Source organism: Panthera tigris, chromosome B1 (genome assembly GCF_018350195.1).
Source record: "Panthera tigris isolate Pti1 chromosome B1, P.tigris_Pti1_mat1.1, whole genome shotgun sequence".
NCBI classification, from domain to species: Eukaryota; Metazoa; Chordata; class Mammalia; order Carnivora; family Felidae; genus Panthera; species Panthera tigris.
In genome coordinates, this window is record NC_056663.1 from 198,271,269 (window position 1) to 198,728,031 (window position 456,763).

A 456,763-nucleotide genomic window follows, 5' to 3' on the forward strand; every position below is an offset into this window, starting at 1 on the left:
GGGCTCCCCTGGTTCCCCGAGGCCTGGAAGACCTTCTGAGGTCTCCGGCCACCTCTCCAGTCTCTTCCTGGTGGCGATGATGATAACTAACTCTGGAAGTGCTGCCTTGCTCTGAGGCCAGGGCAAAAGTCAGTGCATGTATTTTACCGTCGTCACTTGAGGGCACCGAGGCCCAGAGAAGCCGAGTGACTTACTCCAAACCACACAGCATTAGTAGTCACAAGGGTCTGTAGTCACCATACCCAAGTGGCCTTATCTTTCAAATATGCTGTTCCTTCTTCTTGGAACACCGTTCCCTCACCTAGTGTCCGGTTTGCTACTTCTCACCCTTCCGTTCACAGCTGAAATGCCGCTTTCTCCAGGAAGCCTGCCTTGACCCACAGAGGCTGGACTGGGTCCCCTCTGCCCGACCATCTCCCACAGACCCATCACCCTCCCCTGCTCTGCCACGGCATTGTCCACTCTGGCTGCTGTCTGTCTGCTTACCCATCCCCCGTGGGCAGAGCAAGTGTCCACTGTGCTTTATGTCCACAGCGTGGGGCCTGGGGCCAACACGGAGCACGTGTTCGGTAAGCATCTTCCTCCAGGTGGAGACGACCACCCCTTTATTCACCCTGGTGTGTGTCACTGGGTTTCATACCATCTGGGACGCAGACTGGAGCAGCCCTTCTTGAGAAGTTTGATCAAAATGAGGCTGTCACCTCCTTATTTTGGGTCCCTCTTGGGTCAGTTAGGACTGTAGGTGGCACGTTACAGAAGACACAGCTTGAGAAGCCAAAGGCTAAATTTCTGGAAAGTGTACCTGGAAAGTGCGATGGTAGCATGGAGCTCAGGAATGGTTTGATCTAGGGACTCAATGACATCATTAAGAAATCATCTTTTCCTGCCTCCCTATTCCACACTATGATGGCCTTCTGATGGGTCAGCTTCTTGAGGCTACTGTTCCCGGTTATTCAGTCAAACACAAAACCAGGTGTCTCCATGAAGATATATGTGGATGTGATTAAAGTCCATAATCAGTCGGCTTTAAGGAAGGGACATTGTCCGAGATATTCTGGGTGGCCCTGATTCAATCAGTTGAATGACATCAAGAGTAGAATGGAAAATGAAGAAGAACTTTCCTGAAGAAGAACAATTTCTGCCTGTGGAGCAGCCTCAGCCCATCCCGTGAGTTCCTCTTTGCCTTTCCTGATGGCCTGCCCTACTCCTTTCGGACTTTCTTGTCTGGCCTCCACAAGTGTGTCAGCCAATTCTTTATAGTGAGTCCCTTACTATGTCTTTCTTCTGCCTCTTTGGTGAAACCTTTTCTGACACGCATATCGTCTGCTCCATCCTGAAGCCAGGCCCCCGCGTGGTCACAAAGTGGCTGCCGATAGAGTGCAGGACACATGGTACGTCATCCCTGTCCAGGGATGTAACGTCTGCCCCTGACTACTAAAGAAAGGCTGGAGCTGGTAGCCGACCCTGCCCTCGCTTGTCTTGTGACCTAGCACCTTGATAGCCTGGGGCCCCTTTTTTAGCACTTCTAGATAAAAAGGATGTAACCTTTTCCTTCTCGCTGTTCAGACTGGCAGATTCCGATAAGTGACGCAGGTAATAACCAGGAGAATGCTCTTTGTTCCTGGCCCCAGGGCTTATGGGAGATTCCTGAGCCAACTCGCTGTTTTCCTGCCCCCTTGTTACTTGGCTCTGATGCAGAATCACGCCTTTCCCGAATGTTCCCTATGTTCCTGTCCTGTGTCTGCGACGGCAGCCGAGGTTGAAATGGCCGTGGCCGTTCTCAAATCCCCGTTGCCTCGCGTCCAAAAGGAAGTGCCCAGGGACAGCTTCTTCAGAAAACAGAGTCTGAGATGCTAACTTCAGAGGCTAGCGTTGGAGGCCACTTCTCTGGCAAAGGGGCCACCTCTGGGTCTCCGCGCTGCCTGCCTGCGTTCTGAGGTCAGAAGCCAGGATCCGGGGACGCCCGTGCTGCCCTGACCCGGCAGTGGCAGCCAGGAGGTATTTGAGGTGGGGGTAGGTTGAACGACTAGCCAGAACGTTACCCCCAGCGTTCTTGTTGATGTCAGTTTTCCTTTGATTAAAAGCAACGCTTGTCCCCCTGTTTAGGTGATGTGTTTTTGAGCGTGTTACTGGTGATCTTGGCAAACCCGAGAGGAAAGTTGGCCCACATGGTCCCGAGTGAAGGAATGAAGACAAACACTAAGGCAGGGCTTGGCTTTTGGGCAGTGAGTATAAAAAGAATCCCATGTTTTAGACAACAGGCCCCTCTATAAGCCTCCAAGACACGGAATCAAATTTTAATGGGATCCAGTGTACCGGACGAGTTCTCCCAGATGTTTTCCCCGGGCCTGTTTATGCAGAAGGGACTCAGAAGGAGTCTTTTAAGGAGAGTCCCGGTTGGCTCAGCGGAAAGAGCAGAGGCTTTGGAGTAATACAGACTTTCAGTCTCACTTCTGCAATGATGTGAACAAATGGCATTATGTGTGCAAATCTTGTCATCCCTCGTCTGCCTCTGACGCGTGGGATTTATAACATTTACTGCCGAGTTTCCGTGAAGATTAAACATGAAGCAGCTGGGGTGGCTGTGGGGGCCGGGCTGTTCTTTTTCTTTATCTTTCCTTTCTTTTCTGCTTAGATAGGCCTTGCTCTTCCTCTCCGTCTTGGGCCAGCTCCTACCTCGCCGCCGTGGCGCTGGTGATGGGCACGGGTGATGGGCACGGGACCCACGTGCTTCCCTGGGATCGATGGGCGGGGACAGGGAGAGAGCCTCTCTCTCATCCCACCGAAGTTTCCACTGTGGCCGCGGCAGCTGTGTCTCCCGCCCCGGGGCCGGGGTCTCCGCCGGAGGGGCAGGTGTGGCTAGAATGTGCATGAGCAGAGCGGCCGGTGGACGGAGGAAAAGTCTGGACGGAGCTACATCCCTGATCCGGGTCCAGAGGCAGAGTCCTGCAATTCCTGGGTGGACTCTGTGAGCTGCCTGGGCTCATTTCCGGCTACGGACCAAGTATCGGGTTTTGCTAGCGCTGGCTTCAGTGAGGCTTCCTCTCTGTCTCGCAGAGGGAAGCATTCTGGCTAACACAGTCCCGACCCGAGTGCCCAGCACGGCGCCGATGCTCACGACCATTGCTCTCTCTCCATGACTCACTACTTACGGCTGTCATGGGTGCTGGGCGCCAAATTCGTCCAGGCTCCTCTCTCCCAGACCCACGCTGGGACTGAGCGTCCTGCCCCCTTCAAGTTGCGCGTGGCCATGTGAGTTATTGCGTGCGTTGGCACAGAAGAGGACGTGATGGGCTTTACTTCTGGGCAGAAGCTTCAGGAGCCGGTCCATGCTGGGTGACACTCTTCCTCTCTGCTGTGGGACCGCCCGAGTCATAGATGGACGGTGGCTGTTCTCTCAGGCTCACCCCGAGGTGGAGAGGACCCAGGGCGGCAGCCCAGCCCACCGTGGTGTGGACTCATGCTTGCTTGTTACCACACAAGACCTGGCCCAGCCCGACAGCGGTGGGTGGGCAGAATCCTACGATGAAACCCGGCGACACCTAGGGGCCCCCTCCCTTGGAGCCCGGGCAGAGCCTGGGCATAGGACCAGGCGTCACTCCCGTGGCTAGGTGAGTTACAGGGCCAAACAGGTCTTGTCGGTGTCCTGGAGGGGACTAACCAGTAGACTCTGAGCTCATCAAAAGGAAGATTACCCAGGCGGGACCGATCCAATCACATGAACCCGCTGAAAGCAGGGAGTGTCCTCTGGTTGGTGGCCGAAGGGGAGGTCAGAGAGGTTCTAAGCGTGGGAAGGACTGGATCTGGCATTGCTGGTTTGAAGGCAGAGAAGGAACGTGGTGGCCGTTAGGAGCAGATGGCCACCGTGGGTGATGGACAACAGACAAACAGGAAGCTCAGACCTACAGCCACAGGGACTTGGGTTCTGGCAATAACCCGAATGAGCCTGGGGACAGCTTCTTCCTCAGAGGCCCCAGATGTGAGTCCCTGTCTGCGAGACCCAGTGAAGAGATCCCAGCAGATTCCACCCAGACGTCTCTGTCCTCCTGAGCTGGGAGCTAATAAATACGGGTGTTGTTTTAAACCTTCGACTTTGTGGGAATTTATTGCCCAGCAACGGGAAGCAAAGACACTGAGCAGAACACTATTGTTGAAGGCAATTCGTAGGGCGTTATAATTTTTCACTTAGTAACACACGTGTAATATTCCCCCCTGCTGCCTTACGATGCTTTTTCTGTCAACGTCTTTGCCAGACGCGGGCTTCCTGGTGGTCCGAGCGGAGCTGGTTCTGTCTGTATTCCCCGGGCGGAGCGCAGGCCCGGACGGGAGGCTTGGAGATGTGAGGGTGACCCTCGGCAAAACCGCAAAGCTGATGCAACTCTTCCGTCGCCTCCCACGTCCCATGGTGCCTGCGGTGGGGACCCGGGAGCGACCAACAGCAGACAGCTACAGAGCTTGCTGAACGCCCGGTGCCCGTGTTAGGGCATCGTGACACCATGGCGATCCTCGTAAGAATCCTGCGAGGCCAGTTCTGGAATCCTCACATCCCCATGTTACGGATGAGACACTGGCAGGCGAGAGGTTAAGCAACTTGCTCAAGGTCACATAATGAATGAATCGTGTGGTCCGCGGGCCGGTTCAAATCCTACACACCTCCCTACGCCACCGCCCGAGAGAAGGGCCTTGGTAAATATTTGTTGAGGGGCAGAGAAAAGGCAAGAAGGAAGAAGATTGTTTACTGAGATACCAACGAGCTGTGTGACATGGGGCAGCCCCCCACCCTATCTTGGAACCTCAATTTCCTCAAGAAATGACGGGTGACTTCATTTAAGGTGACGTTTGGGATTTTTCTCCATTCCAAATGAGGTGATTCACTGCTTACCAGGGGCCTCTCTGCCCCGGGCCGTAAGTCTCCTGTCCCCCGCCTTGCAAGGTGATTGACCCCCTGGCTGTCAGTGTCCTCAGCCCCCACACAGAGGCGGACGTGAGGATTCAGGCACAATGGGGGACACTCCCTCAAGAGTCCTCTCCCTCCCCAGATGCTGTCTCTAGAGCACTTGGAAAATTCCCTGCTGCTAGAGGACAGCACATTGTATGAGAGCACGTTGTGTTACCTTCAGAGGCCCGGATTTTCCCCCGTGGTTTTGTTGGTAGGACCCTGAATGCTTCACTTAACACATTCCCCACCCCCCCCCCAACACATGAACAGAACTGACTCAGCTAGACAGGGAACTGTTTATATCGAGGGCTCCCGGTCTACAGAAAATCTATACCTCAGTTTCCATCGCTAATGATTCCTTTTATAATGAAGGAGGACCCATTGCCTGTGCAATGCGGCGAACATTTCTAGAGCTACGCTAGATTCCCCTGTACCTGTGAAAAAAAAAAACTTTTTCTATTGTGGTAAAATCTACCTCAGGTAACTTTTTTACCCTTTTAACCATTTCGAAGCAAGCGGGTCAGTGGTATTAGGCAGTTTGTCACCGTGGTGCGGCCGTCCACCTCCAGAACTTACTTTCCCAGCTGCCCAGACTCAAGCTCCGAGCCCCCAGGGGACCCTCCCCCCCCCAGCTCCTGGTACCCACCACTCAGCGTTTCTCTGAGAGGCCCCGCTTGATTTGGAGGTTTGAACGCAAACCGGAGGGACCGACTCCGGGCTCACACGCTAGAACTGGGGGGCCCGGCGCGCTTCTGGCTCGCAGAGGGGGCTCCGTGCCCCGCGTGGCTTTTACTCTCCAGCTACCTGACTCGACCTCTCTGTTTCCTTGCCTGAGGACAACGCTGGTGGCCTCCAGGGCTAAGAGAGGATTAAATGGTCAACTATGCCAAGCCCTTAGCCCGCCGTAGAGTAAGCAGTGTGGGTTGGCCACGGTTATAATTTATGGAACTTTCAGCTCCGGAAACACCGTGTGCATGCAATACACGCGTACAGCTGGGACCCCTCTCCACCCCAGGAAGCGGCCAAGGACGTGGGCCTAGTGGAGGACCGAGAATACGGGGGCGCTGAAGGAATACACGATGCCCTTTATTGCGCACACACTCCCCGCCCCTGCCCCGGCGTGGCAGGCCACTTGGAGTCCCGCGTCCCCATCGCCAGCAGGAGCCTGCATCACCAGCCGGGCCTGGGCCCCCACACCCCCTCTGCCGTCCAGTGTTCCCGGGGCCTCCAGCTTCTGTGAAGTCAGGCTTCCTCCCTCGGGAAGCTCTCTGAGTGCTTTGGCCTGTCTCCCTTCAGGAAGCCTCGCAGCCAACACGGCCCAGGCAGGAAGCGGGTGAGCGTAACTCAGCTCTGGGGCGGAAAGCGTTCCAGCCCCTTCGAAACCATTTCAGAAACTGGCTGAGCCTCCTGGCTGCTGGCACGGCGAGCCCACCGGTGAGCCGTGTCAAGGATGCCCGCCTCCTTTTCCTCTTTTGAATAGTTCCCTTTTTCCTCCACGACGAGGCCCTCGTCTCCGCGAGCGGGGCTTGCTCAGGGCACAGCGCGAGGAAAGGAAGAGGGCAGACGCCGTGTGTGAGGCTTTTGGATGCTTCTCCGGGGCTTTCTCCCTCCACAGCCTGCCTGAGAGCTGAGCACCCGATCCCCGTCGACACTCGGAGCTCTGAGGCTCAAAGTCGCGCTGGTGGCGACCCGTAAGCTGCTGACAAAACCCGGGCCTTCCGAATCCCAGAGCTGATGCTCTTTATGGGTGGTCTATGCACTGTCTTCATTTGCACGCGGTGTCTACGCATCACTGGCGTCTAAAAGGCACGGGGTGTTTTGTGAATTGAGAAAAAGTCACTGTGGCCCAGGAGAGGCAGGGCCCTAAGCACGCTATAAAATTGTACCGCCGAGACGTTTCGGAACGAAGACGGGAAAAGGCAAAAAAGGCAGATTGAGGAGTATGTTTCCAGACCGGTCACGGAGATCTCACACTGTTTACGTTGCTTTTCCGAAATGCATTTCATCTTGCTGGGACGTCAGACTCTTGTTTGGTTGCTAATTCATTCGTTCAGTAGGTAATTGTTCCATAGCAACCATGCCTCTTACAACTACAGAGTTGGTCTTTTTTTTTTTTTTTTTTTTTTTTTTTTTACATTTATTTATGAGAGAAAGAGAGGGAGAGAGCGAGGGAGGGGCAGAGGGAGAGGGAGAGAGAGAATCCCAAGCAGGCTCCGTGCTGACAGCGCAGAGCCCGATGCGGGGCTCGAACCCACACACCGCAAGATCATGACCTGAGCCAAAATCAACAGTCGGACCCTTAACGGACTGAGCCACTTAGGTGCCCCCGGAATTGGTGTTTTGAGAGAGGAGCCAGAAAATGTATGGAAATTATTAGTCTTATGGAGGGCACTATAATAATATCCTCTTATTTAAAAAAGATTTTTTAATGTTTATTTATTTTTTTGAGAGAGAGAGAGAGAGACAAAGTGTGAGCGAGGGAGGGGCAGAGAGAGAGGGAGACACAGAATCCGAAGCGGGCTCCGGGCTCTGAGCTGTCAGCGCAGAGCCCCATGTGGGGCTTGAACCCACGAACCGTGAGATCATGACCTGAGCAAAAGTCGAATGGTCAACCGACCGAGCCACTCAGGTGCCCCATTATACTATACTCTTATACATGGGTATCAAAAGTGTATAAAACACACCTCTCAAAGGTCCCATTTTCCCTCTGACACCTGGGCTTCTGACATGCTGTTCCTGTGCCTGGAAAGCCGTTCCCGGCAACCAGACTCAGACTCCTGGGCATCTGCATCCTCCTTTTCCTGACAAGGCATTTTCTGACTTTAAATAGGACGAGCCACCTGCTGTGTTCTCCCCTAGATTCGGGCACTTCCCTGTCCTAGTGTGAGTCACGGACCTTTTCTTGTTTACAACTCTGTCCCAGCACACCTACGCTGCTCCCAGCTGGGTTCTGAGCACCCAACACAGGGATTCACCCCAGGAATGGTCCAGGTGCTCCCTCCCTGCCGAAGAAGAATGAGTAACAGAACAGGCTTTACCGACAGCCTTCGGAAGCACCACGCCCCTACGGGGCTTCCCCACACAGCTTTCTCGTTTTCGCTACCCACGTCGCCCTGGTTTCCCCTGACGCTTGCTAAAACTTGATCCTCACCCCGAAAAACAACTTGGTGTCGTGTCAGGTGTTCTCCCGGGGGATCTTCACATTTTCCTGCTCGAACCATCCTTCAAACACACGCAAAGCTGTCCTCCTAGGCGCATACTGCTTCAGCCGGTTCTTGAGTTGGCCGCTGCCCTTGACTTGACGCCAGAGGGGACTCCTGGGTTCTCCTCCCAGGCCCCATCCTCCGACTCTGGTTCTAGCTCGGAAGCATGGGATGTAGTGAACTTTTTTGTCTGCTGGAGTCAGCTTTCTTCCCACTGGCCAGCAGTGGCCCCCTTCCACTGACGCTAAACGCACACCTTTGTGGTTAGACATGAATTCGGTTATAGAGTCCCAGGAGCACCTCCACAGACCTCTCAAAACTTCTGCTTCCCTTTACAGATGCCCCCGGGGAGAGACCTGAGCGCACGGCTGAGCACGGGGTGGGGGGTCGGGACCCCGACAGCCTCGTCTCTATCACTCGCCAGCTCGGGGATTTCAGAGCAAAGCTCCTCATGTCACAAGCAGATTGCGAGCCCCACACGCCTTTCCCTCTTGATCTGATTTACAGGAGCCGGCAGGGGCCGCTTCACGGTGGGTCACCATCCTTGTTCACCGGAGAAGTGGCGGGTGAGCCGGTTCCTGAGTCGCACTATTCACACCTTAAAGGTGGGAAAGCAGTCTTTTTACAGGACGGTTACAATAATCACGTGAATGTTCTTAACGAGCTTCTTATGATGCTCAGCATGTGACGCTTGCTCAATGAATGGGAAAATGGTGGCTAATGTTCTCAGTTCCTTGTAGGGACCAGAGCAGTGAGAGCATGCCAGGCAGACAGGAAGGAGAGGGGACAAGGCTCCCTGTGTGCATTGGGCTTGACTGTGGGGTGTCCCCATGGCTGCAGGCAGGTAGAGGAGGAAGTCTGCACGTTGTCAGGGTAGGGGAGTAGAATGGGGGCATTTCCAGATGGCTGAGCTGGGCCTTGGGGGGTGGGTAGGGGTCCCTGGTGGCTTGCAACCCTCTTGGGAATTTCCCGCGTGTGATGTGAAACATGGAGGGAGGGGACAGATGGAAGAAAGAGGCGGGCCACTCCAGGTTTTGTTTTAGGTGGCAGGATTCTGTTTTTTAATGTTTATTTATTTACTTGGAGAGAGAGAGAGAGGGAGAACATGAGCAGGGGAGGGGCAGAGAGAGAGAGAGAGAGAGAGAATCCCAAGCAGGTTCTGTGCTGTCAACCTAGAGCCTGACACAGGGCTCGAACCCACGAACCATGAGATCATGACCTGAGCCAAAATCAAGAGTCAGACACTTAAGTGACTGAGCCACCCAGGTGCCCCGGTAGGCGGCCGTTTTAATAAGCCGGGGAACTTCCATACGATGCTTGTCTTGGGCAGCAGCAAGACGAATGGACCCCTGCACCCACCCTTCAAATCTTAAGTTTATTGAACTAGGTTCAGTCACATATACCGTGCAGGTATTCTCAACACAGCATCACTATGTCAAAGCTTTATCCTTGGAGTAGCCTCTGGGAACACAGCAGGGAAAGCAAGAGGAACCCACATTTCAAGGACAGGGGAGGGGGTGACAAGCCTCTGAGTGTCCTGGGCCAGTTCATGGGCCAACAGTGATCATTCTTCTCAGCAACCTTCCCTACGGCCGCCCCAGTCAGGGCAGAGGGGCTGGCCATTCCCAGCAGATACTTGGACTCATATTCACTGAGCTGAGCATCTTTGAAAATATTTGTATTCAAAGTATACAAAATTACCATGTAGTTGCGTGAGAAACACAAATTCATGTCATTGTAATTTTTTATATTTCTTTCTTTTATTTTTTTAACATTTATTTATTTTTGAGAGACAGAACAAGACAGAGCACAAGTGGGGGAGTGGAAGGGGGGGAGACACAGAATCTGAAGTGGCCTCAAGGCTCTGAGCTGTCAGCACAGAGCCCGAGGCGGGGCTTGAGCCCACGAACCGCGAGATCATGACCTGAGCCGAAGTCAGATGCTTAACCGACTGAGCCACCCGGGTGCCCCTGTGAAATTTTTAAAAAATTACTCTCCATGAATGTTTTCAAAGTTTTACTTTTCTCCTATAATTCTCAAAATTGTCTATTAAAACTAAAAGGCAGAAAGTCCATTAAATGAAAGAATAAAATTTTTATTTTATTTTTTTAAATTATTTTTTAAATGTTTATTTAAGAGAGAGAGAGAGAGCACATGAGCAGGGGAGGGGCAGACGGAGGGGAAGAGACAGAATCCCAAGCAGGCTCCGCACCATTAACACAGAGCTCGACTCGGGACTCGAGCTCATGAACCGTGAAATCATGACCTGAACTGAATCAAGAGTTGGACGCTTAACCGACGGAGCCACCCAGGAGCCCCAAGAATAAAAATTTTAAGTAAAAATTTTGTCAATCAAAATTGATTCATTACTTTGAAAATGTAACGAAATCTCACTGAATACATTTATAAAACGAAACTTTTCGGTAGGTAGCGACTCAAGCGTTCAATGCCCATCTAGTTGCCAATATAAAGAATCCGGATCACCCTTCAAACAAATTATACCTACACTTACACATACCCGGATATAAGCGTAAGATGAATTTTAATAATGCAAAATGTTCCTGAACCATCCGGCCAGTTGTGGCTCGGTCCTGGCCGATGCATGAGTGCTTCTGGGTCTGCTTCTTGGAACCAAAAGGAAGCAAGGAAAAGTTACCCCGCGCTGAAGGAAAACACTGCTTTGTTGCACAGGAACCTTGCATTCGTGCCCTCCAGAGCAGAGAGTCCGCACGTTAACTAATTTATCTTTTCTTGAGACAAAATCCTTAGGCTGCTCCAATCCTCCTTACACTTCAAAGCGGTCTCTGCCTCTTACAAATCTTGGAAGCATTTGGGTGCAGCCACACTTTGTGTTTAGGAGACGACGCTGGAGATGCCCAGAAGCGTTTCCAGGTTCATGCTGCGGCATGCTGTGCCAGATCCTGAGTGACCGAGGCCCCCGCAACTTCTTTAACAGGCTGAGAGTGTGTCTGTGATTTGCAGGCCCTCTGAAGAGGGGGGGGGCAGTGCAGGAACCCCTCTTGTCTTGGCCGAAGGGGATACCTTCTTTTTTACTAGATTCTGATTGAGGGTAGTTACTGTATCCCTAGATCAGTCTATTTCAGCTTAACTGGGTGATAAGCGTGATTTGTTTTTCAAAAACAAACAAACAAAACAGACTGCTTTATTTTCTACCCTCGCCTTTAGAGTGTAAACTCTAAGAAGGAAGATTTTGTTTTGCTTTCTTCCCCCCCTTGAACAGCCTGTAGTAAGACCTTGAAGAATATACAGTGGATGACTGCACAAATACACAAAGTATCTCGATGGCCCACCATGTGCCAAGGTGTGACGGCTGCTTAGGACCCCACGCAGAGCCTGGCATAGCCCAGAACGTGAGAAAGGGTCAAATACATTATCCCCACCGTGGAGGAGTTGCCATTTTGCTTGTCTTGCACACAAAAGAGCCATGGAGGTCAGGGTCCTTCCGTTGGAGGGGAGACGCGGTCCAGCTGCCCAGTAGAGGACCCTGGCTCAGCACACCTCTCTGAGGATGTCACCTCTCCGGGCTGACCTTGGCTTTGTAAGTTTCACTTTCTCCAGTAAGGTCTGTTCCTTCACCCACGCCATGTAGCTTTGTGGAACTTGTCCAAACCTGGGTACACAACCTTTAGGATCTACCTGGTATAACGGTCTGTCCATCATCAACCCCCCCCCCCCATCTTATCTACCGTCTCAAGAATTGAAGAAGCAAATGCTCTTCAAGAACTTAGGCTAGTGGTGCAGGGGGCAAGTGTGTAAGGCTGCACATTCTAGACAGCATGATAAATTCTGTAATATGGAGGTGAGCACGGTCTGGGGGGAAGCCATGAATTGGAGATAAGGACTTACTCTGTCCAGGTCAATCTGAGAGGGCCTCACCAAGGGGGTGATATCTGAGTGTTCGCACCTGGACACCTTCTTTTCCTTGGTTCACTCCCTTATTCCTCTGTGAGGGTTTTCTGGGGTCACCTCCCCAATAAAACACTACATTCACGTCTTCTTTTCAAGATTGTTTCCTGGGGAACTGGCCTAAGACTTACTGTTTCTTAAACACCAAATTGATGTCATGGCCAACAGAGTGCCATCATTGAGAGCTGTGCTGCAGAAATCCAGTTTGGAGAACACCTCTAAAGACCTTCCTGCCTGTAACACTTCTTACTGTGCAAGGCAGGGGACCAGGCCATGCTAAGGGGCTGGGATTAAGTTCAGACTCCGTATCCGACCAGCTGCGTGAACTTGAGCGATGTATTTGTCTCCAGTGGCTGCCATAAAAGTACCCCAACCTGGTATAAAAACTTATTTTCCTGCAGTTCTGGATGATGTGAGTCCAAAATTAAAATGTCAGTAGAGTTGGCTCCTTTCGGAGGTTTCTGAGGGCGAATCTCTTGCGTGCTTCTCCCCCAGCTTCTGGTGGCCGTTGGCAATCTTTGATATTTGTTGGCTTGTAGATACATCACTCCAGTCTCTGCCTCTGTCTTCACACGGACTTCTCCCTGTGTGTCTCTGTCTCTTAATTTCCCTCTTACAAGAATGGTCATTGGATCAGACCTCAATCCAGTACAACCTTAACTTGACTTAATTACAACTGCCAAGACCCTATTCCCAAACAAGGTTACATTTATGGTTCCAGGTCCTAGGACTCGACCATATCTTTTAGAGGGCATGATTCAACCTTTAACAGGCAAATTGCCTAACCTCTCTGGATTCACTTTCCTGTTTGGTAAAACAGGGATGAAAATAGGCTGTTAAGAGGATTGAATGCTAAAATATGTGTCAAATGCTTAGCTCAGATCCTGGCACACATTAAGCACTCGGTCAGTGGCGGTTGGGATCACTGGTGAGCGAAGGTGTCAGCCAGAATGTCCAGAGCCCTGGTTCTGCCAGATGGTCCCAGATCTTTCTAAGGCTTTGCAATAAATGAGCTGTCACACAGACATGTAGCTCGTATAGGTCAGCACTGTCACTAATGATGATGGAAAAGTTCAGGGGTTCCCTTCTTTGAGTTGGGAAACGGGGTTCAGAAAGGAAGAGCTGGAGTTCGTTCCCAAATAGTCTTGGAGGCTTAGCCGAGGTCCTCATGGAGAGAAAAAAGGCATAGAACTGAGATCACAGTGGTCAGGGTTTGAACTCTGTGCAGCCATTTACTGGGTTTGTGCACTTGGGCTAAAAGCACCCCCGGGCCCTGGTTCCTTCCCCTCCCACACCTGTGATACATCATCCATTTCATTATTCTCAGGCGGCCATCAGCCTATACATTGTTCTAATTACTTCTTTCAACAAACAGTGCCTTTTCAGATCAATGAAGAATAAGGAAAATAAAAGATTTTGTGGGTTTTTTTTTTTATCATTCGTTCCTTCTTCAATCTTCTTCATTTCTTTCTTTTTAAAAAAAATTTTTATGTTTATTCACTTTTGAGAGACAGAGGGAGACAGAGCACAAGCAGCGGTGGGGCAGAGAGAGAGAGAGAGAGAGAGGGAGGCACAGAATCGGAAGCAGGCTCCAGGCTCTGAGCTGTCAGCACAGAGCCCAACCCGGGGCTTGAACTCATGAACCGCGAGATCATGACCTGAGCTGAAGCCGGTCGCTCAACTGACTGAGCCACCCAGGCGCCCTTTCTTCATTTCTTTATGTAGAACTGGGTTTCTGACCTATAACATTTTCCTTCTCCGTGAAGATCTTCTTTTAACATATTTTGTAGGGCAGGTCTGCTGGTGACGAATTCCCTCAGTTTTTGTTCGTCGGAGAAAGTCTACTTCCTTCGCTTTTGAGGGGTAATTTTGCTAGCTATGGAATTCTTGGTCGGTGTGGGTGGGAAATGCAGAAAAGCATGAACAAATTGGAGGCCATTGCCGCAACCATCTACCTACTTAACCCCTAATGGCCCGTGCCTTGATCATCACAGGATTTGGGGCTCTGCGTTGTGGATGTGCCCTGCAACTCGACCTATGTCATAGTGGTAGCTGCCCAGGACCTTTTGAATGGGGGCAGGAAACTTCCCCTTTATGAATCCTGCTTACGTCTCCAGCAGAGAATCAGAACTCCATTTCCCAGCTCCCCTTGCAGCTAGGATGGAGGCATGTGACCAGATCCCACCAATCAGGACCAAGCAAAGGAGAGTTGGCTTCAGGAGAAAGAAAATGGCGGCAGTAGTTGTACCTTCTGCTCAGCGTCTCCAATGCTAGAGCCTGGACGCAATGGGCTCGTGTTTGTAGCCTGTTCAATGGCGTGTGACAATCATGGCTCCTGGCTGCTTGGTGCCCTGTTCAATTCTCTCGGCATCCCGGCCGTTACGTAAGCTAATGACTATCCCTCAATACTTTCCTTTTATGCTTATGGGACCTTGGGTTCGCTCTGTTCTTTGTGACAAAGAATCCTGATAGTGTGCTTGTCTGCAAGTGTAACTTTGTCACCTGTGACAAATTCCCTCCCTGCCTATCTCAAAGGTTTGTGTAATTACAATAACACATGCTAAAGCCACATGGAAGCAGCTAGGTGCTTCCTAGCCAAGGGACCTTGTGTGTTTTATTCCTCACCGAATGCCCAGCACTTAGCATAGCGCTTGGAAGGTGTAGGTGCCCCATGAATACTGGCTGAAAAAGAAATGCCATAACCCCCACAACTCACGCTGGTAATAATCATCCTGAACACCCTGCTTCTTGTCCACACAGCAGGCCCCTTACGGCTCTGATTATGTGAATCGGGTCCAGGTGTCTCTGAAGTCAGAAAATAAACTCCCCAGGTGTGGGCCAGACTAGAAGATGGCGATGCGTCTTGATGAGCAATCAGGTGGACCTTGAACGAGGAGGATCAGGTTCTGCCAGCACCAATTCATTCGAGGACAGAAGGAACTGAAGTTTGCGGCTGGCATTTTGAGGAGAAAGCTTCTAAAATTCCCGTTGACGGTCACGGAAATACTGGTTTATGGTTATACATTCAATACCACGGCAAGGGTGGCATTTTAAATTGCGCACTACAGATCCCCAGCAGGAATGTGAATGTATCGTGTTGAAATTGGTGTTGAGATGGACATAGCAGAGTCACCCAGTGATGGGGGCTGTCCTGTGCTTGTAGGGTGTTGCCCAACGTCGCCGGTCCCTCTCCACTAGAAGTCAGTAGCACTGCATCCCCCCACTCAGGACAATAAAAAATGTCTCCAGATGGAGACAAATGTCCCCTGGTGGGAGATCACCTCTGTTGAGAACTGCCGGACTAGAGTAATATTTTTTTTTTTATTTCAGACAAATGTGTTTTATAATTAAAAGGGAGGGCTGTTCCCAAAGGTGTAAAAAGTGGCAAGCCATTTTGTTTCCATGTGTAATGTTCTTAGACGAGACATGCCATTTGCTCAAGTATGCATATTTAGATCTGACGGATTGCGCTCATATATTTGTATCACCCTCTTATCTCACACATAATAGCCATGGCTACTTGCTTTTTACATGTTCTATCAGAGTATTTGCATGTTTTTTTAGAATCATGGGGTAACCGAAAGCGTTTGAGTGAACTTCCAGATTATCTTCCAAGTGTTATCAAAATACTTTCACTAATATATCGATCAGTATTTCAGCCTGTTCCATTTTCCTGACAAGCCCATCAAAATGTCATCAAAACTTGAAATCTAAACCTCCTTTGTTTTGAATCCATTTCTCATTGCTTATTCATAAATAGTCGTATCAAGAACAGCTGACCTCTTTTACTCATCTTGGATATACTCTTTTTTTTTTTTAAAACCAAATCAGGAGCATGTGTATGTCTTGAGCCTTGGGAGGTAGCAGGACTCTCCTGGGTGTTTTGGTTTGAAGTTCACAATGATGTTATAAGATAGGAAAAGTTATCCCCACTTGGCAAACAAGCTGAAAGGAAATGACTTGCTCAGGCTGAATGATGGAACCATGAATGAGCGACCCAGCAGCTAGAGGTGGGTCTTAATCCAGCCTGGAACCCTGACCCTGCCAGAACCCCAGGCTCGCCGCTAACAAGTGAGCAGTGCAGAGAGAAGGAGCAGAGCCAGACCCGGACACTTTGAGGATTCTGAGAATGAGGTGAACTTCCCTAAAGCGGACCAGGAACTTCTGGGCACGGTTCTTTTCTAGAGACCAGCTCTGGGGAGGCTCTGAAAACTCAGAGCTGAAAAACGTCTCCACGTTTCAGCCTGTTTCAGCTTCTACTCAGTCATCGTAACACTGCTTTTCTTTCGTGAGGGTTGGTATGGGGACTTGCCCCTTTCGGTACCTGCCGGTGCCTGACAGGTGTTTGTCGAGTGAAGGAATGAATAACTGAAAAGGCGCAGGACAGATAGTGAGGGAGAAGAGCGTAGGTGCCGTCTCTTTGGTCTCTCTCAGAACCTCCCCTCCCTATCCTTCATCTGAGACGATGCCAGTCGCTGCTGTGTTCCCGAGTGATCCTCAGTTCTGAGAAACAACATAATAGAATTCTAGCATTGGAAGACTACTTAGACATGACCTCATCCACGTTCTATCCGGTTCGTGAATCATCCTGTAGCGTTTCTGACATGCCCGTTAAACCCATTCCCCGGTTCATTTGCTCATTGAATCTTTCTGTTTGTGGGATGCCTGTTATGTGACTAGCTTGTTCTGGATGTGAGGATGATGATAATGACAACGATGACCTTGGCATTCATCGCGTCTATATTGGTTAAGTAATGAGCTGAACCAAAAGAAACCCTTCAATTAATTTAACTATGATAGCGGACTGTCCAGAAGTAGGCAGGCCATCCAAGTACAGCAGGGCATTTGGACCACATGAGGTTACCAGAAACCCAGGCTTCTCCCGTTTGCTCTCTTACTTCCTAGGGCGTGGTCCTCTCCTGAAGCCGAAGTTGGCTCAGGCTACCATGTCTCCATCACAGCCTACAAGAGGGCAAGGGGTGGGGGGGTGCAGCGGTTATGCACATCACTTCTCACATCCTATTGGCTGGACCCTAGTCACATGGCCATTCCTACCTGCAAGGGAAGCTGGGAAATGTAGTCTCTTGCCTGGTAGCCACGTGCTTAGCTAACACTGGCTATGTGTGTCCTAGTTTTAAGAAGAAGGGACAGATGGATGCCAAAGATCAAGTCATAGTCTTGGCCATACAGCCCGACTCCTTCATTCTTTCCGTTTACCCATAAGGAAACTGAGGCCCCGGGAGGGGAAGTAGCTTATCTGAGGTCCCTCAGTAAGGTAGTGGCCTGTTCCCTGCCTTGAATGCCACACACTTTGGCATTCTTTGGTCGGAAGTGGTGGATTCGTGGAGGCTTTGGAGTAACTACGGAAGATTTTAACTGTCTCCCCATAAAAATACTCAAACGTGTGCCCGCACACACATAGGTTCAACGTCAGCTTCAGAGCGTTCGTGTTGACTCCCCTGAGCCTCTACGAATCCCTATAAACCCACGTGGGAACACAAAGAAACGCACTCCACGGATGCTGCATCTGGCAGCCACGGGGCTTCCTGATTCGGCCTGGCTCACATTACAGCTAGAACTCTCTGCAAATGCATAATTCGAGGTCACCATGGAGCTACTATGCAAATTGTTTTAACGCGAGGAGGAGGAGCTCGGGCTTGCTGGTCTACCACGTTCCAAAGTATGAAAATGCCTGCAGGGAAGTTTTGCAATGCCAAGAACTGCAGACGTAACCACATTAGTAGCAATTTACGGACCCTTATTTTGTGTAAGCGCACACAGACACACACCGAGACTCTTAACGATAAAAAGGTTACTCTGGAAATTACTATTTTTTTTTTTTTTTAATCATTAGGGATAATTTGCTCTCTGAGTGAGATGGTTCCCAACAACGGAACGGGGTGTGCAAACCATCCCTTATCTTGGTGTGCCACAAAACAGCCTTTATCATTCTTTTTTCCTTTATAATTTACAATGCTGCCAAGCAGAACATATTGAAACAGAGAGCAAGCAGACGGTATTTACTCTAAGTGAACCAGAATCAAGTTTTAAATAAAATAGGCTTAACAGAAATGATAACAAAATCTGATCTAGCAGACTCTAAAAAAAAATGGCTTGGCGCAAAAAACACATTGCCCCGGGGAATCACATTAGCCTCTCTAGCACGATCGTGTTACATAAAATTAAAGGTTACAGCCGCTGGATCCAACTATGAATGCTTAATCATGTTCTCAATGAGACGAATAGCAGCCTCAGGAATCTACTCATGAAAATTTAAGGCAGAAAACGAATCCCAGTTCTTATTTCTGTGCTTATATTCGGGATTCGAGAAGTAACATAGACTCGTGTGCTCAGCCCCTTGTCAGGTTCACGGGAGCATCCCGAGGACCGTAACCGTCATGATCTTTTCGCAGCTGACCTTCTGGGAGAGCCAGATAGGCTTGGCACAGAGAAGCAGATGGCTTTTATTTCATTTATTTATTTTTGCACGGAGTCAGAAGACCATATGAAGCCTTATCAGTCTGTGAGCCAGGCCAGAGGCAATACCCAGAGCTGGCTTCCTCTGGAACACAGCCGAAACCGAGTTCAGCCATCCTCTCTTGAGGGGACTGGACGGCACTCGACATTGTACGGGAGGGGGACGAGAAAAGTGCTCGCCCCAGAGTAATTCAGCCAGACCGTGTCGGTCGTACGTGACCCGTTCCTTCGGCGATGGAAGAGTCCCGACTAGGGTTTCTGGAATCTTCCACCCTCAACTGTCTGTGGGGAACTGCGGGCCCAAGGCCAAGAATGCCTGCGGCCGCCAGAGGCTCAAAGCCCCCCTCGAAGCCTCCAGAGGGATCCCATCCTGCTGACAACTTCATTTTGGATTTCTGGCCTCCAGAACGGTGAGAGAACGTATTTCTGCCGACTGAAGCCAGCGAGATTGTGGTAACGTGCCCCGGCAGCCGTGGGGGGTGAATGCAATAGCTGGGGCATTGTGGACAAGCCATCTGATCCTCCCAGCTCCCCCTTTTTTGGTCTCTCTGTAAAGCGGGATGACAGTAGTGCCTCCTGACGTTACACACTAAGTGCCGAGATCGGCTCTGAAACACGTCTTGCAAAGTCAGGCGCGAGTTAGCGTTTGCAAGACTGTTTTTGAAATGAAAATAGTGTTTTTGTTTTGTTTTTTTTTTTACTGCTTATTAAAACAGTGTGATTATAGAATACTTCTTCATAATAGCAATTATACAGTAATACAAAAGCCCTTAAAAGAGAAAATAAAGGGGCGCCTGGGTAGCTCAGTCGGTTAAGCATCCGAATCCTGATCTTGGCTCAGGTCATGATCTCGCAGTTCGTAGGTTCGAGCCCTGCGTTGCACTCTGCGCTGACAGCGTGGAGCCTGCTTGGGCTTCTCTCTCTCCCTCTCTCTCGGCCCCACCCCCCTCTCTAAATAAAGTTAAAAAAAAAATAATCTGCTACGACTCCAGAAATAACCACTGTTCCATAGGTCCTTTCTCTTGGTTTTGATGTGACGTCTAACTTATAGATTTAAACCTTGGGGGCACCTCTTTGCGACCGGTGGGCCTTGGCATAGCTTCTCTGTCCTTCAGTTACAGGGATGACAGTAACGTCCACCTGCCAGGTTTGTGGCGAGGACTGAAAGGGGGCAATCCACAGAAGAACTTGACGTAACAGGGCCTGGCACCTTCCCCGCCAGTGGGGAGAGGAACCGGGAAGGGCTGGCCTGGAGGGCCGAGGCTCCTTAAAGTCGAGGCTCAGAGCACGGCAAGCCGAGAGCGCTCGATACAACACGCGCAGTTGTTGTGATCCTGGCCATTCTGCATACTGAGGCCGTGTTCCAGCGACGTGCTCGCAATTTCTGCAGGATGCCCTTCTCTCTCGGCCGCGGGGACTCTGCAGACACCGCCTCTCTTCTTCCCCTGTGGACTTCCGGACTCAGCTCGTGCACCATGTCTTCTGGGATGCCCTCTTTGACCTGGAGTATGCTTCAGCTGCCTCCCTCGTGGCCTCACAGCCTATGGTTCTATAGCCTCTGCACTGCCCCCCATCAAAGCGTGACCCACTCTGCCCTTGTCCTTGCCCCACACTAGACTTCTAAACTTCAGCTCCAGGAAAGCAGATCCTGTCTGACTCATATCCCAGGGCCCGGCCCATAAGAGGTGCTCAGAAAGTGCCCACTCGACAGAGGTGGAAAGGGGAAAGAATGATGTCCTGACTCCTCTCTGGGAGACCTTCTGCCTTCCCTGGTTCTCAGGGCTGGAACCAGTGCCTGCTGTGTTCCCACAGCCTCCTGGGCTTCCTTCCACCACAACACAAACCCCAGTTGCAGCCTTTGCGTGTGGGACCATTTGTATATGTATTAATCAGCTCTCTCTGTGATAATGCTGTGGCACAAACATCCCTCACACCCAAATCTCAGTGGCTCACAGAAGCATATATTTTTCTTACGAGCCTTGCGCTCTGCTTTGGGGATACGTGTGGGGTTCAGGCCTATTCCTTGGGTCTCTCATGCTGGGAACAGAGGATCCCAGGACCAGCTCTTCTCATGATGGATAGCAGCAGCACGAGAGAGCTGAAACATGGGCCATCTCTTAAGGCCTTCACTCTCTCAGAACTGGCACACTGACACTTCCTCCCATATACCATTGGCCAAAGCAAGTCCTATGGCAAACCCCACATGAGTAGTGTGGGAGAAGTAGGAAACACCTTATCCCAGTGAGCCACGGAAAGGACAGGAAGAGCAGGAAGAATTGTGAGTAGTCAGTATTTACACAATAGCTCATTATTGGAGATAGTAAACACCTCTTGTGCTTATTATGTTTCAGGCACCAACATCAATTCATTTATTCCCCATAATAACCCTAGAAGGGGGAGGTAATATTGTCAGTACCCATTTTACAGATGAACAAACCGAAGCCAGAGGAGGCTAAATAATTTACCCAAGTTAACTCCCCAGAGAGTAGCAGAGTGGGATAAACCCTGAGCAGAACAGGGCCCGGAAGCCAGGCCTGTGAACATTTCCTCCGCTAGCCTGTTGACCTAGATAGAGGCTGTATCGCTTTACGCTGCATTCAGTCTGGTGCCTGGTTTAGACGGGCCAATCCGTGCTTGTTGGCAGAATCAAAGGCAAGAAATGTTTACTGGTCATTTATTACATGCCAGGTACCATTACCTGCTTTTATAAATAGTTTCTGACATAATCCTCGCAGCAATCCTGGGGAGTTAATATCAGTCTCCCCAATTCACAGATAAGGACTCCAAGACGAAAATGAGGCTTGTCTGACCCCAAGGCCTGGCAGTTTGGGCCAATCTTAAATCTAGCCGGGTCGTGCTGGATGGGGCGGGCTCCATTTTTTCAGCTTTTGGCTCTTGTCTCTGGGGAGTTTTTCGCTGTATTAGAAGGGAGACAGCCCCTGGCCCCCAGAACGCCTGCCAGAGAGAGAGACAGAGCGCGAAAGATGGGGGTGGTCGGGGGAGAGAAGATTAGGGAGGGGGGGGGGAGTCTCAAAAAGAACCCATTCTTTCTACCAAGGCCCAGACAGTGACTCAAGGCGGCCAGCAGATGGCAGGATGTGGCCAAAGATCCCCCGAAGCCAGGCGTGCTGGGCGGGCTGCGCGGGCTGGCTTGCAACGCGCGGGTACCCAGCTCACCCCTCAGGGAGGCTCCCCGGGGGTCTGCGCTCTCCCTACGAGCCTCGGGGTGCACTCAGAGCACCCAGCACTTAGCACCCTGGTCCCAGGCTCGTCTCCTTCCCCGATCTGGGCTCCCCAGCTCCCGCCGCCAGGGACCCACGCACCCCGATGCGTGGCCGCCCTTTCATCAGACTCTGAGGCCGCGCAGTCCTGGGGAATCCCGAGGTGCAAGCCCGGGCACGCGTAGGCAGAATGGTTTGGGGCAAACCACGCCCCTGTGGGGGCCTCAGTTTCCCCATGTAGAACGAAAGGGGCCCTAACGGGTCTAGGCTTTACTTCCGTTCATTAAATATTCAGAAACACATGAAGAGGAAAGGCGTCTGTTGGGAGAGCCGGCAGACACCCCCACTGCCCGTGTGCCAGCTCGAACGGCAAAATAAAGCCCAACGGGGCGTCCCGGGGGCTCCCTTCGCGGCCAGGACGGACCGAGAGCTCCTCTCCCTCCAGACCTCAGTCCACCTGACTCCACAACTGGCGGCAACGATTTTTCTAACCGTTGGGGTGTTGAGAGGTGACGTGGAGCGGTGTTTACGAGGCGCACGGGCTGGGCTCGGCACACAGTAGGCGCTCACAAACCACTCAACGGCGCGTCGGGAGCGCCCCTCCCCCGGGATCGCGATTATTTCCCCCGCCGGACCCACCCCGCACTCCGCTCCGCGTCCCCCGCCCCCCGGCTGCGCACCTCCGCCCGGCCGGCCGCGCCCCTTCCTCTGGGCGCCCCCCGCCCCTCCAGGGGGCTGCGCTCGCCCCCCGCCCGCCCCGCCCCCTCCGCCCGCCGCACCGCCTCCCGTTGCCCCCGCCCGCCGCAGCCGGCGAGGGGCGCGGCTGGGCGGCGGGGCGGCCGCGGGGAGCTCCGGGTTTCCGGGCGGGGGCGGAGGGGGCGCCCGCAGGGGAGGGGGCGCGGCGGGCGCGGTCCCGCCCCTGCGCGGCGCTCGGCGCCCCCCCCCCCCCCCCCGACCCCTCCCTCCGGCTGGCGCGCGCGGCTGCAGCCTGGGCTGGGCGCTCGCAGCGCGTCCCGCGGCCGGTTCCGCGCTCCCCGCTCCGCGCTCCCCGCTCGGCGCCCCGCGCTCCCCGCCGCCCGCTCCCCGCGGCCGGGCATGTAGCAGCGGCCGGCGCCGCGGCGGAATATGGGCGGGAACCACTCCCACAAGCCCCCCGTGTTCGACGAGAATGAGGAAGGTAAGAGGCGAGGGGCGCATCCCTCGGTGCCCCTTCGCGGCGCGGGGTTTTGGGGGGGGGTGTGTGCTCGTCCCGGGGGCCGCTGCCTCCCCCTCCTCCCCTCCCCCCTCCCCCGGGGCCCGCGCGGACGGGGTGTGCAGCCGGGCTTGGGGAGCCGAAGAAGCTGGACGCGGGTCCCGGGGGTGCTCGGCTCCAGCTTCCCAAGCCCAGGTCTCCATCAGAGCCTGAGGCAGAAGGAGGCGGCCTGGGTGTGTGTGTGTGTGTCCACGACGCGTTTGGTCCCTGCGCGGGCAGGTTCCACGCTGCTTCCCTCCCTCGCCCAGGACAGCCTAGGGAAACTTTTCTTGCTTAAACTCCGTGGTTCCAAAGAAGGCGTCTCGCTCGCGGCAGCCTCCCTGGCGGGGTTGTGTGTGGGGGGGGGGGGGCGCTGGTAGAGGTTGTCTAGTCTCATCTCCACTCCAGGGCTGGGCTTCCTTATGGCGCGGGGCCGGAGGGCTCCGGATGGGAGCCGGCAGAACGCCTGTTTCCAGTGCTGTGTGGCCGTGGGCAAGTTGCTTAACCTCTCTGAAACCTTTGTTTCCTCGCCTGTGATGTGAGAGTGATGTTACCACCTCCCACCGTAGGATGGAGGATCGTTTGAAGCTCAGCCAGTGGTCATCCGTGTGCAAAGTGCCTTAGGAATATAATCAGCACAGTAGGGTTGGTGAGCTGTTAACTCTGCCTTTAAAACCCTGTGATGGTTTTCTCCAGGCTTGTCCGTGCCCCAGAAAAGAGCTAGGATGTACAGAGCACATACTATGTGCCAGGCACTGCCCTAGGCTTTTCTGTGGGTTCTCACAGTTTTCACAGCAACCGTATGAGGTAGGTACTTTTGTTGTTCCATTTTGCTCTTGTAGAAAGGGATGTGGTCTGGTTCCTAAGGAGCGGAGCTGGCTTGGGGGGTGGATAGTCTGCCCTGGAGACAAGTGGATCTCATCGACACCCAGGCATAGGCTTGTGTGCACAGATCGTGGTTTCTAGAATGGCCAAGGCTATGTGGGTGGTAGTCACATGCTGGTCCAGATAGCCCCTCTCAAAAGGATACGTGAAGACAGTTAACATGAGTTAAGGGGGTCAGGCCTATTTGGTCCTTTTCTGAAGGAATTCCTCGTCTAGTGGCACTGAATGATCCATGACCATCCGTGGTGATAAGGGCAGGGAGTGGGGCTGGTGTAGGCACTTGGGCACCCAAGGACACCTGAGGCCTTCCCGGTTCTGTAGTCTGGGGCACAGGCAGGCCAGGCACGGACAGAGGAGAGGTAGGCAGGGAGGTGGCGGAGGCCCTTGGGTGTCCCGGGAAGAGTCTGGACACCATGCAGCTGAACCCACGCCCCAGCCAAGTTCACACTGACCCTGAACTTCTCCATGGAAGTCAAAGCATTCTTGACACTGAAAGTGATTTTGACACTGTAGGAGTACTGTGCTGTGGGGCAGCCTGCTTGGGGTGGCTGTGGGACAGGCCTGTCCCCTTTTTGGAGCACTTTTGTCCTTCGAGATTATATTCGGGGCTGCTTGCATCTGGGAAGATATATACTCATTGACAGGTGGAGAGCATGACTGGCGTCAGAAACCTTCTATTTGCAACAAGTCAAAGCTCTCCCATCTGTTTTGGTGAAGGGATCTATATTCGTCTGCCCAGGCTGCCATCACAAAATACCACCGATGCTTAAACAACAGAATTTGTTGGTGCTGGTGGCTTCAGTAACAGAAATTTGTTTTCTCGCTGTCCTAGAGGCCGAAAGTCCAAGATCAAGGTGCTGTCAGGGTTGGTATCTGGTGAGAGCTCTCCCTGGCTTGCAGATAGATGGCTACCTTCTCCCCGTGGCCTCGCATGGCCTTTCCTCCGTGTGCTTGAGGAGCTAGAGAGAGATCTCTGGTGTCTCCTTCTCTTCTTTTAAGAATGGCAGTCCTATCAGATCAGGGCTCCGCCTTTATGACCTCACTTAACCTCAGTTATCTCCTTAAAGGTCCTGTTTCCAAAGGTAGTCACACTTGGAGGTTAGAACTTGAACATGAAGTTTGGAAAGGACAACAAATGAGCCCGTACCAGGAGCCTTTCACGAAAGCCATGAACTTCCTACATAGAAGAAAGCGCAAACTTAACACATCAGCTCCAATTATAGGGGTTCGTGGTTCTGGCCTGGATCAAAGCTTGTACTTTAAGTAAGGCTGTACTTTAGGGTTCTTAGCATGTTTCTGTCTTTTTTTTTGTTGACGTCTGTGTCTGTCCTTTATCCCAGAAAATGTGCTGTATACTATTGATTGGCAAAATAGTTCTATCTGGTGTAACCAACCTTTTGATTTTCCTGCTGTTGTCATTCCTCGTTCCGAAAGCAGATTGGGCCCAAGGTCGACTGCCTGTTTCAGGGCTTGTTGAAATACAAGGTTAGGACTCTCCTCGTTTTGCCAGCTTCCAGCCCAGTGAAACATTAACTTGTTTGATTTTGCCAATGTATGCCTCAATTATTTTCCTGTGCAAATAAAGCACTGTATTTGCCACCGTTTGAGTCAATTATCCTGGAGGCATTTACTGACCATCTTTTCTGCACCCACCCCTATGATGGGCACCAGGAATATGAAGAAAATGAAGGCAAAATCCTAACCCTCTGGGAGCTTCTAGGGCAAATAAATGGCCGGGACGATGCAGGGAGCTCAGAGAGCTATGGTATCTTAGAAGAGAGTCTTTAATCCTGGGGCAAAGGGGAGAGGCAAAGAAGACTTTCTTCTGTTGAGTCTTGTGAAAATGGTAGGTGTTACCAGTAAGGGTGGGTTGGTGGAGCAGGGAAGGGTATGTTAGAAGGCTGGAACAGGATGTGCTAAGGCAGAAGGTGAAGAGTAAGCATGGCTCAATGGGGAGGTTGTGGGGCGTGGCTAGTACTCCTGCGGTGTGGCCTGGGAGGCTGGGAGGCACAGGAGATACGAACCCCGAGTGCTGGACCAGCTTTAAAGGGCCAAGTGGCCATCGGCTCGGGCTTGATCATTTAGGCATCTGGAGTCACTGAAGAATTTTAAGCAGGGAGCGACATGGTTCAGTGAATGAGCACGCTGTCCCAAACCAGAGCTGGTGGGTGGTTGACGACAGTAACACCTACCCAGGCGAAGCAAGTCCGGTTTGTAAGTAATTTAATGCTACCCCCTGGCTGAAGCTTTGCCATTGCATAATTGTCCCACGGCTCGCTACATTCTGATGGCAAAAGTTTAACTCGAGTCTAGGTGATATTAACGACTGTGACTTACTAATGCCTTGCACGGACTACTTTTCGTACCGAATTGAGAATCCTCACCAACTCGGCCCGGGAGGTCTCAGAATCTGCATTTTACTAGAGAGGTAAGTGAGGACCTCAGGAAAATCCCCTGGCCTGTGTGTGTGGGGGGGAGCTGGGACTCACACCCAGGTCTATTTACTTCTAGAGTCTGGCACCCGACCGCGTTCCCTGTGCCGCCTGGAGGCCCAGGGGAAACTTCGCTCTCCCAGATACATACGGCCACGCGGAATGAGTCCAGCACTCACATCAGGCTTTGCGACGGGGCTCTTTGTACAGACGTTGGTAGGAAGATAGTAGCAGTGTATTCTGACGGTACTTGCTTGTTTACAGTAATCATCTCACGTATCGTCTTTGCAAAAAGCATTTGTTGGGCAGTTACGTCACAATACAAATTCTGGGAATGGAAACAAAATCCTCCCCCGTTCCAAATTCATATAAAAATTGCATTGAAGTTGTTTTTCCCCCCTCGCTATCCTTATCCACATCTAGACGTTTTTGTATAGGAGTGTATCTGCCGCAGAGACCAGGATTTCTGCTTTTTCTCCTAGCCTTGTGTTTAAAGAAGCTTAAATCGCAACAGTGTCTTCAAATCGATATTTTAATGGGCTGTGATATCCCACCAAATGGAACTATTATAATTTACTTAAGTATTTTCTTTTTGTTAGACACTGAGGCTACTTTCATTTTTCCATCTTTATAACCTAGTTCTTGAACATTTTGCACATTTTTTCCTTCTTTTAAATGAATTTCTTAAAATAAAGCATAAGGGGAGAGATTATGGGATCAAAGGGACTGAATACTTTTTGGAACTCCAGAAACGTCAATTATGTTTCCGAAGGGTTTTTATCAACGTGCTATAAATTTATGGCCAGCATTCACATTTGCGGGGTATCGATTTAGCAACCTCATAGCCAGCTCTGGACATTCTCATTTTAGAATGTCATAAATTAGAAGGTCATTTAAGAATAAGCGTTACTTCGGGGCACCTGGGTGGCCCAGTCGGTTAAATGTCCGACTTCAGCTCAGGTCATGATCTCGCGGTCCGTGGGTTCAAGCCCCGCGTCGGACTCTGTGCTGACGGCTCAGAGCCTGGACCCTGCTTCGGATTCTGTGTCTCCCTCTGTCTCTGCCCCTCCCCCACTCACACTCTCTCAAAAATGAATCAGTGTAAAAAAAACAATTAGAAATAATAAGCGTTATTTCTATATTATAGGGTCAGGTAATTTCACATGCAGCTTGGAACGTGAACACATCTTGGTCTAACTAAATACACAGCAAAAGTTGCTGTTTCTTCTGGAAATATTCAGACACCTAAGGCAATTAAATAATCACCCCCTAGAGTTACAGTCATTTAGCTGGAGACACTCTTTTGAACCTGGGGTGTCTCAGTCATGTGTGATTCATCAAGTATCTGGTGTCTGTGCTGCGGGGTTCACTCGTGAATTTGCCTCAACTTTCTTAGTACTTTAGGCCAACTCCTTCATGTTACAGCTTGGTTTCCATACTTGGAACAGCGGTGGCTTGGGTATGAGGTGGAAACCAAAAAGATTCCGAGAAAGTTCAGCATTGCATGCAATGAACTTTGCTCTTCTAATTAGTCTCTATAGAGGTGGAGGCTAGACAGATGCCATGTGAGGGATGTGGGTTTAGGGGCTCCGTGTTCATACCTGTAGCCGGCAGGTGCATATTTAATGCAGGAGTCTAGGATGTAAACCTTAGACTTGAAGGTTTTTAAGATCTGGACCTCACTTGAAAATGTGTTTTGATTTGTCTTCTACATGGGGGATTAAGAAAATAGCCATGAACCCGTATGAGGTGGTTTAGTAGAAATGAACATAGAAACTCATAGAGACAGCTCCAGAGAACCTGGAGCCTGCTTAACACAACACTCAGAAAATAGGTATGAATTTGGGGCGCCTGGGTGGCGCAGTCGGTTAAGCGTCCGACTTCAGCCAGGTCACGATCTCGCGGTCTGTGAGTTCGAGCCCCGCGTCGGGCTCTGGGCTGATGGCTCGGAGCCTGGAGCCTGTTTCCGATTCTGTGTCTCCCTCCCTCTCTCTGCCCCTCCCCCGTTCATGCTCTGTCTCTCTCTGTCCCAAAAATAAATAAAAAACGTTGAAAAAAAAAATTAAAAAAAAAAAAAGAAAATAGGTATGAATTTTATAAGCTTAAAACAGGTGTCAATCATCTCGATAAAGTCAGACGTATGTATGCCAACTATCATATTTCATTGCTTCTAAGGCATTCGTTTTTCCACGTTTTCAGTCTCTGAAATTGGGGGTGCAGTTTGGCTAACGTGGTATTTGTGATGGAGCGCCTGCATTTTTTTTTTTTTTAACTTTTATTTATTTTTGAGAGAGAAAAACAGAGTGCGAGTGGGGGAAGGGCAGAGAGAGGGAGACACAGAATCCGAAGCAGGCTCCAGGTTCTCTGGAGCTGTCAGCCCAGAGCCCAGTGCGGGGCTTGAACCTATGAACTGTGGGATCATGACCTGAGCCAAAGCTGGACGCTTAACCGACTGAGCCAGCCAGGTGCCCCTGTGATGTGGCTTTCTTATGTGCATGGGGTCATAGCTGTTCACACTAGTGTGGTACATAATAGGGCTAACCGAGCTTTTTCAAGTGACTAGAAAGATTCACATCGTAGATGAATTGGCCGCATTTCCTTCTTGGTGGCACATAAAACCATGTGTACGTTGAACGTGGATGGCACCTGAGATCGGGTGGAATGTGGCACGGTAGACGAGCCTCCTTCCGTAGTAAATGACAGAAAACCAACACGAGGTCCTTTGAAGGGAATGGATCGGCTCTGGTCACTTGTCACCACCTCCATCACTATCATCTGGTCCAAGCCTTGGGCTGGGCCATTACAAGAGCCTCCCTCACTGGTCTCCTTGCTTTCGCTCCTGCCCCCCTGAACATCACCTCAGTGCGGCACCAGAGTGATCCCGTAAAAGTGGGCGTGGGGCACGTCGGACCCTGCTCAGCCCCCTCTCCTTCTGCCGCAGCAGCAAGTAGACGCAGAAGGTCTTACAGGTGCCCATCAGGCCCGGCCTCTCTGACCCCATCTCCCTCCTTTCTCCAGCCCACTTGCCTCCCTGCCGCCCCTCGGACGCACGGGCGCCCTCCTGTCTCTATTCTGTCTTCACACAAATGTCAGCTCCCAGTAAGGCTGTCACTGACCACCCTGCTTACGATGGCACTCCCAACCCACCCTCCTGGCCTTGCCTTGCTTCACGGCAATTTGTCATCATCTGCCGTACGGTTTATTTTACTTCCTTCCTTAGGTATAGTCTGTCTTCCTCCGCGCGGTCACAAGCCCCGTGAAGGTAGGGACGTGATGGGATTTATTCACTGCTGTGTGCCCAAGACCTAAAAGAGCATCTGATACACAGCAGGTGCTCAATACATTCTCGAAGGGCGGATGAATGAAGGTGTGCATCTCATGGTGGAACCAGGTTCTCAGCTGATGTCATCAGGGCTCTGGCTCCTTGGATTCTCTGCTCTCTTCTGCATGGCTTTGGGCCGGCTCTCTCGTCACGGGGGCCCTACCACCTCTGGGCTCGGAGCCTCACGGAAGAGGGAGCATCTCTTTTCATAGCTGTTGCAGAACAAAATCCCAGGGTTCGTGGTTAAGTCCTGAGCATTCTGGAACGAATCACTGTGACCGGGGAGAATAAGGCTCCATGTGGCCAGACTGGGTTCCTTGTCCGACCTCAGGGCGGGCGTTGGTAGCACTTGGGGCATCTGGGTTACGAAAGTACGTGAAGGATTTTCCCAAGCATTGCCGGCTGTCAGCAGCAGCAGAAGGGCAGCTGGACGAGGGGCAGGCAGGTGAAATGGCCAGAAGCACCTGTTATTAGCGTGGTCTTTGAAACAGGTGTGGGACCCTCTGGCTCATCTCATTTAGTCGTCTGTCTGATCCCATGAGACCTTCCGACGAGCAGCAAGCACTTCTTTTTCCCCTTTGTGCCTGCAAGGCTGAGGACAGGGCCAGTGAAGGCGCATAACAGCTATTTGTTGAGTGAAAGGTGGAAGGTAGAGGGAGGGGAGATGGCTTTCCCACAACGTGCGCTAGAGTGAAGAGGGTGTTAAGACAGAGACAGGGTTTCTGGCGAGTCTTGAGGGAAGGGTTTAAATGCCTTGAGAGAAAAAGGATCTGTATTTTAGGAGGATCAAACAGCATAAGCTAGCACTGAGCTTAGGCATTTTCCTGAGAGAATTGGGAGGAACAAAATATTCTTAGCAGTGCTCAGTTGTCTAAAATCTGGGCTCGGAACAATTGCAGATGGAAATGGAGAAAATGTTCTAGAAGGAGCAGCGAGGCTAGAGGATCGCGACACCCTGGAGGAGTATTCTCGTACAGAAAGCAACGGGGCTTCCTCTCCCTTGCGGCATATCTGGGAGTTCCTCGGGACCCAGCCCTTGGACCTCTTCCTTAGCCCCTTGTCCTGTCTCCCTGCTGATCTTGTCATCGCCTGCATGCCTGTATCAGTCACCCCGTATCATTCCAGGTACAGTCAGGAGACCGAAGCCACACGGGTTTTCAGAAGGGAAAAATGTACTACAAAGGATGGACATCTATGAAAAGGCTAACTACGAGAAGCAGTCAGAGAGGACTCTGGGAGTCCAGAAGTAGCAAGTTCAGCAGGACGGCTGCTCCCTGCAGGGCTGAGGGTGAGGGAACAGGGAAGGGACTGGAATCCCAGAAGCCTTGTCTGGACAGGCTGTGTTTCCATCTTTGGAGAGGGCCCGGGGGCCAGAGGAACGGGCAGCCTACTGGGGGGCAGAGGACCTTTGCGGAGGGTGCAGCTCATCCTTGAGGGCCACCGAGGGGAGGGCCGCCAGGCCCCCTGCACGCTGGCCTGCCAGTTGCCAGGTGTGGACAGTGGCTGCAACAAGGAAGCAAGCCCCTCCCCCTGTTCCGGTCTGGCAGTGCCTCTCGTGCGCCCTCTGTTGGCGGTTCCGGGCGCGAAGCACCGCCCCCGCGTCACAAAGCAGTGGATTTGGAGCCGAGAGACAGTACATTAATAACTGGTATGCATTTCTTTTTTTTAACGGTAACTCAGTAACTTATTTCCTTCATTCATATTTCTCCTCTGGGCTCCAAGTCTGTGTTTCTATGTAATCCCACTTGGATGTCTCGAAAGAATTAATGCCTTAGATTCAAAATAGCCTCAGTCGAACTCACGTGCTTCCGGAGTTTCCCGGTTTACCGTGTAGCGTTGTTATCTAGCCGGTTGCAGAGGCCAGAATATCTTGGCTTGTCCTTGACTCTTCCACCCGCCTTATCCTCCCCCCCCGCACGTCCAGTTAGGCACCTGGCCGTGTCGATTTTACCTTCAGAATGTCTCCCAAAGCTGCCCCCGTCTTTCCAGCTGCACCCCTGCCACCTCCCGCTCAGACATCGCCCCTCATCGGGCCCCCATGCCGCCTCCTAATCTACCTCTTGCCTTTCAGCACATCTTCTACCAGCTTCCATGACCTAGAGCTGAGACTTCAGGTCCCAGCTATGATGGTCAGCCCTCTTCAGTGGCTTCCACTGCTCTCACGGTCGAGACTCAGACTGTAATGTGGTCTCCGAGGCCCTGTGGGGGCCCGAATCTGTGTCCCTCTCCCATCGAGTCGTGCGCGTGCGTTCTCCCTCGCTGCAGGAGTTAAATCGCTCCGCACCCTTAAAGGTCTCAGCCCCAAACCTGGCACGTGGTTACTTTGTTTTTTTTAATTTTTATTTCTTATGTGAAACTCATCGTCAGATTGGTTTCCGTACAACACCCCGTGCTTATCCCAACAGGTGCCCTCCTCAACGCCCATCACCCACTTTGCCCTCTCCTCCACCTCCCATCAGCCCTCAGTTTGTTCTCAGTATTTAAGAGTCTCTTATGGTTTGCCTGCTTCCCTCTCTGCAAGGTTTTTTTTTTTCCCCCTTTTCCCCTCCCCCCTGGTCTTCTGTTAAGTTTCTCAGGACCATGCAGATTGCTACTTTTCTTCTGCTTGTAGTCCGTGCTGTTGTTTACACTCCTGGGCCATAGGGCATCCTTTCAGTCTCTGATAAGTTTCACTGCCACTCCTGCCCCAGGGCCTTACCACGTGCTGTTCTCGCTGCCTGAAATGCTCCCCCAGCCCACCCCCCCTTGGCTTGGTTATCTTCCACTCAGTCCTTCTTCAAGTTTCCTTATCTGATTTCCCACACAAGGGGGAGTCACAACCCCCCCTCAAATTACCGCATGCTCCTTTGTGGCATTTGCCACAGTTGTAATTCTACCTTCAGTGTCTGGTCCAGGTCCCACCGCTTTATGAAAGGTCTGTCCTCAGAGCTGCTTGTCCTTAGAAAACACAAAGAGAAATCATTGTTGTAACTTAGGAAAGGCAACAGGTTCCCTCCTGGCATGTGAAGAACAACACTGTAAGAGAGGGATGGTTGGCTCCGTTTCATCCCTGGGGATGTTGTGGTTTGGAGAGGTTAACTCCGTGCCTTATGTGGTAACATAAGGGCTTGGTCTCACTTCTTTCTGTGTCACTGGAAAGCTGTTTCCCTCATACCAGGCTTTCCCCAACTCGATCATTTGCATCCCACTTGTGGAATTACTTAATTTTTTTAATGTTGATTTATTTTTGAGAGCGAGAGAGAGACAGAGTGCACTCGAGTGGGGGTGGGCAGAGAGAGAGACGCACAGAATCCAGAACAGGCTCCAGGCCCCAAGCTGCTGGCACTGAGCTATCAGCACAGGTGGAGACTTGGGGCTCCAACCCACGGACTGTGAGATCGTGACTGGAGCCGAAGTCAGACGCTTAACCGACTGAGCCACCCGGGCGCCCCAACTGGGGAATTATTTTTTACCACGGCCGTATCGAGCTGTACTGTCAGTGTGGAGGCCGACGCTGTGGGGGCTCGAACCCACGAACCGTGAGATCATGACCCGAGCTGAAAACCCAGAGTCGGATGCCTAACGGCTGAGCCACCGAGGCGCCCCATACTATCTTCTATCTTGACTGGTTTTACTTTAACAGAACCTTTTGCGCAGGAACTTTATATTTCTAGTTTACGTTGCAAACGGATTAAGACTTCTATAAATAGGAAGCAAGATAGAGTAGTGGATAGAAAACAGTGATGCTCAGAGTAGCAAGACACGCGTACCTTTTGTAGATCCTTAGCTTTTGACTTGCTCGCTGGAATTTGAAAATTTGTTTTTAAATTCTTATTTATTTTTGAAGGGGAGAGAGAGAGAGAGAGAGAGAGAGAGTGAGTGTGAGAGCGGGGGAGGGGGCAGAGAGAGAGAGAAGGAGACACAGAATCTGAAGCAGGCTCCATCCAGGCCCCGAGCTGTCAGCATGGAGCCCGACGCGGGGCTCGAACTCATGGACCGAGAGATCCTGCCCTGAGCTGAAGTTGGAATCTTAACCCACTGAGCCACCCAGGCGCCCCTCTGTGGATTTTTCTAATGGATTTATAGTGGATGGATTTTCAGCGGTGCCGGACAGCGGCTCTGTGGATGCAGGGCCTGCCCGGCTCAGGTGCTGGCAGGTTCGTGGGAAGGTTACGTCAGGCCCCCGAGGACAGATGAGCACCAGAGTCTGGCCGTCAGGCTGAAGCTCCAGTCTGATGCTCTCTCTCTCCGTCAGTTCTCCTCCCCTCTGGAGTCATGCCCCAGCTTCCAGCCCAGCGCAGAGATGGGGCGTGGGCCTCTGGGCTTGTGTGTGTGTTTCTGGGACACCAGGCCCCCTGCGCGGCTGCATCGTGGAGTCTTCCAGCAGGGACGCCCCTGGCCTAGCATGGTGGTGAAGAGCGCAGACCCAGGGTCAGCCTCCTTGGAGCCCTGAGCGGCTCTGCTACCTACGGGCTGAGTGACCTTGGGTAAGTTTCTTTTCCTCCCGGTCGGTTTCCTCGTCCATCAGATGGGGATTAAATGAGCCTTGCTCCATAAATTGTTTTGAAGGATAAATGAGTTACTCCGTGTGAAATGCATACGACGTCGTCTGGCAGATAATAAGTGCCGTGTAAAGTTTACTAAAGAAGGTTACACTCCGCGACCGAGGAAGGTCACTACCCAGAGGTTAAAAAGCAGGGATCGGGTGGGTACACGGGTTGAAACCCCGAGTTTCCTGGGCATGGTCTGTGTGACTGCGGGCCGGGGACTTCACCTCTCTAAGCCTCAGTTTCCTCCTCTTGAGAATGGGACTGCAGTGTGGGGTTGCCATGGGAATGGCGTGAGGTGATGTCAGCACCGGGCAGTGTAAGATAGGACGAGTCTGCGGAGGGAAGTCAGGTGAGAGCTGCTGCTTCCTGAGCCCGAAGGAGGCGGTGACTTCATCCCTGCTGGCTGTCCGTGCCGCTGTCAGGACCCTCCTTCTCATTTCCATTCTCCTAGGAAACAGCCCATTCCGACAGCCTCTGCCCTCAAAGCTCCCTTGCCCGAGTCCTTATTACATCTGTCAGGAAGGGCCAGGCCTGTTTTCAGAAGCCTGGCTCTGGCAAGTCGTGTGGAACAGCGACCGCGGACCAGGCCCCTCTTGCTGGCGGTCAGGGCCACTGACGTGGGTCAAGCCGCCTTTCAAGTCTTCTGTTGGTTAAATCCCTACAGAGGGCTTGGAGGCTGGAGTGGGTTTTAGGGAGATTAGATCTTGGGCCCCTGCCTGGTAGAAAACATCCATCCTCTTAGGCATTTGAGGGGAAAGAAGAAAAGATTTCCGGAGGCCTTAGTGGTGTGGATTGAATGGAGTCTTGCAAAATGAGTAAACTGAAGCCCCCACTACCTCAGAACGTGACCTTATTTGGACGCGGAGATGCGATTAAGTTAAGACGAGGCCTTTAGGGGCGCCTGGGTGGCTCCGTCGGTTGAGCGTCCGACTCTTGGTTTCGGCTCAGGTTATGATCTCATGGTTTGTGAGTTCGAGCCCCGTGTCGGGCTCTGCGCTGAGAGTGTGGAGCCTGCTTGGGATTCTCTCTCTTTCCCTCTCTGTCTGCCCCTCTCGCACGCTCTCTTTCTCTCTCAAAATAAATAAACTTTAAAAAAAAAAAAGAGAGAGATGAGGCCATTAGTGTGGCCCCTAATACAGCAGCATTGGTGTTCTTATAAAAAGGGGATATTGGGACACACAGGCAGACACGCACACAAGGTTAGAAAGCCATGTGAACTGAAGGCAGAAGTTGGGATGTTGGCTAATGTACGTACCAGCCAAGGGGCACGGAAAATTGCAGGCCGTCTCCCGGAAACTAGGAGAGAGGCAGGGATGCGATGTTCCCTCACAGCCCCAGAAGACATGGCACCTCGATTGTGATCTTGCAGCCTCCGGAACTGGGAGGGAATACACTTCTGTTGTTTCGAGCCCCCTCAGTCTGGGGTGTTTTGTTATGGGGGCCCTGGGAAACAAATACACCTAGTTTTACCATTAGGTAGTAACTTCAATGTGTCATTTCAGATAAGGCCCCCAAACCACGTCTGGGAAGTGTTTCCAGAAAAGCCAATTCTGAGACCAGTCCTGAGGGAGGGACAGGTAACTATGGGAAGGAAGGAAACCACCGGGACCACTGTGCTGGGAGAGGCCCTTCCAAGGCAGACAGGCAGCAAGTGCAGAGGCAAAGTGGGCAGAGAGAACTGGGTGTTCGGTACCCCAGAGTTCATGGGGAGCAGTGTGAGGGGGTAGGGGGACGTGGCCTTAGAGATGGAGCTGGAGACTACGGCCAGCGCCAGGCGTTTAAGAGCCTACAATGTGTCTTAGCTCCAGCTGCAACAACAAATACCCCACACTTGAGACATTTGTTTCTTACAGCTCTGGAAGCAGGGAGTCCCAAGATCAAGGTGTTGATGAGAGTTCTCTTCTGGGTTGCAGACAGCTGTCTTCCCCGTGTGTCTTCACTTGGTGGAGAGGGAGGGAGGGCCTGTCTCTTCCTTTTCTAAGGACCCTGATCCCATCCTTGGGGCCCCATGTTCATGACCTCATCTAATCCTGATTATCTCCCAAAAGCCCCACCTGCAAATACCGCCCCATTGAGGGTCAGGATTCCCATATATGAATTTTGGGGGACACAATACGCACAGATCCATAACACTGAGGAATCTGACTTCTATTCTTAGTTGGGAGGGCTGACTACCTAATTTGTGGGACTCAGTGTGGAAGAAAAGGGTGGGGTCCCTTGTACAAGAACCACAACATCGCCATTAAAGGTACAAAAATCTGAAGCTTTTTCCTTTCTGTCATGGCCTCTCTTTCTCTCAGTTTGTTGTGATATGTTAAAAAAGATTTTTTTTAATGTTTATTTTTGAGAGAGAGAGAGAGAGAGAGAGAGCGAGCGCATGCGAGTCGGGGAGGAGCAGAGAGAGAGGGAGTCAGAGAATCCAAAGCAGGCTCCAGGCTCTGAGCTGTCAGCACAGAGCCCCACTCGGGGCTCCAACTTGTGAACCACCAGATCATGACCTGAGCCAAAGCTGGACGCTTAACCGACTGAGCCACCCAGGCGCCCCTGTGGTGGTGTTTTTAATCTGCTATTTAATAACTTTCTAGGCAAACAGTATTTACAATTTTAAATTGTCACGGAAAGAATATTGTGTAAGGCCGGTTTTAAATGCAAATACGCACTTTGCCCATGGGTGGAACTGTGAAAATTGCACAGTTCACGTTTCAAAGCACGTGCGTGCATCTGTGTTTCGTTCTTAGAACAGTGGAAACACTATGCAACATAAGCTCAACAGTTTCCATCTCACTCCTGGCTGTGTGCCCGCGTGCTGGCCCTGTCCGCCTTCAGCCTACCAGCGCGGAAGGAGAGAGAGAAGGAACCTTGGCTGTCCCCTCTTTTCCTTTCCTTTCGGGTCTTCATCTCAGTGTCCGTGGTTGGCTCACGCGTGGACGTAATGCGGGGAAGAGGGTATGATGGCGTTCCTTAGTGGCTCATGCTCCTCAGAACTGCTTCCTTTCTGCCTCTGAAGCAAGGTAGTTCTGGTGGGGACAGAATGCGTGGTCTCAGGGCCGTGAGTGCCCCTCACTACTCAGGGGTAGACCACACACATCTACCTGGGTCCTGCTGAACCCGCACACATTGTGGTTCCATCCACGGAATTCTGTGCCCGTGTGGCATTACAGGTGCTTGGTGTGTGTGGGAGTGGGGGCGGAGTGGGGGGGTGGGTCCACATTGGGTGCATAACCTCTGCTCACGCGCATGAGCGTGAGGGTCATAAATGCCTGCGTGAGTGTCGATGGTGAACTTGAGTCACTGCGTATTGATGTACATGTTAACAAAAGTACAGCTAAAGATGCTTTACAGATCTTCTAGCCCCGTCGCCCCGTGGAAAGTGCCAGTGAGTTCCTGCTTCCAGGTGATGTAGCTGATCAAAGTTAACAAAATCGTGGCACAGCTGAATTTCCTGCAGTTCACTTAAGTGGTCTGAGATATTGATGAATTCCATTTAAAATGTAATTATTTTTAAGCACACTTTTTAAACAAAATCGAAAAGTCGCTGCATGCCATGTTTAATAAGTTCCAACACAGTTTCTTAACCCTCCTCTCTAGAGTATAATTACTCCATCAATCTTCCCGGAGAATCAAAGGGAGCTTAAGGGAACACACCTCTCATGCGTTAAACCAGAATTGTGCTTGCTTTGGATTTGCATTTGAAAGTGATTTGCATTGGCATTTATTTCTTCCCGAAAATAACAAATGTTTCTGTTCTTCCCTAGGTATCATGGTCTTAAACTGAGATCATAAATCTTTCAGAGCTGCTATTTGTCAATCCGTTTAATTTCTGTGGGGTGGTGGGTGGGGAAGGAAGAAAACTATGATTTAGGATTATTTTTCTTTCTGAGCCAGCAAATAAGATATAAGATTACAACCCCCTCATCCTTCCCCCCCCCCCAAGGCTCAGGCTATGTCTTGTAGACTTACATTTTCAATTGCCAACCCAACCCAAGGGTTTTACGGGGTTGTCTAGGAGGACCCCTACCCTGAGTGCTTCTCAGTTGAGCTCTTGCTTCCTTGCCTGATCCCCAAATCCTCCTCTTCCCGACTTCTCTACTTGAGCAAATGGCACTTCCATTCTTCCAGTTGTTCAGGCCAAACCTTTGGAGTCGTCCTTGACTTACACCTGCTCATCCTTGACTTTTCTCTTGTTGGCACATTACACCTGCCCGCTGACCTCTAGTCCTGTTCTGTGCCCACCGTTTCAACACCAAGCCACTGAGAAATCTAGAGCAGGAACCCACCAAGACTCAGGTCTCTCATTTGTCTGAGGCTCCCACTCCCAGTTCTGTTTTTCTCAGTCTTTTGGAATTTATTGAGACGTACTTTGGTGAACTTGCCATGTGTTCTTGAATACATGTCCTGAAGTGCTTGCTGCCGTGCTCTGGAAGTGTCACTTAGGGACGTTCACATCTCTTGTATCTTTAATGAGTTGTTGCTTTATAATAAAAAAAAAAAATGATTGCTGAGAGAGGAGTGTCAACATCTCTAGATATGATGGTGAATTTTTCTATTCTCCATAGTTTTGCCAGTACATATGACTTCTGAAGTATGTTAATGGTTAGATGCACATTGAGGGTTATTTTGGTTTGATGAACGGATGCATTCTGTCTTAAAGTACTGCTTGCTTTGACTTCTATGTGGTTGCGATTAATATAATCAGACCAACTTTCTAGGCTCAGTGTGTGTGTCATAAATCTTTTTCCATCCTTTCATTTTTAATTTTCTGTATCTTTGAATGTAAGCATCAATTTAAACAGTTTCTAGTTGAATCTTCCTTTTGTTTTGTCTGAAAAACTATGCCTTTTACTTGGGGTATTTAGCTTGCTTACATTTAATACAATTTTTGGTGAGGTTGGGTATAATTTTGTCACCTTGTTATTTATTTGTTCCCCCTGTTTTTTGCTCTTTTTTCCCCTTTTATATTGTTCATCTAGTATTTTAATATTGTACTCTATTTTGACTCTTGGTTTTTTAGCTAACCCTTTTTATATTGTTTTAAGTAGTTGCTGTAAGGACTACACTATGTATTCTTAACTTATCACGGCCTAATTTGAATTAACATTATATAACTTCATATATAACGTTAGAATCTTAAAACAGTTTGATTCCATCTTCCGATTTTTGTCCTGTTTTTGTCATATGTTTTTATTTCTGCATATAATATAAAAACCATGGTACCTGGTTATTATTTCTGTTTATGTATCAGTTGTCTTTAAGAAAAGAAAAAATGTTTTGTGTTTGCCTACATGTGTACTGTTTCCAGTGTTCATGGTTAGAACCAATCATGTAGATTCAGAGTTTTACCTTATGTCGTTTCCTTTCTGCTTGAAAAATTACATTTACCCCTCTGGTAATTCAGGTCTGCTAATAACAAATCATTTTCACTTTTATTTAACTAAAATACCTCTATTTCACCTTCATTTTTGAAAGGTATTTTCATTAGACACGTAATTCTAATTTGATATTTTTGTAGCACTTTAAGGTATCATTCTATTATTTTCTTGATTCTTGTTTCTGATGAAGAGTCCGACATCATTCAAATCCCCATTATTCTGTATGTGATTTGTCTTTTTATCTCTGGTTGCTTTGAGTATTTTTCTTTATTTTTGATTTTATAGTTTGCCAGTGATGTGCCAAGATATACTTTTCCTTGTATTGATTCTGCTTAGGGTTCACAGAGCCTCTTGCATTGTGGATTGATGTTTCAAATCAAATTTGGAAAACCTTTGCCCAATATTTTTTCTGTTTTTCTCTTTCTGTTTTCTAGCACTCATATAACATGCATATCATGCCACTTGATAGCATTCCACAGATTGTTCGGGAAACTGTTCATTTTTTTCCTGTGTGTGTATTAAATATGTTTTCTCACTTTGTTTTGCTTTGGGTAGTTTTTTATTGGTCTGTCTTCAAGTTCACAGACTCTTCCTTCTGCATTATCCAGTCTACTCTTTCAGTTAAATGAATTTTGAAAATTAAGATACTGTATTTTTCAGTTCTAGGATCTTCATTTGCTTTCCCAGATTTCCCATCTCTCTCCTGAAATTCCTCATGTGTGTGTTCACCATATTCATTTTCTTTTCCTTATAAATTCTTTAACAGTTCTGCCAATTTCAACATTTTATTTGTGTGTGTCCACGTCTATGGGCATTGTTGTTTAGACCATGGGATACATTCTCTTGTTTCTTTATGTACCTAGTAATTTTCTTTATGTGCTAGGCATTGTAGATGGTACATTGTAGAAGATGACACATGTAAGACACTAAACTTATCTCAGGCACAGTAAATAGGAGCTAGCATAATTATTTTAAAATGTTTTGTGAATACTACTCCACTTTATTCAATGAACTTTTTATTTCAGATGCTGTGTTTTTCATTTCTAGAATCTTCAGTGGGTTACTTTCTTCCCGTGAAGAATATGAGTTTTGTTACATCGGTACAATAAATTGCTGACTGTTCATTTTGATCTTTAGAGTTTTGATTTCAGGCTGTGTTAGGATGGGTGTCTTTTGGTTTCATTTTTCATTCTGGAGTATAGCCTTTGCTTCTGGGACTCGGTGCTTACCCTTCCTGGGCCTCTCTGGAACTCCAGAATTTGTGTCCTCACCTCTGGGAAGCTTCTGGAATTTTTTATTCCACTCTTTCAGTTTTCCACCTGTTGTTTCACTGGGCTCCTTGGAGTCTCACTCCTGCCCATGTTGAGAGTCATCCAAGGACTCCAGGCAAGATGTGTAGGTACATTGTGGGGCATTGCAATTAATTGTGTTGTCTTATTTCTTGAATATAAATTCCCGGTGTGATGATTGAAATAAAGAGCTTGAATGTCTTTGGAACTTTATAACTCGTAAGATGTTGGCATTCCAGAGCATTTGCCCTAAGTTTTGTTGCTGGGAGCACAGCACAAGCATAGCAGTTCCACCAGAATTTCTCTCCAAAAAGTGTCAGCATTGTTAAATTTGTTTTCTCAATTTAGTAGATTTGATACGGGACTTGAGAGTTTCGTGAAAAAGTCCATGGTATTGATGCCTGAGAAGAATGAACCCCTTTTTCATGTCTTTATTTACTATTTATAAATTCTCTGTGAAAATTGCCTTTTTATATGTTTGTCCATTTTTTTCCTGTGGTATTTTTGAGTGAAAAATATATCCAAATAGGCTCTTAATTCACGTAAGTTACTATTTTTTGTCCAATTTTATTTTCTCCTCCTTTTAGGATTAGATTGTCATGGGATACATTGAAAGCTAACCCAATTCTGTTCTGGTGCATTATTTTAATTCTTTTTACAGTTAATACATGCTCATCATAGAAACATTAAAAACTTTAGAAAACTTGAAGAAATGGTCAGCAATCTTTATTTCGATGGATTTCCTGGTGTTTTCTTTCTGAGCACAGGGTCCCCTGTCCTCCACCCTCAGACTGAAATAGCCATTTTTCTTCCACTTTTCACTTAACAATGTCTCATGAACATTTTTCTCATCTTTTGACAAATATTTACTACTGCATCGCTCCCTGGCGTGGTGCAAGATTCCATGCAGCTACAAGTTTGCTTAATGTTATCAGTTTTTATGGTGCAACATGCCAACCCATCATTCAAATGCATACAGCAATAAGCGTTCGGAATTCTCGCCCGTATTTCTGAAGCCAAGGCTGGAGATGCAGGAGCAATACGGGCCAAGCCCTCATGGCAATGGCACAAGGGTAAGAGGTCAAGCTCAACGGTACAAGTGCTTCATGCTTCTGCTTGTTTAGGACACCTGTTACTATCTGCTAGCTGAAGCAAGTCACATGACCAAGCGAACCCAAAGTCAAGGGGTGAGGGTACACTCTGCTAACCATGAAACCAACGCATCGCATCCACGCGTGTCTAATGCGACTGTGGGGGAGTGAGAAATTGGGACAAATAATCCAACTTACAACAGTAAGAGATAAATGTTATATTTCAACCAGTGTATATCATCCTGGTTATACACTATATCATGTGTATACAGTATATCATGTGGATATACTGTGATTTTCTTACGTTGTCTCTTATTTTTGGGTCTTTAGGGTTTTTTTTGGGACTGGGTTTTTTTTTTTTCCTTATTGACTAGTAAATGAAATTTACTTGCATATTCACGAGGCTGATCCGTACTGACATAACCTGCATTCGGCATCTACCCCTAATGCTGTGGTCCAATGTGCTAGAAAAATGTTGAATTTTAAGCCGGTGAACTGTGTACACAGTCATTGCAGGTTGCAAGATGGTAATGATGCCCGCCTCTGCGTGTGTAAACCTTTGCCATGGTTACAGTGGCCACAGCCAGGGGAGGAGATATTGATATCATGGGCTTCGTGGAACTTTTTGATAATTAAGTCTGGGTCCGAAGGGAAATCTTTGTTTTTTCATCATTCACACTTCTCCTGGGCAGTCATTTTTCTTTCTCGGAATCGTTACGGGAGGGCGAGGTCCCTGGGGGAAGCAGGTCAAGGGGAAGAGAGAAAGGGGGGCTTACTTGCTCAGACCTCACCGTCACCACCGTCTGATGCTGGAGGGCGCTCATATTTCTGGGCTGCGGGTCTGGACTCTCACTCCACCTCCATAAAATTGGCAACTAGAAAATTGTGTAGTACTCTACATAGTAGTCCCCATATAATATTCATTGAAAGGATCAGTGAGCCTCCTTGTGTTTGTTACATACACATTTTTATTTTTTTTAGAGAGAGCACGAGCACGAGCGGGGGGAGAGGGCCAGAAGGGGAGAGAGAATCTTAAGGGAATCTTACGCAGGCTCTGCTCAGCACAGAGCACAACACAGGGCTTGATCCCGTGCTCCCCGGGATCATGGCCTGAGCTGAAATCCAGAGTCGGACGCCTAACCCACCGAGCCACCCCGGCACCCCTAGTATTTGCTATATTTAGTGTGGTCCCCCCCATGTCAGTTTACCGATGGCATGAGAACGTCACAGCTGTGAGACAGGACACCGAGTGTAGGCAGAATCCCAGCGGAAAGTAAGAGAATGTGTCACTGCCCTGTCTGTTTTCCTGTCCTCTTGTTAGTCCTGCCTTACTTCCCAATCTCACCCCAGCCACCAAGAGTCCTTGTGTGCCAGCTTCCCCAGCCGGCTGTGAGGGCAGACACCCCTAATTAATTATGGCACCGCTCTCACCAAACCCACATCAGCTGCAGAATCTTCCCCAAGACATCTCCAGGGAGCTTCTCTCCAGGGACCAGAGAAGGCACTCCCTGGTCGCGAACCTCTCCCTGGTTGATCCATTGTTCAGCCTGCACTGTGGGTGCACCTCTCAAGCTGTCCTCAAAAGATCTCCTCTCCTCTCCCTTCTGCCCATGGTTAAATGTTCAAAATTCCTCTTCCCGACCTATTTCTTCGCCTAAGACATTGAGAAGCTTTGTACAATAACCAAAGTTTCGTGCAGGGCTTAGCAGGGAGGCTGCTTAGAAAACAGGAAATGGGGTTCTTTTCTAACATCAGGGTGTCTTACGGCCCTGGAGGACCCACACCCTTGTAATAGTTTCAAGCCTACTTAAAAAAAGTTTTTTCGTGTGTATTTACTTTTGAGAGAGAGGAGGAGAGTGAGAAGGAGAGAGAGGCGTGAGCAGGGGAGGGGCGGAGAGAGGGGGAGACAGAATCGGAAGCAGGCTCCAGGCTCCGAAGTGTCAGCACAGAGCCCAACGCGGGGCTCGAACCCACCAACCGCGAGCTGAAGTCGGACGCTTCACCGACTGAGCCACCTAGGGGCCCCTCAAGCCTACTTGAGAGCAGACTCTGTCGGGAGCTCCTTTTACTAAAGAAACCAAAAATATTCAAAGATGCTTGTTAAATACAGAGAGGAAGACCTTATTCCAGGGGAGCACTGTGAGACGTGGAGGTACCATTGCAGTGGGGTCTTGCAGAGGGAGAAAGATTGGACTCAACTCTGAATGTATCGCGGGCAAGCGGGAAGTGACAGCCAAGGAGCAGGGTGGGGGTCAGGGGACAGAAAATTACTGAGCGGAACCGTGCAGGCTGAGCGGGGGGGAGTCTCACTAAACCAAGCTAACAGGACTCTTGCTGAAGGCAGGCCAAGGGGGTCAGATGTGCCCTGGAGGATGCTGGCAAGTGAGGAACCCCGTCAGGTACTGAGGGTGATCAGACGTGTGGAGGGTGGGGGATTCTAGCTAAAATTGGACGCTGCAGACGTGAACGTCTCAGCTCAAAAGTCAAGCGTCGGTGAAAAGTTCAGAGGCGCCTGGGAGTTTGGCGAAGGAGAGAACCTTTGTCCAGTAGGATGCTTGTTAAGTAAGGAGAACTCAACAAATGTTAACTAGAACTGTAAATACATCTCTCGTGTTATTTAAGGGGAAGTCCAGAAGGATGTGGCCCACGATACAGTGACGTCATTGAGATCCCGGCTCCTTCCGTCCTGCCCCCCCCCCCCCCCCCCCCCCCCCCCCGCACTCCCAGCTCTTGGCTCCTTTTCACAGTCTCGTCTCTCAAGGTCTCAGGACAGTGGCTGAAGTGTATCCCCACATGACCTATCCCCGAATGGCAGTGTCTAAAGCAGAAGAGAGTGAAGGAGGAAAGGGGGCTTTTTCTCCTCTGGCCTCTTATTAGGGAGGACAACCCATCCCAGAAGCTACCCGCACATTTCCCTTTGTAGCTCACTGGTCATAAGTAGGCCACATGTCCATACTCTGGACCAGTCACTGGCCCAAATGCCATATTGGTCCTGGATTAACAAGGATTCACTCCCCAGGGCTGGCTCACGAAACTGGAACTTTCTTCCAGGAGGGAGATTGAATGGCCTTAGAAAAGGCAAATTATTATGTCTGGCACAGTCTAAAAAAATATACTGTACCTGCCATGATGTGAAAAGTGGAGGCTAACAATTTAACTGAGTCAAACGTAAGGCCACATTACTGTGAAGTTTTCCATTAGCTATGTAGTGGGAAGCTCTGGGGGTCCAAATTCTGGGGTGGGGGATCCCCTCGGTCTGTGTCTTTCCAAGCTCCAGATTCCGTTTGCACCCCCCCCCCCCCCCCCGGTGGCTTTTGTTTCCTCCGGATGAAATATCAGCCGGGACACTTCCTGCTGTCAGAGTGAGGGCCAACACTGGGGGTGTCGGGAGGCACTTTCCACCTCCCAGTCCCAAGTCAGGGACACCAGCATTCCCTGCCTGGCCTCAGTCTCCCCTCCAGGTCCCCCTGCCACCCAGTTCTCCCAGGAGGTCAGGCCCTCTCTGCCTTTGAGATGAGGGCCAGCATAAGGAAGGAAGCTGTAGTGGAGACGGGATGACCATAGTTCAGTGTGCTTTGTTTTATTTCACAGCAACTTCTGAGATTAGAATAGCTCTCTCTGGGGGGGCTCCATTGGTGAAGCATCCGACTCTTGATTTCAGCTCAGGTCATAATCTCGCGGTTTGTGAGATTGAGCCCCTTGTCTGGCTCTGCTCTGAAAGCACAGAACCTGCTTGGGATTGTCTCTCCCTCTCTCTCTGCCCCTTGCCTGCTTGCACGCTCTCTCTCTCTCTCCCTCTCTCTCCGAATAAATAAGCTTAAAATGAAAAACTATCTCTGTTAACGGTGAAATGTTTTTCCTTCGTGAAGTTAAAATAATGAAGAGACTGCAGTTAGAAGGAAAAAACATTCTCATCACCCAGAGACAACTGCTATGCCTTAGTAATTTTTTGCCAAACTTCTTTTTTAACTGGCTTTTTAAATAATGTTTTTTACACTGTGGCCGTACTGTATTACTTTTTATGCTGCCATTTTCTTTCAAGACTATGCTTTAAGCTCTTTATACAAGCTTTTAATGGCTTCACAATATTTTATCGTGTGGCTGGGCACAAAAATGTGTTTCACCACATCTCTATTGTTGGACATTGGGCTCTTTCCACTTTTTTATTTTTAGAAATAATAATCTATACACTGGGTACCTAAATCTTTGCATTTTTTTTTTTTACAGTTTTCTTAGAATAGATAACTTACAGGAAAATTAGCAAGGTGAAATTCATGAACATTGCTAAGAGTCTTAATTTTTATTCCCAAACTATTTTTCAGAAAATTTAAGCCGGTGGTTTGTTTATCCCATCTTAGCCAGCAAAGAAAATTATAGTATTTTACATCTTTGCTGATTAAAAGGGCAAAAATTCAATCTCCGTGTTTTAAATGGAATTCTCTTGCTCAGTGAACTAGAATATTTTTACACACGGTTGTTGGCTGTGCATCTAAAAATTGGAATTTTGATCTTCACCCCTAAACAGCCCCTGTCTGCGGTTCAGGGCTACCCCCACTCTTCTAGATGCTTCGGCCAAAATGTTGCTGTGATCCTTGGCATTTCCGTTTTCTGTCCCAGACCTGAGCCTTCAACCAGTCTGCAGCAAATCCTGCTGTCCCATCCCCTCCGCTGCCACCTGGCCCAGGCGGCCCACCTCTTCTCTCAATCGCTACAGCTCCTGATTGTTTGCCTGCGGTCAGGCCTCAGCACGGCAGCCACAGTCATCCCGTTAAACTGCAACTCCAGCACACAGAGCCCTCTGTGGCTCCCCATTGCAGTCAGTGACAAAGTCAGAGGTTCAAATCCTGCAAGACCCTTCATGAATCAGACGACCTGCCACCCCTCAGACATCATTGTCTGCTACTCTCCCATCATTGTCTTTTTGGCCCTTGAGTATACCAAGGCCATGCCTACCTCAGGGTCTTTGCTTTTACTGTCTCCTTCTGCAACATTCGCTTTCTTGTGTTTAAACAATCCAGCACAGCCTCAGGACCTTTGTACCTGCTGCTCTGTCTGCCTAACATGCTTTTTCCCCAGATACCTGCATGAGTTGGTTCCCTTGCTTCCTTTAGGCCTTTTCTGAAATGTCATTTTCTCAGTGAGACTTTCCTGGCCTTCTTTTTTAAACTTCCCATTCCTCCTGACACTGGCCTTACCCTTATCACTAACTGGTGTATGATTTACTTATTTATGTTAATTGTTGTTGGCATTCCCACCAAAACTAATTTACAGTAAGGCAGGGATGTTTTACTTTCCGATACGCCCCTGGATCCCAAGGATCTAGTGGCTGGGAATTTACTAGCAGCGCTAAGTATTTGAGTGAATGCATGTGAATTTCCTCTCCAGTGCATTGTCTACTCAGATCTTTTGCATTTGTTTGTTTGGGGTCCCCGTTAAAATTTTTTTCTATCATAAAATTAATACATGTTCATGATAAAAAAAAAATTGGGAATAGTCCAAAATTCACAGGGGAAAAAAATTACTGCTGTGATCCTAACTTTGAGAGAAAACCATTGTTAATTTTTTTTTGCTATTTTTATTGAATTTATTTTTTCAACTTACATCCCAGTTAGTTAGCATATAGTGCGATTTTTACTTTATTTCCTGGGAAGATTTTTTTTTCTCTGCATAACTGTTTACAATTTTTTAATGTTTATTTATTTTTGAGAGAGAGAGAGAGAGAGAGAGAGAGAGAGAGAGAGAAATAGAGCATGAGCAAGGGAGGGGTAGAGAGGGAGGGAGACACAGAATCCGAAGCAGGCTCCAGGCTCCGAGCTGTCAGCCCAGAGTCAGACGTGGGGCTCGAACTCACAAACCATGAGACCATGACCTGACTTGAAGTTGGACGCCCGACCGAACTGAGCCACCCAGGTGCCCCTCATTTTGTCACTTTGAAGGCATCCCTTGGGGAGTTCAGGAGACGACTAAAATTCAGCTTCAAGTAATAGTTCTCTTTCAAAACATATTTAGAAATCTGTATTCTGGGGCACCTGGGTGGCTCAGTCGGTTAAGCATCTGACTCTTGATTTCCTCTCAGGCCATGATCTCATGGTTTATGAGATCGAGCCCTGCGTGGGGCTCTGCAGGGACAGTGTGGAGCCTGCGTGGGATCCTCTCTCTCTGCTCCTCCCCTGCTCGCTCGTGCCTTCTCTCTCAAAACCAAACTTTAAAAGTTCTGTATTCTGTTTGCTTCAAGTGCTTTTTTGAAAAAAAAAAAAAAATGTTTATTTTTAGAGAGGGTGCGAGCTGGGGGAGGGACAGAGAGAGAGGAGAGAGAGAGAATCCCAAGCAGACTCCATGCTGTCAGTGTGGAGCCAGACGTGGGGCTCAGTCCCACAGACCGTGAGATGATAACACGACTGAGCCCAAATCCAGAGCCGGACGCTTAACTGACCGAGCCACCCAGGCGCCTCTTGTGCTTTTCGAGATGTTTTCATTTCTCTTTGTGGAGTTTGTCAAAGAGAGGCCACTTGGTGTTGTGGGAAGTAACAGGCTCTGGACCGAGATGTGTTTTCGGCGTGGACTTTGTCACTTGTCACCGAGAGACCTCGGGCCCGTCCCTCAACTTCTGCATCTCATCTTGTGCCTTAGTCACTTGTGCGTTAATTCTGTCCGCTTTGTGGTAAGAGTGAGATGAGATGACCAATGAGTGACCGAGAAGGACAGACGGCACATTCTCGACAAGTAGACACGAGCCTCTCCACTTCAGTTTAGACAGGTAAGGACGAGACTTAGCCCACGTCCGGAAATGATAATTGGAACAGTGTTTATTCAGCGTGTATTTAAATAGCGAGAGGAGGGGCTGGCGTCCCTTTTGCTTCCGTGGATGTTGAGACCTTCCGTTCTCTTACCTGGTTTGTTGAAGTTTTGTGTGTCCATTTCTCCAAAAGACTATACTTTCAGGTAATAGACGCCCCCCTCCAACCTCTGCTCTTAAATCCTTGTGGTTTTGTGGGGTGTGTCATATATCAGTGGATTCTTTAAATATTTTCATAAATCTCTCACTGGGCTGCATTTGTCCTTTCTTCCTTTCACTGTGGCTGAAGATGTGGCCGCCACCTGTCACTTAGCTGGCATTATTGCGTGTGCTTTACGTTGTACCCGCTGCCTGGACCAACCCTTTGTGTCATTCTTAGATGCTTGTCACAGCATTATTTAAAGCAGTGAAAGATGGGTAACACCCTAAAAGAGTCAACATTCGTGCAAGGATTCTGTAAATTAAGATACTTGCCGGTAATAGAATATTTAGAAGGCATGCAAAAAAGATATTTATGAAGACTTTTAATGGTATGGAAAATAACTATAATAATGACAATTATATTCATGGCAAGATTCCCAAGATGAAATGAAAATAAGACACTCAAAATGCTAGGGAAACCTATGCTGACAAAAATTGCACCTGAGTAGACGGAATTAAGATTTTTATTTTCTATTCCTTTACCTATTTTTATTTTCTTTTTAAATTTCCCTGTGTTAACAAATTATTTTCTTGGAAAAAATAACGTGCAAAAAATTGAAGAAAGCCCGTCTTTTTAAGATGGACTCAGTTCACTTAGTTCTTCTCCAATTTCATCAATTAAAATTATGTTCTTAAACCCTGCCTCAGGGTAGAATCCTCTGGTTTTGTTTTTGCTTTGCTTTCGGTGAAGGTCGACTTTAATGCCTACCCTGGAGGACACAGTAAAATTCAGAAGCTCCTATGTATTGATAACCTGTAGTGTGATAGCAAGGGTCTGGTGGCATGATTTATGACAACAGAAGCGTCGGGAAAAGCACAGACTGAGTCCCCGTTTATTAAGTGTGCTTTAGCTCAGCATTTTCCAGAATGTGTTGTGAGCCACACTAGTTCTTCAAGATTCGCCGTTTCTCTGGTCCAGTTAGAGGAATCCTTCGGTATGGTTTACTCACTTAGGGCACATGCGGGAAAGTGCTTGGATTAAGTGCCCAACTCTGGCAATTACTAGTTGGAATAGTTTGCTTAAACGTCCTAGGTCTTAGTTTTCCATGTCTATAAAATGGGAATAATACATGTGATGGTGGGACTCAAGCGAGATGATAAATAGAACTGCCTAGCACTTTTCTTGGTTTACACGTTACCTGCCGTTATCATTTTTTTAATATCCTCCAATCTCCTATATGTGCAGCGTCTTGAGGAGAGTGTGTTACAGAATCTGAGGAATCCTGAGGTCAGGAGCCTATTTAAGCAGCCTGTCCGCAGAATGTAACACCGGCTGCCCTCCCGTGGAGCTGGTGTTCTGGGGAACATATATTGGAGACATAGCTCAGGATAATTCTGTGGGAACAAACTGTAAAAGCCCAAGGCCACCTTAGCCACGTTCAGAACAAGCGCCAGCGTGTCATGAGTGAAAGTGGCAGAGTCAGTTGGTGGGAACGGACACTGGTGCAGCCGCTCTGGAAAACAGTCTGGAGGTTCCTCGAAAAATGAAAAAGGGAACTAGTCTATGGCCCAGCAGTTGCACGACTAGGTATTTCTCCAAAGGATGCAGTAATGCTGATTTCAAGGGGCACCTGCACTCCAATGTTCATAGCACCACTGTCAACTACAGCAAATTATGGAAAGAGCCCAAATGTCCATCGATGGATGAATGGGTAAAGGAGATGTGGGATATATACACAATGGAATACTACTCGGCAACCAAAAAGAATGAAATCTTGCCATTTGCAACAACGTGGATGGAGCTGGAGTGTATGATGCTAAGCGAAATAAGCCAGTCCGAGAAAGACAAATATATGACTTCACTCATATGTGGAATTGAAGAAACAAAACAGGTGAACATAGGGGGAGGAAAGGAAAAATAAGATAAAAACAGAGAGGGAGGCAAACCATCCGAGACTCTTAATGATGGAGCACAGTGGGGGGTTGCTGGAAGGGAGGTGGGTGGGGGGATGGGCCGGATGGGTGACGGGCACGGAGGAGGGCACTCGTCGGGATGAGCCCTGGGTGTCCTAAGGAAGTGATGAATCCCTGGGTTCGACTCCTGAGACTCGTACTACCCCGTATGTTAACTAATTTGAATTTGAATTTTAAAAAGTGGCCGAGTAAGGAACTCTGAAATTCTGAAAAAAAAAAAAAAAAAAAAAAACTGGTCAAAAGCGTCCAACTTTTTGGAAGTCTGGAAGTTAAGCAGAAATCTGTAGAACCCATGGGGGCATTTATTCAAGCAAAAGAGTTGAATCTCAGTAAGAACAGCAAGCTCTGTCGTGTTTTAACTACCATAGCCCCATTTCCCGCTTCCCATCTCAGCGCTAGCCTGGAAAATATCAGCCCGTGTTCCTATTGCTGGAGGGAGCAGTCCAGACCTCATTTACAAAGAATCGTTATTTAAATCTGCTTTCTCCCCGGAAGAAGACTGGCTGGGATGCCTTATCTTTATTTTACTTGACTTGGAACTTTCCCATTGCTACCTGGGGTGTGATCAAAATCATTTATAGGCAGATGTTGTAGTCGTGGCTGCATGAGGCAATGGAAAATGGAGTGAATAATAAAGATTAACCCAGAGTCTTGGGTGGAAGTGCTGGACAGTGAAATGCTTTGGGAATGAGGGCTTTGGAAAGCTCCTACATGTTCCTGGGACTCTGGAAGGCCACACGCGCTTCCAGAGCTGTGCACATGCTCGAGGAGGACACGAGAAGGTCCTAAAACTCTTAGGACCTTCAGAGTCTGCACCAGCAGGAAGTGAAGGCTCAGGGAGCATCGTCAACTGCATGGCTGGGTGTTGGAGCTGTGCTTCAACACACACACGGGGGCCAGTCTGCAGAGACGGAGAGTTTTTTTCAGTCCAAGAGTGTAAGGAAATATTTTCCAGTCGTTAGCTGACCACTAAACTAATGGGACAGAGATTTCATGCCCACACATGACGAACGATAGACTTTACAGAATTCGTTCAGAGGAGTTGTGAAACAGACAACTAAAACAGTAACAAAAACAAACCTTAAGATGGTGAAAAGGCTCTGATTTCCAGTGTTGTCACAACATAATCTTTAGTGTCCTGTTTTCCACAAAAATTAGCAAGGATCGTGAGGAAATAAGAACGTAGAGCCCCTACACAGGAAAATAAACAACGTAATCAATAAGAACTGTTCCAAGGAAGCCAACAGATTGGGATTTCTAGGTAAAGGCTTGATTTAAATCCAGCCTTTAAAATATGTTCAGAGAGCTAAAGAAAACCACACCTAAAGAACTGCAAGGAAGTATGAATATCATCACCAAACAGAAGTATGTTTCACCAAAGAGCATATCAATAAAGAGAAATTATAACAATGAACCAAGTAAAATTATGGAGTTGTGTATTAAATATAAAAATTCACTAAAGGGGTTCAACATTGAATTTGAGTAAGTAGAAAAAAGAAACCATGAATTTGAACATAGGTCAGTTAAGATTATCTGGTCTGAGGAATAGGAAGAGAAAAAAATGAAGAAAAATGAACAGAGCCTCCGAGACCTGTAGGGTGCCATCAGGTGTATCAACATACTCATATAATGAGAGCCCCAGAAGGAGACAAGGGAGAGAAAATGGCAGAAAGAATATTTGAAGATCTGGGGCGCCTGGGTGACTCAGTCAGTTGTGTCCGACTTTGGCTCAGGTCATGAATTTGTGGTGCATGAGTTCGAGCCCCGTGTCGGGCTCAGTGCTGACAGCTCAGCGCCTGGAGCCTGTTTCAGATCTGTGTTTCCCTCTCTTTCTGCCCCTCCCCTGCTCGCTCTCTGTCTCTCAAAAATAAGTAAACATTAAAAAAATTTTAAAAAAAGAATATTTGAAGGTCTGATTGTCAACAGTCTTCCAAATTTGATGAAAATTTTTTTTTCAAATTTTTATTTAAATTCTAGTTAGTTAATGTATAGTGTAATATTGGTTTCAGCAGTAGAATTTAAATGGTTCATTACTTACATGGAACGTCCACTACTCATCCCAACAAGTGCCCTCCTTAATGCCTATCACTCATTTAGGCCATCCTCCACCCACCTCCCTCTATCAACTCTGTTCTCTGTCATTAAGAGTCTCTTACGGTTTGCTTCCCAATCTCTCTTTTTTTCCCTTACCCTGTATTCACCTGTTTTGTTTCTTAAATTCCACGAGTGAAATCATATGGGATGTCTTTCTCTGCTTGATTTATTTTGCTTACCGTAGTACACTCTAGCTCCATCCACATCATTGCAAATTGCAAGGTTTCATTTCTTTTGATGGCTGAGAAATATTCCATTATATATATACGTATGTGTGTGTGTGTGTGTGTGTGTGTGTATATATGTATATACCAATGTATTCCACAGTTTCCATGCAACTTGATGAAACTGTTAATCTACACATATAAGAAGCTCAAGAACTCTAAATAAGATAAATTCAAAGAGATACATCTTAGGTTAATCAGACTGTCAAAGGTTTAAGATGAAGAGGGTCTTGAAAAGGGAAAAGTGACTCATCGTAGGCAAGGAGTCCTCAATATTAACAGACAGTTTGATCACAAACCATGGAGGCTTAAAGGCAGTGAGATGAAATATTCAAAGTGCTGAAAAAACATGCTGTCAACCAAGCATTCTATATCCAGCAAAACTATCCTTAAAAAATGAAGGAGAAATCAAGATAGTCCCAGATAAACAAAAATTGAGTTTGTTCCCAGCAGAACTACCCTTCAGGAAACACTAAAGGGAGTCATTCAGAGTGAAATGAAAAGGGACGGCTGGGTGGCTCAGTCGGTTAAGCGTCCAACTCCTGGTTTCAGCTGAGGTCATGATCTCATAGTTTGTGAGTTTGAGCCCCCCCATTGGGCTCTGCATTGATGGTGCAGAGCCTGCTTGGGATTCTCTCTCTCTCCCTCTCTCTCTGATCCTCCCTGGCTTGTGTGCGCTCTCTCTCTCTCTCTCTCAAAATAAAACAAAACAAACAAGAACAAAACAAAACAAAGTGCAATGAAAAGATGCTAGACAATAACTCCAGTCTACGTGAAGAAATAAAGAACACCAGCAAAGGTAACTATATAATGGAATACAAAGTGTAGTGTAAATATATTTTGTTTGTGTCTTTTTATTCCATCCATACTAAAATACAACTACACAAACCCATTATTATAAATCTTTGTTGGTAGACACACAGTGTTTAAAGAAATAATTTGTGGTAATAACAACGTGAAAGCATGAAGGGGCAAGTGTATGAGCAAAGGTTTTATATATTTAAAATTAAATTGGTATTAATCTAAGCTAGACTGTTGTAAATTAAGATTTTAATGATAATACCTAGGGAAACCACTAAGAAGTTGCTTAAAAATATATAGGAAGCAATGTTATCTTGATGATAGTCAGACCTCCAGGATCCTGTAAGTCTTCTTTAACATATGAAAATTCCTTTAGAGACTTTCTTTATCTCTATCTTCCTAACTTAAAAGTATATAATCACTCACTCCTCACAATTGCAGTGCAACTCTTTCCTCCCATGGGTCCTGTCCCCATGCTTTACTCAAAACACCTTTTTGCACCAAAAAAAAAAAAGTATATATATGAAAAGAAATGATAAAAAAAGTAATTATAGTACACTAGGAAAATCTCTTTAACAAAACGAACGCAGTAATGGAGGAATTGAAGAACAAAAAAAGATATAAGAGATATGGAAAACAAATATTAAAATGGCAGAAGTAAGTCATATCTTGTCATAGTTATATTAAATAGAAATGGATTAAACTCTGCAGTTAAAAGGAAAATATTGGCAGAATGCCTAAAAGATATGATCCTCCTATCTTCTGCCTCCTGCTTTCTGTTCAAAGACATAAATAGATTGAAAGTGAAAGGGTCAGTCCAGCAAGAAGATTTAACACTTGTAAACATTTATTCATCTAATAATAGAGACTCTAGATACATGAAACAAAAGAGGGCATAACTGAAGGGACAAAGAGGCAATTGAACAATAATAGTGGAGACTTCAGTACTCTCTTTCAATAATGGGTAGAACAACTAGACAGAATTAGAAAGTGAACTGAAGACTTGAACAACACCATAAAACAACCACACCTTTGAGGCATATATAGAACACTCCACCCAACAATAGCAGAATACGTATTTTTCTCATTGTCTATGGAACATTTTCTGAGATACACCACATATTGGACACAAAACAAATTTCAATAAGTTTAAATGTATTTAAATCATACAAGTATGTTCTGGGACCACAACAGAATAAAATTAAAAATCAATAAAGGAGGAAATTTGGAGAATTCACAAATGCAGAAAAATAAAAAAAATATACTCCTAAATAACGAACATTGGAAAATAGTTTGATATGAATGAAAATGAAAGCCCAACATACTAAAACTTATAAGATGCAGTGAAGACAGTGCTCAGATGGAATTTTAGAACTGTAATACCTATATTTAAAAAAAGAAGAGGGGCGCCTGGGTGGCTCAGTCGGTTGAGCCTCCGACTTTGGCTCAGGTCATGATCTCATGGTTTGTGAGTTCGAGCCCCGCGTCGGGCTCTGTGCTTACAGCTCAGAGCCTGGAACCTGCTTCGGATTCTGCGTCTCCTTCTCTCTCTGACCTTGCCCCACTTGAGCTCTGTCTCTCTCTGTCTCTCAAAGATAAATAAATGTAAAAACAATTTTTTTTAATAAAATAAAAAAAGAAGAAAGATCTCAAGTCAGTAGCGTAAATTTCCTATCTAAGAAAATAGACAAAGAGGAGCCAACTGAACACAAAGCAAACAGAATGGAAATAAGTGAAATAGAGGATAGAAAAATAATAGAGAAAATCAACAAAAAATTTGTTCTTTGAAATGATCGATAGAGTTGTAAAGACTTTAGTTACAATGACCAAGAGAAAAAGAGGGAAGACTCAAATTTCTAAAACTGGGAATGAAAGTGGTGACATTACTGTTGACCTTATAGAAAGAAAAAGGATTATGGGGCAGTACTATGAACAATTGTATGCCATCAAATTAGAAAATCTTGGTGAAATGGATAAATTCCTGGGAACACGCAAACTATAAAACTAACTTAAGAACAAATAGAAAATCCAGCTAGCCTTATAACAAGCAGACAGCATTTGGTAGTAATCAAAAATCAGAACCTTTGAATAAAGAAAAATTAAGGATCAGATAGCTTCACTGATGAATTCTACCAAACCTTTAAAGGAGAACTTATACAGTCCTCTCAAACTCTTTGAAAAATGTAAGAGGAGGAAATACTTCCCAACTCATTCTTTGGGATCAGTATATCCTAATATGAAAGCTAGACAAAAACATCACCAGAAAAGCAAAATACAGACTAATAACTCTTGATGAATATAGATGCAGAAATCCTCAAGAAAATACTAAAACCTGAATCCGTATAAAAAGAATCATGTACGACAACCAAGTGAAATTTGCCAAAAGACTACAAGTTTGGTTCAACATAAGAAAACCAATTAATGTAATATGCCATATTAATAGAATAAAGAAAAAATGTCACACAGTCATGTCAGTAGATGCGGAAACATCATTTGCCAAAACCCATACTTGCTCATTATAAAAACATTCAGCTTACTAAAAGCACAAAAGAACTTCCTCAACCTGGTAAGAGGCATCTATAAAAAACCAAAGCTAACATGGTACTTAATGGTGAAAGATCACACGTTTTCCTCCTAAAATTAGGAACAGAAAAGGATATCTGCTCTTATCACTTTCTTATTAAGATTTTAGGGGCGCCTGGGTGGCGCAGTCGGTTAAGCGTCCGACTTCAGCCAGGTCACGATCTCGCGGTCCGTGAGTTCGAGCCCCGCGTCAGGCTCTGGGCTGATGGCTCGGAGCCTGGAGCCTGTTTCTGATTCCGTGTCTCCCTCTCTCTCTGCCCCTCCCCCGTTCATGCTCTGTCTCTCTCTGTCCCAAAAATAAATAAAAAACGTTGAAAAAAAAATTTTTAAAGATTTTATTTTTAAGTAATCTCTACGCCCGGTGTGGGGCTGAAACTCACAACCCCATGATCAAGAGTCACAATATCTACCCGCTGAGCTCTTACCGCTTCTGTTGAGCATTTTCTGGAGATTCTGGCCAGGGCATTTGGGAAAGCGAAAACAAACAAACAAACAAATAAATAAATATTAAAGAAGTAAGCAAGTAAATAAATGGCATCCAGATTGGAAAGGAAGATGTAAACTTATCTCTGTTTGTGGATGACATGATCTTTAGAGAAACCTCCACAGAATCTACAGAAAAAGCTCTTAGCATAGTTGTATAGTACAAGTTGTATGGTACCATACGATGCATATTAAAACGTCCTTTGTGCTTTTGTACACTAGCAATGAACATTCCGAAAATGCATTTTAAAAAACAATTCCATTTAGGGGCGCCTGGGTGGCTGAGTCGGTTGAGCGTCCGACTTCGGCTCAGGTCATGATCTCACGGTTTGTGAGTTGAGCCCCATGTTGGGCTCTGTGCTGACAGCTCAGAGCGTGGATGGAGCCTGCTTCAGATTCTGCGTCTCCCTCCCTCTCTGCCCCTCCCCAGGTCACACGCCGTCTCTCTCTCAAAAATAAATAAACATGAGGAAGTATAAGATTGCATACTGCACACTACAAAACGTTGAAAAAATTAAAGTATACCTAAGTAAATAGAAAGGCGTTCTATGTTCACGGATTGGTATACAATATTGTTAAGATGGTAATAGTTACCAAATCGATCTACAGGTTAAAGGCATCCCGTATACAAAAATCCAGTTGCCTCTTTGGCAGAAATGGAGAAACTGATCTTAAAACATATGTGTCGAAAAGTGAAAATTTGACTTATTTGCCAGTTTCACTTTACATGGAAAACCCAAAAGGCTGCACCAAAAAACTGCTAGAAGTGATACATGAATTCGGCAAAGTTGCAGGATATAAAATCAATGTACAGAACTCGATTGCATTTCTATACATCAATAGTGAAGAAACAGAAAGAGAAATCAAGAAATGGATCCTGTTTATAATTGCACCAAGAAGCATAAAATACCTAGGAATAAGCCTAACCAAAGATGTAAACGATCTGTATGTGTAAAACTATAGAAAAAGTTATGAAAGAAATTGAAGAAGACGCAAAGAAATGGAAAAGCATTCCATGCTCATGAATTAGAAGAACAAATATTGTTAAAATATCAATACTACCCAAAGAAATCTACACATTCAATGCAATTCCAATCAAAATTGCACTGGCATTCTTCTCAGAGGTAAAATAAACGACCCTAAAATTTGTATGGAACCACAAAAGACCCCAGATAGCCAAAGTAATGTTGAAAAGAAAACCAAAGTGGGAGGCATCACAGTCCTGGATTTAGCCTGTACTACAAAACTGTATCATCAAGACAGTATGGTATTGACACAAAAATAGATACATAGACCAAGGGAATAGAATTGAGGACCCAGAACTGGACCCACAAATGTATGGCCAACTCATCCTTGACAAACGGTGCTGGGGTAACTGGACAGCAACATGCAGAAGAATGAAACTGGACCACTTTCTTATACCATACACAAAAATAAATTCAAAATGGATGAAAGACCTAAATCTGAGACAGGATACCATCAAAACCTTAAGAGGAGAAAGCAGGCAACAACCTCTTTGACCTCAGCTGCAGCAACTTCTTACTCGACATGTCTCTGAAGGTAAGGGGGAAAAAGAAAGAACTATTGGGACCTCATCAAGATAACAAGCTTCTGCACAGCAAAGGGAACAGTCAACAAAACTGAAAGGCAACAATGGAATGGGAGAAGATATTTGCAAATGACATATCAGATAAAGCGTTAGTATCCAAATTCTATAAAGAGCTTATCAAATGCAACACCCAAGAAACAAATAATCCAGTGAAGAAATGGTCAAAATACATGAATAGACACTTTTCCAAAGAAGACATCCAGATGACCAACGGGCACATGAAAAGATGTTCAACATCACTCATCATCAGGGAAATACAATCAAAACTACAATGAGATACCACCTCACAACTGTCAGAATGGCTAAAATTAACAACTCTGGAAACAGCAGATGTTGGCAAAGACGCGGAGAAAGGGGAACCTTTTCGCACTGTTGGTGGCAATGCAAATCAGTGCAGCCACTATGGAAAACAGTATGGAGGTATCTCAAAAAACTAAAAATAGAATTACTCTACAACCCAGCAATTGCACTACTAGGTGTTTATCCAAAGGATACAAAAATGCTGATTCAGAGGGGTACATGCACCCCAATGTTTATAGCAGCACTATCAACAATAGCCAAAGTATGGAAAGAGCCCAAATGTCCATCAACTGACGAATGGATAAAGCCAATGTAGTTTATATATACAATGGAGTATTACTCAGCAATCCAGAAGAACGAAACCTTGCCATTTGTGACGACGTGGATGGAACTAGAGTGTATTATGCTAAGCAAAATAAGTCAGTCGGAGAAAGACAGGTATCATATGATTTCACTCGTATATGGAGTTTAAGAAACAAAAGAGACGGCAATATGGGAAGGGAGGGAAAAATAAGATAAAAACGGAGGCAAACCGTAAGAGACTCTTAAATACAGAGAACAAACTGAGGATTGCTGGAGGGGAGGTGGGTGGGGGAATAGTCTAGATGGGGGATGGGCATTAAGGAGGGCACTTGTTGGGATGAGCACTGGATGTCGTAAGGAAGTGATGAATCACTGGGTTCTACTCCTGAAACCAACACTACCCTGTATGTCAATGAACTTGAATTTAATTAAATAAATTTGAAAAAACAAAAACAATCAGCTATTTATTTATTATTCCTTTTTAAGAATTTGAGAGTGGTTGACACATAATGTTACATATTAGTTTACTGGTGTGCGGCACAGTGATTTGACAGATTTATACCATATGCTGTACTCACCTCAAGTGTAGGGGCTCCCGTCATCTTACGATGCTGTTTCAATATCGTTGACTATATTCCTTGCGCTGTGCCTTTTATTCTCGTGACTTACTCATTCCATAACTGGAAGCCTGTGTCTCCCCCTCTCCCTTTCACCCATTTTGCTACCCCCTACATTAAATATTTTTAATAGAAAATAAAAAGTGTCAGTAAAGTGTGGAGAATTGGAGCCCTCGTAAATTGTTGGCGCGATGTAAAATCGTGCAGGGGCTATCCAAAACAGTTTGACCGTTCCTCAAAACCTTAAACTTACAGTATGACTCAACGATTCTACTCCTAGGTATATACCAAAGAGAACTGAAAACACATGTTCACAGAAAAATGTGTACACGGGTGTTCATAATAGCATTATTCTTAATAGGCAAAAAGTGGAAACATCCAGATGCTTATCGGCTGCTGAATGGATAGACAAAATGTGGGCTATGCATATGAAGAAATACTATTCCAGCCTTGATGAGAACAAAGCACTGACCCACACCATGGGCAAACTTTGAAAACATTGGGCTAAGTGAAACAGATTGGTCACAAGAAACCACATCTGGTATGATTCCATTTATTTAAGTAATCCAGAATTAGCAAATCCATAGAGACAGAAAGTACTGAGTGTTTGCCTAGGGATTGGGGAAAGGGTTGTGCAGGGGGAGGGGAGGTCAGGAGTGACTGCTGACAGGTACGGGGTTTCTTTTTGGGGTCTTGAGATTCTCTGGATGTAGAGGTGTGGTTGTACAACGTTGTGAGGGTACTCCAGTCCATGAACTCTATACCTTAAGATGGTGAGTTTATGTTGTGTGAACTATATCTCAATAAAAGTATTGTAAAAAATAATCAGACGAGCATGACAGTTAATTTTATGTGTCAACTTGACTGGTCATGGGGTGCCTGGGTGTCTGGTTAAACATTTAAACATTTACTTCTGCGTGTGTGTTGGTGAGGGTGTTTCCAGAAGAGGTTAACAGCAGTGGAGTGAGTAACGTGCATTGCCCTGCCCTACGTAGTTTGGGCAACATCCAATCCAAGGAGGACGTGAATAGAACAGGAGGATGAAGGTAGGATTTGTCCTCTCTGCTTGACTGCTAGAGTGGACATCAACCTTCTGGCCTCAGGGTTGCAGGTGCTCAGGCCTTCAGACACAGACTGGAACCTATGCCATCAACTCTGCGGGGCTCAAGCCCTCCCACTATATTGCCAGCCTTCCCGGGTCTCTAGGTTACAGAGAGCAGATTGTAAGACGTCTTAAACTCCATAATTGTGTGAGCTAAGGCCTTATAATAACATTTTGTATAGATACGAATATTGACCTCATAGATTCTCTTTTTCTGGAGACCCTGATGAATGCGGCCAGAACAAAGAAAAGAAATCAGCAGCGGCCATATAGTATTTATTTTCTGCTCCCAATTATTTCTGAATCAATAGTGCAATCTTAGGGCAAGCCTTGCAATTAATTCCTTCATCCGGCCTGCATTTACTGCACTCACACTAGCTTCTAGTGCCTCTAGTGTAGACAGAAATGAGGCTTGGGCTCCCCCTGGAGGGGCTCACTGCTTGGCAGGTGAGACAGACATAAGTTGGGTCTCCCGGCCTCCAGGGCGGTGCTCTTGTTGACAGAGACCGGCTTTGCTTGGGTGGGGAGGGCTTTGGGAATGAGGAGTAGGGGCATTTTCACCAGGAGTGGGCAGTCTGAAGGCATGTGAGTGGTGTGGTTGGGGTCCACGCAGCCGTGGCTGAGGGCCCACTGGGAAAACATCATCCTGACCTCAGATGCCAGGCTGGGGTTTGAGCTATAACTTAATGCTAAGTTGAAGGTTATATGGCTTTAAGAACATTAACAGATACGGCGTTCTGAAAACATAATGGGGTTTGTTTATTAAGATAGTATGTATTATTCTAGGCCTCCGTACTTGGTTTGGGTAAACATTGGTGAGTAAAAGAGGCATCATCCTTTTTGGTGGCAGCATGATGTATGATGGGGAACATGAATAATATGTTTCAGTAACCCATTCTTTTTTATTTTTTTAATTTTTTAACGTTTATTTATTTTTGAGGCCGAGAGAGACAGAGCATGAACGGGGGAGGGTCAGAGAGAGGGAGACACAGAATCCGAAGCAGGCTCCAGGCTCCAAGCTGTCAGCACAGAGTCCGACGCGGGGCTCGAACTCACGGACCGCGAGATCATGACCTGAGCTGAAGTCGGACGCTTAACCGACTGAGCCCCCTAGGCGCCCCTCAGTAACCCATTCTTATTAGAATGGTTAAGTAGCTAGGGGACGTACTGTGATGAAATGCTATTAATCACTCAAAGCCATGTTTGTTGGTAGTTTTTTTTTAACTTTTTACGTTTATTTACTTTTGAGAGAGAGAGAGAGAGAGAGAGAGAGAGAGAGAGAGAGAGAGAGAGAGTGAGAGCGCGGAGGAGGGGCAGAGAGAGAGGGAGACACAGAATCCAAAGAAGGCTCCAGGCTCTGGGCTGTCAGCACAGAGCCCGACGTGGGGCTTGAACTCACGAAGCATGAGATCATGACCTGAGCCAAAGTCAGACGCTCAACCAACTGAGCCACCTGGGCGCCCCTTTGTTTGTTGGTAATTTTGACGGGAGATGTTTAAGATATAAGTGGCAGAGCAGGTTACTGAGAAGCACTGATAAAAAGAAATGACTGCCGAGAATTATATCACTTGTTTCCTTTTGGTGGAAACGTAAATCATGTTCATCATCTTTTCTATACTTTTCTGTAATTTTTTAAGTAGGAAACTAGTTTCTATAACACGTGCAGTCACATAGTTAAAAAAAAATCCGTTAACTCACTGAGAATACTCCTAAAAAAGCTAGATCTTTGGATCTATACTACAACACTCTTCAAGAATTTTCACATGGCTGGTTTGAAGGATGGAGAGTACTGTCTTTGCACTTTTGAATTTTTGTACTTTCCTGTAAAAATAAGAATAAGGTCTCCTCTCCTCTCTCAGCATGGTTAGCTGTTTGTGATGCTGGAGGAACCAGCAGGTGATCCGCATTTCTGCACACCCACCGTTGAGAGTGACCACGTTATCCAAGAAAATTGATCTGCGGGTTTCCCTCACTCCAGATGGCATTTTGACAATAAAGATAAAACATCCACACCGTCACGGCACACATCCTGCTCAATTAGACTCCCCCATCTCACCCCGGATCAGTTGAAGGGGCTGCTTTATTTTTAGATTTTTCACTTTGAATTTGAGGAGTGCCTTATTTTTTTTTTTTTTTAAATCAAGCTATAGGCCTGAGTGGTGTTTTATTGTGTCGTAGCTTTTGGAAACTTGGCATCTTTGGCACCTGCAGAAGCCAGTTGGGAGCCCCCTGTGGTTTATCTGACACTGTGGGAAGAGGGAGGGTAGAGTACATGTGTCAACCCATGGTCAAGACTCTGACCCCTTTGGAGATGGCCGCTTCTGGGCCACTGTGTAAAAAGCCTGGGTGACTGCCGATGGGCAGGAAAATAGCAAATATGAACACTCGTGGCACCTAAAATTACTTCCACAATGCTAGTGATTTGTGAAGGGGGAAGGACTAACATTTATTGAGCTCCTGCTAAGCGCCAGGCACATTGCATGTGGACGCTCATTTAACCATCACGGTGGCCCTGCAAGGTGTTTTTATTCCCACTCTATAGAAGGTGAAGTTGAAGCTGAGAAAATAAGGAATTTACCCACCTCGTAAGTGGCAGAGCTGAGATTTGAACCTCCATTGTTTCAATTCTAAAACCCTGTGTTTTCTTCTTATCCAGACTGTGCTTTATGTATATGAAATCTTAGTTAATCCAACTGGCTTCCTTACCCAATGGTACTTTTATTGTGGGATGGAAAAGGGAACATGAAAACCATTGTGTCGCTAACTGGGGAAGGCTGCCTGGTTTCTGCCTTAAGTGGATGTGGTCACACTCCATCAATGTTTGTTGAATGAATGAATGATATACTTCAAAGCATAACCCATAAAAATGGTACAAATGTTGCTTCTTGTTATACTCATATATGTACGTATGTATGTATGCATGCATACGTGTATTTAATTTTGTTGTTGTGATAACACTTCACATGAGAGCTAAATTTTAAACAAATTTTTAAGTGTATAATATACTACTGGTGACTCTAGGTTCAATGTTGCATAAAGAACCCCAGAGTTTATTCTTCTGCCATAAATAAATTTTATGCCCCTCGCTTATAACTCCCCGTTTCTCTCCTTTCCCAGCCCCTGGCAACCACCATTCATTCTACTCTTTGAGTCTGTGGATTTGACAATTTTAGATACCTTCTAAGTCAAATCAGTCACTATCTATCTTTTTATGACTGGCGTGATTCACTTAGCATACTGTCCTCAAGGTTTATCCAGACTGTCACATATTACAGAATTTCCTTTTTTTTTTTTTTAAAGGTTAGTATCCAAAATACATAAAGAACACATACCACTCAACACTGCCAAAACAAATAATCCAGTTAAAAAATGGACAGAAGACATGAATAGACGTTTTTCTGGAGAAGACGTACAGGTGGCCAACAGGCACCTGAAAAGATGCTCAGTATCACTCATCATCAGGGAAATTCACATCAAAACCACAATGAGATACCACCTCATACCGCTCAGAATGGCTGAAATCAACAACACAGGAAACAACGTTGACAAGGACGTGGAGAAAGGGGAACTCATACAGTGTAACTGTTGGTGGGAATGCAAACTGGTGCAGCCCCTCTGGAAAACAGAATGGAGGTTCCTCAAAAAGTTAAAAATAGAACTACCCTGTGATCCAGCAATTGCACTACTAGGTATTTACCCAAAGAATCCAAAAATACCGATTCGAAGGGATGTATGCACCCCGATGTTTATGGAAGCATTATCCACAATAGCCAAATTATGGAAAGACCCCAAGCGTCCATTGACTAATGAATGGACAAGGTCGATGTGGTATATGATATATATACATACACACACATATAATGGAATATTGGAATATTACACATAAAAGAATGACGTCTTGCCATTTGCAGTGATGTGGATGGAGCTAGACAGTATGATGCTAGGTGAAATAAGTCAGAGAAAGACAAATACCTTATGATCTCACTCGTGTGTGGAATTTAAGAAAAAACAAATGAACACAGAGGGGTGAAAAAAAAAGAGAGGCAAACCAAGAAACAGACTCTTAACTATAGAGAACAAACTGATGTCGCCAGAAGGGAGGTGGGTGAGGGGGGTGGGTGAATTAGGTGATGGGGACCAAGGAGTGTACTTGTGATCAGCCCCGGCTGTTGTATGGAAGTGATGAATCACTGTATTGTCCACCTGAAACTAATATTATAATACATGTTCACCAACTGGAATTTAAATAAGAATTTGCAGGAAAAAAGTCTGAATAGTATTCCATTGTACTTATATACTACATTTTAGTTTCTCATTCATCACTTGATAGACATTTATGTTGTTACTGCCTCTTGGCTACTGTGAATAGTGTTGCAGTGAACATGAGAGTGTTAGCATCTCTTTGCGATTCTGCTTTCAATTCTTTTGGATCAGTGCCCAACGGTGGGATTGCTGGGTCATATGGTAATTCTGGTTTCAACTTTTTGAGGAACCTCCATACTGTTTTCCATAGCAGCTATGCTGTTCTGCGTTCCTACCAGCAGTGGCCAGAGGTTGAAATTTCTCCGAATCATCACCAGTCTTGTTTTTTGCTTTAGTGTAACGGCCATAGTGACAGTTGTGAAATGGTATCCAATTGTAGTTTTGGTTTGCATTTACCTCATGTTTAGTGATGTTGAATATTTTTTCATATATCCTGTGGACATTTGTATGCCTTCTATGGAGAAATGTCTACTCAAGTCCTTTGCCCATTTGATAATAGGGTTATTAGGGGGGCGCCTAGGTGGCTCAGTTGGTTAAGTGTCTGACTTTGGCTCAGGTCATGATCTCACGGCTCGTGAGTTTGAGCCCCGTGTCGGACTCTGTGCTGACAGCTCAGAGCCTGGAGCCTGTTTCAGATTCTGTCTCCCTTTCTCTCTGCCCCTCCTTTGCTCACACTCTGTCTGTCTGTCTGTCTCTCTCTTTCTCTCTGTCTCTCAAAAATAAACAGTAAAAAACTTTAAAAAAGAAATAAAATTGGGTTATTAGAGTTTTTTTTTAAACGATTGAGTTGTAGAAACTCCTTATATATTTTGGAGACGAGCCCCTTATCAAAAATATATAGTTTGTGATATTTTCTCCCATTCTGTGGGTTCTCCCTTTTCACTTTGTTGATTATTTGATGTGCAGAAGCTTTTTATTTTTAATGTACTCCCAATTGTTTATTCTTATTTTTGTTGCCTGTGCTTTTGGTGCCATATCCAACATATCATCTTAAAGATTGCTGTTAAGAAGTTTTCCCCTATGTTTTCTTCTACAATCTATGAGTTTTATGTTTATGTCTACAATCCCTTTTGAGTTGATTTTTGTGTATGGTGTAAGATAAAGGTCTAATTCCATTCTTTTCCATATAAATATTCAGTTTTCCTAACATCATTTTTTTTTTAAATTTTTTTAACGTTTTTATTTATTTTTGAGACAGAGAGAGACAGAGCATGAATGGGGGAGGGGCAGAGAGAGAGGGAGACACAGAATCAGAAGCAGGCTCCAGGCTCTGAGCCATCAGCCCAGAGCCCGACGCGGGGCTCGAACTCACAGACTGTGAGATCGTGACCTGAGCCGAAGTCAGACGCTTAACTGACTGAGCCACCCAGGCGCCCCCTAACATCATTTTTTTTAAGAGACTATCCTTTTCCAATCTCCATCTATTGAGATATCATAGATGTGTACTCTTGTCCTTGTCAAAGATCAGTGGATCATATGTATGGAATTACTTCTGGGTTCTCTATTCTGTTCTGTCGTCTTTATGTCTGTCTTTATGCTAGTAAATTCTAGCTTTGTTCTTATTTCTCGAGATTGATTTGGCTGTTTGTGGTTTCATATGAATATTAAAATTGTTTTTTCTAAAATTATTTCATATGAATATTAAAATTGTAAAAACTGCCAGTGGGATTTTCCTAGGAATTTTATGGAATCTGTAGATTGCTTTAGATAGTAAGGACATTTTGATAATAATGTCTACCAATCCATGAAACAGATCCTTTTCCATTTGTATCATGTTTTCTTTCTTTCATTCCGTGTTTTATAGTTTTCAGGATACAAGTCTTCCACCTTCTTAGTTAATTTTATCCTAAGTATTTTATTCGTTTTGGTACTGTTGTAAATGGGATTATTTCTCAAATTTCCTTTTCAGATAGTTCATTATTAGTGCATAGAATCACAACCAATTCTTGTATATTGATTTTGTATTCTTTAACTGTACTGGATTTATTAGTTCTAAAGGTTATTTTTACTATATAACCATAAAACTGTAGTTTACAAAACTTAAAATCTGTAAAACTTCGTTTTTTTTAAAAATATATTTAAGAACATGTCATCTGCAAACAGGGACAGTTTTCTTTTTTTTCAGTTTTGATGCTTTTTATTTCTTTTTCTTGCCTAATTGCTTTGTCTAGAATCACCACTACTCTGTTGAATATAAGTGGTGATGGGGGGTATCTTTGCCTTGCTCTTGAAATTGATCTTAGAGAAAAAGCTTTCAGTTCCCCCCACCCCCCGCTTTATGTATGTATGTATCTTTTATTGAAGTATAGTTGTCACACAATGTTTCATGTGTACAACATAGTAATTCAACTTTATGTATTCTGCTACGTTTACAGGTATAGCTACTATCTGTCATCATACAATGCTATTATAATACCATCGACTATATTCTCTATGCTGTATCTTTCATCCTCATGAGTTATTTATTCCATAACTGGAAACCTATGCTTCTCACTCTCCTTCGCTCCTTTTTGCCTATCACCTACCTGTGGCAACCATGAGTTTGTTCTCTGTATTTATTGGTCTGTTTCTGCTTTTGTTTGTTTTGTTTTGTTTTTTAGATTCCACATATAAGTGAAATCATACGATACTTGTCTTTCTCTGTCTGACTTATTTCACTTAGCATAATACCTACTGAATATTATGAGGATGATGATAGCTGTAGGCTTGTCATGTATGACTTTTATTACATTGAGGTAGTTTACTTCTGTTCCTAGTTTGTTTATCAGAGCGTTTATTATGAAAGAGTGTTGAATATTGTCAGATGCTTTTTCTCCATCTATTGAGATATCATGTGATTTTTATCTCTCATTCTGTTAATCTGAAGTATCACAGTAGTTGATTTGTTTATGTTAATCCATTCTTATGTCTCAGAAATAAAACCACTTGGTCATGGTGTATGATCCCTTTATTGTGCTGTTGTATTTACTGTGCTATAGTGTTTTGTTGAGGATTTTTTCATCCATATTCGTCAGGGATATTGGCCTGGAGTTTTCTTGTGGTGTCTTTGTCTGGCTATGGTATCAGGGTAATGCATGACTCATAAAATGAATTTGGAAGTGTTTCTTCCATTTCAGCTTTTTTGAAGATTTTGAGAAGGATTGGTGTTAATTGTTCTTTAAATGCTTGGTAGAATTGACCATTGAGGGGCATGGCTCAGTAGGTTAAGGGTCCAACTTAGCTCAAGTCATGATCTCACGGCTCATGGGTTCGAGCCCCACATTAGGCTCTGTCTCAACAGCTCAGAGCCTGGAGCCTGCTTCAAATTCTGTGTCTCCCTCTCTCTTTGGCTCACAGCACTTGTGCTGTCTCTCTCTCTCTCTCTCAAAAATAAAAAAAAAATTCAAAAAATAAAAAAAAAAGGAATTGACCATTGAAATCATCTGGTCCTGGGCTTTTCTTTGTTTGGAGGTTTTGATTATTGATTCAGTCTCCATATTAGTTATAGATTCTGTCGATTTTCTATTTTTTCATGACTTATTCTTGGTAGGTTGTATGTTCCCAGAAATTTATCCCTGTCTTCTAAGTTTATCCAGTTTGTTGATGTATGATTGTTCCTGCTGGTCTCTTATGATCTTTTTATTTCTGTGGCATAAGGTGTTATGTCTCTTCTTTCATTTGTGGTTTGTTTTGTTTTTTTAATTTTTTTTAATGTTTTTTTTTTTAATTTTTGAGACAGGGAGAGACAGAGCAAGAACAGGGGAGGATCAGAGAGAGGGAGACACAGAATCGGAAGCAGGCTCCAGGCTCTGAGCTGTCAGCACAGAGCCCGACGCGGGGCTCGAACTCACGGACCACGAGATCGTGACCTGAGCCAAAGTCGGACGCTTAACCGACTGAGCCACCCAGGCGCCCCTCATTTGTGGGTTTTTAATCTGACACTTCTCTCATTTTTCATACTTAGTGTAGCTAAAGGTTTGCCAATTTTGTTTATGTTTTCAAAAAACCAATTTTAGTTTCATTGTTTTTTTTCCTGTTTTGATCTATGCTTAATTTCATTTATTTCTGCTGTAATATTTGTTGTTTCCTTCCTTCTCTTAAATTTGGGCTTCATTTATTCTTCTTTGTCTTGCAACTTGAGATGTAAAATTAGGTTTTTACTTCAGAGCTTTCTTCCTTTTTAATGTAGGTGCTTATTACTATGAACCTCAGTCTTAGTACTACTTTTGCTGCCTCCCATAAGTTTTGATATATTTTCATATTTGTCTCGAGGTATTTTCTAATTTCCTTTTTGATTTCTTCTTTAACCCAGTGATTGCTCACAAATATATTGTTTAATACCCACATACTGGTGAATTTTCCAGCTTTCCTTCTGCTATTAATTTCTAGTTTTCCATTTTTGTCAGAAAAAATACTTAATATGCTTTCAGTCTTCTTAAATTCGTTAGGACTTGTTTTATGACTTAACATGGGATCTATCCTGGAGAAAGTTCTCTGTGTGCTTGGAAAGAATCTGTATTCTGCTGCCGCTGGGTAGAACATTCAGTTTATGTCTGGTAGGTCCATTTGTCTACAGTGTTACTTGAGTCTTCTATTTCCTTAATGCTCTTTGGTCTCAATTTTCTGTCCATAATTGAAAGTGGAGTGTTGGAGTCTCCTACAATTATTAGACGACTGCCTATTTCTTTCTTCACTTCTGCCAATGTTTGCTTTCCGTGTTTAGGTGCTCTGATGTTGGGTGTGTATATATTTATAATTGTATTTTCCTTGTGGATGGACTGTTTTATCATTGTATAGTGTTTAATCTTTATCTTTTGTGACAGTCTTTGACTTAAAGTTCATTTTGTCTAAGCACAGCCACTCCTGATTTCTTCTGGTTATCTTTTATATGGAATATATTTACCCATTTCTTCACTTTTAGCCTAAATGTGTCCTTAAGTGTAAAGTGAGTTTCCTATAGGCAGCATATAATTGTGTTTTTTTAAATTATTCTAACTGAAATAGGTCAGAGAAAGACAAATACCATATGATTTCACTCATACGTGGAATTTAAGAACAAAACAGATGAACATAGGGGAAGGGGGGTAATGAGGAGAGGGAAACAAACCACAAGAGACTCTTAACAAGAGAGAACAAACTGAGGGTTGATGGAGGGAGATGGGTGGGGGATGGGCTAGATGGGTGGGGGGCATTAAGGAGGACACTTGTGATGAGCAGTGAGTGGGTGTTGTATGTAAGTGACGAATCACTGAATTCTACTCCTGAAACCAATACTCTACTGTAGGGTAACTAAAATTTCAACTAAAAAATTTAAAAAATCATTCAGCTCCTGTGTATCTTTTGATTGGTGAGTTTAATCTATTTACACTTAAAATACCTATTGATAGGAAAGTATTTATTATTGAAAGTTTGTTGGTTTTCTGTCAGTCTGGCAATTCATTTACCTGTCTTCCTCTCTTGCTGTCTTCCTTTGTGTTGTGTTGATTTTTTTTGCATTGATCTGCTTTGATTCTCCTTATCTGTTGTGTAACTTCTGTAGGTATTTGTGTGTGATGTAGTTACCCTGGGGACCAGACAAACTATTTCACAATTACAACAGCGTTTTAAGCAAACGACTTAAGCTCAAGTGCACATCAAAAATGCTATACTTTAATTTATCCCTCTCCATGCTTTATGTTATTGTGGTCACAGTCTGTATCTCTTCATACTGTTTACCTTTTAAGATGTTTTTTCATTATAGTTGTCTTTAATACTTTTGTCTTTTAACTATTGTACTGGAATGAGAAGTGATTTACTCACCGCTGTGTCGTAGTGCACTCATCTGTATATGTCTATGTATATGTCTATGTATTTACCTCTACTGACAAGGTTCATATTTTCTCATGCCATGGTGCACTCTTAAGTGTCCTTTTGTTTTATCTTGAAGGACAAAAGACATTAGTATTTTCTGTAAGGTAGTTCCACTGGTGATGAACCTCCTTAGCTTCTGTTTTTTTGGGGGAAAGTATTTATCTTTCCTTAATTTTTGAAGGACAATTTATAGTACTTTTGGTTGGAATGGTTTCTTTCCTTTGGACACTTTGAATATACCCTGCCACTCCCTTCTGACCTGCAACGTTTTTGCCAAAAAGTCTGCTGACTGTTTTATGGGAATCCCCTTGTACATGACGAGTCACGTTTCTCTTGCTTCTTTCAACATGGTCTCTTTATCGTTGACTTTTGACAATTGGATTATAATGTGTCTCAGTGTAGATTTCTTTGGGTTCCTCTTATGTGTTATCTTTTGGGCTTCTTAGATCTGGATGTTCATTTCTTTCCCCCAGAGAGAAATCTTAGCGAGTTTTCAGCCATTGTTTCCTTAAATAATCTTTCCGGCCCTTTCTTTCTTCCTTCTGGGATTCCTGTAATGCATACATTACTTTGGGGTTATCTTATGAGTCTGTAAAGCTTGGGGAGCCTGGGTGGCTCCTGGGTGGCTCAGTTGGTTAAGCATCTAACTTCAGCTCACGTCATGATCTTGTGGTTTGTGAGTTCGAGCCCTGCATCAGGTTCTGTGCTGTCAGCATGTAGCCCGCTTCAGACCCTCTGTCCGCTTCTCTTCCTGTCCCTCCCCCACCTTGTGCATACATGCTCTCTCTCTCAAATAAAAAAAGTTATAAAAAAAAGAACAAAAAATGACAAGAATAAATCCCTAAGGCTTTATTAATACATACTCCTTTTCTTTTTTGCTTCTCTGATTGAATTATTTCCAATGACCTGTCTTTGAATTCACTGATCCTTTCTTCGGCTTTATCTAATTAAAGCTGTACCCCTCGGGTGAATTTTCAGGTAAGTTACTGTGTCCTTCAGCTCCGTGATTTCTGTTTGGTATTTAAAAAAAAATATTTTCTGTCTCTTTGTTAAAATTCTCACATTGTGCATATGCTATTATCTTGACCTTGGTGAATATATTTATGACAATTAGTCTGACTTCTCTGTCAGATAAATCATCTAACTCTGCCTCATTATGGTCAGATTCTGGAGGTTTATCTTGCTACTTTATGTGGAACATCTTTGCCTGATTCTTTATTTTCCTTGACTCTCTGTTGGTGTCTGTGCATTACACAAAGCAGGCAACTCTCCCAGTATTTACCGACTGGCCTCATACGGGTAGGAGACTTCACCAATCAGCCTAGCCAGATAATCTGGGGGTTTCTACCCATTCTTTCCCTGGACAGGGAGAAGCTTGCAGCTGTGGCTTTTGTCCAGTTGGTCTTGTTGAGCCGGGAGATGTTTACCAGTCCAAACCACCGACTCTGTTCCTAGGTAACTACACTATACCAGACCTGTCAGGGCTTCAAGACTGGAAGGTCAGATGCCTGTTCTTTGGGGACCCCTGGAGAAGTTGGTGCATTTAATGCACACATCAATTGTTTCTCTCCCCAGGAGGAAGCAGAGAGATGGGATGCTCTGTTTTCACACTCTGTGCTGAGCAGAGGAGTGGGTCTCTGGTATCTACCAGCCCAAACCATTACCTTTATTTTCCCTCAGGTGGCTAGACTTGCCAGAGTGGTATTCAAGACTGGAAAGACAAAAGCCAGTTCTCCAGGGACCCCCTCCCACCCCCACCTTGAGAAAGTTGGGGCGCTGGATATGTGAGTCAACCCTCCCATGGAAGAAACTGGGAGCTAGGTGGTCTCCCTGATCCTGTGGCGCCGTGGGGGAGGGGGAGGCATTCTGGGAAGAGGATGTCTCAGATCTCCCTGCCTGTTTCAGTGATTGTGGTGTCGCTTCTTCCCGGGGTACAGTAGCCTTTCGGTTAGTTTTTGGATTTATCAGAAAGGCAGTTTGCCATGAATTATTGATGAGTCAGCTTGTCTGTGGGCAGAAAGATCCAGGGAAGGTTGCAGGACTTGCTATTCTGACTTGATGACATCACTTGCCGCGTTTGTAGAATTTAAATGGTACCGTCCGACTCCTCCCTTGCTCAAGAAGACACATTAGCTCCACCTAGAAGGGGGCCGTTTCGGTGGGAATTCGTCATATCCACAAAGGAAGAATCTCTGACTGCCCCCAGTGGACTGTTAGGGTCTTCCCAGGCACCCCCTGTTCCTGCCAAACCTGTTTTTGTCACCGATGCTCCAGACTCCAGGCACTAAAGTACAGGTAGAAGGGGAATCTGGGAGCTGGGCCTATTTTCATGAAGCGATACGTGAATTTTCGTCTCTAACGTGGTTGATTCTGATCAGATTCTTTTCAGAGGAGTAGTTTTTATAGCTTTTAAAGGCTTTAAAGGTTCGTATGCCAGTGGCACCCAGTCACTCAGTCATTAGTCATCTGGATATGCGATTTAGATGCTTCTCTAGTCACTAATGAGTAAGAAAGCAATGTGTATCAGTTAGCTATTGCTGCATAACAAACCTCCCCGAAACTCAGGGGCTTTTCACAATAAACTTTTATCATTGCGTAAGAATCTGCAAGTTGGCTGGTCATTCTTGCTGATTTGGACTAGGCTCAGCTCATTTTGTGTGGGTTCACGCAGGTGTCTGCATTCAGCTGGAGGCTCAGCTAGACAGTGGCTGGTCTGGGATGGCCTTGGCTGGGGTGAATAATCTATTTTACACGGTCTCTCATCTGTCAACTGGCTAGCCTGTGTTTGTTCATAGATCATGCAAGGTCCCAGGAGAAGGGGCTTTGTTATATAAGGCCTCTTGGCCCAGCCTGGTGAGGGGCACACTATGATTATCACCACATTTCATTGGCTAAATCAAATCTTCAGGCCCTCTCAGATGCAAGGAGGGGGCAGATGGGTTCCATCCCTTCATGGGAGGAGCCAAAAAGTTGCAGTGCAAAAGGTGTGCATGGCGATGGGTACAATGGGTGTTCAGGTCAGTGACTTAGAGCAGAGAGTTGTTTTCGTCACAGTAGTGTAGGACAAGAGTCAGGGCGTTAAGATCTCCAGGTATTACTCATGTAACAGAAGGACCCATGGAATAAGTACAGCCCCAGGGCTAATCCACCACTCGAGCACGTCTTGGTTGAGAGGCAGAAATATTGCCCTGGTTACAGAACCCACTGTCAGCAGCAGAGAGTGGGTTGAAACGCTATCCTAGGAGTTTACAATGAGTATGTGGTGTGTATGTGGACGTGTGTGTGAAGCATTTGAAATAGATTTCATGCGTGTGCCAGCTACGTATCACAGTAATTCTCTAGGGAGTGCTGCTGGCCCCCTTTTACAGGCGAGGAGACTGAGACTTACCAGGGAAGAAACTCAACCTGAGGTTACCATAGGTATGACATGATGGGCCAAGGTTCTAGCCTCCATCTTCTGAAGCCACATTGCACACACTCCTCCTGTTTTCCGGCTGCTCCCTCTGTTCCGAGTAGGTTTCTCATTAGTTCACTTGTGTGCCCTGGTGAGTCAACAGTGTGGGGTGAGGGCCAAAGCATCCTTGTCTTTGTGGGATTCTGGGACCCAGGGGAAGAAGATGCTGTCAGATTCAGCATCTGTAGGCGTATATTGAGCACCTACCGTGTGTGGAAAGTGGGTGTATCAGGTTCCTATTGCTGCCCTAACAAATTACCATCACCACTGACTTAAAGCAACACGAATTAATTTTCCAGTAGTTCTGGTCATCAGGCGTCTGGAACGCGTCTCGCTGGGCTGGTATTAAAGCGTCAGCAAGGCTGCTGCCTTCCGGAGGCTCCAGGGGAGGATCTTGTTTCTTGCCTTTTGCAGCTTCTGTGAGTTGCCTGCATTCCTGGGCTTGTGGCTTCGTTCTCTTTTCAAAGCCAGCAGTGGCCGGTTGAGACCTCTCATGGTACATCACTCTGACTTCCCTGCTTCCCTCTGTACATTTTAGGATCCTCGTGATTACCTCGGGCCCGCCCGGATAATCCAGAAAAAATATCCCTAACCAGATGTCAGCCGATTACCAACCACAATTCTACCTGCTACATTAATTACTCTTTGCCTCGTAAGGCGACATTCATAGATTCCAGCAGGTAGGATGTGGGCATCTTTGGGGAGCCATTATTCTGCCCACCATTGACAGATTGTGCTACATTGGGGAACACAAATGAATTAGAGCCTGTACTGTCCAGAAGCCTGTAGTCTGGTGTGTGTGTGTGTGTGTGTGTGTGTGTGTGTGTGTGTGTGTGTTCGTTCACGGTTAGGTGGGAGGTGAAAAGGGGCATAGCAGTGTTGAGTCTAGGAGTTAGAGGCAGTGAAAAGAGGGAGACTGCCTTGGATCTGGGGGTTACAGGGATAGAGGAAGGCAGCGTGGAGGAGGCGGTCCATGAACATGGTCTTGAAGGATGGCTATGCTTTCAAAGAGTAAAGTTAGTTGGGAGAACATCCCAGACAAAGGGATTGGTCCAGACACCCAGCTACTACCAACAGGATGAGGGTCGAGTGTATGTCACAGTCCCCAGCTCAGCTGCCCTTGGGACGGCACTCACAGGAATGAGGGGAGCCTCCTTCTGGTGGTTGGTGCCTTTGTTTTCTGGAGGCATCTGTCCCAGCCGGGGCGGGCGGCCACCACCCAGCTCCAGCACATTGTCGCCCCTGGAGGAAACTGTCAAGGGTGGCCAGATCGTTGCTCTTCTGAAGAAGCCAGGAATCTGGGTTTTTATGTGAAGTGTTTGGATCTTACAATTGAATGTCTAATTCAGTTTTTTAAAAATGAAAACACCGAGGGGCGCCTGGGCGGCTCAGTCGGTTGAGCGTCCGACTTCGGCTCAGGTCACGATCTCGCGGTCTGTGAGATCTGCTCGTGCTCTGTCTCTCTCTGTCTCAAAAATAAATAAAAACATTTTAAAAAATTAAAAAAAAAATAAAACCACTGAATAGTCCAAAGAGAAGTCAGAGGGTTTCCATGTGTGTCCTCTGAGGTGAGGCACAGAGAGGTTGAGTTATTTGCACAAGGCCACACAGTTGTGAAGTGACAAGGCCGGTACAGCCAGTGGTCCCTGGGTTCTTGCTACCGAGGTCCAAATTACACGAGCGGAGCTAAGCATCCTCTGGAGAGCTGGAAGGACAGCTGGCATGGGCCACAGGAAGTGTCCAACCCAGAATGGCCACTGATCAGAGAGGCGGCATTGCAGGAACACGGGTGCAAGAGGATGAGATTCCTCTCAATCCCGAGATGCTGTCATGCCAGGAAGATTCGGGGCATGCCCCGTGGCTTCCCAGGAGGGTCTGCACCTTTCCGCAGCAGGGGATCCGGTGCACGGATTCCGGACTTTATGTATTCATGTTGTTTCTCTGAAAGGTGGGGGGCGGGGAGGGAGGAAAGAAGGAAGAGAATGAAGAAAGAAAGAAACTAAAATTCCCTCTTTTGTGTATGCCGAAAGAAAAGGCATTTGGCTCACAAAAAGGGAATGAATAATTAAGACCATTATTGATATGAACGTTCATTGGAAACTCCGTTATTGTTTTCAAGAATGGAGCGATAGAAATGACTCCTTTATCATCATCTCTGATAGAATACAAATTTTATCCCATCTTGTACCCCAATTACAGATCATAATGACTTAGCCTTCTCAGAGAGGTTTTTTTAAAAATTTTTTTTCTTTAATTTACATTTCCACCCTCTTGAGCTGAATAACTGTCTGTGCAGTGGTAGAATTGCAACAGAAATTCCTGTCTGATGGGAACTGCTGTAGAAAAGCCAGGAGCAGGCTTTTCTAGCAAAAGCCCCATGTGTTTGCAAATCCATCTTGCTAAGTGCTATGTGGTGATTAAGCTCTATACCCTCAAGTAGGACAGGTCCGAGTTCATTTCATTTGACAGATACTTGTTGATAAAGTAACCTTACTTTACTTAGTCCCAGTGTGCCCAGAGCTGCACTGTTTTTCCAGTGTCCCCTCAATGCAGTGTCCCTTTTTATTATCGTGAGTGTTCTGCTTCTAACACTAAAAAGCACATGGCCAAAAAAAAAAAAAAATTAAAAACAAAAAAAAAAAGAGAAAGATCAGTCGGGCAAGCATCCGACTTCGGCTCAGGTCATGATCTCACGGTTCATGGGTTCGAGCCCCACATCCGGCTCTGTGCTGACAGCTCAGAACCTGGATGGAGCCTGCTTCGGATTCTGTGTCTCCCTCTCTTTCTGCTCCTCCCCTGCTCCCGGTGTCTCTCTCTGTCTCTCAAAATTAAATAAATGCAAAAAAAGATTAAAAAAAAAATAAAAAGCACATTGGCCGTGTTAATGCTGGAGTTCCTGCTGTGCCGCAGACAGCATCTAAGCCCAGAGGGAAGGGGTAGACAGGGCAGACGCATCCCTGCCCTTTGCCAGTATAGTCGCCCCACCGCTTTGCACGACTCTGGGCAAGTTACTGAAAGTCACCGTGACTCAGTTTTCTCACCTGTAGAACACAGCTGGTTGTATTTAACTTGCGAGGTTGTCATGAGAATTAGATGATCCATTCCTTGCAAAACTCGTAGCAGAGTCCCTGGCACAGAGAAAGCGAGCTGGAAACATGTTAGTTGTTGTTGTCATTCAGTACCTGTCTTGGATGGAGGGGACTGTGCCTGATCCAATGTGTGGAGGAGAGGAGGGAACACAAAGACGTTCTGTCAGCCAGTGAAGGAGAAAGGAATATGCACCAAAAATGACAGAATCCAAAGGCATTAAGACCTTTTTTTAATGTTTATTTATTTTTTGAGAGAGAGAGAGAGAGAGAGACAGAATCCAAAGCAGGCTCCAGGCACCGAGCTGTCAGCACAGAGCCTGACGCGGGGCTTGAACCCACAAACTGGGAGATCATGACCTGAGCCGAAGTCGGACGCTCAACCGACTGAGCCACCCAGGCGCCCCTCCAAAGGCATTAGAAAAAATGTACTCATTTGTTTAGCAAACAATTTACATGGTTTCTACCAAATCCAGGCTTTGAACTGGGTTCTGGGGACTCGTGAACAAGAAGCAGTCCCTCGTTAACATGGCCTGACCGTGCTATGATGTAACTGAGGCCCCCATGCAGTCTCTGCTTTAGTGAGACAAGTTAGGGGATGTGTTGAATCGTATCCTCTCGAAATCTAAGTGCTGAAGTCCTCACCTCCAAGGCCGAAGACTGTGACCTTGTTTGGAGATAGGGTCTTTACAGAACAGGGTTAAAGCGGGATCGGCAGGGTGAGCCCTAATCTGATACGTCTGTGCCCTCACGAACAAGGGAAGTTTGGGCACAGACACGTACACAAGGGGAACCCCATGCGGAGATGAAGGCAGGGATTGGGGGGATGCTTCTACAATCCCCCAAAACACCAAAGATCACCAGCCACCTGCAGAAGTTGGGAGAGAAATTTGGGACAGATTCCCCACCCCCACCCCCAGCCCCAGCCCACACAGCCTTAGAAGGAGTGCATTCTGGGGCGCCTGGGTGGCTCAGTCGGTTGAGTGTCCGACTCTTGGTTTTCGGCTCAGGACATGATCTCATGGTTCATGGGTTCGAGCCCTGCACTGGGTTCTGCTCTGATGGTGTGGACCCTGCTTGAGATTCTCTCTCTCCCTGTCTCCCTGCCCCTCCCACGTCTCTCTCTGTCTCTGTCTCTCTCTCTCTCTTTCTCTCTCAAATAAATTAAAAAAAAAAAAGAGAAGGAGCTCATTCTGCAACACATTGATCTCTGATTTGAGAGAGTAAAGTTCTGTTGTCTGAGCCCCCCAGTCTGCGGTACTTTGCTGCCCCAGGGCACTGACACACCCTCCCAGCGGACCCAGTGTCCAGGCAGGTGTTGCCAGAGGAGCCAGGAGCGTCTTCGGTGACGGGACCTACGACCTGCCACTTGGCTAGCATTCCTGTGGAGCTAGTCCGCTCTCAGAGCTGGAGTCCGGCCCGGTCCCTTGACTCGACTCCAGATCAGTGTTCCAGCGTGACGAACGCAGAAATCAGGCTCCAGACGTGTGTTCTGAAGGAAGAAGATGTAAATGGCTTTCCACAGGCAAGTGATACCACGGGAACAGCTGCGGGAGGAAGCAAAATTGGCTTCAAGCGAACCGCAGAGTTGGAGTTCTCGGAAATACACCTGCTCTGTCCTAATAAGCCTTCGCCATTTTGGGCTTCTGTTCCCTGTCCTTTACCCTTTCCGGCATCATCTGGGGTTGGCTGTGGTTCCACCGACTGGCTGACTGCTGTGACCAACTCGCAGAAGGGGAGATGCTCAAGGGTGTACCACTCTCTCTCTAGACCTGTGTGAAAACTGTGACGCCTAAGAGATGACCAGATACAGCCGAGCCCGGACATTCCCAAGGGGTCTGTCTAGGGTCCTTCATGAACTTGAGGGCTCAGGAACAAGGTCGCTCTTTTGCTATTGATTTTTTTTTTTTTTTTTTGGTGAAATGTGTCAAACACAGGTATGGAAATAGTATAATGCACACCAGTGTCTCCTTCCCCAGTGTAACAAGCGAAACATGGTAGGCACGTTTGAAGCCCCTTGCCTGTCACACTGGACAGCTCCTCACCTGCCCCAGAGATGACCGCACACATTTCCATGGGGGTTTGTATAATTCGCCTAAGGTTATGTAACCCAAAGCAATGTATCCTATTTTTAAACTCCACCCAAATCAAGTCAGATCCCTCTGCATCTTGCTTTTCTTACTTCCCATTATGCTTTATGTTTATTCATATGATGCAGTTCACTTATTTTAACTGCTTTACAAGAGTGTTCCCTGCGATTATGCTACAATTTATTGACTCATCCCCTTATTGATGGGAGATGCGAGCATTCTTCCTTGGGTTTCCTTGTGCGCACCCGTGGGAGTTTCTGAAAGACACATTCCACAGGATACGCACTGAAGAATTCTAGGATTGCTGGGTCGTAGGGTTTGCCATCTTGGAATTTTTAAGGTATTAACAGATCATTCCCCTGAAGGGTCATGGGCACTCCCACCCACAAGTCTTGAGAGTCGCCTACACCTGTCAGCACTTGGTATTATCAAACCCTAAATTTTTGCCGGTATTGTGAATTTTTTTAAATGGCATGTTCTGACGCTAGTGAGGTTGAATCTGTTTTGAGATATTTACTGTTTCTTCAGATACCCAAAATGAGTAAGTACATTGTCTATTCATACGCTTTGCCCGTTTTTCCCCCAATAGGTTGAATTGTTGCATTGCATCGGTAATAGAGGGCATTCTTTAAATTTTTTTTTTTAACGTTTTATTTATTTTTGAGACAGAGAGAGACAGAGCATGAACGGGGGAGGGGCAGAGAGAGAGGGAGACACAGAACTGGAAGCAGGCTCCAGGCTCTGAGCCGTCAGCCCAGAGCCCGACGCGGGGCTCGAACTCACGGACCATGAGATCGTGACCTGAGCTGAAGTCGGCGCCCAACCGACTGAGCCACCCAGGCGCCCCGAGGGCATTCTTGTCTAATTCCTGACTTCAGTGGAAGTGCTTCTAAAGATTTCACAGTAAGAATGATGTGTATTGTAGACGTTTGATCTTAAGTATGGCTGGGTTAAAGAAGTTCACTATATTCTGAGTTTGCTAGGACTTCCATAAAGCTCTATGAATGGGTGCTAATTTTAACTTTTTAAGATACGTTGGGGCACCCAGGTAGCTCAGTCGGTTGAGCATCTGACTTTGGCTCAGGTCATGATCTCACAGTTTGTGAGTTCGAGCCTTGCATCGAGCTCTGTGCGGACAGCTCAGAGCCTGGAGCCCACTTCTGATTCTGTGTCTCCCTCGCTCTCTGCCCCTCCCCCGCTCTCTCACTCACTCTCACTCTCTCTCTCTCTCTCTCTCTCTCTCAAAAATAAACAAACATTAAAAAATTAAAAACAAAGAAAATTTGTTTACTTATAGTAATTGCTACACCCAATGTGGGGCTACAACTCATGACCCTGAGATTGAGAGTTACATGCTCTTCTGACTGAGCCAGAAAGTGCCCCTAAGGTTCACTTTTTAATTGGAATGTGAGACCTGCAAAAGTGCACAAGGCCTAAGTGGAATGCTTGATACGTCTTCAGAAAGTGAACACACCCATGTGATCAACAGCCCATTAAGAGTAGAATATCAACAGTAGCCCTTAGGACCCCTTCATGCCTCTACCATGGGTCTGCCCCTTGAAGAGAATCCTTATTATGAATTATAAAGCTACAGCTTAGTTTCTCCTGTTTCCGAACCTTATGTGCATAGACTCAAGAAAGAAGTTATTTTGTGTCTGACGTCATTTCCTCAACATTGTTGGTAATTTTCATTCGTTGGGCTTCATGTAGCTGTAGTTTATTTTCATTGTTGCCATGTTCCATTGTGTGGCTGTTCTACTTTATATCTTTCTATTCTGACTTGATGCACATATGATAATAAGATAATACACATAAGATAATGACAGCGGTCATTGCCTGTCAGTTTTGATTTGGGCTGTTCTGGTACGTGTTCAATGACATTTCATTGCAGATTGAATTTACATCTTCTGTCATTCGCGATACGATTTTCTCATCTTTTTTATGAGTATTTTTTTCTAGAGAGCTTCTTTTGCAAAATACCTATTCAAGTCTCTTTGCCAATTTTTTTTTGATTGAATTTGTCTCTTGCTGACCAATAGGTCATATACTCTGTATACTCTGGATATAAGGCTCTACCACGGAGGTTTTAGCTCTCTTACAGAAATAACTTCCCCATTCTATATTGTGTATTTTACCTCTTAATGGCATCTTTTGATGAATGGACACTCTTGAATTTAATCTAATTTATTAGTCTTTTTTTATGGCTAGTGCATAAGAAATCTTTGCTTACTGTAAGGTCATGAAGATATTTCAGATGGCAAAGGCTATTGACCATTGATATCCTTTGTCCTTTTTTTCTAGTAGATTGAATTATTACATCAGGGATAGAGGACATTTTTGTTTTGTTCCAGACCTCAGTGGAAATACTTCTTAAGTTTTAATATTACAATTTATGTTGTTTAAAGTTTTTAAGTTTATTTTTGAGTGAGAGAGAGAGGATGGGGGGGTAGGGAGAGGGACAAAGTTTTTAAAAGTTTATTTTTGAGACAGAGAGAGAGAGAGAGAGGATGAGGGGGGAGTAGAGAGAGGGACAAAGTTTTAAAATTTTTTTTTTCAATGTTTTTTATTTATTTTTGGGACAGAGAGAGACAGAGCATGAACGGGGGAGGGGCAGAGAGAGAGAGGGAGACACAGAATCTGAAACAGGCTCCAGGCTCTGAGCCATCAGCCCAGAGCCCGACGCGGGGCTCGAACTCACAGACCGCGAGATCGTGACCTGGCTGAAGTCGGACGCTTAACCGACTGCGCCACCCAGGCGCCCTGAGGGACAAAGTTTTTAAAAGTTTATTTATTTTTGAGACAGAGAGAGAAAGAGAGAGGATGGGGGGGGGGGGGGTAGAGAGAGGGAGAGAGAGATAGAATCCCTAGCAGACTCTGTGTGTCAGCTGTCAGTGCAGAGCCTGACATGGGGCTCAAACCCACCAACTGTGAGATCATGACCTGCGTCAAAATCAAGAGTTGGACGCTTAATCTGCTGAGCTGCTCAGCCCCCCTAAAGTGTTTTATTGTTAACCTGTGATCACATTAAGGAAATTTAGTATAGTCCCAGTTTTCCTCTAGAAAATGTATGGTCTTACCATTTATGCTCAGATCTACAAGCTACTTGGAACGAATTTTTGCATAAAGTGGAAGATAGAGATCTTTACCACACTTAATAAAATTAACAGTCAGTACTTAATATCATTCAGTCCATACTCAGATTTCCTCCATTGCCTAAAAATATGGCTTTTGTAGATTGTTTGTTGAAATCAGGATCCAAACAAAGCTCCTCTTAAAAAATTACTTTTTCATGCTATTTACTCTTTGAAGGCGGTGAGTTGTCCTGAAAAATGTTTCTGTATCAGGTTTTATTATTGCTTCATTGTGGTGTCATCTAATTTGTCATTTAATTCGTTCCCCCTAATAGGTCCCAAGTTAGATAGGAAGGGTGGATTAGGTATAACTCTCATAATTTCTGGCATGGATTTTTCACCGGTGGTGCTATGCCCCGTATCCAGTTTAGAGTTATGTCGTGTTTAGTGATGCTGAGCTTCGTAGGTGGGTTGGGTAGTGACAGTCTTATCCCTTCCTTGTGAAAGTCCTTATTAACTGTCTGCCTGGTAATTTTATCACCTGTCCATGACCATTGCCGGAGTCAACTATTGACTGACGAATTGCGAAATTGTCAATTTTAGGGGCGCCTGGGTGGCTCAGTCGGTTGAGCATCCGACTTCGGCTCAGGTCATGATCTCACAGCTCATGGGTTCAAGCCCTGTGTCGGGCTCTGTGCTGAGAGCTGGGAGCCTGGAGCCTGCTTCGGATTCTGTGTCTCCCTCTCTCTCTGCCCCTCCCCTGCTCATGCTCCCTCCCTCCCTCTCTCTTTCTCTCTCTCAAAAATAAATAAACGTTAAAAAAAATGTAAATTTTAATTTGACCACTCCTTCTGTATTTAGTAAGTGAAAGAACTTTCCTTCATTCTCTTTGATACTTGGTTACTCTGAAGTAACATTCATATTAGATGGCAGACGAAATGTGTAACTCCTTCCCTCTAGCAAATCTCAGAAGAGTTGGTGTCTTTGCAAGTTTCAGTGTTGTCCTTCCTGTGAGTTTTTTTTCTCTCTCTCCATTTTTATTGAGGCTCATTATGAACTCACTGCTTTTCATATATGCATGGACAAAATGCATGGGCCTTTTGTTCATCGCAGTCTTATTTTTTATGGCTGTTTTTATCGAAGCATAATCTACACCTGGGTGGTTGCGTGAACCATTCATGTACAGCTCAAGGTGTCTTCACAAGGTCAACATACCTGTATGACACTGTTCATGTCCAGAAATACAAAATGGGAAGGCATCCTGTGTTCATGGGTTAGCAGGCTTAATGGTACTGAAATGTCCGTACTGTCCAAAGCAACCTACAGATTCGTTGTTATCCCTGTCAAGATCCCAAAGACATTTTGTACAGAAATAGAAAAACAATTCCAAAATTCATGTGGAACCACAGAAAGCCACAGATAGCCAAATCAGTCTTCTCAAGAACAAAGCTGGAGACATACTTTTTTTTTTAATTAAAAAAATTTTTAATGTAATTTATTGTCAAATTGGTTTCCATACAACACCCAGTGCTCATCCCCCCAAGTGCCCTCCTCAATGCCCATCAGCCATTTAGCCCCTCCCCTCCCCAGCTCCCCTCCAATAACCCTCAGTTCTCTATATTTAAGAGTTTCTTATGGTTTGCCTCTCTCTCTGTATTTATCTTATTTTTCCTTTCCTTCCCCTGTGTTCATCTATTGTGTTTCTTAAATTCCACATATGGGTGAAATCATACGATATTTGTCCTTCTCTGACTTATTTCACTTAGCATAATACCTTCCGGTTCCATCCACGTTGTTGCAAGTGGCAAGATTGTATTCTTTTTGATTGCTGAGTAGTAATCCATCGCACACAAACACACACACACACACACACACACACACACACACACACACACCCACCCACATCTTCTTCACTCATTCGTTCGTCGATGGACGTTTGGGCTCCTTCCATAATTTGCTCTGGTCGATAGTGTTGTTTTAAACACTTTGAATTTTTTTATCCTTTGGATAAATACCTAGTCATGCAATTGCTGGGCAGTAGAGTAGTTCTATTTTAAAATTTTTGGTTTCAAAATGTTATAAAGCGACAGATCCAAATAGGATGGTGATTTTCAGAGTTCTGGTCTTTCACCTCTTCGGTTAGGTTTATTTCTAGATATCTTACTGTTTTTCGTGCTGTTTTACGTAGGATTGATTGCTTAATTTCCCTTTCTGCTGCTTCTTTATTGGTGTATGGAAATGCAACAGATTTCTGTACGTTGACTTTGTATCCTGCAACTTCACAGAACTCGTTTATCCATTCTAGCAGTTTTTTTTTCCTTTGGTGGAATCTTTCGGGTCTTCTATGTATAGTATCGTGTCATGTGCAAATAGTGAAAGTTTTACTCCTTCCTTGCCGACTGGAAATGTCTTTATTTCTTTTTTGTTGTCTGATTGCTTTCAGTACTGTGTTAAATAACAGTGGTGAGGGAGGCATCACTGTCTTGTTGCTGGTCGTAGAGGAAGAGCTGTCAGTGTTCCCCCATTTAGGATGATATTAACTGTGGTTTTCTCATATATGGCTTCCATTATGTTGAGGTGTGTTCCCTCTAAACCTCCTTCGTTAAGGGTTTTCATCGTGAATGTAGGTTGTACTTCATCAAATGCTTTTTCTGCGTCTATTAAAAGGATCATAGGGTTCTTACCTTCTCTTTTATTAATGTAGTGTATCACATTGGTTGATTTGCAATTATTGAACCACCCATGAAACCCAGGAGTAAATCCCACTCGGTTGTGGTGAAAGATTTTTTTCATGTGTTGTTAGCTTCGTTTTGCTCGTATTTTACTGAGAATTTTTGTGTCTGTATTCCTCAAGGATATTGGCCTGTAGTTCTCTCTTTTTTTAGTGGTGTCTTTACCTGGTTTTGGTGTTAGGGTAATGCTGGCCTCATAGAATGAATTGGGAAGCTTTTCTTCCTTTTCTATTTTTTTGGAACAGTTTGGGAAGAATAGGTACTAACTCTTCTTTATAAATGTTTGGTAAAATTCACCTGTGAAGCCATCTGGTCCTGGACTTCTGTTTGCGTGGAGTGTTTTGATTACTGATCCAACTTCTTTCTGAAAACTATAAAACACTGATGAAAGAAATTGACGACACAGAGACATGGAAAGATACTCGATGCTCGTGGATTAGAAGGACAAATATTGTTAAAATGCCCATATTACCCAAAGCAATTTACACATTTAATGCAGTCCGTATCAGAATACCAACATTTTTCACGGAACTAGAACAAACAATCTTAAAATTTGTATGGAACCACAAAAGACTCCAAATAGCCAAAACAATTTTAAAAAAGCAAAGCAAAGCTGGGGGCATCACAGTTCCGGACTTCAAGCTGTGTTACAAAGCGGTAGTGATTCAGACAGTGTGGCACTGGTACAAAAACAGACACATACACCAAGGAACAGAATAGAGAACCCAGAACTGGACCCACACGTACATGGTCAACTAATCGTCAAAGCAGGAAAGAATCTCCACTGGGAAAAAGACGGTCTCTTCAACAAACGGTTCTTGGAAAAGTGGACAGCATCATGCAGAAGAATGAAACAGGGCCACTTTCTTACACCATACACAAAAATAAACTCAAAATATATTAAAGACCTAAGTGTGAGACCTGAAACCATAAAAATTCTAGAAGAGAACAGAGTAACTTCCTTGACATTGGCTGTAGCCAATCTTCTTACTAGACATGTTGCTAACGGCCAAGGAAACGAAGTCAAAATGAACTATTGGGACCTCATCAAGATGAAAATCTTCTGCAGAGCAAAGGAAACAATCAGCAAAACTAAAAGGCAACCTCTGGAATGTGAGAAGATATTTGCAAATGACCAATCGGATAAAAGTCCAGTCTCCAAAATCTGTAACCAACTTGTAAGACTCAACAACCCAAAGCCAAATAATCCAGTTAAAAAATGGGCAGGAGACACGAATAGGCATTTTTCCAAAGAAGACATCCAGATGGCCAACAGACACGTGAAAAGATGCTCAACATCGCTCATCATCAGGGAAAGGCATGTCAAAACTACAATGAGGTATCACCTCATACCTGTCGGAATGGCTAAAATCAACACCACAGGAAACAGCAAGTGTTGACGAGGATGTGGGGAAAGGGGAGCCCTCTTGCGCTGCTGGTGGGAATGCAGGCTGGTGCAGCCACTCTGGAAAACAGTATGGAGGTTCTTCAAAAAGTTACAAATAGAACTACCCGATGATCTAGCATTTGCACTACTAGTATTTATCCAAAGAATACAAAAATACGGATTCGAAGGGGCACACCCCCCCCCCGATGTTTATAGAAGCATTATTTACACCAGCAAAATTACAGAAACAGCCCAAGTGTCCACCAACTGATGAGTGGATAAAGAAGATGGGGCACATATATATATATATACTAGAATGTTACTCAGGGGTCATTTGTAACAACATGGATGGATCTAGAGAGTACTATGCTAAGCAGAATATGTCAGAGAAAGATAAATACTGTATATTTTCACTCACATGTGGAATTTAAGGAACAATGAGCAATGGGAAAAAAATAGAGGAAAACCAAGACATAGACTCTTAACTATAGAGAATGCACTGATGGTTATGAGAGGTGAGGGGAGGGGGGGATGGTGAAATAGGTGATGGGGATTAAGGATTATACTGGTCATGATGAGCAGCGGGTGATGTATGGAAGTGTTGAATCAGTACATTGTCCACCTGAAACTAATATTATACTGTATGTTAATTAACTGAATTTAAATAAAAACTTAGAAAAGAGTAAGTGGTTATTAGGGATTGTCAACAGATGAATAGATACAAAAATGTTGTGGGGGCGCCTGGGTGACTCAGTCAGTTAAGTGTCCGACTTTGGCTCAGGTCATGATCTCATGGTTTGTGAGTTCGAGCCCCACATTGAGCTCTACGCTGGCAGTGCAGAGCCTGCTTGGGATTCTCTCTCTCCTTCTCTCTCTCTGCCCCTCCCACACACTCTCTCTTTCTGTCTCTCTCTCAAAAGAAATAAACTTTCAAAAAAGTTAAAATGATCTGTATACATACATTTGAATTCTATCAGCCTTAGAAAAGAAGGAAATTCTGTAATATGTAACAGCATGAATATACCTTGAGGACATTATGCTAAGTGAAATAAATCAGTCACAGAAAGACAAATTTTGCCCGATTCCCTTTATGAGTTATCTAACATAGTCAAATTCATAGAATCAAAGAGTGGAGTGGTAGTTGCCAGAAGGTGGGAGGAGGGGGGATTTGGGCGTTACTAATCAATGGGCGTAAAGTTTGACTTTTGCAAGATGAGTGAGTTCTAGAGGTCTGCTACAACGTTGTGTTTGTAGTCAACAACAATATATTGTACATTTAAAAATTTGTTAAGAGAGTAGATCTCAGGTGAAGTGTTCTTACCACAAAAAATAAAAACAAACAGAAGGAAAATAAGTTGAGTCTCTGGCACACCAAAAAATAATAGCATGAATATAACGTTACTGGCCCCAAGAACCCCCCCTTCTGCTCTCCTCCACTCACCTGCTCCAAAAGGTGACCATTGCTCTGACCTCATCACTTTCATTTGGACCTTTCCAGGTTCGGAACTTTGTGTGAAAGCACACCTGTCCACTGTCTTCTTTTGTATGTGACTTTTTATTCACCATTATGTTTCTGGGGATCACTGTTACTGTTTCACCTAGTGGTAGATTGTTTATTCTTGTTGGTGGGTAGTATTTCAGTGTTTGAGTATGTTACAATCTGTTCTATTGAAGGGTTTTGGGTTGTTTCCAGTTTGGGGCTGGAACAAGCCTTGTATATGTCATGCGCCTGTGTTTTGATGTTTCTGCAACTTCTTGGATATTTACTTTGGAATGGAATTGGTAGGTCACATGCAAACGCTCAGCTCTGATTTTCCTGAGTGTTTTACCAATTTCCACTCCCAGTAGCAACATGTGAGAATTCTAGTTTTTCCGCATCTTTGCCAACATTGAGTGCGGCCATTCTTTCTAATTTTAGACATCCTTAGGAGTATGTCGTAACAGTCCACAGTGATTTCCATTCATAGCTCCCTGATGCCTAATGAGCTTGAGCACATTTTTATATGTATATCGACCATCTTTTTAAAAGAATTTTTTAACGTTTATTTATTCTTGAGGGGGGTGGAGAGACAGAGAGAGAGGGAGACACAGAATCCGAAGCAGGCTCCAGGCTCCGAGCTGTCAGCACAGAGCCCGATGCGGGGCTTGAACTCGCGGAGTGTGAGATCATGGCCTGAGCCGAAGTCGGACGCTTCACCTACTGAGCCACCCAGACGCCCCCGGACTCTACTCTTCTTTATTCTGTGTGTCAGTCCCTCTGCCAATAATATAAAGCCTCAGTTCCCCTAAATTTCAAAGTTTAGATGTGTCATTTTAACTTCTCTCAGTTACTCTTCAAGATCGCAGTGGCTCCCCTTGGCCCTTTACATTTCCACATAACTAGAAGAGCAGGTTGTCCATTTTTCTTTCAGAAATGGCTAGGGTTTTGTTAACGGGGTGGAAAAGTTCGGCAGTCGGTTGACATGTTTAAAATACTGAGTTTTCCAGTCTGTGAACATGGCATGTCGGTTTTGAAGTCTTACGGTATTTTTCCCCACGAGGCTTGTAGAGAGATCTTGCCCATCTTTTCAAAGATGTTGAATTAGTTAATGCTCCCTGAATGTGATTTTAAAGAGATACATAGGAATATAATTGCTTTTTTGCCTATTGATCTATTCTCTGTCCTTTCTAAGTTTGCTCACTAAGTGTATTAGTCTGTAGATTATTTTGGGGTTGCTACATATTATGACTTATGTGAGTGAGAATGTTTGATATTTTCTTTTCCAAACCTGTACCTTTAAAAATGTCGTTTAATGTTTTTTTTTTTTATTTTTGAGACAGAGAGACAGAGTGTTAGTGAGGAAGGGGGCAGAGAGAGAAGGGAGACACAGAATCTGAAGCAGCTCCAGGCTCTGAGCTGTCAGCACAGAGCCCGACGCAGGGCTCAAACTCACAAACCATCAGATCATGACCTGAGCCAAAGTCGGACGCTTAACCAACTGAGCCACCCAGGTGCCCCCAAACCCGTACCTTTTATTTGTGTGTGTGTGTGTTTGTGTGTGTGTGTGTGTGTGTGTGTGTGTCTGAGAAATTGTCTAGGGCCTCTAGTAAAATATTGAATAGAAATGGTGGTGATAAACTTTTTTCTCTTTTCTAGCGTCTTTAAATGCATAACCATTAAGCATAATGTTTGCTGTAGGTGTGTTATAGATACTCTTTATCAGATTCAAAGGCAACTCTTAGATTTACTGTGTTTTACCATGAATGGGTATTGGCCATTAGCAAACATTTTTTATTCGTCAAAAAAAAATTCGTTCAAATGCCTTTTCCCCCTTCAGTCTGTGAGTGCTATCTCTTTCATTTCTGGGATAAACCGAATCTGGTCATGATGTAATAATTCTTTTACATGTTGCTGGATTCAATCTGCTAATATTTTGCTTAGAATTTTTGCATGTATATTCATGAGCCAGATTGACCTGTAATTTTCTCCTTGTAATGTTCATCTCATGTTTTTGCATCAAGATTATGCTGATGTCATAAAACACATTGGGAAATGTTCCCCCTTTTTCTGTTCTCTGGAAGAATTTACATAATTTTGGTGTTCTTTTATACTTCCATGGAATAATTCACCATTGAGGCCATCTGGACCTGAAGTTTTATTTGTGGCAATATAGTTAATTGTAGATTCAGCTGCTTGATAGATACAGGACTATTCAGATTTTCTATTTATTCTTTTGTCTGTCAACCAGTCAAGTGACTTGCAGAAGGTGTGATTCAAGTTCATGTTCAAATTCAAGTTCATGTGACATTACGCTTCTTTACATGCCAAGGCTTCAGGATCACCTGCAAACCTGAAATCTGCCGATGCTGAGGGTGGTTGACTCCCAGGAAGCACGGTCATCTTTCTACCTCCTTGAATCACAAGTAGAAATCATGAGGAAAAAACAGGAGAGCGACCAAAACAGTAATTAGTAGAGAATAGTTACGTTTAAGTCTGAAACACTCATTAGTCTTGAAGAATGGAAACCTTAAAAGGCAATTTATATGCAAACACTCCCAGTGTTCCTGCTCCACACGCCTGCACTCCATCATTAGCCACCAAAGACCACCTCGAAGGAGGGTTTTTTTCCCCCTCTTTTTTCCCCTCCTGATTGCCATCCCTCCCCCCACCCCCAGCTTTCTTGGTCAAATTAATGCAGACGAAGCCACGTTCTTACCCAGAGTCTTGTCCGGCAACAACACCACGTGCTTTCTTGTCTCGCCAGCCCCTGACATCTCAGAGTCTCAGGATGCGAAAGCCAGAGCCAACTTCCAGATGCCGCGTGTGACTGTCTCATTGTCCTAATGAGGGAGCCGAGGTCTGGGAAGAAGGCACACGTTCAGGCTTGATCCTTCCTTCGTTCACTTACTCGACAGATATTTATCAATGTGTATTGAACAACTAATTCACCTCGGGCATGAGAGAAACAAAAATAGGCAATGCCCTTGTTGGGACAGTGAGCTGAGAAATACTTAAAAATGAAAGAATATGATACATGTTAGGGAGGAGATACACAGGGCGCTGTGATAGAAAATGGTGTGTATAGACCTTCTTGATGGGGTGTGGTTTAGTTTGGGTTTCTCTAGAAATTAACCCTGAAAGGAGGAGCCTTGTGCAGGCGGTTCGTGTAGGAGATGATCTCAGGAAACCTGGGAGGAAGGGAAGTGAGGCGTTTTATTGAGCAAGTTAGCTACCACCGTGGGCACCTGCAGGCGTTGGGGAGCAGCATAGCCCATGCCTCAGAGTCGTCCAACCCTGTGTTGAAGGGACGCGGGATAGTGATCCGCCCGTGCCCACCAGTTGTCGGTTGAGGGCTGCTCAGTTCTGGGCACTCCCCACCCGCTGTGCAGGGCAGGACAGAGTCTCCTCGCCCGAGAAAGCCCTCCAGCCAGATGATGCGGCTGTTTGCAGTGTGTACGTTGTGATGGTAAGGACTGAAGGGGAATGGGTGGGGCACCAACAGGGTCTGCTACAAGGTTGTATAATTCGGGCAACACAGAGCCACAGAACCAATAGGATGGATGGATAGATAGACAGACAGACAGATAGATACAGGTTGGTAGATACATAGAGAGACTTATAAGGAATTGGCTCATGCAGTTATGGAGACGGAGACGTCCCAAGACTGCTGTTGGAAAGCTGGAGAGCCGGTGATGTAGTTCCAGTCTGAGTCAGAAGGCCCGAGAAACCAGGAGAGCCGATGGTTTAAGTTCCAGTCTGAAAGCCGGAGGGCTTGAGACCCAAGATCTGATGTATCAGTTTGAGTCTGAATGGAGGAAGGACTGATTTCCCAGTTCAACACTGTCATCAGAAGGAGTTCTCTCTTAGTTAGGTGAAGGTTGGCTTTTTGTTCTAAACAGACCTTCACCTGATTGGATGAGGCCCACCCACATTAGGAAGGATGGGCTGCTTTACTCAGTCTGCTGATTTAGTTGCTAATTTCATTCAAAACCACCCTCACAGACACACCCAGAGTGATATTTGACCAAATCTCGAGGCACCTCATATCCCAGTCAGTTTAACACATAAAGCTGACCATCACAAATGTGGTCCAAGAAGGTTTTTCTGTGGACGAGAGATCTAAGATGAGACTGGAAAAATGAACCATAGGTGGAGTTCTCAGAGAGCTGGAGAAGAGGAATCTGGGAGCAGGAAGGGAGGAGCTTGGCTGGTTCTAGGGGCCAACTAATGACTGTGACCCACCAAAGTGAACAGGATTAATTTATTTCACAGATACAGTAGAATGCCTACTGTGTGCCAGCCACTGGGAAGAAGGGAATGAAGGAAACATGCAAATATGCTAGTTTTTAAGGACAGACGCAGACAATAGTGAAAGGGGTAGGAATAGAGTAGGTCAGACGCAGCTTCTGTCAGCCTAGGTCCCTGAATGAGTGCAGGAAACAGAGCCACTGGCTGATCTGTGTGGACACATATAAGTGAAAAAAAAACCCCAACCCATTCATTGTTATAAGACATCAAGATTTGGGGTTTGCTTGTTACGCAGCAAAACCTAGCCCATGCTGGTGCGTGAGCCGTCTTGCTAAATGACCGTTACTTCACTCCATCCCTTGAACACACACGCATGCGCGCACACGCACACACACACACACACACACACACACACACACACACACACACACAGCCCCCTCTGTCACTTAAAACCCTTAGGGTTTCCCATCACCCTCCGGATGAGGAACAGCATCTTTGTCCAAGCCTTGAAGATCCGACATGTCGGTCCCTGCCTCTTCTCCACGGCCGTCTCTTGCCACTCCCCCCATCTCACTGTCTTTTGAACCCCCTGTTCCTTCTGCTTCCAGGAATCCCCTACTCTCCCCAGTCCCACCCCTCCTGCCTGACTTTCACCACTGCCCAGCTCCATGTATCCATCCAGTCTCGGTTTTAAATTCACTTCCTCGTAAGAGCCTTCCCTGCCCCTGTGTATATTCCTTCCCACAACATGTCTTACACCACTCGGCACTTCTCCGAACTACAGGTGAAATCCCTATGCAACGTCAGGACTCCTGTTGGATTTTAGGCTCCTGGAAGATGGGGATGATGTTTGTCTTATTTCTTCTGGCGTCTCAGCACAGAGCACAGAGCCCTGACAATGTCGAATAATTAGCGCCCAGTAAACACGTATCGAGTGAATAAATAAAACATCTTCCTGACCTTTCCCCCCAGAAAGCTTTTATTAAACGCCAGATTTTCTTCCAAAAGGAGGCTCGAGCAGAGACATCGGACTCCCTCTTGTTCTGTTCACATCTTTTCAAAGAATTCCCTTCTGGCTTCCCATAAAAAGACTTTAGTGTCTAAGAAGCACATCCTCAGAACATGCTGTCCCTCTTGCAGTGGCCGGTGGGCGCTCTAATTGGGAGCAGCGCAGGCTCGTTGTTTCGTGGGCTGGTGGCATGCTGCGTGTCACAGGTCGGAGCTTGTCATTTGTCTGGGAATACTTGGCATCCCCAGCTCTTCCCACAGCCCCGATGCCGTATTAATGAGCCACATCAGGGAGAGACCCAACCCTTCAAGCAACTTGGTGAGGCCACAGTCTGCCAGAAACATACTCTGCAAGTAAGAGAGTAGCTGGGGATCTTCCCTGAGCCGCTGTCACATGTTTTCAGGGATCATTATGCTTTAATTTGGTTGGGAGCGCAGGGATCTGGGGAGTTCTCAAGGCCACCTCTCTGTGAGTGTCTCATTACAAGCCGTCCTGTGTGGCTGGTTTGCTTTGTCATGTTGCTTTGCTGTCCGAATGGGCTCTCCTTGTGCCCCCCCCCGCCCCCCCCCCCGGCCTAGTTGAGCCAAATCCAGTTTCAATCCCTGGACCACCAGATCTCCCAGACGGCCCCCTGCCCCGGGAGGAAACCGTGTGTAAGTCTGAAAGTTGTGTTCCTGGCTGATTCTAGAAAAGATTTAAGTTGGCTCAGCCGGCACCTGAAGTACAAGGGGATGGCAGCAGTGAAAACATGAGTGAAGACCAAGAAGAGAAACGAGGACGGGGCAGAAATGGCACCAGGGGCCAAGCTTGAAACGTGTACCTTCAAGGCCCCCATGCAGATTTCAGCTCCCTCACGGCCAGTGGGAAGGGTGCAACCAGGACTGGTACCCATTTCACAGATCTGTATGGGGAAACCAGACGTGGTGCTGAGGAGAAGCACAGGGGCTCCTGGCCGGGGGCGGATGGCCGCCGGGCTCTCACTGTGGTGCTGTGGCTTTGCTGGTCATGGGAGCCTGGCCAGGTTGCCTGATTCCCCGTAAATCAAGGACAAGCATCTCTGCTCTGTGCCCCTCCCAGGGCTGCCATGAAGGTCAGACGAGGGCGAAGACACTTTCTGAAGCAGAAACAACCATACGTGCGTGCGACATCATCGTCTATGAGAAATTGATGGTATTGATTCGCCTCTTCAGTTATCCTCATGTAAAATCAGTCACCATAATAATAACGTCAGTGGGTTTTTTGAAGGATGTAAATGGTCTGATTCATGGCCTGACTTCACTCATCTTAATTCTGTCCCTCCCCAGCTTTCTCTCATGAAGCAGGAGGGTCAGCCCCTCAGATTGAAGAGGCGAATGCATCCACAGTATAAGGACACGGTTTCTACATCAAACGTTGATTGATTCCATCACTTCTCCTGTATCCACGGTGGCTGGTGTGGCCTGCGTGGACCTGCCTTCCCGCCTGTTGGATCTCGCCTCTTGCCTGCCCTTCCCACCACTCTGCTCCAGACACACACGCCTTTTGTCAGGTCCTCGGGAACACCAAGCTTGTTCCTGCTCTGGGCCTTTGCACATGCTGATCCTCGAGCGGGGCATGAATGTGCTTCCTTGTTTCTGGATGCCTGAGGCTTCTTTCCCTCTGGGTCCAGCGTCAGAGGCCACCTGCTCAAAGTTGGCCGCCCTAGCCACCTGGAGAATCACTTCCTCCGTGACTGGCTAACTGCGCCCTTGCTCTGTTTTCTTTATGCAGCTTTTTGCCACTGGCAATACTCCTAGTTATTTGCTCGCTTCCTCTCAGTCTTCCTGCTTGGAAGGTCAATCCCACAGGGGTGGGGGCCCGGTCTGTCCTGGCCACTGTTCTTTCCCCCGCACCCGGACTGTCTGCCTGTCTAAGGACTTGTGCCCAAAGAGCTAGCGTGACTTACGGATGCCTGGCCAGATGGCACATAGCTTCCCCTCCCCCCCCACCCCCCCCGGACCATCTGGTCTCCAGAGGCCTGTGCGTCTCTACCTCTCCTTCACTCTCACTTCCTCACCCCTGCCTTTTGGACATTTCAGAGGCTTTTGGCACGTTTGCTTCCTGAATCCCCTCTCCTACTCTCAACGTCTCATGGAATGTTGGTACCACACATGTACCGCAAACCTGCCTATGTGCTGTGTACCGGCCGTGCTTTGCACGTGCAAGAGTAGGACTCTTTGGCCCCCAGAACCAACTTCACCTTGTGGGGATTGCATGCGGTAGGCCTTCCTGGGGGCGGAGCGCTTCTGCGCCTTCGGCGGGCTCCATGCTTCCGTAAGCTTTTTTTGTGTCCTGTATAGGACGTCCTGTTGGCATTAGGAATGAGAAGTCTCATGCCCTGTTATCTGGGAGAGCTCATGGAAGGAACAGGAGCACCTCTAACCACTGGGGCGTTAGGGAGATTTTATGCCAGGTGGGAACGGTTTCCATTTCCATGTGGCCAGAAAAGGAAATAGTTGGGTCTTTTTCTTAGCAGCTTTCTAAAAAGAAGGGCTTTGGAGCTCTGCTCGACAGTGGGAAACATGAGAAGTCCAGAGAGCTTTCCGTTTTTTTTTTTCTCTCAAATATTGTCCTGGTTTTTTTTTTTTTTTTTCCTTCCTGACTTCTGTTCTCAAGGTTTTATCTCCTTCCAAGAATCTGACACAACCCAGGCGTAAGCTCAGCAGTTTGCGTTATGGCTGTGCGATTCTGTTACAAAATGTTCCATTTTTAAAATAAATTAGGTAAGGACACTTTCAGTTCTGAAGGAATGCACTCAGCTTATCGCTGGGAGGCAAGAACATCGTACATGAGGCGACCACGTCCCGAGTAATGTTTTTATATGCTGGAAATAACGTGGTGACTTGAGCACAGAAGTTGCTTTTTTTTTTTTGCACAGACTCCATAATTTCCTTGAAGTTTTAATGATGCCTGCATCCATGTGCCTGTGTTGCAACATGCAGTCGTTTGAGAATCCCCACACGTCGAAATGCGGGACTCACATATGCGTAGATGCTCGTTGACTGGATGCGTGTAATGTCTAGGGATAATGTGTGAAATCAGGAGAAATTCTGAGATTGCCTGTCTGTTGGTGACAGAACAACTAAACGGCTAGGGACAGTGATTGGGAACCCGCCGAGTGCTATGCTTGGCTCTGAGTGGCCTATAGATAGTAAATAATTTGATCTTACGACAAACTATTGTATACCTGATGCTCTCATTCCCCTTTTATAGAGGAGGCAGCAGGCCCCAGAACTAGGAAGGGAAGCGCTGGCTTCACATTCTGTGTGTGTTGTCACATCGTTAGAATAATGAGTATCAAGGGGGCGCCTGGATGGCTTAGTCGGTTGAGCACCGACCCTTGATTTCGGCTCCGCTCGTGATCCCAGGGTGGTGGGATCGAGCCCTGAGTTGGGCTCTGCACTGAGTATGGAGCCTGCTTAGGCTTCTGTCCCTCTCTCTCCCACCCCTACTTGAGCTCTTCGCCGCCCCCCTTCCCTAGTAATGATGCCAAGAACAAAGGACAACATAGAACAGGTCCCATCAGTCAGGCAGGATGCTGGATGTCAGCTTCCTAATTTTCACCGTGAGTTTGAAGGTAAATGATCTTATTTTGCAAACATAGAAACAAAGCCCGCAAAGGTTAAGGGAGCCCCAGGCCAAGCCGTGTTGATGGAGGGGCTGGGTCTAGGGGTTGTGCCTGCCTGCACCTGAGTCTGTGCTGGGTCGCCTTGTGAGAGCTGAGGAGGCTGAGCACCGCCCCCCACCCCCCGCCCCGCCACCGACCACAGGCAGGAGACCTCCATCCGCTCAGGAAACATGTCCTACACACCACGTTGTGGCCAGCCACATCAAGGGGCCAGGGCAGCTGAGAAGGACATGCCCAGGCCTGTCCATGCAGATCTCCTGGGCCAGTGGAAAGGCCAGCAGGAGAAGAGAGAAGCATCCACAGAAATGTGGCAAAGTGGCTGTGTGTTCCCTGTGGCTATTCATTCATTCATTCATTCATTTGTCGGTCCATTTACCATCATTTGACCAGGGATGCTGACCAGCTCATGCCTTTGGCATTTGGCTTGATGGACCCTTCTGTGGACCCTCCTCCCCTGGGGTCTTTCATGGACTGAATCGTGTACCCCCACCCTGACCCCCAATTCATATGTTGAAGCCCTAACCCCTAATGTGATTTGGAGGTGGGGTATGGGGAGGTGATTAGGTGGAGATCAAGTCTGGAGGGTGGGGTTCCATGGTGGGATTAGTGCCCTGGTAAGCGGAGGGAGAGAGGAGAGCTCTCTGTCTCCACCGTGAGGCCATATGTGAGGCCGCGGTGAGGAGAGAGCTTTCCCTGAGCCAGGGAGAGAGGTCTCACCAGGAATTGAACCTGCTGTCCTCCTGATCTTGGACTTCCCGGCCTCCAGACCACGATTAGTAGATGTCTCCTATTTGTGCCCCCGAGGCTGTGGGGTTGCTTATAGCTGCCCAAGCTGACTACGACAGGTCCCATGACACTCTCCCGATTCTCTCCCACCCCTCTGGGCTCTGTTTCTCCTGGGGGTTCCTGCTCTCCATGCCTTCAGCTGTCAGCATCCTCCAGGTTCTGTCCCCAACCCCTGCTCTCGACTCAGCGTGCCCCACCGGGGACCAGCTCATTCCTTCCAACGGTGCTCCGGCTCCCTTCCAGGTGTGTCCTCCTACCGTTCTTTATTCCCACAGGGATCCCCAGGTCAGCGTCCCCCAAACCAAGCTCGCTTCTTTCCCCTCACGTGGTCCTCTTTTCTCCCCCGGTCTCTGCCTCCTCTGGAGCCTTCGCTGTCTGCACCTATCAGTGCTGTGGAGCCAGAAATCATCATGGATCCCTCACCTGCTTCCCCTCTGGCCACATCCAGGGTTCTCATGATGTGGGTCCTGTGTCTTTCTCAGCTCTCCTTTTCTCTCCCCCTGTCCTGCTCCCGTCAGGCATGCTACTCCACTCCCTTGCCTGGGTGCTGCATGACTCCCTGCGCTCCTGGCTCTCTTCCTTGGACCCACTGTGGTGGGCATAGAGGATTACGGAATGCAGTTTCCCTTCCGTAAGCCAGAGTCCCTCAGGACGCCTCGCCCCGCGTCTTGCCAGCAGCAGCATCCACGTCACCATCGCTGTCGTACTAGCCTGCTGGGACCACTGTCACAAAGCACCACCGACTGAGCGCTGAAGCAATAAAAGTCTATTCTCCCCCGGTCTCAGAGGCTGGGGAGCCCTGGCCCAAAATGTGGGCACGTTGCTTCCTTCTGAGGCCTCCCTTCTCGGTGTGTAGATGACCATCGTCACTCTGTATCCTCACGTGGTCATCCCTCTGTGCCTGTCTGTGTCCTGATCGCCTCTTCTTACAAGGACACCAGGCCTGTAGGATCAGAGCTCACCCCAGCGACCTCGTTTTATCACCCTGTCTCCAAACGTGGTCACATGTGCGGTGCTGGGGGTCAGGCTTCAACCCCTGGATTTTCGGGGGGCGTGGTTCAGCCCGTAACCATCACCATCGTCACGATCATGCCACCTTTGTCACCATCCCCTTGCCTCCCCCACGACCATTGATGGGTCGTGTAGTACGAGCTGGGCCTAAAGCTTTTTATGCACGATCTCATTGGATTTTCACGGCACACCCATGACCTACGTGCATTTTTCAGGGATGGAGAAGAGAAGTGAGACCAGTCCCCCATGTTGCCTACTCAAGAAGGTAGCTGTCTCGTGCCCCAGCTCTGTCAAAATGTCATTATCTCCTCAGTCTGTAGGCCAGGGGAGCCGCCATGCAGCCCATCCAGCTTGGAAACCAGGCTCATTTTTCCGACTTAATGTAATTTGGCTCTGTCAGAGGGAAACAGTCCTGAACTTTTGACTACGTTCACGAGATGTCTGAGCGAGCAAAACGTTCCCCTGTGCTTTCAAGAGATGCACAATCTCTATTCCGCTCCTTTAAAATTTTTTAAAATGTTTTCATTTATTTTTGAGACAGAGAGAGACAGAGCATGAGCAGGGGAGGGGCAGAGAGAGAGGGAGGGAGACACAGAATCTGAAACAGGCTCCAGGCTCCGAGCTGTCAGCACAGAGCCCGACGCGGGGCTCGAACCCAGGAACCGTGAGATCGTGACCTGAGCTGAAGTCGGACGCTTAACTGACTGAGCCACCCAGGCGCCCCTCTTTTCTTCTCCTTTAAACCAATCAGCACTTTCTTGGCCCCTCCCTGCCCCCACCCCAGAGCCTCCCAAGTTCCCCCTCCACCCCATTCTGGCACTTAGAGGGTGCTTGCTCACTCTCTTGGTAGGGAGGGCATGGTGACTAGCATCAAGTTTGTTTGTTTCTGGTCCAGGGCCTGGAATAGAACCAGACTTCCAAGAAGACCCAGAAGGAAATAACAAAATAAACAGAAGATCTTGTAAACCCAGAGGCCATGGGTTTACACCCAAGAGTGTCAAGGAGGCTTCTTATCTCATTATTCTGGTTTGTGTTAGGCTAATAAGGAAGCAAGACTGTGCACGTGTGTGTTTGAGGGGACATCACTACTCTTTAGCTGTTCATGATGGCGAAGTCATCATTTATTTGGCCCTGTAGGAGGCAGAATTTTACGATGGCCCCATGACCTTCTTACCCCTCCTCACTTCCATGATTATGTTACATTATATCGTAAAAAAAGGATCGTTTAGATGGATCTAACCTAATCCCACGAGCCCTCTAAAAGCAGAGAGTTCTCTCCTGACCGGTTGCTGAAAGGAAAGTAAGAGAGATTTGGTGCATGCGAAGGATTTAGTCTACTATTAGAAACCTCTGGATGCGGGGCGCCTGGGTGGCTCAGTCAGTTAAGCATCCGACTTCGGCTCAGGTCGTGATCTCACAATTCGTGAGTTCGAGCCCCACGTCGGGCTCTGTGCTGACAGCTCGGAGCCTGAAGCCTGCTTCGGATTCTGTGTCTCCCTCTCTCTCTGCCCCTCCCCAGCTCGCACACTGTCTGTCTCCCTCTCTTTCTCAAAAATAAATAAACATTGAAAAAAATCTTGAAAGAGCAAGGAAAGAAAGAAGAACCTCCGTCCTACAACCACAAGGAACTGAGTTCTGCAAGTCTGCCTCCAGGCCACCCTTGCCCTTCCTCACACCTCCCTGCAGGGCCTGCCTCTTGTTCCTGTGCAGGCAAACCGCTCAGTGATCTGACCACAGCCCTTTGCCAAAAGGCTCTTGCCTTGCCTCAGACGGAGGGCCAGGTTTTGGCCTGTGGCCATCCAGTTGGAGCTGTTTTCCTCCAGTGAGTTGCTTTTGCACGTTTGTCAAAAATCAGTTGGGCATATTATGTGGATCAACTTCCGGGGTCCCTGTTCTGTCCCTCTTTCACTACCACCTGGTCTTGACTTCTGTAGCTTGATTTTGTAGTAGGTCTTAACATGGGATAGACCGAGTCTTCCCACGTTCTTGCTCTTTATGAAGATTGTTTTCGCTGTTCTATGGCCAACACTCCTCACTCCTCTTAGGATAGTCCTTGGTCCTGTATCTCTCTCCCTCCCTTCTTGCCTTTTTTCTTTCCTGCCCGCCTCCCTCCCTCCTTCTGTCCCTCTTGGTTTCCTTGTCAGTAATGCCATAGAGCCAACTGCCCCCAAACCGGTGGCTTCCACCAGCAAGCCTTGAACGTCCTCGCTACCCTGCAGGTTGAGTCCATTCATCTCAGCTGGTCCCTCTCGCTCGTCTGGGGATTGGCTGGGTGTCACTCTGGGATGGCTTCACCTGGGTCCTGGGCTACTGGCATCGCCAGGGTGTCATTGTTCGGAAGGTAGGCCCGCGTGTTCCTCTGGTGGGGGTAGATGAGTAAGGGGGAGGCAGATATGCACAAGCACTTTCTCGAGCCTCAGCTTGAATCAAGCCTGCTAACGCCCCGTTGGCCGAATCAATCCACGTGCTGTGGCTGAATGGAGAATGAGCGGGTGGAGAAGGACACTTTACCTCGTGAGCCAGAAGGTCACCTTGCAGAGGACATGGGTACAGGGAGGGGTCAAAAATTGGGTCAGTCAATGTCACTCTTCTGGAGCCCTCAGCTCCTCCCTGTGCTTCTGCCTTCTGAGAGCTATCCTGCACCTGCCCACCAGACCCTCCCAGCCCAGCCAACTTCACCATTAAAAATCGGGCCCCAGGAGTTGGAAATTTAGAGTCTTGCCGTGGCGAATACCCAACAGAGGCACTGAGGACATTTAAAATTTCCAGGACCTCAAAGATATGCCCATGGAGAATGTTTGCTTACGTTTAATGAGAAGATAAATCAGAACATAATCAGCTGAGTACAAATATTGGCTTGTTTATTCCTCCTGTCTGGGGAAGTTCCTTTCAGTGTTCATGATGAACAAAGCAGTTAGGCAGAAGCAGTGTCCAGGGCGCCTTTCTCTCAGCATTGAGCATTAGATGAGTAATACTATCTTCTGTGCGAAAAGGAGAGGCAGCAGACATTTTCTTGATTATTGGCTATCACCCCCTCCCCATTCTGCTGGTCAGTAGGTAAGTAGAAAAGTATCAGTGGACTCTAAACCACAAGTTAGGCTTGTAGTCCTGCACTGTTCTTTCCCTAAAAAGATCAGGAAACTGGTAACTCTGTTTGCAGGAGAAATGGTCGTGCTTTAAGTACTTGGAAAGCGCCCTCTGTGGAGCATTGCCCCGAGAGCCGGCATGGACCTAACAGATGATCTGGTTGTGTCACATCTTCCCAGGGGATTTGTTCTAAGGTTGCACAGCTGGAAGTTACTTTGAGAAGTGACTGAAGCCTGGTTAGCTTTGATTCTGCCCTACCAGACTGAAGAGCCAGATGACACAGTGTGCCCAAAATATATTTTTGTTTCTACAACTCAGACAGATACAAGTGTGTAGGTACAGGTACACATGAATGTGGGCTCATTTGTGTGGTCATTCATTCTTTCATCCATCCATTCATCCATCCATCCTTCTTCCACCCTTCCTTCCATCCATCCATCCATCATCCATCCATCTCCCTTCCTTCCATCCTTCCTTCCTTCCATCCTTCCATCCATCCTTCTATCCTTCCATCCTTCTTTCCATCCGTCCTTCCTTCCATCCATCCTTCCATCCATCCATCCATCCATCCTTCCTTCTATCCTTCCTTCCATCCATCCATCCATCCATCCATCCATCCTTCTGTCCTTCCTTCCATCCATCCATCCATCCATCCATCCATCATCCATCCATCCATCCATCATCCATCCATCTTCCTTCCTTCCTTCCTCCCTTCCTTCCTCCCTTCCTTCCTTCCTTCCTTCCTTCCTTCCATCTCTCCATCCATCCATCTATCCTTCCTTCTTTCCTTCCTTCCTTCCTTCCATCCATCCATCTGTCTGTCCGTCCATCCATCCATCCATGCATTCATCATCCATCCATCTATTCAGCCATCATTTATTTATCCTCTTCTCTGGGCCAGGTGCTGTTCTGGGTGCTCTGGGTTGAATATCATCCCTCCAAAATTCATGTCTACCCAGAGCCTCAGAATGTGACAGTCTTTGCAAGTAGGGTCTTTGCAGATGTAATTAGTTAAGATGAGGTCATATTGGACTAGGGCCCTAATTCAATGACCAGGGTCCTTGTAAGAAGAGAAGAAAGATGGAGACAGAGCAGCAGGAAGGCCATATGACAATGGAGTCCAAGCCCAGGCACGAGAAGGTTGCCCGAGCCTCCAGGAAGCTATAGGAGGCAAGGAAGGATTCTTCCCTAGAGCATTTGGAGGGAGCACAGTCCTGTCAACACCTTGATCTCAGACTTCCAGTGTCCAGAACTGTGAGAGAGTAAATCTTTGTTGTTTTAAACGCCTCGTTTGTGGCTCTTTGTTATGGTGGCCACAGGAAACTGACACTGGGTGCAGAGGAAGCAGATTGTCTGAGACAGTACTGCTTTCGAGGAATTATTAAGCTGACTCTCTTAGTCTCCTCTCTCAAACGCGTGTTTGACGCTTCCCTTATCACAGATTCCACATTTCCACCAGCATCCAAGTGAGCTTCTGTCCTGAGATTATTGCCATATAATATTTTCCTGTATGAATTAGGGATGTGATTTCCTAAATGTTTTTCGATACAGTGTTTTTGCTGATAACAGTGCAGAGTGAGGGGAAAAAAAAGGCCTTTGGGCTTTCTGAAACACATTTATCAACTAGAAAACAAAACAGTTTTTAATGAGGCTAAAAGCAGTGACTGCAGCTCAGTTTAGCAGATGCCATCATCACCTCTGTGCTGGGGACACAAGCAAGAGTGTGTGAGAAATCTGTAGGAACAGCAGAATGTCCAGAGCGGTTACTGGCCAGGACCTGGGTCTGTGTCTTAAGCTGACTATGAGTCCTCTGCATAACCATGGCTGAGACCTGCACCTTAGGGACGAGGAACCAGGGTGGCTGTGTACCAAGATGGTCCCACCCAGGCCCTGAGTGTTGGGACACACCCACGAATGGGATGCCATGAGAGTTCTCAGGAGCAACCAGTCGTCTTGGGTGTTTAGAGTGAATTATGTACACATGGTTCCTCAGTATACTCTTTCTGGGGAGGGGGCTGTCTGTCCCAGCCCTGGTGCAGCCTGTGAGCCTGTGGCCTTTGAATAACTAGCTTACCTGCTGGCGGAGGAGGTCACGCACCAGGGTGGTCGCCTCCTTGAGTTATGGGGAAGAGGGGAGCCTGGTATATCCACCAAATGTTTCCTTTTCAGGCACTGAGCTTTATCGTTTGGGATATTGTTACATTGAACTCTGATTTGCTCAGAATATTATTTGGGGATCTAGTGAACAGAGAGAGGTACTCATTTGATTTTTAAAAATTAGAAAAAAAATGTTTTTTAATGTTTATTTATTTTTGAGACACAGAGAGAGAGCCAGAGCATGAGCAGGGGAGGGACAGAGAGAGAGGGAGACACAGAATCAGAAGCAGGCTCCAGGCTCCGAGCTGTCAGCACAGAGCCCGACGTAGGGCTTGAACCCACAAACTGTGAGATCATGACCTGAGCTGAAGTCAGATGCTTAACCAACTGAGCCACCCAGGTGCCCCTAAAAAATTATTTTTTAACGTTTATTTATTTCTGAGAGACAGAGTGCGGGTGGGGGAGGAGCAGAGAGAGAGGGAGACACGGAATGCGAAGCAGGCTCCAGGCTCTGAGCCATCAGCACAGAGCCCGATGCAGGGTCTGAACTCACTGACCGTGAAATAATGACCTGAGCCAAAGTCAGATGCCCAACCGACTGAGCCACCCAGGAGCCCCAATTTTGTTTTTGTCCAGTAAGTAACCAATCCCTCCAGTACTGCTAACAGAATAGCTGTTCTTGTCTCTACTGGAGGCCAGCCAGTGTGTGTTAACCTGCAAGGCTGTGTCCCTCCCTCCAACCCATCCTGAATTCCTTGCGGATATTCTTGTGACTCAGTTTCTAGTAGATTGCACATCACTAGGGATTATGTCTTTGCTCGCTGTGGGCATCTTGTCATGAGCAGCATCTATTTGTGGGAGGAGTGAATACACGGTGTATTGTTATATCAGCCAGGAGAAGGCTTTGTTTCTTCAGAACTTATCTCATGGGACCTTGTACCCTATTCTCACCTATTTATTCTCCTAAGAATGACTCTGTCAATTTTGGGGAACAACCTCAATTATGATGATGTTACGTGTGAACGTGAATTTGAGAAGGGTGTCCTGCTACCTTTACTGTATTACTGTCCCATTAACAACTCTACAAGGCAGGTAGCATTGTGCCCATTTCGCAGATGACCGTGGGAGATGCTGAGAAGTGAAGGGCTGCCTCTTCCTGGAAGCTGTGCCTACTCCCCTGTCATTGTTCATGTACTCCCATGGACTTGTCCCTTTCAAGACTCATCTGTTCATGGTCAGTAGCTATTTACTGAGCACTTACTATATGCCAGGCACCATGCTAGGCTCCAGAGATACTGTAGCGAGTGAAACAGGCAAACGCCCCAGCCCTTGGGGAGTTGACCTTCCAAAATGGGGGTATGGGCAACGAACAGGTGACACAAGAACAGATATTTCAGTTCTTGGGAATTACTAGGGAGGAGGTGACCATGTGATGAGGTAGGGACACCCGGGGGGGAGGTCACCCAGGTGGAGTGTCAGGGAAGATCTTTTACTTCTCCAAGGGGGAGACACCTGAGGAGGGGAGAGAGCTGGTGTTGGGATGAACCAGGACCAAGCATTGCAGCAGGAGGAACAGCAGGACAGTGCCTGGGTGGGTGGGAGGCTGACGTGCTTCTAGGGAAGGGAGAGCGCACAGGGGAGGCCGGGAGACAGGTGAGGCCCAGGGTGAGGGGTGGGGATGTGTTACCTCTGGGATGCCAGTGAGCAGCCTAAACAGGACTTGGGGTGGGAGTGCTCGGGATGGCGGGCAAAGGAGAGAAGAAAGCACTTCTTTGGCTCTCGGGCCTGCGAACCATCTCAGACCCCGGAGCCGACAGGTGAGCTCGCAGTAAGGCTCTCTCTTTCCGAGGGCTGCGGTGATCTCACGTCCTGTCTAAAATACCCCTACTGGGGTGCCTGCGTGGCTCAGTTAAGTGTCTGGCTCTTGATTTCTGCTCAGGTCACCGTCTCGCGGTTCGTGGGTTCGAGCCCTGTGTCGGGCTCTGCACTGACAGCGTGGAGGCTGCTCTCTGTCTCTCTCTGCCCCTCCCGCACTCCCTGTCTCTCACACACCAAATAAATAAACATACTTTAAAACACCCCCCACTGGGGCACCTGGGTGGCTCAGTCTGTTGACGGTCTGACTCTTGATTTCGGCTCAGGTCATGATCCCGGGGTCGTGGGATCCAGCCTCGCATTGAGCTCCATGCTGAGTGTGGAGCCTGCTAGAGAGCTCTCTCTCCCTCTGCCCTCGCGCCCCGCTCTCTCTTTCTCTCTAAAATAACATAAAATAAAATACGATAAAATAACATAAAATAACGTATCATAAAACAACTCCTACTGAACGCCCTGTGAGCCCGAATCGGCCCCTGGGAACCCCTGGTAAACAAGGAGATATGGGCCCGTTGGAGTAATGGTTTTGCAACCTCTGCTCAGGCCTGGTGCATCCTCGTCCTGAAGAAATGTCCAGTGAGCCAGTGCGTTAACCACCCTCCTCGTTCGTCTCCACTCACACCCTGGTCCTGCTGTTCTGGGGCCTCGTCCTGCTGGTTCATGCCACTGGGTTCTTGCTTTTCTGGGAGCTTTTCCTGGGATCTTTCCTTCTCCTTACCCCCTGCAGAACGCTTGTAATCCCTCAGACCCACACTCGGGGTCTTGTGCTTTTGAAAACTTGCACAGACCGTCCCTGCAGCCCAGAGCACGTCCCTCCCTAGGGCCTGGTCCTCACCCTGCTACTGCCCCGGCGCCTCCGTCAGTGTCGTCGGGACCTGGCCGTGTCCCCTGCTGGGCTGCGAGCTCCTCGTGAGCCGAGAGTGTCCCCCCCGAAGTCTCTGCTCCCACCAGGGCCAGCGCACCATAGACACAGAGGTGGACCTAGTAGTGGACGCACAGTGGGCCAGAGTCTCGTGACGGGAATGCCCCTGTCCCTGGTTCCCACGCGTGGACAGGCTGCTTGCTTGCTTCTCCCTTTCCTGGGCTGCTGGCTGACCACCCGCTCCATCTGGTTTTTTGTTTCGTTTCAATAGACCTTTTAAAGAAGCAGGATGGAGGTGCCTCAAAAAATTAAAAATAGAGCCACCTTGTGACCCGTCACTTGCACTACTAGGAAGTTATCCAAAGGATATAAACATGCTGATTCGAAGGGGCACCTGCACCCCGATGTTCATAGCAGCACTCTCAACAATAGCCAAATTATGGGAAGAGCCCAAATGCCCACCGACTGACGAATGGATAAAGATGTGGTTTATATATATATATAATGGAATACTACTCGGCGATCAACAAGAATGAGATCTTGCCATTTACAACAATGTGGATGGAACTGGAGGGTGTTATGCTAAGCGAAATTAGAGAAAGATAAAAATGGTACGGCTTCACTCATACGAGGAATTTGAGAGACGAAACAGATGAACAGAGGGGAAGGGACGGAAGGATAAGATAAAAACAGAAGGAGACACACCACAAGAGACTCTTAGATACAGAGAACAAACTGAGGGTTGCTGGAGCGGAAATGGGTGGGGGAATAGTCTGGATGGGTGGTGGGCACTAAGGAGGGCACTTGTCGGGATGAGCCCTGGGTGTCGTATGTAAGAGATGAATCCCTGGGTTCTGCTCCTGAAGCCAAGACTATGCTGTATGTTAACTAACTTGAATTTAAATTAAAAAAAACACAACAGTTCAGGTTCACAGCAAAATTGAAGGGAAGGTGCAGAGGCTTCTCACATGCCCCCTGCCCCCACACATGCGGAGCGGCCCCATCATCAGCATCCCCACCAGGGTGGCACCTTTGTTGCGGTTGATGAGCCTGTATGACACATCGTCACTCCGAGTCTGTAGGTTATGTGAGGTTTCCCTCTTGCTGTCGGGCATCCAGTGGGTGTGGACAAATGTGTGACGGGTGTCTACCCTCATGGCATCCTGCGGGGAATCTTTGCTTCCCTGGAAATCCTCTGTGCCCACTGCATCTGCCGGCGAAGCTCGCTTTAATTTAGCAGGGCTGTGACAGCTGCCGGGACCCCATGACCTGGATTACCATCATGTGGCAGGTTGGTCTCTCTGGGTTCACAACCAAATTGGGATCTTTCCCAAAGCCCTTACCGCAGCCCCGGGTGACCGGCTCCCCCACTCCCTCTTCTCCCCAGGCTGCGCTCCGCCCAGCCTTGCCTGCTTGCTGTGCCCGGGGACCGTCACGCACATTTCCCCCCAGGGCCTTTGCACTTGCCTTTCCCTCCACCGGCGGTAACCGTCCCCTGGGTATCCTCGGGGCCAAAACTCCAATGCTTACAGGGTCAGGCAGGAGGTAGAGATGTGTGAATGGAGCTGGCTCGGACAGTGGTGAATCAGAGAGGAGGCTGTTGTTCTCTTGCCAAAGGGCATCACAGGGCCGTTTTTAGTAGATCTTCAGATATTTGAAACGATGTTGGAAATCAGCATTTCTGGGTGAAGGCATACGGCCACCTGTTTAGCTTTTCAGGGAGGCAGGAAAGGGGACGGTTTCTTGCTGTCCCTGCCTGATGCGTGTGATACCGAAATGCATATATTTTTATGGGATGGTGATTGGGGGTTACCTGCCATTAGAGATCGTTTGAAAGAGTAATTAGCCATCTTGAAAATTCACATTTGCCTCTGAATAAACTGCCTCGTGAACATAGCGTGTTGAAAGAAAAACGTGACATTCCTTAGAAATAATCGGTTTGATGGGAATGAGAAAAGAGCCCACTGGCTTGAAAGGTAGATCAACCAGGTTTACCCGGGGTGCTAGTCACGGTCGGTAACTAATGGGCGCTAATACAGCTCTGGCTTCATCACCCCTGTGATGTTTGGTCATGATTTAATGAGAGTCGTGTCTCATAAAAGCGAAAAATGGGGAAAAACCTCGCATGCAGAATTCTAACGGCGAGAATACCTACTGTTGGTTGCCTTTACTTCAGGGCCAGCACTATTCTAAATATTTTACCTGTATGGATTCGTTGTATTTTAGTATATCCATTTTATAAGTTAAGAGACTGAGGCACAGAGAGGTTAAGTGACTTCCCCAAGGTCACCCAGCTTGTGAGGGGTGGAGTCAGAGTTCATATCCAGGCAGCCTGGTCCTTATGTTTATACCACAAACAACTTTCTTCTTCTGTCTTTTAGTAAGATTACAATGAGGCTGGAAATCCAACAATAAAATAGTTGGCATATACCAAACCCCTGTGTGGCTGACTTTGTGTATCAGAAAAGAATGCTTCTGGCTTCCATTAGTAGCAAACTTGACTCACAGGCACTTGAACAAATAACAATGTATTTTTTTTTTTTTAACATAGTAAGTTGAGAGGTAGGCGGTTGCTGGTATGGCCTCAGGGACTTTACAACAGGGAATGGCTTCTCTGCACCTTTGGCCTTTTGCTTGTGTTCGTTGTCTCATAACCACAAGGTGGCTGCTGCAGCTCCAGACCTCACATCCATATTCATGGCAGGAAGAGGCAGGAGGGCTGAAGGGCCACTCCACTGGTAACGGTCCCTTTTCATCAGGAAAAAATGCTTTCCCAGAAATACAGCGGAGGATTCTCTGCTGAGATTTTGTTCACCAGGCCTGTGTCACAAGGTCATTGCCAGTTGCGCGAATATCTGGGAAAGTGGGGTGCACCGTTGTCCAGATAAATGTGGTGGCCCCTGGACCATCCGTATCACCTGGGAACTTGTTAGAAATTCAGATGCTCTGGCCTCTCCCCAGAAGCTCAGGAGTGGGGGCATGATCTTTCTTGAGAAGCCTCCCCGTGATTCTGATGAACACCACTGGACTAGGCCAGTTGTGACTCATTGCCTGGGGCTGTCCACACTGATCCCTTAACAGACCTGAGGTTTCCTTATGAAGGAAGAAGAGAGAGTTGAGCTGAGCCGGGCAAACAACCAGTTCTCTCTCTCTTTTTTTTTAATGTTTATTTATTTATTTTTGAGAGAGAAACAGAGCACAAGTGGGGAAAGGGGAGAGAGAGAGGGAGACACAGAATCCGAAGCAGGCTCCAGGCTTCCAGCTGTCAGCACAGAGCCCGACGCGGGGCTCGAACCCACGGACGGCGAGATCATGACCTGAGCCGAACTCGGATGCTCAACCGACTGAGCCACCGAGGCGCCCCAACCAGCTATTTCATGGCCCGTGTGCCATTTCATTGTCCATGTGACGTCTTCCAGGCAAATGCCACTGTTCTCTTGTTTGGCTGAGGTCGCGTGCACACCTTGTCTTTGCCTTTGCCCAGCACTGTGCCCCTTGTTTCTGCCTTAACCCCACACGTGTCACAGTGTCACCCTGGGCCACTCTGTGTCTTGTGGTCTGAACAGACACTCCTTTGTTAAGAGCGTACCTTACCGTCTCCGAGCTGGCTCTAGCAATGCTGTGACTTCTTCGCGGGGGGTGCAGTTTAATGATCTAGAAGCCTGACAGGTGACCCAGCTATGCTGGTTTTCCTAGGGATGTGGGACTTTCAGTGCTGAAACCAGGGGGGTCCCAGGCAAACCAGGACAAGATCTGAACTTGCTCGTCAACCCCTCCCATCTCCCGGCCAAGTTCTCCTGCCCTGGGCCAACAACCCTACGTGACAATGCAATTTCTAGGCCCGTCTTTGGCTTGACACGGTCCCTGCAGCCATTTCAGACTGCTCACCAGCCACTGCAAAGCCCTCCCTTCTTCAGAGTGTGTTCACGTAGGCACTATTTATGTAAGCACCAGTTACCAGGCCTCAGGGAGACGCCAGATAAATGGAGAACACAGGCCATATGCTCAAAGCCATTTAAATCCAATCTAGTCCAATAAGCAAATAAACATTAAACGAGTACCTGTTTGGCTCATGTTATTATGTTGGAAGCCCCCACAGAGCACCTGTTTTTGCAGGGGATCCGGATGAGTGAGGTTATTTACAGCACGATTAACACTGATTATTAAAATAATAACGGGTTTTGGCATTTGCCAGTTGGCTCAGTAGTGAACACCCCTCTCCAGTTAGGAGACGCGACAGAAGGAGAGGCCGGCGGAGAATCAAGTCTTACCTGGGGTTGAGGATTGGGGCCCAGGAGGGCAGCCGCGAGGGCTCCCTGATGCCAAAGCCCAGAGTTAGCCAGACTCCCCCCCGCCTCACCCTTGAGGGGCAGTTCTGGACGCTGTGGGCCCCTGCACATGGGGGCTGGCCCTAAGAAGCTTCGGGCAAGGAGGAGCAGAGGAAAAGCTTGCTCCCTGAAGACAGTTTCCAAAGAGAGAGCAGGATAAGCAGAAATACACAGGGGCTGCTCCTTGTCTAGCACAGCACTGGGCTCACACCACCTTTGATGGGCTAGGAGGAGGGGGGTGTGCAGGGAACGGCCTTCTTAGGAGGGCTTGGCTCTTTGGTCTTGTCCCCTAACCGGAGCGGGGTGTTCATTACTGAGCCAACCGGCAAATGCCTAAACTTATTATTATTTTTATAATTGGGGTTATCGCGCTGTAAATAATCTCACGCATCCGTACCCCCTACAAAAAAATGCGTGTTCCGTGGGGGTGTCCAACAGAAGACATGAGACACATCGGTACTTCTTTGCTTATTGGACTAGGCTGGATGGGAGGGAGGACCGCCCTTTGTCCCCCAGCACAAACAGCGAGGGCTTCTTGAGACGTTGCACTGTGCTGGGCACGATTCTCTGCTTTTGTGGGAGGTGGGCACTGTCGCACCCACTTAACAGTTGGGGTAAGTGAGGCACACGGAGGCCATGTGACTCACCGAGCGCTGTGGCAGAGCCAGGTTCTGGACCTAAGCAGTGTGACTCGGGCTGGGTTCTCCTGATCCCTGGACAGACCGGTCTGCGGGAGGTCCAGAGAGAAAGGGCTGCATTGGAAGAGGGAGAGGCTTCCTGAGAGAGCAGGTGAGCCACATGCAGGCAGGAGTTACCCCCCAAATGAGGGGTGTTGTCCTGACGTCTCAGGGAGCGCTCGGGGAAGCAGGGACGCTTCCTGCCAAGTGGGGGGCGGCTGGCGAACCCTGGCAGCGATGCCTGCCCCGTGGGGCCTCGGGGCTCACGAGAGGATGCGCCCATCTCCCAGCTCGCTGCTGGGCGCCTGGCAAATACAGTCCAGGCACCTTGTTTTCTCTTCTTCGACTTTTGGTGAGGGGGCAGGAGGTCAAAGCGTAGGCTTTCCTTTCCTGACAAGCTATACGCGAAGGAAGCCAATCCAGGTCCAAGAAGCAAGGTTTTGCCAAGTTGACCATTGACTCCGCCTCTCTATTCCAAGCATGCTGGGCACCGGAGGGCACGCTGGATTCTGACTGGGGCTCTGTAGGGACACAGTTCAACCTAATTGTCCTCCTTGGCGTCCTTTTCATACACAGGGAACCGTGTTCATTCGCTTCCCCGCATCCTCGCCCCCGCAGCGGAGTGAACGAAATCAATTCACTTCATCTTTTGTAAATGACGCGTCTTTCCGACTTACTGGAAACTGGCTGTAATTCAGCCTCATTAAAAACTGTTTCCCGAACACTCCTGATGCACGAGCAGTCGTGGCTGGTGTGCAAGTGGACATCTGCTTTCAGTCAGCCCTTGAGTTGACGAGTATTTGTCGGACACTGACTGTGTGCTCGCACCGTGCTAGGTGCCAGGGACGCGGTGGGAGACGCAAACACGGCTTTTGACCTCAGGGGGCTTAGCGTCTAGTGGGGAAGAAGTGATCTTAATCAAATCCATGTGAAGTAATACAGAACCAGGTGTTTTGGAGGAAGGCCCCGCTGGGAGAGTGGGCCAGGGGAGCCGAAAATCTGGCGGGTGAGCCCAGTTGGCTCTGGACGCAGAAGGGTGAAGAGAGGGCAGAGTTAAGAAGCGTGCAGTCAGGAGAAGAGCGTTAAAAGCCCAGGGGATGACTGTCGTAGGCACAGAAAAGAAGCTTGTGTTTCTGGAGCTTGGAGGGTGTGGGGAATGCGGGCGGTGAAACAGAAGAGGCAAGTGTCTGGATGGTGTAGGAATTTGCTCTTTTGCTGGAAAGCAGCGATGGGGCACATTGGAGGGGAGTAGAGGATGGGCGAGACCCCCTCCCTGCAGCAAAAACGTATCCCGGGACGGGAGGGTCAAGAGTGGAGGAGGACTGGACCACGGGTGGACAGATGGGAGAGAGAGCCAGGAGGTACAGCGGACCTAACCCGATGAAGGACTAATGGGGGGTTGAGAGAGAGGGGCAGGGGGTGTAGGATGAGTTCCAGGCTTTGCGCGCGTGAGGTCGGGTGCACGTTGAAGCCCTCCTCCCATGCTCTATTTAGGGCCTGTTGGGTTCAAAGTGGCTTTGAAGCTTCAAGGCTTGCTGTGGGGTAGGTATCCATCAGTACGTAGAGCCTGGAGGCCAGAGAAAAGGTTCCTTGGAGAGTCCCTGGCAATTAGGTGGTGACTGAAGCCTTTGGAACCGGCGAGAAGAGGAAAGTGGTAGATGGAGGCTTGACAGACTTTCGTATTTCGTGGCTGGGACGGTGAAGCGGAGCGCGCGTGAAGCGTGAGCTGAAGCATGAACTGGGAAACCGAGAGGGTGCATTTCTGTAGGAGCCGAGCAGGTGCTTTGAGAAGGACAGCGTGGCCAAATAAAGGAGGACAGAAAGGTGTCCGTGGCCATGTGTTGTTGGCCTGCTGTGCTGTAGGGATAGGGTGGAAACCAGACCAGAGTAAGGCAGTAGGGGTAGCAAGAATGGGGAGACCCCCCGAAAACTAAGGCAGGGTGCTGCCGTGGCAAATATAAGGCAGATGAAACCAGAAGCCGTTCGGGATAAATGGGTGGGAATGTAGGGCAGACTTTCGAGAACCAGTGGCAAGGTGTGGCAAACCTGATCTGTTTCTTTCTTTCCCTTATTTTCTTTTGCAGTCAACTTTGACCATTTTCAGATCCTGCGGGCCATCGGTAAAGGGAGTTTTGGAAAGGTAAGAATGATGGATTTTTAAAAACTTCATTAACAAAATGTAAAAGTCCCGACCACTAGGCGCGTGCGCACGCGCGGGCCCGTGTGTCTGTTTCTGTGTTGGTTGCTGGGCCCTGGGAATTTCCTGCTTGACGGAAAGACGCGGGCTTGCCAAGTTTGAAATGTGAAAGGAAGTCTGAAGAGTTTCCTTTGGATCGGCTGTAATTGCATTTTGAAAATTAAATTACCCCGGCAGTCCCGGTTTAGGTGGATTACAATGGTAATTATTTCAAGATTGCTAATGCTGTTTCTTCCTTGAGGACCCAAATAAGGAAAGCGGAAAAACAAAAGCCACGAATTTAGGAGATGGCCAACATCAATGCTTTCCTGCAACGTAGGCATTCTGTAAGGAAATTTTCTTGTGGAAGGAATACTGGACATATACTACTGGCTACTTGGCTCTTGTGACCCATGCTGCAGTGAACACGGGAGTGCAGGTATCTCTTTGAGATCCTGATTTCAACTACCGTGGATAAGTGTCTAGAAGTGAGATTGCGCAATCATATGGAAGTTCTAGTTTTCGTTTTTTGAGGAACCTCCGTGCTGTTTTCCACTGTAGCTATGACATTGCCACCATCAGTGTGCAAGGGCTCTGATCTCATCACATCCTTGCCAATATATTTTTTTTTTTTTTTGCTAGTGGCCTTCCTGATCACTTGTAGTTTTGATTTGCATTTCCCTGATGATTAGTCCTATTCAGCCACCTATTAACCTACCTATTAGCCACTTGTACATCTTCTTTGGAGAAATGTCTATTCAAGTCTTAAAGTCAGGTTCCTAGTTGTGGGTTTTTTTAAACTATTGAATTATAGGAGCTCCTTACATATTTTGGAGTTGAGCCCCTTATCAGATATATGGTCTCCTAATATTTTCCCCCATTCTGTAGGTTGTCTTTGCACTCTTGACTACTTCCTTTGCTGTGCAGAAGCTTTTTAGTTTGATATACTTGTTTATTTTTGTTACCTGTGCTTTTGATGTCATATCCATGAAATCATTGCTAAGACAGTATCACGAGGCTTTTTTTTTTTTCAATGTTTTCTTCTGGGAGGTTTATAGTTTCAAGTCTTAACATTTCAATCTATAGCCAACTTTTACTTGATTTTTGTATATGGTGTGAGGTAAAGCTCAATTTCGTTCATCTTTGTGTCAATATCCAGTTTTCCAGCACCATTTGTTGAAGAGACTACCTTGCCCCATTGTGTATTCTTGGTACCCTTGTCAAAGATCAGTTGACCACATATGCATGACTTTATTTTTGGGCTCTTTATTCTGTTCCATTGGTCTCTGTGTCTGTCTTTATGCCAACGCCATGCTGTTGTGATTAACATAACTTTGTAAATATAATTTGAAATCTGTAAGCGTGATGCGACCAGCTCCGTTCTTGCCCAAGATGGATTTGGCTGTTTGTGATCTTTTGTGGTTCCATACGAATTATAATTGTTTTTTTTTTTTTTCTATTTCTGTAAAAAAAAGTCATTGGGAGTTCGATAGGGGTTGTGTTGACTCTTTAAATTGCTTTCTATTATGGATATTTTGATAATATTAAGCCTTCCAATCCATGAAATGGACGCCTTTCTATTTGTTTGTGTCTTATTTAATTTCTTTTGTCAGTGTTCTATAATTTTCTGTACACCAGTCTTTCATTGTATTATTTGAATTCTTTTTGATGCTATTGGAAATGTGATTGTTTCCCTAATATCATTTTCAGATAATTCATTATTAGTACATGGAAACACAGTTGATTTTTGTATGCTGGTTTTGTAGCCTGCAACTTTACTGAATGTATTAATTCCAATTTTTTTATGGCATCTTTAAGATGTTGTATACATTAGATTATGTCAACTATAAACAGAGACGCTTCCTTCTTCTTTTCCAATTTGGATGCCTTTTCTCTTCTTTTCTTTTCTTTCTTTTCTTTTCTTTTCTTTTCTTTTCTTTTCTTTTCTTCTCTCTTCTCTCCTCTCCTCTCCTCTCCTCTCCTCTCCTCTCCTCTCCTCTCCTCTCTTCTCTTTTCTCTAATTATCTTAGTTTGTTTTAGTTTTTCGACTAAGTGCTCTGTCTAGGACCTCCAGTACTGTGGTGAACGGAAGTGGCGAGAGTTGGTATCCTTGCCTTTTTTCCTGACCTTAGAGGAAAAGCTTTCAGTTTTCCACTATAATATTAATTGTGGGCTTTTCGTATATGCCCTTTGCTGTGTTGAGTTAATTCCCTTCCATTCCTGGTTTATTGAGGATTTTCATCAGGAAAGTGTGTTCACTTCGGTCAAGTGCCTTTTCTGCCTCTATGCAGACAATCCTGTGACTGTTCTTTTCTTTTGTTACCGTGGGATATCACGTGAATTGATTTCCCTGTGCTGGGATTTCCCTGTGTTATGTCCCAGGGATAAATTCCCCTTGTTCGTGGTGTGCGATCTGCCTCAAGTGAGTGCCTTCGGATTTGATTTGCTGGTAGTTGATTGAGGATTTTTATATCCATGCTCATCAGATAGATTGGCCGGTAGTTTCTTTTCTTGTGTCTTTGCCTGGCTTTGTTATCGAGCTCATTACGGGCCCATAAAATGAGTGGTTGTGTTCCCTCCTCTTCTGTTTTTGGGAAGAGTTTGAGAGCACTGGCATCGACTCTTCTTGAAATGTTTGGTAAGATTCAACGGCGAAGGCAACTGTCTTGGGCCTTTCTTTGTTGGGAGGTTTGACATTTGTTTGTGGAAAGTACGTGTTTGTAATCCTCAACTGTTTCCAGTGACAGGCTGTTGGGACACAATGAAAAGAAGGCAAGGACTTTCAGAAAACAAGAAAGGTTCCCCAGCCCGTGTGTTCCCACTTACTCAGAAATTTCCTTTGGCAATATTTGCTTTGAGTGCGTACTGAGTGCCAGGTATCCTTATACATTCCCAAGTAAATGTTATTCTTTCCGTTATACAAGTGGAAAAATCTAGACTTGGTAACTCCAGAAGACAAGGTAGTCCACCCATTGTCACACAGGCCAGCAGTGTCCCAGCTGGGATGTGAGCCGAAGCCTGTTTGATGACCAGGCACCTGCTGTTTTAACAGCTTCACACTCTTGATTAGACCATTCGGAACTCAGAGTTAAACTGAGATATTGATCTAAGAAATTGGATAGAATCAGCCTTTTCTCCTTGTTCCCTCTCTTCCTCTCTTTTTCTCTGTCCCTCCCTTTCCTTCCTTCTTTCTTCCTTCTTTCTTCCGTCCTTCCTTCCTTCCTTCCTTCCCTCCTTCTTTCCTTCCTTCCTTCCTTCCTTCCTTCCTTCCTTCCTTCCTTCCCTCCTTCCCTCCCTCCCTCCCTTCTTTTCTTGGACTTTCTTTTGTTCTTTAATTAATTCAATGCATGAATATTTTAAAAAAAATTTTTAATGTTTATTTTTGAGAGACAGAGAGACAGAGTGAGAGCAGGGGAGGGGCAGAGAGAGAGGGAGACAGAATCTGAAGCAGGCTCCAGGCTCTGGGCTGTCAGCACAGAGCCCGACATGCGGCTCAAACCCATGAAGTGTGAGATCATGACCTGAGCTAAAGTCAGATGCCCAACCGACTGAGCCACCCAGGCGCCTCTCAATGCATGAATATTAACTGAGTGCCTACCCAGTGCTGGGCACTGGATTTTGATCCAGTCCTGACCTAAACAGACCCGAGTGTTTTCCCTTGAGGAGTTCACATTTAGAAAGGAGAGGGATGGCAGACAGGTAAATATGGATATCTTTGGTAAGATAGTAGTAAGTACATTACAATATAGGGGGGTATAGTGTTCGGGGAGGTAGTGGCAGAGAGAGGTTGCTGATTTATGGAGCTGAGCTGTCATAGGGTGGCCCCTAACCGCATGTGGGTATTTAAATTTAAATTAACTCACACTAAATGAAATGACAAAAACTCACTTCCTCACGCACATTCGCCACAGTTTGAGTGCCTAGTGGCCACATGGGGCTGGTGGTTACTGTGTTAGACAGCTCAGGTTATAGGTCATTTCCACCATCCTGGACAGCGTTCTCACAGAGGGTGGCAGGAAGTCCTCCATGGTAAAATGATGTGTGAGCACAATCCTGAAGGGAGTGAAGGAGTAAGACACGCAGGTTCCAGGCAGAGGGAACAGCAAATGCAAACACTCTGGGAGTGTGGTCGGTAGCTTTGAGGAGCTTCAAGGTGGGGGGACTGCTTTAGCTGAGGTCGATGATGTCAGTAAGGACCGAATCACGTAGGACCTAGTGAACTGTGGTGAATGTGGAGAAGGGAGGGCCCTGGGGTTTGGACAATGTGATCTGTTTGTAAAGTTTATAGGTCATTTTGGCCGCTATGCTGAGGGTACCCTTTGGCCACCATACCGAAAGTACCCTGTGCTGGGTCAAGGTACATTTACCATTGTTGACCATTTAGACAGGTCACTGAAGGCAAGGGAAACGAAAGCGAAAATGAGCGATCGGGGCCTCATCACGATAAAGAGCCTCTGCACGGTGAAGGAAACAATCAACAAAACGCAAAGGTAGCTGACGGGGTGAGAGAAGAGATTCGCAGATGACATTTCTTATAAAGGGTAGTATCCAGAGTCTACAAAGAACTTCTCAAACTCGACACCCAAAAAACAACCCAGTTAAGAAATGGGCAGAAGACACGAACAGACACTTTCCCAAGGAGGACATCCAGATGGCTAACAAACACATGAAAAGATGCTCGACATCACTCATCATCAGGGAAATACAAATCAAAACCACCATGAGATCCCACCTCACCTGTCAGAATGGCTAACATTGAGTACTCAGGAAACGACAGATGTTGGTGAGGATGTGGCGAAAGGGGATCCCTCTTGCACTGCTGGTGGGAGTGGCAAACTGGTGCAGCCACTATGGAGAACAGTATGGAGGCTCCTTGATAAATGAAAAAGAGAACTACCCTATGATCCAGTAATTTCACTACTAAGTGTTTGCCCAGAGGATACAAAAATACAGATTTGAAGGAGTACATGCACTCCGATGTTTATAGCAGCCCTATCAGCAATAGTCAAACTATAGAAAGAGCCCAAGTGTCCATCGACTGGTGAATGGATAGAGATGTGGTATATGTATACAATGGAATATTACTCAGCCATCAAGAAGAATGAAATCTGGCCATTTGCAATGATGCGGATGGAGCTGGAATGAATTATGCTAAGCAAAATAAGTCCGTCAGAGAAAGACAAATACCGTATGATTCCTTTCATATGTGGAATTTAAGAAACAAAACAGATGAACGTATGGGAAGGGGGGGGAAGAGAAGAGAAGGAAATAAACCACAAGAGACTCTTAACAATAGAGAACAAACTGATGGAGGGAGGGGGTGGGGGATGGGCTGGATGGGTGATGGGCATTAAGGAGGGCACTTGTCATGAGCACTGTGTGTTATATGTAAGTGATGAATCACATCACTGAATTCTTCTGAAACCAATGTTGTATCGTATATTAACTAACATTTATTTATTTTTAACTAACTAAAATTTAAATTTAAAAATGCCAAAAATAAAAATTTGGTCATAATAAAAAAATAAATCATTGACCATTTACATTATCAAGTGAACTGGGTTGTTTGTTAATTTAACAGACACTCAAAAATAAAGATTATGTTTCAATATTAAAAAAGAAACCTTTTTAATAGACATTCATTGGGCCACTGAGCAGGGCCATGTGCTGCATTATATTGTGTTCCTGACAACACTGGGGGTTTCCTGAGGACAGAAATCTTGTTGAAAAAGCAGGTATGAAAAACAGTAAATTATGACATGGTGTGGGATGGCTAATTTTATGTGTTCCGTGGTTAAGCTGTGATACCCAGATATTTGCTCAAATACCAGACTAGATGTTGCTGTGAAGGTAATTTTTAAATCAGATTAGCCTTTAAATCAGTAGATTTAGAGTGAAGCAGATGGCCCTCCATAATGTGGGTGGGCCACATCCAATCAGTGGAAGGTCTTAAGAGAAAGACTGAGGTTCCCCTAAAGAAGAAGGAATTCTGCCTCGATCCAGGTGGCAACTCCAGGTCCCTTGGGTTTCCAGCCTGCTCACCTGCCCTGCAGAATTCAGACTTACCAGCCACAATTGTGGAACCAAGTCCTTAAAATAAATCTGTCTGTCTCTCTATTTTTCTGATCTCACTGGTTCCATTTCTCTGGAGAATCCTGATTACTACATGGTGCAGTAAGAAAGGCAGGAGCAGGGGCAAGCGGTAGCCAAGGTGGGGAGAAGGAAGGTTTGGGAAGAACTTACTAGCAAGAGGCCAGAGCAAAACTAAAGCCATAGGAAACGGTTTCAGAGGCATTTACTCTGCTTGGGGCACTCTGAACCCCATCTGACCCTGTGAATGATTATTCGGACATAGTGCTCTAGATGTGACATGTGCCGCTTTAGAAATCCTGGTGAAACCCTCTGTTCCTGCTTTTATTCTGGGGCTCACCCCCCCCGGCCCCCTTTCCATAACTTACACTTCAGGGCAGGCCTGCAGGAGGGAGATGACCGGTCCCCCAGGCCTGGACTGTAGGGTAGAGTGTCACTAAGGTTTGTGCTGTGTCATGGGGGGAGCCACGTGGTCCTTCAGACTGACACACGGGTCACAGGCCAGTTCCCAGATGCACCCCTGGACTCCTCTTTGGCCCGTCCCCACGCCCCTGCTCTCAGCCTGCTGTCTCTCTTCTGGTTTGCCTCCCTCCCTCTCTGTTTGAAACTATTTTTTCCCCTCCCCCTCCCCCATGGTCTTCTGTTAAGTTTCTCAAATTCCACGTATGAGTGAAAACATACGATATCTGTCCTTTTCTCACTTATTTCACTCAGCATAATACCCTCCAGTTCCATCCACGTTGTTGCAAATGGAAGGCTTTCATTCTTTCTCCTTGCCAAGTAGTATTCCATTGTATATGTAAACCACATCTTCTTTATCCATTCATTAGTTGATGGACATTCAGGCTCTTTCCATAATTTGGCTCTTTGAATCACGGGAATCTACTCCCGAAGCCAAGAGCACACTGTATACACTGTATGTTAACTAACTTGACGATAAATTATATTTTTAAAAACTAAATAAAGTACAGTTACCTCCGGAAAAAAATCTTAAAAAAAACAACAATAAAGTTGTCATGAGAAAAAAATTACAACAGTATATGGTGATGGATAGTAACTTGATTTATTGTGGTCATTTTGCACTATTTACAAATATGAAATCATTAAATTCTATGCCTGAGACTAATATGATGTTATATCAATTAAAAAAATTTTTTTTAATGTTTATTTATTTTTGAGAGAGAGAGACAGAGCATGGGCAGGTGAGGGGCAGAGAGAGAGAGGGAGGCACAGAATCCGAAGCAGGCTCCAGGCTGCGAGCTGTGAGCACAGAGCCCGACGCGGGGCTCGAGCCCATGACCTGAGCCAAAGTCGGACGCCCAACCGACTGAGCCACCCAGATGCCCCTGTTCAATCAATTTTTTTCAAAAGGCTGGGCTGGGCTCTGAGAGGGGTGTTCCAGGGCTGACTGATCCGTCTGTGTACATAGGGAGCACCCCATCCTTGCATGACATCCTCGGGCAAACAAGGATCTCCCCTGGGATGGCTACCACCCCTGGGACGTCAGCCAGCCAGGGTTTCTGGGTGCACAGGGCAGCTCAGCGCAGACGCTCGGGAGTCAGGCACACAGGGTTCAAATGACAGCCTTGTATGGTCAGGTCCTCCGTTTGCTCATGTGAACTAGGCATGTCGTATCTTCCGTGTCAGGCTGTGGGAGGTCTCAGTGGGGTGGCACAGTGGAGTACCCGGCACAGAATCCCAAATGCTGCTTGGTAGACGGCGACCCCTCAGCGCTCAGGCAGTGTTCCTCCAAGGCGACGGGAAGTCGAGTAGGGGGAGCTTTAAGCGAATATGCTTTTTTGGAAGTAGATGACACGGTTCTTGCATGAAGGGCCATGTGTTGGGACCTAAGTGTAGCACTAGGGCAGGCAGGGCTGGGAGGTACACTCACGTTCCCAGGACATCTCACCGCGCATGACATTTGTCACTGTTGACAAATGGCGGGACCAGGCTTGGCAAGGGTCATGATCTTGCCCGGCAGTCATTCTCCTGGAAACCGTCTAGATCTGGCTCTAACATGACCCTTGTCATTGAGTTTTCTCTTAGTTTTCTTGTCCCTGAGTCTTGTCCAGTTGTTGGCAGTTGTCTGGGGCTGAGAGAACCCTAACCAGCTTAGGTCTGTTTCTCCCGTTCATCTGTTCACTCATCCGCTCTCCCACCAATCCACCTGCCCACCCACCCATCATACGGGGGATTCGTTCGTTCTGGGACCTGGTCTAGATTCCGAGGTCACAAAAATGGACCAGATGTGGTGCCTGCTTTCGAGGATCTCTTGGATACATGCAGGATGCAGAGAAAGAAAGCGATACTGAAGGTCCAGTCTGAAGAGCACTGATGGAGAAAATCCCGGGAGGTACAGGTGTACAGGGGTGGGTTTGGAGGGTGCCGAATCCAGACTTCAAAAAGTACCCTTTCTGTAAAGGACAGGGTTGACTGGATGCCTGTATAATATTTTCTATCACTTTAGTATGAAAATCTGCAAAAAAATACAGCATAGCCGAAAGAATTTGATTTTATTTTACTTTTTTTTTTTGTTTTCTAAATTTATTTCGAGAGAGACCGAGAGAGTGCTGGCGGGGGAGGGGCAGAGAGAGGGGGAGACACAGAAGCCGAAGCGGGCTCCAGGCTCCAAGCTGTCGGTGCAGAGCCCGACGCGGGGCTTGAGCCCACAAATCGTGAGATCATGACCTGAGCTGAAATCCAGAGTCAGATACTTAACTGACTGAGCTATTCAGGTGCCTCAGACTGAAAGAATTTTATAGTAAACGCTCATAGCCACCACGTACGTGCAACCAGTAACATTCCACCAAACGTATTTTAGGAAATACCTCTCCTTCCGTCCATTTATTAATCCGTCTTGTTTTCTTATGTGTTTCATAGTCCATTGCAGATATTTGCATGTAAAGGGCAAACCTAGCTAGCCTCCTGTAGCCCGGGAGTAAACTATGACCTATGTAAGCTTAGAAGGACCCCAGAGTATGAGATGCTGAACCAGAGTTTGTTTTGGACTTTCCTAGAAGTGCTGTTTCTGTTCCCTGGGTATTAGTTCTGCTTAAAACCACGTTTGCTGAGTTACTGAGAAATAGAACTTCCTCTTAACTGCTTGTTTGAGCTTCTGTAAACCTGCTTGGCGTAATCACCCTTCCCCATTCTCGGGCACCGCGTCTTGTTCGAATAGATAGAAGACTAATATCGTAAACCACATGATTCGGCATTCAACTGGCTAGAGTCAACAAGTTATATTTTAAAATTCTTCAGGACTGGGTGATCGGTGCCCGCCTTATATTTTAAAAACCTACAACATTGTGTAATTGGCGCCCACCATGTCCAGCTGCCGCCCTTTGCAACCCAGTTGGTCGATACAGCCTTTGCAAGACATTCCCAAAGCTTGTTCAGGGCCAGACTGCCGGGACCTGTTGTATTTCCCTGTCTGGCCCGGCCGTAATAAACTTGTTTTGATCCTGTTTTTGCTGTCCGGAGTTCATAAGCGATCGCGACCTACAACCCTGCACCCTTCCCCAGTTATTTCAGCCAAGAGATGTGTCTAGTTTTTCTTCTGATGGAAAGCATATGTACAGTGAAATGCACAAATTTTGTGTGCGTTTGCCAAAGTTTGAGAGAGGCATGTATCTGTGTAACTTGAATCTCCCCAAAGATGTAGAAGATTACCACCGCTCAGAATTCCCCCGTTGACCGCTTCCAGTCAAAACTCATCTTCACCCGAACCACTCCTCCTCCATGGATTAGATCTGCCTGTTCTAGAACTTCCTGCAAATGGAGTCCTACCATAAGCGCTCTGTTGTGGAAGGCTTCCTAACGTTTTGCGCTTTGCGTAACGACGTTGCAGCCTCACTTCGTGAGGTTTACCTGTGTTGCTCGCAGCAGTGCTTTCTTCCTTTTGTGGAAAATTTTTGGTCCACTCTATTCATGGATCAGTTTGGTCATCCATTTTCATCGTGCTAGACTCTAGGACTGTTCCTAGCTTTTTATTATTTTTCATGCAGTTGCTGTGAACGTTTGTGTCGTCTGTTTTGGGAAGCATACGGCCTCATTTCTCTTGGGTAAATATTTAGGACTGGCTTGCTGGGTCATAGACTAGGTGTATGTTCGGATTTGTACACAGCAGCCAAAAGGCTTTTTCCAGCACGGTCGTGCCCTTTTGTATTCCTCCCAGAAGCTCCACTCATTTTATATCTTTGCCAACACATTTTTGCTTTCTCTCTTCTGTCGGGTGTTTCGTAGTATTCAGGGCGCCTTCAGTTAGCATTTCCTGATGACTAATACTGATGAGCATTTGTCTCATGTGCTAATGGCCAGTCTTGTATCTTCCTTTGTGAAATTTCTTTTCAAAACATTTTGCTGTTAAAAAAAAAATAGGTTGAGGGGCGCCTGGGTGGCTCAGTCAGTTAACTGTCTGACTTCAGCTCAGGGCATGATCTCACAGTTTGTGAGTTTGAGCCCCGTGTCGGTCTCTGTGCTGACAGCTCAGAGCCTGGAGCCTGCTTCGGATTCTGTATCTCCCTCTCTCTGTCTCTGCCCCTCCCCTGCTCGCGCTGTCTCTCTCTCTCTCAAAAATAAATTAATTAGGGGCGCCTGGGTGGCTCAGTCGGTTAAGCGTCTGACTTCAGCCAGGTCACGATCTCGCGGTCCGTGAGTTCGAGCCCCACGTCAGGCTCTGGGCTGATGGCTCGGAGCCTGGAGCCTGCTTCCGATTCTGTGTCTCCCTCTCTCTCTGCCCCTCCCCCGTTCATGCTCTGTCTCTCTCTGTCCCAAAAATAAATAAAAAACGTTGAAAAAAAAATTAAAAAAAATTAATTAATTAAATTTTATTAAAATTATTTTATTAATATTAATTTTTAATTAATTATTTTAATTAATTAATTAATTAAAATATTAAAATTTTTATTAAAAATAAAAATAATATAATAAGATTTAAAAAATCGTTGAAAAAAAAAGTTGATTGTCTTTTTCCCCACTTCTCCAAGTATCTTTATTGCATGTGGTGTTTTAAGAAAAATTTATGGAGATATAACTGGCATATAACATTGCGTAAGTTCAGGGTGTACATGTTGATTTGATACCTTCATATATTACATTGTGATTACCATCTAGCGTTAGCCAACGCGTCTGCCATGTCACATAATTATCATTTCTTTGTCGTGACGAGAACATTTAAGATCTAGTCTCTTTGCAACTTGTACGTGCATAATATTGTTGACTATAATCACTATGCTGTGCATTAGATCTCCAGAACTTACTCATCTTCTAGTTCAAAGTGTGTACCCTTTAACAACATCTCCTTAATTTCCCTACCCCTAGCCCCTGGCAGCCACCATTGAACTCTGTTTTCTACCAGGTCAGCTGTTTTAGATTCCACGTGATCTCCTCCAGTATTTGTCTTTCTCCCTCTGGCTTATCTCACTAAGCATGATACCCTCAGGGTCCATCCATGTAGTTGCAAATGGTAGGATTTCCTTCTTTCTCAGGGTTGAATAATATTCCATTGTATTCCACATCTCTTTTATCCATTCATCATTGATGGGCATTTAGGTTGTTTCCACATCTCGGCTATTGCAAATAATGCTACAGTAGAAATGGGAGTGCAGATACCTTTGCGACACTAATATTTGACAAAGGAGCCAAGAACACTTAATGGAGAAAGGATAATTTCTTCAAATGGTCTTGGGAAAACTGAATAATCACATGCAGAAAAATTAAATTGGATGCCTATCTTATATAGCTCACACACAAAAATAACTTGAAACAGATTAAAGACTTACGCGTGAGACCTGTTACTGTAAAACTCTCAGAGGAAAACGTAGGGAAGATCACCTTGACACCAGTCTTGGCAACAATATTTTGGGTAGGACACCGAAAGCAAAAGCAACAAAAGCAAAAATCCACAAGTGTGACTACGTCAAACTAAAAAGCTTCTGCATGGCAAAAGAAACAATCAACAAAATGAAAAGGTAGCCTACAGAATGGGAGAATATGTTTGCAAATCATATATCACATAAGGCGTTGATATCCAAAACCTATAAAGGAACTTCTACAACTCATTGACAACAACAACAAAATCCTATTAAAAAATGGGCAGAGGGTGGGGCGACTGGGTGACTCAATCGGTTCAGCGTCCTACTCTTGCTTTTAGCTTGGGTCATGATCTCTCGGTTCGTGGGTTTGAGCTCTGGCAGCATGGACATGCTTGGGATTCTCTCTCCCTCTCTCTGCCCTTTCTCTGCTCATTCTCATTCTCTCTCTCTCTCTCTCTCTCTCAAGATAAATAAATAAGCTTTTTTAAAAAATGGGCAGAGGAACTAAATCATCATTTTTCCAAATAGGACATACAAATGGACAACGGGATCGTGAATAGGTGCTCAACTAATCATGAGGAAAATGGAAATTAAAAGCATAATGAGGTGTTACCTCAGTCATGTTAGAATGGGTTTTGTGGAGAAGACAAGAGGCAACAGGTGTTGGCGAGAATGCGGAGAAGAGAGAACACTTGTACGCTGTCTGTGGGAATATAAATTGGTTCGACCACTATGGGGAACAGTGTGGTGGTTCCTAAAAAAAATTAAACATAGAACTGCTATATAATCGAGCAATCCTATTTCTGGGTAAATATCCAAAGGAGATGAAAACAGGGTATCAAAAGGGATTGATTTCTTTTTATTATTGAGTTGTGGGGATATATATACAGATACCAGTCCTTTATCAGATATGAGACTTTTTTTAAACCAGAATATGGTTTTCCTATTACTTCACTAGCGGTGCATTTTGAGACACAAATTTTAAATTTTGATGAAGTCAGCTTGTTAAGTGTTGTAGTTTATGAGGTTATTACTTTATGTGACTTGCGTAAGAAAACGTGGCTTAAGAAAACATATTTAAGTCATGAAGACATTTTACTGTCTTTATTTTCTAAAAGCTTTATGGCTATAGTTCTATGATTTATCTTGAATTAAACTTTCTGTATGTGCCAGGTAAGTGATGAGGTTCATTTTCTTTGTCGATGGATGTCCGTGTCTTGGAAAGACTTTCCTTTGCTCACTGGATTGCTTTGGTGACCTTGTATAAAATCAGATACCTTGTATAAGTGGGAGGTCTACTTGTAGGCTCTTTATTTTGTTCATTTCACGTATTTGTTGATCCTCACGCAAGTCTTAATTATTGTAGGTTTATAGTGAGTCTTGAAACCAGGTAGCATATATCCTCCAGATTTTTTCTTTTTTTAAGATTGCTTTGAATATTCTAGGTATTTGGATTTTCATAAAAATTTTGAAATTGCTTGTCAATTTCTACAAAAAAAAAACTGGTGGGATTATAATTGGGATTACATTAAATCTAGTATCAATTTGGAAACAATTGACATATTAACAGTGTCAAGGCTTTTAATCCATGAATATGGTATATGTCTTTATTTCTACTTACCACTACTTATTATTAGATAATCTTTACTTTCTTTTAGTAATACTTTGTAATTTTGTGGGCAGGGGCTGCTGTTTTTTGTATTAAAATTATTAAAATTTTCCTGAAATGGTTCATGAGGATTTTTTGGACACAATTTTAATGGGATTGTTTTTAATTTAATTTTTAATTGTTTGCTGCTAGATATAAACATACAATTGATTTTTATATTGTAATCTTCTATCCTGAAATCTTAGTAACTCAATTATTAGTTGTGATAGTTGCTTTGTATTTTTCTGGGGATTTCCTGTGTCAACAATGATGACATCTGCTAAAGAAGTAGTTTTAATACTCCCCCTCCCCAACGTTTTTTTTTTAATCTTTCCCTTATTGTAATGGCTATAACCTTCAGTACATTGACGAGGAGAAGTCATGAATGTGAACATCCTTGCCTTGTTCTTAATGTTAAGGGGTAAGAATCAGAATGTTAAGGGGTAAGAATGTAAGGGTTTATCAGATAAATATCTCTGGAGATATTTATCATATATGGTTGTTGAATTCTGTCAAATGCTTTTTCTGCATCTATTGAAATGATCATATTGTTTTCTCCTTATTTTTTTATTAAGATGAATTGCACTGATTGATTTTCAGATTTTAAACCAATCTCCCATTCCTCAGCTCAATCTCACTTGGGTATGTTTTATCCTTTTACATATTGTTGAATTCAGTTTGCTAATACCTTAGTAGAGAATTTCTAATTTATGTTCAGTTGTTCAAAAGGCATATTAACCTGCAATTTCAGTTTTTTGTAATGTTTTTGTCAGCTTCCTTTAGGATTATACTAGTCTCATAAAATGATTCGGGACATTTTCCTCCTCTATTTTTGAAAGTTTGTGTAAAATTGATGTTACTTCCTTAAATGTTTGGTAGGATTGATGAATGAAGCCATTGGGTTTTGGGGTTTTCTTTGTGGAAAGGCTTTTGACAACAAAATCAATTTCTTTCTTTAAAAAAAATTTTTTTTTAATGTTTATTTATCTTTGAGACAGAGACAGAGCATGAACGGGTAGGGGCAGAGAGAGAGACACACACAGAATCTGAAGCAGGCTCCAGGCTCTGAGCTGTCAGCACAGAGCCTGATGCGGGGCTCAAACTCACGAACCATGAGATCATGACCTGAGCTGAAGTCGGACACTCAACCGACTGAGCCACCCAGGCGCCCCCCAAAATCAACTTCTTTAATAGATATAAAGCTATTCAGATTTTCTGGGTTTTTTTTCCTGATGTGGATTTTGTTAAGCTGAAATATTCAAAGAATTTAGCAACTTTCTCTAAGTTAGCAAATTTGTTGGCATAAAGTAATTTATAATATTTTCGTTATAATCCTTTAAATTTCTATGCCATCTGTAATGGTAATTCCTCTTTTATTTCTAATATTAGTAATTTGTGTCCTTTCTCTTATTCTCTTGATCAGTTTCTATATTCTTAGATTGTTAAGATGGAACTATCAGTTACAGATTTTAGACATTTTAAAAAATATAACTTTTTAGCTATAAATTTCCCTCTAAGTACTACTTTAGCTATATCACACATAATTTGTGTGTGATATGTTTGAAATTTGAAGTACCATATTTTCATTAGTATTTAGTTTATAATATTTCCGAGTTCTGTTGTGATTTCTTTGACCCATGAATTATTTAGATGTGTTTCCTTAATTTCCAAACATTTGGGTTTTTTTCTGAACTTCTTATTTTTCTTGATTCTAATTTACTCCATTGTGGTCTAAGAACATATCTATCTATCTATTTATCTATCTATAGATGGATAGATAGATATGAACATATATATATATGTATCAACATACACATATGTCTAAGAACATAAATATTCACATGTACACATATATATGTTTTTTTAATCCATTTACATTTATTGAGACTCGTTTTATGCCCAGTCTATGACTTATTTTAGAATACACCGTGCCTACTTGAAAAAAAATGTACCTTAAAGTCGCTGGCAGTGATAGTCAATAAATATCAGTTGAAGTGGTTAATGTTGTTCAGTCTTCTGTGTCTTTACTGATTTTTAAAACCTTGTTGTTTTATCTGTTTCTGAGACAGTTGTGTAAAATCTCCGAGTTTCATCGTGGAGATATTTCTGCTTTCTTTAGTTCTGTCGGTTTTGCTTCTTATACTTTGAATGTGTTGTTAGACACACACACGTCTGATTGTTATGTCCTTATGATGAATTGACCCTCTTATCGTTGTGATATGTTCTTCTTGTCTCTGCTAATAGTATCTAGTATTTACTTTGAAGCTTATTTTCTCTGAGATTAATATAGCTGTTCTATCTTATTGGCATTCACTGTTTCCATGACATAAATTTTTTTCCATGCATTTATTTTCAGGTGTAGAATTTAGTCATTCATCACTTACATATTACACCCAGTGCTCATCACAACAAGTGCCTTCCTGAATCCCTATAACCCATGTAGCCCATCCCTCCTGTCTGTGTTTTTATATTTAGCATATAGTTAGGTCTTGCTTTTCTTTAAATCCATTCTGGCAATCTCCATTATTCAGTTGGAGTATTTAGTTCGTTGATAGTAAATGTCATTACTGATATGGTTTGATTTAGGTCTTCCATGATTTTACTTGTTTTCTGCTTCTCTGTTTCTTTTTTCTCATATTGTTTTGGATTAATTGAATATAAAATCCTCATTTAATTTACCTATTGACTTTATAGCTTTACTTTATTATGTTTTAAAATTATTGCTCTAGGGATTATAATATATATCCTTAATTTATTTCAGTCTGCTTAGCATTAATATTTTACACTTCATATAAAATGTAAAAATCTGACAATTATATATAAGTCTACTCACCACCCCAGTCAAACTTTATACTATAGTAACATGTATTATAGTTTCTTAAATTATAAATCTCCAATATAATATTACATCTTTTTGCTTTAAATATAAATATGCATATATATAATATTAAAAACATGGGTAATTTTGGTTTTTTTTAATTAGGAGGAAAATAGTCCTTCATATTTACTTATATCTTTCATGAAAGCATGAATTTTTCTCTAATGTCATTTCCATTCAGCCTGAAGAATTTCCCTTAATATTTAATATGGTGCAAGTCTCCTGTCAATGCATTCTCTATTTCATTTTATCTGAAATGTATTTATTTCATTATCTTTTATGGAGAATATTTCTACCGAATACAGACTATTGGGTTGACAGTTTTTTTCTCATTACGGGAAAGATTTTGTACCATTGTCGCTTGGCCCGCATAGTTTCAGCCGAGAAGTCATAAAACTTTGAATCATTACCATCTGGTATGTTGTGTGTCTCCTTTTAAGATTCTTCTTCAGTCTTTGACTTTCAGCAGTTTGACTAGGATGTGTGCCTAAATGGAAATTCCTGAGGTTTTAAGAAGTAATTTTTCTCTCTTTCTTAGATTTCCTGTATTTTTATTTATTTCGACTGTATTGCCCTTTGCTTTATGCAGCATGGCCACCGTAACTGCTTTAATGTCCTTTATTCTAATTCCAGCATCTTGGTCATCTTAGAAAATATATGGTTCACAAGCAATTAACTTGGTTTGATTCATGTTTGTCTCATAGGAAGGCACACAAATCTCAGTCTGCCCGTTTTTTTCCTTCACTAGACTGCCTACAGCCTGCCCCATACAGCGATCCTTTGGGGTCGGCAGAGATTTGGACAGACCTCACGTGCCGTGTTTGAGGGTCCCTTTCTCTGGATTTCTCAGAAGATGAGTCGTGGCTGAGAGAACTTAGGAGTTTTGCCTGTAATCTCATGGATAGTGGCTGAACTTCCATAACAACAACAGGCGTTTAAAAATCCTACTGAACCTTTACTTTCGGTGGTTTATCATCCTTATGCTGAGCATTTAATGGCTTTACAAAAAAGGAAGCATAGCACGGTGGGCATAGAAGCATATCATTTTTACCTTCACATTATTGACAGTTTGGTCTGGAATTGTCCGTACCCCTTCATGGCACCCTGCCAAATCTGTATGCGTGTGGCCCCATGGTTTCTGAATTGGTCATATCCTGTCGTCATCCTTGAAAGTTTTGTCTACATTTTCTGCCTACACCTGTGCTGCTGTTTAACACCTGCTGGTTTGGTTCTCTGAACCTGTAGTGCAGAGCATAAATGTATTAAAATAATGGTGATCGTGGATCTTTTGGAAAATGCACGCTTTCTAGAGGCTCAGTTTTGAAGTCATTCTTGGGTTGCCTCAGTTTCTTGATGATACCCAAATTCATGCAGAATGTACACAAACATCCAGGACTCAGGATGATGTGGGTTTACTTTCAGGCAATAGAGCCTAGCTTTGTTCTGCTCAAAATACCGAATAATCAGTGCCTTTCATGGTAGACGCAGATGAAGTCTGTGTGACTTGTTAACCTCAATATGGAGGTGGACTGGCGTAGGATAGAGAAAACCACCCTCCTCATATTGAATGGATATTTTGGCTTTGCTCCCTGCCTTTGGCAGCTTCGAGATCTGGCATTAAGAGTTTTCAAGCAAGACGTTTCATTGTTGAACTATGTCAATAGCCTTGGTTATCAGGAGAGAGCACATGTGAATGCACAGAAATCTCATTTTACTTTCATGCTGGGAGGAGTTGTGCTTCTTCCGTGCGGTACCAAAGTAAACAGCTGTGGCTGGTCCATTGATTTTAGTGAGAATTTACAGAGATTTCTAAAAAATAATAATCCTTCTGTGACTGAATTCTTGGACAGGGATGGTGCAACAGATTAATTTCTATGTACCCAGTGGAAACACTTTAGGTTTAGGGTCATGCTGACTCTGATATGTATTAGTTGTGGGTCCTGGAGACTGGAAACACTCTGAAGCTTTGTTTTCTCATCTGTAAGATGGAAGGAGAACAGAGAACCATAGAGAACTGTAGGGGCTGGAGTTTCTGACCGTCCAGTGTGCTTTTCAGCCCCCTCTGTTGCCATCCTAACATCCCCTTCTCTAAATGAGAACACCTGCCCACTCCACGTGCAGCCAGGGCACCCCGCTCACCGTCCGAGAGGGGCACGTGATGTGGCTGTGCCATCCACACGGACCATCTTCAGCTAGACCAGTGCTTGCTCTGAGGAGTAGCCTTGGGACCAGAGACCAACCATTCGTAACCGTGGAATCAGCGATGAAAGGCTTGTGCTTTGCCCCTTGTGAATGACGTGATGTAAGAAAACACGTCTGTGTTCGCTGGTGGTTGGTGGAGGCGAAAATCTATCTGCAGAAGGAAAGAATGAGGGCTGCAGACAACGAAACAGATACAAGAGGTGGGTGGAGAAGAGAGGGTCCTCCTTGGGTAGGGTCCAGACTAGAGTGAGCAAGCGAGGCACCTGGGTACAACGTTCAAGGAGGCATTGCCCCCAGGGCCCTGCAAGTGCAGGTGCTTACTTGCGTCCCATACTTGGTGCTCTAGGCTCCTTGCTTTCCTTGCCCTCGGTGGCCCTGCTGGTGACCGTCTGAGCTTGAGTCCTTCCAGTAGCTCATATTGAAGTGCAAGCAGGTTATCGGGAGGTGAACCCTAAAAAAGACCTATAGGAGAAGGGGAGTGAGACATGGAAAGAAAGGCAGCCAATGATGAGTGTGGGATGAAGCCACTTAACTGCTCGGCACCTGGACTCACCTCCCCAGGGGACCACCGGGAGACAACACAGAGTGTGCCCTGGGGGCAGCCGAACGTAGGGAAGGTAATGTTTTTTTTTTATGCACCGTTCCTCCTTCTTCCTTGGTGGAGGGCTGCTCCGAGAAGCATTACGCCTCCTGCACTTCTGGCTTGTCCCATTCAGAGCAGAAGCCCCCCCTTCCCCCCACCCCCGGAAGAGTCATAGATGCTCACAGTGAGCAGCCTGGAGGGTGTGAAGGCAAATGAGAGGGGACACGGACAGACGCTGTCTTCTGGACTCTCCACTGTCCCGACCAGCTACCAAGACTGGCATCCTGTTTCGTTTACTTGAGATCATGTTGGGTTCCCAGCGTTTGCCACCTGCAGAGTCCAGGCTGGTCAGAAACTTGGAGTCATTGTCCTGGGAACCGGACACCTGCTATCATCCTGTTCCCCCAAAGGCCAAGTGCGCTGGGCATTATTGTCTCTCCCCTTTACATATGGGATGAATCGGAAGCCTGGAGAGGATACCACGGCAATACACAGCCTGTCTTGTTTCCACACGTCCCTCCCCAACACTGAAGTTGGATTGAAACCTGCTTGCCTCACATGCACACCAGCAGGAAACCATGGCGGTCGAGAGGGGAGTCCCCATCAGTGTCCAGCAACAATGATGTTTTGTTTTGGAAGCAACAGAGCGTAGAAGAAGGAGTGAGCGAGGTGGAGAAGTCTGGGCCTTGCTACTTCTGGCCATGTGAACTTGGACCCGTCACATAGCTTCTGCAAACCTCTGTTTGCCCCAGGATGTCCAGAGCGTTCTTAAAGGTTTCATGTGAAAATAAGTGACAGAGACCGTGCAGCCCCAGCACCGTGCCTGGCACGTGGTTGGCATTTTCAAATGACTTTTGTGTCTTCTCGAAGCCAGCATACCTGGAATTTTCCTGTGTGACCTGGTGGGTTCTGGAAAGCTTGGGCAGCCACCTGGAGGGACATGTCGGGGAGAAGACCTGGTTTTCCTAGCTGTGCCTGGTCATCGCACACCACATCTGCCTTCACCATCAGACTGAGATTCCTGAGAAGTTGGGGCTGGTGGTATTCATTGCCCCGAGCTGTCAGCACCTGGCTCAGTGCTCGGCAAGCGGTAAGGACCTGATAAATGCTGCCTAGTGAATGGATGAGAGAGAGAAGAGAGAGCCTGTCCACATGGCAACTGGCAGGGTGTGAAGCATGAACCCGATCCTGTGGTCACTGCTCCAAACGTCCAGCAGCTGCCCTTCCGCTCAGAATGCACAACCAGTCTTTCCACACCAGCCCGCAAGGCCCCACAGTCTGGCTCATGCCTATTTTTCTGACACCCCTCTCTACCCCTTCCATCTTCTTGCTCATTGCACTCAGCCCTTCTTCCCTTCTTCTTGTCTCCGGAGCTCGCTGAGCTTAACTCTAACTCAGCATCTGTACGCTTGCTGTCCCCTCGGCCTAATTGCGCTCCACGGGTCTCTGCAAACCTCACTTATACCATACAGGTCTCTGCCTAAGTGTGTCCTCCCTTGGGGTCTTCCCTGAGCACCCACCGTACTTGACCACCCACCCCTGAGTTTTCCATAACCTTTACCTGTGTCCCATATCCTTTACCTGTTCCAGTCCCTTTGCTTCCGAGCACCTGTTGCTACCTGGGACTCCATTGTGTATTTATTCATGTGTCCTCTTGGTTATTGGTCTCGTGCACGAGAACATAAGCTCTGTGAGGGCAGCAGCGTTTTCCTCAGTTCACTCTTGTGTCCCCCAGCACCTTCTAAACAGTATATATACACATACATATGTTCACGTATACACATGCATGCCTAATGCATAGACATACTATGCACACCCACTAAACAGTATGTATGGATACGTATGCACAGGCACTGAGCAGTGTATATATGCACACACATAAATGTACATGTGTGTATATATATATATATATATATACACACAGATACCAGTAAGCAGCATATATGAACACATTTGCACGTATAAGTGCGTATATACACGTCTATAAATACATATGCATATATACACATGCGGCATATATATGCACACACATGTATGGACATGGATAGATATACACACACACCCAGTAAGCAGTATGTGTACACACAGGTGCATATACAGACACATATACACACATCTGTAGATACATATGCTTATATATACACACAGTATATATATATACACACAGACATAAAGTATGTGAATATATACACACATATACAGATATATACCCTTTAAGCAGTAATATATACTGCTTGACGTGTATAGATATGTGTGTATATACATATATGTATGTGTGTATGTATATACTATACATATATATATACTGCTGTATGTTGTACGTTTTAATATTGTATATGTATACTGATATATATACTATAATACTTAATATATATACTAATATGTTTAATATAATTAATATATATTTATTATTATATTATATATAATTTTATATATTATAGTTATATCTTTTAGACATATATAGGACATATAAAAATATATATAATTTTAATACTATATATAGTATTAAAATGTACAACATACACCAGTATATATATATGTATATACATACGCGTCTGTATGTATGTGTATACTATACACGTATACGCCTCAAGCAGTGTATACACATATATACCCACATATATCCATAAACATATACACACACCCACCAAGCAGTGTGTATATGCCTATACACGTAGGTGTATACATCTATACCTATATGTTGTGTATATGATACACACATATGCATGAATACATATAAGTGAATGAGGAACTTGGCAATTAGCCAGACGACCGATGAGGTTGGCTGACTGTTTATCTGCTTGTCTCTGGGTTGGGGTCCTCGGATGTGTCTCTGTCCCCCCGGCTGCAGATCTGCGTCTCACGTCTGGCCCTCCGGCTGCGTCGGGTCCCCTGCAGCCTCGCTCCCTGCCCTCCACATGCTCCCCTGACGCCTCAGTGGTGGAGGGAGCACAGGCTCTCTTCTGCAGCAGCATAGAGCATCCGGAAGCGTGTCGAGAGAGAGGGTGAAGTGTTCCGCTGTGAGTTCACTTCGAAGTCAGTGGGGCTTAGTTGTTTTCAAGGAAGGAAGAGGAACCTTTGGCAGACCCTTCTGAGAAGTTTGCTTCAAAAGTGTCTTTCTCGGGTTGGCCATTGGGCCCTCGGCTTGAAGAACCGCAGGGTTGAAGCAAAATAAACAGGAGTTGATTAAAATTCACGGAGTAGCCAGAGGCAGTCTGTGCATAAAATAGCAGAAGGTGGCACCGAGTTATATGATAATAGCTCTCTGTGTCCCTCAAAGGAAGGTTCTGGAGAAGACCGGGCAGGAGAGGCCCATGATGAGTCCAGACTCCGCCCTGCCTTACTGTGCAACACTGATCCTTTCCATACCCAAGCACGTTATTAGTTGTCTCCTTCCACATTCCACACTTTCATCTACGTGTACATTCGTGGTGTAAAAAAAAATATATATCCGCTTGTTACCAGACTAACCCCTTTAGTGACCAGACTGCAATAAATCCGTGCAGGAATTAAACAGATGAGATTTTCTGTATGTAAACTTGAACGTGTAGAAACATCTGCCTTAGGTTTTTTTTGTTTGTTTTGTTTTGTTTTTTTAGTGTTTTAGATTTTTGTTTTTTTAAATCTTTTAAGGTTGCTGGGCCTCCAATATAATGGTAGCACACACAGCAGGAATCCAACGGTAAATGTTTACGGTAACTGCTCTGTCCTGGCGTTATGCCACTTGTTTGTGATGGTTCGCTGAACAAGCTGGACAAAGACTAACACGCAAACATGAAACAAACACGGTGAGGTGGTGACGATAGTTGTTCTGCGGAAAATGCACAGCGCAGCAACCCGGGGCGGGGGCGGGGGCGGGGGGTGAGACTGCTTTCCTGGGAGGAGAGGACAACAGGGAGGGGTGCTCTGAGAAGGAGACATTTAAGCCAAGACCTGCCGAGAGGAAAACAGACCATGTGAAGATCTGGGGGAAGGAACGTCGTAGACAAAAGGGACAGCAGAATGCAAAGGCCCTGTGGCAGGGACAGCGGGCAGTGGGGCAGGTAACAGCAGATGTGTGTAAGATGCCCAGCCAGCACCGTGGCTGCCTCCATGAGGACTCGGAGTATATGGTTGCTCTCTTTAGGAAAATGCACAAGTTAATCAATTTACAGCACAAGGGGGTTAGAGAGATATGACTCCAGGGTCTGACAGAGCTGAGTTGGAATTCCGGCTGAAGCAGGTGACTCTGGGCAAGCTGCCTGACTTCCTGCGCCCGTGAGCTGTCCCTCTTATGTAAGAGTCATTTTTAGAATTCTTAAACACGATGCTTTTACTAGAAGCCTTTATTGTTTGTGCCGACATCTTTTATAAAAGATGGAATCCATTTCTTTTTAATGAAATATTTAGTCATTTCATATTAATTAGGTCGTGTTTGGCTTGAAGCACACGTTGGGGGAATTTGCCGGCTCCTGGGGATCGCTTTATTAAGAGCTGAATATCGCAGGAAATGCAGGCTCACTCGTGAATGGCTTTCAAGCATCGAGCAGAGCAAATGATCCATGACTGGCCCATCAGACAGCCTTCCCAGCTATCGTGCACTTGCTCATATCTTCCCATAAGGACGTCTCATTCCGTCCTCTGGACGAGCGTTTTCCGGCCTTCTTCGTCCATGGAGTGGTTCCAAACTTGCTTCACCCGAAAGGCCACGTTTCCAGCAGTAAGGGTGTCCTGGGGCACTGGTTCCCATGACTTTTTTTGGCATTTCCTGACACTGTGGTCTCCCCTGTCACTCGTGGCGGGGGAGGAGGGGATCAGCGAATATATAAGCAGTGACGTTCATTTATTTACAAAACACAGGATCCGCTCTTGGAATTGCCTCCAAAGCCGCCGCCGCCTGCTGTCAGAAAGACTCCCCTCCTCCCCAAAGCCAGGTTTTCCACGTGACTTGCTCGTTCTGTCCCTCATTCAGCTGGTCGCAATTGTATCCCCAGGATCCACTTTTGAGTTTTACCTTCAGGAGCACCTTCACCGGAGGATCCAGAATAATGTTGGACCACATACCCGGGCACCATGGCCCGGCCCGGCTGACACATAAAGTTCCCCATCATAACAATTGTGAAATTGTTCCCGAGGCCCTTCTTGGACCACTTCTGCCCATCCTCCCGGCATTCTCTGCTTTTACCCTCAGAACACATATGAATGACGATCCTCATCACATTAGTACATCATGTAGAAAGCGATTACCATGCAGCCTTCATAACCACTCCGTAAGGTAAGTACACTCCTGTCCCCATTTTGCAGACAAGCAAGTTGAGGAAGTTGCTGTCATATGCTAACGTGCGCCGTGACACGTGCGGTTTCTTTATACCCCCAGAGGGGTTGTGGTGATACAGTTCCTCCTCTCTCCCTCACTATCCTCCATTCTCATGAAGCCAGCCCTTGATGGCTGAGACACAGCCTCTTCCAGAATGCCTTTCCCCAGTCCCATAACCTGGTTAGGATCCCTCTTCTGGGTCTCTTTGCCTCATAACCTCCCCCACATCACTGCCTTTTCCTAAATAGTCATTATCTATCCATTTAGTCCTTCATCGGGCCACCCATATCAACCAAGTGCCTGCCGTGTGCTGGGCACCGTCTGGCCATGAAGACAGAGCCGTGAACAAAAGAGAGAAAAGTCCCCGTTAGCCTGGGGTTTATGACACAGGAGTGGGGACTGACCATGGATAAACCAATAAACCAAGATGCTTGTTCAGCGACAGGAGCCGGGCAGGTGGTAGAGGAAATGGGGACTGAGGAGGGGTCTGCTCTGTCACAGAGAGAGGTCTGGGATGCCTGCCTGATAAAATGAGTCGTGAGCAGAGCCTGGGGGAGGTGAGGGCCCAAGACTGGGATCTGCAGGGGAAGAGTGTGGCCCATCCAGGAAGGGCAGGGAGGCCGGGCAGGGAGTAGAGTCACAGACGTGCTTGGAGAGAAGGTGGGGCTAGGCCACGGAGGGCCCAGTGGCTAATGGTGAGTGACTTTGGCTGTTGTTGTTGAATGTTGTCTCCTGGTCCCGTTTAACCTCGAGTTTGTGGAGGGTGCCACATCTTCATAGCTGGCATGGTACCAGGCCCATGGCAGGCATTTAATAACTGTTATTCATCCAGATGAGTATTTTTCTTGAGGCCAACTTTTGGTTACTCCAGTGAGGCCGCCATTGGTGAGACGCCACATGGGCCTCCTGTGCTGTGAAAAATGTCCGCATCGTTTGTATAGTAGATGGGAATGTTCTCAGCAGCAAGAAACAGAAAATCTGCCTTCTGAAGGTGCTGTTTTTGTGTGTGTTTTTTTCTCACATAACAAGAAATCTGAAGGTAGGTGACCCCATGATAACAGGGTTGGCATCTCTGAGATGCCCTTGGCCTCATGATCACAAAGGGCTGCTGCAGCCCCAGACATTACGTACGTGTTCAAGGTAGGAAGGACAAGAAAAGTGGTGAAGGACAAGAAATTGGGACCGTCTGTAGCTATTTCCTGTTATCCCCAAAGCAAGACATCCTAGAAGCCTCCAGCAGACTAATAATATCTAGTTGGCCAGAACTATGGCATCCACTGGCTGTGAGTGTTTATGGATCACACTGCCTCCTTGAAGAAAATTGTTGTCCTATTATAGAGGAAGAAGGGGGAGGATGCGTATTGTGTCGTTCGCCATCATTGTCTGCCAAAGATCGTCTTCTTGTCACGTTCGGTATCTAAACAATGGAATCCAGCATGATCACTGTCTTTAGTGAATGTATTTCATCCTGATTTTTTTTTTCTTGCGTTTCCCCAAATTGGTTGTTTCCCAGAGTGTTGCTTCTGCGAGCATAGCCAGTGTGCTTTAATGCACCGTATAGCAATTTATTAACTCCACGGCGTTTACTAAGCACGGTTTAGCTGGGGGTGGGTGGGCACATAGAGATTAGCCGAGTCTGGCCGGGGACTGAGGTGGGGGGGCGGCTTCAGGGTGGCTCACGGAAGGGCAGTGCCAGCCTTTGTACCCGCACAGCTCAGAGTTCCCAGCTCGGCTCGGATCTCTGATTCTGGAGTCACCTGAACGCCAGAGGCTGGCTTGCCTGAGCTGTAAAGGTAGAGGTTAGAGTTGCTGACCACCAAGGTCACTGACGATGCAGCCAGACAGGGACTTTCCTGGAGTCCAGCAAGGGGATTCTCCACCAGCCTGTACCTCAGACTTTCCGGGGGAGCTTTTTAAACACCACAAAATCCCAGGACCCTCCCAGACCTCTGGGTTTGCTGCAGAACCCACGTCGCCAGCACTCTGAATGGGAAGTCGGGCTGCGGACCCCCAAGCCGGGGCTGTGGAGGTTTCCAGTACGCATCGGCCCCCTTCACCCCCGGATGGAGATGGTCTGCCTGACATGCGCCTTTCTTCCAGCAAGTCCCCTGAGATCCAGTCTAGCCTGCATGTGTTTATTTGTCTCGATAAATTGTGATTCACAGCGATAACATCAGTTCCTAATCAAATTAGAATAATGAGGAATGTTAATTGGGTGCTTGCCTTTTGGCAGCTTGGGTGGCTTCGGCCAGATTGCTCACTCTCTGCCTCATCAGCTGTCATTTCTCCTGGAAAGGGTTCTGCGCCGCCCTGAGAAGGAGCACTGGTGCCACTGGGGACCCACCTCTTCTATTTTGAAGTTGGAGGTTCTTGGACCCTGGCAGTCACATGGTGGAGAGGAGCGCCCACCTCTCCTCTGGAGCACCTGCCATGAGCTCATGAGGCTGAAATGCTGGATTCAATAGATTCCCACCCTCCCCCCCCATCACGTGGTTGCCATGGGATTCGGAGCTGGGAGGAACAGAAGCCCCTTGTCTTACACTGCAAATGCAGTGGCACAAGAAAGCCAACCTGCTTGCGGCCACATGGGGCGGGGTGGACACAGTGGTAAATGAAATCCAGCTCCCTTGTGGACTCTAACTCCGGCCTGGAGGTCAGGGCCAGGGAGGCCTTCAGATCAGGAGGTGGTGATGCCTGCAGGGACTGAGGCGATGGAGGGCTTGGCTTGCAGGAGAGGATTCTAAGCACAGGGAATACAGTATGCTCCTGCTGGGAGTAGAGGGCCAAGATGACAAGTTCACATGTCCGAGCCCCTGAGAATTTAGGGTTGGATAGGGAACCGGGCAGCGTGGCCCATGCCTTCATGATGCCTGGGTTCTGACTATCAGACAGTGAACACGGATTTATAGTCCCCTGTATGGGGGCACCTGGGCAGCTCATTGGGTTAAGTGTCTGACTTCAGCTCAGGTCATGATCTCACAGTCTATGAGATCGAGCCCCACGTGGGGCTCTGTGCTGACAGTTAGGAGCCTGGAGCCTGCTTCGGATTCTGTGTCTCCCTCTGTCTCCACCCATCCCCCACTCTCTCTCTCTCTCTCTCTCTCACTCTCTCACTCACTCAAAACTAAATAAACATTAAGAAAAAGAGTTTCCAGGGTGCCCGGGTGGTTCAGTCAGTTAAGCTTCTGACTTTGGCTCAGGTCATGATCCCACATTTCGTGGGTTTGAGCCCCGCGTCGGGCTCTGTGCTGATAGCTCGGAGCCTGGAGCCTGCTTCAGGTTCTGTGGCTCCCTCTCTCTGCACCTTCCCCCCACTCCCTCCACTCGCATTCTGTCTCTGTTTCTTTCAAGAATAAATACACATATGTATCTCTATCTCTGTCTCTGTCTCTGTCTCTATCTCTATCTCTCCTGTTTGAAGGACCACAGGATTCATAATCCCGTGTAGGACTCAGCACAGGGTTCGTAATCCAGGGTGTGGGGCCACATGTGATTCCTAATCCAGTATATGAAGAAGCAGCACAGGATTTATAAACCAGCGTGTCAAGTAGCTTGATAAAAATAGGGACTTCGGGAGCCCATTGGGAAGAGTGCTAAATACAGTCTTTAAGGATAAAAGGAAGCTTCCTAAAGAAAGCAATGAATGGGCAGAGTTAGCAGGGGAGACGGTAGGGGAGGAGGCAAGAAGGATAAGAAGATGGCAGCTGGGGTGGAGGCCTTCTTCGAAGAAATTCTAAAGGGTTTGGATCAGTTGGGTGGTGTGTGTATTTGTGTGTGTCACACGTCAGGGGTCACGTAGGCAGGGAGGGCTAGGAATGCCAAGATACAGACCTTGAGAATCTCCCGAAGGCGAAAGAAAGCCCTTGAAGGGCTTTGAGTCCCATTTTTCAGAAGCCTCCACTAGGCAGAAGGACGTCTGCAGAGATCAGAGCAGAGGTGGGACCGACCGGTTAGGAAGCTGTTACGGTGAAATTTTCCTGTCTGAAATGTCACGCGTTAAACTCCGAACAGCAGGAATGGCTCTGGTCACAGGGACTCATGTACAGAGGACGCAGGCCTCGGGGTTGGGCTGGAATGTGGGGCGCTGGGAAGCACAGACTTGGGGAGCTGAGTGCACTCGGCCCCTCGTCTTTCTCCAGGGCTCAGGGTTGGATTCCAGGCGTCAGTCTGTCCGTCACCCACCAGCCCACATTTACCGGGCGCCTGCGTGGACCACACGCTCTGCTGGGCTCCTTGGGGAGCTGCCCGGAGACCTGGTGCGGTCAGTCCTGATGCCCACGGGCGGGAGAGTGAGGATCACAGGGGTGCTTGGCCGAGTCGCTCAGCCACAGGTGGATGGCCGTGAGGGACATGTACAGACCGTTTCGTGTCCTCTGGTTGCCATAACAAAGAACCACGGGCTGGGTAGCTTAGAACAAAAGTGGATCTCACTGTTCGAGGGCTCAAGGGAGGGTCCGTCGTGTGCCTCTCTCCTAGGGGGGAGTCAGCAGACCTGTGTGTCCCTTGGCTTGTTCACATGTCACCTCCCCAAGCTCTGCCCGCACGGGCACATCGCCCTCTCCTCTGTGCCTTCTCCCTTCTCTTCTCTTACCGTGAAGACACCGGTCAGATTCAGAGCCCGTCCCGATCCAAGGAGATTAATTATCTCTGCAAAGACTCCTTTAGCCACATAAGGTCCCATTCCCAGGCCCTGGGGGTGAGGACACAGCCTCTTGGTGTGGACATCTCTTGTCCAGAATAGCTGCTCAACCGGTAAGTGAGCTGGTTCTTCCCTTCCTCTTTGGTCTTGTGGATTCCAGCCCCTGTGTCTCCTCACCTGCCTGAGAGAAAGCCTGGGGGCTGTCCCCAAGTGTCCCCACTTCCTTGGCTCTGCCGCGGGAAGGGCTCCGCTCAGCCACCACAGCCGGAGGAGGAAATGTTGCCTCGACCTGCCCGGACCTCCCACCGGCACCCCTGCCCTTCCTTCGGGTGAATCCCCTCTGGTGGTTTTGGTGAAGGCCTGGTGGTCATAATAACAGCTGCCATTTGTGGAGCGTCTCTGTCCCAGGAGCATTATTTGCTACAATGCCGTAAAGAAGTAAAGAACGCTAATCTCGTTCAGCACCTGTGCCGTGCGGCACCACACTGCGCCCTTCAGACACATCCCCTCCCGTGTCCTCGCAGCAGGTCCTGGAGGTCCCATTTTACTGATGAGAAGACTGAGGCTCAGGGAGGGTGGGCAACTTACCCACGGTCACACGGCAAAGAGCTGGAATATAAGCCCCAGAGCCCAGACTCTCTGCGTGTCTGTGACTTCCCAGCAGATGTTCGTCTCTACCCGGTGCATGAGCCTTGCCTTACGTCTCTCGTTTCAGCCTCGATGTCCGGGTTGGGGCGATTCAGTTGTTGTGATCAGCCTGGCTTGGCCAAGGAGGAGGTGAGGCCAGAGATAGGTGGGTGGTCCCACTCGCAGTCAGCAAAGAGGGCTGGGAGCAGAGCCCAGCTCTCCTGGTCCTGGGTCCAGCCTCCTGAGCGCAATAGACTGCTTCTATGAGGTCTTAGAAAGTAGATCCAAGTCCTCAGTTTACCTAGGAGGGAGTCAAGGCACAGCCACGCTCAAGTATTCATCAGCGCTGAGCCGACAGGGCCTCCTCCCTCGACCCCCCCTTCGTTTGCTTGCGAAACCGAACTTCCAAGCTGTCCCCAGCCTCCTGTGCCGGCCACCCTTCTCTGTCTTGTTCTGGAAAGTCACAGTTGCAAGCTCCGTCCAGAGCCCCGGGTCTCTTTGAAGGCTGGGGCTCTAACTCCACTTGGAAGAGACTTCTCCAGTCCCTCCCCTGTCCCTGTGTCGGAGCGGTGGTGAGAGCCATGCTTCCCCTGCCCAGGAGGTGACGGCCCTCTCTTGGCACCTTTGCCCTCTGTAACTGAGGAGGGTCACGGAGGTCTTTATCTGCCTGGCCACGGAACCGGGCCCTTGCACCGACTCGAGCTAACCACAGCCTAAGCTTCCTCAGCTGACGCACACGGCTGGACTTGGGGGCTCCCAGCAGCGCCTGCCGAATGTCTCTTGGGAGACGTCACCGGAGGAGTAAGTGATGGGAACCGCTGTCCGCTGTGTGTCTGCCTGCACGTGTGGGCCGCGGGGACTTGTGTCCAGGGTTCTGGAAGTTCTCTGCTAGGATGCCCGCAAAGCCGGGGGGCCCTGTGGTGCTTTTGTATGGCACACCCTTGCCTCCTGGTGTTTTATAGTTTCAAGTTCACCGGAAAGGAGCTTCCGTGGGCCTTCAACCTCACGCCACTGACTTTAGTGCCTGGAAGTCATCCTGGTGGAGGGTGCGTGAAATGTGCTATTTAAGACATTAAGATTCGGGACATTCATCACCATCTGATATGCCGGGCACTCCTCCTTCCTGGGTCTCGTTTAGTTGCGTGTAGTTTCCCTCCTCCGGTGGCCCAGGGTGGGCTTGGCGAACTCAGTTCGTACGGAGGCCGAGACCGGGGCTCAGAGAGGCGGAACCGAAGCGTGAGTTGGAGTCCAGGCTTTCCCCACTGTCTTGTGTCTGCTCAGACAGATTCGCGGCATGGCAGAGCTGAAAGGAGTCCGCTTTCCGGCAACGTGGCGTGCCAGAGAAACCCCCGGGCTCCCGAGCCGGGTGCCCAGGCCTTCTGTCTCGAGTGCCCTGTCCTTGGGGAGGAGGCATGCTGGTGAGGAGTGCCGGCTGGGGAGGCGGAGTCTGGGTTTGAGTTGCAGCCGCGAGGAGGTCAACAAGCCTTCCTTTATCTGACAAATGACGATCATCACGGGAGCTACCCGTACTGGGTTGAATAGTATCCCCCCAAATTCGGGTCCTCCTGTATACCCCTCCGTTACCCTATAAGCCTCTTCCTTTTCCATCGTTCCATCTGTTGGTGCTCGCCCTCTGGCACTAACTCCTCCGGGGAGCCCTCCCTGATGGCCTGTTCTCCCACTAGCCCCCCGCTCCCCCCGGTAAGGGGTCACTCCAGAGTCAGACTGTCTGGCTTTGACTGTCCGTCCTGACACTTAGGGGCTCGTTGGACGCTGGGTGTCCTCATCAGTGCCCTCGGGGCACTCCATCCCGCTCGAGGGAAGTTGGAGGCTTTACTGGAGAGGCCCTCGAGCAGATTACCAGGGAGAGCGTTTGCCCAGCGTCCGGCCTGCAGTCCAGCGCTCGGCATGCGGGAGCTGCCGTCACTGTGTCACGCTCCACCGCCGCTCCCCCAGTGCCCACGCACCTTAGATTGGGGGGCGCCAGGAGCAGCCACCGAGGCTCTTGAGTCCGGGGCACCGGAGAGGTGACAGCAGCACGGGGCAGGTGGGTTGGGAGGTGAGTCAGGGGAGGAAAGGCAGCAAACTGCCTTTGACATTCCATCGAGCTAGGTGCCCCGTGGGCCAGCTCTCCCTCCGACTCCGGGAGCCTCAGACGTCCCCCACGGGACGGGCAAGGGGCCTGGGGCAGGGATGCTGCTCCTGCTGGACTTGACTACCTGGCGTCCCCAGTCCGCTGCCTGGGCAGCAAAGCGGGCACTTTTGGCGGAGAGCATCCTTGAGCCCGGAAAAGCAGGGCTGGCCGGCAGAGGTGCGCACGGAGGCGGGGAGGGCCCGGGGGTGCGGGTGGGCAGTGACACCGCGTTTCTGGGGGCTGCAGGCATTGGTGCGTTTGTCTGTTGTCCTCCCAGTCTGTGCGCTCCTTGAGGGCGCTCCTTGAGGCTGCATCCACAGCTCCTTTGCCAGCACACAGCCCTCGCTCGGTCTAAGTACCTGCTCAACAGGTGCTTCTGGTCCGGGTCTCGTCTTACAGGTGCGGAGAGGAGAGGTCGTGGCCTGGCCAGCCCTGCTCCGCCAGCAACAGAGACTCAAGCCCAGAGGGAGGAGTGTGGGGAGGGGCTGACTTTTTTTTTTTCCTTCCATTTTGGTAAACGTTGGCCTGAATGTTCTCCCCGTTGGCCGTTGCCCAGGTATGCATCGTGCAGAAGCGGGACACAAAGAAAATGTACGCGATGAAGTACATGAACAAGCAGAAATGCATCGAGAGGGATGAAGTACGGAACGTCTTCCGGGAACTGCAGATCATGCGGGGACTGGACCACCCTTTCCTGGTCAACCTGTGGTGAGTGATCGCACGCGGGGCTCCTGTGCCAGCCTCGCTGTGGAGCCACGTGCTCACGGGAAGCTTCTGCCTGGTGGAGGCATAGCGAGGACACTTTCTGCGCTCGGATATTCTTCGGGGTATTTTGCGGAGCGCGTACTCCGATGGCTGTCTTGTGGGGTACATGCTCTCGTGAAATCTGGAAGGATCTGCTTGCTGTTCTTAATATGTATTTTTAAGTTTATTTATTTTGAGAGACAGAGAGAGCGTCAGCAGGGGAGGGGCAGAGAGACAAAGAGAGGAGAGAGAGATTCCAAGCAGGCTCTGTGCTCTCAGCTCGGAGCCCGAGGTGGGGCTTGAACTCACGAAGCGTGAGACCATGACCCGAGCAGAGACCAAGGGTCAGTCGGACGCTTAACTGACTGAGCCATCCAGGCACCCTAGCACCTGCTCACTTTAATTTTAATTCTGTTCTCTTATGTGATGAATCAGAGTTGAAAATAGATTTCGAAGGGAAGGTTTTTGTATTTCCGAGAAAACACGTGGAATGTTGTAAGAGAAGCCCAAATAGAGGGGAATTGAACTCTAAAACAATATCTCCCGTAGTGTTGATGGCAAAAAAGCCTCAGGAGGATTGCCCAGTGTGGATGTGCTAAACTCCAGGTTCCGAATATGGCGCCCAAGGCCTGCCATTATCCATGTTCTAGAACTTTCTCTCCATCTCCTCCCTGGCTACTGTCTCTGCTTTAAATTGGCATCCTAGAAATGCTACCTGCTCGTGGTTTCCTGCCCCTGTGTCTTTGCAGTGGTAACTCCTCTGCCTGAAATTTCCACGTGCATCTCACCCCCGTCTGCCTCTAACCAAATCCTGCACATTACTTTCATCCTGCTTAGAGGTCACTTGGGGCGGGAGCCTTCCCTAACCCACAGGCCAGCTCAGTGCCCCTCACCGTCTCCACCTGCTCTGTGCTTGACCCACCGGCACAGCCTTTCCCGCAGTGAGCCCGGATCCAAATCGCTGGCTTACTTGTCTGTTTTCCAAGGAATAGCTTGCTCCCTGAAGGAGGGGGTGCCATCTCTTGGTTCTTCGTCTCTGAGAGTCTCACACGGTTGCAGACGTGTTGGAGGCATTTGGTCAAGGTTCCCTGAGCGGGATTTTGTTGAAGGGACAGAACAGGCTCTTCTAGGAAACACATTCTGCACTTCCATTGGACATCCTAAGTGACCCCCGATGGGAAAATCGAGTCTAGCTCGTCTTCCTCCTACAGTATCACCCATTATGTCCGTTGTGTCTCACGCGCAGAGCCCTCCGAACAAGGGTGATGGAACAAGGGGACATCAGCTGTCTTGCTTGAGAAAAACATGCAGGCCAATGCCGCACATCTCCATGGGGACAAGCCTACCTGTGTGGTACACGCTAGAGCCCCAGTAACAAGTACAAGTCTCCAGGGAGGGATCCAGACACTTCAGTCGTTTGGAAACAACCAGTGAACCCCCTCGTGTTGCAGTCACTCTAGAAGGAAATTTTTCAAAAGGAAATTTCTAATTTTGTTTAATGTTTACTTTTATTTTTGAGAAAGACAGAGCATGAGCGGGGAAGGGGCAGGGAGAGAGGGAGACACAGACCCTGAAGCAGGCTCCGGGCTCTGAGCTGTCCGCACAGAGCCCGATGTGGGGCTCGAACTCAGAAACTGTGTGATCATGACCTGAGCCGAAGTCGGCCGCTCAACCGACTGAGCCACCCAGGCGCCCCTAAAGAGTAAATTTGTAATCAGAAAAGCAACATATGTTAATTGCAAAACACACAAAATAAAATCCATATGAAGGCAACAGTGATTCAGAATCCCACCTCCCCTAGATTACATTTTGGTGTGTAATTCTCTTTGTATTTCTTTTCTCGTATCGATATGACCATATATGTTATTGGTATAAGAATGAATGCATGACAGGGTGCCTGGGTAGCTTAGTCAGTTGAGCGTCCGACTTCGGCTCAGGTCATGATCTTGCAGTTGGTGAGTTTGAGCCCCACATCGGGCTCTGTGCTGACAGCTCAGAGCCTGGAGCCCGCTTCGGATTGTGTGTCCCCCTCTCTCTCTACCCCTCCCCTGCTCACGCTCTGTGTCTGTCCGTCTCTCAAACATGACTAAACATTAAAAAAAAAAAAGGAATGAATGCATGACAGTTTTGTGTTCTGCTTTCTCAAATTAATAGTCCGGTAGGAGCGTGATCTGCTTATTATTGCAAATTCTTTGTAAGTGATTTTTAGTAGTTACATAAACGTTGCATAACATTCCACCATGGACATGTTCAGTGGGACGTCTAGCCTGTGTCCTGGCACAGGGGCGATTTAGGGCTGTTTCCAGTGGGAATGATGCTTACTTAGATGGGTAGGTCTGAGCTGAAGCCTTTCCAGGGGACTCCTTACAGGGGACCACAGGGGTCGGATGGACGCCTGGACGCGCGATACATGTTAGGTTCGGCCCCTCGGAAGGCGCCACCTTTCCATGCTGTGTTTATGTGCTCCGAGTCCCGGGTAAATGTCACACCCCCACGATTACGTGAATGCGCAGGGTAAGAGAGGGAGCTCTGTGCAGTTGTTGGGCGTTGGTGGCGTTGCATTTCCATTGGGAGCAAGAGGTGGTGAATGGCTGCTGGACTTCGGAGTCACGTCTTGAACTATGTCCCATTAATGGCGATAATAAATGCCCTGGCTTACTGCTAGGACTGTTTGGAGAATCCACTGAGCGAGCGCAGCGAAGGCATGTTTTCCGTGCATGGAAATACCGCTGACAGTAAGAGAATACGTGCGCGCGTATGGGAATACGTGATAGAAGGATGATGGGTGGGCAGTGCCCCTTCAAGCTCCGAGTGAAAAGGAGTGCCATGCCCACCAGTCCGTTGGGCAGGACGGAGTTCCGAATGGCTCAGGATTCATGCAGAAACTTAACCTTGCCCCCGCGCGCGACAGAATCGCTTGGGTTGTGGAGCTGGGAAGTCTAGAATTCCCACTGCCTGTGGCCTCTACGTCTTGCTTTCCCCTGGCTCGTGCTGCCCACGGGTTGCCCCGACTTCTGTCAGTGGAACCGCCCAGCAGAGGGCCCAGGTCATGGTGGGATTGACCTGGCTCGGGTCCTGTGCCCATTCCTGAAGCTGTGGGGCGGGGGGAGGGGGTGGGTACGTCTGGGAAGGGAGGACGAGGGAGGAGCTACGGAGACCTGCAGAGGGAGACTGGCGCCTGGCTCCAGGGAGCGGTAGAGACCGTGCCTGCCGCGTACAGAGCCTGCCACCTGTGCCTCCTGTCAGCAGGCTCCCGTCGTCCTAACGTCCTGCAAGGTGAGGGCTGTGGGCTCCCTTTGTCAGAGAGGGAGAGCAGGGCTCAAAGCAGCTCACTGCCTCCCGGAATCCATCGAATTGCAGTTCAAACTCAAGACCATCCCGCCGTGCCCTGAGGTTTTCAGCTCCTGCCGGGGAATGACCACGAGCATGTCTTGAGGAGTTTCCTTAACTTTCCCGGTCCTCCGAACGGCCTCTTTGGTTTCCGACTATCATCCTGACACTGTCGTCCCCATCATACAGGTGGGGTAACTGACTCCTACCGCCAGTAAATGGAGGAGACAGGACGGAGCCCGGGGTGTCTGGTGTCAGCCCAGACCCCACAGCGGCTGTGAGAAGGCCCCGGCCCCCTGCCCGACACCCTCGGGCCGGGGCCTCTGTTTGGCTGGCTCTCTGGCCCCCCGCTGGAAGGGAGCGCAGTGTGGAGTTGCTCGTCGGGGTCCTGAGGACGCCGCCGCTTTGTAGCGATTACAGGTCAGCTTTTCATCTCGTTTACGAGGAGGGTGAATTTATTGCAGCCTCGGAAATCCTCACTGTGCCCCCTTTTCACTTGCTGGCATGTTCCCGACCTGGTGAGGTGAGGGCTGGGCACGGATTCTTTGCATGGCAGTTTTGCCTCCGAGGAATGAAGAAGGCTGCGCGCTCCCGAGCCTGGGATGATCCAGGGTGCTGTCCGGGGGTCCTGAAGCGATGCTGTTCTGCTCTCTGGGGGAAGGCAAAGGGGAAAGGGGACGAGAAATGACACTGGGGAGGAGGGTGCGGGAGGTGTGTGAGTGGGAGGCCTCAAGAGGTGGGGAGGAGAGAGACGGGGAGCCGCGTTTCGGCACCTGGGCCCCGGATCTGACCTCCCGGGTTCTTGGGGCGGCCCTGACTCTTGCAGACTTCGAGGCTGCAATGGACTGAACCGTGTCCCCCTGTCCCCCAGCCCGTGCACTGATGCCCTGTCCCCCAGTGTGACCGTATGTGGAGACAGCCTTCAGGTGGTTATTAGGTGACATGAGGTCATTAGGGTGGGTCCCTGGACAGAATGGACCGTGGCCTTAGAAGATGAAACTTGTCTCTCTGCCATGAGGACACAGCAAGACGGTGGCTGTTTGCAAACAGGGAGGAGGGCGTCTCCGGAACCCAGCCACGTCGGCACCTTGATCTCAGACTTGTCTCCAGAACCGCGAGAAAATGACCTTCTGCGGCCGAAGCCTTCCAGGTCCCGGAATCGTGTTGCGGTGTCCCTGGCAGGGGAATACGGAGCCCTTGAGAGCAAACTGACTCTCTTCTTTGTGTCTCAGTTTCCTTACTTGTAAAATGGGGAAGGAAGGATAACTGTGTCTTACGGTGGTTGTAAGGGCCAGTGGGGGTCCTCCCGAGCAGGTGCCCACAGGCTCTTGGGCGAGAGGCGGCCCCTGGGTCTCGGGTCTCGGTTGGCGTTGATGTTCTTAGCACCTGCTCCCTCGGGTTGGCCTCCGCCGCTTGGACTGCTAACCTGTGCCCTCATTCTATTTTCAGAACCCGTTCCCTCTCACCCGATTGCCTGTATTTACTAGAGTGGCTGTTAAAATGGGGCGTTTACGATGTCTCCGGTGACTCCCCTGCCCATTTTACTGCTGACGTCACTGTGGGAATGTCCTGGCAGGACAGGATGAGGACAGGCAACCTACAGTTATGTTACTTTACTTCATTTTTTAAAATTTTGTTTTGAGAGAGAGAGAGAGAGCACACACGAACTTGGGGGAGGGGCAGCGTGGAGCCCGATGCGGGGCACACTCCCACGACCCTGAGATCGGACTCAAAATCAAGTCAGACGCTTAACCGACCGAGCCACCCAGGCGCCCCATTTTAAACAGTCCTCGTAGCAAGTGTGGATTTCTAGAACCTTCCCTGAGTAGCCACGGACTGAGTCAAGACACAGGTCTCTGTGCACCACTCGGGCCAAGAAAGGACCACTTGAAGTAGAAGCTGATACATCTTTGAGTGTTGAGACTTCGACCGAAGTGAAACTGTGCAAGGTGTTTACATGTGGAACTGCTCTGGCTGAAGCAGTGGGGCGGGAAGGACTTTGCGGCGGGGGGGGGGGGGGGGCGGGGAGGACAGAGACTGGAGGCACCCCCCCCCCGCCCCCACCGGGAACTTCTGGTGAAGGATAAAAGCACTTTATAGTCATCAGTTGCTGAACAGCCTCATTTCCATAAAAATAATCATCCTTGGCCTTGACTATTGCTACAGCCTCCTAACTGGCATTTTGGCATTTCTCCATTCAGCCACGGTTATCCATCACCACTGTGCCCTCCTGGCGTGTCTTAGTCCTGTCAGGCTGCCGTCACAGATTATGACAGACGAGGCGGCTTACACAACAGAACATATTTCTCGCGGTTCTGGAGGCTGGAGGTCGCGGTCAGGGTGCCGACACGGGAAGGTTCTGGAGAGAGCCTTTTTCCTGGTGTTTCCATCAGTGTTCTTGCTGGGTCTTCACACGGGGCGAGGGGGAGAGAACACGCTCTCTCTTGTTTCTTCTTAAAGGGCACTAATTCCATCATGAGGGCTCCACCCTGATGACCTACTTGACCCAAAGGCCCCATCTCCAAATCCCATCCCGCTGGGGACTGGGTGGGGAGGACACGATCCTTAAGTCTATAACACAGGGCAGATCTTATCCACGTGCAAATCTGAGGTCTCCATATCTCTGCTCAGAAGCCAGCAATGGCATCCCAAACCCCACAGGCTAAATGTCTCCCCGTGACCTCGTGACCTGGCTTCTGACACCGCACCAGCCTCCCCCGCTGACGCCAACCTCTGCTGCCATCTTGGTCCATTTCTGTTCCAGCCAAACCTACCGATTAGTGACACCTGTCATTCGTCTTGCTGTTTCCGTGTCTCCGGGCCTTTGCACATGCTTTTTTTTTCCTGCTTGGACCATCTCCCTTTGTTCACTGTGAGAACTGCTTATCTTCCCCCAAGTATCCACTCATTAAATGGGTATTAATTGGACCCTTATTGTGTACGAGGTACTATCTTACTTTCTGAGGGTCCAGGGATGAAGAAAATCTTGCCCTCTTGGATCCTGTAGGCCAGGCATCAAGCCTCCTCGGCACTGCCGGCCACGCCCACAGCTGGTGTCCTCCCAGACGTTGTTACAGCACAGGACAGCCCTGTCCCATTTGTGTGCTTGTGTGTCTGTTTCTACCACCAGCAGCCAGCTGCCTGGGGAATGGGCCACGCCTCTCCCCAGCACCTGAGGCCCGCTAAGTTCATTCGTTCAGTGTCAAGGGCCAACATGCAATACGGCCAATGCTGTGCCCGCCTTGGTGATGGAACAGTGAGCGAGAGTCATTCTGCCTTCTGCCTTCACAGAACTTGCAGACGAGAGAGGACAGACATCAAGCCCATGGCTGATGTGTTCCCCTGCCCTCTTCCTTACATCTTGAGTAGCCACTGTCAGCCTTTGGGGTCCTGGGATAACTTTAAAAAATACAGATTACTCGTGTCCCCCGTGAGCTGGAGTCAGGTGATATCCTGGCCCACCCGGGACACGCAGATGGAAAATGTTCACAGTAGCTTCTTCAGTCTCCATCACCATGGAAACTCCCTTAATAAAAGGGGGCAAGAGGTGATGCTGTCTCGTCCTGGATCCTTTTTGCAAACTTTACTGTTCTTGGATTTGTTAACATCGCTTGTAACTTTGGTTTGTGCTTTCAAGGTGACAGATTTCCCAGATTTTATGTTTAAGGGCCACAGGTTTGCTCTTCTTAAGGGGACAGAGTTGGGGTTGTGCCTGTGGATTGCAGGATGGCCCAGGCTGCTTTCGGACATCCAGAGGGTGGGCACCGGCCTGTGGAGAGGGCGGAGTGAGGAGACGGAGGTCTTGCTGTGCAGACGCAGGGTGCAGGCAGGGAGGAACCGGGCCCGGGACACTGGCCCTGGCGTCTCAGACAATCCCTGTGGGTGAATGGGGGATCCTACAATCCACCCAGAAGGTCAGGGGGTTGCCCAAGGTCATGGGAAGAGCGAAGACATGCCTCAGACTTGCTGATGGTCTTTGGGGTGGACACCTTCATGTGCCCATGTCTCTGACTGCCCCTCACGTGTTTTTTTGTAATTAGGAGTGTCCTTGGCACGTGCGGGAGTTACGAAATTCAGCCCACACTTCTTCAGTGCCCGATAATATCAGTAATACCGGCTTTATCGATCACGTATGGTGCATGGCTCCTTCCCTATTATACCTTTTTTTTCCTAATGTTTATTCATTCTTGGGAGAGAGAGAGAGAAGACAGAGCGCCAGTGGGGGAGGGACAGAGAGAGAGGGAGACACAGAGTCGGCAGCAGGCTCCAGGCTCTGAGCTGTCAGCAGAGAGCCCGACGCGGGGCTTGAACTCACGGACCGTGAGATCATGACCTGAGCCAAAGTTGGGCGCTTAACGGACTGAGCCACCCAGGCGCCCCCTATTATATCTTCATTAATCCTCAGCACCCTCTTGCAGGGTGGATGTTACCCTGCCCCGTTCAAAGTTCGAGAAACCGAGGGCTAGGGGCCTAAATAATTTGCGCAAAGCTACAGAGCCAACAGGAGGCCGCGTTGGGACTGGAAGCAAGAATATACCAGTAAGTGCTTGACAACCTGCTTTCCACGGGGAAACAGAGCAAGCCGTGCATTGCAGAGTTCGCTGATCTCCGTGATGTCACGGCGTGCTGTGGACTGAATGTTTGTGTCTTCCCCAAATTCGTATGTTGAAGCCTGACGCCCAGGGGGATGGTAGCAGGAGAGAAGGCCTTGGGGCGGTGATTAAGTCATGAGGGTAGAGCCCTCACGAATCAGACGACTGCCTTTATTAAAAGGGGCCCCACAAGAGCCCCCTTCCCCGTCTGCGTGAGGATGCCGTGAAAAGACAGGTACCTATGAGCCGGAAAGCTGACGCTCAGCAGACACCAGATCTGTCTGCGGCTTGAACTTCTGGCCTCCAGGACTGTGAGAAGGAAATTTCTATGGTTTATAAGCCACTCGTCTGTGATATTCTGTCATAGCCACCCGAATGGACTAAGATATGGCTGAGTTCAAGCTGACAGCATGAAGTCGACCAGCTTGCAAAACTGCTGAAAACGTAGCAGTTCTCGTGAGCCGGGATAAGCCAGCTCCAGCAGGATCCCGAGAGTCCCAGATCTCACAGCAAAGCCGGTGCCCTCTCCAGACCCAACTTCTGGGATCTGGGACGGGGGGTAAGCCTCACACACAGGAATGAGTCAGTGGCGAGCCCCACCCTCAGGGAAAGGGATGTCATAAGAGAATTAGGAAGGGGAACGTGGCGGGGTGTATTACTGGACAAAAAAAAATGGAAAGCGGCCACACGTCCTTCCCCTCCTAGGATGGTGTTCTTGGAGAGCCTCAGTTTCCTCATCTGTGAAACCGGGACGGTAGCTCCCTCCCTTCCCTGCTTTGTGAAGGCCAAGGCAGATGAGGTCCGGCGGGTGAAAGCCCGGCAATGGTGTGTGCAGTTCACATCCCAGAGAGACACAAACACCGCCTTGCGATGTCATGCACGTTCGTGGCGGGGCGGGGGGGTGGGGTACTCACCTGCTGCAGGGAGCATAACTAAGTCGGAGGCTGTGGCTCTCTAGCTCCTCACGTCTGGGCAGGTCATGTGGCCTCCCCCCTGTTGTCCTTCCAGCAGCCGGGGGCCGCCCACCCCGCCGCCCCAGGTTTTGGCTCTCCTGGGACAATCTCCTCTGGACACCTGCAGGCACACTTCCTTCCGATCTTGATCGCCGTGACCTCCTCTCTGAGTCTTTCTCAGCCCGCCCTGGCTGTCCCTGATCCACTAGCCCTCTTCCTTGCTTTACCCGCTATGGCACGTGTTTCGCCTTACGACACAAAATGCACGTGATGTCTCTATCTTGCTGGCTTTCCGTGTCTGCGTCACGTGCACACGGGAAGGAAGGCTGGCTCCACGGGGCGGGGGGACGGCGGGGAGGACATCTGTCTGCATGTTCCCTGCTCTGTCTCCAGCACTGGAAGCACACTCCAGCACTACTGTCTTGGCGTCCAGTAGGTGCTTAGTAAGTACTTGTTGAATGGGTGAACTGCATGAGTCAATGTCCCCTTCCCCCCCCGAAATCCTACACCGAGAGCCATAGGTGGCCAGCTCCTTTGGTTTTTCACTGACCCACCCTGGCCTAGAAACCAAAATCAACGGTGAACACTTCAGCCTTCCAAGCCCAGCAGGAATTATTTTGCTGATCTGTGCACCGGCTGAACACATGATGTTTCCACCCCCCTCCTTGTGATCCGGAGTAAGTTTGTGGAGCTAGGGAAGGAAGGTGACCTTTTTCTATTCTGGTGGGTAACGCTGGTGGCGATTCGGAGAGCTGACATCTATTAAGCGCTTGCTGGATACCTGGCATTGTGCCAAGTGCTTCACGTGGGTTATTCGTTCTTCCCCAGGACCCTGTCTGGTGGGCGTGCTGGTGATAACGTGCAGAGCAAAATAGACACGACCTCGCCTGCGTGGAACGTTCCCTTCCCCAGTCTACAGGGGGACACGAGCAAAAATCAAATAATGATAAAAGTATGCGTAATTCAAGATTCTGGCAAGCGCTGAGAAGGAGGCTCAGGCCCCTGGGACTGAGAAGTGAGGGGATATTTGGCATCCCTTGGTGGCATCAGGGATGCTCCCCAAGGAGGTGGCAGCTTTGGGGTTTCATGGCCCTAAAGACTCACAGCAGCTCTCCCTGGCAGGTATTGTTACAGATGGGGAAACTGAGGCTCAGAGAAGCTGAGCGGCTCCCTGTGCAGGCCCCACAGTTCCCAGGGGGTGGAGCCGGGATTCACGCCCAGCCAGTCTGACTCCGGAGGCGACACTGTCTAGAACATGACACTGCTTTCCTTTTTCTGGCTGGTGCCATAAACGTTGCTTGACGCCATGAAGGAATTTTGAGGGGAAAACAGACCTGCCATTGGGATCTTATCCACTAACTGGAAAACTGATGTTCTCCTCCTCCGGGCTGCAGTCTTCTCCGCTGTGGACTGAAAGCCAAGGGCTCCATCCACTGGTTTTCCCTTGGTTTCCACAGGGGGTCCAGGAAGTCCCTTAGGGGTCCTGGAGCTGATGGGGTTGAGTGTGTAGGGACCAGGCTCCGTCCTGCCACTTTCTACGTTCCTAGCCTTTATTGTTAAAGTTTATTTATTTATTTGGAGGGAGAGAGAGAGAGTGCAAGTATGAGCCCGAGCAGAGGAGGGACAGAGAGAGAGGGGGAGAGGGAGAGAGGGAGAGAGAGAGAGAGAGAGAGAGAGAGAGAGAGAGAGAGAATCCCAAGCAGGCTCTGCACTCACCCCCTGGAGCCTGACGCGGGGCTCAAACTCACGAACCATTTGAGATCATGAGCTGAGCTGAAACCAAGGGTCCCACGCTTAACCACTGAGCCACTCAGGCGCCCCTGCTTTCCCTATACTTATGTGTTACTGTTTTACCTTTGGTTTCAGTCAAGGAAGGATTTTTGCTGCTTAATCATTTGACAGCCAGGAGTCTAGATTGTGTGTCCTGCTCTGTGAGTCAGCTTTGACAACCCACAGGCTGCTTTGTGGGCTAAGAGCTGGGCCCAGGCGCAGCCAGCTTTGATGAGCAGAGAGGCATGACCCAGACTATGTGTTCAAGTTCACAAAAGAGCGGGTTTCATGAAAATGCATCCCAACTTGTAAAATCGAAGGCAGCTCGTCAGTGGTTGAAGAAGCGTGTTGTGTTCTGCACCCGTGCTAGGTAATGTGCCCCAGGCCAGTGGCAGAAACCACAGGGGACAGGAAAGGGCCACTGTGCGTGCTCCCCGCTCAGCCGGGTGCCCCGCGGTGCCCAGGAAGTCAAGAAGCAAGCGCCGGCAGTAGAGACCAGAAAACAGATTGTGATAAACGTCTGCTCTCAGGAAAGCGTGTTTACTGATAAACGGTGTTGGTGCTTCTGCTGGGGGAGCAGTTTCAGGGGTGGCAGTAAACGAAAATATCAGTTTAAAAGCCGCACAACCCACGAGGGCACAGTGGGGATTTACAGGGTCTCCCGTCCAAAACGGCGCTCTTTTCTTAGAACGCCCATCCCCAGGAACCGTGAGGGTCGTTCCTCCTGCTCCTGGATCCCCAGCCAGACCTCTGCTCCGCATGCCTGCTGTGGGACCATCGTGTCTCCACACATCTTCTCCTACAACATAACATCCTGGCCCCCTGGGCCCCGGAAGGTCAAGGTCGAGCCTTTTGCTCTCCCCTGCTCCCCACCACTGTGTCCCCTGCCTGGCTGATCCTGAAGAAGCTGTGCCCACAGCCGCTGCCCTTTCTAAGACTCTGGCTGTGGTTCTCTGGGTAACAGCCATGGGGTGAGCCCTTCCCAGGTTTCTGGGGGCCATTGTCCCCCTCCCTGCCTCCTGGCCTCCACAGTGCTGGTGGATCCTGCTCTCTGCTCGTGTCACTTCACCTCTGCAAGACTGGACCTCATTCACCCTCCCCGCCTCCCGAGCCCCTTCCCTCCAGTAGATCATGAACCTTCTTCCCATGCAAAAGAGAAAAGAAGGACGCAGTGGTTTGCTTGGTCTGTACATCTGTAGATGACATGACGGAGATAGGGTGGGTACAGTAACGTCCCCGGCATCGTGGGGCCAGTAAGTGGAGAGTCAGTGTTTCGAGCCCGGTCCATGTTAGCTAGATTGTTGATACACTGAACGGCAAACTTATAAAAGCAGCCACTTTCAGGAAGCCTTATCCTTCAGGGCCATCCATCCCTGCCGAGCACCTCCTCTCAGAAGGAGAAACCCTTGTTCCTGCAGCACGTGGCTCCTGCTCGTGTGGCCGCGTCATTGTTCCGTCTGAGCATCTTGAAAGAGGGGTCCACGGCTCGTTGGTTCGTACACGGGAGGCGGGGCCAGACCGTGAGCTTCATGTAGCTCCAGGCTTTGCCTGTCGTGCTGTCCTGTTTTGTTTATAAATAAAGAAATATTCTGTCTGTCTGTCTCTGATGTTAGCGTGTTTGCTCATTTCTTTGGAGACTTTCTGTTTTTCAGAATGTCTAAAAGGACCTAAACCGGTTTTAGGCATATGTGGGCGCTTGATAATAATTGGTTATGTTGAATTGGATGTTTGCACCCAGTCCATGGCTTGGGGCATAGTGGATTCTCAAGGGATTGGAAGAGAAAAGAGGGAGGGAAGTTTGCAAGGAAGGAGGGAGCCACCTGTCCTCCCCAGTGGGTCCTTGAGGACAGGGATGAGGCCTTTTCATGTCTTTACCCATAGCTCCTAGCAGAGTGCAACACGCTTTGCACGCATGATAAATTACCCCCCTCACATGCTGAGTTTAATACACAAAGCATATGGGCCACAGCAGTAGAACAATGCACTTAAATGCTTCTCACTCTCAGAAATCTTTTTCCGCTTTTATTTTTAATTATTTCCCCCCCTCATTCATTACAGAATGGTATTTTTGTGGTCGGCAGGGCATGCACGTTTGATCTGCCACTGTGGTTTCTGAAAGATAGGTCTGAGGCCATTAGCTCACGCTAAAGAGGGAGATGGGGCATTTGTAAAACCTATTTCTACCAGATTCGTGTTCCTCCAGCCCCTGGGCTGCTGTCGCCCTGCCCCCACGACCTCCTTCCTATGCTAGCAACCTGGCATGTTCCAGGCATGTCGCAACCAGTAAAGCAGTTGTTGAAATGCCCCCGCAAAGCGATTAGCCACTTTCTGGCGGGTAAATTGATTCTGTGAGGTCACGGAGAAGGAAGCGAAGGCCTCGTGCTGGTTCCTCATGGACCCTCACGGTCACACGCACACCATCTTTGTATCGGAGGACCGTTTGCGTGCATGTTGCAGACTTAACATTTTCATATCCACTCGATTTCTCGTGTAATGGGAAATATATACCATGAAACTTACACGCTGTCCTTAAGTTACGGCTAAGTACTGTCGTCTGCCGAGGGTGTGAACTTGAGACCAGGTGTTTTGTTGTTTGACTGATGGGTAGGGGCAGAGTGGTGGAGACAGGCCAGCGTCGAAGCCACTCTTTCTCCTCAGGATGGAAGCTCAATAGGAGAGGGACTGAGTGGGCTTCCTGTTCCGCCTTTGACGGCATTCAGTGCCGTGCCAAAGGCACTGGGGTCATCTCAGTGGCGGCACCTGCGATCCAGGGCCCACAACCTCCGTGACACTGGATGCTGAGAGCCTGCTGTGGGCCGGGTACCGCTCTGCAAGGGTCTTCTCTTTCTTTCCCCCCATCCCTCTGTCTTCTTTCTTTCATTCGTTTCCCACCCTATGGTTTTGTCCCCCAAATGGCTTAAAGCCACTAACACCAACTCTTAGAAATTCAACGTAGGCTATGCTGTCAGGAAGTGAGAAAGCAGAAGGAAGAACTCCTGTGGGGAATGCAGGCAGCGTCCCGGAGACTCCGTCCGGGGCAGACGAGCAGCCCGCTCCTCTGCATGGAGTCGGGCTGGGGCGGCATTGCTCTTCTTCAGGATTATCTGCAACACCCACAGTAACGGTGGGTGCCAAGGCAGGCATGCTTCTCCCTACGCCCCATTCAAACCTCTTTAGAAGCAGCAGGCACCCAGTCCCCTGGGACCTCAGTTGGTTTCTTCCCATGAACAAGTGGGCTTGAGAAATGGTCTTACCCTCAGGTTCTTGGGGCCAAGAGCCATGCCAAGTCAGAACTTACACATTCGGATGCCTGCATGGGCGGGCACGTAAGAAATGAATGAAGGGATTGGGTGTGGGTGGGGCGATAGGGAGAGGTGGGGAGTGTGGCAGGCAGAGAGCTCATACTGCTGACGGGCCTTGGTGCATTGTCGCCCTGTGCGAATCACACAGGGCAGGGCTGGTAGGGGTGCCCGGCTCTGTAGATCACCTGCTGTCCGGGGCTGACCCTCTGTCATCACTGATCTTCCTCCCGGTCGCACTTTGCTACAAGGCATGGGGGTAGGTGGACTGACCCGTGGTTTTCACGCTGAACTTGGGGAGCCCCTTTGGTCCCTGGAGGGAGAGGGAGAATGTGCAGTGGGGAGATTCCACTGTGGCTGGAGTCCTTTGGTCTCTTTCTCACCACGCTCTACCGCTTTCTTCTGGGCATTTGTCACCGTCAGAAACTATCCTGTTTATTTATCTGCTCTGTTGTGTATTTACTTCCTCCTCCAAAATGAATGCATCATTTCTCAGCCACGAGAACTTGATCACGAAGAATTCACTCCGGAAATATGAGAATGAATGAATAATTGACTGAGAAGTCAACAGAGTCTGGTTTTCCAATAGTTGTGCCTCTTGACTAGTTCGCATCTTTGGTTGCATTGATGGCCTTGAGGATATTATCCTTTCATTCTCGGAATCGATTTTGAATTTTTTTATCTTTGGAATCGATTTTGAATTTCATCAGATGCCTTTTGAAGAATTACCAAGATGCTCAGATATTTGGTTTTCTTGACCTAGAGGTATGGTTAATTGTGTTATTAAATTTACCAACAGTGCGTGATCCCACCTGGGGGAAGTCCTGCTGGGTTATGTTCCGTGGTAGAACACGTGTCGTTGTTTTCCAGAGGACACGAGTGACAATAATAGCCATGTCTAAAGCACACTGCATTCCTGCTCATGTCAGTTTCTCTTTAAGGCGGCTGACATGTTTTCGTCTGTGTCATCCTGAGCACTTCTCAGGTTGGAGAGCTCACAAACTCTAGGTATAATGCGGCATGGTGCCCAACAGTGGTTAAATCCCAAAGTTAGCTGTTACTGTGATTATAAAACATGGCATCTCTGATGGTTTTCTTCAAATACTAATTCCCAGAAGTGAGCACACTGGATTGAAAGGTTTTTGGAAAATACTGCGAAATTACAGTTCATTCTTTACGTATTTATTTTTAATTTTTTTAATGTTTATTTATTTTTGAGAGAGAGAGAGAGACAGAGCATGAGCAGGGGAGGGGCAGAGAGAGAGGGAGACAGAATCCGAAGCGGGCTCCAGGCTCCAAGCCATCAACACAGAGCCCGATGCGGGGCTCGAACCCACGAACCACGAGATCATGATGTGAGCTGAAGTCGGATGCCTACCCAACTGAGCCAACCAGGCGCCCCTGTTTTTATTTATTTATTTATTTATTTATTTATTTATTTATTTATTTATTTATTTTTATTTTAGAGAGAGAGTGCATGCATGACTGAGGGAGGGGCAGAGGGAGAGAGAGAATCCCAAGCAGGCTCCACGCTCAGTGTGGAGCCTGACACAGGGCTCGATCCCGTGACCCCGGGATCATGACCTGAGCCCACATCAAGAGTCGGACACTCAACCGACTGAGCCACCCAGGCGCCCCCCATAACTGCGTTTTAGCGTGTGCCCTCTTGATAAGCAGTCTGCAGCAATGCCTCCTTCACCTCCTTCCCTGCAGCGAACTGGATGGTACATTGTTTGAGTACACGTCTCGGATTCCCAGTAAGACTGATCTTTTTTAGAAGATTATCGATCATGATTTCAGTAAAGGTTTTCTGAATATTTGAGGTGGGTCCTGCAGGACAAGTAGAAGAAAGCATTGAAATTCACCCTGTGGGGGAATGGTCAGTGTGGCAAGATAGGGGGTGGGAATGGGCCCCACACTCCTACCCCAGCACGGTCAGCTCTGTGGTCCACGTTTATTCTGACCGTCCGGGGGGTGACGACGTTGCACTCCATCCTAACGACGAGGCAGGATTTCAGGAAGCAGAAAAGAGGAAGAAGGAAGCCCCGGGCGCAGGGGCAGCGTGAGCACAGGTTCCAGAGCTTGGGCTTGACGGCACGTGCACACAACGCAGCATGTCCTCACTTGGCGTTTAGGTTGAGTAGGTCACGTGGGAGACACAAATGGCAGATCTCGGCATCAGGCTGGTTGGACATTCCTGCCGTGCGCCGCGTTGACACAGAGGTGGTTAATCCTGCTTCCCCTCCGAGTTAACGCACTTTCGTATGAGGTGCGGCGAGAGGGAAAATCAGCCTAAACCACTCTGACAATTTCCATTTTGCCCACACCCTCAAGGTCTGTACTGGGAGTAATGAGATTTCTCATGAACCATGAGCCAGTCCCAGGTTTTGTGTCTAGGTGTTAATCTCGAAGGACTCTGGAGCCTCCGGAGATCCCTTATGGGGCGGTAGAATTCAGATGCGTGGCATGTGATACCCGTCTCTACCCCAGGCCCAGCTAAAGTCGGGGGCATGCAATGCGTGTCATTTTAATTAAGGATGCAAGGTGGTTGTTTGTACAGAAAGAGCCCCAGGGAGGCAGACCTACGTACATCAGCAACGTGCGGAAAGTAGAGAGCCTAATAAGGTGTAGACAGGAGCGGTAGTATGGGGACCTCTTTTAATGAATATCTTAAGTGTTTGTCATTAGCATATCTTTGTTGCTATGTGACCGTGCACTCCCGGATATCTGAAAACCAATTACCAGCCTCTGCGGCTTTGAACCGGTGCCTCCAGTCTTGCTTACGTTATACGTCAGCTCTATCTCCGATCTTGCTTACGGTATAAATCAGCTCCCGAGATGCTCCGTTTTACCTCGCTGAATGACTGCCTGTTCCAAATTAGTGGAGCCTGCTGTAATAAGATTTTATTCCACTCCTCTCCGCTCCTCTTTGGCTTTCCAACCCGACTAGGCTTTACGACGTTATTAAATCAGGTAACGTCACATGGTCCGCCACCAGGGCTGGACTCCCCGGAGCCACGCGCAGCATCGGGCGGTTCCAGACAGCTGTCCAGGTGTTTGTACGTGCTGTTCCAAGTCCCTGAATCCCTCCTACGCCTGTTCACCGGGCGAGCTCTCTTTGGTACCACACAACCGCGCCCATGGCTCGTTGGTGAAGCCTTCCCTGACTCTCCCCGAATGATGCCTTTTTTGAAGTTAGTGCATGAAAAAGATATTTGCTTTTACCAAGGAGCTGGAACGTTCCCTCATTCTGGAAATGAAAATTGTGCGTCATCCTCTCCCCTCTGACTAAAAGGAAGCTCAGAGCTAAACCACGTTAGGGAGGCCACGTGGTGCCATGAGAGTAGAGAACCCCCAGACAGGCAAGCCTGAATTTGAGTCCCAGTCACTGGCTTCAGGACAATCTATTGAGACTCAGTGTATCGTCTGTAAAATGGGACTAATGTCCAGTTCTTGGATTTTATTTTATTCGTTAAAAAATTTTTTTATGTTTATTTATTTTAGAGAGAGACAGAGCATGAGCAGGGGAGGGGCAGAGAGAGAGGGAGACACAGAATCCAAATCTGGCTCCCAGGTCTGAGCTGTCAGCCCGACGCAGGGCTCGAACCCACGAACGGCAAGAACGTGATCCGAGCTAAAGTCAGAAGCTTAACCGACTGGGCCACCCAGGTGCCCCTAGTTCTTAGATTTTAAATGTACGTTAGTTAAGTGACACAGTGCCTGAGCTCTTGACATGTTGACGAACATTCATTCTCCAGTGGTTGTGTTCATTTCCCGCTCCATTTTGATCTGTATTTCTCCAGTCTCCTGTTAAAAACTGTCTTGCTTTCTCCTCGACATTAAAATTCCTTGGTCCCAAATCTCTATTTTTATCATTTTGTTTTCCGCATTTATGTTGTGAGCTACCTAAACTCACCTGTGAAACTGGCCAAGACTCCCCGAAACAGGCTGTTCTGTTTTTGAAGGGGTTGAAATGGTCCCACGCGGTTTGCGAGCGAGTCACGGTGCCCAGGCTCCTCCCACGCTGTTTTTCTCCCTCCAGGGCTGGGGCGATGATGGAGCGGTCCACAGGGATGCCGAGACACATGGACGAGTGCTGCTTTATTAATATGTTGGCAGAAGCCCCGCGCCTCGTCGCGTGGTACTGCGAGAAGCAGGTTTGCAAAGTTGGGCTTGGACTGGACTAGAGGCCAAAATGGGAACCTCTTCCTCTAGCTCGTGGAGATGTGGGGATCCGTGAGCTCGGACGTAGCCGCAGAAGTAGGAAGAGTCGTGGTGGGCAGACCCTGAGTATACTTGCCCAGAGAGTCCCTCTGAGCATCGGATCATTGAGGCGGCTTTACCGGCTGTGGGTGCTGGGACCCCACTCGGCGGGCTTTCAGTTGACCAGGACCCAGACTTAAAGGGTGATTCTAAGTCCAGGCAGGGTTGAAATTACTGAGCCCCTAGGCCCCTTAACACCACGTGGTGCGTATTGAAGGGGTGCAGGAAGCAGAGGCCAGACCCTCTGTGGGACTCTGTGGATGGAGGAATAATCAAAAGGAGGATACACACAGGCTTGCTTTTTTGAGACCCATCGGATGAATGTCAGGGTCTGACCAGTTAGAAGGAGCCTCCCCACCTTTTAAGGAGATGGGAGTGAGTGGGGAGGAGAGAGACCAACGGTGTTCTTTGAGACATCCTGGAGTGGCAGGGGTGTGAGCTTGCTGTCCAGAAAGGTGACAGTGCTCAAGGGGGACACCTGTGACTGAGGGTGAAGCGAGCATTCCTGCACCCACCTCGCCGCCAGCCTTGGGAGATCTCAATCCTGTGGTTGCCACCGAGGAAGCTGTCAGCCCAGCATCTTGGTTGAGGCAAAGTTCTGTTTGATGTCCACATGTGGCTTGATGATTATTGGGGGAGCCAACTTTACCCTCCCAGCTGATTGTAGCCTGGTCGTAAAGTACGAGGAAGGGCGAGAAAAGGAAGCAAAGTTCTCCCGTGCAGGACGCTTTGGGGCGAAAGCCAGTGTGGCTGTCCACCTGCTTCTGTTGCTTAAGCTGACCGGTGGGAAACGTGGCGCTGTCCCTACGTGTGGTGCTTAACGCTCCCCGAGTGGAGGATCTGCCAGGTCCTGCGCTTTAGCCACAGGGCTGTTTGTTCCTGTTTGTCCCCCGATGTCTGTTCCTTCAGGACCCTCCTCTGCGTCAGTTAGCTCAGCTTCAACTATTACTGTTCATCTTGGGAATGAACACCTGAGCTTGGTGCTAAATTAACGAGGCCGAGGTCGACGTCAGCTTCCGGCTCTGTGGCTCCGCATGGGACTGACTTATGTATTCCTCCCAGGCACACACAGATCGTTCTCCAGGAGGACCGCATGTTGGGCCACGAAACGAGTCTCACAAAGCTAAGAAGATTGAAATCATACGAAATACCTTTACTGTCCATGATGGTATGAAACTAGAAATGAATCACGGGAGGCAAATTCGCAGCTACATAGACGTGAAATAGCATGATCCCAGACAACCGGTGGGTCCAAAGAGAAACCAAAAAGGAGATAAAAGAATATATTGAGACAAATGAAACACAGCAAACACAGCCAAATGTAGGTGATGCAAGCAAAGACAGTTTTGTCAGAGGGGAATTTTATGGCAATAAATGTCTATGCAAAGACCAAAGTGAGACCTCAAACCATTTTAACCTCAAGGAACTAAAAAAAGAACAAACTAAGCCCCAAGTTTGGCAGAAGGAAGGAAATAATAAAGGTCAGAGCAGAAATCGTTCAAGTGGACACACACACACACACACACACACACACACACACACAGTGGAATATTCTTCAGCCTTTACAAAGGAGGAAAACCTGATGTTGGTGACAGCATGGATGGACCCGGAAAACATTATGGAAAACATTATCATGAAATTAGCCAAACACAGAAGATTAAGTATGTATGTTCTCACTCGCGTGTAGAATCTAAAAGTCAAACTCATAGAAGCAGAGGGTACGGTGATGGTGCCGAGGGCTGGGCCAGGGGGAAAGGAGCAGGTGATTGTCAAAGTGGATAGAATTTCACCCATGAAGATGAATAAGTTCTGCGGATTCACTACATAGTAAAGCACCCGTAGCCAGCCATACTGTGTTGAAGACTTAAAATTTGCCGCAAGGGTAGATCTTACGTGTTCTAAACCCACATCGTCATTGTCTTTGTTATCACCGTCATCCTCCTCGTCATCATCATCATTATCATTGCAGTAGGAGGAAACTTTGGGAGGTGGTGGACACGGGTATGTTCCTGATGGTGGAGGTGATATCACGGGCGTATACTTACGCACATCCTTGTCCAGTTGTGTACTTTAAGTGTGTACAGCTTTTTACGTGTTGATTACACCTCAGTAAAGCGATTACGAAAAACACACACATGAGCTTGTTTTTAGCCTCGGCTTAGCATGCCCCCGACTTGCAACAATGCTTTGGTTTGGAATTGTGGAAAGGGCTTGGCCTTTTGGCACATGGGAAATGGGAAATGGCATCCTAGCTCTACTACGAATCAGCGTGGCCTTGGGTAAGTAGTTCAACCTTTCTGGCTTCAGCTGCACTTGTCCCTAAAAAGATGAAGCTGTTGTTGGGATGAATAAATTAAGTAATTTATACACGGCGTATCCGACCTTAGACAGAGGGGTTTCGCAACCCGTAATCTCCCCGCCTTCCCCAGATGCGTCTGTTCAGATGATCTTTTAGTGCTGTTTTTTCCTCCTGAACGATTCAGTGACCAGGAGTTTGGTCTCTGACGGTTTCTCGCTCAGTCTTTCATGTAACAGGTCGCCCGCTCTGTTCCCTCTGCCTGGAGGGTTGATCTGTCTCTGCCCACTGCGGTTGTGCTTTGCTTTAACACACCTCTGCTCTCAAAAGGGAGGGTGCATCGCCTGTTTCCCCTCCCCCCTTATGTGTTCTCCCTACACGAGTTTGCCTCTTCCTTACAGTACTTAACCGCTATTATGACTTTACACGCATTTAGGTCACGCTTTCCATTAGTGCCTGCTTCTCAGTGTTAAGCTCCGTGAGGACAGAAACAAGATCCTTTCGTTGCCACGTCTGTATCCACAGTGCCTGACACACTGCTGGGATACAGTAGGTACTGAGTAATTTTTCTCTGCAACCTACAAATTCTGTGTTTCCTTTCTAACTTTTGTATTTATAGCCCAATCTTGTTGCTCTTCACCCCAGTTTGAGATCATTCTTGTCCGTTCTGTCTGCCCACCCCCCCTCCCCCAGTTTCCTTATGCGTCACCTCCAACCTTCTTCAGAGGGCTGACCTTGTCCTGGAGTTGCTGTGGTGGCTTGCAGAGCCAGAAGTGCCTCCCCGGTGGCCCTGTAGCCTGTGACTGATGGTCCCAGGCCTGTGAGCGCCCAGCTCTCTAACACTGAGGTATGATGTGCCCTCCGGAGCTTCCCGTGGGATCAGGCTGGGACCGTACGTGCCTGATGTCACCTTGCCTCCCGGTCCTGCTGGTTTTCCTCGGAGCACTCCTTAGTGAATCACCTGCGGATGAACCCTTATCTCAGGGTCTGTATCTGGAAAAGCCCAATGAAGACAAACGTATATCTGAAAGGGTAGAATCATGGGTAGAAACCTAGAAGTCGAGAGCTGGACCGAGTCCTAGATGTTAACCGGTGAGATTCCCATAATCCATCTCTTTGGACATCTTCTTAAACATGTGCCCTGGGCTGGGACTGTCATGGGCTACAGATGGGTAAGCTGAGGCCTAGAGAGGGGATGTGGACCACAGAGCACATGAGTGGTAGTGGCAGGACAAGAATCTGAGTCTCCTGGTTCCTGGGAAAAATACAGTCCTTGGCTCTGAGTTCTTCCTCCTCCTTTCGGAAACTCTGGTGGCTGTAGGTTGGGGGTGGGGCTCTCAAGATTCCTCCCCTCCCTCCCTCTCTCCAAAGGCAAGTCAGTGTCCGGGCCACATGGAGACATGGAAGAGGGGGGGTGTTGCCCATGGTCCCAACTCAGTGGCTGGAGCCTTGAGGGCTTCTCCGGCTGGCCGCTCGCTGCCTCCATGGGCTCTGGTAATGGCAGGAGTGGTTTTTCATCTTAGTTGAGTTGTGATTTCAGAGGTTTGAGTGTGGAGAGATGGATGTGACCGTAGGGGGCCTGGGGGCAGAGACGACAGTAGACTGTGTGCCTCTGGGTGGCTCGAATCCTCGGGAAGCCTAGGACTATACAGACCCCTCACCCTCCACCTTGGGCCTTGGGGAAAATCCCTCCTGCCTTAGACCAATTCCCTCCTGATGCTCTCGCCATCAGAAGATACTGGGATACAAGGTTAGGGTCGGGTTGGGGGCAAAGGCTTCATTCAGGCCACCTGGGTTGTCTCTACCTAGGCCAAAAGGAATATTCTTAGCTCCCAGTGGCTCAGCTCCGTCCAGGCTGTGAGGGACCGGGACTTTCCCACTGGGGGTTAGATCAAAAGCGCTGTGGTGTTAAGCCAAACGATTTGTTCTGGAGTGTCCCCTTTGCTGTTTCCTTCTCAAGTCTATGACAGTGATACAGAGCCGTTAGAGACTCTGAACCAAAGTCTTCTCATGCCATTGTGCCCAGCAGAAGAACAACCACTCACACGAACAAATCCCTTATATTCCAGTGACAGCTCTGACCTTCTTCTCTTGTAGAAATTCACTGGAATCTTCCTTTTGATCTCGACATTTTCTCAACAAAAGGATAGCCTTAGCTGTAGGGCAGGCGGTGGCTTCCCATGTGCATGTATTTTCAGGAACATCCTATCAAATATGCACCTCCAGCATCCCCTGCCTCTGTGCTGCATCACACAGCTGCTTCTTGGAAACAGTACGGTGGTCAGTCGTTTATGGTGGTTATCGCGTGGAGACGTCACCACAGTTCTCCAGCCCTGAGCTAACAGCGGAGGCATGTCATCTCCCACCACGGTGATTATCTCTCAGTGGTAGTAGCTGGTGGCCTGGCGAGGAAGGGCCTTGGCAGATGGAGGGGCTGGAGGGGCTGGAGGATGGGGGCCTCGGTAATCGAAATGACCGACGGTGAGTCATACGCACACGAGCAGAGTGGGAGCAGCTGTGGAGGGGGATAGGAAGAGGCCCATCCGTGGAGCATGTTCATAAACCCAGATCTGTTTCTGCAGAAATAAGGCAGCATGAGCCAGAACCACTCTGTACCTACATGGACAGGGACACATGTGAAGGGGAGACAGAGCCAGGGGTCTAGGAAAGGAGCAGGTTGGGGGGGGCGGTGAGCCTGGAGCACCTCTGTCTTTGTTCCTTGGCCGCCTTCTCTCCCTTTCACAGGTTCTCCTGCTCTTTTCTTCTTAATTATCTTTAAATGTTTCCCACTCTGGCCAGCTGCTGCCGGGGCCAAAGTGCTATTGTAGACTCAACTCGTTCTTGATTCCAAACTGCTTTAGATGTTTCTGGTTTTCAGTCTGGGTATGGTCAGCCAACTGTGGCTCACAGGCCAAAACTGGAGTGCCTCCTGTGTTGGTAAATAAAGTCTTATTGGAATACAGCCATGTTCATTTATCTATGTATTGTACATGGCTCCTCTCACTTGACACAGGCAAAGTTAAGCAGTCATAACGGAGACCGTATGGCTGCAGAGCCTAACATATTTGGCCTAAGGCACCTAATCTGGCCCTTCCCCTCCTTCCTCTGTCTCTCTTCTCCACCTCGTGGAGGGCTAAAGCCCTTTGGATTATCCCCGGGCCTAGGACCCAGCCACCCTGCCACTTACCCCAACCCAGGCTGGTGGGAGTAGACCCAAGAGGGAAACGGACCTGTTATTTTTCTAGCCAACAGCAAAGGGCTGGTCTTAGCCTGAAGCACTGAGAAAAGGTCCACATCTACATAGAAAGAGGAAAAGAGGACGCTGATCACTTTTTCCTGCCTGTTCTAGGAGTTTGAAGAAGATGTCATGTGACCTTTGTCATACATTTGTTGCCCTTCATCTGGACATTTCCTGTCCTTTCCCTCCCCGCTCTTCTCTTGTCCCCAATTCCTTTAATAGATATTTATTCAAAAAGAACACATTCTGATTTGCTGTTATGTTACAGGCACTGCTGTATCAGTCAGGAGGGGCTAAGCCAGGCTGCAGTAACAAACAACCCCCAGTTCTCAGTGGCTTGAAACAGCAAAGCCCTCTTGGTTGTTCACGCTACAGTAATCCAACCCGGCCTAGCAGAAGGTCCTGGTCGTCACAGTGACCCAGGTCTGTAGGTCAGTGGCACATCTTGAGCATTGTCCACGTCGGGGCCAGAGAGAGAGGGCTCAGCCCAGAAGCGACATACACCCATTTCTGCTGATAACTCAGAATTATCGGGCTCCTTTCCACCACAAGGAGATCGAAAATGTATTTCTGCCACGTGCCTAGAAAGGAAGGAGGACCAGATACTACTCAGTAGAATGAATGATCACCAAACACACGTGATACAGAGATAACTATGAACAAACCGCAGTCTGTGCCCTAGAGCAGAACCAAGTTTCGTATGTGACTTACTGAGTTTTTACTGCAAACACAACACTCTGTCGTTGTCATGACGTCTGATCTTCACACAGCCATGGGGAGTTTTCTTGCTTACAGGTGATAAAACTGAGCCCCAGCAAGACTAAATGACCTGACTAGAGTCACTCAGCTCATAGGTCTAGTAGGCATAATCTTGACTTCAGAGGGAGAGCTCTGTCCGTGATGGCACAAGGCTACTCAGTCTCACTGTCTATAGCTCTGGCTTTGGATTTCTGCCTGTGGTGTCCCAGCCACTGGCCGTGGAGGTGGTGCAGGGGGGGAAGATGCCCTTAGGAACTCACTGATCATGGTGGGTAATGATGAGAGAGCCGAATCCTGGCTCGACTCACCTAAATCATCCCATCTGGTAAATATCATTTTGTTCAATGTCGGATAAATCATCGTAATGCTTCACAAACATCCTTCATTAAATTCCAGTTTTAGAAACCACTTCCTTCCCTCTGTGAGAACTGTTCATGACTCCCAATTACCTTCAGGAATAAAATCTAAATGTCTTTGTTTGGGTTTTGAGGTCCTGCTCAGTGGGGCACTCCTCCTCCTCCCCTCCCCTCCTCCTTGTTCAGGGTGCTCTGTCTCTGTCCCAGCCTCCACCCCTCCATGTTTCTTAGATGCAGAAGTTCAGGGCAGAGAAGGTGCAAGGCAGGGCCGAGACATTAACGGTGGGATGGATGGAGAGAGAGAGAAACTGGGGGACCTCGTATGAGGAAGTGGAGTGTGTATTTCTTGACTGGGACAACAGGCAGTTGAAATGCTAAAGACAATGAAGAGAATTACAGGTGCAGGAGAGTGAGCTCATGAGGCTTGTTTTATCTTTGCCTTATTCCCATGTCCCAAGGAGGCAGGGACCCACCTTTGCTTCCCCTTCTCTCTTGTATACGTGCCTGGCACATAATTCATCATGCCCTACATCATCTTACCTAATTACCATCCACCCCCCACTCCCCCAGGGCAGGTATAACACCCCCAGTCTGCATATGAGAAAATAGTTTGGAAACTTAAAAAACCTTCTCCAAAGAAACCGAGTCAGAATGTGACCCCACCACTGTCTACTTCCAAAACCCAGACCCTCTCCCCTGTGCCATTGCTTCTCCCAGGACCATATGTTTCTTGTTGCTGATGCAAGGAATTTAGGTCAAATATGTGAATTTTTAGAGGCCAACTCCCTGGTTTGCATGTAACAGCAAAATTCCTAGAAGGCTTAAATTATGCATCACTGAAGCAGTTCCATTAGAAAGTTAAAATGTCAAACACACACCCACAGCTCAGCACATATGCACTCTAGCAGCCATTTCCTTGAAAATAGCATCTTGTTACAAAGGCATAATGTCGCAGACTGAATCCCCAGCCTACATATGCAAATTTAGGTGCATCTGAGGAAAGGAATGCAGTCTGGTCAGGACCAATGACCCCGTGAGGACTGAGGCACCCCTCCTTCCATAGCCACAGGCGTGTGGTGCCAGGGAAAGGGGCCTCATTCATCGGGGCAGCTCAGTAACGGGAAATATGGGCGTGCCCCCCGGATCGCTCTTCAGCGAGCCATTTCCTTCATCTCAGGATGGGGAGCAGCTTGGAGCTGGACTCATTTCCTCATGTGTTAAGTGGATGTAATAACTGCACCTACTGAGTTGGATGGTTGCTGAGATTAAATAAATACACGTGAGGCGCTCGGGGCAGTGAGCAAGCTCTCAGTGCATATCGGCTGTTTGTCGTCGTCGTCCTCGTCACCGTCGTCACCATCACAGTGCAGAAAGCTCACCGTGGGGCGAGCACCGACTCTGGAGTCAAATGCCCACTCTGTCGTTGATGAGCTGTGAGACCTTAGACAAGTTGTTCATGCTGTCTGGACCTCTGTTTCCTCCACCAATGCGCGTTGATCTAGGACTTTCTAAATGTCAGGTACGTTGCTAAGTGCTTTCGATATATTATCTGGCAGCTTCCAACAATACTACGCAATAGATAACAAACCGTGTCTCCTGGAGACCGAGGTCCAGAGGAGCTAAGCGCATTGTCCCGTGTCATCGTCAGTAAATGGCGGAGCCGGGTTCGAGCCCAGGTGTTTCTGTGTCCAAAACCCATACTCCTCACCACCACAGGGGAGCCCGTCCTACCCCAGAGGGTTCTTGAGAGCTCTAAACGGGATCGGAAATCGTCAAACACCTGTAACAGGTGTGGACTGTGGTGGCTGTTCAAACATAGTAGTGGAAGCACTTTTATCGTTATGGTTGTCAGCTGCTCCCCCTCCTCCTCTGCCCCCTCTTCCATGTCTTTCCCCTCCCTCCTCCTCCCCCTCCTCCCCCTCCCCCGCCCCATTCGTCTCCCCCCTCTCCCTCCTCCCCCCTCCCCCTCCCCCTCCCCCTCCCTCCCCCTCCTCCCCCTCCCTCCTCCTCCCCCTCCTCCCCTTCCCCCTCCCCATTCCTCTCCCCCCTCCCCCTCCTCCCCCTCCCCCTCCCCATTCCTCTCCCTCCTCCCCCTCTCCCTCCCCCTCCTCCCCCTTCCCCCTCCTCCCCCCTCCTCCTCCCCCTCCTCCCCCTCCCCCTCCCCCTCCCCATTCCTCTCCCTCCTCCCCCGCTCCCTCCCCCTTCCCCTTCCCTCCTCCTCCCCCTCCTCCCCCTCCCCCGCCCCATTCCTCTCCCTCCTCCCCCGCTCCCTCCCCCTTCCCCTTCCCTCCTCCTCCCCCTCCTCCCCCTCCCCCGCCCCATTCCTCTCCCTCCTCCCCCGCTCCCTCCCCCTTCCCCTTCCCTCCTCCTCCCCCTCCTCCCCCTCCCCTGCCCCATTCCTCTCCCTCCTCCCCCTCCCCCTCTCCCTCCACCTCCTCCCCCTTCCCCCTCCTCCCCCTCCCCCTCCCCCTTCCTCTCCCCCCTCTCCTTCCTCCCCCTCCCCCTCTCCCTCCCCCTCCTCCTCTGCCCCCTCCTCCATGTCTTTCCCCTCCCTCCTCCTCCCCTCCTCCCCCTCCCCCTCCTCCCCCTTTCCCCTCTTCCCCCTTCCCCCTTCTCCCCCTTTCTCCTCCTCCCCCTCCCCCTCCCCTTCCTCCCCCTCCCCTCCTCCTCCCTCTCCTCCTCCTCCCCCTCCTTCTCAGCATCATCAGGCTTTCTCTAGAATGCCCTTGACCCATCGTGTATACCTTGCCCCTCCTCGTGCGGCACAACCACCCAGGCCCTGTGTTCTCCAGTCCTCTTGCCCTTGTCTGTGCTGTTGTTCCCACTTCCCTGTCTTTTCCCGTTCCCACCTTAGCCAGATCACCTTTCATCCAGATCGCAAATACTTCCCTTCCACGGAAACCGTGTTTGTCCCGCCCTCTCCGCAAACTAAGCCTGAACTGTGGCCCATTTGCATCCTTCGTGTGTGTGCGTTATGAACTCCACTTGTGGGTTTACTGATTTGTCAGTCATGCCCTTACTAGACCTCAGGCTTCCCGAAGGCAGGGACCACCTGTCGAGTTCTCTGTCACGTCCCTAGCCCAGCAGGAGGTACCACAGGCATTCAACGGCAGTAGATGGGCATTTAATGCATTCTTATATCAGTTCCTCGGAACACTGTCGATCCACAGCGTGCAAAACCGTATTCTACCGAGAGGTGTGTGCCTGATCAAGTAAGCTTTAGAAGCACTTCTTATATTCCCATTCCCGAAGAGCCATGTGAATAGTGACATGCCAAAGGCTCTGACAAGTCCTGCAGTGAGAGAACCCACTTTGATATTCCAACCTAGGAAACTTAACTTGCCTATTAATCTCTTTTCCACAGATGCCCGTTACTCTGCAGACCTCTTCCTTGTATATGTTGTAAGAAATTAAGCAGATAAGGCTTTTCGGGTTCAGTGTTAATGGAGAAGGTTGGTAATTCTGGTGGAGAGAGAAAGAGAGGGCTTCCTTCATCTTCAGCTTTCTGGCAGTACAGCTGTACTGTGGAAAGATTCATATCAGCACCCATCAGAAGTGGCCTCATCAATAGTGGAATGACCCGAAGAATTACGTCCCCTTCAGTGATTTGAGGTCAAACCATGGGGGTCACTAGGAGGGAGGAGGGAGGAGCAGGGGACCTTGGGTCCCTGGCTTGTGGGGCTCAGTCATGGGAGGGAGACGGGGAGAGAGAGAGAGAGAGAGAGGGAGGGAGAGAGGGAGGGAGAGAGAGAGGGACAGCCGTGGTTCCCTGGAGGACATTGTCTCTTGGTTTGTTTTTTGGGAAGGAGATACTGCTCAATACACAGCATCTCCTACCTGCCTGGCTTCTCTTGTGTTAATTCGCTTCCTCTGCATAATGACCCCATGAGGTAGGCATCATCCCCTTCCAGGGAGAAATCAACAAAAACAAATGAACACACAATCTCTGTGTCACAGTTTAAAATGCAAAGTCTGCTGTTCGGAAAGTAAACAGACTTGCGTTTTCAACACTGAATCAGGCAAGCTCTCAAGTAACCGAATGGCGGGTCTCCCCGATTTTGTTTTTAGTTCCGCGAGTGGGGCTTTTAAAGTCCATTTTATAAACCGCCAGGTATTTGTTACCTGCCACGTTCCTTCCCCGTTCCTCACGACCTTGGGGGTTAATGTTACTACTCCCTTTTACCAGTGTGGAAACTGAAATTGAGAAGGTCATGATCATTCAACCTCCGTGCAACAAACCATCGCTTGGCTCCTACTGGTTGTCAGGAGCTGTCATAGAATATGCCCTGGGTGGAGCTTCTTTAAAGATATTACCTGCCGGGGGCGCCTGGGTGGCTCAGTCGGATGAGCTTCTGACTCTTGATTTCAGCTCAGGTCGTGATCTCCGGGTTCCTGAGTTCGAGCCCTGCGTTGGGCCCTGTCCTGACAACTGGGAGCCTGAGCCTGCTTCGGATTCTGTGTCTCCCTCTGTCTGCCTTTTCTCTCTCTCTGTCTCTGTCTCTCTCCCTCTCTCTCAAAAACATTAAAAAACTTTTTTTTTAGAAAAAGATATTACCTGCTGGTCTTTGTTGTGCATACACGGGTATCAGGCACTCTTTTGATATGACTGACTGTGTCCCTCCAGAATTCGTATGTTCAGACCTAATCCCCAGCACGATGGTGTTTGGAGGTGGGGCCTCTGGGAGGGAATTTGGTCATGAGGGTGGGGCCCTTGTGAGTGGGATTCGTGCCCTTATAAAAAGAGGCCCCAGTGAGCTCCCTCGCCCCTTCCTGCACCTGAGGACCCAGTGAGAAGGTGGCTGTCTATGAACCAGAAAGCAGACGTCGCCCAGACCCGGAGTCTGTCGGCAGCTCGATTTGGACTTCAGCCTCCAGAAGTGAGACAAGTAAACGTTTCTTGCTGAAGCCCCCTGGGCCGGGGTGTTTTGTTATCACAGCTCAAAGAAGTGGTGTTTTATATATAGGTCATCATTTTTAATCCTCACAATCCGTAGGCACGCACATGGGATTCGTGTTGACGTGTAGCAGATGGAGAGACTGAGGCATGAGATTCAGAAAAACTTGCCCGAGCAGACACAGCTACGGGGTGGCAGACCAGGATCCAGGCCTAGGGGTTCAGGGTCATGTGCCCAAGGAACGCTCAGCGGTGACGCCTCTCAAAACGAACGTTCCTTCTCTACATCCGGTGGCCTTGCCGTCAGCCTAATAAAGAGCTCTTAGGACGTGGTTCACGATTCTCTGCTCTGCAGGGGTGATGTGTAGATGGCACGAAGGGTGCAAAAGATGCGGGTGAGCCCCAGCCCCTTCCCCGTGGCCCCTCTGAAGAAGCCACACAGTGGCTGCTTAATCAGTTAACTGGCATCTCCCCAAGTCAGAACGCCCTTCCTGTGATTTAATCCCAACTTTACAATTTTGTTATCTTAGCAAAGGCCACTAGGCAATTTCTCCCACATTTGTCATCGTCCCTTAAAACACGATATAATTGGAAGTTGCTGTGCGGGGCTGAGGGTAGGGTGACATTTTATGCACATTCAATTTGGGCATAAATGTCATATTTGCACTAGACCGGGGCTGCTGGTTGTAAGGAGGAAATGTTCACGAGTGATGAGCAGACCCACCAGAGATTTTGGTGAACGACAGGAAAGCAGCTTTTGGTGACCCGGGCAGAGAGACGTGAATTATTGCAGGCAGAAGGTTCGCCCTGGCTCTCTTACAAGCAAATGCTTCCTCTCTCTGCCCTTTCTTATTCTGTATCTACAAAGTATTTTCTATCGCCCTGCTCTGACAGATCAAACCAGAGCAGTATTCATTCATGCCTTCCCTATACATAATCCGTATATTATAAATGTATAGATGTGATTTAAAAGCTATTGTGAGTTAGCGCCTCTGTCTTCAGATGCTTCATATCCGTGATTTTGTTTGGTTTTGATTTCCGTCCAGAGCTCATCCTGGATGTTGCTCCCCTCCCCCCCGCCCCTCCCCCATCCAATGCCCCAGCAAAGCCTCTTGCCTCTGACAGGTTATTACTCCCGCACCTGTGTCACAAAGCCACCCTCACACCTGTCCTGGGTTGTGGCGAAAGCCGACTGGTGATCTTTGGGCTTCCACGATTGCCCCTGCTGTCTCTTCTCCGTAGAACCACCAGGATGAACTTCAGAAAGAAAGCTAAAGCCGGTCATGCCATCCCTCCTTGTTCAAAACCATCCAGACTAAAACCCAGATTCCTTTCTGTTGGGGTTTGAGTCTAATAAATAGTACCACTGCCTCTCTTTTCCTGCCCTGGCTTAGAACCAATTGAGAAATGAAGCCAGAAGTGAGACTGATGAGATCCGACCATCATGTTTATTGCTGATCAAGAGGTCGTTGTTGAAGAGCATAGCTGGCGTCTGCTCAGTGATGGACTTCTAAAACACCCCCAGCTCCGCTTTCTCTCTGCTCCTGGAAGCCTGCCTCATTAAAATCACAGGGCCGCCTTGTCAGGAAAGCCTTCTCTGTCTTGTTTCTGACTGTAACCCTCCCATCTATGTTCATCCCATTTGCTCATTAAAATTTTTTTTCTTAATGTTTATTTTTGAGAGAGAGACAGAGTATGAGTAGGGGGGGGGGGCAGAGAGAGAGAGAGAGAGGGAGGGAGACACAGAAACTGAAACAGGCTCCAGGCTCTGAGCTCTCAGCACAGAGCCCGACGTGGGCTCGAACTCGGGAACGGCGAGATCATGACCTTGAGCCGAAGTCGGACACTTAAGCGACTGAGCCACCCAGGCGCCCCCCGCCATATGCTCGTTTCTAACAAGATCGTCTATTTCCTTATTGATGGATGGGGAAGGGGTCATATATGTTGAATATCTTCTTAACGTGTAGCTAGTTTTTACATGTGATGGTGACTTTTGAAAAGTTGATTTTAGGTTTAATGGAATTAAATTGCCAATCTCTTTCCTTTTTAAAGTTAGCATACTTTATGTCTGCTTTGACAAATCTTTCCCAATCACAGGGTCATAATGAGATCTCCTTATATTTTCTTCTGGAACTTTGAAGGTTGGCTTTTCACATTAGATACTTCAAGCTAAGAGGTTTCTGTGTATGGTGTGAGGTACTGATTTCGGATATGCTGGTATTTAGATCCAGTGACATTTGGTTCCTTATAGAGAACCTATTATACAGCGTTGTTTATTATAGTCCCACATGGAAAGAATGTCTGTCTTTCCCCCAGTGACCTGTAGTCCCTTTGTCCAACCCTTATCTCAGTCACATTGTATGAATTATTATAATCTGATAATAATGCAAGAAGATTAAGAAGAAATTACATCTTTCATGAGCCCACAGATAATGGCTGTCTGTATCACAGGGGTTTTTAGCATTTCTTTTTGGTCTTTTGCTTATGCATTTTTCATACGTTCAGGAGAGACTGTGTGTGTGTGTGTGTGTGTGTGTATTTGAATTTTCATTTCTTTCTTCACATTTGAATTTTGCTTTTTCCTTATGTTTTGCCGCATATTGGCAAATGCTCCAAATTTATGTTTTTATTATGAGAACGATGTGAAGGAAGGTTAAAATTTTAAGGGGAAGCCAGAGAGTATTTTCAAGTCGAGAGACTCCACATCTCGAAAGGCCTCATTACATAGTACTTTTCTTGTTGGTTCATGAACTGTAACAATGCACAGAAGGGCTTGGTTCATCCATTGAGAAGCTTGACACTGAGGCATATGGGGTAACAGATGTACTCAGGTCTCAACATCTTTCAGATCCTTTCGGTGGAAGCAAGCCATTCGTTGTATGGGACCATCACTGAACTATTTATTTCAGAAGCAACCAATGACACAAGAAGATGCTGAAGCCTCTTCAGCAGGGGGGTCAAGAACTCTGGAGAAGCAGTGTCTCAGCTGAGTTCTGAGTCAGCAGGGAGCCATCCCGGAAGCTTCAGGGGCAATGGTGTGAACTGTGATTTCTAATTAGGGAGTTGATGTGTTGGTTGTTATTGGGGGGGGGGCAGTTTAAAGGTATTAGTCATGTCAGTCCGATTCTACATCTTTCTCTAATTTGACTGCGGGGCTTCCAACATCATTTCGTCTCCAAACGATTAGCTATTAAGTCCGCTCCAAATAGGAGACGAAGTGTAAACTCAGAGAACCCCTCATGTGGGAGCGCACTCCTTTCGGCGTGTGGGGTTTCTGGAAGAGGCAACTTCTCTCCTTCAAGTCTCCTGAACACAGGGCTTCCTTGTTCTGTCGGGTAGTTTCCTTCTTGGATTTAATCGGGGTTTTTATTTATGGCCGTTTATAAAATCTTCATCGCCTGGTTTCTCCCGGGGTAGGTTGGGCCAGCGTTGGTGTTTTTGTGATCTCCATTCAACCGTAGATGTTTTAACCCAAACGACTCCAAGCTTCGTGACATTTCTTTAAAAACCTTCAGAACATCACTGTGGCGTCCCTGAGAGTCTCCAGGGTCTTAGAGATGCTAGGAACTCAGAAAGTAGCTTCTCTTACCTAACTCAGGAATCTCCTCTCCAGCGCTCAAGCCGACATTTCCTGAGTGCTAATTCCAAGCCAGAAAAGACCCCTGCACAATTAAGGGCCTGTTGTGCCCCGGTCACTTCCTCAGGGGCGTTCTGTCATGAAACTTTCCTCACTATGAGAAATTCCCTCCTGGCCCTTATCCGAAATCAGCAAAGACTATCCACGTACTGGTTCTAGTCTGGCCTTTTGTGGTTGCACAGGTGGGAGTCTCACTTCCTGGATTGTGAGCACCTGTCGTGTTACAGACCCACTTCTCCAACTTCATGTGATTCAGAGCCTCCTGGAGGATTTGTTGAAGACTGCTGGCTCTCACCTCAGAGCCATAAGTCTGGGCGGGACCAGAGAAGTTTCATTCCTAACACATCTCCAGGAGATGCTAATGCCACTGGTCTGGGGACCACCCTTGGAGAACTTCTCTTAAAGACAAAGCATCCCTTTCTCTAGGTGCTAGGCATCTCGTTAGCTGCCAGGGACGAGCAATAAACAGCACAGGTAGAGCTCTTACACTCATGGAGCTTATGGTCCAGTGGGACTTACTGGAAATATGAACAGTAAGGCGAGGTGTGTGTTATGACAGAGAAAGGTTCAGAAACTCTGGGAATATAAAGTGGGGGACTTTACCTAATGTAAGGATCAGAGTCAGGGAGGCCTCCTTGCAGAAGTCAGTTTTGAGCTGTGACCTAAAAAAGAAGTTGGGACTTGTAAAACTGAAGAAAGAGGTTGGGGCAGGAGAAAGAGGGGTTCTCTGGAGAGAGCACAGCGTGGGGGAAGATGGGCAGTGAGATGTGTAGACAGCCAGGGCCGTGGACACGGAGAAAGGAAGGGGAGGGCTACAGGAGTTGGAGATGCTTTCTGCACTAGTTCACGGGGCTGTTTTTATTCCAAGGGAAATAGGAAGCCATTAAAAATGCCATGGGGTTTTAAACCAGGTGGAGTGGGTGTGATTTTGTTTTCATTTATACAGTCAAGTCTTATTTGGAACTCTTTTCCAGTAGCTAATGTAGGTTCACGGAGAAGCTTAGATGCTCTTTGTGCATTGAGAGTAATCCAGAAATATTAGTTCTCCAAAGGTGGTGGATGCATGCATATGTGTGCGTGTGTGTGTGTGTGTGTGTGTGCGCGTGTGTGTGTGCATGCGTGCACGTATGTGTGTGGGTGTTGAACACTGCAGCTTTTTAGGACATCTCTATGTATGTGTGTGCCAATGACACGGTAAATAAATACGTACAACAAACCCGGCTTACGTAGTAGTGGGAACTGCTAATGCTCAGGTTGCTTGAGGCTGATTGTGTTGTTCCATTAATAACACCATGGCACTGGTGCCCTTAAGCGGTCACTAATTCAAATTATAGGAGACATGGTTTTGCATTCTTTCAGATTTAAAGGCAAGATGATGATTGTAGTGTAACTCACAGCTCATAACAATATTGCTGACCTACAAAACCAAAATATTTTTTATTCTCTTACTGGGAGGTCATTCTGCATTTTATGAGAAGGAAAGGGTGAGGAACATGAAGGTCATGGGGCGTGGGGAAGGAAGCATTTAAGAAGGTGGCACTGACCACAGATTTTGCAACTGAAGCGATATGGGGATGCCAGTCCCTTTCTACCTCATTAGTGTGTTTTGAAAAGCAACAAAATTTCGAAAGGGGATGTGCAAATGTGTTTAGGGCATTGGTTAACATATGGCTTTAATTACAGGATTTGGCCCTTGTACTTAATGGGGAGTTTCTTAGGGTAGGCCAGAAATCACAGGCATACCATGTGGCATCTGAAATATGGTTTTAATAATTTGGAGAAAATAAGATCTCATCAACATTTGGGCTCGCCTCTCTTTTTTTTTTTATGAAATTTATTGTCAAATTGGTTTCCATATAACACCCAGTGCTCATCCCAACAGGTGCCCTCCTCAGTGCCCATCACCCACTTTCCCCTCCCTCCCACCCCCCATCAACCGTCAGTTTATCCTCAGTGTTTAAGAGTCTCTTATGGTTTGGCTCCCTCCCTCTCTTCACTTTTTTTTTTCTTTCCCCTCCCACTAAGTCATACAGAGAAAGACAGATACCATATGTTTTCACTCTTATGTGGATCCTGGGCTTGTCTCTTAATGTCACTGTCCGGACTTGGAGAGAGCATTTGCTGTAACTTCTAAATAGAGAGGAAGAGTGACCTGAGAGCTGTTCCTTCAGGTAGGGAAGGTGGAAGGAGCTAGAGTGTCCGTGTCAGTTAGCCTTAGATTTGAAAATTAGTCTACTGAGCCACAGCCTTTGCTTTGAAAAGCAAGGAAAGTGCTACCAAACTCACAAGATTTTAAGACATAATGAAATTTGTATATCTGGGAAGGTCTGGGCTCTTCTGAAGATCCTTCTTAAATGGAAATTTTTATTATTATTATTATTATTGTTACTGTATTTTGTTGTTATCTTTTCCCCTGTGATGTATCAGTGGGTCAAGTGCCTTGTCAGCAACCTTTCAGGGCTCTGTAACCTGCTTAAATCTATATGACTGTTCTTTTTTGATTACTTTAATTCCAGTTAACAGACAGTGTTGTATTGGTTTCAGATGTACAGTATAGTGATTCAGCATCACCCGGTGCTCATCACAACAAGTGTACTCCTTAATCACCATCACCTATTTCACCCATCCCCCCACCTCCCTCCCCTCTGGTGACCATCTGTTCTCTATAGTTCAGTGTCTGTTTCTCAGCTTGTCTCTCTCTCTCTGTATTTTTTCCTTTAACTTATATGACTTCTTTAACACGTAGCTCTGGAAGTTACACAGGGACATTTAGGCTGCATTCTGTTAGTTAACATAAGCCAATGGACCAGCCCGGACTCAAGGAAGAGGAAACGTATCACACCTCTTGATGGGAGCAGTGACAAAGTTGTGTCCATCTTTAATTCACCACGCTTATTTGTATTTTTAAAAGATTGCTCTGGCTGCTGTGTGGAAGACAGATAGGGATGCCAAAGCAAGCAGTCTGTCTAGGAGGCTTTAGGGAGAGATGATTATGTCTTGGATTAGGTGTGTAATAAATAAGTTGAGAGGACATACATTTGAATGTAGAATCAGATAATGGATTCGGTCTCTAGGTTAAGAACTACAAAGGCCAGTCTATGGGATGTGAGGGATTCCTAATAATTGAGAATCCCAAAGAGAAGATAGGATTAACCCCAGAACTCTCGATATTCAGAAAGCATTAGAGCTGAAATGCTCCCTGGGAACTGAAGAGTCCAGAGTCCTGAAGCACTCCCTCCATTGTTCATCCATTAGTGGCCTCGGTCTTTGTGCCAGGTACTGTGATCAGCACTGGGAGTACAGACACCCATAGACAAAGATCCTACTAGAAAGAATTACAGGCCAATATCCCTGATGAACACGGATGCAAAAATTCTCAACAAATTATCAGCAAATCGAATCCAACAGTACATTAAAAGAATTATTCACCACAATCAAGTGGGATTTATGCCTGGGCTGTAGGAGTGGTTCAATATTTGCAAATCAATCAATGTGATACACCATATTAATAAAAGAAAGGATAAGAACCATATGATCCTGTCAATAGATGCAGAAAAAGCTGTATTTGACGACATATAGCATCCATTCTTTTTTTTTTTTTAATGTTTGTGTATTTATTTTGGGAGAGAGAAATAGAGGGAAAGAGAGCACAGCAGAGGAAGGGCAGAGAGAGAGGGAGAGAATACCAAGCAGGCTCCGCACTGTCAGCACAGAGCTCAGTGCAGGGCTTGACCCCATGAACTGTGAGATCATGACCTGAGTCAAAATCAAGAGTTGGACGACTGAGCCACCCAGGTGCACCTAGCATCTGTTTTTGATAAAAACCCTCAACAAAGTAGGTATAGATGGAACACACCTCACCATCATAAAGGCCATATACCAAAGACCCACAGCTAATATCATCCTCAATGGGGAAAACCTGAGAGCTTTTCCTTTGAGGTTAGAAACAGGACAGGGATATCCACTCTCACCATTGCTATTTAACATAGTACCGGAAGTCTTAGCCTTGGCAGTCAGACAACAAAAAGACATAAAAGGCATCCAAATCAGCAGGGAAGAAGTCAAACTTTCACTATTCGCAGATGACATAATACTATATATCCAAAACCCAAAAGACTCCACCAGAAGATTGCTAGAACTAATACATGAATTAGCAAAGTTGCAGGCTATAAAATCAACGTATACAAATATGTTGCATTTCTATACACCAATAACGAAACAGCAGAAATAGAAATCAAGGAATTGATCCCATTCACAATTACATCAAAAACAGTAAGATACCTAGGAATAAACCTAACCAAAGAGAGAAAAGATCTTCACTCTGAAAACTGTAGAACACTTATGAAAGGAATTGAAGAGGACAGAGAGAAATGATAAAACATTCCATGCTCACGGATTGGAAGAAGAAACATTGTTAAAATGTCTATACTACTCAAAGCAATCAGCACATTTAGCACAATCTCTATCAAAATAGCACCAGAATTTTTCAAGGAGCTAGAATGAGCAATCCTAACGTTTGTACGGAACCACAAAGACCCCAAATGGCCAAAGCAATCCCAAAAAGAAAAGCTGCAGACATCATAATTCCAGACTTCAAGCTGTATTAGAAAGCTGTAGTCCTCAAGACAGTATGGTACTGGCACAAAAACAGACACATAGATCAGTGGAACAGAACAGAAAACCCAGAAATGAACCCACAACTAAGCAGCCAACTAATCTTTGACAAAGCATGAAAGAATATCCAATGGAGAAAAGGCAGTCTCTTCAAAAGATGGTGTTGGGAAAACTGGATGGGAACATGCAGAAGAATGTTGAAAGTGGCCCACTTTCTTATACCATACACAAAAATAAATTAAAAAAAAAGATGAAAGACCTGAATGTAAGATAGGCAACCATCAAATACTAGAGGAGAGAACAGGCAGCAACCTCTTTGACCTCATCTGGAGCAACTTCTTACTAGACATGTCTCTTGAGGCAAGAGAAACAAAAGCAAAAATGAAGTATCGGGACCTCATCAAGGTAAAAAACTTCTGCACAGCAAAGGAAACAGTCAACAAAACTAAAAGGCAACCTACAGAATCAGAGAAGACATTTGCAAATGACACATCTGTCAGTATCCAAAATCTATAAAGAGCTTATCAAACTCAGCATCCTAAAAAAAAAAGCAATTCAGTTAAGAAATGGGCAGAAGGTTCGAATAGACATTTTTCCAAAGAAGACTTCCAGATGGCTAACACACATATGAAAAAGATGCTCAACATCACTCATCATCAGGGAAACACAAATCAAAACAACAATGAGATACCCCATCACACCTGTCGGAATGGCTAAAATTAACAACACAAGAAACAACAGAGGGTGGTGAGGATGTGCAGAAAGGGAAACCCTCTTAACGCTGCCGGTGGGAATGCAAACCGGTGCAGCCACGCCGGAAAACAGTATGGAGGTTCCTTAAGTCAAAAGTGGAACTACTCTACCACCCAGCAATTGCACCACTGGTTCTTCACCCAAAGAATATGAAAATACAGATTCGAAGGGGTGCATGCACACTGATGTTTATAGCAGCATAATCGACAATAACCAAACTATGAAAAGAGTCCAAATATCCATTGACTGATGAGTGTGTAAAGAAGATGTGGTATATAAATGCAATGGAATATTACCCAGCCATCAAAAAAAGTGAAATCTTAACCATTTACGACGACGTGGATGGAGCTACAGTGCGTTATCATGCTAAGCGAAATAAGTCAGTCAGGGAAAGACAAAGATCATATGATTTCACTCCTGTGTGCAATTTAAGAAACCAAACAGATAAACATATGGTAAGGGGAAAAAAAGAGAAGAGTGGGAAATAAACCATAAGAGACTCTTAATGTTAGAGAACACACTGAGGGGTGTTGGAGGGGCTGTGGGTGAGGGGATGGGCTAAATGGGCAAGGGGCATTAAGGAGGGCACTTGTGATGAGCACTGGGTGTTGTATGTAAGTGGAGAATCACTGAATTCTACTCCTGAAACCTATATTGCACTGCATGTTAACTAGAATTTAAATAAAAATTTGAAAAACAATATGATAAAGACTCATAGGACATGGTTCCAGCTCTCAGTAAGTTCACGGTTCTTATGTGATGATTCACAGATATGCAAGAAATCCCAGGACGGTGTGATGAGTGATCAGATAGAAGGTACAGGAAGGGGACACCTAGGTCACCCTGCTGAGGCCAGATTGGGCTTTCTGGTGAAGATCTCTGAGCCGAATACTGAACTTCTTACATTTTGTTACCTTAAAATCCTTTAATCTGTCTTGAAATTTAAGTGGCCCTCATAAGTATGCATGATTTTGTAACATAACACATTGGTAATTTGGAAACCTGCCACTGGTTTATTTAGAATCGCCGTGTGTTGGCACACTCCATTATATAATATTTAAAAATCACGTTTATTAGTTTCACTACTAAACTCATCAGCAGCATCTTTAACTATTGGAAAGCTGTCAAACATGTGACGGACGCAAGTCTCTCAAAAGTCTAATTTTCACTTGAGAACTCAAGTTTTATCATCAGCAACAAATACAGTCAGACATTTTTTTCCCCTGCAATGACAGTTACCTCATTCATCCCCAGTCTTGTAAGTCAGTCAGTTTCCAAAGTAAAGGCGGTGTCCCTTGAAAAAAGAGTCTAGTTCAGCTTGCGATTGAGTTGCAGAAGTGTTCTGTTTTGTTTTTCTGGGAAGAAATGCATTACACATACTTCCCGTTTGTCACACAGGATATTCAGAAGATGTATCAAAGATACTTTAGTGAGGTTAATATTTTTTCCCTGCTTCATCAGTGCGTTCTTAAGTGAAATTGGCTTTTATTTGTGAGTGCATGGCAGTGAGAAACAATGAGAACGGCTACAGTTTGGTGTCGCTTTGATTTGTGCCAAAGTGCCATCGGTTCTACACATCATTACATTCGCACGGTCGGTGAGAGTATGTCCCAGGATTCAAAAGTGTTCCAGGGCTTACGATATTTCAGGACCACTGTTGCGAGGTCTTTACATCAAAGACGTTCTTGGATGATTAGTTGGTGCTGATACCAGAGGAATAGAAACAAAGCTGTTTAAGTCCAGCCGTGTCTATCGATCTCAGCCGTTTGTAAGACAAAAGTACAGTCCTACAGTTGGTTGGTTGACTCCCGTCTTCATGTTTGCAACTAAATATTTAATTCAAAGGGTTGCTGTGTTGTTGGAAACTGGAAATGCTGCCTTTTCAGCCAGCAGGTGTTCAGTAATGTCAATGGCCTGAGGCTCCGTTAGCCTCTGAACCCTCGTCTGTGTTTCCCCAGCCAATGAGATATGTTAACATATCCCGTAACATGCCTCCGTGGCTTCTTGATTTTAAGGTTTGGAGAACTTTAATAAACAGCCTTTTGGCTTTTGCGGAACTTTAACATAATTAGTTTAAAATAATTAGTTCTTTCTTTCAACTCTGAATGAGTGGTCTGTAATGATTCCATAGTTTGGCACCACAGTACTGTTCTCAAAATACTGTATTCCATCAAACACAATAAGATGCATGATCGATATCTATGAACTTGAGGGAGTGAAAGCAGTTTTTTTTTGTTTGTTTTTTAATTTTTTTTTTAACATTTATTTATTACGGAGAGACAGAGAGACACAGAGCGTGAGCAGGGGAGGGGCAGAGAGAGGGGGAGACACGGAATCCGAAGCAGGCTCCAGGCTCCCAGCTCTCAGCACAGAGCCCAACGCGGGACTCGAACTCAGAAACTGCGTGACCATGACCCGAGCCGAAGTCGGTCGCCTGAGCCACCCAGGCGCCCCACTTTTGTTTGTTTTTATTCTTGCCTCATTCCTTTCCAGTAGATTTTTTTCTTCCATGAGTCAGAGCTCTCTGAAATGACAGTTTCGTCTTTTTTGGTGTCTTTAGACCTAGATGATTCAGCTAGGGGTTGAGAAGATGAGTAGCCTAAACTTTTTAAAGCTAATTATTTATCCTTAAACATAAGAAAAATACACAGCTGACCCTTGTACAACACAGGTGTGAACTTGTGTGGGTCCACTTACACGTCGAGTTTTTACAGCACAGGACTATAAATGTATTTCCTGTTCTTTATGATTCTCTTAACATTTTCTTGCTGTATTGTAGGAATACAGTATGTAATACATATAACATGCAAAATATATGTTGATCAACGTTTATGTCATTTTTTGAGGGGGGAGGGGCAAAGAGGGAGAGAAGGGGGGAACTGTTTTTCTTGTTTTTTTCTTTTTTTCTAAATTTAAATTCAAGTTAGGGGCGCCTGGGTGGCTCAGTCAGTTGAGCGTCTGACTTGGGCTCAGGTCATGATCTCACGGTCTATGGGTTCGAACCCCACGTCGGGTTCTGTGCTGACAGCTCAGAGCCTGGAGCCTGCTTTGGATTCTGTGGCTCCCTCTCTCTCTGCCCCTCCCCTGCTCATGCTCTGTCTCTCTCTCTGTCAAAAATAATTACATATTAAAAAAAATTCAAGTTAGTTAACACATAGTGTAATCATGATTTTGGGAATAGAATGTAGTGACTCATCACTTACATGTGACACCCAGTTCTCATCCCCAAAAGTGCCCTCCTTAATGTCCATCACCCACTTAGCACATCACCTCACCCAGCTCCCCTCTAATAACCCTCAGTTTGTTCTCTGTATTTAAGAGTCTCCTATGGTTTGCCTCCCTCTCTGTTTTTATCTTACGTTATTTTTCCTTCCCTTCCCCTATGTTCATCTGTTTTGTATGTTAAATTCCATGAGTGAGGTCATAGGATATTTGTCTTTCTCTGACTTATTTTGCTTAGCATAATACACTCTAATTCCATGCACATTGTTGCAAATGGCAAGATATCTTTTTTTTTGATCGCTGGGTAGTATTCCATTGTATATATAAACTACGTCTTCTTTATCCATTCATCAGTCGATGAACATTTGGGCTCTTTCCATACTTTGGCTACTGTCGATAGTGCTGTGTCAACACTGGGGTGCCTGTGCCCCTTGGAATCAGCATTTTTGTATCCTTTGGATAACTACGGAGTAGTGCAATTGCTGGCTCATAGGGTAGTTCTGTTTTTAATTTTTTGAGGAAACTCCACACTGTTTTCCAGAGTGGACATACCAGTTTGCACTCCCATGAGAGAGACAATCCCAAGCAGGCTCTATGCCCAGCACAGAGCCTGATTCAGGGCTCAGTCTCCCAACCATGAGCTCATGAGCTGAGCTGAAATCGAGTTGGAGACTTAACCAGCTGAGCCACTCAGGTGCCCCTCAATTGTTTATGTTATCAGTAAGGCTTCAAGTCAACAGGAAGCTGTTAGTAGTTAAGTTTTGGGAGTATCAAAAGTTACACAAAGGGGCGCCTGGGTGGCTCAGTCGGTTGAGCGTCCCAACTTCGGCTCAGGTCACGATCTCGCGGTCACGATCTCACGGTCCGTGAGTTCGAGCCCCGCATCAGGCTCTGGGCTGATGGCTCAGAGCCTGGAGCCTGCTTCCGATTCTGTGTCTCCCTCTCTCTCTGCCCCTCCCCCGTTCATGCTCTGTCTCTCTCTGTCTCAAAAATAAATAAATGTTAAAAAAAAAAAATTAAAAAAAAAAAAGTTACACATGGATTTTTAAGTGCATGGGGGCTGGTACTCTAACCTCTGCCTGTTCAAGGGTCAACTCTGTTGTAAATTCATGTTCCTTTATTTTAGAGCAAAATATTACAAAGTTACAAAATAATAGTTATAGATAAGGTTTAGAATTTTATATTTTTTATTTTCTAGAAACTACGTAGAAATCATTTTCTAAATACTATTCCAAAACAGGACAACAATGTATAGTGGTTTTTTTAATGTTTATTTTTGAGAGAGAGGGATAGACAGAGCACAAGTGGGGAAGGGGCAGAGAGAGAGAGAGAGAGGGAGGGAGGAAGACTCAATCCTAAGCAGGCTTCAGGCTGTGAGCTGTCAGCACAGAGCCTGATGTGGGGCTTTAACTCACGAACCATGAGCTCATGACCTGAGCCAAAGTCAGATGCTTACCCGACTGAGCCATCCAGGCGCCCCCAACAAAGTACAGTTTTTATATTTCTAAATATAAGGAAAAGTTCAGGATTTCAAATGAACAATTTATTGGATGATAATGAGTTGCAGATTACCCAAAAATGGCTAATAAGAACATGGTAGAAATTTTAAAAACAAACTGAGACCATCTCTGAAAAGGAACATATTTCTACGTCAAACCTATTGCCTTAGAAAACTCTAGAAAACATGAGAATATTCAAGCACACATTCATTTTGATTTGGCATCACTGCATGTCATAGAGCCTCTGGAAAACCACCATATGCTCATGAGAGTACACTTCACCATACGCTCATTAAAATTTTAATATTATGAAAATAGTTTTGACCTGAACAGACCCTGAAAGGATTTTGGAGGACCACAGTTTGAGAACGGCTGGTGCAGAGCTTAGAGAGCTTGTTTGGGATAGCGATACGGGATTTAAGAAGCGTCTGTGGGAATGCAAGCTGGTGCAGCCACTCTGGAAAACAGTATGGAGGTTCCTCAAAAAAGTAAAAACAGAACTACCCTACGACCCAGCAATCGCACTGCTAGGCATTTATCCACGGGATACAGGTGTGCTGTTTCGGAGGGACACGTGCACCCCCATGTTTATAGCAGCACTATCAACAATAGCCAAAGTATGGAAAGAATCCAAATGTCCATCGATGGATGAATGGAGAAGGAAGATGTGGCATATATACACAATGGAGTATTACTCGGCAATCAAAAAGGATGAAATCTTGCCATTTGCAACTACGTGGATGGAACTGGAGGGTATTATGCTAAGTGAAATTAGTTAGAGAAAGAGAAATATCTTATGACTTCACTCATATGAAGACTTTAAGACACAAACAGATGAACATAAGGGAAGGGAAACAAAAATAATATAAAAATAGGGAGAGGGACAAAACACAAGAGACTCCTAAATATGGAGAACAAACTGAGGGTTACTGAAGCGAGTGTGGGAGGGGGAATGGGTTAAGTGGGTAAGGGGCACTAAGGAATCTACTCTTGAAATCATTGTTGCACTATGTGCTAACTAATTTGGATGTAAATTTTAAAAAATAAAAAATAAAATTAAAAAAATAATAAAAAAAGAAACTCAAAAGCAAAAATAAAAAAAAAATAACTGTAGTCCAATAAAGAAAAGAAAAATAAGCATCTGTATGCACGTACATATGTAAAACACTGAGAGCAGGTTCAGGCACAAAGCACTCAAGAAACATTAGCTGCTGTTATTTCAAAGGATAGATTAATCCACAGAAAATTTTCCATAAGATTACTTGACAATAAAGAAAGTACTCAGAATGGAACCTTCCGGATGCTCAGTGTTTAAGGAATTGATTAACTAGAAGATTCTGGAATGGCAGAGGTAGAGGACACTAGGAAAGAGTGTTTGGCTGTCACAGGGATGGGTGGAAAACTGCCAACCGACACATCTAGAGTCCATGGAAAAGGGTATAAAAACTTGTGGAGACAGAGAAAAAAGTAAAAGGTAATCAAGCAAGCCTGCTGACGTAGGCACGATTTCCCAGACCCTCCAGAGTTCCCTGTGGGGTGTGCAACAATGAACATACTTGCCAGAGTGAGGACCCGCCACCCATGAAACTCTCTCTCTCGCAAGGGTTTTATGCCCGTCTTTCGTACCCCTCATCGCACCTGCCGTCACTGGTTTCATTTGTGCCTTTCCGAGCTCCGAGAAGTGAAAAGCTCATAAATGACTTCTGCTGTGCTCGAGCTGCCTTGCCCCCCGCACAGGAGACACTCGGTAAATATTGATCGATCAGAGGAATGGGTGGTTGTGACCTTAGAAAGACTAGTCCTTGATGGAATGCCCATGGGTGGAAAGGAGAAGCCGGATTAGAAAGCGCTGAAGACTGATGGTCAGGGAAGAAGCAGAGGAAACAAGTGTCCACCAATCTTTAAAGAATCGTGACTGGGAATAAGAAGAGGGAGAGAAATCAATAGTCTTATGAAGATGCAGGGACAAGAGAGGATTTTTTAAGAGGGGAGGGACCGGTAGAATTCTATCTTGAGACAAACGAGCTGAGAGAGAGAGAGAAAGAACAAAGATACAAGGTAGAAGGAGTCCTTTAATAAGGGTGGTAAGAATTCATTCATTCATTCACTCCTCAGATATTAACTGAGCGCCTGCTATGTGACAGGTCTTGTGCTGATTGCTTGAGAGTGCGTGGTAAAGGATGGGAATGTGTCCCTGTCACGCGTGGATGTGGAGGTGAGGTAGACTTAGTGCCATCATTTAGTAGTGGGCATCTTGGGGCCAGAAGCTCAGCCTTTGTAAACATCAGGTTCCTCCTGTATGAAGTGGGTACTTCACTGCCTGCTGTGTGAGGTTGTTTTGCAGGCTGCTGTCTATGGCGCCTGACATCCAGCCGGTGCGGGGCGGCCTAGCCTGGTGGTCACGAGCCTGTTCTCTGGAACCGTAGTACCTGATTTTGAATCCCAGCTCTGCCTTTTTTGTTTCCCCTTGGAAAGGGAATGATGACAGTGTGTCTCGTCTTAGTGTTCACGGTAGCGTGTGGCAGGTGCTTAGAACGGCGGTAGGTATGGAGATAGCACTCTATAAGTAGCTGACCTTTTTCTCGTGCCTTCCTCTCTCCTCTTAGAGGTTTTACCATAACACTGTCCAGTGCCCTTCTGGACCATCTGAAGGGTGGCCACAGTTTTTGAGTATTAGTGTAGAAAAAGAACATTGTCCTCCTTTTTTTTTTAACGTTTATTTATTTTTGAGAGAGACAGAGACAGAGCATGAGCAGAGGACGGGCAGAGAGAGGGGGAGACACAGAATCCGAAGCGGGCTCCAGGCTCCGAGCTGTCAGCACAGAGCCCGACGCGGGGCTCGAACTCAAGACTGTGAGATTGTGACCTGAGCTGAAGTGGGACGCTCTACTGACTGAGCCACCCAGGCGCCTCTGTCCTCCTTCTTTAGATTATTCATCGTAGACTCCATGTCAAACAACTGAGCAGATTTATCTGACGTCTTGTCCCTACGACGAGGATTAAAGACGCATGGAAGGTGATACCTTCGCCAGATAGGTCAGAGATTTGCCCACACTTGGCATCATTATCTTATAAAGCCAACTTATAACACAACATGTTATTTTTACTGGATATAGTATTTGTCATTGTGGAGGAGAGTCTGTGAAGAACAGTCTGCTCCCATCTAAGTTTTCCTAAAAATAGAATCTTCAGTTTGAACCTTTGAACCCAACAGCACTTCAGATTCTTAACCAGACTCATCACATCAGGTCCTGGGTATATAACTTCCTCCTCTTGAAAGGGAGTCTCTGGAAGGGAGGCAGAGAAGCAGCTGGACACAGAGGAGAGAAGACGGGCTGTTGGCAGGCGGACGTGGGCTGGAGCCCTGTCCTTGTCACACACGACTGTTCCAGTGGGCAGGGAGGGCTGAGCATCCCGACAGGACACCCAGGAGGCCAGTAGGAGGAGACAGAACAGAAGAAGACTCCAGGAAGACGGGGATGGGACAGGGTGACTCTGGGGTCATCTGCACTCTTACTGGCCATCCGGTATGGTGTGGACAGAACCATCTCTCAGGGCCGCCTGGTTCGTACCGAGGAAGTTGTGATTCTCAAAATCTACACTTATCCTCAGCTGCAGCCTGTCTCCGGGCCCTTCTCCTTGTTCCATGTTCCCTGTCCTGAACCTCATGCTGTCTTCTCCCTGGCACTCCTCTCTCAGATAATGTAAAGACCCTACAATTGTGCCTCCTCACCAACTCTCCCCTTTTCCCAGACGAATAGCCTTTGCTCTTTAAAACTGTTTAGCCTGGGGGCACCTGGGTGGCTCAGTTGGTCAAATGTCCGACTCTTGATTTTGGCTCAAGTCATGAGCTTGCACTTTGTGAGATCGAGCCCGACTTCAGGCTCTGTGTTGACAATGTGGAGCCTGCTTGGAATTCTCTGTCTCTTCTCTCTCCCTCTCTGCCCTTCCCCCACTTGCGTTCACTGTCTCTCTCTCTCTCTCTCTCTCAAATGCAAATAAGCTTTAAAAAAATCAAATCAAGCTGTTTAGCTTTTAGAAAAATTAAATACATAACGCGTGCCCATGGTAAGTTTGTAGCTCAAAGAATTTTCAAAAACTGAACAACACATCCGTATAACCAGCACCCAGAACAAGAAAGGACATATCAGCACCCCGCAGGATCCCTTCCGGGCTCTGTTCCCCAAAGATAGCTGCTGTCCTAGCTTGGAAAAGCATAGACTGGCTTAGCCTGCCTTTGTACCTTCTATAAGTGCAGTCATACCGTGGGTATGAGACGGAGACTAAGTGCCCACAGCACCATGCCTGGCACACAGGACGGAGTCTTGTGTCTGCATCACTTCATTCAACACTGTGTTTTGAGGCTCCTCCAGGCTGGTGTAGGAAGTCTCAGATGGCTCGTTCTCACTGCCACGTAGTATTTCGTTCTGTGGGTATACCATGATTTATTTATTCATTCGACCATTGATGGGCTTTTTCGGAGTTATTTCCAGTTGGGGGCTATTACAAACAGTATTGCTATTATCTTCTGCCACAGTCTTTTGGTGCAAACATCTACACGTTTCTGTTGGGTACATGCCCTGAAGTGGAATCAGTGGGTCACGACACGTGGGTGGAAATGTACTCATGTTCAGTTTCAAAAAAATGCATAGGGGCATGTGCACCCCAGTGCTTATAGCCGCGCTTTTGACAACAGCCAAATATGGAAAGAGCCTAAATGTCCATCAACTGACGAATGGATAAAGAAAATGCGGTTTATATATACAATGGACTGCTACTTGGCAAGGAGAAAGGATGAAATCATGCCATTTGCAGGAACGTGGATGGAACCGGAGGGTATTATGCTAAGTGAAATAAGTCAGGCAGAGAAAGACAGAGACCATATGTTTTCACTCCTATGTGGATCTTGAGAAACGTAACAGAAGACCATGGAGGAAGGGAAGGGGGAAAAAAGTTACAAACAGAGAGGGAGGGAGGCAAACCAGAAGAAACTCTTAAATACAGAGAGCAAACTGAGGGTTGATGGGGGGTGGGAGGGAGGGGAAAGTGGGTGATGGGCATTGAGGAGGGCACCTGTTGGGGTAAGCACTGAGTGTTGTATGGAAACCAGTTTGACAATAAATTATATTAAAATTTTTTTTAATGTTTATTTACTTTTGGGAGAGAGAGAGAGAGAGAGAGAGAGAGAGGGAGGGTAGAGAGAGAGGGAGACACAGAATGTGAAGCAGGCTCCAGGCTCTGAGCTGTCCGCCCAGAGCCCGACGCGGGGCTCGAACCCACAAACCAGGAGATCATGACTTGAGCTGAAATCGGACACTTCGCCGACCTCACCCAGGCGCCCCAGCTTTTTTTTTTTTTTTAATTTTTTTTTTCAACGTTTTTTATTTATTTTTGGGACAGAGAGAGACAGAGCATGAACGGGGGAGGGTCAGAGAGAGAGGGAGACACAGAATCGGAAACAGGCTCCAGGCTCCGAGCCATCAGCCCAGAGCCTGACGCAGGGCTCGAACTCACGGACCGCGAGATCGTGACCTGGCTGAAGTCGGACGCTTAACCGATTGCGCCACCCAGGCGCCCCTAGGCGCCCCAGCTTAAAGAGATGCTCTTACGTACTTTGTCAAAAGCAGCTGTACAACATCATCAGTTCTCTACGCCCTTTGGTAGGACTGCGCTGCCCAGGACGCTCCCTGGTGAACCTGGTTTGTCGGAGGAGACGTGGAACACATAAGCGGGAAGAAGAAAAAGAATCCCTCAGAACCTCCAGGGGTTGCCAGGGACGTCCAGCCTGAACGAAGGCCCAGTTCTGCAGCCCTCGAAAGGGCATTCTCTGGCCGGCCTTGGTCACGTGCCTTGGTCACCTCTGGGCCGGGCCCTGTGGCCAGCGGGATGCGATCACCCGACTGGCTAGCCGTGCTGTCCTGCCAGCTCCCTGCTGCCCTGCCAGGGGCCGCACCCTGTGCCTGGCAGCCGCATCAGGAGAGAGGACTGCTGTCTCTTCCTTCACATTAGCAACTAGCCAGAGGCGACTAGGGGCCGTGCTGAGCAGACAGACCTCTTCTGTCATAGCCACCGCGGCCTCAGAAGGCCAGGGTCCTCCGACACTGCAGCGAGCCTGCGTCAGGCTGCCTGGGGTGGGGGGCACCCTCGGGAGCATCCCAGGAGGGACCGGATCTGAAGATGCTGCGTGAACAAGGAGAACATCCGAAGGCGTTAGTGATTAACGTCCTGCTTCCATTCCGTCCATGACCGTGAAGACTTTTCCTCCCCGGGAGGCGTGTAAGAAAGAACCCGGCTTTTTCGGGGAGGTCTGCAGGCCCGGCTGGGTTGAACTGTCGGGGAGCGAAGGGCGTGCACCTGTTTTCTCGGAGGACTTGCCGAAAATTGGAAGACTGCAAATGTAGGTGGAGGGAAAGGGCATCTTCGAAAGAAAAAGGGAAATGCGGGCGGGATCCAGATGTGAGGGTTAACGAGAGATTGCCTGCATGGAGGGGACCAGGCAGCGGCACGCTTTGACCAAGGACGTGTCACAGCAGAGTCACCTTGCCCCCCGGAGATGAGCATGTCGGGGTGGGGTCTCTGCTGGCTGTCTCTACTGCCACGTGGCGTGTTTGGCGATGTTGGGGAATTAAAGTGAGTTTTCTGGTGAAGGGCCCCCTGGAGTCTTCCCAGGACAGGATGGAAAGAACCAGAATGACTAGGTCCACATCAGAGTCACGGGGCGTCCCATACCCCACAGATTTCTTGTTCTAGGTCGTGGCTTTCTCAGTAGAAAAGGAAAGAGTTTAATTTAGAAATATCCAAGGTCGGGGCGCCTGGGTGGCTCAGTCGGTTAAGTGTCTGGCTCTTGATTTTGGCTCAGGTCCTGATCTCACAGTTCGTGGGTTCAAGCCCTGTGTCGGGTTCTGCACTGACAGTGCAGAGCCTGCTTGGGATTCTCTCTCTCTCTCTCTCTGCCTCTCTCTCTCTCTTTCTCTCTCAGAATAAATAAACTTTAAAAGAAACAGTTTTTTTTAAAAAAAAATATATCCAAGGTTATGGAGCGCCTGGGTCTTTCAGTTAAGCAGCCAACTCTTGGTTTCGGCTCAGGTCATGATCTCATGGTTTGTGAGTTCGAGCCCCATGTCAGGTTCTGTGCTGACAGTGTGGAGCCTGCTTGGGATTCTGTCTGTCTCTCCCTCTCTCTCTGTCCCTCCCCTGCTTGTGCTCGCTTTCTCTCAAAACAAACAAACAGACTTTAAAAACTATCCGAGGTGGTTTTAAGCTCACATTCTGTGAACGTGGGAGTCTTTGATGGAAACGTGGAAGGAGACTTAAAACATTGGGTTGGTTTCCTCTGGCTGCCATAGCACAACCCGGATGTTGTAAAGCAACAGACACACGTTCTCCCACAGTTGTCAAGGGCAGAGTCCGAAATCAAGCCTTCAGCACAGCTAGGCTCCCTCTGAGGCTGCAGGGGAGGCTCCTTCCTGCCTCTCCCAGCTTCTGGAGGCTCTAGGCACTCCTGGACTCATGACCACACCTCTACAGTCTCTACCTCCATCTTCCCATGGCTGTCTCTGTTTCTTCTCTTCCCTTTTTTGTCTCTTAGGAAGATACTTCATTGGGGCGCCTGGGTGGCTCAGTCGGTTGAGCGTCTGACTCTGGCTCAGGTCACGATCTCACGGTTCGTATGTTCGAGCCCTGCATCGGGCTATCTGCTGTCAGCACAGAGCCTCCTTTGAATCCTCTGTCCCCCTCTCTCCCTCTGCCTCTCCCCTGCTCGTGCTCTCTCTCTCATTCTCTCTCTCTCTCAAAAATAAATAAACATAAAAAAAGATGCTTCGTTGGATTTTGAGCCCACCCTAATTCAGGAAGATCTCACCATGAGATCCTTCACTTAGTTAAATCTGCAAAGAATCTTCTTTCTGCATAAGTTCGTGTTCACAGATTTCATGTGGACATGTCTTTTTGAGGGCCCTAATTCAACCCCCTACAGAAATTTTAAGTGACACCCTTTTTAAAGGAATTGTTTACGCCATGGCTAGAAAAATCGAGATTCACTTGTGCCTGCTTGGCTTAAGTCCTGGGTTCAAACCCAGCCATTTAAAATTTCATTGTGATAAATATAAAGTTCAGCACTTAGAATCAAACAATTAATTGCCCAGAAAATGGTGGGGAGACCTGACTTGGCAATAGCTCATAAAACATTTAATTTAACAAAGACGTCATCGCACACAGTCCTTGCCAAGTAGGTGTTTGTTGAGTCATTCATTGAGCAAACGTTCTGATGTCTGCTCTTGTCAGACACTGGTGACCTTCTAGAGACAGAAGAATTACATGTGAGCCCTACCTGCCGTGGAGGGGGGAGCAGGCACCCAACAAGGCTTCTTGGCCGTGGATTAAATTAAGGAGCCTCGTCTGGTGATGGATGCGGACGGGTCAGCAAACAGGTCAGCACATATCTGTAGCTGATGTTGCAGGAGGCATCGTAAAGGCTCATACTTGTGCACAGAGGAGGCAGGTATCTATCCTCTGGGGAAGGGGTAGGGAAGTGGCCAACAAATCGAGGTCAGTGACTGTGCCCACAGCGTTCTGCTCTGTAGGGACCTCCATGGCAGAAATAGAGTCAACTCTAGGGAGCCTCATGGTAGGACATTGCACTGAAGGAAGGTAAAGTGTGACGAGGGGCTACAAGTTGTCTAAGACATTGAACCCTCTCTTTTAATAACGGGAGACTGAGGCAAATCAGACGGCATAATAGCGGGAGGGGATGACCAGAACACCTGGTCTGTGGGCACAGTGGCCTCTTGGGCCAGTGTGAAGAGAGGAAGGCAAGCCTGGGCACCCAGGATGGGGTTGGGGAAATGGACATACGTCCGTCACTGGTCCTGGCGGTATGCAGTGAGTGTCCCCTGGATGTCACAGCTTCAGGCATGATTTAAGCAAGTGGGAGGAGGTAGCGTCCAGAAAGTGGAGCAGAATAAATCATTCATTCATTTATTCGTTCACTCAGCAAGTGTGTGCTCAGCTCTAAATGCGTGTCTCAGATTGTGCCAGCATCAGACGATGCGGATAGGAACACGCCCATGTCCCTGATCTTAAGGAGTTCAAATAGTGGGGAATATAGATGAGTAAGTAATTATGAAGAATAAATTGAGTGCGATAACAGAAAATGACAAAGAGACTATGGAAAACAAGTAAAGAACTGTTAATGCTTTGGGAGAAAGTTTGGATCTGTCTAGAAGAGATGATGTTTATCCCGAGTCATGAAGGGTTGGGGTTACTGAAGCCAAGCACCGAGGACAGAGAGAGGGAGGCAGAGAGCAGGACAAGTGAGCAGGGATGGCTGTCTGGATTTTATTCTGGGAAACCATTGGGGGGGTTTAGCTAGCAAAGAGAGAAGATCGTATTTTCTTTTGAAAAGCTTTCTCTGGCTGCTGGCTGAATGATGGATTGGAGTGAGTTGGGGTTAAGGTTAGGTTTGCCGGGGGGACAGATGTCAAGTGACTGACAGGCCTGAAGGCAGCATCATTTCTTTCCAGATGATGTATCCTCTCCTGGTAGAACTGGGCTGGTAGCCTGAGGATGGGGGGATGGTTAAGGGTAACAGAGCTCAGCCCCATGTGGAGCTATGGCCATGTTGAAGTACCAGCCTGTGAGTCCTGCTAAGCATCCTGGCGATAGGAGGTCTGGGGAGAGAGGCTGATTTTAGGGCTCTCCAGATGGGGATGCCGAGCACATGCAGGGGACATCCTGTCCGCTCATCTGCCAGGCAGGGCTGAGTCTGGAGGGGGAATCCATTCTCAGGCTGTCCCGAGGGGTGACGCAGGTGCTGTGGGAAAGAGACTCGAAGGCAAAGTTAAAAAGACAAATGCCATGCTCATGTGATAGCTAAAAAAACCCCACAAATGAACAAACAAAGTAAAAGCAGAAACATCTATAAATACAGAGGACACACTGGTGGTGGCCAGAGGGGAGGGGGTGGGTATGGGAGCGGGGGGTAAAGGGGAGGGGGAGATACACAGGCTTCCAGGTGTGGAATGAGTAAATCGTGGAGACAAAAGACGAAGCACAGGGAATAGAGTCAGTGATCCCGTAACAGCGCTGTGTGGGGACAGGTGTAGCCGCACTTGAGGTGAGCACAGCATAACATAGAGAGGTTGAATCTTGTACACCTGAAACCAGTGTAACATCGTGTGTCAACTATACTCAGATTTCTTTTTTTTTTAATTTTTTTTAAAATGTTTTATTTATTTTTGAGACAGAGGGAGACAGAGCATGAGCAGGGGAGGGGCAGAGAGAGAGGGAGACACAGAATCCGAAGCAGCTCTAGGCTCCGAGCCATCAGCCCAGAGCCCGACGCGGGGCTCGAACCCACAGACCGCGAGATCATGACCTGAGCTGAAGTCGGACGTTTAACCAACTCAGCCACCCGGGCACCCCTATACTCATATTTCTTAAAAGTATATCCAGTCGTGGGGCGCCTGGGTGGCTGAGTCGGTTAAGCATCTGACTTCGACTCAGGTCATGATCTCACAGTTCATGGATTCGAGCCCCATGTTGGGCTCTGTGCTCACAGCTTTATATTCTGTGTCTCCCTCTCTCTCTGTTCCTCCCCCCTCATGCTCTCTCTCTCTGTCTCTCAAAAATAAATACATGCTAAAATTTTTTTTAAAGTATATCCAATCGTATAGTTTGTTTAATATCATAGACGAATATCCACAATTATCTGAAAGGTAATTTAAAATACTCATACATATTTATGTTAAGCTGGATTTTTTTTCAAATACATCAACCAAAATAACAACTTAAATACAAGCAGATATGAAAATCCAGCAAACTTATAATGAGACAGACAGGAATGCAATTTGCATAAATTCAAAATGTTAAAAAGATCCACTCTTCTCACTACATAGTTTTATTTTGGAAGATAGGTATTTTTTAAATAAAAATAATTCGATTTCTGTTAACATGTAAAAAAAAGTATATACAAAATATATAATAAAGAACTACACAAAGTAGGAACCAAAACTGCCCTACAATTGAATTCCTAGGAAATAACCACTATTAAAAGATTGTTTTAGGGGTGCCTGGGTGGCACAGTCAGTTAAGCGTCCAACCGTATCTTGGCTCAGATCATGGTCTCGAGGTTCATGAGTTCGAGCCCCACATAGTGCTCACTGATGGTGCAGAGCCTGCTGCGGATCCTGTCTCTCCTTCTCTCTCCCTTGCTTGTGCTCTCTCTCTCTCAAAAATAAGCATGAAAAAATAAATTAAAAATTGTTTTATAATTATAGATTTTTGTATACATATATGCATACCCATTTAAAATGTTTAATATGAAGTGGGTCATAAAATAAATATTATGCTACAGCTTAAAAAAACGGGTGCTGTCAACTTTATTTATATGGCTATAATAAATCAGAGGCAGGGTTTTCTTTTTCTGAGTGACCCTGAAGGTTAGACCCTGATCTCTTTTTCTCCAACTTCATTCCCCAACTGCACATCTGGTCCCAGCAATTTGAACTACATGGTCTGTTCTGATGCGTCATGACTTTTCACACCTCTGCACCTTTATCTTGTCTGTTCCTTCTGTCTGGACTCCCCCATTCTCTGTAAGGCTAACCCTCCACTCTTCACCTCCTCCTGGAGGCTTGCTTTCCCTCAGGCTGCTGCATTAGTTTGTGTCCTTGATCTGTGTATCTCTCCTTCACAGCACTTACACAGTATTGCATTTGTCTACTTTGTAAACTGCTCACTGGAGACAGGGGCCATGGTTCATGGAGACTTCCTTTTGTGGCTGGAACAGTGATTCAAGCGTAGACTCCCGTAAATGTTTTTGAATATGGGAATTTGTCTATGAAAATGGTGTATCTCTCCATTTATTGAAGCCTTATTTGCTGTTGTTCAGTATTTTTTTTGTAGGAGGAGACCTTGCACATCTTTTTAAAATTTACTCCTATTTTCATGTTTTTAAAATTGTTGTTATAAGTCCTCTTTTCCTCATGTCTCGGGAAACAAGGGAAATAAAAGCAAACATGAACTGTTGGGACCTCATCAAGATAAGAAGCTTCTGCACAGCGAAGGAAGCAATCAACAAAACTTAAAGGCAACCGGCGGAATGAGAGAAGATCTTTGCAAATGACATATCAGATAAAGGGTTAGTATCCAAAATCTATAAAGAACTTAATCAAACTCAACACCCAAAAAAACAGATAATCCAGTGAAGAAATGGGCGAAAGACATGAATAGACACTTTTCCAAAGAAGACATCCAGATGGCCAATAGACACATGACAAGATACTCAACATCACTCACCATCAGGGAAATACAAATCCGAGCCACAGTGAGATACATCCTTACACCTGTCAGAATGGCTAAAATTAACAACTCAGGAAACAACAGATGTTGGCGAGGATGTGGAGAAAGGGGAACTTTTTGTTCATTAACTTATTAGTTCTAGTGTTTGTTTTCATGCTTTTTAATTTCTGCACGGTTTCCTACACTACATGCCATCTGTCACTAAGGACGATTTACTACTTTTTTTCCAATCTGTATGGTTTTTTTTCCTGCTCCCTTTTATTTTTTTAAATGAATTCATTTATTGAAATTCAAGTTAGTTAACGCATCATGTAGTCTTGGTTTCAGGAGTAGAACCCAGTGATTCATCTCTTACGTACGACACCCAGGGCTCATCCCGACAAGTGCCCACCTTAATGCCCATCACCCATTTAGCCCCCCCCCCTTCCCTCCAGCAACCCTCAGTTTCTTCTCTGTATTTCAAAGTCTGTTTAACTTTTATTGTAGTAGTCGTGGTGGTGCCGGTGCTGGTGCTGTTTTGCTCTTTTGGACTGATGATAATATTCAGGCAGTGTTAAGGTGGTAATAGCAGACATCCTTGCCTTGTTGATACTGGGGAAAACCTTCAGTCTTATACCCTGAAGGATGGCGTCAACCATAGGTTTCTCATGCATGCATTTGATCAGATTGAGGATGGTCCCTTCTGCTCCCTGCTGAGATCATGACTAGATCCTGAATTTTGACAAATACTGTTTTCTGCATGTACTGAGATGATCATGCAGGTTTTCTGTTTTAGCCTGTTACTATGGCGAATTGCACTGATGAGAATTTGAATGTTAAATAAACCTTGCGTTACTAGGAAAACCACCCTTAATCTTGGTGTATTGTCCTTTTGCCTAGATCCAATTTCCAAACATTATGTTAAGTATTTTTTATTTTTTTTAACGTTTATTCATTTTTGAGACAGAGAGAGACAGAGCATGAATGGGGGAAGGTCAGAGAGAGAGGGAAACACAGAATCTGAAACAGGCTCCAGGCTCTGAGCTGTCAGCACAGAGCCTGACGCGGGGCTTGAACTCACGACTGCAAGATCGTGACCTGAGCCGAAGTCGGACGCCCAACCGACCGAGCCACCCAGGCGCCCCTGTGTTAAGTATTTTTGTATCTATGTTCATGTGGATGTTTACCAATAATTTCTTGTTTTTTATTTATTTATTTTTTAAAAATTTAGGTTTTTATTTATTTATTTTGAGAGAGACAGAGGCGGGGCAAGTAGAGGAGGGGCAGAGGGAGAGGGAGGCAGAGAATCCCAAGCAGGCTCTGCACTGCCAGCACAGAGCCTGATGCAGGGCTTGATCTCAGGAGCCATGAGATCATGACCTGAGCCAAAATCAAGAGTTGGACGCAGGGGCACCTGGGTGGCGCAGTCGGTTAGGCGTCCGACTTCAGCCAGGTCACGATCTCGCGGTCCGTGAGTTCGAGCCCCGCGTCAGGCTCTGGGCTGATGGCTCGGAGCCTGGAGCCTGTTTCCGATTCTGTGTCTCCCTCTCTCTCTGACCCTCCCCCGTTCATGCTCTGTCTCTGTCTGTCCCAAAAATAAATAAAAAAAACGTTGAAAAAAAAAAAAAAAAAAAAAAAAGAGTTGGACGCATAACCAACTGAGCCATGTGGGCACCCTCAGGAATTTCTTGTCTTTTAACATCTTTTAAAGTTCTGATACCCAAGTTATGCTGGCCTCATAAAATTAATTTGTAAATGCTTCCTCCTTTGTTTGCTAAAGAATTTGTATATGACTGGTGTTGAGTTTTGCGTAAATATTTGTACAGATTTACCTGTGAAGCCATCTATTCCTAGAGATTTCTTTTCAGGACTTTTTTTTACATTAGAAAATAAATTTATTTATGGAGATTCTCCATTTCTTCTCGTGTCAGTTTTGGTAAATTGTATTGTTAAAGAAATTTTATCTAAGTTCTCAAACTTATTGGCATAAAGTTGGTCATAATATTCCCTTATTATCTTTTTTAAATGTTTCTAGGACTTGTAGTATTCCCGTTTTTATTCTTGATGGTAAATTCCACTTTCTGTCCATTTTCCCCTCTTGATCAATGTTGCTAGGAATTTTTCAATTTCATCAGTCATTTCAAATAAAGGTCTTTTGCTTTCTCTATTTCATCTCCTTTATACTTAACTGATTTTTAAAATCTTATTTTTGCTATTTCCCTTCTCCTTCTTATGTTGGATTTAATTGGCTCCTTCGTTTTAGCTTCTTCATGTGGAAACAGCACGGATTTCACACCTTTCATCTTTTCTAATGCAAGGATTTAAAGCTATGCATTTCCCTCTAGACACTCCTTTAGCTGCACCAAGTAATGTGTTGGTTTTCATTTCATTTAGTTCAAAGTGTTTTAACTTCTTCCTTATAATTTCTCCTTTATGTGATGGGTTGAATAGTTGATGACTGCCTAGGTGCATTGTTTAAGTATTTATTTATTTAGTTAGTTAGTTAGTTAGTTAGTTAGTTTTTTGGTTTCTTTTTGAAAATTTATTTAAATTCAAGTTGGTTAACATACAGTGTAGTCTTGGCTTCAGGAGTAGAACCAACCCATTCTTTTCTTACATATGACATCCAGTGCTCATCCCAAAATGTGTCCTCCTTAATTTATTTAATTGAAGTATAATGAAAATGCAGTGTTACATTAGTTTCAGGTGTACAATACAGTGACTCAACAGTTCTATACTCAGTGCTCATCATGATAAGTACACTCTTTTTTTGTTTGCTTGTTTTTCATTTGTTTTTAACATTTAGTTTTTTTGAGACAGAGAGAGACAGAGCATGAGCGGGGTAGAGGCAGAGACAGAGGGAGACCCAGAATCCAAAGCAGGCTCCAGGCTCTGAGCTGTCAGCACAGTGCTGGACATGAGGCTCGAACTCACGAACCGTGAGATCATGACCTGGGCCGGAGTCAGACGCTCAACCGGCTGAGCCACCCAGGGCCGCACTCCTAATTACCCTTTATTTTACCCCTGCCCTCCCCACCTCCCCCCTGGCAACCACTCTCTCTATTTGAGTCTGTTTTTTCTGTTTGTCTCTTTTTTTTTTCTTGGCTTGTTCATTTGTTTCTTAAATTCCACATATTCGTGAAATTATGGTTTTTGTCTTTCTCTGACTTACTCCTCTCAGCATTAATAACCCTCTGGGTCCATCCATGTTGTTGAAAATAGTTTTCCAGAGAACTCTCTGTTGTTGCCTTCTCACTCAGTCTGTGGTGATCAAAAACATAGCCTATTGAATTTCAACCCTTTGATATTTATTCAGCCTTGTTTTATGGCTTATGATGTGGTCCATCTTGGGGGATATTCTGCGTGCACTCGGCATGAAGACGTGTTCTGAGGTGTCGAACACAGTATTCTACAAATGTCCATCAGGTCAAGTCGGTTAGTTATGATGTTCAAGTCTTCTAATCCTTGATTCTTTTGTCTGTCTTTTAAAAATTACTGAGGAAGGCTGTCAGAATCTCCACATATATTTGTGAATTTGTCTATTTCTTTCATTTTTCAGATTGTTTCATGCATCTTGAAGCTCTTTTATTAGGTGCATACAGGCTCCGAATTGCCATGTTTTCTTGAAGAATTTATCTTCTTATCATTGTGAAATGTCTTCTCTATCTCCAGCAATATTCTTTATCTTAACGTCTGCTTTGTCTGATATGATTAGATCTGTTCCATTTATTTTAAGTAGACGTTTTCAGTTTATGTGTTTTCCTACCCTTTTACTTTAAACTTTTTTGGCTGTTCATACAAAGTGTGTTTCTTATAATCACCATGTAGTTAGTTTTGCTTTGTTGTTCATTCTGACAATTTCTTCCTTTTGACTGGCATGTTCAGTGAAACTTGCATTTAATGTAGTTATTCATATGGTTGGATTTAAGTCTCCCATTTTGGCATTTGTTTAATATTTATTCCATTTGTTATTATCTTTTTAGGCTTTCTGTTGGGTGAATAACATAATTTTTTATCCCACTCTATCATCTGTTTTTTACCCGTAGCTCCTTTTAATGGTTACTCTAGAGATGATACATTTTTAAGTTATCACTGTCTGCTTTCAAATTTTATTGTAGTCTGAATTAACAACATAAGAACCTTACACTATTAAATTATTGCTGACCCCCTCCTGCCCTTGGCCTTTGTTGGCCTAGAGTATATTTCCATATGTGGTCTTAAGTCCCACAGCCATTGTCATTTCATTTTAAAGTAGTTGATGGCTTTCAGGGTGCCTGGGTGGCTCAGTCGGCTAAGCCTCCAACTTGGGTTCAGGTCATGATCTAATAATGGTCTGTGAGTTTGAGCCCCGCATCTGGCTCTGTGCTGACAGCTCAGAGCCTGCAGCCTGCTGCAGATTCTTCGTCTCCCTCTCTCTCTGCCCCTCCTCCACTCATGCTCTGTCTCCCTCTCTCTCAAAATAAATAAACAAAAAATAATATAAAAAAATAGTTGATGGCTTTTAAAGAAGTATATCATATTAGACAGGGAAGTATGCGATTATCTTGAAATTTTCCTTTATATATTTTATATTTACCAATGTGTCATTTTTTTAAGATTTAAATTGAAGTTAGTTAACATACAGTGTAGTCTTGGCTTCAGGCATAGAACCCAGTGTTTCTTCTCTTACATACTCGTACTTACATACTTACATACCCAGTGCTCGTCCCAAAAAGTGTCTTCGGGTGTTCATCCTTCCTTCTTGCTGATCTGGCCCTTCCCTCTGGTATCATTTCCCTGGAGCTTTCTTTTAGCTCAGCTTCTTTTAGTGTTTCTTAGGTGCAGGTGTGCTGAGGATGAATTCTCTCAGCGTTTTTCTGGGAATGTTTTCATCTCACCTTTTTTATGAATGGTCTTTTTATTGGATGGGGCTTTAGTTGACTTAGGTTTCTTTTTTTGCCACATGAAACATGCCCTGCTGTCTTCCGGGCTCCGTTTTTCTTGGTGAGAAGTCAGCGGCCCTCGTGGGAGAGTTAACTGTACTGAGTTGCCATCCTGTCTGCCTCCCCACCTTCTCTGACTTGTTTCTCTTCATCTTTGGCCTTGAGATGTTTGACTCTCTTGTGCCTCGACCTGGTTTCTGGGGTTTTTTCTCTTTCTTTTTTATTTGTGTGTGTGTGATTCTGAAGTAATTTTTTTTCATTTTCTTTCTTGTTCTTTCTTTCTTTCTTTCTTTCTCTTTTTTTCTTTCTCTTTTTCTTCCTCTCTTTCTTTCTTTCTTTCTTTCTCTTTTTCTGTCTTTCTTTCTTTCTCTTTTTCTTTCTTTCTTTCTTTTTCTTTCTCTTTTTCTTTCTCTCTCTCTTTCTCTCTTTCTCTTTTTCTTTCTTTCTTTCTTTCTTTTTCTTTCTCTTTTTCTTTCTTTCTTTCTTTCTTTCTCTCTTTTCTCTCTCTCTTTCTCTTTCTTTCTTTCTTTCTTTTCTTTCTTTCTTTCTTTCTTTTTCTTTCTTTCTTTCTTTCTTTTCTCTCTCTCTTTCTTTCTTTCTCTTTTTCTTTCTCTTTTTCTGTCTTTCTCTTTTTCTTTCTTTCTCTCTTTCTTTCTCTCTCTCTCTTTCTTTCTCTTTTTCTTTCCTTCTTTCTTTTTTCTTTCTCTTTTTCTTTCTTTCTTTCTTTTTCTCTTTTTCTTTCTTTCTTTCTTTCTTTCTTTCTTTCTTTCTTTCTTTCTCTTTTTCTCTTTCTTTCCTTCTTTCTTTCTCTTTTTCTTTCTCTCTTTCTTTCTTTCTCTTTTTCTTTCTTTCTTTCTCTCTCTCTCTTTCTTTCTTTCTTTCTTTCTTTCTTTCCTTCCTTCCTTCCTTCCTTCCTTCCTTCCTTCCTTCCTTCCTTTCTTTTCTTTCATATAATTTATTCTCCAGTTGGCTAACATACATTGTATGCAGTGTGCTCTTGGTTTCAGGGGTAGATTCCCACGATTCATCGCTTATATACAACACTCAGTGCTCATCCCAATAAGTGCCCTCATCAATGCCCATCACCCATTTCCCCCTCTCCTCTGCCCCCCACCCATCAATCACCTACACGAAACCACACCCCTCCTCACCTGGTAACTGCATAGACCTGGTTTCATCGTATTTGCCCTTCGCAGGGTACTTGGAACTTCTTATTCACTTTCTTTTCCAATACTTCTTTCCTGTTCTCTCTCTTCCTTTTCTGTGACCCCTATTACATGTATGTTAATCCACTAATGTCGTGGATTAAGTCCCCAAGCTCTGACCTTGAAGCTTCTGGGGGTATTTAAAAAATTTTTTTATCCCTTGTTTTTGCACGTGTGTGTATTTTAGTCTGGATCTTCCTGTTGCCCTGACTTAAACTTAACTTGATTCTTTCCTCTACCTAGTCAAGTTTGTTCCTAGGCCCGTATAATGGCCTTTTATTTCTGACGTTGTATCATTTATATCCAACTTTTCCATTTGGCTCCCTGTTTATAGTCCATACGTCTGTTCCAAGTCCCCATCCCCTCACACACATTGCCTATCTTTTACGTGAAATCACTGAGCACTTTGACCATAATTATTTTAAAGTGTCTCTCTGATACAACCAGCTTCTGGGCCGTGTTTTATGTGCTGCCGTAGACTATTTCCCCAACCATGAGCATTTTTTTATTTTTTGTGTGTTTTGTAGTATTTTATTGCATCCAAAGAAATTTTACAGGAGCAGTAGATACTGAAAGTATTTACAAGAAATTGTTCCAGAGCAGGAGGTACTGAATTAACTAATATTTATGTCCGGAAAGGTGTATGCTCTTATGACAGGCCATAATAAGTACAGCCTGGGTGGCTCCGTCAGTTGAGCGTCTGACTCTTGATTTCGGCTCAGGTCAAGGTCTTGCGGTTCATGAGTTTGAGCCGTGCATCAGGCTCTTCACTGACGGTGTGGAGCCTGCTTGGGATTCTCTCTCTCCTTCTCTCTCTGCCCCTCCTCACTCTCTCTGTCTCTCATAAATGAATAAACTTAAAAAAAAATTACAGTCTGAAGTAATTTGGTCTATAGCTGAGTGGGATCTCCGCTTTCTCGGAGTTTAATTTGGCTCAGTGCACCCCGGGCGTCAGATGTTTTGGCTGCGGGATCAGGACTTGCCTTTCTGTTGTGCTTGGCAGCTGAGCACTAGTGAGATTCTGGAAGCCTCTTTCCGCTTCAGCAGAGCTTCCAGCTTTCTGGACAATGGGAGAGTTCTCTCTTTGCTTCACAGCCTGGCTTCTAGCTGTTTGTATCCCTGGGAGGTTCTCTTCCTCCGCCATGGCTGTCCCGAGCCCTCTGTACTTAGGGAGATGTCCCTTCACCCTGAGTGCCCGAGAAGGGCTTCCCCCACCCCAGTCCCTCATGTCTAGGATGCCTGTGACCTGTCTCTGGCGGTTCTGCTGCCCTGCCGCCTTCAGAGAGCAAGTGAACTTGGGGAAGGCCCCGTGTGCCTCATAGAGAAAGGGCCTCACAGCCCCCATCAAGCTGTCCCCTGAGCTTGATGTAACCCCCTGGGACAGAACTGGCGGGTAGATCAGACACGCTCGGTGGCTGGTGCTCCTTAGGTTGTAACGCATCGTACCAGCCCACGCACACGGCTGTTCCAAGTTCCCTAAAGCTTCACTTCATTCGCCCCGACTCCCATCTGTGGGGGGTCCTCCTCCTCCTGGTGCCCTGCCAGGCATGAGCACAGCTGTGCTCTTTGCCTCTGCAGTGTTGACTCATCACTTTCTGGAACTTGGTTCACGGACGTTTCTTTCCACCTCAGCTCTTTCTCACAGTTTAGAAAAGCCGTGATGTTAACCGCGTCGCGGGATTATTTCTGACATTTGAGCCGAGGGAGGTCTCTTGGGACGTTCTATATCCTACCGACCAAAGGACCTCCAAGGCTGACCCCTTTGTGGTATACACCTTTTATACTTTAAATTCTTTTTCTAGACCATTGTTTTTGTTTTTCTTTATTTACATAGAGTTCTTTATACAACCTGGATATGGATCTTTTGTCAGTCAGGGGCACTCCAAATGCATTCTTGAAGAATGTAACTTATTTTTTTAACTTTTTAAAAAATTTTTCTTTTAATGTTTATTTATTTCTGAGAGAGAGAGGGAAAGAGAGAGAGAGAGAGAGAGAGCACGAGTGAGGGAGGGGCAGAGAGAGACACACACACACACACACACACACACACAGAATCCCAAGCAGACTCTGGGCTCTGAGCTCTCAGCACAGAGCCTGATGTGGGGCTCGAACCCACGAACCGTGAGATCATGACCTGAGCTGAAGTCGAAAGCTTAACTGACTGAGCCACCCAGGCGCCCCTAAACTTTTTTACCCTGCATTTTGACACATAGAAATTTCAGGGTCTGTTTTTTTTTTTAAGTTGATTTATTTATTTTGAGAGAGAGAGTGAGAGCATGTGGGGGGAGGGACAGAGAGAGAGGGAGGTAGAGAACCCCAAGCTGTGAGCACAGAGCCCGATGTGGGGCTCGATCCCATGAACCATCAGATCGTGACCTGAGCCGAAATCAAGAGCTGGACGCTCAACCTACTGAGCCACCCAGGCGCCCCGAGAAGTTTCCATTTCAATATAGTAAATTTACCAGTCTTTTCCTTTGTTGGTTGTACTTTTCCACATCTGGCTTCACTGACCTATAAATGTCACCTTTGTCCCTTGTCACATTTCCATACTGCTTGGGTCTGTTCCTCTGGTCTGTTTGTTTATCCCTCCGCCAGGCACTCACTTGCTTTCTCATTAGAGCTTTATTTGTAGGAAGTTTCAGGTTCTGCTTGGTAAAGACTTTCCATCCTGTCCATCTTCAGATTTTATCTTGGATATCATCATAATCCCATACAGACTTACAATCAATTTGTCAAGTTCCGTTAAAACTGGTTTTGACAGGAAACACATTGAGTTTATAGATTAATTTGAGGAGAGCTGACACTTTTATGTTATTGAATCCATGAACATGTTCTTTCTCTCCATTTATTTATGTCTTTTATAATGCCTTTCACCCAGTGTTATAATTTTCTCCGTAAACAATTTTCACCACAAACAATTGTATGCCAGTTGTGGAATTTATTCCTAGGTATCTTATATTTGTGTATCTTTTTAAAACTGTATATGTTCGAATTGCTTGTTGCTCGTGACAACAGCGCAATTTACTTTCCTTCATTGATCTTGCATGCAGAAATAGTCTAATAATTTATATTCGATGATCTTGGGTTTTTCTAGGTAAGCAATCATATTACCTGCAAATAATGATGATTCTCCTTCACTAGTTTTTGTAGTTTTTGTTTTTATTTCTCATTATACTGTTCTTGGCTGGGATCTTTGGTACAATGTCTTAATCTGATCTTAAATAGAATGATTTTAATATATTATACTTGTAGGTTCAGAAAAAAGAAAACCCTTCATCAGATAAATTCCTAGTATATGGTTTGTGAGTATTGTGAATGAGGGTTGGATCCTACAAATTTTTCCTGCATCCATTAAATCTCTATCATAGTTTTCTCTTTTATTCTGTTAATATGGCCTATTGCATTGATTGATTTCATTGTTGTCTGTTTTATAATAGTTTCACTGAGATAACAAGTCACACATTTAAAGTGCACAATTCGGTGGCTTTTAGTGTATATAGTTGCACAACCATCATTATAACATCATTTTTTACATTTATTTATTTATTAAATATAATTTATCGTCCAGTTGGTTTCCACGCAATGCCCAGCGCTCATCCCAACAGGTGCCCTCCATTGAGGAGGGCATTTGTTTATTTATTTTCATGGAATTATGGTAGACATACAACATTCTATTAGTTCCAGGTGCAGTGCAGAGTGATTTGACATTTATATATGTTGTGGAGTGATCACCATGATCAATATCATCATCGACAATAAATCAACAGATAAGCTAGCTGCCATGTTGCCATAGGAAGTTCTTACAGTATTATGAACTATGTTGCCTGTGCAGTATGTTGCATGCCTGTGTCTTATTTATTTCCCCTCCACCCTCCTCCCCTCTGGCAACCACCAGATTGTTCTCTCTATTTTTGAGTCTGTTTCTGTTCTGTTTTGTTTGTTTTGCGTTTCACATGTAAGTGAAATCATGTGGTATTTATCTCTCTGTCTGACTTATCACACCTACTATAATACCCTCTAGGGCCATCCACATCGCTGCAAATGGCAAGGTTTTACTTTTTATGGCTGAGTAATATTCCATCGTATATAATATGTATAATGTATATGAACCACATCTTTATCCATTCATTTATTAGGACACTTAGGTTGCTTCCATTTCTTTATTGTAAATAATGCTGCAACTAACATAGGGGTGTACGGTCTTTTTGAGTTCGTGGTTTTGTTTTCTTTGCATAAATACCCAGAAGTGGAATTTCTGCATCATATGGTGGTTCTGTTTTCCACTTTTTGAGGACCTCCCATACAGTTCTCCAGAGCGGCTGCACTGGTGTGCATTCCCATCGACAGTGCAAAAGCGTTCCCCTTTCTCCACATCCTCACCAACACTTGTTATCTCTTGTCCTTTTGATAATAGCCACTCTGACAGGTATAAGTTGACAGTGTAGTTTTGATTTGCATTTCTCTGATGATGGGTGACATCAGATATCTTTTTATGTGTCTGTGTACCTTCTTTGAAGAAGTCTGTCTTCAGGTCAGAGTGTTTTTTTGAGTTGGAGTGGTAGGAATTCTTTATGTATTTTAGATATTAACCCCTAATTGGATGTATCATTTGCAAATATCTTCTGTCCTTCTGCAAGGTGCCTTTTCATTTTGTTGATGGTTTCTTTTGCCGTGCAAAAGCTTTTCAGTTTTATGTAGTTCCACTTATCTGTTTTTGCTTTTGTTGCCTTTACCTGAGGAGACAGATCCAAAAACATAGTGCTGAGACCATGTTCAAGAGCGTCCTGCCTGTGTTTTCCAGTAGGAGTGGATTTTTATTATATTGAAACATTTGCATAGGGTCAATCCCAACCTGTTCCTGTGGTATTATTTTTCTGTGCGCTGTTCTTTTTGATTTCCACTTCAGGAAGTTTTTGCTAACTATGCTTGTAAACAAGAGTGCACTTGTCTGGACTTTGGTATCAAGATGTTACTAGCCTCATAAAAATGTTTGAGGATTGGGGCACCTGGGTGGCTCAATCGGTGAAGCATCCAGCACTGGCTCAGGTCACGATCTCACGGTTCATGCGTTCGAGCCCCACATCGGCTCTCTACTGTCAGTACAGAGCCGATCCTCTGTCTCCTTCTCTCTCTGCCCCTCCTCTGATTGCACTCTCTTTCTCTCTCTCAAAAAGAAATAAAAATTAAAAATAAATAAATACATAAATAAATAAATAAGAGGCTACTTCTTTTAAAAAATATTTGAGGATTTCCCTCCACATCTCATTATTTTCATCTGTAAACACTTAAATTTCGCCTATAATTTTTTTTTTAATCGTTTCTCCCTCCAAAAGGTGTTCATCCTTGATTCTGACAGGCACTAAAGAGTGCGAACAACTTAAGTAAATTCTTGAACCTAAGGGGTGGCAATCACGAGGGGGAGTACCTTTGAACACCAAAAGTGTAGGAGGGCAGGCCTATCGTTCTATGCTTTTGGGGGTGCCTTGTTTCTTTCCTTCCAGAGTCCTGGCCAAGGAAGATAATTTTCCTTTGGGTCTCCTTTCCCTGATGAATTCTGTGTAGCTCTTAGGTTTCTTTTTCCTAGACAGCTCTAGCACTGAGATTCCTATACTGCTATATCACTGAGAATGTAGCCCTAAGAGAGGCCTGGCTTTATTGGATCTCAGTTCCCAAGGCCAAGGCCTTGGCTCTTTTGGATGATGGAAACACATGTCTCTTTTTTTCTGAGATCAGCAAATGTGTCCGGGCCAGCCAGGGATTGAGTTTCAACCTACCTCTCTTATTTCCAACTATCTCGTCCATGTTGGCAACCTCGGCTACGGATGTATTTATTTCGTCCAGCATCGCTAAGGTAACGCCGTGGGTGTCTTTGGGACATGCAACCTGCCGTATTGCTAAGAAGCCACATCTTGATGCTCCCATTTCACAGGTATGAAAATGAGGCCCCAAGTGATGTAAAGTGCTTTGTTAAGTATAACAGCTGCTGACTGGAGTAGGTGGAACACAGACTTAGGCGGCTACGTGTCCAAAACCCATGCCCTCGGTGATGCCTGTTGTCTCCTACACCGAGGAATTCAGGTGTGCAAATGTCCTGTGCTTTCAGGGTCAGTTATGCCCCTGGGGCAGCTGCGATGCTCTTCTGGAACTCTCATGTTGCAAAGAAGGGGACCTGGAGACACAGTGTGCCCTTGTGTATCTTATGTTCCTTATTTTGCTGTTTTAAGTAAGAGAAATTCAGGTGTTTCTGCTTTTTCTTTCTAAATATAGGACCGCCACCGCAAAATGATGCCGGTCAGTGTCATTGCTCACGTTAGCTGAATTGGTGATTTGGGAGACCCTCGCCACCCCCCCCCCTTTTTTATGCTTTTATTTATTTTTGAGACAGAGAGAAAGCACAAGCTGGGGAGGGGCAGAGAGAGAGGGAGACAGGAACCGAAGCGGGCTCCATGCTGCCAGCAGAGAGCCAGATGGGGCGGGGCTCGAACTCCCAAGTGATGAGATCGTGACCTGAGCTGAAGTCAGACGCCCAGCTGACTGAGCCACCCAGACGCCCTGAGACACTCACCCTTTCATGCAGTGAGTGCTAACGCTGGATATTTTAGAGGTTTTCCAAAATCCGAGTATAAAAATACTGTGCCCTGTTACAATAGTATTTCTGTCATGCGTGGCCACCACTGCTGTTGCTTTTCCTCCTTCTATGGCTGCTGCTGCTGTCGGCAAGCTTTTCACTGAACTTTGTGGTTTCCAGAAGGTTCTACCTTAATTATCTCCGTTCCCAAAAGAATTCAGGCCATTGGGTGGTACCCAAATATAACAGATGCCAGAATGGGTCCCAGCGAGGTTGATAATTTTAAGGTCAGACATGTTAAGAGCCGAAGCTGAGACTCAGAAGTTTGTTGTATACGTGGGTTAATGAAGGAACTGTGACAAGTGGTCTGGTGTTACTGTCCCGCCCTCCTTCCTTTTCTTCCTGCCTTTCTGCATTCTTTCCTTTCTTCACTTGATACGTATCTGCAGAGCACTAAAGGCAGACAGTCTCTCGAATCTTTATTTTACATTTTCCAATGATGATAAAAAAACAAATAACGTGTGCCGTCTTAATCATTTTTAAGTACAGAGTCCGATAGTGTTAAGTATATTCACAATGTTGCACAACCCATCTCGAGAACATTTTTTGTCTTGTGAAACTGGGATTGAAACTCTGTCCCCATTGCACACCAACTCCTGACCCCCCTGCCCCCAGCCCCTGGCCACCCCTGGTCTACTTTCCCTCTCTGTGAGTTTGACTATCCTAGGGACCTCATATAAGCGGAATCGCAGCCCTTGTATTTTTGTGACTGGCTTTATTTCACATAAGGTCCTCAAGATTCATCCATCCCATAGCAGATTGCAGAATTTCCTTCTTTTAAAGGCTGAATAATATTTGTGTGCGTGTGTGCATACATATGTGTGTGCGTACATGTATATGTGTACACATGTATATACACAACATTCCGTTCATTCATTCATCCAGATGAAGTTCATGTTGCTTCTACATTTTGGCTATTGTGAATAACGGTGCTACGAACGCAGATGTGCAAACATCCCTTTGAGATGCCGCTTTCAGTTCTTTTGGATACATACCCAGACGTGGAATTCCTGGATCATACGGTAATTCTATTTTTAAGTTTTTGAAGAATCTCCATTCTGTGTTCTGTAGTAGTCCTACATTTTACATTCCCACCCACAGGACACGGGACTCTGATTTCTCCACACTGGCGCCAATTTTGTCTCTCTCTCTCTCTCTTTAAATTTATTTATTTACTTTGAGAAAGAGAGAGAGAGAGAGAGTGAGGGTGTAGGGGAGGCGCAAAGAGAGAATCCCAAGCAGGCTCCGTGCCGTCAGCACAGAGCGTGACAGGGGGGCTTGATCTCACGAACTGTGAGATCATGACCTGAGCAGAAATCAACAGTCGGACGCTTAACTGACTGACCCCCTCAGGTGCCCCCTGTCTCTTTTTTAAAATTTAAAACATTGCCGGCATATAATGTTTCGAGTGTACAACATAGTAATTTGACAATTCTATACATTATGAAACGCTCACCACAATAAGGGCAGTTACCATCTGTCATCATACACTGTTATTACAATATTAATGATTATGTCCCCTGTGCTGAACTTTTTATCCCCCTGACTCATTGATGGCAACCATCCTAATGGGTATGAGATAGTATCTTATGGAGGGTTTCATCTGCATTTATTCTAACTTTTTGCACACACTTTCTTTAAACACTATAACAATTCTATGGGGTGCCTGGGCGGCCCAGTCAGTTCAGGTCGATTTCAGCTCAGGTCATGATCTCACGGCTCTTGAGTTCGAGATCTGCATCAGGCTCTGTGCTGATGGCTCAGAGCCTGGAGCCTGCTTTAGATTCTGTGTCTCCCTCTCTCTTTGCCCCCTCCCCTGGCTTGTGCTCTGTCTGTGTCTCAGAAATATATAAAACATTAAAAAATTTTTAAACCGTACAACAATTCTGTTCACTAAGTACCTCCATTTACATGTTATTTTTGAGGAAACAGAGAATAGAATGTTCAATGAGGTTATTTCTGTTAACCCTAGAGATGCCTGCGGACCATAGTCTTTGGGGATGTGATCAGACCTTATGATTTTTAGATTCTTAGGGAAATGAAAAGTGGAATCAAATTATTTATGGGCTCGGAAGCAACTCTGTGAGGGGAAACACAAAGCTTTGCTTGGCTTAAGTCAACACGAAGAGAAAAGCATATCCCTCACAGCAGATCTCATATCCAGAGGCTCCATGGGCTTTTCAGGAGCTACGATCCATGATTCATAATTAACGAACCACGATCCACTGGGCCCTGCCTCTGGAGGCACAACAGGTGCCGGAAAGGGTAGATAAAATTCTTTCAGATCATTGGGAAAGGATTCACCCCTTCCCTGTCGGCCAGCTAGATCGCTTCTTGAAACAATGCTGGCAAAACTCCTTCCAAAGTACAGTTTTCTCTGGAAAGTCAAATGGCTGGGGAGGATTTTCCTTTGCCTCAAACCTATACTCTTCGGCAGTGTAGACCATTCAACCAGCTGAGATTCACCAGTAACTGTGACAGAACCAGCCCCCTGCGAAACAAACTAGGGCTTAAAACGGCCGCCATTGATGGAGCTCATGATGCTGTGGGTCAGAACTTGGGGCTGACTTGACTGGGCTGTGGCCCGAGTGGTCCCAGCTGGGGGCTCTCCTATCTCTGCGCTCAGTCATCAGTCAGCGAAGTGGCTTTGCTTCCGGGGGTTGTTCTGGCTGTTGGCTGGGGAGCCTGGGCCACGTGTCCCCCGCCCCTCCAGCCGGCTAGCTCAGGATCACTCCCAGGGCAGAGTCAGTGGAGGGTAAGCCCCGGCACACGAGCAGGCTGCAAGTCCCACAGCATCATGGATGCTGTGGTCCCCTTGGCCAGTACAGGTCACATGGCAGCTGGAGGTCAGTGTGGGGAGTTACGGTGTGGGGAGAGGGGATATCAACACGTAGGGGCCATTGCTGCACCCAGTCCATTATAAAGTGCCTCTTTGCCTGTGGCAGTGGCATAAGGGATGGGAATGGGATTTCCGGTCACATAAACCTTTGCTTGGTCTTCGCTCTGCGGCTTGCTCAGCAGGTGACCTTGGCCGCTTCTCCAAGCTCCACTTCTCTCCTCTGAAACATAGTAGAGCATCACGGACAGTTTGCTGATGACATGAAATTGTAAGCAGGCAGAGAGGCAAGCACCTGTGATCTGTGACCATAAAGCCTGTTTTCTTTTCTTCCTTCTGGCATCGGTGTGTAAACATCTGAAGCTAAATTGATTACATCTAACCTTTTTAAAATCTTCTTTTACTTGTGTGCATCACTGGAAACTCCTTTACCGATACTATCTCTGCTCTATCTAATGTACTCCTTAGTAAACAGTTTTGCAGATGTTGGGATGTGATCTTTTTTCTCCATTTCTGTGTAACGTCCTTAATTAGATTATCACAGCTCCAAAGCTTGTAATCCTTCCCAGTCCCAGGGCACTGAAATGTTTTCCAGTTTGGTCTCCAGATGCCTCCACAGTGACCCACCTAACTGACCACAATTGTGCTCATCTAATTTCACCCCTTAAGAATCTGCTGGCACGCTGTGTCTTACAGGATAAAGTCCAAGCCCTGAGCAGGCATTCTAGATCCCAAGTGATCTGGTCGTTGCAGTTCTCCTCAGCTGCAACCCTTCCCCACGCATATCCTCCAGGGTAACGAGGCTCAAATTCTTGCCTTTCAATGTGTTCCTCCTCCACTGAAATGCCTTGCCCTCTGTTTCTTTAACTTTTTTATTTATTATTATTTTTTAATGTTTTATTTATTTTTGAGAGAGAGAGAGAGAGCGAACAGGGGAGAGGCAGAGAGAGAGGGAGACACAGAATCCAAAGCAGGCTCCAGGCTTCGAGCTGTCAGCACAGAGCCCAACACGGGGCTTGAACTCACGAGCTGTGAGATCATGACCTGAGCCGAAGTTGATGCTTAACCGACGGAGCCACCCAGGTGCCCACTTTAACTTTTTAAAAAAATATATAATTTATTGTCAAATTGGCTAACATACAGTGTGTAAAGTGTGCTCTTGGTTTTGGGGGCGGATTCCCGTGGTTCATCGCTTATGTACAACACCCAGTGCTCATCCCAACAGGTGCCCTCCTCAATGCTCATCACCCATTTTCCCCTCTCCCCCACCCTCCCCGCATCAACCCTCAGATTGTCCTCTGTATTTAAGAGTCTTTTACGGTCTGTTTCTTTTCCTAGTCCACTCCTGTTCATCTGTCCCTCACTTCCTCCGGGAAGACCCCCCTGACTGCCCACCCCAACCCCACTAACTCTTGTTTTCATCATTGCTTCCACTGAACTCTCAGAGTCCCCTAGGTTCGCCTCTGTCAGGTCACTCACCACACCTTCTAAAAATTACTGGTTTACCTATCCGAAACTTCCACCAGTTTCTGAGCTCCTTGAGAGCAGAGACCAATAGTGAATAATCAAATGAATGACTCATCCTTCTCCGAATTAGAGTTCAACCAGGAGCTTCCAAGTCCGTGATCCATTCACTGTGATATGTGAGATGTCTCAGGCAGCAAAGAGCATGGTTTATTTTGTAAGTAAGGAGCCAGAGGCGAGTGTTGTTTCTAATTTATATGAAACTTCCGTATAGTAGAGCTCATTAAAAGATTTCTTATTGTAATTGATGGGAAGGGTGAAAGAAGCAGGTGTCATCGTCACATTCGAAGACTTCTCAGCCTCATTATTCACTTTCAGAGGATGGATCGGAATGAACGAATGCTGTGTTTCTTGCCCATGGTCAGGAATAAAGGCATCAGTATTTCGTGTGCTATCATTTTGCTCCAAGGACTGTCCTACTCTGATTCCTTTTCCTAATCCCAGCTGATAGAAGCAAGTACTTGGCCTTCTTCCTGAAATGAGTCACTGAAGACTTTCATGTTAAATTGAGTGGTGCCTTTATAGTGTCCCAAATATTCTGCTGTCAGCTCCGTCACTGGAGGTTTGGTCACCTTGGAAAGCCTGCCTCCCCCAAGTGCAGTTAATAGGGAAAGGGTCTGTCTGTTTTCTACCATAACTGGGGAGGCTGGAGGCTGAGATGGGGGAGCAGAGGCTTTGGAGCCAGGCTCCATCACAGCCTCACCATAAAGCCTCAGTGTGTTCCCAAATCCCATGAGCCTGTGCCCCCGTCCGCAAGGTAGATTCAGTGGAGCGCATCTACAGTGCCGGTTGGAGGTTGGTCCCTGAACGTCTAGATTCTGAGGCAGATAAGTGGCCTTTCCAAGGTTCCCATTGGTGAGAAATGGGATTCAGACCCAGGCATTCTGCTTCTAGAACCCAAACTCCAACAACTCTCCTTTCCTCGTTCCTTCTCTCCTTCCATTTTCCTTCCTGTCTCCCTTTTTCTTTCCTTTCTTCGCAAACTATTCAATGGATACTGTGTGCCAGAGCCTGTATTGAACACCAGGGACATAGTGTGGTTGAACCACTTAAGTGTGGCTCTGGCTCCTTAAGAGCCAGAGTGGAAGTGAGAAAAAAACTTAATTACAAAATTGCAAGAAGATAAGGTGGCAGTTATTCTATTGAAGTAAGGGGAAATATATCTGTATCTTCAGGGGCTAGCAAAAGCACAAAACAACATAAAACTCATAATAAACCATAGTCGTGGAGTTTATCAAAATAATTCTCACAGCATGGTTTCACTCTTCTTTGATCCAGATATCAAGCACGGGGGTAGGTTAACAGCCTTGTTTCCCAGGGTCTGAACACCTGAGTTCTCAGCCTGGCTCTCCCACTAACTTGTTTTGTGACATTTGATAAGAGGGCAGGCAAGCCTTACATAAGCACCAGTTCCCTTACCTGGGATATAAGACTGATAATCCTGCCCTCGCTGCTTCTCAGTAGGTTATGCAGAGGGTAGGTGATGTCCATGGGGGGATACAAGTTGTAAATGGGTATGTTTAAGAATCATGTTATCAAGCTCACCCTCTTTGAACTTCTTCAGTCCGGAGATCTCCGACAGGTCTATGGCAAAGCCTAACCCAGGTGACTGTAGGCTGCAGTGCTCCCTCCTCACTTCCAGGAACAGGACAGGAAAGGAGGAGTTTCTGTGACGAGATGCTTTTCTATGCTCAGAGTCAATGCCCTTTATCCCTTTTCCCCTGACGTAAATTCCTATTGGACACCCGTTATTATTGATCACAATAGATCCATTTCGTGAGTGTCTACCTTGTGCTGGGACCTGTACTACACATGCTGGGCAAGGAATCTCTGCTTCTTACAAGAACCCTGTGAAAGCAGCTCCAATCCTCATTTTACAGAAAGTAAAACTGAACTCATGGGTGTAGTGTCCCATCATCTGTTCCCACTGGAAGAAGATGGATCATCTTCCGTACCCATGGTAACAACCACCAGTGCTGCTGTACTTCATCTCAGGGAATGATACTGGGCAGGTAGATGATGTGTACCTTCTTCAGCCCTGTGTCTCCCTTTGTCCCTAGCCCTTTCGCTGATCTCTTTCCCTGCCTGTCCACTCTGTTATACTTACCCACGCCGTCTACCCTAGGCTGTTAATATCACTCATTCACTTTTAGGAGAGGAGAAAAGAATGAAGAGGAAGAACCTGGGCTGCAGTCACCCCTGGATACCAGTCTCAGTTGTCCCACTTCTAAACCTGTATGATCTTAAGCAAGCTATTTTTAGCCCATGACTTGGTCTCCCCACCTGCAAAACAGAGGCAGTAATATAGAATCGGTATGAGAGCTACATGCCGTGACTAATACAGTGCCTGGTATATTGCCTGGCTTTCAGTAGGGTCTGAGTTAATGTTAGTTTCTTTCTGTCTCACCCTAATTGTTGTAGCCTCATGCCTGGTCACCATTTCCCTTCCTCTCTAATCATTTCTTCTTTTAATCCTTCTGCCATTACTTCCACCTTTGTATTCTTAAGGATTTCTTGTTCTGCTCCTGGGCTCCAAAACACCTACCAAAATAATTACAGGCTCTTCACTCTAGCTTTTCAGGATCTACAAAATTTGGTCTTAACATCCTTTTCCAGTGCTATCTCCTGGAAATTCTCTGGAGAACCCAGGACTCTGCACAGGGTTCATCCACTTGCTGTTGCTTCTTGGATGGTTATGTTCCCTCTGCCTTAGAGTGTCCTCCCCTCCACCTCTGTCTGAAGAAAGCCTTCATAGACCTAAGCCTGTTGCACAAAGAAGCATAAAATACCTAGGAATAAATCTAACCAAAGATGTAAAAGATCTGTATGCTGAAAACTATAGAAAGCTTATGAAGGTAATTGAAGAAGATATAAAGAAATGGAAAGACATTCCCTGCTCATGGATTGGAAGAACAAATATTGTCAAAATGTCAATACTACCCAAAGCTATCTACACGTTCAATGCAATCCCAATCAAAATTGCACCAGCATTCTTCTCGAAACTAGAACAAGCAATCCTAAAATTCCTATGGAACCACAAAAGGCCCCGAATAGCCAAAGTAATTTTGAAGAAGAAGACCAAAGCAGGAGGCATCACAATCCCAGACTTTAGCCTCTACTACAAAGCTGTCATCATCAAGACAGCATGGTATTGGCACAAAAACAGACACATAGACCAATGGAATAGAATAGAAACCCCAGAACTAGACCCACAAACGTATGGCCAACTCATCTTTGACAAAGCAGGAAAGAACATCCAGTGGAAAAAAGACAGTCTCTTTAACGAATGGTGCTGGGAGAACTGGACAGCAACATGCAGAAGGTTGAAACTAGACCACTTTCTCACACCATTCACAAAAATAAACTCAAAATGGATAAAGGACCTGAATGTGAGACAGGAAACCATCCAAACCCTAGAGGAGAAAGCAGGAAAAGACCTCTCTGACCTCAGCCGTAGCAATCTCTTAACTCGACACATCCCCAGAGGCAAGGGAATTAAAAGCAAAAATGAATTACTGGGACCTTATGAAGATACAAAGCTTCTGCACAGCAAAGGAAACAACCAACAAAACTAAAAGGCAACCAACGGAATGGGAAAAGATATTTGCAAATGACATATCGGACAAAGGGCTAGTATCCAAAATCTTTAAAGAGCTCACCAAACTCCACACCCAAAAAACAAATAATCCAGTGAAGAAATGGGCAGAAAACATGAATAGACACTTCTCTAAAGAAGACATCTAGATGGCCAACAGGCACATGAAAAGATGCTCAACGTCGCTCCTTATCAGGGAAATACAAATCAAAACCACACTCAGATATCACCTCACGCCAGTCAGAGTGGCCAAAATGAACAAATCAGGAGACTATAGATGCTGGAGAGGATATGGAGAAACGGGAACCCTCTTGCACTGTTGGTGGGAATGCAAATTGGCGCAGCCACTCTGGAAAACAGTGTGGAGGTTCCTCAGAAAATTAAAAATAGACCTACCCTATGACCCAGCAATAGCACTGCTAGGAATTTACCCAAGGAATACAGGAGTACTGCTGCATAGGGGCACTTGTACCCCAATGTTTATAGCAGCACTCTCAACAATAGCCAAATTATGGAAAGAGCCTAAATGTCCATCAACTGATGAATGGATAAAGAAATTGTGGTTTATATACACAATGGAGTACTACGTGGCAATGAGAAAGAACGAAATATGGCCCTTTGTAGCAACGTGGATGGAACTGGAGAGTGTGATGCTAAGTGAAATAAGCCATACAGAGAAAGACAGATACCATGTGGTTTCACTCTTATGTGGATCCTGAGAAACTTAACAGAAACCCATGGGGGGAGGGGAAGGAAAAAAAAAAGAGGTTAGAGTGGGAGAGAGCCAAAGCATAAGAGACTCTTAAAAACTGAGAACAAACTGAGGGTTGATGGGGGGTGGGAGGGAGGGGAGGGTGGGTGATGGGTACTGAGGAGGGCACCTTTTGGGATGAGCACTGGGTGTTGTATGGAAACCAATTTGACAATCAATTTCATATATTGAAAAAAAATAAAAATAAAAATAAAGAACTAAGCCTGTTCCTGTCACTAGATTTATTTTTGAGACAGAGCATTTCTCTGGGGAAAGGGCAGAGGCTTTTTCACCTGGAATCCTCTGAACCTGGCAAAATGTTTATAATTTCTGTCATAGATATAGGACTACGCAGATTTTCTATTTTGTCATGTATTAGTTTTGGTAAGCTATGTTTGTCTAGAGTTTAAATTCATCTAAGATTTTCAAATTTATTGTCACAAGTTAATTTATGAAACTTCTTTATGATATTTTTAGTGTCTGTAGGATCTGTAAGGATGCCTCTTTCATTCCTGATGTTGCTTGGGTCTTTTTCCTATTTTTAAAATAAATGTTACCAGAGGTTTATCAATTTTATGTGGTTTCCAAAAACTAACTTTTATTTTCATTTGTCTTTAATATTGGGCATTTGTTTCTGTTTCACTGATTCTGCCTTTTACAAAATTATTTCATAATTTTGACTTCTAATGCTCTTTTTCTAATTTATTTAGCTGTATAGTATATCATCGATTTTTAGCATTTGTTTCCCTAACAATGCACATAAGGCTGTAATTTTCTTCCAAGCATTGCTTTATCTAAATCACAAATTTTATTATTCTTATTGAAGAATAATTGATAATATTGTATTCATTTCAGGTATACAACATAGTGATTCTGTATTTACATACAGTATGAAATTGTCACTACAATAAGTCTAGTTACCATCTGTCATTATACAAAGTTGTGACAGTTTTATTGACTATATTCCCTATGCTGTGCATTACATCACCATGAATTTTCGTAACTGGAAGATTGGCCCTATTAATCCCGTTCGCCTATTTTATCCATTCTTCCACCTTCTCCCTTCTGACAGCCATCAGTTTGTTCTCTATATTCTATATAGAATATTCTCTACCTTCTAAACAGAATATTGTTTCATTTGTTCATTTTGGTTTTTAGATTCCACATATAAGTGAGATCATATGGTATTTGTCTTTCTCTGTCCAACTTATTTCACTTAGTATGATACTCTCTAGCTCTGTCCATATTGTTGTAAATGGCAAGATCTCATTCTTTTTCATGGCTGAGTAATATTCCCTCGCACATATATACTACAGCATCTTTGTTTATACACCTACTGATGGACACTTAGGTTGCTTCCATATCTTGGCTATTTTAAATAACACTGTGATTATAGAGATGAATATGTCTTTTTAAATTAGTGTTTTCATTTCCTGAGGACAAATACCTGGAAGTAGAATTGCTGTATTGTATGGTTGTTCTAGTCTTAATTTTCTGAGGAGCCTACATACTGTTTCCCACAGTGGCTGTACCTATTTTCATTTCCGCCAACAGTGAACAAGGGTTCATTTTTCTCTACAACCTTGTCAACACTTGTTATTTCTTGTCCTTTTGATACTAGTCATTCTGACAAGTGTGAGATATCTCACCATGGATTTGATTTGCATTTCCCTGATGACTAGTGATGTTGAGCATCTTTTTATGTGCCTGTTGGCCATTTGCATGTCTTTTGTGGAAAAATGTCTGTTCAGGCCCTCTTCCCATTTTTTAATCAGATTGATTTTTTATATTGAGTTATATGAGTTCTTTATATATTTTGGATGTTAACCTCTTATTGAGTGTATCATTTGCAATTTTTTTTCTCCCGTTCAGGAGATTGCTTTTTCATTTGGTTGGTGGTTTCCTTTGCTGTGCAAAAGCTTTTTCGTTTAATGTAATCCCAGTTGTTTATTTTTACTTTTGTTCTCCTTAGCTAAGAAGATAGAACCGAAAAAATCACTAAGATATTACTGCCTAAGTTTTCTTCCAGGAGTTTTATGATTTGGGATCTTCCATTTAAGTCACTAATTCATTTTAATTTAATTTTTGCATATGTGTAAGGAAGTGGTCCCGTTTTATTCTTTAGCATGTAGCTGTCCTGTTTTCCCAACGCCATTTATTCAAGAGACTATCATTCTCCAGTGTATATGATTGCCTCTTTTGTCATAGATTAATTGACCATATAAGCATGGGTTTATTTCTGGGCTGTCTCTTCTGTTGATCTCTGTGTCTGTTTTTGTGTCACTCCCATACTGTTTTGATTACTATAGCTTGGTAGGATTGTCTGAAATCTGGGAGCATGATACCTCCACTTTGATCTTCTTTCTCAAGAATACTTTGGCAATTAGGCTTTTTTGTGGTTCTGTACAAATGTCGCGATTATATGGTCTAGTCCTATAAAAATGCCATTGGTATTTTGAAAGGAACTGCATTGAATCTGTAGATTACTTTGGGTAGTGTGGACATTTTAACAGTATTAATTCTTCTAACCCACGGACCATTACGTATCATTCCATTTGTTTGTATCATTTTCAATTTGTTTCATCAACGTCTTATAGTTTTCAGAATACAGTTCTTTTACCTCCTGGGTTAAATTCATTCCTAGGTATCCCATTCTTTGTGATACAATTGTAAATGGAACTGTTTTCTCAATTTCTCTCTCTAAGTTCATTCTTAGTGTATAGAAATGCAACTGATTTCTGCTTATCAATTTTGTACCCTGTTCATATGTTTTTGGTGGGTGCTTTAGGTTTTTTACATACACAATTATGCCATCTGCAATAGTGAGTTTTACTTCTTCCTTTCCGATCTGGATGTCTTTTATTTCTTTTCCTTGCCTAATTGCTCTGGCTACGATTTCTAGTACTATGTTGAATGAGTGGCAAGAGTGGGCATCCTTCTTAGAAGAAAATGCTTTCAGCTGTTCACCATTGAGTAAGATGTTAGTTGTGGACTTGTCATATCTGGCCTTTATTATGTTGAAGTATGTTCCCTCTAAACTCACTTTGTTGAGAGTTGTTATCATAAATTGCTATTAAATTTAGTCAAATGCTTTGTATTCATCTATTGAGATGGTCATATAATTTTTACCCTTTATTGTTTAATGTGGCAGTCACATTATTTGATTCACAAATATTGAAACATCCTTGCATAAATGGAACAAATCCCACTTGATCATGGTGTGTCATCCTTTTAAGGTATTGTTGAATTTAATTTGCTAATATTTTGTTAAGGAAGATTTTTGCATCTGGATTCATTAGAGATACTGGCTATAATTTCCTTTTTTTAATAGTGTCTTTGTCTGGTTTTGTTATTGGTGTAATGCTGGATTCATAGAATAAGTTTGTAAGCATTCCTCTTCTTTAAGTTTTTGGAATAATTTGAGGTGGATAGGTATTAACTCTTTATTAAATGTTTGGTAGAATTCACTTGTGAAGCCATCTGGCCCTGGACTTTTGTTTTTTGGAGTTTTTTAAATTACAAATTCAATTTCATTGCTAGTAATCAGTCTGTTCAGATTTTCTATTTCTTCCTGAGTTACCCTTGGAAGATTTTATGTTTTTAGGAATTTATCCATTTTTTTCTAGGTGGCCCAGTTTGTTGGCATACAATAGTTCATAGTACTCTCATGATTCTTTATATTTCTATGGTATTGGTTGTAACTTCTCTTTTATTTATGATTTTATTTATTGGGGCCCTCTCTTTTCTTAATGAGTCTGGCTAACGGTTTATCAATTTTGTTTATTGTTTTGTTTATTGTTTTAACCAGCTCTCAGTTTCATTAATGTTTTTTCTTGTTTTTTTTTTTCTTTTAGTCTCTATTTCATGTATTTCTACTTTGATACTTGTTACTTCCTTCTTCCTATGAGTTTTGTTTGTTCTTTTTCTTGTTCCTTTAGATGTAAGTTTAGAGTGTTTATTTGAGATTTTTCTTATTAGTTGAGATGGGCCTGTGTTGCTATAAGCATCCCTCTTAGAACTGCTTTTAACTGTATCCCACAGATTTTGGAATGTTGTGTTTTCACTTTCATTTTTCTCCAGGTATTTTTTGGATTCCTCTTTGATTTCTGTGTTGACCCATTGGCTGTATAGTCATCACATATTTGTGCCTTTTCCAGGTTTTTTTTTTTTTGTAATCAATTTCTAGTTTCATATCATTGTTGTCAGAGAAGATCTTTGATATGATTTCAGCCTTCCTAAAATGTATTGATACTTATTTTGTAGTTTAGCAAATGATCTCTCTTGAAGAATGTTCCATGTGAACTTGAGAAGAATGTGTATTCTGCTGTTTTGGGGTGGGATGTTATGTATTTATCTGTTAAGTCCGTGTGGTCTAATGTGTCATTTAATGCCAATGTATCTTTATCAGTTTTCTGTCTGGAATATATATATCCAGATGATGTAAATGGGGTGTTAACATCCCTTACTATTATTGTATTACAATTTCTCCCTTTGTGTTCATTAAATTTGCTCATATTTATGTGCTTCTATATTGGGTCCATACATGTTTGAAATTGTTATATCCTCTTTTTGGATTGATCTCTTTATCATTATGTAATGCTCTTTGTTATCTCTTCTTAGTCTTTGTTTTAAATTCTCTTTTGTCTGTTATAAGCATTGCTACCCTAGCTTTTCTTTTTTTTCGTTTCCATTTACATGGAATATTTTATTTCCATCCCTTCACCTTCAGTCTGTGTGTACCTTTAGATCTGAAGTGAGTCTCTTGTATGCACAAAGGCACATGATTGGAGCATTTAGTCCGTTTACATTGAACGTAACTATTGATAGATATGTATTTATTTATTTATATGTATTTATTGCAGTTTTGCTAATTGTTTTCTGGTTGTTTTTGTAGCTCTTTACTGTTCCTTTTTTCTTCTCTTGCTGTCATCCCTCATCAAGTGATCACTTTCTTTAGTGTTAGGTTTGGATTTCTTTCTCTCTCTCTCTCTCTCTCTCTCTCTCGTATTTCTGTTATAGGTTTTTGGTTTGTGATTATCGTAAGATTCATATGTAACAACATATTATATAACAGTATTTATTCTCAAATTTTACATATGTAGAAAAATTACTTCATATATAGTATTTACAGTTGAATTGCCTTTGTGAAATTGAAATCGTTCTTAAATAATGGTGTCCAGTACTTTCTCAACTAATCTAACACAAACACTAGAACAAATAGTCTATTTTAAGTTGGAAATCACTTAAGTTCAGACACATTATAAAAGCACTACATTTTTACTCTCTCCATATCGTATGTTTTTGATGTCATATTCTATATATTTTTATTTTGTGCATTCCTTAATTATTGTAGATATAGTTGATTTTACCACTTTTTGGCTTTTACCCTTCATATTAGCTTCCTAAGTGGTTGAACCACTGCTTTCACTGTATGTTTACCTTTCGCAGTGAGATTTTTTTCTTTCATATGTTTTCTTATTTCTAATAATGGGATTTTCCTTTCTACTTAAAGACATACTTTTAATATTTCTTATAAAGCCAGTTTAGTGATGATGAAGTACTTTAGCTTTTTGCTTGTCTGGGAAACTCTGTGTCCCTTGCAATTCTAAATTCTAGCTTTTCCAGGTAGTGTATTCTTGCTTGTTTTTTTCCTTTTTTTTTCTCCCCGCACTTTGAGTATATCATGTATATATCCCTTTTGGCCTACAAAGTTTCTGCTGAGAAATCAACTGACAGTTTTATGGGGTTGGCTGATACATAACTGCTTGCTTTTCTTCTGCAGCTTTGTGTGTGTGTGTGTGTGTGTGTGTGTGTGTGTGTGTGTGTGGTGTGAAATCAAAATATTTACTCAGATTTATGGACTCAATCCATGGAATTTACGTAAGAATCACTGACTTTATTTTATTTTAGAATTTATTTATTTATTTATTTATTTGATATAATTTATTGTCAAATTGGCTAACATACAATGTGTAAAGTGTGCTCTTGGTTTTGGGGATAGATTCCCGCAATGAACCACAGGAATCTTGCAACTTTTAATATTCTCTTCATATCTTTAATTTTTGACATTTTAATCATTATGTGTCTTGGTGTGGATCTCTTTGGGTTCATCTCTTTTGGGAATCTTTGTGCTTCCTGGACCCAGATGTCTGTTTCCTTACCCAGGTTAGGGAAGCTTTCAGCTATTATTTCTTCAAATAAGTTTTCTGCCCCTTTCTTTCTCTTCCTTGTCCTTCTGAGACCCTATAAATGTGAATGTTCTGTGCTTGATGTTGTCTCAGAAATCCTTCAAACTATTTTTTTTAATTTTTATTTCTCTTGCTGTTCAGTTTAGGTGATTTTCACCACCCTGTCTTTCAGATTGCTGATCATTCTTCTGTATCATCTAATCTGTTGTTTATTCCCATTTCTGTTGTTACATTTTTCAGCTCTGATTGGTACTTTTTTATGTTTTCTCTTTGTCTGAACTTCTGACTCTGTTCATCCATTCTTGTCCCAACTTTAGGAAGCATCTCCACAACCATTGCTTCGAACTCTTTACTGAGTATATTGCTTATCTCCATTTCATTTATTTCTTTTTCTGAGATTTTGTTTTATTCTTTCATTTGGAACATATTCCTCTATCTCCTCATTTTGCCAGACTCTCTGTATTTTTGTGTGTTAGCTGTTTAGCTACATCTTCTAATCTGGAAGGAGTGGTCTCATGTAGGAGATGTCCTATGGGGCCCAGAAGCACTATCCCCTCTGTCCACCAGAGCAGGGTGCTCCAAACATGTCTCATGTGTGGGCCACATGGACCCTCCTGTTGTGATGGAGTCATGAGTACTGTGGGTATGCTGGTGGGCAAGGTGGCCCATGACCCAGCTGGCTGCAAGGCCCAGCTGTGGCTGCTGTGGGCATGCTGGTGGGTAGGGTTATCATCCTGTTGGCTGCAAGGCCTGGCCAAGGCACAAGGTCATGCAGGGCTCTCAGCAGGATGCACTCCTGGGCAATAGCAGTGGGAGGATTTGGAATAGCATCTGCCACCTCCGAGATCAGCAAGGCACAAGATAACAAAAATGGCAGCTAAAATGGCTGCTTCTGGAGTCTCAGTCCCCAGAGAGAGGCCCACTTGCTTTCTGCGTCTTAAGCAGGCACTTCAAGATTAGTAGGTACTTCTCCTTCACCTATAGCCTATGTACTTTTTGATACTTGCACTGGTTTCTGGGTCAAGTGAATCTCTGCACAAGCCCTTGAAGAGCAGGATTTTCCTTTTCCTTATGTTCCATAGTTTTCCTGGACATTCTCCCCACTGGTTTTCAAAGCCAGCTGTTGTGGGGGCTTGTCTCTCCTGTGCAGGATCTAAGGGTTGGGGTGCCTACTGTGGATCTTGAATCTCTCGCTCCTCGGGGGAAAGTTCCATTCCTTTGAGATCCCTCGTGGCCATGGAATTCTGGGCCTGTGGTTTGGTTTTGTTTCTTAGCATGACTGTATCTCTGCCTCTTCTACCCATGTTGGTCTGCCCCTTGTGCTGGGGGCTCTGTTCATCAGTTTCTGTGTTCCCTTCAGAGGGAATTGTTCCATATGTAGTGTTAGGTGTATTTTTTCCGTGGGAAGGGGGAGTTCAGGAGCTTCCTGCGCGACCATCTTGAGTCTGCTCTTCCCACACAGATTTTAATATGTCATATTTTCATTATTATTCAGTTCAAATTACTCTATAATTTCCATGGTAATTTCCACTTGACTCATGAATTTTTGAGAAGTATATTTTTACATTTCCAAACATCTGGGGGTTTTCTAGTTAATATTTCCTTATTAAGATTGAGCTTAATTTAAGCGTAGCCAGCATGTGGTCTATATGGTTTCAGTAGACTTAACCAGAGTCGGGTCTTGCCGTCTGACCTCACATGTGCTATGTTCTTTGATAGAGTTTTTCATATTTTTCCCCATTTTTTAAAGATTACAAAAAATAAAGGTAAAAGATAAGACTCATGAAATGAAATGGGTGTTATGATCCTGGCTTTTCTTTAATGTTTTGTTCAAGCCTCGCTAAATGTTCCATATATAGACTTCTCAGTTTATTCCTAGTTGCCATCATTCACTAAATACATATTTATTGAGCACCTTCCACACCGTAGGCACTTCGTAAAGAGGTTGGAGATCCCAGGGAGTAAAATCAGACGTCATCCCAGATTTCACAGCCCAGTGGGGCAGACTGACATTAATTAAATAATCAGCATAATGGTGTGCTACTTTAAACTGAGGTAAGAGCTCTGAGGAAAATGCACACAGTTCTCTGGGATCATATACCAAGGGAATATCGCCTGTTCAGGGTTGGTTGGGGAGGGGGCAGGTCTGTTACATATCAAGTTGTCATTGTGTGTAGAAAAACTAATGGGATTTGGTGTGTAAAAGACAACATTAATAGCTTGCATCAGCAAAGGTTTTGTATTATCTTGAGACCATTACAATCATATGATTTTCTCCTGTTAATTAATAATCACCTTATAGAATTTTTTAAAAATTTACTCTTAAATTAAGGGATAGCAGACATAAAGCAAACTACGTTAATCTTAACCATACAGCTGAATGAATTTTTACATCTGTATGTACTTCAGCGACAGTCACCCAAATCAGCATGTGGAGTAGGACATCTGGGAGGCTCAGTCGGTTAAGCGTCTGACTTCAGTTCAGGTCATGATTTCACGGTTCATGTGTTTGAGCCCCTCATCAGGCTGTGTGCTGAAAGCTCGGAGCCTGGAGCCTGGTTCGGATTCTGTGTCTCCCTCTCTGCCTCTCTCTCTCTCAAAAATAAATACAAAAAAAATTAGAGAAAAGATGTGGAGCATTATCACCATCCCAGAAGTTTCCCTCAAGTTCCTTTCCAGTCAATACCCCACTAAGAGGTTATTGCTTTCCCAGTCTGTATCATTAGATGTTTGTGTGTCCTCTTTTTTACACTTATATGATAGAATCATGGGATACATATTCTTTTGTTTGCTTTTTTCTCTAAACATACTGTCTTTGAGATTCATCTGTCATATCACAGTTCTTTTCCACTGCTGCCAACTGTTCTTTTGTATGATTATTTGTTTAATGATTCTACTACTGATGGAACTTGGGTTGCTTATAACTTGGAGCTGTTGTGAATATTCTCATCCATGGCAGACACGTGTGTTCATGTCTCCTGGGAAATTTGTACATCATAGGGTGTTGTTGAAAGGAGTGTCGTATGCATGGTACGTAAGGCGTGTGAGGATGTTGTGAGCCCCAGTGTCATGTGGTATGTGAATGTCACTGCAGTTGCCTATTACCCTGAGATTAGAGGAAGAAAACTGGAGACTTTGAGCTCTGGAGATGACACTTGATCTCATTAGGCCTCCCATCCGTGTTTTAGGTGCAGTCACGGAGCCAGAGAGAGAACGTGCCACCCCTGGGAACACCCAGGAATTTGCCGGTGGTTCACCTCGCAAACTTGTCCTTTGTGAGATTTAATTGACAGAAAGTTTTGCAGACTGAATACTATTGACAGAGTGTCCGTACTTGGACTTCCAGGAGGAGGACTTGAGGTTTTCTAGGGAAGTGGGGGGCATGGAGCAGGAAGGAGTTTGATACATAGAAGAGTGGACCCATGGTGAGCATCCATCAGGGGCCCTCCTTCTGACCCCACCCTTCTTTCCCACCTCCCCACCAAATCGTCCAGCAGTGTCCTTTGGTGCAGACTTAGATTACCACAAATTCTCTGGCGGCCCAGTTGCTGTCTGTCTGAGTGCTTGTTCACGACTTTTCTAACTTTACCTTCAGACATGCCGTCCCCTGAGTGAGTGACTCTCTCATTGGGTTCCTACAAGCCGTATGTTAGCTGAACTCAATTTGGACACACAGTGGATTGGCTCCCCTGGTGCATGCCCCACTGAACCTGACCTCCTTCAGAATGCATGCATGTAGTCGTTAGTTTCTTGTCTCCTTCCTGGTGAGGTGGTAAGACCCGTGAGGGTGCGGGTTGTGCCTGTCTTTACCCCTTGGCCAGACATCCTTGGCTGCTAGTACAGAGCCTCATGCAGGAGGGAATGGAACTGCCTCTATGAATGGCCCAAAGCAGACACCCAAGGAATGAGTGAGTGAATGAATGAATGAGCAAGTGAACGAATGCCAGGTGCTGCCCAGAAGATGCAGCTCCTCTTCAGTCCACCATAACCATTCTCTTCTAGGCACCATCACCGCAGCCTTTAGTGGTCTCCCTACTTCTGTCCATGGCCTCCTGCAGTCTCTTGTCAACACCGTAGCCAATGGGACCTTTTTACCTCATATCATGTCAGTCTTCTTCTCAGAATCCTCCAGTGGCTCCCATGTCATTGACCCAGCAATAGCACTGCTAGGAATCTACCCAAGGGACACAGGAATGCTGAAGCATAGGGGCACTTGTACCCCAGTGTTTATAGCAGCACTTTCAACAATAGTCAAATTATGGAAAGAGCCTAAATGTCCATCAACTGATGAATGGATCAAGAAATTGTGGTTTATATTCACAATGGAATGCTACGTGGCAATGAGAAAGAATGCAATCTTGCCTTTTGTAGCAACGTGGATGAACTGGAGAGTGTTCTGCTAAGTGAAATAAGTCATACAGAGAAAGACAGATACCGTATGTTTTCACTCTTATGTGGATCCTGAGAAACCTAACAGAAGACCGTGGGGGAGGGGAAGGGGGAAACAAAGTTAGAGAGGGAGAGAGCCAAACCATAAGAGGCTCTTAAAAAACTGAGAATAAACTGAGGGTTGATGGAAAGTGGGAGGGAGAGGAGGGTGGGTGATGGGCATCGAGGAGGGCACCTATTGGGATGAGCACTGGGTGTTGTATGGAAACCAATTTGACAATAAATTTCATATTAAAAATATATATATATAATGAGGAAGAATGTGGGCCAAGGGGTCAGACTTTGAGTTCAAATACCCGTTCCTCTGTATTGGCTGTGTGACTGTGCTAAGTTACTTTGCGTCTCTGTGCCTACGGATGAGTTCACTGAGTATACTAAATAGGAAGCACTTAGAGCAGTGCCACAGCATAGTTAGTGCTTAATAACTGTAGTTATTGGCGTGGAGAGGATGGAGTCAGAGACGAAAAACACAAATGGTGACATTATTGACAAGTATCAGAGCTTCAGGGTGAAAAGTACAGGCCGTACAATGCTGGGCTCAAGTCCTGGTTTGCCATTTACCTGCTGTGTGACCTCAGGCAGGTTATGTAACCTTGCTGAGTCTCAGTTTCCTCCTCGCACTTTGGAAGAATCAGAGTTTGTTCCTTGCAGGTTTGGGGAGAATGGTGTAATTTGAACAGTGCACGACACCCACCCAGCTCTCAGTAAGTGTTGTTGATTTGTGTCTGTTTTACTAGCTTCCGTATGCTAGCCGGGCTTACAGAACTTGCCTCCCCGCCCCCTCCTGGTTTCCTGTCTCAAACTTTACATACATAAGATAAATTCTTGAACTTCTACTGGAACAGTTTCTTTTGAAGGCACCTTTCTCTCAATAGAGGCAGCCTTGACTCCCCCATCTGAGGCCCCACATGTCAGGCTTATCCTTGATTCTTTTCTTTCGCACCCCACACCCAATCCATAGGAAACCGTGTCTTTCTCTTTATGATGTCCAGAGTCCAGTCACTTCTCGCTGCCTCCCAGCTCCCATCATCCAAACCACCATCATCTCTCTCCCCTCGGTGGTTGTCACAGCCTCCTGCCTGTTTGTCCTGATTCTTCCCTGGCCCGTGTCGGTCCATTCCCAGTGCAGTGTGCAGAGCAATCCCATTAAGACCTCAGCCAAGTCATGTTCCTCCTCTGTTCGCCACCCAACGAGCTAAAGCCAAATTCCCTGCAATGCTCCGCAAACCCCAGCGTGATCTGGCCCTGCGGTCGCTCCGGCTCATCTTCCATTTTGCTCAGTCTCTTCCAGGCTTGCTGGCTTCTGTTCCTCAGGCATGATAAGCACATGCCTGCTGCAGGGCATTTGCACTTGCTGTGCCTTCTTTCTAGAATGCTCTTCTCCCAGATGTTTGCAGGGGTCCCCCCCCTTCCTTCAGGTTTTCACTTAGATGACACCTTCTCAAGGAGACCTTGCCTGGCCACCCCAGCTAAAACGGCAACCCTCAAAATTCTGCACACACACCCCTTAAATTTTTATCTTTAGCACCTAATAATGACATATTGAGTTTCATCTTTTTACTGACTGTCTACCTTATTTAGAGCGTAAGCTTCAGGGCACCCGGGGGACTCAGTCAGTTGAGCGTCCTGCTTTGGCTCAAGTCCTGATCTCATGGTTTGTGGGTTTGAGCCCTGCGTTGGGCTCTGTGCTGACAGCTCGGAGCCTGGAGCCTGCTTTGGATTCTGTGTCTCCCTCTCTCTCTGCCCCTCCCCCGCTTGTGCTCTCTCTCTCTCTCTCTCAAAAATAAAACATTTTTTAAAAATTAAAAATATATATAGTGCAATCAACACTGTACAGAGACGTAAACAGGCCTTCCAGACTCAGAACTTAACTCTGCCTGGGACAATCAGGAGAGGCGTCTCAGAGGAGGTACCGTTCGTTCTGAAGCTATTGGAGGAGTTGGAGCTCTCTAGGCTGCCAAGTTTCTTTCTTTCTTTTTTTATTTAATAGTGTTTATTGTGTGTGTGTGAGAGAGAGAGAGAGATGGACAGATGGAGTGTGAGCGGGGGAGGGGCAGAGAGAGAGGGAGACACAGAATCTGAAGCAGGCTCCAGGTTCTGAGCTGACAGCACAGAGCCCGACACGGGGCTCGAACTCACGAACAGTGAGATCATGACCTGAGCCGAAGTCAGACGCTCAACCGACTGAGCCACCCAGGCGCCCCGAGGCTGCCAAGTTTCAAGGGGCCTCTGGTACGGGTGAGTGTTATGATGTAACAGCAGAGAGTTGGGGAAGCAAATGGCTTATTTGGAAGGAAAGATGTTTCACACATGTCAGACAGCAGAGGTGGTGCACAAGTCGAGAGAGGTAGTCTGTGTTGCAAGTTGTTTCTTAGGACACGGAGTCTGAGGTAGAAATTAGCAAGGGGGAGCTTTACTAGGGAGCACCTGATTAGGGAATGCCCTGGGGATCAGCATCTGGGGAGGGGAGCAGATGGAAGGAAGGAAGGAAGGAAGGAAGGAAGGAAGGAAGGGAAAGAAAGAAAGAAAGGAAGGAAGGAAGGAAGGAAGGAAGGAAGGGAAAGGAAGGAAGGAAGGAAGGAAGGAAGGAAGGAAGGAAGGAAGGAAGGGAAAGGAAGGAAGAAAGAAAAAGAAAGAAAGAAAGAAAGAAAGAAAGAAAGAAAGAAAGAAAGACAGACTGAACAGAGGAGCATCTGGCTTGGGTGCAGTCCTGATGAAGCCTCACGTGACCCCCTGGGCATTCTGAAGCTGGTCAGCTCTTCGGAGGTATCCCGAGTTGGGGGTGACAGGGCCAGGATTTTATACCCACGCTTTGGCCCGTCAGTGGTTGTGGGCTCCCCCAGCAGGGGTGACTTTGGTTAAAGCAGCTCTTTTTAGCTGAGGCAACTCTAAAAACAGCTGATGGTTGGTGGCAGACAGCAGTTAGAGAGGAGAGTGCTGTCCTCTGTGGGGGTCTGTGTCCTGGCCTCCATCACTGCAGCCTGGTCCTGCACAGGAAGACTCTGCCCTGCAGGCTGCAGAGAGCCCTCAACAGCCTGTGAACATGGAAAAGACATGCTTCCAGATTTATTTGTTAGAGCCTCTGTGGCTCAGGTGGAGGAGAGAGGAAGGAAGCAGTGAGATCGGTTAACAACTTATGGCTTCTTGGGTGAGTGCTGATGAGGCCCTTAGCAACGCTGGCTCCAGTGGAAACACAGGTTTCTGGATAAATGAGAGTAATAAGTCACCATTCCTTAAGGGCCTGCCGTGCATCAGACTCTTGGACCTGTTGTCAACTTTCACAGTAATTATGCCAAGTATGCGTTTTTACACAGGATGAAATTGAGGATCAGAGTGGTTCCGTTTCTTTAAAAAAAAATCACACAGTAGTCAAGAACCAAGCTAGGAATAAACCCCGATTTTATCGCGCTTAACATGCCTCACTGTTTCTTATGAACCAGCACCTAGGACAGCTCCCCAAACAAGGTAGCCGCTCAGAGTGGTAGTCTTTGTATTGTTCTCGTCACTGCTCTCGCCAGCGCGTTATCTGGATAAAATGAAGTCCCTGGTAGCAGATCTGCATTTCATTAACAGAACCAACACTGAGGATTGCTGACAGCTACTGATGATCCTGACGGTATTAGCAGCACACATATTCAAATGCAATTAAAAACTACAAATATAATAATCAAATGTAAATGAGCAGCACCAACAATTACTCGTGCATATACAATTAGTACATGCAGTAATTTAGCGGAAGGCATAACGCGATCCTTTTCATCGCCTCTAACAAATTGCTGATTCCCCGTCCCTCCCGCCTCCTTACCCTCCTCTTCTCTGCTAACAGTTTCCTCTCAGTATTTGTCCACTCTCTCTGTTGGCAGACACGAGTCTAATTAGCTGGACTCTTTCAGAGCCAGGAGGCATCCTGTCACAGCTCAGAGGAGAGGCTGGCACTGTCGCCTGCCTGGAGCTGGTGGACAGAAGCACTGGAGAACGTAGTATCCTCTCTTGCTGGAAAGTAATGCTGCTCGTGGAAAATGTTGACCATCTCCCTGAGCAAATATTTGTTGAACAACCCCTGCGTGCCAGGCCCTGTGCTGGGTACCAGGAAGGCGGAGGTGCATTGATTCATGTCTTTGGTTATTTATCTGCTAATTACTTGCTGACCTCCTGGTGCATGTTAGCATCTGGGCCAGGCGGCGGGGACACAGAGAGGAATAAAATAAGGCTGATGTTTTTAGTGAACTCACGGTCTTTCGGAGGAAAGCAGAGAATCAAATAGGTAACTTCCACACAGCATGTTGCGTGAACAGTAGAGGTTAGGATTAGGTACTAAGGTTGTATGTGCGGTGCACCTGCCAAAGGCTTGAGCTGCCTGTGATAGGATCCTAGAACTTCCTCTTACAAGTTGGGTGACAGCGGCCACACTGACTACCCACTCTGTGCATATTTACAGTAGTGATGTCAACAGAACTGACTCATAAAGGTGGGTGTGAGATTAAATGAGTCAGTACTCAAACAGCACTTAGCACAGAAGCCAGCACATGACAAGTGCTCAGTTAATGTGATCATGTCCTTATCACTGCTTTTGGAACTCAGAGGAAGGAAGGGCTGCCCCTCTACCCTGGGAGTTACTGAGTTCAGAAAGGCAAGAGAACGTCTGAGACAGGGTGGTACCTTGCGCTTGTCTTGTGGAAGGAACATACTCTGCCACTTACTGGGTCCGTGTCTGAAGCAATTTGACCCTGAATTTGTGCCTGTGTAAAGCGTGGATGAGAATACAGGCAATCCTCATTATTCATGGATCCTGTATTTGCAAATCTGCCTACTCACTAAAATTTATTTGAAACCCCCAAACCCTTATTTATGGCACTTTCATGGTCCTTCATGGATATGAACAGAAAGAAAAAAAAAATTGAGTCAACCTGGCATGCAGGTTCCCAGCTGAGGTTTAACAAGGGGACACTCTGCTTTGTTTCAGCTTCCATACTGTCAACAAGTGTCCTTCTTGGAGTCTCCTTTGGGCCACACTTTTCACAGGTGTATGCTTTTTATTGTTGCCGTTGTTATTTTAAATGGCCCCCAGCCTAGTGCTGCAATGCCGTCCAGTGTTCGTAATCACAAGAAGGTTAAGATAGGACTGACAGAGAACACGCCTGTGTTAGAGAAGTGTCATTCAGGCCTGAGGTATGGTGGGCTTGGCTGTGAGTTCAAGGTTAATGAATGATTCATATTTGAAAGGTGTCTTTAAACAGAAACTCACAAAAGCATGGTTATGAATTGATTGGTTGCTGAGAATGTTGTGACCAGAGGCTCACAGGAACCTAACTCTGTAGAAGCAGTGCTTTGGTATTCATTAATTCCATGTTGGCAGCAACTTCATAGAACATAAGGACCACGAATGATGACAATCGGCTACATCTTCTTTGCCGCCATATTACGGGGACTAGTGTTGTACAGAAAGCACCCAGCACAGTGCCTGGCTGGGATCAGGCTCTCAGGGAGTCTGTTTAAACTGACAATAGCTTTACACATAAAGGAACTGAAATCCAAAGAGCCAGTGGAGTTCATAATAGCTCCCAAGCTGGAGCTTCTTTCCCAGCTCAGTGCTGGTTGGGGAATCTATTATATGCTTTATCTATTAAAATCTATAGTTTCCAGCAGACATATAATTTGTTTAAATGTTTTAGGGAAATATATATATAATTGCACCTATTGTAAATGTACAGCTTGATTAATTGAATACATTCATGTAACCAGCATTCAGATCATGAACGAGATATCACTGGCATTGTGGGAGCCCTTCTTAGAGCCCTTAACCTCGCTGACCCTTTCCCAAGGGCACCATTAGCCTGACATCCAAAGCATAGATAACTTCTGTCCGTTCTGTGCACTTTATATAAAATGGAAGCACAAAGCATGTTCTGTTCAGTCTCTGGCTTTTTTTGTTTAACACTATGTTGGAAAATTCACCCGTATTGCTGCTTTAACAAGCAGCATTTTGTATTTTGTGCAGCAAAATGTATTCTGTGCATTTTTATTGCTGAGGAGTGTGCTATCATGTGAACATGCCACAGTTATTTTACTATGAAAATTCTATAGGTGGTTTCCAAATTTGGGCTACTAACAGATAGCACTGCTATGTGCTTTCTGGTATGTCTTTGATTGAACATAAGTACAAACAAAAAATCCCATTTAAAAGTATAAACGTCAAGACTTCTGGTCCAGATAAAATGGCATAGACTCATTTATTCCCACTTAGCAAGGACTAAGTATATTATTACAAGTATAAGTCCTTGGAATAGTAGAAGATAATTAAAAGATATCTCTGAAAAGTGGTAAGAAGAAGGAGAACTGCTTTGGGAGCCAGGGAAAAGGAACAGCACAGCAGCAGAATGTCTTTTGTTCCTCATCCAATGAACAAGGTGACCCAGACTCTGTCTCCTGACCTCCAACCTAGAAACAGCAGGCATTCCAGGCTCATTTCCCTCCTGGGCTAAATATACACAGTAACCACAGCAGAACTGGTGAGGAGGAATCAATCACCAATCAGAAGCCCCACTAAGATAAGTGGCCAGGAGAGGTGCTTTCCTTCACTGCAAGGCCTGAGACTCATCCCTGGAGGAGAAGGACCAAACTGCTGGGAGCAGCAGGTAGTCTGGTCCAGTAAGTCTCTTTATCTTTGTGGGCCCAAGGTTCCCTCCCTCACCAAGAGACACCCAGTTTCTGGTCTAGAGAAGCTCCTTCTATCCCCTCAGGAACCACAGCAAGGAACCATGGGAACCCCAGCAGCATCAGATGAATCAGGCAGACCCAAACATTGCAAAGGCTCTGAAAACCAAAATGTCACTGGAATCACAGTCTGAAAAAGAATACCAAGACCCGCCTGCATGCTAAATCTAAACAGGGTGACGATCTCCCAGAATAAAATATTTAAATACAACCCAGAGTCTCCTAGTAAAAGATGACAAGTATAAGACAACATGCCCATGATACAATTGGAATTCTCCCATTGTACCAAGAACCAGGAAAATTACAACTTGAATAAGAAAGACAATCAAATTATGTCAACAGTGAGATGAATCAGATGTTGGCATTATTAGATAAGGATATTAAAGCAGCCTTCATAAAAATGCTTCAGCAATCAATTACAAATTCTCTTGAAACAAATGAAAAGTAAAATAGAAAGTCTTAGCTAGGAAACAGAAGTCATGAAAAAGGACCAAAATAAATTATAGAACTAAAAAATACAGTAACACAAATTACAAAGTCACTGGGTGGACTCAAGGTGTCAGAGATTAGAATCCCTGAACTTGAGGACAAATCAGTAGAATTCACCCAATCTGGACATCAGAGAGAAAGTAGACTCAAACAATGTTTTTTAAAGAAGAAAAAGAAAAGGTTCCAGGAGGAAAAGGGAAAGAGAATGTGCCTGAAAGAATAATTGAAGAAAAAATGGCTGATTTTTTCCAAAATTTGACAAATGACCTAAACAATGAAACTGTGAGAACCTCCAAATAGGATAAACACAGAGAAACCCACACCAAGGCACATCATGAATTTCTGAAACTAAGACAAAGAAAAAATCTTGAGAGCAGTGAGAGAACAATGTCATATTACCTATAGGGAAGCACTGATCAGAGTGTCATCAGGTTGGTCCTCTGGAACCATGGAGGGGAGAGGGAAGTGGCACAAGTTTGTTCAAGTGAAGAAAGGAAAAAATGGTCACTGCCAATTCTATAACCAACAAAGCTGTCTTTCAGGAATGAGAGGGAAAGAAAGCCTTTTTCAGATGGAGTAAAACCAAAATAATTGTTAATGAGCAGTCGTTCCCTTAAGAGTTAGTTTAAGAAATTCTCCAAACATAAAGGAAATGATAAAAGAATTTTTGAGCACCAGGAAGAGTTAATAATGCAGAAATATGGGTGTGTATAATAGGTTATCCTTTTCCTCAGGAGTTTTATAAATCATATTTGGTGATTATAGCAAAAATTACACCATCTGACACTCAAGACAATGATATTTAAAATGGGTAAGGTAAAGGAGCCTAAAAGGAAAAGGTGAGGTTTCTACCCTACACCAAAGTAGTAAAATTATGATGACAGTAGACTGTGAGAAGTTATGTATGTATATTATACTAACCAGAGCGACCAGTAAGAAACTATGCAGAGGTACATTCTTAAAAACCATACATATAAGTAAAGATGAAATATTTAAAATGTTCAAGTAAGCCACAGGTATGCAAGAAAAAAGGTAAACAAGAACCAGAAGTAACCCAAAAACAAAAATGCAGACTTAAGCACAAACATCTCAATAATTACCTTAATTGTCAATAGTTGAAGTACACCACTGAAAATGAAAAGGATGACAGAGTGCATAATAAAACATAATTCAGCCATCTGCTGTTTTAAAGAAACTCATTTTAAATACAGCAAAGGTTGGTTGAAAGTAAAAGCATGGCAAAAGATGTACCTGGCAAACATTAATTAGAAAAGAATGACTATGTTAACATTTGACAAAGTAGACTTTAGAGCAAAGAATTTTTTTTTGCGTCAAGGAGGAGCCTGACATAAGCATGAAAGAATCAATCCAGCATGAATACACGACAAACTTCAATATGTATGCACCAAACAACAGAAACTCAAAAAACACGAAACAAAATCTTATGTAGCTGGAAGGAGAAATGTACAAATCTATAATTATAGTTGGGGACTTCCACATCCCTCTCTTACTATAACTCCCCTTTCAAAAATCAGGAAGGACATAGAAGATATGAACAAAACATTTAATCAGCAGAATCCAATTGATGTACATAGAACATTCAACCACTAACAACAGCAAAATATGCTTTTTTTTTTAAGCACTCATGGAAAATTTACCAAGATAAACTATACTTAGGGCAATGAAGCAAATCTCAATAAAAAAGAATTACAATCATTTTGAATATAATTTGATTGTAATAGAATCAAACCAAAAATCAATAAAAAACACAAAAGGAAAATCTCAAACACTTGGAAGTTAAACAACAAACTCATTTATAACCCGTGGATCAATTAGTGAGTCTCAGAGACAACTTTTAAAATACATTTAACTGCCAATCCATGAGCACGGAATGTTTTTCCATTTCTTTATATCTTCTTCAATTTCCTTCATAAGCTTTCTATAGTTTTCAGCATACAGATCTTTTACATCTTTGGTTAGGTTTATTCCTAGGTATTTTATGATTCTTGGTGCAGTTGTGAATGGGCTCAGTTTCTTTGTCTTTCTGTTGCTTCATTGTTAGTGTGTAAGAATACAACTGATTTCTGTATATTGATTTTGTATCCTGCGATATTGCTGAATTCATGTATCAGTTCTAGCAGACTTTTGGTGGAGTCTGTGGGGTTTTCCATGTATAATATCATGTCATCTGCAAAAAGTGAAAACTTGACTTCATCTTTGCCAATTTTGATGCCTTTGATTTCCTTTTGTTGTCTGATTGCTGATGCTAGAACTTCCAACACTGTGTTAAACAACAGCGGTGAGAGTGGATATCCTTGTTGTGTTCTTGATCTCAGGGGGGAAGCTCTCAGTTTTTCCCCATTGAGGATGATATTAGCTGTGGGCTTTTCGTAAATGACTTTTATGATGTTTAAGTATGTTCCTTCTATCCCGACTTTCTCGAGGGTTTCTATTAAGAAAGGATGATGAATTTTGTCAAATGCTTTTTCTGCATCGCTTGACAGGATCATATGGTTCTTATCTTTTCTTTTATTAATGTGATGTATCACATTGATTGATTTGCAAATGTTAAACCAGCCCTGCAGCCCAAGAATGAATCCCACTTGATCATGGTGAATAATTCTTTTTACATGCTGTTGAATTCGATTTGCTAGTATCTTATTGAGAATTTTTGCATCCATATTCATCAGGGATATTGGCCTGTAGTTCTCTTTTTTTGCTGGGTCTCTGTCTGGTTTAGGAATCCAAGTAATGCTGGCTCATAGAATGAGTCTGGAAGTTTTCCTTCCCTTTCTAATTTTTGGAACAGCTTGAGAAGGATAGGTATTATCTCTGCTTTAAATGTCTGGTAGAGTAGAATTCCCCAGGGAAGCCATCTGGTCCTGGACTCTTATTTGTTGGGAGATTTTTGATGACTGATTCAATTTCTTTGCTGGTTAAGGGTCTGTTCAAGTTTTCTATTTCTTCCTGTTTGAGTTTTGGAAGTGTGTGGGTGCCTAGGAATTTGTCCATTTCTTCTAGGTTGTCCAGTTTGTTGGCATATAATTTTTCATAGTATTCCCTGATAATTGCTTATATTTCTGAGGGTTTGGTTGTAATAGTTCCATTTTCAGTCATGATTTTTATCTCCTTTTTCTTTTTGAGAAGCCTGGCTAGAGGTTTATCAATTTTGTTTATGTTTTCAGAAAACCAACTCTTGGTTTCATTGATCTGCTCTACAGTTTTTTTAGATTCTATATTGTTTATTTCTGCTCTGATCTTTATTATTTCTCTTCTTCTTCTGGGTTTGGGGTTTCTTTGCTGTTCTGCTTCTAGTTCCTTTAGGTGTGCTGTTAGATTTTGTATTTGGGGTTTTTCTTGTTTCTTGAGATAGGCCTGGATTACAATGTATTTTCCTCTCAGGACTGCCTTCGCTGCATCCCAAAGTGTTTGGAGTGTTGTATTTTCATTTTCCTTTGTTGCCATATATTTTTTAATTTCTTCTCTAATTGCCTGGTTGACCCATTCATTCTTTAGTAGGGTGTTCTTTAACCTCCATGCTTTTGGAGTTTTTCCAGACTTTTTCCTGTGGTTGATTTCAAGTTTCATAGCATTGTGGTCGGAAAGTGTTCATGCTATGATCTCAATTCTTCTATACTTATGAAGGGCTGGTTTGTGACCCAGTATGTGATCTATCTTGGAGAATGTTCCACGTGCACTTGAGAAGAAAGTATATTCTGTTGCTTTGGGATGCAGAGTTCTAAATAGATCTGTCAAGTCCATCTGATCCAATGTATCATTCAGGGCCCTTGTTTCTTTATTGATCCTGTGCCTAGATGATCTATCCATTGTTGTAAGATGGGTATTAAAGTCCCCTACAGTTACCACATTCTTATCAATAAGGTTGCTTATGTTTGTGATTGTTTTATATATTTGGGGGCTCCCGTATTTGGCACATAGAAGAATAAATATTGCTAAAATGTCAATACTACCCAAAGCTATCTACACGTTCAGTGCAATCCCAATCAAAATTTCACCAGCATTCTTTTTGAAGCTAGAACCAGCAATCCTAAAATTTGTATGGAACCACAAAAGACCCCGAATTGCCAAAGTAATATTGAAGAAGAAAAACAAAGCGGGAGGCATCACAATCCCAGACTTTAGCCTCTACTACAAAGCTGTAATCATCAAGACAGACTGGTATTGGCACAAAAACAGATACACAGACCAATGGAATAGAATAGAAACCCCAGAATTGGACCCACAAAAGTATGGCCAACTAGTCTTTGACAAAGCAGGAAAGAATATCCAATGGAAAAAACACAGTCTCTTTAACAAATGGTGCTGGGAGAGCTGGACAGCAACATGCAGAAGAATGAAACTAGACCACTTTCTTACACCATTCACAAAAATAAACTCAAAATGGATAAAGGACCTGAATGTGAGACAGGAAACCATCCAAACCCTAGAGGAGAAAGCAGGAAAAAACCTCTCTGACCTCAGCCGCAGCAATTTCTTACTAGACCCATCTCCAAAGGCAAGGGAATTAAAAGCAAAAATGAGCTATTGGGACCTCATGAAGATAAAAACCTTGTGCACTGCAAAGGAAACAATCAACAAAACTAAAAGGCAACCGAAAGAATGGGAAAAGATATTTGCAAATGACATATCAGACAAAGGGCTAGTATCCAAAGTCTATAAAGAACTCACCAAACTCCACACCCGAAAAACAAATAATCCAGTGAAGAAATGGGCAGAAGACACGAATAGACACTTTTCTAAAGAAGACATCTAGATGGCCAACAGGCACATGAAAAGATGCTCAATGTCACTCCTCATCAGGGAAATACAAATCAAAACCACACCGAGATATCACCTCACGCCAGTCAGAGTGGCTAAAATGAACATATCAGAAGCCCATAGATGCTGGAGAGGATGTGAAGAAACGGGAACCCTCTTGCACTGCTGGTGGGAATGCAAACTGGTGCAGCCGCTCTGGAAAACAGTGTGGAGGTTCCTCAAAAAATTAAAAATAGACCTACCCTATGACCCAGCAATAGCACTGCTAGGAATTTACCCAAGGGATACAGGAGTACTGATGCATAGGGGCACTTGCACCCCAATGTTTATAGCAGCATTTTCAACAATAGCCAAATTATGGAAAGAGCCTAAATGTCCATCAGCTGATGAATGGATAAAGAAATTGTGGTTTATATACACAATAGGATACTACGTGGCAATGAGAAAGAATGCAATCTGGCCTTTTGTAGCAATGTGGATGGAACTGGAGAGTGTGATGCTAAGTGAAATAAGTCATACAGAGAAAGACAGATACCATATGTTTTTACTCTTAATGTGGATCCTGAGAAACTTAACAGAAGACTGTGGGGGAGGGGAAGAAAAATAAAAGGTTAGAGAGGGAGGGAGCCAAACCATAAGAGACTCTTAAAAACTTAGAATAAACTGAGGGTTGATGGGATGTGGGAGGGAGAGGAGGGTGGGTGAGGGGTTTTGAGGAGGGTACCTGTTGGGATGAGCACTGGGTATTGTATGGAAACCAATTTGACAATAAATTTCATATTAAAAAAAATTAAAATAAAATATATTTAAGTGAATGGAAATGAAAATGCAGTATATCAGAGCATGTGGGAAGCAATTAAAGCAGTATTGAGAGGTAAAAGCTTATGTTAGAAACAAGGAAAGATCTTGAGTTAACAATATCAGTTCATACCTCAAGAAAATAGAAAAAGAAGAGCAAACTAAACCCAAAACAAACAGAAGGAAGGTAATAATAGAGATCAGAGTAGAAATAAATGAAATAGGAAAACAGTAAAAAAATAAATAAATAAAACAAAAAGCTGATGTTTCAAAATAGTGAAATTGAAAACCTCCAGCAAGACTGGAAAGAAAAGAAGAGAGAAGACAAATTATGAATATATGAAATATATGAAACTGAGGCTGTCACCACAGATCTTGCAGTCATTAAGAGAATGATAAAGGAATACTTCAACTTTACACTCATAAGTTCTAGAAGAAATGGAACACTTCCTTGGAAAACACACACTGTCAATACTCAACTAAAATGATATAAATAATCTGAATAGTCCTACAATCGTGAACAAATTTGCATTTATAATTAAGAAGCTCTTAAAAAATCAGTCCCCATGGGGCTCCTGGGTGGCTCAGTCTGTTAAGTGTCTGACTTCGGCTCAGGTCATGATCTCACGGTCTGTGAGTTCGAGCCCCGCGTCAGGCTGTGTGCTGACAGCTCAGAGCCTGGAGCCTGCTTCGGATTCTGTGTCTCCCCCTCTCTCTGCCCTTCCCCCACTCACACTGACTCTCTCTGTGTCTCAAAAAAGGAATAAATGTTTAAAAAAAAAATTTTTTTTTTAAAGAAGTCCCCAGGCCCAGAAAGTTACACTGGAGAATCCTACCGAACATTAAAGAAAACTTAACACCAACTTTACACAGTCTTTTCCAGAAAAATGAAAGAGTGTAAAACACCTCCCAGGTGACCTTATGAGGCCTGTATTACCCTGATACCAAAACCAGACAAAGACAGTACAAACAAAGAAAACTACAGATCATTATCGCTCATGAATGTAGACTCGAATGTCCTCAACAAAATAGTAGCAAATTGAATCCAGCAACGTCTAGAAAGAACCATACACTGTGACTAAGTGAAATCCATCTCAGGCATGCACAGTTCAGCATGCATTAAATTAGTCAATACACCTTACCATGTAAAGAACCTAAAGAAGAATAATTTTATGATCTTTCAACTGATACAGAAAAAGCACTTAAGAAAATCTCATATTCATTCATAATAAAGACCAACAGCAAGTTAGGAATAAAGAGAAACTACTTGACTGGATAAAGAACATTTATAAAAAACCCAGCATCTAACACCAAACTCATGGCAAAATGGATTCAGGAACCCACACATAGAATAAAACTATATAGAACTAAGTATACACACAGATGAGTACAAGTAAAGTAGGTGGTTTATATCAATGTCTCTACCACGTTTTGATACCACACTGTAGTTTTGTAAAATGTTACTATTTGGGGGACACTGAGTAAGGGCCACATAGGATCTCTCCATATTTTATCCCTTAGAACATCATATAAATCTAAAATTATTCAATAAACTTTAAATTAAAAATTGCAAATGTCATCTAATGATAGAATTCTCTGGAGAAGACTCTGGGTTTGTATTGTATTGAGAAGAAGCTATTTCAAATTTAAGAACAGAAGAGGCTGGGACATCAAGGACTTAGTTTTGCTTAAGAAGGTGTGACTAAGCAATCTTGATGAAATTCTTGTGAAACGAGCACTTCTCCTTCATGCCTGCTCAGTGTGCCCTGTGTCATACCCATGCCACCAAATATCCCCCTGTTTTTCACTCACGGGCTGTAAATGTATCACGTATTTAATTTTATGTTTGGTCAATGTACATGTCCACTGGTCATACAGTCAAGTGGCATTGAGCACTGCTGAAATTACTTTTTATGTTTGTTTCTTTGGGGTCGCCCCCTCCTAAATGAAGGCTCCCTGAGGACAGGGTTTTGTCTTTTCTGCTCAGAGATGTATTCCCATCATTCAGAACAGTGACCAGTACAGAATATGGGCTATTTCACGATTTTTCAAATGTATTTGGATTTTTTTAAATCCTCAATTTCTTTCATTTTTTGGTTGTATAGCTTCTATTCTTTCTTTAGTTTTTTAAAATATTTTGAAAAGACCTATCTTCAGCTCCTTTTTAGATTGTTCCTTTATCTCCATTTTCTGGGATGCTAATTTTTTCCGATCTGAGGTTTGTGATAGGCAATCTTCTGCAGATTCTCTCTGTGTCTCTGAGATGTAGAAATGTTTCACCTTTTCTTTTGCTGATGTCTTAGAGTTTTCACTTGTTCAAGTTTTTATGTTAAATTCCTGTGAGACAAATAGTGTGAATTTAGGCTTCCAACTACATTTGATACAGACTTTTTTGGTTCTTGCAGACTTTTCCCACTTTTCCAGAGTGGATGGCAAGGTTTTTGGGTTTTGTTTGTTTGTTTATTTTATTTTTCTGTTTTTTGTTTTTGTTTTCATTTTTGTTGGGTTTTGTTGTGGGTTTTTTTTGTTTTGTTTTGTTTTGTTTTGGCATTTCCCCATGTGTATGGGAGGTGATTTAAGTCTGTTTTCCTTAAATCATGCAGCCCTACAAGACTCCCTGCCTCATGGAACACTCCATCCTATTTTCTTACATTTAATGTGGGCCTAACACCCCATCTCCCTCCCCCATTTGGACTAATTCTACCTTACCTTGAAGGTCTATTCTTTGTGAGCCTTTTGACTTCATCTCCCACTCAGCCCTCTGACGTGGAGATCCCACTTGGTTTCTGGCACTTGCCTTCTTTAACTTTCTTCCTCTTGAGCTTGTGCAGATTGTTTAGAAGTTTGGGTTATTTTTTTTTTATTCAGAATGTACATCTCCTTGGGTTGGGAGAACATTCACCCCATGTCACCTTAGTCTCCTGGCTCTTTCTATCAGTCTTACTTCTTACAGTTGTCCCCTAACATAAAGAGTGTCAGCCAAAACCACATATGCCCAAACCTCCAATACGTCTCTGAGCCAAGCAACCCGTGAGCCAGGTGCTCAGGCTTAAGAAAAAAAGCAGAAAACTGAGCCAAGCCCCAAAGTACAGCTGTTCAAAGGCCAAGATGTCCACAGGGAACAAAGCTCAATGAAAGGAATTGTTGGCTGCCTCTGGCTTATGTTCAGTGCCTATGGTCTTGAGTGGGAGGTGTTTCCTGAACTGATGAGAATAGATACCCAGGATTTTAATTAGTACATAAGGCAACAAAATTCTCAGCAAGGAAAGAATGACCTTTTAAAACTCAAATATGCTGGTGTCCCTTCACTGATTCAGATTTTTGATTCGCTCCCCATGGCTTTCAGGATCTGGTACAAATCCCTAGACTGGCCATGAAGGCCCTTCGTGTTTTGACCACATCCACCTCTCCTGTCTTGGCTCCTTCACTCCACTGGCATCCTGTGCCCTGGCCTCAGAGGATGGCTAGTGTTCCCCAAATGCCTTCCCTGTGCTTTCTCCCCATGGCTTCATGTCTCCTGTCCTTTCTGCCTTTCCCCTCTCACGTCGTAAGGAAGCCCCCCTTTCTCCAAGACCAAGCTAAACATGTGTAATAATATAAATGATTTTAAACAACTTAAAACAATTGTGAATGACCCACGAGGTTGGTTAAACACAGGATATAGCTTCTAGTGTGGAATCCAACACAGCCATTAAAGATGGCCATGTGGACTCATAGAGAGGCAGGAAGACCTACCAGCAATATCTGGTTAAGTATTTTTTAAGTTTATTTATTTATTTATTTATTTTGAGAGAGAGAGAGAGAGAGAGAGAGAGAGAATATCCCAAGCAGGCTCCACACTGTCAGTGCATGTCAGTGCAAGCCCGACATGGAGCTTGAACTCACGAACTGCAAGATCATGACCTGAGCCAAAATCAAGAGTTAGGTGCTTAACAACTGAACCACCTAGGCGCCCCTCTGGCTAAGTGTTTTTAACAGCATGTGTAATATGATCCCATTTCACATCAAACACATGGAAAGCATGTAGGATGGGAAGATCTGACAAGAAAGACACAATCATAATGGTTACAGAATGTATCTCTAAATGGTGGGGGCTAAGTTCATGTTCACTTAATACTAGGTACTTTCCTATTTTCTGTTACTTTTTTTTCACAATGAGCCTCTGTTATTTTAGTAACCAGGGTAAAGCCATTGAGTTGTACTGTTGTGCAGACTTAGCACAAAGATCAGTTTTGCCCCGAAGCCTTCCCTGACCACCCCACCTGCCCTAAATTGTTGATGATTTCCTACCCACACCCCTATTTTAGACCTTTATGTCATTAAATTGGATTGTGGAGATCTCTTTCCACTAGACTGTGTGCTTTTAAAGGGTAGTACCAGCATCAGTAAAGGTCAGAATATGTATGGGGCACCTGGGTGACTCAGTCAGTTAAGCGTCCGACTTTGGCTCAGGTCATGGTCTCACGGTTCATGAGTTTGAGGCCCTGCATCAGGCTCTGTGCTGACAGCTCAGAGCCTGCAGCCTACTTGGATTCTGTCTCCCTCTCTCTCTGCCCTTCTCCCATTTGTGCTCTGTGTGTGTCTCTCTCTCAAAAATAAACATTAAAAAAAATGTTTGCTGATGTGAGTTGGTGCTCATTAGGGTAGTCAAGAAGGGATCCTCTCCCTAGAGGAGGGTCCATGGGCATCAATTCAGGCTCATCTATTTCATCCATATCCTCATGGAGTGCCTCAGACTTAGTTTGGCTTCCACCAGGCAGTGGTTCTGGCCAATGACAAGATCATATTCTGTCCAGCTTCCTAAGGCCATGGCAGGTCTCCTGGCCGATGTGTGCCCAGCAGCCTCTCACTGCAGATATCCAGCATTCTGCTGGAGTGGTGTTCACGTCCACCTCTTCAGAGGCATGCAGAGATGGTATCCCACTTTCTATCCCTAACACACGAGCATCTCAGAACTACCTCCGTCCATCTGTGCAAAAGCACTCAGACTAGCAAATCACCACATGATGGAAAATGAAGAGTTATCAGGAGAGCGTGTCTTTGTAGGGCATGACTTGTTATTTTTCCAGAGAGTAGATTTTCCATATGCTATATGCACATGTCTTAGGGGCACTGTTTGACTTTGACACATGAGCGAGTTTGAACAGTTTTAAGAAAAGTGCCCACGTAGCCCACACTTTTATGAAGATATAGAACGTTTCTATAACCCCCAAATTTCTTTTTTGTACCTCCCTTGTCAATCCCCATCACTGCTTTCCAGCAAACCACTGTTCTTATCTCTGCCTCTATGGATGCGTTCTGCCTATTCCAGAATTTCATGTGAGTAGAAAGCGCCTGGCTTTTTTCAATCAATGTTAATGTTTTTGAGATTCAAGCATATCCGTGTGTGTAGCTGTAATTCATTCCTTCTTGTTCCGTGCAGCACTCCACTGTATGAAAATGCCACACTTGATTGTCCATTCTCCCGTTAGTAGACATTTGGGTTGTTTTCCGTTTGGGGCTATTATGAATTAGGCTACGATGAACATTCCTGTAGAAGTCTTTTACTGAACATATGCTTTTGTTTCAATTATGTAAACACTTAGAAGTTGAATTACTGAGTTGTAAGTAGGTGTGGTTAACTTTGCAAGAAACTATCAAAGAGTTTTCCAAAGTTATAAAATTTTACACTCCTCATGGTAATTTAAGAGAGTTGAGGTTGCTCCACATCCTTATTAACATTTAGGGTTGCCTGTCCTTTTTAATTATAGACATTCTAGTCAGCGTGCATTGTATTTCTCTGTCGTTTTAATTTCCTTTTCTCCAATGAGAAATGCCAAGATGCTGATGATGCTAAGAACTTTTCATCTACTTATTAGCTTTTATATAATTCCTTTGTGACGTGCCTGTCCAAGTCTCTTGCCCATTTTAAAAATTAGGATGTTTTTTAAAAAATTGTTGGGGCGCCTGGGTGGCTCAGTCGGTTAAGCGGCCGACTTCAGCTCAGGTCATGATCTCGCGGTCCGTGAGTTCGAGCCCCACGTCGAGCTCTGTGCTGACAGCTCAGAGCCTGGAGCCTGTTTCAGATTCTGTGTCTCCCTCTCTCTGACCCTCCCCCGTTCATGCTTTGTCTCTCTCTGTCTCAAAAATAAACGTTAAAAAAAAATAAAAAAAATTGTTGCATTGTAGGAGTCCTTTCTAAATTCTTGGTGAAAGTTCTTTGTTAGTTCCATATTTTGCGACTATTTTATACCAGTCTGTGGCTTGCTTTTCGTTTTCTTTATGGTGTCTTTGATGAGTAAGATTTAATTTGGACCAACTACAGTTTACCAAGTTTTCTTTATGTTCATTGCTTCCTGTCCCCTAAGACTTTTTACCTACTCCAGATCACAAATGAGAGTCTTCTGTGTTTCTTCTATGGAATGTATTCAATTCCTAGAACTGTTACCTATCTCAAATGATCTTTTGTGTATGGTGTGAGTCAGTAATTGATATCTCATCTATCTCCTGTGGTGGATAACAAGTTCTTGTGGTCCTAAATGTTAGAAGAACATTTCTCCAATGACTTTCTTTGGTCTTTTGGTAGAATCTGAGGAATGATGCAAACCAGCCATCTCAGAATTATGCCACCTGAGAACGTAGGAACATTTGTAGGACTCTATGGGTACTCAAGAGCTACTCCTAAGAAAGTATTAATTCTTTGGTTCTTCCCACGTGTTGCGTACATGGCCTTCTGCAAGTCCAGATCCATGTTTTTTGGCACAGAAATGTAGATACTGGCAATTAGAAGTACCTCAGAACTGAATTGGTGGCTCCAAGGTTCATGGGCAGACAGTGACACCTTTGCTATTGAGATCTGCTGCTAACAAACATCCTGGACCACACCACGAACACTAAGGTACTTCTGAAATATTTAGAGCTGGGGCAGTGTTACTTTTTTTTTTTTTTTTTTTTTTTTTGGTATATATACTAACCTTTTATTTTAAACTCTCTCAATGTATTTATTTATTTTATTATTTTTTTATATATAATTTATTGTCAATTTGGTTTCCATACAACACCCAATGCTCATCCCAACAGGTGCCCTCCTCCATGCCCATCACCCACTTCTCTCCCCCACCCCCCATCAACCCTCAGTTTGTTCTCAGTATTTAAGAGTCTCTTATGGTTTACCTCCTTCCCTCTGTTTTTTTTTTAAACCCTCTCAATGTATTTATTTATATTTTTATGTATATATACTAACTTAAAATTAAACATGCATTAAGCCTTTCCACAGTCTTGTAACTCTAAATTAACTGTCTTCACTTTTTTGCTTCTGGTCATTTCAGTCTTTGTCCGTACTGACCTATTTCTATATAATGTAATTGTTGTAGATTTTGCATTTTTTTTGTCCTCATTATTTTCCACTTGGTGTCATACCCCAAGCGTTTTCTCTGTAATTACATAGTGCTGGTTTTAATAGCGGGATAATATTCCATAATATGGATGTACCAAAATCTATTACCCATTTTCCTATTGTTAGATAATAGAATCAGTCCAATATTTCATACTATATAAAATGGTGAACATCTTTGTACATAAACATTTTCTCCTTATTTTGACTTAGTTCTTTAAGGTAACTCTCTGGATCTTAGATTGCTGTGGGAAAGGGATGGGTGGATAGGTAATTTTTGTTTGCTAATATACATGTAGTCCCCTGATAATACATATGTATTAAATACGTTTGGGGTTTAAACCAAGAGGATGCTACAGTGAATTATTTAACAATTTTTCTAATTACCTAAAATTAGTAATAACAAAAGCAACAACAACATATAGAGGCAATTTCTTGTGTTTGGATTTTGACAAAACATGTTCAGAGCTGGCTCACAGTCTGTCCCTGGAGAAATTAACTTTTTGAGATAGTGCACTTATAAAACTCTCTTTTGCAAACTGAGCATATAATGTGGGGTTAAAATAAATAGTTATCTTCAGAGCTGTTGAAAGTCTCTGGGGGATGGCCGAGGGTAAAGGGGTTAGGTCTGGTTTCAAAGAAGATCTTAATTAATGATCTGGAAGACTGGGACAGCAGCTGGTTAATTAAATTCACAGATGGGACTCAACTGAATGGTGGTGTGAACTCTGGGGAAAGGTGAAGAAATTAGATAAAGAACTCTGTTGTAATCACCACGGATCACAAAGTGAAAGTGAAAATTTTCAGTAGGCTACATCGAAATAATATGGTCTCATATTAATCTAGTGTTTTACCTCAATCACAGCTCGCTCCTAGCATGGCTTGCTTAGAGGACGTTGATTTTGGAACGACTGTCTGGGTGTGCATCCTTCCCCTCTGTCTTTGTGACCTTCCACAGTTACCCTTGACATTTCTGAGGCTCATGTCCTGTCTGTAGATTGGGAATAATAGTTATACTGACCTTGTAGAGTGAAGTAAATGAGACAAAGAATGTGAAAATGCTTGGTCAAATCTAGTTACTTTCCTTGTTAATCATTATATTGTGTACCCTAAAACTAATATAACACTGTATGTTAATTATACTTAAGTAAACATTAAAAAAACTAAAGTTAGTTGTAGTTCTTTCAACCTCCAGCATCTTTTGCCTGAACTTGGATCATACATACACTTTTAAATGTAACAACTCAGGAAACAACAGATGTTGGCCAGGATGTGGAGAAAGGGGAACACTTTGGCACTATTGGTAGGAATGCAAACTGGTGCAGCCACTCTGGAAAACAGTGTGGAGGTTCCTCAAAAAGTTAAAAATAGAACTACCCTATGATCCAGCTATTGTGCTACTAGGTATTAATCCAAAGGATACAGGAGTGCTGATTCAAAGGGGCACATGTACCCCAATGTTTATAGCAGCACTTTCAACAATACATAAATAATGGAAAGAGCCCAAAAGTCCATCCACTGATGAATGGATACAGATGATGTGGTATATATATATACAATGGAATGTTACCTGGTGATCAAAAAGAATGAAATCTTGCCATTTGCAGCAACATAGATGGAACTATTATGCTAAACAAAATAAGTCACTCAGAGAGAGACAAATACATGATTTCACTCATGTGGAATTTAAGAAGCAAAACAGATGAACGTAAGGGAAGAGAAGGAAAAATAAGATAAAAACACAGAGAGAGAGGCAAACCGTAAGAGACTCTTAAATACAGAGAACAAACGGAGGGTTATTGGAGGGGAGCTGGGTGGGGGGATGGGCTAAATGGGTGATGGGCATTAAGGAGGGCACTTGTTGGTATGAACTCTGGCTGTTGTATGTAAGTGATGAATCACTAAATTCTACTCCTGAAACCAATACTACACTATATGTTAACTAAGTTGAATTTAAATAAAAAAAAAAGTAATTTTGCCCACTGCAGAGCAGATTAAATAAAGGCCAAACACAGGGGCCCCCATCTCAAATACCCAAACTCCTAGGGGCCAAGATAGAATCCAGGGGATGGGTCCCTGAATCATGAAACATTGAGGGCATGGAATGCTTGGAAGGAGGCATTTACATGGGAAATATGTCTTGTTGGAAAAAGAGCAAACCGCATTTTCAGTCATCTTGTTGAAGTGGAAGGAGGAAAATCTGAACGATTCCTAGGGAGCAGTGGGTGGTAGATGGGAAAGAACTGCTCAGTATCTGTTACGGTGGAGTCAGTGGGTGCAGTGCCATTGATAACGCTCTTAAATTCAGGTCAGTCTTTATATTTTTAGAATTGAATGAAAGGAAAAATATTTGTTACAGACTGTGACTTTGATTTCTTCCCTGTCCCCCACCCCCCCCCCTTGCCCCTAGTTTTCTCAGCTTAGCAACACAATTTCTTACGTGGAGGATTGTGTGTGCCTAAGCCTTAAGTCTGAGTAGGGAAGGATCCTGTACCTTGAACATGCTTAATTAACAGCTCCCCAGGGAGAGAGTGGGAAGATGAGAGCATCCTCATATCTCAGGAAGGAAAAAATATATTGAATGACTTTGAATGACTTGTCCAAGGTCACAGAGCAAGGAAGTCCCATGGCTGGGACTAAAATCAAGTTTATTCACATATTCTGGTTGTGTAGTTCCCTGGATGTCTCATCCGTTTCCATAGCCAAAGTGTAGAGAGAGAGAACACATTGCACCAGCGTGTGGGGAAGGAAACCGGAAAATGGTTCTGCTTGTTATTGTAAATGGCACCCTACTCCAAAGAGATGCCGTTTGCGCCTCTTTTCCTAATGAGAACACTTGAATACCTCATCCACCCTGAGTTCCATCATCTTTGGGAGGAAATGTGGCAGTTGCCAGACAGCTTGCATCTCTGCAACTTCTCTCTTGGGATGGAGAGTAAGGAGCGTGGTGATGGGCTCCGCAGGGACAGCTTGCCAGCTGTGCTCAGGGCGTGCATCGGGAGGTTGCCTTGGCTGAGGTGCAGGACAGCAGTTGGCTTTAGGAACCGTTCTATCCTGACTGCCAGCAGCCTGTGGGCTGAAAATGCTCTGCAGCCGCAAGGAAGAGTGAGCCAATTTCACTGCTGTTTGCTGTTCATCATTCTAGAGGGAGGAAGGTAAAGAAAGCTTCACTTTGATATTTCTCTGTGTGCTGGAGCCCTCCACTCCACACCTCCCTCCCTTGTGTGTAAGACTCCAGCTGATCTGGCCCCTGCCTGCCCCAGCCATCTCACAAGAGCCAGCCCTCTGACATTCATTTTGCACTGCAACATGCTAAGCTAATTCCCCACCCGGGCCTTTTGTACTTGCAGCCTCTCTGCCTGGAATTCTCTTCCCCAGGATCTCTGCATGGTTACCTTCTCTTCAACACTCAGCTCAAATCCCTCCACCTCAGGGATGTATCCCCGGACCTATATCTATGAAGCGTTTTCCCTCACTCACTCTCAGCCCCTATCATATCACTGTCATTTGCTTAACACTATCTGAAATGGTCTCATTTCCATAATTATTTTTTCCTTCGTGTTGATTGGCTGTCATCTCCAACCAGACTGTAAGTTCCATGAGTGCAGGAGTCTTTCTGTTCTGTTCACTCTACCTTCCTGGCATCTAGAGAATTTTACAATTAATTCTGTAAACATTTCTTTTGGAAAATATATATTATCAGAAAGTAGACTAAGGGCTTTGGCCATAGTGCAGTAACAGGGACCAGATTTATACTCTTCCCCGAAACAATCAAAGATAGGAAAAATGATAAAAAGCATAGAAGGACATTAAAAGTTATAATTGTATTCACTATGTTCCACAAGTTAAGTGGACACGTGGAAGATATAAAAAAGGCCTGTTTCAAACTTCTAGAGATGAAATCTGTAGTATTTATGTGGAAAATACATTGGATAGAACAAACGGCAGATGAGACATTGCAGGGAAAAGGACTTAGAGGAATTCAAGATATAGCAGTAGAAGAATAATTCCCAGTTGATTCTGAGTCCATCCTTACCCTGATATGAAAAATAGACAAATACATTATAAGAGAAAGCAGAAAATAAATAAATATATATATATATATATATATATATATATATATATATATGAGCAGACCACTATTCCTCAGTAATATAAATGCAAAAATTCTTCACAAAATTTTAGAAAATCAAATCCAACAATATATGAAAAGAACAGCACAATATTTCCAAGTGATATATATCCCAGGAATTCAAGATAGGTTTAATATTTGGAAACCAATCAAGCAATCAGTGTAATCCACCATATACACAGACTAAAGAAAATATGATCATCTCCTTGCATATAGAAGAAGCATTTGACCAAATCCAACATCCATTTCTGGTAGAACCTCCTAACAGACTTGGAGTGGAAAGGAACTTCATCAAGCCAATAAAGGGCATCTACAGAAAACCTACATATACCATATTTAATGAACAGTGATTGAATGTTTCCTTTTAAAATCTGGGACAAGAAAATCCACTGTCACTACTTCCATTAAACATTGTGCTAGAGGTTTCAGCCAGTGCAATAAGGCAAGAAAAAACATACATAAAACATTCAGATTGGAAAGGATGAATAAAACTCTCTTTATTTGCAAATGACATGATTATATTGTTTATATAGAAAATCTGTTAGAATCTACAAAAAATTCTAGAACTAATAATTGAACTTAGAAGGGTTTCATACAAGATCAAGATATTAAAATTAACTATATTTTTATATGCTAGCAATAAATAATCAAAAATTTAAAAATAAAAAATTTTAAAATGTATAATATCAAAATGTGAAATACTTAGAGATGAATCTGAATAAGCATGTAAAAGACCTAACACAGGACACCACAAAACATTGCTGAGAGAAGGGAAAAGACTTAAATAAGTATACCTTGTTCATGGATCTTAAAATTCAATATTGCTAATTGTCAGTTCTTCCCAAGTTGATGCATAGATAATACAATCTCAGTCAAAATCCCAGCAAACTCTTAGGGTAGGAATTGACAAACTGATTCTAAAATACACGGGGAAATGCAAAGAACCTAGGATAGTGAAAATAACTTTAAAAATTAAGAACATAGTTACAAAGCTAATACCACCTGATTTCAAGACTTATTATAAATATACAGTAATCAAGACAGTGTTGACATCAAGATTGACAAACAGATCAATGGAACAGGATCAAGGGTCCAAAAATATATCTGCAAATACAGGGTCAACTGATTTTTACAAGGCCCCTGCCCTCATGAAGCTAGCTTTCAATGGGTGAGGAGGGACAATATTCAGAAAAAAGAAATAAATCAATTAGGTGCTATTAAGTGGTGATTAGTTGCTGCTGCCTATCCTTCATGTTCTTTCATTATCACAAAGAAATAGAGTGAATTGGTTCTGTTCCAATTTGTCAGATCATATTTTATGGTAGATTGTTGCTTTCCAGTTATGACTTCAAGAGTCTGTCGTTTTCATTTTATTTAAAACTGCCACTAATCAATTTTTATGCAAGTACCTTCTAATTGCAAATACTTCTGGCTCGGTACCTGAGCTCTCTAACCAGCCTGTACAGGGGAGTGAGAAGATGCCTTCTCAGAGAAGGCACACTCTCTTCCAGGATTGTTTTGCCCCCTCCCCATCTCCTGAACCCCCATGAATCCCTTGTTAGCTCGTGTTCCCTCTTCATGTTCGTGTTCACTCCTCAAATCTTAGCTTTGATGTTTTGCTGACTGCAGTCATTGTCCCTCCATCCATTTTGGCTTGCGGGCTGAAGTGAAGCCCTTCCCTGTGGGAAGAACCACATGTGAGGGGTTCACACTGAGTATAGCTGGGGCCCAGAGCACTGGTCGTGTGAGGACAAGAAGGCAGTGCTCACATTCGAGAAGTCAAGAGGGGCCTCGTGAAAGATTTCAAGCATTTTAAATAGGACCAGTTTTGTGGCCATGCGTTGGTCCCCCCCACCTCTTCTAGGTGCCCCAGCACATCATATCTGTCATCTGTTGTAGTGGTCTCAAAGCATCTCTTTTCACCTAAGAACAAAGTGAGAACACAGTCAGCCTACATTTTAAAAGACATTTTATAGTTCTTATCAAGTTTGATGCCTTTGAAAAATTGAACGCACTCGTTAAAATTCACATCCTACCTTGGGGAGTTCAGGGAGGGACCCTCTCTTAATATGCTGTCTTGTCACAGAAGAGTTCTGTTTCTCTGGAGCTGCAGCTGGAAAACAGATAATTTGATGTTTCCAGAGTCTCTTATGTCAAATCATGGAGGAACTCAATGAAAGGACTGTTAGACATCATACTTCTTTGCTGAGAAGGACTTAAAATGCAGGCGAATTCTTTTTTTCTGTCATTGTTTTAATGAATAGTGATCTCATCTGTTTTTCAGACTATCTCCACATATGCACCTTCTCATATGTTTCTCATAAGCACACTGTGATTTGTTAATATTTTTATAACAATCGTACTACAAATAAGGGAAATGCAACTCAAAGACTTGATGTACTTGGCCAGAGAGGTACAACTGGCAAACGGTAGGCTGTGATCTCCCCCTTTGCTCTGTCCAAAAGCCCAGCTCTGTGTTTTTCTGCAGCACCACCCCTTGCCTCACAGTGAGAACAGAAGCCTGTGGGGGTTTTCCAATTTCCTTGCTAATTGACTCATATAGAGGATTCTCTATAAATACTTGTTTAATTGCCATGCATTTGGACTAGTTCCCACTGAATATGAGTGCCAGACTTTGGAATTGGCATGGATTTCTCCAAACTTTTATCTCACTGAATTTCTTCTCTCCAACTCTAAATCCTTGTAATAAATGTGGGGCATCAGAAAGCCAGCAGGTTTACTTGTTTTTGTTTTTAAATAGGGTATAACACACACGTTCAGTTTTGTACTGGAGGACTGTCATGTTGTATATGCAGAGTGTGACATCGGTGCTCATTCCAGGACTGGCTTCAACCTGCTGACTTCATTTGAATTATTGTTTGTACAAGTGTATATCTCAGTTTTTATTTTCAGTACAGGGCATCAGAGGAACTACTAGGAAACAAGTCATTTCCAGACCAAAAACAAAACAAAAAAAACAACCTGTCTGGAGTTTTTAGTCTTTGTTTTTACTCAGTTAATTCATTCTTCTTAAACTGCTTTCAAAGCATGAGAGCATCACAATGAGACAGTAATAATTTTAGTGGAGTGCCAGCAGATTGGTTAAAATGGACGTTAAGATGGTGACTTTGATTCTTCATTTGCTCGCAAGTCCATTCTCAGACACACTGTCTTCCATTTGTAACGTGGATGAATCTCTTTTCACCTGCCTACCTGGCTGTGATGCGAAGATTCACATGAGGTGTTTTATTTGTCCAACAAAAAAATGATATAAAGAGCTGATATGAATTTTCTTATTGTAGTAAAATACACCTGAAAGTTACCATCCTAACCATGGTTAAGTGTACGATTCAGTGGTATTAAGTGTATTCACATTGTTACACAACCATCACCACCACCATCCATCTCCAGAAGTCTTTCCACTTGCAGAACTGAAACTCTTTCCCCATTAAACACTATATCTCCATCCCCTCTGCCCTAGCCCCTGGATCCCAGCATCCTTCTTTCTGTCTCTAAGAATTTGACTACCCTAAGTATCTCTTATAAGTGGAATCCTGTAGTATTTGTCTTTGTGTGACTGGCTTGCCTCATTTAGCGTAATGCCCTCAAGGTTCAGCCCGGTTGTAGTAGGTGTCAATATTTCCTTCCATTTTAAAGCTGGCTGATAAGAAGGTATTTCTTTCTATTATTTTGGTATTTGCTCTCTATGTGCCTTATAGCTCTTTGTGTCTTCTTTGGCTGTCTTCTTTTGTGTTTAACTTTTGTAGTAAACATTTAAGTTCCTGTTTCATTGCCTTTCGTGTGGTTACCGTAGGGGCTACATTTAATATCCTAGAGTTGTACTGCTCTAATTTGGGTTCATACCAGTTGACTGTAGGAGCACACACAAAGTCTGCACCTTTACACCCTCCCCGCCCTGCCCCTTTCAGGTGTTGATGTCCCCAAATCACATATTTATACATGGTGTGTCCAACAACTTAATTTAATATTTTTTAATGTTTATTTTTGAGAGAGAGAGAGACAGAGTATGAGCAGGGGAGGGGCAGAGAGAGACGGAGACACAGAATCCGAAGCAGGCTCCAGGCTCTGAGCTGTCATCGCAGGGCCAGATATGGGGTTCAAATTCACAAACTGTGAGATCATGACCTGAGCCAAAGTCAGACACTTAACCAACTGAGCCACTCAGGTGCCCTTTAAAGTAATACGTTTTTAAAATACATCGGTCTCTGAAAATATATAGAATACAAAAGGTGGAATTACCAATTCCAATTGTAATAATACTAGTTTTTAGGCTTATAATTGCTTTTCAAAAATGTATTAATCTCTTATATTGTTTAGAAAACAGAAGTAGGGGTGCCTCGGTGGCTCAGTCAGTTGAGTGTCCAACTCTTGATTTCGGCTCAGGTCACGATCCCAGGGTCATTAGACTGAGCCTTGTGACAGATTCCATGCTGAGCATGGAACATGCTTGGGATTCTCTCTCTCCCTCTGCCCGTCTCCCCAGCTTATGCTCTCTCTCTCTCTAAAGTAATTAATTAATTAATTAATTAATTAATATTTTTTAAAAAGAAAACAAGAAGTAGAGTTACAAACTGTTACAACAATACCAGCTTTTATACTTACGCATGTATTTACTTTATTGAGCCTTTATTTCTTCATGTGGGTACAAGTTACTATCTAATGTCCTTTTATTTCAACCTGCAAGACTATCTTGATCATTTCTTGGAGGAGAAGTCTAGTGGTAATGAACTCTCTCAGCTTTTATTTATCGGGGAATGTCTTATTTTCTCCTTTACTTTTTGAAGGATTGTTTGGCTGGATATAGGATTTTTGGTTGGCAGTTTAGTGTTTTGTTTTTATTTATTAGCACTTTGAATATATCAGCTGCCTGACTTTTGGCCTTCATAGTTTCTGCTGAGAAACCAACAGATAATCTTATTGAGGATCCTTGTATGTGGCAAGTTGCTTCTCTCTTGCTGCTTTCGAACCCCATCCTTATCTCTCAACAATTTATAATGAGTCTTGGTGTGGGTCTCTTTGAGTTCATCCTACTGGAGTTTGTTGAGTGTTTTGGATGTTTATATTCCTGTGTTTCATCAAATGTGGGAGGTTTTCAGCCTTGAAATATGCTTTCAGCCTTGAAATATGCTTGAAATATGAATATGCAAAATACATCTTGAAATATGCTCTCTGCCTCTTTTTTCCTTCTCTATCTGGGACCCCCACATTGTGTTGGTCCACTTGATGGTAGCCCACAGGTCACTATGTTCTGTTTGCTTTTCTTTTATTTTCTTTCTGTTTCTTAGACTCCATAATTTCCGTTGTCCTATCTTCAGGTTTACTGATTCTTTCTTCTGCTTGCTCAAATCTGTCTCTGAATCCCTCCAGTGGATTTTTCATGTCAATTATTGTATGTTTCAGCTCCATAATTTCTTTCTGGATTCTTTTTAGGGTTTCTGTCTCTTTGTTGCTATTTCCATCTTGTCGTATAGTTTTCTTGACTCCACGTTTTCCTTTGGTTCTTTGAGCATCTGTAAGGCCTTATTTTAAAGTCTTTGTCTAGTAGGTCTGCCACCAGATCTTTTTACAGGGACAGTTTCTGTTGTGTTTTATTTTTTTCTCTTTTGATGGACCATAATTTCCTGTTTCTTCATATGCCTTGTGATTTTTCGTTGTTGAAAATTGGACATTTCAGTCTAATGATGTGGTAACTCTGGAATCAGATCCTTCCCCTTTCTCAGGATATCTTGTCCCCCCACCCCTACATAGGCTGTCTCTGTGCCAACGATCAGCCCCAGGTGTAAACTTAAGGTTTTCTCAGGTTTGTTTGTTTCTGAGCCTGCACCTTTCCCTGTGCATGCATGGTGACTTTTCAATGTCCCCTTGCATGTGTGGTTTTTAAATGGCTAGTCTTTAATCTGTGGATCCCAAAAGAGGAAAAGAGAAAAATAAAATGGTGGGGGGGAATGGGCACTGGCCCTTTGAGTCCCCTGTAAGTCACTTCAGTCACTGGGGGGCAGGGGGCAGGTGCTGAAAATAATGGGGGAAGGGGCAATAACAGTGCCACCCACCTCTTCACACCTCTCTGATTTGAAGCACCAATCAGCAGTCAGAGCACAGACCTGCAATATTTGCAGAACAGGCTCCTTGTTGCCCATCTTGGTTTTTGCAAGCCCTGTGCATGTCACTTCTGGAATGTATGAGCAGTGGGGTGGGGACTCTGGGGTTGGGGCTGGGGGATGGGTAGCTACTACTATGATAAGAACTAAAATTCACTGAAATTAACCACAATTTACCATCCAAACCTTCTCCTGGAAGTTGTACGTTTTCATGAGACTCTAGAGTTCCAAAATAGTTCCATCAGGTGGATTCTCCCGTTGCAACTATTGTCTGGGTGGGGATAGAGGTTTCTGGTTCTCCATATTCTACCATCTTCCCAGAATCAGGTTCTGTTTCTTAAGGTGGGTAGTGGCTACATGGTTTATTATTCACCAGTCACAGATACATGTGGTATATATATTTCTTAATTATTTGAAATATTTTTATGTGATGAAAAAATTGAACAAGATTAAAATAAAAATAAAATTTAATTTTAATAGCTAGACTTTTAAAACAGACTAGGTAACAATAGTATAAAGGATATAGAGGAAGAGATAATTATAGTGAAGCTACTTCATATAACTCAGTGTTTTGTTAAGTAAGGTATGGATGTTGAATTTAAATGTAAGCACTAAAAGTTTAGAAATAGACCATATAGCCAAAAAGAGAAATAAAGAAAATCAATAAAGTTCAAAGCAGACATGGAGAAGATAAAAGTATGAAAAAAAAAATGATAGAAAACACTGTATGAAAAGATCACAATAATTCAAAATGTATCAGTTACCATCATAGGTAAAAGCAAGCTGATCTCACTAAAAATTCCCTAACTCTCCATTTGGACATTTAAAAAATCTACATATAGCCTATTTACAAGAGTCACAGAAAAAAAATGAAGATAGTAAAAAACTGAATATACTAGGATATAAAAAGATAGACCAGGAAAAGAATATAGGAAAAAAATTGATATCCCAGCAAAAAGCATTTTTTAAGGATAATGGTAAGAAACGTTCACGTTTCTGAACTTGTATGCTCCTGATATAAAACTGAAAAATATGTGAAGCAAAAATTGCTGAAGTTACAAGGAAAAATAACAAACCCAACATTTGGTGAGAGACTCTTAGCTCACCTCTCTCATTGGTGAATCAATCAAAGGGTTAGTAAGACACAAATTAACAAGTAGAGCTAATGCATAGAAATAGAATTCAGCAGGAAACAAAGGGAAGAGTCAATGCATTGGATGGAATAAGGCACTATCCATGTATGTCCATGTCACGAGGTTGGTCTCCCTATATAAATAGCAAAGGAAAGATCAGAAAGTCCTGTAAATAAATGGGCAGCAAGTAAAGACAGTCAGTGCACAGAGGACAAGGCCCAAGTGGCAAATGAATCTGTGGATAGATGTCTGCTTCATTCGTTGTTATGGGCTGACTTGTGTCCACTCAAAATTAATGTGTTGACGTCCTAACCCCCATTATCTCAGGATGTGACTGTATTTGTAGATGAAGCCTTTGAAGAAGTAATTAAGGTTAACTTAGGTCATTAGGTTGGGTTGGTATCCTGATACGATGAGGCAGTCTGGAAACAGACGTACGCAGAGGGATGGCCATGCAAAGACATAGAGAGAAGATGGCCGTTGACACACCAAGGAGACCCCAGAGGAAACCAGTTCTGCCCACACCTTGATCTCCTTCTTCTAGCCTTCTAAATTGTCAAAGAATAAATTTCTGTTGGTTAAGCCACCCAGTCTGCAGTATTTTGTTATGGTAGCCCTACAAACGAATACATTCATAGCCATGACTTGCCAATTAAAATGACATTGAGGACCATTGCACAACCAACAAATTGGCAGTAAAACTAGAATGTTTAATCACATCAAGTGATTCATAAGATGTGGGAAAGCAGAGAAATTAACATAAATTTTATTCAAGTATAAGGCCTGTGAAGAAGCACACAAATTTTGTCCACGTTGATTTTGACATGAGAATGTACCTTGACTCTGCAGCCCTCCAAAGTCCTGTTTCGCTTCTAGTTAGTGTCCCCTTCCTCAAAGGCGACCACTTCGGGGACTTCTAAATTCAAAAATTAAATTGCCTGTTTCTTAATTTTTTAGAAACAGAATTATGTACGTATTCTTCTTGCTTCTTTTTCTTAATATTATATCTGTGAGATCCAGTAATTTTGTTGTGTGTAGCAGTATTTCCATGATATATTTACACTACTATTTATTGGGGCATTCCTCTGTTAATGGACGTTTAGTCTATTGAAATAACAAAAATGAGACTGTTTCCCCCTTCTGGCATTTACAAATACTCTTGCTGTGAACATTTTGGTGCATCCATTTTGGTACAGACAGGTAAACATTTTTGCTGGCACATATGAAGCAATGAAGCTGCTGGATCATTGGGCTTATGTATGTTCAACTTGAGCAGTTCTCCAGCTTACACTATATTAGTAGTATGAGAGACAGCATTGATCCACATCGTCATCAACTCTTAGGTCTTAATATTGCCAGTAGTTCCTATTTTAGCCATTTTGTTGAGCGCGATGAGATGTCATACTTTAATTTCTCTAATGAGGCTAAACACTGTAACATTATACACACACATACATATATATATACATATAATTATATATAAAATACAATAGTTACATACATATGTATATATCAATTGTATAGTCTCACTTTTTTTGAAGCACCATTTAAGTCTCCCACCCATTTTTACTTCCACTTAAATGGATGAATATGATTTTATTCATTTTCTTTTTAAATTAAAAAAAATTTTTTTTCAATATATGAAATTTATTGTCAAATTGGTTTCCATACAACACCCAGTGCTCATCCCAAAAGGTGCCCTCCTCAGTACCCATCACCCACCCTCCCCTCCCTCCCACCCCCCATCAACCCTCAGTTTGTTCTCAGTTTTTAACAGTCTCTTATGCTTTGGCTCTCTCCCATTCTAACCTCTTTTTTTTTTTCCTTCCCCCACCCCCTTGGGTTTCTGTTAAGTTTCTCAGGATCCACATAAGAGTGAAACCATATGGTATCTGTCTTTCTCTGTATGGCTTATTTCACTTAGCATCACACTCTCCAGTTCCATCCACGTTGCTACAAAAGGCCATATTTCATTCTTTCTCATTGCCACGTAGTACTCCATTGTGTATATAAACCACAATTTCTTTATCCATTCATCAGTTGATGGACATTTAGGCTCTTTCCATAATTTGGCTATTGTTGAGAGTGCTGCTATAAACATTGGGGTACAAGTGCCCCTATGCAGCAGTACTCCTGTATTCCTTGGGTAAATTCCTAGCAGTGCTATTGCTGGGTCATAGGGTAGGTCTATTTTTAATTTTCTGAGGAACCTCCACACTGTTTCCCAGAGTGGCTGCGCCAATTTGCATTCCCACCAGCAGTGCAAGAGGGTTCCCATTTCTCCACATCCTCTCCAGCATCTATAGTCTCCTGATTGGTTCATTTTGGCCACTTTGACTTGCGTGAGGTGATATCTGAGTGTGGTTTTGATTTGTATTTCCCTGATGAGGAGCGACATTGAGCATCTTTTCATGTGCCTGTTGGCCATCCGGATGTCTTCTTTAGAGAAGTGTCTATTCATGTTTTCTGCCCATTTCTTCACTGGATTATTTGTTTTTCGGGTGTGGAGTTTGGTGAGCTCTTTATAGATTTTGGATACTAGCCCTTTGTCCGATATGTCATTTGCAAATATCTTTTCCCATTCCGTTGGTTGCCTTTTAGTTTTGTTTGTTGTTTCCTTTGCTGTGCAGAAGCTTTGTATCTTCATAAGGTCCCAGTAATTCATTTTTGCTTTTAATTCCCTTGCCCCTGGGGATGTGTCGAGTAAGAGATTGATACGGCTGAGGTCAGAGAGGTCTTTTCCTGCTTTCTCCTCTAGGGTTTGGATGGTTTCCTGTCTCACATTCAGGTCCTTTATCCATTTTGAGTTTATTTTTGTGAATGGTGTGAGAAAGTGGTCTAGTTTCAACCTTCTGCATGTTGCTGTCCAGTTCTCCCAGCACCATTCGTTAAAGAGACTGTCTTTTTTCCATTTGATGTTCTTTCCTGCTTTGTCAAAGATGAGTTGGCCATACGTTTGTGGGTCTAGTTGTGGGGTTTCTATTCTATTCCATTGGTCTATGTGTCTGTTTTTGTGCCAATACCATGCTGTCTTGAAGATTACAGCTTTGTAGTAGAGGCTAAAGTCTGGGATTGTGATGCCTCCTGCTTTGGTCTTCTTCTTCAAAATTACTTTGGCTATTCGGGGCCTTTTGTGGTTCCATATGAATTTTAGGATTGCTTGTTCTAGTTTCGAGAAGAATGCTGGTGCAATTTTGATTGGGATTGCATCGAATGTGTAGATAGCTTTGGGTAGTATTGACATTTAAAAAAAAGTTTTATTTTATTTTTTATTTTTTAAAATTTACATCCGAATTAGTTAGCATATGGTGAAACAATGATTTCAGGAGTAGATTCCTTAATAACTTACCCATTTAGCCCATCCCCCCAGCCACAACCTCTGCAGAAACCCTCTGTTTGTTCCCCATATTTATGAATCTCTTCTGTTTTGTCCCCTTCCCTGTTTTTATATTATTTTTGTTTCCCTTCCCTTATATTCATCTGTTTTGTCTCTTAACGTCCTCAAATGAGTGAAGTCATACAATTTTTGTCTTTCGTTGACTGACTAATTTCACTTAGCATAATACCCTCCAGTTCCATCCACATAGTTGCAAATGGCAAGATTCCATTCTTTTTGATTGCCGAGTAATACTCTGTTTTATATATTCCACATTTTCTTTATCCATTCATCCATCGATGGACATTTGGGCTCTTTCCATACTTTGGCTATTGTTGATAGTGCTGCTATAAACATGGGGGTGCATGTGTCCCTTCGAAACAGCACACCTGTATCCCATGGATAAATGCCTAGTAGTGCAGTTGCTGGGTTGTAGGGTAGTTCTATTTTTAGTTTTTTGAGGAACCTCCATACTGTTTTCCAGAGTGGCTGCACCAGCTTGCATTCCCACCAGAAATGCAAAAGAGATCCTCTTTCTCCGCATCCTTGCCAACATCTGTTGTTGCCTGAGTTGTTAATGTTAGCCATTCTGACAGGTGTAAGGTGATATCTCATTGTGGTTTTGATTTGTATTTCCCTGATGATGAGTGATGTTGAGCATTTTTTCCTGTGTCAGTTGGCCATCTGGATGTCTTCTTTGGAGAAGTGTCTATTCATGTCTTTTGCCCATTTCTTCCCTGGATTATTTGTTTTTTGGGCTGTTGAGTTTGATAAGTTTTTTATAGATTTTAGATACTAACCCTTTATCTGTCATTTGCAAATATCTTCTCCCATTCTGTCGGTTGCCTTTTCGTTTTGCTAATTGTTTCCTTCACTGTGAAGCAGCTTTTTATTTTGATAAGGTCCCAGTAGTTCATTTTTGCTTTTGTTTCCCTTGCCTCTGGAGACGTGTTGAGTAAGAAGTTGCTGTGGCTAAGATCAAAGAGGCTTTTGCCTGCTGTCTCCTCGAGGATTTTGATGGATTCCTGTCTTACATTGAGGTCTTTCATCCATGTTGAGTTTATTTTTGTGTATGGTGTAAGAAAGTGGTCCAGGTTCATTCTTCTGCATGTTGCTGTCCAGTTTTCCCAGCACCACTTGCTGAAGAGACTGTCTTTATTCCATTGGATAGTCTTTCTTGCTTTGTCAAAGATTAGTTGGCCATACGTTTGTGGGTCCATTTCTGGGTTCTCTATTCTGTTCCATTGATGTGAGTGTCTGTTCCTGGTGCCAGTACCATACTGTCTTGATGACAGCTTTGTAGTACGGCTTGAAGTCTGGGATTGTGATGCCTCCTGCTTTGGTTTTCTTTTTCAAGATTGCTTTGGCTCTTTGGGGTCTTTTCTGGTTCCATACAAATTTTAGGGTTATTTGTTCTAGCTCCGTGAAGAATGCTGGTGTTATTTTGATAGGGATTGCACTGAATATGTAGATTGCTTTGGGTAGTATTGACATTTTAACAATATTTGTTCTTCCTATCCAGGAGCATGGAATCTTTTTCCATTTTATTTCTGTGTGTGTGTGTGTGTGTGTGTGTGTGTGTGTGTGTGTGTGTCTTCTTCAATTTCTTTCATAAGCTTTCTATATAGTTTTCAGCATATAGATTTTTCACCTCTGGTTAGGTTTATTCCTAGGTATTTTATGGTTTTTGGTGCAGCTGTAAATGGGATCGATTCTTTGATTTCTCTTTCTGTTGCTTTCTTGTTGGTTTTTAGGAATGCAGCCAATTTCTGTGCATTGATTTTATATCCTGCAACTTTGCTGAATTCATGAATCAATTCTAGCAATTTTTTGGTGGAATCTCTGGGGTTTTCCATATAGAGGATCATGTCATCTGCGAAGAGTGGAAGTTTGACCTCCTCCTGGCCCATTTGGATGCCTTTTATTTCTTTGTGTTGTCTGATTGCAGAGGCTAAGACTTCCAATACTATGTTGAATAACAGTGGTGAGAGTGGACATCCCTGTCTTGTTCCCGACCTTAGGGGGAAAGCTCTCAGTTTTTCCCCACTGAGGATGATATTATTGTTGGGTCGTTCATATATGGCTTTTATTATCTTGAGGTATACTCCTTCAATCCCTACTTTCTTGAGGGTTTTTATCAAGAAAGCATGCTCTACTTTGTCAAATGCTTTCTATGCATCTATTGAGAGGATCGTATGGTTCTTGTCCTTTCTTTTATTGATGCGATGAACCACGTTAATTGTTTTGCAGATATTGAACCAGTCCTGCCTCCCAAGTATAAATCCCACTTAGTCATGGTGAATATTTTTTTTAATGTATTGTTAGATCCAATTGGCTAATATCTTGTTGAGGATTTTGCATCCATGTTCATCAGGGAAATTAGTTTATAGTTCTCCTTTTTTAGTGGGGTCTTTGTCTGGTTTTGGAATCAAGGTAATGCTGGCTTCATAGAGTTTGAAAGTTTTCCTTCCATTTCTATTTTTTGGAACAGCTTCAAAAGAATAGGTGTTAACTCTTCCTTAAATGTTTGGTATAATTCCCCTGGAAAGCCATCTGGCCCTGGACTCCTGGTTTTTGGCAGATTTTTGATTACTGATTCGATTTCTATATGGGTTATGGGTCTGTTCAAATGTTCTATTTCTTCCTGCTTCAGCTTTGGTAGTGTATATGTTTCTAGGAATTTGTCCATTTCTTCCAGATTTCCCATTTTATTGGCATGTAATTGCTCATAATATTCTCGTATTATTGTTTTTATTTCTGTTGTGTTGGTGGTGATCTCTCCTCTTTCATTCTTGGTTTTATTTATTAGGGTCCTTTCCTTTTTCTTTTGATCAAACTAGCTAGGTTGATCAAACTAGCTAGTGGTGTATCAATTTTGTTAATTCTTTCAAAGATCCAGCTTCTGGTTTCATTGATCTGTTCTACTGTGTTTGTTGTTGTTGTTGTTGTTGTTGTTTTGACAGCATTAATTAATGCTCTAATCTTTGTTATTTCCTGACTTCTGCTGTTTTGGGGTTTTATTTGCTGTTTTTTTTTTTTTCCAGCTCCTTAAGTGTAAGGTTAGGTTGTGTATCTGAGATATTTCTTCCTTCTTTAGGAAGGCCTGGATTGCTATATACTTTCCTCTTATGGCCACCTTTGCTGTATCCCAGAGGTTTTGGGTTGTGGTGTTACCATTTTCATTGACTTCCATGTAACTTTCTGTAACTGGTTGGTTAGCCCATTCATTCTTTAGTAGGATGTTCTTCAGTCTCCAAGTATTTGTTACCTTTCCAATTTTTTTCTTGTGGTCGATTTTGAGTTTTATAGCGTTGTGGTCTGAAAATATGTATGGTATGATCTCGATCTTTTTGTACTTAACTTAGGGCTGATTTGTATCCCAGTATATGGTCTCTTCTGGAGAACGTTCCATGTGCACTGGAGAAGAATATATATTCTGCTGCTTTAGGATGAAATGTTCTGAATACATCTGTTAAGTCCATCTGGTCCGGGGTGTCATTCCAAGCCATTGTTTCCTTGTTGATTTTTTGATTAGATGATCTGTCCATTGCTGTGAGTGCGGTGTTGAAGTCTCCTACTATTATGGAATTTCTATCGATGAGTTTCTTTGTGATTAATTGATTTATATATTTGGGTGCTGTCACATTTGGCACATAAATGTTTACAATTGTTAGGTCTTCTTGGTGGATAGACCCCTTGATTATGATATAATGGCCATCTGCATCTCTTGATACAATCTTTATTTTAAAGTCTAAATTGTCTGGGGCGCCTGGGTGGCTCAGTCGGTTAAGCGTCCGACTTCAGCTCAGGTCACGATCTCACGGTCCATGAGTTCGAGCCCCGTGTCAGGCTCTGGGCTGATGGCTCAGAGCCTGGAGCCTGCTTCCGATTCTGTGTCTCCCTCTCTCTCTGCCCCTCCCCCGTTCATGCTCTGTCTCTCTCTGTCTCAAAAATAAATAAAACATGAAAAAAAAATAAACAAATAAATAAAGTGAAGAATCCATTTAAAAAAAAAAATAAAAAAAAATAAAGTCTAAATTGTCTGATATAAGTATGGCTACTCCAGCTTTCTTTTGTTGGCCATTAGCATGATAGATGGTTCTCCATCCCCTTATTTTCAATCTGAAGGTGTCTTTAGGTCTAAAGTGGGTCTCTTGTAAATAGCATATAGATGGATCTTGTTTTCTGATGCATTCTGTTACCCTGTGTCTTTTGATTGGAGCATTGAGTCCATTGACATTTAGAGTGAGTACTGAAAGATATGAATTTATTGCCATTATGATGCTTGTAGAGTTGGAGTTTCTGGTGGTGTTCTCTGGTCCTTTCTAATCTTTGTTGCTATATATATATATATTTTTTTTTTCTTTCATCTTTTCTCCCCTCAGAGAGTCCCCCTTTAAATTTCTTGCAGGGCTGGTTCAGTGGTCACAAACTCCTTTAATTTTTGTTTGGGAAACTTTTTATGTCTCCTATTTTGAATGACAGCCTTGCTGGATAAAGAATTCCTGGCTGCATATTTTTCTGATTCAGCACACTGTATATATCCTGTCACTCCTTTCTGGCCTGCCAGGTTTCTGTGGATAGGTCTGCTGCAAACCTGATCTGTCTTCCCTTGTAGGTTAGGGACTTTTCTTTCCTTGCTGCTGTCATGATTCTCTCCTTGCCTGAGTATTTTGTGAATTTGACTATGATATGGCTTGTTGATGGTTGGTTTTTGTTTAACCTAATGGGGGTCCTCTGTGCTTCCTGGATTTTGATGTCTGTGTCTTTCCCCAGGTTAGGAAAGTTTTCTGCTATGATTTGCTCACATAACCCTTCTACCCCTATTTCTCTCTCTTCCTCTTCTGGGACCCCTATGATTCTGATGTTGTTCCTTTTTAATGAGTCACTGATTTCTCTAATTCTTAAATTGTGCTCTATTGCCTTAATCTCCCTCTTTTTTTCTGCTTTGTTATTCTCTATAAGTTTGTCCTCTGTATCGCTGATTCTCTGTTATGCCTTGTCCATCATTGCCGCCACTGCATCCATCCGTGGTTGTAGCTCAGTTATAGTATTTTTAATTTCATTCTGGCTATTTTTTACTTATTTTATCTCTGCAGAAAGGGATTCTAATTTATTTTCGACTCCAGCTAGTATTCTTATTACCGTGATTCTAAATTCTGGTTCAGACATTTTGCTTGTATGTGCATTCGTTAAGTCCCTGGCTGTCGTTTCTTCCTGCTCTTTCTTTTGGGGTGAATTCCTTCATTTTGTCATTTTGAATGGAGAAAAGGAATTAATGAGTTAGAAAAATTGAAATTAAAAAAATTAAAATTAAAAAAATTAAAATTAAAAAAATACTAAAATTAAAAATTAAAAACACACCCACACACAAAAATTGAATAGGTGATGCTAGATTCTAAGTGTATTTTGATCTGGGTGTTGAAAGTGGTTTGACAGATTAGAGAAAAAAAGGGGATGGAGGGAAAAAAAGGAAATCATTTGAGAATTTGAAAAAATGAATGCACTGAAGTAGACTAAAATGCGATGAGGGGGGTAAAATAGAATTTGAAAAAAATATACACAAAAGTAAAGAATATAGTAGAAACAAAATAAAAATATTTTTAATAGAAATTGAAAAAAATACGAATTTTGTATTTTTCTGTATTTAAGAAAAATGAAAAGAATCAAAAAAGAAAAATATTTTAAAAAATCGTTTGAAAATTTGAAAAAGTGAATACACTGTAGTGGACTAAAATAAAATGAGGGAAGTAAGATAGAATTTGAAGCAATTTACATAAAAGCAAAAAATATAGTACAAAAATTAAGTGAAAATATTTTTAATAGAAATTGAAAATAAAAATGAAGTTTTTCTCTTTCTGCATTCAAGAAAAAGAAAAGAAACAAAAAAGAAAGAAAAAAGGAAATTGTTTGAAAATTTGAAAAGGTGAATACACTGAAGTAGACTAAACTAAAATGATGGAAGTAAAATAGAATTTGAAAAAATTTACACAAAAGCAAAAAATATAGTAATAAAAATTAAAGTATTTGTAATAAAAATTGAAAATGAAATGATTTTTTTCTCTTTCTGTATTCAAGAAAAAGAAAAGTGTAAAAGAGAAAAAGAAAAAAAAAGAAAGAAAGCAAATTGAATAGAAAGAAATTGAATAGATGAAGCTGCTAACAGATTGAAGTAGGACTGCAATTGCTTCGTTTTCCCCTAGAGGTCAGTCTATGTAGCTCTTTATAGTCCATCAATTAAGCTGGTGGTGAGGCTTGTGTTCTTGAGAGACGTTGGCCTCGTTGGGTGGGGCTCAGTGTAATGCCTCCGCTGTCCGGTAGATGGCGCTGCTAGCCTACTGGGGTGCGGTGTTGCGGCGCTTGTAGGTGCCTATGCGCATGCGCAGTAAAAATGGCGCCACCCAGCCACCCAGTCTGTTCTCCCAGATCACCAATCGAGCACCAGTCCTCTGTCTTCAGCTCTCGTCCACTCCCGGCTTTTCCATTCTCTGTGTCCAGGCCCCAGGCAGTACCTGTCTCCCGAGTCCTGTCTTAGGTGCGGCTGTTTTCCCCGGCCCCTTACTCCCGAAGGACGGCGGCTTTGACCCGCTCCGCCCCTCTGCGGGAGGGTCTCACCAGCAATGGCCGAATGAGCAGTGGCCGAATGTCGGCTGCACCCTGGAATGCCCGCTGGACCCTGCTGCTGCCGGTGCCCCTAGACTGCGGCCAGGTGCCGGCCCGGCCCAGAAAATGTTCGCGACACAGTGTAGCAGCAGCGTTTCAGGGGTTATGGAAAATCACAACATACGTCTGGCACCAGGCTTTGCCCTCAACGACCTTGCCCCAGCACCAGCGAACGTGGCCGCCTTTCTGGGTCTGCTGGGAGCAGGTGGCCTCAGCAGCCTCTACCAAATGTCCTTCCAGCGGTGGAACCGCTTTTCCCCGTGTGGCCCGAGAACCTCCCGGACCCCACCCTGCTCCTGGGGATTCGCCCTTCCCCCCAGAGCACCGCCAGGTATGGAGCTGCGGAGTTGCAGACTTAGCGCTCCCCTTGTTTACAGTCTTAATGGAATTTAAGCCCTCTCCTTTCTCCTTTCTCCTTTCTCCTTTCTCCTTTCTCCCTTCTCCCTTTTTAGTTTCGTCCCTGCGGCTGTTTCCAGTTTTCCACTTTCTCTCCAGCTGCTTTTGGGGAGGGGTGCTTTTCCCGTATTCTCCCCCCTCCCCAGTCTCCGTCCTCTCTCCGCCCGCAAAAGCGGTTCCCTACCCTCCGCGGCTTGTTGCTCCCCCAATTCCCCTCTCCACACCCCGTACCTGCTCAGGAATTGTCTTCTTGACTTCATTTTCAGACTCTTCATTTCCAGCACGTAGAAATACATTCTTGTTGTTGTCTGCTGATCTGTTTCATGTGACCTTCGTGATCCCGTTCATTCTGAAAGAATTTCCTTTTTGTAGATTCTTTAAAATTTTCCATGTGAGGTATCAGGTAATTTGTGAATGGAGATAATTTCACTTCCTTTCTAATATAGGTATCTTTTTTCCTTTCCTAATCGTCCTGACTAGAGCTCCAGTACAGTGCTGAATAGACGTGGTGAGAGCCGATGTCCTTATTCCTTAGAGGGAAGGCATTCAGTCTTGCCCGGTTAAGTCTGATTTGATTGTGGGTTTTTGGCAGATGACTCTTATCACGTTGAGGGAGCTTTATTCTCTTCCTAGTTTGTTGACCACTTTTATCATGAAAAGGTGCTGAATGTTGTCAAATTCTTCTGTGGCTATTGAGATGATCGTATTCTATTAATATCCTATTTCATGTTGACTTTTGTATATGAAACCAACCTTGCATTTCTATCATAAATTGTATTGGGTCACGATGTATAATTGTGTATGTGGCTGGATTCTGTTCATAGTATTTTGTTGAGGATTTTTGTGTCTGTATTTATAAAGGATATTGGTCTGTAGTTTTTCTTCCTTGTGATGTGTTTGAGTTTAGTAACAGGATAAAACATGCCTCCTACAATGCGTTGAGAAGTATTCTCTCCTCTTCTATTTTTTGGAAGAATCTGCAAAGCATTGTTGCTCATTGTTCTTCAATGTTTGGTAAAATTCACCAGTGAAGCCATATTATTCTGAACTTTACTTTGTGGGTGGTTATTATTACTATTGCTAATCCAGTTTCTTCACTTACTAAAACTCTAAATAAAACTCTGAATAAAAATGTTCAGATTTTATATTTCTTTTTGAATGAATTTTATAATTTACATATTTCTATGAATTTGTCCATTTCATCTAGGTTATCTGATTTGTTGATATAAAATTCTTTATTAAGTTTTTTTTAAGGTTTATTTATTTTTGAGAGAGACAGAGACAGAGCGTGAGCAGGGGAGGGGCAGAGAGAGAGGGAGACACAGGATCCAAAGCAGGCTCCAGGCTCTGAGCCGTCAGCATAGGGCCCGATGCGGGACTCGAACGCACAAACCATGAGATCATGACCTGAGCTGAAGTCGGACGCCCAACCGACTGAGCCACCCAGGTGCCCCGATATAAAATTCTTTATAGTATGCTTTTATAATCTTTTTATTTCTGTAAGGTTGGTAGTGATGTTTCCTCTGTCATTCCTAATGTAATACTTTGTCTCTTTTTTCTTTCCTTCCTTAGTCTAGCTAAGGATGGCAATTTTGTTGCTCTCACGAAGAACCAATTTTTGTTCCTGTTGTTTTTCTCTATTGTTTTTCTACTTTCCCTTTCATTAAATCCTGCTCTAATCGTTATTATCTCCTTCTGCTTGTTTGGGGTTTATTTTGCTTTTCTTTTTTCAATTTTCTTAAAGGAGAAGCTTGGGTTATTGATTTGAGGTTTTTCTTCTTTTTTAACATAGATGTTTATAACTAAAGAGTGTTTAAGCTGCATCCCAATTTTTATATGTTGCAATTTTGTTTCCATTCATCTCAAAATATTTTCTGTTTATAAACTTAAAGATAAACTTCCTTGTGATTTCTTCATTGAACCACTGGCTGCTTAGCATTGTGTTGTTGACTTTCTACGAATTTGTGAACTTCCAAACTTTTCTTCTATTTATACCTAAATTCATTTCTTTGTCATCATGGAACATACTTTATATGATTTCAGTCATTTTAAGTTTATTGAGACTTGTTTTATAGTCTAACACATGGTCTAGCCTGGATAATTCTTCATGTGTACTTCAGAAGAATGTATATTTGGCTATTATTGCCTGGGTGTTCTATCAATGGTACTGGAGTTTTTTTGTTTTTGTTCTTTGGGATGTAATGCAGTTCAAGTCTCCTATTTCTTTATATTTTTCCTATTTTGTTTATTCACTAACGTTTTTTTTAAGTTTGTTTATTTGTTTTTTATTATCTTAAGTTTAAATCCAAGTTAGTTAACATGTAGTGTGATAATAATTTCAGGAATAGAGTTAGTGATTCATCTCTTACATATAACACCCAGTGCTCATCCCAACAAGTACCCTCCTTAATGCCCCTCACCCCTTTAGCCCTTTTCCCCACCCAACACCCCACCATCAACTCTCAGTTTGTTCTCTATACTGAAGAGTCTCTTACGGTTTGTCTCCCTCCCTGTTTCTATATTATTTTTGCTTCCCTTCCCTTATGTCCATCTGTTTTGTGTATTAAATTTCACATATGAGTGAAATCATATATTTGCCTTCCTCTCACTGACTTATTTTGCATAGCATAATACACTCTAGATCCATCCACATTGTTACAAATGGCAAGATTTCTTTCTTTTTGATAGGTGAGTAATATTCCTTTGTATATCTATACCACTTCTTCTTTATCCATTCATCCACTGATGGACAGTTAGGCTCTTTCCATACTTTGGCTATTGTTGATAGTGCTGCTATAAACATTGGGGTGCATGTGCCCCCTCAAATCAGCACCCCTGTATCCTTTGGATAAATACCTACTAGTGCAATTGCTTGGTCGTAGGGTAGTTCTATTTTTAATTTTTTGAGGAACCTACGCACTGTTTTCCAGAGTGACTGCACCAACTTGCCTGCCCACCAGCAGTGTGAAGATCCTCTTTCCCCTCATCCTCACCAACATCCATTGTTGCCTGAGTTGTTAATGTTAGCCACTCTGACAGGTGTGATGGGGTATCTAATTGTGGTTTTTTTGTATTTCCCTGATGATGAGTGATGTTGAGTATCTTTTCATGTGTCTATTAGCCATCTGGATGACTTCTTTGGAGAAGTGTCTATTCATGTCTTTTTCCCATTTCTTCACTGGATTATTTTTGAGGAGGATGTGGTCTTTGATAAGTTCTGTATGTATTTTGGATACTAACCCTTTATCTGAGATGTCATTTGAAAATATCTTCTCCCATTCCATCAGTTGCCTTTTAGTTTTGTGATTGTTTCCTTCACTGTGCAGAAGCTTTTTATTTTGATGATGTCCCAAGAGTTCATTTTTGCTTTTCTTTCCCTTGCCTCCAGAGACATGTCAAGTAAGAATTTGCTGTGGCTGAGGTCAAAGAGGTTTTTGCCTGTTTTCTCCTCGATTTTGATGGCTTCCTCTCTTACATTGAGGTCTTTCATCCACGCTGAGTTTATTTTTGTGTCTGGTGTAAGAAAGCGGTCCAGGTTCATTCTTCTGCATGTCGCTGTCCACTTTTCCCAGCACCACTTGCTGAAGAGACTGTCTTTATTCCATTGGATAGTCTTTCCTGCTTTGTCAGAGGTTAGTTGGCCATACATTTGTGGGTCCAATTCTGGGTTCTCTCTTCTGTTCCATTGATATGGGTGTCTGTTTTTGTGCCAGTGCCATACTGTTATGATGATTACAGCTTTGTAATACATCTTGAAGTCTGGGATTGTGATGCCTCCAATTTTGGTTTTCTTTTTCAGGATTGTTTTGGCTATTTGGGGGGTCTTTGTGGTTCCACATGAATTTTAGGATTGTTTGTTCTAGCTCTGTGAAGAATGCTGGTGTTGTTTTAATATAGGTATTGCATTGAATATGTAGATGGCTTTGGGTAATATTGTCATTTTAACAATATTCTTCCAATTCAGGAGCATGAAATATTTTTCCTTTTTTTGTGCTTTTTTTCAATTTCTTTCATAAGATTTCTATAGTTTTCAGTGTATAGATTTTTCACCTCTTTGGTTAGGATTATTCCTAGGTATTTTATGGGTTTTGGTGCAATTGTAAATGGGACCAATTCTTTGATTTCTCTTTCTGTTGCTTCATTATTGGTGTATAAGAATGCAACTGATTTCTGTGCATTGATTTTATATCTTGCCACTTTGCTGAATTCATGAATCAGTTCTAGCAGTTTTTTGGTGGAATCTTTTGGGTTTTCCATATAGAGTATCATGTCATCTGCAAAGAGTGAAAGTTTGATCTCCTCCTGGCCAAATTGGATGCCTTTTATTTCTTTGTGTTGTCTGATTGCAGAGGCTAAGACTTCCAAAACTATGTTGAATAACAGTGGCAAGAGTGTCCCTCATTCTCCTAATCAGCATGCCTTAATGTCTCCTATGGAGATCTCACGGAGACGGGAACATGGTTTCTGTTCTGTATGTGCATTATCTAAAACACCTAGACCCGTGACTGACTGACGTGTCTGATGTGTCGTGGGTGCTCAGTGAATATTTGTTTAGTAAAGTATCTTGTGTCTGTAAGCACAAGAAGAAATGTATCGAGAGCCTCATTGTAGCATTACTTACAACAATGAAAAAGCAAAAACAATTTATGCATGATAATATGATGTAGGATGATACCATATTAAAAATGAGCCAAGTAAGAATGAATTGTAAGTGAGTCAAACATCACAAGTTCAAAATACATGAACCACAAGTTGATAGAGCTGAAAGGAGAAGCAAAAAATATCCACAATTTTCGGCGGGGACTTGGACATTCATTCCTAGGTAGAAAGTCAGTGAAGATATAAGAACTGAAACACTATCAATCATTTAGCACGTGACTGACATTTACAGGTCATTTAACAGTAGGATATGCGTCTTTTCCAAGGGCCCATGGATCATTCATACAGGTATACCAATTCCTGGGCCGCAGAAGGAACCTTGACAAATTTTAAGAAGTGAAATGACAAAGCGTGTTCTCCACCCATGACAGAAACAAAGTAAAATCAGTAACAGAAAGACAGCAAGCAAAGATCCAAATCCTGAGAAGTTAAGCACAAACCTCTAATGATTCTTGGGTCAAAGAAGAAGGCTTAAAAGAAATAAAGATACATATGTGTATGAAAATGAAAACACAACATATTAAAATTTGTGGAATCCATCTACGACAGGGATGGCAGTGTCAATAGCTCTAAATGCTTGCATTAGAAGAGGGGAAAGGTCTCAAATTAATCATCTAGTGTTGATCTCAAAAAAAAAAAAAAAAAACCAACTTAAAAACAAAGAGAAAAATAAACCCAAAGCAAGCAGAGGAAGGAAATAATCAAGAGTGGAATCAATGAAATTGAAAATAGGAGAGCCATAGGAAAAAAAAAAAAAAAAAAACAATGGAACAGTCAGCTGGTTCTTCAAAAAATAATTAAAAAGACTGATAAGCCTCTGGCGAGACTGACATATATAAGCTGAGGGAAGAGACAAGATACGAACATCAGAAATAAAACACAGGCGATCACTGCAGATCTCGCAGCCGGGAAGAGGAGAGTTAGAAGTACTGGGAGCAATTTCATACTCATACATTGGACAGCGTAGAAGAAATGGACCAATTCTTCAAACCCCACAAAGTACCAAAACCGAACCCAGAAAAAAAATTAACCCCATAATCCTGTAACGAGGAAATAAATTGAATTCATAATTTAAAAGCTCCTGAAAACAAAATCCCCTGCCCAGATGGTTTCACTGGAGAATTCTATTAAATATTTAAGGCATTAGCAACAATTTTTTATGCGGTCTCTTCCAGAAAATGGAAGAGAAGTAAATGCGTCCCAGTTCATTTGATGAAGCTTGTATTCCTCTGACGCCCAAAGCAGATAAGGACAGTACAGTAAAAGAATGCTGCAGACCATTTGTGAATACAAATGTATATGGAAAGCCCCCCATGGTGTGAATTACCATAATTCACTTCCCATTCTTTTCCTCAATGCCCCTTTTAAAAAAAAATGCAGGTTATACATTTCTTTTGGAACTCCCCCGAGGGAGAGGTTTGGGTTCTGCTCTGCTCTGTGCTCGCTCGCACTGGGGAGGCCAGGGCTACCTGCTCTCGGCTTGTCCGGGTGCTCAGCACACGTACTTCTCCATTGTTCCACAGTTTTCCTCTCTATCTCTTCCATCAGTCTTGCTTTGTTAGCCACTGGCAAACCTTGAGAATCATGCGGGATACAAATGACATGAAATGAAATAAAATTCATCCAGCTACAGCAACAGTGTTCTGCATTTACACAGGTAGACACGCGGTATGGTCTGCAAAGCTCTGATGCTTCGCGGCAGCTGGTAGGAAACCTGGGCTTCCCTTCACCTTTGCATGGTCCTAGGAGTCCTCCTGCCCCAAACGGCCTGGACCTGGGGGGCCGGATGGGGTTTGAGAGTGTCTCCTTGCTGCCACTTGGCCCGCAGGGGGCAGGTGGAAGCCAACCAGCAACACTGGCTTCTGGGAAGGGGACAGGGACAGAATCAGCTTGATGTGGAGAACAATGGGGGCCAGGATGTATGAATGGCTTGAGCTCTTGTGTGGCTCAATTCAAATTTTTTTTTTTTAAAAAAAAGGTTATTGTGGATGTTATTAAAGACTTCTGTGTATCAAGCACAATTCAGATTTGATAAGCTCCTTGTTATGTGTACAGAATGAGCGGACAGAAGGCCCAGCATCCCCATCCCGTTATTGGATTCCTGAGCCTAAGACGGTATTTTTAGCTCTTCTCTTGCTGCACATTCAATCGCTGAGAATCACCGGCAGTGAGCGTGGTCGGCGAGCCCTCCTCCCTGTCTGCTCCCCCTTGGAGATTGGACTGCACAGGGAATGGTCTGAGAGATGCTCAGCTCCTTGTCCTGGCAGGTGCCACACAACAAGGACACAGGAGGTAAATGTCAGAGACACGCAACTTGTCCCGGCCGCTAGGGCTTCCAGAAGACCAACCCACAGGGCGTCTCCCGGCTTGGCCCCTTTAACCCAGGGAAGAAAAGTAGAGAAAAGCGTGTGTTTTATTTATTGATTTATTGATTTTTAATTTTTTTAATGTTTATTTATTTCTGAGGCAGAGAGAGACAGAGCATGAGTGGGGGAGGGTCAGAGAGAGAGGGAGACACAGAATCAGAAGCAGGCTCCAGGCTCTGAGCTGGCAGCACAAAGCCCGATGCGGAGCTTGAACTCACAAACCGTGAGATCATGACCCGAGCCGAAGTCGGTCGCTCAACCGACTGAGCCACCCAGGCGCCCCGAAAAGCGTGTGTTTTAAATGGCTGAGTGGCACCATGGTGCTGGGGCACTAAGAAAGGTTTATGACTTCCTGCCCTTTCCTTCCCATGCCTCCCCTGCCACCGACAACACGTGGTCGGCTGGTGGCCTCCTGGCGCCAAGTACGAGCAAGGTTAGCTGAAACAAGAGGAGGGGGTGCCTGGGGGGCTCAGTCGGTGGAGCATCCGACTTCGGCTTAGGTCATGATCTCGCGGTTCATGAGTTCGAGCCCCACATCGGGCTCTGTGCAGACAGCTCGGAGCCTGGAGCCTGCTCCAGATTCTGTGTCTCCCTTTCGCTACCCACCCCTCCCTCGCTCCCTCTCTCTCTCTCTTCCTCTCTCAAAAATAAATAAGCGTTAAAAAAAAAGAAAGAAACAAGGAGGAGCTGGGCCAGGTGTTCCCACTCGGGTTTCCCCCTGGACACAGCAACTCTCGTATGCACTCATGTGTCTTCTCACCATGGTTAACGTGGCTGACCTTCAGTGCACAAGCTTCCCGACACCGGTTCTAGAGGACCCGACGTGCTATTGAAGAAGGGGCGTCACCCAGCTGGGGACAGGTCAGCCTCTCTTGGCCTTGGCTTCCTCTGTTGGAAAAATGAGGGGCGTAATGCTCACCTTGCATGGTTAAATGGGGTGAGGGCTGAGGGATGATGGGAGGTCCATGGAGAGCACCCTTCCTTCCCACCTGAGTTTGGGACCACTCAAGAGACGCCCTGGCGCTCAGGCACGTGGAAGTGAAAGTATCAGCTTTGTTGCAGACACAGTTGATTGAAGAACTTGGCTTTCGCTCTGCACCCAAAGGCTTGCTAACACTTTGGCTTTGAAATGGAATCACCCTAAGGATACGGGGTCACCTTGCAAGCCCCCTCTCCATTGGCCAGGTCTCTGGCCATTACAGGGAGCAGACCGAGTGTAAACCCTCTGTGGGAAGACCCAGAAGCCCGGCGGGAACCCAGAAGGAGCCGAGCTGAGCCCACTGGCAGCTGCTTCCCAACAGCTCACCAGACGGTTCACTTCTGCTCCCTGCACAGGAGTGAGGCTTTGGAGGGAGACTGGGAGAGTCGCTCTCAGGCCAGTGGGAGGTCCTGGTCTCTGTGAGGAGCGGGGAGGCCAGAGCAAAGGAGGCTCCGATAAGCAATGACTTCGACCCAATGCAGAGCCCAGCACCCAGCAGAGATTTGCCTCTAATCATCCCTCCACCTTCCCTGTCTCCTTCCGTGCTGCCTTCCCCCTCGCCCCAGCCTCCTGTGGAGGAAGTACCAGATTAACTTAACGTGCCACCCAGGCCACAGGTACTCTGTTTGTGACCCATTCATTCCGAGTGTATGATGCTCTGGGCAATGTGCCAAACGCAGGGGGACAGTGTCAAACAGGCCTGATCCCTGTGCACGGAGATGGCTGGCTGGTGGGGAGAAGAGACCAGGAGAGAGAGGGTCCGCGAGCCACGAGGAAAGTGCTGCCAGAGCCTCAGGCAGGGATTCTAGATTCTGGCGATGGGTTGTGTTAGTTCAGTTCCCAGCTCTTCCATTTCCTGGGGAAATGTTCTTTAACCTCCCTGAGCCTCCGTGTCCAGGTCTGTCCAGGATGGCTCCTGCTAGTACCTACCTCAAAGGGCTGTTGGGAGAATAAAATGAATTAACACGCATAAAGCACGTAGAACGGTACCTGGCCCGTGGTAGGCGCCTTATCAGTGCTATTATAGGGCACCAAGGACCAAAAGGAGTGTCCCCCAACTCAGTCTTCCAGGGTTAGGGAGGAGGGCTTCTAAGAACAGGAGCATGAATCTAAACCATGGTTTCTCAACCACAGCACTGTGGACATTTGGGGCCAGGCCATTCTTTGTGTGAGGGGCCACCCTGTGCCTTGGAGAAGGCTTAGCAGCATCCTCGGCCCCTACCCACTAGATGCCAGTAGCACTCCTCCCAGTTGTGACAACCCAAAGCATCTCCAGACGTTGTTCTGTGTCCCAGGGGAGCAGCGTGGCCCCTGGTTGGGAACCACTGCTCCGCACTGAGAAGAGAAGGGTGGACGAGAACAGAGAGGTGGTGGCAGGGACCATATTGAGCTCCTTGGGAACGCGGGAGCACGGGGTCCACGTCCAGGGTGAATCTGGACCCGCAGCAGTGGGTTGATCCAGGGCATTAGTCATGGCCATGACATCAAATCCCAGCCCCCTTCTGATGACCCCACACTCAGGCGAGCCATCGAGGGCGACCTCTTCCACGGACTCCCAGCTTCTGGCACCGGGCTGATGCGTGAGAGAAGCCTTCTGAGGATTCGTGGATGCGTGGGCCATCCCACACTTGGGACGCGGTCCCTGAGGGCATTCACCGGGTGTCTCCTCTAAATGTATCCTTCGGTTAAGAAAGCTCCTCCGTGAGCATGACACCAGACCACCTCTCTTTTCTCCCTGTGGTGCTGCTTTTACAGACTCGGACTTTGATGCCTTCAGTGTCTCTTGAACATCGTACAAAAAAATCCCTGTTAAGCGTGTTACTCTGTAGAGGTACTTCATGCAGATCGTTGTTTGCCACATTACAAAATGCCATCGTTGTAAGAATCTAGTGGGAGAAAGTTCCTTCTGGCTTCATACCAGGAATAATCATGCTTTTCCTAAACAACTGATTCCTTGTTTCCACGTTGACCCTGGATCATAAGGCTGATCGTGTTTCTCTGCTTGCCGGAAAGGTTAGACACACATTTATGGCCTGTTTGGGGCCAACACACGAGCTCGCTGACCATGAATTGGGGTATTTTTGCCTGCTTACAGTTTCTTGAATCCCTTTTTTATTCTTTGACCCGATCTATGGCTTACTTACTTTTAATTTTGTTAAGCGATACGTATTTTGCAAGTAACCTTTAAAGCTTTTTGGAGCAAGATTGGAAATTAAGGAACAAATTTTTTTTAAACCAGACACAGGGTTCTGCGTGCTGGTATATTTCCGCATCCAAGCCAAAACTGGTGCCTTCCAAACTCCTGAACTTCTTTGATGTTGGAAGGAGAGCCTAATTGATTTCTCCATGGCTCAGGGTTACCAGGATAGAGTGCAGGTTTCTCATTTGTGATCTCCATTTCCATGACAATGTGCAGCATTATCGTGAGAACATACTTATCATTCCAGCCCAAGAGGAGGCAAAAGGAAGCATTGCACAAAGCTGCAGAGATAAATGAAAGGTCATTGTCTGTTCTCCAATAACAGTGCTGAGTCTCCTTGGGGATGTAGAGTCCATGGCCCAGGGCAAAAACTGGATCTGTGGCGAGAGAAAGCCACAACAACCTGAGTTATTGCTTAAATTTCTGTTCTCTTCGCATGTTGGATTTCCTCTTAAAATTCACTCCGGTCTGCAAGTTTCTTTCCTAGAAATTCACGTTGCCCCTCCAAAGAGTTCTGACGGAATATCGAATGAGATGCCCTTTGACAGTTTAGCTGTGAACAAGGGTGCAGAACTCAACTGGTTATTCATGTGATGTTTCAATAGTCCTTCAACTCTCAGAATACAAATTGGGCATCTGTAGGAGGCATTTAGAGCTAATTCCTGTGGTTCCTTTTTGAGCATCTGAACCCTCCTCTCCAGTAGCAAATACGCAGAGAGATGTACCAGCTGACTCTTTGGGTTCCAAATGACAGAAAGACCATGTCAAGTAGCTTAGGTCAGAAGGCGCGTCATTGTGCGTGGTAAGTGTAAGGTTCAGGCTTCTGTCCAGGCTGGAGCCAGCATCTCCAACAAGGCTCCTGTGTTTAGCCCTCACCCTGTTTGACCCTCTGCCGCTTCCCGCTGCAGGTGGGTTGTACGCCCATTTGGGGCAAGAGGGTGTCACAGCGTCTAGCCTGGCAAGCCCAGAGGAGAAGGCTTTTATTTCATCCGTCCCAGGGAGCACCCCAGGGGGTCCTGATGAACTGACACCAGCAGCCAGGGGACATGTGTCTATACCTCCTAGTCAGCCCGGGCCATAGATCTGCTCATCTCTTTGCTGAAGGGGAGGAGCGGGAGTCATCAGACAGCGCCAACAGGAGCCCCTGAGGTGAGAGGGAGAATCCCCAGCGAACCCGAAGTGTGGGCATGACAGGCATTTTGAGACCAGAGTTTCCACAAACTAGCGATGCTTTTCACAGACGCTTCTTGAATGGAGACAAAGAGCCCCACTTCATCGTAGAGTCCGGTATTACCATGATGCCAAATCTGGGCCAGCGCAGTGGCAGGTAGGAAAACGTGGGCTAGTGCCATCGGAACACTATGCAAAATCCTAAATGAGATATTGGCCGCTTGAATCCAGGAAACACACCCAGGTTGGGGGAGCACAGTGCGTGCGTCACAGCACCACCTAGTGGTGTGTGGTTGTAAATGCGCTGGGGAGAGACTGGGTCTGGGGTTCGTGTGCCCCTCTTCTTGTTGACTCGCTGGGTCCCTTCTTCCCTCTGGGCCCCAGTTTCCTCTTCTGTCGAACGAGGGGAAGAGGCTGGATGGCCCAGGTCTAATCTCCGAGGGTCTGAGTCAAAGGTCTAAGCCCCCATGAAAACAGTCTGTCATTCTGTGGTTATATCTCAGGATTCCCTTAACTTCCCATGGTTCTGTATGGAATGTGGAAACATTTTACAAGGGTGAGATTCCTCTCTCGAGGTTTGAACACCATCCTGAGGTTCTATATATTGGCTCTTTAGTCCCGAGGAAGCCTGAATGCATTTTGTAAAAACGAATTGAGTAATGTGTCATTCTCTGTTGCTGAAACAAGCAAACGGACAACCCCCGCCCCCCCCCCGAAAAACTCCCAAGCTGCCGGTCGCTGCTGGCTGTCCCTGGTTGCTCAGCCAGGGCCGTTGGCTGGAGCTCCTGTTTTCCTTCTCGTGGCCTCTCCGTGGGGCTTGGGCTCTGGCCGGGTCCTGGAAGGCAGTTCGAGTAGAAACTGCTGGTTCCCTTCAGGCCTGGACGCAGACTTGCCAGAACATCACTGCATTCAGTGGGCGCAGAACCAGGCTCCGTGTGGGGAGTCGCGTGTGGTGGGAGGGAAGAGAGGGACGTCGGGGAGGGGGGTGCAGCTTTGGACAGTACCTACCTCAGGTCCCAAAAACACCTAGTTAAAGCAGGTACTAAAGACAATGTATACACTGGACTGTTACTCAGCCATTAAAAAAAAAAAAATGAATGAAGTCCTGCCATTTGCAACAACATGGATGGATCTAGAAAGTATTATGCTAAGTGAAATTACTCAGTCAGGGAAAGACCAGTACCATATGATTTCACTCCGAGGTGGAATTTAAGAAACAAAGCAAACAAGCAAAGGAAGGAAAAAAAAAAGAGGGAGAGAGACAGACCGAGAAACAGACTCTTAACTGTAGAGAACGAGCTTACGGTCACCAGAGAGCAGGTGGTGGGGGGCTCGGGAAGATGGGGCTGGGGATTAAGGAGGGCACTTTGTTGTGATGAGTACCTGGTGTATGAAGTGTTGAATCACTAGGTTGGACACCTGAAGCTGACACTACACTGTATATTAATCAACCGGAATTTAAATAAAAACTTTAAAAATTTTCTACTCTGTTTTTAAAGTTTATTGATTTATTCTGAGAGAGACAAGAGAGAGTGCTCAAGCAGGGCAGAGAGAGGGAGACAGAGAATCCGAAGCAGGCTCCAGGCTCCGAGCCGTCAGCACAGAGCCCGACGCGGGGCTCGAGCCCACGAACCGCGAGATCGTGACCTGAGCCGAAGTCGGATGCCCAACCGACTGAACCCCCCCAGGGGCCCCTAAAACATCTTAAAACTTAAAGTCATGGGTTGATGTCTGGCATTGGTTAAAATGCCATTTGTCTGCGAGAGCCCTGTGACTTCGGTGACACCAGTGCCTCTCTCTGAGCCTCAGGTGACGCTTCTGTAAAACGGGGGCATCGGTCCGGAGGACGTTGGAGCACCTCTGTCCCCTAACCTGCTCTGTCCCTCTGCGCTCCTAGGTACTCCTTCCAGGACGAGGAGGACATGTTCATGGTGGTGGACCTGCTCCTGGGCGGAGATCTGCGTTACCACCTGCAGCAGAACGTCCACTTCACGGAGGGGGCGGTGAAGCTGTACATCTGCGAGCTGGCGCTGGCCCTGGAGTATCTGCAGAGGTTCCACATCATCCACAGGTGCCTGGGCTGCCGGAGGGGTGCCTGGGGGCCACGGCCCGCTGGGAGGCCGGGCGGGGCATTTCCTCACCGACGTCTGTCCGAAGGGGCAGCAGGTGGAGCTCAGGAACATCAGAACAGCCTCTTCCCGCCCTTACATCCTCTACAGTCGGCCCGCTCCCTTGTCACCTGCGTCCGAGGCCACCACCCCGCCACAGAGAGACGCGGCTGGTGGTTGGCCTTTGCTTCTCCGTTGCAGCGTGACTTCAGGAGGCTGGAATGTTCTGGCCCCCCAGTCTCACGTTAGAAAGGTCATGTGGCATTAGTTGGGAGTCTGAGGGAATCTACTGTCTTCCTTTCCATACGTGAAATCGGTGCTGTGCCGCGGGGAGGATTTCTTTCTCCTGGGAACGCCTCGGGGCTGGCCCTGGGCTCTGGGTATAAGCTCTGGGTTTCTGCTCCTTGCTCAGAACCCTTGCTTCCCCCTGCCCGGGCACAGCTCTGCCACTCCAAGCAGGCCGGCAAAGCAAGTTTGTCTGCGGAGGCAGGAGGCCAGCCAGAGGCTTCCAAAAGTGATGGTGTCACAAGCAAAGTCTTCTCGCTCTTTCCAGAGGAGGGGGCTGGCGTGAGTGGCTCCAGATTTGTTCACCTTGGGTCTTGCACTGTGCCTCACTGCTCTTCTTATGACATATGTGATTTTGGAAGACATGGCAAAGAAAGACTTGACCTTCTAGGTAAAAATGGTAGATTAAGCGTGCACACACACACACACACACACACACACACAAACACACAAACACACAAACACATCTACAGTTTGTTCCTCCTGGAACTCCGGTAAAACGGCAGCAAGAAGATTCGATAAATGACAAACTCACAAAGATGGGGAAGACTAAAGAGGAGACTAGAGAAAAACATGGCGGGGGGAGGTTCTGAAAGAAAACGGAGAGTGGTGGATGATTAGTGTCCAAGAACGTAAATTCCAGGTTGTCACTGGGGACAGCCGAGCGCCGATGGACGCTGACGAGTGCTCCCTAGGGGCAGGGACTGACAGTCATCAGTATATATGGAAGGAAGAAGGGAAGTAAAAAGGAGGCTAAAGTAAGGTGAACTCTTTGAAAGCCTTTTAGGAAGTATTGAGAACCCAGAGCTGCTTGTCCATTGTGAATAACTCGATGGCTGAGGAATCGTCTGAGTAATTTTGCCCAAGCAGACAAATAATGTTTGCTCCCTAAAGATGCAAAAATTAGCGAGGGTTTGCACTGAAGTACACCAAGCTTACTTGAGTTAGGACATTGTATTGAAAAGAGTGTATCGGGAGACCTGGTGGCTCAGTCGGTTGAGCGTGTGGCTCTTGATTTCAGCTCAGGTCACAATCTCGCCCTTGGTGAGTTCAAGCCCTGCGTCAGGCTGTGTGCTTGACAACGCGGAGCCTGCTTAGGATTCTATGTTTCCCTCTCTCTCTGCCCACCCCCACTCGTGCTCTCTCTGTCTCTCCAAATAAATAAATAAGCTTAGAAGGAAAGAGTATACCAACCAGATGCTAAAATACACAACCTCTCCCCATGCCAGCTGGGCTCCAAGAGTGGCATGTTCAGACCTTCCTCCAGGCAGGAAACTGTGATTTCAGTGAGGGGTGATCCAAGAGCAAAGAGACCTGACTTCACAGCTTCCCCACCACCACTTAGCACGTAGTTCACGGCCAACAAGCCCCACTCATTTGCCGTAAGCTGCCAACTAGGTAACCGATGACCAAGGGTTATAAGACATATGGAAATCTCCTGGCACAAACAGTGAGGTCCAAACAATGAAATGAAAAGAGGAAAAACAGATCTTGGAATAAATAGACACCATGCAAGGAGGAGAAAATAGCAAAATAACCGTGATCAGTATTTCCAGAGAGATAAAAAGATTTTTGCAATTATATAATAAGAAATGTGTATATAATAAATACATAATAAGAATCACCATGTTTATTTAAAATTTGGAAGACATTGGAGCTCTTCTAAATTAAAAACATGACAGTAGAAATGAAAAACTCGAAAGATGTGTTAGAAGACAAAGCTGACATCCCTCACACAGTAATATAGAAAGATAAATAGAAAATACGAGAGGCGCGCCTGGGTGGCTCAGTTGGTTAAGCGTCTGACTTCGGCTCAGGTTATAATCTCACAGTTTGTGAGTTCAGGTCCCACGTCGGGCTCTGTGCTGACAGCTCGGAGCCTGGAGCCTGCTTACGATTCTTTGTCTCCCTCTCTCTGCCCCTCCCCCCTTCTCTCTCTCTCTCTCTCTCTCTCTCTCTCTCTCTCTCTCTCTCTCTCTCTGTGTCTCTCTTTGTCTCTCTCTCTCAAAAATAAATAAACATTAAAAAATTTAAAAAAAAAGAAAATACAAGAGGAAATAGAAGAAAATGAGACAACCGTCTGGTAATCCTAACCTCAGATGAGAGAGAGACAAGAGAGAAAACATAGTGGGAGAAATGATCAATGAAATAATTATTGAATATCTCTTGGACCTGAAAGAGCCGAGTTTCCAGATTGAAAGATGCCCATCAGGACAAACCCCAGGTCCCATAAGCTTCCACAGATGAACAGCAGGCTATAAAGGCTGAGGAATCAGACGTGTTTGGGGTTTATCAGGGGCTAGAAGGCAGCGGACACATGCTCTCAATCAAGTGTGAGGGTGTACATTTCCAGAAGTTCAGGGTCTCCAAAAAACGTACCTTACATTCCCTTTTTCTCAAGGAACTATCAGAAAAAGAGGTGGACTCCACTAAAATAAAGGAATAAATCAGGAAGGGGGAAGGAATGGAAAATGTGTGGCTCCAGCAGAGGAGAGAGGCATAGGGAGTCTCCAGGATGGTGATAAAGGGAGGTCCCAGGATGTCGGTTGTGCCCACGGTGTAGACCCTGACCAGTGCTTAATGGAGTGGATCGAAATACCCTGGGGCAGGCTTCTCCAGGAATCATGGGCTGGTGGGATTCCTGATGCCTCTGGATGCCTTGAGAGGAACTTATTTAGTTGGTGAAGCATCTGAAGTTGAATAAATGAGAAGTTTAGGAAAAAGCTCAACAATACATAAAAGACAGTTATTAACTCTAGGGAATGGAGGCATTGTACACGATGTTGTCTGTGTGCAGCATAGCTTATTACGTGAATTCGCTCCATACAATCATAATCAGTGCAGCCCTGAAGGTCAGTCTAACCAGAAATACAAAACTCCGCTGGGGAATGGCTGGAGGGGAAGATGACCGTGTCTTCTGGGGGCCAGGGGGATGGGGGGAGGGGGAAGAGTGTTACATCCTCATTTTCCACAGTGGGAGGCCAATAGGTGGAGCCTGAAATGCAAAAGTTATCTATTATTTAGAGAAAAGGAGCTATGTCTACCAAAATTGTCACCTGGACAAGATGGATGGATGGATGGATGGATGGATGGATGGATGGATGGATGGAGAGAGAGAGATGGGGAGAAAGTGATAGGGGTTGTTTCTATATTAGAACACTTGCAGAACCACTGATTCCTTGGATTATTTGCATCCCTAATTTTGATACAAATGGCTAACGTCACACAATGAACAAGATCAGGAAGGAGGAAGAAGTTATGATAGGAGTCGTACGTAGTCGTAAAGGGGTTGTTCAGTGTAATGCCGCGTGTTCGCTGCAGGCCCGCTGTCCATTTATGTGGCCATTCATCGGCCTTTGCACGCAGCAACCCTGGCTCTAGACTCTGTGTCTGTAAGCGCTGTGCTGTATTTGTTGAGGAAGGTCACCCCATGCCGCCGTCGCCTCTGTGCACCGGCAGGGTTCTTTGAAGGTGCTCAAAGGACCACGTTCTTTGCCGGTCCGTTTTACAAACGTCATTCGTGAATTATCACAGCCGCTGCTGCCCTAGTGTGCAAAAGATGATCAGTTGGCCTCGTTTGCCCCAGACACGGAGTCACGTGGACGTTGGTGAGATATGGGTACCAGCCTCCCAGAGCAGAGCCAAAGATAGGCAGGATCTGGAACTGTGACATATGAGAGTGATGGTGGGAACCACGTTTTCATTTCAGCCAGTGTTTCTAAGTCACTGTACTTAAAAATCAGATCATCTGCCCTCAGACTCCAGATCTACCCTGGAGAAAAGGAGCGAGCTCACAACTTAGAGAAATGTTTAAAAATCCACCTACCTTACCATTTCTAAAATGGTAGACTTGGCAGGGATTTGAGTCCACTTTTTTCCCTCCCGTGTAATTCAACAAGTCCCTTCATCACCGTGCGTTCAGACTTGAAATTATGGGCTGTACACGCTGGGCATAAGGATATATGATAATGCTGTGCAATGTGTTGCGTTCATTCAACAGATGAATTTATGAACCTCCCGCTCCTTCCGTGCTAGGCATTGCCATCGCCACATTTTTTTAAGTAAGCTCCCCACCTAGGGTGGGGCTCAAACTCATGACCCTGAGATTAAGAGTCGGCAAATGCGCTGCCTGCCAGCTGAGTCAGCCAGATGCCCTCTGCTGCCATATTTATACAGACAGATGGGTGTCGCTTTCTTGAAAGTTGCCACACGTGAAAGTTGTAGCATCATTCTGCCAATGCAGGCCTCGGTTGGAGCACCAGAAACTTGTGTCTTCCGTCTTGGTGGCCTTGGGCAAGTTACTGAACTCCAGCTGCTTATTTGGACCTCAGTTTTCAAATCTGTAAAACGGACCTGATGATGCCGACTTCATTGGGCTGTTGTGCAAATTCCATGAGCAAGAGGTCATAAAGCATTTAGCTGTGCCTGGCATCTTGTAGCAGCTTCATTCTCTTTCCTTTGTCTGGAGAACTGACTATGGAACCTGGTGTTTACTCTTTTCTCATATACTCAGTGGTGACAAATCTCCCACCTTTGAGGATGGCGTTATGGATCTATAGAAAGCACAAGGTATTTCGGGGTATACCCCTTGAGTTTGAAAGTGTCTGAGTAGGGGAATATCATTAAGTGTTGAAAATAAACCGTTGTTCTCAAGCAATTAGAGATCTACTTTTTAGAGTGTATGTGTCAGTCCTTCGTTCTTCAACCAGGAAGATGGCCAGCCCTTGGGAAAAAATGATGAGCAGCTCTCCTAGGTGGAAGAGGCAACCATTCTGGGGGTCAAATTATTGCAATTCAAGATGGGGACCCACACCAGGGGGCCACACAGTGGCTGCGGGAGCCCCGAGGAAGGCACCCAGCCCAGACTGGGATGCAGGGTGGGGCAGGGGACACAGAGGAAGCTGGGGAGGCTTCCTCTGGGACATTCGACTTGTAGTGATTTGAGGACAAGGAGGGATTAGCCCCAAGGAGGAATACAGGAGGCACTGGGCAGAAGCACCTGGACGTGGGAGGCCTGGGCAGAGGCGGGGGCGGGGGGTGGGTGGGTGGGAGAGCCTGCCTTGCTCAGGTTGGTGAGGAACACACCCTGAGGCCCTTGCTGGTGTCATCCACAGATGGGCTGAAGCTTGGCAGTGACGTGGTCCAGCTGGTAATTGAGAATGACCTTTCTGAAGGCCCCAAAAACACTTCCCAAGAAGGATCTTCAGCCAGGGCAGGGTCACTGGACGAGGTATCCAGAAGGACCAAGTCATACAAGATCAAATGAATGGCAAAAGTCACAATGAATCAAGTTTATTGAACTTCTGTATGTCAGTACATATATACATATATACACACATATGCACACACGTGTGTTTATGTGTACGTGTGCATGTGTATGCAAATGTGTGTGTTGGATAAGATAGATAGATAGAGCACACACAAATATCAGCTTATTTAATCCTGGCATCAATCAAATAGGCTAGGGGCACCTGTGTGGCCCAGTTGGTTAAGCATCTGACTCTTGGTTTCAGCTCAAGTCATGATCTGAGGGCTCGAGGGTTTGAGCCTCGCTTTGGGCTCTGTGCTAACAGCACTCTCTCTCTCCCTCTCCGTCTCTCCCTCTCCCTCTCTCTCTCAAAATAAACTCTTAAAAAATAAAATGGGCTAGGTACTACAACCAGCATTTTGCAGAGAGATTGGGTGATTTGCCCCCTGCCCCCAACTGAAGACGGTGGAACCAGGGTTAAGCCAAGATAGTCTGACCCCAGATCCCATGCTGATCCCCACCAAGCCACTTATTGTTCAAATTGCCTTGAACTGCTGACAGCGTGCTGATATGAATGAGTGTTCATGCACGTATAAGCGTGAACATAAGCACTTGAGAATCTAACGACAAATGCCCCCAAGGCAGGCTCTGTTCCATGGGTGTGTGAAGCTTCTGGTGGTTGAGGTCCTACCCCCAAGTCACGCTGTCAAAAAGCAGCGGGATTGTGGTTCCAAGTTGGAATGTGGCTTGTAGTCAGAGTCTGTCTCCATCACACCTTGCTGCCTTCCCAGACGCAAAAGGCAAGCTAAGGTTATGTCCTGACTAACTGATGTCCTGTCTGGGCAACTCCTAGACAGAGCCAGAATAAGGACCAGACCCTCCCTTCCTCAGAGGGCGTCCCCACTGCCTTTATCCTGTGCCCCACCCTGCTAAGCCCACTGTCCACTTCTTTCCTGGGATGCAATCCCAGCTGGGTGACTGAGTCATTTACCATGTTTCTAGGTAACCAGAGAAGAAACCTGCCTGTCTGCCCACTCCCTGGAGGCAGATATCTTTTCTACCTTGTTCATCTTTGGATTTTCAACACCTGACTCGTTGCCCAGCATGACCATTTACTGAATCAGTGAAGTAATGAAGAAAGGAAGGAAAGACAGACTTCCTTGAAATCACTCACAAATACAAGTTCACATTCGATAAGTCCATCTCCATTCCTTGCTCTGCGTCCTGTAACTTTTCTGCCCGTGGGTCCCTTGACATCTGAGACGCCAACCTCTCCAAGATCTCTGCTGGGGCCCAAAGTCGTGGGCCACAGACGTGCAGCTCCTTTGAAATCTCATGTTTGAGGGTAAAAACGTCTTGATGTTTTCCTGTCTACCCCATTATGTAGTCGTGATTCTTTTGATGTATGATACTTTACTTTTCATCCAAAAAAAAAAAAGGAGGAAATGAATAGTAATGGCTTCTTAGAGTCTCCGTGGTCCGTGGTAGGAGCTGTGGCATTCCGTCCATTCACTCGGGGAAAATGGGCTGGTCGGAAGGGAACTTGTGGCTCAGGTGAGGGTCAGGTCACCAGGAATTCTCTCCTCTTCTGGCTGTTTTAGATCCAAATCACAAATACGAGCAAAATACGAGCCTATGAAGGGCAACCGTTTGATTGGTGTTTTGAACCAAGAGGTAGGTGGTCTAAATGCTGACCAGAGTGGGTTTGGGGCAACATCTTCAAGCTCCTTTTGGAGACAATTTTCTCCAGTGGGGTGACTTCTATCAGATTTTGCTCTGCCTGCCTGAAACCCCCAGGACAGGGGGTTTTCCTCCCTTGGGAAGCTCTCCGGATGAAGTGTGGCTGGCCTGTACTGTGCATTCCTGTGCTTTCGGCCCTGATTTTGCCTCATGTGTAAATGAATGTACAGTCTCAACACTTAGCGGTCCCAGCGATGGCTCACCTCATCGGGCCCACAGTTGTCCTTCCTCCCAGGACAGGAGTCCCATCAGGTGCTAGAGAAACCTCTCCAGCCTTGCCTTGGAGTGGGGGGCTGAATGGACTCAGCCTTAACAAAATATCTGCTTACTGTCAGATTTTTCCCAGGAATAATTTGTTTGTAAGGTTTTTTACTTTGGGAAAAACCTTTTTATCTCTAGGACCAATAATAGTTTAATCCTGAAACACCAGAAAGCTTCTTCCTTTAGTTAAACTAGCATTATCAACCCTTTTTGCTACAAATTGCCTAAAAGTATACAAATACTGATTTTTACCAAATGTATCATTTTTTGTCACTTCATTGAATACACTGAGGAAATAAAGAAGTGAATCCTTTTTTTTCCAATTTTTGTTTTTACTTATTTGTTTTTGGTGTGGAGCGTAGGGTTACACCCAGATCTTATTTTTTTAATAAATAATATGTGTAATAAAGTTCAAAAGATTCAAAAGAATGTGAGTGAAAGATAAGGGACAATCCTTCCATTAGTGTGAACATTTCCACTGATTTAAATTAGCACATGCCTTGGGGCACTTGGGTGGCTCAATTAAGCATTCGCTTCTTGGTTTCGGCTCAGGTCATGATCTCACAGTTCGTGAGTTCAAGCCCCACGTTGGGCTCTGCGCTGACAACACGGAGCCTGCTTGGAATTCTCTCTCTCTCTCTCTCTCTCTCTCTCTCTCTCTCTCTCTCTCTCTCTTTCTCTCTCTCTCTGACACTCCCAACTCGCTCTCTCTTTTTGAAAATAAAGAAACCATTAAAATAAATCACACGCCTCAAACTCCCTCTTTAAGTTCACCACTCATGTTTGCCACGGACAATTTTATCTTAAAAATATTAGCATGTAAGAAGGCACATACCCATGGGATTTTTGACATTTTGTGTCTTTGGGTGGGAATAAGAGGAGAAAGTGAGTCCTTTCCAGGGCGGGGCCTGGAACTGAGCCTTGTTCACATTTATGTGCAGTTAGCATTTAAATGTAGTGGGTAGTCCCCATATGTAGAACAGGTCGTTGGAAGTTACAAAACACAAATCAACGTGCTTCTCGGATGCAACCCCCAACATGGCCATCAACGTTTGCCAGGCGCTTTGCATGTGCCAGCTCTGTTTAAAGTGCTTTGCAGGTGTGGCCACATCTAATCCCAAAACAGCCAACTGAAGTGGGTCCCGTCATCAGCTGCCTTATACAGGTGAGACCACTGGGTCTCATGGAGAAAAAGTAACTTAACCCAGGAGCAAACAGTAGGTACCCCCCCGCCCCATCACCACACTCTCACTGATAGCCCACTTCTCCACTCATATTTACAAGTAAAATCTGTCCACTACCCAAGCTTTCATGAAGGAAACGTCCTGTGACTAACGGATAGAAAGGCGAAACTCTTTGGCTTTTGCTCGCACATGCAAATAAAACTTTTACTTTAAGTGACCGTATGCAACCTCCTTCCTCCTTGAAGTTCTTGGCATTCCCTGGCAAGTTGCTTATTTTCTTGTGCACACGGCACCAGCATCCAGTAGGTTTTGCATGAATTGATGGGGAGAGAAAGTGTGCCCTTAGTTTGCATTGCTTGTGTGTTTATGGTTTAATTTTTTTTTTTTTTTTTTGTAAATAGACTCATGGTCTTAGGTTTATACCTTCTGAATTCTGTAAAGGTGAACTGAGAATTTGGGGAAATTGCCCATGTGCCTTTCCCAAGAAACTGTTTGCAACATGAGGCTGGGATGATGCTTTTCGTCGGCCAATCCCAGTGAATTGGGAAATCAAGTCTGTCCAAGTGATAGGAATAGAGATTATGCCAAGTGTGGAAATATGGCTGGGCTGCTCATCCCATGTCCTCCCTTGGCAAAAGCTTGTAACTCATGTCATGGCAATGTAGGTGAAAGATGGGAAGAGCCAAGATTTTCTGAACCAGTGGCTTCAAGGGCTTTAGTTGAGTTGTGGGCAGTAGACTGCCCTTCTTGGCTCCCAGTTTGGGTCATATCTGATGACCAGTGGAATTTGTAAACAAACAAACCAAGCCTCTGACCTAAGCTTGCCGAGTGGTTGGACGCGGGAAATGCGATTGTGAGAAAGAGAAACCCAGACTCTGCACCTGACCATAGGGTGAGGGGTCAAAGGCACCCCATGTGTAGGCAGGGTCGTGGTCCCCCACTCACCACCGTGAGGGCTGGCGCTGAGAGGTCTTGTGTCGTGTGCCAGGTGCAAACAACCTTGGGCAAGTCCATTACCTCTCTGATTTGAGCTTGTCTCTTTTTTTTTTTTTTAATTTTTTAAATTTTCATTTTTGAAAGAGAGACAGAATGCAAGCAGGGGTGGGGCAAAGAGAGAGGGAGACACAGAATCGGAAGTGGGTTCCAGGCTCTGAGCTGTCAGCACAGAGCCCGACGCAGGGCTTGAACTCACCAACCTTGGAATCATGACCTGAGCTGAAGTCAGACACTTAACGGACTGAGCCACCCAGGTGCCCCAGAGCTTGTCTTTGTTAACAGGAGGAGTGATCTCCTCCCACAGGGCTACTGGGAAACTGAAAGATGTGGGGCTCACCTTAAACCCAGAGTAATCACATCTCGAATTACTTAATTGAATTATATCTTCAAAGACCTTATTGCCGAATAAGGTCACATTCACAGGTACCAGGGTTGGGACTTGGATATACCTTCTGGGGGCGGGAGGGCACAGTATAACCGACCGCAGTCACGTTCCAGCTCCAGGCCGCTCCCGTGCGAAGACACCACCGTTCTCTGGGTGACTTCTCCTCGGGGCATCCACGTGAGCTCTGTTCATACTTCAGTGAGGATTTTTCTCAAGATGCTTTCAGAATCACCTCTTTCCTGGTTACCTAAAATAGGTCCTGGCACATAGTAGGTATTTATAAGTGTTTATACCCTCAATGAGAGAGTGAGGCCCAAGGAATTGAAAGAACATATCCTGAGACTTGGTTCTTTCTGCCCTGGCAGGCTTTGAAGTACATCGAATCTCTGGTTGACATTCATTGAGTTAGTAAGTACAGTAAAACCTTGGATTGTGAGTAACTTGTTCTGCGAGTGTTCCGCAGGACGAGCAAACATTTCTAATAAATTCTAACTTGATAAACGAGTGGTGTCTTGTAATACAAGTACTACGTGATGCCGAATGTCACATGACCACAACTGAGCCAATGATTCTCTCTCTCTCTCTCTCTCTCTTTCTCTCTCTCACTTACCGTGGGATTGTGGGTGATCGTCTCCCATGCTTGGATGCTCAGTCTCAGGTGTGGTGTTTGGCAGAAATCAGTGATTTTTCAGAGCGTTGGAAGGTGCCCACAACTGACACTCGTGTATTTTTTTTTGGTCACTTCAAAGCACCTGTGGACAGTCCTTTGCTTTTCCAGACAAGAGTGAGCTTAGAAGTGCTTTGCCCCGTTCTAGGTCAGGCTGCCTGCAGATAGAGACCCTTTCCTCTGCTGCCTTATTGCCAGTACATTAAATGCAGTGCATGGCAAGAGTTTATTAATACTGTAGTCAACATCCGCGAGAGCGTAAACAAGGGCCCCCATGCAGAAGAAGATTCCGTTGAGCTAAAATGCTGAGAGTCGTCCTACACAGTAACCCTCCTCTCTCGTCTCCCTCGCACCAGCCATGAAGGTTTTCAAAGGTAACTGCAGGTCGATTTATTTTTCTTTATGTTTTGTATTTTCTTTATTATTTTGTATTGTGTTACAGTATTGGAACCATTTTTATGTGAATGTTTTTGGGTTGTGGGACGAATCGTCTGAGTCTTCATTGTTTCTTATGGGGAAATTCGCTTTGGTGTACAACTGCTTTGGATTACAAGCATGTTTCCAGAATGAATTACACTCGCAAACCAAGGTTTTACTGTATTTAATTGGCACTTACTGTGTGCGGGACAGCGCGATAGAAACCCTGATACATAAGTATGTGGTCCCTTTCTTCAGAACCCAAATGCTTCTTAATTATGCACTGAGAACCTACTGTGCGCCTGCCCCCTGGCTCACAGCTGGATTAGGTGACAGACATAAATAATGACCATCTCAGCCAGTGTGGGAAGTGCTCGGTGAGAGCCATGTGGAAAGCGATTCAGAACACAGACGAGCCAGGATAAAATTTGTCCCTGAGGATCATCCAGACTTTTGGGGAGATGATGGTACCTAGGTTGGGCTTTGCTTTTGGGTATTTCCCAAGACAAAGCATTCTAGAAAAACGTTCTCTGGGAAGTCTGAATCTATATTTGCTGGTGGCAAAAACTGTAACAACCCTTTTGGAAATATATTTGAGAATAAGTTTCAAGCACTTTGTGAATATTCATACACTTCAACCCACTGATTTCACTTCTTGGAATGTATGGTATGGCTCCAGTCTGGCCTGCATACGAGATGTGAGGATATTTAATACAGCACTACTTATGATAATTGATCGTTCTAAAATAACCCAAAGGAAAGAAATTGGCTTCGTAAACGGTATACCTCCCCTTTGAAGACTTGAGACGGTTGTGCGCCCGTATGTATAACACTAACTATGAAAACCCCGCAGTACTGGGGAGCCTGGGTGGCTTAGTCGGTAAGTGTCTGACTCCTGATCTCAGCTCAGGCTTTGATCTCAGGGTCGTGAGTTTGAGCCCCGTGTTGGGCTCCACACTGGGCATGAAACATACTTAAAAAAAAAGAAGAGAAAACGAAGCAGTATTAAAAGCAGTTATTGTTATGATCTTTAGAGAAAATTTGTAGCTTATGAAATTGTGTAACACTGTTCTCAAACAGAAAAAGATTCGAAGAAGGTTTCCCCTTGTGCTGGCATTGAACGGAGATTTCATCAAATCCCTTTCCTTCTTTTCTCCATTTTGAAATTTTCTGCAATGAGCTGGTTACCCTTCTTTTTTTTTATTTGTATCTGGAATCTTTTTTTTAATATGAAATTTATTGTCAGATTGGTTTCCATACAACAACCAGTGCTCATCCCAACAAGCGCCTTCCTCAATGCCCATCACCCACTTTCTCCTCTTCCCCAGCCCCCATCAATCCTCAGTTCTCAGTATTTAGGAGCCTTGCGGTTTGCCTCCCTCCCTCTCTAACTTTCCCCTCTTTCCCCTCCCCCATGGTCTTCTGTTAAGTTTCTCAGGATCCACATTAAGAGTGAAAACATATGGTATCTGTCTTTCTCTGTATGACTTATTTCACTTAGCATCACACTCTCCAGTTCCATCCACATTGCTACAAAGGGCCATATTTCATTCTTTCTCATTGCCACGTAGTATTCCATTGTATATATAAACCACAATTTCTTTATCCATTCATCAGTTGATGGACACTTAGCCCTTTCCATAATTTGGCTATTGTTGAAAGTGCTGCTATAAACATTGGGGTACAAGTGCCCCTATGCATCAGCACTCCTGTATCCCTTGGGTAAATTCCTAGCAGTGCTATTGCTGGGTCATAGGGTAGGTCTATTTTTAATTTTTTGAGGAACCTCCACACTGTTTTCCAGAGTGGCTGCATCAGTTTGCATTCCCACCAACAGTGCAAGAGGGTTCCCGTTTCTCCACATCCTCACCAGCATCTGTGGTCTCCTGATATGTTCATTTTAGCCGCTCTGACTGGCATGAGGTGATATTTCAGTGTCGTTTTGATTTGTATTTCCCTGATGAGGAGTGACATTGAGCATCTTTTCATGTGCCTGTTGTCCATCTAGATGTCTTCTTTAGAAAAGTGTCTATTCATGTTTTCTGCCCATTTCTTCACTGGATTATTTGTTTTTCGGGTGTGGTGTTTGGTGAGTTCTTTATAGATTTTGGATGCTAGCCCTTTGTCTGATGTGTCATTTGCAAATGTCTTTTCCCATTCTTTCGGTTGCCTTTTAGTTTTGTTGATTGTTTCCTTTGCAGTGCAGAACCTTTTTGTCTTCATGAGGTCCCAATAGTTCATTTTTGCTTTTAATTCCCTTGCCTTTGGAGATGTGTCCAGTAAGAAATTGCTACGGCTGAGATCAGAGAGGTTTTTTTCCTGCTTTCTCCTCTAGGGTTTTGATGGTTTCCTGTCTCACATTCAGGTCCTTTATCCATTTTGAGTTTATTTTTATGAATGGTGTGAGAAAGTGGTCTAGTTTCATTCTTCTGCATGTTGCTGTCCAGTTCTCCCAGCACCATTTGTTAAAGAGACTGTCTTTTTTCCATTGGATGTTCTTTCCTGCTTTGTCAAAGACTAGTTGGCCATACTTTTGTGGGTCTAATTCTGGGGTTTTCTATTCATTCCATTAGTCTCTGTGTCTGTTTTCGTGCCAGTACCATGCTGTCTTGATGATTACAACTTTGTAGCAGAGGCTAAAGTCTGGGATTGTGATGCCTCCCGCTTTCGTTTTCTTCTTCAATATTACTTTGGCTATTCGGAGTCTTTTGTGGTTCCATACAAATTTTAGGATTGCTTGTTCTAGCTTCGAGAAGAATGCCAGTGCAGTTTTTATTGGGATTGCATGGAATGTGTAGATAGCTTTGGGTAGTATTGACATTTTAACAATATTTATTCTTCCATGAACACGGAATGTTTTTCCATTTCTTTGTATCTTCTTCAATTTCCTTCATAAGCTTTCTATAGCTTTCAGCATACAGATATTTTACATCTTTGGTTAGGTAAACCCCACAGACTCCACCAAAAGTCTGCTAGAACTGATACGTGAATTCAACAAGTCGCAGGATACAAAATTAATGTACAGAAATCAGTTACATTCTTATACACTAATAATGAAGCAACAGAAAGACGAATAAAAAAAACCGATCCCGTTCACAATTGCACCAAGAATCGTAAAATACCTAGGAATAGAGCTGGTTACCCTTTTAATGAAGAAAATCAAGATGTAAATAACTTTCTCCCTAAAGGGAAGGTGCTTCTCAAACAGGAGCTTTATTTTTTGTTAGTTGTATTTTCATAGCAGCAATGTTTTATTTATGCATACGTCAATCTGTGAATTCAAATGCAGTGTCCCTTTTTCCTATAGAAATTAGTGTATTTTTAATGCTGATTAAAATTATGCTTCATATACATATATTTCCAGTTCTTTGCTGAAAACTACATGATTGAGGAGAGGCAGTATCTTGGAAGGAAAGAAAATACATTTGATAAAAATTCAGAGCTATAGAAATCACTTTAACATCACCCTGAATTTTGGCACTTTGTGCTTGGACTCAGCTCTGTCCCGTGTCATGTCTGTCACCCATGCGCGTTGGATTGGACTGCCCAGTTTGGAGTCCTGACGCCACCACTTATGCCAGCTGTAGGAGCTCAGAAAAATTCATCTCATCACGCCTCAGTTTTGTCACCTTCAAAATTGGCTTACATGGAAATGGAATGAGCGAGCCATTTAGAACTCCTGACATAGGGCCTGTCTGGCACACTCCAAGCCTTCGGTGAGATCCACAATAAAACAATAATGACCAATAAGCCTACGATAAAACCGATAGGACCTATTTTTGTCAGTCTAAGTGTCCTCCCAACCCTTCCCTGCCGTCACTGTGCCAAGAACAACCTGCCATCCTCCTCAGGTCCAGGAGGGCCCACATCAGCCGTGCCTCTTCATTACCGTGGTACTGGGGTCTTAGCAACTGGCAAGAAATCTTCCGATGGAAAAAACTGGAAGGCATGCAGAAGTGTCACTTGGGATGGAAATTCCAATTCAATTTCAGGAGTAACCTGGTTATTTCCGGGCACGGAGCTTGGTTTCCCTTCTGTTACAGGCCAGCATTGTGAGAATTTATGGCTCCGTGATGATATAAAAGTGATGTGGGCAGATAATAAGTTTTTGAAATAAGGACCTGGGTCTCAACTTAACGTCAGAGAAACTGGAATGAAATCTGGGAGCAGAATACGAAAGCAGAAAGCAAGCCTCTAAATGGATTCAATAAATTAGAGGCTGTTTTACAGAAGAAGTTCAAAACGAATTCAATGAATGCAGTGTCAGGAAATCGGGTCAGCATCGTTGGAAATGTCAGCACGCAGCAAAAACACGAAGATTTCTGAAGCCTTGTTCCCATGCTGTTCCCCTCAGCTCTGAATCCCTTCCCTAACTGGTATCCTTCATTCAGTCCGTCAAAAAACAGTACCAGAGAAAGGTCAGAGCCTGGGCATTAAGGACAGAAACAAAACTCTCAAGAAGCCTCAGTCCTATGGGAGGAGCACATTGTTATTAGTAAGAAGAGTTAGCACGTTTGGGACCTCACCGCCATGTGCCAGGATATATGTACGTATGCATATATGTATATGTACAAGCACACATATACACACATACGTACACACAGTTGCCAGTGTATGTATCTTATTACAACTCAGTGCAGTCCCTCTCCCCTTTTACACATGAGGAAAAGACAGGGGTGGGAAAGATATGAATCATAAGAGAGATAGGTGGGGACACAACGCAATAGTTCTGAGAAGTGGGAGATCACGTATGCTTTATGCCTTGCTCGGGTTTGGGGAGGAAATGGGCTTTGAAGTCTGAACGGCATTTTAACAATAGGGACAGATGGCGGAGAGCATGTTTCCAGGAGGACTTAACACAGAAAACGGGTTGGTTTACTCCAAGTCTCTTTGTGCAGGACCTTGAGCGCAAGATTATTAAATGTGGGCTCTATCTTGTGACGGTTACCACAAGGATTGTTGAAATCATTCCTTAATGTTATGTGGGGATTGAGATAAGGAAAGAAGAGAGGAAGATGGTGCAGATTTTCCATATTTACAGGTTGGTGTGGCATTACTCCCTTGTGCTAAACCTGACAACTGTGCAGTCACCACAGGTATTCATTCATCCATCCATCCATCAGTCTATCCATCCATCCATCCATCCATCCATCAGTCCTTCCTTCCTTCCTTCCTTCCTTCCTTCCTTCCTTCCTTCCTTCCTTCCTTCTACCCATCCATCAGTCCTTCCTTCCTTCCATCTATCAGTCCATCCATCCATCCATCCATCAGTCCATCCATCCATCCATCCATCCATCCATCCATCAGTCCATCCATCCATCCTTCCTTCCTTCCTTCCTTCTACCCATCCATCAGTCCACCCATCCATCCATTCTTCCTTCCTACCTTCCTTCCTTCCATCTATCAGTCCATCCATCCATCCATCCATCCATCTATCAGTCCATCCATCCATCCTTCCTTCCATCCACCCATCCACCCTTCCTTCCTTCCTACCTACCTTCCTTCCTTCCATCCATCCATCCATCCATCCTTCCACCCATCCATCAGTCCATCCATCCATCCTTCCTTCCATACACCCTTCCTTCCTTCCTTCCTTCCTTCCTTCCTTCCTTCCTTCCATCAGTCCATCCATCCATCAGTCCATCCATCCATCCATCATCCATCAGTTCATCCATGTATCCATCCATCCATCCATCCATCCTTCCATCCATCCATCAGTCCATCCATCCATCCTTCCTTCCATCCACCCATCCACCCTTCCTTCCTTCCTACCTACCTTCCTTCCTTCCATCCATCCATCCATCCATCCATCCTTCCACCCATCCATCAGTCCATCCATCCATCCTTCCTTCCATACACCCTTCCTTCCTTCCTTCCTTCCTTCCATCCATCAGTCCATCCATCCATCAGTCCATCCATCCATCCATCTATCATCCATCCATCATCCATCAGTTCATCCATGTATCCATCATCCATCCATCCATCCTTCCATCCATCCTTCCATCCATCCATCCACTCAGTAGTGACTTACCAAGTACCTACATCATGTCAGGCTATGGATGCAGCACTAGCAGTGCACTTGACCTGATGAAGTTTCTGCCTTCTTTGTGCATGTGTTCTAATGGAGTGATGCAGAAAACGAATAAACAAATACGTATGTAACATGTCAGAGGATGACAAGTGCTGTCAAATTCTGTGGCAACACAGAGTGAACCACGGGTGGGGGTCTGGCTTGCTTCGGCTTTAGGAGAGTGGTCAGAGGAAGACATCTCTGATACAGGGACGTGTGAGCAGGGAGCTGGAGGAAGTGGGGGGTGAGGTGTGGCAATCCTGAGGTACCCTTTCGAAGGCAGCGGCATGGAGGCCCCGAGATGACAGTGTGCTGGGTGTGTCTCAGGAACAGCCAGGAGATCGGCATGACCGGAGCAGTGTGAGCACAGGGAGAGTGGTGGAGGGGAGGCCAGGGAGAGAGGTGAACAGAGGGTAATGGGATTTAGCAGCTTCAGCTTTTATCCTGAGAGAGTGGAGAGCTATTGCCGGGCTTTCAACATAGCAGCGGCATGACTTGATCTATATGTTCAGTGGAGGTGGGTGCTTGCTGCTCTGTACAGGATCATTCTGGTTGCTATGTGGGAGCTGGACTGGCGGGGGGGCAGCCTTCCCTCCTATAGACAAGGAGAAGGCGAGGCTCTTGTTGGACATCAGAGAAACATGTCGATGGAGGCTCAGATGATCTGCCCTAATACCCCTGTTGGCCACACCAACCACAGTTCAGTTACCTGGAAAGAGACTCAAAAGAACACTTGTGGTCCATTTGGCAAGCCCTGCTTCGAGATGCCAGATCCAATGCCTCGTTCTGGGGTGACAGAATTGGGGCAGAACCACGCCAGTCCTCAAAGTACTCCACACCCAGTGCGGGGAAGATCCGACAGGCTCACAAGTTACAACAAAACAAGGCAGCGAGCTCCGCATGCTTTGCAAGAAGCCCTAAGTCAGGGACAGTGTCACTGTGGGCCCACCCTAGGGAGGAGGTGTCGGCTGAGATCAGACAACCCTTTGCGCAGTAGGAGGGGGTGTGCTCTGCTGTGAGGGGCCGGCTGTCTTCTGATAATTGCAGCTGTTGCGTATGGGAGGGCGCACCAACGCAGGCAGAGCGGGATCAAATGTGCTTGGAGGCTCCGGGTACATTGGGTGGGTGTCAACCAGATAGCTTTAGAGCCAACAGAGGGTGAAGCTGGAAGGCTGAACTAGAGTCCTTTCCATGGTTTTTCTTTCAGTTGTAAAATACTCAGCATGTAAAGTTTACCATTTTAGCCATTTTTAGCTATACAGTTCAGTAATGTTAAGTACGTTCACACTGTTCTACAACCAATCTCCAGAACTTTTTATCTTCCCAAACTGAGAATCCAGAGATGTCCATTAAATAAATACCCCCATTCCCCGCCCCTCCCCCCGCCAGCCCCCAGCACCCACCATTCTACTTTCTCTCTCTACGAAGTTTAGCTATACAGTTCAGTAATGTTAAGTACGTTCACACTGTTCTACAACCAATCTCCAGAACTTTTTATCTTCCCAAACTGAGAATCCAGAGATGTCCATTAAATAAATACTCCCCATTCCCCGCCCCTCCCCCCGCCAGCCCCCAGCACCCACCATTCTACTTTCTCTCTCTACGAAGTTGACTGCTCTGGTTGGTATCTCATGGAAGTGGAATCACACAGGATTTGTCTTTTTTTGAGTGGCTTACTTCACTTAGCATAATGCCCTGCGTTTTCATCCATGTTGTAGGAATTTCCTTTTTTTCTTTTTTTTTTAATGTTTATATTATTTTATTTTTCTGAGAGAGAGGGCACGAAAGGGGAGGGACAGAGAGAGGAGGAGAGAGAGAGAATCCCAAGCAGGTTCCACACTCAGCACAGAGCCCAGTGCAGGGCTCGATCCCACAACCGTGAGATCGTGACCTGAGCCGAAATCAAGAGTTAGATGCTTAACCAATGGACGGAGCCACCCAGGTGCCCCCAGGAGTTTCCTTTCTTTTTTCTAAGGCTGAATAATATCCCGTGACGTGGGTAGACCACATTTCGTTTATCCATTCATCTGTCTGCGGACATTTGGTTTGCTTCCATCTTTTTTGCCTATCGCTAACAATGCTGCTCCGAACAGTTTTGAGAGGTGAGGCCCAGAAGTGGAATTGCTGGATTGTGGGGTGACTCTATTTTTAATTTTTTGAGAAACCGTCTGGGCTGGAGTTTTCTAATGAGGAGCCTCACTGCTGGGCTGAAGGATTCAGGCTTTCTTCTGTAGACCCTGGGGAGAGGAATAGCACACTCAGGGAAGATGCGTGTAACAGCCACATGCAGCAGACATTCTGAGAGAGAGAAGCTTAGGTCAGGGCAGCCGGGGATATGGCCACGAGTGTTAAAGTCATGTGATACTTATGTGAAAGGAAAACTTGAAATCAGTGCGTCAGTTTGCAGGATACTAATCATTAGAATTAACCTCTGGTACTCACACTAATGAGATTGCTTCCTTCTACCACCGTGGAAGGAACTTGCAAATTCTCAGTGGTTTGAGGCAGGAACCGGATTTTTTTTTTCCTCTGCGGTGGTAAACAAACTTCCTTTTAACGTGACAGATTTCATCGCCATCAAGATATATGGAGCCCTGTGAACTATTTTTTCGAAAAGGCAATAAAAATTGTATATCGCAGGGAGCAACTTTCAGAGCTGAAAGCAGGAATTTTACGTGGGTTCCTTGACTTCAAATGGGTATCTCAGATACGAAGCCGCAAACAAATCATACACGGTCAGTGAAGCCCCAGAAGTCGAATGGATACATTTAAGCCCCTATCTGCTCATGAGCTGTTTGCACATTAGCAGGTGCTGTCATTGTGGGAACCCCCCCACACCCAAATCTGTCTTCCATGTTCACTGAGGTTCAAAATCCTGGTTCACCTCTCTGCCTCCGTCTGTTATCATTGTTCACTTGGCCTAATTGATACATACATACATACATATGTATATATAGGTCAGGATGCAGGCAGAAAATAGAGACCACCTGAGTATCTCAAACAGAAGGAACTTAGTTCAGGGAATTGGCGACATGGATGTATTTCTTCTGTATTGAGGGGCAAATGGATGATGAGGCAACATGGAAATTAGCAGCAGCAGGAAGTGGCTACATACCCTGAAGCTGGAGGGACACAGGGACAGGCTGGGATGAAAACACAGAGAGAGGCAGCTCTGCCCAGAGTGGTATCCTGGCTTCTCCCCAACTCCCACCCTCCAGTTTTCCCTAGAACATTGTTGTTACGATGTTACTTCCAGCTCAAGTGTTATCCTTTCCACAATGGCTGTGACGTTAGAGGGAGGCACGTGGCTTTGAAGCTCCATGTTTTGCCCTCTCTGCTGCCAGAGCACCTTGTACAGTCCTCCACTATCACATGTCCATCCTCACAGTTGGTTGATGTCTTTCTCCCCCTTGGTTTCTGTCCCCACAAGCTTGGAGCCATGTTCCCATTATCAGTGTAGCCCCAAGGCCTAACACAGTGCTTGACTATCAAGAATGTGTGACACATGACCCTAGAATCCCTGAATAAGATTGTACACATTTTCCCACCAAAAAAACCCACTCAAACTGAGAAATGAACCCAGAAATGTTGCAAGATGCAAAATTAATATACAGAAATGCATTGCATTTCTGTACAGTAATAAAAGCAGAAAGGGAAATTAAGAAAACAATCGCATTTACAGTTGCACCAAACATCATAAAATATCTGGGAATAAACTTAACCTGTACTCTGAAAACTGTCCAACATTGATGAAGGAAATTGAAGATGACACAAATAAATGGAAAGATATTCCATGCTCATGGATCGGAGGCACCAATTAATATTAAAATGTTCAAACTACCCAAAGCCATCTACAAATTTAATGTGATCCCTATCAAAATACCAACAGCATTTTTCACAGAACTAGAACAAATAATCAAGTTTGTACAGACCCAAACAAAGTTTGTATAGACCCAAAGTTTGTATGACTCAAAATAATCAAGGCAGTCTTAAGAAATAATAACAAAGCTGGAGATGAGCAGTCCTCTATTTCAAGATATACTACAAAGCTGTAGCATCAAAACAGTATGGCACTAGCACAAAAATAGATCCACGGAACGGGATAGAGAGCCTAGGAACAAACAATTATATGGTCAATTAATCTATGACAAAGGAGGCAAGAATATGCAGTGAGGAAAAGACAGTTTCTTTAACAAATAGTGTTGGGAAGACTGGACAGCTACATGCAAAAGAATGAAACTGGACCACTTTCTTACCTCGTTCACAAAAATAAACTCAAAATGGGTTAGCGACCTAAATTTGAGACCCGAAGCCATAGGCAGGAATTTCTTTGACATTGGCTATCGAAACATTTTTCTAGGTGTATCTTCTGAAGCAAGGGAAACAAAAGTAGAATTAAACTACTGGTACGACACCAAAATAAAAAGCTTTTGCACAGTCAAGGACACCGTGAACAAAACAAAAAGGCAATCTACTGAATGGCAGAAGATATTTGCAAATGATATATCCGATAAGGGGTTAATGTCTGAAATACACAAAGAACTTCTACAGCTCAACACCAGATAAAATAAATAATCCAACTTAAAAATGGGCAAAAGACCTGGATAGACATTTTTTCAAAGAAGACATCCAGGTGGCCAACAGACACATGAAAAGATGCTCAACATCACTAATCATCGGAGAAGTGCAAATTAAAACCACAATGAGATGCCGCTTCACGCCTGGCAGAATGGCTAAAATCTAAAACACAAGAAAGGACAAGTATTAGCAAGGATGTGGAGAAAACGGAACCCTAGTGCACCGTTGATGGGAATGTAAATTGGTGCGGCAACTATGGAGAACAGCGTGGAAGTTCCTCAAAAAATTAAAAATAGAACTCCCATATGATCCAGTAACTTCTCTACTGAGCTTACCCAAAGAAAACTAAAACACTAATTGAAAAAGAAATAGGCACCCCTATGTTTACCGCAACAACCCAAGTGTCCATTGATGAATGGATAAAGAAGATGTGTGTGTGTAATGTATATGTATAATATGTAATATATAATGTGTATATATAATGTATATTGCATTGTATATATGTACAGTGTGTGTGTATATATAATGGAATGTGTGTGTGTGTGTATAATAGAGTATTAGCCATAAAAAAGAATGAAATCTTGGCTTTTACTACAACAGGGATGGACCTAGGGTGTATTATGCTAAGTGAAATAAGTCAGAGAAAGACAAATACTATATGATTTCATTCATCTGTGTAATTTAGGAAACAAAAAAGAAAAAAAAAAGGAGACAAACAAAAAACCATACTCTTAAATACAGAGAACAAATTGGTGGTTGCCCGAGTGGAGGTGGGTGGGGGGAGGCATGACGTAGGTGAAGGGAAATTAAAATTACTCTTATGATGAGCCCTGAGAAGTGTATAGAATTACTGAATCATTATACCGTACACCTGAAACTAATATAACGCTTGGTGTTAATTCTACTTGAATTAAAAAAAATTGGGGCACCGGGGTGGCTCAGTCGGTTGGGCGTCCGACTTCAGCTCAGGTCATGATCTCACAGTTTGTGAGTTCGAGCCCCGTATCAGGCTCTGTGCTGACGGCTCGGAGCCTGGAGCCTGCTCGGATTCTGTGTCCCCCTCTCTCTTTGCCCCTCCCCTGCTCATGCTCTGTTTCTCTCTGTCTCTCAAAAATAAATAAACATTAAAAAAATTGTTTAAAAAAAAATTCTACACCTTTTATATAAATACATGCTATACATAAATGTTTTCATAGCTTGAATTTTAACTTTAGAGAATCTTCTATTATTTCATCTAATTCATGCAACAATCCTTCAGCTTGGGCTAAATGTTATGATTCCGCTCATTTTGCAGATAGAATGGAGGTTGAGGGAGGGGCTGTGACTTGCCACGACCACGGAGTTAGCCAAGGCTGGAAGCAGGTCCTGCCACTCGTGTGCCGGCTCCGGGTCCAGGGCCTCGGTGACGTGTCTCCTGTGGGCTCTGGGCAGACTTTGCACAATAAACACGGACTCCAGCCTTGGAGCCAGCCCATGGCCTTGGCTCGGGTTCTGTACCTGGCATTGCCTCTTTTAGAAACTATAAGAGTTGTCAGAGGTTGAGGCTTTTAGGCCAACGCAGAATGACTTCCGGTTCAAGGCTCCGAAGAAGAAATCATGCAGAGCAGAGCTGCTGCAACCAGCCAGGGTTAGACGTGGAGAAATGCAGCGGGCCAGCCCCCCTCTCGTGACCGTTCTTTGTTTTCTTTATCGGTTGATGTGCTTGCTAATTGTGACACATGTCCCATCACCTGCGAGCTTCTGCGGCATGAGAGACGTTGCTTTGAAGTGTTTACTCCATCATTTAACATAGAAAAATTCCACATTCATTGCTAATTAAATAATCTCAGTTACTAAAGTGGAAAACTGCGTCCTGGCACAAATCAGAAATTATCAGTTTCAAAATACGCATCCTTCTCTCTCCACCCCATCTCGGTAAGTGGAAGCTCCCACAATACTTGTGTGAACGAATGAATGAATGAAAGATACCCTGACTCATCCCCCTGCTGGAGATGTCTTTTTAAAACAATAGAACCGTGGAGGTGCCTGGTTGGCTCACTCAGTTGAGCAACTCTTCATTTTGGCTCAGGTCCTGATCTCCCAGTTCGTGAGTTGGAGCCCTGCATCCGGCTCTGTGCTGGCAGCATGGAGCCTGCTTGGGATTCTCTCTCTCTCTCTCTCTCTCTCTCTCTCTCTCTCTCTCTCTCTCTCTCTCCCTCTCTCTCTCTCCCTCTCTGTGTGTGTGTGTGTGTGTGTGTGTGTGTCCCCACCCCCACTTGCGCTCTCTCAAAGTAAATAAAACTTAAAAAAAATTAAAAATAAAACAAATAGAACTGTGTGACTGTGCTTCTCAAAATCGTTCACTGACTCCCCCTGCCTTCAGAGTAAAGTCTGAATGTCTTGTTACCGTCATGATTCGATCCTAATTCGCCTTTTTTCTTCTAGTCCCGTTAAGCCCCTAAGGTATGGCAACTTGTCAAAGTTGCTTTGAGTTCAGACTGATAGAAGCCCATACCCAACCAGTTTGAGAAAAAATGGAAATTTGATTTAAAAAATCTGGAAGTTCAGCATATCTGATGTTGTTGAGACTCAGTCTGAGAGAGAGGGAGAGAGACAGACAGAGAGAGAGACAGACAGAGAGAGAGAGAGATCTTGCTCTGTAGGTCTCTGCTAGCTTCATTTGGTGAACTGGCTCTTTTCCATGGGCAGCAACCCCATACTACCATCTGCCCAGCTGGACCACCACAGTGCAAGTGGGTCTTCTCTTTTTTTTTTTTTTTTAATTTTTTAATTTACATCGAAGTTAGTTAGCATATAACGCAACAGTGATTTCAGGAGTAGATTCCTTAGTGCCCCTTACCAATTTAGCCCATCCACCCTCCCACACCCCCTCCAGTTACCCTCTGTTTGTTCTCCATATTTATGAGTCTCTTATGCTTTGTCCCCCTCCCTGTTTTTATATTATTTTTGCTTCCCTTCCCTTATGTTCATCTGTTTTCTAACGTAAAGTCCTCATATGAGTGAAGTCATATGATATTTGTCTTTCTCTGACTGGCTCATTTCACCTAGCATAATACCCTCCAGTTCTATCCACGTAGTTGCAAATGGCAAGATTTCATTCTTTTTGATTGCCAAGTAATACTCTGTTGTATATGTATACTACATCTTCTTTATCCATTCATCTGTCGATGGACATTGGAGCTCTTTCCATAATTTGGCTATTGTTGGTAGTGGCGCTACAAAAAATTAGGGTGCATGTGCCCTTTCAAAACAGCACACCTGTATCCCTCGGGTAAATACCTAGTAGTGCAATTGCTGGGTCGTAGGGTCGTTCTATTTTTAATTTTTTGAGGAACCTCCACACTGTTTTCCAGTTTGCATTCCCACCAGCAGTGCAGAAGAGATCCTCTCTCTGAAAGTGGCCTTCTCTTTTCACCAAATTCATATATTAATCCCAGAGAAACAGCTGATTGGTTCTGCTCGAGTCGCATGACTATCCCTAAGTAATTCTGGTAGTCAGAGGGATGGAAGACTGTGATGCAGCCAACTTGAACCATGCATCCACCCCCTCTGAGCTCTGTGGGCGGCCCCTCTGGGGCCACAGTGGGAGGGGTAGGAGCTCCCCAAAGCAACCAGAAGAAGAGGGCAGGAGGCCATGCTAAGCAGAAAACACACGGTTCTCTAGTCCACACACACACACACATACATACACACAGATACATACAATGCACACATGCACACACATACATACACATTCGCACATATGCACACACATACACGCACACGCACATACACATGCACACATATGCACACACATACACACCCATACGCACATATACACATGTGCACACATATACACATACGTGCTCACATACATTAGCACATATGCACATACCCACACATACACACATGCGTACACACATATACACACATACACGCACACATATGCACACATACACGTACATACACACACAGACCATTAGGGCTTGTTCACAGTGTTCTCAGCCTGAATGCCTCTCTTCCATGAATGCTTCCTGGGGAAAAAATACTGCCTCTTCTGGGAAACCTTCCAGATTCTTTTCAACAATGTAGTTATTCCCTCTTCTGTGTTTCCACTGAACTTTTGCATATTTCTATGACAACAATGACTTATTTGCATATCTGCCTCCTCCACCAGACCGGGGGCTTAGTGTGAACCCTTTATGCACCTTGCTGCCTTCAGGGTAGAACACAGTGCCTGGTATACAGTAGGTTCTAGAAAGACCTAGAAGGAGTGAATGAATTGAACAGTAAGACTCTCAAAGATTTCTTGAAATTAAATCCTAAATACAAGCTATTTGCATTCTCATTGAAAGATTCCTTACTTGCCTGCACCATTCAGCTTGCTTATGTGCATTCTGAAAAAGCTGCATATGAAGTCACATTCTGTTCTCTACAGCAAAATTCGATGCTGTGCCGGGGAGAGATTTTCATGTTTGAAAACCTTCCACTTCACCAATTGCATGAAAATCCAGAGAATTCCCATGGGGGGAGGGGCGGGCAGCAGGTGCCATTCCTAACGTTTTAGCACAGATGTCCCTGGAGGGTATTGGAGCGTTAACCTGGGAGCTCCTCCCAAGGTTGGCACTGCTCATTTTTCGAGATGGACTAGTGAGTCAGGGGGGAAAGAGTGGGCGTGTGTGCACGCGTGTGTGCGCGCGTGCTCACTGCAGAGGTGTGTTTCTACACATTAGACCGCGGAGGGCGTGGGACTGTAAAGGGCAGCATAACAGGTCTTGATTTAGAACTTGGGACTCCACACCGTCATGCTCAGCGATGTTCGCTGATGTGTGCTGACTTTGTGGACGGCTCACGGTCATACGGATGTGGACGTGTCCTCTTGCTGTGTATTTATTTCTGTAAGATGTATGCATCCCCCGAATCTACTTCCAGAGGAGGCTGGGTGGCTGATAAATGGGAAGAGAACATGAGAAGCCATGAGCAGGGGATCCAGCCTCGGAGATTGAACCCAGTGGTGCGCTCCACGGAAAATTGCTTCAGTCCCGAGCCTCGAGCCCATTTTCTTCCTCGAAAGTGGGTATGGTGCTGGGAACCTCAGGGTTGCTGCAAGGACATTCCTAGCATGTGTCCTGTCCGCTGCTTGGTCCAGTTGTTGAGCTAAGCCACCTGTTACCTTCCTGAAGGCTTGGACAGGCAGATAGATTAAAGCAGAGATTAAAGAAAACTGAGTTTGGAGGTTGGTCTTCCAGTTTCTCCCTGGGTCACGGGAACAAGTTTATCAGTCTCTTCAGTCCTCGTTTTCCTCATCTTCAAAACGGGGTGAGTATTGGTCACTCCTGGCTGGTGGTGGAAATGAAGTAAAATCGTGCGTGAGAAGATGCTCAGTGCCTGGGAGGTACCCAAGCAACACGTGCAGGAAAAGGAGATTCTCATATCAGTCCCACTAAAGGGGACAAGAAGCACAGATGGCCCCCTCCCATGGCCCAGGTGACGACTCAAATGGCATCAGCCGTACCTGACTTCCTGGCTGCCTCTTGTAGTGTTTTGCATTGAGTAGAAGCACCTGGCCTTTTACATAGATGGACCGGGGGCCAGATCCTGACCATGTCTTTGTCGAAGTTGATGCCAAGTTCCTGGACTACTAATTTCAGAAGACAGGTTGCAATAAGCGATACAGATGGTGGTCCTGGTGACAGCTGCCCCTGACAGCACACCCGCTGCACCACGGGGTCTGTTGGCTCTGTTACGCGCGCCATCTTGTTAACCCTCGCGCCCACCATGTCCGTTGGGCGTTAGTTGCCACTCCCCTCCATCAAGGAGCTTTGAGCATGGAGGTTCAGGGAGCTTAAGTAGTTTGTGGGAGGTGATGAGGCTAATTTAAGTGGGGGAGGAGTTTAAGCCCGCATCTGCCGATTTCAGTGCAGGGACTCTGCCCTTCCCCTTCCCTCCATATTTAGATTGTAATTTCAGAAGAATGAAGAAAAGCACCCTTTTCACCTGGAAATAATTCACATTTCCCCTAGAACTAAGATTAAAAAGAAAAAAAAGCAACACATGGGCTTTTTATAAGACATTGACGATGTTTATTTTGTCGATGCCCGTCAAAAGGCCCATGACTCAGAAATGCTCCAGGGGAGCCCCAGGATAGCTCTTTATGCCCTTCCATTTGTCAAATGGAAGATGCTTAAATTGTGTGGTCCCAGGGGTCAGAAGTGGAACACGACAGTGAACATGGCAGGAGGCTGGTTGGATTCTCCATCATGTAAAGAAGGATTTGGAGCTGTCCAGCCCTGTGGCCGGCAGCCTCACCCAGCAGTAAGTATGTAGTTGGCTTTCACTGACCCCATTTCATCGGGGGCTGGAGGACCACTGAGTAGGATGCTGGAGAGAAGGTGCATCCAGGGATAGACACCTAGGCAGGAGGGATGGCAGCCCCCCTGTACCAACAATGAAATGCCAGGTGACTTGTCCATACCCACACACTTCAACCACAGATTATGTAAGTTCCTTCTTTGATCCCACACGCTGGAGACCAAGGAAAGAGAGGAACTGGGGGTATATCAGAGGCAGACCCTTCCCTCCACCCTCACATTCCTGGGCAGAGAGGGAAAACAAAGGATAGCACAGCTAAGCCCCTTCCTACCTCTGTGTCCTTCAGTCACGCCTTCAGTGATGGGGGAAGGCAAAGCTCTGAATCTTATATGAGAATGGAGTTTTAAACTCTAGGTTGGACTTTGTCAACCTTTCCTGGGACGTAATGGAGTTTCCCCAAAATGGGAATCTGCTCTCCAACAGAGAAAGGACATTCGCTATGGCACAAATGGGCAAGGATTTGAGAATAAAGACGACCTGATTTAAATAGCCTGATAAGCAGAGATAACATAAGACACTGGCCGTGCTCACATTTCCCTCCAGAAGTTGACTTGTACTTGGCCAAATGCAGCTCATGGCAGGAGAGGAAAAAGTACAGCTCCCTTCTCCATGCAGGCATGTTGCACCTGATGACTCCCCCACTCTGCTCTCTTCTGTTGCTTATGTGAGGATTTGGTGAGCCCAAAGGCTGTTGGTGATCAGACCAGTTGTGCCAACAGGCACATCCGCTCCTTGGGCCTGGTGGCCATTTCTCAGGGAGCATGAAGATCTCAATCCTGATCCCATTGGGGGAATTCCCCAGATATGGGCCAAGATTAATGCCTATGTAGTTGCGAACCAGCACATTGAATAGGACTGTGTCAAGCAGATCAGTGGTGGTTCTTACGGGCATCTTCTCCCTCACTGGGGCACTCTCATGGCTAACTCAGCACCTGCTATATTGGAGGCATGCCATGTTTCTGAAGGAATAACAAGTGAAACCCTTTGGAAACCCTTGAGGGAGAGTTAAATCCCAAAGAGTGACTGATGGCATCTGACGGTAAAGATTGTGATCTGGAGAGTGAGTCAGAGGTTGGTTTACACTTCTGGGGTGAGAAACAACCTTTTATTCAAGCAGAAGTGACCCTGCAACTCAATTCCATAGTTCAGGATGTGCAAACAGCTTCTGAGCTTGGATTCCTACCTGGAGAGGCAGGTGCCACAGGGTAACGTCACTGGACTGACCGCCGTAGAACCTGGGTGGGGACCCTGGAGACACCACTTACTGGCCGTGGGACCTCAGGTGAGGTGTTCATCTCTGTGAAAGAACAACACACTTGTTAGAATGGTAGAAAAGACTCTGGGCAGGTCTTTTGCAAGAGGCCAAGGCTATTGCAATAAAGAAGGATTGGGCTTAACTCCAAATACAGGAAGGGACTGATGGGGACTTCTAGCTAAGAAGCAGAATGGAGGATCGTGGATGAAAATTTGCTAAGAGGAAACACCAAACATAGATTTCTGTCTGAACCAACTCAACGATATTTTCGCTGAAGACAGATGAGCGTGATCAGATATGAGGGGTGGGCATGAAGAGTTGGATCAGCTCTCAAGGATGGGAGTTATTGCCAAACTGTCTCAGCAGAATTCCTGCTGAAATAGGGCCCCGTGGGCCAAACACAGGGCCCCAGGACAAGGTCTGGTGCAAAAGAGGGCTCAGAGGAGCCAGTCTAAAGTTGAGTCAAGAAGACAGTCTTCGTCACTCTTGGGCTGTCTCTTGTCTTGCGGCCCTCACAGGCTGGCTGGGAAGATAACACAAGGCGGGGCAGTAGATGGGAAAGAGGACGCTGGATTCCAGCCCTTAGGTTGGAGGGGCTTTGTCATGACCACTCAGCGCCTCCACTGTGCTGTGGAGATACTCATAGACCACCTGACAACTGGTGGAAGTCACTACATTCCAATAAACCTTGATGTACAAAAACAGGATTTGTGCTCCAAGAGGTAGGTTGCTGACCCCTGTCTGTAGAGGGAGGGGAGCCTTTCTAATTAATACAAAAGTGCTGTGTAGGTGCAGTGTTCATAGGGCTCCCATTCTATTTCCCCCACATTATCATGATTATCAGTATTTCTTTTATAATCCAGTCCTAATGTATGTGTAGTAGAAGCCACTTCGCAAAGCCTTATGCAATAAAGTGGATATAAATTTTTTCAAACATATTATCTTGTGGGATGATCCCAGGATTCTGGTCTCTGGAACTTGGGGCAAGGAGAGCAGGGAGGAGCAGTGTCCCAAGAGGTGACAGTACCGTATAGGGATGACATCCCCTCCATGCAGAACACAGCCAGATGATGATAGACCTGTCCTCTGGGAGCCACAAGACACTTCTCTCTGTCCTTGGAAATAGGCCAACAGGTGGCTTGTACTTGAGTTGACCCCAATCATCCCTGCAGACAGGGAAGCAGATAGAGCAGGTGGTCCAGAATGAGAGGACTGACCCCACTGAGGAGAGGCGAACACTGGTGGTCAGAAGGACTTACATTTGAGAATGGAAGACAAAGCACCGGGGACCATGGTAGCCAGCATGAGGCGGGAAATGTGGAAGCAAAGGGTGGGAGGCCGATCTCAGTGAATTTCTGGCCGATGAACAAGACTTTGAAACTGCCACCTGGTCCTCCACCCCCACCCCACCCCCCAGGTTCCTGCCCCCTCCGTTCAGCCAGGTTGTGCGTGGACTTGGTTAATTTGCTGAGAACACCACGGTGCCATCCATTCTCTGTGCAGGAGCCTTGAAGCTTCGGGCAGGCCAGGACTCAAGGCATCTTGCTCTCTCAACTCTAGCTCACATTTGAGACCTTGTCATTGCTGTTCTATATTGGCGTCCTATGGAGGGAATTGTCATTAATCTACTGTTTCATCCTATGCTAGAGCAGAAACTTCAGAGTGTTTAAATGGGAGAAGATGATAGCTCTGCTCTCATCTTTTCTGGGTCAGTGGACTATTTAATAAGGTTTCGGCTCATCCCTATCATTGCTGCAGTAACTGCATCCACACTTTTAGCTCAAGCCTCCAGCAGGAGAAAGGAGATTCTATCAGGCTAATATCCCAGCTCTTCCTCTCCACCACACATCTGTATTTCTTTCCTGAATTCAGACTGATTTTTGCAGGGCGTTTCATGCTCCAGAGCATGAAAGCACAGGGGTTATTTTGCAATGAGCCCAATAAAGCGTAAGATTGGGTTCAACAGAGTTGAGCTCCTTCAAGACATGAGACCCACAGCTTGTGTGGTGAGCCCTCGTTTCACTCACCTGAGGTCAACAAAGATGAACTGAATGCTGCCTAGTAGACCCACATTTTGTTCACACCAACTGAGAGATGTGATTAGAGCTTCGGTAGGGTCAGCCCTGGGGACAGGGAAGGCTTTCTTGGCGGGGGGTGGGGAGCTTTAGCTGTGGCTTGAAGCATCAGCAGGAATCACCCAGAAAACAGAGAATCATAAGGAGGCCTCAGTTTGTGAGTACTCTTGCATATAACTTGCCCATCTGTCTCAGTCAGGGCTGCCAGAGAAACAGAGCCAATAGGATGGATGGATGGATGGATGGATGGATGGATGGATGGATGGATAGATAGATAGATAGATAGATAGATAGATAGAGAACTGGCTCACGTGACTACAGAGGTGGGCAGGGCCTCACATCCATAGGGTTAGTCCTCAAGCTGGGCAGCCAGGAGAGCCAGTGGTATAGTTAGCGTCCAGAGGTCAGCAGGTTCAAGACCCAAGAGAAGCTGATATATCAGTTCAAGTTCAAAGGCAGTCAGGTGGGAAACCGTTCTCTCCTAAAAGGTCAGCAACCTTCTTGCTGTAGTCAGGCCTCACCTGATTGGAGGAGGCCCTCCCACATTGGGGAGGCAATGTGATTTACTCAGCGTATGGGTTCAAATGTCATTCTTCTCCAAAAACATCCTCACGTGCACACCCAGAATATCTGGGCACCAACTATCTGGGCACCCCATGGCCCAGGCAAGTTGACACATAAAATTAATCATCATAGGCCCTATAGCCAATGACTGGTGTCCTTACCAGAGACAGAACTGGACACACAAAGACACAGGGGAGAGAAGGCCATGAAGACAGAGGCAGGGAGTTCAGTGATGCAGCCACAAGCCAGAGAACACTTAGAGCCACCGGAAGGACCCTCCCCTAGAGCCCTGCTGACCCCTTGTCACCTGCTGCGGAAGGCAGTGGTCCTGCTCTCTGCTCTTTGTTAAAGGGAAATTAGCAGGTATCTGATGTTAAAAAGATTCCAGATCCAACTGAGAAAGCTTTTTGACCTGAATGAGAATTGGTAGAGAATAACTTGATCACCCCGTGATCCAGTGCAACAGAATGAGGTCACGTGTGCATCCGAAGTCACCGCCCAAGGCCTGTGGTCCTCACAGCCTTGCATGGTGGACGTCTGGGCTGCACTGGCCCAGCCTACACCATCCTGCCTGCCCATTTCCAGCCTCAGTGCCAGCATTCTGTGCCCGCATCGGGCCTCTCTGCCTGTGCAGATCGTTTATCTGCGGTCCCACAGGACACCCCCCTCCCTCCCTCCCCATGCACACCTGTTTCCCCAGCCTCCTCCCCAGGAGAACCAGGTTCTCCTGTATTCGCCTCTTGTCTTCCTGGAACTCCTATCAATTATTTGGGTGTCGGACTTGCTAGAATTATCCCCTCTGCTTCTCTTTCTCCCCTTATTTTCCATCTCCAGGACTTCTTAGGCTCCTCCCTGGGAAATGTCCTTGACCTCAGAATCTTCCGAGCCCGACTCTTGGTTTGTTTTGCAGTTCTCCGACGAGAGCCTCTCTCGTTTTCTGATTGTTCCTTTTCCGTAGCATCTTGTGTTTTATGGGCGCAATATCTTCTTCTCCCTCTCTGAGGATATTAGTTACGGTTATTTCCAAGTTCCCTCTCCCCTACATTTGTTTCTCTGTCCTCTGAGGGCCTTTTATCTGTTTATTTTGGTCATTGTCTTTCATTTTAAAGGTTTTCCTCTAATGACTGCTGGCCACTGGTAAGTGCTCCCTCATAATAAAGGGCAAGGTGGGAAAAGGCTGGCTGGTGGCAGGGGCTGTCAGGGGGGCCCCCACAGTGCAGCACAGACAGGTGCCTCCCGGGCCTGGTTAGGCAGCAGCTGGCCATGCCCGTGTCTGCAGGTATCACCCCAGCCCACTCCTCATCCCGACCCCTCCCCCATTGCACCTGCCTCCCCCTCCACCCCGCCCACTGCTCATGGGGCTCCCGGCATCCTCCCAGTCTACCCAGAGTCCCCTGCCCCCCTGCTTCCAAAATGCAGCAAGTCTCCTCTGAGTCGCCCACCCTCGGAAGGGGCTGTGAGCTCCCATGTCCATCCTCAGAAGGGCTGTGAACCCCCCAGGCACGCCCACAGCCCCTTTGCCTCCCGCCAGCTTTTGGCATCTTTGTCCTGATGGAGCTTGTGGATTGCGTTCCCCTACGTGCCGCGGTCAGGCTTCGTTCTAGGAGGTCGCGGGACTTCTGTGTGGTGTGGGGTGTTCAGAAATACCTTCAAATTTAAAAATATCTGTCCTCGGGGCGCCTGGGTGGCTCAGTCGGTTGGGCGTCGGACTTCAGCTCAGGTCACGATCTCGCGGTCCGTGAGTTTGAGCCCCGCGTCGGGCTCTGGGCTGATGGCTCAGAGCCTGGAGCCTGCTTCCAGTTCTGTGTCTCCCTCTCTCTCTGCCCCTCCCCCGTTCATGCTCTGTCCCTCTCTGTCTCAAAATAAATAAACGTTAAAAAAAAAAATATCTGTCCCCGATGCCTAAAATTTCACCATTAAAATTCATATTTCTTATTGAGGCATAACAAAGAGTTCTCAAATTTGAAACAGCAGCAAAAGGGGTAAAACATTAAGAGCTCGGCTTCGTGGGGTTGAGCTTCTCAGACTGCATTCCAGGCTGATAGAGAAACGGTTCACAACCTCAGATCCAGTGTGTGTCCTGTCACACCTCCCACCAAATGCCTCCTTGGTATTTTTCTTTGCCGATTCTTTGTCTTTCATTTAATGCATGTATTTTTAAAAAGACTTTACATAAGTATCTTAAATGGCCAATATTACTTGCTTTTAATATAAATGTAAAGAAAATAAATGAAAATGAAATAGTACTATAAAGTTTGGGTTAGATTGGGAACCCACCAAGAGTATAAGCAGAGTCCTACTCTCTCTCTCTGTGTTAAAAGGGCACAGGGTGGCACCTGGGTGGCTCGCTCAGTTAAGCATCAGGCTTCAACTCAGGTCATGATCTCATGGTTCATGAGTTTGAGCCCTGCATCGGGCTCTGTGCTGTCAGTGCAGAGCCTGCTTTCAATCCTGTCTTCCTCTCTCTCTGCCCCTCCCTGTTTCTCTCTCTCTCTGTCTCTCTCTCTGTCTCTCTCTCTCTCTCTCTCTCTCCCTCCCTCTGTCTCTCATAAATAAATAAACATTAAAAAAATTTTTTTAATACTGAAGATATAGGGCCGCCAGGTTGAGTCTTGCTTCTTGACATGATCAGGAGAATCTAAAGAGCTAAAATGTCTGGTAGGGTCCTGTCCACATAGCACCCAAAATAATCATACTGGCCACTGGGAATGTTACACACTTTGTGAAACACTGGCTAAGTGGGAATGGAACACAGGCAAGGAAAAAAGTGGTGAAGAGGAGAGTGGAACCAGAGGTCATTGTGATGATTCTCAAACTTGAGGGTGCAAATCCACGCCAGGAGAGCAGGCCGCCGGCCAGGCCTCCAGATCCAGACTTCCTGTGTCTGGGTTGGGGTCCCCGAGTGTGCATGTGTGATCAGCATGCCTGCAGCTGGTCGGTGGAACCTTCTTTGAGAAACACTGGTCCAGCAGGTGGGGTTGTGGCTAGGAGTCTCTGTGGAGCCCCATTCCAAAGCCCCAGGCTTCATTTCCGTCTCTGGCCCTCTCCGGCATGGGCCCCCAGCACCTTGATGCCTGTCCCCAAGTGGAAGATGCTTCCCCTACAGGAGCATGACAGTTCTGCCCAGCCATTGGGAGATCTGGGAGAGGGCAGGTGATAGGCTCTGTGCAGCCAAGTGAAACCACTGGGTAGCTCTGGGCTGTGCTGATAGACCTCAAAGAGACTTCAGGGGTCAATGCTGAGGTCAGTAGGAAAGGAACACCAAGAGGAAGAAGCCTCTGGATTCAGCCCGAACCAAGCTCTCTCCTCCCCACGTTTGCTGGTCAGTGATAACCATGAGGCTGAGAGTACCCAGTTATTGGGATGCTATATGGATCTTTCACTATTCCTTATGAGATAATTACCAATTATCATTACCTTATGAGATAATTACCAATCTCATAGGCTGGATTCAAACCAGCCTGTGGCGTTAGCTTCTCTGCTAGCCTGGCTGCCCCCCACTCTCTGTTCTCCATCTTCCCAGACCTCTCACCAGGGTCCCCTTGAACTCCACTACTCAGTCTACAATTCTCTCTGACATCTTTATCCTTAGAGCTCACTGCGTGCCTCCTTCCTGACTTCAGGGAAACTGGCTCTTCCTGAACCCCTATTCCTCTCACAACTGTGCAGAGTAGGCAGCTCCCACCCCCACTTCTGTACCCCAAGGTCAAGAGGGCTCTCTCCTCCTCACATAATCCCATGAGAGGGTGTTTGGGGCTGAACTGTGTTCCCTACAAAATTCATATGTTGAAGCTTTAACCCCAGCACCTCAGAATATGACTATATTTGGAGATCAGGCCTTTAAAGAAGTAATTGAGATAAAATGGGATCTTCAGACTCAGCTCTAATCCAGTCTGACTGGTGTCCTTATGAGAAGAAGATATTTAAACACAGATGCACACAGAGGGATGACCATGTGAGGACACAGAGAGAAGACAGCCATTTATATGCCAGGGAGAGATGCCTTAAGGAAGTCGACCTGCCGACACCTTGATCTTGGACTTCTAGCCTCCATTCAATAATGGGGATATGAAGACACTCCATTAGGAGGACATAAGTTTCTGTTGTTAAGCACCCTGGTCTGTGGTGTTATGTTGTGGCAGCCCAGCAGACCTAGACAGAAGGCTGGTGGTCCTCTGGTGTATCCTTAGGATGATCTTGGAGCTGAATCTGATGCTGGGAACCGCTCAGTGCATGTTCCAGGGACTGATCGCGTTAGCACCACTGGGAGTACAGCGGGAGCCACCATCGTCCCAGCAGGATGTCATGAAACTGCTTACCGTGAGGCTGCCTGAGTCACAGACCCACATTCTCATGCCCAGGTCATCTCCCAAGCCCACTCCTTGATTTTCAAGGACAATTTGGTTATGTTTATTATTCTACTAAAGCCATCCCAAAATAGATCTGTCCTCCAGCTGGTCACGAGCGATTTCATGGGCTCTTCTCTTATCAAGTAAGATAGAAAATGGAATGAGGTAGGCTGCTTCTGAGCCACCGTGACCCTGTGGCCACACATCCCTCCCCTATGTGTCTAATCCAGACCCTCCTGGCCCCTCCCGAAGTTCTCCAGTGCTAGTCAAGAAAACAAAAGAGGCCAAACTTATGCATTGAAATTATACTATGAGATAGAAGGATGTTGCTCTGAAGATACATGGGAATTGGGGAATTGTACTGATGGTTTGTCTAATTGTGTGAACAGATACTGTAGAGAAAAGCCTCATGTCTAAGGTGAGGGCAACTTTGGCAACCACTCACTAATCAATATGACCTTGAGCCAGCAACTACTCGCCAAGCCTCATTATTTCATAGGAAGCAGGAAGCACAATTCCCACCTCACAGTGGGACCGGCATCGACTGAGAACCTACTACGTGCAGGTGCCTTCACCTAGGGATGGCTGGGCCACCCGGGGCACCATATTCAGTAGTGCCTGTGCTTGGTATAACATTCTGCTGTAGCCACCTTGAAATCCTTGCTAAGATTTGGACAAGGGCCTTGCATGTTTCTTTTCACACTAGATGCCACCAATTACGTAGCTAGTCCTACTTTTACCTCCAGTCATGTAATCCTCACAGTATCCTGCAAAGTGGAGCTTAAGATCTTTGTGGTAAAGAACTTGAGACTTGGAGAAGTTCAGAAGCCTGCTCAATAGCCCAACAGCCTGTTGACAGCATCACCATCATCACCATCATCATCACCATCATCTCTACCATCACCATCACCATCACCAACATTATCTCTGGTAGCTCATGGTCCATAGCTCATCATCATCACCATCACCACCACTACCACCATCACCATCATCACCATCATCATCACCATCACCATCATCTCTACCATCACCATCACCAACATTATCTCTGGTAGCTCATGGTCCATAGCTCATCATCATCATCATCATCACCACCACCACCACCACCACCGTCGTCATCACCATCATCTCTACCATCACCATCATCACCATCACCGCCATTGTCATCATCACCATCATCTCTGGTAGCCCACCCCTTCCCCAGCTCTCTGCCCCATTGCCCAGGACAGATCTTGAACATTGTGACACAATGTGAATGACCATATTTATCACCTGTTTTTATTTCTTGTCTTTCCCTACTGGCAGGCAACCTCCATGAGAGTAAGAACTTGCCTGGGTTTTGTCCATTCTAGTCCGAGTACAGAGCAGCACCTGGCACATAGTGAGCTCTGAACATGTGTGGTGAGTGCAAGGAATCAATGATTTCTCAAGACTCCATTGCCAGGAACTGTGCTGTCACTTTAGGTCTTTGATCTTAATCTTTACAGCCATCCCTCAAGGAAGGACAAATGTCCCCAACTGATGGGTGAGGACTCTAAGACTTAGAAAGGTTAAGTCACACTTCTCATCAGTGGCAGAGCCAGACTTTGAACCCACATCTCTCTGGTGCTCGTGAAGGATCAGTTGCTCGTGGTATGCTGGGTCACCTGGGGGTCACAACGAGCAGCAGCCTTGTCATCTGTAGCATGAACCCGAGAACAATCACCCCACCCCCAAGGGATTTAGACTAAATGAGATGATGTGTGTGCAGCATGTAAAAGGTGGTCAATACAGGTTAGATGCTGACCACCTTTGACTCCTGCACCCTTCCCACCATCCTATACAGAACTCTTACCTCACACCTGCCTTGCCCAGAGGTATAGATTTTAGGAAATGGCACCTACCTGGATTATTTGTAATCAAATTCTGAATTCTTTTTCTGAGAGCTTCTCTGCCCCTGCCTGCCACCACCTTGTGGCTCCCCGATGTCCTTGGGACCTTGCTAATATGGTTACTGGCACAGGTTCTGGCAACAGGTGCCTAGATTTGAATCAGGGGGCTAATGGATAGATAGGTGGATAAACAGATGATAGATAGATAGATAGATAGATAGATAGATAGATAATGTATATATTTTAAGGGATTGCCTCACACAGTTGTAGAGGTACAAGTCCAAAATCTACAGGATGGAGACCCAGTGAAGAGTTACAGTTCAAGTCCAAAACTGTTGTGGAATTTTTTTTTTTTTTTTTTTTTTTTTTTAGCCAGGGGAAGTCAGACTTCATTCCATTGAGGCCTTCAACTAACCGGATGGTTTTCTTATTTCTAAATTACTTAAAATTTTTTGATGTATTAATTAAGCTCTCACCATGGTGCCTAGATTAGGCTAATTCTTTTGTATCCATTTTCTTTTTTTGAGAGAGAGAGAGAGAGAGAGAGAGAGAGAGAAAATCTTAAGCAGGCTCCATGCTCAGCGCAGACATGGGGCTTGATCTCACGACCTTGATATCGTGACCTGCGCCAAAATCAAGAGTTGGACGCTTAACCGACCGAGTCACCCAGGTGCTCTTACCCTGTGGCATTTTCAATCCTCACAGCAATCCCAAGAGGGCGTGACGACTGCCCAGCCTTACAGAAGAGGAAACTGAGGTACAGAGAGGTTATGAGCCCCAGGGCCAGCTTGTTTCAAATAGATTTAGGGTCCCTTCCAGGTGTGGCAGACTCGGCCCCTGTGGCTCTTACACCTTTTGGCTGTATGCCCCTTTGGACAAGATACAGAGAGACTGGGCCCTAAAAATAGTAACTCTTGAAATACTAATTCACTGTAATGCTCCTTGTGTGTGCTGCTTTCTACCCAGGGCTCCCGCATTCCTAGTGCAACCAGGGAAGGGAAATCCCTCCTCCTTTGTTTCCACCCTGAGCCCTGCCCTCCCCTGTGGGTGGGTGGGTGGGTGGGTGGGTGTCAGTGCCGTATGCTCCATTCCTCTGCCAGCGGATCAGCATTGCTTTAGAGCTCTGGGAAATCAGTCACTCCTGCATCCACTGTCACCAGTGCACCCCTGCCAGGAGCCAAGGATCGCCTCCCCAACCCCCAGCCCATCAATCGAACTGAACATTCCTGCTCCCAGCGAGCCCCAGGGCTCAGCAGCTGTAACACCAGCATCCCAACTGGTTCCCAAAGGAATCAGAGACCACCACCGGGGCCCTGTGTTTTAGTGACCCTATGCCGACCCGCCAGGGCTTGTAAGACTGAAAGTTCCCCCACAACCCTCCCCTGAACTCAGCCCCCCCCCCCCCGCCCGATGCGAGCCAATTCAGATATCTGAGTTGCTCCTTTAGCAAAGCAGGGCTTTCAAGCCCCAGGAGGCATCAGAACCCCCCCACACACACTGGGGCTCGTCCCCCAAAATGCAGGTTCCCAGGCCCCGCCCTCGGAGGCTGAGGCTGCGCCTGGTCTGGGATGGGGATGGGAGGCTGCGTTGGTCCTAAGGATCCTGGTTCCCAAAGTTGCCAGACTGAGGGGCAGTGGTGAGAAACGAGGAAGGGGAATCCGCGGAGGCAGGTGGTCGGGAGCGCCGGGCTTGCGTCCGCTCCGCCATCCAGACAGCTGTTAACCGAGTGCGTTTTGTGGCAGACGCTGTTTTAGGTGCTGGTGACATACCAGCATGGGGGGGGGGGGGCGTCCCTGCTGTCTGAGGTTTACATCGCAAACAGGAAAGGCACACCGAGAGCAAGTGGGTAAGGTCAGGTGGTGATGGGGTATGGAGCGGAATCAAGGAGGGTGAGCGGGAGGGGCCGGCAGAGGGGGGGAGTCACAGGGTATGGGGGACGGGCCTCCAGGCAGGGGACCGCAAGGCCCAGGCTCGGTGGGACCTTGCTGGGCAGGCAGCCCCCCTGGCCGAGTGCAGGGAAGGGAGGGGAGGGGAGCGGGCGGATCCTAAGTGGTCTTGCTGCGGGGGAGTCCGGAGAGGGCGGTGAGCCGAGAGCGCCCCCTGTGGCTGCTACGAGGAAGTGCGTGGGGAGGCGGGGCCTCAGGGTTGAGGAGGCGCTCACGTTGGGGGCGGGTGTGAGAAACCGCAGAGCCAGTGGCGTCCCCCCCTCCCCAGGCTTTGGGGCAGAAGGTGTTGGGGGTTTGAAGAGAGAAGCATATAACGTAGCCCCCGAAGAGCGAGAGGGAGCAGGTGGGGAGGGTGCCATCAGGGGCCAGGGGGCCGTGGGAAGGGAGTTGAGAGCCAACCCTGGGTCGTGGTTGCGCTTTCCTGCAGCCGTGTTCAGCCGGACGGTGCAGGAGGGCAGCCGTCAGAAAGCAGAAGGTAACTAGGGTCTGGGTTTGGCCTGCTGTACCGGGATCGGGAACCGAGGGTTGGGGGAGTTGGCGTGGATGAGGACGGAGGACTTCTGGCTGTGAGAGCTGGGGACACGGGGCCTGGCGGGCGGACAGTGAGGGGGCAGCGAGATCATGAGACTGTGGATGCGGTGGGTGAAAGACCGAAGACTCCGGGCACCCGGCCAGAGTGGCAGGTGCGCTGGAAGGTGGCCGTGGGTGGTCCAGAGAGCGGTGCCCGAGAGGTCGGGGGCGTGACTGTGGGGTGAATGGTGGAGGCAGAGTGGGCACCCAGACCTTTGCGGGACGGGAGGTCAGGGACTGAAGACTCTAGGCGCCCAGCCACGTGGCTGTTGCCTCACGAGACTCACACCTGGGGTGCGTGGCAGGGAGGCAGGAAACCAGGGACTGAGTCCCAAGCAGGGGCCTAACGCAGGGAAGGGAGGAGACAGAGTGGTCAGATGGCCCCAATTTCAATGGCGGTGGAGTTGAGGCAGAAGGAGGGACAGGACAATGGGGAGCCAGGGGACACCTGCCCTCCTCCAGCCTGGAGCCCCCAGGGGTGATGGGAAAGTGTCCACTAGAGAGGACTGGGGTGGGGACAGTGTCCCCGGTGGATAGCCCTTGGGGTTACAGCAGGCAGTGAAGGACATGTTCCAAGGAAGAGCTGAGCTGTGAGTTCTAGAAGGGGCAGCGGAGGGACTGGGAGCCAGGCAGGTTCTGGGGCTCCCTCTCCACTCTTACAAATGGGGTGATTACATCAGGGAAGAGGGAATTTTCCAGAGGCCCGCCATACTCTGGGCAACTTACCAAACATTATTAGGTTCCATGTTCTTCAGCCAGAAACTGGGAATAATGACCCTTGTCCCAGGGCTGTGTGGGGACAAGCTGTGAGGTGCAGTCAGATCACAGCCTTCTTGTTCTCGAGGATCCCCGGGTCATTGCGTCACACTGAGAGTAAAGATAGAAGGTTCTGGTCCCCCCCACCTCGCTGCATCCCCCCATGCCATCCCCCCCTGTTGTCCACAGTCTCCAGAGACCCCCACCCAACTGTCTCTCTCAAACAGGACCCTCCACTGCTCTCCCCTGATTTTCCCCCAGTGCCATGGTGCACAGTCTGACTCTGCCTGTTTACCTCCTTATGGCTACAATGTAAGCCATTGTTTATTGACTCTGGGTACCTTGTTTTGTTCACTGCCTTACACTCAGCACCCAGACCATTGCTGTCAGAGGGTGATGTCGATAAATGTGCTAGAATGCCCACAAGAGCTCACATCCGGTGTGACCCCAGAGCCCGGCCTGCTGCGTGGTGGTAAACTGTGGTCTGCAGGGAGGTGGGCTTAGGAAAAGCAAGTTCTCAGCGGTACAAAGAGCACTGGCCTTGGAGACAGATCAACCCTGACCTGAGCCCCATTGAAATGCACCTATTTGTGATTTAGAGAAAGCAGTCGAGCCTCTCATTATAATAAGAAGCACAATTATTTCTTAGGTGTCTTTTAGCCCTGAAATACCTTTGTCAGTGACTCAGATAAAATCCACGCTATTAGTTTTATGACAGTTGGGAAAATAAAGTTCAAATCCCACTCGTGGTGCCCTTCACGGGGGGACCCATGGAAGTCGGCAGGCAGAGGGCTGACCAGGCGGAGACTCAGCAGTGCTCCAGGCACGGGAAGCGTGTGCAGACACGTGGGCAGGTGGGTCAAGAGGCTCTGCCTCACCCAGAACGTGGACCAGAAAGAGCCGGAGGTGGGCATCAGAGGAGCTGGGTTCAAATCCAATTGCTGCTTTTTAAAATTTTTGTTAACATTTATTTATTTTTGAGAGAGAGAAAGAGAGGCAGAGCGCAAGCAGGGGCAGAGGCAGAGAGAGGGAGACACAGAACGCGAAGCAGGCTCCAGGCTCTGAGCTGTCAGCACAGAGTCTGACGCAGGGCTCGAACCCACGAACCACGAGATCGTGACCTGAGCCGTACGAAGGGGGAATTGCTGGTGCCCTCTAGACTTCAGTTCCTTGTTCAGAAAGAGAAGATAATGCCAGTTCTCTAGGGCTGTGAGGTGGATTAAGTGAATTACAGAAGGGAAGGGCTCTCATGAACTGTAAAACCGCGCACACCCAAGAGATGCTGCTGATCGTGTTGGTCCGCTCTGCTGTCTTCCTTTCTGCCGCATCCTGTTTCCTCTGAACTCCCTCGGGGTGGGGGTAATCATCACCATTTATTGAGCACCTACTATATGCTAGGGACTGAGCCAGGTCTTTTGCGTCTTTTTTATCCCCATTTTACAGATGAGGAAAACTGAGGCCCAGGTGGTAACAGAGTAAGGATTTAAACCATTGTCCGGGCCGAAACTTTTATCCATCGGCACAGGATGTCTGGGCAAGCGTCCTGTCCTTTTACGCGCTTTTCTTGTTTTCCATTTGCCGTGCAGTGGCTCTTGCCTTGAGTTGGCAGTCTGGCGGAGCGTGCTGACTCCGGGACAGACTGTTGCAATTTGAATTCTAGGAGCAACTGGAAAGTGATAACGCTGGGTTGGGTGGGTCTCCAGGGTCTTCATGGACCCTTCCTGACCTGACCGGGAAGGTGACCCCCTCATTGCATCTAGGGTGGCATGTTGGGTATGTTGTCAGGCTCACCCGTCCATGAAGGAATTAATTGAACCCGGTGCATCCTTGACCATGTTTGTGAACGCTGAAAGCTTCAAAAACCTCCACGAGATATACTTGGGGATAATTAGCTGGATGCGATTGCCGTAGTAACCAAGTTTACATTCAGGCCCCATGCAGAGACACAGCTCTTGAACTGGATTAATCAATGTCAACCATGCTGGTGTTTGTTCTTTGCAGGATTAAAGGGAAACGAACAACCCCCACGCACGGTTTGACCGGATGCTCTTTCTCCCCCAGATAATGAAGAGAAAGGAAAATGGCTGGGGTCACAGCATGAAGTTTTAGCTAGATGCAAGACAGAACTCCCTTACGAGGCTGTGTGCACATTTAAAAAATGCTTCTGTTAAACCAAGACGTGGGTCTCTAACTGGTCTATCCGGGCTCTACCACGGACTGACTGTGGCTCAGGGAAACGTCTCACTGCGCTCAGCCTGTTTGACTATCCGGGATCAGAGGATCACAGTATTGCCCATGTGTATGAGTTCGTGGGGGCTGCCATAGCAAAATGCCCCAGACAGCGTGGCTTTAAAAAAACAGAAATTTACTTTCTCACGGTCCTGGAGGCTGGAAATCTCCTGGAAGATCAAGATTGGTTGTCCTGAGGCCTCTATCTCTGGCGTGTACATGGTTGTCTTTTCCCCGTGTCTTCATAGGATCACCCCTCTGTGCATGTCTTAATCTCCTCTTCTTATAAAGACACCAGTTCAATTGGATTCGGGCCTGGCCTCGTGACCTCATTTTAACTTAATTGTTTATTTACAGACCCTGTCTCCAAATACAGTCACACTCTGAGGTCCTAAGGGTCAGTGCTTCAACACCTGACTCTGCAGGGGGACACGATACAGACTGAATCATGCCCCCGCCCCCACAATGCCATGTCTTAATCCCCCCAAACCTGTGAGTGTGACACCTTTATACAGCAAAAGGGACTTTGCATGTGTGACTAAGTTAAGGATCATGAGCTGGGAAAATTATCCTGGATGGTCTAGGTGGGTCCAGTATGACCGCAGGTGTCCTTATGAGAAGGAGGCGGGAGGTTCGGAGTCAGGAGAAGGGGGTGTACCTGCGGAGCAAGAGGCTGAGGGGAGGCGAGGAGGGGGAGCCAGTTAAGGAACGTGGGTGTCTCTAGAAGCCGAAGGGCAGGGAAACAGCTTCCCCCCTAGAGCTTCCGGAAGGAACACAGCCCTGTCGACACTTGATTTCAGCCTCTGAAGGCTCATTTTGGACTTCTGGCCCCCAGAACTGTACGAGAAAAAAATCCATTTTATTTTAGGTCACTAGGTTTGCAGTAACTTGTTACGGCTGCCCCAGAAAGCGCATCGGGTTTATGAGGGCAGATGGGGCCGCACGTGCTACGTGCCCGGAAGAGGCAGCCAGACTGACATCAGTCTGGGGCACGGGGCAGCAGGGAGGGGCCGTGGGCCAACGAGACACTACATCCCATAAACTGGGTGGCCTGAGACATGAATTGATTCTCTTACGGTTCAAAGTCCAAAATCGGGGCGCCTGGGTGGCTCAGGTAGTTAAGCATCCGACTTCGGCTCAGGTCATGATCTCATGGTTCATGAGTTCAGGCTCCACGTCGGGGTCTGTGCTGACAGCTCGGAGCCTGGAGCCTGCTTCGGATTCTGTGTCTCCCCTCCCTCTCTCTCTGCCCCTCCCCCACTTGTGCGCTCGCTCGCTCTCTCTCTCTCTCTCTCTCTCTCGCTCTCGCTCGCTCTCAAACATTAAAAAAAATTTTAAGTCCAAAATCAAGATGTCAACATGTTTGTTCCTTCTTGGGGCTGAGAGGGAGAACCCAGCCCCTCCCTCTGTCCCGGTGCCTGGCCGTCCCGGGCGACATTGGCCTGCAGATCTCCTCTGCAGTCTTCACCTCTGTCTTCACACGGCCTTCTCTGTTTGGATGTGAGTCTTTCCCTGTCTGTATATGGACACCAGTTGTTGGGTGTGGGGCTCTCCTCAAGCAGTGCCCCTTCCTCTTCATGACCTCTGCAAAGACACCATTTCCAGATGGCATCCCATTCACAGGTAGACACGAACTTGGGGGACACTCTTTGATCCACGGCAGTAGTGCGGGAGGGGATTGCAGTCGAACCGTGTCCTAAAACCTGCAGGTTGCTGGGTATGGGGGAGGCTGTGCCACTGAGAGACAAGACCAGGGACAGCTGGAGGACACAGGGCGCCACGGGAGTCTGCTCTGCTGGGCCCTGGCCTCTGGCCTCTGGTAGGGCGTGCTAGACACGTGTCCACGCATGGGCCTAGGTCTGTGACAATCACGCTGTAAGTTGTGTCCTTAGGACTGACTTTTCTAGGTTAAAATGTCTCCTCTTCTCCTCCTCCTGCTGTTCAACTACAGTGGGGTCCTTGGTAGTTTTCTTTAATGCCCTCGGCTGATGGATGTCCACGTTGACAACCACATCTCAGTGTTCACCTTTTATTTTTGAGATTATGTTAGAACTGGCCAGTGGCACCGGAGGTACCAGAGGGCCATTAAGGGGATTTATGTCAGAAGGGACAGAGTCAGATTTATGCCTTGTAAAGCCATTCGGGTCATAGTAGAAAAGAGGTGCGTCCTCGTGTGCGGGCGTTGTTATAAGGAAATGTATCCTGCAATACCAGTAACGTAATCGTATTTATCAAATCAGATGTTTATTACGCGCGTGCTTCTCCGGTTATTACTTACTGCTGCCTAGTATCGATTCTGGAAACTCCTGTGTGTTTTTTTTTTTCCTTGAGATTTTTTTTTTTCTCTCTCTCAGGCGGAGAACATTGATCTAGAGACCAGGCCACGTGCAACTGGGGTCTTACCTGCTAACATGTGACCTCTGACCTTCTGTGAATAGTTCTTTCTTCATCAGTACGATGGGAGCAGTGACATCCGCTAGAGATGTGTCAGAACTAAGTGAGGTGACATACGAAACGCTGCCATTGTACTGATGCAGAGTAAGCGCGGTCTGTGTTAAAGCCACGAAACGTGCATGGAATTGCCCCCGGCACACTGCTAGCTGGGGGGTGGGTGCAGGCTCCGCTCAAGCCGGCTAAGACGGAGGTCAGCAGTCAGGGTGACCCCCACCTACCCACCCCGAGCCCCAAAGATGGCTCCTTCTCTGCCCCCAGGGCCTGTTGTGTTAGCCCAGCCTGACCTTCGAAGCGTCTGGGCCTCCCTCTGCTAACAAAGAGCATGGCTCCCATGGGGATGGCCCTGTGCTGACCACTCCCCTGAATCCCCACCGAAATCAAGCGGGTCACGAGTGTCCGGCCAGACCAGAAGGAAAGCCCAAGAATTCGCTTTGCGTCCTAACCACCTACAGTTGGCTTCTTCCTCAAATAATGCCCCTCACGGGCGGCCCCCGCCTGCCTCTGTAAGCTCGTCTCCCCTGACCACAGCCTCTGCCGACCCCCCCACCTCCTGGGCCAGGCCAGGTCTGTCCTCCCTGTGCCCAGAGCTGCCCAGATGTCCTCCTTGGTGAACAGCGGGGAGTCACGGGAGTTCCTGGATCAGACGACGGGCTGGTTGAATTTGGGTATTGCAATAAAGGGCAGTTCCTACAAGAGGATGTACATTGAGTTGCTTTAACGACACCAAGAATGAAAGTGACTGAAGCAAACAAATCCTTCCCATGACTACGCGGATTGTGTGTCATGCGACTTGGAGTGAGGAAAAGCGGGCCCGCGGTGGCGGGTGCAGCGCCGGGGCCACGGGGCCGGCGAGAGGGGCGCTCAGGACTCGCTTCTTCCCACCTCCACCTGCTACCTCCGTGCACACCTCCCGTGTCCGCCCCTGGTGGTGAAATAGCCGCAGCTCTCATTCCCAAACGTGGCCCTTCTTCCATCCGGTTTTTCTTCGTTGCCGCAGAGGATTGCTGACGGAGGGCCTTCTGAAGTCCCTGCAGAGGGACACATGCAGAAATGCCCTTTCCGCCCTCCTTTGCAGTCAGGATCAGAGCTACTTCTGGTGCTGTTTTTTTTTTTTTTTTTAAATAGACAGTAAATTTCATATTAAAAAAATAAATAAAATAAAATAGCCCAGCTGACATTTTATGCTTTGTTTTATTTGGGGGCTGGAGAATAATTCAGGAGCAAGAACCAGGTTTTATAGCCTCGCCTGCGTCCTTGCCATCAAAGTGCCATTTTGCCCGGCTCTGAAATTATGGGCCTGTCCTCAGAAAACATCGTCACGGCCTTTCCATCCACGCGGAGCTCCTGATGCGCGTTCCGAACGCCCGAGCCCATTTGGAAGGGGATGATGTGCCGGCACGGAGATATCATCAATGAGAAAAATAGAGCGGGAGGGAACGGCCCTGAGTCCCGCGGCCCTACGGCTCTGATAAGATGCTCTGCCCAGAAAATGCTCTTATTAAATCCCAAGTGACTCGGGCTCTCTGGCTCCTCTGCGTGGCTTTGCCAGAGTCTGCCTGGTGATGCTCCTATGAAAGAGATCGCATTCACTTTCCCAGAAGCCAGGCGATGGGCCCGAGTGCTCCCCAGCTCCATTTAAACAGCAGGGATAGTGACCTGTCGCTTATTTCTGCACTCCTTCGGCACAGGGAGGCCTGCCATCAGCAGGACCGCGTTGGCTTTTCCCAGCAGCAGCCAGAGAGGGGGCGATTTCCATTTTCCCGGTGAGGGAGCGAGGCTCATGTCGCCCTAGGTCATAGTGTGTCGGTTTTCCATTGCCGGCTAACAAACAGCTACTAATTTAGCAGTTCACACGGTTCACATTTATTCCCTCAGCTTCCGTGGGTCAGGCCCCCGGCACGGCTGAGCTGGCCCGTCTGCTCAGGGTGCCACAAAGCTGCAGACTAGGTACCCACGGGCTGTGCTCGTTCCTGGACCTCCGCCAAGCTCCCACGGTTGTGGACAGACCAGAACGCGTCCCTGCGGCTGCAGGCTGAGCTCCCGTTTTCTCGTTGGCTCTCAGCTGCTGGAGGTACCCGCGACTCCCGCCCTGGGTCCCGCGCACATATGACAGTGCCCATCCTCAGAGCCAGCAAGGGAGGATCCCTCACTCCAGCCTGATGGAAACGGAATCGGAGAGAATGGAATCTCGGGGGTGACACCTGTCTCCTTCGTCACATTCCCTCGGCTGGACCCGCGTCATAGGTCAGATGATCCGCTCTCTCTCCGACAGAGTCGGCCACCTCACCTGCAAAACGAGGGCTTGCTCCCAGGTTGCCCGTGACTGACGCTTTCTTGATGTCAACCTAACATCAGCTCTTCTGGAAGTCCTTCTGTGACCTCCCATCAACAGCAGGACCGCTTTTGGTTTCTAGATGTCCAAAGCACTCGTCCCAACTTGTGACGGGTCATTTATTCACGAGCTTCCTGGCCCGTCTCCCTTCCTGGAGCTCAAGCTCCATTCAGCTGGATCCGTCTTGTTTGGTCTTATGTCCCCCGTGACCACAGAGGGGACACCCCATAAATGCTGGAGAACCGTTGATTCACCTCCAGGCTAAGAGCCGGCACAGAGGGAACGTGTGCATGTGTCAGATTTACCCTGCAGCATGAAGGGCGCGGGAGCACAGGCAGGGGTCACCCTGGTGGGTGGCCCCAGGGGGCAGGGCTGGGAGCCCAGGCTGTCTGCTCGTGAGAAGGACTCACCGGACAGATAGCCTCTCTCTCTAGTTTGCCAGGCTGCTCACCTCTGTGCCCTGTTCGGTCCTCTTGATGTGAGAGACGGTGAACGGGGCTTTTCAGGGGTGGCGGCAGACTCTGTGGGCAGGGGCCTGTCTGAGGTCACCCTGTGGTCTGTGGGGGACCCCGGCTGCCACTGGAGATCGGCCAGCCCCCTCCATCAGCTCCCCTTCTGCCGGTTGTGTTAGCTTCCTAATTACCACAAAATCTGTGGCATAAAACGACATGAATTTATTATCTCACACTTCTGGCTAGAAGACTGAAATTAAGGTGTCAGCCATACCGAGCCTCTCCGGAAGCTCTGGGGAGACATCTTTCCTGCTTCTTCCAGCTTCTGGTGGCTCCTGGTGCTGCTGGGCTTATGGCCACGTCTCTCCAAATGCTGGCCGTGTCTTCACAAGCTCTTCTGTCCTTCATGTCTGTGTGTCCAAATCTCCCTCCCCTCTCTCTTGTAAAGACAGAAACCATTGGACTGAGGACCCACCCTAAACCCAAGATGGTTTTATCTTGGGATCCTTAACTAATTCCACCTGCAAAGGTGGTGTTTCCAAATAAAGTCACATTCTCAAGTTCTGGGTAGATACGAATATTGGGGGGACACTATTCACCCCACTCCACGAGGTGCCATCTCCTTAGGTCTGCCCCCATCTCGCGTTGACTCTGACACCCTGATCCCTACTGTCTGAATGCACCTGGCTGTTGCTTCTCCAGCAGCCCCCTTCAGTCTTCCCCTGGCTTCGTGGCCTCACTCACTCCTGCACTACAGGAGACCCAGCCCACGCGTGTCTCAGCCCCATGGATTCTGAGCTTCGTGTGGGAGGGACTATGTGCTGAGTCCCTGCAACCCTAGCTCTCGGGCGTTTGCAAAATGTTGGTGGGAAGAAAAGGAAGAGGAGGAGGAGAGAGAGAGGGAGGAAGAGAAGGGGGTAGGTGCAAAGCCCCGAGAGAGCACCTTTAGCATCAGAGGAGGCCATGGTCCCTGCAAGCATCTTGAGGCTTATGCTCCGTGAGCCATGGCCACCTCCTCCCCCATCCCCACCCCCCAAATAAGGTCACGCCAGGCCTTACAAGATCGCTTTAACATTCGCTGTTCTGTCTCCTTTTTTTTTTTAATGCTTATTTATTTTGGGGAGAGAGAGAGTGTGAGCGGGGCAGGGGCAGACAGAGAGGGAGACACAGAATCCGAAGCAGCTCCAGGCTCCGAGCTGTCAGCCCAGACCCGATGCGGGGTGCAAACCCATGAACTGCGAGATCATGACACAAGCCGAAGTTGGACACTTAACTGACTGAGCCACCCAGGTGCCCCTCTCCATTCTTGACAAGTACTTAGTTCCCCCTTTTTTTTTTTTAACATGAAATTTACTGTCAAATTGGTTTCCATACAACACTCAGTGCTCACCAACAGGTGCCCTCCTCAATGCCCATCACCCGCTTTCCCCTCCCTCCCACCCCCCCATCAACCCTCAGTTTATACTCAGTTTTTAAGAGTCTCTTATGGTTTGGCTCTCTCCCTCTCTAACTTTTTTTTTTCCTTCCCCTCCCCCACGGTCTTCTTTTAAGTTTCTCAGGATCCACATAAGAGTGAAAGCATACGGTATCTGTCTTTCTCTGTATGATTTATTTCACTTAGCATAACACTCTCCAGTTCATCCATGTTGCTACAAAAGGCCAGATTGCATTCTTTCTCATTGTCACGTAGTATTCCATTGCATATACAAACCACAATTTCTTTATCCATTCATCAGTTGATGGACATTTTAGCTCTTTCCATAATTTGGCTGTTGTTGAAAGTGCTGGGGTACAAGTGCCCCTATGCATCAGCACCCCTGTATCCCTTGGGTAAATTCCTAGCAGTGCTATTGCTGGGTCATAGGGTAGATCTATTTTTAATTTTTTGAGGAACCTCCACACTGTTTTCCAGAGCGGCTGCACCAGTTTGCATTCCCACCAGCAGTGCAAAAGGGTTCCCGTTTCTCCACATCCTCTCCAGCATCTATGGGCTCCTGATATGTTCATTTTGGCCACTCTGACTGGCGTGAGGTGATATCTCGGTGTGGTTTTGATTTGTATTTCCCTGATGAGGAGTGACATTGAGCATCTTTTCATGTGCCTGTTGGCCATCTAGATGTCTTCTTTAGAAAAGTGTCTGTTCATGTTTTCTGCCCATTTCCTCACTGGATTATTTGTTTTTCAGGTGTGGAGTTTGGTGAGTTCTTTATAGATTTTGGATGCTAGCCCTTTGTCTGATATGTCATTTGCAAATATCTTTTCCCATTCTTTCGGTTGCCTTTTAGTTTTGTTGATTGTTTCCTTTGCAGTGCAGAACCTTTTTATCTTCATGAGGTCCCAATAGTTCACTTTTGCTTTTAATTCCCTTGCCTTTGGAGATGTGTCTAGTAAGAAATTGCTACGGCTGAGGTCAGAGAGGTCTTTTCCTGCTTTCTCCTCTAGGGTTTTGATGGTTTCCTGTCTCACATTCAGGTCTTTATCCATTTTGGGTTTATTTTTATGAATGGTGTAAGAAAGTGGCCTAGTTTCATTCTTCTGCATGTTGCTGTCCAGTTCTCCCAGCACCATTTGTTAAAGAGACTGTGTTTTTTCCATTGGATATTCTTGCCTGCTTTGTCAAAGATTAGCTGGCCATACTTTTGTGGGTCCAATCCTGGAGTCTCTAGTCCATTGGTCTATGTGTCTGTTTTTGTGCCAATACCATGCTGTCTTGATGATTACAGCTTTATAGTAGAGGCTGAAGTCTGGGATTGTGATACCTCCTGCTTTGGTCTTCTTCAGTATTACTTTGGCTATTCATAGCTGAGAACTTCCCTGATCTGGGGAAGGAAAAAGGCATGAAATCCAAGAGGCACAGAGAACACCCTTCAGAGGTAACTTGAATTGGTCTTCTACACAACATATCATAGTGAAACTGGCAAAATACAAGGATAAAGAGAAAATTCTGAAAGCAGCTAGGGATAAACGCGCTGTAACATATAAAGGGAGACCGATAAGGCTAGTGGCAGACCTATCTACTGAAACTTGGCAGGCCAGAAAGGAATGGCAAAAAAATCTTCAATGTGATGAACAGAAAAAATATGCAGCCGAGAATCCTTTATCCAGCAAGTCTGTCATTCAGAATACAAGGAGAGAGAAAGGTCTTCCCAAACAAACAAAAACTGAAGGAATTCATCACCACTAAACCAGCCTTACAAGAGATCCTAAGGGGGATTCTGTGAGTGAAATGTTGCAAGGACCATAAAGGACCAGAGACATCACTACAAGCAGGAAACCTACAGACATGACAATGACTCTAAACCTGTATCTTTCTATAATAACACTGAATATAAATGCACTAAATGCTCCAATCAAAAGACATAGGGTATCAAAATGGATTTTTTAAAAAAGACCCATCTATTTGCTGTCTACAAGAGACTCATTTTAGATCTGAGGACACCTTCAGATTGAAAGTGAGGGGGTGGAGAACGATCTATCATGCTATTGGAAGTCAAAAGAAAGATGGAGTAGCCATACTTATATCAGACAAACTAGACTTTAAAGACTGTAACAAGAGATGAAGAAGGGCATTATATATTAATTACAGGATCTATCCATCAGGAAGAGCTAACAATTATAAATGTCTATGTGCCGGATACGGGAGCCCCCAAATACATAAAACAATCACAAACATAAGCAACCTTATTGATAAGAATGTGGTAATTGCAGGGGACTTTAATACCCCACTTACATGGGATCTAGATGGCTAGATCATCTAGACACAGGATCAATAAAGAAACAAGGGCCCCGAATGATACATTGGATCAGATGGACTTGACAGATATATTTAAAACTCTGCATCCCAAAGCAACAGAATATACTTTCTTCTCAAGTGCACGTGGAACATTCTCCAAGATAGATCACATACTGGGTCACAAACCAGCCCTTCATAAGTATAGAAGAATTGAGATCATAGCATGAACACTTTCCGACCACAATGCTATGAAACTTGAAATCAACCACAGGAAAAAGTCTGGAAAACCTCCAAAAGCATGGAGGTTAAAGAACACCCTACTAAAGAATGAATGGGTCAACCAGACAATTAGAGAAGAAATTAAAAAATATATGGAAACAAAGGAAAATGAAAATACAACAATCCAAACGCTTTGGGATGCAGCGAAGGCAGTCCTGAGAGGAAAATACATTGCAATCCAGGCCTATCTCAAGAAACAAGAAAAATCCCAAATACAAAATCTAACAGCACACCTAAAGGAACTAGAAGCAGAACAGCAAAGAAACCCCAAATCCAGAAGAAGAAGAGAAATAATAAAGATCAGAGAAGAAATAAACAATATAGAATCTAAAAAAAACTGTAGAGCAGATCAATGAAACCAAGAGTTGGTTTTTTGACAAAATAAACAAAATTGATAAACCTCCAGCCAGGCTTCTCAAAAAGAAAAGGGAGATGACCCAAATAGATAAAATCATGAATGAAAATGGAATGATTACAACCAATCCCTCAGAAATACAAGCAATTATCAGGGAATACTATGAAAAATTATATGCCAACAAACTGGACAACCTAGAAGAAATGGACAAATTCCTAGGCACCCACACACTTCCAAAACTCAAACAGGAAGAAATAGAAAACTTGAACAGACCCTTAACCAGCAAAGAAATTGAATCAGTCATCAAAAATCTCCCAACAAATAAGAGTCCAGGACCAGACGGCTTCCCTGGGGAATTCTACTCTACCAGACATTTAAAGCAGAGATAATACCTATCCTTCTCAAGCTGTTCCAAAAATTAGAAAGGGAAGGAAAACTTCCAGACTCATTCTATGAAGCCAGCATTACTTGGATTCCTAAACCAGACAGAGACCCAGCAAAAAAAGAGAACTATAGGCCAATATCCCTGATGAATATGGATGCAAAAATTCTCAATAAGATACTAGCAAATCGAATTCAACAGCATGTAAAAAGAATTATTCACCATGATCAAGTGGGATTCATTCCTGGGCTGCAGGGCTGGTTCAACATTCGCAAATAGTTCCCCTTTTCTTGAGAGCCCTACTGGGAGGCGCCGTGTGTGGGTACCAAGTGTTTGTTGGTTTGAAGCACAAACCCTTGACCCTGGGTCTTCTGCCCTTTGTTTTAATTTCATAAGTTTTCAAGCTTATCCTTCCCATGGGGACTCCATGAATCATCTCTGTCCACTGTGGATGTTTTGTGAACTCGGCAGTGGTGGGGGCAGGGTGGTAAATTCCATTTTCAGAATGCTCGTCAATATTCAAGGCTCGAAAAGTCACAGTGGAACTAAAAGTTTAAATATATAGGTTGAGTGTTTCTTTCATCCCCAAAGCCATAGACACTGCACTGCATGATTACAAATAACCAGCATCTGTTTTCAGGTACAGTTACTAGTTGATAAACTCAGGAGCAAATGTTTCCTATTTTGAAGCAAGTTGTTATTAGTCTCAGAGGATTGGGCATTTATCATAAATGAATGAGTGGGGTTTGCATTTCTAAAGGCTGTGGTTTTAATACCGAGCTTCGGGGAGTGTATGCATGTTCATGATAAGTACATCGGGGCTGAAGATGTCAGTTGAGTTTCTCAAAGGCTTTTGTTGTTGTTGTTGTTGTTACATTTATTCTTCTATTCCTCCCTCATCCGTGTTTCCTGTGTGTTGACAAAGACTCCTTCTCCTCAACCAAACTTCATGCAGGCTCTTCTGAGTTCTTCTGCAACTCGTCCTCCGCTTTCGGGCTTTGTTGTTCCCCTTTGCGTTGTCCAGTCTTAGGGAGGACCGTGATGTTGGTTTTGCCAGAAGCGTCCATCCTCCACATCTGGTCAGGTGCCTCATCCTCCAGGTGATGTCCAGTGCCCCAGCCTGCCTTTGGCAAGAGTCCTCTAGCGGGTGGCTTTACCCAGAATCCCCCTCCCTTGATGTTTCCAGTTAGTAACTTTGCATCCATGACCCCCACCTGCTCCTTGGCTGTAAATTCCCACTTTGTCCGTGATGCGTTCGGAATTGAGGCCAGGTCTCCCCTGCTGCAGTTGTCCCGAGTATAGTCTGTTCTTGCACTCTGACTACTGTCCAGCTCTGATTTTTCTCTGACAGAGTCTACTGACGACAGGCATCGTGCTAGGCACGTGGTGCAGAGGTGAAGAAGGCAAGCTCGTGCCTTGAATAAGCATGACTTGGAGTAGGAAGTCCTCTGCTCTAATGGCGAGGTTCGGCAGAACTTTCCAGAAAGTCGCCCGCCCCCACCCTAAAAAAGACCAGCAAACTTTCTCCCCAGAGGATCAGATAATAAACATTTTAGGCTTTCGGGGCCACATCAGTCTCTGTAGTACATCCTTTTGGTTTTGCTTTTTGTGCGTGTTTTGTTTTTATGACTCCTGAGAGATGTAAAAGCCCTTCTTAGCCTCGCAGGCTGCACAAAAACTGGCTGAGGGCTGGGTGTGGCTGATCTCTGACCTAAACAAGTTGACAGTCTTCCTGAACCTCCTTCCCGTGTCTGTAGAGCAGAGACCGTCACCCCCAGGGGGGTTACATAGCAAGGTGGGAGGGCTACAGTCCATCAGGAGGGGGGGAGCGTCTATGCAGGTGCTCAATGAGCAGATACTCCTAGGAGTCTCAAAACCAGAAATTGTCAAGAACATTCAGGAAGAAGGTATTCCCACAGTCGACTTCCAGTTCCAGGAAACGAGAAGGAAGCAAGAGCACAGGTGCTCTGTCATCCTAGTAATTACTCCCCTGCCCCCTGAGATGTCGTGCCAAGGGAGAGACAGGCACGCTGGGTGTTGCCAGGCGTTCGTCCCCAAGTGTCATGTTTGTTATGTGCTCATCAATAGACTCCAGGAATCACATTTTCAGCCTCTTTGTTTTCTCTTACAGAGACATCAAGCCAGACAACATACTGCTGGATGAACACGGTAAGCCTGTTACGTGTGTTTTATAGGGACACTTGCAGTGGGGAGTCTGAGGCTCTGGGAAACCGCGGTCCTGGGGCGTTGGATTTGAGGGTTGGCTAGAAAGCCTTTTTTTGGTTTAATTCTGGTGGGTGAACATCTGTGTGATTTCCGGCCCGTGTCCTGAGCAGTGAGCCGAGCCCAACGTATTTGAAGGTTTCATGGCCGACCACATAGCTATTCTTGTCCTGATGTGAGGAGGACGGGGCAGAGGTGGGAATGGGATGTAGGGCTGGAGAGCTCCCCCACCTGTGGACCTGCAGCTTCAGGAAATGTACTTACCTCTCCGAGCCTCAAGCTTGTCTTCTGTAAAACATAAAATGGTGTCCACTTTCCAGATTCTCATGGAAATCAAAGGGCATCATATGTGCCTCGCAAGCCCGAAATCCATAATCCACCACGCTTTAATCCATCCCTTATCCTGGCTTCTCGAGCTTTCATGTGCGTGTAGACCCTGATTCAGTAAGTTTCAGGTGGGGCCCGGATTCTGCATTTTAAGAGCTCCCGGGTGAAGCCAACGCTGCTGGTCGGTGGACCCCATTTGGAGAAGGAGGGCTGTCTATGTCCAACTTTGGTCCCTGGGAGTCTCTGCGGAGACTTGGTAAGAATTAAAGGCCATTCCCTGTCTTGCTTCGGCAGGCCTGGGCCTCTGTGCTTTGGCTCACTCCCAGGGATGTGACGCCCATCAGAGTCGGGCCCGTAAGTCCAGGGCGTGGCCCAGCAATGCACAGTTCGGCCGATCTGACAGTCACCTGTAGCCTTGAACACTGACTTTGCTGACATGGCTTTGGGGGCTCAGCCCCCAAGGGCTTTGGGGAAGACGGGGTGGAGTCAGCAGCTGGGGAGTTTTCTGAGGTGCTCCTGTGTCGTGCAGGGGTGAGACTGCTGCCTCTTCCACGCAGCTCCTCCCAGCCTCCCTCCCCGACCCCAGGAGGTAGAGGCTGTGGCTCCTTCTAGAAGCCTCTCTGGAAGCCTGTTTGTGTCACCGGTGAGGCTCAGGGAATCCTACCTCATTGTGTAAGCTCCTTGGTATAAGGAGGTGGAGAGCAGAGCAGGAGCGGTGGAACCTGGGCTCGAACCTCCTGCCAGAAGCTGAAACCGGCCTGGGTGCTTTGGGGCGGTGGGTTGAAATGCCTGTACTCCGGACCGGAGGGTCAGTGATGACCTCAAGACACCAGGGGGCCTGGGCAGAGCTGAGGATACAGATCCCGGCTCCAGTTAGTGTATACCAGTCAGGATCCCCGGATGTGGAGCTCAGCTGACCCCCCGGCTCTCCGTGTGTCTTCGGCAAGTTACTCCACCTCTGTGAGCCCTGGCTTTCCCAGCGGTGAGGCAGAAGCGGGGCGGCGCGGCGGGCACGGTGACCGTGGAAGACAGACAGTGAGGGTCCGCCCCTGTCACGCCAGCAGGACCTAAAAGGTGCTCCCTCAACCGCTCCCTGCCCCTTCTCTGCTCAGGGCAGGGTGGGTGGGATCACAGAGGCAGGTGAACACGACTTAACCGGAAGAACTCAGCCATTTTATCTGTGAGGAAATGAGACCCAGGCCTGTGCGACTCCACAGTTCATACGTGATCGGGCCACTGGTTCCTGTAGCCACTGCGCGCAAAGACACAGGCGTGCAGCCTTCCCTGTGTCTCCTTGTTCCTGAGCTCTGGATCTCCATCCATCCCTCTCCTCCTTCCCTTTGACGCTCATTCTCAGCTCTCCACTCGGCCCCTTTCCCCTCTCCTTCCAGACCAGACCTACCCCCCCCAGATCTCTGAGTGCCCCATTCTTCACCCCTCCCACATGGTTTCACGTGTCCTGACCCTGCCTCTGGCTTTGCAGCATCCCACACACTCCCCAAGGGCCTGTGGACCGACCTTCTTGACCCTACTCTAAGCTCCTGTTTCACAGGGCCGTCTCCTCTTGGTGTTGAGACCCAGCGCTGAAACACTACTTCATACTAAAGAGTGAATGACACCTTCCCCCACCTCCAACTTTTAACATTCCTTTTAACTGCCTTTTTAGGCAGTGCAGGAGGGAAGTCGAGGAGCAGGGAATTCTCTACAAAACACACAGGTCTTCTCCCTAAGAGCCTGTGGTCATGGTCCCTCTTTTCCTGATTTACATTAGGAGCCACTCGTCAGCTTTTTTTCCCTCTTAGTTATTGTTGCCTTTAACTGTACTGAGGTGTGACTGGCAAAGAAGACTTGTATATGCTGAGGTTGCACAATGTGATTTTTTTAAAGGTGTGCAACATGGTGCTTTAATGTAGGTATACATTTTGAAATGATTAGCCCAATCACGTTAATTAACATATCCATCACCTCATCTTTGTATTCTGTGTATGGTAACATTTAAGATTCACCTTCTTAGCTGAGTTCAAAAATACAATCGAGTGTTCCGAGCCACAGTCGCCAGGATGAACATTAGATCCCCTAACCTTGTGCTAATTGCATTACAAAAAAAGTTTACAAAACGGATGCTCGTGTTGCTATTTAAAGAGTCTGACCGTGGATCTCATCGACTGTCTTCCCCGTTGGCTGTGTTTACAATGGAATATAAACATAATGAAATACACGCATTCCTAGTTTCTTAATAACGTTCAAGTTCTGCTGGTTACACAAAATCCGAGGCTCTCGTACGAGCTTTTCTGCTCCCTCAGTGTCTCCTATGCTTTCTGATCCTTCAGACTGGGTTTAATCCTTCCAGACAGGCACTGGCATTCTGTCCTGAGACTTGGGGCCTCTTGGCCAGCAGCAAAGGCAGAGACAGATCATACCTGGAGCAAAATGAAGTTGAAGGCAGGTAGAACATCTTAGGGGAGTGCGGGGAGGAGTGTCGGGCGTGTGTTAGGCCTGAGGACAAACAGCTCAAGGAAATGGGGTCTTAAAGTTGCAAAGGGGACGGGGAGGGGGAGGGTTACATCCTTCTCTATTGGGAAAATAATGCTGCGCAATCAATAACCGCATGACTTTAATGCACAAACAGGAAGCATCTAGTAAGCTCCCAGGTCTGCGGGGGTTAAGCTCTTACAGGCAGGGCTCCATCCTAAGACTGAGGTCAGGTGGGGTCAGCCAGGCTGGTGACGTTGGCCGTGCTCACGCCTGAGGGTTGCCTGCTTCCGGCTGGCACATCCCGGCCTTGGCCGGGCAACTCAGCCCTGCCCCTCCGGGCTCTCCCTCCAGCAGCCCAGCCCCGCGTGGCCTCTCAAGGCTGCAGTAGAAACAGGGGCACGGAAAGCCCGGCCCCTCGAGCTCGCCCCTGTGTCACATTTGCTCCCGTCCCAGTGGGCAAAGCGTGTCATGGGCCGACCTAGAGGAGGGGTGGGGGCACCGCACGGCGCATGGCTACATGGGTGAGACAGCAGGGGAAGAGCTGTGTGAACCGATGCCATCCTCTGGAGGAAGCAGGTGGAAACGGGAAAGCTGCCGGCACAGGTGGGCCAGTGAGTCTTGCCACCTGAGTCTTTCCCGGGCTTCGCCAAAGACGAGCAGAGTCAAGCGTCAGAAAACCCTGCCTTTCTGCCTGGGTGTCCCTGAGGGCCCTGGTTCGGCATTCGCTGCTGTTGACTGAGTTCTGGAAAGCGACACCTTCACTTTTGCGCACCTGCCACAGGCTGCCCGTCGTGCCAGGTGATCCAAAGGACATAGGCCGAGCCCCACCCACGGAAGTGATTCCTCTTGCAGGAGACAGTGGTGCGTGGGGGGATTTTCAAGGTACCTGGTGGTTCTGAGGTCAGTGCTGGGCCAGGGCAGGGGCCGGGCCGTGCGAAAGCGGAGGGACTGGGCTGCGGGCTTCCTGGGTCCTGCCTGTGTTCACAGGGCACTTGGGGGCGAGTGGGGACGCTCCGCTGCCGGAGGCCATGAGACCCCACACAGTTCACACTTTCACAACTGGCGGTGGAGGGTGGAGCTCGCGTGGGCGGGAGACACCTGCCCTCAATCTTGGGCATCAGGTGACACAGCAGCCACGGCAGCCGAGTTTGCTTTCCTCTCCTTGTATTAACCGTGCCTTTTCTTCCTGACTTCTGATGCCCGACTTCTTCACACTCAGGGCCACTATCACCTGCCCCAGTCACCCCAGGGCCAGGCCCCAGACGAGCAGGGATGGTCCCTGCACCCCAGAGCTGCTGAAATCATGCAGGCCGACCAGTCCTAACCCTGCCTGCCCTGCCTCACTCACTCCTTCCCACAGAAACCACCAGAAAGCCCCCTGCCCACATTTTCGCCCTTCTCCCTCAGCCTCGCGGCCGACCCTGATCTCCTCCACGCGGCCCCATGACGCGGTGGACCCCCTTCTCTTGGGTATATCCAAGAACAAACTATCCTTTCAGTGGCAGTTGTCTCCTGGTCTGTTGGCCTTACTGTACCTCAGATGTCCCATTAATTGATGTATTTTAGAGCAGTCCTTAACTGAACTCGTCTCAAAGAATTCACCCTCCATTGCTGACATATTTATTGATGATTGTGAGGGGCACTCGCCGAAACGGTAGCAGGCAGGAGCACAGACTCGCCCTCTCCCTTGTCAAAACGCTTTCCAGGCTTCCTCCGTCGCCCCTGGAGGCAGAGACCCCAGGGCAGCAACAAGGTGGGCGCATGTTGTTTCCGAAGCCTCGGAAGCGGAGAAGGAAGTGTGGGGGGCCGGGGTCTTTCCAAGTCGGAGGGGCCATGGCGTGTCATTATGTAGACAGGGTCCCGAGCGTTTCAGGACGGAGTGCGGGAGTGGGGTTGAGATCTGCTCTGGGGGTCCTTGGGAGGTGGTAGGTAATGCGGTTCTTTTCAGAAGGGCCGCAGGGAAAGGTCGGTCCTCGTGCAGCACGGTGCCAGGGGAGAGTCGTTTAGCCTCAGCACGGGAGTCTCTGAAAGCCCCCAGTACACATCCCCTGTCTCAGTTTCCTACGGCTGCTGCAACAAAGTCCCACAGATGGAGAGGCTCCAACAGCAGAAATGTATTTTCTCCTACTGTTGGAGGCTGGAAGTCCAAGGTCAAGGTGGGGACGGGGCTGTGTCCCCTCTGAGGCACCAGGGACGGTCCGTTCCTGTTCTCTCCGTGAGCTTCTGCCGGTCCCCGGGCTGGGGCAGTGTAATTCCAAACTCCACGTGGCATTCTCCCCAGGTGCATGTCTGTGTGCAAGAACACCAGGCTTACTGGATCAGGGGCCCACCCCACCCGCTTCCGTGTGACCTCGTCTTAACCGGTTACATCTGCCATGGCCCTACCCAAATGGAGTCACCTCCTGAACTAACGGGAGTTAGGACTTCAACATACGAATTTGGAGGGCGGGGGAACATCGCAGCCCCATCGTCTCCGTATGGGATTTTAACAAATGAAAAATAAAGCAAGGAGGTGGCAGATAGGGGCCAAGATATCACCTCTTTGCTGACAAAAGCTTGACTTTGTGTGAGTCAAAAGGGCTTCCTTCTCCAAGACCCCAGCGAGGGGAAGATTCACCTCCCAGATCCCCACCCGCGTGGGGTAAGAGACTGTTCATATAAGACCAGCAGAGGGGCCTGCATCTGCCCAGGCAGAGCTAAACTGAGTAAAGCTAGTTTGTTCATCCCAAAATGACCCTTCACATAACCTCTGTTCCTCCCTTGGGGGACAGTGAGGAAGGGGTGGAGGAGGGCCAAGGGTCTACGGACGTGAGATCCTTCCTTGTGACATCATGAGTTTCTAGGTCTCTGGGGACACGGGGTCCAAATTCCTGCTCTGCCTGGTGATCCCCTAATTGCTCCTGGTTTTCAGAACAGTGTTGGACACCGGGCTGAGGCCCACGTGGCCTGGCCCCCGGCTTCAGGGTGCACATGTGTGTGGAGGGGAGGCTTTCGTCCTGGAGTGAGTCCAGGAGGGTGACCTGTGGGGATAGCGGCGACCTGGCCATCCCCTGACCTGGAGGGAAGGCAGCTCCGTCGCTGGCCAGCAGCACACCCCTTGTGCACACACCGGTCTGGGCGGCAGTGCCCTCGCGAGAAAGCGGCTTGGTGAAGAAGGGGGGTGGTGAGCCTCGGGGTCAAACCCGCCTGGGGCTTGGATTCTGGCTCTAAGACCTCGGGCTGGACACTCAGTTCCTAGCTGCTAACACCAGTGATGAGGCCACCTTAACAAAAGTCCTGCCTCCGCGAAGACCCCTGTCTATCCAGCTCGTCCATCCTTTGGCTTTGCCCCAGACAGCTGACCTCTGCTTTCTTTCCACCTTCCAAACCTCTCCTGAGCGCAGCTCGCTGGCAGAACACAAATCTCATCCAGAACCCAAGGTGTAAGAGAGTCAGGAAATGTGGATCTCCCCTCTCTCTGGCCCTTGGGATACAGGAAGTAGCAAAGGACGGAGTGGAACGTGGTGAACGTAGCACAGTGTATGCGCTTGGCGAACCGCTAGTTGTACACCTGAAACGAATGGAACCTTGTGTGTTAGCCATGGGGAGGAAGGGAAGTAGGGAGGGAGGGAAAGAGAAGGGAAGGGAAGCAAGAAAGAAAAGCAAAGGGAAGAAAAGAGAGAGGGAGAGAGAGAAAGGAAAGAAGGAAGGAGAAGGGAGAGAAGAAAGAAAGAAAGAGAGAAAGAAAGGAAAGAAAGAGAAAGGAAGAAAGAAAAAGAAAGAAAGGAAAGAAAGAAAGAGAGAGAAAGAAAGAAAAGAAAGAAAGAAAGAAAGAAAGGAAAGAAAGAAAAGAAAGAAAGAGAGAAAGAGAAAAAGAAAGAAAGAAAAGAAAGAAAGAGAAAGAAAAGAAAGAAGAAAGAGAGAGAGAAAGAGAAAGAAAAGAAAGAAGAAAAGAAAGAGAAAGAAAAGAAAGAGAGAGAAAGAAAGAAAGAAAGAAAGAAGAGAAAGAAAGAGAAAGAAAGAAAAGAAAAGAGAGAAAGAAAGGAAAGAAAGAAAAGAAAGAGAAAGAAAGAAAGAAAAGAAAGAGAAAGAGAAAGAAAAGAAAGAAGAGAGAAAGGAAGAAAGAAAGAAAAAAAGAAAGAGAAAGAAAGAAAGAAAAGGAAGGGAGGGAGGGAGGAAGGAAGGAAAAGAAAGGCTGCTAAATGTCAGGAGATCATCGCCAGCCTGGTCCTACAGAGTCTTACAGAGCAGATCACAGCTGGAAAAGCACTATGAAAACCTCCCTATGAATGGTGTTCGTTGTAATTAATTTATGTGATTGCATGAAATTACATGCCCAGCCAGAGTGTGGAAGGAGAGTGTGTTGGCCAAGTAGCCTTGGCTACCCTGCAGGGACTCACCCAGAAACCTGGTGGCTGGAGAGAAAAGAAGAAACAGAACCATGGAGAACCCCTCCCACAGAAGCCTTGGGGGAGGTGGATTCCCTGGGGCATCAGATGAACCAGGCTGCAAATGCCGGGGAAGGCTTTACGAAGTCCCAGTCTATCCTGGGGGAAGTCCCTGAACTGGTCGGGGCGTGAGAGGGCCCCACATCTCCGCCACGGGCTCAGGAAATCCCAGAAGGCTGTTGGCTGCGCACAGCGGGGCCTGGAGCACACAGAAGGTTCTATGGCCCTGAATCCCCGCCCCATGACCAAGACACGGGAGGAGGTCAAATCAAAGAAGAAGAAAACCACACTTTCTTCTCATCAGGCAGACATGCTCTGAAACAGTCAGTCTTCCTGCTGCCGTCAGCCAGATGGAGCCTGGATAAGCTCGTGCCCTGGGATTTGATTTGGTTTCTTTTTCTCCCTTTCTTTCTTCTGTTGTCCTGCAGTAAGTCCGCTATGATCTCCGTGAAGATAAGGAGGAGGGGAGAGCGTGCGGGGTGTGTGATCCCAAGCGAAAGGTCAGGGCCAGCGTTATGTCACAGTGACATCTCAGAAGCACAGTTATGATTAGCAGGTGCACCGGAGCCTGCCCTGGGGAGGGGGCTGCAGCCCACGGCCGTGGCTTCATCCAGCGGCTTCTGTTCCACAGCCCCAGTCTGGCCTCTGCTCAGGCATGATGTAGACCTTGCAAACCAGCGAAGGAAGAGACATGTTCACAAGAGACTTTGCTCCAAATCCAAGTCTCATGAAAGGGAAACGGGGGGAGGTGGGGGGTAATGTGGAAGGTGGTCCCCTCTTGTGGACTGGACTGCCTTCCATTGTCACTCCAGGTCTAGCTCCCCCTGGTGGGCACTGCCTTAACACCCACTCCCGGGAATTCACAGGGAGGTGTGACGTCCAGGAGACAGATCTAGAGAGAAGTCACTGTGCTCCCAGACACAGCCTGCCATTCGGGGGTTGACTGTCCCCTCTGAGCAGCACCCCCAGGCGTGGGCTCATAGGTCCCAGTGAGATGAATGTGCTGCCCGGGTGCATTTGGTTAATACCCACGTGGGGTCACTTCCATTATAGGGGCCGAGAGGGGAGAAGGGAAGCAAGGGGCATGGCGGAACAGAAGTAGAAGTTTGTGCAGTGTAGCTGCGGAGGGGGTAAATGAAAATGCAGGGCATTTCACGAAGACTTTGGGTGGCTTTCCCCGGAACGGATCGGGAAGGTGCCAGAGCCGGCTTGCGAAGCGATAGTCATGGCACTGGTAACGCTCAGGTGACTCTGGGTGGTGACAAGGCAATTATGGCCCCAGTGAGGGACTGTGGGTGGGACGTCAGCACCGCTGACCATCCCCACCCCTAAGTTCACGACACAGATAACCGACATTGGGGTTTCAAGCCCCTCCCCGAGACATGCAGGCAGGGTGCGGGCCATAAACAGTTGCTGAAGGAATAAAGAAATGAGTGAGACTTGAAAGTGGCTTGAAAGTCACATGGCTGTTGTGTGTTTTTATACTCAGAAAATAGCCCCGGTTACAACTCCTTATAGCACCAGCTCTGACATTAGCACTTGTGTTTACGGAAGTCACGGAGGGGGTGGCTGGTCCCACCAGCTGAGGTCAGGCTGAGAAAGTGACATTACTACAGTCATAGCAGCCAAAAGTTGACATGGAATTTCATCTACTCCTGTAAATATCACTCTAGGCAGTAAGTGGGGGGAAGGGAACAGGATTTACTTACCGTATCTCTTTCATTCAGTCTCTCATTTGGTCAGTCAGTCAGTCAGCAAACACTTGATGGGTTCCTTTCCCAGGACAGCCCTTTGCTAAGGTACTGGGGGCGGAGATGAACAAGGCAGGATTCCTGGCCTCAAGGGGGCGGACAAAGTGACAGATACGGTGTGGTGGATGCTAGGATGGACGTGACATTGGAGGGCCGTGGAGGACCGGGGGGAGAGGCCTGAATCCGTCTGCTATGGACGGAATGCTGTGCCCCCCGCCCCCTGCTTAGAATTCATATGTTGAAGCCTTAACCCCAATGTGATGATACTCAGAGCTGGGGCCTTTGGAAGGTAACTGGATCTGGATGAGGTCATGAGGTTGGAGCCACCACCATGGGATCGGTGCCCTTATAAAGGGAGGAAGAGGACAGAGCTGTGCCTCTCCACCATGTGAGGTTACAGCAGGAAAGCAGCCATACAAACCAGGAAGAGGGCCGTCACCCTCGCCTCAGATTTCCAGCCTCCAGGACTGTGGGAAATAAATGTTTGATGTTTCAGCCCACCCCCCACCCCCACCAGCCTATGATATTCTCATAGCAACCTGAGCAGACAAGACACAGTCAGAGATGCCACCCCCTGTGGTAGTGAGCTTCCTGCTGGTGGAAGGATACAAGCAGAGGGTAGATGCAAAGTCTCGGGGCAGGTTTTGAAGGATGAATGGAAGTCTGCCAGGCAGAGGAGAGGGCCGAGCATTCCAATGGTGTCAAATGTGTGAGCTCCCTTGCATTCAGAGAAAGGAGGGAACCTTGGCTGCAGCATGGCTGCTGATTGTTGCTGCCACCATTAAAACTTTGCTAATGGGCCTCACACAACATCTTGAGCTCCTTCTCTTGCTGAGTTTTGAATGTTTTCGATTTATGGAAAGCAAATAGCCTGAAACTCAGTTCATATTTGCCAAGTTTCTCGTAAATTTCCATTCTCCTGGGAAGGAACCCATAGGAGACCTCATATGGCACTAATTTTCACTTTCCCACATCTTTACTCGTTTGTTAAAGGAAGCCCAGTAGGGAGTTACAGCTCATCAATTAGCACTGTTGGGGGCGGGGGGGAGGGACCAGAAAGTGGAATTTGCTGTCTGTCGCACCTGCTGTGCGTGAGTCCCAGGTGAACCCCAGCAGGCCTGCCCAGAGCCCTCTCCCGCCCCGCCCCTGCAGAGGGCTGTCTGGTGCAGCTCTGCGGGGGGCAGCGGGGGGCAGAGGGAAACGCTCACCGACCAGGATGAGGCCTGAGACCAAGTCCAGCTTCCTCCCAGATCAGCTGTGTGACCTTGCACAGCACACTGGCCTCTGGGACTTAAGGTTACTCTCCTGTTAAAAAATGAGGGTAGTCAGACCTTCCTGACAAGCGTACTTCAAGGCTTACCGTGAGGTTTGGCACCAAGTCTGTTCCAGTCACGCGACCCTAAAAACCAGTGGCTCAAACTAGACAGGCTGCATTTTTCTCTTCCCCACTTTGGTGCTTGGCCCCATGTCCATTCACAGCAAAGCGATGTTCAAAAGTGAGTTGGATATGTGGCTCCTTCTCAAAACTCCCTCACTTGGAGTAAAAGCCACTGTCGTCTCCCCGGCCCTGGAGTCTTGCACAGTCTGCCCCACCCTGCCCTGTCTGAGCTCCTGTCCCCCTTTCTCTCTCTGGCGTCCTCGCTGGCCCCTCGGAGGGGTCTGTACGTGTCTCAGCTTCTGCCAACTACGGTCTTCCCCTGATGGTCCAATGGCTTGCTTCCCCCTCAACCCCTGTCTTCTGGCCTTGTTCAAATGTCACGTTCTCAGTCCCTAACTGCTCTGTTTAGTGCTTACAGCTACCCCATGATGTACTTACTAATATTAGTTCCACTCACCAGATGAGGGACTGGAAGCTTCCAGAGTGAAATAACTTGCCCGAATCTCATAAGTGGCTGTGTCAACCATGATGCCCAGCCAGTCATGTATGGCAAAGAGGAACTCAAATAGTCCCAAGCAATGAAGAGTGTTTTTCAGCTTATACAGCTGAAATCCAGTGGAATGAGGCTTCAGGCAGGGTTTGATCAGGCTCTGGCACCATTTCTCATCTATGCTTGCAGCTCTACCTTCTCCATGGGTAGGCTTCATCTTCAGACTACCTTTCTCTATGGTAGCAAATGGCTTTTAACAGTTCTGGGGGTCCTATCCCCACCTTACACTGGCCAAAGACAGAATATTACTTTAGGTACCTCCTGAAAAAAAAAAAAGAACTGAAAAGTTTTCATTTCTTGAACTCCCTGGAAAATTATCTCCCCAGTTTTTAGGTCATGTGCATAATCCTGAGTCAAATGCTAAAGTGGAGGGTAAGGTCAACTTGACCCAAAGCCAGATGTACCGGGACCAATAATTGCTAAGACAGGAGGTAGGAGTGACCACAAACAGCATATGCCTACCAAAGGAGCCCAACCACTGGTTCTTAGGCAACCCAACTCCCAAGGCTGTGTTCTTAACCACTCTGCTCCAAGCCTCTTAACAAGGGAAAGAATGCCATCATTGTGTGCAGATAATGTGCTTCTATGCCTACAAACACCAAGACTCCACTTCAAGAGCTATCATTAAGAGACAAATGAACTGCTTTCCCAAGACTATAAAATAAAAGTAAACAAAATGGAAGTTCTTTTTTCTCTCTGTTAGAAGTCCATGATGTTCAGAGGGGCGGAGCCTCCTTCTATCTTGTTCCTCATCTGTGTGGCAAAGGATGTTCTCCCAAACCCACATAATAGGCAAATGGAAGGGAGGTGGGAGGAAGGAGGGAATGAGAATTCTTTCAAAGGAGATATCCTGGAAGTTCAAATATCATTCTGCTCGCCACCCTTTGGCCAGAACCTGGTCCTGTAACCACAGCCAGCTGCAGGGGGGCTGGAAGTCAAGCCTTTAGCGGGGTAGCCCTGAACCCAGCTACCAATCCTAGTGCTGTCTGAGAAGGGAAGATGGGATTTTGAGAGGTAACCAAAGCTTTTGTGATGGAAGATTAACAGAGAAGCCAGTTGGAGATGAGGAAGCAAAACCCAGTAGCTTTTCATTCTACTGAAAACAGCCAGGGAGAAAAAGAAATGGAAAATATCCTTGTTCAAAAAAGTGACCAAAACTACGTAATATCTGTCTACAAGCGAATGTACCCAGGAATTTACAGAGCGTAAATGAAGAGAACACTCAACATATTTTGAAGGAATCAAGCAAGATCTGGATGAAAAGCCGGGCATGACCCTGGGTGGAAAAACAATGTGTCCACACTCCTCAAATGAATGTATACGTTAATGGAATTCCCGTCACACTTCATGGAGGGATTTCCTAAAACCGGGCACAACTCGTCTCAGAAGAATAAATGCCTGAGAGTCACTACAAAAACACTGGAAGGAAACATGAATGCAGGTGAGGCACTCCTATCGAATACTGTAACAGCCTACACATCTACTGTAATTAAACTGATCGAGTCCTGGCCCAGCGGTAAACAGTAGGTCAGTGGAACACAAGAGAGAATCCATAAGCCTATCTTTGTATATGTAGAACTTGATAGAAAATGAGGGTCACATTACAGGTTATTGGGGAAGGTGAAATATTTCAACAAATATTGGTGAGACAACTGACCATCCATTTGTAAGAAATAAAATTAGAATGTTATAACAAATTATTCTATATGATTGGGAGATTTTTTTAATGTTTATTTATTTATTTATTTAGAGAGAGCGCAAGTAGAGAAGGGATAGAGAGAGAGACACACACAGAATCCGAACCAGGCTCCAGGCTCCGAGCTGTCAGCACAGAGCCCGACGCGGGGCTCTAACTCACGGACCGCGAGATCATGACCTGAGCTGAAGTCAGACGCTCAACCGACTGAGCCACCCAGGCACCCCTGGAAGATTTCAACACAAAAGATCTAGAAGTATTCTAAGAAAATATAGAAGGTTGTACAAAATAATTGGGGGTGGAATAGGTTTCTGGAAAATTATAAGGACAATATACTCAAACTATAAAATTAACTTATTATTTAAATTTTTAAAACTTTCATGTGGCAAGAGGGACTGTCAGTAGAGTCTAAAGACAAACAACAAGCTAGGAGCAAATATTTGCAGTACACAGAGCACAGTGTAAATGTGTCTAAGAGACACAGCTCTTGTTGAAAATTGATTATCGGGGCCTGGATGGCTTAGCCGACTGAGCGTCCGACTCTCTGTCTCAGCTGGGGTCATGATCCCAGGATCATGCGATGGATGGAGTCCCACATCGGGCTCCATGCTGAGCGTGGAGCCTGCTTAAGATTCTCTCTCCCGATCTCACAGCTCGTGAGTTCGAGCCCCACATCAGGCTCTGTGCTGACGGCTCGGAGCCTGGAGTCTGCTTCGGAGTCTGTGTGGGTCTCTCTCTCTGCCCCTAACCCACTCTCATTCCGTCTCCGTCTCTCTCAAAAATAAACATTAAAAAAATTGTTTTGAAAGATTCTCTCTCCCTCTGCCCCTCTCCCTGCCTCTCTCTCAAAATATTTTCAAAAAAAATTTTTAAAAAGAAAACCATTCAGAATTCTAGACAGTTCCCAGGGAGTTGGTAACTGATCATGTGAGAAATGTTCAGTGTCAGAGCGCCCGGGCGGCTCAGTCAGTTAAGCATCCAACTTCAGATCGGGTCTTGATCTCACCATTCGGGAGTTCGAGCCCAGATGGGGCTCTCTGCTGTCCGTGCAGAGGCCTCTTCCGATCATCTGCCTCCCTCTCCCTCTGCCCCTCCCCTGCTCATGCTCTCCATCTCTCAGAAATAAATAAAAACATTAAAGGAAAAAAAACCTTAAAAAAATGTGCAGCCTCATCTGCAGTGAGATACTACTATTCCTTGCCATGTGATTTGCAACAAGTAAAATCATTGAGAACAGTGCTGGTAACAATGCACGGAAATACTCCCATATCCTGTTTAGAGTACCATAAATGACAACTTTAGAACATAATATGCAAACCCTTTGATCCTGCAGTCCCACTTGTGGAGATTTATCTAGTCAAATGAAAGTATCTGTATGTATGTAACGCTATGCTCAAGACCGCTAGGGCCGATACAGTCACAAGACAAACAAGTAAGCAACCCAAACTGCAAACCTATAGGGCGATTGGTGAATAAAATATGATGCAACCACACTATGGGATGCTTTGCAGCTATAGGGCCACAGTTTCTTATTTGAAACTCTTGGGGCCAGGTATGTTCTCGTATCTCGGAATTTTTCAGCTTAAAAATATATTTATGTTAAATAACATATACCTTAGTAATATGAAAAGAATATATGTCTAATAGATAAAAATACTTAAAAGCAACACATAGTATATATTATGTAACACCCCCATGGGGTTAAATGAATCACCAAGGGGGATCAAATATATTTGGTAATCAAATATATTAACATTTTATAGCAAAACATGAATATTCACCGTAAGTGGAATAAATAGAACTATGAAGGGAAGTTTCAGGTCAAAATTCCGGTGATTTCAGGTCAAATCACCAAAATTATTGGATTTCTTTCCAATGGAGAACAAGGGTAAGGCCGTTGAGGACAGACCTATGTACATAGACCTTTGAATGGAAAGATGTCATGATGCATGGCTAAATGCAAAAGTAACTTCTGGAACAGCCCATGGACTTTGATCTCATGACTGTAAGGACAAACCAATATGTGTGGAGACACGTATGCAGAAAAGGGAGAAAAGACAGAGAACCAGGTGACTCCGTGTGGTTACGAGCAGGGGTGGGGGAGCGGCTCAGATGCCCATTTACAGTCTTTGACTTATTCTAATCAGCTGGTGTCACTTTCATAATGCAAATACTAATATTTTTTAAAGAAAGGGAGAAGTGAAGGAAAACCAAATAAAAGCCATACTGGAGGGTTTCAGGGTCCTCTCCGTGTGGTGGCTCTGCATGGAAGCCTACAGGTGTGCGGGCAGAAATGACTGAGACCCTCCCGCGCCTCACTGTCAACAACGGGACTGTGGATTCGTTTGTTAGTATTAGAAATGGGCCTGGGAGGGGCACCTGGGTGGCTCAGTTGGTTGAGCGTCTGACTCTGGCTCAGTTCATGATCTCGCGGTTCGTGAGTTCGAGCCCCGCGTCAGGTTCTACACTGACAGCTTGGAGCCTGGAGCCTGCTTCTGATTCTGTGTCTCCCTCTCTCTGCCCCTTCCCTGCTTGTGCTCTTTCTCTCTGTCTCTGTCTCTGGCTGTCTCTCTCTCTTTAAAAAATAAATAAAACGTTAAAAAAAAAAAAAAAAAGAAACGGGGCCTGGGCAGGTGCGGGGGGCGGACTGGCCCTGGCTGCAGAAGGTGGGGTTTGAGCCACACCGAGGCAGGATAACACAGCTATGAGCAAACACATACGAGAAACCACCCAACGTGTGTGCCAGCCGCTGTAGCATTTTGCTTTTCTTAATCCCTGCCTCCTCCCAGCCGCTCTCTGGGATGGGTATTTTGCTGCCACCCTCCCCACTTTACAGACGAGGAAAATGAGGCCCAGGGACACTAAGTGCCTTGCCCAAGATCAGACAACTAATCACAGCCCAGCTGAGACCCAAAGCAAGTCAGTGTGGCTCAGAGTCTGTGCCCACCGCTAGGCCGCGCTGCCTCCCTGCGGGTAGGACGTGGCATGGACGCCAAGTCCAGCCCCAGAGGCTGCGGCAGCTGCATGTTCTAAGGATGCCCCCTGGGTGGGCACATGCTGCGTCCGGCCTCAAGGGGTTCCCAGCAAGGGCCTGGCTAGATGACTTAAGCTTCACCCACAAGCACCCGAAGGGAACTGGACATCCTCACGGAGTACCCGGCTGCCGCATCCCACCCAGGAGCTCTGGACACAGCGTCTGGCAGAAGCCTGCCCACACATCAGGGCTGGCAGCTAAGCCTGAGATTGGGGATTTGCACGTGAACCCACTGGTGCTCTCTCTGTCCACTGCGTCCGATGCTATCAGGCACGCGTCTCGAGTGAGCCTCATGGCACCTGCTCTGGCGGGTGTCTGTGCACCTCCTGGGGGTTCCCTCCAGGCCCTCCCAGCAGTTTTCTGTACGCAAGCCACTTGGGTGTTTAAGTCCCAGCATCCCGAACACAGCTTTCAGGTGTGCAAATCCAACCATTTTCACATGATGTGATGACAAACAGAGAAATGTGATTGCGTTTATATCTGGTATTCAGGGGTCTCAGGGTTGTCTCTGGCATGTACCAAGTTCCCCGGGAGGCCAGTACCAACTGTCAGAATGCTACTCTCTCCCTCTCACCCCCTTCCTTCCCTGCTTCTCTTCACCCCCTTTACCCCACATCTCCTGTCTCCTTCCTTCTCGGTCCTTCTTACTTCCTTCTCAGGCTTCTTAAACACTTACATATGGGTGCGCCCAGCCTCTGTGTCCCGTCTGCTGCCATTACTTTACGCTTGATGGAAGGTGGTCTCAAATCCCCAGCCGCCTCCCCACTGGATTCCTCAGGCCCCCACTGACCGTAGCAAACAGCAGAACGAGAGTGTCCTCTGGGCATGAAAACCCTCTCTCCACCCTTCTGTCCTCTCCATGGCCACTCAGCTTCCTGGGTGAGGGAGTCCAGACTGACCCCTTTCATTTATTTACCATGAGCTTTTACTCTGTGGGTCAGTGCCTCCAAACTTTTAATCCATAAACTTTTGCATCATGTCCTCATTAGATTTGTTTACTTAAAAGTAATATGCATGTATCACCAAAAACTGACATTGTCAAACTGGCAGAGGGGCGCCTGGATGGCTCAGTTGGTTGAGCGTCCAACTCTAGCTTTTGGCTCAGGTTGTGATGATCCCAGGGTCGTGGGATCGAGCCCTGCATCAGACTCCACACTGAGCGTGGAGCCTGGTTGAGATTCTCACTATCTCTCTCTCTCTCTCTCTCTCTCTCTAAACAAACAAACAAGAAAAAAAAACTTGCATATCACTGAGATATTTTTTGTGTGTATGTGTATATATACCTACACATTCAAATGGTATTAACTGTCTCCATGTTATTAATTAAATTCTCAAAACTTATTCATCTTACAGCTGAAAATTTATACCTTTGAACAAACTCTCCCTATTCCTCCCAACCCCAGACCCTGGCAACCACTTTCTATTCTCTGCTTCTGTGAGCTTTTTTTAATGTAGATTCCACACAGAAGTGATACATTCTGTATTTGTCTTTCTCAATCTGGCTTATTTCATTTAGCACGTGATATCCTCAGATCCATCCATGTTGTCAAAAAACGCCAGGATGTCCTCTCTTCTCATGGCTGAATGGTACTCCATTGTTTATACACACCACATCTTCTTTATCCTCGCAGCCATTGGTGGACCTTACATTGTCCTAAATTTGTCTAAGTTTGTCTACTGTGAATAATGCTGCCCAAACTAGACATTTTCAAAGTATCAGATAAAAATACTATTCTGTGTAGAAGTTCTAATATGTTCTTGTACCCACCATACAGCCCACAGCTTTAAGTAGACAAGGAAATAGCCCAGCTGTCTACAGCTCTTGCTAACTGGGGTTTCTGTTTCTCTATCTCCAGGACATGTTCACATCACAGACTTCAACATAGCGACGATCGTGAAAGGAGCAGAAAAGGCTTCCTCTATGGCTGGGACCAAGCCCTACATGGGTGAGTGTTCCAGGCCCCTTTGGGGTGTTGTAGGCCCAGTGCCTGAGGCATCAGCGTTCCTGTGCTTCACCCCCACCCCACCCCCACGCCTACCTGCCACCCCCACACCAGGCCCCATCCGCTCCCGGTAGGTGCCAGGCGCTCTCACACTTTTGTCTTTGCTGTCTTCCCTGCCAGGAAGACCTTCTCCTCCTGTGATTTCTAGAGGACTCCTACCCAGATAGAAAACCTTGCTTCAGGGAAAAAAAAAAAAAAAGGCAGACAAAACCATTTTTTTTCTTTTTTATTAATGTCCAGTGGTGTTGCCAAAATATAACTTTGGTATTGGTCATGTGGGGTCTATATTCTTAGGTACACAGTGTTTTTCCAACATGTTTTTTCAGGTTGGTTTTTCTTTAAGACCTTTGATGGAAGTATCATTTTTAGTAAGCATGCTATCTCCTTACTTTGTTTTCTCCAGGGACACCTACTGTCTGAATGTGGGGCCTTCACAAATCTTCAGTATTTTGTGATTTTCAAATATTTTGTATCTCTTCCTTTCTTTGTTTAAAACTTTCCTCATTTTTCTCTTTCTCCTTCTTTTAAAGATTATCTGTTGTGTTTATTTGCTTTGTGTGCTTTCTAGAAAAATATTTATTACAGAAGTAATTTTCCCTTTATTTCTACTTTTTTTCCTGAATTTTCTTGCCTGATTTCTGAGTTTTTTAAATTCCAATTTATGTTGTTCTTTCATGCCTTGCATAGTTTTCTTAATGTCTATATTAATTATTAATTCTTAGTGTCTATATTAGTTATTGATGATTGCGTAACAACGCAAGTCAAAACTTAGTGGCTTATATTATGTTCACGGATTGGAAGAATTACTACCGTTCAAATGTCCATACCACCCAAAGCAATCCACAGATTCAGTGCAATCCCTATCAAAATACCAATAGCGTTTTTAATAGAACTAGAAGAAATAATTCTAAAATTTGCAGGGAACTACAAAAGGCCCCTGAATAGTCAAAGCATTTGTGAAAAAGAAGAAGAAAGCTGGAAATATCACAGTCCCAGATTTCAAGCTATACTGCAAACTGCAGTAATCAAAACAGTATGGTACTGGCACAAAAACAGACACAGAGATCAATGGGATGGAATAGAGAGCCCAGGACTAAACTCACACATACACGGTTAATTAATCTATGACAAAGGAGGCAAGAATACACAATAGGAAGGTGACAGTCTCTTTAACAAATGGTGCTGGGAAGACTGGACAGCTATGTGCAAAAGAATGAAACCGGACCCCTTTCTTACATCATTCACAAAAATAAACTCAAACTGGGTGAAAGACCTAAATGTGAGACCTGAAACCATAAAACCCTTAGATGAGAGCACAGAGAAACACTGGCCATAACAACATTTTTTTGGATAGATCTTTTCAGGCAGTTAAACTATTGGAATTACATCAAAATAAAAAGCTTGTGCACAGTGAAGGAAACAATGAGCAAAATGAAAAGACAACCTGCAAAATGGGAGAAGAAATTTGCTAATGACATATCTAATGAAGGGTTTGTATCCAAGAACTTCTATTGTTGTATGATGATAATAATTCCATTAAAAATGGGCAGAAGGCATGAATAGACATTTTTTTCCAGAGGAGACATCCAGATGGCCAACAGGCACATGGAAACATGCTCATCATCACTCATCATCAGGGAAGTGCAAGTCAAAAGCACAATGTGATGTTACTTCATACCTGTCAGAATGGCTAGTAACAAAAAGACAAGAAATAACAAGTGTTGGTGAGGATGTGGGGAAGGAGTCCTCGTGCACTGTTGGTGGGAATGCAGACATGTGCAGCCGCTGTGGAAAACAGTATGGCATCTCCTCAAAAAAAATTAAAACTAGGACTACTATATGATCCAGTAATTCCAGTACTGGATGTTTACCCAAAGAAAACAAAAACACTAATTCAGAAACATATAGGCTCCCTTCCTGGATTGTGACATTATTTACGATAGCCAAGATACAGAGGCAACCTAAGCGTCCATCGATGGATGAATGGATAAAGAAGATGTGTATATACACAATGGAGTATTACTCAGTCATAAAAAAGAATAAGATCTCACCATTTGCAACCACATGGATGAGCCTAGAGGGTATTATGCTAAGTGAAATATAGAAAGACAAAGACCATATGGTCTCATTCATATGTATAATCTAAAACACAAAACAAATAAACAAGCAAAAAAACAAAAGGCAGAAACAGACCCATCATTCAGAGAACAAGCTGATGGTTACCAGAGGGGGAGGTAGATGGGGGGAGGGGGAAATGGGGGAATGGGAGGGGGAGGCACACACTTCTACTTAGGGAAGAAATGAGTCACATGATGAAGGGCACAGCATAGGGAACATAGTCGATGGCACTTTCGTAGCGTTGTATGGTGACAGGTGGTAGCTACACTCGTGGTGAGCACAGCATAACGTGTATAGCGTTGTGGAATCACCTGAAACTCATGGGACACTGGGTGTCAACTATACTTCCATGAAAAACAAAGAAAGGAAGTTTTGAGATGACAAAAAATACGTTTGGAGAATGATAAATGAACATTGTTTTAAAATACACTTAGTGGCTTAGAAGAGTGACATCGTGCTGTGTCTCACAACCCACCATTTGCCTGAATGGTTCCTCTGCTGGCTTAGGCTGGGCTCACTCATCCACCGGTGGGGGGAGTCCACTGGGGGCGGAGCTCAGCTAGGACAGCTGAGTTCAATGAGTCTTTCTCTATGTGGTCTTGCATCACTGGGGGGACTGAGTGAGCTTGCTCACGTGGTGGCAGTGGTTTCCAGAAGGAGAACCCACTTCCCACATGCTTTCAAGCTTCTGCTTGTTTCACATTTCCTGACATCCAGTTGACCAAAGCAAGTCACATGACCACGACCAGAGACCATGTGGGAGGGGACTGCAGGGGGCATGGATACCAGAAGGGCTGACTCATTGGGTAACCATTAATGAAACAACCAATCACATCTTTTAATGCTTCTGAAATAGTAGGTCACGGTTTTCCTCTGTTTTGAGATGGAGGGTTGTGCATCTTTCTGATCCGTCATCATTGTTAAGTGAGTTATTCTGCTCTTTATTTTCTTTCCTCTTAGGATAACTTTGCATGGAATTTGACTTCGATACCTTTCTGTTTCTTTATTTTAATGTGAAATTAGTTTTCCTGAACTTTTGGATGATGATGTGGTTCAGGCTAACTTTTCTTTTCCTTCTTTCTTTTAATTAGATGTTTATTTATTGGGGCGCCTGGGTGGCTCAGTCGGTTAAGCATCCGACTTCAGGTCAGGTCATGCAAGATCTCACAGTTCATAGGTTCAAGCCCCACGTCGGGCTCTGTGCTGACAGCTCGGAGCCTGGAGTCTGCTTCGGATTCTGTGTCTCCCTCTCTCTCTGCCCCCCCCCCCCATCCTCTGTCTCTCTATGTCTCTCAGAAATAAATAAAAACATTTGAATTTTTTTTTATTTATTTTAAGAAAGACAGCACAAGCAGGACAGGGGCAGAGAGAGAGGAGAAAGAGAATCTTAAGCAGATTCCGTGCTCAGCACAGAGCCTGATGCAGGGCTCGATCCCATGACTCTGAGATCACCACCTGAGCCAATATCAAGAGTCAGACACTCAACCGACTGAGCCTCCCAGGTGCCCCCAGGGTAGCTCTTCTAATCGAACATCTTCTATTGTTTTCAAGAGTGTCCAAATCCACTGGGACTTGCTATCTGGGACTTCCTGATCTGTTCTTCCTCCCCACTTTGATCTGGAACATCTCTTTCTTTAGTCTGTGGGGGCCCCTGTCCCACTGAGCTTTTGATTCCACTTTCAACAGTTTCTCCTTGGGGCTCCTTCTAGAAGGGAGCTCCAGCTGGACGACAGACATTTGGGGTCCCAGACTGACCTGTCTCCACAGAGCACTGGACTGGACAGGCTCTTCCAGACTTTAGCCACTGTTCTCAAACTGGCCAGCTAGGCCTTCCAGGAAATTCTTGCAGGCTGTGTTGGCGCTCTCTGTTCTCTAGCCCGTCATATCCGGTCCTGTGTCTTCTCTGTTTCCCTCTGTTCAGAAATCACTACCACGGGAGTCTCGTCACTGATGCTGGTTTGTTTTCACGCACTTACACTTAGGGACTTGTGGGGAGACAACTTAGTTTTGTAGGAAGTGTCACGCATGGGTTTTGGCTTAGCTGTTCATCTGCTCTGTCAGTCCACATGCGTCAATGTGTAGAGATTGAAAACTATGTCATCACCTCCGAGAATTCACTACGTGTGTCGTTCATCTTTTATTTATTAAATAAGTGAAGTTTGGTCACAAATAATGGTAAAAATAGTCCTTCTTAGTATTTGCTACGTGCCCAGCCGTTGAGCTAAGTGCTTTCCATCCACAGTCTTATTTAATGTCACAAACAGGCACAATTATTCATTCCCATTTTAGAGCTGAGGAAAGACGTCGGTGATGAGAGTCAGACCCACGTCAGCGTGAACACCAGAAGGCATGCATTCAAGGGAGCCTGTTCACTTCAGATAGTCCCCTTGGGACGCTGAATCTTTACACCGATATGGCTTTCACTGTTGAAGGTCTTTCTGAAATCCCTTTCCAGAAGGTTCCAGAGCTGAGGCCAGTCTGTCCAAGGAGGCCACTGACTTAACAAATGGGTGGGAGAACAGGAGTGGGAGGGATGTTAAGGCTGCCTCCCAGGCTTCCGTCTTGCACAGTGAGGTAGACTATAGTGATGTCCTCTGTGTGGGAAGCACAACGGGGCCCACAGGTGTGTGGGGTTCCAGGAAATTGAGTTTGAAATTGAGGTGTCTGGGAAATGCTGTCCAGGCTCCTGGAGTGATGTGGACAGGATTGTGGACTGGGGAGTTACCAGCACTGAGATTCGGCAGAGCCGAGGCAGTGACAGGGTCCCCCAGGGAGGACGCAGAAGAGAAGAAGAGTGCCAAGCCTGAGGCCCAGGGGACACCATGCCAGGAGCAGCCAATAGAGCTGAAGGAGCCATCATCTCCAGAAGGGCAGTGAGGAGGCAGAAAGGACATAAGGAGAAATGTGTCCCATTTGGAGCTGCCTTCGTAACCCTGTAAGTTAGTTCTGACTTCCTTTAAGCTATTCCCCAAAAAGCAGACTGATCTCCAGGAGTGTAGACCGTAGGCCACAGGAGAAATTCAGGTTAGTGTTGTACCAGCCCTTTCTTCTCTGCCTCTGCTCCATTGCCATGCATAGCAGACTTTCCGGCACCTCCTCAGAGATGCCACCGGGCCTGCCCCAGCCTCATTCCCTGGCTGCCCAGTGATGTCCTGGCTCCCAGCCTCTGGGGAAGCAGACAAGTGGTGACCCAGCTGGCCACTCTCCACAGGGGCCCCACGTCCAAAAGGGAGAAGAAAACCAACACGTATTGTGACCCTGCTACATGTTTGTCATTGCAATTATCTATTTATTTTGAGAGAGAGCGAGCACAAGCAGGGGAGGGGCAGGGGTGGGGAGACAGAGAGAGAGAGACAGAGAGAGAGAGACAGAGAGAATCCCAAGCAGGCTCTGCACTGTCAGTGCGGAGCCCAATGCGGGGCTCGAACTCACAGACCGTGATATCGTGGCCTGAACCAAAACCAAGAGTTGGACGCTTAACCACCTGAGCCACCCTCAGAAGATCCATGTGAGGTTTCTACATTTCTCCATTGTATAGATGAGGAAGCTGAGGCCCAGGGAGGTTGATTCACCTACCCAGAGTTACACCGCTGGCAAGTCAAGGAGCCAGAATTTGAAGCCACGTCTGTTTGGATCCAAAGTCCGCACTTTTGCCACATACTAAGCTGCCTTTTGACCTGAAGTTCCTGCGTTGCAAAGCCGTATTTCTCAGACAAGACAAAAGTCTATTGTCCCAAGTGTACGTGGCATTCGGGGCTCCTGGTTTCCTTCTATTTAAAGGAGCTTCAGCCCTATGTTAATGAACACGTGAACAGGAGAGAGTTTTACGGGATTTAGCGGGCACAACTGATTTACCCAATGGATCTATTTTCAGACACCATGGGAGTTTACTGGGGAGGACGGGGTGAGGGAGAGCTCTCTCAATAAATTCAAACCCTACAGTTCCCACGGCTGTAAACTCCTGAGGTCAAGTGGCAGCTTGGTCGATTTTGTTCACTTGTGTGATTCAGTTCAAAGGCCCAATAACAAGCTCCCAGAATGTTCCAAACACAGATTCAGAGAACAGGCTGATGAGTAAGCTCCCAGAGGTTGCTCATGAAGGATGATCCTGGAAGAGGCATTTGCATGGAACTGAATTTTCATTAATTAAAAGAGCAGATGGCACTCACAATCAGAGAAAAATAGAAATCTCTCTGAAATGTGCCAGATTAGAAGTCAGAAATGTTCCAGCGGCCGCCCAGGGCTTCAGAGTTTATTCATCTGTGGTGAAATGAAGAGTCAAGTGTTCATTCAGCGAATATTTACAGAACATTTAGGAGATGAAGGGCTCAGAGATGAGTGATGTTCTCTGGGGCCTCAGAGGCTCCCCAGCTAGTGGGGCAGACAGACGCGTGGGCACAGGTGTAAACAGGACCCTGTCAAGACAGATTCCTGGAGAAGGTGACAATCTGAGTTAGACTCTGAGGGTGCGCTCTGAGTTTGCCTGTTCGGTAAGGACAAGGAGAGGCCATTTCAGGCAGGGGCAACAGCCAGGGCAAAGGCACAGAGGAGGCAACAGCATGGTGTAGGGGGGAAATATGCAGTTTTATTTCTTTTATAGCTTATGGAAAAAGACGGGGTGGGGTGGGAACCAAGATGAGGGTCTTGAGTTGACAGTACTTAGGCCAAAGATGAGGGTCTTGAATGCCATGGTAGGGACTGCAGAACGAGCTGAAAGCCAGGAGTGGGCCCAGGTGAAGTGTGGCCTCAGCGTGGGGCAGTCTGGGTGTCTCACACTCGTGGCCGATCTCGTTACCCAACATATGCATGTTAACATGCTCAACATGGCGAGTCCTCAAGAAGTGTTGGCCGCCAGACCAACTGATGGTTTCCTCATCTGAGAGATGGGGTGGATGGTTCGCAATCTGCCTTAGCAAGTTGTCTGTGAAGATTTCGTGCCATGGCTGTAGAAGGCACGTAACGTAATGCCTGACAAACGCTAGATGCAGACAACTGGTAGCTGGTAGTGTTATTGTTATTATTTCCATTATTTCTATCATTATTGTTTAGATGGTTGATTATTTGGTATCAGCTTAGCATTGGGAATCCAGAGCCTGGATTGGGAATCCCCTTGCCTTACGGAGCTCACAGTCTAGCAGGGAAAATGGACCCTAAACAGCTCCGGGTTCACGATCAGAGCAGGGTTGGCTGGAGGACGCTGGGTGCACGGGGGGACGAGTGCCGGCACTCACCAAATGTTAGTTCCCTTCCCCAGGAGGCTGCAGTGAGCAGACAAGGGTGGCTTTGGAGCCATCATGATGATGGGAGTATGTTTCTTGTTGAAATGATTGAGGCTAGTGAAGTTTGCGGACTCTTGTGTCAGAGGGAGTAACAGAGCCAGCATTCAGACCCAGGCCAATGCTCCAGTGCCCAGTGTCTTTCCTGAGAACCTGTCATTCATTCATTCATCCATCCACCCATCCATCCATCCACCCATCCATCCATACATACATCCACCCATCCATCCATACATCCACCCATCCATCCATCCATCCATCCATCCATCCATCCATCCAACAGAAATCTATTGAGCACTTTCTGTGTGCCAAATAGTGTTCTATGGCTCCAAAATACATCTGAGAACAAACAGATAATTTTCCTGCATGCATTGGCTTGGCTATTTGTAAGGCAGATAATCACTTTAAAAATCATCAACCTGATAAATCTGTAGTTCGAGATGCTTACTTTTGAGTAACAATTTTCATGCAGGAAAATACACTCTTTTAATGTACAGTTCTGTGAATTTGGACACAGACAGTCATATAAGCACCACCGCAAGAGAGTCTAGAACAGTTCCATCACTCCCAAAATTCCCTCATCCCAGTCCCTGGCAACCAGTGATCAGTTTGGACTATTCCAGAAAGTCATAGAAACGGAGTCGTATTGTCTATAGCCTTTCGAATCTGTTTTGTTTTCCTTTTTTTTTTTTTCACTTTAAATGATGTATTCAAGATTTATCCATGTATCAATAGCTTTCCTTTTGATTGCTAAGTAGAACACCACTGGATGAATATACGTGATTACTTCATTCACCAGCTGAAGGACTTTTGAATTGTTTCCAGTTTTACATAATTATGTATAAAGCCACTGTAAACAATGGCATTCAGGTTTTTATATGAACTTAAGTTTCCACTTCTCTAGAATAATTAGCTGGAAGCAGGATTGCTGGGTCATATGGTAAGCGTATGTTGAACTTTCTGAGAAACTGGCAAGCTGTTTTCCGGGATGACTGGACCATTTTACATCCCACAAGCAATGTATGAGGGCTCCAGTTGCTCTAGATCCTCACCAGTGCTGGTTATCCTGTGGTTATTGTTGTCCTATTAATCATTCTATTACGGAGGTGGTAGTTCTAATTTACAATTCCCTAGTGACTAATGGTGTTTTACATATTTTCATTTGCTTATTTTCCACCTAGACACCTTCTGTTCAAATCATTTGGCCATGATTTGGCCATAGTGATTTTTCTTAATCAAGCTTTTTTGAGAATTCTTTATATATGCTGCATATTAGTCCTTTATTAGATATCAAGTTTTACAAAAATTTTGGACAGTCAGTAGCTTGTCTTTCTATCACCTTAATGGAATCTTTTTAGAAGCAGAGCTTTAAATTTTGATACAGTCCAATTTAAAAAAAAATGTGTTGATTGATTGTGTATTTGGTGTTGTATCTAAACATCTTTTCCTCACATGAGGTCACAGAGATTTTTTTTTCCCTTTGTTTTCTTGTAAACATGTTATACTTTTGGATTTTCTACTTAAAGCTACATGCATTTTTAATTTAGTTCTTCATATGGTGTGAGGTGTGAATCAAGCTTCATTTGCATCCAGCTGTCCAATAGTTCCAGCATGCTTTGATGAAAAGACTGTTCCTTCTCAACTGGGTTGACTTTGCAGTTTGTCAAAACTCAATTGGCCGTAAACGTGTACATCCGTTTCTGGATTCTTTCCTGTCCCATTGGTCTATTTGTTTATGCCCTACCTGAGATCATACTTTTCCCCATACCTTACAATAATCCTTGAAATCAGGTAAGGAGAGTCTTCCAACTTTTTTCTTCTTTTGAAAATCATTTGGCTATTCTAGATCCTTTCCCTTTTCACTAAAACTTTAAGAATACACTTGTTAATTTCTACAAAAACAAAACAAAGAAACCTCTGGGTTTTTGTTAGAATGGCACTGAATCTACAGATGAGTTTAGACAGAAGTGACACCCAAACAGTGTGGAGCCTTCCAACCACAGAATATCTCTCCATAGATTTAGGATTTCTTGGATTCTTCCATCAATACAGTTTTCAACGTACAGATTTTGTACATATTTTTTTACACATATACCTAAGTATCTTATGGATTTTGGTGCTATCCAAATGGTACATTAAAAAAAAAAAAAAAAACTAGTTACCATCTCCATTCATCAGCAGATGGACACTTGGGCTATTTCCATAACTTGGTTATTGTAGATAATGGTGCTATAGACATGGGGGTGCATGTAAGATGTGGCATATATATTTACAATGGAGTATTACTCAGCCATGGAAAAGAATGAAATCTTGCCATTTTGCAATGATATGGATGGTGCTAGAGAGTATTATGCTAAGTGAAACAAGTAGATCAGAGAAAGACAAATACCACATGATTTCACACATCTGGAATTTAAGAAACAAACAAACAAAAGAGCAAAGGGAGGGGAAAAAAGAGGGAGAGAGGCAAACCAAGAAACAGACTTTAACTACAGAGAACTAATGGCCACCAGAGAGGAGGTGGTTACGGGGATGGTTGAAATAGGTGATGGCGATTAAGGACTATACTTATCATGACGAGCACCAGGTGTTGTATAGAATTGTTGAATCACTATATTGTACATCTGAAACCAATATTATGCTGGATGTTAACTAACTGGAATTTAAATAAAAGCTTTAAAAATTAGTTATCAATCATTAATTACTGATCTATAGAGATACAGTTGAGTTTTGTATGTTGACCTTGTATCCTGTAACTTTGCTGAACTCACTTCTCAGTCCTAGAAGCTTTGGCAGTAAATTCTTTGGGCTTTCTATGTAGGTAATCATGTTTGCAAATCAGGGTCGTTTTATTTCCTCCTTCCTAATCTGCATGCCTTTTATTTCTCTTTTGTCTTGTTGCTGTAGCTAGAACATTCAATACATTTGGCCTTGATCCTGATCTTAGAAAGCATTTAGTTTTTTTACTGTTACATTGGTATTAGCTATAAGGTTCTTTGTAGTTAGTTATTCTTTACCAGGTTAAGGAAGTTCCATGTATTTCCAACTTTCTTGGGGTTTTTAAAAATCATAAATGCATGTTGAATTTTGTGAAATATCTTTTCTCAACCCACTGAGACACTCATGTGGTTTCTATAATCTGTTGAAAGATATTGACTGATTTCAGAAGGTTGAACTTTCCTTATATTTCCATAATAAATCTCACTTGGTCATAATGTATTTTCCTTTTTATATAATGATGGAATCAGTTTGCTAATGCCTCATTTACAATATCTACCCCTAGCTGTATGAATTTTTTAGTTTTCTTTTTCTCGTAACATCTTTGTATGATTTTGGTACCACAGTAACACTGGCAGTGTAAGTTGGGAAATGTTCTGTCCTCTTCCACTTCTGGAAAAACTGTGTAGAATTGGTATTCTTTCTAACATATAGAATTGGTAGAATTGGCCAGTGAAGATATTTGGGCCTAGAGTTCTTTACAGGAAGCTTTTAAACTATGAATTCAATTCCTTTAATAAAGATGGTCTATTCTGTTTATTTCTCCTTAAGTCGGAAGAAGAAAGTAAATACTGGTTAGGATTTGGTCATTTACGTCTTTCAAGAAATTTCTCCATTTCATGTAACCTTGCAAATATTTGGGCTTACAGTCATTTGTAATATCCCCTGGTTACCTTCGTAATGAGTGTAGATTCGGCAGTGATGTCTCCTCTTCCATTCTGGAATCGGTCATTTGTGTTTTCTCTGTGATTTTCCTGGTCATTTTGGTTAGAGATTTATCATATGTATTCATCTTTCTAAAGAACCAGTGTTTAGTCTCATTGATTTTCTCTGTTTTACTGATTTCTGCTCTGATCTTTTTTATTAACTTCCTTCTGCTTGCTTCGGGTTTAATTTGTTCTTTTTGTTTTTTATTTTTTTTAATTGTTATTTATTTTTGAGAGAGAGAGAGAGAGAGAGAGAGAGAGAGAGAGAGACAAAGCATGAGCCAGGGAGGGGCAGAGAGAGAGAGGGAGACACAGAACCTGAAGCTGTCAGCACAGAGCCCGACATGGGGCTCGAACTCACAAACTGCGAGATCATGACCTGAGCCAAAGTTGGACGTTTAACCAACTGAGCCACCCAGGCACCCCTATTCTTATTGATTTTCTGTCTATTTATCATTAAGTGTTGAAATCCCCAACCGTAATTGTGAATTTGCCTATTTTTCTTTGCATTACCGTTTTGTCTCACATAGTTGGATGCTCCGCAGTAAGGTGTATACATTTTTAGGATTACTACATCTTCTTGCTAAATTGTTGCATGTGTCATTACATAACATCTTCTTCCATGTTCTGAAGTCTGTTTTTTTTTTTTCAGTTGGCCTTAAATGAACTTTTTAATGTTTGTTTATTCGTTTATTTATGTTTAAATGTATTTATTTGAATTCATGTTAGTTAACATATAGTGTAATAATGGTTTCGGGAGTAGAATTTAGCGATTCCTCACCTCCGTATAACACCCAGTGCTCATCCCACCAAGTGCCCTCCTTAATGCCCATCACCCATTTAGCCCATCGCCCCACCCTCCTCCCTTCCGGCAACCCTCAGGTTGTTCTTTGTATTTCAGAGTCTCTTTGTGTGATATTAATATAGCCACTTCAGCTTTCTTTTGTTGATGTTTGCATGGTATTTCCAGTGGGGTGCCGGTAAATGTTTAACAACTAGCGCTCTGGTAAAGAGGAAGAAAGTCACCGATTTGTAGATTTTGCTGATTTTTGTGATGTAAGTCCACCCACCACGATTGACTTCAAGTTATCAGTGTGACATCATCGAACACAGAGTAGGAGAGAGATGATCTGGGATAAGCCTGTTCCAGAACACCCCTGATAATATCTCTTTCCATCCATTCATGTTTAACCTGTATCTTTGTATTTTAAGTACATGTTATGTAGGCAGCCTTTTTTTAATCCAATCTAGTAATTTCTGCTTTCCATTGATATTTAGACCATTTACACTTAATGTAATTAGTGATATGGTTGGATTGAAATCCATCACCTTGCTTTTTCTTTGTTCCATTTGTTCTCTGTTCATTTGCTGCTCTTCTGCTTTATTTTGGATTCGTTCACCATTTTGTATGATTCCACTTTAATTCCCTATTGGTTTACTATTCCTACCTCTTTTTAAAAAATCATAGCTAGGGGTTGTCCTATATTTATAATATACACCATTAATTAATCTGCGTCTACCTCGAAATCATACTGCTTCATGTGTAATGTAAGAATCTTACAGTAGGGGCACCTGGGTGGCTCAGTCAGTTGAGCGTCTGACTTCAGCTCTGGTTCTGATCTCACGGTTCGTGAGTTCAAGCCCCACATCAGGCTTGCTGCTGTCGGTGCAGAGCCCGCTTTGGATCCTCTGTCCCCTTCTCTCTCTGCCCCTCCCTCATGTGCACTCTCTCTCTCAAAAATAAACATTTAAAGAAATCTCACAGGGATACCTGGGTGACTCAGTCGGTTAAACGTCTGACTTCAGCTCAGATCATGATCTTACAGTTTGTGGGTTCAAGCCCCACATCGGGCTCTGCGCGGACAGCTCAGAGCCTGGAGCCTGGTTTGGATTCTGAATCTCCCTCTCTCTCTGCCCCTTCCCCACTCATGTGCGCTCTCTCTCTCTCTCTCTCCCTCCCTCCCTCCCTCAAAAGTGAATAAATGTTAAAAAAATGTTTTAAATCTTACAATAATATACTTCCAGTTCCTCCCACCTATCTTTTGTTTTATTGTGCTGTAGGTATATTATTAATTGATTTTATTTTTGCTTCAGACAGTAAATTATATTTTAAAGTGGTTAAAAATGAAAAATACTGATTTTACATTTACATTCCTTTTACCCACGTCCAGTATTTTTTGTTTCTTTGTGCAGCCTCAGTTTCTACAGGATATCAAATTCATTCTACCTGAAAGGCTTGCTTCACCAATTCTTATCGTGAAAGTCTACTGGTAGTGAATTCCTTCATTTTTTTATTGTTTGCTGCAAAAAGTCTTCATTTGTGTACATTTTAAAAAGAAATCTTAATAGAATTCTGGATTCAACTTTTTGTTCTCTTTCAGTGCTTAAATATGTCACTCTCTCGCTTATGGCAATGTTTCCGACGACAAATTTGCCATAATCCCTATCTTTGCTCTCCTGTGGGTCATATGCCTTTTTTCTTCAGCTGCCTTCAAGATTTTCTCTTTCTCTTCGGTTTTAGATACGATGTGCTTATGTGTGTTGTTTCTTTTGTCATGTTGTGTTTGTCCTGGTTGGTGTTCTCAGAGCTTCTTAGACATGTGTGGTTTGGTGACATAATTCTTTGGAAAATTCCTGATTATTATCTCTGTAAACATTTTTTCTGACCCGTTCTCTCTCCTCTCCCTCGCTCACTCGCTCTCTCTCCGTTTCTGAGATTTCAGTTACATGTATGTTAGACCTTCCATATTTCCCCATAGCAGTTGGATTCTCTGTTGTTTCTCCCACTTTTTTTTCTTTTATTGTGCCACTTTGAATAACTTCATTTGACTTACCTTCAAGTTCACCTCTTCTGTCCTTGGCTGTTTCAAGTCTGTTGGTGAAGCATGTTGGAAGCATGCCTTATCTCTGGCACTATGTTTTGATTTGTTTTTATTATTGTTAGAGTTTCCATCTGATTCTTTTATAGGTTCCGTCTTTTGGTTGAAATCCCCATTTTTTAATGTGCACTGTTTTTTTCCACTAGATCTTTGAGATGTTTTCAGTTCCCTGTCTGTTAGTTCTCCCATCTGGCTCATATCCGAACATGGTTCTGTTGAGTGCTGTGTCTCTTCACACTGGGTTTTTGTTTTTTCTTTCCATCATGTGTCTTATAGCTTTTGGTGAAAGACTGGACATTTCGTGTAGGACAGTGTTTATACCTGGAACTGGATGTGTCTCTCCCACGACTATGCCTTTAGTGTTGTGTGTATGGAAGAACTGAGTCAGTCTAATCAGGGGTTGAGCTGAGTCAGGGTCGGTATGGTTACTCTCAGCACACCTCCTCCCGAGTTAGTGTTCCCTCAATGTTCCTGTTCTACCTTCCGCTTCAGGCTTTCTCTGTGGGCCAGTGCCTTAGAGAAGGTCTCACTCCTGTTCCTTCTCTTCCTTCTTGTTACTCGATACTTGGTCTGGTCGGGGGCAGCAGGGCACAGGGGACTACATGTTCCCTGTTGTCTTGGCTCAGCCAGTCTTCGCTGGGCTCTGTTTCGCCCAACATCTTGTCTCGGGGATGGGTCTTTCTCATTGACCCTGCCTCTCTCCCAGCAATGGGAAACCATGAATTGTCTGAGCCCAGGATGATTTTCTGTCCCTTTCCAGAGGTAGAGATTTTATTTTTCTGTTCCTTGCCTCTCACGCTCAGTGAGTATTCACCTGTGCCCTTGTGGTCACAGAATCTTCCGCCCTTCCTGCTTTATAAGGCCTTTGTTCCAAAGGGGCATGGGGAGCTGGACCTCGGAAGAGCTCTGTGCCCTCCGGGAGCAGTTGCTTTCTCTTCCCCAATCCTGCATCAAGGCAAGCTTTCAACAGCCTCCTAGTCTCTTCATGAATACACAGTGAGGTCAGCAGAGAAGAGCCTGTGAGGAGAGGTGAATTCCCCTTGCATCTGGACAGCGGTTCTGTTCTCTTACTTAAGCCTGCACACAACCTTCAGCAATTCGGTAATCACCGTAACAGAAGTCTCTCACCCTATGGCAGGTTCAGGGGGGAGTTTTAAAGAGCATTAATTTTCAGGGCACCTGGGTGGCTCCGTCAGTTGAGCGTCCAACTTTGGCTCAGGTCATGATCTCAAGGTTCCTGAGTTCGAGCCCCGCATCGGGCTCTGCTGACAGCTCAGAGCCGGGAGCCTGCTCTGGATTCTCTGTGTGTGTGTATCTCTCTCTGCCCCTCTCCTGCTCGCACAGTCTCTCTCTCTGTCTCTTAAAAATAAATAAAACATTAAAAAAAATTTTAAGAGCATTAATTTTCATGGATAAACAGAGAATCTTGGAATCCTTTAAGAGACAGACACTATATAAATGAACTTTTCTTTTTTTAAGTTTATTTATATTTTTGAGAGAGAGAGCAGGAGGGCCAAAGAGAGGGGGGCGGAGAGAGAGAATCCCAAGGAGGCTCCAAGATGTCAGCACAGAGCCCAACACAGGCTTGAACCTACACACCATGGGATCATGACCTGAGCCAAAGTAAAGAGTCAGATGCTTAACCGACTGAGCCATCGAGGTGCCCGTGAACTTTTCTGTCAGCATAACGTGCTGTGAGATCCCCAGTTTCACATACTGACTGTGTAAAATGCCCTGAGTCTAATTCTGTGCTTCCAGGTAGAACACCATTCTCTAGGAAAACTTCCAAAGTCCTTTTTCTTTTTAAGCGTCTAGTTTAATCTGACATGTTTTAGCATGAAGTCGTTTTCTGGTTCTGGCACGTCATTTATTTTCATATTTCCTTATTAGCCAATCACACTTCCCTTCTCTTCCTCTTCTTGTGTAGACTTACGAAGTCCTAATGGTCAACACCTGAACAGTGTCTCACATGCTTTCATTTCGGTTGCTAATGATGCTGCTGGTGTTTCCAGGAGAGAATTGATCAGACTGACGCCATAGTTTCGTTTCTTCTCCAAGTGTGTGACACCTGACTTCATCTGGCTAGCTAGAGAGCCAAAGAAATATAAATGACCCCTAAGGGATCCAGGCAAAAGCCAGGGATGCTGCTTATCTCTGCTTCCCACAGCTTTCAGCACGCTTTAACGCAAAGAATTAGGAGGAAGCTCTTGAATCATTTGGGGAACACGTAAGACATGGGACCTCCATGAGCTGGGCTTTCACTTACGCAAGCATTTCATTGCTCATGCAATAATGAATTGGTATAACGATAACTGGGTCCCGTCTGTTAAGAACTTGCTATGTGTCTGTCCCTGTATTAAATGCATCGCGAATGTTAGCTCACCGTGGGTAGGGGCTTTTATTATTCCACGGAATCTGAGACTCATACAGGGGTTGAGTCCTCGCCCAATGACAAACAGCCGGCAATGGTAGCCACTGAGACTGGAAGCTAGGACTCTGACCAATTTCTTTGCTACTGGGATGCACTGAGCATCCACTTCTAGACCAGCTCTGTGCTAATCCCTGAGCATCAGGGGCTGACTTAGTCATATATCCCTGCCCTCCAAGGGCTCACATCCCAGTGAGGAAGGTGGAAATGCATGCCATTAATTAAAATATAGCATGATCAGTGCTGCGGGGAGGTACAGACCAGGGTTTGCCGAGACCCTAGAATAGGAGAGGGTTAATAGGGAAGAACAGAGGAACAGCATGGTACTCAATGAACATTCCACAGGGGGAGTCAAATTTGGTCTGGGTCTTGAAGGATAAGTAGGAGTTTGTGAGTATAAAAAATAGAATAAAGATTATGAGACAAGCCACAGAAAATTAAAAATAAAGTATATCCTATTTTTTGCAGTTGGGCAAAATGAGCAGAATCAAGACAGGGCCCAAGGACGAGGTCGGGGCCGGATTTTAGGAATTCTCATGCTGGGGCACTTGAACTTTATTCTATAGCAAATAGAAAAACTTGGAGTGATTTTAATTCAGAGATTTGAACTCATGCATAACGACAACAATAGTAAAATTAGGTGGCATTTATGGGCACTTACTCTGTGCTCAGATGAAACTTCATTCTGTCATCACGATAAGATTATGGAGCAAATACTGTTTCTCCTTGTTGCCAATGAAGGACGCTGAGGTACAAATAAGAGGTGACATAGCTTGTACAAGGCCACTGGACCATAAGTGTGGGAGCTGAGGTTCATTGTCAGGCCTGAAAAATTTCTACACTCACACCTTTAACCCCTCTGCTCCGTTGGTTCTACTGACTCAGATGGAGGTGGGATTCGAATGCCAGATTGGAGTGGGTGAGGGGCCCTGGTGAGTCCCTGTAGAGACAAAACAAGAACAGAGTAGAGAGGAAGTTTCTGGAAGAGAAAGTGGCAAGTCTTGAGCCAATCAAATGATCAGAAGCAGAGACTGAAGGAGGCGCAGAGCCCGGGGACTCTGCGGTTCTGACTCGTGCAACTGAGCCGACCGTGGGCTGGAGCTAAGACCCCAGGAGGAGGGCAGTTGGAGAGGAAAGAGCTTGCTCAGGTGGGTTGAGTGTGCAGTGCCCGTGGGACCTCTAGGTGGAGGTGTCCAGGAGGCAGTTGGCTGCACAGATCTGGCCATCCCACCGGCCAGGACCTCCAAGCTGGAGACGGGGTCTTGCCAACGAAGAAAGGACCAGTGGGCAGGACACCTGGGTTCTGGTCCCAGCTGGACTGGAAGTCACTGATCTCCTCCAACTGGCTTCACCTCCTTCATCTAGAAAATGTAGGGGAGGGAGGAAATTACCTCGAAGATCCCCTCTTGGCAGAAACGTGGCAATTGTATGTTCCCAGTCAAGGAGGCAGTTAGGTTTAGGAACAGATCCCGGAAGCCCGTCGGCTTGTGGGCTAGACATTGGCTGGTATGTTACACTCCAGGACAGCAGTCCAAGCCTTCAGCCATACCCACAAAGCTAAACCAGCAGGGTGATAATTATAACTTAGGAGGTTATGGTATTTTTTTTCCATATTTTTAGTCTGCGTGGTTCTCGTGGGGTGACAGGTCCCACCACATGCGTGTTTACATTGCCGGGGAAGGGGAGATGTTAGCGGGAGGTGAGGCTGATCTTTCCGAGCCACTGGGCTGCGTGGCTCCCCAAGCCTGCCCAGCGTGCTTATTTGTGCTCTCACAAGTGTTCATGGAGTGTGCAACACGCTCTGGGCTTGTGAAAGCTCCTGGGGATGTAACAGGAAAGGAAACAGACGCTGCCAAGGAAGGTGATTCGAGGATTTTAAGTCCTTTTTTATCAACGTGCAGGTTCACGGTGAACCATTTATTTATTTTTCTTTCGGGTGAAGTTGTAACCCTAATTTCCTCAAACATAGAATCCCAGGATCTTCATAAACGCTCTTGGTTTCAGTCCCAGTTGAATTAACGGATTTAATGCAATGACCTTGTAGAGATTTTGGAATATACAACACATAAAGTAGCAGCACCTGGGTGGCTCAGTCGGTTGAGCATCTGACCTTGGCTCAGGTCCCGATCTCACAGTTTGTGGGTTCGAGCCCCACGTCGGGCTCTGTGCTGACAGCTCAGAGCCTGGAGCCTGCTGTGGATTCTGTGTCCCCCCTTCTCTCTCTGCCCCTCTCCCACTCACGCTCTGTCTCTCGCTCTCAAAAAATAAACATTTTTAAAAATTAAAAAAAAAATTTTAAACATAGAAAGTATACGTTATGCGTGTGGATGTATGCATGTGGATTATTTTTTTTTTATTTTTAATTTTTTTTTTAACGTTTATTTATTTTTGAGACAGAGAGACAGAGTATGAACGGGGGAGGGTCAGAGAGAGAGGGAGACACAGAATCCGAAGCAGGCTCCAGGCTCTGAGCTGTCAGCACAGATGCCTGACGCGGGGCTTGAACTCACGAACCGCGAGATCATGACCTGAGCTGAAGTCGGACGCTTAACCGACTGATACACCCAGGCGCCCCTCATGTGGATTATTTTTATTTTCAGCATATTTCAGCATAGACATGGTGTAATTTGGTGGAAGATGTCTGGATTTTGAGGGAGACCCAGCGAGGTTCCGATCATCATGCTGGATGACCCCAGAGAAAGGGGGAGGGGACGCTGGGTTCAGATAAGGCTCTGAGTCTCCCGGCTGTGCCCCCAGGCCTGTTACTTAACTGCTCCAAACCCCAGCTTCCAGGATTGAAGATCCTAATAGCGCTGCCTCCCAAGGCCCTTCCGAGGATCAAGTGGAGTGTGAAACCATAGTTCACGCCCTGTAAATCTTAGCTTTGCTGAGGAGTAAATAATCTATGTGAAAAACCTTGAAGAACTTATAGCGCGTGGTCGATGTTCAATAAATGGCCACATCAGTATTGCAGCTCTCGGCGTCGTACGTAAAATCACAGCTCATGGTAATAAACAAACAGCTGTACTGTGCCCTGGGCTGAAAGTGGTAGGGAGGTGGTCCCGTCCGGGCTTTTCCACTCACCATCTCCACGGCCCTGAAGTTACCCCTTTACCCACTCAGTTTCTCCATCTGTGGCTTGGGTGCTTTGGGGCTGGGTGGGGATAACGTGTGAAGGAACTTTGCACCCTAGAAAGCTCTGCATGACTGATTTGTGCATCACGATGGTGGTTAGAGGTGTCGCTTCCAATGGCTGAAAATAGATTCGGGGTTGGCCCTTCCCCCACCAGGTCATTGCCAGAAGTTTTAATCAAGAAGGACTTGAGGAATTTCGTTCATCTCTTAAAAAAAAAAAAAGTTTATTTATTTTGAGAGAGAGAGTGAGTGAATGAGAGCAGGAGAGAGGCAGAGAGAGAGAAGGAGACAGAGAATCTCAAGCAGGCTCTGCGCGGTCAGCACAGAGCCTGACGCAGGGCTCGAACTCACACACCGGGAGATCGTGACCTGAACTGAAACCAAGAATCAGATGCTTAACCGACTGAGCCGCAGAGGCACCCCCGTTCATCTCTAATCCAATATAGGGGTACTCAGACTTTGGATCCTGGACATCCTTTCTAGGCAAGGTCATAACCAACTCCTCTCACCTGCTTGGTTTGTCATTTGCTGTTCCGGGGAGGCAGGGCTGCCCCTCCATGGGGCTGTCATCACTCACTGTCCTCCAGGGAAACCCCAGTCCTGGCTGTGGCAGCGTTGACCCATCCCATTCCTTCCTGAGCCAGAGTCAACAGCAGCTAGCTCAAATTCTGTGCTGTTTGAAGATTAAATAACTTTATCCTTGCCAAATTCTTAAAACAAGGCTTGTTGGGGGTGCCTGGGTGGCTCAGTTGGTTGAGCGTCCGACCTCCACTCAGGTCATGATCTCGCGGTCTTTGAGTTCAAGCCCCGCGTCGGGCTCTGTGCTGACAGCTTGGAGCCTGGAGCCTGTTTCAGATTCTGTGTCTCCCTCTCCCTCTGCCCCTCCCCCACTCATGCTCTGTCTCTCTCTGTCTCAAAAATAGACATTAAAAAAATTTTTTAAATAAAAAAAATAAATAAAACAAGGCTTGTTGGTACAAGCAAATGCTCCGTAAAGATTAGCTGCTTTTATTAGCAATGTCTTGAGAGCTTAGAACAGTGCTTGGCCCGGCGCCTGGGTGGGTCAGTCGGTTAAGTGTCTGATTCTTGATTTCGGCAGCTCAGGTCATGATCTCAGGGTTCATGAGTCCCAGCCCCGTGTCGGGCTCCACACTGATAGTACAGAGCCTGCGTGGGGTTCTCTGTCTCCCTCTCTCTCTGCCCCTTCCCTGCTCACTCTCTCTCAAAAATAAATAAACATAAAAAAAAAAAAAAAAGAACAGTGCTTGGCACATAGCAAGGTACATAGTTTGCTGTTTGTATTATAATCGTTCCTTTATTTGGTCAGTCAACACACCCTTCCCACATGTCTTCTCCACGCCCGAGATACAGGAATACCAAGGCCAGAGACCGTGACAGGCCCTGCCCTCGGGGAGCTCCCAGTCTCCGGAAAAGCAGACAGATAAGCAAAAATGCATGGCGGGTGGGAATGTTGTCATGGAGAGATGCCTGGGGAAGGTGGGGTGAAGAGGAAAACCAAATCTAATCTGGGGGGGGGGTCCTAAGAAAGAATGATACCAGAGAGGTGTTTTGAGGAGTACAGGACGCACGTAAAGAACTTTGCAGCATCTGGTACCTAACAGCTTCCTGGAGGCGGTGTCTCTGGAGCTGCACCCTTTGTGAGAGAGCCTACTGAATGAGGGGAGAGAGCAAGAGACAGACAGACAGAGACAGATGGGGAGTTCTAGGAACATCGAGCAGCGTGCGGATGAAGGCCGGGGTGACGTGGGCAACCCCAGCGGCATGGTACAGCTCAGAAGATCTCCGGGCAGCACTAAGGACCCTGAGTGCCAGACCCCAGAAGTCCGGCTCACCTAACCGCACAGGTTCCCAGCCCTAGTACCTTGTCTCGCTCCACTAAAACTTAAAAAAAGACTCCAGGATCAGGTCAAATTTCCAAGCCACGTTTGCTATTGAGTTAGTCCCCTTCGAGAGCCAGTAAAGCACATGAGCCCATTAAAGGCTCTGAGAAGTCCAGCAGGAAGGAACGTGGTTGAACCTCGTCTTTTCCTGGACACGTTTGACCTCAGCATCCTTCCTCCTCCAAAATGTCTTCGCCTCACGCGGAGCTGATGGTATTCCCAGGAGCACAGATCATAAAACAGCCGTGAGGTCAGGGAGACCTTTAAGCTGGGTGCAACCGTGGCCTGCGTCCCGGATCAGAAAGCCAACTCCCCCATCAGAATTGAGAAGGACAGACTGGAGAAGACGACTCTGGAGGCCTGAGGACTGGTGGGGAGGCCGCTGCAGGAGATCTGAGCAAGGGCTGTCAGTCCACACAGAGGAGGAAGCAGGTACAGGAGTTGTGCCTGGTGGAGTCACCTGGCTCTGATGGTGGAATTTAACTTACAGTGGTGCGTCCCCTGAACCTGGGAGTCAGGATCAGGGTTCTAGACTTAACAGCAGGGCTAGCGAGGGGGTGGCCGAGGCAAACCATTCCTCCCCCTCAAGCCCTGTGGCCAGTTCCAAAAGGGAGGGGACGATGCAAGGTGGTTTCCAAGGGACCCTTCACTTCTGTCGTGCTGACACTCTAAGGCCACCAGCCATCTCTGCTTCTGAGGCATGGTCTGGCTTTATGGCATCAGGGGTGAAAGAGCCAACGGAGGTGCATTATTAAATGCCTACTGTATACTTGGCTGAGCGCCAGGCCCTGGGAGGGAAGGAAGGCGTAAGGGAGCATCAGGACCCGTCCTCACATAACTCCTGGCAGTCACCTTAGTACAGGAGAAAGGACTCTGGAGTCAGAAGACCGAGGGAGGCGAAGCCCAGCTCTGCCACACCAGCTAGATGGCCTGGGGCAAGTCCATGGCCCCTCTTAGTGATCTCCTTGGGCTGTACAACAAAGTACACAAACACAAGAGAAGGTCACTCCCTCGACGTTCTGGAGGCCAAATCCTTACCAAGATGTCAGCAGGGCTGTGCTCCCTCGGGAGACTCTAGGGGAGGACCCTTCCTTGCCTCTTCTGGCCTCCATTGGCTCCAGGGGTTCCTGGGTTTGTGGCCTCTCCAGTCTCTGCTCCCACGACCCTCTCTGTGTCTCCAACCCCCTTCTTTTCTCTCCTATAAGGACGTCAGTAATTGGGTTTAGCGTGGGCCCTACAATTTATCTTGAGATGATTTTATCTTGAATCCTTAATTATATCTGCAAAGAGGCTGCTTCCAAATAGAGTCCCATTCACAGGTACCAGAGGTTAGCACTTGGATATAGCTTTGGAGGGATAGTATTCAACCCACCACACCCCTTCATGCCTCTCCTGTCTCCTCTGAAAATGGAGATCATTATAGCACCTGCCTCATTGGGTGCCTGGGGCATCATAAGACCCTCGGCCTGGACCCTGGACAGCTGGTTGTTCTTTTTCCTCCATCCACATTCGGGAGGAGTCTCGAACCTGACCTCCAGCTTTATACCTGCCCGATGCTCTCGCTTCGACGCACTGTGATTCCGGGCCACCAAAGCGCTCATTTCGGTGGCATGTGGATTATGACAAAAATGTTTTTCATGTTGTGTCGTCAGCCCCAAGTGTGCACGAGAGGCAAGAATGTCACCGTCTCTGGGAGTGCAGTCACGGGCCACAGACATTTGTCACTTGATGGGTCATGACAGCCAGGACGGAATGCTGCTTGTACCCTGAATTCTGAATGGGCTGGGGCTGCTGGACCTGTCAGGGATTTATGGGGAGCACATCCGTGCACACAGCCATCGCTGCAGTCGTGGGCGCGTCCCTGCCTCCTGCACTCACTGCACCCATGGGCTGGGCCAGGAGCTGTCCAGGCCCTGGGAACGCACAGACAGCACGATGTTCCAGAACACTCAGCACAGACAGAAGAGGCCAGGTGCGCAGACTGAGAGGCAGGGAAGGAAGTCCCTCGAGATCGAGCCCAGCCTCAGGCTCATGGTCGGATCCAGTGGGTTACAGAGGAGCACAGCTCGGTGCTAGCACCTGCGAAGGAGTCAAGTAACTGCTCGCAGGATGCCTAATGAACAGGCAAGATTCCCACTTCTGAAGGCAGGTCGATCTACAATGGAAAGAACGGGCCGACACAAAGATGCTAAAAATGTGCAAGTCAGGGTCTGGAGACCAGTAGGTCATGAGGATGAAGTTTAGGGTGGCTCCCAGGCTTCGGGGTGACGGGGTGGACGGCGTTGAGGCTAAGCGTGACGGGGGAAGAGATTTGAATGCCAATTCTAGCAACGCAAGCCATGCCCGAGATTTCCGGAGCGCTCCCTCTGGACCAGCCAGGCATCGGGCTGAACCCTTGGCACATAGTATCTTATTTAATCCTCATCACGGCTCGATGAATAAACCGTTCTTATTATCCGCATTTCACCAAACTGAGACAGACGCTTAAGTCACTTGCTAAACTCCTTTCCAGCCACACCGACCCGCTTTTGGTTTCCCAGCACACCACATCAGTTCCCTTGTGAGGCTCAACTAACCCGAGGGGACATTTGCTCAGATTCCCAGTCCTGCCTCCCCCCAATTTAGGCTGAGTGACTTTTTGTGCTTAAGGAAAAATCGATACAAACGTTACTTCAAACAGGGATTCTGCCAGTGTATAAGGCACACCTCGGCTTTGCACCTCCTGGCTGTGGGACTTCCTTCACGCCTCCGTCCCTCTCTGAGCCTCATCTGTAAAATGGGCCCCATGCAAACGTGACCCTGGGGGCTCTTGTGAAGAGGAAAGGAGAACCCGCGGGTGAGTGTGCCCTCTAAGATACGAAGCAAGCGGAGAGCATCGCCGGGGCGGCCGGTGTGTGGCGGCTGGTTGGGGGCAGGTGTCCAGCAGCCCAAGGGCACAGCGTCCGTGTCGCCTGCCTCGTCCAGCCCTCCCCGTTCCCATGCTCACTGAAGGCCATTCTGAAAACTGAGTCGCGACCTCTTTAATCACAGCACATTGTGGTTCCAAGGGACAGATTTCGGCTGCTGTGACGACTGCAAAATGGAATTATGTCTGCAAATTAATTTGCTGGAAAGGATCCACATTTCCCAAAGTTTTTCTGGAAGCCGAGACGAGCAATCAGAGCATAGATGCCCTCCTGGACTCGTTGATTTTGGGGCGAGGCAGTGAGATGACCCCACCACTCGGCACGTCAGGGCGTCTCAGGGCCAAGGGACCCCCCAGCACCACCGCAGTGCCCTGAAGAATAAGAATCAGGGCCCAGCACACTCGGCCGTCCAGCCTTCACTTTTCGCTCAGCTGAGGTGAGATCGATTCACAGACCAAAACTCGCCGTTTTAAAGGAGCAATTCTGTGGCATGGAGTACATTCTCAGCACCACCCAGCCACCACCTCTGTCTAGTTCCAGAACGTCTCCGTGTCCCCCAGAGGACACCCATTCAGTGGTCACCCCCCATCTGCCCCTCCCCCAGCCTGGGGCACCCGCCATCTGCCTTCTGTCTCTGGATTTTCCAACTCGGGGAGGTCCTCGTAGATCCCACCTATGCTAAACTAAAACGGTTTCCTGAGATTGGCAGCAGACTCAAAGGGTCCTAAACGTCCCCGGTTGTCAGCATGCCTGACCCGGCGTCAGTGCCAGAAGCAGAGTGACATTTGTCAAGGTGCAGTTTCTTCCCCTTAGCTGAGATCTTACCCCACCCGTGTTCGTGCTGCCTGGGATTCCCGCTCCCCCAACCCACATCCCCCCAGCAGACCGCCTCCACCCCGCACTTGGTGCACCCCATTTGGTTTTTAATTTTTTTTAATGTTTCTTGAAAACTCCTTTTATTTAAAAATGTTTTTTAACGTTTATTTATTTTTAAGAGACAGAGCATGAGCAGGGGAGGGGCAGAGAGAGAGGGAGACGCAGAATCCGAAGCAGGCCCCAGGCTCCGAGCTGTCAGCACAGAGCCCCATGTGGGGCTCGAACTCACGGACCGCGAGATCATGACCTGAGCTGAAGTCGGATGCTCCCCCGACTGGGCCACCTGGGTGCTCCAGAGCACCCCATTTGGGTGCCTCCCCGGGGGACACACCTGTGTTTCCGGGGATGCCTGAATCTTGTTCTCGAGCCCGCTTGTGGCTTACAGAGGGCAGGAACCACGTGGCACAGTGGACCGAGTCCTGGCTCCGCCCTCCGAGAAGCTGGGTTACTGTCCCCATGTCCCCTCTCTGAGGGCTGGTGAGTATAAACTGTGACGCACAGTGACATCATCTTTGTCCTGTCTTTGGCAGCCCCAGAAGTGTTCCAGGTGTATGTGGAGGGAGGCCCCGGCTACTCGTACCCCGTCGACTGGTGGTCCCTGGGTATCACGGCCTACGAGCTGCTGCGGGGCTGGGTAAGATGTGTGCCTGCACGGGGAGCATGGGGAGGAGGGGCTCAGGTCCACCCGGATTGGGGTGCTGTCGGCCAGACGTTCGGCTGGGGAGGCGCACACACGTGAGGAGTCAGAGGCCCCGGGTCTCCGTCCTGATCGTCTGTGTGCCTGGGGTCCCTGAGCATTAGAGGGGGCCCCGAGCGAGCTCCTGGTCCAGCCGCCTCACTCTGCTGGCGGGAAAAGGACGTCCCAACGGGGAAGATCTTCCGTCAAGGCCAGCAGCTCGAATGCCCCGAAAACCTCGGCATCGTGGTTTCAGACGCTGCCGTCTTTCATCCCACGACGCTGCATCCGTGCCTGACCCTCCAGCTCATTTCGAGGCTCTTTCAGTATAAGGCCATGTTCCTTTCCTCTTTGTGTGTTTTCCCTGTATCTGCCCTGAGCACAGAGGTAGATATCCCATAAAATCGGGGCGTTCGGTACGTACTTTTGTTTGTATTTCACTGAATGCGATAGCCAAAGACAAGTAATGGCGACTAAGAACTCATTTTTATTTTGGCGGAAAGAATTATGACGAGCTCGTTTCGAGGCGTTTGTTCTCTGCACAAGAATCGTTTGCAAACAATGCCCCTTGACCTTGGTTTCCCTGTGGGTGCAACGGGGTAACAGCCTTCGGTCGGTTTCATGGAGCTGCGGTTACCGCAGGGTCTCTCGGCGCTGCCGGAAGGAGACGTGGGATTTGTGTGTTACTTGCCTTGTCCAGCAACAGTGTCCCTGCCCAGAGCCACGATTTTCAGTGCGTCACAGTCATTTGTGTCCACGCACATCCAGGCCAGCGGAAGTGCACTCCCCGAAGGCAGGGGGCGCCAGTGTGTGTGATACAGGGTGAGGAAGGAAGGAAGGAAGGAAGGAAGGAAGGAAGGAAGGAAGGGAGAGAGGGAGGGAGGAAGAAGGAAGGAAGGAAGGAAGGAAGGAAGGAAGGAAGGAAGGAAGGAAGGAAGGAAGGAAGGATGAGAGCAGTTTGCAAGCTGTCAAAGCCATGGGAATGCAAATATTATTATTTTCCATCCTGTAGTTTAAGCGACTATTGTGTGCTCCCGATCTCAGTGACCTCCTCTGAATGCCTCAAAAACATAATTACTACATGTGATGTGTCTAGAATTTAAAAAATATATATGTGAATATATATGAACTTGTTAGTTTTCTCAGGCACTGAATGAAAAAAATCCATCTTATTCTTGGGTGGTTCCTTGGTCATCTGCCGGTTTCGTTGGTGCTGGTTTCATTGAGAGTCCCTAACGCTGTATGACCACAGGACACAGGCATCCTTCAGATGCTATTTGTCTGATATCCTCAGTCACGCAGATACCCTGGGTGAGCGGTTGCCCCAGGCATGACTGGGTGTTCACCAGCGGAAAGTCCATTGTCTGTGTTAAATAAAAATCAGTCGGGTACATTTGCAGATCTAATTGGCTTTATCGTTTTCTAAGTGACGACATTTTGGGCCCGTGGGGTTTTTTTGTTGTTTTTCTTTTTGTTTTCATTTTTGTTTAACATCTGTCATTCCTCACGGGTCAGAACAGTCAAAGATGAGGACTTGACAAAAAGGCCCAAGGATAGAGTGGCTCTTGCTGGTTCCAAAATGAATTGTGTCACTTTTAATTCGACTGAGTTTTCTACTCAGAGATTCAAATGCCATGTTCAGAAGAAGGACAGACACACAGTGGGATTGGAGCCTTCGGCACGGGGACAGAGTGTTGGTTCAGTGAAAGGACACCTGTTATGTGCTCGTGTAAACCTTTCTCACAGATGTCTTGGTCTGGCTTCACTTTGGACACGTTTTGCAAATACTCGGCTGTCTTTCTTTTTTTTCTTTTTTCTTTTTCCATATTTATTTATTTATTTATTTATTTAATATGAACTTTATTGTCAAATTGGTTTCCATACAACACCCAGTGCTCTTCCCAAAAGGTGCCCTCCTCAATACCCAGCACCCACTCTCCCCTCCCTCCCACCCCCCATCAACCCTCAGTTTGTTCTCAGTTTTTAAGAGTCTCTTATGCTTTGGCTCTCTCCCACTCTAACCTCTTTTTCTTCTTTTTTTCCTCCCTCTCCCCCATGGGTTTCTGTTAAGTTTCTCAGGATCCACATAAGAGTGAAACCATATGGTATCTGTCTTTCTCTGTATGGCTTATTTCACTTAGCATCACACTCTACAGTTCCATCCACGTTGCTACAAAAGGCCATATTTCATTCTTTCTCATTGCCATGTAGTACTCCATTGTGTATATAAACCACAATTTCTTTATCCATTCATCAGTTGATGGACATTTAGGCTCTTTCCATAATTTGGCTATTGTTGAGAGTGCTGCTATAAACATTGGGGTACACGTGCCCCTGTGCATCAGCACTCCTGTATCCCTTGGGTAAATTCCTAGCAGTGCTATTGCTGGGTCATAGGGTAGGTCTATTTTTAATTTTCTGAGGAACCTCCACACTGTTTTCCAGAGTGGCTGCGCCAGTTTGCATTCCCACCAACAGTGCAAGAAGGTTCCCGTTTCTCCACATCCTCTCCAGCATCTATAGTCTCCTGATTTGTTCATTTTGGCCACTCTGACTGGCGTGAGGTGATATTTCAGTGTGGTTTTGATTTATATTTCCCTGATGAGGAGTGACATTGAGCATCTTTTCATGTGCCTGTTGGCCATCCGGATGTCTTCTTTAGAGAAGTGTCTATTCATGTTTTCTGCCCATTTCTTCACTGGATTATTTGTTTTTCGGGTGTGGAGTTTGGTGAGCTCTTTAAAGATTTTGGATACTAGCCCTTTGTCCGATATGTCATTTGCAAATATCTTTTCCCATTCCGTTGGTTGCCTTTTAGTTTTGTTGGTTGTTTCCTTTGCTGTGCAGAAGCTTTTTATCTTCATAAGGTCCCAGTAGTTCATTTTTGCTTTTAATTCCCTTGCCTTTGGGGATGTGTCAAGTAAGAAATTGCTACGGCTGAGGTCAGAGAGTCCTTTTCCTGCTTTCTCCTCTAGGGTTTGGATGGTTTCCTGTCTCACATTCAGGTCCTTTATCCATTTTGAGTTTATTTTTGTGAATGGTGTGAGAAAGTGGTCTAGTTTCAATCTTCTGCATGTTGCTGTCCAGTTCTCCCAGCACCATTCGTTAAAGAGACTTTTTTCCATTTGATGTTCTTTCCTGCTTTGTCAAAGATGAGTTGGCCATACGTTTGTGGGTCTAGTTGTGGGGTTTCTATTCTATTCCATTGGTCTATGTGTCTGTTTTTGTGCCAATACCATGCTGTCTTGATGATTACAGCTTTGTTTGGCTCTCTGTTTTTCATACCGGAAACAATCACATTTAGTAAAAAAAGCTATCCCAGAAAACACTCCTAAGTTTACCTCTGGGGTGTGTAAACATAGGGGTTGTCCTTCCTTCTCAAATTCCAACACTGTGTCAGTGTCAGTGACACTGTCATTATCCACCTGTTTGTTCCTTGATGGCCTCCAAAGCCAGGGAGTTTTTCACCTCCAAAAGGTGGAAGTCATGATGGGAACTTTCCGGTGTGTGCTCTCCGATCTTAGAGCTGGAAAGGATGAGATATGTGGGTGGGAAATGGATAAGACCAATACAGCCTGCTGGCTAGGGACCCAGAAATACTCTAGACCCAACCTGGGAAACAGCTGTCTCTCCCTCAATGCTCTGTAGGGAGAGCCCAGGAATCGAGTGTCATTAATCGAGTGTCATTCTATGCCTAAATGCAGAGCATCCGGGAGCCTGGTTGGATCTTGCAGCCTGGACCAGGGTCATAAGGAGGCTCTCTCAGCCTGATCCCAGTCCTCACCCCGCAGGCGCGCTAAGTGAAAGAGAGACCAAGAAAGTGTCACCCTCTTAGAGCACAGGCACCTTGGTCACCCCAGACGGTGACCACACCCTCTGATTAGAACAGGGGGAGGAGAGGTGTGAGAAGGAGGTTTCCTGCCCACAGGCTCAGAGAAGGGACTGGGGATCTCAGCATGGCCGATGTCCCCAGGCATCCCTGACAGGTGATTACCACCTAAAGGCTGATTCCCCTCTGCATCCAGGGAGCTCATAGAACCGGTTTCATTTTTTGACAGCTTGCAAGGCTAGAAAGTGTTTCCTCTCACCCACCTGAAAGCCGCTTTGTCCTAGCAGACAAAGAGGATCCTAGAGGAATTCACAGGGTCACACCCTGGCCCTGCCAGGTGCCTCAGTCTGTGATCTTAACCAAAGCCAATAAACAGATCGGGTGCTCAGAATCCTCATGTCTCAACTGGGAAAAAAGAAATTAATAATATCTACCCAACAGGGTCGCTTTGAGAATTAAGTCATTCCGATGATGCAAATTACCCTGCATGTGCCTGATGAATGTCAACGACGGTCTGCTTCTTGCTGTGATTCCTGCCCCGGGGGCGGGGGGGGGGGGGGGGGGGGGGCTGCCAGCAGCAGGCCTGCGTCCTCTCTGACTCAGCCCCTTTACAGCTGGAGACGGGGCACGGGGAGTGGAGGCTGGGTCCCGCCTGGTTGTTGAGCCCCTGCGGGAAGGCCCAGGGGCCTGGGGAGCAGAGGTCCGTGTCCCTTCCCCACTCTAGGCGCCTCGGTGCTCTGATTCCGGCTTGGTCACTTGGCTCCTCTGAGTCCCAGCTTCCTCCTTCATCAAATGGGGATTATGAGGCCCACCCACAGGGTCACGGCGGGGATGACGTGAGAAAACGTGGGCAGAGCACACGCAGCGTCTGGCACCCAGGAAGCTTGCTGATTATCAAATAAGTATGTTCCGGAGACAGGTCGATGAAGATAAAGTGCTGAGGACTTGCTCAGAGGAGCGTGGGAGAGTGTGTGAGGGAGCAGACGCTTAGGCCGGGTCACATAGGAGCCGCTGGAGGGAACAGTGTGAGTATAGATGGGGAAGGGCCGCTGAGGTGGACACAGCGAACATCTCTGACTGACTAGCAGTCAGGACGGTCAGAGGACGGCCCGTAAAAGACCCCGAGAACAGCCGGAGGCACTGGGCTTCACCCTGTAGGCATCATGGTGCCGTCTGTGGCCGCATCAGCACAACGGTTGAGCGAGGGTGTCCTTCGGAATCACACGTTGCTGGGCTCACCTCCCGGCTTCGCCGCGCAGTCTCTGAACGATCGGCGGTGAGCCCGTTTCTCATCTATCGGATGAGGGGACAGGGTTCCTCGACTTTGGCACTGTGGATGCTGGGGGACCGGGAATGCTTTGTGGTGGGGGCCGTCCTGGGCAGCGCAGGACATTCAGGAGCACCCCGGGCCTCCACCTACCAGAGGCCGGCAGAAACCTCCCCTCTGCCTCACGACAACCCAAAATATCTCCAAACATCAGCCAATTTAAATCGCTCCTGTTTGCGAACCTCTGCCGTGTAGTAACCGGGACCGAATGAGGCCCCGCATGCACTGCATGGCACGGAGCGGGGCTCTCGATGTGGACAAAGGGTGAGCCCCCAAACCCCCCCGTGGTGCCATCCCAACCACCTCCCTGACCTTGTCTTTGACCCCAGTCAGCACTTCTCCCTGCGGCCGGGTAGAGAGAGAAGGTTGGGGGTGCAGAGAGGGGATGAATAAAGAGGGAGGGTGTGTGGAGCTCCCCTGGAGGGCGGGGCGCAGAACTAAAGAACTTGGGGTACGCGGGACGGGCAGGCTCGACCGCAGAACCAGGGAATTATTGGCATGTGAACCTGACGGAAGGAGGGAGGTGGTCCTGGGGTTGAACGCTGACGTCTTGTCCCTTGGTAAAGCAGAGAGAGCACTGTGCCAGGAGTCAGGACCTGGGAGGAAACAGACTCTGTGACCTCACTCTCCAGGTTTTACGTCTCCATTAAGGGAGGGGAAGGAGCGGGGGTTGTCGCGTGGTTTCCAGGCCGCATTTCCTGGGCCTCTGGCACCCAGCACAGGTAGTTCAACAGTTCTGAGGAGGGGGACGTGATGTCTCTGGCTTTGGACGTTTCATAGCCCGAGGACCTGTTCTTTGCTTTCATCTGTTCCGCGTTTGAGATCTGGAGGGAAGAGGTGTGGGACACACACACACACACACACACACACACACACACACACACATCGGATTGGACGGTCCCCAAAGCCCAGCTCAGCTCTGGCTGTCCAAATAACAAGTCTGCAACAATTCCGTTCCCCCCCTTCCACTTCTCGGTCAATTGGGGTTTTCTGTAAACCGGGGGTTCTGGAATGGAGACACACATGCGCTCCACAATGCGTCTGTCCGGTGTCCCGCTGCGAAAATCACTTTCGCCAGTGGTTCACGTGATTGCTTTACCTTAGAAATGCCACTTGCTTTCCGGAGTCAACACATCCTAAGGCCGGTGCGTGCGAACTAAGCTTCCATAGAATTCTTTACCCCAAGCAGATGGAATATCGATCTGAGTATTTGCCGATATCCTTGTAGAGGGAGCTGGGTTTCTCTACAGCCGTCCGAACGGACGAAGGCTGAACCTAAAGCCGCTGAGCGTATTCTGCGCACGGTGTTCCGCGCTTAGCTGGGAACGTATTTAACTGCTGTGTTGGCCTCGTGGCTTGTCGGGGTTACCATTATTACTGGTCTGGCTCCCTCCAGAAGTGGAGAGAAGGACAGAGCTAGAGAGTGGCCGGCTTGGAGGTCGGGTGGCGAGGCAGATTGATCACGCTTGTCGCTGGCTGGTTCTCCGGTTGGGCACTCGGCATGGTGAGCTCTGGTGGCATCGAGGAAAGAGCGGCAAAGGAGATCCTGCATCTCTGTGGGACGCGGCAAGGTCCCCGTGCGTCTCGCAGCCTCAGTGTCCCGACTCCTAAGATGCGGAGGTGGGAGTGCTCCATCGCCTGAGGTCCTCCAGCCTCCAGCAGCTGGTTTTCCAGGTGCGGCTGGGACAGGGTGGGAGGCATGGTTTTCTCCAAAGGCAAAAAGATGGGAAGAAGCGATCCTGAACCGCCCAGAAACTGACATCGCCGCTCTCAGTTAATGCTCATTCCTGCGACTTCTAATCATGGTAGCCGTTATGGGGGCAAAGGTAGAGGCAGGCAGCAGCCTCGGGAGGAAATTCTGAAACGTCCATTACTGGAACTATCCTCCGCTTCCCATTAAGTTGGAAGACAGTGTTTGAAGACATACGGTAAGTAATGTTAGCACTTCTAGGTAGCCGGCCTTTCTAGGCAGCCCCAGGTTTTGCTTTTGATCTACATGTTACAGGGCAAAAGGGAGAGTTCCCAGCTTGATTGGCAGATGAAGGAGGAGGCAGCCAGTCCGGAGGAGGTGCCCTTCTGGGTGGACACATCGCAAGTCACGGGCACGCTCCCGTGGGCAGGCGTGTTCCCCAGGGGAGCCCCGTTTGGTGAAGATAAAGACGTTCCAGGGAACGGTCGTGCACCCAGGGCTCAGGACCCCCTCACCTTCTTGGCTGGTGGCTCCTAGTGGCAGCAGCCCCGTGGGAATTCAAGTTCCACGGGATTGGAGCCCACACCCTGTGAGCCCAGTACGGGCTCTGACCCACAGCCGGTCTCTAGTCAGTGTTTGTGGATGGACAGGCTCATCATGCCCGTCACTGGGCTCTGAGGTCTGCTGGACGGCCGGGGCCCACCTTCAAGGACCCCACCCCTACGGGAATCCCACAGCAGTCAGGTTCACGGGGACGGCGATGAGCTCCTTGCTCTCGGTTTGTCTAGTTGTTACACCACCCGTGCTCCGAAGTGACTGCCGATGCCAGCCCTGAGCCTTTGACCGTATGCAAACCTCAGAGCATCTTGGCCCATGAAGCTGGGCGGAGGGTAAAGAAGGGAAGGGAATTGGGAGGGGGCCGAGGCAGAGGGAGTGAGCTGATGTTCAGACACTGTCCCAGCCATGTCCCCAGGGTCCCACTCAAGAAAGACTAACCAAGTTCCAGGTCTTGAGAGGTTCTTAGAAGCAACAAACTGCCCAGGGCAATGTTTGGAAAACAAGTCAGGAGGTTTAATGCTCTGCTGAGCTGGCCAGTTGGAGAACAGAGTTTTATGCCTCCTCACTGTCGGGGTGGTGCGGGGGGAGGGTGGTAGATAGAAGCCCTGCCTCCCCACATCCATCCACCCCACCAGACCCAGACCTGGGTGATTCCAGCCCGCTCACTCCCAGCTGGTTCAGCCAGCGCAGGGAAAGGTGGAGGTGAGGCCCACCGGCAGGCAGGGATTTCGACCGGAGGTGAGGCTGGGAGTCCAGTGGATGATGAGAGCCACCCCACCCCCAAGCCTGGAGTCAGGACTCGGGAGTTAGGCTGTTGGATGCGGATCCTGCCTTTGTCACTTAGTGGCTATGTGACCTCGCTTTAACCTCCTGTGGCCATAACAGAGCACCCACCTGCCGGGTTCGGGCACTACCCTACAGGTCTAATCCCTGTTGGCACGTGGGTCTGGGCCACCTTCTCTGCCGTGAAAGAGGAACACCCACTGTTCCCTAAAGGGAAAGAATAAACCACCCCCTTGTAAATATACAGGTTTAACCACATGGGCGGCGTCTTCCGGTTGGCCCTCTCTCTGATTCCCTCTCTGGTCCTTTGGTTGCAGAGACCGTATGAAATCCACTCGGCCACGCCCATTGATGAGATCCTCAACATGTTCAAGGTGGAGCGTGTCCACTACTCCTCCACGTGGTGCAAAGGCATGGTCGCCCTGCTGAAGAAGGTAAGGGGACAGCCCCCAGCCTGCCAGTCCCGGGGGCTAAAGTCATTTAGTGCAGAAGCAGGCATCCCACCAAATTCTGGAAGGAGAGAGGGAACAGAATGCCAGTGGTGGAGTTGATCAAGTCAGTAGAGCCCTGACGCCACATCGTGAGCACGGGCGGGCACCCATCCAGTGAGTCGGAGAACCGCTATACTGAATGGGGCTCTCCCATGCGGCACTGGAGTGAAGTATCCGTTTAAAGTTTATGTATTTATTTGGGGTTTAAAAAAATTTTTTTTAAATGTTTATTTATTTTTGAGCGAAAGAGAGAGTGTGAATGGGAGAGGGGCAGAGAGAGAGGGAGACACAGAACTCGAAGCAGGCTCCAGGCTCCGAGCTGTCAGCACAGAGCCCGACGCGGGGCTCGAACCCACAAACCGTGAGATCGTGACCTGAGCCGAAGTCGGACGCTCAATTGACTGAGCCACCCGGGCACCCCTATTTATTTATTTTGAAAAGAGAGAGAGAAAGAGAAAGAAAGAGAGACAGAGGGAGCACAAGCAGGGAAAGGACAGAGAGATAGGGAGAGAGAGACAGAGAGAGAGAATCCCAAGCAGGCCCCGTGCTGTAAGCGCAGAGCCCGACTTGGGGCTCGATCTCAGGAACCGTGAGATCACGACTTGAGCAAAAATCAGCAGATTAATTGCTTACTGACTGAGCCACCCAGGCGCCCCTAGAGGCTCTGTTTAAATCTGCACCCATCGTTTGGGGCAGCCCCGAGGAGGAGGCTGCCACGACCAGCAGAGGTGACCCTGCCAGGTGCCCTCACACTGGTGTGACCACAGCCCACCGGCTGGGCGCAGCTGGGACATTTCTGCAGCGTCGGGGGCGGGGCGGGGCAGGCGGCAAGCCGGCAGTGGAGTTGCGACTTCCAGCTCCCACCTGTGGGCAGCCGGGTGCCAACCCCCCCCCCCACCCTTAGCACATGCCACGTCCTTACCAATCCCCTGGGGTCCCACCCTAATCGTGATCTGCAAGTGGAAGAATTGTGTGTCTTTGCTCTTCCTAATCTGAGAGGAGGAAACAGGCAGGCAGCCTCCCGCAGCCCGCCGGAGTTCTTTGTGCAAGGCAAGCCGGAGTGTTTTTGGAAAAGCTGAAAGCCCCGCGTGGGTGCAAGGTCATACTCTGGGCTGCTTTTTAGGTCGCACCACCCCTTAGTAGTAGAAACTCTATTTGAGGAGACACTAAAAATTATACCCTTGGCCACAAATGAGGCCACGCCATCAGGCCACAGAGGTCACCGCTTAGCCATCCGGGGATAAATTTTATTACACTTTCGAACGTTCCACCACCAAGCTGACCCTCTCAAGATGAGGTGGCCAATTCTCCTTCTATTTAATTGGAAGCCTCTGCAGACATCAATGAGCATGGGCTGTGAAGCTGTGATGGGGCGCCAGTCCTCGAGGACAGTGCGGTGGCTGAAATCCAGTCCCTGCCAAAGAGCCCCTTGCTGGGTGACCGTGAGGAAGCAGCCGGACCTCTCGGTTCCTCCCTGTCACTCAAAGAGGTGAGTGTAGGTGACGTTCCCGGCAAGAGCAACCCAGAGCACAGTGTTGATGATGGCACATGAAAAGCAGAAGCACCTTCAGGGCGCCTGGGGGCTCAGTCGGACACGACTTCTGCTCAGGTCATGATCTCAGAGTCAAGAGATCGAGCCCCAGGTTGGGCTCCGCACTGAGCGTGGAGCCTGCTTAAGATTCTCTCTCTCTCTCTCTCTCTCTCTCTCTCTCTCTCTCTCTCTCAAAAAAGAAAAAAAAGCAGAGGCACCTTCATTTTCCCAGGATTCCTACCTTCAGAGTCCCCGCTAACCTCAGCGGGGCGCACACCTCAAGCAAACATGTTTAAGCACTTCTGCCTTCTGCCCGCAGCTCCTGACCAAGGACCCCGAGAGCCGTCTGTCCAGCCTTGGTGACGTCCAGAGCGCGCCCTACTTGGCCGACATGAACTGGGATGCGGTGTTCGAGAAGGCGCTGACACCCGGCTTTGTGCCCAGTGTGAGTGAGGGTCTCATCCCATGCCACGCCGTCCCTCTGCAGGGTCCCCTGCCCTGCTCTGAAGGAACACCCAGAAGCTGGTCCGGGAGGCCTCTGCCGGCCGTGGCCACAGGAGCGCCGGAACGTTCCCATTGCAGTGAGACTTGGTGTGGATTTGGACCTCATCTGCCAGGTTTCTCTCCTGGCAGAAGGTCTTTGTGGGCACGGAGTGTTCTTTGTTTTATGGAGTCACACCCACCGTGTGCGTCACCTACCCATTCATCCGGCCACCCACCGCCCAGCCAGCCTGTACTCGCTGAGCGCCTACGGACGCAGGCCATGTGTGTGGCTCGAGGAGGTGACTGGAAAGAAAACACTCTTGGTGCCTGTTGTCAGGGGGCTTGTAGATGAGAGCAGGGCTCCTCAACTGTGCTGTTGGGGGCATTAGGGCCAGATGATTCTTTGGGGGGCGGGGGTGTGGGGACCGTCCTGTGCATCCCTGGACTCCATCCACAGATATCGGTAGCATTCCTCGGCTGTGACACCAAAAACATCCCCAGACCTTGCGGGGCATCCCCTGGGGACAGCTGCCCCCCACCCCCTTGACAGCCTGCGGGCTAAGTAAGGGTTTGTGCAAAGAAAAAGCCAATAAACCTACAAAGGCACATTTAGTGACCCAGAGCTGGGTCCTGGAGGGACAGTGCGGGGTCTCGGCCGGGAGCACAGGCTGGAGACTTGGGTTCACTACCGCGTCTGTGACCTCGGGTGTGCTCGGGAGTGGGGTTCTTCACCTAAAATGAGGAGACGAGAGGGATCCATCCCACGCTTGGGCGGAGTAAATGCCAAGAGGCCTCCAAAGGCTCGGAGCAGCGAGCCCTCGGTCCACACCGCCCTCGGAACCGCTATTTTATTAACAGATCCGCCGGGATTCTGGTCTCGGCTCCCTCGGTTGGCTCCCTCAGAATGTTCGCTCTGGATGTGCCAGAGAAATACGCTGGCATCCTTGGTGGTCCCCTTCCGCCATGCTCAGGCCAGGTGGATGAAACCCAGGGATCTTGATGTGGTCCTTTATACGGAGCACAGATTGCCTCAAACAGCCTCCCTGTTGCCACGTGAGCCGTCCCCGAGGCTGGGCGCAGGATGCCCGGGTGACCCTCGGGGCCAATGCCTGCGATCGCCTGTCAGCCTTTGTAGACCTCACCTGCTGCCCTTCCCCAGCCGCACACAAGCACGGTCGTGCACACTCACCTACTCACATGCACGTTTACACTCGCGCATACTCACATGCACCCTCGCACCCATGCACACTCACACTCGCACACACTCGTGCAAATCTCATACTCATGCACGCTCACACTCGTGCGCACTCACGTCCACACAATCACAGGCAGAGGACCCTGCTTCAGCCACACCCAGACGCCTGTGGTTGTCCCCTCTGGCCACACTGTTTCGTAGCTGTGAACCTGTGCTCACGCTGCTTCCTCCTCTTGGGGGGACAGGGGCTCCTCTCCTTGTCCCCCGGCAGTCTCCTGTCCCTCCTTCCAGACAGCATCAAACCCAGGGACTGGCTCATTTGAGGGTCTCAGTAACTGCCTTCTGGAAGAGAGAAAAACTGAAGCATTGTCTCCGATGGGACATCCCCCAGGCCAGTCCCCCCACCCCCCCCCCCCACTTACCTGGAGTGAATCGCAGCCTCCCTGGTCCTGCACTACACAGAGGCCTGTCTACGCTGGCCGCTAATATTATTCTATTACAGTGACTCTGCCGTCCCCCGAGAGCTTCAGAGGGCAGGGCCCACTTGCCTCGGCTGGCCTCTGCCTGAGACACACTCCAGAGCAATGGGTGGCCCTAGAAGGCACTAGAAGCTCTCAACGTGTCATTGTCTGAAGTGAACGAGTGATCATAATCCTCCAGGACTCAGTGTGCTGTGTGTTCCAGGCACCGGCCTAAAGTTTCGCAAGCATTATCTCATACAGACTCCGTAACAGGGGAGTGGTCTTACTAGAAGTATTCTCATGTTGAGGAACTTACCCACGTTTACTCAGTGAGAAATTAACCTCAGGGATCTGTATCCAGAGCCTGCATTAGAATGAATGAATGAATGAATGAATGAATGAATGAATGAACGGATGGCAGATAAATCAGGCCAGGAAAGACTTGGGCCTAAAATCCGAGTGGCTTTTTGGGGAGAAGTCCCTGTGCACCTCCAGACTGTGGATGATATAACCACTAGGCTGTATTGCCTGACGGGACTGGCGTCCCGAGCGACAGCCACCAGCTGGATCTTGGGTCCACGGCCCAGAAGTCAGGGGCACAAAACTCCTCCTGACCCAAGTGGGCGGAGCCCCCCCTGGCTCCAGCGGAGGGGCAGGAGGGAGCCAGCTTGGGGAATTGGGCAGATATGGGCCAGAAATAGCATTTTAAAATTAAATTATTAAAAATTATATTTATAGAAGAGGTAGTCCTGACATGAAGATGTGCGTGTGATAAGTGAATACCATCAGATTGGGAGACTGGACTGGGCCCTGGCAAAACACGAAGCTTCGTGGGAAGGAGGCTGAGGAGGAGTGTGGATGTTAACAGGGCCGGGGGAGGAGACACGGGGATAAATGAACCGTGTCTGCCGCGAGAAGGTGTCGCTTCTCTTCCCCAGAAATAAAACGGAAGCGGTGCACCCCACAGTGGTAGTTAGCCATTGTTGAATGAGCGATCGATTGAATGAACGAATGAATGAACACAATCCAGTGGTGGGTGCAACCAAGACAGACCGTGTTTGCTTTTCCGCTTGCTCTCAGAAGGGGAGATTGAATTGTGACCCCACATTTGAACTTGAAGAAATGATCCTTGAATCCAGGCCACTTCACAAAAAGAAGAAGAGGCTGGCAAAGAACAGGTCCAAAGACGGCACAAAGGACAGCTGTCCTCTGGTGAGCGGACCCCCCGGGGGCAGGAATCGCAGGGTCCAGGGAGCCTAAAGGAGGGAGGGGCTGCTGTTTAGCCTAACGGAGGCAACTCACTTCGCCTCTCCAGATACCTCCATTTGCAGTCACTAAGATGCCTCCGCGATTGGGTGGCTTTTCATAGCACAAAACGGAAAGATCGGGCGCCTGGGTGGCTCAGTCGGTCATGCGTCCAACTTCGGCTCAGGTCTTGACCTCACGGTTGGTGGGCTCGAGCCCCGCGTCGGGCTCTGTGCTGACAGCTCAGCATCTAGGGCACCAGGAACAGCACCCCCGTGAGCACAGAGCTGTCTGGCATGTGTTGTCAAAGAGGATGGGCACCTTGGCAGGACGTTCTTGAGATTCTCTGCTCCGCCCGCCATCCCGCTTCTTCATCAGGTCTCATGAGCATTCAAGCGATTAGGAAGCCACTTCATGAGTTTCCACCCATATTCCATTCTAACGTGACTTTCAGGTTGGATGTAATGGCTGCAGACTGAGGTCGAGACGAACATCCTCATCGACCGGGTTCCCTTTGGCACAGCCGCCCATACAGTCAGGGCCCCTCCAGGCACGTCGCTCGTGCCCCGCCCCCGGCATCTGCAGCCCCATTGAGGTCAAGCTCTGGTCGTCACGGCCTTTGTCGTGTGCCTCCCTGGATGGTGCCCCGTCATTTACTCTCACCTCTCTGCTCTTTGACAGAACGGACACCTGCAGCAGTGCTTGGAGACCGTGCGGAAGGAATTCATCATATTCAACAGAGAGAAGTAAGTCCCCCTCCGGCAGCTGCTGGGCAGAGCCCTCCCAGATGGCACGAGGGCTCCCCGGAAAACGGTGGTCCCTGGAGCCCAGCAAAGCCAGCCACGGTGCTGGAAGGGAAGCAGCAGGTGGCCCCGAGTTCCAATCCCGCCTCCGCCGTGCGAGCCAGGCACCAACTTCACCTGTCTGGGCCCCGGGGTCTTCGCGGGAAGTTGGGAGGGGGGGGGGAGCGCGCTGAGCTGGCGCACAGGGAGGCTGGTGCGGAGGGCGCAGGCTCTCCGACGGTTCGGTGCCCGAGCTCTGGATGGAAATCGCCCCGGGCCCGCCACCTCCAGAGTGACCTGAGGCGAGTCTACACCTCACTGAGCCTCATCGTCAGCACTGACAAAATGGAAATGCCTCCTTTGCGGTGTGGTTGTTGGCAGATTAGATGAGATTGTGGATACGATGCCTGACAAGGTCGGAGTCCTCATGCAAAGATTACCGTTACCGTTATTATTCAGGGGGGTGAGCTGGTGTGGGCCGGACGGGGACTCTGGCATCACGGGCTGGCGGGAGCCGGGACGACACCAGGTTAGGAGGGGCTCGGGTGGGTTCTGAGCTGGCGGCCTGACCGGGGCCAGTCAGCAAAGGACGCAGACGGCTCAGGCTCGATCCCAGCAGGATGCTGTCAGGAGCTCATCCAACTGGGACTGATTAAAGCAGGATTTGGGCAGGAGTGGGCTCGTGGGGTGGGGACTGAAGCCCCACACGTGGGACTGGACGCAGACCCGTTCCATGTGACCGACACCGAACGAGGCCTTGGGCTTGCAGAGCCTAAGGGACGCACTTCCCACGCTCCAGGAGAGCCAGGTGGGGAAGTGCCAGCTTGAGCCCTGGACATCACAGGACGGCGCCACGTTTGCTCCCAGCAGGTGACAGCAGCAGGAATGTGTGCCAGAGGGCAGCCCAGGCAGTGGCTCTCACACCAGGTGCCAGGCTCAGCCGGGCGTCGGGGAAGCTTCCCAAGCTGCCATGCCCCGCTGAGTCCTGAGGCCGGGGGGAGGGGAAGGGCATGGGGCCCCGGGAGTGAGGACGGTACACAGAAAGGCAAAACGGAGGGACACAGCTGGTGAAGAAGTTTGATCTCCCGGGACGTCACGGTGTTGGTGGAAGGTGAGGGACTCCGTCCAGGATTGCGTGGGTTCCGGCCAGTGGGCCGCTGGGCAGGGCAGGGCCCCATCCTGCACGGGGCACTGGGACGGGCGAAGGAGCAGCAACCCGACATTTGTCCCCGGCGGCCACAGCTCTCCGACTCGCGGCCGGGTGCCCAGGTCGGCCCAGGCGGGCACGCCAGGCCAGAAGAGCAGGCCTCGCCACTGGGGGCCCACGGCTGTCCGGTCCCCCTGTTCTTGCCGGCAGGACGCGAAGGGCCTCTGTGACCACAGTCCGTCAGACCCGGGGAAGGTGGCAGCCGATGGGTGGGTGCTTTCCGAGCTCACCACCCTTTCCCTGCGGTCCTGCCGCCTCCGGGGCTCAGGGTCCCTTCCCCGGCCTAGAACTCTGGCCCCAGGAACTTCTGCTCACACCAGCTCGGGCACATTGGACCGGGGCTCCAGGCAGCCTCGTTCTGGACCCTTCCTCCACTCAAGCATGGACTGAGGCGTCCTCAGAGAGCACCCGATGGCAGACGTGAGCCTGTGAAAAGGCTGAGCGGCGACGGACCCGAACAGGCAGCCGTGGCGGCCGCACTGTCCCGTGTGCCGGGAGACGCTTCATCTGGAATCCAAAGAACCCAGACCATTTCCTTTTAAATGAACATGAAAATGAGATACCCCTCCTTGGGTTATTTACGGGTCGCATCTGGCTGCTCTTAGCAGAACCACCACCCTGTAGTGGCTCTGACCAGTAAGCTGTTCTTTCTCACGGGGAAAAGTGAATTGATGGGGGAAGTCGCCCGGCCATGCAGAAGACCCCTCAGAGATTTGTGGTCATGCATTTAAAGGGAGGCTGGCGCGGCTGACAGGAGTTGGCAAAGCAAAGAGAGAGAACAGAGTCGTTTTCCAGACGGGGCGGGGGGGGGGGTGGGGGGGGCGGACGGGCATGTGCAGAAGCAGGAGACAGGAAAGTAGACGGCTGGCCTCAGGGGTGGCTGCATCCCTGCCTCCCTGCTCACCTGGGCTGCCCACCCTCTCCCTCCCCAGGCCCCGAAGGCTCTGCCAGGCTAGCTCCCACCTGCCATGTGCAAGTATCCAGATGAAGGGCCCGGCTGCGTACCCCGGGATGCTGTCTGAGCACCGCGTGGGCCCCTCCGGGTCCAGCCGCATCCCTGCTCCACGATGAACGTGGGAAGGGGACCACGTGGCATCCACCGCCACCCTCTCTGCTGCAGTTTCTCATCTGTACAATGTCCCCGTTGGCGAGCGCGGGGTGCCCCAAACCAAGAGTTTTCCTTCTAAACCAAGAGAAAAAAATGGGACCTGTCTGTCGCCCACCCCATTCTGCAACCCCGTGTTTAAAGCACCTGCCATGTTGGCACATAGGACCTTCCTATCTGACATCAGCCAGTGGCCAGTGGCCTGACTGGGTAAGGGACCCGGAGATGCTGAGCCAGGCTCCCCGTCACACTCCCTGGGGCCTCACCGACCCCGGCAGCCTCCAGCGGCTAGCGGCTGTCGCTTTCCTTGTCGGCAGACCAGGCCATCCGCTCACAGCACACTGGGCCAGGCTGCCGCTGTGCAGAGGGCTGCAAAGGGAATCAGCAGGGAGCGCGTGGTCACATCAAAATCTCCCGGTTGGGGGGGTCGGTGAAGCATCTGACTTGGGCTCAGGTCCTGATCTCATGGTTTGTGCGTTCGAGCCCTGCGTCGGGCTCTGTGCTGACAGCTCAGGGCCTGGAGCCTGCTTCTGTGTCTCCCTCTCTCTCTGCCCCTCCTCTGCTCATGCTCTTTCTCTCAAAAATAAATAAACATTAAAAAAATTGTTTTAAAAAGTCCCCCAGTCGGGGGCAGGGGGTATTAGCATGTAGGGTTGCCACACCTGTTATGTGTTGAATTGCACCCCGCAAAAAGATATGTTGGAGTTCTAGCCCCAGTATCCTAGAACGTGGCCTCATTTGGACCTAGGGTTGTTGCAGATGTGGTCAGCTGAGATGAGGTCATGTCAGAGTAAGGGGCCCATCATCCAATAGGACTGGTGTCCTGATAAGACGAGGCGCAGACACAGGGAGAAGGGCACAAAGTTCGCCAGCAGCCTCCAGAAGCCAGGGGAGGGGCCTGGACCAGACGCTCCCCACAGACGCTGGCGATGTGTTACAGCTGCCTTAGGGAACGGATACGGTGCCCTCTGAGCCAGAAGCTGAGAGAATAGGCCTGGCGATCTGCGTTTTAACATGTTCTTGGTGTCATGCTGATCCGTACTTTGAGAACTTCTGCTAAGAGAGACCAAGCGTGCCCAGACTGGGCCTCTTCTGGTTGGTTCTGAGCTGGCCACAAGAATCCCGATCTAAAACTGCAGACCTTCCCAGCCGTCTGTCTCCCTTGCTCTGGGGTTGGTGACCTGCATCTCCGAGCCCTCACGGGCTTAAGGGCGCTCCCAGGGGCCTCACCCCTGCACGGCCGCCTGGTGTGTGACGTGTGCTTCGTCAGCTAGAATGAGCTCTTGAGCAGAGAAAAGTTCCCCTCCCCCCATGCGATGAGGAAGCTGTCCTCAGCAGGCAGCACCCGGGGGCATCAGCCAGCTCCTGAAGGAGATTCGCACTCAGTCCTTTAACAGATGTGCCCTAATCTTGGACTGGACCCTGAGACACCAAAGTGGATCCGGCGGGACCTGTGTCCTTGCCTGCTCGTAGCTAGCACAGGCCACCGTGGGGATGCGGAGGACATGCCCCTGGGCCTGACCTCTCTGGGCCTCAGTTTCTAAAGAGAGGACAAAATTCAAATTAGCACTGCCTAATATTCTAGAAACACAACTTTATTGCTGAGCTGAGACCTCAACTGGCAAGAGGCCACCAAGCCAGGTGGAGCATCTGTTTCAGGGACTGGTCCAGGGATGCGAAGGCCTGGGCAGCTGAGGTTTCCATTAGTTTGAGAAATGGCGCCGTGGGTCCTGTCCTCCTATTTCTGGCCAGAGATTTGAGCGTAGTCTTTCCAGAAGGTCTTTTCAATAGCATTTGGCGGAGGTTTGCAGAATAAGGAGCCCCTGGTGAGAAAGGAGTTTCAGGAGCTGAATTGCCTATCTGTGTCATCTTGTAAAGAAATCAGCATTTTAAAAATCACATTAAAGCCACGTCTGGAGGCCCTAAAAATGTTGTATTTGAAAGATGTGGGCTACTGCATGTGTGGTACTTATTAATACTGTTAACGATGGTCAGTGACGTTGGTGTAGGACTTTATGGTTTCAGATCATGTTCCTTTAATCCAGATTTGTCAGCCTCGGCCCTGTCAACGTCTGATGACTACGGACGTCAGTTGTTTGATGTGGGGACTGCCCTGTCAGCTTTCGTGGCCTCTGCCCATTAGACATCAGTAGCACGACCAAAACTGACCCCAGACACGGGCTGATGTTCCCCAGCAGACCAGCTGCCCCCAGTTGGGGGTCACTGCTTACTCCTTACTTGCCACCCTTTTCCTGAGGGGCATATTAGCATTCCCAACGTCTGCAGCTCTGAACTGGGATACGAAGGATTTGAAATCTGATCTTCCAACCCCAGATCCTGGGCTCTTTCTGCTGCGTGTGTGTTCATCCAGCTGTCCGGGAGAGGTTTACTCAGCATCTCCCGGGGGTTGGATATAAGCGGGCATAGCCGGGAGCAAGGCCCTGTTCTCATGGGGCTCACGCTCGGGTGGATTGAGGACCTGAAGGCAGGGGGTACTTTCCCTAAGTGGCGTCTTTGAGGCGGGCCTCCAGCGCGTCCAGGCGGTGCAGCGGCTCGCGTGTAGCGACACCTTTTTATTGGGCACCCGCCCCATGCGATGCAGTCAGTACGTCCATCCTGTGGGCCAGGCGCTTTTACTCCCCCATGGAACAGGGGAAGAGGGGCAGACGAAACGTGAGTTGAGGGCACATGACTAGGAGGGCTGCGGTTCCATGGAGGTAATCAGGCTCCAGGGTCCAAGCACTAGATCGAAATGCAAGACGGTCCACCGCCCTGCACATTTACTGTGGAACAAGGAGTCTCCACTGGCTCTGTAGATGGCGTCTGTTGGTGAATCCGGACACGTTCCAGGTGCAAGATGGTACAAGTTAACATGACAGCGGTCTGTCCTGCTTCCCCATCCTGAGAAAACACAATAGCGAGCCGCTGCAGGCTCGGCTGAGGACGAACGTGGGAGGCCTGGAACAATGACAGATGAATAATCAAAACATGATTAAAGTTTGGTGACCTCATCTTCCCCGGGGAGGGGGGGGGCTCCCTGGAGACCCCAGGCAGTGAGATAGGGACCCTCTATTGCGGCCTGGAACTGCTGGGGGAATGGAGGTTAAGCAGCGTGAAGTTACGATTCACTTCAGGCTTGGGAACTGAGTGAACGGGGCAGGCCCTGGTCCTGCTGCCCTCGGGGCTGTGAGCAGGGGGGGCAAGTGGGGTGGGGCGGGTCCCAGCCTCTCTGCCCCTCGGCCTCCGCATCAAGGGCTGGCCTTGACTTTACAAGGTCCGTGCCATTTGCAGAGGACTTTGACTCCCCTCTGACCTCTTCCCCGTGGGGAAGGCAGGAAAAGGTTATATCTGCGTCTCGTGGATGAATCAGTAAAGGAGGAACCTTCACCTTCACCACTGGCATGTCCTCCACCCCCTTTGCTAGGAAGAGGTGAACTTCAAGGACCCCGCCTTCCGAAATCAAGGCCAGTGCATTTTGGTTCTCTCTAGTCTTTGGTCCAGTCTGTGTGGCCCCAACGTCATTTATAGGTGAGCACAGCCAGGACAGGGAGCCAACAGAGCTGAGAGCACCTCCTTTCTAAACCGTGGGGTGGCGGGAGCACCCGCAGCCCTCTGCTCATTCCGTTCTCATCACGGCTCCATTCATAGGATTGTTTTTTTCCTACCATTTCGCAGTCAGAGAAACCGATTAAAGCCTAACTCTGACTGTCGTGGCATCTCTGAATCTCAGAAGAGTCCTGAGGCTTTACTGCCCACTGAGGCAGAGAAGAAGAGCACAGACGACTGTGGTGGGTGAGGCCAGGCTTTCTGGGATCGCTGCGCCGTGAAACAAGGTGGCGCCGTTCCAAAGCCCAGGAAGATGGTCAGGGAAGATCAGCTCAGCGACCTGGAACAGCGGGAGGAATTTCAGCCACAATTGAAGGGGGCCCGCAGGTGCTTGGATTGCAGAATCCTGACAGTTGCATGAAAACTCTGGATCAGGAAATCACACGGGAGGCGGGGCCCTCTGCCAAATCCTTTAAGAGAAACTGAAGCCTGGTTTAAAAAAGGGCTACTGATCCTGGGGCATGTGGGTGATGCAGTCCATTAAGCGTCTGACTCTTGATCTTGGCTCAGGTCATGATTTCACTGTTCGTGGGTTCAAGCCCCGGGTCGGGCTCTGTGCTGATGGTGGGGAGCCTAATTGGGATTCTCTCCCTTTTTCTCTCTGCCCCTGCCCCACTTGTGCTATCTCTCTCTCTCTCTTTCTCTCTCTCTCTCCAAAATAAATAAACATTTAAAAAAATTTTAAGGGCTACTGATCCTGACGCATTCACCCCCCAGTGAAAGACCCCGGAAAATACAGCATGGCAGGTTTCCAGTGGGCCAAGAGGCAACACACGGTCCCTCACAGATAGCTGAGTCCATACAGCCCTGTTTCTCTTAGAAGCACATGCTGTCACTGGTCTGCTCAGACGTCAATTATTTAAAGTCCCGTCGTCTTTCACCTGCAATTAGTTCTCCAGAGTAAAATATGCCCATTTTGTATGGGAATATTTATAGGCCTTATTAAGTCCTTTGTGAAAGGAGGCTGTGCATGAATTTGAAAATTAGAAACAGGGATCTAATGGTCTGTTTTGAAGTAAATACCGTTGTTGTTTTAATCCTGGTCTAATTCTCTCTCTGTGCCATCTAAGAATCTCATTGCCAGCCGATTAAATGAAAGAATACTATCGCTTTGTGAATATACTGAAAACCTGTTATATGCCATGCGCTGGGCTTGGTACAGTTACATTTCATCCGAAATAAATCCTCACCATAACCTTGATTTGTAAATATTGACATCTAGAGAGGAGGAGTCAGGTGCCTGAAGCCAGCAGTCAGTGTTTTTGCAGAGTTGGGATCCCACATAGTCCAGAGTTTCTCAAGCTCGTATTCTTTCCACTGACTCTTACCTTTAACTGTTTTAAATGTCAGAACTTTAGTTAAAATATCCAAGGGAAGCAAACCAATGGTGTCACTCAGAATGTATGTAAAAAACAGAATACAATGGAGGAGGGCACCTGTTGGGATGAGCACTGGGTATTGTATGGAAACCAATTTGACAATAAATTGCATATTCAAAAAATAAATAAATAAATAATAAATAAATAAATAAATAAATAAATAAAAACAGAATACAAACAGTAAGATGGTCTGAAATACGGCTTAGAGGCAATTGGCAACTTCTCTGCGGGTCCTTAATGTTAATGCCCTCGGCTTTCTCTAGCTCTGGGCCGCCCCCAGAATCCTTATGAAAAATCCTCATGTTTTCCGCCTGAAATGGCTCTTTTGTTGGTTGCCTTGTGTCCCCCAAAGGGATATGATGAACTCCTGACTGCCCCCACCCAGTACTGTATTTGGAAATAGGGTCTTTGCAGAAGTAATCAAGTTAAGATGATGTCAAACTGGACTAGGTATATCCAATGACAGGTCTCTCTAAGGAGAGGGACATTTGAAGACAGAAGTGGCCACAATCTGAGGGATGCCAGGGATCGCTGGCAAACACTGGAAGCCCGAAGACACAAGGAAGGGTTTATCCCAGGCCCCTGCGGACACCTCGGTGTTAGACGTCTGGTCTCCGGAACTTTGAGGGAATATATTTCACGCAGTTGCTGGTACATCACCAGGGAGCCGTGAGGAGCATACACACCTGCCAGGGACCAGTGAAGGCTCCGTGCCCGGCAGTCATTAACCCTTGATTCCTCCCAAATTTTAACCAAAATGTTAAGCGTGCCTATTAGTCTCAGAAAAGTTATTTTACAAAGAGTGCAAACTAAAAAGTGTAGTGACTTCTGAAGTATGGACGTTTGACATGTAAATGAATTCGTGATATTTTAATACATTTAATAACCATACACATATGTGCCGTTGCTTCCCCTGGAAGACTTGTGGCCCTAGGAGGTCACAAAGACACCAGCATAAATGGTGAATTCTCTTGAGGCCCTCGTGGCTTTTAGGGTTGGAGATAAAAAAGCAAATGGCTTAGGTGAAATGGGACTCTCGCTCGTTCCTCCTTCCAGGGAGTCCTGCTTCTCTGTACATTGAGGTCATTTTCTTTTACGGTAAACCCGTTCTTCCCACACAGTGGAAGACACAGTGCGGAGACCTCGAGCCTCCCACCTCTACCACCAGACCCAGGAAAGCAGACAAGAGAGGAAGCTTGAAGGAAAGTCACCAAGGAGAAAGCTTGCTGGATCTCAAACGCAAGAATCCCAGGAAATGGCTCTGATTGGCCTCACTTGGGTCAGGTGACATTCCCTGGACCAATCAAGTCTGGCCACTGGAGAGGATTCTGATTGGCACTGCTTGCATCAAGTGCCTGCCCTTACCCCATCAATAGCTAAGAGGAGGAAGGTAAGGTCTATAAAAAGGCATCGGCTCCTGTCTCGGCCGAGTTGTGCGAAGGCAAAACAAAGGCAGTGTTCTCCACTTGGAAAATGGATTGATAGGGTCGAGTTAACTGAGGCCGGCAGAGGAGAGAAGGAGTGGCGGATGTTGAGGGCTAGGGCAGATTAACAAAGGGCAGGTGATCCCCTCTGACTTCCCATCTGACCTCCTCTTCCTCTGGGAAGGTGGAAACATGGCGACCGTGCATGGATGGGGGTGGGGAGGATAAGCGGACAGACGGGGCTGACGGCCCAGGCAGGCACGGAGGTGAGCGGCCCCAAAGTGTACCCCTCCCTCGGGCCCCTCAACTGTCAAAGAGTTCATTCCTGTCTGGAGCCACAGGGTTTCCCCATGGCAACTCTCTGCAACCCAGAACCAGACTGAGGCCATTATTCACCAACAGACCAGTGGCTGGACCTCCAGATCCCCTCTCTGAGCCTGCACCGCATCTCGGCGGCTCATAACGGGTTTGTTTCTTACCTGCACCGAATGTCTATGGCAGGTCGGGGCGGGGGGGCGGGGGTGCTCCTCCCACAGCGCCATCATCCTCCTTACCCAGGACCCAGCCAGCAGCAGCATCGCTGGAGCATCACAATGACAGAGGAAAGAGACTGAGGGTCTGGCAACAGCACTGCTCCAGTCTGTTGGTCGCACTTTCTACTTACACTCATTGGCCAGAATGAGTCACACAGCCCGCCCAGCCCCGGGAGCCCCGAAGCGAGATCCTGCCAGGCGCCTGGAAGCGGGCAGATCAGAACGTTTGGTGACTGTCCGTCCACTAGGCTGCTGGCCCAGGCCTTTCTTGTGCACCCGAGCCAGTGGGGACCCAGGAGGTCTCTCCCGTCAGCCTGCTCAGACACAAAAGATCACCCTCACCTCTAGACCCAGAGAGGAATCTGCTGGGGCAGGAAGCAGCACGGGGCTGGGACGGCGGGAAGAGCGGGGTCCTTCACTGGAGTCTGGGCTCAGGTCTGAAAAGCGTGTGACCTACCACCAGCTGCTATATCTTGACGGCCCTTTCTCCTCACCAGGGGTGCTGTTGGTTCTTCTCCAGAAGGTGGACGCAGGCACTAAATGAGGAGGTGTCGAATGAGAACGCACACCCGATACATCTCAATCCCGTCACTCCCACGGGATGGCTGTCCCTGCTGTTTGCCCCAAGCCGATCTACTTGCAAAGGGGTGGAGAGAGGGGGAGGATAGTAAGACAATCCGCTCCACTTGGCTATCTCACACCCTTGGTGCACACCCTACTGTTTGCTTCAGGCAGCGGCAGATAAAACAGAATTGTAACGCTTCTGGCCAAAGGCTGTTATTGAATGTGTGAGATAAGAATTGCATAGAAGGCTGTCTTCCCAGGAAGTGATGAGGTTTCAAAGTAGAACAGCCAGTTACGCTGAGTTTTTACCGAAGGAAGAGACACCTTGCAGAGACCGCAAAGCTGTTTTTTCAGCCCGAATCCCAGAGGAAATACTCCCAGGGGACTAATTTGAAAAGGCCCCTCTGTATGTCCCACCGCTCACACAGTGCGGCGGATTGGGGCTACACGGAAGCCACCGCGTTTCCACCTGGACACTGGAAGAAGGGGGAAGAGGGGACACGGCCACCTCAGCTGGAACAGTGACCTTCTAGTGTTCCCAGCTGCTCAAGGAGACGGTGCAGGGAGCCCCTGGGGAACAGATACCCCAGCTTGACTCCCCCTGCTCCTGATCTCTGCAGGCCCCCCTCCCTTGGCTAAGGTCGCTGAAGCCAAGGGCGTGGGAGCCTTCGATAAGCACCACCCCCACCAGATTCCTAGGCTGCAGATTCCCAGGATCCCAGCTGGGTTGCGTGGATCTGGGGGACAACGGGAGATGGTCAGCCCCGGGGGCTCCTAAGAATTGAAGACAGAGAAGAATTCCAGAGAGCGCACCAACGGCCAAAGGAGAGCAGCTGGCATACAGCAGATTTGTCTCAGTTCTAGGTCGGAGAAGGTTCTAAGGGTCTGAGCTATTTCCCCGTGCGGGAAATCTCGGGCAGGGCGAGCAGCAGGGTCCTTCCCAGAGTGGACTCTGCCAGGGATGCCAGAGAAGGGATTCTTGCAGAGTACACGCCAGTGACTATCTTCCTTTCCACATCCACCTCCCAACCCCACCCGATAACCTTTGTTCGGTCTGGCATGGGCTCTTCCAGAACTTCCCTGGAACTTCAACTCTGGTTTTCATGAACCACAGAGAGGCAATATACATAACAGCTAAGAGCACAGGTCCTGGAGTCAGACTCACTGGGTCTGAATACTGATCCCTGCTAGCCTTGTGACCTTGGGCCTCATGCCAGGGCACCAGTGTCCTCATCTGAAAAATGGGATGTAAATGCCAACTTCCTAGGGTGGTTGTTAGGACAAGTGAGTTCACACGTGTTAAGTACTTAACGGCCTCTGATACGTAATCCGTGCACGCTACACGAGTGCTGGCTAATGTAATTCATTATATACAGAATTATCAGCCCATGTCCATTAAGTGCTGGGTCAATCATGATTTTGCCATAATTTTTAATTCACACACACACACAAATAACAACCTGTCCCAACTCTCTCAGCTACAAGAAAAAAGAGCTTCATGCATGTTAACTCAGGTGAACTGTTGCCCACAAGGGCTGAGACTCACCAGTTCTGCAAATGATAATCCAATTTGTGTCCCGTGAGGACACTTGTTGTTTCATTTAATTACAACTGGCCTTCTTTCCCCCTTGTTGAGGGTGACACAGAGCCTGCCAACCTCTGGGCAAGCACCCTGCTAATGAAGGGTGGCCATTTATTCCTTTGTTTGGCCCACCCATCCTTCCGGCACGTTGACCGTGTGCCGGGTACTTTGTAGACACAGACGGCCGTTTCCAGTGGATGAGAGACAACATAACAAGGCAGAAGACCTGGTTCCGGTCTCTGGTTCCACACCCTGGTCTTCCCGGGTTTGTGGACCCCTCTGCACCCCGCCGTGACTCCTGGGCCTGGATTCTGTCCTACTCAGCCCGTTGTCCTGTTTCGCCCACTTTCTGGGTCCTGACGCTCAGCCATTCCGTGTGTACCCCATCCCAGTACCCTCCACTCCTCCAGTTCTTCCGCCCTGACCCCCTCCCGACCCAGGACGTGGCCTACAGAACCATCTCTGGGGGCCTCCATGCTTGGAGACTTCCATCAGAACTATGACAGGCAGTTAACTTCTACTTCCTGATCCTCAGTTTCCCGATCTGCAAAATGAGAGTATCTCCACAATGCGATCATCATCATCATCGCAAAAATAGCTGCCCTTTAGGGGCACCTGGGTGGCTCAGTCGGTTAAGCATCTGACTTCTGCCCAGGTCATGATCTCGCAACTCGTGAGTTCGAGCCCCACGTCAGGCTCTGTGCTGGCAGCTCGGAGCCTGGAGCCTACTTTGGATTCTGTCTCCCTTTCTCTCTGTCCCTCCGCTGCTTGTGTTCTCTCTCTCTCTCTCTCTCTGTCAAATGTGAATAAACATTAAGATTTGTTTTTAAATAGCTGCCCTTTATAAAGTAGCTGCTATGGGACAGATGGCACACAGTGGTTCATCTTCTCCCATCCCTGTGTTGCAGATGAAGAGAGAGAGACTTGAAGTTGCAAGTCCCCAGCCACTCGGCCAGTGATGGCGAAGCTGGGCCTCTGATCTAATTCTGCCGAGACTCCTAAGCCTGCACTCTCCCGATACACCCCTTTGCCTCTCCATCCACCTTTCTACACAATTCAGGAAACATACACGGGGAGAACCAGTGGGATGATATCAATAGGTGTGAAAACGCTTTAAAATGGTTTTCTTTTTCGAAGCTGATGGCATAAACGAAAACCCGGCTCTCATGTCAGAGGCAGGGCCTTCCCTGCGGAAAGCCCGTACTGGATGGATGTTGGGTATTAAGCCGACTGCATCCTGCCTGTGTGATATAGCTTGATTTTAAATTACTTTGATTGCTAATCATTTTATTTTACTCTTCTCAGATGCTTTGCCTTTGAAAAATGCCTCCAGCCCGATTTATTACGAATTTTAATGTGTGTCCTCCTCTCCTTGGGCAAGGTTTGCCATCCTAGAGTGCTTCCTTCTAGCATCTAATCGTGGAGTTGGGGGGGGGGGGGTTGAGGGAACTTGTGTCTGTCACTCGGAATTCTGGCCACAAAGCTGACAATTAATTTGATAAGTTGGCTGAGAAAATTAAATGTTCCTGCCATTGCAGGGATAACCAGCCAATTTGCATCAGCAGACTTGAGCTCTGCCTAGTAGGATATGTAAAAGCCTTTTTCATTTCTTCCCGTTACAGATAAAACTGGGCTGTGGGCTAGTCATAGAAGTGAGCTCTCAGGGCCACAACCATATGGTTTCGTATCTCTTTCTCGGTTCACGGATTCCTATTTCAGCAACATGAGCCATTCTAATTCCTTCAGAGCGTGGAAAAATCATTCCACGCTCTCTTCCCTCCAGGTCCAGATTGGATGGCATAGGAGTCAATGGAAAGAGCATGGGTCTTGAAGAACGATAGCCCTGGGAGTCCAGCCTCCCAAAGTCACGTAGCTCGTAAGTGGCAGCCCCAGGGATGGAGGCTGGCTCTAAGCCCAGACCCTTGGTGCTCTGCTGTGGCACTTCCTTCCAGCAGAGACTTCATCACAGTGAATGTTCGCTGTTTTCTCTCTGCCCTGCTCCACAGCCCCTTCAACTGTGAGCCACAGACAGTGCCAGTGGAAGGGTAGGGGGATGCATGGGTTGGTGGTGGGTGGGTAGGTGGAAGTGTATTGAGCAGATGGGTGGGTGGCAATGATGAATGGAAGTATGGGAGTGGATGGATGAACGGATAGGCAGGAGGGTGATGGGTGGATGGATAGTAGATGAATAGGAGATAGATAGATGGGAGGGGGGTGGATGGGGAAATGGGGGTAAATCAGGAGATCGACAGATCAGTGTATAGTGAATGGATGAAATGGATGGATGACTAGGTAGATAATTAGGTGGATGGGGGGATGATCAATGGATGAGGCAGATGGATGGGTGTCGGGTGTGTATATGGGAGGTGGGTGGCTGGGTGGTAAATCGGTAAGTGTGTGAGGGGTGGACAGGTGAGGAGGGATGAATAGGTGGGGTTGGGGGTGGGACAGATGGGTGGACATAATGGAAGTAGATGGATGGATGGGTGGATGGATGGATGGGGGATGGATGGATGGATAAATAGATGGAAGGATGGATGGATGGAAGGGTGGATGGATGGATTGGTAGTTGGATGGATGGAGGGATGGATGAATAGATGGAAGGGTGGATGGATGGAAGGGTGGATGGATGGATTGGTAGATGGTTGGATGGATGGATGGATGGATGGAAGGATGAATAGATGGAAGGGTGGATGGATGGATGGGGGATGGATGGGGTAGGTGAATAGGCAGATGAGTAAATAAGTGGATGAATATATGGATCGGTGGGTGGAAAATGGATGGATTTTGCTGGGTGGGTGGAGAATGGATGATGAATGTTGGTGGGTGAGGGGCATTGCAGATGTAGTTGGAAGAACGCAGGCTTTGGTGTCTCCCGCAACTAGAGTGGAATCCCAGCTCCACAGGCTCTAGGTGGATGGGGGGATGCCCAGAGAAGGGTCCCTCTTTCTTGATTCAGCCACCTTGGTTCACAATGAATCTGATGGTAGGTTGCCAGGGGCATGCATGACCCGTACTTCATTTAGTTAGTGCTGTAGGGTCCGGGACTCACGGTCATAGTATTTTATGTATGACGCTCCACAGAAGAAGGCGGACTTGAAGCTGCTGGTTCTACTCGTGAAATAACTCTGGCCAAAAGAAGGGGCCAGAGTGCCTAAACCATCAGCGCCAGAGAGGATGCTGGTCCACACAGCAGTGTTGTTTGTTCTATTCCTATCCCTTCATTTCAGAACCCCTGCCTCCCTCCCGCTACCCCCATTCCATACAAAACCTTAAAGCCCAGCTCAAATGCTGCCTCCTACAGGAAACCTTCCCTGCCCCGACAAAATTTCCAAATCCACCTCTCCCTCATCTGCTCCATTCTTTATTATGCAACGTTTGAAGTTATATTTTGTGTTATAATTAGAGAAGGACTGGGGTGTAGAGACAGCGATGCTACCTACCTCTGCTGTGTTTGAACATTTAACAGAAAGTGTTAATGGGATTCGTGTTTATCTCGTGATACACCCAGAGAATTACATGGTATTATAGTTATGGACCAAAGAGGAACGTCCTGCTTTGGAAGTGCAGGCCTCTGCCATTTAGTTTCCTAGCCATTTGAGTTTTCGACTTTTTCCTAGTTTTTATCGGATTTTCTTTCCAGGAGTGCCTGAGAGAGTCCCTTAAAACAGAGGAGAGGAAAGAGGAGGGACAGGGGAGGAAGGTTCCCGGGAAGTTCCCAGCCCTGCCCAGGAAGTCTGACCACCCCCTCTCCTCATCCTAGAAAGACTCTCCCTCCAGACCCCAGGCCGCCCTCTGGGTGCTGACGCCTCCTTCAATAGGATGATGAATGCGAGCCCTAACCATCTTTCCCAGGTGTGCTAGCTGGACAGCTGCGAGCCACAGGGGCACAGGGACCGCACACCTGCTCCTCGGCCCTGCGGGTGGCCCAAGGGTAGGAGGCAGTGGCCACCCAGTTTCCCGTCTTAAAAATACTGTGTTGTTGCTGGTACTTCAGCATTACCTGAAGAGCTCACTCCAGCCCTCACATTGTTGCGGACACCAGAAGACCCCACCAAGCGTGCGCACGCACACACACACACACACACGCACACACACTGTGACCTGTCAAGGCCATGACTGTGTTGTAGTCACGTGCATGTTTGCTGAGTAAAGTGGCTGTCGTTTACATCTTTCATAGGTCCACACTCTGCTGGACGGAAGCTACTAATGTTAAAAAGTAAATTCAGTCTGAAACCTGCGTCCTTCAGAACAAGAATTGTGGCAATATGGGGCACCTGGGTGGCTCAGTCAGTTAAGCGTCCGACTTGAGCTCAGGTCATGAACTCGCAGTTCGGGAGTCCAAGCCCCACATCGGGCTCTGTGCTGACAGCTCAGAGCCTGGAGCCTGCTTCCGATTCTGTGTGTGTGTCTCTCTCTGCCCCTCCCCTGCTCACACTCTGTCTCTCTCTCTCTCTCTCTCTCAAAAATAAACATTTAAAAAAAATTTAGAGGCACCGGGTGGCTCAGTCGGTTGAGCGACTGACTTTGGCTCAGGTCATGAACTCGTGGTTCATGAGCTCGAGCCCCACATCGGGCTCTGTGCTGACAGCTCAGAGCCTGGAGCGTGCTTCGGATTCTGTGTCTCCCTCTTTCTCTGCCCCTCCCCTGCTTGCACTCTGTCTCTCTCACTCTCAAAAAAAAATAAACATTAAAAAAATATTTTTTAAATAAAAATTTTAAAAAATTTAAAAAGAGAGAACTGTGGCAATATTATTATTTCCAGCCCCATAGTGGATATTTCACATACATGCTCTCTGATTCCCTTAGCCTCCTGCCAAGTGAATGGGATAATCCCAGGTTTACAGAGGGAAACTGAGGCCCAGAAGAAGACAGCAGCTTGACCCACGGTGCCCAACTGGCAAGTGCTGAGAGCTGTGTTCTTCCTGGTCTCAGACTTCTCCCTCCCTCCCTCCCTGAAGGTCTCCATTTTATTTTTTGCCTGCACCACGCACGCGGTGACAGTTCTAGGATCATGCGTGAACGTGAACTTGCAGGTCACAAAGAGAAGGATGTTGACGTCTTAGATCCTGTGGAGGGCGACCAGGTGGCCAGCTGTGAAGAAATGCAGGGCTGAGACTCACGCCCCCTTAACAGTTTGTCGTGGGCCATTTTGTAAGGCTGGGTGCTCATCTGTTTGGATATGTATTTGGGGTATAAGTTTGATTAGTGGCCATTGCCCGTTTAGAGGGTAAACTCCGTGAAGACAGACAAGAGGACTACTTTGCTGGCCAGGGTCTCCCCTGCTCCCCTGCGTGGTGGCTGGTATATCAGTGGGCATTCGATTATAGGCGTGAATGAATGATGTGCGGGGGCTCATCACCGACACCGACGGTGTGAGCTTAGCAAATCGCATCCATGATCTCCCGCAGACTTCGCAGGGAGTCCTAAGGCAGGAATCATCATCCGCATTTTCCAGAGATAGGGTAACTGAGGCTCTGGGTGTTAAGTATCTCACCGGAGTGCACCTGACCCAGGCTTCGATCCCAGGCCCGCCTGGGCTCCAGGGCGCCACACTCTGGGCCTGTAGCAGCCGTGCCTCCCAAGCCAGGGGACGGCGTGGGCGGAAGGCTTCCCAGTTGCCCTGTTTGTCCAAACGCGTCTCCCGGACCTCCCGCCACCCTCGGTTCTGTGCCACCAACTCAGGTCTGTGCTGTGTTTATTTGCAGGCTGAGGAGGCAGCAGGGGCAGACCAGCCAGCTCTTGGACACAGAGGGCCGAGCTGGGAGCCAGACCCAGGGCAAGCTCCAGGACGGCTGCAACAACAACATCCTGGGCCACGCCTGCTCCCGGGGCTGCAGCAGCTAAGCCACCGCCTGCGGCCCCGCCTGACGGGACTGTGCGCATTCCCGTCCTGCCCACCGGAAGCCCCTCTCTGTGCCACGATGGTCCCTATCTCACTCCTGGTAACACCAGATGCAGAGACAGCCCTGGGCTTGGAGCTGGGAAGCCCGGGGTTCTGGTCGCAGGTGCCTGACGGATTCTCTGCGCGACTTCGGACAACCTTGCCCTTCCTGTGCCTCAGTTTTCTGCATCTGCCAAAGGGGTTAAAACAGCTGTCTGTCCCACTTCTACAAGGTTATTGGGAGAAACCAAATAGGTAGGAGACATGCAAAATCTGTGACATTTATGAAATTGTTTACACAGGCAAAATAGAACCTTGATATTTGAAGTCCACTCCCATCCCGCAAGGCAACTAGGCACCCCCTCCATTCCCACGATTCCCACACCCTGGAGCAAAACCGGAAGTGTCTTCATTTGCCGCCTCTGGGAGGCCAGTCTTTCTGACCCGCTAAGGTGGCGTGGCCGCGCACCAGCCTGGTCCCCTAGGTCCTGATGCTACAGGTGCATGTCTGCCCTTCTTCACAGAAGACCGCCTCCCACCTGTAATCCCAGCAGGTCCCCACCCCACACCCCGCACTGGCGTGGCAGGTGGATGCCCTTCAGAAGGTCAAGTCACTGACCGCCATTTTGAGAGTTCCTCCCAAACCCAGTCCCACCGCCAAATTCTGAGTCCCCGTCCCCTTTCTGGGGGTCTTTCCTGTGAAGGGTGGGAAGTGGCCTCCTCAGCATTGTCTTAAAGAGGGTCCCCAAGTGCCACGGATGAGGTGGCTCTGTATTGAGGAACAAAGAAGCATGGGTCACCAGGAAGTTGAGTCGAGGAGGACAGTGGACTCGCACAAGTAACAAACGGCTGTGGGACCTGTGCGGGCAGCGCTCTGCCCTCTGGATGGGGAGACGCCGTAGCACCGGGGACCGAGCTTCGGCGCGGCGTCAGGCTCGTGCTCGGAACCCAGCCCTGCTGTTTACCAACCGGAAGACCTTAGGCAAACGGCATAATCACTTCGGTGTCGTTTCCTTGTTTCAGAGCGGCGGCGATGAAGCCGGCCTTGCAGGGTGGTTACGGGAGTCGGTGGCATTCTGTGTGTCCCGTGCCCAGCACACGGCACCCACGGCATGGTAGGCACTCTGTGCCCACGTCACCGTCATCGTTTGCAGAGACTTCCCTACGTCACTCGTTTGGCAGGTCACTTTCCGCAGAAACGAGTCCGGTGGTTTGGCTTCCTTGAGCTTTTCTTCCCGGAGTCTTGGAACTCCGTCCATCCCTGTCGACGTTCCGCTGTGGTTTTAGTTTTCCTTCCAACTTCCGGTTTTTACTTTTTACATCATCAGTCCACCCTCGGGGCCGTCCATGCCATCTCTCCGAAATCTTAAGAGACGTTTTAACGGAGGGTGTGGTTTTCTGTCTTTAACCTTCAGAAAGGAGATGCTCCTAAGAGTCCTCCTTTCAGCCAAGCCTACTCCTCGATTCCGTTGCCCACGTCAGTCTGCTTGTCTTGCGCACTCGTCGTTCTCCGTCCCCCACCGGCACTGTCCTGTTCCCTCCAGGCAATCGCAGGGCTGCTTCTCTCTTCACTGTGACCCGGGCAGCACTTAGGATTTCTTGCTGGGCTGAGTTCATGAATTAGGGGGCAGGAGCTAGAAGTAAGCCCAAGAGACGCTAGATTTCCTGGCTGTGTTTAAGTTGATGTTGTTTCTTGTTCAGAATAAACTATTTCTTGGGCATTCATTCTTGCGACTTTGTTCTTGTTCGGGGTTGGGTGGGGAGGGGCCGTGTTCCTCTTAGAGCCAAAAGGCTCTAGTTGAATTGGAAACATAGAGACAGGAGGGGGAAGGACACCAAGTTGGTGATGTGTTTACTTGACTCCCAATAAAATCAAACTCGATCACAATTTGTATTGTTATCATCGTTATTACTCTCATCATCACCATCATTATTTTACACTATAAAGGTGCAATCCGTTTATCAGAGAAAAAATACCGAAAGTTTTCCACCTAGAGCAAAAAAACTCTTAAAATTTCAAATTATACAGCTCAAACCTCTATACGGCACACGTGCAGGTGCCGATAAACCATGTGCTCTAAAGCACAGACTTCTGGATTTCCCGCCTCCCTGCTTTTGCCCACCCCGTTGTCCCTGCCTGGGATGCCTTTCGACTCCCACGCCCGCACATCAAAATACATGCCTCTCCGGGGTCAATTCCACCCCTTCCACGATGGCTTCTGGTCTCCTGACCACACTGACTAACCCGAGCCAGACATGACCTTTTCCACGTGCTTGCTCACGCACTTTCACTTTCCCTTGGCTCTGACGGCCATTAATTGCACAGTAAGGCGACTTTTGCCCATGGCTCATCCTCCTTCAAGCCAAGAGGGGCCAAGACCTATTCATGGCTGTGTCTGTGTCTCAGCCTCCATATTCCAGGCCCAACTCTGCTGGCTCATAAGAGGTAATCAGTAATTTTGGAATGAATGAGATGAGAGCAAGCCCAGCGCTAAGTGGGGTGGGGTGGGTGAAGCATGCTTTGGGCATCCTCCTGCCTGCCGCCTGGCCCCACTGTACTTCCTGGGTATTTTTCTCTCCACTCTCCAGTGCACTCCCAGGGGCTGCCCTTCTCCACCCTCCACCCAGTGGAGTACGCAGTCCCTACCCACCCCCTCAGAGCCATCTCCCCTGAGTTCCAAGTTCCAAAAGACTTTTCCCTTCTCCCTCATGCAAACACCCATTCCCAAGGAGTAGCCTAGCCCAATACTGCTGAGCAAGCAATCTGGTCAGAGAAATTTGCACCGAAGCAAGAATTTGCAAGAGGATCGTGATTTGCAATCTGGGCATAATAGGACAAGCTGGAGACGGGTGGTGGCAACAGGGTTTCCTTGCCTCCATGGAAATACATCGTAGGCTTCTTGTGCCAGTGAGTAAAAATGGTGCGTATTTAGAGTAATTGTAAAGCCAAAGCTGGATGGTGTGAATCCCTTCCTGTTCACTGGCAGATATTACAGTATCTTGTCCCCAACCCTCTTTCCCACACCAGGTTCTGAATCCATCGGGGCGGGCTGTGCTCTGCCGGCCCCCAGCACCGAACTGCCTTTCGGCAGGTTCTCAATGGATGTGGAAGAAGTGCAGACGCTCCCACCTTGGCGCCCAGCTCTGGCCACGTTTAGCAAATGCCTATCACTCTGATGATTCAGCCCATGCACTGTGTCTCTCACCATTTCCTCTTCCTACCGGGAGCATGAAATCATGATGAGGCCTCTCTCGTGTTTAATTACTGACTGTCAACAAAACACACACAGCTTTTTCTTCCTGGGTAAGCACGGACAAACATGATTAATGGATTTCCCTCTCAGTGTCTCTGCACCTCGTGTAGATTCCACATTCCCCACACACTTTCTAATCCTTTCCTCTCTGCAGCGAGAGTGACACATTACACGCAGACTCTTCCCAGGTGTCAATGCCGCCATTTTGTATTGTCCTGATTCTTGGAAGCTAGTTGAACAACCATGTTCTATACTTAATGGCATTTCCTAATAGAAATTCATTTCACATGTCACATTTAGCCAACTCTTAACAATTAAAGGTGAGAGTGGGGCGCTCTCAGATGATGTTCTGGGCAGGGTGAGAAATACCTGAATCCTGTTGTGCTGACAGCCCTTCGCCATGTCCCCAAACCCCATTATAACAGGTTCTTAAAGGAGCTCATGAAACAATAGCAAAATAGGAATCAGTGAACAAGCGTCCCTATCAACACCAAAGCCCCAGTGCAGAGCCCTGTGAGAAGCTCAAGTTGAAGCAAGAAGACCAGGATTAGGGTCTTAGCAAGACCCTCGACTCTTCTTATATTTTGACCTTGGCACCATCCAATTCAAGGATGCCAAGCACAGCAGCTCCAGCCATTAGTAATAGTGGCCCCATCAGTGACTCAGATTCTAACCATTCAGAAGAGAAATTCCTCCTTCTTTGTGGGGGAAATGGGCAGGCTTTGATCACAGCCACACCTAACAGAGGAGAGTATGTGAAAATCACCTTTGGACAGTCCTACTCTATCGGAGACCAAAATCAAATAAGCCCAAGTTTTACTCACTAGCCTCCTCCACATCTCTTTTGATAGAATTTCCCCACTCTCACCTACTTCCCACTCTTTGAGGTCACAACCAGAATGTAATGGCGGACCTGCTTTCTTGCATTACGCTTTATGTCTATACCTCTTGAAGAATTAGTTCCATGTCCTATAGGTTGTTGCTAAGGTCTTTTTTGCCAAGTCCCAAAGGCATCAAAGAAATCTGGTCACCTCCCAAGAAGAGCAAGTAATTCAATATGGCTTAAGCAGGAAATTACATTGCCACAATAGGGGATTTCCTCTTTCCAACCACTTTTAATCCACTGGGCGGTTGCCACAGTGGTGATGATTCGGCTATAGGCTACTTCGTCAGTCTGGGTCCCAGAGGGGAGTCGTGTAGCAGCACGGCAGTCCACCCGTGATGGATGTGTGCTATGTGTAGGTCTTTGCTGTTTGAAGCCACTGAGATTTGGGGGATATTTGTTACTGCCACACAAGCTAGTCTATTCTGACTGGTTCGGTGCTGTCGCCTCTCATCAGTCCTGGTCTCAGAACAATGATTATCGAGAACAGAGACCCAGAAGCTCAAGGAAAAGCGGATTTGTCAGAAGGACCAGGAGGAATCCTACCGATGCCATCTGGAGCACTTCAGATGCCCTCGTGGGAACTGGGGGGTCAGCCGGCAGCCACAGTTGCCACCTTGCTCTCTGACGCTGCAAGAGCTCCCCCCTCAGCCCCACCTCCACATACGCATGCTGTGCTCTTGCCCTGCTCTGCACACTCGCTTTTCCAGCCGTTTCATCACCCTGCGCAGCTCCCAAGATTCATCATCTCACAGTTTCGGAGCCTATGGCCACCTGTCTGAATCCTCTGTATCCCTTGGTACAAGTTCCCCAGCAGAAGAGTGTGATAGTCCAGCTCAGTTCAGAGACTCCTGGACCAGTCAGATGAGGCCGTGTGGGCACGAAGGACAGATCTAGGACACTGTGACATTTACTAATGGCTTTATTTAGCTAACAGGGACCCGAGAGACAAGATTAGGCTCATTTTTGAGAACAGCGTGGCGTTCTGGTGTTGATCTTGTAACTTAATTTCACCATTTCTCTATTTCTCATGTTTTATCTTTTAAAGTCTATTTTTTAAGCGATTGGGTTTCTTCCATATGAGCCACCTCGAAACCTTTGTGGAACAGATGAGCAAGACACAAAGGCAGAGCTCTTGCACACTTGCTCATGCATTCAGTAAACTCTTACTTGAGAAACCAACACGTGACAGACATTGTCCTGAGCACAGGTGACTCGGTGGTGAGAAGTTCCTGGCCTTCATGGAGTCAATATTCTCCACAGGGGGAGTCAGTCAAGGAAACAGTAAGAAAAAAAAATAACTCAAGTTGAGATGGAGGTAACCGATGTAGTTAACAGGGTGCCACATGGAGGGGGCTACCCTGCTGTGCTCAGTGAGAGCCTCCAGGGTCAGCACCTGCAGGTTTAAAAAGGGTCAGCCACGGGGTACCTGGGTGGCTCAGTCGGTTGGGTGTCTGGCTCCTGGTTTGGGCTCAGATCGCGATCTCATGGTTAGTGCGTTCGAGCCCTGCATCAGGCTTTGCGCTGGCAGTATGGAGCCTGCTTGGGATTCTCTCTCTGCCCCTCCCCCATGCACCCCCCCTGCCCCTATGTCTTTCTCTTTAAAAATAAATACAACAAGAGTGTCAGCCATGCAAAGAGATGATGGATGATGACGTATTCCAGGCAAAGAGAACCAACTGGGCAAAGACCCTGGATTAAAAATGATCTGGGTTATTCCAAGAAAAGTAAAGAGGCCAAGGAGGCGGGGGCTTGGTGGCTGGAGTGAAAAGTGGTACAAGGTGTGGCTACAGAGCCAGGCAGGGCCCGATCGCCCAAGTGCAGGGGAGCCACCGGGAGGAGTTCGGATTTGCTCGGTGAGATCCCCTTGAGCTGTTTGAGAGAGGAGGGTGTCGGCCGTGCAGACGAGAGACCATGGCAAGTGGGAGCGAGGGTGGCAGCTGACAGGATACCGGTCAGTGGATGGGCAGCAGCCCAGGAGAGACGCTGGAGCTTGGGTCAGGGTGGTGGTCCTGGAGATGGGGAAACATGGATGGACTCGGGACGTTTCTAGGGGACTTGAAGGACTGGATTGGGTGGTAAAGGCATGCGGCAGACTTTGGGGTCAGATTTCAAGACACTTGAAATCTCTGAGTCCCGGGTGTAACACCTCAGAGAGCCATCACGGTGATAACACAAAATCATGAATGCATTGTTCCAGTCGCCCGGCATATGATGCACGCTCAGTGAAGATCGTCTTCTCCTCTCCTTCCTCTGGACCCTTTCGGTTGTGCTCATTCTTATCTGCTTCCCTTCCTGGTGAGCTGCCCACCGCTCTGTAACCTGCCCCTCGCACACAAGCATGAGTGCACACACGTGTGCTCACTTTCCCTCTGGGATACACACATCAGACATGTGTAAAGGACATCTCAAAGAGTCTTTGGAAAGGTATTTTTTAAAGGCCGCTTGTTTGCGGGAGGATTTTTCTAGGAGTATGAGTTTGCTTTCTGCCATGAGCAAGAGGAAACCCGACTTTAACCGCCTGGCACACAAAAAAGTACTATCCCCAGGGAGTCCAGGGGAGGGGAACTCCTGGCACAGAACGGTCCACAGATCAGCGATACCACCAGGGTCCAGGTTTCGTCCGCCCTTCTGCACGGATATCCCTAATGGGTTGACATCATCTTCAGGCTGGTGACCCCATAGTTGAGCACATCATACCAGACACAAGAGCATTCAGGGAGGTAGGATGGATCCTGTGTTCCCGGAGCTTTCGCTCAAAAAAGGGAAGTCTTTCCCAGAATCCCCCAAGCTTTCCCTGATGACTCATTGGTCAAAATCTGGTCTCACGCCCATCCTGAACCAAGCGTTGGCATGGGCGAAGGAAGTGCTGTGAGTGGTTTAGGCTGGATGAAGGAGTGAGCGACATGGGTGAACAAAAGGGAAAGTCCATTAGGAAAGAGGAGGGGGGGAACAGGTTTGGGCTAAGCACAGGGCTCTTAGCAAAGGGAAACTCAAATTTCAGTGGATTTGAAGAAAATATTATAGTTTTAATATTTTAAAACACACACACACACACACACACACACAGAACTTTCTGGCTCTGATTTGCCAAAGAGAGACAAGAGGGGGCATAAATAGTGATCTCATATTTCATTCTTCCATATTAAAATTCTATCCTATGAGGGGCACCTGAGTGACTCAGTCAGTGGAGCATCCAACTGTTGATTTTGGCTCAGGTCATGGTCTCACGGTTGGCAGGTTCATGCCCTGCATCGGGCTCTGTGCTGGCAGTTCGGAGCCTGCTTGGAATTCTCCCGGTCCTCTCTCTCTCCCTGTCCCTCCCCACTTCTCTCTCTCTCTAAATCGATAAACAAACATTAAAAAAAAGATTGAAAAAATTCTATCCTGTGAAAAGCACTCCTCAGAGTCGTCTGTCCTCTGTGGTGACAGTAAACTCAGGACTTTAAAATGTTAGCGGTGGTAGACAGCGCTGACGGCTGGGGCAATGGGGGACCGGCATCTGCTGAGAGCCGACCACCTGCCAGGCCCCGGGCCAGCCACTCCGCCCAGACCGTCCCACCGGGTCCTCAGATCTCTGCGAGGCCAAAAGCATCAACCCCTTTTCAAAAGAGGCAAACTGGGCCCCAGAGAAATCCTATTTTATGGCCTTTCCCCAAATCACAGAGTAGCTTTCCGTGTGATGAACTGAAAAAGTGCCCCTATACATCTCCAATGCTAAAAATGAGTTGGAGGAAGAGGTTGCCCTGACATTCTGCATCCCCCAAGCCCCAAAGCCCTTGAGAACGCACCAAACTTGGCCGAGACCCCAGTCTGCCCCCTAATGAAGACAGCGGCCAGGGGTAGGTTATGGGTAAGCATGGCCGTTATCCTGGAGCCTGATGCCCTGAACCTAGAGACTCACTTCTCACAGGACACGGAAAGGGAAAGGCAGTGGTGTGGTGGAGGAGAAACCCGACAGGCACCACCTAAACCAGGGGATTAGAGAACACCCGCAAAAAGTCACACCGGTATCAGGTGACACTGACGGGACGTGATGAGAAGCGCACTCCATTCCCACACTAGACTTCCCCCAAATGCAGAACTCCAGTCTGTCGCAGACTTCGAGTCTGGAGTTGTCTCTTGTCCGGCGAGAGAGCGGACGCAGAATTAATTGCGAGAGAGGCTAATGTCCAGGGGGAGATGAGAGCCCAGAGTAAGGGTCCTTGCTCTGTTTCGATTAGGATCAGAAGGCTTACGAATGTGATGGACGTACCGAAAGAGACAACGAAACAGTGAACGTTAACTCGTGTGTGTGAGAGAAGGGGGGTTTCGAAGATATCCGGTGTGAGGGTTTAGGGCAACACAAAACAAAAGCGCAGCGCCCAGCAGATGGTTGTTTACGGCAGGCACGAGATGCCACGTCTGTTTACCTTAACTTGCCCGGGGAACAAGGCAGATAGAGCATGCTACCTCAGGGTCCGCAAGGCTCCCTTCTTTCACTGATCAGCTCTGCTCTGGGCAACTTTGCCCTGCCGTGGTCTCTGGCCCTGTTTACCTGTTTACCTATTCTGGACCCTCCGTCCTGTGAAAGCAGCTTTCTGCTTTTGTACTATGCTGGGGACGCTTCCGCCCTGTTTACCTAATCTCGGATGCTTTCATCCTAAGTCTTGTTAACTCATTGGTGCAAGCTCAGAGAATTCCTAACTTATTCCCCGCACCAGTCTAGTCATAAAAAAACACCAGACAAACCACAACTGAGGAGCATTCTACAGAATGCCTGACCATCGCTGGCCAAAGCATGGTGGCCGTGAGAAATGGGGAAATGTCACGGATCGCAGGAGACAAAGGAAACGGGGTGCCCTCAGCTGGCCCATGGAACAGAGAAAGGACATTAGTGGAAAAATTGGTGAAATAAAAAAAAAACAAAAAAACCCAAAGGCCTATAGTTTCGTTAATGGTAACATAGCAATGCTAATTTCTTAGTTTAACAAATGCAGCATGCGTGTGACATTAGGAAGAGGCAAACGGACAGTATACAGGAATCCTTTTATGTTTACCATCGAAGCTCTTCTATAAATCTAAAACCATTATTTGAAAAATGTTTAGGGCGCCTGGCTGGCTCAGTCGGTTAAGCGTCCGACTTCAGCTCCGGTCACGATCTCACGGTTCGTGGGTTCGAGCCCCACGTCGGGCTCTGTGCTGGCAGCTCAGAGCCTGGAGCCTGCTTGGGATTCTGTGTCTCCCTCTCTCGCTGCCCCTCCCCCACCCATGCTGTGCCTTTCTCTCTTAAAAATAAACATTTAAAAATGTTTTTAAAAATGTTTAAATATGTCAGCAAAAGAGCTGGGTATCAGCACCCCCAGCATTGTTACCTCCACACCCACCCCACTAATGGCTGCATTTATTTCCAAACTGAAGCTCAGTTCCACTTTCCAAAGAAACAGAAAAGCCCGACGAGGCTACACCTCCTAATTGCAGATGACCGGTGCTTAGGGTAGAGTTTGCCTCCGGAAGGAGGGGCGCTCGGTCTGTACCAGTGCATACAGACTGACGTCAAGCCGCTGGCCGACAGACCCCACGCACAGGTGAAAGCCCACCTCAACCTGCCCTCCGTGGGGGAAGCCGAAAGATCAAACACAGTCACACACGCACCCGGCAGAGAGCCGCGGAGCCCCCTCTATCCGCCAGCTCGGTCCTTCACGGATAAACCGGAAGGACAGGCGGGGATCGGCAGACCTTGGGGAAAACGTCACTCCGGGAGGGGGGGGCGGGATCAACACAGAACCCCCCCCAAAGGAAAGCGCCCACTCAGAGAAGAGAAGAGACCCCTGAAAGGCTGAACTCGTATCTTCAGAGAGGTGTGAGATGGTATCGCAGCCACAGAACTTGAGAAGAAGCTATTCCGAAAACACGCGAAGAATACGGAAGAGTTAAAAAAAAAATAACAAAAAAAAAGGGGGCGCCTGGGTGGCGCAGTCGTTAAGCGTCCGACTTCAGCCAGGTCACGATCTCGCGGTCCGTGAGTTCGAGCCCCGCGTCAGGCTCTGGGCTGATGGCTCGGAGCCTGGAGCCTGTTTCCGATTCTGTGTCTCCCTCTCTCTCTGCCCCTCCCCCGTTCATGCTCTGTCTCTCTCTGTCCCAAAAATAAATAAAAAACGTTGAAAAAAAAATTAAAAAAAAAAAAAAAAAGAATACGGAAGAGTTCCTGGAAAAGAAAAATCATTGCCAAAATAATAAATTCAACGGGGGGCTGGAGGAGTAAGCGGAGGAAGCCTCCCAGAGCTGAGGGTAAAGAGAATTGGAGCAGGATCGGGTGGAGAGGCTGTGACACACGGGACCTGTCACTGTGGGGGACAGTGAGCGTGCAGAGCGATCCCTACACGCGGGACAGCCTGCCGAGCACCCCGCGCCCGCACCCTCCCCGACACACGCTCACACAGCTTTTACAACCCAGTGAGGGGGATGCAGTCACTTCCCGTCTTACGGGCGGGGAAACTGAGGCACGGGAGGGGGCGTGACTTGCGGAAGGCACGCAGCCAGCGAAGGAGAGAACCAGACCTCAGACCGAGGCCAGAACCCTTCCCCCCCGCCCCTCCCCCTCGGCTACTTTCGCAGCTGGTCGCCAAACCACGTGGCCTCATAGGACGTTACAGTCACAGAAGCAGAATCAGCGTAACTGCGTTGGTTTACAGATTTTAGAATCACACCACCCACCGAGCACAGCCGCCTTCCCTACATTCAGTCAAGACAACCGACTGCGGTGTAGCCGACAGAGGTCGGACGTGCAGCTGGGGCGGGGGGGGGCGCAGGGAGAACTGCAAGGGGCTAATCAGCTCATCTCCATAATGAGAGTCTCCAGGCACAGTTGAACATCGATAAAATAAGCAGTAGGGCTTATTGGCATCCTCGCTACGGTCGGGCGACGACATCTCAGGGTAGTTTATACTCGCTACCGACGTATACGTACGTACGTGTGCGTGCGTAACAGATACCCCGTGAGGCTTAAGCGGGGGTGACGCAAGCTAAGGAAACACGCCGGAGCCCCGGGGAGTTCCGGCCGCGCTACTGTGGTTTCTAAGGCGTTGCTGTCACTGTCCTTGCGGCCGACGTGCCGGTGACGGTGGCGGCGCCAAAATACCCTTCCGCCTTCCCTGCCTCTGCTGCCGACTTCCGCACCGACCCGCGTTCCCCGGGATTTGCTGGCTTTGCAAGGGGTTGATGCCCCGCGCCTGGTGTTGGCACGGGCAAGAGAATTTCTCTCCCACTTCCCAAGAGGTGACGCTATGACAGCAGAGTCCAGCGCCTCCCCGCCTCATCCCTGAACCAGGCAGGCTTCCCGGGGACCTGAGCTGCCCACGGTGCGCCCTCCCGACAGCACCGCTGACCGGGTCTGGGTTAAATGCACACCCGTCTCAGATGTGTGAATCGCCGTGTAACGTGGCCGTTAGGGTAGGAGGAAACCCGTGGGACCACTCAGCTCAGGGACACGGACCAACCCGGCCTTTGAAGACACGTTCTCCTTGCCACCTGTCACACTTCGGGAGCTTAATTCATTCGAAGTTGGATGTGAATTTGGTCTTCAAGACACCTACAAACTCATCATGATATAATTCAGTGTAAGTTTCACCTCCCCAAAGAGGCTCTTCTCTTATTTCTACGGCCCCCAGGGATCTCACCTACCTGTGAATGTTGATAGCAGCAGACTTACTTGTATACCCATATATACCGTGAGATACGGGAGCCCAGCTACACGAGGAGCTCCCTCAGGCTGAAAGCGTATTCTAAACGTCATCTGTCCCTTCATCTGCTACCGGAAGCAGTAGGTGTTCAATAAATGCTGATAAAATAGGGGCGCCTGGGCGGCCCAGTCAGTGAAGTGTCCCAACTCTTGGTTTCGGCTCAGGTCACGATCACAGAGTCATGAGACCAAGCCCTGAGTCGGGCTCCGTGCTGACTGCGGCACCTGCCCAAGATTCTCTCTCTTTCCCTCTGCCCCTCCCCCACCTCATACATGCGTGCGTGCATGCACACACACACACACACACACACACACACATTCTCTCTCTCTCTCTTAAAATAAAATAAACGCTTATAAAATAAAATACACTGAGAGCCTAATAGTTACAAACATTCTCACGTGGCTGAGTTTTTACATCACCCTGCCTCTTTGAAAAGAAAATATTAATTGAAATATGCATTCCAGAACTTCTATAGGATGCATGGATGCCCTCGATGGAGACAGAAACGGGGAAAGCTGATTAACGCTTCATAAAGATGGCCCTAGGCCATCTTTCAAATAGATGTAAAATTCTTTTAGTTTTCAAGATCCATCAAGTCCCCCGCGTTTGATATTAACTTCTTGCCATTACATGCAATTCAACAGAAGCGTAAGTCCTTCCCGTAGGACGGGCACCGGGCTGGGTACCAGGATTCGAAAGCTGAACAAGATGAAACCCCCAGGGGCTGAAGGTCCATTAATTCTCCGATGCTTTACTTTACACACGACACCGGTCCCGCAGCCTGGGGGCCCAGGGACCCGAATACCTTCCGGGACGCTTCCCACAGAACCATTTCTCTGGCTTTGGATTGTGTGTTCCCGGCTCCCCCTGCCCCCCATTTCCCTAGGATCTCTCAATTCCTGGATTTGCCAGGAGGTTCCACGTGACTGAGGTTCCCAGACACCGGGCCACCTCAAAAAGTAAATTCCTATTTTAAAAAGTGTGTTAGACGTCTTACGGCCTGAGCTACATTTATGCTCATCTTGTGAATCAGATCCCACCAACTGACAAACGTCGACGATGCCACTGACGGGCACTGAGAACTCGCAGGGAGCCTGCCGCCCTCACGCGCTCTCCGCCACATTTTGTGGTTTCGTGCACTATCTCAGGCCCCACGCGCTCGGGGGCGGCCCTATCCTGCTGGTAGTGGCCCCCGCATCTCCGGCCGCGCAGCACGCATGCGCACCAGCTCATAAGGGCTCACGCTAACCCCGCGAGGGTTACCACGATTACCGGCCCTGTTTGCAGAACCTGAGACACCCAGGGGGAAGAGAGAGAGAGACAGAGACAGAGTGTGAGTGAGTGAGGAGCAGAGAGAGGGGGAGTCACAGATCCAAAGCAGGCTCCAGGCTCTGAGCTGTCAGCACGGAGCCCGACGCGGGGCTCAAACTCCCGAATGGTGAGATGGTGATCTGAGCCGAAGTCGGACGCTCCACCAGGCGCCCCAAAGTCCACTGATTTAAACGTCAATGTCATCCCAAACTCACCCTCACAGAAACATCCAAGATAATGTTCAACCAAATACCTGAGTACGTGGCCCAGCCGAGTCGCACATAAAATTAACCGTCACACCAGATGTCACATAGTAAGATCTAGGACCCAGGCTCCCGAGGCACAGCACAGCCGTGTTCTTAAAAGCTGCACGGGGGGGGGGGGGGGGGGGGGGGGGAGCCTCTGTTTTCACCGATTCTGCTGCCCAGCCGCTCCGCAGGTGAACAGGGATGGATTATGTCCTGCTTCTTTCTAAAGCGGAGTGTCCCTGTCCTTTCTCCCCTGGGGGGGGGGGGGGGGGGCAACGTCCGTGTGACCAGTGCTGTCTCCGGACTAACCTAGTGGACTAACTTCAGCTGCTCATAGTTATTGGCCTCAAGACTTTTTCAAACACAGCCCTTGGGCCGCTCAAGGCAAAGAGTGTCAATCAATCTGTTTCCTGGGCTGCTCGTCCTGAGTGGGTAGCCACGCCTGCGAACCGCACGGGGCGAGCCCGGAGACCGCCAGCTCCTGCAGGCGTGTGCCAGACACTCTAACGACTTAAGCCCTTCCCTCCTCACGATCCTAACGCCGGGGAGGGGCTCTAATCGCCCACCGTGCAGAAGAGGAGAAAGCAGGTGAGCCCTGCTCACTCATTCACTCACCGGATCTGCACGTGCCTGTGTTCCAGCTGCCAGAACACCCTGGTGACGAAGCATCCTTTCTCACGGAGCGGTCACTGTGCGGAGGGGAGACAGGCAAATAAGCCCACAAGCCAGCGACACAGTACGTTGCAAGCTGACGAGTTCCGTGGGGAAAAATAAAGCAGAGGCGGGTATGGAGGAGGTAGGGATGGGGTTGCAAATTTCAACCAGGGAAGGTTTCACGGAGACGACAACATTTGAGTGAAGTCGTAAAAGGAGTGAGGGAGCAAACCATGTTGATGTTCAGAGCAGAGCCTTGCAGAGAGCATGATCGGTGAGTGCAAAGGCCCTGAGGCAGCATTAAGTCTGACTGCGACAAACTGACTGGAGCAAAGTGAAAGGGAAACCATGGCAAGAAATGGTCCAGTTGGTATGGCTTTCGAGGGCAGAGAAAGGAGCCTGGCTTTCTCTCTGTTTGAGATGAGAAGGCTTTAGAGGACTGAGCAGGGAAAGCACGCGTCCTGACTCACATCTTTATAAGATCAAAGAGATTAAGAATCTTGTCTCAGGTCACTGCAGCTGGTAAGGGACAGAACAGACCAGTATGTCTAACTGTGAAGGCTGATTCCCTCCTCACCACAACATCAGCCAGAATCGGTTTCCATTGCTTGTGACTAAGAAAGCTGACTGGTAGCGCTATGTGAAAAATCAAACAAACGTTGCAGGAAAGAACGATGGGTGTGAGTTCATTTAAGGTAAGGTAGCCAAGTCTCAGAAGGCCTTCTCGCAGAGGTAGTATTTGAACGGAAATCTGAATGGTAACAAGACAATTCATGGAGGGTAGAGTGTTGACGAATAGGTGGTGCAAAGGTCCTGGGGCAGGATCCAGCCTGGCACACTGGAGGGATAGAGGGAAGACAACCGTGACTGAATTATGGTAAGCACGTCGGGGAGAGGTTCAAGACGAGGTCAAAGAGGAGCCAGATCCTTCAAGGCCTCACAGCCCATGTTAAGGAATTGGGATTTTACTCTTACGAGTGACGAGGAAGGAACTGGGGCACCTGCGGTGGCTCAGTCGGTTAAGCGTTGGACTATGGCTCGGGTCATGATCTCGCGGTTCGTGGATTTGAGCCCCGCGTCGGGCTCCGTGCTGATAGCTCAGAGTCTGGAACCTGCTTCGGATCCTGTGTCTCCCTCTCTCTGCCCCTCCCCTACTCACGCTCTGTCTCTCTCTCTCTCTCTTAAAAATGAATAGAAATTTAAAAAAAAAAAAAAAAAAAAAAAAGAATGATGAGGAACCAGTGGAGGATTTTAAGCAGGCAGTGATTTGCAGTTTTTAACAGATCAGTCTTGCTGCTCTGCGGAGAACAAGCTGGGGAAGGGCTTACAGGCTGCCTGACCTGAACCTCAAGTTTCCGTAAGGAAAATGGTACATATTTAAGGGAGCTGTTTGTGGTGTGAGAGACTGTGAGTGTGTTAACCCCACGCAGGGAGGAATCTGTAAGCGGTCTCCATTGCCCTTCACGGACTCTGGGGCAGTGCCTGGCGTCCCTTAAGTATTGGTTGAAGGAATGGATGAATGCAGAAGCTTTAAATATACAGGCGCCAGGTAACGGTGAGAGGACCGTTAAACCCTAAAGCCTTTCCCAACAGACCCTAACCCTTGACAGCAGAGCCAAAGCGTTCCGGGGTTATCACTTCCAGGGACTTCTCTTCTGTGAAGCATTCCCGTTCAGGGCTAACAAATTTCCTGTGATCTTGTCGGGGGGCTGGAGGGAATCGCTTCCCGCTAATTGATCAAATTCACATGTTCGGGCTTCATTCATGTCATGTCAAATACCCCACCCTGCGCACCCCGCCCACAATTACCTTCCGGACCAGACCGCACGGAGTGGTGGGTGGGGGGCTTTTGTCGTTTCGATAGCCTCGCTGGTCACCGAGTTTTGATATCCCGGTTTTCCTCCTGCATCTCACGATCATCTGTCACCAGGCACAGCATCTGATGCGGGGGGGGAAGGCTGGACTCCTATTCCAATGAACAAAGGGAAGCGTTGGTGGCCATTAGCACAATGGTTTCACTGTCTGCCAACCCGATTCTCTACCGCAAACAAGGAGAGATGTTGATTTCCCTCCCCCCCCCCCCACCTTTGCCAGCTGTGAAGAAGCTGCAAGTTTCAACCGTGTCTCCCTCCCGCCAAGCCTGAAAAAACAGGCAACAACAGCCAGAGGTTCCCCCAGCACCAGTGTAAAGGTATTAGGGACCTCCCGGACGAGCCCCCACAAAGGGCCTGTGGATCGGGGGTGGTGGCTAAATGTCCCAGTCCCCCCGCAGGTCACCTCGAGTGAAGGTCCCCCAGTGCCACGTCCACGCTGAGCACAGACATCTCGGCTCACAGGGCGGACGGGGGAGGCCGGGCCCCGGGACCCCAGCGCGGCTCTTCCGAAACTCAGCCTCGGCTGTAACTCTCACGCGCAAGCGGATTTCCCGCAGCGCGTGCCTCCTCCAATCACTTCGCTCCTCCAAATCGGGAGGTTGCGTCCGTGCATCTGATTGGTGGAGCCGGATCCCACGCCTGCCCTGAATCGCAAGGGGAGCTGGGAAAGCGAGTTACTGAGTTCCACTGCGGGGAGGCAGGGGTGGTCAGGAGGGAGGGTCTCCGAGTTTAGGAACGGTGTCCCCAAGACGAGGCAGCAGCAAACAGCACGATATCCGCTGCATCCGATGCAGCCGTTCTCTTGGACAGACGTCGTCGTCCACAGTGGCTGCCGCATAGCGGGTGCTCAATAAACGGTGGCACCTCTTTCCCCTAGCCGTGCTTCCCTGCTCCCACACGGGGTCTTAGCTGGATGGGAATCTTCTGCTTCCCTTCCTGCGCTTGGAGTTTCTTCCCGGGGACTAGTTCTCCAAAACTAGAGCTTGGAGGTGATGAACAACCGAATTCAGCATACGGAGCTCCACCTTACCCAACTTTAGCAACTGATTTCAAATATAGACACGTGCAGATCATCAGTGCAAGTTTATTTCAAAGACATTTTCCCTGAAAAAAAATCTGGGTACTAAGAGTCTGGCTATTAGGTCAGAGCCTTAGTGCCCCTCACCCAAGGTGGGGGGGGGGCTTATAAAGCTCATCTGTATGGCTTGATTTCCACCGAATGTGTTTATTTATGTTGTTTGTTTATTTTAAAAATATATCGAATCATTTAGACACAATAAGGGAAAATAGTTTTACATAAAAGCCATTTTTTTAAGAAATACATTTAATAATTGAGAAGCAATTAGGGAAAATATTTTTACATAAAAATCAAAAACATGTGCATGACAAAACCCATAAGAATTAAATGACAAATGTTATACTTGGCAAATATCTGGAATTTAATTTCATATTAATAACAAAGAGTTATTATCTCTAGTGTATAAATCTCTATAGAGTTCACCAAAATTAGAGGAAGGAGAAACACCCTAGGGAAAAATGAGCCAAGAGATGAATACGTAATTTACAGAAAGACAAAAAGAATCATAATTGTATGAAAAGATGCATAATCTTGTTGAGATGAGACAGGTAAATGAAAGCTACTTTAGTCGAAAGCTTACAACCAGGCTATAGTAACAAGGACCAAATTAGCCTACTCGCTTGGAAAAAAAAAATTAATAGGCAAAAGGTACAAATAATAGTTTTCAAGGGCCACCTGGATGACTCAGTCCATTAAGCGCCGGACCTCAGCTCGGGTCACGATCTCACAGTTTGTGGGTTCGAGCCCCACGTCGGGCTCTGTGCTAACAGCTCGGAGCCTGGAGCCTGCTTCGGATTTTGTGTCTCCCTCTCTTTCTGCCCCTCCCCTGCTTACGCTCTCTCTCTCTCTCAAAAATAAATAAACATTAAAAATGTTAAACCAACAAACAGACAATAGTTTTCAAGACAAGGGACACTAGGCAATGAAGGACAGTGACCTTGACAGATAGGAAATAAATGAAGCTAGCCCTACAATTGCCCTCAATTTCTGCCTTGAGAGACATTCTGGGCACTGCTGCAGGGAAGGGAATCCAGGTGGGGCCCTGGGGCTCCCCGAGTTAAGGAGGCAGTGCTCAGAAGCCAGACGGTTCAAGGTGTCCACAGATTCTTGGAAGAGGAGAGGAGAGGAGAAAACTCCAGAGATTTGCAAAAGGTCACTTTCAACTACTCAGTACAGTGCTGTCAGCAGGTGCCTGTGAGAAAGCTATTTGAGGCCAGAGAAAGAACCACCCAAAAGGATTAGAGGGATTAGCATTCAGTGCCCACAGGGGGCTGGGAATAGTGCCAGCCAGACTTGAAAACTTTGAAATTCAGGAATCATCCTGTAGAGTACTTACATCATATGATGTATTCCCAATGATATGGGAATAATTAACCCTAAACTAAACACCATTTTGGCCCCATCCAATGGATCTTAAAAAACAGATGGAAAGGATCAAAATATTTCCAAGTGCGTAACTGCTTCTTAGAACAAAGCCTAAGGGTTTTTTATATGAATACAAAAATATTTAGCACCTAACAAGCTAAAATGATTGTCATTCAACTAAATAATACCAGGCATGTAGAGAAGCAGGAAGTGTAAAATGAGGGTGAGAAGTAAGAAATCAACTGGACTCGACATTCATTAGGGGGGAATTTATAGCGCTAACTTCCTAGATTAGAAAAGAAAAAAGATCTCTACTCCAAATCTCCCTTAAGGAACTGGGGGGAAAAAAAAAGAGCAAATTAAACCTGAAGTAAGTGAAAAAAAAAAAAAAGGAAAAAAGAGAGAGAGGGGCAAACCATGAAACAGACTCTGAACTGTGGAGAACAAACTGATGGTTAGGGGGGTGGGGGGTGGGTGAGACAGCAATACCTTGGTTCCAAAACAAGAAAGGCACTATAAGAAAGGCACAGACCAATATTTGTTATGAACTTAGATGCAAAAGTTCCTAGCAAATAGAAACCAATAATATATTTTAAAAATATATATATATATTTTTTCATATATCATGTGTGGGTAACTCAATCGGTTAAATGTCCAACTCTTGATTTTGGCTCAGGTCATGATCTCATGGTCCTAAGATTGAGTCCCATGTTGGGCTCTGCACTGAGCGTGGAGACTGCTTATGATTCTCTCTCCCTCTGCCCCTTTCCCCTGCTTGCACTCTCTTTCTCCCTCTCCCTCTCTCTCAACAACAACAACAACAACAACAAATGAATAGTAATATCATGACCAAGTTGGGTTCATCCTAATGATACAAAGTTGATTTAATATTTAGAAATAATGTAATTCATCCCATAATAGAATGAAAACCAAAAACCGTATGATCATCTTGATAGATAAACATAAACCATCAGACAAAATCCAACATCCATTTCTTGTTAAAACGTTTCTTTAAGTTTTTTTATTTATTCCGAGAGACAGACAGAGAGAGCAAGTGGGGGAAGGGCAGAGAGAGAGGGGGGAGAGAATCCCAAGCATCCTCCACGCTTGGCGTGAACCCGGGCTGGAACTCACAAACAGTGAGATCATGACCTGAGCTGAAACCAAGAATCGACGCTTAATCTATTGAGCCACCCAGGAGCCCCCAGTGTCCATTTCTGATTAAAACTATTAGCAAAGTCGGAATTGAAAGGAAATTCTTCCATATGATAAAGACCATCCATGAAAAACTTGCAGCTAACATCATACCTCAAGGCGAAAGACTAGAGAAGGAATCACTCATATGTGCTCTGACCACTTCTGTTAAACATGGTGCTGGATGCTCTGACCAGTGCGATGAGGCCATGAAAAAAATGAAACGTATCCAGGTTGGAAAAGATCTAACACTGTCTTTATTCACAGACTCCATGACTGTCTAAATAGAAAAACTCATGGAACCTATGAAAAAGCTGCTAAAACTCATGAGTGAGTTTAGCAAGCCTGCAGGATACAAGTAAACAAAAAATCGAATTTTTATATGCTATCCGTGGGCAAAAAACCCTAAAAACTGAACACTTAAACGGCAATATGATTTACAATAGTCTTAAAAATATCTGCCACCTATGGGTAAGTCTGACAACGGTACACTGAGCACTATAAAGTGCCCCGGAGAGACAGCCCGGAAAACTGTGATAAGTGGAGAGCCACGCTGTACCCACGGGTCAGGAGACTCCACCTTGTTGAGATGTAAATTCTCCCCGGGCTGATCTACGGATGCAACACCACGCGAACCCAAATCACAGCTGGCTTGGGGGTAGAAACTGACAAGTAACTTGAGATTCCGACGGAAATGCAAATAACCTATTGTAGCCAAGCAACCTTGTAAAAGGACAACAAGCAACAAAAGACCACTAACCCGATCGAAAGTAGTTAACGTGTAGTGATTAAGAAACTGCCATTGGTATCAAAATAAGCGAGTAGATCAATGGAGCAGAAGGGAGAGGACACAAATAGACTGACGCATTCGATTTCTGACCCGTGAGAAGGCAGTTCACGGAGGAGAAAGAAGAGAGCCTTTTCGAAGAAACAAGGCTGGAACAACTGGACCTACAGGTGTGAAAAACGAAAAAGAGAACTGTGGTCCGTTGTTTGCACTGTATACAAAAAAAAAGCCCCCCTCAAAATGTTCCATAGATGTAAAGGCAAAGTTATAAAACTACACACACACACACACACACACACACACAGACTTCTGGAAGGAAATAGGATTTGTGATGCTGTTGAGCAACGATTTCACAGATACCTCTCCAGGAAAGGTGTCTGTTGAGGAAAGGTGGCTGTCTGGGAAAGAAAAGTTCGACAAATGTGACACCCTTCAAAATGAATAGCTCCGCTCTTCCAAAAGTCGGTGTTGACAGAGTGAAAACACGAGCTGCAGGATGAGGAAAAATATTTGCAAACCGTACCTTTGATGAAGGATTTGTAGCCAGAATATACGACGAGCTCTTGAAACTCAAAACGGAACACTAATCACGGGAAGCAACCCGGCAGAAAACCGGGTAAAAGATTTTGCAGGTGCTTCGCCAAAGAAGATGGAGGGTTGGCAAAGAACCACGAAATCCTAACTAAAACCGCAACAAGCCACGCCAGCCCTCCCCTGTCAGAAGGACCCGGACTAGAGGCTGATCACTCCCATTTGGGTGAGGGTGTGGAGGGGCTAGAATCCCACAAAGTGCTGGTTGGGATCGTAAGGTTGGCACAGCCGCCTCGGAAAACAGCTTCACAGATTCTTATAAAGTTTAACATCCGCTTAGCATGTGCTCTAGCCATCCACCTGCCGACACATATCCAAGACAGATGGAAGTATACGTCCCCGCAAGGACTTACGCCTGAACGTTCACAGATTTGCTTTGCGAAGAGCCCAAACCTGGGAACAGCTCAGACGTCCATCAGCGGAGGCTGATGCAGAGACAACTTGGGGTGTGTCCATGCAACTGAGCGCTACTCCGCAATGGAAGGGATGACCCCCTGGTGTGTGTCACGACACGGATGAGACTCCGAATAATCATGCTGAGTGGAAGAAGCCGAGCAAACGAACAGACAAAACCCTATGTGCTGCTTGGCTCCGTTTATGCGAAATGCCTTGAAATGCGAACTGATCTATGAGAATAGGACAGATCAGTGGTTGCCTACGAGTCGGGGGGGTGGGTGCCTTTGGAGGGAGGGTTACAGAGGGATACAGGGAAACTTTTCTAGGGGCTGCATGTGTCCACTCTCTTGACTTCGATGATGGTATAACAGCAGTGTCCACATGTCAAAATGCACCAAACTGTACGTGCTAATGAAGTTCTGTCCCGGCTGCCTGTGACCTTTCCAGACGGCGGAGCTCCAGCCCAGCGGCCGTAATAAGATTGCTCCGCGAGAATAGATGTTTAAGAGAGGAAGCAGCATATGAGGAAGGTGCAAGCTTTTGTTCATTTTGCATTGACCCTGCAACTTTTGGTTGAGTGCCGCCTAGGTGTCAGGCTCTGTTCTGGGCACCAGGGGATAGATGTGGCTGTGAAGAAACCCGACAGAGTCCCCATCCCCCAGAGTGACACGGCAGTGCCACGTTGCGGTCTCAGACGGCCCATCAGGCACACGGGGAGTGTGTGAGACGGTAGTGAGTATACAGAGAGGAAAAAGCAGGGATGGGGAGGGAGAATCTCGGGGGGAGTTGCTGTTTCTTTTCTTTTTTTTTTTAAATTTTTTTTAACGTTTATTTAATTTTAAGAGAGAGAGACAAAGCGAGGGGAGGGGCAGAGAGAGAGGGAGACGCAGAATCCGAAGCAGGCTCCAGGCTCTAGGCTGTCAGCCCAGAGCCCGACGCGGGGCTTGAACCCACAAACCGTGAGATCATAACCTGAGCTGAAGTCGGACGCTCAACCCACTGAGCCACCCAGGTGCCCCTGGAGTTGTTATTTCAAAGTAAGGGCCCTGGGCAGGTCTCTGGAAGGTGATGGCTGAGCAGACACCTGAAGTGATCGAGTACAGGCTCAGATGATCTGGAAGGGTTGAAAACCAGCTCCTGTTCAAGCCTGCGTTTTCTTTTTTCTTTTTTTTAAATTTTTTTTTTTGACGTTTATTTATTTTTGAGACAGAGAGAGACAGAGCATGAACGGGGGAGGGGCAGAGAGAGAGGGAGACACAGAATCGGAAACAGGCTCCAGGCTCTGAGCCATCAGCCCAGAGCCCGACACGGGGCTTGAACTCACGGACCGCGAGATCGTGACCTGAGCTGAAGTCAGACGCTCAACCGACTGAGCCACCCAGGCGCCCCCAAGCCTGCGTTTTCTTTTCCCTTTGGACGTGTTCGGAACGCAGCAATGATTTCCAAGTCTCTTCTTCCCAGTCTCGCTGCCTTCCCACCGCGCTTTGAAGCAAGCTTTCCCGGCACCTGTTGATGTTTTCGGCATCATAAACTCAGGGGCTCAGGCCTGGCCACGCCTCTCCCGCCAGTTGGGTGACTCTGAGTGGGTCACTGCGCGTCCCTGAGCCTCATTCTCCTCCTCTGTGCAAACAGAGATGCTAACACGTCACTCACTCATCCAACAAGTGTGAGCTGAGCAGTTATTAGGTGACTGGCCGTGCGTGAGGTGCTGGGGACGTGGTGGTGGATAGGACAAGGTCACGGCCTTCCCCGAGTCTGTCCAGCCAGGCACGCTGACTTGGACAGACCACCAGGGTGATGGGTGTTTTAAACAAGACGCGTAGGGGCCACGGGAGCATAAGGAGGGAGTCGAGCTAGCTCTGGACGTCAGACGATGCTTCCCGGAAGGGACGTGTAAAAGGGATCTAAAGGGGTTAGCCAGACAGAAGAACAGGGACAGCATGTACGTGTGCAAGTGGCAGAGAAGGGAAGGGTTCTGGGAAGCAGGAACTGTCAGGTAAAGACCCTGAGGCAGAACCAACACTGCTACTTTTCAGGGAACTGGGAAAGGCCGGGACCAGCTTTGCTGGAGTCGCATGTTTGTGTCACAAGGTCACGAACGTCAACTATGATCACCGGCGACAACCCGGCTCCCTCCCTGGGCTGCCTCACACACGTGACTCCTTTTCTTTCCTTCCTGGAGCTCTGAGCCACCCCCGGTGTGCAGGACACGGTCCCTGCACCTGTCACCCGTCTAGGAATCTGAGGTCCTGTCGTTGCCTGTAATCTACACACACCACGCTGGGCAAGCACAGACTCTTGTGTTCTTTCTGTAGATGAGGAAGCTGAAGTCTTGGAATTAATAGCAGCTCCCATCAGTCAGTTCAACAAATGCCAACCGATTGCTACACAGAGCAGCTTCTGGGCGGATCCGGCCCGGACGCGCGATAAGAAAGCGGCTCGTGCCGAGGAAGTCTCCGGCACTTACATCCGACGTGGGCATCTCAGCTTCCTGTAAGGAGCCCTCACTTTCCAGCACCCACAGCTCTTACGGGGACCTCCTAAAGGAGCCGACACGCCCGCCCCGCCCCGGGGCCACTACTCATCCTTGTAACCTGATGGGGTGCAGGATCAGAGTGTCAACAGTCCTGGGTTCTAATCCTGGCTCCATTGCCTACGAGCTCCTGAATCTGCATGCATCACTCAACTAGGGCACCTCAGTTTTCCATCTGCAAATGGGAATGGCATTAGCACGTACCTTGCGGAGCTGACGTGAGACACAAATGGATTATGACACGTGAGTGCTAGAGCAGCCCCAGGCACACGGTGGGCCTGGCATTGGCTCCTCGCAGCATTCCTTCTGGGCGGAGGGCCGGGGCGTGGTGGCGGGGACAGCTTACGCACGGCTGCCGCCAGGGCAACGAGTGCTCTCCCAGGACCTTCCCCGGTGTCCCCGGGGCCACTGCCAACCCCAGCTGTACCGACAGCTCGAGGCTTTTGCTGGGCCACATGTAAACTCTTCCTGCCATGCCCACGTTGCACAAGTGAGGTAGGCAGTGCAGAGCTTAGAGGCTCTGACAGTTGAAATTCTCAGTCCAATGTCAACTGGGAACTTTGTTCTCCCTTTGCACGCATCTGCCCCCTTAGCGAGCATTGGTCTCCACCAGAGACAGATACCTGGACGCGGACGAGAGAACATTCTGGGCTAATCAAGATCTCCTCACCCCACCCCATTTCCTCATACTGTTGCCCGAACAGGCAGCAACATTCAACATGCATGGTGGTCACCTCTCAATCATCTGCAGAGATCAGAGTTAAAGTGGAAGTAACTGACTTCCGAAATAATCTCTTAAAAACCATAGAAGGCATAGTTTTCCTTATTACATCTTTATTTTCTTATTACATCTTTATTTTCTTATTACTTTTATTTTTTTTTAAGTAGGCTCCATGCCTAGTGTGGGACTTGAACTCACAATCCTGAGATCAAGAGTTACCTGTTGTACTGATTGAGCCGGCCAGGCGCCCCGTTGCATTTTTATTTTAGTTCCAGCATAGTTAACATTCAGTGTTATATTAGTTTCAAGTGTATAATAAGGTGATTCAACACCTTCCATACAATACCCAGTGCTCATCATGACAGGTGCACTCCTAAATCCCCATCACCTACCTCACCCGTCACCCCCCACCTCTCCCTTCCGGTAGCCCTCAGATTCTTCTCTATAGTTAAGAATCTCTTTCTTGGAGGCGCCCAGGTGGCTCAGTCGGTTGAGCATCTGACTCTTGATTTTGGCTCAGGTCATGATCCCAGGGTCATGGGATCAAGCCCCGCATAGGACTCCACACTGAGCATGGAACCTACTTGAGATTTTCTCTCTCTTGGGGCGCCTGGGTGGCTCAGTTGGTTAAGCATCCAACTCTTGATTTGGGCTCAGGTCATGATCTCAAGTTCGTGGGATTCAAGCCCCACATCAGGTTCTATGCTGACAGTGCAAAGCCTGCTTGGGTAACTCCTTCCCTCTCTCTCTCTGCACCCCCCCTCCCACTCGCTTGCTCTCTCAAAACAAATAAAATAAAAAAAAAGATTCTGTCTCTCTCCCTTTGCCCTCTCCCCCACGCACACACTCTCTCTCTAAAATTAAAAAAACAACAAAGAGTCTCTTGGTTTCTCTCTTTTTTTCCCCCTTTGCTCATTTGTTTTCTTTCTTAAATGCCACATGAGTGAAATCATATGGTATCTGTCTTTCTCTGACTTACTTTGCTTAGCATAAAACATTCTAGCTCCATCCACATCGTAAATGGCAAGATTCCATTCTTTTTTCTGGCTGAGTAATATTCCATTGTATATATACCACATCCTCTGTATCCATTCGTCAGTTGATAGACATCTGGGCTCTTTCCATGATTTGGTTATTGTAAATAATGCTGCTGTAAACATAGGGGTACATGTATCCCTTTGAATTAGTGTTTTTGTATTCTTTGGGTAAATGCCCAGTAGTGCAAATCCTGAATCACAGGGTAGTTGTATTTTTAACTTTTTGAGGAACCTCCCGAGCGGCTGTACCCATTTGCATTTCCCCCAAGAGGGCAAGAGGGTTCCTTTTCCTTCACATCCTCGCCAACTCTCATTGTTTCTCGTGTTTTAGATTTTAGCCATTCTGACAGGTGTGAGGTGGTATCTCTTTGTAGTTTTGACTTGCGTTTCCCTGATGATGAGTGATGTTGAGCATCTTTTCATGTGTCTGTTGGCCATCTGGCTGTCTTCCCTGGAGAGATGTCTGTTCATGCGTAGAAGACACAGTTTTAAATCCAAAGGTTTTAACTAACTGCACAAGGCAAACTTTGAGAGGGTCGTAAGTGCTTCTGGAATCTGGGAGTTGGGAGGATTCTGAATGTAAATAATAGAGTTGGCAAAAAAATATTATGAATAAAACCCAGATTTCTGGGGCGCCTGGGTGGCTCAGTCGGTTAAGCATCAGACTTCAGCTCAGGTCATGGTCTTACACTTTGTGAGTTTGAGCCCCGCGTCGGGCTCTGTGCTGACAGCTCAGAGCCTGGAGCCTGCTTCCGATTCTGTGTCTCCCTCTCTCTGTCCTTCCCCTGCTTGTTCTCTGTCTATTACTCTCAAAAATAAATAGACATTTAAAAAAGGTGGGGGCACCTGAGTGGCTCGGTCAGTTAATCATCTGACTTCGGCTCAGGTCATCATCTCGCAGTTCGTGAGTTCGAGCCCCGCGTCGGGCTCTGGGCTGACAGCTCGGAGCCTGGAGCCTGCTTCCGATTCTGTGTCTCCCTCTCTCCCTGCCCCTCCCCTGCTCATGCTCCGTCCCTCTTTTTCTCAAAAAGAAATAAACATTTAAAAAAAAAAATCTCAAAAAAAAAAAAAAAAAGAAAGAGAAAGGATTTTGCTTTCACGGGCCCATCTCTGGAAAACACTCAGCTCCATTCTCCAAGGTCCTTCCTCCACACACACCCCTAGCCTTGGCTTCCAGAGGTGCAGCTCTCAGGGAAGCGTGGCCCACGGTTTCAGTCTCAGAGCTCGCGCAGCCAGGGCGTCATAGGAGCTGGGAGCCCAGGTGAGCCCATGGACCCCTCCTTGGCCATCCACCCTCACGGCTCACCAGCAGGGCCGAGGTAACTCACACCCTTCGCAAAATTCAGAAGCTGCAGTGCGAAACACCGGCATGTCCTGGACATTTCATTGGGTGTTCCCTGCATCGAATCCGGAATAGATGTGGATGAGGGGCCGTAAATGTGCGGTGGAAGCCGACTGGGTGCCGGCAGATACCCCAAGACCCGGCTCGACCGGCAGGTCATTCCCTCCAAGTGCTCTTCCCATAGGGCACAGAGCCTCTGGAGCATCCAGACCAGCCCTGCCACCCTGCCCCCTTCTTGGGTGTCTCCTCCCACCGTCTCCCCACCTGCACTAAAATCCCTTCGTGCCCAGGCTGCACCCTTCCTTCTGCTTGGCTGCCCTGTCCCAGCACTCCGGGCTCAGGTGCACCCTCTATCCTTGGTGATGTTTCCCTGGTGGTCCCCAGAAAGAGGGGGGCCCTTCACAATGGCCTGGAGATGACCCTGTACGGTCCCGGTGGATGTCTGCTCTCCACTAGAGTAAGCGCCCCTCGTTCATTCATCCCCTGGACCAACACTTACTAAAGATCTATGTGGGTCAGGACGCAACGGCACGTATCAACGGTTGAAAGGATAAATGAATGGTGATGCCAACTGCAGACGAATGAAGTCAGGATGACGTAGTGGGAAGAAGTCAGACAGACATGCGTCAGACACCCAGCTCTGGAATCTTCTCAGCCGGGTCACCCTGAGGGAGCTACTTGATTTATCTGACCTCATACGTAAGTGGGAATAACAGTATCTACCTGTGACATCTGCCACTATGTACCTCCCCAGAGTTCTGAGGGGCAAACGAGGATCTATGTGGAAGAAAGGCACACAGAAGGACCTAGCTTTCTCTCCCTGCAAGAAAAAAGGCCGGGCCATATCTGGTCCACTGGCCACATGAGAATTTGGCAGAGATTTTGAGCTGCCCACCTAAGCCATTTCTCCCCTTCTATCTCACTAGAGAATCTCAATTTGGGGGATACCTGCTAAAAATGACATTTCCCAGGCTGCCTGGGTGGCTCAGTCGGTTAAGCGTCCGACTCTTGGTTTGGGCTCAGGTCATGATCTCGTGGTTCGTGACATCGAGCCCTGCATTGGGCTCTGTGCTGTCCGTGTGGAGTTTGCTTGGGATTCTCTCTCTCTCACTCTATCTCTCTGGCCCGCCCCCTCCCCTGCTCGTACTCTCTCTCTCTCTCAAAATAAATAAATAAACTTTTGGGGCGCCTGGGTGGCTCAGTCGGTTGGGTGCCGACTTCGGCTCAGGTCACGATCTCGCGGTCCGTGAGTTTGAGCCCCGCCATCGGGCCCATGTGCTGACAGCTCAGAGCCCGGAGCCTGTTTCGGATTCTGTGTCTCCCTCTCTCTGACCCTCCCCCATTCATGCTCTGTCTCTCTCTGTCTCAGAAATAAATAAACATTAAAAAAAAAATTTTTTTTTAAATAAATAAATAAATAAATAAACTTTAAAAAAAATTTAAGAAGTTTTTTTTAATGTTTATATATTACTGAGAGACAGAGAGACACAGAGCATGAGCAGGGGAGGGGTAGAGAGAGGGGAGACACAGAATCCGAAGCAGCTCCAGGCTCTGGGCTGTTAGCCCAGAGCCCGATGCGGGGCTCGAACTCACGAACCGTGAGATCATGACCTGAGCCAAAGTCGGTCGCCTAACCAACTGAGCCACCCAGGCGCCCCTGAAAAAAAATTTTTTTAATGGCATTCCCCAACGTCCCTTGTAGCTGAGGTGGTCATGTGACTCGGCTCTCGCCAAGGATCTGTCAGCAGACAGCACGAGGTGGGGCTTCTAGAAAAGTGCCTCAAACTGGTATGTTTTGTTCTTCTAATTCCTTCTGCTCTCAGTCTAGAATGAAGATGGGAAGATCTGAGCGCGGCAGCCCTCTCACCCTCTCAGGACCATGAAATAACTGCGGGGGTGGGAGCCGGGCACCTGGCATGGCTGAGCTCAGAAGTGGCATTGGTGACGCGGAGCTCCCGTCCCAGCCTGGACTGCCCACTTCCGGACTGCGTATAACCCCCAAAGAAAATTAAACTCTCATTTTCTTTTCTTTTATTAAAAAAAAATTTTTTTTAATCTTTATTTTTGAGAGAGAGAGAGACAGAGTGTGAGCGGGGGAGGGGGCAGAGAGAGAGAAGGAGACACAGAATCTGAAGCAGGCTCCAGGCTCTGAGCTGTCAGCACGGAGCCTGACACGAGGCTGGGACCCACGGACCGCGAGATCATGACCTGAGCCGAAGTCGGACGCTCAACCGACTGAGCCACTCAGGCGCCCCAAACTCCTATTTTATTTAAATCACTAATATCTGGGTTTTTCTCAGTCTCTGAAACTATGATTGTCTACAGAGCAATCACATCTCCCTATGCAGTCCACGGTGCAAGAATTGGTAAGAAGACTTAATTTTATGATTTATGATTGTTATGGGAAGTGGGTTTTAGATACTCATAAACCAGGAAGATGATTAGAATGCAAACTATGGAAACTATTTTCTTTATCCCAACTCTCTGATTTTAGATACCATTTTTGTACTCTGAGCTGATTACAGAGGCAAGAGAGGCAAATTTTAACAAATTTGGAAGCTCCTGAAAAGCACAAGGGGAAAAAACAAAGAAAGAAAAGAGGGGCGCCTGTGTGACTCGGTTGAGTGTCTGATTTTGGCTCAGGTCATGATCTCACGGCTCATGAGTTTGAGCCCCGTGCCGGGCTCTGTGCTGACAGCTCAGAGCCTGGAGCCTGCTTCAGATTCTGTGTCTCCCTCTCTCTCTCTCTGCCCCTCCCCCGCTCATGCTCTTCTCTCTGTCTCTCAAAAATGAATAAATGTTAAAAAAAATTTTTTAATAAAAAAAATAAAAGAAAATCATCTGTAAAGAACTCTCCAGGGACAAGTCATTTTTCACACCGATAAAAGGAAGTAGGACTCCTTGGAGACATGGCTGATTCTAAGACTGGGCCAGTTTCCACGATGGGCCAGGAGAATCTTGTGGTGCCAGAAAGGAAGCAACTGCACCAAAACAAACAAACACACCCGCAATGATGGGGGGGTATGTCAAAGGGACACAGGAGCCAACGGAAATAGGTCCTTGTGGCCAGAGCTGGAACAGTTTGACCAACAAAATAAATACAGGAGCACTGGGTTCTAACCCAAAGTCTAAAATAAATATCATGAGTCCATAGGGATATTAAGACATACTCAAAGAAACAAGTAAGTGGGAGAGAAGAGATAAATCTCCCAGCACAAGAACTCCAAATAACTTATACGAACACCCCACCTTCCAAGAGCACCACTGTCCACTCCCTAAGTGTGGTCTGTGCCTAGTGACTTTCTTCCAAAGGGTACAGCATGGAAGGGGCAGAACAGTGACTCTCTCTAGTGGAGAATCCTGCCAAGCCCTCCCCTCCTCCAGGCAGGCGAGGGCAACACGAACAGCGATAAGTCGAGTGGATGGTATCTCCCCTTGACGTGATGTGATGAAGCGGTATTTTACCCCTGTGGTCTTCCTCTCAAGAAACCATAGCCTCAGTCTAATCATGACAAGACCATCAGGAAAATTCCAACAGAGAAAAATTCTACAAAATATCAGACCGGTGCTCAAAACTGCCACAGCCATCAAAAACAGATGAACATAGGGAAGGGAAACAAAAATGATATAAAAACAGGGAGGGGGACAACACATAAGAGACTCTTAAATATGGAGAACAAACAGAGGGCTACCGGAGGGGTTGTGGGAGGGGGGCTGGGCTAAATGGGGAAGGGGCACTAAGGAATCTACTCCTGAAATCATTGTTGCGTTATATGCTCACTAATTTGGATGTAAATTTAAAAAAATTAAATTAAAAAATACATAAAATAAATAAACATCAAAATAATAAAACAAATAAGGAAAATCTAAGAAACTGTCACAGCCAAGGGGAGTTTAAAGAGACATGATGATGGCAAGTTATGTGATATCCTTGAGTGAAAAAAAAGAACAGAGCCTCAGTGACGTTTGGGACAACGTAAGGCAGATCAGGTGGCACTGAAGCTCCCAAAGGAGAGGAGAAGAAAGGGGGACAAAAAATTATTTGAAGGCATAAAGACCGAAATGTTTCTAATAGTTGATGAAAACTGTACAAGTCCCCCAAAGGCCAGCAAACCCCAAGGAGAAAACCACACAAGGGCAGCCATGGCCAAATTGCTGAAAACCTCTGATTAAAAAAAAAAGAAGAAGAAAAGAAAAAAAGAGGCTGCTCTTACATTAAAAAATTTTCAAACAGGCAGAGGGGAAAAAAATACAGATTATGGAGAGGACCACTAAACCAACACGACAAACGTTTTGTCAGAACCAGTGGAAGCCAGAAGACAGAGGGATGTCGTTAGAGTAGCGAAAGAGAAAATTTTAAATGCTGCAAACCTAGAATTATACTCAGTAAAAATATTTTCGAAAATGAGGGCAACAGACTTTTGACATAAAGGGTGAGAAGATTCATCACCAAGCAAACTTGCACTAGAAGAAATGTTACAGACATTATGTAGAGGGAAAATGATACAAGATGGAAATATGGATCTACATTTTTTTAAAAGCATCAGAAGTTGTAAATATTGCATGAACACAAAATACAATTTTCTCATTTTATTTATTAAAAATTTTAAAAATGTTTATTTTTGAGAGAGAGAGAGAGAGAGAGAGCGTGTGAGTGGAGGAGGGGCAGAGAGAGAAAGAGAGAGAGAGAGAGAGAGAGAGAGAGAGAGAGAGGGAGACACAGAATCGGAAGCAGGCTCTAGGTCTGAGCTGTCAGCACAGAGCCCGACGTGGGGCTCAAAAGTCACGAACCATGAGATCATGACCCGAGCCGAAGTCGGACGCTTAACTGACTGAGCCACCCAGGCACCCCCAAAATACAATTTTCTCATTTTAAATCTCATTAAAAGATAACTGCTTCTGAAAAGTAAAATGATATTGGTGTATATGGGAGTTGAACACAGATAGAAGCAAAATGTGGCAAATAGCATCAGAAAGGATGGAAAAGGGAATCCTAGGTATACAGTATAAGATTCTTATATTATTTGTGAAGGCAGATAGGACTATTTGAAGGTGGAAAATCATTAGTAAAAGAGTATATTGTAAACCCTTGGGCAGCCTCTAAAAAAAGACATACAGAAATTCAATAGAGAAGATAAAACTGAATCATAAAAGATGCCCAACTCAAAAGAAGGCAGGAATGGAGGAAAAAGAGAGTAACAGATTAAAGACTGAAAAACCAAACAGCAACTCGGTAGACTGAAGCAGTCACAGCTGTATCAAAGAAACACATGAAATAGAATGGTCCACACATCCCAGTTAGAATTCAGAGACTGTTGAAATTCACGGTCTGCGGGGAGCCAGTGTGGTTCATCTCCTGGGGCTGGGGGAGGAAACCCCTTTCCCTGAGGACAATTCCCAAACGAAGGTGAACTCGGTGGTAGCGGTCAGTGTTGTGGTTGTCCGTGGTGTGGCGGCTGGCATTGCCTTTGGTGAGCGAGGGCCAGAGAAGCAAGGGCGCGCACAAGGCAGGGACGGGACCGGTCCTTCTCGCTCCCTACCTGCAGCTGCGTGTTGGAGAATGGAAGTCAATGAAAAGCCTAAGCAACTGTCTCTACTTCTGGTCCACCCTCCACAAGGCCTTTACCTTCCTGAAACAAATTGGATAACGGCACTCCTCTGTTTAAAAACTTTCTAGGACAGGGGTACCTGGGTGGCTCAGTCAGTTAAGCATCCACTTCTTGCTTTCGGCTCAGGTCACGATCCCATGGTTTGTGAGACTGAGCCCCACATCGGGCTCTGTGATGATAGTGCAGAGCCTGCTTGGGACTGTCTCTCTCCCCCTCTCTCTGCCCCTCTCCTGCTCTCACACTCTCTCTCTGCCTCTCAAAACAAATAAACAAACACTAAAAAAGCTTTTTAAATAAATAAAAACTTCCGGGGCGCCTGGGTGGCTCAGTTGGTTGAACGCCTGACTTTGGCTCAGATCATGATCTCGCAGCCTCTGGGTTCGACCCCCGCGCTGGGCTCCAGGCTGACAGCTCAGAGCCTGGAGCCTGCTTTGGATTCTGTGTCTCCCTCTCTCTCTCTCTGCCCTGCCCCTGCTTGTGCTCTCTCTCTCTCAAAAATAAATTAACATTAAAAAAAAAACCTTAAAAAGAAAAGCTTTCTATGACAATAATAATACCTAACGTTTATTGTGTGTTCCCTGTGTCAGGCACATTACAGGTATCATTTCATTAACTCTTTAAAATAGGTGAGGAAACAGATCCACAGATCGGTGGCTTCCCTTGGGCCACCCAGTGGATGGCAGATCCAAACCCAGATCCACCTTATCCTTGGTCATACTGTCACTCAATGGTTCCTCGGAAAGTAGGGGCTCTCTCTACAGACATAGCCAGGAAAGCAGTCAGAGGACAATTCATGGAGGTCTTAGAAGAAACAGAGAGTCTTTGGAGGTCTTTCAGCAAGGGAGTGACTTAGATATGGCTACCATGGAGCAAAGTGACTGGGGCCAGCGTGGAGGGAAGCAGGTGCTAGTTCCAACCAGGAGAGAGGTGGTGATACCCTGGCCTGGGCAGAGTAGGGGGCAGAAGAGGACACAGATGTCGAGGCTAATGCAATGACACAATCAGCACGATTCGGACACCATAGATGGGGGCTCAGAAATGGGAAGGGGTCTAGGCTGACAGCTTGGAACCACCCGCCCAGAGAGGGGACATCCATGCGGAAACGGGTTTTATAGGAAGCTGTTGAGTTCAGGGTTGGACATGCTGAGGTTGAGACATCTACGAGGGGTCCAGGAGGAGATGTCCAGCAAGCAACAGACGTTAAGTGTCTGGAACCCAAGAAGTCTAGCCTGGAGACAAAGATTTGGGGTCATAAACATAAAGCTGTTCCCAAATATCCCCGGTCAGGTTGGCTCTCAATCCCAAATCCCGCGGCATGGTTTTCATATATCTATTTAATCCCTTGTATTTAATACTTATTTATTTTTGTGTCTGTCGACTTTCTCAGACTAAACTCGTCATCGTAGACAGAATCCACAGGGAGCCGAGCTGCAGGCAGGTTTAGCCGTTTTCTCAATTTCATGCAGCTTATAAGTAAAGGAGCTCAAACTTGAGCTAAGTCCCCTCAATCCAAGTTCCCTGGAGCTTCTCACTCACGAGTAGGTTTCCATGTATTGTGGCAGGAACAGCCCTTCTAGCGGGGCCACTGTCTTCACCTAGAGTGTCAACAGGAATGAAATGAGCCAAAAAGCTCAATTTTGTGAGCAGGTAAAAATATAACAAAACGAAGAAGCTACACGTATCGTGTGCCAACAGGGGATTGGACCAGATAGACCTAAGAGCCACCATGCGCACTCTTTACGGCATCTTGACTCTAAGGTAGGTATTAGGACGCCTGCTTTACAGACGGAGAGGCTGAGCTTCAGAGTGGTAAAGTGACTTGCTCAGAAGTTGCCCGGCCAGGGTTTGAATCTGATCTACCTGGTCACAGAAGCACAGGCTTCCCCTAGCCTGTCTTCACGTTTGTCACGCAGTAGGTTTAGAGAAAGTACATCAAGTAATTAGTCTTTCTCTGCCAGTTACAACAGGGAGTTATTATTAGGTGGAAATGCTTTATTTTAAACAGCTTGGGCTCATCCTGTTGTTGCCGATAGCCTCTTCAATCAACCTTCAGCCCATAATTTTGAGCTCTGTTTGAGATCCTCGTGTGCAATCTACTTTCAACCATGCATACACCTGGGAGAGTACTGTAGATGCCGGAAACTATTAGAAAGTCAGATGGGTCACCTTCAAGGGGTAGAGGAGGACACTTGCGTGGCAGGCCCACACCACAATCAAGTGCTTTATGGATCCGGTTCATCTAATCCTCCAAGGGATTTGCGTCACCATTTTGTTGGTGTGGAACATACGGCTCTGAAAGGTCAGGTGACTTACCCAGGGACACACAGCTCCCAAGTGGCAGGGCGGGACGGACTCCAGCCATCTTACACCGAAGACCATGCGTTTTCCACTCCACTACCCTCTGCGCGAAAATCACTGTTCTCTGTCCTTTCTCCGCTCACCGGGCCTTCTGATGGGAAAGCTGGCCCCATCAACTCTCCTCTCCTACATCTGAACTGCTTGCTCGGGCATCTCCACGAATGCAGCGACATGGCCACGTGACGGCTTGTGATGGAGGTACGACCCCCAGCAAAGGTTCACCACATGACATGCCTGCTGGTGGGAAAGTGCAAAGACTTGGCTTTCTGGTCGCCAACCCACAAAATGTCTCGTGGCAGATAAGGGTTTGGACGTTGGGAGATCTGGTTGCCAAACCAGGCCCTTCCCCTGTAGTGGTGTGATTAAACTCTCTGAATCTCAGCTTCCTTGGTTGTGACCGGGGAGTAGTGATGCCCACCTTGTTGGGGCGCTAGTGAGGACTAGAAGTGGGCTGAGGTAGCTGGAAGCAAAAGCGATGCTCACATAGCAAATGCTTCATCAGGAGCCCT

At 46.9% G+C, this 456,763-nt stretch overlaps 1 protein-coding gene and 1 long non-coding RNA gene across 16 annotated transcripts; one reads left to right on the forward strand and one right to left on the reverse strand.

The window, feature by feature from the left end:
- Positions 1 to 22,833: 22,833 nt before the first annotated feature.
- On the forward strand, positions 22,834 to 423,023 carry STK32B (serine/threonine kinase 32B). 14 transcript variants are annotated; one of them, XR_006217092.1, is made up of 13 exons: positions 22,834 to 22,944; positions 114,042 to 114,097; positions 146,600 to 146,751; positions 289,882 to 290,055; positions 346,008 to 346,045; positions 363,594 to 363,683; positions 389,494 to 389,597; positions 398,144 to 398,260; positions 400,168 to 400,293; positions 403,068 to 403,199; positions 403,914 to 403,978; positions 421,123 to 421,553; positions 422,322 to 423,023. XR_006217092.1 is itself a non-coding variant. In XM_042984957.1 (13 exons), exons 4-13 carry the CDS (start codon positions 146,633 to 146,635, stop codon positions 421,259 to 421,261), a joined length of 1,104 nt encoding a protein of 367 aa, XP_042840891.1. In that variant the 5' UTR covers positions 31,235 to 31,285; positions 91,099 to 91,191; positions 114,042 to 114,097; positions 146,600 to 146,632; the 3' UTR covers positions 421,262 to 423,023. The 14 variants fall into 14 exon arrangements, 13 of the variants coding, with proteins under 13 accessions (XP_042840885.1, XP_042840887.1, XP_042840889.1 ...); XM_042984957.1 differs by lacking the exon at positions 22,834 to 22,944 and adding exons at positions 31,235 to 31,285; positions 91,099 to 91,191 and having other exon boundaries at positions 421,123 to 423,023; XM_042984951.1 differs by having other exon boundaries at positions 421,123 to 423,023.
- On the reverse strand, positions 407,863 to 437,750 carry LOC122238127. 2 transcript variants are annotated; one of them, XR_006217093.1, is made up of 6 exons: positions 437,647 to 437,750; positions 437,179 to 437,335; positions 435,331 to 435,404; positions 413,611 to 413,804; positions 413,215 to 413,315; positions 407,863 to 409,284 (listed from the first exon to the last, which is right to left on the reverse strand). It is a non-coding gene; the product is annotated as an uncharacterized LOC122238127 (long non-coding RNA). The 2 variants fall into 2 exon arrangements; XR_006217094.1 differs by lacking the exon at positions 413,215 to 413,315 and having other exon boundaries at positions 407,864 to 409,284.
- Positions 437,751 to 456,763: the final 19,013 nt, after the last annotated feature.

Excerpts from the sequence above, each read along its gene's own strand:
- STK32B (XM_042984951.1), top strand. The coding sequence starts at position 22,893 with ATGGGCGGGAACCACTCCCACAAGCCCCCCGTGTTCGACGAGAATGAG. Across the intron at positions 146,752-289,881 it reads CCTTTCCTGGTCAACCTGTG|GTACTCCTTCCAGGACGAGG; the intron begins GTGAGTGATCGC and ends CTGCGCTCCTAG. Across the intron at positions 346,046-363,593 it reads CATACTGCTGGATGAACACG|GACATGTTCACATCACAGAC; the intron begins GTAAGCCTGTTA and ends CTCTATCTCCAG.